Source organism: Bufo bufo, chromosome 1 (genome assembly GCF_905171765.1).
Source record: "Bufo bufo chromosome 1, aBufBuf1.1, whole genome shotgun sequence".
Taxonomy (NCBI): Eukaryota; Metazoa; Chordata; class Amphibia; order Anura; family Bufonidae; genus Bufo; species Bufo bufo.
The window spans coordinates 164,832,162-165,292,548 of record NC_053389.1 but is presented as its reverse complement, the minus strand read 5'-3'; the positions used below and the strand labels follow the sequence as shown (position 1 = coordinate 165,292,548).

At 45.0% G+C, this 460,387-nt stretch overlaps 1 protein-coding gene across 6 annotated transcripts; it reads right to left on the bottom strand.

Moving 5' to 3' along the window:
• Window positions 1-112,229: 112,229 nt before the first annotated feature.
• On the bottom strand, window positions 112,230-407,859 carry LOC121000900 (CMP-N-acetylneuraminate-beta-galactosamide-alpha-2,3-sialyltransferase 4-like). Of its 6 annotated transcripts, XM_040431673.1 has the most exons (17): window positions 407,724-407,859; window positions 355,799-356,230; window positions 268,020-268,072; window positions 247,221-247,296; window positions 244,995-245,079; window positions 228,837-228,840; window positions 197,581-197,610; window positions 172,577-172,643; window positions 170,292-170,385; window positions 167,571-167,642; window positions 166,663-166,760; window positions 164,104-164,167; window positions 143,145-143,240; window positions 122,710-122,899; window positions 122,211-122,363; window positions 116,379-116,522; window positions 112,230-114,175 (listed from the first exon to the last, which is right to left on the bottom strand). In XM_040431673.1, the coding sequence occupies exons 8-17, from the start codon at window positions 172,590-172,592 to the stop codon at window positions 114,089-114,091; spliced, it is 1,014 nt and encodes a 337-aa protein (XP_040287607.1). In that variant the 5' UTR covers window positions 172,593-172,643; window positions 197,581-197,610; window positions 228,837-228,840; window positions 244,995-245,079; window positions 247,221-247,296; window positions 268,020-268,072; window positions 355,799-356,230; window positions 407,724-407,859; the 3' UTR covers window positions 112,230-114,088. The 6 variants fall into 6 exon arrangements, with proteins under 6 accessions (XP_040287607.1, XP_040287622.1, XP_040287597.1 ...); XM_040431688.1 differs by lacking the exon at window positions 244,995-245,079; XM_040431663.1 differs by lacking the exons at window positions 197,581-197,610; window positions 228,837-228,840.
• Between the last annotated feature and the right edge of the window lie 52,528 nt (window positions 407,860-460,387).

Here is a 460,387-nt window from a genome sequence, read left to right as displayed (position 1 = left end):
ATGAACGGATTCTTTATAAGCAGAGAGGTGGATTAGAGAAATGGATTAAGATATGGGACGGCTGGTAGTTCTGATATGATTGTACGTGGAATTTATTTATTTATTTACTTATTAACCACCTCCGGACCGCCTAACGCAGGATCGCGTTCCGGAGGTGGCAGCCCTGCGCAGAGTCACGCATATATGCGTCATCTCGCGATGGGCGAGATTTCCTGTGAACGCGCGCACACAGGCGCGCGCGCTCACAGGAACGGAAGGTAAGAGAGTTGATCTCCAGCCTGCCAGCGGCGATCGTTCGCTGGCAGGCTGGAGATGTGTTTTTTTTAACCCCTAACAGGTATATTAGACGCTGTTTTGATAACAGCGTCTAATATACCTGCTACCTGGTCCTCTGGTGGTCCCCTTTGTTTGGATCGACCACCAGAGGACACAGGTAGCTCAGTAAAGTCCCACCAAGCACCACTACACTACACTACACCCCCCCCCCGTCACTTATTAACCCCTTATTAGCCCCTGATCACCCCTGATCACCCCATATAGACTCCCTGATCACCCCCCTGTCATTGATCACCCCCCTGTCATTGATTACCCCCCTGTAAAGCTCCATTCAGATGTCCGCATGATTTTTACGGATCCACTGATAGATGGATCGGATCCGCAAAACGCATCCGGACGTCTGAATGAAGCCTTACAGGGGCGTGATCAATGACTGTGGTTATCACCCCATATAGACTCCCTGATCACCCCCCCTGTCATTGATTACACCCCTGTCATTGATCAACCCCCTGTAAAGCTCCATTCAGACGTCCGCATGATTTTTACGGATGCACTGATAGATGGATCCGATCCGCAAAACGCATCCGGACGTCTGAATGAAGCCTTACAGGGGCGTGATCAATGACTGTGGTGATCACCCCATATAGACTCCCTGATCACCCCCCTGTAAAGCTCCATTCAGATGTCCGCATGATTTTTACGGATGCACTGATAGATGGATCCGATCCGCAAAACGCATCCGGACGTCTGAATGAAGCCTTACAGGGGCATGATCAATGACTGTGGTGATCACCCCATATAGACTCCCTGATCACCCCCCTGTCATTGATCACCCCCCTGTAAAGCTCCATTCAGATGTCCGCATGATTTTTACGGATGCACTGATAGATGGATCCGATCCGCAAAACGCATCCGGACGTCTGAATGAAGCCTTACAGGGGCATGATCAATGACTGTGGTGATCACCCCATATAGACTCCCTGATCACCCCCCTGTCATTGATCACCCCCCTGTAAAGCTCCATTCAGATGTCCGCATGATTTTTACGGATCCACTGATAGATGGATCGGATCCGCAAAACGCATCCGGACGTCTGAATGAAGCCTTACAGGGGAGTGATCAATGACTGTGGTGATCACCCCATATAGACTCCCTGATCACCCCCCTGTCATTGATTACCCCCCTGTAAAGCTCCATTCAGATGTCCGCATGATTTTTACGGATGCACTGATAGATGGATCGGATCCGCAAAACGCATCCGGACGTCTGAATGAAGCCTTACAGGGGCGTGATCAATGACTGTGGTGATCACCCCATATAGACTCCCTGATCACCCCCCTGTCATTGATCAACCCCCCTGTCATTGATCACCCCCCCTGTCATTGATCACCCCCCTGTCATTGATCACCCCCCTGTCATTGATCACCCCTCTGTAAGGCTCCATTCAGATATTTTTTTGGCCCAAGTTAGCAGAATTTTTTTTTTTTTTCTTACAAAGTCTCATATTCCACTAACTTGTGTCAAAAAATAAAATCTCACATGAACTCACCATACCCCTCACGGAATCCAAATGCGTAAAATTTTTTAGACATTTATATTCCAGACTTCTTCTCACGCTTTAGGGCCCCTAGAATGCCAGGGCAGTATAAATACCCCACATGTGACCCCATTTCGGAAAGAAGACACCCCCAGGTATTCCGTGAGGGGCATATTGAGTCCATGAAAGATTGAAATTTTTGTCCCAAGTTAGCGGAACGGGAGACTTTGTGAGAAAAAAATTAAAAATATCAATTTCCGCTAACTTGTGCCAAAAAAAAAAAATTTCTATGAACTCGCCATGCCCCTCATTGAATACCTTGGGGTGTCTTCTTTCCAAAATGGGGTCACATGTGGGGTATTTATACTGCTCTGGCATTCTAGGGGCCCCAAAGCGTGAGAAGAAGTCTGGTATCCAAATGTCTAAAAATGCCCTCCTAAAAGGAATTTGGGCACCTTTGCGCATCTAGGCTGCAAAAAAGTGTCACACATCTGGTATCGCCGTACTCAGGAGAAGTTGGGGAATGTGTTTTGGGGTGTCATTTTACATATACCCATGCTGGGTGAGAGAAATATCTTGGTCAAATGCCAACTTTGTATAAAAAAATGGGAAAAGTTGTCTTTTGCCAAGATATTTCTCTCACCCAGCATGGGTATATGTAAAATGACACCCCAAAACACATTCCCCAACTTCTCCTGAATACGGCGATACCACATGTGTGACACTTTTTTGCAGCCTAGGTGGGCAAAGGGGCCCATATTCCAAAGAGCACCTTTAGGATTTCACAGGTCATTTACCTACTTACCACACATTAGGGCCCCTGGAAAATGCCAGGGCAGTATAACTACCCCACAAGTGACCCCATTTTGGAAAGAAGACACCCCAAGGTATTCCGGGAGGGGCATGGCGAGTTCCTAGAATTTTTTATTTTTTGTCACAAGTTAGTGGAAAATGATGATTTTTTTTTTTTTTTTTTTTCATACAAAGTCTCATATTCCACTAACTTGTGACAAAAAATAAAAAGTTCCATGAACTCACTATGCCCATCAGCGAATACCTTGGGGTCTCTTCTTTCCAAAATGGGGTCACTTGTGGGGTAGTTATACTGCCCTGGCATTCTAGGGGCCCAAATGTGTGGTAAGGAGTTTGAAATCAAATTCTGTAAAAAATGACCTGTGAAATCCGAAAGGTGCTCTTTTGAATATGGGCCCCTTTGCCCACCTAGGCTGCAAAAAAGTGTCACACATCTGGTATCTCCGTAATCGGGAGAAGTTGGGGAATGTGTTTTGGGGTGTCATTTTACATATACCCATGCTGGGTGAGAGAAATATCTTGGCAAAAGACAACTTTTCCCATTTTTTTATACAAAGTTGGCATTTGACCAAGATATTTATCTCACCCAGCATGGGTATATGTAAAAAGACACCCCAAAACACATTCCTCAACTTCTCCTGAATACAGAGATACCAGATGTGTGACACTTTTTTGCAGCCTAGGTGGGCAAAGGGGCCCACATTCCAAAGAGCACCTTTCGGATTTCACAGGTCATTTACCTACTTACCACACATTTGGGCCCCTAGAATGCCAGGGCAGTATAACTACCCCACAAGTGACCCCATTTTGGAAAGAAGAGACCCCAAGGTATTCGCTGATGGGCATAGTGAGTTCATGGAAGTTTTTATTTTTTGTCACAAGTTTGTGGAATATGAGACTTTGTATGAAAAAAAAAAATAAAAAAAAAAATCATCATTTTCCACTAACTTGTGACAAAAAATAAAAAATTCTAGGAACTCGCCATGCCCCTCACGGAATACCTTGGGGTGTCTTCTTTCCAAAATGGGGTCACTTGTGGGGTAGTTATACTGCCCTGGTATTCTAGGGGCCCAAATGTGTGGTAAGGAGTTTGAAATCAAATTCAGGAAAAAATGAGGAGTGAAATCCGAAAGGTGCTCTTTGGAATATGGGCCCCTTTGCCCACCTAGGCTGCAAAAAAGTGTCACACATCTGGTATCCCCGTACTCAGGAGAAGTTGAGGAATGTGTTTTGGGGTGTCTTTTTACATATACCCATGCTGGGTGAGATAAATATCTTGGTCAAATGACAACTTTGTATAAAAAAATGGGAAAAGTTGTCTTTTGCCAAGATATTTCTCTCACCCAGCATGGGTATATATAAAATGACACCCCAAAACACATTCCCCACCTTCTCCTGAGTACGGAGATACCAGATGTGTGACACTTTTTTGCAGCCTAGGTGGGCAAAGGGGCCCATATTCCAAAGAGCACCTTTCGGATTTCACTGGTCATTTTTTACAGAATTTGATTTCAAACTCCTTACCACACATTTGGGCCCCTAGAATGCCAGGGCAGTATAACTTCCCCACAAGTGACCCCATTTTGGAAAGAAGAGACCCCAAGGTATTCGCTGATGGGCATAGTGAGTTCATAGAACTTTTTATTTTTTGTCACAAGTTAGTGGAATATGAGACTTTGTAAGAAAAAAAAAAAAAAAAAAAAAAATCATAATTTTCCGCTAACTTGTGACAAAAAATAAAAAGTTCTATGAACTCACTATGCCCATCAGTGAATACCTTAGTGTGTGTACTTTCAGAAATGGGGTCATTTGTGGGGTGTTTGTACTGTCTGGGCATTATAGAACCTCAGGAAACATGACAGGTGCTCAGAAAGTCAGAGCTGCTTCAAAAAGCGGAAATTCACATTTTTGTACCATAGTTTGTAAACGCTATAACTTTTACCCAAACCATTTTTTTTTTACCCAAACATTTTTTTTTTATCAAAGACATGTAGAACTATAAATTTAGAGCAAAATTTCTATATGGATGTCGTTTTTTTTTGCAAAATTTTACAACTGAAAGTGAAAAATGTCATTTTTTTGCAAAAAAATCGTTAAATTTCGATTAATAACAAAAAAAGTAAAAATGTCAGCAGCAATGAAATACCACCAAATGAAAGCTCTATTAGTGAGAAGAAAAGGAGGTAAAATTCATTTGGGTGGTAAGTTGCATGACCGAGCAATAAATGGTGAAAGTAGTGTAGGTCAGAAGTGTAAAAAGTGGCCTGGTCTTTCAGGGTGTTTAAGCACTGGGGGCTGAGGTGGTTAATATATAATTTTTTTTATTTTATTTATTTATTTATTTATTTTCTCTCTCTCTTTCTTTCTTTCTCTCTTCTCTCTTCGCTTTTCCCTATTTCTTCTCGAGGGGGGGGGGGTTGGGGGGAGAGGAGGGGGTGGACGCATCGCAGGGTGGGGGGGGGGTAATGGGGTCAGGGGGGAAAATGGTAATAATTTGTAATAAGGTTGAATTTTCTTCTTGTGTACTTGTTTTGTATAGTAATAAAGATGTTAAATTTAAAAAAATAATAATATTATTTTAAAATAAATATATTCACAAATACCTTTCATTACTTAGAATGGCTTGTTTTGTCTAGGGAGCAAGCATTAGGAGAAATAAAATGGCCGCCATCCTATCATTGCTGCCTCATCCTCCTCTCTGCTCTGCTTGTCAGGAATCATGATTCTGAATACAGGTGAATCTCTCTGGGAATGGAGATAATGAGGAGACATGAGAGGAGGGTGGGGTGTGGCTAATGAGCAGCAGCATTTGTATGCAGCCTCTATTACCACAGCAACACATTACCACAGCCTGTCCTGTCCGTCCTCTCTGTACTTCATAAATTCCCCAGAGATTCAGATAAAGTTCTTATCATCTGTATTCAGAATCATAATTAGAGATGAGCGATCTTCTCAAAAATGCGATTCAGGCGGTTCGCCAAATTTTTCAAAAAAATTCGCTTTGATCCGAATATATTTGCAGCGAATCGCAATAAAAAAACGGCTATTTCTAGGCTGCATAGAGCCTTTATATGGGTGTAGAACATTGCGCCTTGCAGTAACACGCATAGGGAGTGTGCTGGGGTAGTGAAATAATACTGTGAGTCCGTATGACATGCAGATGACAGGCGTCGCTCTTAGAATTACACTGCACACTTCACTTATTTGGGCAGTCACTGGACCAAAACCGACCAAATAACTCAAGTGTCCTTTTACACCGTTGTCAGCTGATTCCACATAGATGTCTACAGACCTGTTCTTTTAAACGCGTATACAAGTAGAACCACCCCGACAGAGTGAAGAAGGGGTCAGCAGTAAGTTTGTGTTGACGTCAATGATTATTTTGCCCTTCCTCTTATCTATCAGAACAGTAACCCCCAAAAAACGGATCCTGTCTGGGGAGCATACGCCTTCATTTGGTCAGTATTTGCTGAATAATCCATCAATATTGCTAACGCAAAAAAAAACAAAAACAGGAGTGGATCTAAAACAGAGATGACACGAGAATGGAATATTTGCATGTCTTCTGTGTTTTGTACCCACTCCTGCTTTTGGCTACCAAATCATAAGCCAATTCTGATGGGACCATACAGGCCTTACAGCTGCTACACAGACAGGATCCGTTGTGCGTCTAATTTTTCCTTCCTTCTGACAGATCAGAAGAAAGGTCAAATAAATGATGATGTCAGCAAGGCCGAAAGGCAAAATAGTGGCCCAGTCATGAAGTTGGGAGGGTGGGAACAGCATGAGAAGTCCACAGAATGGCACTATGACATAGTGGTGATGTGGAAGCAGTATGAGGAGACCACAAAGTGGCCCAATGACAGGGTCTGGAGGTGGAAGCAGTATGAGGAGGCCACCGAGTAGCACAATGACATAGTCTGGAGGTGGCGGATGCAGCAGCAGCATCATGAGAAGGCCACCGAGTGGCACAATGACAGAGTCTGTAGATGGCAGCAGTATGATGAGGCCAGCGAGTGGCAAAGTAACATAGTGTGGATATGGCAGCAGCATGAGGAGACCACAGAGTGGCAAGGTGACGTAGTGTGGAGATGGCGGCAGCAGGAGGAGACCACAGAGTGGCAAGGTGACATAATGTGCAGATGGCAGCAGCAGCAGGATCCCACAGAGTGGCAAGGTGACATATTGTGGTGATGGCAGCAGCAGCAAGATCCCACAGAGTGGCAAGGTGACATAGTGTGGAGATGGCAGTAGCAGCAGCAGCAGCAGCATCATGAGGATACCATAGAGTGGCAAGGTGACATAATGTGGAGATGGCGACAGCAGCATGAGGAGACCACAGAGTGGCAAAGTGACATATTGTGGAGATGGCAGCAGCAGGAGGAGACCACAGAGTGGCAAGGTGACATAGTGTAGAGATGGCAGCAGCAGAAAAAGACCACAGAGTGGCAAGGTGACATAGATTGGAGATGGCAGTAGCAGCAGCATGAGGAGACCAGAGAGTGGCAAGTTGACATAGTGTGTAGATGGCAGCAGCAGCATGAGTAGACCACAGATTGGCAAGTTGACAAAGTATGGAGATGGCAGCAGCAGCACCATCAGGAGGATACCATAGAGCAGGGGCGTAACTAGACTGTTATGGGCCCCAGTGCAAACCTTGAATCGGGCCCCCCCCTCCCAATTTTTACAAAGAGGCTGCAATTTTTTTTTACACTAAGCCCAATGCAAGGCTTCAATCACCCAGTCCTAATAAAATCTGGTCCTACCTCATCCAGGGTGTCGCTGGCGTCGGCGTGATGTCCACTGGATCCAAAACAAGGTCCCTGCGGTGATAGAGAAAAAAAGAATAATCACATAAGGAAGGGATGGTGACTGCCCCTGTGAAATCACCAGCAGGGGGCTCTGTGCTGGTCCTGTAAGACTGAGCCATGCCAATGTATAGCAGGGTAATCTATGAAATTTCCCCTAAATGCTGCTACATAGTACTAATGCCCACATTGTGGCCCCTTCGAAAAAAAGTTATGTCCTTCTTGTGGCCCCTCACAGCAGTTATGCCCACCTCCTTTGTTCCTGTTACAGTAGTTATGCCCACTTTTGTGTCCCCTCACAGTAGTTATGCCCAGATATGTGCCCCCCTCACAGTAGTTATATCCAGATATGTGCCCCCTCACAGTAGTTATATCAGATATGTGTCCCTTCATAGTAGCGATGCCCAGATATGTGCCCCCTCACAGTAGTTATGCCCAGATATGTGCCCCTCACAGTAGTTATACCAGATATGTGTCCCTTCATAGTAGCGATGCCCAGATATGTGCCCCCTCACACAGGGCCGTCTTTACCGCAGGGCAAAAGGGGCAGCTGCCCCGGGCCCAGTTGCTCCTGGGGGGCCCAAGCAGCATTTTACTTGGATTTTACTTGGGCCCCCTATATTTTGTTGCCGCCGCCGCCCATCTAACAGCACAAAGTCACGGTCCGGTCTACAGAAATAGACTGAGTGAGGAGGGGGCGTGGGGGCCGCGGCCGCTCTGCGCTCCGCTCTGCTGCCTGCCCTCCTGTCTCTTTAACAGAGCAGACCAGTGGCTGCTGGAGCGTGACACAGCTGAGCTTCCGCACAGGCAGAGAGAGAGGAAGGAGGCGGAGCCCGAGCCAGCAGCCCCAACACACAGCCTGAGCCAGCCAAGCAACTGACAGAACTTACAGGTATTTGGTAGCCCGGGGGGGTGGGGCGTCCCTGTGTGTGTGTGTCTGTCCCTTTGTGTGTGTGTGTGTGTCTGTCCCTTTGTGTGTGTGTGTGTGTGTCTGTCCCTTTGTGTGTGTGTGTGTGTGTGTCTGTCCCTTTGTGTGTGTCTGTCCCTTTGTGTGTGTGTGTGTGTGTGTGTGTGTGTGTCTGTCCCTTTGTGTGTGTGTGTGTGTCTGTCCCTTTGTGTGTGTGTGTGTGTGTCTGTCCCTTTGTGTGTGTCTGTCTCTGTCCCTTTGTGTGTGTGTGTGTGTGTGTGTGTGTCTGTCCCTTTGTGTGTGTGTGTCTGTCCCTTTGTGTGTGTGTGTGTGTCTGTCCCTTTGTGTGTGTGTGTGTCTGTCCCTTTGTGTGTGTGTGTCTGTCCCTTTGTGTGTGTGTGTGTGTCTGTCCCTTTGTGTGTGTGTGTGTGTGTGTCTGTCCCTGTGTGTGTGTGTGTGTGTGTGTGTGTCTGTCCCTTTGTGTGTGTGTGTGTGTGTGTGTCTGTCCCTTTGTGTGTGTGTGTGTCTGTCCCTTTGTGTGTGTGTGTGTCTGTCCCTTTGTGTGTGTGTGTGTGTCTGTCCCTTTGTGTGTGTGTGTGTGTCTGTCCCTTTGTGTGTGTGTGTCTGTCCCTTTGTGTGTGTGTGTGTGTGTGTCTGTCCCTTTGTGTGTGTGTGTCTGTCCCTGTGTGTGTGTGTGTGTCTGTCCCTTTGTGTGTGTGTGTCTGTCCCTTTGTGTGTGTGTGTGTGTGTCTGTCCCTTTGTGTGTGTGTGTGTGTCTGTCCCTTTGTGTGTGTGTGTCTGTCCCTTTGTGTGTGTGTGTGTCTGTCCCTTTGTGTGTGTGTGTGTGTCTGTCCCTTTGTGTGTGTGTGTGTCTGTCCCTTTGTGTGTGTGTGTGTGTGTGTGTCTGTCCCTTTGTGTGTGTGTGTGTGTCTGTCCCTTTGTGTGTGTGTGTGTGTCCCTTTGTGTGTGTGTGTGTGTGTCTGTCCCTTTGTGTGTGTGTGTGTGTGTCTGTCCCTTTGTGTGTGTGTGTGTCTGTCCCTTTGTGTGTGTGTGTGTGTCTGTCCCTTTGTGTGTGTGTGTGTGTGTGTGTGTCTGTCCCTGTGTGTGTGTGTGTGTGTGTGTGTCTGTCCCTTTGTGTGTGTGTGTGTCTGTCCCTTTGTGTGTGTGTGTGTGTGTGTGTGTGTCCCTTTGTGTGTGTGTGTGTGTGTCTGTCCCTTTGTGTGTGTGTGTGTGTGTGTGTCTGTCCCTTTGTGTGTGTGTGTGTCTGTCCCTTTGTGTGTGTGTGTGTGTGTGTGTGTGTCTGTCCCTTTGTGTGTGTGTGTGTGTGTCTGTCCCTTTGTGTGTGTGTGTGTCTGTCCCTTTGTGTGTGTGTGTGTCTGTCCCTTTGTGTGTGTGTGTGTCTGTCCCTTTGTGTGTGTGTCTGTCCCTTTGTGTGTGTGTGTGTCCGTCCCTGTGTGTGTCCCTGTCCCTTTGTGTGTGTCTCTCCCTGTGTGTATCACCATGCCCACAGTGTTCCTATGTCTTGACGCAGCTGCTTCAGAACGTTCTGTGCGGGGCAAGAGGAAGAAGATGGAAGAGGAGGCAGCGCCAGCATGGAGTCCGTGCGATAGACACAGGGAGGCACACTAAGGACGAAGGTAACACTTCCACATGATCTACACTAGTGTTATCTGTGGTTTTACATAGGACTGCAGGTAACACTACTACATTATTTAGCACTAGTGTTATCTGTGGTTTTACATAGGACTGCAGGTAACACTACCACAAGGTTAGCTCACACAGGGCGCCTGAACACCTAAGGCCGGCCCTGTGTGTGTGTGTCTGTCCCTTTGTGTGTGTGTGTCTGTCCCTTTGTGTGTGTGTGTGTGTCTGTCCCTTTGTGTGTGTGTGTGTCTGTCCCTTTGTGTGTGTGTGTCTGTCCCTTTGTGTGTGTGTGTGTGTCTGTCCCTTTGTGTGTGTGTGTGTGTGTGTGTGTGTCTGTCCCTGTGTGTGTGTGTGTGTGTGTGTCTGTCCCTTTGTGTGTGTGTGTGTGTGTGTCTGTCCCTTTGTGTGTGTGTGTGTCTGTCCCTTTGTGTGTGTGTGTGTCTGTCCCTTTGTGTGTGTGTGTGTGTGTCTGTCCCTTTGTGTGTGTGTGTGTGTCTGTCCCTTTGTGTGTGTGTGTCTGTCCCTTTGTGTGTGTGTGTCTGTCCCTTTGTGTGTGTGTGTCTGTCCCTGTGTGTGTGTGTGTGTCTGTCCCTTTGTGTGTGTGTGTCTGTCCCTTTGTGTGTGTGTGTGTGTGTCTGTCCCTTTGTGTGTGTGTGTGTGTGTCTGTCCCTTTGTGTGTGTGTGTGTGTCTGTCCCTTTGTGTGTGTGTGTGTGTGTGTGTCTGTCCCTGTGTGTGTGTGTGTGTGTGTGTCTGTCCCTTTGTGTGTGTGTGTGTGTGTGTCTGTCCCTTTGTGTGTGTGTGTGTCTGTCCCTTTGTGTGTGTGTGTGTCTGTCCCTTTGTGTGTGTGTGTGTGTCTGTCCCTTTGTGTGTGTGTGTGTGTCTGTCCCTTTGTGTGTGTGTGTCTGTCCCTTTGTGTGTGTGTGTGTGTCTGTCCCTTTGTGTGTGTGTGTCTGTCCCTGTGTGTGTGTGTGTGTCTGTCCCTTTGTGTGTGTGTGTCTGTCCCTTTGTGTGTGTGTGTGTGTGTCTGTCCCTTTGTGTGTGTGTGTGTGTGTCTGTCCCTTTGTGTGTGTGTGTGTGTCTGTCCCTTTGTGTGTGTGTGTGTCTGTCCCTTTGTGTGTGTGTGTGTGTCTGTCCCTTTGTGTGTGTGTGTGTCTGTCCCTTTGTGTGTGTGTGTGTGTGTGTGTGTGTCTGTCCCTTTGTGTGTGTGTGTGTGTCTGTCCCTTTGTGTGTGTGTGTGTGTGTCCCTTTGTGTGTGTGTGTGTGTCTGTCCCTTTGTGTGTGTGTGTGTGTGTCTGTCCCTTTGTGTGTGTGTGTGTCTGTCCCTTTGTGTGTGTGTGTGTGTGTCTGTCCCTTTGTGTGTGTGTGTGTGTGTGTGTCTGTCCCTGTGTGTGTGTGTGTGTGTGTCTGTCCCTTTGTGTGTGTGTGTGTCTGTCCCTTTGTGTGTGTGTGTGTGTGTGTGTGTCTGTCCCTTTGTGTGTGTGTGTGTGTGTGTGTGTCTGTCCCTTTGTGTGTGTGTGTGTGTGTGTGTCTGTCCCTTTGTGTGTGTGTGTGTCTGTCCCTTTGTGTGTGTGTGTGTGTGTGTGTCTGTCCCTTTGTGTGTGTGTGTGTGTGTGTCTGTCCCTTTGTGTGTGTGTGTGTCTGTCCCTTTGTGTGTGTGTGTGTGTCTGTCCCTTTGTGTGTGTGTGTGTCTGTCCCTTTGTGTGTGTGTCTGTCCCTTTGTGTGTGTGTGTGTCAGTCCCTGTGTGTGTCCCTGTCCCTTTGTGTGTGTCTCTCCCTGTGTGTATCACCATGCCCACAGTGTTCCTATGTCTTGACGCAGCTGCTTCAGAACGTTCTGTGCGGGGCAAGAGGAAGAAGATGGAAGAGGAGGCAGCGCCAGCATGGAGTCCGTGCGATAGACACAGGGAGGCACACTAAGGACGAAGGTAACACTTCCACATGATCTACACTAGTGTTATCTGTGGTTTTACATAGGACTGCAGGTAACACTACTACATTATTTAGCACTAGTGTTATCTGTGGTTTTACATAGGACTGCAGGTAACACTACCACAAGGTTAGCTCACACAGGGCGCCTGAACACCTAAGGCCGGCCCTGGCCGCGCACCCCAGCGCCAAGGGATGACGTCACTGATGTAATATGCCTCTTATATGTGGAGAGCGGTGATGTCACTGATGTAATATATTACTTATAAGTGATCTATTACATCAGTGACATCACCACTCTCCACACATAAGTAATATATTACATCAGTGACATCACTGCTGTCCACATATACCGGTAAGTAATATATTACATCAGTGACATCACCGCCCATCACATATATGTGGACAGCGGTGATGTCACTGATGTAAAATATCACTTAAATGTGGACAGCGGTGATGTCACTGATGTAATATAACATTATATGTGGAGAGTGTTCATGTCACTGATGCAATACAGCGCTCCAGATGGCGACCAAAATGGTCGCCAATGCGCCTTAAAATTTGCAGATGGCGACAAGACTTGTCATAGGCTACAGGCCTGAGGTCTATTTGGTAGTGAAATCCCAGCGCAGGCAGGCGTGATGATGTCATCACGCCCGCCTGTGCCAGGACGCGGTAAGGTGTGCGCGTCTGCGTTGCACCATCCCTCGCCGTACCAGCAGCTAGTGAGCGCCAGTGAAAGGACACAGGTGAGTATAAGATTTTCGCTTTTTTTTAAGGTGTGGGAAGGCGGGATCCAGGGGGCCCAAGTAAATTCTTGCCCAGGGTCCAATCAATATTAAAGACGGCCCTGCCCTCACAGTAGTTGTAGCCAGATATGTGCCCCTCACTGAAGATATTCCCAGATATGTGCCCCCTCACTGAAGATATTCCCAGATATGTGCCCCCTCACAGTAGTTGTAGCCAGATATGTGCCCCCTCACAGTAGTTGTAGCCAGATATGTGCCCCTCACAGTAGTTATACCAGATATGTGTCCTTTCATAGTAGCGATGCCCAGATATGTGCCCCCTCACAGTAGTTATGCCAGATTAGAGATGCCCACCATCATCATCAGTGCCAGGAAGGGAGTCACACACTGCACAGGGGGCATCATCATCAGTACTAGGGAGGGAACCACACACTGCACTGGGGGCACCATCATCATCATCAGTACTAGGGAGGGAACCACACACTGTACAGGGGGCATCATTATCAGTGCCTTCCTTCCTTCCCCCCTCCCCCAGTCTGCAGCTTTAGGGGGGAAAAAAACCAAAAGACATGAGTCCTTGATGACGTGCTCCCACACTCATTCCCGGTCTTTCAGCGCTCCTCCCACAGCCAGCAGCGCGATGTGCGACCAGCAGGGGGAGCGCTGGAACCCTGCTTCACTCTGGATACAGCCCGGCCGGCAGTGACAAAAACTGCCGGGTGTCTGTGTGAGTGTGCGCGCCCCCCTTTGCCTCTGCGCAAACCTCCCCTCCCCCCCGCTCATATTATACAGTACATGTTTGAAGAGCGCTCAGACGGGGCCCGGCATTGTCACTGTACTTCATGCTGGGCCCCGTCAGAGCACTCCATGAGTCAGGGCTTTACTCTGTCTCTCCTGTCTCTCCTGACTTAGGGGCCCGGTCGCAAGTGCGACCGCTGCGACCCCTATAGCTACGCCACTGCCATAGAGTGACAAGGTGACATAGTTTGGAGATGGAAGCAGCAGCTGCATCAGAAGACCTGAAAGTGACCCGGTAACAGAGTGGGGCAGTGGATGGCAATACCTGTACCCGCTGACGAAGGTGGGTGAAATAAGGAGCTCTTGGCATCAGATGTGTGGCATCAGGGAGGTTGCAGCATCAATGTAGTAGCTGAGGCAGGTAGTCAGAAGAAAACAGTCTCTTGTATCAAAGTGTTGGTTTGGCACCATGGATGATCTAGTCTGATGCATCAGGAATTGGTGGTTGGAAATCCTGGCTGATCCACGCCTGATTTATCTTGACAAAGGTCAGTCTCTCCACATTTTGGGTGGACAGGCGAGTTCTCCTTGGGGTAACTATGACCTCTGCCGCACTAAACACCCGCTCTGATGCCACACTACTGGCCGGGCAAGACAGCTGTTCCAGGGCAAATTCCGCTAGTTGCGGCCACAAATCCAGTTTGGCTACCCAGTAGTCCAGCGGATCTTCAATGTGGGTTGGCAGGGTGCTGTCCAAGTATGCCACCACCTGCTGGTTCAGGTCCTGCTCCAGGTCTAGATGCTGCTGCTGGTGAGTAGTTTATTCACTATTGTCGGGTATTTATTTCATATAAGATATGAAATCATAAAAATTATGATTTCATATTTTTATAAAATATGAAAAATTAAAAATTAAAAATTTAATTGGCGGACATATAAACGCCAGTTCTTTTATTGATGAGATCTAAAGTTAATTTGTGCAGATAATGAAACAGGGTGCAATTAATTATATAAAATATAATTTATTACAAATAAATACATGCAGTAAAATGGCATACAAATGAATACAAGGATAATATCAAAATTGACCACAAGATGATGCTCCACCGTTTACGCCGGGCTCACTTAATTTACTACACCAAGTACAATACAATACTACTCTTTTCTTTTATCAAATTATTACCGATTAGTAAACTGGTTATCAAAATATTATAATGTAACAACAACAACAAAAACAATAGAAATGAATCTGTGGAAAATCCCTTATGCTCAATCAAAGAATATGGCAGTAAGAGATACCTTATAAATACGCTCGTTGGCCTAACTACGGATAATAAAATCCGATCAGAGATCCCACTCTGATAGCAATATTACAGGAATTCTAATGATGTGCACGTTCATTAAAATTTCCCATAAAATTATTGTATTAACACTATTGACCCACTAATAATGGGGTCTCAACTATATGCCAATTGGAGCGATTTATAATTACTGCAAATGAAATAGATTATACATTACCCCTGGCTTTGGGATAAAGAGCTTTTAGAATGGATCCAGCTTTCCAAGAGTTAGATATGTCCCGTCCTGTGGTACGTTCCTGACGTGTGAAGTGATGCTGATGAATGAATCTTTGTGAAGTGATCCCCTTTGTGAAGTGTCCTGATCTCCCCCAACTGGATCAGATATTCCAATCCTTATCTATGCCCATCCCCTCTTGGATTAGGGATTTCCAATTAGATAAGGTGGGTGTGATGTATGTTAAACATGGGGATGATGTCATTTAATTGACATTCCTTAGAAACTTCTGCGCATCTGTTGTATCATATAACAATTTTAAATATTTTAAGAATTAAGACATATATATTGTTTTATTATACCACTTAAACTCTGATCTCTTCCACCTTAAATCAATTAGGAGGGACTCTTTCTGACACTTTGCTCAGACTGACTGGCGGTATCAGAAGTTTCCCTCTGGGGCAGAGAAGAGTATAATGGTCCTTAGAAAGTTTTCTCCTGGTTTGTGTATCTTAACTGTCTCAGCTATTGAGCAATGATGTTTGAAATAACATCAGCTCCTCTAAGGCTACTTTCACACTAGCGTTCAGAGAGGATCCGTCTGGTGTCTGCACAGACGGATCCGCTCCTATAATGCAGACGTTTGGATCCGTTCAGAACGGATCCGTCTGCATTATAGTTTAGAAAAAATTCTAAGTCTGAAAGTTGTTCAGACGGATCCGTCCAGACTTTACATTGAAAGTCAATGGGGGACGGATCCGTTTGAAAATTGAGCCATATTGTGTCAACTTCAAACGGATCCGTCCCCATTGACATACATTGTAAGTCTGGACGGATCCGTTTGCCTCCGCACGGCCAGGCGTTGCAGCGTTCGGGTGTCCGCCTGCTGAGCGTAGCGGAGGCTGAACGCTGCCAGACTGATGCATTCTGAGCGGATCCGCATCCACTCAGAATGCATTGGTAGCTGGACGGATGCGTTCGGGGCCGCTTGTGAGACTCTTCAAACGGAGCTCACAAGCGGAGCCCCGACGCTAGTGTGAAAGTAGCCTTAAATAGACCCTATTTAAGAGAATTCAACTTAAACACTCTCTATATCCCCTAGAATATATCCTCTCAGTGAGATACAGACACATAAAGATACATTCATAATATTTGGTTATAATACATCAATATTGCATAGTATATATGAATCATTAACAAGTTCAAACGCTAAATGAATGCACACAGGAATATATATATCTATATGTGAATATATGAATAGATATCTATTCCACACCAGATGTGTTTTATGGACGTCTCTTATCAGATCATGGTTTAGCCATGAAACACCCATTGTTCCTCAGACAGACAAGTTTAGAGAAACCAGTGTAGATAAATCCATGTCTCTAAACAATAATACGAAGTATCATGCTCCCTATATATTTACTTTTAACACATTGAACTCGCCATGAACCCATCTTGGTTTTTTTTCAGGTTCATGCTGATCACATGCTGTTAAAGGCAATGATCATCCATATTGAATATACAGTAATATCATCAGATACATTGTACACTTATGAAAACGCACAACACTATGCGCGTGAATAAAGCTACTCATCAGCGACTGTAGACTCAGGCTGCTGCTGAAGGAGCTGGTACTGCTCCTGCCACCCCACCCCTCCCCACCAGCCATAGCAGTGGAACGTAAGCGCAGAGGGCCCCCCTTGGTCAGACCTGCGAGAGGATGGAAGATGGGGCCGATAGGCAGCGGCCAACTGACTACATAGGATGTCTTTGTAGTAATTTTAGTTTGTCCTCCCTCTCGGTGGGTGTAAAAAAGGCCCCCATTCTAGACCAGTAGTGAGGGTCCAACAGGGTGGAGAGCCAGAAGTCATTCCTCTGCCGAATGGTGACAATTCGGCTGTCACTACGCAAGCGAGCATGCAGCGGGCCATTTGTGCAAGTGACTCGGAGGGACTCCCTGTCTCCATCTCCACTGAATACTGCCACGGTGTGTCCGGGTCCTCTGTCTCGTCTTCCTCATCGTCCTGTAGCTCCTTTGGCTGCTCCTGCTCCTCCTATCCTGTCAGCTGAGTAGAAAAACCACCCATTTGGCTACACATTGCCTGTGCTCCAATGTCCTCCTCCCCCTCCTCTTCCAGTTCAGCCCCCACAGGGCTCATGTGGCCGTGGGATCGAGGCGCCATGTCTCCTGTCCCCATACCAGCCATTGTTACCACCATCTGTTCCAGGACATGAAGCAGTGGAATGACGATGTTCATCCTGTAGTCCTGGCGACTGACAAATAACGTGGCATCCTCAAGGGGCCTGAGCAAACGGCAGGTGTCACGCATGAGCTTCCAGTGGCTGACATCGAAGTTACACAGGGGAGTACTCCTATCCGCTTGCATCATCAAGAAATCATTGATGGCCTTTCTCTGTTCGTATAGTCGGTCCAGCATATGGAGGGTGGAATTCCAACGGGTGGAAGCGTCGCAGATCAGCCTATGTTGGGGGATGCCATTCTGCCACTGCAACTCAAGGAGGGTGTGCTTTGCGGTATACGAGTGGCTGAAGTGCATGCAAAGTTTCCTGGCCATTTTTAGGATGTCTTGCAGATGGGTGGAAGACTTCAGGAACCGCTGGACAACCAGATTAAACACGTGTGCCATGCATGGCGCATGGCTCAGCCTTCTTTGACGCAGTGCCGACACAATGTACTTCCCGTTGTCGGTCACCATAGTTCGGATTTTGAGTTGTCAAGGAGAAAGCCAGGATTAGATTTCTTGATGCATCACACAGAGCAGTTGCTCCCCTGTGTGACTCCGTTCGCCAAGGCAAGCCAGGTGCAGAACAGCGTGACACCGCCGAGCCCTGCACATGTGGTATGCTGGAGGGGCACTGTGACTTGTCCCTGCAGTGTAGGCTGAGGACATGGTGGAGGATGAGGAGGCAGAGGAGGACATTGTCGCAGGACCAATGGCGTGACAACATGGAGGAGGAAGCGGCGTGACCTGTCCAAGTTGCTATTGTGGCTGTGCAGGAACCACATTCACCCAGTGGGCCATAAAGGAGATGCATTGTCCCTGACCGTAGTTACAGCTCCACACGTCGGCACTGCCATGCACTTTGGAGGACACCAACAGACTCAAGGACTGGCCGACCTTCTGTTCTACATGTGTGTGCAGGGATAGTACTGCCGTTTTTGCAAAGAAATGACGGCTTGGGACTCTCCACCTCGGCTCGGCACAAGCCATCAGTTCTCTGTAAGGTGCAGAGTCCACCACTTGGAAAGGGAGGGACTCAAGCACCAGCAACTTGGACAGGAGCACGTTCAGCTTCTGCGCCGTTGGATGCGTGCACGCATACTGTTGTCTCCCAGGCAACTGTATGGCGACGCCAGGTGAGCGCGATTACGTCATAAAAGGTCCTTTGGCAGGTCCTGAAAGGAGAAGAAAGAAGATGATGCCGGCTGCGAGAAACAGGATGAGGTAAGTTAATATTTTTTTTAGTTTTTAACCCCTAAAGCCACATTTTAGTAAGCATTCTGTATTATGAATGCTATTATTTTCCCTTATAACCATGTTATAAGGGAAAATAGTACAGTAAATTGACTTTAATCAATTTACTAACATCATCTCCTAGCAACCATGCGTGAAAATCGCACCGCATCCGCACTTCATTTTCACGCAGACCCATTAATTTCTATGGGGCCTGCGTTGCGTGAAAAACGCTGAATATAGAACATGCTGCAATTTTCACGCAGTGCACAAGTTATGCGTGAAAATCACCGCTCATCTGAACAGCCCCATTGAAGTGAATGGGTCCGGATTCAGTGCGGTTGCAATGTGTTCACCTCACGCATTGCACCCGCTCGGAATTCTCGCCCGTGTGAAAGGGGCCTTAGTCTATTTTTCTCTTTTTCTCTAGAAATATGGCAATAAACGCTTTTAGCGCAAATAACAACAAAAGTGACCTGCGTCAATATTTCTCATATTGTATTGAAATAGGCCACTAAATGATATCAGCGCAGTTAACAGCAAAAGTGACCTGCGTATATATAAATTCTTTTCACAGATAAAAGCCACTAAAGGCTTTTCAACATAGCACTTGCACCCCAATAACTAATTGCTGGAATGACAGAGCTGTATTATGAGACTATCTGGATCCCCAAGTAATGTTTCCCTGCACTTGTAAATCGCTTTTTTCACAATGAGCATTTTCCTATGACTCTCCCTAGCATCTGCATACGTCTCTCCCTGCCTGTGAAATGATTCCTTCACTATCCTTTCCCTGCACTAGTAAATCACTTCTTTCCTTTTTTTTTTTTTTTTTTAACAATTAGTTTTTCTTTCACTCTCCCTAGCGCCTGCATACACGTCTGTCCCTGAACAAAGTACGATAGTGAATGGCAGACTCTAAGATGGCTGCCATATTTATAGGGCTGTGACATCACCGGGCTGGCTGGCTGCCCATTGGCTGCATGCATGGCATTATGGGTCATCCCGCCTTCCCAGAGTTCCTTGCCCCATGTCCTCACACGTGTAGCCGCCATTTTAGACGCCATTGTAGCCGGCCAGCCGCCATGTTAGGAAAAATTGTGATTCGTTACCACGAAGCATGAGAAAATTTGCATTAGTTCAGAATCAAATTTTTCCTGAAAATCGGAATGAATTCAACTTCGTCAGCTTCGATTCTCTCATCTCTAATCATAATCCCTGACAAGTAGAGAGGAGGAGGCTGAGGCAGCTCTTTACCTCAGTGTTGTAAAGTAACTTGTCCTCATGTGTGATCAGGACAGGTTTTATGAAAACGTATGGGACAGCGGCCATTTTGTTTCCCTTGATGAAAGATATTTGAGAATATATTTATAATAAAGTAATGTTTGAGATTTTTAATTTTCTTAATTTCTGGAGAACCCCTTTAATTTAGTTCAGAATAGACACCTAAGATAACTTTCACACTAGCGTTAAGGTTTTCCGGTATTGAGTTCCGTCCTAGGGGCTCAATTGACAGTATAATTCACAGTATATAAAACCCCACAGAATAAGTATACACTAAAGGTCATAAGCTTCTACAACAACATTGGCTAAACGTCGCAATCGAAATCATATTATCTCACAGTTTGTCTTATACAAAGAATGTTCTTTGTTGCCTATAGCAACCAATTAGAGCTCATATTAATGACCTGTTGCAAAATAGAAGCTCAGGTGTGATTGGTTGATATATGCAACCTGATGAATATCCAGGCTAACTGCCACAACAGCCAACAGATAATTGCTCCTGTAGTTTGGCGGTTAGGTTACAAAGCATTTTTTTTTGGGCAAATAATTGAAAAGCGCGGGGTGAAAATTTCCACTCATATAGTCAACATAGTCTATGACATAACCCGAGTAACAGGAGGGGGCTGTGAAAAATTTCGGGATTGTAAATGCGACGGTGCGGATCACATACATACACTCAGCTTTATATATAATAATATATATTGTGACACAGTGAGGGGTTTTGTCTGGGAAGGCAGGTATTCTCCTCCCAACTTGTGCGGCTGGGCTGGTTTCCAGCCAGGTGAGGTCAAATACCAGACCGGAGTTTAAGTACCGGTCTGGGTTTTGGCAGCACCTGGCTGTCCTTTAATAGGCAGCTGGTAGAGTTGAGCGAACACCTGAATGTTCGGGTTCGAGAAGTTCGGCCGAACTTCACGGAAATGTTCGGGTTCGGGATCCGAACCCGAACCGAACTTCGTCCCGAACTTTTGGGCACTAAAAAGGCTGTAAAACAGCCCAGGAAAGAGCTAGAGGGCTGCAAAAGGCAGCAACATGTAGGTAAATCCCCTGCAAACAAATGTGGATAGGGAAATGAATTAAAATAAAAATTAAAAAAATAAAAATGACCCAATATCAATTGGACAGAGGTCCCATAGCAGAGAATCTGGCTTCACGGCAGCAGAGAATGGAGCGAACCATATTGTAAATTCAATGTGGGGAGCCATGATGTCATGGCACCTAACATTGAATAATTAACGGTTTAATAAATAATTATTACTTACCTGCTTAAGAAATGGTTTAATCCTGAAGCTGTGGTTGCTCTTGTGGTTTTGGGAAGTGTTGATTGAAGAATTCAGTAACTGAATCTTCTTGAACCTATAAAAGAGCAGAAAATAACGGTTTCAGCGCATTCGCGTAAGTATACCTCAAGATACATACCTGCAGTCTTCATCGCGATGGAGGATCTTCTAAAGCAACTTATCTACAAAGCGGAGAGTCAAGGAGGGGAAGCATGGCTGAAGAAATGCTTACAAAGTGCTCCGGTACAGCAAGAAGATCTTCTTCCATCCACAGATCCTGTCTGCTGCGTAGGACCTGGCGCGAGCTCCGATCACATCGATTCATCTTCTGTTACTGGCGCGCGCATGCGCAGTAACACAGCGTCGTATCTCCGGCCAGAAAACGACAGAGGAAGGACAAGAGGGCATATTCTCCTTCCCAATATGCGCCTCCTCCTAGAAACAAAAACATTCACTCATCAGTTAATCGAGTGGGCAGAAATTTCAAGCGTCGTCATCTTCAATCAACTGTCGCACAAGAGCCATCTCCTGCCACAGCTCCAACTGCCGATCATCCTCAGGCAAGATCCGTTACTGGTGAGCTAAACTCATTAAAAAATTTAAGTGACTGCAATCTGCAGGGCACTATCATTCAGAATACCAATTCATTTAGCATCGATTCTTCCCATCCGAAGATTTGTTTGTTTAATGAATTTTTATTATATTTATCTAAACAGGAAGAATCTCCTTCTAATGTCTGGTCTGATGTGATTAATGTCAGCCAAGTTAATGCAATTAATAGTGTAACTGAAGCTATTTCAAACAGTCAACCTTCATCTAATATGTTTAAAGTATCTAATCTTAATCCAGATGTGTCAGTTGTTCCTGAACTCGATTTTAGTTCAGGAATAAAGGAGACATCTGTGAAGGAAGCTCTCACTTGTCAAATTTCTCCTTTAGGATTTCATTTGCCGTTAAGTTTGAAGGAAAAAATATGGAGAAAAGAATATATAGACATATTTTCTTTACTTCCTTCTTCAAACGAAAACGTAAAAAATGAATCTTCAAAAGACAAAAAATCTGATTCTGATGAAAAAAGAAAAACTTATCAAAAATCTTTTTTCAACTGGCTGCAGGCATTCGGTATATACGCAGCAGTTTTAGGTGAAAAACACCCTAATTTATGTACTGGTTTATTTTACCATGTCGACTGTATTTTAGAAGCTTATAAAAATTTCGGCGGTATGGGATGGTGTATTTATGACGAATCTTTTCGTCAGAAGCTTGCTGTTTATCCAAATCTTACTTGGGGCAGCAAGGACGTTGGACTTTGGTTAAACCTCATGCTTCCTAACAAAAATCATACTTTTCGTCAATCCAATTCCCATACCGTCAAAAAAGGTATTTGTTTCGCATTCAACGAATCAACATGTAAATGGCAACATAATTGCAAATACCGACATGAATGTTCTTTCTGTTCCGGTGCTCACTCAGCCACCAAATGTTTTAAGAAACAGGGAATACATTTCCAAAATTCCACCAAAGAACTTCAATCATTTAAGCAAGGTGACACCTCTGAATTTATTAAGACTAATTCAGTGGCTAGGTCATTATCCAAACAAATTGATGGCTAACCTATTATCTGACAGTTTTTCAAATGGTTTTTTCATACCTGAATTTGCTGGTCCAGGTTGTATTTTAGTTGACAATGCATTATCTGTAAAACAAAATATTGATATTGTTAAAGAAAAAATTTTATCTGAAATTTCAGCAGGTAGAATAGCCGGTCCCTTTAAATTTCCACCATTTGAAAATTTCCGTATTTCTCCTTTGGCATTAGTCCCCAAAAAAGAACCAAATTCTTTTCGTCTTATTCACAACTTATCTTACCCTAAATATAGTTCCTTAAACGATGAAATTGATAAAAATAAAGCAAGCGTGAAATATTCTTCTTTTGACCATGCTTTGTCATTTCTACATAAAGCGGGCCAAAATTCTCTTCTAGCTAAAGCTGACATCAAATCAGCTTTTAGGCTATTACCCTTAAACCCTATAGGTTATAATTCACTAGGTTTTTATTTTCTTGATAGATTCTTTTATGATATGGCCCTTCCCGTGGGATTCACTCTATCATGCTTTTATTTTGAGGCATTTTCTACTTTTCTGCACTGGGTTGTAGATATTCATTCAGGTAGTGGATTCATGATACACTATTTGGATGACTTTTTATTTATTGGTCGTAAAGACTCTGATGATTGTTTGAATCTTTTGAATAGATTCATTAGTATCACTAATTATTTCAACATTCCATTAGCCTTAGATAAGACTGTTTATCCAACTACAAGTCGGAAATTTCTGGGCATAATTATAAACACCGTAACTATGGAATTTAGTATACCAATGGAGAAAATTCAACAAACAACTCATCAATTAAATTGCATACTCAAAAAAGAAAAAATTACGCTAAAACAACTCCAGTCACTTTTGGGTTCTTTAAATTTTATATCTTGGGTGATTCCAATGGGAAGGGTCTTTTCTAAAAGACTTTATGCTGCCACTTCAGGTAAGTCCACACCAAAATCTCATATTAGGATCACAAAACAATTAAAAGACGACATTTATATTTGGTCGCAATTTCTATGTGAATTTAATGGTCATTCCATTTGGCAAAAAGATTTTGTAGGTTCTGACACTTTATCTCTATATACCGACGCATCTGGTGCTATAGGTTATGGAGCTTATTTTAACAATTGTTGGTCTGCAGAACGTTGGCCTAAAAATTGGATCATTAATCCCAAATATTCAAAAAATTTAGTTTTCCTAGAATTATTCCCTGTTTTAGTTTCTTTAACAATTTGGTCCAAAGATTTCCAGAATAAGAGAATTATTTTAAGATCTGATAACATGGGAGTAGTTTTTTCTATAAATTGTTTATCTTCCAAATCTCCATTGGTTTCATCTCTATTACGCAAGTTAGTTTTACTATGCCTACAAATGAATATTTGGATAAAAGCTAAATTTATTCCTGGAAAAGCTAATTATCTTGCTGATTATTTGTCCCGACAGCGCTTCAAGGAGTTCTTCTCAATGGCATCGCGAGCTTCCCGATTGGGAATTCCTTGTCCTACTCAGCTTTGGGAGATAACAGACGATTAATTGATGAACTAATTTCTAGTTCATTAGCCAAGAATACATGGGCAGCTTATTCTGCCGCATGGCTTGAATGGAAGTTTTTCTGTTTATCTCAAAAATTTTCCTTTTTTGAATTTAATCCTGATAATTTTATCAAATTTATTCTCAATCTTTATAAAAATGGTTTACAGGCTGATTCTATTTCTAAAAAATTGTCAGGCATTTCTTTTTTCTTCAAACTAAATGGTCACAATTCTATTTTAAATAATTTCATGATTAAACAAGTTATTAAAGGAATTAAAAGAAATTCAGTTCCCAATGAAAAAATTAGACCTTTATCTATTGAATTACTACAAAAAGTTTTATGTATGTTAGTGTCTGTTTGTTCTTCTGAATACGAAGTCTTTTTATTTTCAGCAGCTTTTTCGTTGGCTTTTTTCGCTGCGTTAAGGATAAGCGAGATTGCTGCTGACAATAAAAATTCAAATCCTCCAATTTTGCAGACAGACATAAATATAGAAAACAATATTTTGAAACTTCTTATTAAAAAATCCAAAACTGATCAATTTAACAAGGGAATTTGTTTAATTTTAAAAAGTTATCCTATTAAGTCAATTTGTCCGGTCAAAAATATTATAAAATGGCTCCAGGTAAGAAAACCTGATTCCAATGCTTTATTTAACCACATTGATGGCTCACATTTGTCTAAATTCCAATTTAATTTTATTTTTCATAAATGTCTCAAGGATTTAGGTTAAAGAAAAATTAAATTTTCTGCACACTCATTTCGAATTGGTGCAGCTACATTTGCTGATCAATTAGGTTTAGATAGTTCTATTATTAAACGTATAGGTAGATGGAGGTCCAATTGTTATAAACATTATATTCGGCCTAACCTTGTTATTCATTAATTTTAGGATCTTCAAAAGTTATATGGATTTTTGGGGACGAATTGATTCAATTGGCTGAGAGAAGATCTTCTTATAGACTTTCTACGGTTAATTTAGGTTTCCCCAAGGACTTTTCTATAATTTGGTTTTCTTTCCCAGGCATAAAGATTTCTAATATTTATGAGAAAATCAACATGTATTCAAAAATGTCTAAACCTGATCTAATTATTTTACACATTGGTACTTCTGATTTGGGTAAATGTAAAACTCACTTATTAATTTATGAATTAAAAGATTTGTTAGGTAATATTAGTCAGTTACTTAATGACACTGTCATTATATTTTCGGATATCATCCCCAAGTTTTCTTGGTCCAAAAAGGAATTATCTTTTTTAGAAACAATTAGAAAAAGAATTAATAAAAAAATGGAGATTTATTTGAAAGAATTAGGACATAGTTCCTACAGACATGTTGAACTCGAAGGTTTTATTAGAGGAATTTACCATGATAAATATGATCAATTATCCGATATTGGATGTGATATATTTATTTCGGATTTACAGAACATGATTGATTTTGGTATTAATTAAAGGCTTGCAATGTTTATTGGGCCACTTTGTGTTTGATGTGGCGATGTGGGGGTTAAGTCACTCTTGTGAGTGGACTTTGTTGATATGGAGACTGGTTTAAATATTTATGATTATAATTGATGATTAAAGTTTTATTATTTAACCAGTAATTATTTAATTGGTAAAGTAATAAGCATTGCGGCCTTTAAATACCCAACCATTAAATAAAGATACTTGTTTAATTTTAAATTGTGTAAGGTTTCTTTTATTCATTGGTTATATTAATGGGGCATATGACATCATGGAGCGAACCATATTGTAAATTCAATGTGGGGAGCCATGATGTCATGGCACCTAACATTGAATAATTAACGGTTTAATAAATAATTATTACTTACCTGCTTAATAAATGGTTTAATCCTGAAGCTGTGGTTGCTCGTGTGGTTTTGGGAAGTGTTGATTGGAGAATTCAGTAACTGAATCTTCTTGAACCTATAAAAGAGCAGAAAATAACGGTTTCAGCGCATTCGCGTAAGTATACCTCAAGATCCCTCCCTCCCTTCCCTATTTTTCTGTCGCTCTGCTTATTGACGAGGGGTTAAGTCACTCTTGTAAGTAGACTTTGTTGATATGGAGACTGGTTTAAATATTTATGATTATAATTGATGATTAAAGTTTTATTATTTAACCAGTAATTATTTAATTGGTAAAGTAATAAGCATTGCGGCCTTTAAATACCCAACCATTAAATAAAGATACTTGTTTAATTTTAAATTGTGTAAGGTTTCTTTTATTCATTGGTTATATTAATGGGGCATATGACATCATGGAGCGAACCATATTGTAAATTCAATGTGGGGAGCCATGATGTCATGGCACCTAACATTGAATAATTAACGGTTTAATAAATAATTATTACTTACCTGCTTAAGAAATGGTTTAATCCTGAAGCTGTGGTTGCTCGTGTGGTTTTGGGAAGTGTTGATTGGAGAATTCAGTAACTGAATCTTCTTGAACCTATAAAAGAGCAGAAAATAACGGTTTCAGCGCATTCGCGTAAGTATACCTCAAGATCCCTCCCTCCCTTCCCTATTTTTCTGTCGCTCTGCCTATTGACGAGGGGTTAAGTCACTCTTGTGAGTAGACTTTGTTGATATGGAGACTGGTTTAAATATTTATGATTATAATTGATGATTAAAGTTTTATTATTTAACCAGTAATTATTTAATTGGTAAAGTAATAAGCATTGCAGCCTTTAAATACCCAACCATTAAATAAAGATACTTGTTTAATTTTAAATTGTGTAAGGTTTCTTTTATTCATTGGTTATATTAATGGGGCATATGACATCATCAGTCTCTTCATGCCATAGCAAAGAATCTGGCTTCATGTCAGCACAGAATCAGTCTCTTCATGCCATAGCAGAGAATCTGGCTTCATGTCAGCACAGAATCAGTCTTCATGTCATAGCAGAGAATCAGGCTTCACGTCACCCACCACTGGAACAGGCCACTGTCACACATTTAGGCCCCGGCACCCAGACAGAGGAGAGTGGTCCCGTAACAGAGAATCTGGCCTTATGTCAGCGCAGAATCTGTCTTCATGTCAAAGCAGAGAATCAGGCTTCACGTCACCCACCACTGGAACAGGCCACTGTCACACATTTAGGCCCCGGCACCCAGACAGAGGAGAGAGGTCCTGTAACAGAGAATCTGGCCTTATGTCAGCACAGAATCTGTCTTCATATCATAGCAGAGAATCAGGCATCACGTCACCCACCAATGGAACAGGCCACTGTCACACATTTAGGCCCAGGCACCCAGGCAGAGGAGAGAGGTCCCGTAACAGAGAATCTGGCCTTATGTCAGCGCAGAATCAGTCTTCATGTCATAGCAGAGAATCAGGCTTCACGTCACCCACCACTGGAACAGGCCACTGTCACACATTTAGGCCCTGGCACCCAGACAGAGGAGAGAGGTCCTGTAACAGAGAATCTGGCCTTATGTCAGCACAGAATCTGTCTTCATGTCATAGCAGAGAATCAGGCATCACGTCACCCACCACTGGAACAGGCCACTGTCACACATTTAGGCCCAGGCACCCAGGCAGAGGAGAGAGGTCCCGTAACAGAGAATCTGGGCTTATGTCAGCGCAGAATCAGTCTTCATGTCATAGCAGAGAATCAGGCTTCACGTCACCCACCACTGGAACAGGCCACTGTCACACATTTAGGCCCCGGCACCCAGACAGAGGAGAGCGGTCCCGTAACAGAGAATCTGGCCTTATGTCAGCGCAGAATCTGTCTTCATGTCATAGCAGAGAATCAGGCTTCACGTCACCCACCACTGGAACAGGCCACTATCACACATTTAGGCCCCGGCACCCAGACAGAGGAGAGAGGTCCTGTAACAGAGAATCTGGCCTTATGTCAGCGCAGAATCAGTCTTCATGTCATAGCAGAGAATCAGGCTTCACGTCACCCACCACTGGAACAGGCCACTGTCACACATTTAGGCCCCGGCACCCAGACAGAGGAGAGCGGTCCCGTAACAGAGAATCTGGCCTTATGTCAGCGCAGAATCTGTCTTCATGTCATAGCAGAGAATCAGGCTTCACGTCACCCACCACTGGAACAGGCCACTGTCACACATTTAGGCCCCGGCACCCAGACAGAGGAGAGAGGTCCTGTAACAGAGAATCTGGCCTTATGTCAGCGCAGAATCAGTCTTCATGTCATAGCAGAGAATCAGGCTTCACGTCACCCACCACTGGAACAGGCCACTGTCACACATTTAGGCCCCGGCACCCAGACAGAGGAGAGAGGTCCTGTAACAGAGAATCTGGCCTTATGTCAGCGCAGAATCAGTCTTCATGTCATAGCAGAGAATCAGGCTTCACGTCACCCACCACTGGAACAGGCCACTGTCACATATTTAGGCCCAGGCACCCAGGCAGAGGAGAGAGGTCGCGTAACAGAGAATCTGGCTTCATGTCAGCACAGAATAAGTCTTCATGTCATAGCAGAGAATCAGGCTTCACGTCACCCACCACTGGAACAGGCCACTGTCACATATTTAGGCCCAGGCACCCAGGCAGAGGAGAGAGGTCGCGTAACAGAGAATCTGGCTTCATGTCAGCACAGAATAAGTCTTCATGTCATAGCAGAGAATCAGGCTTCACGTCACCCACCACTGGAACAGGCCACTGTCACACATTTAGGCCCCGGCACCCAGACAGAGGAGAGGTTCATTCAACTTTGGGTTGCCCTGCAATATAATGGTAAAATGAAATTAAAAATAGTATTGAATGAGGAAGTGCCCTGGAGTAGAATAATATATTGTTAAGGGGAGGTAGTTAATATCTAATCTGCACAAGGGATGGACAGGTCCTGTGGGATCCATGCCTGGTTCATTTTTATGAACGTCAGCTTGTCCACATTGGCTGTAGACAGGCGGCTGCGTCTGTCTGTAATGACGCCCCCTGCCGTGCTGAATACACGTTCAGACAAAATGCTGGCCGCCGGGCAGGCCAGCACCTCCAAGGCATAAAAGGCTAGCTCTGGCCACGTGGACAATTTGGAGACCCAGAAGTTGAATGGGGCCGAACCATCAGTCAGTACGTGGAGGGGTGTGCACAGGTACTGTTCCACCATGTTAGTGAAATGTTGCCTCCTGCTAACACGTTCCGTATCAGGTGGTGGTGCACTTAGCTGTGGCGTGTTGACAAAACTTTTCCACATCTCTGCCATGCTAACCCTGCCCTCAGAGGAGCTGGGCGTGACACAGCTGCGTTGGCGACCTCTTGCTCCTCCTCTGCCTTCGCCTTGGGCTTCCACTGGTTCCCCTGTGACATTTGGGAATGCTCTCAGTAGCGCGTCTACCAACGTGCGCTTGTACTCGCACATCTTCCTATCACGCTCCAGTGTAGGAAGTAAGGTGGGCACATTGTCTTTGTACCGGGGATCCAGCAGGGTGGCAACCCAGTAGTCCGCACACGTTAAAATGTGGGCAACTCTGCTGTCGTTGCGCAGGCACTGCAGCATGTAGTCGCTCATGTGTGCCAGGCTGCCCAGAGGTGAGGACAAGCTGTCCTCTGTGGGAGGCGTATCGTCATCGTCCTGTGTTTCCCCCCAGCCACGCACCAGTGATGGGCCCGAGCTGCTTTGGGTGCCACCCCGCTGTGAACATGCTTCATCCTCCTCCACCTCCTCCTCATCCTCGTCCTCCTCGTCCTCCAGTAGTGGGCCCTGTCTGGCCACATTTGTACCTGGCCTCTGGTGTTGCAAAAAACCTCCCTCTGAGTCACTTCGAAGAGACTGGCCTGAAAGTGCTAAAAATGACCCCTCTTCCTCCTGGGCCACCTCCTCTTCCATCATCGCCCTAAGTGTTTTCTCAAGGAGACATAGAAGTGGTATTGTAACGCTGATAACGGCGTCATCGCCACTGGCCATGTTGGGGGAGTAGTCGAAACAGGGCACACAGGTCTCACATGGAGGCCCAGTCATTGGTGGTGAAGTGTGTCTGATCCACAGTGCGACTGACCCGTGCGTGCTGCAGCTGAAACTCCACTATGGCCTGCTGCTGCTCGCACAGTCTGTCCAGCATATGCAAGGTGGAGTTCCACCTGGTGGGTACGTCGCATATGAGGCGGTGAGCGGGAAGGCCGAAGTTACGCTGTAGCGCAGACAGGCGAGCAGCGGCAGGGTGTGAACGCCGGAAGCGCGAACAGACGGCCCGCACTTTATGCAGCAGCTCTGACATGTCGGGGTAGTTGCGAATGAACTTCTGCACCACCAAATTCAGCACATGCGCCAGGCAAGGGATGTGCGTCAAACCGGCTAGTCCCAGAGCTGCAACGAGATTTCGCCCATTATCGCACACCACCAGGCCAGGCTTGAGGCTCACCGGCAGCAACCACTCGTTGGTCTGTTGTTCTATACCCCGCCACAACTCCTGTGCGGTGTGGGGCCTGTCCCCCAAACATATGAGTTTCAGAATGGCCTGCTGACGTTTACCCCGTGCTGTGCTGAAGTTGGTGGTGAAGGTGTGTGGCTGACTGGATGAGCAGGTGGAAGAAGAGGAGGAGGAAGCTGAGTAGGAGGAGGAGGAGACAGGAGGCAAAGAATGTTGCCCTGCGATCCTTGGCGGCGGAAGGACGTGCGCCAAACAGCTCTCCGCCTGGGGCCCAGCCGCCACTACATTTACCCAGTGTGCAGTTAGGGAGATATAGCGTCCCTGGCCGTGCTTACTGGTCCACGTATCTGTGGTTAGGTGGACCTTGCCACAGATGGCGTTGCGCAGTGCACACTTGATTTTATCGGACACTTGTTTGTGCAGGGAAGGCACGGCTCTGTTGGAGAAGTAGTGGCGGATGGGAACAACATACTGTGGGACAGCAAGGGACATGAGCTGTTTGAAGCTGTGTGTGTCCACCAGCCTAAATGACAGCATTTCATAGGCCAGTAGTTTAGAAATGCTGGCATTCAGGGTCAGGGATCGAGGGTGGCTAGGTGGGAATTTACGCTTTCTCTCAAATGTTTGTGAGATGGAGAGCTGAACGCTGCCGTGTGACATGGTTGAGATGCTTGGTGACGCAGGTGGTGGTGTTGGTGGTACATCCCATGTTTGCTGGGCTGCAGGTGCCAACGTTCCTCCAGAGGCAGAGGAAGAGGCCGAGGCGGCGGCAGCAGCAGAGGAAGAGGCCGAGGCGGCGGCAGCAGCAGAAGAGGCCGAGGCGGCGGCAGCAGCAGAAGAGGCCGAGGCGGCGGCAGCAGCAGAAGAGGCCGAGGCGGCAGCAGCAGAAGAGGCAGCAGGGGGAGCCTGGGTGACTTCCTTGTTTTTAAGGTGTTTACTCCACTGCAGTTCATGCTTTGCATGCAGGTGCCTGGTCATGCAGGTTGTGCTAAGGTTCAGAACGTTAATGCCTCGCTTCAGGCTCTGATGGCACAGCGTGCAAACCACTCGGGTCTTGTCGTCAGCACATTGTTTGAAGAAGTGCCATGCCAGGGAACTCCTTGAAGCTGCCTTTGGGGTGCTCGGTCCCAGATGGCGGTGGTCAGTAGCAGGCGGAGTCTCTTGGCGGCGGGTGTTCTGATTTTGCCCACTGCTCCCTCTTTTGCTACGCTGTTGGCTCGGTCTCACCACTGCCTCTTTCTCCGAACTCTGAAAGTCAGTGGCACGACCTTCATTCCATGTGGGGTCTAGGACCTCATCGTCCCCTGCATCGTCTTCCACCCAGTCTTGACCCCTGACCTCCTGTTCAGTCTGCACACTGCAGAAAGACGCAGCAGTTGGCACCTGTGTTTCGTCATCATCAGAGACGTGCTGAGGTGGTATTCCCATGTCCTCATCATCAGGAAACATAAGTGGTTGTGCGTTAGTGCATTCTATCTCTTCCACCCCTGGTGAAGGGCTGGGTGGATGCCCTTGGGAAACCCTGGCAGCAGAGTCTTCAAACAGCATAAGAGACTGCTGCATAACTTGAGGCTCAGACAGTTTCCCTGATATGCATGGGGGTGATGTGACAGACTGATGGGCTTGGTTTTCATGCGCCATCTGTGCGCTTTCTGCAGAAGACTGGGTGGGAGATAATGTGAACGTGCTGGATGCACTGTCGGCCACCCAATTGACTAATGCCTGTACCTGCTCAGGCCTTACCATCCTTAGAACGGCATTGGGCCCCATCAAATATCCCTGTAAATTCTGGCGGCTACTGGGACCTGAGGTAGTTGGTACACTAGGACGTGTGGCTGTGGCAGAACGGCCACTTCCTCTCCCAGCACCAGAGGGTCCACTAACACCACCACGACCATGTCCACGTCCGTGTCCGCGTCCCTTATTAGATGTTTTCCTCATTGTTCCCGTTCACCACAATTTTGAGAATGGCAAATTTGGGAATAGTTTTTTAACCCAGAACAAAAAGTGTGCTTTTACTGTCACTACAAATAACTTGACCAGCTAAAACAGTACAGATTTGGTTGAATAGAGATGTGAGGCCTGGGTTTTTTTGCGCTGTGTGACAGGTATAAGTTTAATTACAGAATCAGACTTCTATCTGCACGCTAGCGTGTGTCTTAGGTTTTTCTGAATGACACTATCAGTACCTTCAATGTAAGATATCCTTTTTGGGATAGATTTCAAGTAGGCCTCAAATACCAGAAACTAGTTATTTTGAGAATGGCAAATTTGGGAATAGTTTTTCAACCCAGAACAAAAAGTGTGCTTTTACGGTCACTACAAATAACTTGACCAGCTAAAACAGTACAGATTTGGTTGAATAGAGATGTGAGGCCTGTTTTTTTTTGCGCTGTGTGACAGGTATAGGTTTAATCACAGAATCAGACTTCTATCTGCACGCTAGCGTGTGTCTTAGGTTTTTCTGAATGACACTATCAGTACCTTCAATGTAAGATATCCTTTTTGGGATAGATTTCAAGTAGGCCTCAAATACCAGAAACTAGTTATTTTGAGAATGGCAAATTTGGGAATAGTTTTTCAATCCAGAAAATAAAAAGTGCTTTTACGGTCACTACAAATAACTTGACCAGCTAAAACAGTACAGATTTGGTTGAATAGAGATGTGAGGCCTGTTTTTTTTTTGCGCTGTGTGACAGGTATAGGTTTAATTACAGAATCAGACTTCTATCTGCACGCTAGCGTGTGTCTTAGGTTTTTCTGAATGACACTATCAGTACCTTCAATGTAAGATATCCTTTTTGGGATAGATTTCAAGTAGGCTTCAAATACCAGAAACTAGTTATTTTGAGAATGGCAAATTTGGGAATAGTTTTTCAACCCAGAAAAAAAAGTGTGCTTTTACGGTCACTACAAATAACTTGACCAGCTAAAACAGTACAGATTTGGTTGAATAGAGATGTGAGGCCTGTTTTTTTTTGCGCTGTGTGACAGGTATAGGTTTAATCACAGAATCAGACTTCTATCTGCACGCTAGCGTGTGTCTTAGGTTTTTCTGAATGACACTACCAGTACCTTCAATGTGAGATATCCTTTTTGGGATAGATTTCAAGTAGGCCTCAAATACCAGAAACTAGTTATTTTGAGAATGGCAAATTTGGGAATAGTTTTTCAATCCAGAAAATAAAAAGTGCTTTTACGGTCACTACAAATAACTTGACCAGCTAAAACAGTACAGATTTGGTTGAATAGAGATGTGAGGCCTGTTTTTTTTTGCGCTGTGTGACAGGTATAGGTTTAATCACAGAATCAGACTTCTATCTGCATGCTAGCGTGTGTCTTAGGTTTTTCTGAATGACACTATCAGTACCTTCAATGTAAGATATCCTTTTTGGGATAGATTTCAAGTAGGCCTCAAATACCAGAAACTAGTTATTTTGAGAATGGCAAATTTGGGAATAGTTTTTCAATCCAGAAAATAAAAAGTACTTTTACGGTCACTACAAATAACTTGACCAGCTAAAACAGTACAGATTTGGTTGAATAGAGATGTGAGGCCTGTTTTTTTTTTTGCGCTGTGTGACAGGTATAGGTTTAATCACAGAATCAGACTTCTATCTGCACGCTAGCGTGTGTCTTAGGTTTTTCTGAATGACACTATCAGTACCTTCAATGTAAGATATCCTTTTTGGGATAGATTTCAAGTAGGCCTCAAATACCAGAAACTAGTTATTTTGAGAATGGCAAATTTGGGAATAGTTTTTCAACCCAGAAAAAAAAGTGTGCTTTTACGGTCACTACAAATAACTTGACCAGCTAAAACAGTACAGATTTGGTTGAATAGAGATGTGAGGCCTGTTTTTTTTTGCGCTGTGTGACAGGTATAGGTTTAATCACAGAATCAGACTTCTATCTGCACGCTAGCGTGTGTCTTAGGTTTTTCTGATTGACACTATCAGCACCTTCAATGTAAGATATCCTTTTTGGGATAGATTTCAAGTAGGCATCATATAGCAGAAACTAGTTATTTTGAGAATGGCAAATTTGGGAATAGTTTTTCAACCCAGAACAAAAAGTGTGCTTTTACGGTCACTACAAATAACTTGACAAGCTAAAACAGTACAGATTTGGTTGAATAGAAATGTCAGGTCTATTTTTTAGGCACTGGGTGACAGGCTCAACTTGCCCCTGATGTAGTATATGGCCAAAAAATAACCACACTGTTGATGGTTAAATGCACTTGGGTGACACAGGCTCAGCCTGCACCAGATGTAGTATATGGCCAAAAAATAATCAGACTGTTGATGGTTAAATGCACTTCGGTGACACAGGCTCAGCCTGCAGCTGATGTAGTATATGGCCAAAAAATAACCAGACTGTTGATGGTTAAATGCACTTCGGTGACACAGGCTCAGCCTGCAGCTGATGTAGGATATAGCACAAAATAACCACACTATTGATGGTTAAATACACTTGGTGATAGCTTGTGCTGGCGCACCACAAGTCACAAAATGGCCGCCGATCACCCCAGAAAAAAAGTGATCTAAAAACGCTCTGGGCAGCCTCAAAAAAGTGAGCAAGTCAATATTAGCACTTCAATGATCCACAGCTGCAGATCGATCACAGAATGAAGTCTTTTGGAGGAGTTAATCTGCCTAATCTCGCCCTAACGTCGCAGCTGCAACCTCTCCCTATGCTTGAATCAGCAGAGTGACGTGCAGCGCTACGTGACCCAAGCTTATATAGAGGCTGGGTCACATGCTGCACTGGCCAATCACAGCCATGCCAATAGTAGGCAAGGCTGTGATGGCCTCTTGGGGCAAGTAGTATGACGCTTGTTGATTGGCTGCTTTGCAGCCTTTCAAAAAGCGCCAAGAAAGCGCCGAACACCGAACCCGAACACGGATTTTTACGAAAATGTTCGGGTTCGGGTCCGTGTCACGGACACCCCAAAATTATACAGTTCGGGTTCGCTCATCCCTAGCAGCTGGGCTCAACAGCTGGGTCTCTCTTTTTGGGATCTGAGGCTTTTTGCCATGCTGGAGGGCTGAGAGCCGCACGCTGGGGAAACAGGCCCCCTAAAGGCTGCTGTGGATCATTGGAGATAGAACTGCCAACAAGGTGATTTTTTTTGTTCTGTGGATTTTCCATTGTGTGAACTAACACCAAGACTGCAAAGTGTCGTTTTGTTTTTGCCTTATGTGTGTGAATAAACACTGAAGTTTTGCTTTACAAACAGTTTTTTACCTCTGTACTGCACCCGCTTACCCTGCCTACCAGATCGAATCCCCACAATTGGTGGAGGATGCGGGCACAGCAGTGAGGCTGGCATGAAGGCCGAAATATTTAAGTTTTTTCCGGGCACGGTTGTATGTCTTACATCAAAACAGCGAGGTTACAACCTGTGTCCCTCAACAAAATGGAAGCGGTCGTGAAATCCCTTGTGGAGGCTAACCTGCAGCAGTGGGTGGCAAATAAGCAGCAGCAAGAAACAAACCAGCTGCTGTTACAGCATGTGATGGCTTTACAGGCGGCAGGAGCATCCCAGAGCGTCCACGATGCCCGGAAAGTGGTCCTTGCGGCGATCCCCAAGATGACCCTCTCAGATGACGTTGAAACTAGAGATGTCGCGAACATAAAATTTTCCGTTCGCGAACGGTGAACGCGGATTTTCGCAAATGTTCCTGAACGGGCGAACCGCCATAGACTTCAATAGGCAGGCGAATTTTAAAACCCACAGGGACTCTTTATGGCCACAATAGTGATGGAAAAGTTGTTTCAAGGGGACTAACACCTGGACTGTGGCATGCCGGAGGGGGATCCATGGCAAAACTCCCATGGAAAATTACTTAGTTGACGCAGAGTCGGGTTTTAATCCATAAAGGGCATAAATCACCTAACATTCCTAAATTGTTTGGAATAATGTGCTTTAAAACATCCAGTATGTGTATACGATCAGGTATGATGTTGTATCGATTAGGTAGTGCAAGGGTTACGCCCACTTCACAGTGACAGACCAAACTCTGACAGACCAAACTCCCCGTTTAACGCACAACCACAAACAGTCCATTTTCACAACCGCAAACTCCCCATTTGCACAAGGTTGGATACCAAGCTAGCCATGTCCCGTTCCTTGTCCTCACTGACGTCATTGAAGGTCTCTTCCTCCACCCAGCCACGTACAGCACCAACGGTCCCCGAAAGGTGACAACAAGCCCCCTGGGATGCCTGCTGTGGTTGGTCTTCCACCTCCTCAAAGCCACCTTCCTCCTCTGACTCCTCTTCTTCAGACTCCTCTCTCTGCGTTGCCGCAGGTCCAGCAATCGACGACGACAAGGCGGTGGTGGTGGTGACCACAACTCTTCCTCTTCATGCTCATCTACGGCCTGATCCAGCACTCTTCGCAGGGCACGCTCCAGAAAAAACGATGATGTTGCCTTGGGTTTGACTGACCAGGTTTGTCACCTCCGCAAAAGGACGCATGAGCCTACAGCCATTGTGCATGAGCGTTCAGTAACGCGGCAAAAAAATACCCAGCTCCGCAGAGACTGTCCTCTTTTGTTTAAATTTAAAAAAAATCTGTTCTTAACAGTTTAATCTCTGTTTTGTCCCCTATCAGGGGCCGGTGTATGGAATAGATTTTAGGAACCGGGAGATGGAAAAAGATGCTTGGTCGGTCCTCTTACTTCCAATTTGGGGCACTGTGCGTACTCCTTGCAATGTACTGTCCCACCAGATATGAGTGGTGTGTTTAAGTAGTACTATTCCTATCAGTTTAATCCCTGTTAGTCCCCTATCAGGGGAAGTGTATGGAATAGATTTTAGGAACCGGGAGATGGAAAAAGATGCTTGGTCGGTCCTCTTACTTCCAATTTGGGGCACTGCGCGTGACCCGTATAATGTACTGTGAAATACCAATATGAGTGGTATGTTAAGCAGTACTATTCCTATCAGTTTAATCCCTGTTACGTCCCCTATCTGGGGACGTGTATGGAATAGATTTTAGACAACCGCAAAGAGTTGTCAATAGTTGACACACTCATGACATAAATTTTATTCCTCTATGCGTCAATCTTGGTGTAGTGATGACTGTGCTCGTGCGCACGTTTGGGAGATTGCAGGCGATGGGGGTTTTTCAAAGCCTATGGTCGTGCTGAGGTAGTTCAGTGACAGTTAAGTGACCCAGAAAACAATGATTCTGCAGTGTGGGACCATTGTTGGCCTAGTAGGCCTTAGATGATCACAAAGAAAATTAATGTTTTTTCTATGCAAAATTATCCAGCCGATCGCTTTTGGTCTGTTCACAATGAAGCAACAACCTTATCATCTGGAGTGTGCCAACATTGCCATTGCCAACACACTCATAGAGGTGGTCGCTTCATTGTGATACGCAAGCCCCTTCACCACAACAAGGTAACGATCACGAAGGGGAATTGACACATGTATGTGCCTTTTTTTTTGTTTTCTTTTTGCAGCCACAGTGCAGAACCAGAGGCCAGAAAAATTAGGCATGTACACATGCCAGAAAAATCAGGTATTGTTGCAGCCGCTGCTGTAGCAGCGGCCAGAAAAATTTATGTTTTCCAGGCATAAAGTGCACTAAAACATTGCGGCTTGAACCCTAGTTGGTGGTGGATAAGTCATGCAAGTCATCCGGCATGCAGAGATAAAATACAGCAGCGTGTGGACCATTTTTAGCTCAAGGCATCTCATCTCATCACCAGGCCTTTTTTAGTCAAATGTATCGCCCACTGTCAGTCCCTTCGGGATCCATGCCTCATTCATCTTAATAAAGGTGAGGTAATCTAGACTTTTTTGACCTAGGCGACTTCTCTTCTCAGTGACAATACCTCATGCTGCACTGAAGGTCCTTTCTGACAGGACACTTAAAGCGGGGCAGGCCAGAAGTTCTGTCGCAAATTGGGATAGCTCAGGCCACAGGTCAAGCCTGCACACCCAGTAGTCAAGGGGTTCATCGCTCCTCAGAGTGTCGATTTCTGCAGTTAAGGCGAGGTAGTCTGCTACCCAGGGCCGGACTGGCCATAGGGCAGACCGGGCATTTGCCCGGTGGGCCGGGCCGCCTGGTGGGTCGGGCCGAACACAATCAGCTGGGCCGCCGGCTGAGTTATTTTTTATTTTATTATTAAAGTGGCAGGCAGCAGCCGGGCAGGAGTGGAGATGAGCGCTTCCCAGTGGCGTAACTATCAGGGAAGCAGCTGCTTCGGGGCCCGAGAGCAGTCACTGTACTTCGTCACCCCGGGCCCCTGTCAGAGCAGCTGACTTCTCCTGCACGGGTCCAGAGTCTTGCACTTGCACCTCTGTCACTGACCTCCTGACATCAGTGACATTGCTCCGCCTCTCCCCTCCTTAGTTCTTATGATGGACAGTGGTGACCAGCAACAGGAGGGCCCAATGTGGGCGGAGCTATAATAGCCCCGCCCCCTTTTCTGCCCACGAAGCGATTCCTGCAGCCTGAACTTTCCTGCCCACCATGCTGAACATCAGTTGGATTGTCACAACTGCACCAGTGATGTGAGAAGCAGGGGAACTACTGCGGTTATATTCAGCTTTCCCAGACTGTGCACATGTGACCTGCAGTACAGTAGGAAAGCTGGGTGAATTATATCATGAAATGTCATCCAGCTTTCCTGCTATCCTGGATGGCACAAGTGCAGAGGCATTAGAGTATGCGGGAGAGGCACAGCAGGAAAGCGTGGTGTCTATATATGTGTATTGTATATGTGTGCGTCCATGTATGTGGTGACTGTGTGCATGAATGCATCCATGTATGTGGAGAGTGTGTGTATGAGTGCATCTATGTATATGGTGAGCGCATGTATGAGTGCGTCCATGTATGTGGAGAGTGCGTGTATGAGTGCGTCCATGTATGTAGAAAGTGCATCCATGTATGTGGAGAGTGCATCCATGTATGTGGAGAGTGCGTGCATGAATGCATCCATGTATGTGGAGAGTGCGTGTATGAGTGCATCCATGTATGTGGAGAGTGCGTGTATGAGTGCGTCCATGTATGTGGAAAGTGCATCCATGTATGTGGAGAGTGCATCCATGTATGTGGAGAGTGCGTGTATGACTGCGTCCATGTATGTGGAGAGTGCGTGTATGATTGCGTCCATGCATGTGGAGAGTGCGTGTATGACTGCGTCCATGTATGTGGAGAGTGCGTGTATGAGTGCGTCCATGTATGTGGAGAGTGCATCCATGTATGTGGTGACTGTGTGCATAAATGCATCCATGTATGTGGAGAGTGTGTGTATGAGTGCATCTATGTATATGGTGAGCGCATGTATGAGTGCGTCCATGTATGTGGAGAGTGCGTGTATGAGTGCGTCCATGTATGTAGAAAGTGCATCCATGTATGTGGAGAGTGCATCCATGTATGTGGAGAGTGCGTGTATGACTGCATCCATGTATGTGGAGAGTGCGTGTATGATTGCGTCCATGTATGTGGAGAGTGCGTGTATGATTGCGTCCATGTATGTGGAGAGTGCGTGTATGACTGCGTCCATGTATGTGGAGAGTGCGTGTATGAGTGCATCTATGTATATGGTGAGCGCATGTATGAGTGCGTCCATGTATGTGGAGAGTGCGTGTATGAGTGCGTCCAAGTATGTGGTGACTGTGTGTATGAGTGCATCTATGTATATGGTGAGCGCATGTATGAGTGCGTCCATGTATGTGGAGAGTGCGTGTATGAGTGCGTCCATGTATGTAGAAAGTGCATCCATGTATGTGGAGAGTGCATCCATGTATGTGGAGAGTGCGTGTATGACTGCGTCCATGTATGTGGAGAGTGCGTGTATGATTGCGTCCATGTATGTGGAGAGTGCGTGTATGACTGCGTCCATGTATGTGGAGAGTGCGTGTATGAGTGCATCTATGTATATAGTGAGCGCATGTATGAGTGCGTCCATGTATGTGGAGAGTGCGTGTATGACTGCGTCCATGTATGTGGAGAGTGCGTGTATGACTGCGTCCATGTATGTGGAGAGTGCGTGTATGACTGCGTCCATGTATGTGGAGAGTGCGTGTATGACTGCGTCCATGTATGTTGAGAGTGCGTGTATGACTGCGTCCATTTATGTGGAGAGTGCGTGTATGACTGCGTCCATGTATCTGGAGAGTGCGTGTATGACTGCGTCCATTTATGTGGAGAGTGCGTGTATGACTGCGTCCATGTATCTGGAGAGTGCGTGTATGACTGCGTCCATGTATGTTGAGAGTGCGTGTATGACTGCGTCCATTTATGTGGAGAGTGCGTGTATGACTGCGTCCATGTATCTGGAGAGTGCGTGTATGACTGCGTCCATGTATCTGGAGAGTGCGTGTATGACTGCGTCCATGTATCTGGAGAGTGCGTGTATGACTGCACTATGGGGGCATCTACTGGGGGCCCTGTATACTGGCACGCATTATAGGTGGGCACTTTGGAAAAGTGGGGGACAAGAGCACTATGACGGCATTATATAGGGGCATTTAATACTGGCACCCATTTTGATGCCACTATGTGGAAGGGAGGAAAGGAGCATTATGGGGGTATCTATGTGGGGAAGTCTATAGGGGCATTTTATAGTGCCACATTATGGAGGGCACTATGGAGACTGGGAAGGAGCACTATGGGGGCATCTTCTGGGGGGACTATATGGGAGTATTTTATACTGCCACAAATTATAAGGTCACTATGGGCCCCTAAGCTCAACTGGTGGCACTAAGTGTTTTTTGTAGTGGCACACAGTACGGGTCATTGGAACACATGAGGGCACTCTGGGGACATTGGCTCTACTGGGGGCACTAAGAGGAGGTATTTCATTTTTTACTGCCACACGACGGGGCATTTTTATGTACTGGTGCACATTATAAGGGGGGGGTTCTACTGTCACACATTATAAAGAGAATTATTACTATCGGGGCATTATGGTGGGCTTTATTACAACTGGGGGACTATGGGAGCATTATTACTTGTGGGACACAATTACTGTTGGGGGCACTGTAGGAGCACTATTACTACTAAATGCACTCTGGCAAAGAAATAATTACTATTGTTGGGACTTTGGGAGCACCATTACTGTGGGGGCACCCTGGCACAGCATCAGCTTAGCACAGTTCTTTTTGCAGTATAGTTTTGGGGAGCACAGCTTCTCAGTATTGGGGGTGCATGATGGGATGTTAATTGGAGGATGATGGAAATGTAGGAAACTAAGATGTCTGTCAAACTCTGCAGAGACGTGAGATGGCTGAAAGAAATGATCACGGTGGTCTGGTCTGAATGGAGAAGAGGAAGAAAGAGAACATCTACATCAGAGGAGACGTCACTGGATATAAGAGGTATGGGGCGCTGTATGAGGCTACATCTGCATTAGTGATTCTGGCAGGCTGTTCCAGCTGAGAATTCACTGGATCCGGCACTGCTGGATGCAGACAGAATGCCCGCCATCCCCATTAACTATAATGGGGTACGGCAGAGATCCGGCCACAATCTGGGAAAAATGCAGAGAATCAGCGGGACATAAACCGCTACATGCTGTGCTTTGTGTCCAGTCGATTCCTTGCATTTTCTGCCGGATTAGGTGGCCGGATCGTACTAAGACCCCTAATGTCACCTGGGGACCCCCAAAGAAGCTTGTGTGTTGGCTGAAGCCTTCCTATCTTACTGGTGGCTGGCCCTGCCTCTCAATTGTGCTTCCGGTTTTGGCTTCGCCCCTAGACTGCAAGGGGGTGGGGCCTGTTGGGGGTCATGTGATTGGGCTGCTCAGTCAAAAATGCCCGGGCCTATTTTTTGTCCCAGTCCGGCCCTGCTGCTACCTGTCGGTCGAGTCGTTCTCTGAGGGGCTGTGGCGATACGTAGGACTTAAAAAGCTCTGCATGTCCTCCATCAACAACACGTCTGTAAAGCGTCCTGTCCTTGCCGGCGTGGTCGTGGTAGGAGGAGGATAACTTTCACCTCTTCCCCTGTTATTTTCCCGTTGTGCTGTGACATCACCCTTATTCGCTGTGTGAAGCATACTTACATAATTTATTTTGGAACTGCTGCATCCTTTCCGACTTCCGGTAATTCAGTAACATTTCATGCACTTTCTGCTTATACCGGGGGTCTAGAAGCGTGGCCACCCAGTACAGGTCGTTCTCCTTCAGCCTTTTTATACGAGCGTCCCTCAACAGGCACGACAGCATGAAAGACCCCATTTGCACAAGGTTGGATGCCGAGCTACTCATGTCCTGTTCCTCGTCTTCACTGATCTCACTTACGGTCTGTGACAACGAGCACCCTGGGATGCCTGCTGTGATTGGTCTTCCTCCTCCTCCTCAAAGCCACATTCCTCCTCTGACTCCTCTTCCTCAGACTCCTCTTCCAGCGTTGCCGCAGGTCCAGCAAGCGATGCTGATACGGCTGTTTCTGGTGGTGATGGTGACCACAACTCTTCCTCTTCACGCTCATCTACGGCCTGATCCAGCACTCTTCACAGGGCACGCTCCAGGAAGAAAACAAATGGGATGATGTCGCTGATGGTGCCTTCAGTGCGACTGACTAGGTTTGCCAGCTCCTCAAAAGGACGCATGAGCCTACATGCATTGCGCGTGAGCGTCCAGTAACATGGCAAAAAAATTCCCAGCTCCGCAGAGGCTGTCCTCGAACCCCGGTCATACAAATACTCGTTGACGGCTTTTTCTTGTTGGAGCAGGCGGTCGAACATTAGGAGTCTTGAATTCCAACGTGTCGGGCTGTCGCAAATCAAGCGCCTCACTGCCATGTTGTTTCGCCGCTGGATATCTGAAAAGTGCGCCTTGGCCATGTAGGAACGCCTGAAATGGCCACACACCTTCCTGTAAGCCTGGGTACTTATGCACAAAGCGTTGTACAATCAGATTCAACACATGTGCCATGCAAGGCACATGTGTCAACTTGCCCAAATTCAATGCCGCCAACAAATTGCTTCCGTTGCTGATCTCCAGTTGGTGCGGAGTCAGCCACTGATCCACCTGTGCGTTCAGGACGGACAGGAGTGCTGGTCCGGTGTGACTCTCTGCTTTCAGGCAAGTCAACCCCAAGACGGCGTGACACTGTCGTATCCGGGATGTGGAATAGCCCCTGGGGAGCTGGGGGGGTGCAGTTGATGTGGAGCAAGACGCAGCAGCAGAAGAGGACTCAGCCGAGGAGGTTATCGAAGAAGATGGAGTATGAGGAGTAGAGGAGGTGGCAGCAGGCCTGCCTGTAAGTCGTGGCGGTGTCACCAACTCCTCTGCAGAGCCACGCATTACATGCTTGGCAGCCGTCAGCAGGTTTACCCAATGCGCAGTGTAGGTGATATACCGGCCCTGACCGTGCTTTGCAGACCAGTTATCAGTGGTCAGATGGACCCTTGCCCCAACACTGTGTGCCAGACATGCCATGACTTCCTTTTGCACAATCGAGTACAGGTTGGGGATTGCCTTTTGTGCAAAGAAATTTCGGCCAGGTACCTTCCACTGCGGTGTCCCAATAGCTACAAATTTTTTGAAGGCCTCAGACTCCACCAGCTTGTATGGTAAAAGCTGGCGGGCTAAGAGTTCCGACAAGCCAGCTGTCAGACGCCGGGCAAGGGGGTGACTTTGTGACATTGGCTTCTTACGCTCAAACATGTCCTTGACAGACACCTGACTGTGGGCAGATGAGCAGGAACTGCTCAAGGCGAGAGACGGAGTGGCGGATGGTTGAGAGGGGGCAAGGAGGACAGCAGTGGTTGACGTGGCTGAAGATGCTGGACCAGGAGGAGGATGGCGGCTTTGAGTTTGTGTGCTGCTTGTACTCATGTGTTGATCCCATAGGCATTTGTAATTTGAGATCATGTGCCTTCGCAAAGCAGTTGTACCTAGGTGGGTGTTGGACTTCCCACGACTCAGTTTCTTTTGGCACAGGTTGCAAATGGCATCGCTGTTGTCAGAGGCAGACACACAAAAAAATGCCACACTGCTGAGCTCTGCAATGACGGCATTCTGGTGGTGGCAACAGCATGCGTTGAATGGCGTGCTGTCTGGCTGACCCCGGGTGCCGATGCATGCTGTCTGACTGAGCCACTAGCTCCTTGCGACGACCTCCCCCTGCTTCCAACTCGTCTCCTCCTCCTCTCTGTCTCCCCATCTGAACTTTCCCCCTGTTCTTCTTCTCTTCGAGCGGGCACCCACGTGACATCCACGGACACATCGTCATCATCAACCGCTTCACTTGTAGCTGACAACTCAGCAAAGGAAGCAGCAGCGGGTACAACATCATCATCATCACACCGTACGTCCATGTGTGTAATGCTGCCTGACTGAGACATATCCCTGTTATCTACATCCTCTGGCAATAATGGTTGCGCATCACTCATTTCTTCCAACTGATGTGTAAAAACTCCTCTGACAGATCAATTGAAGCAGCTGTGGTGCTAGTGTTGGTGATGGCGGCAGGCGGGCGAGTGGTAACTTGGGAGGTGCCCGAAGCTGAGCTGGAGGAGGATGGTGCGTCAAGGTTCCGAGCAGAAGCTGTAGAAAATTGGGTGTCCTGTGTTAGCCAGTCAACTATGTCCTCTGAACTTTTCGAGTTCAGGGCACGTGGCCTCTGAACAATGGGCATTATTCTAAGGCCAAAGGGAATCACAGCAACACGACCACGACGGCGCCTGCAGGGTGGCCTGCCTCTGCCTATCATTTTTTTTAGATTAGTTTAGTTGTACTATGCATGCAAGCTACTGTGACACCAGATATGAGTGGCACTGTGCACTGGCAGAAGTTGGCAGAGTAGACGCTGTAGGCCTGACACACACGCTTGCAGACAACTAACTGCTATTCAATCTATTACAGTCAAAATTGTTTTTTAAATGTAATCTTCTGTGACACCAGATAGGAGTTGCGCTGGTGACACTATGCACTTGCAGGGCCTGAAACACACACGCGTGCAGGCAACTGACTGCTATTATTTTACAGTCAAAATTGTTTTGTTTTTTTAAATGTAATCTACTGTGACACCAGATAGCAGATGCGCTGGTGACACTATGCACTTGCAGGGCCTGAAACACACATGCGTGCAGGCAACTGACTGCTATTATTTTACAGTCAAAATTTTTTATTTTTTTTAAATGTAATCTACTGTGACACCAGATAGGAGTTGCGCTGGTGACACTATGCACTTGCAGGGCCTGAAACACACACGCGTGCAGGCAACTGACTGCTATTATTTTACAGTCAAAATTTTTTATTTTTTAAATGTAATCTACTGTAACACCAGATAGGAGTTGTGCTGGTGACACTATGCACTTGCAGGGCCTGAAACACACACGCGTGCAGGCAACTGACTGCTATTATTTTACAGTCAAAATTCTTGTTTTTAAAAAAAAAATTATCTACTGTGACACCAGATAGGAGATGCGCTGGTGACACTATGCACTTGCAGGGCCTGAAACACACACGCGTGCAGGCAACTGACTGCTATTATTTGACAGTCAAAATATTATTATTTTTTAAATGTAATGAAACACACACGCGTGCAGGCTCACAGCGTATACTGTGCCCACTTGCCGAGTGCCACCACTCATATCTGGTGTCACAGTAGCTTGCATTTAAAAAAAATATATTTTTTTTTTGACTGTAATATAATAGCAGTCAGTTGCCTGCACGCGTGTGTGTTTCAGGCCCTGCAAGTGCATAGTGTCACCAGCGCAACTCCTATCTGGTGTCACAGTAGATTACATTTGAAAAAAAAAACTATTTTGACTGTAAAATAATAGCAGTCAGTTGCCTGCACGTGTGTGTGTTTCAGGCCCTGCAAGTGCATAGTGTCACCAGCGCAACTCCTATCTGGTGTCACAGTAGATTACATTTTTAAAAAAAATATATATTTTGACTGTAAAAAATTAGTGCATAGTGTCACCAGCGCAACTCCTATCTGGTGTCACAGTAGATTACATTTAAAAAAAATATAAAAATTTTGACTGTAAAATAATAGCAGTCAGTTGCCTGCACGCGTGTGCTTTTCAGGCCCTGCAAGTGCATAGTGTCACCAGCGCAACTCCTATCTGGTGTCACAGTAGATTACATTTTTTTTAAAAACAACAATTTTGACTGTAAAATAATTTTACAGTCAATTTTTTTTTTTTTTTTAAATGTAATCTACTGTGACACAAGATAGGAGTTGCTCTGGTGACACTATGCACTTGCAGGGCCTGAAACACACACGCACGTGCAGGCAACTGACTGCTATTATTTCACAGTAAAAATTGTTGTTGTTTTTTTTAATGTAATCTACTGTGACACCAGATAGGAGTTGCGCTGGTGACACTATGCACTTGCAGGCACTAAAGCACACACGCATGCAGGCAACTGACTGCTATTATTTTACAGTCAAAATTGTTTTGTTTTTTTATGTAATTTACTGTGACACAAGATAGGAGTTGCGCTGGTGACACTATGCACTTGCAGGGCCTGAAACACACACACGTGCAGGCAACTGACTGCTATTATTTTACAGTCAAAATTGTTTTATTTTTTTTTAAATGTAATCTACTGTGACACCAGATAGGAGTTGCGCTGGTGACACTATGCACTTGCAGGGCCTGAAACACACACGCGTGCAGGCAACTGGCTGCTATTAATTACAGTCAAAATTGTTTTGTTTTTTTAAATGTAATCTACTGTGACACCAGATAGGAGATGCGCTGGTGACACTATGCACTTGCAGGGCCTGAAACACACATGCATGCAGGCAACTGACCGCTATTATATTACAGTAAAAAAAGGTTTGTTTGTTTTTAAATGCAAGCTACTGTGACACCAGATATGAGTGGTGCCACTGGGCAAGTGGGCACAGTATACGCTGTGAGCCTGACACACACGCTGGCAGGCAACTGCAATTAGATTACACGGGGGGAAAAAAAAAGAAGCAGACTGATGTACTAGCCCTAAAAAGGGCTTTTTGGGGTGCTGTCAGGACGCTGTCCTTACAGCAGAGATCAGATGAGTCTTTCAGGACTGGAGTAGACACTGAATACACTGGCCTAGCTATCGATTTAACCATTAAATCAGCAGCAGCTACACTGTCCCTCCTCTCATTAAGACTGCAGCTTCCAAATGAATCTAAAATGGATGCTGTCCAGGAGGTGGGAGGGTCTGGGAGGGAGGGTATGCTGCTGATTGGCTGGAATGTGACTGCTGACTGTGAAGTACAGGGTCAAAGTTTACTCAATAATGACGAATAGGGGGCGGACCAAACATCGCATATGTTCGCCCGCCGTGGCGAACGCGAACAAGCTATGTTCGCCGACGAATAGTTCGGGACATCTCTAGTTGAAACCTATCTGGCGGTGTTCGAAAAGGTGGCCGTGAGGGAGAAGCTACCCCGAGCTCAATGGGCTGAGGTCGTAGCTCCGTTCCTGGCATCCGGACCCCAGCAGGTGTATTTCGACTTACCAGACAATCAAGCGACCGATTACTCGACAGTAAAGGGTAAGATTCTGGCAAGACTTGGGGTGAATGTGTTGGTCCGGGCCCAGCCGGTGCATCAGTGGGAGTTTAACAGTGCTGAACCCGCAAGACCTCAGTATTATGATCTATTACTCCTGTTGCAAAAATGGCTGCAGCCTGACGTGCTGAGTTCCACTGCTATGCTGGACCGTTAGTTGGCTGATGTATTCTGGAGGGCTTTGCCATACCCTCTCCAGCACTGTGTCTCCTGGTAATGCCCTTGAAATGGTGGACCTGGTGGAATGCTATGAGGCTACCAGGAATCTACAGGGGGGTTCTTTTGGGAGGGGGGGCAGTCAAACCCCGGAAATCTCCCGAGGCCCGGCGACTTGTGCCAACAAAACCTGCCCGGGATGTACCCACTACGGACCCGGCTCCAATAGTCTGCTGGCGGTGCCAGGAGCCTGGCCACGTAAGGGCTGACTGTCCCCGTTGGGCAAATGATGGCCACGGGGATAGAAGGGCGCTCATAGGGTAAGTATGTCAAATAAACAGTGTCCTCCAAACATAGGCGGGTTAATTATGCTCACCTGTTCAGGTTGCACCAATATTGGGCGCAACCACAATGAAGGCCAACTGGAGAAGTTATGGGTGACTGGTTGGTGCTGCCGCTTCTGTCGGAAATCTCCTTAGGCGGGGCCCAGACCACCAACTGGGTGAACAATTGTACTGGAGATCCACTGGGCCATAAGAGTCAAGTGAGCGTGTGGACCCAAGGCGCAAGATCACAACCAGATGTAGAATGTAGTAAGGTTTATTGAAAGACAATGCGTTTCGGGGTTCTATGGACCCCTTTATCAAGTCTAAAAAAAGTATAAAATAAAGTAGTGTGCAAAATAAAAAATGGTAATAAAACCAAAATAATAGTTACAATAATCTAATCATTAGAAAAGGTACTAACATATAATTGAGATGAGAGAAAAGCAATGCATAATAAATATGAGGAAAGTTAGAGAGTAAAAAATAAAATATATGTATATATAGGAGGTAAAATTACTTGTGGTCCAAATATAGGTAAACAGTACATAAATAAATAAATGAATAGAAACATAGAATGTGTCGGCAGATAACCATTTGGCCCATCTAGTCTGCCCAATATACTGAATACTATGAATAGCCCCTGGCCCTATCTTATATGAAGGATGGCCTTATGCCTATCCCATGCATGCTTAAACTCTTTCACTGTATTTGCAGCTACCACTTCTGCAGGAAGACTATTCCATGCATCCACTACTCTCTCAGTAAAGTAATACTTCCTGATATTACTTTTAAACCTTTGCCCCTCAAATTTAAAACTATGTCCTCTTGTAGCAGTTTTTCTTCTTTTAAATATTCTCTCCTCTTTTATCATGTTGATTCCCTTTATGTATTTAAAAGTTTCTATCATATCCCCTCTGTCTCTTCTTTCTTCCAAGCTATACACGTTAAAGGGACACTGACAGGCCCAATAAGCATATTTATCTATATATATATGAATGCACAGGTCTTCTAATGTGTATTAAAAACATATAAGTGTAACCCCTGTCCACCTTATAAATACAGCAAACTCATGTTTTAGAACCTGAAGTAATCGCTTTTCTTTCTGCCCAAGGGGCGGCGTTTCAGCTTCACTTCTGCCCAGCCAGCCGCCCCCCAACCGCCGTTTTGAAGCGCCGCCCAGCTCATCAATATTCACTTCGCTGGGTGGCTTCTGCTGTCCTTGACGTTCCGAGATACCGCGCATGCCCAATAGAAAGCTATGGGCATCGGACTCACTTTCAGCTTCTGCGCATGCGCCCGGCACCCATAGCTTTCTATTGGGCATGAGCGGTATCTCGGAACGTCGGGGACAGCAGAAGCCGCCGAGCGAAGTGAATATTGATGAGCTGGGCGGCGCTTCAAAACGGCGGTTGGGGGGCGGCTGGCTGGGCAGAAGTGAAGCTGAAACGCCGCCCCTTGGGCAGAAAGAAAAGCGATTACTTGAGGTTATAAAACATGAGTTTGCTGTATTTATAAGGTGGACAGGGGTTATACTTATATGTTTTTAATACACATTAGAAGACCTGTGCATTCATATATATAGCTAAATATGCTTATTGGGCCTGTCAGTGTCCCTTCAAGGTCCTTTATCCTCTCCTGGTAAGTTTTATCCTGCAATCCATGTACTAGTTTAGTAATTCTCTGAACTCTCTCCAAAGTATCAATATCTTTCTGGAGATATGGTCTCCAGTACTGCGCACAATACTCTAAATTAGGTCTCACTAGTGCTCTGTAGAGCGGCATGAGCACCTCCCTCTTTCTACTAATAATGCCTCTCCCTATACACCCAAGCATTCTGCTAGCATTTCCTGCTGCTCTATGACATTGTCTGTCTACATTGTCTTCTGAAATAATGACAGATACTGAGGTTAGGATTGTATCACTGATTTTATATTCTGCTCTTGGGTTTTTACGCGCCAGGTGCATTATCTTGCACTTTTCAATATTAAATTTTTGTTGCCAGATTTTTGACCATTCCTCTAGTTTTCCTAAAACCTTTTCCATTTGGTGTATCCCTCCAGGAACATCAACCCTGTTACAAATCTTTGTGTCATCAGCAAAAAGACACACCTTACCATCGAGGCCTTCTGCAATTTCGCTGATAAAGATATTAAACAATATGGGTCCTAGAACAGATCCCTGAGGTACCCCACTGGTAACAAGACCATGGTCTGAATATACTCCATTGACTACAATCCTCTTTTGTCTGTCCCTCAGCCACTGCCTAATCCATTCAACAATATGGGAGTCCAAGCTCAAAGACTGCAGTTTATTGATAAGCCTTCTATGTGGGACAGTATCAAAAGCCTTACTAAAGTTTAGATAAGCGATGTCTATTGCACCTTCACCATCTATTGTTTTAGCCACCCATTCAAAAAAATCAATAAGATTAGTTTGACATGTTCTCTCTGAAGTAAACCCATGCTGTTTTTCATCTTTTAATCCACTGGATTTTAGATGTTCCACAAACCTCTCCTTAAGTATGGTTTCCATTAATTTCCCCACTATTGATGTCAGGCTTACTGGCCTATAGTTGCCCAATTCCTCCCTACTACCTTTCTTGTGAATTGGCACAACATTTACTAATTTCCAATCTTCTGGGATGACTCCTGTTACCAGTGATTGGTTAAATAAATCTGTTAATGGTTTTGCTAGTACACCGCTAAGCTCTTTTAATAGCTTTGGGTGTATCCCATCAGGCCCCTGTGACTTATTTGTATTAATTTTAGACAGCTGACTTAGAACCTCTTTCTCTGTAAAGACACATGCATCAGAAGATTAATTAGTCTTCCTCCCTAAATGAGGTCTTTTTCCTTTGTAAAAACTGAACAGAAGTATTCATTGAGGCAGTCAGCTATTTTTTTATCTTCTTCCATATACCGTATTTTTCGCCCGATAAGTAGAGATGTCGCGAACATAAAATTTTCCGTTCGCGAACGGCGAAAGCGAATTTCTGCAAATGTTCGCGAACGGGCGAACCGGGCGAACCGCCATAGACTTCAATAGGCAGGCGAATTTTAAAACCCACAGGGACTCTTTCTAGCCACAGTAGTGATGGAAAAATTGTTTCAAGGGGACTAACACCTGGACTGTGGCATGCCGGAGGGGGATCCGTGGCAAAACTCTCATGGAAAATTACATAGTTGACGCAGAGTTGGATTTTAATCCATAAAGAGCATAAATCACCTAACAATCCAATTTTTTTTTGAACAACATGGTTTAAAACATCCAGTGTGTGTATACGATCAGGTATGATGTTGTATCGATCATGTAGTGTAAGGGTTACGCCCGCTTCACAGACATTGACAGACCAAACTCCCCTTTTAATGCACCGCAAACAACTGCAAACAGTCCATTTGCCCAACCGCAAACTCCCCATTTGTACAAGGTTGGATACCAAGCTAGCCATGTCCCGTTGATGTCATTGAAGGTTTCTTCCTCCACCCAGCCAAGTACAACACCAAGGGTCCCGGAAAGGTGAATTGAATTGATTTTTCGAACGGGGAGATGGTTAAAAAAACGCTGGCTCCCTCCCCTTTGTTTGAATCCACAGTCACTGCGTCTGTGCCGTGCAATTTACTGTCCCACCCGATATGAGTGGTATTTTCTGTAGTTCTCTCTTCTCATCAGTTTAATCCCTGTTACGTCCCCAATCTGTGGTCCATTTATTAAATTGATTTTTCGAACGGGGAGATGGTTAAAAAAACGCTGGCTCCCTCCCCTTTGTTTGAATCCACGCCACGGTCACTGCGTCTGCACCGTGCAATTTACTGTCACACCCGATATGAGTGCTATTTTCTGTAGTTCTCTCTTCTCATCAGTTTAATCCCTGTTACGTCCCCAATCTGTGGTCCATTTATTAAATTGATTTTTCGAACGGGGAGATGGTTAAAAAAACGCTGGCTCCCTCCCCTTTGTTTGAATCCACGCCACGGTCACTGTGTCTGCGCCGTGCAATTTACTGTCACACCCGATATGAGTGGTATTTTCTGTAGTTCTCGCTTCTCATCAGTTTAATCCCTGTTACGTCCCCAATCTGGGGTCCATTTATTAAATAGATTTTTCGAACGGGGAGATGGTTAAAAAAACGCTGGCTCCCTCCCCTTTGTTTGAATCCACGCCACGGTCACTGCGTCTGCCCCGTGCAATTTACTGTCACACCCGATATGAGTGCAATTTTCTGTAGTTCTCTCTTCTCATCAGTTTAATCCCTGTTACATCCCCAATCTGGGGTCCATTTATTAAATAGATTTTTCGAACGGGGAGATGGTTAAAAAAACACTGGCTCCCTCCCCTTTGTTTGAATCCACGCCACGGTCACTGCGTCTGCGCCGTGCAATTTACTGTCACACCCGATATGAGTGCTATTTTCTGTAGTACTATTCTCATCATTTTAATCCCTGTTACGTCCCATATCAGGGTGGGATTGCATTTTGTGAAAAAAAATTTAGACCGGGTACCTTCGACTGCCTTCACAGTGACAGACCAAACTCTGATACACCAAACTGAATTGATTTTAGGAACCGGGAGATGGAAAAAGCAGCTTGGTCGGTCCTCTTACTCCCAAGTTGGGGCACTGCGCGTGCACGGAGCATTGTGCTGTGACAATGAGTGGTGTCTTAACTAGTACTATTCCTATCAGTTTAATCCCTGTTACGTCCCCTATCCGGGGACGTGTGTCGAATTGATTAACCATTGTCGAATTAACGAACCATTACGACATCCTGGAATAATTTAGTTCTGAGCTTTGTACTTGCTTTGTATTGGAATTGATGGGGATTTTTTAAATTGTCTGCATTATTTCTAATAAACTATTAAGAGACTTTATTATGATTTTTTTATTTTATGTATTAAAAACCCACCCATACAACTTAATAAAAAAATAAAAATAAATGAAGTTTTTTCTATGAAAAATTATCCAGCCAATCGCTTTTGGTCTGATCATAATGAAGCAACGGCCTTATCATTTGGGGTGTGGCAACATTGCCAACACACTCATAGAGGTGATGATCGCTTCATTGTGATACGCAAGCCCCTTCACCACAACAAGGTAACGATCACGAAGGGGAATTGACACTTGTATGTGCCTTTTTTTTGTTTTGTTTTTGCAGCCACAGTGCAGCACCAGAGGTTAGAAAAATTAGGCATGTACACATGCCTGAAAAATAATATTATTGTTGCAGCCGCTGTTGTAGCAGCGGCCGGAAAAATTTATGTTTTCAAGGCAGAAAGGTGACTAAAACATTGCGGCTTGAACCCTAGTTGGTGGCGGAGAATTCACGAAAGTCATCCAGTATGCAGACATTAAACAGCGTGGGGACCATTTTGAGGCCAAGGCATGTCATCAGGCCTTTTGTTAGTCAAACGTATCCCCCACTGTCAGTCCCTTCGTGATCCATGCCTCATTCATCTTAATGAAGGTCAGGTAATCAACACTTTTTTGACCGAGGCGACTTCTTTTGTCAGTGACAATGCCTCCTGCTGCACTGAAGGTCCTTTCTGACAGGACACTTGAAGCGGGGCAGGCCAGAAGTTCTATCGCAAACTGGAATAGCTCAGGCCACAGGTCAAGCCTGCACACCCAGTAGTCAAGGGGTTCATCGCTCCTCAGACCGTCGATATATGCAGTTAAGGCGAGGTAGTCTGCTACCTGTCGGTTGAGTCGTTCTCTAAGGCTGGATCCCGAAGGGCTGTGGCGATGTGTAGGACTGAAAAAGCTCCACATGTCCTCCATCAACAACACATCTGTAAAGATTCCTGTCCTTGCCGCCGTGGTCGTGGTAGGAGGAGGATTACTTTCACCTCTTCCCCTGTTAGATTCCTATTGTGCTGTGACATCCCCCTTATAAGCGGTGTAAAGCATATTTTTTAGTTTTGTTTTGAACTGCTGCATCCTTTCTGACTTTCGGTAAGTTGGTAACATTTCCACCACTTTCTGCTTATACCGGGGGTCTAGTAGCGTGGCCACCCAGTACAGGTCGTTCTCCTTCATCCTTTTTATACGAGGGTCCCTCAACAGACTTGACAGCATGAAAGATAGGTGACAACAACGAGCACCCTGGGATGCCTGCTGTGGTTGGCCTTCCTCCTTCTCAAAGCCACATTCCTCCTCTGACTCCTCTTCCTCATACTCCTCTTGCAGCGTTGCCGCAGGTCCGGCAAGCGATGATGACAAGGCTGTTTCTGGTGGTGATGGTGACCACAACTCTTCCTCTTCCTCTTCACGCTCATCTACAGCCTGATCCAGCACTCTTCGCAGGGCACGCTCCAGGAAGAAAAAAAATGGCATTAGGTCGCTGATGGTGCCTTCGGTGCGACTGACTAGGTTTGTCACCTCCTCAAAAAGGACGCATGAGCCTACATGCATTGCGCATGAGCGTCCAGTACTGTGGCAAAAAAATTCCCAGCTCCGCAGAGGCTGGCCTAGCACCCCGGTCATACAAATACTCGTTGACGGCTTTTTCTTGTTGGAGCAGGCGGTCGAACATTAGGAATGTTGAATTCCAACGTGTCGGGCTGTCGCAAATCAAGCGCCTCACTGGAATGTTGTTTCGGTGCTGAATGTCTGAAAAGTGCGCCATGGCCGTGTAGGAACGCCTGAAATGGCCACACACCTTCCTGGCCTGCTTGAGGACATCCTGTAAGCCTGGGTACTTAGACACAAAGCGTTGTACGATGAGATTCAACACATGTGCCATGCACGGCACATGTGACAACTTGCCCAAATTCAATGTCGCCAACAAATTGCTTCCATTGTCACACACCACTTTGCCGATCTCCAGTTGGTGTGGGGTCAGCCACTGATCCACCTGTGCGTTCAGGGCGGACAGGAGTGCTGGTCCGGTGTGGCTCTCTGCTTTCAGGCAAGTCAACCCCAAGACAGCGTGACACTGTCGTATCCGGGATGTGGAATAGCCCCTGGGGAGCTGGGGGGATTCAGTTGATGTGCAGCCAGACACCGCAGCAGAAGAGGACTCAGCCGAGGAGGTTATGGAAGAGGATGGAGTAGGAGGAGTAGAGGAGGTGGCAGTAGGCCTGCCTGCAAGTCGTGGCGGTGTCACCAACTCCGCTGCAGAGCCACGCATTCCATGCTTGTCAGCCGTTAGCAGGTTGACCCAATGTGCAGTGTAGGTGATATACCGGCCCTGACCATGCTTTGCAGACCAGGTATCAGTGGTCAGATGGACCCTTGTCCCAACACTGTATGCCAGAGATGCCATGACTTCCTTTTCAATCACTGAGTAGAGGTTTGGGATTGCCTTCTTTGAAAAAAAAATTTGTCCGGGTACCTTCCACTGTGGTGTCTTAATAGCGACAAATTTTTTGAAGGCCTCAGACTTCACCAGCTGGTATGGTAAAAGCTGGCGGGCTAAGAGTTCCGTCAAGCCAGCTGTCAGACACCGGTCAAGGGGGTGACTCTGTGACATTGGCTTCCTAGGCTCAAACCAGGGCCGGCGCCACCCATAAGCAGAGTAGGCCACCGTGTAGAGCGCACTCTGCCTGGGGGTGCCGGGCGCCGCCTGCGCCCCGCCCCTTACTTGTCATCCATCTGACATTATCTCCTTCTGTTCCTGTACTTGCCGGCCGGATGCGCTCCGATGAGTGCAAGCATGAGTTTGTTCACTTCGGGCAGAGAGAGCGGCACACAGCTGACACACAGCTACGAGACCCTGGTGTATTTAAATCTCATTTAGGCTTTCTTTCAGAAAAGTTTCTCCTGGGATTCAAACTCACAACCTTCCACATCAGAGGCAAAGCATTTACCCTCACATCTATGAAAGCCGTATTTCAAGTTGCTTCAAAAAAAAAATATAATAATAATAATATATATATATATAAGACTTCTACTGTAGGTAACTTTGATACCTAGTGTACATCCATACACATGTCAGCTGCCCCAACACACCCAGCTCTGCTACATCCATACACAGTGTACTGGGGCAGCTGTCATGTGTATGGATGTACACTAAGTATCAAAGTTATCTACAGTAGAAGTCTAATATATATTTTTTAAAGTAACTGGCTACACTGCTTTCATATCTGTGTGCGTAAATGCCTTGCTTCTGATGTGAAAGGTTGTGAGTTTGAGTCCCAGGAGAAACTTTTCTGAAAGTGTTTTTTTTTTTTTTTTAAATATCGGACTGTTACTTTACTGCCATTGGGGAGGGGGGGCTATTGGCGCCATGATACTGGCACATGGAGGGGGGAGGAGAGAGGCACTTGATACTGGCACATTAGGGAGCAGGGGGAGAGGATGGCACTATGATATTAGCACATGGGGGGGCAAGAAATGGACATGAATCATGAGGGGCAGAAATGTGAAATGATGGGGGGGGGGGCAAGAAATGGACATGAATCATGAGGGGCAGAAATGTGAAATGATGGGGGGGGGGGGCAAAATGTAGATTTGCTTCTGTTGACAAAAATCCTTGCACCGGCACCTGACTTCGGGCGCGCAATCCCGCGAGACCAGTGACCTCCAGAGGTGGGTCTCGCGGGATCACGCGCCAAAGACACATGATCTTGGCAAGAGCCAAGGCAATGTGGACCTGGAGCACAGCGAGGAGCAGAACCTGGTGAGCACCCCTGGCAACCGCACTCTGACAACCTGCACTAGGGTGTCAGAGGCTGCAGGACAGTGACTGGCAGCAGGGTGGCACACACTTGTGTACAGGGGTCAGGGCACACCTGCTGCTTGACTAGGGGCCATAGATTCTGACTGGCACAGGGTGCCCAGCAGTGGCACATGGAGCCTAATAGGTGGCACAGACTGTCTAAAGGGCTATGAATGGTACAGGGTGCAGGACAGTGCCAGACTGGCAGAGGGCACAAGGCAGCATACTGTTTTATGTTGCCCTGGTGGCACAGGATTTCAGACAGTGGCTGAATGGCGCCTGGCAGTAAATAGGTGGCACTGCCCATGTTTGGTGTGCCAACCTGCTGAACAGCGCAGAGTGATTGGCATCACTGGGATGGTACTAGGTGGTAGACAATGGCTGGATATTATATATACATGACCATAGTCAGACTGGCACAGGGTACGCGACCATAGTCAGACTGGCACAGGGTACATGACCATAGACTGGCACAGGGTACACGACCATAGTTAAATGTTGCATGCAATAGGTGGCTGAAAAAGGGGCGGGAAAGGGGTGTGGTCAATGGGCGGGGTCAAGGGGGCGGTAAAATTAGCTTTTGCCTAGGGTGGCAAAAATCCTTGCACCAGCCCTGGCTCAAACATTTCCTTTACAGACACCTGACTGTGGGCAGATGAGATGGAACTGCTGAAGGTGAGAGGCGGAGTGGCGGGTGGTTGAGAGGGGGCAAGGAGGACAGCAGTGGTTGACGTGGCTGAAGATGCTGGAGGATGGTGGCTTTGAGCTTGTGTGCTGCTTCTACTCGTCATCATGTGTTGATCCCATAGGTGTTTGTGATGTGCGATCATGTGCCTTCGCAAAGCAGTTGTACCTAGGTGGGTGTTGGATTTCCCACGACTCTGTTTCTTTTGGCACAGGTTGCAAATGGCATCGCTGTTGTCAGAGGCAGACACACAAAAAAAATGCCACACTGCTGAGCTTTGCAATGACGGCATTCTGGTGGTGGCAACAGCATGCGTTGATTGGCGTGCTGTCTGGCTGACCCCGGGTGCCGATACATGCTGTCTGACTGTGCCACTAGCTCCTTGCGACGACCTCCCCCTGCTTCCAACTCGTCTCCTCCTTCTCTCTGTCTCCCCTTCTGAACTTTCCCCCTCTTCTTCTTCTCTTCGAGCAGGCACCCACGTGGCATCCACGGACACATCGTCATCATCAACCACTTAACTTGTATCTGACACCTCAGCAAAGGAAGCAGCAGCGGGTACAACATCATCATCATCATCACACTGTACGTCCATGTGTGTAATGCTGCCTGACTGAGACATATCCCTGTTATCTCCATCCTCTGGCAATAATGGTTGCGCATCACTAATTTCATCCAACTGATGTGTAAACAACTCCTCTGAGGGATCAAGTGAAGCGGCTGTGGTGGTAGTGGTGGTGGTGGTGGCGGGCGGGAGAGTGGTAACCTGAGAGCAGGTGACCAAAGCTGAGCTGGAGGAGGATGGTGCGTCAAGGTTCTTAGCGGAAGCTGTTGAAGATTGGGTGTCCTGTGTAAGCCAGTCAACTATTTTCTCCGAATTTTTTGGGTTCAGGGTACGTGGCCTCTGAACACTGGGCATTATTGCAGGGGCAGTGGAAATCACAGCACCACGAACACGATGGCCCCTGCGGCGTGGCCTGCCTCTGCCTGTAATTTTTTATTAGATAAGTGTTACTATGCATGCAAGGTACTGTGCCACCCTATATAAGTGGTGGGCAGTGGGCACAGTACAGTCTGTGTGGGCCTGACACACACTGGCTTGCAACTGTGATTATATCACAGAAAAATATTAAATAGAATTTTTATTTATCTGCGAGGTATTTGTGAGTGACACCCTGTAACGGTATAAGTGGAGGCCTAGCCACTAGCCAGTGGCCACAATACAGTCTGTGTGGGCCTGACACACATGGGCTTGCAACTGTGATTATATGAAAATTTTAAATATAATTTTTATTTATCTGCGAGGTATTTGTGAGTGAGTGACACCCTGTAACGGTATAAGTGGAGGCCTAGCCACTAGCCAGTGGCCACAATACAGTCTGTGTGGGCCTGACACACACTGGCTTGCAACTGTGATTAGATCACAGAAAATATTAAATAGAATTTTTTTTTATCTGCGAGGTATTTGTGAGTGAGTGACACCCTGTAACGGTATAAGTGGAGGCCTAGCCACTAGCCAGTGGCCACAATACAGTCTGTGTGGGCCTGACACACACGGGCTTGCAAATGTGATTAGATCACAGAAAAATATTAAATAGAATTTTTTTTTATCTGCGAGGTATTTGTGAGTGAGTGACACCCTGTAACGGTATAAGTGGAGGCCTAGCCACTAGCCAGTGGCCACAATACAGTCTGTGTGGGCCTGACACACACTGGCTTGCAACTGTGATTAGATCACAGAAAAAGATTAAATATAATTTTTTGGCGAGGTATTTTCTGTCACACCCTGTATGAATGGTGTGCACACAGTACTGTCTGTGACGGAGCCTGCAGCCTCTCACACACGGGCAGGCAACTGCAATATATATATATATATATATATATATATAAGCAGACTGATGTACCAGCCCTGAAAAGGGCTTTTTGGGGTGCTGTCAGGATGCTGTCCTTACAGCAGATGAGTCTGTGGACACAGAACACTGCCCTAGCTAACGCTTTCCCTATTGAATCAGCAGCAGCACTGTCCCTCCTCTCACTGAGAATGCAGATTCCGAATGAATCTAAAATGGATGCTGTCCAGGAGGTGGGAGGGTCTGGGAGGGAGGGTCTGCTGCTGATTGGCTGGAATGTGTCTGCTGACTGTGAGGTACAGGGTCAAAGTTTACTCAATGATGATGTATAGGGGGCGGACCGAACATCGCATATGTTCGCCCGCCGTGCGAACGCGAACAAGCTATGTTCGCCGGGAACTATTTGCCGGCGAACTATTCGGGCCATCACTAGTCACCACCACTCCCTCTACAGTAAAGACAAAATATTGTCAAATGGACATGTAAAAAGTCACTAAAAAGGACTGTGTGAATTTTTATATGCCAAAAACTGGTGTTTAGCAAATGACCCCCATTATTTCTGTTACATCTGTGTCTGACTTTCCTTTAGCCTTCATTGAGTGGTGAGTCAGGTATACCACTTACAGACCAAAAAGTGCTCTCTGATCCCCTTACAATATAATAAATGCTGTTCTGGGGTTTTAAAAGGAAAAATTACACATTTTTTAAGCATTTTTTTTTTTTGCAGCAAGATGTTCACTTCCAGTCAATAGGGAAATATAAAATGCATACAAACGGTGGGCATGTCCCGACACCAGCTAAGATGGCCGCTTGAGTGTTCAGCTCTGACCTGCACCACCGCATTCTGGCCAGCAACATCTACAATTTAGACCTAATGGGGGGAAAAAAACTGTGCCCAGAGGTCTTCTCCTCCTCCACGATCCCCCTCGCCGCCCAGGACACTCGAAGAGTGCTGGATGCGAGATCCTCAGATGGCCCTCCCTGCGAGGCGCTCCACACTGCAAGTAGCCTCCCGCTATTGCTCCCTCCCACCGCCCAGACAAAGAGCTCTGGCAGGAGCGCGGAACGAACCTCAGGAGCAGAGGGATGTGCCACTCGGCACCACGAGGTGGCTTCTCCACCAGGGGGATCGGCTCCCCCGAGGTCTGGATCGGAGGTCTCTCCTGCAGCACAGGACTTCATGCCTGCCACATCCAGGAGGTCAGGAGTTAACATGGCGGCCCTAGAAGACAGCGCTCACCAGGGGACTGAGGAAGCAGGTACTGTGCCCTTACTCACTCTGCAGAACAAAGCTCCCTCATCCTCCTTAGAGATACCACCCATGGCGTTATCTGGGGACCCCTGGCCTTCCACCCAGAGGGCACCCCACCTGCCCTGGCTAATGTAAGCAACAGCTCCCCATTCTCCGCTAATGGCGGAACTAGTTCACCAAGCCCTCCTCTACTGGCTGCTATGTCTCCTCGTGCCGTTACTGAGCCCCCACAACCCTGGGCAAACCCTCAGCCAATTCCCTACAAAAGAGGACTTTCGGATGCTCATATGTTAGTTAAGGGAGCCTTCAGGGCAGACATTGCTGCTGTTCGCACTGACAAGCATATTGTCGATCGAGTGGACTCAGTACGCACGATAACACCAGAAAGTACATATCCGCCCTTCACGAGTCCGTAACATCTCAAACAGTGGCTCTTAGGGAAATGGGTCGGCACATGGAGGATCTGGACAATAGGGGCTGCAGGAATAACATTAGAATCCGAGGTCTCCCGGAGGCAGCTGGAGATGGCTTTTTTGTCACTTTGGAGCCTATATTCAACATAATCTTAGGAGAGCCAGCCTCGCACAAGATCAAACTGGACAGGGCCCATAGGGCTCTTAAACCTAAGGGCAATTCCACTCGTCCCAGGGACATAATTTGCTGTGTCCATAATTAAACCCTCAAAAAGACCATTATGGCGAAGGCAGTACTCCACGCAACTTTTAATTTGATGTGGTCCCCGTGCAGCTCTTCCCTGATCTTTCCTGGATTACCCAGCAAAAAAAGAGACACCTACAGCCTCTCCTCACATTGCTACGAGACAGTCAAATAGCATACCGCTGGGGATTTCCATTTGCTTTGTCAGCACGCCAGCAGGGAAAAACAACAACCTTCTCAGACCTTTGCTCCTTTTCAGATCTGCACCCTTTCTGCGAGACGCTGGGACTTCCTGTACCTGCACTGACGGACTGGGAGATTGAACCTCTTCTGCCACCACAGCCCCGTGTCTGGTCTCAGGTAACAAGGAAGAGGAGAGCAGGTCTGAATGCGGGTTCATCCCCATCCACCGGACCCCACCATCTCCAGGACATCGATCTCCAGATTGCTCCCTCTAATTTAAGTGGAGGATAACGACCTTGATTCTACCCGTGAGCTACCTATGCAGATTTAGCCAGTCACTTATATATTGTTGATTGTAGAGAGGCTGAGCACTCACACTTGGACCACACAGAGATAAAATAAATAATGGTGACAATATTTATTACACCTAATGCAGAATCGGCAATAAAATCCTAAAACAGTAGTATATATCAAATAAAAACAGTGAGTAATAATGTAACTAAGAACGATTCAGAATAAAAACGGCATCATAAATATCTAAACATGCAATGCAATTACATATAAAATTTTATAATATATAATGAGGAATATCAAGAGGGGCTCAAGGTGGCGTGTGGAGCCCTTAAGGATAGAGTGAAATCGATTAGGATTCAATGTCGTGAAAATCGGTACTTTGGAAAATCGATAAATATTCGTCGATAAATGTTCAGTATTTATTCGAATGGATATCTGGACAAAGTTCGATAAATTTCATTCGATTAGTCTAGTATATTCGACAGATGTCCCCTGTATGGCATGTAATAATTACACTTACGATTGCACCATAGGTAGCGTAGTGGTAGGACCCTTTGCCATGCTGAGTGACCGTGACGTGGTGCAATGATGGGCTCCGATATTTTCCTGACAGGAATATATTGGCGAAAGTCTCAGCTTTTAATATCTGCATTCATGACTAGCCAGTATAGTCAGTGGCATATTGTTTGGTGCATTTTTTCTGTGATTTATATGATTGTATTTACATCCGCACAATGCTCCGTTTTGTGTAGGATGCTCTTGTGGTGCATGTGGACCGCGCCGACATCCTCCACCGTATGCATTTTTTGCTGGGGATAGTCGTATGCTGCGGTCCACATGCGGTGGGGCTGCTCCCCCAATATAAAACACGCTACAGTGTTAGGGGTTGAGCCGCTCCTCCAGTATTGCCACTATATTTCTGTGTTTTTGTCTTGTTTTATATGTAGTGTATGTGCCGTTACCTGGCATTCAAACACTCTTTTGCACCTGGTGACCTCCATCACAGGGTCTGATATGGGCGTGGCTTGCAGTCTTGGCTTTGTTCACATTGCACTAGTTGTCCTGCTAGGCGTTTGTGTGGAAGCCTGGCTGCGAGCTGGATTACATCGCCTTCAGACCGTGTTCACACCATAGGTAGCGTAGTGGTAGGACCCTTTGCCATGCTGAGTGACCGTGACGTGGTGCAATGATGGGCTCCGATATTTTCCTGACAGGAATATATTGGCGAAAGTCTCAGCTTTTAATATCTGCATTCATGACTAGCCAGTATAGTCAGTGGCATATCCGTTTGGTGCATTTTTTCTGTGATTTATATGATTGTATTTACATCCGCACAATGCTCCGTTTTGTGTAGGATGCTCTTGTGGTGCATGTGGACCGCGCCGACATCCTCCACCGTATGCATTTTTTGCTGGGGATAGTCGTATGCTGCGGTCCACATGCGGTGGGGCTGCTCCCCCAATATAAAACACGCTACAGTGTTAGGGGTTGAGCCGCTCCTCCAGTATTGCCACTATATTTCTGTGTTTTTGTAATAAATATTGTCACCATTATTTATTTTTGTTTGTATCTCTGTGTGGTCCAAGTGTGAGTGCTCAGCATCTCTACAATCTTTATATTCTGTTCTTGACTGGGTGAGTCATAAGGCTTGGTAGCACCAATCCATAGCTATAGACAGAGTGAGCCACCTTACCTTTTTCTACTTATATATTGTTATTTTGTTCTTACTTTTATGGTGCAGGTCCTCACTGAGCACCAGTTGACCTTAGAAGTTCTTCTTAGTCAGTATCTGCTCCACTAGGAGCCCATAAGAGGCCCCGATAGTTGCCTCTGGCAGGGAAATAAGTCCCTGGGAATTGTCAATCACTGCTAGTTATATTTTTTTTGAGTTTTGTCTTGTCTCATCTTGTCTCACCCCTTCTTTTTTCCATATCCCTTTCTAGCTACCTCACATTCCTCGGTCAAAACCCCTACGGATCCTGACTTCGGCGTTGGACGAGAATTCATCAGGTGGGAAGCTCCTCGACTAACTAACAAGGAACATGCAGAATTAATCTCTGTGAATACTGGTGAACTGTATTCCCCCTGCACTTCACTACGTCCTACACTAACATGGTACAGTGTGTGACCCTAAATGTCAAGGGACTCAACTCCAACGCCAAGAGGAGACTTTTGCTCTTGGAGTTGAAATCCCTCAAAGCGGTGTAGGAAGGCTGTTGTGTTTTTACTGAATGTGAATAAAACACTGAACTATTTAAGTTAAAGACTTTGTGATTGCCTCTATACTGCGTCAGCTAAGCTGCCTACCAGAGCAAATCCCCACATTTGGTGTCGGATGCGGGCAAACGCAGTGAGGCTGGCCTGCAGGCCGAAAAGTATTTTTTTTCCCCCGGGCACGGGTGTATGTCTTTTATCAAGCCGGCAAGGTTACGACCCGTATCCCCTGACAAAATAGAGGTGGTCGTGAAAGCCTTCGTGGAGGCTAACTTGCAGCAGCGGGAGGAAAACAAGCAGCAGCAGGAAACCAACCAGCTGCTATTACAGCATGTGATGGCATTACAAGCAGCAAGAGCGTCCCAGAACGTCCACGATGCCCGGAAAGCTGTTCGTGCTGCGATCCCTAAGATGACCTAATCGGACGACGTCGAGACGTATCTGGCGGTGTTCGAAAAGGTGGCCATGCGGGAGCAGTTACCCCGAGACCAATGGGCTGAGGTCATCGCTCCGTTCCTGGCGTCTGGACCCCAGCAGGTGTTTTTCGACCTACCAGCTGACCAAGCGGCCGACTACCTGTCCGTAAAAGATGAGATTCTGCCAAGACTGGGGGTGAATGTATTGACTGGGGGTGAATGTATTGGTCCGGGCCCAGCGAGTGCGTCAGTGGGAATTTAACCCGGCTGAACCCGCCAGACAGCAGAATTATGATCTGCTACACCGGCTGCAAAAATGGATGCAGCCTGACATACTGATTCCCACTGCTATGCTGGACCGCCTGTTGGAGGATGTTTTCTGGAGGGCTTTGCCGTACCCTCTCGAGCACTGGATCGGCCAGGTGTCTCCGGGTAATGCCCTAGAGATGGTCGACCTGGTAGAGGGCTATGAGGCCACCAGAAATCTGCAGGGGGGTTCTTTTGTGAGGGGGCCATTCAAACTCCATAAATCTCCACCCCAGGACCGGCCACTGGTGCCAGCCAAACCCGCCCGGGACGTACCCCCTGCAGACCCAGCCCCGGTGGTCTGCTGGCGGTGTCACGAGCATGGACACATAAGAGCCGACTGTCCCCATCGGGGTGAACCCATGGACACTAACTTAGGCTACCGCCCCTCAATGTATGCCAGGAGGCTGTATGCATAGTAACATAGTACATAAGGCCGAAAAAAGACATTTGTCCATCCAGTTCGGCCTGTTATCCTGCAAGTTGATCCAGAGGAAGGCAAACAAAAAAAAACCTGTGAGGTAGAAGACAATTTTCCCCACTTTAGGGGAATAAAAAATTCCTTCCCGACTCCAATCAGGCAATCAGAATGACTCCCTGGATCAACGACCCCTCTCTAGTAGCTATAGCCTGTAATCTTATTAGGCTCCAGAAATACATCAAGGTAACCCCGAGACAATAGACAATAGTCACCTGTGCAAGGTGCAAGTGGGAGATACCCTGGCAGAAGCGCCGCTGGACTCAGAGAGCCTGGTGTCCCTAGTAAGAGCTGCCCTGGTGCAGCCTGCCGAGTATACTGGCCAAAAAGTAGGCATAGTGTGCATCCATGGAGACTTAAAGGACTATCCCACCGCCCTGGTGTCACTATCCACGGTGGCCGACATGGACTCATGAGGTGGCCCTTGCCACAAAGTTGCACTATGAACTAATAATTGGGAGAGACTTCCCCGGTTTCTCAGCACTATGGCCGGATACGAAAGTTACTGATGCCCGGGAGACAGATGTGACCCTAGCAGAGTGGCCCAGCTCAGAGGGGAGACCAGAACCCTGGGAACCTGAGTCCGAAGGGCCAGCGGTAGGGGTGACCGCCACTTCGGTGGAAGAAGGGGAGACAACCCCACTAAGTGTGATGGTGGGAGACGTGGAGGACTTGCCGCCGGGTCCGGAGTTGGCAGACCTCAACGTCTCCGGAGATAACTTTGGTACAGCACAGCACCAGGACCCAACTCTATCTCGAGCCTGGGAAAATGTGGTAGTAGTTGAGGGTGAGCTGCAACAACTGGGGCTGAGTCTATGTTCCCCCGTTTTGTGGTTCAACAGGAGATGCTGTACCGGGTAAATCAACTTCGGGGTGAGCATATTGAACAGCTGGTGGTGCCCAAGGCGTATCGCAAGCTCGTGTTGGAGTTAGCCCACCAACATGTTCTTGGGGGGACACCTGGGCCAGCAGAAAACGCAGGACCGGATTCTACAGTGGTTCTACTGGCCCAGTGTGTTCAGAGAGGTGGAAGTCTTGCCCAACTTGCCAGATAACCAGCCCCCAGCCACATTTCCGTAGTCCCCTGGTCCCTCTCCCGATCATTGAGGTCCCATTCGAGCGGATCGCTATGGATCTCATAGGCCCAGTACCGAAGTCCGCTAGAGGGCACCAATACATCTTAGTCGTCCTCGACTACGCCACTCAGTACCCGGAGACGGTGCCGCTGCATCATACATCGGCTAAACTCATAGCTAAGGAGTTAATGGAGATGTTTTCTCGAGTGGGTCTGCCTAAGGAGGTTCTGACTGACCAAAGGACCCCGTTTATGTCCAAGGTCATGAGGGAACTCTGTAAGTTGCTCCACATAAAACAGCTACGGACGTCCGTGTATCATCCGCAAACGGATGGCCTGGTAGAGAGGTTTAATCAAACATTAAAAAATATGTTGAAAAGAGTGGTGTCTAAGGATGGGAGGGACTGGGACCTTCTTCTGCCCTATCTCATGTTCGCAGTGCGAGAACTGCCCCAGGCCTCTATTGGGTTCTCGCCCTTCGAACTGCTATACAGCAGACACCCTCGGTTGGACGTCGCCAAAGAGGCATGGGAACAACAGCCCACACCGCACAAAGTGTTGTTGAGTACGTCACCCAGATGCAGGGACGGATGGAAACAGTGTTGCCTCTGGTTAGGGAGCATATGGAGGCAGTACAGCGAGCCCAGAGAAGGGTCTATAATAGGCAGGCTCGGGTCCGGAACTTTAACCCGGGTGATTGGGTGTTGGTTCTGGTACCGACCATAGACAGTAAGTTCCTAGCTAGGTGGCAGGGGCCGTACGAGGTACTTGAAAAAATTGGAGAGGTAGATTACAAGGTACACCAGCCAGGGAGGCAAAAGCCGGAGCAGGTGTACCATGTTAATCTGCTCAAACCCTGGAAAGATAGGGAAACCTGTACGGAAGACAGCCCATGACCAGGGTTCCTAGGGGAAGCGGTTTCGGCCCCTTTGTCTGAAGCAAGAGAAGCGGCTGCCACAGTGAAAATTGCTGACAGCCTCTCCTCTAAACAGGCTCAGAAAGCCAGGGAGTTCATTAGTCGGAACACAGATGTGTTCTCGGAACTTCCTTGGAGGCACGTCTATAATCCAGCATGACATTGTCACTGAGCCTCATGCAAAAGTCCAGTTAAAACCGTACCGAGTACCCGAGGCTCGGCGACAAGCCATCGCGGAGGAAGTGCAGCTAATGCTCCAGCTTGGTGTCTTCGAGGAATCAAAAAGTGAATGGACCAGTCCGATAGTCTTAATATCCAAGCAGGACGGGACATTGCAGTTCTGTAACTATTTCCGCAAACTGAATGAGGTGTCCAAGTTTGACACATATCCCATGCCCCGAGTAGATGAGCTTATTGGGAAGTTTGGCCAAGCCCGGTATTTTTCTGTGTTGGACCTCACCAAAGGGTACTGGCAGGTACCCTTGACGGAGGCTGCCAAGGAAAAAACGGCTTTCATCATGTAGTGTCCCACTAGGTAGGCGTGGGCACTACACAAGGATCAATTGGTTCACGTGTTACTTCTGCTCACAAGGGACAGTAATATTATATTTAACTATGTACTTTAATGTATTTTATATGTGCTTTTGTATGCAATGTTTTCCCTGTGTCATGCATAGCAGGCCTATTAGGGTGTAGTTAGGCATCCTAGACACTAGAGGGAGATAGGGAGCCCCTAGTATAAATGTTCAGGCCCAGACAGGGAGGAGTTAGATCATAGTCAGGAGTCTGTGGAGACAGAAGTGAGAAGGCACCAGCCAGAGATATGCTGAGGGCCTCCTCCTGACATGCAGCTTGATAGTCCTGGCTGCTAGCTACTACCAGGAGGCTAGTGAAGAAATCTAGCCTGCCTGTAGATAAAGTGAGCCTCAGTTAGCTCAGAAGATTACCCCAAGAGAAGAGATGTACCTCCTGGGAGCAACCTGCAGCCACCTTCAGACCCAGCACAGGAACAGTACAACCAGCTCAGAGAAGTAAGCTGATGGGCAGAGGTACTTTAATATAAAGCAAGGGTCAATACTGGAGGAGGATTTATATACCAAGGATTAAAGCCAGCATTTAGGCATCCGGGCCTTGGGATCCAGCCAGCTAGAATAGCTGAAGGGGATAGTGCAGCATAGGTCTGCTAAGCATTATCTGTTTACCCTCCAAGTATCTTGCAAGATTTATACCTGCCATATTGAGAAGTAGACCTGCTGTGGCATTTGTGATATAAGGGACTGCATCATTATCAACTGTAAACTGTCTGTATAAAGTTGGACTGTTTCCTAAAGTAAAGCAACGTTTGGTTTACCACCCGTGTACTCCATTACTACTCCTACAAATCGGTGTGCCACCGTTACAGGCACTGGCGTCACGATCCTTAAAGGGACCTTGCCTCAGGCACTCAAAATACCTGCAACACCCAGGGCATCTCACACACCATCAGGTCTGGTCCCTACATCCAGAGTGTGCCCCAGAGGAACTTGTGTCTACCTCTCATTCACTGCCGCATGCCTGCCCAGGGTTCTCCTCCAAAAAGTGAGTAACCCTCGATTGCCCATAACCGTGACCTCACTGTCGCTATACCCTGCAGGTCTGGCGTGCTGCAATCACGCCAGAGGGGCTGTATCAGTACAAGATATTACCCTTTGGTCTACATGGTGCTCCCCACCACGTTTCAAAGGCTAATGGACATTGTACTCCGTCCACATCGTCGGTACGCTTCGACGATATCGTTGTCCATAGCACTGACTGGGAAAGTCACCTACCTAAATTTCAGGCTGTAGTTGACTCCCTTAGGAAGGCTGGCTTAACCGCTAACCCAAAAAACTGCACGATAGGGTTAGAAGAGACCAAGTACCTGGGGTATGTAATTGGGCGCGGAATGATCAAACCTCAGGTGAACAAAATTTGCCTCGACCTGTCACTACTCGGCAAGTAAAGTCGTTACTGGGTATGGTGGGGTACTATATGAGGTTTGTCCCCAATTTTGCTACAGTCTCCGCACCATTGACAAGCCTTTTGAAGGGACGCAAGTCAGTGACGGTCCAGTGGAATGAGCTGGCGGAAAAAGCTTTCTCCGCTTTGAAGTCGGCCCTATGTGGGTCCCCGGTAACGCCCGACTTCAAGAGTTTGTGGTACAGACCGATGCCTCTGAAGTAGGCCTTGGAGCTGTACTCTCTCAGGACATCAATGGGGAAGAACATCCCATTGTTTTCCTGAGCCGAAAGCTTACCCCGGCCGAGACTAGGTACAGTATAGTGGAGAGGGAGTGCCTGGCCATCAAGTGGGCACTCAAGTCTCTCCGCTATTATCTGTTGGGGAGAAAGTTCCATCTGGTGACCGACCACTCCCCTATCAAGTGGATGAGCCAAGCCAAAGAGAGGAATTCTCGGGTCACCAGGTGGTTCTTGTCTTTACAAAACTTTAAGTTTTCCGTGGAACATAAGGCAGGCAGGTTACAGGGAAAAGCGGATGCCATGTCCCGGGTACACTGTCTGGCAAGTGTTCACCCGCTCAGGGTTGAACAAAGGGGGGAGGTAAGTAGGAAGGCGCAAGGGTCCGTCATTGATGGAAGGTATGTGTCACCGAGATTCCTGGCCTCGGTGAGGTAAGAGCCGGTAATTTTAAGTGTCTTACGGATGGAAAGGAAAAAAGAAATGTTAGACCGTTTTAAGGAAAAAGGATACCCCCCTGAGATGTCACGTACAACACAGAATAAGATAACCAGATGTAACCCTGGAAAAATAATCCCTTTTGTTCACACTTTCCACCCCAGTGCCAATAAAATTGTGAACAGTGTCCGCAACCACTGGCCATTACTCAGGAAGGCATACCCTAGAGTTGAGGAATTTCATTACCCTATACTACCATGCAACCGGCGACCCAAAAACTTACGTAATAACCTTGTTAGGGCTGATATAGGCACTTCCCTACGCACACCCCAACAATTACTATTGAAAACTCAGAGAAAAGGTACATTTCCATGCCTACACTGTGCTCAATGCTCTCACATTCAGAAAGGATCATCCATCACCCACCCACAGACTGGGAAATCTATAGACCTAAGGAACTTCTTTACCTGTGAATCAGAATACGTGGTGTATGTCATTAAGTGTCCATGTGGATTGGCATATGTGGGCGAAACCTCACAGAAGGTACGAGACAGAATTTGCCAACACAAATCCACCATCAGACGTAAAAACCTTTTATTACCAATCCCAGCACATTTTCACGAACAAAGACATTCCATATCCCGGTTACGGTTCCAGGTTATAGAACATGTTCCACCACTACGCAGAGGTGGGAATAGAATTAGGATGCTAAAACAACGGGAAGCCTACTGGGTCCACAATTTACAAACCTTAACACCAAAGGGATTAAACAGAGAGTATGAAATACAGCATCTTGTATAACTAGAGTATAGATAGATACACATAAGATTTCGTGCTGATGTACAATTGATTATGCTGACCTCGGTATTTCTGAATATAACATATGTTACTTATATTTTTCAACAGGCCCACTGAATCTTCCCATGGAAACAACGTGCCGCAATATATGTATCCTTTTTTCATCAGCTTTGTTGTTTCTCTTCCTTTTTTTCCCTTTTTTCTTCTTTCTTTTCTTTTTCCTTTTTTCTTGCAATTATGGATAATAGAACATGTGGATACATAATAGAATATGAGGATATCATTACTGTGGCCATATCAGAAAATAAAAATTATACTATGAGATACATGGCCCTTGGATGAACAGCTAATAAATATCCCCTTCCCTTATATTTTTTCCATCCAGATACAATCATGGATATTATTACTGATGCCACCTCGGAAAGTTATACTATTATATACACGGTCCTCGGATGTAAAGCTAGTAAATATCCCCTTGCTTTATATATTTTTTTCTTTATAGGTTTCTTCTATTCAGGTACAATTCTGGTAACATCACCAATGTCCTTATGTCTAGAGCAAGATATCCCTTAATTGATGGGCCTTCCCCCACAAGGCGGTCAGGCTATTTAATGGCAACAAGGGACGGACACCGCACACCAGATACCACTGTGCTTCAGAGCACTGAATTGAGTGTGTTTCTTCCAACTTCCTCTCTAATTGCGGCACAGGTAAGTTCCATTTAGGGGAGAATAAGAGTGGACAATACCCCTTAGTTACATCTACTAGTGATTACCATTGAGGCCCAGGACAACAACATAGATGCATGGCTGATATATGTGGTTCTTTCTGTCTCCGGAACTTATCAAAATAAGTTTATAACCATCTTACCTGCATTTCTTCATCCTCTTTTATCCTTAATTTAAATTTTCAACAGACAAGAGAACCCACAGTGAATGGATTTGACAGATTGTGACCAGATTGTGATCAAATTTACCTGCAATGTAATTAATGTTTCTCTAGCTGAATATACAAATAGATCACTGCCAATATAATGTGTTAGAAGGCTCCAAGATTACAATTTGTGGCCTAATCTAGCTTTCTCTATAAAAGATCTGAAAGTTGAGGTCTATCCTCTATTATGATGTGATATTTGCATTTGACCATTTGGGTTTATATATAAAATGATATGCATAGACGTGTGAATATATATCTGATAATGTCTATATTTCTTATAGTGTCTGACGAAGGCATTTTTGCCGAAAACGTTTACACGCACATAATAGCCGCATGTCAAATTTAAAGTGTTAAAATAAATAACACCTTTGATTGATGAAAACAAGATCTTGCTGTGATTTACTTATCTAGTTAGTGCTGACTGACACTATTTATTTAGTATGGCTGTAGAGCCGATCCGGGCCGACTCTTACTGGGAGCAGCCAAAGTGCAGGGTGGGTGGCTTCTCCCCACGTTCCAGGCCCGGTTTTGGTTTGGGATATAAAAACCCAGCCAACAGTCTCAGCTGTGTGGATTATCCTCCATCTGACAGTAAAGCTGTGGAGTACTCTGTGCTGAGGACTGTAAACAGGCATGCAGGCCGCCTGAAAGCCTGCCGGTGAAAATTGTCTGTGGTTGAGCATATATGTGAACTGACACCTAGGATTCCAGGTGACCATTGTTTTGTCTTGCTGTGAACAAGCACAAAGACTTTAATGTTATTATGTTTTGCTGTGTGTGAACAAGCACCAAGACTGTTGTGTTTTTGCTGAGTGTGAATAAAACACTGAACTATTTAAGTTAAAGACTTTGTGATTGCCTCTATACTGCGTCCGCTAAGCTGCCTACCAGAGCAAATCCCCACAGTGGACATTGTGTTTCTTCAGGAAACCCACTTTGATGAAAACTCCTCGGCCACCCATTCTCACTGCAAGGCGGGAGTTGCCATTCTTATGTCAACCTATTGCCCCATCAGAATTGAGTCCTCAATATTTGATCCGCAAGGGCGCTATATCATTCTGAGAGGTAAACTTGCAGTCAATCACGCTTTGCAATTTGTATGCCCCGAACACGTCTCAGATTCACTTTCTTAACAAAGTGTTCCACAAGGTTTTTGGATTTCCTAATTCACTGGTTTTACTGGGTGGGGACTTCAACACTATCTTTTCTGACTCTATGGATAGACTGGCTCTCCTGGGCAGGCCCTTACACACAACACAACAGCGATTAGCCAGAGATTTTCACAAATGAATCAGGCGATACTTGATACTCCTTATATGACCTTTGGTGACTTAATCATCCCACTGATAAGTCCTTCTCCTTTTATTCCGACCCGCATGTTACCCACACCCGAATTGATTACTATTTTGAAACCATCTCCACTCTCTGTTTGTTAAAGGGGGCTTATATGGGTCAAATCACCTGGTTCGACCATGCCCCACTAATAGTTGAAATGGATCTCTGGTCCGGTCACACCCGCCAATGTCATTGGCATCTCAATGACACCCTCCTTAAGAGACCACTTTTACGAGACGAACTACGTGGTCACCTAAAATCCTATTTTAAGGTTAAAGAGATTCTGTCATGAGATTTGAGGCCTATAACCTAAACATATGGCCAAGTCCCTACTAATACCCCGAATCCGAAACTGACCTTATTAAATGTGTCTGTGGCTCTATTAGCATATAAAACAGGTTTTTATAACCTGTCATTCACCTACCTAATGTGCCCAAGGGGACGTCGCTTCATACAGGGTGCCCGGCTGCAGCCATCTCCGTCTGGTGCCCAGCGCCGCCTTCCCACTAGAAATTGCCGCCCTCCCTTTCAATAGAGCCGCCTTCCTCACCTCAGCCCCGCCTCCATAATCGTCCGGTCCCTCTGACAGATCCCGCGCGTGCGCACTAGGCATAACCTGAGGGACCGGACGATTGCGGAGGCGGGGCTGAGGTGAGGAAGGCGGCACTATAGACAGGGAGGGCGGCGATTTCTAGTGGGAAGGCGGCGCTGGGCACCAGACGGAGATGGCTGCAGCCGGGCACCCTGTATGAAGCGACGTCCCCTTGGGCACATTAGGTAGGTGAATGACAGGTTATAAAAACCTGTTTTATATGCTAATAGAGCCACAGGCACATTTAATAAGGTCCGTTTAGGATTCAGGGTATTAGTAGGGACCTGGCCATATGTTTAGGTTATAGGCCTCAAATCTCATGACAGAATTCCTTTAATGAAGAGTCAGGGGGATGTACTTTTTCTATGGGAGGCCCATAAGGTGGTAATGAGAGGGAATTGTATCGCCCTGGGCACAAGACTAAAAAAAGGACTCGATAGCTACAGTACAGTCCCTGAAATCCCGCTTGCGTGCCCTGGAGGAGAGAATGTCTGCCCACCCTACTCGCCGCACACTTCTGCATATAGTGGATGTTAGAGCCCACCTTCATAGGATAGCCATGGGTAGGGTTGACAAACAAATGTTATACACCCAACAATGGTATTATGCATGGGGGAATAAGCCCCACACGCTGTTGGCCAGACACCTCAGGAATCGCCCCCAACAAACTGGCCCCTGTGCAGTTAAAGGAACAGATGGGACAGTTCACTATGACCCCAAGGAAGTAGCGGAGCGATTTTCGACTTACTATGCCTCCCAGGTGGGTTTTGTCCCGTGTCGACAGGGTAGTGACAATACGAGACGGAACATCGACCTGATGGAGGTGGTTGGCCGCTCTGGGGAGGAGGCATTGCTTCTTAGTTTAGACGCTGAAAAAGTGTTTGATCGCTTAAGCTGGCCATTCCTCTGGCCCCTTTGTCCAGGCCATTTGAGGCTTATACTCCTCCCCCACAGCAAGAATCAAGCTTCCACACGCTGAGTCTCGACCAAGACGCATAGCCAACCGGACAAGGCAGGGATGTCCCTTATCCCCTTTACTATTTTCAATGTGTATTGAACCCCTGGCGGCTAAAATCAGGGCTTGTCCAGATATTTGGGAATTTTGGTGAGGGATAAAGCGTTTAAGCTATCACTATATGTGAACAAAGTCCTTATCACCCTTACTAAACTTCACATCTCCCTATCAAACCTCCACTCCATTTTTACAAGAGTTTGGACGTCTGTCGGGGTATAAGGTCAACACCCATAAAACTGAGGCCCATCTCCCTCCGGGCAAACTTTCCGTTCTGTTGGAAGGAGGACTCCTTAAGATATTTGGGTGTGGACCTTACTCCCCATTACACGGACCTCTACAGGACTAATTTCCCACGTATATATAAAGAAATAGATCTTCTAGCCAAATGGCACACACTCCCACTATCCTTCCTAGGCTGCATTGCGGCAGTAAAAATGACAATCTTACCTAACATCCTGTACCTTTTTAAGACCTTACCTGTTCCGTTCCTCTCAGAGATTTGAGATCCGTTCAGTCCCAGCTCCTCCGATTTATATGGGCTGAGAGACGCCATAGGATCCCTAGATCTGTACTTCTGTCTAGCAAGTCTCAGAGTGGTCTGGGAGTACCTGACTTGATCAAAAATTATTGGGCAGCACAGCTAGGCTGCATCACAGCTTGGGCATCTCTGCAACCTTATTCTATCTGGATGCAGACAGAGAGACTCTGGCTGGCTCCTATACACCTTAATTCTTTGCTATGGTCTAATCCATATAGTACATCATCAACTATGGATCTTTTGGGGCCCATGGCATCCACTAAATCCATTTGGCGGACCTGTAGTGGTGGGTCTCCTCTGGTCTCTCGCCATTCTTCTATGACCTCCTTTTTATATCATCCTCTACTTCCAGCGAGCCTCACCTCTTCAGCGATGAGACTATGGTATTAACGCAGCATCTTCTGCTATGCGGACATTGTAGACCAATTCACTTTTACCCTTCTCAGCTATTCAAAATAAATATGGCCTGCCCTCATCGACTAACTATTTCTACATTCAAATTAGGCATTTTGCTCAATCCATCTTCGCGGGGTTCAATGTCTCCCTTCCGACAGCATTTGAACGCCTTTGTAGAAGAGGGGTTCATATGAAAGGGCTGAGCTATTCTCCATCTTGCTGACCCCCCTCCCGGAATGGATTCAAAGACACTCTTATATAGTCAGATGGGAGGAATACTTGGGGAGAGTTCTGACAGACGCACTGTGGCGCCTTATATGGAGGAGAGCAGTGAAGTCCTCAATCTCAGTTCTATGCCAAGAGAACCAATATAAGATCCTGATGTACTGGTATCATACTCCTGATCTCCTCCATACATTGAACCCGGCAGTTGCAAGGGTCTGTTGGAGATGTGGGACACATGGGGGTACGTTACACCATATCTTCTGGGACTGCCCTCTAATACGCCCCTTCTGGAGTCAGCACTCTCCTGAATGACATTTTTGCTTGCAGTATACCACCTGACCATATTCTTCTTACTCAATGTAACTCCAGCACATATATGAAAGCATTTACTTAAGCTGTTAATACAAATACTGACCGCAGACCGCTGCCTTTTTTCCCACTTTTGGAAAGTCCTGACCCTCCAAAGGTCTCTGACCTATATGTCAGGGTGTTGGAAATCTGGACTCTGGAATATACGACTGCAATGTTCCAGGACCAAATAGACCTATTTCATGCTATTCATGACGGTTGGGACAACTACTGGGCTACTAGGCAACACTGAGAAGAGTCCGAGGGAATGGAGTACTCCCCCCTCCCCCTGATGTGTCACTGTTTGTATTGTCTACATCTTTCTTTGTTTTGTTATTATAGTGTTATTCACATAGGTTTCAATGTGGCTACTCCCTCACGAGAGTTCTTCATATGCTGGGACGCCATTGATAATTGCTTTCTTTTTTTTTCACTTACTTTTCATTTTTCTTTTTTGTTCCTCAAAAGAAATGAATACGACAAGAAGCAGGTTTTTCTTGTAACCTTTATGGGTTCGTGTCTGATTTACATTGCACATAAAATGTGAAATTATAGTATATGTTCACTTGTTGCATATGTCGTGTATATTGTTCTGTTCACTTTACCTTGTACAATTGTGCATACAGTTGAAATATAATTGTTTTGTGGTATGCATACAAATGCATACAAACAATGCTGTTTTTTGGCTGTTTTTTGGTATATTTTGGGGTTTGTGCTTTTTTTAATATATTATGCTCTGCGTAAGGTGTTTTTTACATGTGATTAGTTTCTTGGAATATGAATTAAAATCACATTGCAGAAAATATCTCAAAAATGTCTCCATAAAGAAGACACCACCCAGTAATTGCTTGTGAAAAAAAACACTTGAAATTCTTGCAGCTTTTTACAAGTGAAAAGGCCCTTAAAATTTTGTATAATGTAAGCCTTTGCATTGTACACTTGGGTCGAATTTTCCTTTATATTTGCACTATTCAGTCAGTCTAGTATTTATGTCCATGGAGAAATTGACATGACACATTTCTTCTTTAATGTGAATTCAACAACAAAAGAACAACTTCAAAGAGGACAAGAAGCTTTGTGCCTCAGAAAAAGCCCCTGAGTAACAGGGGTAATTCACTAAATAAAAATTTATGATAGTCCTTCAAGCTCTTCAAATCCTTCAAGAAGTAAATGAACGATGAGCAACACGTCATTCAGATCAATCAAGAGGACAAGATTTCTGTGTTCAGATTCACAAACAATTACAAAAATGTGCACAAGGTCTAGCTTGAAGCCTTGACCAAAATAATCCCAAATTTTAAATAGCAAATGGACTGACCCCTTGATAGGGACCAAAGGGAATAAAACTTAACATTTAATGGTAGATAATTTAGAATAAGTGGCACAAAAAAGGATACATAAATGGAGAAGCCCAGATGGGCCAAAAGACAAGAGCACGAAGGAAAACCAGTGTAAAGAAAGGAACGTTCTCACCCGAGAGGAACTTGATGGATAGATGGGTCTATGTAGACAAAGCCAGGTTAGAGATGCATCAAGGGAACTGTCCAGTTCTTATGAGGTGGTGATCACTGGAAAAGGTGCGTTGAGGATGATCGTACAGGAGATTGCTTGGTAGTAGGCAAGGTCGGGAACAATGTCCCTAGTGTGTCCCTGGAAGGAGGGAAGGGGCTAGTAGACCCTGCCTACCTATACGGAGTGCTTGCTCCGCAAGGAGCGACCCCGTCTGGATACCTAACCCTAGTGCAGGCTGGTGTCCCTAGTATGCCCTATAGATGTCCCGACGTGTCACGTTTCAGTTGAAAAAACTCATCAGGGGACGTGAAAAATACAGGGTAACAGGCAAAGAAGCGCCTGTAAAAATAGCAATATTGGTAGCCAGATGGGCTAAAGAAACTGGCTACAGGTTATGAGCTGGGTCATTATAGCCGAAATGGCTAAAAGACAAAAGAATGGACCAGTGGGTACAATTCGAGCTCAGGGTACGGTGGCCAGGCCAGTGGGACCTGACAACACACTTACTGTATCTTCACAGAAGGACCACAAGTGCTGGCATGCCAGTGGGCTGCCGTAGCACACTAGAGCGCTATAAAGCGCAATATGGTCACTGTGGGGCCCAAATCGTAGGGTATATAATCAGGGGCTGTCAGCCCCTGATTATATACCCTACGATTTGGGCCCCACAGTGACCATATTGCGCTTTACAGCGCTCTAGTGTGCTACGGCAGCCCACTGGCATGCCAGCACTTGTGGTCCTTCTGTGAAGATAAGTGTGTTGTCAGGTCCCACTGGCCTGGCCACCGTACCCTGAGCTCGAATCGGTCCCACCGGTCCATTCTTTTGTCTTTTAGACCCACCCATCTATCCATCAAGTTCATCTCGAGTGAGAACGTTCCTTTCTTTACACTGGTTTTCCTTCGTGCTCTTGTCTTTTGGCCAATCTGGGCTTGTCCATTTATGTATCCTTTTTTGTGCCACTTATTCTAAATTATCTACCATTAAATGTTAAGTTTTATTCCCTTTGGTCCCTATCAAGGGGTCAGTCCATTTGCAGATTCACAAACAAAAGACAGAGGAAAAGGTCACAGGATGGACATGCAAGAAAAATGTCACCTAAGACAAGTCACACAAGTGTGAAGAGACCCGAAAGGAGCCTAAAACAAAGGTAGCCTTGATCGTGTTTAGGGTCTATCATCCAATAGTAAAGAAACTCCATTGGCAGAGCATTATGGCAGCGAACATCAGCGACTCAAAGGCTAAACCCGATCCAAAAAAAATAAATACCCTGGTTCTGTGATGAGCACCAAGTCAATGCAGTGAATGGCTAAATGGTTGTGAAGATGAGTTGCAGTACAAATGGCACAGGAACAGTTCAGGTGCAGCCCAGTCAACTTTATTGAGCAGTTTGATAGGTTAACCACCTCATAACCGGGTGATTTTCTGTTTTTCGTGTTTTTGTTTTTCACTTCCTGACTTTCCAGAGCCATAACTTTTTTTATTTTCTGTTTAGAAAGCTACATGAGGGCTTGTTTTTTTGCAGGCTGAGTTGTACTTTCTTTTTTTTTTTTTTGAACAATAGTTTTTATTAACATTTTCAAAAGTAGGTTACAAATGAATGAGTTCAATCACATGTAGAAATTATAGTAAAGGAATAATTAAGGCACTTGTGGCAGCTGTTAATGAGGTAGAAAATTACACTTCATATAACAATTAGCTTAAAACTATAAATATAATAATAACAAAACAGGTACATAGATGCAGAAAGATATACTGACATAACAGACTTGAGCGCAAGTAATATTACAGTCTAATGGATGCATTGGGAGGTATGTTGCATTTAGTGTCAGCTAGCCAAACTTCCCAGTTTTTTAGAAAGCTGGTCTTAGAGTTCCTAGCTGATGCCCAAAGGCCCTCATATAAGCAATTATTATCAAGTGTTCTAAAGATTCTATTGATATTAGGTAGGGATCCAGTTTTCCAACAAGCAGCAATTTTCAAACGGGTAACAAATATTAAGTGACTGGCAATGGTCCTATAATGATAAGGAAGGTCTATAAGGCCTACCGATAATAATGCCATCTTAGGAGAGGGATCTATAGTATAGCATGCAAGAGTCGATATGTACTTAAAGATTGTATTCCACAGACATTCTACTGTTGGACAGTTCCACCACATATGAAGATACGATCCACAAACGTGACCACACCTCCAACAAGCAGGGGAAAGCTCTGGAAAAATTTTATTCAAGTAGACAGGAGTTCTATACCATCTGTACAATATTTTTCTTGCTCCTTCTAAGTGATCAGAGCATTTAGAGAGTTTAGAAACAGAGGTAAAAGCTTCATTCCATTCTGAGTCTGAAAGAACTATACCCAGGTCTTCATTCCACATATCTAAAATATGCTGTAAGGGGTTTATATTTGATTCTTTCAATAGTTGGTATCCTTTAGTAATACCTTTATCTAATCTATGTGACATATGAATCCACTCTGTCAAAGAGTGATTATTGGAAGTAAAATGAAAAATCCTTGGGGATTGTAGTAAGTGTCTTATTCTTAGATACTTGTAGAAATCTGCATTGGGAATGTTGAACTCTTTGTGTAAGTAAGCAAAGTCAACAAAAACATCATTTTTCTTTAGTTGGTCAATATCAGTGATGCCCAAGGAGATCCAATTATCAATCCTGAGGTCTGGTATTACCAATTCACAAATTTTTAGAGGGAGAGAAGATACTGAAGTGGTGACTAATTTTTCTGTTCTAGCAATGGAGTACCAAATGTTGTGTATTGCTTTTAGGGTTGAGAGAGTGGTAGTATTCTTGGAACCAAAGGCTGCTGTTGCAGAGAGACGCAAGCTTAAATCATAGGTGCCCATTATATTTTTTTCAAGTAAAACCCATTTTTTTTAAATGTCATTTTTGATCAGATATCTCATTTGATCAAGTATGGAGGATGCATAGTAATGTTTAATAGAGGGGACATTAAGGCCTCCTGTTCTAAGTGATTTATTAAGGATAAGCCCTTTGACTCTAGGTTTAAATCTCCCCCAGATGTGTTTGTTGATTAAGGCCTGAAGTTTTGTGATATATCCTTTGGGAATAATAATTGGGATATTGCGGAACATATAAATAATTTTGGGTAGAATTACCATTTTTATTGCAGCAATTCTTCCTAACCATGAAAGTGAGTCCGTTCTTAGATTATTCAAGGAGTCGTTAATTTTATTGTATAAAGGCCAAAAATTGGCTTTAAATAATTTGCTAGTAGGGAAGGCAAGCTGAATGCCTAAATATGTCAGTGATTCCTCAGCCCAGGGGTATTTATACAAGTTGGATATTGAGCGTTTGGTGGATTGAGATAGTCCCATATCAAGAATTTGAGATTTATTGATATTAACTTTATAGAAGGAAGCTTTGCCAAAATTGAATATAATATCATTAATTGCACTTAAAGCAGTAGTTGGATTTGATGTCAATATTAGTACATCATCAGCAAAAAGTCCAATGCGGTGATCTGTATTACCCACTGTTATCCCATTAATGAGAGGGGAGGATCTGATATGCTCCGCAAAGGGTTCCATTGCCAGGGCAAATATCAAGGGTGACATAGGACATCCTTGTCTGGTTCCATTCTTTATATTGAATGGAGCAGACAAAAAACTAGATGAGTATATAGATGCGGTTGGGTTAGAATATAGTGACATTACTGCGGATAAGAAGAAATCCCTAAATCCAAACTTTTCCAAAGTAGCTTGAATGTATTTCCAATGTATTCTATCAAACGCCTTCTCCGCATCCAAGGAAAGGAGCAAAGAAGGCGTTCGGGAGGAATATGCTACATCCAGAAGATCTATGAATCTCCTAGTACCATCTGAAGATTGTCTATTGGGAACAAACCCAATTTGATCATTGGCTATTAGGGAAGGCAGAATGCTAGATAGTCTCTTTGCCAAAATTTTTGCAAATATCTTTACATCAGAGTTTAATAGTGATATTGGTCTGAAGTTAGCCGGTTTATCTGCGGGCTTACCAGGTTTTGGAAGGGTTATTATCAATGCATTTAACATGTCTTTGGGGATTGAATTTTGCTCTGCTATCAAATTGAAGGATCTGTTCAGGAAAGGGTTTAAGATGTGGGAGAAATTTTTATAGTATTCATTTGTGAGTCCATCAGGACCTGGGGACTTATTATTTTTGAGGGACTGGATTGCTTCAGTTATTTCTAGATGTGTAATTTTAGCGTTAAGGGATTGGTTTTGGGATGAGGTTATGGACGGAAGAGAAATGCCCTTGAGAAAGTCATTAATATATTCAGGAGTTGGTTGGACTATGTCAGTTGTTTTTTCCAGATTGTATAGGTTTTCATAGTATTTTGCAAATTCTTCTGCTATGTGTTTGGGGTTATACAATTTTTGATTCTGGCTGTCGTATAGAAAGGGGATTCTTGATTTGACTTCTCTTTTTTTAATTCTGTTAGCTAAGATTTTTGATGCTTTATTACCTTGAGAATAATGGTCTGATTTTAGTTTTCGAAGGTGAAATTCATGTTTTTCATGAAGGTGGAGATATAAGTGATGTCTAGCTGTTTTTAGTTTGTTAATGACTTTTGGGTCCAGAGAGATCTTGGAGGAATCCTCCAGAACCTTAATGTCCGCTAATAATTTATCTAAAATTTCCCTTCTTTTTTTCTTTTGCATAGCTGCATGTTTTAGCAATACACCTCTTATAAATGCCTTGTGCGCACTCCATATTGTAATATCTGATACCAGATTATTGTCATTCGCCTTAAAATATTCTTTTAATGAATTTTCTACATCTGTGCGTATAGAGGCATTTTGGAGTAAAGAATTGTTAAGTCTCCACGGGGAGTATATTCTATTGCTGTATGTGTCATCTAGTGTAAGGGAGATAAATGCATGGTCAGACCATGTTATATTAGAAATCGTTACCTCTATCACTTTTTGAAGAAGCCATTTATCTGAAAGAAAGAGGTCGATTCTAGAATAAGTGTTGTGTGGATGCGAAAAAAAAGTAAAATCTTTTTCATTGGCGTGATGTACCCTCCATATATCTAGAAGTCCTTCCTGAAATAGAAAATCTCTAAGTTGTGAGTTTTTGGGAGACAGGTTAGGGGAGGGAAGCCTATCAATTGAGGAATCAGGACACATGTTAAAATCACCGCAGATCAATAAGGATCCTTGCTTAGAATCCTGAGCTAATTTGATGGTGCGTTTGATAAAATTTATCTGATCAGCATTAGGGGCATACAGGTTAACTATTGTGTATCTGGTATTGTTTATGTCACATATTATGATAATATATCTACCCTCTTCATCTATTATTGTGTCATGACAATGGAAAGCAACAGAATTCTTGAAACCCAAAATCACACCTTTTCTTTTTTTTGAGGCTGGAGAAAAGAAAATATGCGGAAAGGAGGGATGAGAAAATCTGTATGAGTCTTCCTCATTAAGATGGGATTCCTGAATACAGATGATGTCAGCTCTCTGTTTCCTCACCTCATTCCAACATGTTGAACGCTTAAAGGGATTGTTAAGACCCTTAACATTTGCAGAAAATATTTTTATGCCTTTACTGGACATCTTGAACTTTAAGGTAGCATGCTTGAATTCCTGATCTGAATTGAATGGCTAGTAGTATGTGAATAACATAGTAAAGTACCCAAATGTTACCGTATTTCGGTTGTGGGGGTCGTAGAATTATACCTTTAGATTCAAATATTTGAGGATGTAGGTATAGACCCTTTTTATGTAACCTTGTAAAACAATAAGTTAAAACATAAATAATAAAGTAAATATTAAATAACAATAACATAACAATGGTCTAACAATGACCACAAGTTGTGATGTATCTCACTTAGTATAGGAGACGTTAGGTAAACAGTGGATTAGAGAGTGTGAACACAGAGATGGAATATGTGTTCTGAGAGGTAAAGCAACGGGTGTGGAGCCCCGTAAAAATAGTATAACATGAAAGTATACTTAATTTAATATAGATATTGTCCAGAATAGGAATCATGGAGGATTTCTTCCTACTTTAGACCATTCTGGAGTCAGGTTCAGGTGACTTCTATCCGAGGAAGGCCTGTAAGGTGGAGAGTTCATTGCTTTGTTTTTGTCTTTGTCTTTGGCGTCCTCTGGTGGCACGTTGATGTTCCATTTGGTAAAGGCATTTGCCGCTTCCTGAGGAGAGACTAGTACAGTTGATGAGTTTTGATATCTTACAATCAGCTTAACAGGGAAGCCCCATTTATAAGGGATATTGTTCTCCCTTAGTGCTTTGGTGTACATTTGAAATTCACGTCTTCTACTCAGCGTTGCTGGTGAGAGGTCGGTGAACAGAAGCACATTACAAAATCTTTCAGGAATGTCCGGCCTCTTTTTTTGGGCTTTTCTCATCAGGGAATCCTTTAGATGGTAGAAATGGATTCTAGCTAGTACATCTCTGGGAATAGAGGCTGGTAAAGCTTTAGGTTTAGGTACCCGGTGTACCCGGTCTATGATTAGCTCTGACCCTGGGGTGTCTGGTAAATATGTCACTATAAGATCCGCAATAAAATCTTGTAACTGAGAGTCCAGAACACTTTCAGGGATGCTTCTGAATCTTATGTTGTTTCTTCTGGAGCGATCCTCCAGATCAGCAATTTTAAGTTTCATGGTGGCTATGTCATCTTCAACCGCATTATGATTATCTACTAGCGAGTTATGTGCTGTGACAAATTCCTCCATTTTCTCTTCCAAATGTGCTGTTCTTTCCCCTATAGCGACTATGTCTGCATGAATAACAGAGATTGTCTCTTTAAAGTCACCATGTATGGATCTTTTTAGATCTGCCAGCATGTCCTGCATTGTGGTAACTGTTAGCTCAGGATCTATGCCTGGTGAAGCAGGGTAAGTATTAAGGGGAGGGCTATATGGCTGTTGCTCCCTCACCCTTTTTTGTTTTTTAGGTTCCTGTGGTGGTGGAGAACCGGATCCTGCTGAGGAGGGAGATCCAGAAGATCGCTGGATGGGTGCCGCTGCTGAGGATGGACAGGGCTCTCCCTCTGTGTGGCGGGAACCGGCGCCATCTTGTGAAGACCCAGGAGCTGGGTGAAAAAACGCCGTCATCTTCTGAGGCTGCGATCCCTTCTTCCGTCCCCTGGTCATCATCGGCAGGACTACTGTATCGAGGGCTATCCTGGGGTAGGTAAGTATGAAATATATTTGCTGTAAATATGCCGCTTTGAGCCGTTATCGAGGCTCCACAGCCGGAGCTCCCACACTATGCGTCCTCTCCTCTCGGCATCCGGCCACGCCCCGAGTTGTACTTTCTAATGGCACCATTTAATATTGCATACGATGTAGTTTAAGGCTGGGAAAAAAAACTAACAGAGATGGAATTTAAACAAATAAATATGGGTTTTGTTCTTACGGCCTACTCTATAGGGTAAAACTAACCCGTTCCTTTATTGTCCGGGTCAATACGATTACAACAATACCACATCTATATAGTTTTAATATTTAAAAAAGATAACTTTAAAAAAAAAAAATATTTATTTTTATTACCATCAGAGATAAGCGAATTTCATATTTTGAAATTCGTTCACGCTTCGTTTGGTGGTAAAAGCAGAATTGCGTTATGGATTCCGTTACCACGGACGATAACGCAATTCTATGATGGAATGCATAGAGGCATTAATAGAAGTCTATGGGCTGCAAAACGGATCCGTCCTGTTTCCGTTATGCAGGGGAGTCCTCTTCTGCATAACGAAGACGAGACGGATCCGTTATGCAGGCCATAGACTTCTATTATGACGGAATGAATAACGGAATGCCTCTAAAGGCATTCCGTTATGCATTCCGTCATAGAATTGCATTATGGTCCATGGTAATGGAATCCATAACGCAATTTTGCTTTTACCACCAAACAAAGCATAAACAAATTTCATAACATGAAATTCGTTCATCTAATTGCCATATTCCGACCCCCATATCTTTTATACGTCTACAATGCTGTGTGTGCACTCATTTTTACTAAGTAGATCTGTACTTTTCTTTGAAGCCTTTTTGGAGCGTGCATGAGTTTTTTTAATCACTTTTTATTTATTTGGTGAGGTGAAAAGACGAAAAAACAGCAAATTGGCCATTTACGCAATTCGCCATATATATATTTTTATATTAAAGTACTAGCATTTTCGGATGCAGTGACTGTGATGTTTATTTTTTTATTGTTTATTTGTTTTTATTTTAGGGAAGTATATATATATATATATATATATATATACAGACACATACAGACACTCAGCTTTATATATTAGTTAACCCCTTAAGGACACATGACGTACCGGTACGGCATGTTTCCCGAGTCCTTAAGGACACATGACGTACCGGTCATGTGTTGTTCCCATCACTGCCGCCCGGCGGGCTGTGATCGGAACAAGGTGCCTGCTCAAATCATTGAGCAGGCACCTCGGCTAAATGCGCGGGGGGGGTCCCGTGATTCCCCCGTGTCGGCGATCGCAGCAAACCGCGGTCCCTGACCTCGGGGATCAGAAACTTTAAAATGCCCAAAATATAGATTTTTCACCCCCCCTCCCTGCACCCCTGAATGATTTTATGCCGGTGGGTGGTGCAGGGAGGGTGTTGCGGGCGGTGCGGGGGCAGTGGGGGAGGTGGGCGATGCGGCAGGCGGGATCGCAATCCCCCGCCCGTCTCCTCTTGAATAATCATTGGTGTCCAGTGGGAATACCAGAGTGTCAGCACATTACTGACACTCTGGTATAAACGTCTGACAGCTGTGCTGTGATGTCAGCCGATTAACCTTTTCCATACCGCAGTCTGTACGAACCGCGGTATGTAAGAGCAGAGGTTAACAGTCAGGGGCTCCCTCCCTCTCCCATCGGAGAGCTGCTGTGCCTTTGCAGCCCCCAGACAGGATGGGGTCACAGAGTTGTGGCCACAACTGAGCAGACGGGGAAGGTTCCCATGGCAACAGGACGCCTTCTCAGGCATCCTGCTGTCCATGGTGCTGAACAGATCTGTGCTAAAGGCATAGATCTGTTCAGACAAAGTGTAAGTAAAATACAGTACAATACACTATATAGTGTACTGTACTGTATTATACAGACATCAGACCCACTGGATCTTCAAGAACCAAGTGGGTCTGGGTCAAAAAAATGTAAAAAAAAGTAAATAAAAAGTAAAGTTAAAAAAAAAACACATTTATCACTGAATAAAAATAAAAAAAATAAAATACACTACACATATTAGGTATCGCCGCATCTGTAACGACCTGATCTATAAAACGGTCATGTTACTTTCCCCGCACAGTGAACGCCATAAAAATAAAAAAATTAAAACTATGAGGAAATTGAAATTTAGCCCACCTTACTTCCCAAAAATGGTAATAAAAGTGATCAAAAAAGTCGCATGTACGCCAAAATAGTACCAATCAAACCGTCATCTCATCCTGCAAAAATCATACCCTACCCAAGATAATCGCCCAAAAACTGAAAAAACTATGGCTTTTAGACTATGGAAACACTAAAACATGATTTTTTTTGTTTCAAAAATGAAATCATTGTGTAAAACTTACATAAATAAATAAAAAAGTATACATATTAGGTATTGCCGCGTCCGTATCAACCGGCTCTATAAAAATATCACATGACCTAACCCCTCAGGTGACCACCGTAAAAATATAAAAATAAAAACGGTGTAAAAAAAGCCATTTTTTGTCATCTTAAGTCACAAAAAGTGTAATAGCAAGCGATCAAAAAATCATATGCACCCCAAAATAGTGCCAATCAAACCGTCATCTCAGCCCACAAAAAATTAGACCCTACCTAAGATAATCGCCCAAAAATTGAAAAAACTATGGCTCTCAGACTATGGAGACACTAAAACATGATTTTTTTTGTTTCAAAAATGAAATCATTGTGTAAAACTTACATAAATAAAAAAAATTGTATACATATTAGGTATCGCCGTGTCCGTGACAACCTGCTCTATAAAAATACCACATGACCTAACCCCTCAGGTGACCACCGTAAAAATATAACCTGTCAGATGAATGTTGTAAATAACACAAAAAAAAACAGTGCCAAAAAAGCTATTTCTTGTTACCTTGCCTCACAAAAAGTGTAATATAGAGCAACCAAAAATCATATGTACCCTAAACTAGTACCAACAAAACTGCCACCCTATCCCGTAGTTTATAAAATGGGGTCACTGGAGTTTCTACTCAAGGGGTGCATCAGGGGGGGCTTCAAATGGGACATGGTGTCAAAAAAAACAGTCAAGCAAAATCTGCCTTCCAAAAACCGGATGGCATTCCTTTCCTTCTGCGCCCTGCCGTGTGCCTGTACAGCAGTTTACAACCACATATGGGGTGTTTCTGTAAACTACAGAATCAGGGCCATAAATAATGAGTTTTGTTTGGCTATTAATCCTTGCTTGTAACTGGAAAATAAATATTAAAATGGAAAATCTGCCAAAAAAGTGAAATTTTGAAATTGTATCTCTATTTTCCATTAAATCTTGTGCAACTTAAGAAAAAAGTAGAATTTAACGTGCTTAACTAAAAACGATACCTTTATTATTCGACTGGGTTATAGAGCAAAAATAGTTTGCTCCAAGTGATATCCTAAGTATGATAGATATATTGAAACAAGAACTCCTATTGTAAAAAGGATAAATTCTTAGGTGGGGTCAATAGAGTACTGACTAGGTAAAGATGGGGGTAGTGGGTAGACCCTCAAGATCTAAAGTCCTGTGCACAGGGATGTCCCCTGATGGTGGAGACACCCTGCCCCCGTACCTAAGTCTCTCTATTGCCCTAAAAAAGCCCTACTAACGAACCTGGATTGGAAATAAATAAATCCAGGGGAAAAAAAAAAACACACATACAGATGGAAATGTGTATAAACAATAAGACAACCCCAACGCGTTTCAGCTGCTGGTAGCAGCTCATCAGGAGGTGATGTAAAATTAATGGACGTAGGGAATAACAGAAAAACGGACAGATATAAATTAAATTCAAGATGATACTTAGCTCCTATATATGTAACCTGTTAGGTTCTATTCAAGATGAAACAGACCTCTGTCATAGAGATACACCGATCAGAGGGGCGCCCTTGGAGCGGATGTATCCAGGATATTGTCTTATTGTTTATAGACATTTCCATCTGTATAATAACACAACAAGAAAGGAGTGTGAAACACACCAATATAGAGAAATAAAAATCAGTTTTATTAAAGTATCAATAAAATGTACATAATGCTTAATGTATATGGGTAATTAGGCAGGGACAGCCACAGTCCTACATCACCCCGTTATCAGCCCAGTCATATAGAATCTGAAGACAATATCTCCGTGATTAAGCAAATGGGTAACAATTCATCTAAAAGATGTAATGCCAAAATGGACAGGAGATATATATGATACGTATCTGAGCCCCAACACTACTAAACGGCAATATGGCCTGGATCCAAGTAAAACAAGTGAAAATACCAGGTCATGCACTGAGTGGTGAGGCAACATACCTATGAGGCTGGCACAGAAGTCAGGGCAATGGCGCTCCTCGACGCGCATTTCGCGTGTTGTTCGCGTGTTGTTCGCGAAAACTGTCAAAAAACCAGTCCAGCAAAATCTGGCTTCCAAAAACCATAAGGGTCACCTTTCCCTCTACGCCCTACTGTGTGCCCGTACAGTAGTTTACGGCCACATATGGGGTGTTTCTGCCAACTACAGAATCGGGGCAATAAATATAGCATTTTGTTTGGCTGTTAACCCTTGCTTTGTTACTGTAAAAAATTGATTAAAATGGAAAATTTGCCCAAAAAAATCTAAATTTTGAAATTTTATCACCATTAACTCTTGTGGAACAGCTAAAGGGTTAACGACGTTTGTAAAATCAGTTCTGAATACCTTGAGGGGTGTAGTTTCTAGAATGGGGTCATTTTTGGGTGGTTTCTATTATGTGAGCTGCACAAAGTGACTTCAGACCTGAACTGGTCCCTAAAAAGTGGGCTTTTGAAAATTTCAGAAAAATGTCAAGATTTGCTTCTAAACTTCTAAGCCTTGTAACATCCCCCAAAAATAAAATATCATTCCCAAATTGATCCAAACATGAAGTAGACATATGGGGAATGTAAAGTAATAACTCTTTTTGTAGGTATTACTATGTATTATAGACGTAGAGAAATTGAAACTTGGAAATTTGCAATTTTTTACAAATTTTTGGTAAATTTGGTATTTTTTTAATAAATAAAAATGAATTTTTTAATAAATAAAAGTGAATTTTTTTTTACTTCATTTTACCAGTGTCATGAAGTACAATATGTGACGAAAAAACAATCTCAGAATGGCCTGGATAAGTCAAAGTGTTTTAAAGTTATCACCACTTAAAGTGAAGATGGCCTGGTCCTTAAGGTGAAATAAGGCTGTGTCCCTAAGGGGTTAAGGGACCAAAAGTAATGGGACAATTGGCTTCTCAGCTGTTCCCTGACCAGGGGTGTTACAATAAGCAGATAAAAGGTCCAGAGTTCATTTCAAGTGTTCTATTTGCATTTGGAATCTGTTGCTGTCAACTCTCAAGATGAGATCCAAAGAGCTGTCACTATCAGTGAAGCAAGCCAACATTAGGCTGAAAAAACAAAACAAACCCATCAGAGAGATAGCAAAAACATTAGGCATGGCCAAAACAACTGTTTGGAACATTCTTAAAAAGAAGGAACGCACCGGTGAGCTCAGCAACACCAAAAGACCAGGAAGACGAGGGAAAACAACTGTGGTGGATGACCGAAAAATTATTTACTTGGTGAAGAAAACACCCTTCACAACAGTTAGCCAGATCAAGAACACTCTCCAGGAGGTAGGTGTATGTGTGTCAAAGTCAACAATAAAGAGAAGACTTCACCAGAGTGAATACAGAGGGTTCACCACAAGATATAAACCATTGGTAAACCTCAAAAACAGGAAGACCAGATTAGAGTTTACCAAACAACATCTAAAAACGCCTTTACAGTTCTGGAACAACATTCTATGGACAGATGAGACCAAGATCAACTTGTACCAGAGTGATGGGAAGAGAAGAGTATGGAGAAGGAAAAGAACTGCTTATGATCCTAAGCATACCACCTCATCAGTGAAGCATGGTGGTGGTATTGTCATGGCATGGGCATGTATGGCTGCCAATGGAACTGGTTCTCTTGTATTTATTGATGATGTGACTGCTGACAAAAGCAGCAGGATGATGTAATGGTCACGTCCACACACACACAGGGGGAGGGATAGTGACCACTGCGCTCCACCCTCACCCCTGGCCCTGACTACTTGCCTCACGAGTCCTGATGACAGGGGACAACTGGACGACAGTCCCTAACTTAGGATACGTGCAGGGAAGACAGACAAGACAAAATACGGAACATGAATGGACCGGGTCAGAACCAAGAGAGCTACGCAGTACAAAGGGTTAAGCAAAGAATGGTCAGGAGAAGCCGGGGTCAAATACCAGGAGAGCACAGAAGTAGAAGAGGAGTCCTAAAGAAGTAGTCAGGTGGGAGCCGAGGTCACAATACCAGGACGGATGCGCAGTACAGGAGGAGCAGGCAAAGGATCGTCAGGGAACGGAATCAGGTGAGTATTCAGTAGTCCAACAAATAGCCAGGAACCTAGAAATTAACAGGCAACCTGTGACTAGCAGGCTGCCTGTATTTATAGTGGGGAGTGAGGGTCATGTGACGTGGCCAGCGTCACATGACCGACAGACCAACAAGTTAAGCACCGAGTGATCAACTCGGCGCTCAAGGCAGACTTAGGAGCAGGGAGCCACCCAGCAGTAAAGCCGCCCTGGGAATGAGGTCAAACACGGATCCACATTCCCAAAGCTAAGCAACAGGTCTGCGGGTAATGGGGGACCAAGTGCACCTTCGGAACCCCGTTACAGTACCCCCCCTTTTACGAGGGGCCACCGGACCCAAGACTTCAGTCGATGGCTTTTCAGGGTGTTCTAAATGAAATTTACGAACCAGTCTAGGAGCATGAACCTCCCTGGCAGGTACCCAAGATCTCTCTTCAGGTCCATAGCCCTTCCAGTGAATCAGGTACTGCAAGGAATTACGCACCTTCCTAACATCCACTATTTTAGACACCACATACTCGACAGCATCATTAACAAGAACCGGCGGAGGCGAGGCTTTCGATGGTACTACCGGTTCAAAATATTTTTTAAGTAGAGATTTATGGAACACATTATGAATGTGGAATGACTCGGGCAGCTCCAACCTAAATGATACCGGGTTAATCACCTCCGTGATCTTATATGGTCCAATAAAATGAGGAGCAAATTTTCTAGAAGCTACCTTGACAGATAGATTCTTGGAGGACAACCATACTTTATCCCCAACCTGAAAGCTCACCCCCCTTGAAAGTCTCCTATCGGCCTTGCGTTTTTGAGAACTTTGAGCCTTTTCTAGGTTCGATTGAACCCGGGCCCACTATTCGGAGGAGAGTTTATCAGCTTCAGGGTTAGAGGAGGAGACGGACGACCCAGAATGAAAACGGGGATGAAAACCATGGTTACAAAAGAAAGGGGAGACCCCAGCAGAAGAATTGACACGGTTATTCAAAGCAAATTCAGCCAACGGAAAGAATTTGACCCATAACTGCTGGTCATCAGCAACATACAACCTCAGGAATTGTTTCACAGACTGATTAAGGCGTTCAGTCTGCCCATTACTCTCAGGATGGTAGGCGGAAGAAAAAGACGACGAAATTTTACATCTTTGACAGAAGGCCCTCGAGAATTTGGACACAAACTGCACACCCCTGTCAGAAACAATATTTTCCGGGATGCCATGTAAACGAACAATCTCTTTCACAAAAATAGACGCCAGGGTTTTAGCATTCGGAAGTTTAGACAGGGGAATGAAATGAACCATCTTGCTAAACCTATCGACCACTACCCAAACCACAGTCTTACCCTCCGCCAGCGGTAGGTCAGTTATAAAGTCCATCGAGATATGGGACCAGGGTCTACTGGGAATGGGTAGGGGTCGTAGGTTACCAGCAGGGCGAGTCCTAGGTGTCTTAGACCTGGCACAAACCTCACAGGCTGACACGTAGGACTTGACATCCCTGGTCAGAGTGGTCCACTAATAAGATCTAGAAACTAGATCCTTAGTGCCCTCAACACCCGGATGTCCACAAAAGGCAGAATCGTGACACTCACCCAACAGCTGGAGACGAAATTGTACGGGGACAAACAACTTATCTGTTGGGGTGGATGCCGTTGCCAGATGTTGTTCAGCCTTAATGCGAGCAGAGATATCCTGGGTTAGAGCCGCTAAGAAGATGTTTGCTGGTAGGATGGATTCAGGCGGCGTCTCAGTGGGTTGAAAAGCATGGAAGCTCCGAGATAATGCGTCTGCCTTCACATTTTTACTTCCCGGCCTGAACGTAATGGAGAAATCAAAACGAGTAAAAAACAGAGCCCATCGGGCTTGTCGGGGATTCAACCTCTTAGCAGACTCGAGAAACATTAGGTTTTTATGATCAGTGACAACAGTTACTCGATGCCTTGCCCCCTCCAAAAAATGCCTCCACTCCTCAAATGCCCATTTAATAGCCAGCAGCTCCCTATTCCCTACGTCGTAGTTTCTCTCCGTGGGAGAGAATTTCCTAGAGAAGAAGGCACACGGTCTCAGGTTAGTGAGGCTAGCAGGACCTTGTGAAAGGACTGCTCCTGCGCCGTCCTGGGACGCATCCACCTCCACAATAAAGGGTCTCTCCTGATCAGGCTGGATCAGAATGGGAGCGCTACTAAATGCCTTTTTTAATGTTTCAAATGAAGAAATGGCCTTGGTAGACCAATTCTCCAAATCTGCCCCTTTCTTAGTAAGGTCGGTCAATGGCTTAGCAATTACAGAAAAATTCATGATAAATTTACGGTAGTAATTAGCGAAACCCAAAAACCGTTGTAAAGCCTTTAAGGATGAAGGCCTTACCCATTCCTTAATTGCTAAAACCTTACCAGGATCCATCTTAAAGGCGTGAGGAGTCAAAACGTGCCCTAGAAACAGTATCTCCTGTACACCAAAGACACATTTCTCTTGCTTAGCGGATAGCTGGTTCTCCCTCAACACCTCTAATACTTGTTTGACATGAGACACATGAGATTCAAAATCAGGAGAGAATATCAAAATGTCATCAAGATAAACAATAATAAATTTACCTAAGAACTCCCTAAGAATATCGTTCATTAGGTTTTGGAACACAGCTGGGGCATTGCTGAGTCCAAAAGGCATCACCTGATATTCAAAGTGTCCTATCGGAGTATTGAACGCTGTCTTCCATTCATCTCCCTCCTTGATTCGGATTAGATTGTATGCCCCTTTCAGGTCAATCTTGGAAAACCAGGTTGCCCCCAAAACCTGGTTAACCACTTCCCATCTGGGCCCTTTGCCCCCTTCCTGACCAGGCCAAATTTTGTAAAACTGACATATCTCACTTTATGTGGTAATAACTTTGGAACGCCTTTATTTATCCAAGTCATTCAGAGATTGTTTTCTCGTGACACATTGTACTTCATGATAGTCATAAATTTGAGTCAAAATATTTCACCTTTATTTATGAAAAAATCCCAAATTTACCCAAAAATTTAAAAAATTCGCAATTTTCTAAATTTCAATTTCTCTGCTTTTAAAACAGAAAGTGATACCTCATAAAATATTTATTATTTAACATTCCCCATATGTCTACTTTATGTTGGCATCATTTTGGAAATGTCATTTTATTTTTTTAGGACGTTAGAAGGCTTAGAAGTTTAGAAGCAATTCTTCAAATTTTTAAGAAAATTGCAAAAACCCACTTTATAAGGACCAGTTCAGGTCTGAAGTCACTTTGTGGGGCCTACATAGTGGATACCCCCATAAATGACCCCATTGTAGAAACTACACCCCTCAAGGTATTCAAAACCGATTTTACAAACTTTGTTAACCCTTTAGGCGTTCCACAAGAATTAAAGGAAAATGGAGATCAAATTTTTAAATTTCACTTTTTGGGCAGATTTTCCATTTGAATCAATTTTTTTCTTTAACACATCGATGGTTAACAGCCAAACAAAACTCAATATTTATTACCCAGATTCTGCGGTTTACAGAAACACCCCACATGTGGTCGTAAACTGCTGTATGGGCACACGGCAGGGCGCAGAAGGAAAGGAACTCCACATGGTTTTTAGATGCCATGTCACATTTGAAGCCCCCTGATGCACCCTTACAGTAGAAACTCCCAAGAAGTGACCCCATTTTGGAAACTAGGGGATAAGGTGCCAGTTTTATTAGTACTATTTTTGGGTACATATGATTTTTTGATCATTCATTATAACACTTTATGGGGCAAGGTGACCAAAAAATTGGTTGTTTTAGCACAGTTTCTATTTATTTATTTTTACAGCGTTCACCTGAGGGGTTCAGTCAAGTGACATTTTTATAGAGCAGATTGTTACGGACGTGGCGATACCTAATATGTATACTTTTTCTCATTTATTAAAGTTTTACACAATAATAGCATTTTTTAAACCAAAAAATTATGTTTTAATGTGTCCATGTTCTGAGAGCTATAGTTTTTTTATTTTTTAAAAGATTTTCTTATGTAGGGGCTCATTTTTTGCGGGATGAGGTGACGGTTTTATTGGTACCATTTTGTGGGACATACGTGTTTTTGATCACTTGGTGTTGCACCTTTTGTGATGCAAGGTGACAAAAATTGCTTGTTTTGACACCGTTTTTTTTTTTTTTTTTTACGGTGTTCACCCGAGGGGTTAGGTCATGTGATATTTTTATAGAGCTGGTTTTTACGGACGCGGCAATACCTAATATGTATACTTTTTTTTATCTGTTTCACTTTAACACAATAATAGCATTTTTGAAACTAAAAAAATGATGTTTTAGTGTCTCCATGTTCTAAGAGCTATAGTTTTTTTTATTTTTTGAGAGATTTTCTTATGTAGGGGCTCATTTTTTGCGGGATGAGGTGACGGTTTTATTGGTACCATTTTGTGGGACATACGCATTTTTGATCACTTGGTGTTGCACCTTTTGTGATGCAAGGTGACAAAAATTGCTTGTTTTGACACAGTTTTTTTAATTTATTTTTTACGGTGTTCACCCGAGGGGTTAGGTCATGTGATATTTTTATAGAGCTGGTTTTTACGGACGCGGCAATACTAAATATGTCTATTTTATTTTATTTTTTCTATTTTTAATTTTTTTTTTTATTCCTTACTTGGGATTTATTTATTTTTTACATGTGAAACTTTTTTTTATTTTATTTTTTCAACCCTTTATTTTATTTTTATTTTATTTTACACTTTTCGTCCCCCATAAGGTCATACAAGACCTATGGGGGACATTTACTTCACTTTTTATTTTTTTTTACACTGTTGATTTCTCCTGTAACTGGGGCTGACATAGTAGCCCCAGTTACAGGACAAATGCACCCCTATAAAGGCTGTACAGCAGCAATCCAGCGCTGTACAGCCTCAGAGCAGGGCTGATCGAGGTCTCTGAGAGACCTCACACAGCTCCTGCACACTCCGGTCCCGGCGGTCACATGACCGCCGGGCCGGAACAGGAAGCGCACAGCGCTTCCTGCTCTGCAGACACAGCGCTCGGTGAGCGCTGTGTCTGCAGCGATCGTGAAGGCAGGGACACCTGGGCACTGTCCCTGCCTCCTCTCTGGGTTGCCCTGCTGTCACTGACAGCGGGCAACCCGATCAGCAGCTGCACGATTAGCGTGCAGCTGCTATTTCTGACAGGACGTTTTAAAACGTGCTGTCAGAAATAGACGTCCACCCATAGGACGTTTATATCCTATGGGCGGACGTGAGGCGGTTAAATAAATCCGGAATCAATGGGAGAGAGTATCTATTTTGGACAGTGATTTTATTTAATCTCCGGTAATCAATACAAGGCCTGAGACCACCATCCTTCTTTTTAACAAAGAAAAACCCTGCTCCCATAGGAGAGACTGAAGGTCTAATATGCCCTTTAGCAAGGCTCTCCTTAATATAATCTTCCATAGCCTTGCGTTCGGGCCCTGAAAGATTATAAATTCGCCCTTTAGGAAATTCGGCACCCTCTATTAGCTCTATGGCGCAATCATAAGGTCTATGGGGGGGGGGGGGAGAACCTCTGGAGTAGGGGACGAGAACACATCAGAATATTCTTTAATAACAGAGGGTAATGTATTAGACCTTCCTGAAACCCCAGCCTGGACCACGGACAAGCATGAGTCACACTTAGGTCCCCATTTCACCAACTCTCCTTTGGACCAATCAATTGTGGGGTTATGTAAACGGAGCCAAGGCACCCCTAGTACCACCTCAACCGGTAGGTTCTCCAGGACTAGAAGAGAACATCTCTGAGTGGCACACACCCACGGTCAGAGAAATTTCAGAGGTACATGACCTCACCGTACCACCAATCAGGGGAGTAGCATCAATAGCCATGACATGGATAGGTGTAGGTAAAGCAAACATTGGAATACCCAATTTACTAGCAAACTCAAAGTCAATAAAGCTGGCCGCTGAACCGGAATCAATAAAGGCCTTACCCGGCCACTTATTAACCCCCAGAGAAATTGTTATGGGTACCAAAAGCTTACATTTAGAAAAATCAGGGTGTACCTGGTCTTTAGGTTGTCTTGCCTTAGGAGACTTGTCAGAGAGGACCCTCTTAGGACACTTGTTGATCCAATGGCCAGGATCTCCACAGTAGAAGCACTCTCCGCGTCTGCGACGAAGATTACCCCGGGTCATGCCAACCTGCATGGGTTCCTCGGTGGAGACCTCAGTGTTGTCCCTGGAAAAGGCCTCTGGCTGGACCACCATCTGAGAACAAAACTGTCGTTTTTGTCGTCTCTCTCTAACTCGTCTGTCAAGTCGGACAACTAGGGTCATCATCTCCTCTAAGGTCTCAGGAATTTGATAATTGACTAATAGATCTTTTAAATTATCAGATAGACCAGACCTAAACTGACTCTTCAGGGCTGGTTTATTCCATCTTGAGGGGACACACCACCATCTGAATTGGGTGCAATACTCCTCCGCAGGGAGATGGCCCTGAACCAGTGCCCTAAGAGCCGTGTCGGCTACCAGGGCCCTGTCTGATTCGTCATAGAGGGTACCCAGGGCCTGAAAAAACCCCTCCACAGAAGTTAGACAACTGGCCCCAGGAGGTAACGAAAATGCCCAGTCCTGGGGATCACCTGTCACAGCCAGACAGTTGAGAAGCTCTGACAGGAGCCTTTCAGATCCTCCTCCTTGAATTTCTTTGTTTTGGTTTAGTTCCTCATCTCGTTAGTCTATCTCAGCTGTCATGCAGTTGGACTGATTGCTGCCCTTTAAGTTCCTCCCCAGAATGCAGTAGTGTGCGGCTTATACAACTTCCTGGAGTGTGTGTGCATGCTGTTCCTAGTTCCCAGTCCACAGTCCCCAGTCGTCTGCAAGATAAGTTCTGTTTATGTATTTATGATTTTCTGTTTTCTGGATCCAGGTGACCCTGACTCCCTCCGTGTCTGTGTAGGGAGCCGGTGGTCGTGTCCCCTCACTATTGTAGGGTCTTCAGGTGTAAGATAGTCGAGGTACGTGGATATGCGCACATCCACCTTTGGGGTGGTCGCATAGGCTGAGCAATAAGGGAGAGCGGCAGGTCTCATGCAGGGGTCTCCCTTTTGTTCCTTAGTTGTGGATCCAGTGAGTCATTGTTTATATTGTATTGTCTTGTTTCCTGTACACCATCCGTGACATTATAAGCCGCCAAAACCGTCTCAAGCATGGATCCGGTTTCACTTTTGGCTGAACGCCTCCAGGGTCTTTCATTGGAGGTAGCTGATCTCCGTAGGATTTTTTCTCAGTTTCAAGTGACCGGTTCAGCTTGCGTTCATGGAGTTTGTGCTGAGCCTAAGATCTCGCTCCCGGATACGTTCTCTGGGGGTAGTGAGAATTTTGTGCGTTTTAAAGGGGCTTGCAAACTCCATTTTCGCCTTCTTCCCCATTCCTCTGGTGATGAAGAACGGAGGGTGGGGATCATTGTATCGCTGCTCAAGGGTAACGCTCAATCCTGGGCCTTTTCGCTACCGGAGGGGGCACGGCCCCTCCGCTCAGTGGATGAATTATTTTTAGCCCTGGGTCAGATATATGATGATCCGGATCGTATTGCTCTGGCTGAGTCTAGACTACGTCTGTTATGCCAGGGTAAACAATCCGCAGAGATATACTGCTCAGAATTTCGGAGATGGGCAGCTGATACTGGTTGGAATGATGCTGCACTCCGAAGTCAATTTTGCCAGGGTCTTTCAGAGGGATTGAAAGATGCATTTGCCTTTCATGAGAGGCCAATCTCCCTGGACTCTGCTATGTCTCAGGCCGTTCGTATTGACAGGCGTCTTAGTGAGAGAGGAGAGATCTCTCCTTCCTGTCATACTCAGTCCCGGGACAGTGCAGCGGTCTCATTCTGTGCGCAAGGGTCTCAGTCGCTGTCAGCCCCTTCTGAGCAGGAGCCCATGCAGCTGGGGTTGATTGCCTCTGACAATAGAAGATATAGCCCGCATGGGAGGGTTTGTTTTTGTTGTGGAGGTATAAATCATTTGGCAAATGTTTGTCCCTCTAGGAGATTCAGGCAGTTTTCTGGGAGTAATAAAGAGACAAAAAGGAAAAAATCTTTTAAAAATGTTCCGTCTGTTACTATTGGCAGGGTTGAGGCGGAAATTGAAGGTTTTCCGTTTGCTTGTAGTTCCCGTTTTGTCCTACCTGCTAGGGTGGCGCTAGAGAGCAAGAGCCTTTTTTGTGAGATTTCTGTGGATAGTGGAGCAGCTGTCAATCTCATTGATAATCAATTTGCAATAACTCATGGTTTCCAGGTATGCACTTTGGGAAAGGATATTCCTGTTTTTGCTATTGATTCCGCTCCACTTTCTCAGAAATCATTAAAGGGCATAGTTCACAATATCCGTATAATTGTGAGTGATGCTCATGTTGAGGATGTGTCATGTTTCGTCCTTAGCGGTTTGCCTACTCCTCTAGTGTTGGGACTACCCTGGCTCACTAAACATAACCCCACCATTGATTGGCAAAGCGAGGCAAATAAATGGTTGGAGTGACTTTTGCAGAGAGAATTGCCTCATAACATCTGTTTCTGAGGTTTCTACTAAGACTGTACCACCTTTCCTCTCTGAATTTTCGGATGTCTTTTCGGAGAGTGGAGTTCAGGATTTGCCTCCGCACAGGGAGTATGATTGCCCTATTAATCTCATCCCAGGCGCCAAGCTGCCTAAATCTCGTTTATACAATCTCTCCCAACCTGAGAGGGTCGCTATGCGTGCTTATATCTCTGAGAGTTTGAGAAAAGGACACATACGACCCTCGAAGTCACCTGTTGCCGCTGGCTTTTTCTTTAAGAAAAAAGATGGTTCTTTAAGACCTTGTCTGGATTTCAGGGAGCTGAACAGTATCACTATTAGTGATCCTTATCCGCTTCCTCTGATCCCGGACCTGTTTAACCAGGTTGTTGGGGCTAAAGTCTTTTCCAAATTAGACCTAAGAGGGGCATACAACCTGGTCAGGGTCAGAGAAGGAGACGAATGGAAGACGGCTTTCAATACCCCTGAGGGCCATTTTGAGAATTTGGTTATGCCTTTTGGTTTGATGAATGCCCCAGCCGTTTTTCAGCATTTCGTGAACAGCATTTTTTATCATTTAATGGGAAAATTTGTATTAGTGTATTTGGATGACATTTTGATTTTTTCTCCTGATTTCAAGACTCATAAGGAACACTTACGTCAGGTCTTGCTCATTCTGCGGGAGAATAAATTATACGCAAAACTGGAAAAATGTGTGTTTGCAGTTCCAGAAATTCAATTTCTGGGGTTTCTTCTCTCCGCTTCTGGTTTTCGCATGGACCCCGAGAAGGTCCGCGCTGTGCTTGAGTGGGAGCTTCCTGAGAATCAGAAGGCGCTGATGCGTTTTTTTTTGCTTTGCCAATTATTACAGGAAATTTATTTTGAATTATTCCTCTGTTGTTAAACCACTCACTGATATAACCAGAAAGGGGGTAGATTTTTCTTCCTGGTCGGTAGAGGCGCGTAAGGCCTTTTCTAATATCAAGGAGAGTTTTGCTTCCGCTCCCATCCTGGTACAACCTGATATTTCGTTACCCTTCATAGTTGAGGTTGATGCTTCTGAGGTAGGGGTGGGTGCGGTCTTGTCTCAGGGTTCCTCTCCTGCCAAATGGCAACCGTGTGCCTTTTTCTCAAAGAAACTCTCCTCCGCAGAGAGAAATTATGATGTGGGAGATAGGGAATTGTTGGCCATCAAGTTGGCTTTTGAAGAATGGCGCCATTGGCTAGAGGGAGCCAGACACCCTATTACTGTGTTTACTGACCATAAAATCTGGCCTACTTGGAGTCAGCCAAGCGTCTGAACCCGAGACAGGCCAGATGGTCTTTGTTCTTTTCAAGGTTTAATTTTGTTGTCACGTTCCGCCCTGGGGTTAAGAATGTGAAGGCAGATGCCCTGTCACGTTGTTTTCCGGGAGGTGGGAATTTTGAAGACCCGGGTCCCATTTTGGCTGAAGGTGTGGTGGTCTCTGCTCTTTTTCCTGAATTGGAGGCAGAGGTGCAGGCAGCCCAGTCAGAAGCTCCTGATCTTTGTCCTCCTGGGAGGTTGTTTGTGCCTCTCGCTTTGAGACACAAGATTTTTAAAGAACACCACGATACGGTCCTTGCTGGGCACCCGGGGGCAAGAGCCACACTGGATCTCATCGCTCGGAGATTCTGGTGGCCTGCGCTTCGTAAGTCGGTTGAGGGTTTTGTGGCAGCTTGCGAGACTTGCGCTCGTGCCAAAGTCCCTCATTCACGGCCATCAGGTCCTCTCCTCCCTTTGCCCATTCCTTCCCGTCCTTGGACACATCTGTCCATGGACTTAATAACGGACTTGCCTCGTTCCTCGGGGAAGACTGTGATTCTGGTGGTGGTGGACCGTATTAGCAAAATGGTGCATTTTATCCCTTTTCCTGGTTTGCCCAATGCTAAGACGCTGGCGCAGGCATTTATTGACCACATTGTCAAATTGCATGGTTTTCCTTCAGACATAGTCTCTGATAGGGGCACGCAGTTTGTTTCCAGATTCTGGAAGGCTTTCTGTTCTCGCTTGGGGGTTCGGTTGTCATTCTCTTCTGCTTTCCACCCGCAGTCGAATGGCCAGACAGAGCGCGTCAATCAGAATCTGTAGACATATCTGCGCTGTTTTGTGGCGGAGAATCAGGAGGATTGGTGTTCTTTTTTGTCCCTTGCTGAGTTTGCTTTAAATAACCGTCGTCAGGAGTCCTCTGATAAGTCACCATTTTTTGGTGCACATGGGTTTCATCCGTAGTTTGGGACTTTCTCGGGAGAGGGGTCTTCTGGTTTACCTGATGAGGACAGATTCTCCTCGTCTTTGTCATCTATTTGGCAAAAGATTCAGGATAATCTAAAGAGCATGAGTGAGAGATATAAGCGTGTGGCAGATAAGAGACGTGTGCCTGGTCCGGACCTGAATGTTGGTGATCTGGTGTGGCTGTCTACCAAGAATATCAAATTGAAGGTTCCCTCCTGGAAGTTGGGTCCTAGGTTTATTGGGCCTTACAAGATCCTGTCTGTCATCAATCCTGTTGCCTACCGTCTTGATCTTCCTCAGACTTGGAAGATCCATAATGTTTTTCATAAGTCCTTATTGAAACCTTATGTTCAACCTTTTGTACCCTCGCCTTTGCCTCCTCCTCCGATTGTGGTTGATGGAAATCTTGAGTTTCAGGTCTCTAGGATTGTGGATTCTCGTCTTGTCCGCGGTTCCCTCCAGTACCTCGTTCATTGGGAATAATATGGTCCTGAGGAGAGGATGTGGGTCCCAGTGACGGACATTAAGGCCTCTCGTCTCATCAGGGCTTTCCATAGGTCCCATCCTGAGAAGGTGGGCTCTGAATGTCCGGAGTCCACTCGTAGAGGGAGGGGTACTGTCACAGCCAGACAGTTGAGAAGCTCTGACAGGAGCCTTTCAGATCCTCCTCCTTGAATTTCTTTGTTTTGGTTTAGTTCCTCATCTCGTTAGTCTATCTCAGCTGTCATGCAGTTGAACTGATTGCTGCCCTTTAAGTTCCTCCCCAGAATGCAGTAGTGTGCGGCTTATACAACTTCCTGGAGTGTGTGTGCATGCTGTTCCTAGTTCCCAGTCCACAGTCCCCAGTCGTCTGCAAGATAAGTTCTGTTTATGTATTTATGATTTTCTGTTTTCTGGATCCAGGTGACCCTGACTCCCTCCGTGTCTGTGTAGGGAGCCGGTGGTCGTGTCCCCTCACTATTGTAGGGTCTTCAGGTGTAAGATAGTCGAGGTACGTGGATATGCGCCCATCCACCTTTGGGGTGGTCGCATAGGCTGAGCAATAAGGGAGAGCGGCAGGTCTCATGCAGGGGTCTCCCTTTTGTTCCTTAGTTGTGGATCCAGTTAGTCATTGTTTATATTGTATTGTCTTGTTTCCTGTACACCATCCGTGACATCACCCTGTAGTAGAGAAATGATAATCCCCACACGTTGGCTCTCGGGACCGGAGGACACGGGGCGCAAACGGAAGTAGAGTTTGCAACTCTCCTTAAAGGAGAGAAAGCTCATCTGGTCTCCAGAAAAAAGTTCTGGGAGCTTGATCTGGGGTTCAAAATGTGGACTGGAGGGCAGAGGAGTGGAAGAACCTTGCCCTAACTCAAAAGAACTGAGTTTCTCTCCTAGCTCCTGCACCATCTGTGTCAAGTTAGAGACATGGTCAGTCAGGGTAGTAAGAGGATTCATGATACAGTGGTTATTGAGTTCTGCTGAAGCAAGTACTTCGGATAGTGTCTGCTGACTTTGGATCTGTCTTCACTGCTGCTGCAGCTCCTTCAGTTAAGTGTGCAGACATTGTGTGTTTCTGTTTGTTTTCTGACTGGATCCGAGGCGACCCCGGTTCCGTCCATATTCTGAGCAGGGCACCGGTGGCCGTGCCCCTTCCACTATTGTAGGGGTTACAGTGGTCATCAGTCTTAGGTACGCGGGCATGTCTCGATCCACCATTTGGATCTGGACATGTGCTTAGCAGCATAGGGAGAGCTTTTAGGGTCTGACAGGGGTCACCCTTTATCCTCCCTAGTTTGGGTCCGGTCAGTAGCTTATTCACTGTGTATGCTCTTGTTACTCACATACAGACGTGACATTATAATCCACCATAACCGTCCTTTTTGACATGGATCCGCTTTCTAACCTGGTTGACCGTATGCAGGGTCTTTCTTTGGAGGTAGCGGATCTTCGTCAATCTATGACTCAGCTTCATGCATTGGGCTATGCTCCGGCCCATGGAGTCTGTTGCGAGCCAAAGGTCTCACTTCCGGAAACGTTCTCCGGGGGCAGTGAGAATTTTGTTCGCTTCAGAGAGGCATGCAAACTCCATTTTTGCTTGTGTCCCCATTTCTCTGGTAATGAGGAGCAGAGGGTGAGGATTGTCATCTCCCTGCTCAGGGGTAATGCTCAGACTTGGGCTTTTTCGCTGCCATCAGGGGATCCCTCCCTTCGATCCGTGGAAAGATTTTTTGTGGCCCTGGGGCAGATATATGATGACCCGGATCATGTTGCTCTGGCTGAATCCAACTTACGTTTTTTATGCCAGAACAAACTGTCTGCGGAGCTTTATTGTTCTGAATTTCGGAGATGGGCAGCTGATTCAGGTTGGAATGATGCTGCACTCCGGAGTCAGTTCTGTCATGGTCTCTCAAAGAGATTGAAAAATGCATTTGCTTTCCATGAGAGACCAACGTCCTTAGAGTCTGCCATGTCATTGGCGGTACGCCTTGACAGGCGTCTAAGAGAAAGAAACGAGACCTCTCTGTCCAGCTATTGTCAGTCTAGGGGCAGTGGTGCGGACTCATTCAGTGTGCAGGGGCCTCATCCTGTCTCGGTCCCCTCTGAGGAGGAGCCCATGCAGCTAGGTTGACTTGCCCCTGATAAAGGAGGATTTAATCCTCAGAGAATGGTGTGTTTTTGTTGTGGGGGCATAGGTCATTTGGCAAATGTTTGTCCGTCTAGGAAATTCATGAACTGTACTAAGAGTGATAATAAGAGAAAAACCTCAAAAGGTAAATCATCAAACTCTGCTTCATCTGCTACTTTGGGCAAAGTTGATGTAGGAATTGATGTTTTTCCTCTGACCTGCAGTTCCCGTTTTCTCCTTTCTGGCGCTAGAGAGCTGGCGCTAGAGAGCAAAGTCATTTCTTGTGAAATTTTTGTCGATAGTGGAGCGGCCGTCAATCTTATTGACACTCAATTTGTAGCCATGCATGGTTTTCAGGTTTGCACATTAGAAAAGGATATACCTGTTTTTGCTATTGACTCTGCTCCACTCTCACAGAGATCCCTGAAGGGCATTGTCCGGTTAGCTGTAGGTGACACTCATGTGGAGGATATTTCTTGTTTTGTCCTTAACGGATTGCCTTCTCCTCTAGTTTTGGGGTTACCCTGGCTCACTAGACATAACCCCACTATTGATTGGCAAGGAAGGCAAATAAATGAGTGGAGTGAGTTTTGTAGAGAGAACTGTCTCACAGCGACTTTGGCAGAGGTGTCTACTAAAACTGTACCATCATTTCTCTCTGATTTCTCGGACGTGTTTTCCGAGAGCGGTGTTCAGGAGCTACCTCCTCACCGGGAGTTTGACTGTCCCATTAACCTCATTCCCGGCGCCAAGCTGCCAAAAGCACGCCTCTACAATCTCTCACAACCGGAAAGAATCGCAATGCGAACCTATATCTCTGAGAGTCTCGATAAGGGGCATATTCGTCCCTCAAAATCACCTGTTGCCGCGGGGTTTTTTTTTGTTAAAAAAAAAGATGGCTCTCTGAGACCTTGCCTAGATTTTAGGGAGCTGAACCGTATCACGATTCGCGATCCCTATCCCCTTCCTCTGATCCCGTTCCTCTTCAACCAAATTGTTGGGGCCAAGGTTTTTTCCAAATTAGTCAGGGTCAGAGAGGGGGATGAATGGAAAACGGCCTTTAATACCCCTAACGGGCATTTCGAGAATCTCGTTATGCCTTTCGCCCTGATGAATGCTCCGGCCGTCTTTCAGCATTTTGTTAACAGTATTTTCTACCATTTAATGGGGAAATTTGTATTGGTGTATATTGATGATATTTAGATTTTTTCCCCTGATGTTCAGACCCATCAGGGTCATCTTTTTCAGGTTCTGCGGATTCTGCGGGAAAATAAATTGTACGCCAAACTGGAGAAATGTGTTTTTATGGTATCGGAGATTCAATTTCTGGGTTTTCTCCTCTCTGCTTCTGGTTTTCGCATGGATCCGGAGAAGGTCCGTGCTGTGCTTAAGTGGGAGCTTCCTGAGAATCAGAAGGCTTTGATGCGCTTTCTGGGTTTTGCAAACTATTACAGAAAGTTCATTTTGAATTATTCCTCTGTTGTCAAACCCCTCACTGACATGACAAAAAAGGGGGCGGATTTTTCCTCTTGGTCGGAGGAGGCGCTTGCAGCTTTTTCTAAGATTAAAGAGAGTTTTGCGTCTGCTCCCATCTTGGTGCATCCCGATGTTTCCTTACCTTTTATTGTTGAGGTGGATGCTTCCAAGGTGGGTGTGGGTGCGGTATTGTCCCAGGGCCCTTCTCCTGCCAAATGGCGACCCTGTGCCTTTTTCTCTAAAAAACTCTCCCCGGCAGAGAAAAACTATGATGTGGGAGATAGGGAGTTGTTGGCCATCAAGTTGGCTTTCGAAGAATGGCGCCATTGGTTGGAGGGGGGCAGGCACCCTATCACCGTTTTTACCGACCATAAGAATCTGGCGTACTTGGAGTCGGCCAAGCGTATGAATCCGAGACAGGCCAGATGGTCTCTGTTCTTCTCCAGATTCAATTTTGTCGTTACATTCCGCCCTGGGATCAAAAATGTGAAGGCTGATGCTCTCTCTCGCTGTTTTCCGGGAGGAGGAAACTCTGAGGACCCAGGTCCCATTTTGGCGGAGGGGGTAGTTGTTTCTGCTCTGTATTCTGATTTGGAGGCCGAGGTCCAGGCTGCCCAGACTGAGGCACCTGCCCGTTGTCCTTCTGGGAAGTTGTTTGTGCCTCCTGAGTTACGTCACAAACTCTTCAAGGAGCATCATGATACTGTTCTTGCTGGTCACCCCGGGAGTAGAGCCACGGTAGATCTCATTGCTCGGAGATTTTGGTGGCCGGCTCTTCGTAAGTCGGTGGAGGGTTTTGTGGCTGCTTGTGAGACGTGCGCTCGCGCGAAGGTCCCTCGTTCATGGCCTTCAGGTCCCCTTCTCCCGTTACCCATACCTTCCCGTCCTTGGACACACCTGTCCATGGACTTTATCACGGATCTTCCTCGTTCCTCAGGGAAGTCGGTGATCCTGGTGGTGGTGGACCGTTTTAGCAAGATGGCTCATTTCGTACCCTTCCCTGGTTTACCCAATGCTAAAACGTTGGCGCAAGCTTTTGTCGACCATATTCTTAAATTGCATGGCATTCCCTCTGATATTGTTTCCAATAGAGGCACGCAGTTTGTGTCCAGATTCTGGAAGGCTTTCTGTTCTCGCCTGGGGGTTCGGCTGTCCTTCTCTTCTGCTTTTCAAACGCAGTCGAATGGTCAGACTGAACGTGTCAATCAGAATCTGGAGACATATTTGCGCTGTTTTGTGGCAGAGAACCAGGAGGATTGGTGTTCATTTCTCCCTCTGGCTGAGTTTGCTCTGAACAACCGTCGTCAGGAATCTTCTGATAAGTCGCCATTCTTTGGTGCATATGGGTTCCATCCGCAGTTTGGGACATTCTCGGGAGGGGCTCCTTCTGGTTTGCCTGAGGAGGAGAGATTTTCCTCGTCTTTGTCTACCATTTAGCAAAAGATTCAGAGTAATCTTAGAAAGATGAGTGAGAAATATGAGCGTGTGGCTGATAAGAGACGTGTGCCTGGTCCGGACCTGAATGTGGGTGATCTGGTGTGGTTGTCTACAAGAAATATTAAACTGAAGGTTCCCTCCTGGAAATTGGGTCCCAAGTTTATTGGGCCTTATAAAATCTTGTCAGTCGTCAATCCTGTTGCCTTCCGTCTTGATCTTCCACGGGTTTGGAAGATACATAATGTATTTCACAGATCTCTCTTAAAACCATATGTCCAGCCCACGGTACCCTCCTCTTTGCCTCCTCCTCCGATTTTGGTTGATGGCAATCTGGAGTTTGAGGTTTCCAGAATTGTGGACTCTCGCATTGTCCGCGGTTCTCTTCAGTACCGCGTTCATTGGAAGGGTTATGGTCCTGAGGAGAGGATGTGGGTCCCGGTGTCGGACATTAAAGCCACTCGCCTCATTAGGGCATTTCATAGGGCTCATCCTGAGAAGGTGGGTCCTGGGTGTCCGGAGTCCACCCGTAGAGGGGGGGTACTGTCACTACCAGAGCTTTGAGACGTTCTCACAGCTCTGTTTCTCTACCCCTGTGATGATGTCACTACTAGAGCTTGGAGGAGTTCCCTCTGCTCTGTTTCTCCGCCCCTGTGTTGAGGTCTTTACTTCCTCCCAGCTGTTCCTCCTGTGTTTGATTTCTCTACCTTTTAATCACCCCTCCTCCTTTGTAGGGTGTGGATTATACTTTTCATTTGAGCTGTATCTCTCGCTTGAGTATCTTCACTTGTGTGTTATCTTTCTATGGATCTGAGTTCTGCTGAAGCAAGTACTTCGGATAGTGTCTGCTGACTTTGGATCTGTCTTCACTGCTGCTGCAGCTCCTTCAGTTAAGTGTGCAGACATTGTGTGTTTCTGTTTGTTTTCTGACTGGATCCGAGGCGACCCCGGTTCCGTCCATATTCTGAGCAGGGCACCGGTGGCCGTGCCCCTTCCACTATTGTAGGGGTTACAGTGGTCATCAGTCTTAGGTACGCGGGCATGTCTCGATCCACCATTTGGATCTGGACATGTGCTTAGCAGCATAGGGAGAGCTTTTAGGGTCTGACAGGGGTCACCCTTTATCCTCCCTAGTTTGGGTCCGGTCAGTAGCTTATTCACTGTGTATGCTCTTGTTGCTCACATACAGACGTGACACACACCTATACCAGTCCTTTTGTGGCCCTATTAGCTAGCGTTTGGTGTCCCGAACAGTCTGTCCCTGCTCCACACAGCAACCTCTCCCTACACTGGTAAAAGACTGAATGTAAAATGGCACCCAGATCAGGTTTATTTATAAGGCAGGGGGTGTGTCCATGTGCTGAACCGTCTCAATTGGCTCTCCTGTACCACCTGATGGATGTGTCATGGGTCAAAGTTCGTTTACATAAAAAAGGGGGGGGGGCACCTAACCTGGCTAAAGGTATTTGTATACACATATATATTAATGCCAAGAATGGTCTAGACTTATCTTGACGCAGGTATAAAGTGTGTATTAAAACTTCACTTTTAATTTGACATAATGATAAAACGGCTGTGAGCCATAACAAACTATTAAAACACTTTGTTTCCACCCCCAAAGAGTTGACGACTTAGTTGCTGCCAAGGTGAGGGAGTTTGCCCAAATCCCCGAAGAAGCCAGTGATCTGGTGAAACATGTTGGGGGGCAGTTGATTGTTTTAAACAATTGTTGTCCACTCAAATGTTGCTTATTAGCTTAGAAGTCCTTGTGTAGGACATTTCATTCAATATAGCAAGGTTTTTTGAGCTAGGTGGAGCGCTTAGCAGCGTGTGTGCAGTGTGTGAATGCGTCTTGACAGCTTTTGACGTAGTGTCAGACAAGTGTGCTGCTGTGCTGTGAACGGTTGTGTGTAGGAGCACAGTCACCTATTCCATTTTATACAGTTTTTGCAGGCAACTACAGGTAGTTTGCCTACATTAGTCTATCCACACATTGCCCCCCTATGTTCAAGCTCTGCAGATATAGTTGTGGTGAATAGGAGATAGTGCACATCTCCCTCACCTTGGCAGCAACTAAGTCTTCAACTCTTTGGGGTGGAAACAAAGTGTTTTAATAGTTTGTTATGGCTCACAGCCGTTTTATCATTATGTCAAATTAAAAGTGAAGTTTTAATACACACTTTATACCTAGGTCAAGATAGGTCTAGGCCATTCTTAGCATTAATATATATGGGTCAAATTTCTTCACAATGTAAAAGAATATGGCATCAGCGGACATTGCCATATGTTCGGCGACCCGCGAACGAGCAAAGTTCGCCGCGAAACGACCGATGGGCGAACCGCAAGGCCATCTCTACTCCTCATACTAATTAGATTGAAAACAGCGGATTCAGTTGACCCAGGGATTTTTCATTTTATTATTTCATATTCCAAAAACTATAACTATTTTATTGACTCTTTCTGTGAGGGATAAAAAAAAACAGCAATACCACCATTGAGTTTTTACGTTATAAATGTTGCGTTGTTCATTTTTCGGCATAAACAAGATTATACCTTTATTCTCTGTGTCAGTATGATTACACTGAGACCAAATATATATAATAAAAACCCTTGCACAAAAAAAAATTTTTTGCATCACTATATCCCAAGACCCATATTTTTTTTGTTTTTATGTGAGGGCTTGACTTGTACTTTTCATTGGCATCATTATGGGGTACAGAACACTTTTTTGATATCATTTTATTTCCTTTGTTTGGTGGCAAGTAAGCAAAAAAAACAGCAATTCTGGCATTCTTCTTTAAGGTGTTCACCGTACCGGATAAATTACATGATAATTGTGTAGACACACCAAATATGTGGAGGGGATCTTGCTTTAGCATTTTTTTTCCACTGAAAAGCTTTTTTTTTTTTTTTTTCATTTAAAAAAAGGTGCATTTTTTTACTTGATTTTTTTTAATTAATAAAACTTTTCTTTTTAAACTATTTACTAGTCCTACAAGGTGACCTTAATAAGAGAGCTTTTGATCGCTTCTATAATACACTGCAATTGCTTATGCAATGCAATCTCTTTTTCTGTCAGTGCTATACTGACATCCACCAGGAGGCTGCGCCAGAGAGGAACAGCCTGCTAGGATACATGGCAGGCAGGGCTGAGGCCTCCATGAGGCTGTGAACAGACATTGGCACCTCACAATCTCGTATTGGTGGTCATTAGGGGGTTAAACACACACACACATATAGATATATAAACACACAAATTTGTTGTCGTCAGCAGAGTACCATCTAACTAATAATCCCTGTAGGAAAAGTGAAGCATTACATAATGTCACTTGACATTTCTTTAAGGAATCAACACTTGAACATGAATCATTTCTTTAATTTTCATTTTTCATTTTAAGTTTTTGCATTTAGTTTACTATGGATTTTTAAAAAGAGATAAAATATTGGTAGAAGAGGAAGAGAAATTGCCCCCAACAGTCAATAACTCAATTTGCGAAAAACATCAGAGACATGAAGTAGTGGCCATGAACTATAAACCATTGAATTACAGTATATTCTTAGGCCCATTGCAGACGAGCGTGTCCGGATGCGTCCCGATGCGTTGCGGCAAACCCGCGCGAGTAGGAACGCAATTGCAGTCAGTTTTGACTGTGATTGCGTTCCGATGTTCAGTTTTTATCGCGCGGGTGCAATGTGTTTTGCACGCGCGTGATAAAAAACTGACTGTGGTACCCAGACCCGAACTTCTTCACAGAAGTTCGGGTTTGGGTTAGTTGTAGTGTATATTGTATTATTTCCCCTTATAACATGGTTATAATGGAAAATAATAGCATTTTGAATACAGAATGCATAGTACAATAGGGCTGGAGGGGTTAAAAAATAAAATCAATTTAACTCACCTTAATCCACTTGTTCGCGCAGCCGGCATCTCTTCTGTCTTGTTCTGTGAGGAATAGGACCTTTGACGTCACTACGCTCATCACATGGTCCGTCACATGATCCATCACTATGGAGATGGATCATGTGACGGATCATGTAATGAACGCAGTGACATCATCAAAGGTCCTATTGCTCACAGATGAAGACAGAAGAGATGCCGGCTGCGCGAACAAGTGGATTAAGGTGAGTTAAATTATTTATTTATTTTAACCCATCCAGCCCTATTGTACTATGCATTCTGTATTCAGAATGCTATTATTTTCCCTTATAACCATGTTAAAAGGGAAAATAATAATGATCGGGTCTCCATCCCGATCGTCACCTAGCAACCGTGCGTGAAAATCGCACCGCATCCGCACTTGCTTGCGAATGCTTGCGATTTTCACGCAACCCCATTCATTTTTATGGGGCCTGCGCTACGTGAAAAACGCACAAAGAGGAGCATGCTGCGATTTTTACGCAACGCACAAGTGATGCGTGAAAATCACCGCTCATGTGCACAGCCCCATAGAAATGAATGGGTCCGGATTCAGCGCGGGTGCAATGCGTTCACCTCACGCATTGCACCCGCGCGGAAAACTCGCCTGTGTGAAAGGGGCCTTACTGTTCGTCAGTCACTGACCAGGAGGGGGAGAATGTTATCCATAGAAGGTAAAATGTACCTGTAAAGGGGACAAGTGACCACATTTTCACATTTTAAAATCAACACAGGTTAAGGGCTCATTCACACGACTGTGGCCATACTGCGGACCGTATCAAGATGAGGACTTGAATGGGTCCACAATACCCAAGAAACGGTGCGGTGCAGAGCGGATGCACAGATCGGCGCTTCCGTGGACTTTTGGGTCCGTGCCTCCACACTGCCAAAGATAGAACATGTCCTATCTTCTGCCGTATATTGCGGATCGATTCAAGTCAATGGGTTAGCGTCGCAATATAGGATTCACATGGCCAGTGCCGCAGCACTAGCACATACGCCCTACAGTCTTGTGAATGAGCCCTAAGTGTGTAGGTCCTCTAGTGTAGGTCCCCTAGTAGATATGTTCTCCTCTATTCCTCTAAAGAGAAGATCAGAGCGTCCACATCTTTCCAATGCAAACAATGCTGCCTGGAGCCCGAATGATGTCCCCTCTATTGGTCATGTACATCTTTTTAATGACATGTTAAGTAAGGTGGGTTATTGGTCATGTGATTGGCACAGAGGTTCCCATGGGACTGCACACTGCCATGAGTTGACTTCATATGTTCCAGAATAGTACACAGCACAGGGGGCTTGCTCAAAATTAATGCTGTCCTATAATCCTGAGCTGCAGTCACTACGCTGAAAGACATCATGCCTGGTATACAGGCTACATCACATACCATGTAACATGTCATGGCATGTATAGACACTGAACCAGCAGGGGCATTTGAGGACTTGCAGCCTGAGATCTGCAGCAGAATTGTGACTGCAGCTCTTGATGTAATTGAAGTATAAGCCATGATGTAACTTAGGATCAGTACAAGTACACTACACACCCTGGACAGGAAGAGGACAGCAGGGAGGAGAAAGGTCTTGTAGTCTGCGTGCCTAGAGGAAGCCAAAAGAATTGTGAATGCAGCTCTGGATATGACTGGAGTATAAAACCTATAAGGCGAAGGATCAGTTCAATGACATGTATACAGAAGGAGAATTTATAGTAATTTACAGTCTTCATGTCACCACAAGAGGAATTATAACAACTGAAAAAAAACAAGGCACTGAAGGTAGAAGGACCCCTGGAATGGGGATTAATCAATTTAATATAGAATTCTCTTCCCGTTCTACCAATAGGAGATAAACAATGAGTTAAATATAAATGCAGCAGCATATCATTGAGGGAATACGAAGAATCCCCCCGTTTGGTGAGATGAGGGCCGACGTCCGCCAGATCTACACATTTTTGTAACCCAATGATTTGAGAAGATAGAAAGAATTGGCACGTAGCATGGGGTCCCGCCCCATTTATCTGTGGGTCCAGCGGCTTGCGTAATAGTCTCCTTCAGGGCAAAGTCAGAAATCTTACAAATAGTAAACATGGACAGTGAAAATCATGTAGAAAAAAAAACTGACGGATCCAAGACAGCAGAGGGATCCCAATATCTCAGTCCTATCTGTCATTGTCTTTTCTATACAGAGGAGGGCAGCAAAAGTCACCGTAATCCTTGATTCTTCATGTCATGGCACAAACAGTGACAAAGTCTTAAATAAATATTATATGGTTAGTTCTTTAAAAAAAAATTATAATAATAATCTATAAAAAATAAAATTAAGAGTTCAGTCAACATTTCACTGTGCCCTGTGACAGCCACTCGGGTGCAGAGAAGGTGGAGGTTCTGTACAAGATCTTCTGGGTGGTGGGTACTGCACAAATGTCTTTTAGAGTCTGCCAGGTGCAGGGTGTCTGACATACAGGGAGGACACGCATACATATCCAAAACTCCCTCAGAAATATGTCAGGTTGCGAATGAGCTGGTGCTGGAGCAGGTTCCTTATTGCAGTAGCTTCTATCGAGATGTTATGTCCAGATACCTGAAAGAGAAGAATGGGATGTTACTAATCAATCTACAGGTCACTGTATCTAAGCCTATCATATATGAAAAACTCTGCTGTGCTGCTGAATCTAAGCCTACCATGCGTCATGTTGTCTGCTTAGTTGTTGTATCTAAGCCTACCATGCGTTATGCTGTCTGCTTAGTTGTTGTATCTAAGCCTACCATGCCTCATGCTGTCTGCTTAGTTGTTGTATCTAAGCCTACCATGCCTCATGCTGTCTGCTTAGTTGTTGTATCTAAGCCTACCATGTGTCATGCTGTCTGCTTAGTTGTTGTATCTAAGCCTACCATGTGTCATGCTGTCTGCTTAGTTGTTGTATCTAAGCCTACCATGTGTCATGCTGTCTGCTTAGTTGTTGTATCTAAGCCTACCATGCGTGATACTGTCTGCTTAGTTGTTGTATCTAAGCCTACCATGTGTCATGCTGTCTGCTTAGTTGTTGTATCTAAGCCTACCATGTGTCATGCTGTCTGCTTAGTTGTTGTATCTAAGCCTACCATGCACGATACTGTCTCCTTAGTTGTTGTAGCTAAGCCTACCATGTGTCATGCTGTCTGCTTAGTTGTTGTATCTAAGCCTACCATGCGTCATGCTGTCTGCTTAGTTGTTGTATCTAAGCCTACCATGCACGATACTGTCTGCTTAGTTGTTGTATCTAAGGGCTCATGCACACGGAAATTCCGTGCATTGTGGACTGCAACTAGAATGGGTCTGTGATCTGCCATGCACTACTTTTCTGCGGGGTGGAGGCACAGAGAGAAACTCCACGGAAGCACTCCGTAGTGTTTCCGCGGGGTTCCGTTCCACACTGGACCTTCCAGATTGCAGACCCATTCAAGTGAACGGGTACGCCGGTGCCTGAATATACTGCTGTTTGCGGGCCGCAATACAGACACGGCTGTGTGCATGAACCCCAAGGCTGCATTCACATCTCTGTTTCTGGCATAAATGCCGGCTGTCAGCTGGACAAAAAACACTGCCTGAGGCGGTATTTGTCTGTCCGAAACCCGCATTTCTGACACATAGCGGGCAGATCTCATTATAGTCAACAGGGGTCCGGCGGTGATCTGCTGGAACAGCCTGCCGGAAACATTCCCCGGAGATGTGAACACAGCCAAAGCCTACCATGTGTGATATTATCTGCTTAGTTGTTGTATCTAAGCCTGCCATGTGTGATACTGTCTGCTGAGACCATGTATCTAAGCTGTTCCTGATCATTGCTGGTGCCCAATTATTGCCTTGTGTGAACATGCCATAGACAAGCAAGCAAATACTCATTTGTCGGGTAATTGCTTCTTTCTTGCGACACCATAAATTTGCCATTTGTCAGCAGCACACGCCCCGTGTAAATTTCGCCACCCCCACCCCCCTTCAGTTTACATTGAGTGTTGACTGACTTATGTCACAATCTCAGTGACTGTTCCCAGCATGAAATCTTGTAGAATATTACATAAAATTGTATATTTTTCCAGAATCGGCGCCCCTCCTGTCCATGGTTGTGCCTGGTATTACAACTCCAGCCTTAAGGACAAAGGGAAGGATAATGCATTAATCTGATACAGTTTCTCTGAGGAAAGTATGACCTTGTAGGTGAAGAGATTGGTAAATAATCATTATTTCCTTAGGAAAACGAAAGGTGGAATCTGATTGGTTGCTATGGGCAACTAAACCAGTTTTCCAGTTTTGCTAAATCTTCCCCTTTGTGCTTTATTAGTCGCCATTTTCAAGATCTTTACATTTTGCATTTTTGTTTAACATCCAGAGGCTGAAAACACATAATCATATCAAACCGACATAGGTGTAGTACTCATTAACATGTAGTAGATCTTTCTCTTGTAACAAGCCCAGCACCTGATTAAAGAAGGTTTCCGTTCACTGACAGCATGCCAACATTTTGAAATTGTACACAGAGGCCCACATTCATTCAGACTGGTGTTTTATACATCAGTGTTAAAAAAAAAGTAAAATCCGAAAATTTAATCTAGATATCAGCAGGTATAGAGCTATGCCAAAATTTGCACCATTTTCTGGCTTTAGTATTAATAAAAGTTTAAGCCACGCTCCTCCATGGCAAGCCACATTTGGCACTTCTGACTTTTGAAATGGACCAGACCTTTAAGTTATTACGTTTCAGACATATTATATGGAAAGTCACTGGAGACAATCAGAAGATACTTACCGCCATGGATTTTAGCATCACCTTCTCATAGTAATGGATCGACTGCTTCTTGTTAGATGATGCTGGATAACCAAATCCGGCAATGTCAACCAGATCACAGAAGTGGAGGGCAAAAGTGATCGCCAGCATGCCAGTAGTGGGTTTCTGGAAAAGAGAAGACGTGCAGTGATGTGAGGGGAGATTTATCAAAACTGCTGTAAGGCCCCTTTCACACGAGCGAGTATTCCACGCGGATGCGATGCGGGAGGTGAACGCATTGCACCCGCACTGAATACCGACCCATTCATTTCTATGGGGCTGTGCACACGAGCGGTGATTTTCACGCATCACTTTTGCGTTGCGTGAAAATCGCAGCATGCTCCTCTTTGTGCGTTTTTCACGTAACGCAGGCCCCATAGAAATGAATGGGGTTGCGTGAAAATCGCAAGCATCCGCAAGCAAGTGCGGATGCGGTACGATTTTCACGCACGGTTGCTAGGAGACGATCGGGATGGAGACCCGATCATTATTATTTTCCCTTATAACATGGTTATAAGGGAAAATAATAGCATTCTGAATACAGAATGCATAGTAAAACAGCACTGGAGGGGTTAAAAAAAAAAAAATCATTTAACTCACCTTAATCCATTTGCTCGCGTAGCCGGCATCTCCGTTTGTCTCTTTTACTGTATAGGACCTGTGGTGAGCATTAACTATAGTTCAAGGACCTGGGATGACGTCACTCCGGTCATCACATGGTACGTCACATGATCTTTTACCATGGTGATTCACCATGGTAAAAGATCATGTGACGTACCATGTGATGACCGGAGTGACGTCATCCCAGGTCCTTGAACTATAATTAATGCTCACCACAGGTCCTAGTCAGTAAAAGAGACAGACAGAGATGCCGGGCTACGCGTTCAAGTGGATTAAGGTGAGTTAAATGATTATAATTTTTTTTTAACCCCTCCAGCGCTGTTTTACTATGCATTCTGTATTCAGAATGCTATTATTTTCCCTTAAAACCATGTTATAAGGGGAAATAATACAATCTACAGAACACCGATCCCAAGCCCGAACTTCTGTGAAGAAGTTTGGGTACCAAACATGTGCGATTTTTCTCACGCGAGTGCAAAACGCATTACAATGTTTTGCACTCGCGCGGAAAAATCGCGGGTGTTCCCGCAACGCACCCGCACATTTTCCCGCAACGCCCGTGTGAAAGAGGCCTTAAAGGAAAACTGGCTTTGTTGCCCATAGCAACCAATCAGATTCCACCTTTCATTTTCAAAAGGAGTTCTGAAAAATGAAAGGTGGATTATTATTGGTTGTTATGGGCAACAAAGCCGGTTTTTCTTCACACCAGTTCTGATAAATCTTCCCCTTAGACTCTTACAGCCCTAACAGCCATTCTACAAAAGTGAGAGGGTTCACATGACACATCCTGGAAGTACTGGCCTACACTAAGGCCTCTTTCACACAAATGTAACCTGTGGACCGCAAATTGCACGGGCACCGACCGTGGGGCAGCCGCATGCGGATCGCAGACCCATTCACTTGAATGGGGTCCGCGATCCATCCGTTCCGCAAAAAGATAGAGCAAGTTCTATCTTTTTGCGGAACGGGAGCACGGAACGGAACACCACCGAAGCACTCCGTAGTGCTTCTGTGGGGTTCCGTTCCGTAGCGCATTTCTGGACCCATTCAAGTCAATGAGTCCGCATCCGTGAAACGGAATGCACACAGCTGGTGACCTGTGTATTGCAGAACCGCCATATGCGGCCCGCAGCATGGCCACAGAGCCCTTAGGTTTTTGGGCAAGAGGCCTAAGGCCTCTTTCACACGAGCGTGTCCGGATAAGGGCCGGATGCGTTGCGGCAAACCCGCGCGAGTAAGTACGCAATTGCAGTCAGTTTTGACTGCGATTGCGTTTCGTTGTTCAGTTTTTATAGCGCGGGTGCAATGTGTTTTGCACGCGCGTGATATAAAACTGAATGTGGTACCCAGACCCGAACTTCTTCACAGAAGTTCAGGTTTGGGTTTAAGGTTCTGTAGATTGCTATTATTTTCCCTTATAACCATGTTATAAGGGAAAATAATACATTCTGAATACAGAATGCTAAGTAAAATAGGGCTGGAGGGGTTAAAAAAATAAAAATTTAACTCACTTAAATCCACTTGTTCGCGCAGCCGGCATCTCTTCTGTCTTCATCTGTGAGAAATAGGACCTTTGATGACGTCACTGCATTCATCACATGGTCCATCACATGATCCATCACCATGGTGATGGATCATGTGATGGACCATGTGATGAACGTAGTGACGTCATCAAAGGTCCTATTCCTCACAGATGAAGACAGAAGAGATGTCGGCTGCGCGAACAAGTGGATTAAGGTGAGTTAAATTATTTTAATTTTTTTTAACCCCTCCAGCCCTATTTTACTTTTCTACCATGTTATAAGGGAAAATAATAATGATTGGGTCCCCATCCCGATGGTCTCCTAGCAACCGTGCGTGAAAATCACACCGCATCCGCATTCACGAAGCCCCATTTACTTCTATGGGGCCTGTGTTGCGTGAAAAACGCACAAAATAGAGCTTGCTGCGATTTTCACGCAACGCACAAGTGATGCGTGAAAATCACCGCCTATGTGAACAGCCCCATAGAAATGAATGGGTCCGGATTCAGTGTGGTTGCAATGCGTTCAACTCACGCATTGCACCCACGCGGAAAACTCGCCCGTGTGAAAGGGGCCTAAGTCTTCGGGCAGACACACACAAGCGAGCTGAATGTAAAACTCACGGAGTGTGTCACTGAGAGATCCTGTCCTGACCTCCAGTTTTCTGACAGAATCGCAAAGCATTATACTGATTTATAATGCTGTGTGACCCTGGGAGTCCTGGAATCTGCTGAACTATGCCTCAGGGTTCATGCTGTTTTTGCGGTTCCGCAAAACACGGACACCGGCCATGTGCCTTCCGCATTTTGCAGAGTGGAACATCCGGCCCATGATAGAACTGTCCGCGGACAAGAAAAGGACGTTTTATATTTTTGGGGGTGTAACAGAACAGAAAAACAGATGCGGACAGCATATGGTGTGCTGTCCGCATTATTTGTGGCCCCACTGAAGTGAATGGATCTGCATCCAATCTGAAAAAAATGAGGATCAGATAAGGACAAAAAATATGCTCTTGTGCATAGGCCCTTATTCACACGTCAGTGTTTTGGTTGGTGATTTTGATCAGTGATTGTGAGCCAAAACCAGGATTGGAGCCTTCACAGACATAAGGGATAAGGGAAAGATCTGCTCCTGTTTGTGTTTAGAGCCGCACCTGGTTTTGGCTCACAGTCACTGATGGAAATCACTGATCAAACACTGACGTGTAAATATTATTACACTGACATAACTCTGTCATTTGATACAACAGATTCCAGGACTCCCAGGTCACGCAGCATTATAAATCTGTATAAGGCCTCATGCACACGACCGATGTTGTGTTCCGTGTCCGTTGTTCCGTTTTTCGTGATTTTCTGCGGACCCATTGACTTTTAATGGGTCCGTTGAAAACTCGGCTAATGCACCGCTTGTCATCCGCGTCCGTGATTCCAGTCCATCAAAAAAATATAACCTGTCCTATTTTTTTCACGGAAAATGGTTCGCGGATCCATTCAAGTCAATGAGGAAGGATCGCTATTGTCCTTGATCCGAAACATGTAGACTAGAGTGTAACTGGCTTTTAATCTGCACTGGAAATAAAAGGTAACATTTTAATCGAGCTGGACTCTCTCTACTTTAGTTACGCTGTGGTTCCCGGCATGGTCCGTGCTCGGTGCAACAGGGTTTGAGCACGCCTACATTTTTTCTTTTTGCCATTCAAGTCAATGAGACCGTGAAAAAACGCGGAGGCACACAAGATTGTCATCTGCGTCCGCGTCCGTTTTTTTCCCTACTATTTGCATGGCAAACTTGACTTAGACTTTTTTTTACTTTCCTTCATGTCTGGTGATCCTCCAAAAATAAAGGTAGACACACGGAAACGGATCACGGAACAACGGAACCCCATTTTGCGGAACGGAACACAACAACGGTCGTGTGCATGAGGCCTTAGGCTGTGTGATTCTGTCAGAAGATGGGAGGTCAGGACGGGACCTCTCACTGACACACGCTGTAAGTTTTTCGCATTCAACTTGCAAGTGTTTGTCTGCCCTTAGGGCCAGTTTACTTTCATTGCCATTTTGGTGGTGGTGTCGGGGAGCCAGTTTATGCCATTTAACTGATATTATGTGGGTCCATAACACATGTGGAAGGTATTAAATTCCATTGTCTTCTAATCTGGGCAGGTCTTCCCAAGCAGTTTTTTTTTATGTGGTTGCTCTTGATGCTTATAAAATGGTTCGACTTGTCACCTGCAACATACCTACAACAACCTGCGTAGCGGCACAATACGGCACTTTGCAGCTGTCACTCAATCAGGGATAGACTGGGAACCTAAAGTGGTCTCATGTTGTAGTAGGTTCCAAATTGACAGAAGGTGGGTAAACACAAGCACATAGGGTCAGCATAAGTAGGCAGACACAACAAAAGCGGGTGGGGACAGAAATCCTGTACTGCAGCACAAAATACTGCCCCAGCACAACTGTATCACCTTTCTGAAGATGAGAGAAGGCACCTGAGGCCTTTGGCCAGGTGCATAAGTACATGATTCTCCTAGATTAATAAAGGGTTTCTGTCATCAGAAAAATGGGTATTAACCTGGCTGACATTAGCTATGTGCTAATGTCAGCTAAACATAACTATATTAGTCCCATGTCACTATGAGCCGCCGTTATTTAGAAAAACAAACTTTTATAATATGCAAATGAGCCTCTAGTATACAGGGGGGGGGTTGCCCCTGCTCCTAGAGGCTCCGTTTGCTTACCTCTTTCCACGCCCTTCTACACTTGATTGACAGGGCCAGGCCAGCATTGGTCTACTGTCTGCCGGAGAAATCTCACGCCTGCACCTTCCCGATCAGTATTCAGCGCAGGCACAGTGAGGGAAGGACGTTTGCACCAAAATATTCACATCATTAGCGCCGATTAGCGTAATCGCGAATATATTGGAGCACTCTAACTGCATTTTTAATGTTCTGCCATGCCAACCATTTTCTCCAGTTTTAGGAAGCTTCTAGCAGCTTGGAAAATGTAGCAAAAGTGACGCCTGTATTTTGCGCGCATTACGCAAATATTACATTGCCTTTTTTTTTCGTAATCAAGAAAATAATCTCAAATTTGTGAATTCACGAATATTCGCCCAAATTGCCCCTCATCACTAACGATCAGTAGTAGTGTTGATCGCGAATATTCTAATCGCGAATTTTTATCGTGAATATCGCCACTTTGAGAAGATCTAGAATAAAGTGCTATATCTTCGTAATCGCGAATATTCTAGATTTTTTTTCATCAGTGAGTGAGGTGACTGGTTCTGCACATGTGCGGGATTTGGGACGAGAATTCAGGAGGAGGGTAGGATCTTTAGATTCTGTCACTCATGTAACAGGAGGTGGGGTTAGGAATGGGAAGTGATAAGGTAAGCATTTAATTTACATAACTTGAAAAAAAAGTGAAAGTGGACTGTAAAAGAAGTACTTGAAGGTGTTTAAAAAAATAAATAAAAAACTAGGATGATTAGGGTGGGGGAGAACTCTCAGGATGCCGATGATTCTTATGGTTAAAAACCGCTGACAGGTTCCCGTTAAGGAACATTATTACTTTTTTTAATCCACTCCTGGTTTTGGCTTCAAAAAAATGCATCAAAAAACCTTAACATTTGGCAGCACTGTAACCTCATCCAGCTTCTACACTCTTACCGCTTTCATCTTTTTTGAGGACTTCTGGTCAGCAATGATGGTGTCCAGGATCTTGGTGGCGGTCACCTCCATATAATAGGGGTTTAGGATCCGCGTATTCTGTGGGCTCACCTCCCAAACTAAAGGGGGCATTTTCCAAAATCCTTTATGAACCTGGTAAAAGGAACAAACATTAGTGGGATCTTTAGGGTCTTGGTCACACATACATTCATCCTCATGGAGGCCAGTGATGTCAAATGCCCTATTCTGAGGAGCTACCAGGCACATTGGTCGGTTCCCACGGACAATGGTGAGTTCCATCAACAGCAACATAGAGAACATTGGTGAGGGATACCAAAAACACTTTTAAAAAAGATTCTGGTCTACCACTAGATGGGAAGCAGCGGAGGTAAATTGTGACTACACGAAATAGCAGACCCTACATCCACTTTTTACAACTAGATGACACAAGGCTCTAATGTGGCAGCAAAGCGGAGTGATATTATAGACTATGACGCACCCTCTTCTCATTATTCAGAATAATCTTCATCCATTGGATGTCCAGAGGCTTAAATGGCACCAGCACCAATAAAGTGTCAGGGTTGTTGTCCAGCTGAGGGTCAAAGTCAGCAGATTCTGGGTAGAAGAATCTCATGGTGGTCTTACTGCCGACATCCTTCTCGTAATTGTGGACAGGAGCATTGTTCAGTCTGGTGATGGAAGCATTAGATAAGAGTTAACCAAAATGTATGTGTGTGTATACTGTACACCCTAAGGCGCATGACACATGTGGGGGCATCATATATGTTGGGGTTCTCTTTATGTGCGTGCAAGTACGGTATATGGGGATTACTGGACATACAGCTTTCGGCATGCAGGTAATATGTACGGTTATTTTTAGCAAAATCTAAAATCTCTTGACCATGTGATCTGGAACCTATTACCGCACCTTTCCTGCTGGTGACTGAAATTGGTGAGATTATCTAGAAACATATTTTATAACTGCAATAAAAGTGTAGGACTGAGTTATATATGACTGATATCCTTTATATGACCGCTATAAAATCATCAGATTGTAAAAACACAGGATGTTGTTTTCCTTAGAAACATTACAGAAGTCACTAATTTACATAATACAAAGATAACTCTCTCTAGAATGTGACTATTCACAAGAGATGAACTTAGATCCTGAATGGGGCCCAGGATTATTCAAAAGTTCTTAAATTCAATAGCCAAGGGCTATCCAATTCCTGTTTTAGGTCATTTTCTTTTATTTAAAACATAACATTTATTACTTGCTTTAAGAACATTTAAATTGCCCAAAAAAATAAAAAATTGAAAGTGGCCATATGATTGTTTTCTTTTTGCTATAAATTCTTTTCATGCATCAGAGATATCATAGAGATATATACTTTATATCCTCTTAAGTAAATGTGAAATAACTATACTAGATCCTATTGTGTCAATTTCATGCTTTAGCAATCTGCCTAGCAACTATGTTGCAATTAATTCTTAGGCTACTTTCACACTCGCGTTTTGGGCAGATCCGTCATGGATCTGCAAAAATGGATCCGTTAGAATAATACAACCGCATGCAACCGTCAGAACGGATCCGTTTGTATTATCTGTAACATAGCCAAGACAGATCCATCATGAACTCCATTCAAAGTCAATGGGAGACGGATCAGTTTTCTATCGTGCCAGATTGCGTCAGAGAAAACGGATCTGTCCCCATTGACTTACAGTATCTGGGAGAAAACTATGCACCAAATGGTCCCTCAAATTCAAGCCTCTACGATAGGTGATGCTGGGGTTATGGGTGAGAACTGGGTCTAATTGTATGATATGCCAATGTTTTTTTAGGATCTGGTATATCTCTTTATTGTATCCATCAAAGGTACCGATACATCTGATGATGTCATTATCTTTTAGTGGGAGGGGTTTTAATAAATCTTCCTATTTTTTGCCCTTTTAAAGGCTCTTCTAAGACGGCGTATTGGATATCCCCTATCTCTAAATCTTTGAAAAAGGTCATTACTTTCTTTAATAAATGACATATCATTAGTACAATTTCTTCGAGCTCTCAAGTATTGGCCAACCGGAATTTCCCTTTTTCTCCAAGGTACTGGAACCATGGGCAAGACCAGTAGAGAAAAATATCGAGGATCAGCACCATGTGGAGATTGTTCCTTTTGCAGATATATCTCACAAATTAAAAAATTTACAAATCCAAGTGATAAAAAGAAGTATGAGATTAGACAGTATATCAACTGTAAGACCCAATTTACATAGCGTCATGCCCATGACAAATGTATGTCGGAAAGACTACACAAGAACTAAGACGTCGTATCTCTGGTCATCTAAGTACAATAGAGAGAGAAGGATACATCTATTTCAAGACATATGAGATATGTTCATGAAAAAAACACAAGCCTACTACATTTCTGGGGAATAGAGAGGATGAAACTGGGGCCCAGAGGTGGTAACTTAGATAAGAGACCATAAGGCGTGCGCACGGGGTGTGCCGGGTGTGCCTGGGCACACCCTAATCATCACCTCCGTGCTGCACTGCCATCTGCCAACTCCTGATGCGATCCTTCACATAGGCTTCAGGCTAAGGGTCTGAAGCCTATAAGACAGTAGAGCGCTAGAATGGATTTGCTCTAGGGAGGTATGATGTCGGGAAAGAGGCGGAGTCTCGTCATACAGGGGGCGGGGCCTCAAGATATGCAGGAAATTTAACAGAGCAAGTTGCAGAGAGGAGCAGATTAAGGTTAGAGGTGTCTGAAGAGAGGGGGTGAAGTGATATTTTTTACCTGGGGACTGTATGCTGGAGGGGCTAAAGGCAGAGATAGTGATGTATTTTACATGGGACTGTATGCTGGAAGGGCTGAAGGCAGGAGGGGTGATATTATTTTACATGGGACTGTATGCTGGAAGGGCTGAAGGCCGGGGGAGTTTTGTATTTTACATGGGACTATATGTTGGAGGGGCTGAAGGCAGGGCGTGATGTATTTTACATGGGACTGTATGCTGAAGGGGCTCAAGGCAGGCAGCGAAGAGAGGAAGGGTGATATTATTTACATGGGACTATGTTGGAGGGGCTGATAGCGAAGGAGTGATGTATTTTACATGGGACTGTATGCTGGAGGGGCTGAAGAGCGCCATAATTATTACTATTAGGGTTCATTCACAAGTCCGCAGTGTTTTGCGGATCCGCAACACACCCGCCAGGCACCCCCATAGAACAGCCTATTTTTGTCCACAGCTGCGGACAAGAATAGGACATGTTCTATTTTTTCCAGAGCCGCGGACCGGAAGTTCGGCAGGCCGCTCCGGAAATGCGTATGCGAAGAGCACACTGTGTGCTTTCCGCATCCATTCAGTCCCCATGGAGAAGGCATGGGTCCGCAACCGTTCCGCACAATTGTGGAATGGATGCGGACACATTTTGCGGACGTGAATGGAGCCTAATACAGAGGGGGCCATTATAATATTAAGAATAATAACACAGAGGGGCCAGTATATATTATAATTATACGGAGGGCATTATACTTATGGGCACTACAGGTGGAGGGGAGGTCTGTTATCTGAGGATGATAGTAAAGTGAGAAATCTAAACATTTTTCTGTGAAACTCTGCAGAGACGCGGCTGAAAGAAGGTATCCTGGCGGTCTGATCTCCGAATGAAGACGTAGAGGAAGGTCTACATCACAGGAGACGTCACTGGATGTAACAGGTGTGTGCTGCTGTACTCTACTGTATAGTGTGCACCATTATATGTAATGTCCATCCACATATCTGGGGGGGGGCTATAGGATTTAGCCCACCCTGCCGCAGTCCGGTCCCAGACTTCAGGTCACACTGTGCGTGTTCTGAATTCTGGGGCCTCATACCCATCTACTACATTATCTGTACTCAGAGAGTTACCACTGTGTTATCTGTGGTATTACATAGGACTGCAGGTGACATCTGCTACATTATCTGTACTCAGTGACCACTGTGTTATCTGTGGTATTACATAGGACTGCAGGTGATATCTGCTACACTATCTGTACTCAGTTATCACTGTGTTAGCTGTGGTGTCACATAGGACTGCAGGTGACATCTGCATTATTTGTAAAAAGGGGCGTGTCCACAGATTGGGGGGAGAAATACTTGGCTTGCCCCGGGTGCTAACAACCCACGCTACACCACTGGAATCTGCCCTGTATGTTCCCTGCTGCTTGCTACCCCTCCTCAATTACACCCCTGTATAATGTACCCTGATACCCCTCAGTTATATGATACTGTATAACTGAGGGGTATCAGGGGGTAATATAACTGAAGGATCAGGGTAAATTATACAGGGGGTAAAATTAAGGGGTATTAGGGTACATTATTATACAGGGGTAATATAACTGAGGAGGGCTATCTCAGGGGACATGATGAAGGGGTAATATAACTTATATAATATAAGTTATATTACCCCTGTATAATGTCCCTGATAGCCCTCCTTAGTTATATTACAGGGTGTGTGTGTGTGTGTGTGTGTGTGTGTGTGTATATATATATATATATACGCGCGGCGTGTGTTTGTGCTTTAGGGTGCACACCCTAATGCAGTAGGCTGCGCAAACCTATGTAAGAGACTGTTACAATGTGGGGATCGCTGGCTCCATAGGCTCAATACAATGAGCCCGGACGGCCTAAATGAGGGGTTTTCCTTCACGGCATTCATTTAAAAAACTGTGAAAATGGATATACATCAGTAATCCCTGTGCTAATTCTCTATACAAATCTGTTGATTATTAGATGTAGAAGCTCAATAACAACTTTAGCTCAATAGAGGGGATTATACAGCCAAGAAGCCAAGTCTATGGATGGATATGGATTACATTATACTAATACAACTTTTTACTTCATTTAATGTGTGAGGAAAAAAAATCGGGATTAGGGCATAATTACAAGACCACTGACTATATGTGTTTACAGTAGGGATAATAAGAAAACAGGGAATAAAAATAACACTTGGAGCAAATGAACCCTGAAGGTGCCCAGACCGCCTTTATTTAGAGCCCAAGCACGCCTCCTCGTTATGCAGTATCGTCCCACAGCCTAGTTTAACGGCGCCGCCCCCTCTGCTACGTCAGCTAATTCATTCAAGCCACGCACCTGGAATCTAACTTATTATTATCTAATTCATTTAAGCCACGCACCTGGAATCTTCAGTTCGTCCGGCTGAAATCTCGCGCAGGCGCAGTACCGCCTGAGGCCTGCGCGATCCAACCGCTCCTGAGGGCAACAGCCTCAAAAGTGTCACTGGGCATGCGCCGAGCCCAGTGACGTCTTCTTATCACTGTTGCCCTCAGGAGCGGTTGGATCGCACAGGCGCAGGCAGTAGGCGGTACTGCGCCTGCGTGAGATTTCAGCCGGACGAACTGAAGATTCCAGGTGCGTGGCTTGAATTAGATAATAATAAGTTAGATTATCACTGCACTATATTGTATTTTTTTTTTCTTGCATAATCCCCATTTAGTATGTGTTCCATTATTGACAGCGCAGTCCAGTGCACATCTTGTCTTATGTATGTAGTCCTGGAACAGCCGTTTGAGGGTGCATATCTTTGTTCAAAATGTGAGCAAATTGCCGTTTGGAATTGCACATAGAGTATCTAAACGGGCGAATTTCAACACTAAGAAGTGTTGACAATTTGGAAAAGAGTTTACTGCTCATTGAGTAAGCACTCTATGGTGTAGATGTGGGGGAGGGTGGTAGCGAGGAGGCTCAGGAAAGTGAGGTAGCTAGCTGGGTAACAGTTAGAAAGCGGGGTAGCCCTGATCTGACACACCAACAAGTTTGCAGGGTTGGCAGATGAGGGGGAGGTCAGTCCAGGGACAGCACTGCTGCAGCCGGACACTTCCTCTGCCAGTCAGGGGAATGTCAGCTCCAGTAAGCAGGGAACAGGAGAGCAGGGCAGGCCAGATAGGTGCTAGTAGTGGGAGACTCAATTATTAGGGGTACAGATAGGGCAATCTGTCACAAAGACCGTGATCGCCTAACAGTGTGCTGTCTTCCTGGCGCTCGTGTTCGACATATCGGGTTCACAGATTACTGGGAGGGGCTGGAGAAGATCCAGCGGTCATGGTCCATATCGGAACCAATGACAAAGTTAGAGGTAGGTAGAGCGTCCTTAAAAATGATTTTAGGGATTTAGGTCAAAAGCTTAGGGCAGGGACCTCAAAAGGTAGTATTTTCCGAAATACTGCCTGTACCACGAGCCACACAAGAAAGGCAGCGGGAGATTAGGGAGGTTAACAAGTGGCTCAAGAACTGGTGTAGGAAGGAGGGGTTTGGGTTCCTGGAGAACTGGGCCGACTTCTCTGTCAGCTACAGGCTCTATCATAGGGATGGGCTGCACCTTAATGGGGAAGGGGCAGCTGTGTTGGGGAGAAAGATGGCTAGAAGGTTGGAGGAGTGTTTAAACTAGGGACTGGGGGAGGGTAATTACGTTATAGGATGGGAAAATAGTGCAGATAGAGACCTGGGGCAAGTAATGGAACTGGGGAAGGAATGAAAGGAGGGACTAGAACAGTTCAGAAGGAAAGGTGTAAGGTAAAAAATATACATAAACCTCTTAAATGTATGTATACTAATGCCAGAAGCCTGACTAATAAAACTGGGGAACTGGAATTAGTGATGTGTGAGGAGAACTATGACATAGTGGGAATAACTGAGACATGCCTGGATGATAGCTATGACTGGGCAGTTAACATACAGGGTTACAGTCTGTTTAGAGAGGATCGTCAAAACCAGAGAGGGGGAGGGGTTTGCCTTTACGAAAAGTCTTGTCTAAAGCCCACACTCCGAGAAGATATAAGTGAGGGACATGAACATGTGGAGTCACTGTGGGTAGAAATACATGGAGGCAAAAATAATAATAAATTACTAATAGTAATAATAATAATCTAATATACCAGAGTCCACAGAAAATCTACTACTAAATGAGATAGACGAGGCGGCAAATCATAATGAGGTGGTTATTATGGGGGACTTCAACTACCCAGATATAGACTGGGAAACTGAAACTTGTATATCTCATAAAGGAAACAGGTTCTTGCCAATTACCAAAGCCAATTACCTTTCCCAACTGGTTCAGGACCCGACTAGAGGGACGGCCATACTGGACTAAGTATTAACCAAGAGACCTGACAGAACAACAGATGTGCAGGTCGGGGGACACTTGGGAAATAGGGACCATAAAGTAATAACCTTCCAATTATCATTCAAAAAAGTGTTTCTTCAGGGAGGAACAAAAATACCAAACTTCAAAAAAGCTAAATTTAGCCAACTAAGAGAGAGGCCATAGGCCTAACTAACTGGGACAAAGTCCACAAAAATAAAAATACAGCCACAAAATGTATATTTTTAAAAGCATCCTAAAATCTAATTGTGAGAGGTACATACCGTATGGGAATAAAAGGTTAAGAAACAAAAAACAATGTGGATAAATAGAACTGTAAAGAAAGCAATAAAGGACAAAAAGAAAGCACTTAAATAATTAAAACAGGAGGGTAGCGAGGAAGCACTGAAAAAATAGAATATGTAAAAAACAAATAAAAGCCGCCAAACTAGAGACCGAGGGATTAATTGCCAAAGAGAGCAAAACTACCCCTAAAATGTTTTTCAATTATATAAATGGTAAAAAGTATAAATCTGAAGGTGTCGGCCCTCTACAGAGTTTTTTTTGCCTTCCTCTGGATCAACTTGCAGGATAACAGGCCGAACTGGATGTTACTTGAAAAATGGCAAAAAAATCATATTTTACATTGTTGGATCTTAACAAGGTTCCAAGTAGAGCTTCAACATGCAACAAGAAGAAATGAGAGTGAGACAAAACATTTTTTGAGCATTCAATTCATTAAAAATAACGATTAAACTAAAACAGGCTGTTTTTCAGCTGATCCAAATTTTAGGACCACATGCCTTTAACCGCTTGCCGCCACGCTAACGCCGAAAGGCGTCATTGCGGCGGCTCCCCCAGGTCACACTAACGCCAATAGGCGTCATCTCGCGTGAGCCGAGATTTCCTGTGAACGCGCGCTCACAGGAACGGAAGGTAAGAGAGTTGATCTCCAGCCTGCCAGCGGCGATCGTTCGCTGGCAGGCTGGAGATGTGTTTTTTTTAACCCCTAACAGGTATATTAGACGCTGTTTTGATAACAGCGTCTAATATACCTGCTACCTGGTCCTCTGGTGGTCCCCTTTGTTTGGATCGACCACCAGAGGACACAGGTAGCTCAGTAAAGTAGCACCAAGCACCACTACACTACACCCCCCCCCCCATCACTTATTAACCCCTTATTAGCCCCTGATCACCCCATATAGACTCTCTGATCACCCCCTGTCATTGATTACCCCCCTGTCATTGATCACACCGCTGTAAAGCTCCATTCAGACGTCCGCATGATTTTTACGGATCCACTGATAGATGGATCGGATCCGCAAAACGCACACGGACGTCTGAATGGAGCCTTACAGGGGCGTGATCAATGACTGTGGTGATCACCCCATATAGACTCCCTCATCACCCCCCTGTCATTGATCACACCCCTGTAAAGTTCCATTCAGACGTCCGCATGATTTTTACGGATCCACTGATAGATGGATCGGATCCGCAAAACGCACACGGACGTCTGAATGGAGCCTTACAGGGGCGTGATCAATGACTGTGGTGATCACCCCATATAGACTCCCTCATCACCCCCCTGTCATTGATCACACCCCTGTAAAGTTCCATTCAGACGTCCGCATGATTTTTACGGATCCACTGATAGATGGATCGGATCCGCAAAACGCACACGGACGTCTGAATGGAGCCTTACAGGGGCGTGATCAATGACTGTGGTGATCACCCCATAGACTCCCTGATCACCCGCCTGTCATTGATCACCCGCCTGTCATTGATCACCCCCCCTGTCATTGATCACCCCCCCTGTCATTGATCACCCCCCCCTGTCATTGATCACCCCCCCTGTCATTGATCACCCCCCCCTGTCATTGATCACCCCCCCCTGTCATTGATCACCCCCCCCTGTCATTGATCACCCCCCCCTGTCATTGATCACCCCCCCCTGTCATTGATCACCCCTCTAAGGCTCCATTCAGACATTTTTTTGGCCCAAGTTAGCGGAAATTTTTTTTTTTTCTTACAAAGTCTCATATTCCACTAACTTGTGTCAAAAAATTAAATCTCACATGAACTCACCATACCCCTCACGGAATCCAAATGCGTAAAATTTTTTAGACATTTATATTCCAGACTTCTTCTCACGCTTTAGGGCCCCTAGAATGCCAGGGCAGTATAAATACCCCACATGTGACCCCATTTCGGAAAGAAGACACCCCCAGGTATTCCGTGAGGGGCATATTGAGTCCATGAAAGATTGAAATTTTTGTCCCAAGTTAGCGGAAAGGGAGACTTTGTGAGAAAAAAATAAATAAAATCAATTTCCGCTAACTTGTGCCAAAAAAAAAAAAATTTCTATGAACTCGCCATGCCCCTCATTGAATACCTTGGGGTGTCTTCTTTCCAAAATGGGGTCACATGTGGGGTATTTATACTGCCCTGGCATTCTAGGGGCCCTAAAGCGTGAGAAGAAGTCTGGGATCCAAATGTCTAAAAATGCCCTCATAAAAGGAATGTGGGCCCCTTTGCGCATTTAGGCTGCAAAAAAGTGTCACACATCTGGTATCGCCGTACTCAGGAGAAGTTGGGGAATGTGTTTTGGGGTGTCATTTTACATATACCCATGCTGGGTGAGAGAAATATCTTGGCAAAAGACAACTTTTCCCATTTTTTTTATACAAAGTTGGCATTTGACCAAGATATTTATCTCACCCAGCATGGGTATATGTAAAATGACACCCCAAAACACATTCCCTAACTTCTCCCGAGTACGGAGATACCACGTGTGACACTTTTTTGCAGCCTAGGTGGGCAAAGGGGCCCACATTCCAAAGAGCACCTTTCGGATTTCACTGGTCATTTTTTACAGAATTTGATTTCAAACTCCTTACCACACATTTGGGCCCCTAGAATGCCAGGGCAGTATAACTACCCCACAAGTGACCCCATTTTGGAAAGAAGAGACCCCAAGGTATTTCGTGATGGGCATAGTGAGTTCACAGAACTTTTTATTTTTTGTCACAAGTTAGTGGAATATGAGACTTTGTAAGAAAAAAAATAAATAAAAAATCATCATTTTCCGCTAACTTGTGACAAAAAATAAAAAGTTCTATGAACTCACTATGCCCATCAGCGAATACCTTAGGGTGTCTACTTTCCGAAATGGGGTCATTTGTGGGGTGTTTGTACTGTCTGGGCATTGTAGAACCTCAGGAAACATGACAGGTGCTCAGAAAGTCAGAGCTGCTTCAAAAAGCGGAAATTCACATTTTTGTACCATAGTTTGTAAACGCTATAACTTTTACCCAAACCATTTTTTTTTTTATCAAAGACATGTAGAACAATAAATTTAGAGCAAATTTTATATATGAATCTCGTTTTTTTTTGCAAAATTTTACAACTGAAAGTGAAAAATGTCATTTTTTTGCAAAAAAATCGTTAAATTTCGATTAACAAAAAAAGTAAAAATGTCAGCAGCAATGAAATACCACCAAATGAAAGCTCTATTAGTGAGAAGAAAAGGAGGTAAAATTCATTTGGGTGGTAAGTTGCATGACCGAGCAATAAACGGTGAAAGTAGTGTAGTGCCGATTTGTAAAAAAGGGCCTGGTCTTTAGGGGGGTATAAACCTGTGGTCCTTAAGTGGTTAAAAGGCCAAATGTGTGCAAAGATCTGAATTCATTGTCATTTTCTGTCAGGTAGTCACACGTTGTGATGGCAAAGGCAAAAAAACTCTCCCTATTTGAACGTGGTCGGGTTGTTGAACTGCATAAGCAGGGTCTCACAGCGCGCCATCGCTGCTGAGGAGGGACGCAGTAAGACAGTCATTTCGAATTTCTTAAATGATCCTGAGGGTTATGGAACAAAAAAGTCAAGTGGAAGACCCAAAAAAAAATTCGTCAGCACTGAGCCGGAGGATTCAATTGACTGTCCGTCAAGACACTGGACGATCCTCGACCCAAATTAAGGTCCTTACTGGTGCTGACTGCAGCCCCATAACCATCTGAGACTGAAGGGCTTCAAAAACAAAAAACGTTTTCAAAGACCTCGTCTCCTTGAACGCCACAGAACTGCTTGTTTGGAATTTGCAAGAGAGCATCAAACATGGGACATTTAAAAGGTGGAAGAAAGTTTTATTCTCTGATGAGAATCTTGATGGTCCTGATGGTTTCCAACGTTACTGGCATGACAAGCAGATCCCACCTGAGATGTTTTCTACACGCCACAGTCAAGGGGGCGCCATAATGATCTGGGGTGCTTTTTCCTTCAGTGGAACAATGGAGCTTCAGGAAGTGCAGGGGCGTCAAACGGCCGCTGGCTATGTCCAGATGTTGCAGAGAGCATTCCTCATGACTGAGGGCCCTCGTCTGTGTGGTAACGACTGGGTTTTTCAACAGGACAACGCTACAGTACACAATGCCCGCAGGACAAGGGACTTCTTCCAGGAGAATAACATCACTCTTTTGGCCCATCCTGCGTGTTCCCCTGATCTAAATCCAATTAATAACCTTTGGGGATGGATGGCAAGGGAAGTTTACAAAAATGGACAACAGCTCCAGACAGAAGATGGCCTTCGTGCGGCCGTCTTCACCACTTGGAGAAATGTTCCCACTCACCTCATGGAAACGCTTGCATCAAGCATGCCGAAACAAATTTTTGAAGTGAAAAACAATAACGGCGGAGCTACTCATTACTGAGTTCATGTTTGGAAGTTGGATTTCTGTTTTGGGGGGTGTGGCAGTCCGTTATTTAGCTCACCTTTCCAGAGGTGAAAAGGTAGGGGGATTAGTCAGATTATTTCGCAGAAGGAGACCTCAGGAGACAGAAGTGCATTTCAACTGGCGTCCTGCCAGCTTTATTTCACAGGTTGCATTAAAATACAAAAACATAAACAGAACACCTAGCCTTGTCCAGGCTCTAACTAAACAATAGTTCCCTCTCTAGGACGTGGATGAGCTATCCTCAGTCCACCCAAAATAAGCACGCTGTCTGAACAGCAACCTGTGATACTTGCAGTTTGCAGGCTCTGGACCTTCAGGGTCCCTCAGTGAGATGTGGCTTCTCTCACTCTCAGGAAGTTCTGAGCAAGTGTGTTGACAGCCCAGTTTTCTAGCAACTCCCCAGGTGCAGCTCATCAGGACCCAGGCTTAGGTTTTTTAACCCTTTCCTAAATAACTTTCTTCAGCATATGCTAAGAACCTGGGAGACACATATATACCCTCAATTACTTCACCCTGTGAGACACCACAGGGGGTTTAGTTTTTTTTTGGAGGTGTGGTCCTAAACTTTTGATCAGCTGAAAAACAGCCTCTTTCAGTTTATTCGTTGTTTTCATTAAATTGAATGCTCAAAATTTTTTTGTCTCACTCCCATTTCTTCTTGTTGCATGTTGAAGCTCTACTTGGAGCCTTGTTAAGATCCAGCCATGCGAGCCATTGAGACTTTTATATCCTTCATTTCTGGGCGCAAGTGTAGATGATAGCCCAAGATTGAAGATATTTTCAAGTCCTAAAGCATGCGCATAAAAGACAAAGTAAAGAGAACAAGTCTAAGGCCAAACGCACGCGCACAGGAGAAAAGGGAATGAGAATAGTTGAAGTACTGGCGCATGCGCAAAGTGGATAAAGGAGCGAGAATAAGTATAAATCCTGGAGTCTGTTCACAGCAGGTAAAGGTGGGTGAATATATCTATTACCTAACTCATGCGCAATTAGATACTTTGATGAAAGCACCTATCACAGGTAGTGATGTGAAGCACGATTTTCTTATTGGCTTTTTTCCCCTTAAGTTTTAAGAACAGCGTATACATATAGGATAATACGGAAGGCAAACCCGCCTTTAAGGTTTAAATGGAACTGAGTGAGAGCGCTCCTGTTAGCAGTAGCTCAATTACCCCTGCGGACGCCGCGTTTGCGGTGAAACATGTTGGGGGAGCTGCGTTCACATTCTTTTAAAAGAAAGTGATCATGTGAATATATGGGAATTGTGTTGGGGTGTGCTGCAGGCACCCTGTTCGCTCAGAGATATTTAAGAGCAGGGGAGATACTAGCGATGAGGGACAGTGAAAGATATTGCTATAAGCTTAAGGTACTTTCACACTAGCGGCAGGATGGATCCGACAGGCTGTTCACCCTGTCGGATCCGTCCTGCCGCTATTTCGCCGGACTGCCACTCCATCCCCATTGACTATAATGGGGACGGGGGTGGAGCTCTGGCGCAGCACGGCAGTGTACGGCGAAAGGCCACCGGACTAAAAGTACTGCATGTCCGACTTTTTAGTCCGGTGGCCTCTCACCGTGCTGCGCCGGAGCTCCGTCCCCATTATAGTCAATGGGACGGAACGGCAGTCCGGCGGCACGGCGAAATAGCAGCAGGACGGATCCGACAGGGTGAACAGCCTGTCGGATCCGTCCTGCCGCTAGTGTGAAAGTACCCTTAGGCTCAGCAAGACAGTGTAATATAAAATCATATGAGTTATCAATAGTCAAACTACCCATCGCTAACTGTCAGTGTGTGGATGGCAACTATTTAGTAAGAAATAGATACTTAGTTGCAACATAGTTACTAGGCAAATTGGGATCTACTGTAGTATAGCCAATGCACATTTACTTAAAGGGGTCCTGCAGTTTTTTTTAAACTGATGATCTATCCTCTGGATAGATCATCAGCATCTGATCGGCGGGGGTCCATCACCCGGGACCCCCTTGAGAAGGCAGCAGAGCTGGCAGTAGCGCAGCGGCCTTCTCGCTGTTTACTGCAGGCCCAGTGACATCACGACTAGTATCAATAGCCTGGGTGGGGCTAAGCTCTGTTCACTTGAATGGAGCTTGGCTCCGCCCAGGCTAGTGATACTAGTCGTGACGTCACTGGGCCTGCGGTAAACAGCGAGAAGGCCGCGGCGCTACTGCCAGCGCCGCTGCCTTCTCAAACAGCTGATTGGCGGGGGTCCTGGTTGTTGGACCCCCGCCGATCAGATGCTGATGATCTATCCAGAGGATAGATCATCAGTTTAAAAAATCTGCAGAACCCCTTTAAGGGGATATGAAGTAAATATCTCTATGATATCTCTGATGCATGAAAACAATTTATAGCAAAAAACGAAACAATCATATGGCCACTTTAAATTTTTTCTTTTTTTTTGGGCAATATAAATGTTCTTAAAGCAAATGATAAATGTTATGTTTTAAATAAAAGAAAATTAGCTAAAACAGGAATTGGATAGCCTTGGCTATTGAACTAAGTGCTATTAACTAGAGATGAGCGAACTTCTGTTTTAAGTTCGGCGTCTAAAGTTCGGCTTCCGGTTAGCGGAGGATCCTGATATGGATTCCGAATTCCGTTGTGGTCCGTGGTAGCGGAATCAATAACGGCCATTATTGATTCCGCTACCACGGACCACAACGGAATTCGGAATCCATATCGGGATCCTCCGCTAACCGGAAGCCGAACTTTAGACGCCGAACTTAAAACAGAAGTTCGCTCATCTCTACTATTAACAAGAGAGAATCAGTAAAACTTATGATAAAACTCAGACATACCGTAGCTTTTAAGAGAGCATACAAATAAACAGATGTATTATCACAATAACAAGAGGGCCGATACTGATTCACACAACACGCTTGTAGAAGCATCAGGGAGAAGGGTCTAGGGCAGGGGTACTCAACTAGTTTTATTAAAGGTCCACATACCTGGGTCGGCAGTCAGGTGAAGGTCCGAGCTGAACGCCAACAGTAAAGATGCCATGCGATCATGTGATCCATGCGCGTGGGGCGCTCTGACGTTATAGTGGAGCGCCCCGGGTAAGTCCCAGAATTAGTAATGGCCACATTAGTGCCCCAGTAAGAATAATGCCCCCAGTAAGAATAATGTCCCCATTAGTGCCCTCAGTAAGAGTAATGCCCCCCTTCTCTGCTTTTGCAAAAAAATAAAATAAAATTAGCATTCACCTGGCTGCGGTGAACATTCCCTGCTGACTGCAAGCTCAGGACCGGTGCTCCAACGTGATGACGTCTTGTAGGTCCTGTCCTGAGCTTCTAGTCAGCAGGGAGTGTTCTCCACAGCGTGAGCAAATGGAGGTGGAGGTACCGTAATTTTATTAATTTTTTTACTAGCACAAGTAGCGGTGGAGGTAACGACTGTACTAATGGGCGTTCCATGATGGAAGCGCTCATTAGTAAGGGTACTTTCACACTTGCAGCAGGACGGATCCGACAGGCTGCTCACCCTGTAAGATCCATCTTGCCACTACTTCGCCGTGCCGCTGCTCTGTGCCCATCGACTATAATGGGGATGAGGGCAGAGCTACGGCGCAGCACGGTGAGAGGCCGCCAGACTAAAAGTACTACATGTCCGACTTTTTCATCTGGCGGCCTCACGCCGTGCACTGCCATGCTGCGCCGTAGCTCCACTCCCGCTATAGTCAATGGGGAGTGGCAGTCCGGCGAAATAGCGGCAGGACGGATCTGACAGGGTGAGCAGCCTGTCGGATCCGTCCTGCCGCAAGTGTGAAAGTACCCTAACAGTCCTTACAGGAAAATTCTGGCACCGGCAAGGGAACTAAAATACCAGCCTTGCTGGTGAACTACTGGCCGGGTGGCAACCCAAGCCACAGAACAGACATATGATAGTTTTGTTCCGCATCCAATTCCCATTATTGGGGGATTGGATGCGGCCCCTTAAGTACAATGGGGCCACAAGAGATGCAGACAGCATACTGTGTGCTGTCTGCATCTTTTTCCGCTCCATTGAAACTAAGGGGTCCGCATCCAATGCCCCAATAATGGGAATTGGATGCGGAACAAAACTATCATGGTTTGATGGGGCTTAATCACTTTATTTAATCAGGTTACCTTTAATTTTAAAGAAGATGGCCCAGGAGAGATGGGAACACGACACTGACTGGAGTCCTTTCCTGCAGTCAGTGACGTGTTCCCGCCTCTCTGTAGCCCTCTCCACGCCCCCCCCCCCCCCTTCCCAAATGTGACATTTATTTCATTGGTGGCAGTGGTGATGTCCCTCCCCTCTCCAGCAGCACGTAAGTGTCCTTTGGAGCTTGAAGCTCCCTTACCTGCTGCAGCTGCTGCAGAGGAGGAGGGACCTGTGAGCGCACTGAGGGAGAAAGCTCCCTCCACGTGCAGGTGCCGGATGAAAGAAGCTGGTGCCTGCATGTGGAGGGAGCCGTCTCTCACTGCGCCCCTGTGAAGGAGGAAGAAGTGCGCCGGTAAGCTCCTCCTCCTGCACGTACCAGAGTGTGCAGGAGGCGGAGCGCTACATGTGGAGGAAGCCGGCCTGTCTCACTGCGCTGTGGGACAGGCGGAAGTGCGCCGGTAAGCTCCTCCTCCTGCACGGCACAGTGTGCAGGAGAGGAGGAGCGCTCTGAAGGATGGCCGGGGTCCGGACAACTGGCGGCCGCGGTCCGTATTTGGTCCGCCAGTTGAGTACCCCTGGTCTAGGGCGTACTCTGAATTTTGGACCACATCAGCCCTTAGCTGCCATTAACACATATTGATAGCTCCTAAGGTTTATCCTAAACCCAGTTATGAAATGAGTTTTTGCGCAAGACGCTTGTAGATCCTTAGGACAGCCAGTCTCCTACTCCGCTCTAGGTATATACAACACATTCCAGTTGGCTTAACCATGGGCTGGAGGAGCCTCTGTTGATGAATGGCTGGCCTTGTACATAATCTATCTCTTTGGTTAAGCAGGCTTTAGATCAGCGTCACTTGCTGATTGGCTGCCTAATGCTATACATTTTTCTATCCTCTTGATGATCCCAACTATGGGTGGAAAATGTAGGAGGAATGGTTAAGGTGGATATGTTATTCAGCTCGGACATGGGAAGTAATTTGGTAACCTGGATCGCTCTTGGAGCAGGAACTCCAAATAGTGGGTTACTTAAAGTGATATTAGGCTGCAGGAACTTAAATTGGTCCTGGTAAAAAAACTAAAATTGGCCTCATGTTGTAGGCGAGTCCAAACTGACAGAAGGTGGGGCAACACAAGTAGATAGGGCCACCATAAGTAGGCAGAGACAACAGAAATAGGCAGGGATAGAAATACTGTAGTGCAGCACAAAATACTGCCCCAGCAGAATCAAATACCACAGTGCAGCACAAAATACTGCCTCCCTTGCCGCAGTATTCCACTTTATCACCATCATGAGGGTGGTGATACAGCTGAATTCAGGAAGGCACCTGCAGCAGCTGGTCAGGTACATAAGTACCTAAGTACCTACATTAACCCCTTAGTGACCACCCATACGTGTTTTTACGGCGGTCACTAAGGGGCCTTAGGCTGGGCCGCCGCGTTTTTACGGCGGCCCAGTTTAAGCGCTGCACGGCTCCCCCGTGCAGCGGGGAGCGCGGACCTGGCTCTCACATGAGAGCCGGGTCCCTGCTCTAACAGCCCGGAACGGCAGGAGTGCCGATCCGGGCTGTTTAACCCTTTACATGCCGGGCGCAATGGCGCCCGCCGCATGTAAAGTGGTGACAGAGGGAGCGGACTCCCTCTGTCTCCCATCAGCACCCCGAAAATGCGATCGCGGGGTGCTGATGTACTAGGAAGCTTACCTCACTTCCGATCAGGGCCCCGAGCCTGTCTTCAGTTACTTCCAGCAGGCTGTGCCTCTCTGGCGCAGCCTGCTGGTCAATGTTCGAATAGCATTGCTTTTGAAATGCAATGCATTATAGAGATAATGCATTACATTTTAAAAGCAATCAAAATACTGTATATTATAGTCCCCTTGTGGGACTATTAAGTAGTAAAAAAAATAGAAAAAAAATACACATTTATTAAATAAAAAAAATTCCATAAAATAAAAAAATAGGCTTTTTTTTTCCATTGAAAATACGCTTTTCAATGAAAAAAATTGCAAAAAGAAAATATCCCCCATATGTTTGGTATTGCCGCGTCCGTAACGACCGGGACTACATAAATATTACATAAATTATCCCCTATGGTGAACGCCGTAAAAAATAAAAAATAAAAAAAGACAGAATTTCGAATTTATTCTTAGTTTCCACCGAAAAAAAAAACGTAATAACAAGCGATCAAAAAGCGGAATTTACTCCAAAATCATACCAATGAAAAATACAAGTTGTCTTTCAAAAATCAAGCCCTCACACAATTCCATATAAAAAACTAAAAAAAAGTTATGGGTCTTGTGAAGTGGCAATGCAAAATAATTTTTTTGGTTAATAAAAGGTGTTTTATTGCAAAAAAAGTAGTAAAACGTAAACAAAATTATAAGTATTTAGTATCACTGTAATCGTACTGACCCAGAGAATAAAGATATTATGTTATTTGTACCGAAAAATGAACGCCAAAAAATGTATAATGTAAAAACGCAGTGGCAGTATTGCTATTTTTCCCCATCTCCCTCCCAGAAAGAGTTAATAAAAGTTAATCAGAAAGTTATGTGTACCCCAAAATGGCGCAATTAAAAACTACAACTTGTCCCGTAAAAAACAAGCCCTCATAAAGCTATATAGATGAAAAAATAAAAAAGTTATAGCTCTTGGAACGAGACTTAATTCTGAGAGCATCAGATCATGATATACCTGGCTGGTGGCAGTGAGGAAGGCCCTAGCGGCACCAGGGGATCAGCCCACTGGGAAATTTCCCTGTAGGAGCCATGGTCAGTCCACCCCTTTTAGGCTGGAAGAGTTGAATGCAGATATTAGGACTTCAGGAGAAAATTTCCAGTACATCCATTCCTTTACTGTAGCTTCATTTCTAGGTAGGATTATCTTTCCTTCACGGAATATAGTCACTAAATTAGCCCCCCTCCCCCACACTACTGCAAGTTACACAATCAGTGGAAACATTTAGCGGGAGATTTATCAAAACTGTAGCAAAGGAAAACTGGCTTAGTTGCCCATAGCAACCAATCAGATTCCACCTTTCATTTTTCAGAGCTTGTTTGGAAAATAAAAGGTGGAATCTGATTGCTATGAGCAACTAATCCAGTTCTTCTTTGTTCCACTTTTGATAAATCTTCCCCATAGTGATTGTTTTTGTGTGTCTTGGGCTCCAACACGTTCCCCGCCCCTAATAATACTGACTCAGACTATGGCTGCAGCAGTGGGCAGAGGTTGTCATACATGATCCATACACTGCACTGCCATCCCCCGCTTTTATATCTATATCTACATCTGCTCTCTTTCCCAATTTCCCCAAGACAAGGGATATTTTTTGTTCCCCTGAAGATGGCTTCTGGCCGGCTGATACATTGCATAGTGCATAGATATAGCAGCTGCCAGGTTAACACTTGGCAAGTATAGTCTGGATTTTTTGTTTGCAATGCTTTAAAATAAACAGTTTTATTTAGATACCAACAGAATGTGTTCGGTAATGATAACATGGCAGTAGTTGGCACCTAGGAACCCTCTGCATCGTCATGTGTCAGCTTTGTAACCTGGCTGTGTATTATACACTGAAGTTATTATTCACTTTATATAGCGGGTAGGTGAGAGTCTTACTCACAATTTTCAGCTTTGGATGGAGTTTTTCTTGCATATACAATGTACTGTATATTATATTGGAAATTCTACTACAGCCACAAATTGTATGGGATTTGTTTTTATTAATCATCCAATATAATATGAATAATACCCCTAAAGGCCCCATTCAAATTGTCGAACTCTGTGGGGGAGATTTATCAAAACTGCTGTAAAGGAGAGCTGGCTTAGTTGCCGATAGCAACCAATCAGATTCCACCTTTCATATTTCAGAGCTCCTTTGGAAATTGAAAGGTGAAAACTGATTGGTTTCTATGGGCAGCTAAGCCCGTTTTCCTTTACACCAGTTTTTTGATAAATCTCCCCCATTTTGAAGTAGCGGCCGACAATCTATGTACATGTGATACAAGCTCCCAACTCTCTCTCAACAGATGTCGGAGGAGAGAGGGATCAAGGTCATTGAATTTCAATGCCCAGTCCTTTTGTTCTTCTGGGATATAAGCTGCTGCCAGGGGTGTCTGAAAAGAATAGAGGCGGGCGAGGTGTCTGGCAGCTGCTTTCTCCACTCGCTCCACTGAAAACACCCACACGCTTGGCCAAGCCAAGAGTTTATGTGTAGGGGGCAGTCAGGAGAGACAGATGCCGGCCGAACAAGCGTGTGGCCAGCAGCTTTGCAGGAGCATTGGGGCTGAACGACTGTCTGTCCTCATACGGTTTCCTTGTTTGACAGCAGCACATCCCTGTTTGCACAAGGATTTTATGTGGCACATAAAGATGCAATCACACTGTGAACAAGCGGTGGCGACACATTTATAAGGCGTGTCCGTACGAACATCCATCCCTGATAATATTCCACGGCCTGAGTAAAAGGGGCATTTAGTGTCCTTGTTTTATACCCATAACAAGCACCAATCAGCAATATATGATCATCAATACGATGGTTTGGGCACGTACACCTTCATTATTGTCGACAGAACATCCCTATTTACAAAGGGTGATATGCTACCGACAACGGATAATTTTTCATGCCGCATAAAAGATACAGTCACCCACCAAATGGGTAATTTGTCAGATGGTGGGTGGCATATTTATGTAGGGTAAGGATCAGGTAGATGAATTTGAGGATGAGTCCGAGCTATCGTCTGATCCTCTGATGAGAAGAAAGGTGGACTTCAGACTACATGTCAGTCAGTGAGGCAAAAGTCACTGATCATAGGTCTGTCCAAATAAAATCTAAAAAGTGAAGCATTCTATATAACAGTTTAGTGTATGTTATATATTCTAATGTTATATCTATTATTCCTTTGCCTGTGACACAGCTCCTCTTACCTGATCACCACGTCGTATTTATTAATGACTTCACCCAGAGAGCTGTTTTTTAGCCTGTGCCCATTTCCGACCACTACACACCGTCTGCACCGTAACCTGGACAGGAGATCATTGTTCTGTGTTATTATCAATTAGTCAGGTATTCACTATAACAACAATTATCATTTTTAACAAGAGTCATTATAAATCCTCTTCTGGTAATACATTCAGCATGTAATTATACAAGGAAGTCATTAAAGTGTAACTGTCATATTTTTTTTATTTGCTAGTTTATTAGAGCTAGGCATGTATACCTGAGTTAGTCTGTCAATGATTGTCAAAAGATCCGTAATTACCTTATAATAACAGCTTTCATTAATGTCCCCTGTCCCTTTCCACTGCTCCCTTAAAAGACAGTTCCTATGGCTTGTCTGTCTCCGGCTAAGAAGACAGGAAGATGGAGGGGCGGTCCTTCACACTGCATGCCTGCATTAGGCTTCAGAGTGAGGAGGCGTGTCTCTCAGTAATCCAATCTGATTGGCTGAAAGGGAGCTGCTGGCTACAACAAGTGTGTATGGGAAGTGAGGAAAAGCAGTTTTGGCCTCAGAGAACTGGCAGACAAGCCATCTTGAGAAGGTCCTCATATTGTAAATGTTTAAACTTTTCAGGCTAGGGCCATTTTTCATTTAGCGTTTTCGTTTTTCACTCCCCGCCTTCCTATAGTCCTAACTTTTTTATTTTTCTAAAATAAAGAAATAAATATATCACCAGTCCGCAATAATGTTATGCAGCAGGTCCGAAAAGTGATGTGGGTTCAATCACGTTATAAACAGGTACAATATATAGGGTTCGGACCGCGCTTCTGGTCCAGGTCAGTATGCAAGTTCTTTAATCCTTCTCACTTCCTCGTTTGCAGAGAGAGCCTGAGGGCTGCAAATACCCCTCAAGTAGATATCCTGCAACCAATGGAATTATAATAGTGTAAATCCGTATGTAACAATAACCTGCATTGCACTGATTGTACTCACACACTGCGTATCACACAAGGCGTAAATGTAATCTCTCCGTGGTAGGTTGCTCTTATTCTGTCGAAACAGCCACGTTTCCATACAATCTGGTTCAGTCCCCACACGGACTCAAATGGTATATACCACAGACAAATCTGTGTTTCCTTTCTTCAGATTCCTGAAAGTATTCTGTGGACAAGAATGGCTTCTGCAATAGTGAAGCTCCGTAATACTTCTTTAAAACTTTTTATTTGTCCATACTCACAAGACAACTTTCTTAAAACAGCTTTTAAAACACATAAAATTCCCAGCGTCTGCTGCTTCTGCCCGACCCGGGTTTCACTCCTAGAGCTTCGTCAGGGGCACACTTGTTTTCTCCCTCCCCCACCTTCTTATTCCTTCCTTGCAACTAATCAGGAATCAGGTGTATTCTTCCACAGTATTTTCCCATCCTGCTATTAACCCTATACTGGACTCTCCTCATCCCCAGGGGAAAGAAGACGCATGTAGTTACGTCCCCATTCCCATGAGCATGCTTTTTAGTATAACGTTTTTTTCACTAATTCAATACAGCCTGCAGGTCAAAATCTACATTTAGACCTCCCGGCTGTAGTGTACCTAATTCGTATATCCACTTGGTTTCCTGCCTATTGATTTTTTCCAAAAGACTGCCTCCCCTCCAATGGTTTTGTACGGATTCCACTCCCATAAACTTTAGACCCTCTGGGTTTTTTTGGTGGTATTTTTTATAATGGGCCGATACTCCATGACTTTCAAGACCTTTTTTTATATTTCTTATGTGTTCCTGTATGCGGACTTTTAGAGGTCTAATAGTCCGTCCAACATACTGGAGGCCACAAGGGCACTCCAGTACATATACAACCCCTTTACTATGACAAGTCATCTCACCTACTACTTCTAATTTTTTATCTTTATTGGTGCTTTTGATTAGCGTACTCTTTTGTAATTTTTCTGTTCTTTTTCTGTTCTTGCATGGAATGCAAAAACCACACCAATTAAAGCTATTTTTCATTTTTTTATTTTTATATTTATTTTCAGAACGATTGGCGCTGTGTACCAATTTATTTTTTAGGTTGGGAGCCTTTTTATAGATGACTGTCGGTTGCTCAGGAATAACACGTCCCAAAATTGGGTCATTTTTTAAAATCGACCAGTTTTTTCTGATTGCGTTTTTCAGTTCACCAGAACACTGTGTGAACTGGGTTATAAATGAAAAACGAAAATCCATGGTCTTCTCAATTTTTTTAGGTTTACTATTGGGAGTTCTCTCTTGCTGTTCTGTTATATCTTTTATACACCTCTCCAGGTCTTCATTTTTATAGCCCTTTTCAACAAAGCGCTCCTTTATTACATTGCTCTGTTTTTTAAAAATCGCAGAATCAGTGCAGTTGCGGTGGATTCGCTGGACCTGTCCCTTCGGTACATTAAGTAACCAAGGGGCATAGTGACAGCTCGTTAAATCTATATAGCCGTTTACATCAGTTGGTTTAAAAAAGGTCTTGGTTTTGAGCCGTCCTTCTTCGGCATATATAGTAAGGTCCAGGAAATCCACAGCAACCGCACTGATCGTACTGGTAAAGCTAAGATTCCATTCTTTATTTTCCAAATTGGCAATGAAGATCTCAAGTAGGTTCTTTTCCCCTTCCCATATCACCAGGCAATCGTCTATATATCTTTTCCAGGTTTTTAGGGATCCCCTTTTACTGGATTTTTTTAGCTCGGGGTCAATGAACTGCTTTTCCCACCTGGTCATGAAGATGTTAGCGAAACTGGGGGCGAATTTCGCCCCCATCGCCGTCCCGACCTTCTGTAGGTAAAACTGATCCTTGAACCAAAAGTAGTTATGTTCTAAACAGAATTCAACACATCGTACTATAAAGTCCGCTTGTATCCTAGTCATGTCAGGGTCACTGTACAGGGTTTCTCTTATTGCTTGCAATCCTAGTTTTTTCGGGATGATGGTGTATAGGGACGATACATCGATGGTGGCCATCCATGTATTGTCCCCAATTCCCTGTAATTCCTTTATTATTTCAACCACACTCCCGCTATTTTTCAAATAGGAAGGTGCTATTGGTACATACTTTTGCAGGAAATTATCTATATACTCTGTCAATCTACTAGTAAGAGAATTGATCCCCGAAACTATCGGTCTCCCGGGGGGATTTGTAATACTCTTATGTATTTTCGGCAGTATATAGATAATTGGGGTCATTGGTTCTTTTATATTTAAATAATCCATCTCTTTTTTGCTCAGGATGCCTTTTTCACCACCATATTTCACCAGAGTTTGTAGTTTGTTTTTATATTCTAGGAGGGGGTCTTTTTTCAGCACGGTATAGGTCTTATTATCTCCCAACTGTCTTAGGACCTCTGCTTCGTAGTCCTCAATATTCATAACTACTACCCCACCCCCTTTATCCGCAGGTTTTATTATTATATCTGAATTTTCCTGTAACGTTTTTAGTGCATCTTTTTCTTTTTTGGTTAAATTGCCCCTTTTCTTTTTTGCATCTATTTTTTCCAATTCATTCAAGATGCTTCTCTTAAAGGCATCTATACATTCATTATTTCTGTTTTTCGGATAAAATTTTGACTTATCTTTTAATTTTGTATGTATATATTCCTGTTTCTCTTCTATATTATTCTGGTTATTAGTTGACTCCTTTCCTGCGAAAAATTTGGCTATATTCAACTTCCTGATATACTTATGGATGTCTACAAAGGCATCAAATTTATTTAAACTTTTCGATGGCGCGAATTTTAACCCTTTTCTAAGTACCGCTTTTTCGGGTTCCGACAAGGTGTGTCTGCTGAGATTAAATATCCCATCATTCACACCTTGCTTTTTTTGTTCGCGGATTTTGTGTTTTTTTCCCCCCTCTTTTTCCTCTGTGAACCTTCTCTTTTGCGGTGTATTTATATTCGGTGTGGTTGTATTTATTTTTTCTTTTACTTTCTCGAGTTTTTCTTGTTCCTCCCTCTGTACACCCTTGATCGCTTGGTGTGGAAAATTCTGTTGATCTAACTTCCTCTCTTCTTGTACTTTAACTCTAGGCTCTTCCCCCCTTTCCATAGGTCTGGCCCTATTAACCTGCCTATCTATAATATCCTCTTTTACAAATTTATAAGGATTACTGTTATATCGCCCATATTGTTGGTATGGTTTCCTTACATTAGGCCATTGGTAATGGTTGGCATTCCTCCCATACCCATTGTTATTTCCGCCATACTGTTGCATGCCCCATGTATCAGTGGGTCGATCCCCATAATGTTCCTTTCTTCTGCTGACATCCCATTCCCCCCACTGTTGTCTGGGATAACCATTAGTTCTCATGTTGACACTATATTTCCTTTCCTCTACTCCTCTCTGCTCACCCATTTCCAAATAATTGGTCTTCCCATTTGCTTCTGACCTGAATCTCCATTTATATATTTTCTTATTCTCGTATTCTTCACATGTTTTGCGATATTTTTTCTGTTTTTTTTCTTTTATTTCTTTGTCTACTACTGTAATATTAACTTGACATTTTTCACTTTGCTTAATGTATTCTTTATTTGTTTTGAAGGGTTTTAGTTTTTCTTGTAATTTTTCTATATTCTGTCCTATATTTTTTAGTTTTTGTCTGCGTATTTTTATAATGAATTCCATGGCTTTGAAGCCACAGAAATCCATTAGTTTTTCCCAATCATCTATGTCCTTAGGATCTTCTGTATTCAGGGGGAGCTGCCATCGTAAACCCTCTGGGATCTTACCCTCCGCAAGATATTTCTCCAAGGATAAGACTTCCCAGGTGGTTCTGATCTCTTTACACAAATCTTTTTCTAGTTCTACGAACAAACCCCCCATCATTTTTTCTTCCTTCATTCCTTCATTTACAGTAAATATACTTTCAACATCGCATACCATATTGGCTCTAAAATCAAAAATATCCATAATTGCTGGACTCGGCGTGTGTCCCACCAAGATACAATAAAGAAATAAATATATCACCAGTCCGCAATAATGTTATGCAGCAGGTCCGAAAAGTGATGTGGGTTCAATCACGTTATAAACAGGTACAATATATAGGGTTCGGACCGCGCTTCTGGTCCAGGTCAGTATGCAAGTTCTTTAATCCTTCTCACTTCCTCGTTTGCAGAGAGAGCCTGAGGGCTGCAAATACCCCTCAAGTAGATATCCTGCAACCAATGGAATTATAATAGTGTAAATCCGTATGTAACAATAACCTGCATTGCACTGATTGTACTCACACACTGCGTATCACACAAGGCGTAAATGTAATCTCTCCGTGGTAGGTTGCTCTTATTCTGTCGAAACAGCCACGTTTCCATACAATCTGGTTCAGTCCCCACACGGACTCAAATGGTATATACCACAGACAAATCTGTGTTTCCTTTCTTCAGATTCCTGAAAGTATTCTGTGGACAAGAATGGCTTCTGCAATAGTGAAGCTCCATAATACTTCTTTAAAACTTTTTATTTGTCCATACTCACAAGACAACTTTCTTAAAACAGCTTTTTTTTTTTTTTTTTTTTTGAACAATAGTTTTTATTAACATTTTCAACAGTAGGTTACAAATGAATGCATTCAGTCACATGTAAAAAGTTATAGTACATGAATAATTAAGGCACTTATGGAAGCTGATAATGCAGTATAGAATTACACATCATAAAGCAATTAGCATAATATTTTGAGTAAATTAAGTTAAACAGGTACAAAGATGCGGGCAAGTATACTGGTATAATAATAGATAGTTTTACAGTCTAATGAAAGCATTGAGGGGGATGTTGCATTTAGCGTCGTCCAGCCAAACTTCCCAGTTTTTTAAGAATACAGTCTTAGAATTCTTAGCCGATGCCCATAGGCCCTCATATAAGCAATTATTATCTAGTGTTCTAAAAATTCTATTAATGTTAGGTAAGGAACCAGATTTCCAACAAGCTGCGATTTTTAAGCGGGTAACAAATATTAAATGACTAGCAATGGTCCTATAATGAAAAGGAAGATCTATAAGTCCTACCGATAGAAGAGCCATTTTAGGAAGTGGCTCTATAGTGTGGCATGCTAGAGTTGAAATGTATTTAAAGACTGTATTCCATAGACATCTTACTGTTGGGCAGTTCCACCACATGTGAAGATATGAACCACAAACGTGACCACACCTCCAACAAGCGGGGGAAACCTCTGGGAAAATTTTATTCAAGTAGACAGGAGTTCTATACCATCTGTACATTATTTTTCTTGCTCCTTCCAAGTGATCTGAGCACTTAGAGAGTTTAGAGACAGAGGTAAAAGCTTCAATCCATTCTGCGTCTGAAAGGGCTATACCCAGGTCTTCATTCCACATATCTAAGATATGCTGTAGGGGGTTTATATTTGATTCTTTCAATAGTTGATATCCTTTAGTAATACCTTTATCTAATCTATGTGACATATTAATCCACTCTGATAAAGAGTGATTATTCGAGATGAAGTGAAAAATCCTTGGGGATTGTAGTAAGTGTCTTATTCTTAAATATTTATAAAAATCTGCATTGGGAATGTTGAACTCTTTATGTAGGTAAGCGAAGTCAACAAGGACATCATTTTTCTTTAGTTGACCAATATCAGTGATGCCCATGGAGATCCAATTATCAATCTTGAGGTCTGGTATTGCCAATTCACAAATTTTCAGAGGGAAAGTAAGTACTGAGGTGGTAACTAATTTTTCTGTTCTGGCAATGGAATACCAAATGTTGTGAATTGCTTTTAGGGTTGATAGTGGGGTAGTATTCTTTGTACCAAAGGCTGCTGTTGCTGAGAGACGCAAGTTTAAGTCAAAGTTGCCCATTATATTATTTTCCAATGAGACCCATTTTTTTGAGGTGTCATTTTTGATTAAATATCTCATTTGGTCAAGTATGGAGGATGCATAGTAATGTTTAATAGATGGGACGTTAAGGCCCCCTGTTTTAAGTGATTTATTAAGGATAATTGCTTTGACTCTAGGTTTAAATTTCCCCCAGATGTGTTTATTGATTAAGGCCTGAAGTTTTGTGATATAACCTTTGGGAATAGTGATTGGAATATTGCGGAACAAATAGATGATTTTGGGTAGGATTACCATTTTTATTGCAGCAATTCTTCCTAGCCATGAAAGTGAATCTGTTCTTAGATTATTTAAGGAGTCGTTAATTTTATTGTATAAAGGCCAAAAATTTACTTTAAATAATTTGCTAGTAGGGAAGGCAAGCTGGATGCCTAAGTATGTCAATGATTCCTCAGCCCAGGGGTATTTATACAAGTTGGAGATTGAGCGTTTGGTAGATTGAGAAAGACCCATATCAAGGATTTGAGATTTATTGATATTGACTTTGTAGAAGGACGCTTTGCCAAAATTGGATATAATATCATTAATTGCGCTTAAAGCAGTTGTTGGATTTGATGTCAGTATTAGTACATCGTCAGCAAAAAGGCCAATGCGGTGGTCTGAGTTACCCACTGTCAACCCCTTAATGAGAGATGAGGATCTAATGTGCTCCGCAAAGGGTTCCATTGCCAGGGCGAATATCAGGGGTGACATAGGACATCCTTGTCTGGTTCCATTCTTTATATTGAATGGAGTAGACAAAAAACTAGATGAGTATATAGATGCGGTTGGGTTAGAGTATAGTGCCATTACCGCAGATAAAAAGAAATCCCTAAATCCGAACTTTTCCAAAGTAGCCTGGATGTATTTCCAATGTATTCTATCGAACGCCTTCTCCGCGTCCAAGGAAAGGAGCAGAGAGGGCGTTCGGGAGGAATATGCTACATCTAGAAGATCTATAAATCTCCTAGTACCATCTGAGGATTGTCTGTTGGGAACAAACCCAATTTGATCATTGACTATAAGGGAAGGCAAAATGTTGGATAATCTCTTTGCTAAAATTTTTGCAAAAATCTTCACATCAGAGTTTAATAGTGATATTGGTCTGAAGTTAGCCGGTTTATCAGCAGGTTTACCAGGTTTTGGGAGGGTTATTATCATTGCATTTAACATGTCTTTGGGGATTGAATTTTGCTCTGCTATCAAATTGAAGGATCTGTTCAGGAAGGGGCTTAGAATGTGGGAGAAATTTTTATAGTATTCGTTTGTGAGTCCATCAGGACCTGGGGACTTATTGTTTTTGAGGGATTGGATTGTTTCAGTTATTTCTAGATGTGTGATTTTAGCGTTAAGGGCTTGGTTTTGGGATGAGGATATGGACGGAAGAGAAATATCTTTGAGAAAGTCATTAATATATTCAGGAGTTGGTTGGACTGTGTCAGCTGATTTTTCCAAGTTATATAGGTTTTCATAGTATTTTGCAAATTCTTCTGCTATGTGTTTGGGGTTATACACTTTTTGGTTCTGGCTGTTGTATAAGAAGGGGATTCTTGATTTGGCTTCTCTTTTTTTAATTCTGTTCGCTAAGATTTTTGATGCTTTGTTGCCTTGAGAGTAATGGTCTGATTTTAATTTTCGAAGGTGGAATTCGTGTTTTTCATGAAGGTGAAGGTATAAATGATGTCTAGCAGTTTTTAGTTTATTAATGATTTTTGGATCCAGAGACATCTTGGAGGAATTTTCTAGAACATTAATGTCCGCTAGTAATTTGTCTAAGATTTCCCTTCTTTTTTTCTTTTGAATAGCTGCATGTTTTAGCAATACACCTCTTATAAATGCCTTGTGCGCACTCCATATTGTAATATCTGATACCAGATTATTGTCATTCATCTTAAAATATTCCTTTAATGAGAATTCTACGTCTGTGCGTATAGAGCCACTTTGGAGTAAAGAATTGTTAAGTCTCCACGGGGAGTATATTTTATTGCTATATGTGTCATCTAGTGTAAGGGAGATGAATGCATGGTCAGACCACGTTATATTAGAAATCGTTACCTCTATTACTTTTTGAAGTAGCCATTTATCTGAGAGAAAGAGGTCTATTCTAGAATAAGTGTTATGTGGGTGTGAGAAAAAAGTAAAATCTTTTTCATTGGCATGGTGTACCCTCCAGATATCTAGGAGTCCTTCCTGAAATATGAAATCTCTGAGTTGTGAGTTTTTGGGAGATAAGATAGGGGAAGGGAGTCTGTCCATTGAGGAGTCAGGGCACATATTAAAATCACCGCAGATCAGTAAGGATCCTTTCTTAGAATCCTGAGCTAGTTTGATGATGCGTTTGATAAAATTTATCTGATCAGCATTAGGGGCATACAGGTTAACTATTGTGTATCTAGTGTTGTTTATGTCACATATTATAATAATATATCTACCTTCTTCATCTATTATTGTGTCATGACAATGGAAAGCAACAGAGTTCTTGAAACCTATAATCACACCTTTTCTTTTTTTTGAGGCTGGGGAGAAGAAAATATGTGGAAAGGAGGGATGAGAAAATCTGTATGAGTCTTCCTTATTAAGATGGGATTCCTGAATACAAATGATATCAGCTCTCTGTTTCCTCACCTCATTCCAGCAAGTTGAACGCTTAAAGGGATTATTGAGACCATTAACATTTGCAGAAAAAAATTTTATGCCTTTATTGGCCATCTTGAACTCTAAGAAAGCATGCTAGAGTTCCTAATCTGAATTGATTAACCAGTAATGTGTGAATAACATAGTAAAGTACCCAAGTGTTACCGTGTTTTGATTGTGGGGGTCGTAGCATTGTACCTTTAGGTTCGGATATTTGAGGATGAAGGTATAGACCCTTTTTATGTAACCTTGTAAAACAATAAATTAAAACATAAAAAATAAGGTAAATATTAAATAACAATAACATAACAATGGTCTAACAGTGACCACAAATTGTGATGTATCTCACTTAGTATAGGAGACGTTAGGTAAACAGTGGATTAGAGAATGTGAACACAGAGATGGGATATGTGTTCTGGGAGGTAGAGCAACGGGTGTGGAGCCCCGTTTGAAATAGTATAGCATGAAAGTATACTTAATATAATATGGAAATTGTCCAGGATAGAACTCATGGAGGATTTCTTCCTACTTTGGACCATTCTGGAGTCAGGTTCAGTTGGCTTCTGTCCGAGGCAGACCTGTAAGGTGAAGAGTTCATTACTTTGTCTTTGTCTTTGGCGCCCTCTAGTGGCACGGTAATGTTCCATTTGGCAAAGGCATTTGACGCTTCCTGAGGAGAGACTAGTACAATTGATGAGTTTTGATATCTTACAATCAGTTTAACAGGGAAGCCCCATTTATAAGGAATATTGTTATCCCTTAGTGCTTTGGTGTACGGTTGAAATTCACGTCTTCTACTAAGCGTTGCTGGTGAGAGGTCTGTGAATAGGAGAACATTGCAAAATCTTTCAGGAATGTCTGGCCTCTTTTTTTGGGCTTCTCTCATCAGGGAATCCTTTAGGTGATAGAAATGGATTCTAGCTAAAACGTCTCTGGGAATAGAGGCTGATAAGGCTTTGGGTTTAGGAACCCGGTGAACACGGTCTATGATTAGCTCTGACCCTGGGGTGTCTGGTAAATATGACATTATAAGATCCGCAATAAAATCTTGTAATTGAGAGTCCAGAACGCTTTCAGGAATGCTTCTGAATCTTATGTTGTTTCTTCTGGAGCGATCCTCCAGATCAGCAATTTTAAGTTTCATGGTGGCTATGTCATCTTCAACCGCATTATGATTATCTACTAGCGAGTTATGTGCAGTGACAAATTCCTCCATTTTTTCTTCCAAATGTGCTGTTCTATCTCCTATGGCGACTATGTCTGCATGAATAACAGAGATTGTTTCTTTAAAGTCACCATGTATGGATCTTTTTAGATCTGCCAGCATGTCCTGCATTGTGGTAACTGTTAGTCCAGGATCTATGCCTGGTGAAGCAGGGTAAGTATTAAGGGGAGGACTGTATGGCTGTTGCTCACTCACCCTTTTTTGTTTTTTAGGTTCCTGTGGTGGTGGAGAACCGGATCCTGCTGAGGAGGGAGATCCAGAAGATCGCTGGATGGGTGCCGCTGCTGGAGATGTACAGGGCTCTCCCTCTGTGTGGCGGGAACCGGCGCCATCTTGAGAAGTCCCAGGAGCTGGGTGAAAAAACGCCGTCATCTTCTGAGGCTGTGAACCCTTCTTCAGTCCCCTGGTCATCATCGGCAGGTCTGCTGTACCGAGGGCTGTCCTGGGGTAGGTAAGTATGAAATATATTTGCTGTATTTGTGCCGCTTTGAGCCGTTATCGAGGCTCCACAACCGGAGCTCACACACTATGCGTCCTCTCCTCTCGGCATCCGGCCACGCCCCCAACAGCTTTTAAAACACATAAAATTCCCAGCGTCTGCTGCTTCTGCCCGACCCGGGTTTCACTCCTAGAGCTTCGTCAGGGGCACACTTGTTTTCTCCCTCCCCCACCTTCTTATTCCTTCCTTGCAACTAATCAGGAATCAGGTGTATTCTTCCACAATATTTTCCCATCCTGCTATTAACCCTATACTGGACTCTCCTCATCCCCAGGGGAAAGAAGACGCATGTAGTTACGTCCCCATTCACATGAGCATGCTTTTTAGTATAACGTTTTTTCACTAATTCAATACAGCCTGCAGGTCAAAATCTACATTTAGACCTCCCGGCTGTAGTGTACCTAATTCGTATATCCACTTGGTTTCCTGCCTATTGATTTTTTCCAAAAGACTGCCTCCCCTCCAATGGTTTTGTACGGATTGCTCATGCTCATGTGAATGGGGACGTAACTACATGCGTCTTCTTTCCCCTGGGGATGAGGAGAGTCCAGTATAGGGTTAATAGCAGGATGGGAAAATACTGTGGAAGAATACACCTGATTCCTGATTAGTTGCAAGGAAGGAATAAGAAGGTGGGGGAGGGAGAAAACAAGTGTGCCCCTGACGAAGCTCTAGGAGTGAAACCCGGGTCGGGCAGAAGCAGCAGACGCTGGGAATTTTATGTGTTTTAAAAGCTGTTTTAAGAAAGTTGTCTTGTGAGTATGGACAAATAAAAAGTTTTAAAGAAGTATTACGGAGCTTCACTATTGCAGAAGCCATTCTTGTCCACAGAATACTTTCAGGAATCTGAAGAAAGGAAACACAGATTTGTCTGTGGTATATACCATTTGAGTCCGTGTGGGGACTGAACCAGATTGTATGGAAACGTGGCTGTTTCGACAGAATAAGAGCAACCTACCACGGAGAGATTACATTTACGCCTTGTGTGATACGCAGTGTGTGAGTACAATCAGTGCAATGCAGGTTATTGTTACATACGGATTTACACTATTATAATTCCATTGGTTGCAGGATATCTACTTGAGGGGTATTTGCAGCCCTCAGGCTCTCTCTGCAAACGAGGAAGTGAGAAGGATTAAAGAACTTGCATACTGACCTGGACCAGAAGCGCGGTCCGAACCCTATATATTGTACCTGTTTATAACGTGATTGAACCCACATCACTTTTCGGACCTGCTGCATAACATTATTGCGGACTGGTGATATATTTATTTCTTTATTGTATCTTGGTGGGACACACGCCGAGTCCAGCAATTATGGATATTTTTGATTTTAGAGCCAATATGGTATGCGATGTTGAAAGTATATTTACTGTAAATGAAGGAATGAAGGAAGAAAAAATGATGGGGGGTTTGTTCGTAGAACTAGAAAAAGATTTGTGTAAAGAGATCAGAACCACCTGGGAAGTCTTATCCTTGGAGAAATATCTTGCGGAGGGTAAGATCCCAGAGGGTTTACGATGGCAGCTCCCCCTGAATACAGAAGATCCTAAGGACATAGATGATTGGGAAAAACTAATGGATTTCTGTGGCTTCAAAGCCATGGAATTCATTATAAAAATACGCAGACAAAAACTAAAAAATATAGGACAGAATATAGAAAAATTACAAGAAAAACTAAAACCCTTCAAAACAAATAAAGAATACATTAAGCAAAGTGAAAAATGTCAAGTTAATATTACAGTAGTAGACAAAGAAATAAAAGAAAAAAAACAGAAAAAATATCGCAAAACATGTGAAGAATACGAGAATAAGAAAATATATAAATGGAGATTCAGGTCAGAAGCAAATGGGAAGACCAATTATTTGGAAATGGGTGAGCAGAGAGGAGTAGAGGAAAGGAAATATAGTGTCAACATGAGAACTAATGGTTATCCCGGACAACAGTGGGGGGAATGGGATGTCAGCAGAAGAAAGGAACATTATGGGGATCGACCCACTGATACATGGGGCATGCAACAGTATGGCGGAAATAACAATGGGTATGGGAGGAATGCCAACCATTACCAATGGCCTAATGTAAGGAAACCATACCAACAATATGGGCGATATAACAGTAATCCTTATAAATTTGTAAAAGAGGATATTATAGATAGGCAGATTAATAGGGCCAGACCTATGGAAAGGGGGGAAGAGCCTAGAGTTAAAGTACAAGAAGAGAGGAAGTTAGATCAACAGAATTTTCCACACCAAGCGATCAAGGGTGTACAGAGGGAGGAACAAGAAAAACTCGAGAAAGTAAAAGAAAAAATAAATACAACCACACCGAATATAAATACACCGCAAAAGAGAAGGTTCACAGAGGAAAAAGAGGGGGGAAAAAACACAAAATCCGCGAACAAAAAAAGCAAGGTGTGAATGATGGGATATTTAATCTCAGCAGACACACCTTGTCGGAACCCGAAAAAGCGGTACTTAGAAAAGGGTTAAAATTCGCGCCATCGAAAAGTTTAAATAAATTTGATGCCTTTGTAGACATCCATAAGTATATCAGGAAGTTGAATATAGCCAAATTTTTCGCAGGAAAGGAGTCAACTAATAACCAGAATAATATAGAAGAGAAACAGGAATATATACATACAAAATTAAAAGATAAGTCAAAATTTTATCCGAAAAACAGAAATAATGAATGTATAGATGCCTTTAAGAGAAGCATCTTGAATGAATTGGAAAAAATAGATGCAAAAAAGAAAAGGGGCAATTTAACCAAAAAAGAAAAAGATGCACTAAAAACGTTACAGGAAAATTCAGATATAATAATAAAACCTGCGGATAAAGGGGGTGGGGTAGTAGTTATGAATATTGAGGACTACGAAGCAGAGGTCCTAAGACAGTTGGGAGATAATAAGACCTATACCGTGCTGAAAAAAGACCCCCTCCTAGAATATAAAAACAAACTACAAACTCTGGTGAAATATGGTGGTGAAAAAGGCATCCTGAGCAAAAAAGAGATGGATTATTTAAATATAAAAGAACCAATGACCCCAATTATCTATATACTGCCGAAAATACATAAGAGTATTACAAATCCCCCCGGGAGACCGATAGTTTCGGGGATCAATTCTCTTACTAGTAGATTGACGGAGTATATAGATAATTTCCTGCAAAAGTATGTACCAATAGCACCTTCCTATTTGAAAAATAGCGGGAGTGTGGTTGAAATAATAAAGGAATTACAGGGAATTGGGGACAATACATGGATGGCCACCATCGATGTATCGTCCCTATACACCATCATCCCGAAAAAACTAGGATTGCAAGCAATAAGAGAAACCCTGTACAGTGACCCTGACATGACTAGGATACAAGCGGACTTTATAGTACGATGTGTTGAATTCTGTTTAGAACATAACTACTTTTGGTTCAAGGATCAGTTTTACCTACAGAAGGTCGGGACGGCGATGGGGGCGAAATTCGCCCCCAGTTTCGCTAACATCTTCATGACCAGGTGGGAAAAGCAGTTCATTGACCCCGAGCTAAAAAAATCCAGTAAAAGGGGATCCCTAAAAACCTGGAAAAGATATATAGACGATTGCCTGGTGATATGGGAAGGGGAAAAGAACCTACTTGAGATCTTCATTGCCAATTTGGAAAATAAAGAATGGAATCTTAGCTTTACCAGTACGATCAGTGCGGTTGCTGTGGATTTCCTGGACCTTACTATATATGCCGAAGAAGGACGGCTCAAAACCAAGACCTTTTTTAAACCAACTGATGTAAACGGCTATATAGATTTAACGAGCTGTCACTATGCCCCTTGGTTACTTAATGTACCGAAGGGACAGGTCCAGCGAATCCACCGCAACTGCACTGATTCGGCGATTTTTAAAAAACAGAGCAATGTAATAAAGGAGCGCTTTGTTGAAAAGGGCTATAAAAATGAAGACCTGGAGAGGTGTATAAAAGATATAACAGAACAGCAAGAGAGAACTCCCAATAGTAAACCTAAAAAAATAGAGAAGACCATGGATTTTCGTTTTTCATTTATAACCCAGTTCACACAGTGTTCTGGTGAACTGAAAAACGCAATCAGAAAAAACTGGTCGATTTTAAAAAATGACCCAATTTTGGGACGTGTTATTCCTGAGCAACCGACAGTCATCTATAAAAAGGCTCCCAACCTAAAAAATAAATTGGTACACAGCGCCAATCGTTCTGAAAATAAATATAAAAATAAAAAAATGAAAAATAGCTTTAATTGGTGTGGTTTTTGCATTCCATGCAAGAACAGAAAAAGAACAGAAAAATTACAAAAGAGTACGCTAATCAAAAGCACCAATAAAGATAAAAAATTAGAAGTAGTAGGTGAGATGACTTGTCATAGTAAAGGGGTTGTATATGTACTGGAGTGCCCTTGTGGCCTCCAGTATGTTGGACGGACTATTAGACCTCTAAAAGTCCGCATACAGGAACACATAAGAAATATAAAAAAAGGTCTTGAAAGTCATGGAGTATCGGCCCATTATAAAAAATACCACCAAAAAAACCCAGAGGGTCTAAAGTTTATGGGAGTGGAATCCGTACAAAACCATTGGAGGGGAGGCAGTCTTTTGGAAAAAATCAATAGGCAGGAAACCAAGTGGATATACGAATTAGGTACACTACAGCCGGGAGGTCTAAATGTATATTTTGACCTGCAGGCTGTATTGAATTAGTGAAAAAACGTTATACTAAAAAGCATGCTCATGTGAATGGGGACGTAACTACATGCGTCTTCTTTCCCCTGGGGATGAGGAGAGTCCAGTATAGGGTTAATAGCAGGATGGGAAAATACTGTGGAAGAATACACCTGATTCCTGATTAGTTGCAAGGAAGGAATAAGAAGGTGGGGGAGGGAGAAAACAAGTGTGCCCCTGACGAAGCTCTAGGAGTGAAACCCGGGTCGGGCAGAAGCAGCAGACGCTGGGAATTTTATGTGTTTTAAAAGCTGTTTTAAGAAAGTTGTCTTGTGAGTATGGACAAATAAAAAGTTTTAAAGAAGTATTACGGAGCTTCACTATTGCAGAAGCCATTCTTGTCCACAGAATACTTTCAGGAATCTGAAGAAAGGAAACACAGATTTGTCTGTGGTATATACCATTTGAGTCCGTGTGGGGACTGAACCAGATTGTATGGAAACGTGGCTGTTTCGACAGAATAAGAGCAACCTACCACGGAGAGATTACATTTACGCCTTGTGTGATACGCAGTGTGTGAGTACAATCAGTGCAATGCAGGTTATTGTTACATACGGATTTACACTATTATAATTCCATTGGTTGCAGGATATCTACTTGAGGGGTATTTGCAGCCCTCAGGCTCTCTCTGCAAACGAGGAAGTGAGAAGGATTAAAGAACTTGCATACTGACCTGGACCAGAAGCGCGGTCCGAACCCTATATATTGTACCTTTTTTATTTTTCTGTTCACATAGCCTTATGAGGGCTTATTTTTTGAGGGACAAGTTGTACTTTCTAATGGCGCAATTTACAGTTACATATCATGTAGTGGGAAGCGGAAAAAAATTCCAAATGGGGTAGAATTAGAAAAAAACACAATTCTGATAAAGGTTTTGTTTTTATTACACTGTACACTATGCGGTAAAATTGACCTGTTATCTTTATTCTCCAGGTCAACACGGTTCCAACGATACCACACTTGTATAATTTTTCTTACGTTTTAATACTGAAAAAAAAATTAAAACCTTTGAGGAAAAAAACTAAATACATTTTATAACCATATTCTGACCCCTATAACTTTTTTGAAGTTATGTGTACGAGGCTGTGTGAGGGCTCATTTTTTGAGGGACAATCTGTGATCAGTGCTACCAATTTAAAGTGTGTCCAACTTTTTGATCACTTTTTATAAAAAAATTATTGGGTAGTTGAAGTGACAAAAAAAAAAAGGCAAATTGGCTGTTTTAATTTTTTTTTATTGTTATGCCATTTGCCGTAAGCCCTTAATATTGTTATATTTTAATAGTATGTGCATTTTCGCACGCGGCGATGCCCATGATGTTTTATTTATTGGGTAAGTATTTTTATTTTAAGGAAAGAGGGGTGATTTGAACTTTTATGCTTCATTTTATTTTTTTATATTTGTAAAAACTTTTTTTTTTACTTTAAGTCACCTTGGGTGACAAAAACTGGCAATCATTAGATTGCCCATTGTGTTCATTGATGTCTATATAAACATCATTGAACACTTCATTTGCACTATACCAGTGGTGCCCAACCATTTTTCGTCGGAGGGCCGCAACCAGGTAGCTTTGCCAGAAAGAAATGCAAACGCTGTGAGGGGGCACGTGTGAGCATTACTACTGTGAAGAGGGCACATATCTGGCATAACTACTGTGAGGGGGCACATATCTGGGCGTAACTACTGTGAGGAGGGCACATATCAGGGTATAACTACTGTGAGGAGGGCACATATCAGGGTATAACTACTGTGAGCTGTGAGGAGGGCACATATCCGGGCATAACTACTGTGAGGGGGCATGTGTGAGCATTACGTCTGTGAAGAGCACACATATCTTGGCATTATTACTGTGAGGGGGCATGTGATGTATACATGTGTGTAATGTATGTAGTGCAGTAGGTGATGATCACACTCTGCACTACATACATTACACACATGTATACATCACATACTGCGCTGTCACCTTCTTCTGCAGGTCGACCTTGATGTCTGGTCTTTAGGCTTCAGTCAGATCCTCCACCTCCATGCTTGCGCCGTGTGCCCGACACCACCAGGAGCTGGCCCCTCCTCCTTTCATCTCCTGCCGACTTCTCCTACAGCAGGGCGCTCTATCGCTCCAGTGCCCGCCCAATCTTAACAATCAGGGGCGTAGCTAGAAATGACTGGGCCCCATAGCAAAAAAATGTATGGGCCCCCCCCTCCCGGATCTCCCAGCCCCACATACCTATCGGACCTCCCACCCAAACACCCCTCCAGGACCTCACACCCCAACATCCCCACAGCCCTCCCTAGATCCCCCTTCAGTGTCGTCCACAGATATCCCCCCTCAGTGCCGTCCACAGATATCCCCCCTTCAGTGCAGTCCACAGATATCCCCCCTTCAGTGCCGTCCACAGATATCAGATATCCCCCCTTCAGTGCCGTCCACAGATATCCCCCCCTTCAGTGCCGTCCACAGATATCCCCCCTTCAGTGCCGTCCACAGATATCCCCCCCACCCAGAGCCGCTTCCTAGCTAATTTATTCACTGCACTTGCCTCTGTGAAATTGAAGAGAAGCGCCGTAATCTCGCACAGGCACACTGGCAGAGGCCAGGAAGACGGTGCATGCGCACTTCGATGCCTCTGCCAGTGAGCCTGTGCGAGGTTACGGCGCTTCTCTTCAATTTCACAGAGGCAAGTGCAGTGAATAAATTAGCTAGGAGGCGGTGCTGGACGGGGAGATTGCAGGCACAGGCAGCATCGCTTTGCTGCCTGTGCCGTTCGCAGCGCGCCCTGCGCTGATAAAGTCCTGTCACTGCGCGGGCCGCATGACATGGCTAGGTTGGGCATTACTGCACTATACCAATACAATGCTGCCACCTAGTGACCTGTATTGGTATAGTCCTGAAATAAGCTCCAAAACCTGCTTGAGGCTTCGGGCTATTTCACAGATATAACAGGTTCCCCCATCTCAGTCGGGGAACGCTGTTACTGGAGCGGAAGTGCGCAACTTCCAATTCCGGACTGCGAAAATGCCGTGGTCACATTTGACCACGGCATCTGAAGGGGAAAATGTATGCGATCAGCCTTATGGCTAGGTTTTCTATGTTGTTTGAAATAATAGCTATATAAATGTAAATGTAGTAGGTCCAAGTACACTCAATGACAAAAAATAATGCACCAACAAGGAGTTGTTGGAATCAAATGAAACTTTCGGTGTGTGAATGTAATAAAGATATATGTAAGTGATTACAATATTACATCGAAAGGATACGGTTATTGGGAAAACTGTACCAGTGAAGGGAGGCTCTAGTGCCCTATTGGTCCACCTCTAGACCTCCAGTCCCTAGCAGTTTAGATTTATCGTTCAAGATACCACAGAAAATGAAGCAACAGTAGATGGCTGTCAAAACCAGGACACGTAATGGGTGCCTTGCCACCCAATTTGCTTCTGCCAAGTGCCTGAAAATGGTCCGGGCAGAGACAGGGGTGTGTTATGAAACTGTGGGAGCTACTCATGCTTGTAGGTGGATCAACAGATCCTCTGTACTGGAGGTCTGTCTGGGCCATATGGAGCCTAATCACCACCTGTGCGATTCCTTATGTAACTGCTGCTCCCATAACCTCCTAACAGGTAGGTCAGAACAGTCTAGATGGCGACCAATACATCAAAATGACCATCCTGCTTCTTTTAGTCCAGTAATGCATCCCCTCTCAAAGTCTGTCAACTGGACAAAATGTCTTCAAGTATGTTGTAGTGGCATTTCTAGTAGTTAATGATTTCTCACCAAGAGGTACACTATCCAAAATTAGCCTCTGAGAGCCTTTTATAGGGCAGTGAGGGAAGCAGTTTTACGCCCTCTTGTGGAAGACCCAGTGTCTAATCAGACCTCACCTTTAGTCATTTACATATCTGCCTAAGACATAAATGCATGCTGGGTTTTGCAGCAATCAGACATTTCTATCTTGGTGCAAAATTTTTTTGATTTCAATGTGCGTATGTCAGCTGATATCACAATGACACTTTTGTTAGTTCTTGGAGAAATATGTTGCCCAGTTTCCTATTCTTGTTTTATCACATAACAGTCATCACAAATAAATATATATATATTTTTTTATTTAATAATTTTTAAAATCATGTCTTTTTATTAACATTTTGATAAATTAACATAACAGAACCCCTCCCGCCCCCAACATATCCTATCCCACCCCCTCACAGTGGCCAAAAATGCTGTCCAACTGCAACAGTCCAGTCAATGAACGTTGCTACCATGTACAACAAAAATAAGCACAAATGTACCCCCCACCCCCCCTTCCTGGGATGCAGTAAAATGGCAATCCATAATTACTATGGATGAAGGAATCAACTCACCTCCACCTACCAAGTGGTCTGTAAATATAGGTCTAGATAGAAGACCGCCCACATTTCGCCATTGGTGTAAATGCAGATTGCTATCACCCTCACAAATTATGCATCATATCTCTAAAGTTCCCGGGAGGTAAATCCAGAGGTATCAATCCAAGGAACCCAAAGTTTCGTAAATTTACCTAGGGCTCCACTCTTCCTATAAACCACACGTTCCAGGTTAAGTAACCAGTTAATCTTGGCTATGTATTCATTTCTACTAGGGCTGCACTCATCCAACCAATGCTGAGCAATTAGTTTGCGCACCATATATAGCATTCTGGCCACCTTACCGGGCTTGGTAAGTCTTCCATGCATCCCAATACACATACAAAGGGGGTCATATCCAGTGTAACAGAATAAAGAGAATTAATAAGTCGCACCACAGCTCGCCAAAAGCCCTCCAGAACCGAGCACGACCTCAGCATATGCAGCATAACTGCCCCCTCCTCCTTCACACTCCAGACACTTAGAATCCGAAAGGAGTCCTACATCAAACAGGAACTGAGGGGTTTTCTAAACCCTGTGAAATAAAGTTGTGCAATACGTGTCCTCTTTGCATTGTAGATCCCACTGCTAGAGGAAAGGGTTACAACTGAGAAATCTGGTCACTGTCTTACCTCTCTATTTCTTGAGGTACGTGGTATTGGTTCGACAATGCCAGAAATTTCATCAGTAGTTCCTCTGGAGGAGAAAGGTTTGATGTCAGTCAGGGCATGATATAGGTGAACACAGAGCAGCCAGTAAAAGCAGTGCAATATGGGCATGCATCCAGGGATCCTTCTTAACACCGACAGTGACGGTGGCTCTTGTGGGTCCTCCAGGTCCCTTTATTTTGGTGGTATATTATTACATCTCTGTTTTAGGCATGCTATGGGGTATGCACAATCAAAGGAAATCTGGTGTAACAGTGGCCTTTCTTTTGACCTCTAGTTGCACAAAATTTGAACAATTAATTGAGCCCAAATCTTAATGGGCTATTCTAGTATTTTACTATTGATGGCCTGTCCTCAGGATAGTCCTTGATGATTTCATTGGTGGAAGTCCGGCACCCTGCACCCAAAGCGATCAGCTATTCTGTAGTAGCTCTAGAGCTGGAACTACATAGATCCATCTATTGAGTTAATGCATCACTGCTCACATTGAAGTGGATGAGAACAGCGCTGCAGTACCCAGCTCTGTCCACTACACAATGGATGGAGCCAGAGGCGGACTGGCCATAGACCGTACAGAAAAATTTCCCAGTGGGTCGATGCCCAGAGGGCCACCTAGTCCTTCCTCTTGGCCAAACCCTAGGTACAAAAAGATCTGATGCTCTCAGCATTTAATTTTTTAGGCAGTATTCTGTGCTGCACTGTGGTATCAGGTTCTGGTGAGGTAGTATTTTGTGCCGCACTGTGGTATCTGGGGCGACTTTTCGTTCCAGGGACACATTAACTTCCAAGTCCGCCTCTGGATGGAGCTGTGTAACTGCGGCACCAACTTCCTGCAACAGAGCTACTCTGAAACAGCTGATCAGTGGGGTGTTGGACCTCTGCCAACCAGATATTGATGGCCCACTATGAGGATAGGACAACACACTACGACCAATCCACTTTCCAGGAAACTGTTCATCTAGGAATCCTCTGACCTGACACCCATAATGTGGTGGTGCACCATCTTGCTGGAAAAACTCAGGGAACGTGCCAGCTTCAGAGCATAAAGAGGGAACTACATCATCATGTAGCAATTTTGCATATCCAGTGGCCTTGAGGTTTCCATTGATGAAGAATGGCCCCACTATCTTTGTACCCCATATACCACACCATACCATTAATTATTTAGTTCCAACAGTCTTGGAGGGATCTATCCAATGTGGGTTAGTGTCAGACCAATAGCGGTGGTTTTGTTTGTTAACTTCACTATTCACATAAAAGTTTGCCTCATCACTGAACAAAATCTTCTGCGTAAACTGAGGGTCCTGTTCCAATTTTTGTTTTGCCCATTCTGCAAATTCAGTGCGCCGATCTGGGTCATCCTCGTTGAGATGCTGCAGTAGCTGGAGTTTGTAAGGGTGCCATTTGTGAGTAGCTAATATCCGCCGAAGGGATGTTCGACTAATGCCACTCTCCAGTGACATGCGGCGAGTGCTACGCTGTGGGCTCTTGCTGAATGAAGCAGGACAGCCACTGATGTTTCTTCATTAGAGACAGATTTCATGTGTCCACATTTTGGCAAATCCAACACTGAACCAGTTTCACGAAACTTAGCAAGCAGTTTGCTAACTGTAGCATGGGAGATGGGTGGTCTCGTAGGGTGTCTTGCATTGAAATCTGCTGCAATGACCCGGTTACCCCGTTCACCAGACATCAACACAATTTCTATCCGCTCCTCGCGTGTTAACCTCGGCGACATGTCAATGGCTGTAAACAAAGAGAAACTCTTCTAAATTCCTAGATGAACAGTTTCCTGGAAAGTGGATTGGTCGTCGTGGGCCAGTTGAATGGCCCCCAAGGTCTCCCGATCTGACCCCCTTAGACTTTTATCCTTGGGGTCATCTGAAGGCAATTGTCTATGCTGTGAAGATGCGAGATGTGCAGCACCTGAAACTACGGATACTGGAAGCCTGTGCTAGCATTTCTCCTGCGGTGTTGCTATCAGTGTGTGAAGAGTGGGAGAAGAGGGTTGCATTGACAATCCAACACAATGGGCAGCACATTGAACACATTTTATAAGTAGTCAGAAACTTGTAAATAACTCATGAAAGAATAAAGTTACGTTAAAACCAAGCACACCATTGTTTTTCTTGTGAAATTCCCAATAAGTTTGATGTGTCACATGACCCTCTTCCTATTGAAAAAACAAAAGTTGGATTCAAAATGGCCGCCATGGTCACCACCCATCTTGAAAAGTTTCCCCCCTCACATATACTAATGTGCCACAAACAGAAAGTTAATATCACCAACCATTCCCATTTTATTAAGGTGTATCCATATAAATGGCCCACCCTGTAGAATGGAACAGGACAACTGAAGGACGATGTGATCAAGGCTCTATGTCCTGGCCTCAGCATACACACAACTATTTTATACTGTACACATGTGGCCATCACTGAAACCACACGTTAAACATGGGCAGCAAAACGTTCTCTCTTGTAAACTTTCACCAATGTCTCCACTACGGATCTGCACCATTCTTACCACTTCCTTTTGTGCCGTACGGTAAAGGATAAACAGACTCGTTCTTCACCCAGAAATAATCTCTGAGCTGCAGGAAGACGGGGTGATTCCTAGAGTAACTGAAGACAGAAAGCCAAAATATCAAAAATTACCCATGAGATTTGCCAACGAACTGGACAGTTAAATGGCAGCAGATTGTTGGAATCATGGGCGTAACTACATGGCGCTGCTATGGGGCCCAACAACTAAGGGGCCCCATGTTCACTCAGACATAAGATGAAGTTAGTGGTAAAATGTATATAAGGTGCGAAGATTAATTGAATATGACCCCATTCTAAATTTTACTATGGAGCCTCAGGGTTATTTCTGCTGTGTGGATTTTTTCTTCTGTGCACCTTTACTTTTTTAATTACTTTTTGTGCTGTGACATCACAACATTATTCCTGTACTATGACATCATATGTGCTTTATACTTGCATGTGATGTCATTGTTTGCATAATTTCAGCGTAGAATATCCCTGTGCTGTAAGGTCACTATGTGTATTGTACCAATATTGTGACATTACTGTGTGTACTATCCCTTTACTGTGACTTCACGGTGCACATTATTCCACTATTATTACATCATTGTCTACACTTTCCCTGTACTGTGACATCACTATGTGCATTATTCCTGCACTGTGACATCAATGTGTGCAATCATAAGCTTTTCTAAAAATGTTGCTAAAAGTGGTCATGGTGGAATGCGGTCCCATTCCAGTTTTTGCTATGAGGCCCCTAGGTTACTTGTAATGCCACTTGTTGGAATACTACTGGAATAAGTATAGGTGGATGGCTATATAGATAGATAACTGTGAGCTATACAGAAGGATAGCCGCGTGCTGTAGAGGGTGATGGAGTGGCACTGAACGAGATAGCTGACCGCTTACTTGCTGATCACAGAAGCTGCTTTGGAAGCGACGTCACCTGGAGTGCACATGACTCCGACGTTTACATAGGACCTGGCAACAAAGAAACTGCGGTTATACATCCACTATTTAAAATGGTCCAATTTGTTACTAATAATTGCACAGTTGTGAATTACTTTAAATTCATGGATTTGGGGGGAAAAAATTGGGCAGGTAAAGGGGCTCACACCACTAACCTCCTGCCCCTGGAGATCTACTAGATCAACACTAAGGCCCCTTTCACACGGGCGAGTTTTCCGCGCGGGTGCAATGCGTGAGGTGAACGCATTGCACCTGCACTGAATCCGGACCCATTTACTACAATGGGGCTGTGCACATGAGCGGTGATTTTCACGCATCACTTGTGCGTTGCGTGAAAATTGCAGCATGCTCTATATTGTGCATTTTTCACACAACGCAGGCCCCATAGAAGTAAATGGGGCTGCGTGAAAATCGCAAGCATCCGCAAGCAAGTGCGGATGCGGTGCGATTTTCACGCATGGCTGCTAGGTGACGATCGGGATGGGGACCCGATCTTTATTATTTTCCCTTATAACATGGTTATAAAGGGAAAATAATAGCATTATTAATACAGAATGCTTAGTAAATTAGGGCTGGAGGGGTTAAAATAATAATAATAATAATTTAACTCACCTTAATCCACTTGTTCGCGCAGCCCGGCTTCTCTTCTGTCTTCTTTCTTCAGGACCTGGGTAAAGGACCTTTCATGACATCACTTCACTCATCACATGGTCCATCACATGATCCATCACCATGGTGATGGATCATGTGATGGTCCATGTGATAAGCGCAGTGACGTCACCAAAGGTCATTTTCCTCCCAGGTCCTCAAAGAAGAAGAAAGAAGACGAGCCGGGCTGCGCGAACAAGTGGATGAGGTGAGTTTAATTATTATTTTTTAACCCCTCCATCCCTAATTTACTTAGCATTCTGTATTAAGAATGCTATTATTTTCCATTATAACCATGTTATAAGGGAAAATATTAAAACCTACAGAATACCTAACCCAAACCCGAACTTTAGTGAAGAAGTCTGGGTTTGGGTACCACATAATTTTTTTCTCATGCGCGTGCAAAATGCATTGCACTCGCCCCGAAAAAACTGAAGAACGCAACACAATCGCATACAAAACTCACCCCACTCGCAGGCAAAATCGCACGATTTTCCCGCGACGCACACGCATCCTATCCGGCTCTCACACACGGCGCCCGTGTTAAAGAGGCCTAAGGGGCACATTTACTAAGACAGGCGTTATAGATGCCGCCCTTAATAAACTCCTAAGCTGGCGGAGGATCCTCCAAAGTTATGATGAGCTTCAGGCCTCTCCATAACTTTGGTGCATCCAGTGCCAGTTCTAAATGTAAGACAGCTTCGGAGCTGTCTTACATTTAGGCTGCGTTCACACGAGCGTGTCTGGATTAGTTCCGGATGCGTCCCGGTGTGTTGCGGCAAACCCGCGCGAGTAGGAATGCAATTGCAGTCAGTTTTGACTGCGATTGCGTTCCGATGTTCAGTTTTTATCGTGCGTGTGCAATGTGTTTTGCACGCGCGTGATAAAAAACCGACTGTGGTACCCAGACCCGAACTTCTTCACAGAAGTTCAGGTTTGGGTTCGGTGTTGTGTAGATGTTATTATTTTACCTTATAACATGGTTATAAGGGAAAATAATAGCATTCTGAAAACAGAATGCTTAGTAGGTGATCAGTTGAGGGTTAAAAAAAATAAAAAAAATTAACTCACCTTCTCCTGTTGTTCGCGTAGTTCTCCCGGTCTTTAGTTCTTTAAAAGATAAACTATGGGCTAAAGGACCTTTGGTGACGTCAGATCACATGCTCCAATCACATGGTCCATAACCGCGGTGATGGACCATGTGATTGGAGCATGTGATCTTACGTCACCAAAGGTCCTTTAGCCCATAGTTCATCTTTTGAGAAGTAAAGAAGAGACCGGGACTTACGCGAACAAACGGAGAAGGTGAGTTAATTTTTTTTAACCCTCAACTGATCACTTACTATGCATTCTGTTTTCAGAATGCTATTATTTTCCCTTATAACCATGTTATAAGGGAAAATAATACAGTGAATAGACTGTCACCTAGCAACCATGCGTGAAAATCGCACAGCATCCGCACTTGCTTGCGGATGCTTGCGATTTTCACGCAACCCCATTCACTTCTATGGGGCCTGCGTTGCGTGAAAAACGCAGAATATAGAGCATGCTGCGATTTTCACGCAACGCATAAGTGATGCGTGAAAATCATCGCTCATCTGAACAGCCCCATTGAAATGAATGGGTTCAGATTCAGTGCGGGTGCAATGCGTTCACCTACCGCATTGCACCCGCGCGGAAATCTCGCCCGTGTGAACGCAGCCTTAGACCTTTTTCTACACCTAAAACAGACGATGAAAATGGCAAATAAGATGGGCCTGCCGGTAAATCTCCGCCCACTTTTATAGACCTGGCGTGAGCGGGGAGAAGTTGCAGATAGTGGCGCAACGGCAACCTGCGCCTGAAATACGCCAAATATAGGCGTATTTTAGAATAATAAATGACCCCCTAAATTTCCATATTAAACATTCCCAAGACTGAAATATAATCTGGGATTTAACTGCCTTACAACCTAAATGACACAGGACCCTCTAGATAAGGTATCTATGGTCGCTGAGTGGGCTGTTCACCTACCTGGGTAAGTAGGTATCCACATGTACCACAAGTAGGTACCACAGCATCCCAAAGCCGAGCATGACAGTAAGGAAGGCAATGCCGGCTCTCCATCCTGCAGACAGAATACAAATCAGCGTGACACATCCTAAATAGGCAGACTTACTGTTCAGGAGTCTGAAATATGCATGAATACAATCTATCGCTCCCTATAATCAGCCATCTGGAGGCTGGAAAGGAGCTGAATGTAGGGCAGGTGAATACCAGCTATTGTTTCCTGTTATCAGCCATGTTCAGGCTGTGAAGGGGCGGTCTGCATTATTTCCTGTTATCAGCCATGTTCAGGCTGTGAAGAGGCGGTCTGCATTATTTCCTGTTATCAGCCATGTTCAGGCTGTGAAGAGGCGGTCTGCATTATGCGTTTGTTGCCCATCTGATCGTCACTATATTGCCACACGTTTCCAATGCCGAGACCCTCCACAGACATCTCTGCATCCATACATGTGACTGTGGTCCCTCTCCTAATGCTGAGCACCACGTTATAGGGTGAACGTCTCATTATTAAGGATTGCTCCTCACCTTTGGTTAGTTTACCTTTGGTTAGTTTACGCTGTCCATCCTTGTTCTCTATTTATATCCTATAATCGGATCCAGAGGTGATGGATCAAAGGTCTGAGAACCTTGACGTAGGGATTGGTAGGTAAATACAAGGTGTGCTGTAAAAAGCCGCAGCTAAATAAATATTTCTTTGAGGACCACATCGGAGATTTTATGGAACTTGCACAGAATATACAGACTTGACGCCATTTCCTTCTCTAGTGTTTAGGATATAAGACAATCACAACAATGTTGCAATGTTCTTCACTTAGTTACATTTCTGCCATAAAGAAGAGTCTTTGCATAAATCTATTTGCATATCACCACAATCATCTGAAAGGTAACATATACAGTATATGGCAGTACATCAACCATCATAAGCCATTTCTTGAACGGAAGCTTCTGCAACCAACCCCCTTCAGCCCACGTAGCAATATATAATGTAGGGTCCTGAACTGTATACAAAATTTGTATATAAAGGCAGGTTTTAAAAACCTCGGGTGGACGGGTGCCTTATCTGTTTTACGAGAGGTAATTGGATTGCGTTTACATAGTAACTGATGCAGAAACAAACAATAACTCATGCTAAGAAAAACTGGGACCCAAGCCAATTGTTTTATTTATCTACATTGGTCTAAAGTGTTGATTCATTTTATAGTATTTTTTTACGTCAGATCATTTTTTCTGATACAGAGAACAAAAATCACTGGCATAAACATAAAACTGCCTGATACAATGCTAGATGCCTGAAGCAACCACTAGAGGGAGTTGTACAAATTCATATGCAGTGAGCTCCATGTGAAGGCTAGGACTATTTTTGTAATCGAGTATTCTATCGATTAATCCAACGATTAATCAAGTACTCTAATAACAAAAAACGAATTAAAAGAACGTTTTTCCTTATAAAAAGTCATCAGCCCCCCCCCCCGTGCCATCAGCTGCCCCCCCAGTGCCACCAGTGCCACCAGCTGCTCCCCAGTGCCATCAGCTTCCCCGCAGTGCCATCAGCTTCCACCCAGTGCCATCAGGCTGCCCCCCTAGTGCCATCAACTGCCCCCTCAGTGCCCCCAGCTGTCCCCCAGTGCAATCAGCTGTCCCCCAGTGCCATCAGCTGTCCCCCAGTGCCATCAGCTGTCCCCCAGTGCCACAAGGTTCTCCCCAGTGCCATCAGCTTGCCCCCCAGTGCAACCAGCTGCCCCCAGCGCCATGAGGTGCCCCCCAGTACAGCTGCCCCCCAGGGCCACCATCTCCCCCTCCTCCTAGCCATGTCCCCAGCACCAGTGAAATAAAATACTTACCTCTCATGTAGGGACGCCACTCCACAGCTCATCCATCTTCTTCTCCGCATGCTGCACTGTCGTCCTGATGTCACACAGCGTCAGGTCATAGTGCACTTAAGCGCGCACTATGTCCTGACGATGTGTCAGGAGGAAAATGCAGCGCGGTGCAGGCTGGTGGGCAACCAAGGAGCGGCGAGTAAAAGGAAGTGCTTCACTCCCGCTCCATGGTCACATGACACAAATTAATCCTCGATGCAAAAAATTTGTATCAAGGATTTTTTTGTGTCAAATTGCTCGATTCAATCGAGTAATCGTTTCAGCCCTAGTTGGAGCTTCTGTAAATACAAATATTAATTGGTATTTTGAACCTCACCCCTTCCCCTTCTAGAGTTTGCCAGTTAATACAGAGTGAAAGGTTGGGAAACACACCTTGTTTACTGTTCATTTTGGTCGTCTGAAAATCCCTTCTGCTCGGACAGATTTCATGGTCAGCAATCTGAAAGAAAAGGAGAAAACAAAACAGAACAGTTACTTGGAATTCTCTGAATCTTTTGATGATATTATGTACTGTAGATGGTTGGATATTCAACATCTTTTCAAATTTACATTGAGGAACAATTTTTCTGAAATTGTTCTACAATTTTTATTCTCAGTTTTTTTAATTGGTGAATCTCTGCGCACCTATGCTTCTGAAAGACTCTGCCTTCTCTCAGTGATATGACTTAGTTGCAAATTGCTCCTTTTTTGTAAGTACACTTACTTTTCCAGGCTATTGATGCCCCCGTCCCAACTTTTTTTTGACATGCCTTGATGCCATCACCATTTTTTTTATTTTTATAAATTGGTAAAATATCTCCCTTTCAACATCTGATATGTGTTCTATGATCTATTGTGAATAAAATCTGGGTCTATGAGATTTGCAACTCATTGCATTCTTTTTTTTTTTTTCATTTTACATAGCGTCTCAGCTTTTTTGGAATTGGGGTTGTACATTGTGACCTTTGCTGATCATATCATAGCAGACAGTTCATCAATAAGATTACATGGATGACCCCAAAAAAGTGATGAACCCCAGCAGAAAGTTTACTACTGTACTGGAACCTTAAGATGGGGATGTCTTCCACGGCAGGACTCAATCATAGTATGGCCAAAAGGCAATTGCCCTGGAGCTTCCACCCTTTAGGGGTATCCATCAACCAACCTCAAACTTTTGACATATCATTGTGACATAAAGGCTTTGATTGGTGGAGGTCCAAATGCTGAGGCCCTCAACGATCGCTATAACAAGGAGACAGAAACGCTGCCCATAGACTTTTAATTGAGCTGATTTTCGTAGGTGTTGTTTGTAGAATAATTTGGGCAATGTCATTTGTTCAATGTATGGCATTCTTGTATACTCATTATATGGCGATGTAAGGTAGGCCCTAAGGCTGTATGGCATCATTATGTACATGTAGGTATTATATGGTAAGGTTAAATTAGCTCTGTTACTGTATGGTGATACTGTATTAAGTTGGCACAATATGAGCAAGCTGTGTAGGCATTATTATTTTACAGTGTTATAATATAGACATTATACAGTTGCAAGAAAAAGTATGTGAACCCTTTGGAATGATATGGATTTCTGCACAAATTGGTCATAAAATGTGATCTGATCTTCATCTAAGTCACAACAATAGACAATCACAGTCTGCTTAAACTAATAACACACAAATAATTAAATGTTACCATGTTTTTATTGAACACACCATGTAAACATTCACAGTGCAGGTGGAAAAAGTATGTGAACCCTTGGATTTAATAACCGGTTGAACCTCCTTTGGCAGCAATAACTTCAACCAAACGTTTCCTGTAGTTGCAGATCAGACGTGCACAACGGTCAGGAGTAATTCTTGACCATTCCTCTTTACAGAACTGTTTCAGTTCAGCAATATTCTTGGGATGTCTGGTGTGAATTGCTTTGTTGAGGTCATGCCACAGCATCTCAATCGGGTTGAGGTCAGGACTCTGACTGGGCCACTCCAGAAGGCGTATTTTCTTCTGTTTAAGCCATTTTGTTGTTGATTTGGGTCGTTGTCCTGTTGCAGCACCCATCTTCTGTTGAACTTCAGCTGGAGGACAGATGGCCTTAAGTTCTCCTGCAAAATGTCTTGATAAAATTATCCATCCAGGCCCTGACACAGCAAAGCAGCCCCAAACCATGATGCCCCCACCACCATACTTCACAGTTGGGATGAGGTTTTGATGTTGGTGTGCTGTGCCTCTTTTTCTCCACACATAGTGTTGTGTGTTTCTTCCAAACAACTCAACTTTGGTTTCATCTGTCCACAGAATATTTTGCCAGTACTGCTGTGGAACATCCAGGTGCTCTTGTGCAAACTGCAAACGTGCAGCAATGTTTTTTTTGGACAGCAGTGGCTTCCTCTGTGGTATCCTCCCATGAAATCCATTCTTGTTTAGTGTTTTACGTATCGTAGATTCGCTAACAGGGATGTTAGCATATGCCAGAGACTTTTGTAAGTCTTTAGCTGACACTCTAAGATTCTTCTTCACCTCATTGAGCAGTCTGCGCTGTGCTCTTGCAGTCATCTTTACAGGACGGCCACTCCTAGGGAGAGTAGAAGCAGTGCTGAACTTTCTCCATTTATAGACAATTTGTCTTACCGTGGACTGATGAACAGCAAGGCTTTTGGAGATACTTAGGGGCGTAACTATAGGGGAAGCAGGGGAAGCGACTGCTTTGGGGCCCTGACCAAGAAGGGGCCCATCCAGGAGGAGGAGGACTAAAAGATTTTGTCAGGGCCCCCTCAACAGTATTACACAATGAAATTATATACAGAGACAGTATAGACAGTGTAGAAAACGGAAGGAACAGATGCCGGGCCTGGTCTCAGAGAGCGATGTTTACTAGCCACAGGAATGGGGGCTGCATGAAAGGAAGGGGTTGCGAAAAAATTACTGGAGGAGGGGGGGCCCCTTTCAAAAATTTGCTGTGGGGCCAAGTCATTTCTAGCTACGCCACTGGAGATACTTTTATAACCCTTTCCAGCTTTATGCAAGTCAACAATTCTTAATCGTAGGTCTTCTGAAAGCTCTTTTGTGCGAGGCATCATTCACATCAGGCAATGCTTCTTGTGAAAAGCAAACCCAGAACTGGTGTGTGTTTTTTATAGGGCAGGGCAGCTGTAACCAACACCTCCAATCTCATCTCATTGTTTGGACTCCAGTTGGCTGACACCTCACTCCAATTAGCTCTTGGAGATGTCATTAGTCTAGGGGTTCACATACTTTTTCCACCTGCACTGTGAATGTTTACATGGTGTGTTCAATAAAAACATAGTAACATTTAATTCTTAGTGTGTTATTAGTTTAAGCAGACTGTGATTGTCTATTGTTGTGACTTAGATGAAGATCAGATCACATTTTATGACCAATTTGTGCAGAAATCCATATCATTCCAAAGGGTTCACATACTTTTTCTTGCAACTGTATAGTCATGTTATGTTGGCACTGTCACTGTATGGCATTATTGTTACCAATGCACTATGTAGCCATATTTTGTTGCTGAACGGCATTATTATGTAGTCACTGTATGGCAATGTTTGTGCTGTGCATTGTTATGTAAGTATTAATTGGCCCTATTATGTAGGCACTGTTAGGTCTCTTTCACACGGGCGTCGCGTGTGAGGGTCGGACAAGATGCGGGTGCGTTGCAGGAAAATGTGCGATTTTTCCGCGCGAGTGCAAAGCGTTTTAATGAGTTTTGCACACGCGTGAGAAAAATCGGCGTGTTTGGTACCTAGACCCGAATTTGTCTTCTTTGATGACCTGGGAGAAAATGACCTTTGGTGACATCACTGCGCTCATCACATGGTCCTCAAAGAAGAAAAAAGAAGACAAGCCGGGCTGTGCGAACAAGTGGATGAGGTGAGTTAATTTTTTTTTTTTTTAACCCCTCCATCCCTAATTTACTTATGTATTCTGTATTCAGAATGCTATTATTTTCCCTTATAACCATGTTATAAGGGAATATAATAAAGATCGGGTCCCCACCCCGATCGTCATCTAGCAACCATGCGTGCCATTCACTTCTATGGGGCCTGCTTTGCGTGAAAAACGCACAATATAGAGCATGCTGCGATTTTCACGCAATGCACAAGTGATGCGTGAAAATCACCGCTCATGTGCACAGCCCCATAGAAAAGAATGGGTCCGGATTCAGTGCTCACGCATTGAATCCGCGCGGAAAACTCGCCCGTGTGAAAGGGGCCTTAATGTATGGTAGTATTATGTAGCGGTTATATGGCCATGTTACATGGGCACTATTACTGTATGGTATTATGCATGCATTATATGGCCATACCATATGGGCACTGTCACCACATGGTGACAAATGGTAACATATGTCGTAGTTTTATTCCGGCCGCCTCTCGTCATGTTTGCCGTGCTGTGGCTGGACCTCCGGCCCGCCCCCATTATAGTGAATGGGGCTGGAGTGGACTTCTGGCGGCAGGCGTGCACTAGCGGCAGCACGGATCCGGCAGGCTGTTCCATGGGTGAAGGCTGCTGCTAATGTGAAAGTAGCCTAATACAACATGTATGCATTTTAAGACAATGTCGTGCACACACTGTTACTGTATGGTGTTATGGTATGTAGCCATTATCTGGCCATGTTATATGAGCACTCGGTTGTACTCAACACTGCATGGAATAATTATAGTAAGACACAAGAGGACTTGGTACATTGTAGCACTATCCATACATTGTGTTAACAGTTTGTCTATGGGCAGGAGCTTTGATCCGCCATCATCATAACAAGCCTCCTGTCTGCATACAGCAGTAAATATCCTGTACTGAGCAGGTGACATCGGGTACAGTGCAGTATCTCAATATGATATTGCAGGCTTAAGAGTTGCCTTCTGCAGGTTGCCATATATATATTCCATTCTCCACACAATATAACTAATTATAACTTAAAGGGAACCTGTCATGTGGATATTTGATTATAATCTAACTAATTATATACAAATCATTAACTACTAAAAAGTACCTTAGATGTAGTCACTTACTGGTGTGACAGATGGTTACCTCATAATATACACACAAAGATGCCGCATGCTAATGAGCTGATTTGAGTCCAGCGTGATGTCATTGAGTCCAGCGTATATTTAATTCAGAGCTATAGCCACTCCCCTGCCCACCTGCTGCCGATTCATATGGAAAATAACTGTCAATCAACAGCAAGTAGGCGGGAGAGTCAGGAGCTCATGAATATTCAGGACTCATCATTATCAGCTGGAGCTTTTCAATACAAGATGTTGGCAGATTGACTGGGTCAATTAAAGACAGTGACCCAGTATTTTACTAAGAGAATCAATCACTTATTTATGTTGCCCTTAGTTAGGACACCATAAAACTGGTGACAGGTTCCCTTTAAAGAGGACCTCTTATGTTTTTTTATTGATTGAGATAAAAACCTTTACTTGTGGGGTACCACCGTGCCTGATTTTTTAAAATATCGCTCCTGTGCCCCCCTGTAGTTTTCCCGCTCAGTATGCTAATACTGAACATCGGTACAGGGGAGAGGAGACTCAAGTGTTTCTCAATGTGCGTCTCTTTCTCTCTGGCTGTGCCGCGATCCAATCACAGCAGAGAGCGTCACAGCCAGGGAGAAGGTGAGTGTTTTTTTTCTCCCTTGCTGTGACGCTCTCCGCTGTGATTGTAACAGATCACCTGACCCGAGAGAGAGTCACAAGAACCACCCCATGAATGCACATCCGACAATAAGTCAATATTAAAAAATATATATATATATAAAGTTTACACCAACAGACACACATTAAAAATTGTATACAATTAGAACAAAGTGCGGTATGCAATATAATATGTGTAACCGACACACAGGTCCACTGAATTGCCACAAGATAGGCACATGCACTATAAACCAGCATATAAAAATACAATACAAAACATGAAGCAAATGTAAAGTAAGGTAAGACCACTATAAATGGGAACGGACCATGATAAGGTCAGATATCAAGAGCCAAACCTACATCAACCGCTGGTGCAGTGGACCTGGAAGCATGAGAAGCGCCCAACGCGTATCGCCGGAGCAATCCGGCTTCCTCAGGGGTAAAGAGCTGTGTGTTGGGGTATCACATAATATAGGGTGATAAATAAGGTACAATTACATTCACCTGTGCAGCAGGAGTGATGTAGCCGGTGTGGACATAGATATGTATGAATATACACCAGGGGTCAAGCATTGAACAATGAATGTATGATTCACATCATATGTACAATACATAAAATAATCATAAATAAATAAATAAAAAAAAGTATATATACTCGTGTCCTTACTATAATATCAATATGAATTCCTACAAGACAAGTTATTGATAATAAGCAATCATAAACAATGATGTTATACGAAGGTGGGAGATCCTATTCTATGATCCAAAAAATATATATCGGACCTTAAGGGAAAAGTGGTAAAGTGATAGATATCATATAACGTGGGAAAGACCACGAGTGTGGAAGTGAAAAGAATGGTGGATACAAGTGTGCCCAATCCGCTGTGATTGTATAACTGGGGATGTAGCTGTGTTCAGAATTAAGCAATCACATTCAAAATCATGTTAAATAGGAGTCAGCATACAGTCGCAATCATTTAAAGTGCCTCTGATTAACCCCAAATAAAGTTCAGCTGCTCTAGTTGGTCTTTCCTGAAATTTTCTTAGTCACATCCCACAGCAATAGCCATGATCCACAGAGAGCTTCCAAAGCATCAGAGGGATCTCATTGTTAAAAGGTATCAGTCAGGAGAAGGGTACAAAAGAATTTCCAAGGCATTAGATATACCATGGAACACAGTGAAGACAGTCATCATCAAGTGGAGAAAATATGGCACAACAGTCATCTCCACTACAAATAGGAAAAAGAGGCTACAATTTGCACGAGCTCACCAAAATTAGACTGTTGAAGACTGGAAAAATGTTGCCTGGTCTGATGAGTCTCGATTTCTGTTGAGACATTCAAATGGTAGAGTCCGAATTTGGCGTAAACAGAATGAGAACATGTATCCATCCTCTGATGGCTACTTCCAGCAGGATAATGCACCATGTCACAAAGCTCGAATCATTTCAAATTGGTTTCTTGAACATGACAATGAGTTCACTGTACTAAAATGCCCCCCACAGTCACCAGATCTCAACCCAATAGAGCATCTTTGGGATGTGGTGGAACGGGAGCTTTGTGCCCTGGATGTGCATCCCTCAAATCTCCATCAACTGCAAGATGCTATCCTATCAATATGGGCCAACATTTCTAAAGAATGCTATCAGCACCTTGTGGAATCAATGCCACGTAGAATTAACCTCCTCAGGACCGCCGTACGCAGGATTGCGTCTTTGCGGCGGTCCTGTTGTTCTGGGTGGACGCGCCGGTGCGTCCTCTCGCGAGACGCGAGATTTCGTGCATTTCCGGCCCGCGCATCGCGGGCCGGCAAAAGTTAAAGAAGTATTTCGTCACCAGCCTGCCAGCCACGATCATTGGCTGGCAGGCTGGCGATTTTCAAAAAATCAAATCAGAAGCCAGATAACAGATCATATTAGTAAATATGATCTGTTATATGGCTTCTCTGCTCCTCTGCTGGTCCTTTTCGTCGGTTGGATCCAGCAGAGGAGCAGACTTCACTGTGAGTACCCACCAACACTACACCTTAGCCCCAGATCACCCTCCATCACCCCCATCATCCTAATTAACCCCTTGATCGCCCCCTGTCAATCACTTAGTGAAAGACAAAAAGTGATCAGTGTAAACTGTCACTTTTTTTTTCCCACTAGTATTGGCTGTTAGGTTTTAGGGATAGTTTAGGCCCCTTGGTTAGGTAGCTTAGCGTCAGTTAGCGCCCACCCCACCGCACCGCAGTCACTTATTCGCTGATTAGCGTATCGCTAATCAGCATTTGTACTTTTATAGTATCTGTAAGTGATCAAAACTGATCACGGTCAGATCTATAATAGTATTAGTGTCACTTTAGTTCGCCCTCCACCCAAAACGCAGTGTTTGCCCGATCAGGCCTGATCGGTCGCCCACACGTGCGTTCACCCACACCCGCCCCACCGCAGTGACAAAAAAAAAATTTGTTTTTTGATCACTGCACATTCACTTTACACGCACTGCGGCGATAAAAAAATCAGTTTTGATATTTTTTATCAACCGCAGCGGCCTCTGGTACTTCGCTAGCCTCCCCTTTGTAAGACAGGTTTGCTTTTTTTCTTGGGTAGTCTCAGGGAATACCCCTAAATTTAGTAGTCTAAATGGCAAACAGGGGGTATTCTTCTGAAGAGGCCTACAGGATTCTGACCCAGTCGGATGAGGAGTGGGAACCCTCATCTGACGAATCTAGCGGATCAGAATATGAACCTGTGGAAAGCAGTGGCTCTCTGACCCAAAGTTCGGACGAGGAGGTCCCTGATAGAACCAGGCGTACCCGGCTCCGTGTCGCTAGACCACAGGTTGTGCAGGATCCGTTTCAAGAGCAGCAGAGTGGGGCTGTCGCTGCCGGATCACGTGGTGAGGCATACACCAGCAGCGCAGCCCTTCCTGGACCTAGTACCAGCACTGCCGTACAACATGGTGACGTGGCGAGCACCAGAAGGGCAGTTGAAGCTGGTACGGTGGCACGTGCAGTAGTTACCCCGTCGCAGCCACCGCGCAGACAGGCCCGTAGAGCCCCTAGAATCCCTGAGGTGGTGGCAAACCCTGATTGGCAGTCACCAACTTCAGCCGCACCATTAGTTCCCCCTTTCACCGCCCAGTCTGGAGTGGATTTTTTTGAGCTGTTCTTGACTGCGGAGCTCTTAGACTTAGTCGTGGCAGAAACAAATCGGTATGCCACACAATTTATATCCGCCAACCCGGGAAGCTCTTATGCCCAGTCTTTCCGGTGGAAACCAGTCCAAGTTTCCGAACTTAAAATTTTTCTGGGCCTTCTCCTCAACATGGGTCTAACTAAAAAGCATGAATTGCGGTCATATTGGTCCACGAACCCAATTCATAACATGCCCATGTTCTCTGCTGCTATGTCCAGGACACGATTTGAGACCATCCTGCGTTTTCTGCATTTTAGCGACAACACCACCTCCCGTCCCAGAGGCCACCCAGCTTTTGACCGGCTCCACAAAATTCGGCCCCTCATAGACCATTTCAACCAGAAATTTGCAGATTTGTATACCCCCGAGCAAAACATCTGCGTAGACGAGTCCCTAATACATTTTACCGGGCGCCTTGGCTTCAAACAATACATCCCAAGCAAGCGTGCCCGGTATGGGGTCAAATTGTATAAGCTCTGTGAAAGGGCCACAGGCTATACCCACAAATTTCGGATCTATGAGGGAAAAGATCAGACCCTGGAGCCGGTCCGTTGCCCTGACTACCTGGGGAGCAGTGGGAAGACAGTCTGGGACTTGGTGTCACCCTTATTCGGCAAGGGGTACCATCTTTATGTGGACAATGTTTACACAAGTGTGGCCCTCTTTAGGCATTTGTTAGTAGAACGGATTTGCGCCTGTGGCACCGCGCGAACTAGTCGCGTGGGCTTCCCCCAACGGCTCGTTACCACCCGTCTTGCAAGGGGGGAGAGGGCTGCCATGTGTAATGAAGAACTGCTCGCGGTGAAATGGAGAGACAAGCATGACGTTTACATGCTCTCCTCCATTCACGCAGACACGACAATCCAAATTGAAAGGGCAACCCGTGTCATTGAAAAGGCCCTCTCAGTCCACGACTATAATGCGCTCATGGGAGGGGTGGATTTCAATGACCAGATGTTGGCTCCCTATTTAGTTTCCCGACGCACCAGACGCTGGTATAAGAAGGTGTCTGTATATTTAATTCAATTGGCTGCATATAAAAGTTTTGTTCTCTACAGTAAGGCTGGGAGAACAGGATCCTTCCTCAAATTCCAGGAAGAGATCATCGAGAACCTCCTGTATCCAGTAGGTTCCGTGGCCCCATCCATCAGTGTAGTTAGCCGTCTACACGAGCGACATTTCCCCTGTGTCGTTGCTGGTACCTCAACCCAACCGCCACCCCGAAAAAAATGTTGTGTCTGTAGCAGGAGTGGAATAAGGCGTGACACCCGCTATTTCTGTCCTGACTGTCCTGACCACCCTGCCCTATGCTTTGGTGAGTGTTTCCGGAAGTACCACACACAGGTACACCTAGCATAGGGATTGCATCTCACAGGACAGGCACACAGGGCTATTAGGGCCCTTTTACTCTCAGCTGCTGCAAACCTCTCCTTTCACCTGGGATAAAGTGCATAACGTACTTCGCCACATCTTTGGGCGATTTGCGCTTTGCACATTGTCCCATGGGGAAGGAGAGGTTTGTTCTATAAAGGTAAAAAAAACTAAACAAAAAAAAAATTACCGGTAAGTAAAAAAGTTAACGTTCAGTTAAAAAAGTAAAAAAAAAGTTTCTATGTTCTGTTCAACAGTTAATAAATTTATTGCGTTGCGGCCTGGTTTTTTCTTTTTTGTTTTGTTTTTTTTACCTTCCAGGTGGACCAACCGATCGACTAGCTGCAGCACTGATGTGCATTCTGACAGAAGCATTGCGCTGCTGTCAGATTACACGCAAGTCGGTGTATGCGGCGCTGCAAGACGAGATTTCTCCTCTGCAGTAAAAGATACGTTTGCCGAGGCATATGAGCTGAGGAGGTGGCGGTGTTCATATACTTTGGCAAACACTTTGTATATATATATAAAAAAAAAAATCCCGGCAATGATTTATTCATCCACATCGATTGATGTGAATGGAGAAATCTGGTTTGCCAGGGCATACGAGCTAAGTGGGTATGGATGTTGGGCGGAGCTCCTATGTCCTGGCAGACGCCTTTCCCCTCCTTTTTCTTTTTTTGGCAGAGATTTTTTCATCCACATTGATCGATGCGAATAAAGAAATCTGTGCCGTTCATTTTTTTCTTTCAGCCCAGAGGCTGAACGGAAAAAAAAAAATCTCATTACCCGTATGCTCAATATAAGGAGAATAGCAGAAACTCCTAATGCTGGGCATACATGTAATGATTGCGGAGACCCTCAAATGCCAGGGCAGTACAAACACCCCACAAATGACCCCATTTTGGAAAGAAGACACCCCAAGGTATTTCCTGAGGGGCTTATTGAGTCCATGAAAGATTGAAATTTTTGTCCCAAGTTAGCGGAAAGGGAGACTTTGTGAGAAAAAAATCCAAAAAATCAATTTCCGCTAACTTGTGCCAAATTTTTTTTGTTTCTATGAACTCGCCATGCCCCTCATTGAATACCTTGGGGTGTCTTCTTTCCAAAATGGGGGTCACATGTGGGGTATTTTAGGGGCCCCAAAGCGTGAGAAGAAGTCTGGTATTCAAATGTCTAAAAATGCCCTCCTAAAAGGAATTTGTGCCCCTTTGCCCACCTAGGCTGCAAAAAAGTGTCACACATCTGGTATCTCCGTATTCAGGAGAAGTTGGGGAATGTGTTTTGGGGTGTCATTTTACATATACCCATGCTGGGTGAGAGAAATATCTTGGCAAAAGACAACTTTTCCCATTTTTTTATACAAAGTTGGCATTTGACCAAGATATTTATCTCACCCAGCATGGGTATATGTAAAATGACACCCCAAAACACATTCCCCAACTTCTCCTGAGTACGGAGATACCACATGTGTGACACTTTTTTGCAGCCTAGGTGGGCAAAGGGGCCCACATTCCAAAGAGCACCTTTCGGATTTCACCGGCCATTTATTACAGAATTTGATTTCAAACTCCTTACCACACATTTGGGCCTCTAGAATGCCAGGGCAGTATAACTACCCCACAAGTGACCCCATTTTGGAAAGAAGACACCCCAAGGTATTCGCTGATGGGCATAGTGAGTTCATGGAAGTTTTTATTTTTTGTCACAAGTTAGTGGAATATGAGACTTTGTAAGAAAAAAAAAATAAAAAATCATAATTTTCCGCTAACTTGTGACAAAAAATAAAAAGTTCTATGAACTCACTATGTCCATCAGCGAATACCTTAGGGTGTCTACTTTCCGAAATGGGGTCATTTGTGGGGTGTTTCTACTGTCTGGCCATTGTAGAACCTCAGGAAACATGACAGGTGCTCAGAAAGTCAGAGCTGCTTCAAAAAGCGGAAATTCACATTTTTGTACCATAGTTTGTAAACGCTATAACTTTTACCCAAACCATTTTTTTTTTTACCCAAACATTTTTTTTTTTATCAAAGACATGTAGAACAATAAATTTAGAGCAAAATTTATATATGGATCTCGTTTTTTTTGCAAAATTTTACAACTGAAAGTGAAAAATGACATTTTTTTGCAAAAAAAATCGTTAAATTTCGATTAATAACAAAAAAAGTAAAAATGTCAGCAGCAATGAAATACCACCAAATGAAAGCTCTATTAGTGAGAAGAAAAGGAGGTAAAATTCATTTGGGTGGTAAGTTGCATGACCGAGCAATAAACGGTGAAAGTAGAGTAGGTCAGAAGTGTAAAAAGTGGCCTGGTCTTTCAGGGTGTTTAAGCACTGGGGGCTGAGGTGGTTAATTGAAGTTTCGAGTGCGTCTTATGGGGCAAAAAATATGGTAAATACATTTATTAAAACAATACAAAGTTTACAGTCCATTATTTTCTACTACGTATATATTTATATACATGAACTATAAATATACAGTATATATAGGGCTGAGGTGGTTAAGGCAGTTCTGAAGGCAAAAGGGGGTCCAACACCGTATTAGTATGGTGTTCCTAATAATTCTTTAGGTGAGTGTATATGTATATATATATATATATATATATATATATATATATACGCGCGTGTGTGTGTAAATAAAATACAAATATCACAAACAAAAAAAATCTACAAGTAAAACAAGGAAAATGAAAAACAATGGCAATTAGACCAACAATAAATATACAAACCCTATACGACGAAGGCAACAAAACTGAGAAAAATAACAGTCAAACAATGAATAATAATAATATACATAGAATTATGCAAACAAAATATCACCAAAAAGAGAAAAATAAAATCGAAACTGACAGCAAATAAAGTGATTGATAGATAATAAAGCAGTATAATAAATTCTGCCCAGAGTCATTTTTCTGGCTCTGTTCATTTCAACCATGACAAACAAAACACAAATAACATTCAATTATTTCAGTTTTGTTCCCGTACACGTGCCTCCTCCTAAGGGCTCGTTCACACGAACGTGTGAAGCCCGTGTTGTGGACCGCAAAATGCGGTCCGCAATGCACTGGCACCGTCCGTGGGGCAGGCGCATGGGGATCACTTGAATGGGTCCGCGATCCTTCCGTTCCGCAAAAAGATAGAGCAAGTTTTATCTTTTTGCGGTGCGGAAGCACGGAATGGGACCCCAGAAAGCACTCCGTAGCGCTTCCGTAGTGTTCCGTTCCGCACCGTTACACATCTCCGAATTTGCAAACCCATTGAAATGAATGGGTCCGCATCCGTGATGCAGAATGGCCACGGAACGGTGCCTGTTTATTGCGGATCTGCAAATGCGGTCCGCAATACGGCAACGGGCATCACCCGTTCGTGTGAACGAGCCCTAAGGCCTCTTGCACACGACCGTATGGCTTTTTCAGTATTTTGCGGTCCACAAAAAACGGATCCGCAAAAAATACAGATGACGTCCGTGTGCATTCCGTTTTTTTTGCGGAACGGAACAGCTGGCCCCTGATGGAACAGTACTATCCTTGTCCGTTATGCGGACAATAATAGGACATGTTCTAACTTTGAACAGAAAAATGGAAATACGGAAACGGAAGGCATACGGAGTACCTTCCGTTTTTTGGCGGATCCATTATATACGGAACACAAACGGAAAGAAAAAACATTTGTGTGCAAAAGGCCTAAGTTAAATGATCCCCCTGAGCGTTAAGCTAAAATGTTATTAGTTGTTTCCATCAAACTTTGATAGCGGCAGAGGAACGCCCAGAGACTTTATTACATTGTAATTAAAACAATACTATGGGCACCATACCCTTCAGGCACTAGAAGAACACTCACAGGTGGCACTATTACCCATAATATCATGGTCAATCCCTCAGCCTCTGGAACCTGCCCCCCACCATCCACAAGCAGCCCCCACAGAGAAAGGCACCCGTATTCATCTTACCATTTTAATTACTCAGCAGGAGGTTCACAGTCACAAACCCAACAGAGCAGAAAGCTAGACACAAGTGCCAGGAGAGTGCTGGAGCTGCAGGTGACAAACAGGATTCCACACATCTCACTGTTTATATAGAGTAGGTTATGATAAGCTAGGAGAGTAGCTGAGGACTGTCTCAAGATAAAGCGACATGACTCACGTCTATAGGGTTCTTAGCTGCGGTGCCAGTGCCACACCCATGGATGGCACAGACAGATGAATGAAAGAACAGGGAGGAAAAAACCCAACTCAGTCTAGCTAACATTACAATATCCAAGCAGAGCCGGTTGGATGGTGCCCTGTGCAGTACTTTCCACTGACATCGCCCCTCATGATATGTACCATGTAGTGTCCGTATAATACAAATACAATAAACATACCATACAGTGCAAAATTATGCAGTAAAGGGACGAATTATCACTGTGTAACTGAGCAGAATAGCTAGTCAGCTGTATGCGCTATGGGTGGTACTATGTACTGTATGTACTACAGCTGACACTATGGCTGGTGCTCTTACCAAATCTGTTTTGTACTATTAGTAACTAGGAGATTCCTTTCCAAAATGGCCACGCTTAGGGCTTATGCACATGAACGTATTTTTTTCCGTTTCTGTTCAGTTTTTTTTAACAGGTCAGTATGCGGAACCATTCACTTCAATGGGTCCAAAAAAATTACAGAAATGTCTCCGTGTGCAATTCGTTTCTGTATGTCCGGTCCGCAAAAATAGAACATGTTTTATTATTGTCCATTTTCCAGACAAGGACAGGCATTGTTACAATGGATCTGCAAAAAAAAAAAAACAGATGCAATATGGATGTCACACGGATGTCATCTATTAGCATTAGAGGGGGAGAGGGAGGGAAGCACGACATGGCTGCAGCCTGAGAGAACAATGTACTGCTTTCTAGTTTATTTTTCATGTTCTGAAATTGTGATATCTGACAAAACAAGAGCAAATAACAGACAAACAAGCTTTTAAGCTGTGGGCACTTAGAAGCCATCACAGCCATGCCTAATAATGGCATGGCTGTGATTGGCTGGTGCATCATGTGACCAAGCCTCTATACAAGCTGGATCACGTGTAGAAATGCCCATCAGCTCTGAGTAGTGCAGGGACAGAAAGCAGGCAGCTGAAGTGAGGGAGAGTGCTAGGAATCTAATCTGGCTATTTATTCTGTAGGTGACCTATAGTGATTTTTTTGTAGGTGCAATACACCAGCTTTGCACCCCTGACACAGAATATAATAATCTGGCTGTTAATTCTGCGGGTGACCTATAGCGTTTTTTTTCATGGGTGCAATGCGCCATTTTTGTACCTCTGACATAAAAATATAATAGCTAATCTATCTGTTAGTTCGGTGGGTGACATATACCCATTTTTGGTGTGAGTTACACCTGCACTGCATACATGACAGGGAAATTACAGGTGTGAGGTACACCAGCACTGCATATGTGACAGGGAAATTAATATAGTTAATCCGTCTGTTAGTTTGGTGGGTGACATATACCAATTTTTGGTGTGAGGTACACCTGCACTGCATACGTGACAGGGAAATTATTATAGTTAGGCCTCATGCACACGACCGTTTTTTTTGCGGTCCGCAAAAACGGGGTCCATTGGTCCGTGATCCGTGTCCGTTTTTTCTTCCGTGGGTCTTCCTTGATTTTTGGAGGATCCACGGACATGAAAAAAAAGTCGTTTTGGTGTCCGCCTGGCCGTGCGGAGCCAAACGGATCCGTCCTGACTTACAATGCAAGTCAATGGGGACGGATCCGTTTGACGTTGACACAATATGGTGCAATTGCAAACGGATCCGTTCCCCATTGACTTTCAATGTAAAGTCAGGAGTTAATATACCAGAGTTTTCTCCAATCCGATGGTATATTTTAACTTGAAGCGTCCCCATCACCATGGGAACGCCTCTATGTTAGAATATACTGTCGGATATGAGTTAGATCGTGAAACCTCATTTCCGACAGTATATTCTAACACAGAGGCGTTCCCATGGTGATGGGGACGCTTCTAGTTAGAATACACTACAAACTGTGTACATGACTGCCCCCTGCTGCCTAGCAGCATCCGATCTTTTACAGGGGGCCGTGATCAGCACAATTAACCCCTTAGGTGCCGCACCTGAAGGGGTTAATTGTACTATCATATCCCCCTGTAAGAGATCAGGGCTGCCAGGCAGCAGGGGGCAGACCCCCCCCCCTCCCCAGTTTGAATATCATTGGTGGCCAGTGCGGCCCCCCCCCCCCTTTCCTCCCTCTATTGTAATAATTTGTTGGTGGCACAGTGTGCGCCCCCCCCTTCCTCCCTCTATTGTAATAATTTGTTGGTGGCACAGTGTGCGCACCCCCCCCCTTCCTCCCTCTATTGTAATAAATCGTTGGTGGCACAGTGTGCGCCCCCCATCGGCCCCCCCTCCCTCTATAGCATTAACAACATTGGTGGCCAGTGTGCGGCCTCCCATCACCATGGGAACGCCTCTATGTTAGAATATACCATCGGATTTGAGTTAGGCTACATTCACACGTCCGTGGTGTGTTGCGGACCCGCAAATTGCGGGTCCGCAACACACCAGCCCGTCACCCCCATAGAAATGCCTATTCTTGTCCGCAAGCTGCGGACAAGAATAGGATATGCTCTATCTTTTTGCGGAGCTGCGGACCCAAAATCGGGGCCGCGCTCCGCAATTGCGGCTGCAGACAGCACACTGTGTGCTGTCCGCATCCATTCCGTTCCCATAGAGAATGAATGGGTCCGCACCCATTCCGCAAAATTGCGGAAAGGATGCAGACCCATTTTGCGGACGTGTGAATGGAGCCTTAGATCGTCAAAACTCAGATCCGACAGTATATTCTAACACAGAGGCGTTCCCATAGTGATGGGGACACTTCAAGTTAGAATATAATAAGAACTGTGTACATGACTGCCCCCTGCTGCCTGGCAGCACCCGATCTCTTACAGGGGGCTGTGATCAGCACAATTAACCCCTCAGGTGCCGCACCTAAGGGGTTAATTGTGCGTATCATAGCACCCTGTAAGAGATCAGGTGCTGCCAGGCAGGGGGGGCAGACCCCCCTCCCCTGTATTTAACTCATTGGTGGCCAGTGCGGCCCCCCTCCCTCCCCTGTATTATTTTCATTGGTGGCCAGTGTGGCCTAACCTCTCCCCCCCCATTCCTAATTAAAATCACCCCCCCATCATTGGTGACCAGTGCGGCCTCCCCTCTCCCCCCTCCCCAATTAAAATCACCCCCCCATCATTGGTGGCCAGTGCGGCCTCCCCTCTCCCCCCCCCCTAATTAAAATCACCTTCCCCCATCATTGGTGGCAGTGGAGAGTTCCGATCGGAGTCCCAGTTTAATCGCAAATTATTTTCAATGGTATAATACTGCCAAGATGAAAAAGAAAAGCAAGCAAAAATAAAATGTCCATTGAGTTTAAAAAAATATCCCTTTTCGATGGAAGTGTCCCTTTAAACAGGTGATTGTAACATCAGGGTGAAGTGTTCACATTATCACAGAGCAGTTCCGTTCATTAGGCATTCAGGTAACAAATGTTTGTACGAAACAAGTCAGAGCAGGCAGCGAACAAAACACACCATAAACATCCAGAGCTTTCCTTTCCTGCCCCATAATATATTTCAGCAGTACGGCTGACCATTCACACCAACAGAGTATCTGACAAATTTTCTGACCAATCATTGGTCAGATGACCATTTACACACACAAATCTTTGGTTATACACACCAATTATTGGACAGAAATTGGTCAGATAATCTGTTGGTGTAATACAGCCATAAAGTACTAAAGGCACAGATGTGACATTTCCTTAATTCAAGTTTTGGGCATTTTTGGCGGCTGCAGCAAGACATATACCACGTTTCGTTACAATGGATCCGTGTAGATAATCACCCTGGTATCCAGAACAAGAAAAAAAATTGGACTGCTGATATTTTAAATTTACAAAGTATTGTCTAAACTGATATGCTATAACAAACCCTCAGATGTGTGAGCACAACTAGGTCAGGATTTGTGCTCCGTCTCCGAATTTAAACTATTCCTATTCACTGATAGCAAGCAGAGGTTTTCAAAATGGTGAGTAATTAAATAAAGTTGAAGAAATTCTGATGACACAATGATTTAGTATTAATCTTCACACTGATTAACAAAACATAAATTGTCATGTAGAGTCTGAAGGAACATTAGAATATGTCATCACATCATGTGGAATTTAAGAAGAGAACAATGATCGTACAGAGCTGATGGTAAAGAAATATCATTGGTGTTTGTCTTCTGGGAGGGGATGTCAACCCAACCTCATCCTCATAGAACAGCACATAGGTTAACTATTGAACCCTTAGCCTATCAGACAGAGATGAAAAAACAGCGGCATGTTCCTGATTATTCTGAAGGACAAGTTTGTGAACTTCTCCAAGGTCAACCCAGCAAACTGACGTCAGCCAATAAGAATAATAGATATGATACACACAATCTGAATCGTTCATGCTCTTGACAGCAAACCATATTTTAGAACAAAGAATATAAAACTTCCTTCCACATACAAGAATATAACTACTATAATTCTGCTCCTATTGTGGGGATTCGCTCTGGTAGACAGGATAAGCAGACGCTGTATAGAGGCACCAACCAGTTCTTAAATCAAACAGTTCAGTGTTTATTCACAATCTTGGCAAGTTCCTAAACAAAAAGTCACATTCAACACAAAAAGTCACCTTTTGATTTTGGTGTTAGTTTACAACCAGCTGGCAGTTCTGCCTCAAAGAGTCCATAAACAGACTTTAAGCAGCCTGTTTCCCCTCACACTGGTCTCATACCTCCATTCACAGCACAAGCCTCAGATCCCAATACAGAGATCATTTCTGCTGAACCCAGCTGTCTTTTAAAGGCAGCTAGGTGTTATTAAAACCCGGACCAGCACATGAGTCCAGTCCGGTGTTTGACCCCACCTGGCCGCTAATCAGTCCAGCAGCACACAATGGGAGGAAAATACCTGCCTCCCCATACAACTCCATTTACTTGTATAACTTTGAGGGGCTGAACACATGCCAAATAGTACACCCTGGACAGGGCATCCGCATTTCCCTGCAACCGGCCTGCTCTGTGTTCTACCGAGAACTTAAAGTTCTGTAAGGATAAGAACCACCTGTGACCTGGGCATTTCTCTCTTTGGCATCCACTTGAGAGGGGAGTGGTCAGTCACCAGGTAGAACTTTCTCCCCAACAAATAGTAGTGGAGAGACTCGAGTGCCCACTGGATAGCCAAGCACTCTCTCTCCACTATACTGTACCTGGTCTCGGCTGGGGTGAGCTTACGGCTTAGGAAGACAACGGGATGCTCCTCCCCGTTGACTTCCTGAGACAGTACAACACCGAGGCCTACTTCGGAGGCATCCTTTTGAACCACGAACTCCCTCTTAAAGTCGGGCATCACCAAAACCGGTGACCCACACAGGGCCAACTTCAAAGCGGAAAAAGCCTCTTCCGCCCGATCATCCTAGCGGACCATATTGGTTCGTCCCTTCAAGAATTCTGTCAAAGGTGCAGCTAGAGTAGCAAAGTGGGGGACAAACCTTATGTAATAGCCCACCATTCCCAGGAATGACTTTACTTGCCTAGCGGTGACAGGTTGGGGCCAGTTCCGTATCGCCTCTATTTTGTTCAATTGGGGTTTGATGAGTCCCAATGACATATCCTAGGTATTTAGTCTCCACTAACCCTATCGCACATTTTTTGGGGTTAGCGGTTAGTCCAGCCTTCCGAAGAGAGTCCACTACGGCCTACACCTTGGGCAGGTGACTCTCCCAGTCGGTACTATGAATGACAATATCGTCCAGGTAAGCCGAGGCGTACCTACGATGGGGACGATGTACAATGTCCATTAATCTTTGAAACGTGGCGGGGGCGCCATGAAGGCCAAAGGGTAACACCTTATACTGATACAGCCCCTCAGGGGTGATGAAGGCAGTTTTTTCTTTGGCAGCCTCCATTAAGGGCACTTGCCAGTACCCTTTGGTGAGGTCCAAGTCTGAGAAATACCTTGCCTGTCCTAACCGCTCGATTAGCTCATCCACCCAGGGCATGGGATATACATCAAGTTTAGAAATCTCATTTAATTTACGAAAATCATTACAGAACCGTAATGTCCTGTCTGGCTTGGATATTAGAACTATTGGGCTAGCCCACTCACTTTTAGACTCCTCGATGACATTCAAGCCTCAGCATTAGCTGCACTTCCACCGAGATGGCTTTTCGCCGAGCCTCGGGCACCCGGTATGGCTTTAACCAGACATTTGCCTGGGGCTTGGTGACAATATCATGCTGGATTATGGAAATGTGTCCAGGGAGTTCTCGGAACACATCCTGAGCCTGAGCCTGTTTAGAGGAGAGTCTGTCAGCAATTCTTATTGTGGCAACCGCTTCCCCTGCAGCAGACAGAGGGGCCAAAACCTCTTCCCCTAGAGAAACCGACCGCGGTCTGTTTTCAGCAGAGATCTCCCTATCCTTCCAAGGTTTTAGTAGATTAACATGGTAGACCTTTTCCGGCTTTCACCGCCCTGGCTGGTGTACCTTGTAATTTACATCTCCAATTTTCCCTATTACCTCGTAGGGACCCTGCCACCAAGTCAAGAACTTACTGTCCACTGTCAGTACCAGAACCAAGACCCGATCACCCGGGTTAATGCTCCGGACTCGAGCCTGCCGGTTATAGATTCGACTCTGGGCTCGCTGATTGCCTCCATATGTTCCCAAACCAGAGGCAACACGGTCTCTATCCGTTCTTGCATCTGGGTGACGTTTCCAATAACACTTTTATATGGAGTGGGCTGTTGTTCCCATGCCTCCTTGGTTACGTCCAACAGCCAGCGAGGATGTCTGCCATATAACAGTTCGAAGGGCGAGAACTCAGTAGAGGCCTGGGGCACCTCTCGCACTGCGAACATGAGATAGGCCAGGAGGAGGTCCCAGTCCCATCTATCTTTGGACACCACTCTTTTTAACATATTTTTTGGTTAAACCTTTCTACCAGCCCGTTCGTTTGCGGATGGTAGACGGACGTCTGTAACCGTTTTATGTGTAGCAATTCCCTCATGACCATGGGCATGGTCCGTCAAAACTTCTTGGGTAGTCCTACGCAGGAAAACATCTCCATTAACTCTTTAGCTATGAGTTTGGCTGATGTATGCCACAGTGGCACTGCCTCTGGGTACTGGGTAGCGTATTCTAGGATGACTAAAATGTGTTGGTGCCCTCTAGCAGACTTTGGTACTGGTCCTATGAGATCCATAGCGATTCTTTCAAACAGGACCTCGATGATCGGGAAAGGTACTAAGGGACTACGGAAATGGGGCTGGGGGCTAGTTATCTGGCAGGTCGGGCAAGACTTACAAAACTCTTCCACCTCTCTAAACATACTGGGCCAGTAAAACCGCTGTAGTATACAGTCCTGTGTTTTCTGCAATCCCAGATGACCCCCGAGAACATGTTGGTACACTAGATCTAGTACCAGTTTGCGATAAGCCTTGGGCACCACCAACTGTTCCACATTCTCCCCCCGTAGTTGGTTGCCCCGATACAGCAAATCATGGAGAACCACAAAACGCGGAAATATTGACTCGGTCCCTGGTTGTTGCGGTTCTCCATTGATCATTAACACATTTTCCCAGGCTCGGTATAATGTGGGGTCCCTGTGTTGTGCTGTATCGAAATTATCACCGTCGTCCACCTCCCCCAACCATCATATTCAACAGGGTTGTTCCCCCTCATCCACCGAAGTGGCAGTCACCCCTACCGCTGGCCCTTCGGCCTCGGGATCCAAGAGTTCTGGCCTCCCACTTGAGCAAGGCCAATCCCCTGGGGTTATCCCTGACTCTTGGGGACCGATAAGTCTCATAGCTGGCCACAGTTCCGGGAAGCCCGGGAAGTCTCTTCCTATTATTAGTTCATAGTGTAGATTTGTGGCGACGGCCACTTCATGAATCCTCCTGCCGGCAACCGTGGTTAAACACACCAGAGCGGTGGGGTAGTCTTTTAAGTCACCATGTATGCACATTACCTCGACTTTCCGGCCAGTAAACTCAGCGGGTCGCACCAGGGTAGCCCTTACCAGGTTCACAAGACTCCACGGGTCCAGCAGAGCTACCGCTGGAGTGTCTCCCACTTCTACCTGGCACAGGTGATCTAGAGACTCCCTGGTACCTGTTGCACACAGTTTCCTGGCATATAGCGACCGACAGTAGCCATAGTTAGTGTCCATGGGCTCAACCCTTTGGGGACAGTCGGCCCTTACGTGACTAGGCTCATGACACCGCCAACAGATCACCGGAGCCAGGTCCGCAGTGGGTATCTCCCGGGCGGGCTTTTTCGGCTCCAGTCTCCGAGTCTGGGGTGGGGATTGTCGGGGTTTAACTGCCCCTTCCCGAAAGAGCCCCCCTTTAGTTTCCTGGTAGCCTCATATCGTTCAACCAGGTACAGGTCAAGGGCATTAACAGGAGACGCCTGGCCAATCCAATGCTGAAGAGGGTATGGCAACGCCCTCCAGAACATATCAGGTAAAATACGGTCCAACATAGCAGTGGGACTCAGTACGTCTGGTTGTAGCCATTTTTGCAATAGGTGGAATAAAGCATAATACTGGGGTCTCGCGGGCTCAGCCGGGTAAAACTCCCACTGGTGCACCCTCTGGGCCAGGACGAACACATTCACCCCCAGCCTCACCCTTGACTTTCTGGTAATCGGCCGCTTGCTTGTCTGGCAGGGTGGATTTGATTTAAATCACGATTTAAATCACTAGTCAGTAAGACTTGATTTAAATCATAGTTTTCTACATAAAGACTAATTCTTGCTGGTATAACTTACAATAAACCGACTGTGGTACCCAGACCCGAACTTCTTTACAGAAGTTCAGGTTTGGGTTAGTTGTAGTGTAGATTGTATTATTTCCCCTTATAACATGGTTATAAGGGAAAATAATAGCATTCTGAATACAGAATGCATAGTACAATAGGGCTGGAGGGGTTAAATTTTTTTTTTTTATAATTTAACTCACCTTAATCCACTTGTTCGAACAGCTCGGCTTCTCTTCTGTCTTCATCTGTGAGAATAGGATCTTTGATGACGTCACTGCGTTCATCACATGGTCCATCACATGATCCATCACCATGGTGATGGATCATGTGATGAGTGTAGTGACGTCATCAAAGGTCCTATTGCTCACAGATGAAGACAGAAGAGATGCCGGCTGCGCGAACAAGTGGATTAAGGGGAGTTCAATTATTTTTTTATTTTTTTTTAACCCCTCCAGCCCTATTTTACTATGCGTTCTGTATTCAGAATGCTATTATTTTCACTTATAACCATGTTATAAGGGGAAATAATAATGATCGAGTCCCCATCCCGATCGTCACCTAGCAACAGTGTGTGAAAATCGCACCGCATCCGCACTTGCTTGCGGATGCTTGCGATTTTCACGCAACCCCATTCATTTCTATGGGGCCTGCGTTACGTGAAAAACGCACAAAGAGGAGCATGCTGCGATTTTCATGCAACGCACAAGTGATACGTGAAAATCACTGCTCGTGTTCACAGCCCCATATAAATGAATGGGTCAGGATTCAGTGCGGGTGCAATGCGTTCAACTCACGCATCGCATCCACGCGGAATACTCGCCCATGTGAAAGGGGCCTTAGGCCATACACGCTCCTCTGGAATTCTGGGAGGGAAGAAATGTAAAGGAGCTCTTAACAAGCTTTGCCTCTAATGCCACCAGATGTAAGGCAGCTATCCTATAAGTCAATATTCAGCTCTTAAAATAAGCCTTGAGACATGACTTGGATATTAAATAAGCCAGCACCTCATCTGCAGACAGCTGTTTCGGACACAGGCCTCCTACCCAGTTAAGCCAGTACTCTCTGCTCTGCACTGATGAGGGGCAATCACCCCAAAATAGCTGTCTGCAGATGAGATGCTGGCTTATTTAATATCCAAGTCATGTCTCAAGGCTTATTTTAAGAAGTGAATATTGACTTATAGGATAGCTGCCTTCCCTCCCATTGTGAATGGATTAATGGAATTAATTTACCCAAAAAATTAAACATATACAGCCTTAATCTACATAATTAAAAAACTAATCTTTATTTTCATGATAGAATAACCTTTGGATGGTAATAGATTTTCCTCAAAAAGCATTTTATATAAAAAAAAATCTGAATAAAATTTAAAAAAAAAAACAGATTTTTTAGATTTTTTTAAAAAAAACAACATTGATTTTTATCCACCCTGTTGTCTGGTAAGTCAAAATACACCTGTTGGGACCGGAGCAACGACCTCAGCCCACTGATCTTGGTGTAGATTCTCCCTCACGGCCACTTTCTTGAATACCGCCAGGTAGATTTCGACATCATCCATGGGTGCCTTCTTGGGGATCGCCGTACGAACTGCTTTCCGGGCATCGTGAACGCTCGGGGATGCTCCTGCCGTCTGTAGAGCCATCACGTGTTGCAGCAGCAGCTGGTTTATTTCTTGCCGCTGCTTATTAGCTTCCCGCTGTTGCAGGTTAGCCTCCAAGAGGGCCTTCATTACAGCTTCCATTTTGCTGAGTAACACGGGTTGAAATTTAGCTGGTTTAATCCAGGACATACATACGTGCCCAGAGGAAAAAAATATATAATATTTCAGCTTATACGCCAGCCTCAATGCGATATCCCACATCCTCCACTAATTGTGGTTATTCGCTCTGGTAGACCGGATAAGCGGACGCTGTATAGAGGCACCCACCAGTTCTTAAATCAAACATTAAATTTTTTGTTATGAAAAAAAACAAAACAAGTGGATGGTTTGCTGGATATGATTTTTTAGAGTCACTCTATGTATTCTACTTCCTGTCCTGGCTCTTTTGTTTCCTCTTTGACTTTTAGCACAACAAACAGACTTCCTGAACTCTCTCCATCAGACCATCGCTGCGACCAGAGATAGCCCCACTGTAGTGACTCAATTAGAAAATCACTTATTACACTAATCAATGCAGTGCTCTTCTGTAGGCATCTTTAGCTAGGCCTATCAAGAGAACACTAGAGCTGTCATACTGTTGTCCCAACTCTACACCTACTATTATCACGATGATTATGCTTCAGATAACATCTTCGCAGCACTTTAGCAGTAAACTAACTGTAGGTTACCTATCTATATAGGAGGTGTTATCATTTGTGCTAAATGAACAGAAAGACAGTAATTTGCAAATTATTTTCAATGGTATAATACTGCCAAGATGAAAAAGAAAAGCAAGCAAAAATAAAATGTCTATTGAGTTTAAAAAAATATCCCTTTTCGATGGAAGTGTCCCTTTAACAGGTGATTGTAACATCAGGGTGAAGTGTTCACATTATCACAGAGCAGTTCCGTTCATTAGGCATTCAGGTAACAAATGTTTGTACGAAACAAGTCAGAGCAGGCAGCGAACAAAACACACCATAAACATCCAGAGCTTTCCTTTCCTGCCCCATAATATATTTCAGCAGTACGGCTGACCATTCACACCAACAGAGTATCTGACAAATTTTCTGACCAATCATTGGTCAGATGGCCATTTACACACACAAATCTTTGGTTATACACACCAATTATTGGACAGAAATTGGTCAGATAATCTGTTAATTTAAGGTGTAATACAGCCCTAAAGTACTAAAGGCACAGATGTGACATTTCCTTAATTCAAGTTTTGGGCATTTTTGGCGGCTGCAGCAAGACATATACCACGTTTAGTTACAATGTATCCGTGTAGATAATCACCCTGGTATCCAGAACAAGAAAAAAAATTGGACTGCTGATATTTTAAATTCACAAAGTATTGTTTAAACTGATATGCTATAACAAACCCTCAGATGTGTGAGCACAACTAGGTCAGGATTTGTGCTCCGTCTCCGAATTTAAACTATTCCTATTCACTGATAGCAAGCAGAGGTGATTGATTAATTAAATAAATAGCAAAATGGTGAGTAATTAAATAAAGTTGAATAAATTCTGATGACACAATGATTTTGTATTAATCTTCACACTGATTAACAAAGCATAAATTGTCACGTAGAGTCTGAAGGAACATTAGAATATGTCATCACATCATGTGGAATTTAAGAAGAGAGCAATGATCGTACAGAGCTGACGTAAAGAAATATCATTGATGTTTGTCTTCTGGGAGGGGATGTCAACCCAACCTCATCCTCATAGAACAGCACATAGGCTAAGGGTTCAATAGTTAACCTATCAGACAGAGATGAAAAAACAGCGGCATGTTCCTGATTATTCTGAAGGACAAGTCTGTAAACTTCTCCAAGGTCAACCCAGCAAACTGACGTCAGCCAATAACAATAATAGATATTAGGGATCGACCGATATTGATTTTTTAGGGCCGATACAGATACCGATAATTTGTGAACTTTCAGGCCGATAGCCCAGGGCTTGACAAATTTCCTTGGAATCTAGGAGCCAGCTAAAAAAGTTAGGAGCCAGGCAGAGCCGCGTCATAAAATCTATATTGCAATATAATTTTAAGCATGTGCGATATACACTCACCTAAAGAATTATTAGGAACACCATACTAATATGGTGTTGGACCCCCTTTTGCCTTCAGAACTGCCTTAATTCTACGTGGCATTGATTCCACAAGGTGCTGATAGCATTCTTTAGAAATGTTGGCCCATATTGATAGGATAGCATCTTGCAGTTGATAAAGATTTGAGGGATGCACATCCAGGGCACGAAGCTCCCGTTCCACCACAACCCAAAGATGCTCTATTGGGTTGAGATCTGGTGACTGTGGGGGCCATTTTAGTACAGTGAACTCATTGTCATGTTCAAGAAACCAATTTGAAATGATTTGAGCTTTGTGACATGGTGCATTATCCTGCTGAAAGTAGTCATCAGAGGATGGGTACATGGTGGTCATGAAGGGATGGACATGGTCAGAAACAATGCTCAGGTAGCCCGTGGCACTTAAACGATGCCCAATTGGCACTAAGGGGCCTAAAGTGTGCCCAGAAAACATCCCCCACACCATTACACCACCACCACCAGCCTGCACAGTGGTAACAAGGCATGATGGATACATGTTCTCATTCTGTTTACGCCATTTGAATGTTCTCATTCTGTTTACACCATTTGAATGTCTCAACAGAAATCAAGACTCATCAGACCAGGCAACATTTTTCCAGTCTTCAACAGTCCAATTTTGGTGAGCTCGTGCAAATTGTAGCCCCTTTTTCCTATTTGTAGTGGAGATGAGTGGTACCCAGTGGGGTCTTCTGCTGTTGTAGCCCATCCGCCTCAAGGTTGTGCGTGTTGTGGCTTCACAAATGCTTTGCTGCATACCTCGGTTGTAACGAGTGGTTATTTCAGTCAACGTTGCTCTTCTATCAGCTTGAATCAGTCGGCCCATTCTCCTCTGACCTCTAGCACCACAAGGCATTTTCGCCCACAGGACTGCCGCATACTGGATGTTTTTCCCTTTTCACACCATTCTTTGTAAACCCTAGAAATGGTTGTGTGTGAAAATCCCAGTAACTGAGCAGATTGTGAAATACTCAGACCGGCCCGTCTGGCACCAACAACCATTCCACACTCAAAATTGCTTAAATCACCTTTCTTTCCCATTCTGACATTCAGTTTGGAGTTCAGGAGATTGTCTTGACCAGGACCACACCCCTAAATGCATTGAAGAAACTGCCATGTGATTGGTTGACTAGATAATTGCATTAATGAGAAATAGAACAGGTGTTCCTAATAATTCTTTAGGTGAGTGTATATCGCAATATATTGTTTTTTATATTGGGGGGAGGGGGGTGTTTAAACTTTTTTTTTTTTTTACTTTTTATTTAATAACTATTAGCCTCCTTAAGGGCTAGAACCCTTGTCATATTCACCCTAATAGAGCTCTATTAGGGTGAATAGGACTTTACACTCTCCCTGCTGCCCTGTGCTTTGTGCACACAACAGCAGGGAGCTGACCATGGCAGCCAGCCTATCATGTGCCCCCCCCCTCTGATCAGCCCCCCCCTCCTCTGATCAGCCCCTCCAGCCTCTCCCTCTTATCAGCCCCCTCTGGTAACAAACCCACCCCCCCTCCCTCCCCAGTATTAATCATTGGTGGCAGTGGCCACATGGTCCCCTTCCTCCTCCCCCCCCATCATTGGTGGCAGTGGGTAGTTCCGATCGGAGTCCCAGCAGTGTAATGCTGGGGCTCCGATCGGTTACCATGGCAGCCAGGACGCTACTAAAGTCCTGGCTGCGATGGTATGTTAGTGAGCAGCATTATACTCACGTGCGCCGTGATCGCTAGGAGCTCCTTCTTCTCATAGGTCTGTGCGGCGCAATGCTAATGCTATAAGCATAAGCAATGAGCAGCACAGACAGAAGAAGGAGCGCCCGGCGGCCACGGCGCACGTGAGTATAATGCTGCTCACTAACATACCATCGCAGCCAGGACTTCAGTAGCGTCCTGGCTGCCATGGTAACCGATCGGAGCTGCCCACTGCCACCAATGCAGACAAACATTCCCGGCACCCGACCTCTGACGGGACGCTGTGATCCGCGCGATTAACCCCTCAACTGAGGGGTTAATCGCGCGGATCACAGTGTGCAGTCATTGTTAACGTGTATTTTATTTTATTTTTTAAAATCTTTCTTTCATTTATACTTAATATTTTTTTTATTTTTTTTTACAAACTTTTAGCCCCCTTAGGGACTAGAACTCTTGTCCTATTCACCCTAATAGATCTCTATCAGGGTGAATAGGACCTCACACTGTCCCTGCTGCTCTGTGCTTTGTGCACACAGCAGCATGGAGCTTACCATGGCAGCCAGGGCTTCAATAGCGTCCTGGCTGCCATGGTAACCGATCGGAGCCCCAGGATTACACTGCTGGGGATCCGATCGGAGGAGCAGGGTAGAGGGGATCCTGTGGCCACTGCCACCAATGATTAATACTGGGGGGGGGCGCACTGCGCCACCAATGTTTTTAATACTGGGATGGGGGTGGGGGGTGCACTGCGCTACCAATGATTAATACTGGGGGGGGGCGCACTGAGGGGTTAACTACCGCAGATCGCAGCTACCGCTTATAGAGGTCGGGAGCTGGCTATATGATTCTGCAGCCAGCTCCCGCCTCCTGTATATGAATAAATGAAAGACTTATCTTCATTGGTGGCGCAGAGGCCACAGCCCCTCCCCTTCTCTTGTCCTCCTTCCTCTCATTGGCGGCAGTGGCAGCGGCACCACAGGGGGAGGGAGACACTGCTTCCTTCTCCCCTGTGCTGCTGAGGGAACACGGAGAGCGCTGACAGGAGTGCGATCCCTGTTCCCAATACGTTATCGGAATATCGGCAAAATAGATAAATAACGGTCAAAATACTGAATATTGGCAGATAATATCAGTAAAACCGATAATCGGTCGATCCCTAATAGATATGATACACACAATCTGAATCGTTCATGTTCTTGACAGCAAACCATATTTTAGAACAAAGAATATAAAACTTCCTTCTACATACAAGAATATAACTACTATAACTCTGCTCCTATTGTGGGGATTCGCTCTGGTAGACAGGATAAGCAGACGCTGTATAGAGGCACCAACCAGTTCTTAAATCAAACAGTTCAGTGTTTATTCACACTCTTGGCAAGTTCCTAAACAAAAAGTCACGTTCAACACAAAAAGTCACCTTTTGGTTTTGGTGTTAGTTTACAACCAGCTGGCAGTTCTGCCTCAAAGAGTCCATGAACAGACTTTAGGCGGCCTGTTTGTCTTCACATTGGTCTTATACCTCCAAGCCCAGCACAAGCCTCAGATCCCAATACAGAGATCCTTTCTGTTGAACTCAGGAGTCTTTTAAAGGCAGCTAGGTGTTGTCAAAACCCGGACCGGCACATGAGTCCAGTCTGGTGTTTGGCCCCACCTGGCCGCTAATCAGTCCAGCAGCACACACTGGGAGGAAAATACCTGCCTCCCCATACAACTCCCTTTACTGTGTCACTCTTTGTACAAGAATATACCTACTATAATACTGCCCCTATGTACAAGAATATAACTACTATAATACTGCTTCTATGTACAAGAATATAACTATTATCACCACATAAGAGATTAATCTCATTGCTCTACCTAGCACTGAACATACCAAGACCCAATGATCGCCCGCAGTTTCTGAAAACATGGGAAACTGAGTTGAATAGAACCTTCTCTGAAACAGATGTCCTCAGGCTATACGCGCACTCACATGGCTTTTCCAGGTGCGTCAAGGTGCAAGAGCACTCCTTTAAGGTACTAACCCAGTGGTATATGACGCCCAAACAGATGTTCTCAAGAGGGCTTTGTTCTACTGATCGGTGTTGGAGGTGCAACTCAGAAGAGGGTAACCTCTCACACATTCTATGGTATTGTTCAGGGATAAGACCATTCTGGGATAGTATATCTAATGCTCTGAAATCGATTTTTCATACTGATATAACATTAACACCTGATCTGGTCCTTTTGTGGCTACCTACAAAGGCGCTTTCCCCATCTAGAGGCTGCCTTGCCACTCAACCAATTCAGGCAGCAAGGCTGCTAATCCCTCAGAGATGGCTCAGTACTGAACCCCCTACCATTTCTCATTGGATACATAAGGTAGACCTCATCCAACGCTTAGAGGAACTAGCCAGCTGGGAATCCAGAACTCATGAGAAGCATGCTAAGATGTGGAGACCATGGTTGCAATTTAGGGCGTCAACACTATTAACAGTCTAATAAAGGTCTATTGACCCGGTCATAGCTTACTATTTTGCATACCTGACTTAATATCACAGAACGCTTTACCTACATGAATAACTAGAGATTTTTTGTTTATCGTTATTATTGTTTATGTATGTTCATGAGGCCGGTTGCCTCAAAATCTCAGAGGTCTTTGCAGACCATATACAAGTAGTACTTGCACTTTATAAAATCTTAACCAACGTGAAGTATCACAACAAAGTAATATGTGTACTATCTGACCACCTACTAAATGCCTTAACTATGCTATATATGTCAGACAAGTGGTTTTATGATATGTGCACATTTGTAATACAGGCTTAAAAAGAGGATGTGCCTATCCTCGGATGTGTTGTTTTACGCTGTTTATCTTTATACCTACGTGTATGATATGTCAACTTTGTATCTTTGATCTTGACCTTTTTCAATAAAAAGATAATTGACAAAGAATATAACTATTATAATACTGACCCTCTCCCAGGGATTTGTTCCGTAGATCAATATAGCAGGAAAACAGGTTGGACTTAACAATTACGTAACTGTGTAAGGCCTCATGCACACAACCGTTTTTTTTTTTAAGGTCCGCAAACACGGGGTCCGTAGGTCCGTGATCCGTGTCTGTTTTTTCTTCCATGGGTCTTCCTTGATTTTTGGAGGATCCACGGACATGAAGAAAAAATCGTTTTGGTGTCCGCCTGGCCATGCGGACCCAAACGGATCAATCCTGACTTACAATGCAAGTCAATGGGACGGATCCGTTTGACGTTGACACAATATGGTGCAATTGCAAACGGATCCGTCCCCCATTGACTTTCAATGTAAAGTCAGGAGTCCCTATTATACCATCGGATCGGAGTTTTCTCCAATCCGATGGTATATTTTAACTTGAAGCATCCCCATCACCATGGGAACGCCTCTATGTTAGAATATACTGTCGGATATGAGTTAGATCGTGAAACTCAGATCCGACAGTATATTCTAACACAGAGGCGTTCCCATGGTGATGGGGACGCTTCAAGTTAGAATATACTACGAACTGTGTACATGACTTCCCCCTGCTGCCTGGCAGCACCCGTTCTCTCACAGGGGGCTGTGATCCGCACAATTAACCCCTCAGGTGCCGCACCTAAGGGGGGTTAATTGTGCATATCATAGTCCCCTGTAAGAGATCAGGGGCTGCCAGGCAGCAGGGGGCAGACCCCCCTCGGCCCCCCTCCCTCTATTGTATTAATTTCATTGGTGGCCAATGTGCACCCCCCCCCCGGGCCCCCCCCCCTCTATTGTATTATTTTCATTGGTGGCCAGTGTGCGCCCCCCCCCCCCTTCCCGGCCTCCCTCTATTGTATTATTTTCATTGGTGGCACAGTGTGCGGCCCCCCCTCCCTCTATTGTATTATTTTCATTGGTGGCACAGTGTGCGGCCTCCCCTCTCCCCCCCCCCCCCCCCGATCATTGGTGGCAGCGGAGAGTTCCGATCGGAGTCCCAGTTTAATCGCTGGGGCTCCGATCGGTAACCATGGCAACCAGGACGTTACTGCAGGCCTGGTTGCCATGGTTACTTAGCAATATTAGAAGCATCATACTTACCTGCTGCGCTGTCTGTGACCGGCCGGGAGCTCCTCCTACTGGTAAGTGACAGATCATTAAGCAATGCGCCGCACAGACCTGTCACTTACCAGTAGGAGGAGCTCCCGGCCGGTCACAGACAGCGCAGCAGGTAAGTATGATGCTTCTAATATTGCTAAGTAACCATGGCAACCAGGACTGCAGTAGCGTCCTGGTTGCCATGGTTACCGATCGGAGCCCCAGCGATTAAACTGGGACTCCTATCAGAACTCTCCGCTGCCACCAATGATCGGGGGGGAGAGGGGAGGCCGCACACTGTGCCACCAATGAAAATAATACAATACAATAATACTGCTCCTATATACAAGAACCTCTATAATACTGCCCCCTAAGTACAAGAATATAACTACTATAATACTGCCCCCTATGTACAAGAATATACCTACTATAATACTGCTCCTATGTACAAGAACCTCTATAATACTGCCCCCTATGTACAAGAATATAACTACTATAATACTGCCCCCTATGTACAAGAATATAACTACTATAATACTGCCCCATGTACAAGAATATAACTATAATAATATTGCTCCTATGTACAAGAATATAACTACTATAATATTGCCTCCTATGTACAAGAATATAACTATTATAATATTGCTCTCACATCCTTAGTGGGAAAAAATGTTGAGGGCCTTCAATGGGACTATGTACAGGATTATGTAACTGTCTATAATATCATAAGTGATAGCCAACATGGTTTTACTAATAACAAAAGCTGTCAATCTAACCTGATTTGTTTTTATGAGGAGGAGAGTAGAAGTCTGGACAGAGGGAAGGCTGTCGATATTGTGTTTTTGGACTTTGCAAAGGCATTTTATACTGTCTTACACAGACGCCTAAGGCTACTTTCACACTCGCGTTTTGGCTTTTCGTTTGTGAGATCCGTTCAGGGCTCTCAAAAGTGGTCCAAACGGATCAGTTTTGCCCTAATGCATTCTGAATGGAAAAAGATCCGCTCAGAATGCATCAGTTTGCCTCCGTTCAGTCACCATTCCGCTCTGGAGGCGGACACCAAAATGCTGCCTGCAGCGTTTTGCTGTCCGCCTGACGAAGCGGAGCTAAACGGATCCGTCCTGGCACACAATGTAAGTCAATGGGGATGGATCTGTTTTCTCTGACATAATCTGGCACAATAGAAAATGGATCCGTCCCCCATTGACTTTCAATGGTGTTCAAGACGGATCCGTCATGGCTATAGAAGACATAAGACAACCGGATCCATTCATGACGGATGCATGCGGTTGTATTATTGCAACGGAAGTGTTTTTTCAGATCCATGACGGATCCGCAAAAAACGCTAGTGTGAAAGTAGCCTAATGGGTAAATTGAGGTCTATTGGTTTAGAAAATATAATTTGTAATTTGGATTTAAAAAATTGCTTCATGATCGTATCCAAAGTGTTGTGATCAATGATTCCTACTCTGGATGGTCCCCGGTTATAAGCGGTGTACCCCAAGGTTCTGTGCTGGGCAGGGCCGGGCTGGCCTGCCGGGATACCGGCCCTGATGACAAGTGGGGGCGGCTGGCGGCAGGGCACAGCAGGAGATGAGCGCTTCCATTGTGGAAGCGCTCATCTCCATAGTCATCTGTATCGCCGTCCTCAGGACGGCGATACAGATGTCTATGCTACGGCAGGGGAGGGAGAGGTGTGTCCCCTCCTGTTCCTCTGATAGGCTTCCGGCCTAGTACTGGCAGCCTATCAGAGGCCGGTGCAGGTGGCGCAATGACGTCATCGCGCCGCCTGAGCCGTATAGCGAGGGACACAGGCCGGAAGAGGCCTGCATCGCATCACTGGAGGTAATAAGTGTTTATTTTTATTTTTTTATATAGGTACAATACTGGATCATGATTGGGGGGCTACTGGAACATGATAAGGGGGGCTACTGGCACATAAGGACGACTACTGGCACATAGGGGGGGGGCTATTGGCACATGATAAGGGGGCTACTGGCACATAAGGGGGCTACTGGCACATAAGGGGGGCTACTGGCACATGAGGGCGGCTACTGGCACATAAGGGGGGCTACTGGCACATGAGGGCGGCTACTGGCACATAAGGGGGAGTACTGGCACATAAGGGGGGGCTACTGGCACATGATAGGGGAGGCACTCTGGCTACTGGCACATGATATGGAGGGGCTCTGGCTGCTGGCACATGATGGTGGGGGGGGCTCTTATTACTGGCACATGATTGGGGGGCATCTATGGGGGCACATCTTACTGGCACATGATTGGGGGGCATCTATGGGGGCACATCTTACTGGCACATGATTGGGGGCATCTATTGGGGCACTTATTACTGGCAGATTATTGGGTGGCACTATAGGGGCATCTACTGAGGATAAAAAGTAGGGGTATTTTATATGGGGGGCTCTGTATAGGGGCATTTTATACTGGGACACATTATGGTGGGTACTATGGGGTCATCTACGGGGGCACTGAGAAGGGGTATTTTATATTGGCACATTATGGGAACATTAGCTCAACTGGGGGCATTACAAAGAGGGTATGTTTTGCACATTATAAGGAGAATTATTACTACTGGGGGGGGGCATTATGGTGGGCTTTATTACTCCCCCATGGTATGACCCCCTAGTAGCAGCACCAGCCTCTCCCTGCTCTGCTATCCCTCTGCCCCTTCTCCAAATCCTTATTATGAAAAGTGTGGAAGTGGTGTCCGAGATCCCCAAGGGCCAAGCCAAGAAATTGTAAGTTTTCATGTGAAATATGTTTGTTTGTAGTTGATCTTTATTATCGGTTTTACATTGCAGATTTATTTTTTATTTTTTTGCAGCAAATGGGTGAGATTTTATAAATATTTTTATTATTTGGTCGAAAGGCTCATTGGGGGGGAGAGGGGATTGTAACAGGACTGCCGTAGAATATCTAAAATAGCTGGTCAAGTAAAATGTTGCATGCAACAATCATTAAATAGGTGGCCACACGTGTTTTAAAATGAATGCTTTCTCCTATTATAAACAAGTAAATAATGACGCAATGCTGTGGGGCTGGTATGCAACTTTTTCCACGTCTGGTTTTTATCCCCAGTCCAGCCCTGGTGCTGGGTCCCCTATTATTTAACTTATTTATTAATGACATAGTGGATGTGATTAATAGTGCTTTTTCTATTTTAATACGGTACAGTCTATGGAAGATGTTAATAAGTTACAAGCTGACTTGGACAAACTTACTGTTTGGGCCTGTACTTGGCAAATGAGGTTCAATATAGATAAATGTAAAGTGTTGGGGCTAATAATCTGCATGCAGCATATGTCCTAGGGGGAGTAAAACTGGTAGTCACTGGTTGAGAAGGATCTGGGTGTATTAGTAGATCATAGACTAAATAACAGCAGGCAATGCCAGTCAACTGCCTCTAAGGTCAACAGAATTTTGTCCTGTATTAATAGAGGTATGGACTCGCGGGACAGCGATGTAATATTGCCACTTTACAAAGCATTGGTACAGCCTCACGTGGAATACACGGTTCAGTTCTGGGCACCAGTTCATAAAAAGGATGCCCTAGAGTTACAAAAAGTGCAAAGGAGAGCAACTAAACTCCTAAAGGACCTGGAAGATCTTAGTTATGAGCAAAGATAAATTTGTTTAGCCTTGAAAAAAGATGTCTAAGGGGGGACATGATTAACCTGAACAAATATATAAACGGACCGTACAAAAAATATCAAGGAAAGCTATTCTGTGTTAAACCCCCTCAACAAATAAGGGGCCACTCCCTACGCCTGGAGAAAAAAAGATTCAGTCATAAGAGGCAAGAAGCATTCTTTACAGTAAGGGATGTGAATCTCTGGAAAAGCCTGCCACAGGAGCTGGTCACAGCAAATACAGTAGATGGCTTCAAGAAAGGTTTAGATGATTTTTTAATTCTAAATAACATTGAGGCTTATTACAATGTATAGAAATCTTGTTATACACACCCTTTCCTTTTGGCCCAACCCTGTTTTAAAAGGAATATGGACATTGATCCAGGGATCGATATAGCAGGATTACAGGTTGGACTTGATGGACTTTATCCAACCTTAACAACTATGTAACTATATGTAACTATGCCCCATGTACAAGAAAATAACTACTATAATACTGCCTCCTTTGTACAAGAATATAACTACTATAATACTGCCTTCTATGTACAAGAATATAACTACTATAATAATGCCCCCTATGTACAAGTATATAACTACTATAATACTGCCTCCTATGTACAAGAATATAACTACTATAATACTGCTCTCTATGTACAAGAATATAACTACTATAATACTGCTCTCTATGTATAAGAATATAACTACTATAATACTGCCTCTATGTACAAGAATATAATTACTATAATACTGCCTCCTATGTACAAGAATATAACTACTATAATACTGACTCCTATGTACAAGAATATAACTACTATAATACTGCCTCCTATGTACAAGAATATAACTACTATAATACTGCCTCCTATGTACAAGGGTATAAGTACTATAATACTGCTCCTGTGTCTAAGAATATGTTTAAACTGTTTTTTTTTTTTTTTTTTTTTAAATGTTTGTATATGTTACATGCTTACACAGTATCTGTTTATACATATGAATTGCATATATCTCAATAACAAAGAAATAATTTCCACAAGAATACTTCTATAGTGCAATAAATTCTGTATTGCGGGGGGTTGCCCCTTTGTTTCTTTCTTCACTATTCAGACACTGAGACTCAAAAGAACATGAACTACAAAGGCTACTTTCACACTGGCGTTTCTGGGTCCGCTTGTGAGATCCGTTTCAAGGCTCTCACCAGCGGCCCAAAACGGATCAGTTCAGCCCCAATGCATTCTGAATGGATAAGGCTCCGCTCAGAATGCATCAGTTTGCCTCCGTTCAGTCTCCATTCCGCTCTGGAGGCCGACACCAAAACGCTGCCTGCAGCGTTTTGATGTCCGTCTGAAGAAACTGAGCCAAACGGATCCGTCCTGACTTACAATGTAAGTCAATGGGGACGGATCCGTTTTCACTGACACCATATGGTGCAACTGAAAACGGATTCGCCTCCTATTGACTTTCAGTGTAAGTCAAAACGGATCAGTTTGCATTATCATGAACAATCCGTTTTTTGTTCATGGTAATGCAAACGGATCTGTTCTAAATAGATACAAGCGTTTGCATTATATGTGCGGATCCGTCTGTGCAGATACCAGACGTATCCGCACCTAACGCAGGTGTGAAAGTAGCCTAAGTTGTCAAGATAAGGGTGGATATTTAAAGAGTTGAGAAGAAGAAAAAGGATAGAAAGATGAAAAAATGGAGTGAGAGGATAAAAGAGGAGGGTGGGGAAGGTGAATAGGGGAGAAAGAAAAAAAAAGGGGGGGAGGGAGGGGATGAAGGAAGTAAAAGGCAGTAAGATTAGCTACTCATGCTGTGAGCATTGCTAAGAGATCTGAGAAGTCCTGAAAGTCAATCTATTGTGACCATATCTTGTGATATTTGGTTGATTGGCCAGAAACCTCTGCAGAGATTTCCTCCATTCTAGCGTTATGTAACATTTCTTGGTACCATTCTCGGATATTAGGCACATGTGTAGTGCGCCAATGCCTGGGTATCACAGATCTGGCTGCAGAAATACAGAATCTTGGAATGTTTTTTTCTGAGATGCAATGGAGCCAGCCAGGTAGGATGGAGAGGAGCGCTATCTGAGGGGGGTTTTCAATTGATTTCTTTGTAATCTGCTTGTATATTTCGATGAAATCAGGTGAGACGGCGGAGATGACAATATGAATAGTTTTTCGGTTTCGGATAAGGATGTCCCGAAAAAACTATTCTCTCCTTTCGAGGAGATGTATGATTTAGCTTGTTCGTATTCCAACCAGGATAAACGGATATTTGGATGTTTCGCGGACAAGTCACAAAACTGTGCCTAAGAATATAACTTCTATAATACGTACAAGAATGTAAAGCTAGTTTTACAGGTTACATTTGCGTTTAGCGGATTTGGCAGTCTGTTCCTTCAGATCAGTTCACTGGATCCAGCCTAGACAGATACTAGCTGGATAATGCTGGTAACCGCCATTCCCCATTGACTAGAATGGGATCCGGCCAGGTCGGCCAGAAAAAGAGTGGGAGATCACAAAAGAGTATTACAACAAAATCACTGACCCAGCCTAATAGGGAAAAAAATATATTTCTATGAATGTACTCCGAGAAGCATCCTACAAAATATACAATGGACACTAGGTCAAATACTGTAGGAACTACCAGGCAAATCCCGCACATAGTGATTGTTTTGAAAGAGGACACACACCAAAGGAAATATTCCTAAATTTATGGGATTTAATAAAGTGGTAACAAGAATCCTCCACCACAAAGAACATACCTACAACCACAAATAGACACAAAACTGTCGCTAAAGGAAAGGTCATGTGACAAGTGTCTGTACGATGGTCAAAGGCATACTTGCCAACTTCCAGTAGTTGGCTTCTGATACTGGTATCTGATTGCGGTGTGCGGAGCGAGACTGAGACACTACTGTGCATAGGGAGAAAGCTGTCAATCAGTGGCAGGTGGCAGCTGCAGCTCATGAATATCAAGGACAACAATTTTATGAAAACTACCACAAAAAAAAAAAAAAGACACAGCACCGGAATCAGGATCTCTGCCACCATTTTATTCTGCCCCTTTTTAGCTACCAGCATAAACCTGCTGACAAATTACAGTTTTTTTCTCATTTCCGCACCAAAAACAAGAGTAAAAGTTTTTCAATGCACGATATCTACCCCAAGGCAGTGCAATTGGACAAATTCTAAACACGGCTGACTTCTTGCAGGTGTGCACAGTCTGTCACTGGTCAGCTAAGGCTACTTTCACACATGCTCAGAGCAATACAGCAAACGGTTCCAGCAGAGAACAGCCTGCCAAGGTTCTCTGGATCACACATGGCCGGATAGTGCCGCTTGCCTGCCGAACCCCATTGAGTATAATGGGAACCAGTGGGGATTGGGCCACTCTCCCTCAGAAATGCCGGGATTTGGACAGACAAAAAAAACATTGTGTTTTGAAATTTTTGACCAGCCGAATCCCAGCATTTATGTCAGAGAGCGGCCAGATCCCTGTCAGTTTCAATTATAATCAGTTAGGTCCGGCAGTCAAGTGGCACTATCTGACTATTCCAGATCCAGGGAACTCCAGCAGGCTGTTCTCCTGTTCACACTGCATGTGTGAAACTAGCCTTTGTTGGTTAAATTTCACCTAATGATAATTTTTGATCAACTTTAGACTAACGTGTGTCACTTTATCCAGAGTTGAAAGATTTTTTTATATTTTAAAAAAAAAGGTTCTGGATAAAGAAAAGGTTGCAATGACTTCCGGTTCTGGCGCCAGCATGAGCGGCCACGCTTACTAGAGCTCTGTGCAGCTTATCTCTGCTAATGAATTTCTCCTCACCACACCAGGCTTGTAATCGGACCGGTCCTGGGCTCATCAACAGAATACCTCAGCACCGAGTCATATGGGCCGGTTTATTGTTACCATGGGGAGCAAGACTCGTCAAAAAGGACAGCAAAAGATGCACAGCCCCTCCAACAAACTACATGGCGAACCACACGCCGCTACCAGCTCCTGAAGATGCCCAGCCACTTCCACCTGAGGAAGACTTCTTAGACGGAGAGGACCAAAGTGAAGATTTGAAAGTAAACTACAAAACCTTGGCACTTGAAGTAGCAGCCAGAATACTCCCTGACCTGCAAGAATAACTCTCAACGACGGTTTCGGCGTCACTGGCACATTTACATCAAGAAATTTCTGAACATGGCAGGCGCCTGGACGTAGCGGAAGAAAGGATAAGCACACCAGAAGATAAATACACGCGCTTAAAAACAGACTACATGAAACTACTCCAGGATCACAAGCAGATGGGAGATAGAATAGATGACCTGGAAAACCGCTCCCGGCGGAATAATCTGAGGTTAGTTGGAGTGCCTGAGCCCGTACCTGTACAAGATCTCTTAATCATTTGTGAGCAAGAGTTACCCAAAGCACTCGGCTTACCCGCCACCGGCAAGGTCGAGAGAGCACACAGGGTCGGCCCACTGTTACCGACACTTCTCCGTGGCCAAACAGATCCGCCATTACACCCAGTACTTATACAAAGGCCTAGACAGGTCATAGTGTGACACCTACACTTTTCAGACAAGTCCTCTATAATCCGGGTTAAGAAACGCAACAGCCGTATACTATTATTTGAAGATTTCTCTGCAGAAGTCTACAAACAATGGGAATCCTGGCTAACTAGCCCCTTCCACCAACCGTCGAATCCATCTAATTTATTGGTGCTATGATACCCAATACTTCATATCCACTTTCACTTAGTCTGGTTATTCCCTTAGGTGATTTTACCCTTCAGTCCCTGGATGTTGGTTTGACAATGATCTGTACCCCAAAAAATATACGGTAATAAAATACATAAAAATATTATAAGATATAATATAACAAGATTACGTACATTATAACCAAGACAATATGACTTCTACCAGGAGACTTGACAGCGGAAGATATGCATTCTCTGTCTGTAGGCAGCGTGTGACGCACGTCACGTCAGTGTGTGATGATTCGGATCGGCGGCAGCCGGGCCATGGGGCCAAACTAGTGTTATATTTTAAAGGGGAAGGGCGGGGAATCAGCTGGGGGCGCAAGGAATTGCCACCCCCCCTCCCTTTCCCCCCGTAGCAATGCCTATGCACTACAGGCACGGACGAGCTTTCTCCATGTCACGTGCAGCCATAGACGAACTGGCTGCACGGCAGAGCGGGGCTCAGGGGGTGTGTCTTACTATTAAAAGATTACCAGACAGATTTTTTAAATGGAGCATATTTGGAATCTCTTTTTTACCCTGCCTCCAACAATGTTGTGTAAAGTACTGATATGGTGGCCAACCCCTTTAACTGTTTTCTGTTATGTTTTATGGTTAAATTGGGATAGGCATAAAAGATACTTAATTATATCCAAGAGGCAATACTGTGCAATAATATGCAAGGTCGTGAAAAGAGTATTACACTCACCGGTAATCCGGTTTCCTGGAAGTCTCCATGACACCAAGTCCTGAGATTGACTTCCTTCTGATTGGACAGGAAAAACACAGAGAGGTTAAAACCCCCACCCCCTCCTCACATCACCAGTGTATTTTAACGAAGAACCCCAGGATGAAAGGATAATAGCTAATAGCAGAAAAAAAGGGTGGGATATATGTGGTGTCATGGAGACTTCCAGGAAACCGGATTACCGGTGAGTGTAATACTCTTTTCCCCAGTCGTCTCCATGACACCAAGTCCTGAGACAATATCAAAGATACAATTAGGGGGGGACGACTGCCGACAGGACCTTACGTCCAAATCTTAGGTCGTCATTAGCAGCTACATCTAGTCTGTAGTGCTTAGTGAAAGTATGAACTCTTTTCCATGTTGCTGCCCTGCAAATCTGTTGTAAGGAGGCTGAGGCTTTTTCCGCCCAGGAGGCAGCCATGCCTCTCGTAGAATGTGCTTTTAGGGAAGCAGGGACGTCTTTTCCCTGAGCTTTATATGCTTCGGAGATTGCCATCTTAATCCATCTGGAGATGGAACTTTTTGCCGCTTTCTTCCCTTTGTTAGGACCTGAAAATTGGACAAACAGATTTTTGTCTATTCTCCAAAGGCTGGTAGCTTCCAGGTACTAAGACCGCTCTCCGGACATCTAATGTGTGGTAAGTGATTTCTTGATCGTTTTTCGGATCGTCACAGAACGAGGGGAGAACAATGCCCTGAGACCTATGGAAGGTCGAGACTACCTTGGGGAGGAAAGTCGGATCTAATTTGAAAATTAATTTGTCCTCAAATATTGCAAGGAATGGTTCTTGGATGGACAAGGCCTGCAGCTCACAGACCCTTCTGGCTGAGGTTATTGCCACCAGAAAAATCGTTTTAACGGTAAGCCATCTGATGTGGATAGAGTCCAGAGGTTCGAATGGATCGGAGGTTAGACCCCCTAGTACCGTATTAAGGTTCCATGGTGGCACCATGTTTCTAATTGTAGGTCTGATCCTATCTGCTGCCTTAAGGAATCTGTATATCCAGGGATGTTCCGTTAGCTTGGTATTATATAGTGCTCCTAAAGCCGATACCTGGACCCTAAGGGTATTGGGGGATAGACCTAAATCTAGCCCTTCTTGAAGAAAATCCAGGATTAGTGAGATGTTGGCTCTAAACTGGTTGAAGGAGGTCCCAGACCAATCAGCAAATTTCTTCCATATTTTTTGGTACTTGTCGTTGGTACTCTGTTTCCTGCTAAGGAGTAAGGTGTTCACTACTTTTTTTGATAGACCAAAGTTTAATAAGTTGGATTCTTCAGAATCCAGGCTGTTAACTTTAGTATTTTCAGGTCTGGGTGAGAAATGGGCCCCTGACTTAGAAGGTCCGGCCTCTGAGGTAGAAGGAGAGGAGCTTCCACGCTGAGGGCTTTCAAGAGGGAGAACCAACTTCTCTTGGGCCAGAAGGGGGTTATCAGGATTAGTGTACACTTTTCTTTTAGGAACTTCTGTAACACTCTGGGGATAAGCGGAAATGGGGGGAAGGCGTAGACTAAGTTTGTTGTCCAACTCTGGTTGAGGGCGTCTACTGCCCGAGGATGATCCCTGGGGTTGAGGGAGAAGAACTGGTTTAGCTGATGATTTCTCCTGGATGCAAACAGGTCTATCGTCGGCCTGCCCCATTTCTTTGTGATTAAATGGAAGGCTTCTGGAGCTAACATCCATTCCCCTGGGTCTAGTCTGTGCCGGCTTAGGTAATCGGCCTGAATGTTTAAAACTCCCTTCAAATGAACCGCTGAAAGAGATTGAATGTTGCCTTCTGCCCAGGAAAAGATTTTGTTTGCCAGGTTCTGTAGCAGGCGATGCCTTGTGCCTCCCTGGTGTTGGATAAAGGCCACGGCTGTAGCGTTGTCCGAGTAGACTAGGACGTGACGACCCTTTGCCAGCTGACTCGTGTGTTTCAGTGCTTCCCACACTGCCCTCAGCTCCTTGAAATTTGAGGATTGCTGACTCACGTAATTCCCCCATGTTCCCTGGTAGGAGTTCCCCTGGACGACCGCTCCCCACCCGTGGAGGCTGGCATCTGTTGTGATGACTAGAGGGAGATCTTGTGCCCAGAAAATCCCGTTTTCTAGGTTCGAATTGCTGAGCCACCAAGTTAGTGATTTTTTGGTCTCTGCATCTAAGAATATTCTCTATGTTGTCCGCCACTACCAGTAGGTCGTCCAGATAGGGGATCACACAAATAGCCTTTTCTCTCAAGGTTGTCAAGGCTTCTGCCATTATTTTGGTAAAAACCCTTGGGGCAGAAGAGATCCCGAAGGGGAGACACCTGAACTGGAAATGCTGAATGTTTCCCTCCAATTCTATTGCGAACCTTAGGAATTCCCTTGATGACCTGTGAATTGGGACGTGATAATAGGCGTCGCTTAAATCTATTGTGGCCATCACTGCATCCTTTTTTAAGAGTTTCACTGCTGACTTCAGGGTCTCCATTTTGAATTTTTGATATCTTACGTATTTGTTTAGATGTTTCAAATTTATAATTACCCTGGATTTCCCGTTTGGTTTCTTTATAATGAAGAGGCGGGAATAGAATCCCAGTCCTGTCTGATTTTTTGGGACGGGCTCTATGGCGTCCAAGGTTAATAGGTTTTTTATGTCGTTTTTTAAGGTCGCAGTTTGAGATGGGGGAAGGGTAGTGATCACATATTTCTGTGGAGGGGAAGAGAGAAGATCTATCAGATAACCCTCTTGTATAATACTTAAAATCCACCGGCTGTTTGTTAAGTGCTCCCAAGATCTTAGAAAGGAGCTGAGTCTTCCCCCCACTGGTATGGCGTCATTGTTTGTTGTTGGATGAGGAGGCTTCGGCCCGATTTGGGTTGAAGAGGAAGCTTCTCCCCCTGCCTCCCTTCGCATAGCTCCACCTCCCAGTCTTCCCTTTATCTTTTTTATTTTCGGGTTGAAAAAATCGGTCACGAAAGGGCTGCCTTTTTTGTTTATATCTTTCCTCTGGAAACCCTCTTTTTTTATTTGTCGCGTTGCCTAGGATTTTATCTAGATCTTCTCCGAAAACGTACTGACCGTGGAAGGGGAGTGCGATTAATTTATTTTTAGATGTGATATCTCCTGACCACGCTTTAAGCTATAGTGCCCTTCTCGCTGTATTTGAGAGAACAGCTGTACGGGCGGACAGTTTAACTGATTCAGCAGCTGCGTCTGCTAGAAAGGAGGTTGCCATCTTTAATAGAGGCAAGCTCTCTAGAATTTGATCCCGTGGTGTCTTATTGACCAGATGTATCTCTAGCTGGTCTAGCCAAAGGTTCAGTGTTCTGGCCACACATGTGGAGGCAACGCCCGGTTTGAGAAGGGCCGCCGTAGTCTCCCAGGTCTTTCGCAAGAGACTCTCCACTTTCCTGTCTAGAGGATCTTTCAATTGTGCTGAGTCTTCAAACGGTAGGGCCGTATGTTTTGCTACCTTGGCCACTGGCGCGTCTACTTTGGGAATGGTCTCCCAATCCGTACAGTCCTCTTGGCTAAAGGGGTAGCGCCTCTTAATTCCTCTTGGGATAAAGGATCCTTTATCCGGTTTTTCCCATTCTGACCGAATTAATTTTTGGACACTATCAGGGACTGGAAAAACGGCCTTCTTCCTTTCACCTAGACCCCCAAAAATTTCTTGCTGGGTAGACCTAGGGGTTTTAGGCATCTCCATCTGAATGGTGGCCCTGATAAGTTCATCAATATCTTCAGGATTGAACAGGAAGCGCTTATATTCGCCCTCTTCATCTGAAGATGCCGGGTGTTTTTGGACAGATTCGGAGTCTGAGACCGCCAGCCCCTCAGAGTCGGAATCCAGGATAAGTGATTTAACACTACGGGCGTCCTGAGTGGGGGGAACTTTGGGGGGAGTAGGTTCTCTGGTAGTTAAGGCTAGCTGAACCTCTTCTTTTACAACTTTTCTAATGTCTTCAATTAGACTAGAAGACTCAGACTTGATGACACTGGCGGTACATTCTTTACACAGGGGCTTGGATCCAGTGTTAGACAATCTTTTGCAGCAAATACCACATTTTCTAGTTTTTTTGGCTGCAGAAGCCGAATCCTTTTCTCCCTGAAATGGTAAGGGAGGAAAGGATGAGCAGACTGAACCCACTATACAAAGAATGTACCTGAGAACAGGTTACTCACTGTCCCAGGGTTTGATGCAGGCTCGGTTCCAGAGCCCGGCGTGAGGGGGGTGCTCATCTTGACTCCCGACCGCTTCAGAGATTCTTCACCAAATGTGAGAGCCGCGCTATGCAGGGCGCCGTTACACAGGTCCTGAGCGTTTTTATAGCGTCCCATGTGCTTTCTCGTGCTGCAGGACCTGTGGCGCATGTTGATGACGTCAGCGCGCTTAGCTCCGCCCCCGGCGTCTGACGTCATCCGCCTGCCGGCCGGAAGGGACACATCACAGTGCCGATCCGCCGTGTTCCTCCTTCCCTCTGCATCAAGCCCTCCGGGACCGCCGCAGAGGGAATCTTCGCAGGGGCACTACCTATGTGCCCGAGCCCAGGCCTAACCAAACGGAGGAGGGAGAGCTGCACTGCAGATCCGACCTCGGCCCAGATGAAAAAAATAACTCCAGGTGAGCCCAAACGAGCTCCGTGCACCTCTCCTGCTTCCTATCCTGATGGGACAGGAAAAACACTGGTGGTGTGAGGAGGGGGTGGGGGTTTTAACCTCTCTGTGTTTTTCCTGTCCAATCAGAAGGAAGTCAATCTCAGGACTTGGTGTCATGGAGACGACTGGGGAAAAATAAGTTACCTGCATTCATCTTTTACTATGACAAAAATTATTACATGGAATGTTAAGGGTCTACGATCTCCCCATAAACGTTTAATGGTGCTTAAACACCTTAGACGCTTAAAGGCAGATTTCGCACTACTTCAGGAAACACACTTGACCAGGGCAGATTTTTCCGGAATGCAGTGATAATGGGTTGGTCATGTTTTGGGATCGCCCTCTAGGGGCTCTAAAGGAGGAGTTATATTACTTCTTCATAAAAATCTGGTCCACAAGGTGAAATCTTCCTAGGAGGATCAGGAGGGATTATTACTGCACGTACATCTTTGCTCCCCATCCGAATCATTAAGTATCTATAATATATATGGCTCAAATTATACAAATTCTGAGTTTTTCGAGGATCTGAGAAAAAGGTTCCTTAAGGACCCCATACCTTTTCAAATAGTGGCAGGATATATGAATACGGAGATGGTTCATGAGGAGGATCGCCGTAGTACCCTAGGTTGCCAGATAATCCCCAGACCTAGAGATAGAGCTCTTCTAAAACTAACCTCTGAGACAGGACTACAGGATGCATGGCGACAGTTCCACCCAGAAGGGAGAGATTTCACTCATTTCTCATCATCACAGGACTCTTGGTCACACAGACTACTTTTTAGTAACAGACCACATTATACAAAAAATGCTCGCTATAGACATAGAGGAGCTAGACATCTCTGACCACTCTCCAGTAACTATGGAAATTACAGATAGTATCCCAAGAGGGACGGATTTCATCTGGAGATGGGAATACTGGGATACCAATGCACCCTCCTGCGACCTTCAACTGGCCTGGAGAGCGGGCAAGGCAGTATTACGGGGAAACATTTTGGTCTACACAAGGGGTCTAAAAAGATTACATATCAGAAACTAAAAGAATTAGCCAACACTCTCAGAGATTCCTATACAGACTTTCAAAGACACCCATCTGCTTAGTCAAAAAAAATTGGAGCGAGACCAAAGAGGAATATGACAGGTGGTACAGGCAAAGGATGGAGTTGAAGGGGACACGGAGGAAAGCTCAACTATTGAAATTTGGGAACAAATCAGGTAAACTCCTTGCATCTCTACCAAAGGGGATGAAACCCCCTTCAATGATCTCTTCATTAGAAAACACACAAGGCATACTATGTCATCAACCGAAAAAAATACTTGAAATACTAAGGGAATATTACAAAAGTCTCTATGCAACAACGGGAGAGGGGTTTAAGCTAGTGAATTCTTGGCTAGAAGGTCTCTCAATGCCCCAAGTTACACCTGAAGATCTGACATTCCTGAATCAACCTATCACCGAGGAAGAAGTACAGAGGGTAATTCGCCAATTGGGAAATGGGAAAGCCCCAGGACCAGACGGCTACACAAATGAGTTCTACAAAATATTAGCTCCAAAATTTCCCCATTCCTTACATCTCTATACAACCACATAATGCAAGGTCAGCCAATATCCCCAGACATAAACACAGCATATATCAAAGTACTCCCAAAACCAGGTAAAGACAACATGTTAGCATCATCTTACCGCCCAATCTCCCTTATTGACAACAATCTCAAATACCTCTCAAAGATACTAGCAGACGGACTATCGACTTTCCTACCTAAGCTTATTACCCCTCATCAAGTTGGCTTTATACAAGGCAGGGCAGCGGTTTATAACATACGCAAAGTACTGGCGGTGTTGGATGAGATTAAGCTACGTTCCCTCCTCCACTCATTCCCAGCTCTCCTTGTCATTGATGAAGAGAAAGAATTTGATAACGTGAGCTGGGGATGGCTGGATGAGGTATTGGACACTATGGGATTTCAACTATTAGATGGATGGGTTTTAATCCAAAAAATGGTGGCCAGTGAGGTGTGGAGAGAGACTTATTTCAAAATAATGCATAGGGCTATATATGGTTTTCATACCCCACGGGATAACTGAGGACAGAATTGCCAAACATCCAACACAGATCTCACTCATGGACTTTGGTCGTGCCCCAGGGTAGAATCTTTTTGGCAATCCTTCCTGTCATTGATAGAGAAATGCCACATAAAAATTCCAATGAACCTAGAAATTCTCCTATTTCACATATGAAGAGATAAAACTAAACTAGATAAAGCACTTCATGTAATCATCTTAGTAGCTAAAAGGAGTCTCCTAACCCAGTGGTGGGCAACCTTTTTTTTCAACTGAGCCAAATCTCGCCAAAGCCACGATTGAAATTTATTTTGAGAGCCACATTTTTAAAACCGAAAATACATAGGATGGTACACTGTTTTTAGTTTCAATAAGTTTTTATTGAGAATATTGTGCATGCAAGTATCCACATAGGTCGGGTACTGTGGGACTCTTTGCACCGGCCCTGTCACGTGGACGTGACCAGAGCCTGTGCAAGGATTTTTTGGCAACACAAGCGAAGCTACATCTCGGTGACCCCCCCCCTCCCCCCGCCCGCAGCTCACCTGGTCCTGGTTCTGTCTGCAGCAGCTGGCTTCTCCTCTGTGTGGTCCTGATATCTTCGCTCTGCTTCAATCTGGTTTGAGGACTGTACTTTTCGCCCTATAAGATGCACATAGGTTTTAGAGGAGTATAATAAGAAACAATATTTTCCATTATACCTCAGGTCAGACCCCCAATGTTAATCATACCTCAGATCAGCCCCCCATATCAGCCGTCAGCACCCCATCCATCATGCCCATGTCAGCCGTCAGCCCCCATCCATCATGCCCCCATGTCAGCCGTCATGCCCCTATGTCAGCCGTCAGCCCCCCATGTCAGCACCCCATCCATCATGCCCATGTCAGCCGTCAGCACCCCATCCATCATGCCCATGTCAGCCGTCAGCACCCCATCCATCATGCCCCCATGTCAGCCGTCATGCCCCCATGTCAGCACCCCATCCATCATGCCCATGTCAGCCGTCAGCACCCCATCCATCATGCCCATGTCAGCCGTCAGCACCCCATCCATCATGCCCATGTCAGCCGTCAGCATCCCATCATGCCCATGTCAGCCCCCATCCATCATTACCCCCCATGTCAGCCATCAGCCCCCCATGTCAGCCATCATGCCCCCCATGTCAGCCGTCAGCACCCCATCCATCATGCCCATGTCAGCTGTCAGCCCCCATCCATCATGCCCCCCATGTCAGCCGTCATGCCCCTATGTCAGCCGTCAGCACCCCATGTCAGCCGTCAGCCCCCCATGTTAGCACTCCATCCATCATGTCCATGTCAGCCGTCAGCCCCCATCCATCATGCCCCCCATGTCAGCCGTCATGCCCCTATGTCAGCCGTCAGCACCCCATGTCAGCCGTCAGCCATCAGCCCCTGATGTCAGCACTCCATCCATCATGTCCATGTCAGCCATCAGCCCCCATCCATCATGCCCCCCATGTCAGCCATCATGACCTTATGTCAGCCGTCAGCCCCCCATGTCAGCACCCCATCCATCATGCCCATGTCAGCCGTCAGCACCCCATCTATCATGCCCATGTCAGCCATCAGCACCCCATCATGCCCATGTCAGCCCCCATCCATCATTACCCCCCATGTCAGCCATCATGCCCCCCATGACAGCCGTCAGCCCCCATCCATTATGCTCCTTAATGGGGGACAATGTTGGAGTCTGCACCATCGGGGGGGTGACATGATGAGGGACAATGTTGGAGTCGGTACCTGATATATCACTGGGGTCTGGCTGGAGTGGGGTCGGTCTGGTCCTGGCTCCAATCTCAGCTGGCTCTGCCTTAAGGTCTTCTCCAGAGTCCAGACTAGAGTCCAGCAGGGTCGGCAAAGTTCCAACAAGTCGTGCCTCAGTGTTACTCTGTGACTGTGTTCTTCTGCTGCCAGCCTGGAGGGGCAGCTTTTACAGGCCATAGCAGACAGAGCAGCTCCGCCTCCTCGCCTCCCTCCGCCGCGGCCCCACTGACAGTCAGTGACGCCTCCTTTGGCCTGAGCGCCGCACGGCACACATGTAGGCAGGACAGCCGCAGGCTGCCGCCCCCGAGAGGAGGGAGGGGAGCGGGCGCCCGGCACACAGAACAGTGCTCCAGATCGGCGTAGGGTTGTTTTGAAACCAAAATTTTGATTCGCTTTCGTCACCATAAAAAAGTATTGTGATACTCAATACCATGCCAAAAAAAAAAAAAACACCAAAAAAAGCTGCGTGCATTTCACATTTTATGAAACATTCGGCCCATAATAGAACAGTCCTATGCTATTTTTTGGGGTGACAAGGTGACTAAAAAGGCTATGTAATATGTTTATTTATTTATTGTTTATATATTTTATATGTAAAATTGGGAAAGGGGGGATTTAAACGTAATATTTTAAAGTACTTTCACATTAGCGTTTTTCATTTCCGGCACTGAGTTCCGTCACAGGGGCTCTATACCGGAAAATAACTGATCAGTTTTATCCCCATGCATTCTGAATGGAGAGTAATCCGTTCAGGATGCATCAGGATGTCTTCAGTTCAGTCATTTTGACTGATCAGGCAAAAGATAAAACCGTAGCATGCTACGGTTTTATCTCCGGCGAAAAAAAATGAAGATTTGCCTGAATGCCGGATCCGGCATTTTTCCCCATAGGAATGTATTAGTGCCGGATCCGGCATTCAAAATACTGGAATGCACCCGCACTAAATCCGGACCCATTCACTTCTATGGGGCTGTGCACATGAGCGGTGATTTTCACACATCACTTGTGCGTTGCGTGAAAATCGCAGCATGCTCTGTTGTGCGTTTTTCGCGCAACGCAGGCCCCATAGAAGTTAATGGGGCTGTGTGAAAATCGCAAGCAAGTGCGATTTTCACGCATGGTTCCTAGGATGAAAGTCTATTCACTGTATTATTTTCCCTTATAACATGGTTATAAGGGAAAATAATAGCATTCTGAATACAGAATGCATAGTAGAAGGTCAATATAATAAACATTGGTGGCGCAGTGCGCCCCCCCATCACCCCAATATAATAAACATTGGTGGCGCAGTGCGCCCCCCCTCAATATAATAAACATTGGTGGCGCAGTGCGCCCCCCCTCAATATAATAAACATTGGTGGCGCAGTGCGCCCCCTACTCAGTATAATAAACATTGGTGGCGCAGTGGGCAGTGCCAATGAGGGTTAAAAAAATAAAATAAAATTAACTCACCTCCTCCAATTGATCGTCTCCTGTAATTACTTCTTTCTAGTTTCTTCAGGACGCAGGACCTGTGGTGACATCACTGAGCTCATCACATGATCCATCACCATGGTAATGGGCCATGTGATGAGCTCAGTGACGTCACCACAGGTCCTGAAGAAACTAGAAAGAAGTAAGAACAGGAGACCGGCAGCTACCTGATCAACTGGAGGAGGTGAGTTAATTTTCTTTTATTATTTTTAACCCTCATTGGCACTTCCCACTGTGCCACCAACGTTTATTATACTGGGGGGGGGGGGGGCGCACTGTGCCACCAACGTTTATCATACTGGGGGGGGGCGCACTGTGCCACCAACGTTTATTATACTGGGGGGGGGGCGCACTGTGCCACCAACGTTTATTATACTGGGGGGGGGCGCACTGTGCCACCAACGTTTATTATACTGGGGGGGGGGGCGCACTGTGCCACCAACGTTTATCATACTGGGGGGGGGCGCACTGTGCCACCAACGTTTATTATACTGGGGGGGGGGCGCACTGTGCCACCAACGTTTATTATACTGGGGGGGGGCGCACTGTGCCACCAACATTTATTATACTGGGGGGGGGGGGGCACTGTGCCACCAACGTTTCTTATACAAATACAGGAGGCGGGTGCCGGAATCAAATAGCCGGCACCCGACCTCTGTGACAGGGAGCTGCGATCAGCGGCAGTTAACCCCTCAGTTACCGCACCTGAAGGGTTAACTCAACTGCCGCTGATCGCAGCTCCCTGTCACAGAGGTCGGGTGCCGGCTATTTGATTCCGGCACCCGCCTCCTGTATTTGTATTTCAGGTCAGTTTTCTTCATTGGTGGCGCAGTGGCCACAGCCCCTCCCCTCCTCCTCCTGTCTCTTCTTATTGGCAGCGGCGGGGGCAGCAGCAGCACAGGGGGGAGGGAGAGACTCCTCCTGCGCTGCTGAGAACGATCATCTCCTGTGCCCGCCGCTGTATTGAGCAGAGCTGCGGCGGCGGGTCCAGTCGCAAATGGCATCTGGAGCCCTGCAGAAGAGCCGCATTAAAGTGTGTAAAGAGCCGCATGTGGCTCGCGAGCCGCGGCTTGCCGACCACTGTCCTAACCTACTGGCTTAAACCAGATATACCGCCACCGAAAGAGGTTATTCAGCAAACGTCAAAATGTTTGACGCTAGAACGTATTGAAGCAGAACATTATAGATCGACATTAACAAACTCCTTTTTCAAAAAATGGAGAGCATTTATGACAGCCTTCTTTACGGAGTCAGAAATAGTGGAGACTATACGCCCATTTGTGGTCGTGGCTAAAATACGAACTCGGGCAGCGTGCCCGCCTTGAACCTAAACCGGCTGAGGTGTGCCTGGAGCCGGGTACGAGAGCAGCCTATAAGGGGGCTGCCCTAAAGGAGGACCCTTGAAATAAAGGGAATGGGTGGGTGGGTCCACGACCGGAACGCCTACTAGGTGAGGGAAAGAGGGGGCTTATAAAGGCTCAAGCCCCTCCCACAAATGCAGGCTGAACTTCAGCCTTACCAACTTGTGGTTGTAGCTAAAATACGAACTCGGGCAGCGTGCCCGCCTTGAATCGCTAGTCAGACCACACATGGAGTACTGTGTACAGTTCTGGGCTCCTGTAAACAAGGCAGACATAGCAGAGCTGGAGAAGGTTCAGAGGAGGGCAACTAAAGTAATAACTGGAATGGGGCAACTACAGTACCCTGAAAGATTATCAAAATTAGGGTTATTCACTTTAGAAAAAAGACGACTGAGGGGAGATTAATTAATATGTATAAATATATCAGGGGTCAGTACAGAGATCTATCCCATCAGCTATTTATCCCCAGGACTGTGACTGTGACGAGGGGACATCCTCTGCGTCTGGAGGAAAGAAGGTTTGTACACAAACATAGAAAAGGATTCTTTACGGTAAGAGCAGTGAGACTATGGAACTGTCTGCCTGAGGAGGTGGTGATGGTGAGTACAATAAAGGAATTCAAGAGGGGCCTGGATATATTTCTGGAGCGTAATAATATTACAGGCTATAGCTACTAGAGAGGGGTCGTTGATCCAGGGAGTTATTCTGATTGCATAATTGGAGTCGGAAAGGAATTTTTTATTCCCCTAAAGTGGAGAAAATTGGCTTCTACCTCACAGGGGTTTTTGCCTTCCCCTGGATCAACTTGCTGGATAACAGGCCGAACTGGATGGACAAATGTCTTTTTTCGGCCTTATGTACTATGTTACTATGTAACCTAAACCGGCTGAGGTGTGCCTGGAGCCGGGTACGAGAGCAGCCTATAAGGGGGCAAAAAGGGAACCAAGATAGTTAAATTCAAGACTTTTATTACCTCATAATACCAGAGACTGAAACGCCTGCAAAATCTCCACCTGGAAGTTAGGTATATATCTGGCGAAGCAAGACGAGCGCCACCTACCCATCTTTCGGATGACATGAGCGGGGACCCCGTGTCAGGAAGCCGCGGAAGCCGCTCCAATGTGGAAGAAATGGCCGGATATAGAGCCGGGGTCAAGCCCCAAGCCAGCAGCAACAGTACGGATGTGTCTGATGAACTGCACTGCGGTGAGAGCGCCATTAAGATGCGGTAGTAGAGGGCTGTGAGGGGGAGCATCATGGATGGCGAGCATGAGCTGGCCAAACACCTGTACCGGGCACCATTCATTGCCAGACGGGAAAAACTTAACCTCCACCGAGGAACCTGTTTGGCTTGTTTTGGTGGAAATTAACTTCAGCGTGTAATGGTCCTGGTTCCGCACCAGCTGTTCTTTGTGCAGACTGCAACGCCCTGCCGCACTGCAAGTGAATTCGCCTGGCCTAAGGAACCCGTAGAAGCCCAAATACATAGCAGCTTTAAAGACCAAGCTGGAGAAGGGCCCATAAGGAGCACCATCCAGGGCTGAAGACAACCTCCTGAACATCTCCCCAGTGACGTCCTGTTTACGGGACAGGGGATTGGCCCTACCCTTCTGGACCCCTCGCAAGGTGGCCCTGATCGCGTGCGCAGAAAAAATGGAGGCCCCCCCCTGGGTTGCGGAGCATGGTGTGGTGTTGTATGAGAGATGGGCCAGGTATAACTTAATGGTGTTGTATGAGAGATGAAAATGGTGATGACAATGGGCAATGAAGGCCATGATGTATGGAATGTCCGCCAGGCCACCCTGCGGGTGCAGATTCGAAGACTCCTGGTAGGTTCTTAGGCCTGAAAGATAGTTCCTGGCCGTATTGGGGGCGAGGGACTGCTGCGTCAGGTCTCTTGCCGAAGAGACGAGCATACTTGGCCCATTGTCAGGGAACTGAAAGCCGGGGTGGGACATCTGAGTGGATCGGCCTCCGGCATGACCTGAAAAAAGAGGGTGAAATTAAACCGGGATAGCACGTCAGCCGCCACGTTTTGCTGACCCGGAATGTGGCTGCAATGCACATGGAAGTTGTGTGACAGGGCCAGCCATACCAGCTGGCGCAAAAGAGCCATGATTTTGGGGGACTTGGCCCTGCCCTTGGCTAAGATGTCGACTAGGGCCTGATTGTCCATGACGAACATCACTGGCACGTTAGCCCAAAGATGACCCCATGCCTGAGCAGCTGCGACAATGGGGTACAACTCCAACAGGGAGGAGGTGCGGATGGACTCAGAATCCTCTAGGACGGACATGGGCCAACGGTCAACCAGCCAACGGGGACCCCAAATGGCCGCGTAACCGCAGGATGCAGCAGCATCTGAAAAGATAGTCGGGCAGGAGGGTGACCATGGAGAGACGAAAAAGGAGACGATGTTCCACCGGGACAGGAACAACTCCCACATGGCCAGGTCTGCCACTGCCTGGTCGTCCAAATGGATGACGCTGTCCTGCTCGGGTGCTGAGGGAAGAAGCTGGAGCAGCCTCGACACGAAAGTTCTTCCCTGGGGCATGATCCTAGAGGCGAAATTGAGCCGGCCCAGAAGAGATTGTAACTCGACTCTAGTGAGGTACCCAGAGGAGGCCGCTTGGGAAATGACCTCTCGACACTGAGCGAGTTTCTCTTCCGGGAGGCTGGCCTGCAGCAAGACAGAATCCAGGATGATGCCCAGGAACGAGACCCTCGTGGTGGGACCCCCCGTCTTGGACTCCGCGACCGGATCAGCCAGACTGGCGAACATCTCCAGGAGGACGGCGAGAATGCCAGACCCGCCCTGCGGGTCTTCCACGACCAGAAAGTCATCCAGGTAGTGGATGACTGACTGGAGGCCACCGTGACGGACCAAGATCCAATGTAGCGCCTTGGCCAGCTGGTCGAATAACCAGGGGCTACTTTTGTATCCGAACGTAAGTCTATTGGCAAAATAATACTGGCCGGCCCACTCGATGCCATAGAATTGCCACAACTGAGGTTGGATGGGAAGGAGCTTGAACGCATCGGCGATGTCAACCTTTGCCAACCAAGCGCCCCTGCCATGCAACAGGATGGCCTGAATTGCGTCGTCTACGGAGGAGTACCGCATAGCAAATTCCTCCGATGGAATCAGGGAATTGAGGCTGGGAATTGCAGAAACGTGAGGGGCGGACAGGTCATAAATTAACCTTTTTTTATTGGTGTTTTTTTTGGACACTAGGCCGATAGGGTTGATGCGCCATGAAGCAAATGGGATGAGTGGGAAAGGGCCTATGAGGAAACCTTTCGCCACCTCAGACTGGAGCAACTCGCTAGTCGCTGGAGGGTCCAGGGTGGCTGACAGCAGATTCCTGCCTTCCCAGGGAACCTGTGGCAGAGTAATGAGCCCTGTATGGAACCCCTGCCGGAAGCCTGCCAACAGAAACGCCACGAAATCCTGATCATGGTGATCCTGAAGGAGAGCTGCCAAGAGGTCCACGTTGATGTCGGCTAGTCAGGATCCCTTAGCTGCTTTTTTGGGACAGGCAGACCGCGGATGGGCTCTGAAGCACAGGGAGCACACGTGGAGGGATCTGCAGCTGGCATAGGAGCAGCCTCCTGAGTTAAAATTATTGCAGACCTGACTTCTTCCCAAGTAGACAATGGGTCTGCCCAGTTTGTCAGTGGAGGGGTTGGACGATAGAGACCTGGAGGTTCCCGGGAGGGCCCTGTCCTGAAACGGGTGAGCGTTATTTGGGCACCATTCAGATGAGTGAAAAATGGATTGGCACGTCGCACAGTTGGGTGCCCTGAGGCCAGCGAAGTGACGACAGAAGAGCTCTGTGTCAATAAAGGACCAGCTGGTAACATATTGGAACTGCGCCAAAGCTGCAGCCGCCTTAGCCGAGAAGGAACGATGGTAGTCGTAGAAGGCTGAACCACCATACTTGTGACCTAGGTCAGTGACCAGGTACAAGTAGCTGTCCAGCTCTTCCCTCCTCTCCGGCTGTGCGGTGCAGATAATGTCTCTGAAGAGGCTAAACACCAAGACGAACTCGGGGATAGTCAATTTGCGTTTAAGCCGCGAGTCCTTGGCCCTGATGACCACCGACACATCCCCACAATTGATAACCCTGTTCTCGGGTATATCTTGAGTGGCAATGAGGATCGACGCCAGATTAACGTCCTTCCCTGCCAGAATGTCCCTCTTGAGGTTGTCGGGAATGAAGTGTGAGGGGGACACTTGGGGAATGGGCCTGGGCGTACCTGGAGCCAGCCAACCCGATGTGGACGGTGCGATCAGCGGGATGGGTGCTGGGGGCGCCATGGGTGGCCGGGATTCCAGCTCTGATACCCTCGCCCGGACATCAGCTACCGAGTCGACCAACGAGTTTAGGGTAGATTGCAGCTGCACCAGTGATAACTGGATGGAAGACGTCTCCTGCTGCACGTCTCCTGCTGGAGTTGGTCATGAGCAGTTTGTACAGCTCTGCCTTCCTGGCGGTGGCCGTGTGCGGAATGCCTCTCCGGTTCAGCTCTGCTAACAACTTTGGTATGGTCCAACTCCTAAGGGATGATGGACCCGCCTGGCCTGACATGACCGGCCCGGAGACAGATAGGCTGTCATCCATATCCGAAGCTCGAGACACAAAAGGCGTGACAGATAAAGGGAAAAAAAAAACAACAAAAAAAAAACGAGAGGGTGATGAAGGAACGGTATTGAAGTGGTGCAAGATGGAGAAAACACGTACCGGAATGAGAACCCGTAACACGGACTAGCAGAACCTGACCTAGCCGGACAGATGAAGAGACCAATTAAAAATGTGAACATAGACCCGATGGGTACACCGACGGAGTCAGTGCGAACTTACCTGTATAGGACCGATAGGAACAGGAAATAGAAAATAAAAATAAAAAAGAAACCCTGAAAATAAAAACAACAGGCAAAATTTGAGAGTGCAGAATAACGGATGACCCCATACCTGTTAGAACCAGGCGAACTGGCCAGGATGGGGCGCACCCCTAGGTTAATTAAACAATCTGAGCGTATCTGACCGGTTATTTGACAGGAGAAGGCCCCCTGAGCGTACCAGGCGGGTGAAAGGAGTGATGGCGAGTTGCCATGAGATAGAGGCTGCGCGTAGCAGCGGCCCGCGAAGGGCGGCAGACTGGCATGGAGCACCTGTGAGTCAGGGGAAAAAGAGAGTAGAACAACAAGGGGAGCAGCCGGAGAATGGCCCCTTAGACAGTACTACCAAGACAAGGAAAGCCAGCGGAAAGGTGCGCCAAGACCCACGTAACAGAGAAAGAGAAAAGAATGAGGACCTGGGCGTACCAGGGATGTACCGTACCCTGGGCGAACCAGGGGAGACACCGTAACAAAACAAGATCACCGACTGTGCCCTGGTGACAAGATCTAAGTGGCTATGACACAACAACAGTGGCCTGGGCGTACCAGGAGGATGAGAATAGCCTGGGCCAACCAGGTAAAATGCAAGTAAAAAGAAGCAGGGCGAATCCTGCAAGGATGGCTGTTAAGGCGGTGTATTTTAATATTTTTTTTTTCTGGCCCCCGAGAGTATGGCAGCAACCCTGTGGCACCCGACCTGGGACGCTAGCACGTGGATTCCATGCGCCAGCAAAGGTGAACCTTGTTTTGAACATTAACAACAGGATGTAATGTTACGGGATAGTGGTTTAACATTAAGGACCCTGTGGAACCTGAGCAAACCCCCCCAGTGCGTGGAACCGAAGGGGTTTGCAGGCAGGAGGTGCCGCGTGCGTTTCGCCTTGGAACACACGCCGCTCCCCCAGGACCGGTGCCCGTACAAAGACGGGCCTACTTATGCAGCAAGTCAGGCCAGCGCCGTGACCTGGAGATCACATGTCCCCCATAAATTCAACGTGAAGCAGTTGCCTGGCTACCATCACCTGTTGGAGACATGGAGCCACAATTTATTGAAGAAAATAACAAGCTTTGAGTCGATCAATCCCCCCCCCTGCTAGCCTAGATGCATGTGCACGTGCGCTCCACGGTGGAACGCAAGCCATCACAGCAGCAACGGTGACCGGCCAGGGGGTGAGTCAAACACACACTGCTAGCGCCGGTAGGCACGTGCGTTCCACCTCTGAGCGTCGCCTACGTGCCTATTCTGAGCCGGGCTACTGCCTGTCCCAAGTAAGAGAGGGCCGCGTGCGTTCCACAGTGGAACGCGCGCTGCGCCGCCAGTTGCCATGGTGGTAGGGAGACTGGCCGGCCAACAGGAAGCGCGTGCGTTCCACGCTGGAACGCACCCGCCGAACGAAGAAGCGCGAGTATGTGAGCCGGACTGCCGCTGTCCTCCGCTCCGTTTGCACTGACCGAACCCACACTTACCCACTCGATGTGGAGATGTCGCGTGAGGCGGCCGGCGGAACGAGGAAACACAGACGTCACTGTCCAATCCGAAAGTCCACGACCGGAACGCCTACTAGGTGAGGGAAAGAGGGGGCTTATAAAGGCTCAAGCCCCTCCCACAAATGCAGGGTGAACTTCAGCCTTACCAACTTATATACACTAAATGGTATGACGAATTAAACCCATCAGACCCATGGCACAAGATACATAAAAAACAAAACATCAAATGACTCACCCAACATAAAATTACATCACTTAATTTTTATTGCAGTTAGGTACAATGTTAATTCACATGAGAATGGATGTTCTATACATTTTCACATATCTTTGCACTTCTCTCTTACAATAATCACATCGCTATTGCAATGAGGGGGGTGGGTGGAAGAGGGTTTCGGAGGGATATGTTCTGTACCAGATTGTTAAAATATATGTAACAATGCTTTGTATAATTGTATACTTATATAAAATAAAAAAAATAAAAAGAAAAGGTTGCTGGGTTTATGAAGGCAACTCCAAACCCTGATATAATCATTGGAATTTTGTTTTCACCCGAGTGGAGTAATGAGACGATTAGCAGCAGGCATCAGAAGAAGACACCAGGTCCCGATGAGATAACAGCTTTATATTACGGATGTAGCAGAGTTAACACACATGCTTTATGAGACATGTTATCTAAACTAAATGCGTTAAGCAATTGCTTTTCAATGGCTTTTGTTTCAAGATAACGCGATGAGTTAAGAAATTTGAGTTAAGAGTGTGTGTTACCCCTGCTACATCTGTATAAGAAATTCAGATACCTGTAAGCGCCAACTCTCGTGGATGTATATAAATGCTACCTGATGTCTCCATTCATGAGTGTCCTCTTTGGCTGACCTGAGTATCTAAAGACCACTTCCATCAGTAGTTATTGAATAGAGGCTGCCATCGATCATAGAGGCTTATGTATTAGGCTACTTTCACACTCGCGTTTGGTGCGGATCCATCATGGATCTGCACAGACGGATCTGCGCCGATAATACAACCGCATGCATCTGTTTTCAGAACGGATCCGTTTGTATTATCTTTAACATAGCCAAAACGGATCTGTCTTGAACACCATTGAAAGTCAATGGAGGACGGATCTGTTTTCTATTGTGCAATATTGTGTCAGTGAAAACGGATCCGTCCCCATTGACTTAGGCTAAGTTCACACGAACGTGTGTGATCTGTGGCCGTATTGCGGGCCGCAATACACGGCCACAGTTCCGTGTGAATTCCGCATCACGGATGCGGACCCATTCACTTCAATGGGTCCGCAAATCCGGAATCGCGGAACGGCCGCACGGGACGGGACCCCTCGAAAGCACTACGGAGTGCCTCCGTGGGGTTACGTCCCGTACTTCCGTTCCGCTAAAAGATAGAACAAGTCCTATCTTTTAGCGGAACGGCCGGATCGCGGACCCATTAAAGTGAATGGGTCCGCGATCCGATGCGGCTGACCTACGGCCGGCGATCGTGCATTGCGTCCTGCTATTTGCGGGCCGCAGCACAGGCACGGGTCACACACGTTCGTGTGAACTCGGCCTTACATTGTGTGTCTGGACGGATCCGTTTGCCTCCGCATCGTCAGGCAAGCAGCGTTTTGGTGTCCGCCTCCAGAGCGGAATGGAGGCGGAACGGAGGCGGAACGGAGGCAAACTGATGCATTCTGAACGGATCCTTTTCCATTCAGAATGCATTGGGGCTAAACTAATCCGTTTTGGGACGCTTGTGAGATCCCTGAAACGGATCTCACAAACGGAAAGCCAAAACGCCAGTGTGAAAGTAGCCTTCAAATGTAAATATTAGAAAAGCAAAGAATAAAAAGGTACTATGTTACTTTAAGTATCATTAATAACGTTTCAATTCAAGGTTATAAATAAGAAACATCTCACCAGGTGCCTCATGAAGGTAATTAGCTCAATGGGATCTGCTCTGCCTCCTCAGACTTTCACAGTTCTGCTTCGTCCTCTGTAGAAGATGTTCTGCACTTTCAAGTTCAGCACCATAAAGCTCTCCTCTAGGAAGCTCTGCAGCTCTTTACTATGATGATTAATGCAATAAAGTTCAGAACTGGGAGGTTTTATCTCCGTGAGGCTTTGCACTATGAAGCCGTGCTCTGAGAGGATGCACTATGAAGTTCCTCTGTGAGACTCTGTTCTATGAGGCCCTGCATTATGAAGTTCTGCTCTGAAGCTCAGCATTAAAGATCTGCTGCATGAAGCCGTGCTTTGAGGCTACAAACTGAGGTCTTTTGCTCTGTAACAGACCAGCAAAGAATGTGATTAATCACTTGGATTGCAACACCTTCCACTCTAGTGACTCCAAAAATTCCCTTGTTTGGTCTCGTGTCCAAGTTACTGTGCAAAGAAATAGAGCCGTGAAAGAGACTGATGACTGTAGGGGGGAAGTGGAGGGAAGGGTTAACACGGGCAGGTTTTTCTTCAGGGAGCTTTGATCCAGTGAGCTGGGTGGGTCCCAGGAGAGTTGATTTTTTTTGAACCTGCACCTGAGAAGTTCAGCATTTCCTTACCTCTCGTTCCTTTGGGTCATATTGCCAGTAGGGATTGGATGATAAGATCATATTGTGATGGCGTAATTAGGCTACTTTCACACTTGCGGCAGAGAGATCCGGCAAGCAGTTCCGTCGCCGGCAAAATGTATGCCAACTGATGGCATTAGTAAGACTGATCAGGATCAGTCTGAAAAATGCCTGAACAGTCAAAAAAATGCGTTGAAATGCCGGATCCGTCTTTCCGGTGTCATCCGGCAAATGGATCCGGCATTTACTTTTTTTTACCTTTTTTTCGGTCTGCGCAAGGACGGATCCAGCACTAATACATTCCTATGGAAAAAAATGCCAGATCCGGCATTCAGGCAAGTCTTCAGTTTTTTTGCCGGAGATAAAACCGTAGCATGCTGCGGTTTTATCTTTTGCCTGATCAGTCAAAATGACTGAACTGAAGACATCCTTATGCATGCCTGATCAGTTCTTTTCCAGTATTGAGCCCCTAGGATGGAACTCTATGCCGGAAAAGAAAAACGCTAGTGTGAAAGTACCCTTAGATATTTAAATTTAATAAAATTTAAAAAAACTTTTTTTTATTTTTTATTATTACTTATTTACAAAAGTTCAAGTTTTTTATCTTCTGCACCCTTTTTAAAGTCTTTGTGCCATGTTCTTATCTTAGTATCTTTTCAGACTGTTGCATGTCGAGCCTGGTGGTTAGGAGAACCTTGCCCAGGAAAGTAAGCTATTCGATTGTCCACCAAGAAGATGCCCCCTGAGCACGACGTGAGGGCTGGAAGACGTGATAAGAGTTGTAAGCTGAGATGAGTAAGGCAAGGTCCTTACTGAATGATGATGACACTGTGGCCGACCCCTGCCCACATACCTTATTGTCCTAGTCCATTATTTCTTTTGGTTGTGTTATATATTGTTGGTCGCAAAAGACCACCTCGGGTATAATGGACATCTCCTGGTCATCAGAACATGCGGAGCATTCCTTCATAAGCAGCAATGATGGGCAGAGACATGTAAATGAGGTGAAAGGTGAGGAGCAGGACATTGAACGTCCTAGTGTCTTACACATGGCGCCAGGTTTATAGATGGTTAATGACACAATGGAATCATTGGCCATAAGAGCCAAAGAATACAAAAAACCTCACAGATAAAACACAGTGATAAATATATGGTTTAGATAATGTAGTAAAGGTCCTTTCACATGAACTGCTCCCAATAACTGCCTGGGTGGAGAACTGCATTTACAAGCGGAAATCATATCCTCTGTATGTGGACGAGAGATCACTCCGGCTATTACTCGTCCCCATAGAGAATCATTGTTTCTGGGTGGAAGATCCCTATTTACACAGCACAATCTGCTGCCAATGACAAGTATTTGCAATGCGCTTTTCTCACACATGGGACTCAAAGTGCAGGGATAGTTACAGTCAGGTCCATAAATATTGGGACATCGCCACAATTCTACCATTTTTGGCTCTATACACCACCACAATGGATTTGAAATAAAAACTAACAAGATGTGCTTTAACTGCAGACTGTCAGCCGTGGAGCCGCAAAACACGTGTGAATGGACCCTTACACTGTACACAACGAGTGTTTCTACAAATGCTCATCCCCTGATTATCTGTCCATGCAGGATCCATGTACTTTCTGAGAACAGATTTATATGTTATTTGAAATCCCATGTAACATCAACGATAACACAGTGATAACTCTCTGAATACACTGAATACAAATAATGTAGTACATGTCACCCGCAGTCCTATGTAACACCACAGATAACACAGTGATAACTCTCTGAGTACAGATAATGTAGTAGATGCCACCTGTAGTCCTATGTAACACCACAGATAACACAGTGATAACTCTCTGAGTACAGATAATGTAGTAGATGTCACCTGCAGTCCTATGTAACACCACAGATAACACAGTGATAACTCTCTGAATACACTGAATACAAATAATGTAGTACATGTCACCCGCAGTCCTATGTAACACCACAGATAACACAGTGATAACTCTCTGAGTACAGATAATGTAGTAGATGTCACCTGCAGTCCTATGTAACACCACAGATAACACAGTGATAACTCTCCGAGTACAGATAATGTAGTAGATGTCACCTGCAGTCCTATGTAACACCACAGATAACACAGTGATAACTCTCTGAGTACAGATAATGTAGTAGATGTTCCCTGCAGTCCTATGTAACACCACAGATAACACAGTGATAACTCTCTGAGTAAAGATAATGTAGTAGATGTCACCCGCAGTCCTATGTAACACCACAGATAACACAGTGATAACTCTCCGAGTACAGATAATGTAGATGATGTTACCTGCAGTCCTATGTAACACCACAGATAACAGTGATAATACTCTGAGTACAGATAATGTAGTAGATGTTCCCTGCAGTCCTATGTAACACCACAGATAACACAGTGATAACTCTCTGAGTACAGATAATGTAGTAGATGTCACCTGCAGTCCTATGTAACACCACATATAACACAGTTAGAACTCCCTGAGTGCAGATAATGTAGTAGATGTTACATGCAGTCCTATGTAACACCATAGATAGCACAGTGATAACTCTCTGAGTACAGATAATGTAGTAGCTGCCATCTGCAGTCCTATGTAATACCATAGATAGCACAGTGATAACTCTCTGAGTACAGATAATGTAGTAGATGCCACCTGTAGTCCTATGTAACACCACAGATAACACAGTGATAACTCTCTGAGTACAGATAATGTAGTAGATGTCACCTGCAGTCCTATGTAACACCAGTGATAACATGTTCTGGAGTAGGGCCATCACACTCATCTCTACATCATCAAGAAAAATAAAAACGTCTTGTGCTTTAATCCCCACAGATTACCCTGAAGTGGTTAATGAAGTGGATGTCGTCAGGACATAAGTGCGCTGTTGGGCCTTATGCACACAGCCATTTTACGGCCGTTCCATGCATTGGGGACCGCAATTTGCACAGGCAACGTCTGTGCGGCGGCCCGGGACGGATGAAGACCCATTCAACTTGAATGGGTCCGTGATCCGTCCGCACCGCAAAAAAATAGAACATGTTCTATTTTTTTGCGGTGCGGAGACATGGACAGAAACACCATGGAAGCAATCCGTAGTGCTTCCGTGCCTCCGTTCCGCACCGCAGCTCCGGATTGCGGTCCCATACAAGTGAATGGGTACACATCCGTGATGCGGGGAGCACATGGCCAGTGCCCGCATATTGCGGACCCGCTGTTTAAATACGGCCACGGCCGGGCAACGGCATGGGGCCTTATGCTAAGGCAGAGATGTATGGAATCTGCTGGAGGGAGCTCATAGACGGCGCCCTGTCCCCAGCCTTCTCTGGTTAAATACCACTCATGTCACTAACTGTGTAAACTGTCAGAAAGTATCCAAGGTAATGGCCCAGGATATCATCACAGCGCAGGCAACGGGCCAGAGCAAGCGTGAAAGGAAACTAAGGGTAACCAGAGGAACGAGCAAAGAGAAAACACTGCAGGCAATTGTGATCCAACTGTATGTAAGCCCATTATGTGTGATCAGCCATCTGAGGCTGGGAAGACGGGACTACGGGACAGATATTATCGAGTGCTGAGCGCCTCCTGATGTCACCCATATGAGCCATTCCTCTTTTGTAATGGGACTGTACTGTAATAAGTTGTTTAATCTCACATTTGTATCCTCTGGATGGGTCATCAGTATCTGATTGGTGGGGGTCCGACAAGTGAATGGGGCTGAGCACCAGGCCTTCTCACACAGCTGATCGGCGGGGGTCTGGGTGTCGGACCCCCACCGATCAGATACTGATGAGCTATCAGGAGGATAGGTCATCAGTTACAAATAGTCGGATTTACACCGCACGATGTAACAGCCGATTGTCAGAAAGGACGTGTTTCTTCCCGACAGTCAGCTGCCTTCAGTGAAGGAGACCGCACATTTACATCCCAGTATGAGGACGAAGGGTCGCTGTTGCCATCGCTCGTCCCCATACAGAATCATTGTTCCTGGCCAGCAGATCACGTTTTAGACAGCACAATCTGCTGCCCTGAAATGTGATTGATGTGGCTGCACAGGAGCACCTGATGAACAAGCGTTTCACTCGTTCATCAGGTGATTGGCGGCACATTTAGATGTCGGGAACGTGCGTTCACAGGAACCGTCATTCCTGATAATCCGCCCGAAAATTGGGTAGTCTAAATCCACCTTTAGGCCTCTTTCACACTACCGTTTTTTTTTTTCGTTTTGCGGTCCGTTTTTTGCGTTCCGTATGCGGAACCATTCATTTCAATGGTTCCGCAAAAAAAACGGAATGTGTTCCGTATGCATTACGTTTCCGTATTTCTGTTTTTCCGTTCCGTTGAAAGATAGAACATGTCCTATATTTGGCCGCAAATCACGTTCCGTGGCTCTATTAAAGTCAATAGGTCCGCAAAAAAAACGGAACACATACGGAAATGCATCCGTATGTCTTCCGTTTCCGTTCCGTTTTTTTCTGAACCATCTATTGAAAATGTTATGCCCAGCCCAATTTTCTCTATGTAATTACTGTATACTGTATATGCCATACGGAAAAACGGAACGGAAACGGAAACACAACGAAAAAAAAAAAAAAGGAGAAACGGATCCGTGAAAAACGGAACGCAAAACACTGAAATGGACATACTGTAGTGTGAAAGAGGCCTTACTGTCATTTTTTCTTCATTCACATGCAGAACAATCATTGCAGTAAGGCCAGGTTCCACAGCAAAAATCGCAACAAAAAACACACCACGGAAAAGGTAGCTGACTTTACCCACTCCATTATAAAGGGTGAAATCCGCAGGAGTGATCCTCAGCATAGATTGACGTTGCAGATTTCAAATCAGCACCGCAGGTCAATTTACGCTGTGGTTTTCGTACACAGCATCTGAAGGAGATTTCTTGAAATCCTCAATGGCAAATCCACAGCTAATCAGTTACGTGTGAAGCGGCCTAAATATGAGCTTGTTTGTTTTTTAATTGCTTAGAAAACACAGCATTTCGTCAAGTTTCACCCATAGAACAGTTTATAGATTACAATTACAATGCTACAATATCATTCAAAATATTGATTTAATTACACCAAACACAAGAGGTACAGTATACCACAAAAATCTAACTCATTAAGCTGGTGTCACCATTTTTTTGTAGTGGTGTTTTTTCACTCTTGTAGTTCATTTTATTGGGTCAGTGCTATTTTTTTCAAATCACAGCACGCCATTCATTCTCTGGCCTTTTTTCCCTCAATGCTGTCCCATAGACAGCCAGTTTTTTTGTTTGTTTGTTTGTTTGTTTTTTTCAGCTTAAAAACCATATGTGCGATGTGTGTTGGTGTTTTTAAAGTGTAACTTTTATTTACTTATTCGTTTTTTTTTTTGTTCTAATAAGGGAAAGGGATAGGCAATGTTTTCCTAATATATTAAATTTATTGATTTCTTTACATTTCTATGTGAATTTTATTTCTAAAGTTTCCCCTTAGCAGCTCTCTCTCTAAATGAGCACTGCATATCCATCTTCACAGTACAACGCAGTACTGGGGGTCAAATCTTTTTCCCTCCCTGTTCCCTCCTATATATTTCTATAAATGAATCCCTGCCATTTTGACACTGATAAGCATGGCCAGTGCTGACAGGGAATAATCCTTCTCTATTCCCTGCACGCTGAATAACTAACCAGCTGCCAGGAGATAAATGAGCGGGCAGCAAGTGCTGGATATTGAGAAGGAGGAGAGGCAGGGAGAAGCTGATTTACAGTTTATATGCGTTGACTGCCCGCTTTTATGTATCTCATAGTTACATAGTTAGGGCTCATTCAGACGGCCGTATGCTATCCGCAAAAATGAGGATCCGTTTTTTTGCGGATTAGATGCTGAACCATTCACTTCTATGGGGCCCGTTTCTATTCCACAGTTCCGCAAAACAAATGAAACATGTCCTATACTTGTCCGTGAAAATCAGGACATGGCCCCATTGAAGTCTATGGGTCCGCAAAAATACTGAATGCTATCAGTTTTTTTGCGGATCCGCAAAAAACGGATAGCATTCAGTATTTTTGCGGACAGCATACGCCCCTCTGAATGAGCCCTAAATAAGGTTGAAAAAAGACATAAGTCCATCAAGTTCAACGGCTGATTAGTTGAATATACACTGCTCAAAAAAATAAAGGGAACACAAAAATAACACATCCTAGATCTGAGTTAATTAAATATTCTTCTGAAATACTTTGTTCTTTACATAGTTGAATGTGCTGACAACAAAATCACACAAAAATTAAAAAATGGAAATCAAATTTTTCAACCCATGGAGGTCTGGATTTGGAGTCACACTCAAAATTAAAGTGGAAAAACACACTACAGGTTGATCCAACTTTGATGTAATGTCCTTAAAACAAGTCAAAATGAGGCTCAGTAGTGTGTGTGGCCTCCACGTGCCTGTATGACCTCCCTACAACGCCTGTGCATGCTCCTGATGAGGTGGCGGATGGTCTCCTGAGGAATCTCCTCCCAGACCTGGACTAAAGCATCTGCCAACGCCTGGACAGTCTGTGGTGCAACGTGACGTTGGTGGATAGAGCGAGACATGATGTCCCAGATGTGCTCAATTGTATTCAGGTCTGGGGAACGGGCGGGCCAGTCCATAGCATCAATGCCTTCGTCCTGCAGGAACTGCTGACACACTCCAGCCACATGAGGTCTAGCATTGTCTTGCATTAGGAGGAACCCAGGGCCAACCGCACCAGCATATGGTCTCACAAGGGGTCTGAGGATCTCATCTCGGTACCTAATGGCAGTCAGGCTACCTCTGGCGAGCACATGGAGGGCTGTGCGGCCCTCCAAAGAAATGCCACCCCACACCATTACTGACCCAATACCAAACCAGTCATGCTGGAGGATGTTGCAGGCAGCAGAACGTTCTCCACGGCGTCTCCAGACTGTCACGTCTGTCACATGTGCTCAGTGTGAACCTGCTTTCATCTGTGAAGAGCACAGGGCGCCAGTGGCGAATTTGCCAATCTTGGTGTTCTCTGGCAAATGCCAAACGTCCTGCACGGTGTTGGGCTGTAAGCACAACCCCTACCTGTGGACGTCGGGCCCTCATATCACCCTCATGGAGTCTGTTTCTGACCGTTTGAGCAGACACATGCACATTTGTGGCCTGCTGGAGGTCATTTTGCAAGGCTCTGGCAGTGCTCCTCCTGTTCCTCCTTGCACAAAGGCGGAGGTAGAGGTCCTGCTGCTGGGTTGTTGCCCTCCTACGGCCTCCTCCACGTCTCCTGATGTACTGGCCTGTCTCCTGGTAGCGCCTCCATGCTCTGGACACTACGCTGACAGACACAGCAAACCTTCTTGCCACAGCTCGCATTGATGTGCCATCCTGGATAAGCTGCACTACCTGAGCCACTTGTGTGGGTTGTAGACTCTGTCTCATGCTACCACTAGAGTGAAAGCACCGCCAGCATTCAAAAGTGACCAAAACATCAGCCAGGAAGCATAGGAACTGAGAAGTAGTCTGTGGTCACCACCTGCAGAACCACTCCTTTATTGGGGGTGTCTTGCTAATTGCCTATAATTTCCACCTGTTGTCTATCCCATTTGCACAACAGCATGTGAAATTGATTGTCACTCAGTGTTGCTTCCTAAGTGGACAGTTTGATTTCACAGAAGTGTGATTGACTTGGAGTTACATTGTGTTGTTTAAGTGTTCCCTTTATTTTTTTGAGCAGTGTACATGTATATGTTCACTATTAGTATGAACTTTGAGCTTTTGGATGTTCATTTATTATTGGTATAAGGCCTAGTTCACACAAACGTATGGCTTTTATAGTTTTTTGCGGTCCGTTTTTCACGGATCCGTTGTTCAGTTTTTTGAGTTCCCTTGTGTTTCCGTTTCCGTTCTGTTTTTCCGTTCCGTTTTTCAGTTTGGCATATACAGTATACAGTAATTACATAGAAAAAATTGGGCTGGGCATAACAGTTTCAATAGATGGTTCCGCAAATACGGAACGGATACGGAAGACATACGGATGCATTTCCGTATGTGTTCAGTTTTTTTTGCGGACCCATTGACTTGAATGGAGCCACGGAACGTGATTTGCGGGCAATAATGGGACATGTTCTATCAACGGAACAGAAAAACTGAAATACGGAAACAGAATGCTTACGGAACACATTCCGGTTTTAATGTGGAACCATTGAAATGAATGGTTCCGTATACGGACCATATACGGAACACAAAAAAAGTTTTGTGCTTTTTGGGATTTATTGAGGTTTAAATTTCGTTTTTTTGGTTGATGGTTTAAGGGGTTTTCCAGGACCTAGATAATAAAGACCTCTGATCAGTTCATCAATATTAGATCAGTGGAGTTTGACATCTGCCACCTCTGCTGATTTTGGGCAGCTACCAGTGTCAAAAACAGTACAGTGTTGGAAGGCTCCATCCACTGTGTAGTTTCTCACGCTCCCTCTTAGGCCTCTTGCACACAAACGTTTTTTTTTTCCGTTTCCGTTCCGTTTTTTTGTGTTCCGTTCAATGGGTCCGCAAAAACAACGGAAGATACTCCGTATGCATTCCATTTCCGTTCAAAGATAGAACATGTCCTATTATTGCCTGCAAATCACGTTCCATGGCTCCATTCAAGTCAATGGCTCCGCAAGAAAAATAGAATGCATCTGTATATCTTCCATATCCGTTCCGTTTTTGCGGAACCATCTATTGAAAATGTTATGCCCAGCCCAATTTTTTAATGTACTTACTGTTTAAACATTATTGTATGCTTCCGTTTACGTTTGCGATCCGCAAACGGAAAAACAGAACAGCAAAACGGAATGAAAACACTACTGAAATAAAACAAAAAAAAACCTGAAATACGGATCTGTTTAAAACGGACCGCAAAATACAGGAAAAGCCATACATTCGTGTGCAAGAGGCCTTACTTGAATGTACAGTTTCTAGCGCCAGTGGCTCCCGGAAGCAGAGAAACTAACTGCTATTAGTTGGCACTCTCACTCACCAACATTAATCCGACAGCAAACATTATGTCAATATATAGCATTTATTCACAATGGCATAAACATAATCAAATAAATAAACTAAATATATAACAATACATAAAAGCTGTAAACGTAATCAGTAATTGTGCACACAACTGTACACTGATAAGATGGCAATCCACCTATATTGTGTGCCGCAGTTAATAAAAACATCTACACCACGGGGCCCTCGAGGTTGCAGTCATATAAAACATACTACAACGGTGCAGCATTAGGCCTCCTGCACACGAACGTATGTGTTCCATTACGTGCATTGGGGCCCGCAATTTGCGGTCCCCTATGCACGGAGAACGTTCGTGCGGCCTCTAGGACGGATCCAGATCCATTCATCTTGAATGGGTCCGTGTTTCCCCCATTCCGCAAAAAGATAGAGCAAATTCTATCTTTTTGCGGAACGGAAGTACAGAACGGAACCCCAAAGAAGCACTCCGTAGTGCTTCCGTTCCGTGATTCCGTTCCGCATTTCCAGATTTGCGGACCCATTCAAGTCAATGGGTCCGCATCCGTGATGCAGAATGCACACGGAACAGTGCCCGTGTATTGCGGATCCGCATATGCGGTCTGCAATACGGCAACGGGACACCTACGTTCGTGTGCAGGAGGCCTTATTCTTTTTTTCAAAAGTTATGAACTGGTGATATAGTTAGTAAGTGTAAGTCTTTGGTGATAGTAATATCCACATGAATTAGTGGTCTTTAATGAATAAGGAAAATTATGTAAATTTCCTAAAATGTACTATCTTTCCTCTTTCCTGTAACTCAATAGTATCCCCAAAACAGCTCATCGGTGGTCGTGGTGGTGGGTTTTGGACCCCCAACAGTCTGATATTGATTCTTATACACTTTTAGATAAATTTTATATATAGGCCTCATGCACACGAACGTTGTTTGTTTCCGTGTCCGTTCCGTTTTTTTGGCGGACAGGATGCGGGCCCATTCATTTCAATGGGTCCGCAGAAAATGCATACAGCACACCGTGTGCTATCCGCATCTGTATGTCGGTTCCGTAACCCCGCAAGAAAAATATAACATGTCCTATTCTTGTCCGTTTTAGGCATTGTTAGGCTCCATTCACACGTCCGTGGTGTGTTGCGGACCCGCAAATTTGCGGATCCGCAACACACCCGCCCGTCACCCCTATAGAAATGCCTATTCTTGTCCGCAAGCAGCGTACAATAATAAGACATGTTCTATCTTTTGCGGAGCTGCGGACCCGAAGATCAGGGCCGCGCTCAGCAAATGCGGACAGCACACTGTGTGCTGTCCGCATCCATTCCGTCCCCATAGAAAATGAATGGGTCCACACCCGTTCCGCAAAATTGCGGAATGGATGCGGACCCATTTGCGGACGTGTGCATGGAGCCTTACAATGGATCCACACAAAAAAAAAGGATGGCATACGGATGTCATACGGCAATTTGCAGACCGCAAAACACATAACTGTACGGTCGTGTGCATGTAGCCTTATTTGGATGTTTACTCTGTAATTGAAATATTTTTTCAATTTTTCATGGTTTTTTAGAAATTGGTTTGACCTACTGTTGTTGTGCCTTTTAATATCGGACCCCTTTGTCTATATCAAGCCGTGTCTGCTGGTTTCTCTGTGTTTATAGATTATGAAAGTAAAGTAGAGTCACAACCGGAACACACACACATGAGGACATCAATGATAGTTTATGACAAATAGGGATTGAACGGGCAAGGAACCATGACAGAGCAAGTGCCACATCCGCTTCCTATACTGGAATCCTGTGCTTCTTATTATTACCTTGCATAACTAGTTTATTGCTGGCAGAATCACCAAAGAACAAAGAACTTTGCGCAATCCTCTTCTGGAAACCACTCGTCCAGCCCTAAGAAAAATTACACAGTACTGATACCATTGAGAAGCCAAAGGTGCGCGGTACCACATCCTTCCGAGTATCTTGTTTAGCTCCATTTAAAAGAGGACCTGTCACCTCCCCTGACATGTCTGTCTTAGTAACTACCTGCATACCCCTGTAATAGCAATTTATCTATTCTTATGACTGTGTGTCCATGCACAGTCTAACACTGGCAACTGACTTGATTGTTTCACACTCTGCAAGGACACACCCTCAACTGGTAACACCCGTCTGGACCTTCACTGCAAACTGCTAGCATTTCATTCATAAACTTCTAGCAGAAATAATAAAGGAATAACAATACAAGGAGTCATGGTTACTAGTTACTAAAACAGACATGTCTCAGGACCGCTCCTTATGTACACTGTACCTACAGTATATTCTTGAGTCTTCAAAGTGTTTATTGTATCTGCTCATGTAGCAATGCAGAGTATCACTTCTAATAATATGCAGACTTGTTGTAATTTTCCTAATCTACTTAAAAGAAAGTACATTTTATTCAGTCCTTACTTACACTAAAGTCTCTCAACGTCTGTCAAAAACCTGTACGGTCAGTATTACTTCTGATTCTACACATAAATCCCCAGTATATACAGTGGGATGTGAAAGTTTGGGCAACCTTGTTAATCGTCATGATTTTCCTGTATAAATCGTTGGTTGTTAACGATAAAAAATGTCAGTTAAATATATCATATAGGAGACACACACAGTGATATTTGAGAAGTGAAATGAAGTTTATTGGATTTACAGAAAGTGTGCTATAATTGTTTAAACAAAATTAAGCTCCATTGGGGACAGCAAGTGATGATAATGTCTGTAAAGCACTGCGGTATATGTCAGCTATATATACTGTATTTGTCAGACTATAAGACACAATTCCCCCCCAAAAGCATGGAGAAAATGGCAGTGTGTCTTATAGTGTGAATGCTAATGATTGATTCCATTATGGAAGCAGTCATCAGTATACAGGAAGCATGGGGAGCAGTGAGTGAAGCGCTGTGCTGGCCGTACTCACCGATCCCTGGTCTTCGTCAAGACGATGCATTGCACGTGTCCTGACTGTGTACAATGTCAGGGCGTAGTGCACATAGGCACGCACTATGACCTGATGCTGTGCAACATCAGGTCACAGTGCAGCACTAGGCACGGCAGAAGACCAGGTAGCAGTGAGTGTCAGAGTAGTCCAAAGCAGATGTAAGTTCACTTTTTTTTTTTGTCAGATGAAGTTTGGGTCTGATCTAAGGTCTAAAGATGAATAGGGGTCTGATGGAGTTCTGACCTAAGGAGGAATGGGGGTATGATCTGAGGTCTGAGGATGAATGGGAGTCTGATCTGAGGTGTGATGGAGGTCTGATGATGAATGGGGGTTTGATCGGAGGAGAAATGGGGATCTGATACAGAGGTTTGATGGAGCGTGAGGATCTGATCTGAGGTCTGAGGAGAAAAGAGGGTCTGATCTGAGGTCCAAGAAGAAATGGAGTCAGATGGGGGTCTGATACAGAGGTCTGATGGAGCTTGGGGGTCTCATGAGGGTCTGATCTGAGGTCTGATGAGAAATAAGGGTCTGATCTGAGGTCTAAGAAATACTACTGCTCTATTCTACTACATTGGGAACAGTAGTATAGTAGTTATATTCTTGGACATAGAGGAGATGTATTATAGTAATTATATTATTTTTATGGTAGTTGTATTCTTGCACATAGGGGGCAGTACTAAATCTGTTGCACACCACTTGAAAAAGGTTAACTTGACATGGTGAGTGGGCCTATGCATTTTGATCAAAACCTATACAAAGTGCCTCATGTATATGGTTATAAATAATGCTTAGCAGCATTAGTTATAATCTTGTCCATAGGGGCAGTATTATAGTATTTATATTCTTCTACATGGGGCAGTATTATAAAAGATAAATTCTTGTACATATTCGGCAGTATTATATTAGTTATATTCTTTTACATAGGGGCAGCATTATAATGTCCATTTGCTGTGTTAATAGGGATTGAGATTATTATCTGGAAATATATTACAAGGTCAGAATTCACTGATGAAAGGTTATATCTCAGTAATTTTAAGTACTTTATATAACTGTTATACAAGATCCATCAGCTTACCTGTCTAAGAAAAGATCTGATGAATAAGACAGCTGTGCTGAGACAAATGCACTCTCATGAAAATGAACTTTTTTTTCTGGGAAAAAGGAAAAGAAAGAATCTTGAAAAAAATAGGGAAGCAAAGTCTAAAACGAAAAAAGAAAATGATTCATCGTTTCATCACAATTTCAACAAGTTTTTCCATGTTGAGTAATAGGATTTATTAGTCACCTGAAACCTAAGAAAACTCTCACCTTCAGAAACTACCACGTCAGAAACCGTAGAAGGTGTTGTAAGCTGTACAGTTTACCGCTAACTGGCATGCTTCACCAGTACTTGCAATTTGAAAACATGACAAGAAAAGATTCAGCACTGCAAGTACTATTAATCCGCATGTGGCTACATCAACTCAGCTGCACTGTGTACAAGGACCCCAAGGTTTGCTGCACATGGTGCAGATTTACGTGCAGAAAATCTAAAAGAAATCTGCACCAAAACAGCACATAAGGCCTCATGCACACGACCGTTGTGTGCATCCGTGGCCGTTGTGCCGTTTTCCGTTTTTTTTTTCGCGGACCCATTGACTTTCAATGGGACCGTGGAAAAATCGGAAAATGCACCGTTTTGCAGCCGCATCGGTGATCCGTGTTTCCTGTCCGTCCAAAAAATAGGACCTGTCCTATTTTCTTTGACGGACAACGGTTCACGGACCCATTCAAGTCAATGGGTCCGTGAAAGAACACAGATGCACACAAGATTGGCATCCGCGTCCGTGATCCGTGGCCGTAGGTTACTTTCATACAGACGGATCCGAAGATCCGTCTGCATAAAAGCTTTTTCAGAGATGAGTTTTCACTTCGTGAAAACTCATATCCGACAGTATATTCTAGCGCAGACGCGTTCCCATAGTGATGGGGACGCTTCTAGTTAGAATATACTACGAACTGTGTACATGACTGCCCCCTGCTGCCTGGCAACACCCGATCTCTTACAGGGGGCTGTGATCCGCACAATTAACCCCTCAGGTGCTGCACCTGAGGGGTTAATTGTGCATATCATAGCCCCCTATAAGAGATCAGGGGCTGCCAGGCAGCAGGGGGCAGACCCCCCTCCCTCCCCAGTTTTAATTTCATTGGTGGCCAGTGCGGCCCCCCCGGCCCCCCCTCCCTCTATTGTAATATCATTGGTGGCCAGTGTGCGGCCTCCCCCGGCCCCCCTCCCTCCCTTTATTGTATTATCATTGGTGGCCAGTGTGCGGCCCCCCTCCCTCCCTCTATTGTATTATCATTGGTGGCCAGTGTGCGGCCTCCCCCGGCCCCCCCTCTATTGTATTATCATTGGTGGCCAGTGTGCGCCCCCCCCGGGCCCCCCTCTATTGTATTAATATCATTGGTGGCCAGTGTGCGGCCTCCCCTCCCCCCCCCCCCCCCCCCCCGATCATTGGTGGCAGCGGAGAGTTCCGATCGGAGTCCCAGTTTAATCGCTCTGGGGCTCCGATCAGTAATCATGGCAACCAGGACGCTACTGCAGGCCTGGTTGCCATGGTCACTTAGCAATATTACAATATTAGAAGCATCATACTTACCTGCTGCGCTGTCTGTGACCGGCCGGGAGCTCCTCCTACTGGTAAGTGACAGATCATTAAGCAATGCGCCGCACAGACCTGTCACTTACCAGTAGAAGGAGCTCCCGGCCGGTCACAGACAGCGCAGCAGGTAAGTATGATGCTTCTAATATTGTAATATTGCTAAGTAACCATGGCAACCAGGCCTGCAGTAGCGTCCTGGTTGCCATGGTTACCGATCGGAGCCCCAGCGATGATAGTACAATAGAGGGAGGGGGGGCCGGGGGGGGGCGCACACTGGCCACCAATGATAATACAATAAAGGGAGGGAGGGGGGGCCGGGGGAGGCCGCACACTGGCCACCAATGATATTACAATAGAGGGAGGGAGGGGGGGCCGGGGAGGCTGCACACTGGCCACCAATGATATTACAATAGAGGGAGGGGGGGCCGTGGGAGGCCGCACACTGGCCACCAATGATAATACAATAGAGGGAGGGGGGCCAGGGGGGGGCCGCACACTGGCCACCAATGATAATACAATAGAGGGAGGGAGGGCCGGCCGAGGGTGGGGGCCGCACACTGGCCACCAATGATATTCAAACTGGGGAGGGAGGGAGGGGGGTCTGCCCCCTGCTGCCTGGCAGCCCCTGATCTCTTACAGATGGTATAATAGGGACTCCTGACTTTAAATTGAAAGTCAATGGGGGACGGATCCGTTTGAAATTGCACCATATTGTGTCAACGTCAAATGGATCCGTCCCCATTTACTTGCATTGTAATTCAGGACGGATCCGTTTGGCTCCGCACGGCCAGGCGGACACCAAAACGACTTTTTTTTCATGTCCGTGGATCCTTCAAAAATCAAGGAAGACCCACGGACGAAAAAACGGTCATGGATCACGGACCAATGGAACCTCGTTTTGCGGACCGTGAAAAAATACGGTCGTGTGCATGAGGCCTAAGTCTGCACTATTTATTGCAGTTTTTGTACGTTTTTTTTTGGTCAGTTTATATGTGGTTTTCATTAAGGATTTTTTGTGTGGTTTCTGTTTATGTAAACAACCCCATTGAAATCTATGGGGAAGACCTCTCTACAGAAGGTGCAGAATCGGAACAAACAATTGACATGCTGCAAATTTTAAAATCCGCACAAGCGGTCAATTTCCTCACCTAAGGAAAAAAGCTAACTGTACATGAGATTTCTAAAATCTCAGTCACTTTGATGGTACTGTATTACGCTGCGGTTTTTGTGCACAAAATCTGTGCAGAAAAAAACATGTGTAATCCGCACAGTGTGCAGGTAGCCTAAAAGACAAAAGTTACGGGGTGCATTAGCAATCACTAACCCTCCCCCCTCCTTTACTCAATTAAAAGCAGTGTTGTACACATTATGGGGGAGATTTGTCATCTTCCTACAACATGGTTTGGTGTTTAAAAGCCACTAAACCGTGTTTTGCGACTTTTTAAATGCCATTGTGACTAAATCTAGTAGCAGCTGATGTCTTTACACCACCTTCACCAGTTTCCGAAGAGGGCCTGTGGTGTGGGTGGGGCAATCGACCGCAACACATTTGTCATCATTTACACCAGAAACTGGCGCAAATGATGACAGATCGACGCCAGCTAAAAGCTGTAGTAGACTTCAGTCAAGCACATGGACGGCCGGAGGAGGCATTTAATTTATGATGAGGTCTGCGCCTCATCATAAATTAAAAGCCTCCTCCAGGCAGAGTAGAGCCTACCAAGACCGGTTTATATTCTTATTTATAGGGGGTCACCATTTGTAGCTAGGGTTTACTTTTTCTGCCAGGCATGCGGACTGCTGAAAGTTTGCCTAATTTATGACAAAATGCTTGGCTTTGATAGGGGTCTAATCTGAGGTCTGATGGAACTTAGGGGTCTAATTGAGCTTGGGGGTCTCACGTGGGTCTGATCTGAGGTCTGAGGAGAAATGGGGGTCTGATCTGAGGTCTAAGAAATTATGGGGGTTTGATACAGGGGTCTGATGGAGCTTGGGGGTCTGATCTAAGGTCTGATGAAAAAATAAAAAATAAATCTTATTTTCCTTCTCCATATGCCAGGTGCGTATTATAGTCCAAACAAATATGGTGTGGAATATAAAAATACATTTATCCAATTACTTATCTTAGTTTACGTAACAGTACAAAGTAACATCTCCGACATTCTGTATAATAAATTTACTATCCCTGTGTATAGGGGGCAGATTTATAGCAGTTACATTCTTGTACAAAGTGGCCAGTATGACAATAATTCTATTCTACTACATTGAGAGCAGAAGTATAGTTATATTCTTGGACATAAAGGAGAAGTATTATAGTAATTATATTCTTGTACATAGGGGGTAGTATTATAGTAGTTATGGTCTTCTACATAGGGGGCAGTATTATAGTAATTATATTATTTTCTATAAGTGGCAGTATTATAGTAGTTGTATTCTTGTATATAGGGGGCAGTACTAAATCTGTTGCACACCACTTGAAAAAGGCTAACTTGACATGGTGAGTGGGTCTATGCATTTTGATCAAAACCTATACTAAGTGCCTCGTGTATATGGTTATAAATAATGCTTAGCACCAGTAGTTATAGTTTTGTACATAGAGGTAGTATTAGAGTATTTATATTTGTGTACAAAGGAGGCAGTATTATATTAGTTATATTCTTTTACATAGGGGCAGAAATATAGTAATATCTGTTTGCTGTGTTAATAGGAATTGAGATTATTATCTGGAAATATATTACCAGGATGCCAGAAGGTCTGATGAAAAATATATATTTTTATTTTCCTACTCTATATCCTAGGTGCGTTTTATGGTCCATTATAATTCTTATTTATAGGGGTCACCATTGTAGCCAGGGTCTACTTTTTACACCATTCACACGGACACCTGAAAGTGTGCCTAATTTATGACAAAGTGCACGGCTCATCATATATTAGGCAAATCTTTTGCCAAATAAGCCAGAGCAAAAGGGGAGTAAAAGACCAGCGTAAAAAGCCAGTGTTTGTAAATGACCCCCAATCTCTTCATGGCAATTCGCACGTTTTTAGAAAAAAGGGAATCATACAGTGGTCACCTACACACAGATCCCACTGCCAGTGACCCCTAATACCCCCTTCACATAACTCTAAAAAAACAAAAACAATCGGGGAAATATTTATCTCTACAAATTCCCAGTCCGGACTCGTCCTCAGCTAACATGAGTAACATAGCAACATTACACGTCTTCTGGGGAAAGCCTTCGTCCCCGAGTGCTCCTCAGTTACTGTAGAAGTTTGTGTGCAAGTAGGGGGAGCATGAGCACCTAGGTGGTGATTGCAACAGTCATTTTATTTTGTTTTTTTGTACCCTTGAGGGGAGTGGATGTGCAAAAAAGTAACATATGGCAATACACGTGGAGAACCTCATCAGTTCAGGTCCTACATTATTTACCTAGGAGTGTAACATGCACTGCTCCTCCAAGCATCTCATGCCTCTTCATACCTAACCTGGTTGCCAATTCTGTCCTTATTAGGGTATGTCCACACGTGGCCGAAAAGCTGAAGATTTTACACAATGATTTCTGTGTGGAACAATCTGCCGCATTTTACAGAAGCAGCACAGTGGATGAGATTTAAGGTCACAGCACATGTGTCCATACCCTCATATACCACCTAGTGGTGGTGTGCCACCTCAAAGCAGGTATGCATTATAGTAGGTAGTAGGAAATCGCTTATAGTACAATTCCCCATTATGTATAGCAGTACCATGCACCAGGGCCCATGGCAAGGGGATGCAGGACTGGCCTCATGTACCTACTGTATGTTATGAGTTATGTAAACCTGCACAAGGCAGTGAAGGTAGACATTGCTGGAGAGTCCTTGAGATACCACCCTGCTCTCTTAAAGGGGTAGGGGAGCAACAAATAGCAGGACAATATAATCATGGAGAGACGTGATTAGGCCTTCTGCACATGATCATATCCGTTTTGCGATCCACAAATCTCGGATCTGCAAAATACGCAATAAAGCTGCAAAACAGACAAGACAAGAAAAGGACAGGTTCTATCATTTGTGGAACAGCCACACGGATGCAGGCAACGCATGGACGACCACCATGTGCTGCCAGAGTTTTTTTGGAAACCCAAATAAATGAATGGGTCCGTGTTCATTCCACAAAAAATGCAGATCGGACACAGACCAAAAATATGGTCGTGTGCATGAGGACTTACATTCACTGACAGGCACCTATATATGTATAGATGAAGGAGACATACTGTATATATCTAACATCATTTGTCCACGGACAGCTCATGAGGCGCAATGTAAAATCTGTAACTTGGCCCCCACCTACCAATGGCCATTCATATAACTGGAATGTACTTATGTGGTAGAGGGGACTATGGGGCTACAGGAGGAGACCATGAGGTCCCTCGTGCCAGAGGGGACTGTGACATCTCTGCCACTACACCCCTGCTTGTCCAGTATATCAGGCGTACAGTATATTCTGTAATTAGATACAAATATCATTCTTACATAGAAACATAGAAACATAGAATGTGTCGGCAGATAAGAACCATTTGGCCCATCTAGTCTGCCCAATATACTGAGTACTATGGATAGCCCCTGGCCCTATCTTATATGAAGGATGGCCTTATGCCTATCCCATGCATGCTTAAACCCCTTCACTGTATTTGCAGCTACCACTTCTGCAGGAAGGCTATTCCATGCATCCACTACTCTCTCAGTAAAGTAATACTTCCTGATATTACTTTTAAACCTTTGCCCCTCTAATTTAAAACTGTGTCCTCTTGTGGTAGTTTTTCTTCTTTTAAATATGCTCTCTTCCTTTACCGAGTTGATTCCCTTTATGTATTTAAAAGTTTCTATCATATCCCCTCTGTCTCTTCTTTCTTCCAAGCTATACATGTTAAGGTCCTTTAACCTTTCCTGGTAAGTTTTATCCTGCAATCCATGTACTTCTTCCTTTGCTAAGCAGTGAATGAAGTGACATTTGCCCCCCAATGTTACCCCCAGCGCCAACTCGCTCCCTCTTACCTGACTGCTGCCTCTGCTGACAAGTACGTATCGACCCTGTGGTGAAGGATAAACTAACCTCAGCGCTGAGAGTCCAGAGGGAGTTGTTGTCTGCAACAGTCTGATCAGAGTTGTACTCTGCTGCTTGGAATAAATCTGAGGTGTAATCCCTGAAGTATCATGGAAGTAAAACTAAAAGCAACATTATCTGCACCCACACTGATAGTGACATAACAAAACCAAACAAGAGGCACAATGAGAACTACGGAAAGGAAAGGCCTTCTCTCAGCCTGAGATCTGTCCTTAACCTCTTAGGGACCGGGCTCATTTTCACCTTAAAGGGTTTCTATCACTTCGTTTCACCTATTTAGCTTTCAGACACTAGCGATCCGCTAGTGTCTGCTTTATCTAACCATCCTAATATAAGAGCTTATTGTCCTGCCGTTTAGCTAAAAAAATAACTTATATAGATATGCAAATGAGCCTCTAGGTGCTATGGGGGCGTGATTAGCACCTAGAGGCTCCGTCTACCTTAACAAACTGCCGCCGCCCAGCGCGTCCCTCCAGCCCGCCCATCTCCTCCGGAATGCGATGCTCCTCGTATTCGGCGCATGCGCAGTGAATGTCTGATCGCTTCCCTGCTCAGACATCTCCACTGCGCCTGCGCCGATGACGTCATAGTGCTCCGAGGAACAGGCGCAGTGGAGATGTCTGAGCAGGGAAGCATCAGACATTCACTGCGCATGCGCAGAACAGAGACGCGCACGGAGAGGATCGCTTCAGCTGGAGATGGGCGGGCTGGAGGGACGCGCTGGGCGGCGGCAGTTTGTTAAGGTAGACGGAGCCTCTAGGTGCTAATCACGCCCCCATAGCACCTAGAGGCTCATTTGCATATCTATATAAGTTATTTTTTTAGCTAAACGGCAGGACAATAAGCTCTTATATTAGGATGGTTAGATAAAGCAGACACTAGCGGATCGCTAGTGTCTGAAAGCTAAATAGGTGAAACAAAGTGATAGAAACCCTTTAAGGATCAGGCAATTTTTTGCAAATCTGACCAGTGTCACTTTATGTGTGAATAACTTTAAAACGCTTTTACTTATCCAGGCCATTCTGAGATAGTTTTTTCGTCACATATTGTACTTCATGACACTGGTAAAATGGAGTCCAAAAAATAAATTTTTAGTTATAAAAAAATACAAAATTTACCAAAAATTTAGAAAAATTTGCAAATTTCCAAGTTTCAATTTCTCTACTTCTATAATACATAGTAATACCTCCAAAAATAGTTATTACTATACATTCCCCATATGTCTACTTCATGTTAGGATCATTTTGGGAATTACATTTTATTTTTTGGAGACGTTACAAGGCTTAGAAGTTTAGAAGCAAATCTTGAAATTTTTCAGAAATTTTCAAAAACCCACTGTAACGGTCACGTCCACACACACACAGGGGGAAGGATAGTGACCACTGCGCTCCACCCTCACCCCTGGCCCTGCCTACTTGCCTCACGAGTCCTGATGACTGGGGACAACTGGACGACAGTCCCTAACTTAGGATACGTGCAGGGAAGACAGACAAGACAGAATACGGAACATGAACGGACCGGGCCAGAACCAAGAGAGCTACGCAGTACAAAGGGTTAAGCAAAGAATGGTCAGGAGAAGCCGGGGTCAAATACCAGGAGAGTAGAGAAGTACAAGAGGAGTCCTAAGAGAGTAGTCAGGTGGGAACCGAGGTCACAATACCAGGACGGATGCGCAGTACAGGAGGAGCAGGCAAAGGATCGTCAGGGAACGGAATCAGGTGAGTATTCAGTAGTCCAACAAATAGCCAGGAACCTAGAAATTAACAGGCAACCTGTGGCTAGCAGGCTGCCTGTATTTATAGTGGGGAGTGAGGGTCATGTGACGTGGCCAGCGTCACATGACCGACAGACCAACCAGTTGAGCACCGAGTGATGAGCTCGGCGCTCAAGGCAGACTTAGGAGCAGGGAGCCACCCAGCAGTAAAGCCGCCCTGGGAATGAGGTCAAACACAGATCCTCATTCCCAAAGCTAAGCAACAGTTCTGCAGGCAATGGGGGACCGAGTGCACCTTCGGAACCCCGTTACACCCACTTTTTAAGGATCAGTTCAGATCTGAAGTCACTTTGTGAGGCTTATATAATAGAAACCACCCATTCTAGACACTACACCCCTCAAGGTATTCAAAACTGATTTTACAAACGTTGTTAACCCTTTAGGTGTTCCACAAGAGTTAATGGCAAATGGAGATAAAATTTCCGAATTTCGATGGTTTTGACAAATTTTCCATTTTAATCCATTTTTTTTCAGTAATAAAGCAAGGGTTAAGAGCCAAACAAAACTCAATATTTATTGCCCTGATTCTGTAGTTTTCAGAAACACCCCATATGTGGCCGTAAACTACTGTACGGGCACACGGTAGGGCGTAGAGGGAAATGTGCGCCGTGTGGTTTTTGAAAGGCAGATTTTGCTGGACTGGTTTATTTACACCATGTCTCATTTGAAGCCCCCCTGAAGCACCCCTAGAGTAGAAACTCCATAAAAGTGACCCCATTTTGGAAACTACGGGATAAGGTGGCAGTTTTGTTGGGACTTTTTTTAGGGTACATATGATTTTTGGTTGCTCTATATTACATTTTTGTGAGGCAAGGTTACCAAAAATAGAAATTCTGAAATTTCATCTCCATTTGCCATAAACTGTTGAGGAACACCTAAAGGGTTAATAAAGTTTGTAAAATTAGTTTTGAATACCTTGAGAGGTGTAGTTTCTTAGGTGGGGTCACTTTTATGGAGTTTCTACTCTAGGGGTGCATCAGAGGTTCTTCAAATGGGACATGGTGCCAAAAAAAAGGCCATCTAAATCTGCCTTCCAGAAACCAAACAGTGTTACATAGAAACATAGAATGTGTCGGCAGATAAGAACCATTTGGCCCATCTAGTCTGCCCAATATATCTGAATCCTATGAATAGTCCCTGGCCCTATCTTATATGAAGGATAGCCTTATGCCTATCCCATGCATGCTTAAACCCCTTCACTGTATTTGCAGCTACCACTTCTGCAGGAAGGCTATTCCATGCATCCACTACTCTCTCAGTAAAGTAATACTTCCTTATATTACTTTTAAACCTTTGCCCCTCTAATTTAAAACTGTGTCCTCTTGTGGTAGTTTTTCTTCTTTTAAATATGCTCTCCTCCTTTACCGAGTTGATTCCCTTTATGTATTTAAAAGTTTCTATCATATCCCCTCTGTCTCTTCTTTCTTCCAAGCTATACATATTAAGGTCCTTTAACCTTTCCTGGTAAGTTTTATCCTGCAATCCATGTACTAGTTTAGTAGCTCTTCTCTGAACTCTCTCTAGAGTATCTATATCCTTCTGGAGATATAGCTTCCATTACTGCGCACAATACTCCAAGTGAGGTCTCACCAGTGTTCTGTACAGCGGCATAAGCACTTCACTCTTTCCACTGCTTATACCTCTCCCTATTCATCCAAGCATTCTGCTGGCATTTCGTGCTGCTCTATTACATTGTCTTCCCACCTTCAAGTCTTCTGAAATAATTACTCCTAAATCCCTTTCCTCAGATACTGAGGTCAGGACTGTGTCAAAAAATCTATATTCTGCCCTTGGGTTTTTACGCCCCAGGTGCATTATCTTGCACTTATCCACATTAAATTTCAGTTGCCAGAGTTCTGACCATTCTTCTAGTTTTCCTAAATCTTTTTCCATTTGGCGTTTCCCTCCAGGAACATCAACCCTGTTACATATCTTTGTGTCATCAGCAAAAAGACAAACCTTACCATCGAGGCCTTTTGCAATATCACTTATGAAGATATTAAACAAAATTGGTCCCAGTACAGATCCCTGTGGAACCCCACTGGTAACATGACCTTGTTTTGAATGTTCTCCATTGACTACAACCCTCTGTTGTCTGTCACTCAGCCACTGCCTAATCCACTCAACAATATGGGAGTCCATGCTCAATGACTGCAGTTTATTGATAAGTCTTCTATGTGGGACAGTGTCAAAAGCCTTACTAAAATCTAGATATGCGATGTCTACTGCACCTCCACCGTCTATTATTTTAGTCACCCAGTCAAAAAAATCTATAAGATTTGTTTGACATGATCTCCCTGAAGTAAACCCATGTTGTTTTTCATCTTGCAATCCATGGGATTTTAGATGTTCCACAATCCTATCCTTTAATAGGGTTTCCATTAATTTGCCTACTATTGATGTCAGACTCACTGGTCTATAGTTGCTCGATTCCTCCCTACTACCTTTCTTGTGAATGGGCACGACATTTGCCAATTTCCAATCTTCCGGGACGACTCCTGTTACTAATGATTGGTTAAATAAATCTGTTAACGGTTTTGCCAGCTCACCACTAAGCTCTTTTAATAATTTTGGGTGTATCTCATCAGGCCCCTGTGACTTATTTGTCTTCACTTTTTCCTTCACGTGTTCCTTTCCTTCTGCGCCCCCTGCCCTTTGGTCATACAGCAATTTACGACCACATATGGGGTGTTTCTGTAAACTGCAGAATCAGGGTAAAAAATATTAAGTTTTGTTTGGCTGTTAACCCTTGCTTTGTTACTGGAAAAAAAACTTATTAAAATGGAAAATTTGCTAAAAAATTGCTGTTTTGGCACCATTTTTATTAAATTTTTTTGGCCGTATTCATCCGAGGGGTTAGGTCATGGGGTATTTTTATAGAGCAGATCCTTACAGACGCGGAGATACCGAATATGTCTACTTTTTTTTATTTATTTAGGTTTTACACTATATTATCCTTTTATAAACCAAAAAAACAACATTTTAGCCAGTTTTTTTTTAGTTAGCCGATTATCTTACGTAGGGGCTCATTTTTTGTGGGATGAGAAAACTGTTTTATTGGCACTATTTTGGTGGGCATATGACTTTTTGATCGCTTGCTATTACACTTTTTGTGATGTAAGGTGACAAAAAAATACGTTTTTTTGAACCGTTTTTATTTTATTTTTTGACAGTGTTCATCTGAGGGGTTAGGTCATGAGGTATTTTTATAGAGCAGATTCTTACGGACGCGGCGATACCTAATATGTCTACTTTCTTTTAGTATCTCCATAGTCTAAGGCCTCCTGCACACAACAGTATTTTTTCACGGTGCGCAAAACGGGGTTCCGTTGGTCTGTGATCCGTGACCGTTTTTTCATCCGTGGGTCTTCCTTGATTTTTGGAGGATCCACGGACATGAAAAATGAAAAAAAAATCTAAGTCAAGTTTGCCATTGAAATGATAGGAAAAAACGGACACGGATCACGGACGCGGATGACAATCTTGTGTGCATCCGTGATTTTTCACGGACCCATTGACTTGAATGGGTCCGCGAACCGTTGACCGTGAAAAAAATTAGGACAGGTCATATTTTTTTCACGGCCAGGAAACACAGATCACGGATGTGGCTGCCAAACGGTGCATTTTCCGATTTTTCCACGGACCCATTGAAAGTCAATGGGTCCGCAAAAAAAAAAGAAGGAAAACAGAACCACGGACGCGGATGCACACAACGGTCGTGTGCAGGAGGCCTAAGAGTCAGTTTTTTTTTTAGTTTTTAGCCGATTATCTTAGGTAGGGACTCATTTTTTGCGGGATGAGAAAACGGTTTTATTGGCACTATTTTGGGGGGCATATGACTTTTTGATCGCTTGCTATTACACTATTTGTGATGTAAGGTGACAAAAAATACCTTTTTTTGCACCGTTTTTATTTTAAAAAATTTGACCGTGTTCATCTGAGATGTTAGGTCATGGGGTATTTTTTATAGAGCAGATTCTTACGGATGCGGCGATACCTAATATGTCTACTTTTTTTAAAATTTATTTAGGTTTTACACTATATTATCATTTTATAAACAAAAAAAAAAACATTTTAGTATCTCCATAGTCTAAGAGTCAGGTTTTTTTAAAGTTTTGTAGCCGATTATCTTAGGTAGGGGCTCATTTTTTGTGGGATGAGAGGACGGTTTTATTGCCACTATTTTGGGTGGCATATGACTTTGATCGCTTGCTATTACACTATTTGTGATGTAAGGGGACAAAAAAATACCTTTTTTTGCACCGTTTTTATTTTATTTTTTTGACTGTGTTCATCTGAGGGGTTAGGTCATGGGGTATTTTTATAGAGCAGATTCTTACGGGCGCGGCGATACCTAATATGTCTATTTTTCATTTTTATTTTAGGTATACAAAATATATATATATTTTTTTTGTTTTAATGTCTCAAGTCTGAGAACCATAGTTTTTTTCCGATTGTCAGTGGCTAAACGGAATTAAAATTGGGGAAGGGGATTATAAATTTAGAACTCCATGGAAGTGTGGTACTCCCTGAAGCAACCAATAATGCAGAGGCCCGGATGATCGGGGCACGTGTCATACTGAGTGGTGGTGTCCTTCCATATCCCCCTCCTGTGACACACTCTGCACCTTTTTTGGGTCCATCCCTTCCTTCCAGTATGGGGGACCACACCTGGAAAGTGTTGGCCAGGGACGATCCGGGCGCCTCCAGTTACCGAGGTACTCCGGCCTGCTCTTTCCCGGTCAGAAAAGATCAGGGCCTTGAGCTCATAGAACTGGAGGAAATTCCCTGTGTTGCCAGCGCTCCAGGACAGCACAAAAGAGTTGTACAAGCAACCTGTACCAAGTAGACCGCAACTTTTTTGTACCATGCCCAAGTTTTGCGCATGGCATTATATGGTTTGAGGACTTGATCAGAGACATCAACTCCTCCCATATACCGATTGTAGTCGACGATACAATCGGGCTTGAGGAATGTTGCCGCGGTGCCTCACACAGGGACAGGGGTGATGTCGTTACCGTGAATTGTGGAAAGTACAAGGACATCCCTCTTGTCCTTATATCTGACCAGCAACAGGTTTCCACTGGTAAGGGCACGGGTCTCACCCCTGGGGATAGGTACCTGGAGGGGGTGGGTAGGGAGGCCGCGTTGAATTTTCCTCACGGTCCCACAAGCGGATGTGGATCTGGCGGTGAGGGACTGGAACAAGGGGATACTAGTATAAAAGTTATCCACGTATAGGTAGTAACCCTTATCTAGCAGTGGGTGCATAAGGTCCCACACAAGTTTCCCGCTAACACCCTGAGTGGGGGGACATTCTGGTGGTTGAATACGGGAATCTCGCCCCTCGAACACACAAAACTTGTAAGTGTACCCTGAGGTACTCTCACAAAGTTTGTACAGCTTCACGCCATACCCCGCCCGCTTAGAGGGAACATACTGTCTGGAAATGAGTCTCCCCTTGAAAGCAATGCGAGACTCATCAACCGCGACCTCCCTTCCAGGTACATAGGCCTCCAAACATTTGGCCCCAAAGTGATCAATGACCAGCCTGATTTTGTACAGGCGGTCATAGGCAGGATCACCTTGGGGGGGACATGCTGCATTATCTGCATAATGCAGGCATTTCCGGATGGCCTCAAACCGGGTACGTGTCATGGCCGTACTGTAAAGTGGGGTCTGGTAGAGGACGTCCCCACTCCAGTAATGCCTGACACTGGGTTTTTTGACTAGGCCCATGTGCAGCACGAGGCCCCAAAACGTCCTCATCTCGGCTGCACTGACCGGAGGCCAGCCACCGGCCCTAGCCAAAAAGGAGCCTGGGTGTTGAGAAATGAACTGTTGGGCGTACAGGTTCGTTTGCTCCACCATCAGATTTACAAAGTGGTCACTGAAAAAAAGACTAAAATAGTCATATTCAGTGAAGCCCACTGTGGAAATCTGGATTCCTGGTTGGCCAACAAAATCAGGAATCACAGGCTCAAAATGCTCTGGGGTACACCATGCAAGTTCACCGGTAGGGGGCTCCGGTGGACTTAACTGGTCGGCCGGAAAACTAGTTCGAGCCCCAGAGCTGCTCGTACTTGTGTGGGCCACAGGGTCCCTGGCATGGCGGTCCCCTTGCTCCGCCTGGCGGCGTCTCCGCCACCTTGGGGGCTCATCATCGTCGCTAGATAATGAGGAGGACACAGATGACAAAAGGAAAGTGGGGTCATCCTCGTCCTCACTGGGGCTCTCAGAGTCGGAGGTAAGCTAAATTAGTGAGAACATCATATACATCCAAGTCATGTGTTCAAACATGGTTTCTGTACTCATCTCCTGCAGCTAAGAGGTTCAGTGCCAGATCTGGGCCTATACTGCCCCAGTCCCCAGGATAGTCCTCCATATATTGTATACAGGACAGTCACATGCTCTACTTCTTCTACTTCACTGAATATAAATTGCAGGCTCTTCACACTGACTGCTTAGGCGGATAGTTTTTTTTCTACCAGCAATAATAATTGCTGGTATTTTCATATATGAACTGTTACTAATGAGCGCTTCCATTGTGGAGCACTCAATAGTACAGCCTTTAACTCCTGCCCCTCGCCTACTTGTGTTAAGAACTCATCTCCTCCATTTGATCGCGCCGCGGTGAAAACTCGCTGCTCACTGGAAGCTCAGGAAAGGACCTGCGCTCCAGTGTGGTGATGTCTCACAGGTCCTGTCCTGAGCTTCCAGTGAGCAGCGAATGTTCACAGCGGTGCGATCAAATGGGTAAGGAGAGTTTTTTTTTTTTTTGCACAAGCAGAGAAGGGGGCATTATTCATTTTGAGGGGCACTAATGTGGGCATTAGGAATTCTGGAGGGCACTAATGGGGGCATTATTCATTTTGGGGGGCACTAAAGGCATTATTCATTTGGGGGGGCACTAATAGGGGCACTACTATTACTGGGCGGGCACTAATGGGAGCATTAGTAATTCTGGGGGCACTAATGGGGGCATTATTAATTTGAGGGGGCACTAATGGGGGCATTATTAATTCCGAGGAGCACTAATGGGGGCATTACTATTACTGGAGGGCACTACTGGGGGCATTACTATTGCTGGGGGCATTACTATTACTGGGGGGCACTAATGGGGGCATTAATAATTCTGTGGGCACTAATTGGGGCATTAATGGAGGCATTACTAGTACTGGGGGCACTAACAGGGGCATTATTACTTCTGGGGGTGCTAATGGGAGCATTAATATTACTAGGGGGGCATTATCAATTCTGGGGGGCACTAATGGGGGCATTACTAATGGGGGCATTACTAAAACTGGGAGCCACATTTTGACACAGCGACTTTAAGCTTGTGTTAAGCCACGCCCCCACAACCACACCACCTTTGCGGTGTGGCTTAACTTGGCCAGTATTTTTTGTTGGTAAAGGTGGCAACCCTATACCTGATGGATATCGAATAAGATCAGTTCCTTCAGAAACTGGATTTTCATGTCATTTGTGATGTGAAGAGGAAGCTTCACTTGTTACCCATCACATTTCATTGGAAAGTTTCTTGATTGTGGTTTCCAGATGTAATATCTCAGGGGTTACAGTTTCTCCTTGCATAAGCCACCAACTGGCTTTGGAAGTCTTACAAGCAATGCTCCCTGGGAAAAGATATGTAAATTATCTCTCCCTCCGCAAGGAAGAAAACTGTCTTTCAGTAGCTACCCCGTAAGTGAATGTCCAAGCAGGATGACTACCTGGCTGTGGACAAGATAGAAGCTTATAGCCACTTTTGGCTCATCTTTTGAAGTTCATGTCTCTAATCGTCACCAATCCTTGCCATAAAATGATGATATGATAACAGTTGCAGAACTTTTCATTATACAATGATTAACCCTTATTCAGGACTGTCCTGTTAATAGACATCAGTGATTGAATCATTTTTCCTACAGGAGATGACCGTAATCTCAATGGGTTGCTGTGTTGTTCTAGACGTTAAGGTACCACCCTTGGTTTCCATCATCACAGAAGGGAGATTGTCTGCAGGATGGCGTTTATACTGATGTCATGTCTGCGGTCGCAGCTCCGTTTACCTCTGGAGGATGCCTTTATTTTACAGGCAATTTCTCACCAAGTACACAAACACACTGCAATCATCACTGAATGACCACAGGAGAGGTCGGGCATCCTGCCACCTGCCTGGCACTGCTGCCAAATCCCAGCTGCCTGTCAGGCCAGTCTATGCAGAGAAGTCTGTGGTGACATCACAGAAAGCAGTGGTGTTATGAAGGAGGAGATTACCACTGTCTGAAGTGACCATGTTGGCAGGAGGACAAGGAAGAGATATCCCGCATGTGCACTGGACAAGGAAAACCAGACAGACTGCAGGTAGGGTGAGACACAGAAAAAACTGCATGAAAGGTGAACCACAGAAGAGACTGGAGGGAGGGTAAGCCACCGGACAGACTGCAGATAGGGTGCGATACGGGAAAGACTGGCGGAAGGGTGAACCACAGAAGAAACTGCAGTTAGGGTGAGGCACAGGAAAGACTGAAGGGAGGGACAGTCACAGAAGAGACTGCAAGGATGGTGAGCCAAAGGACAGACTGTTGATCTGGTGACCGACTGGAGGAAGAATAAAATGCCGGTCTTAATAAATGACCCTATATGTGTTGTAACAGAGTATGGGAACATAGAGCAAAATGACGTTATCATGAACCTGCAGTATAACTGAAGAATAAAAGATATTAGGCTACTTTCACACTAGCGTAGTTTGAATCCGGCGTTCAATTCCGACACCGGATCCGGAAAAACGTGTGAAAACGGATTACATTTGAATCCTGATCAGGATTTTGATCACAATGAAAAAATGCATTGGAAAAAACGGATCCGCCATTTATGGACTTTAACTTTTTTTTCACATTTTTCGGGTTTAACATGCAAAAGCCGGATCTGGTTTGACAGAACACACGTTAATGCAAGTCAATGGGAAAAAGACCGGATTCGGCGTTCAGTCAAAGTGTTCAGGATTTTTGGCCGGAGGTAAAAATACAACATGCTACGGTTTTCTGAAAAGCCTGATCAGTCAAAAAGACTGAACTGAAGACATCCTGATGCATCCTGAACGGATGACTCTCCATTCAGAATGCATTAGGATAAAACTGATCAGTTCTTTTCCGGATTTGAGCTCCTAGGACGGAACTCAGCGCCGGAAAAGAAAAACGCTAGTGTGAAAGTAGCCTTAGTGTGTCAAGGACTAAGGCTACTTTCACACCAGCGCTTTTGCCTTGATCCGTCATGGATCATCAAAAACGCTTCCGTCATGATAATATAACCATCTGCATCCTTTATGAACGGATCCGGTTGTATTATCTCTAAAATAGCCATGGCGGATCCGTTTTCTTTGGTGTCAGAGAAAACGGATAGAGCACCATTGACTTACATTGTGAGTCATGACGGATCCGTCTTGCTCCGCATCCCAGGACACACTCAAAAACGCTGCTTTCATGGGAACGCAATGAAACGGACTGGAATGCATTCTGGTGCACTCCGATCCCTTCAGTTTAGTTTTGTCCCCATTGACAATGAATGGGGACAAAACTGAAGCATTTTCCCCCGCTATTGAGACCCTATAACGGATCTCAATAGCGGAAAGGGAAAGCGCAGATGTGAAAGTAGCCTAAGTGGGACATTTATCAAACCAGATACATCAGGTTTTTGATGTAAAAATATTGCACCACATGCCAATTTCAACTTTTTTCGACATTTCTGTGACATTTAGGAGATATGCCTTTCCAGCCTCTATCTATTATGGGACGTCCTCTCTTTAGATACTAGCTATCACTGGATATAGGCTGGGGTTTATATTACTTTACTTATATTTATCCTCTATCTCACCTGCGATTATTTCTATTTTTGTAGACATGTATTACACTCTTTTAGGGTGTAGTGATACTTGGTGGGCCTGTGATTTCACAAAACATTTTAGGTCATTGTTACCTTTCTGACAGCATTATCCCTGATTTATTTGTTTGCATATTTATTATTCTTTGTTTTATGCAATAAAGCTTTATATTTTTATATAAATTTTTTGTTTATACAATGACGTCAGTTTTCTTTTTTTAAGAGGCCTCTTCGTGATGTAACTTGTTTCTAATATATTCCTTTAATTGATCTAAATAAGGACATGTGAAAAATAACTTGAAATAAAGGGGTAACCTTAAAACGTAACTTTTAATAGTCAATCCTAATGTAGTAGGCCCATAGCATATAAACAAGTTAAAACATGCATGCATCAGTGACCACGCATAAACCGAATGGTGAAAGTATAAGCAAGTGTTCAGTTATACAATAATGCTCCGAGGGCGAGTTAGAAAAACAGGAATATAAATTAAGAGAGAGACAGATACTGGGTCTCTTCCCTATAATTCCCTGTATCTAACTCTCATTTCAACCCTCTCTGCATGTGCCTGGGTGTCCGTTTTTATTGCGGCGAGGACTGCCTAGCTTTGTCAGGGAAAACATACAAGGGTACATACATATGATTCCAAAGGCTCGTCCCAACGCGTTTCAATAGCACTCAGCCAAATCATCATGGGACAGATACATCCACAAACATCAACAGTAGCCAAGTAATCAAGAGTTCAGGTCGCTTAACGGCTTAATAAGACAACCAAACACACAAAATAGCGGTGATGAATCGCTTTCAACAAAATACTTAGCTCTCCATGTGCTGATGTCCATGGCCCAGCTACAGTCCCATCCTAAATAAGGACATGACTTATATCAATTGATCCAAACAAGGACAATACTCCCATAACACTATTTAAAAGCAGATATAAGACCACTATTTTAACTGAAGGATTATCGTTCCAATATTTTTACTGAAGGATTATCGTTTCCCTAATTTGAACAAGCTCAAGTGTGAATTTACGAAATTCTATTCAGGCTTGTCCATTTGGTATAAACAGAGCTCATGAAGCTATGAAGATATACATGATGCTATAAGCTTGATATATATGTTATGATCTTTTTATAACCATTATCCACATTTCACATAATTATAGTGTAATTATAGCTTCTAGGTATGAATTTTTTTTTTTTTTATGAAATGTGTATTATGGTATTTAAATACGAGATAATTATGGTGTATTCATTTTCATTGATCTATATGGAATGGGTATATATGAAATTTACCAATACAAGCATGTCCTTGGATATGGACTTCACTTTTGTAGTGATGTTTTCTCGGGTTCTTCAGATCCTGTGGTTGGGGAGGGGCAGATATGCTGAGTTCCTGGTGTAGCCCCACAGAAAGAAGTTGCAGGGTGTTAGATCTGGTGAACGTCATGGCCAGCACAATATTGGTAAATTGTTTATTCCAGTGCAGCCAATCCAACATTCCAGTAGTTTCATTCAGCTACTGGTGAACATCCACCTAGAAATGATGAGGAGGAGCACCATCCTGCTCTTATGCTTGGCAGATCTTCGTCTATCTGTGGTATAAACCTTTCCCTTAACATTTCCAGGTAGGAGTGCGCCAGTGACAGTATCCTCAGCAAAAAAGAAGGGGCCGTAGACTTTGCTCATTGCACAGAACACGTTTACTTTACTTGAGTCCCTCATGTGCACGACAAGGGAACATGAGTTTTCTGAGCCCCAGATTTTAACCTTTTGGTGATTAACCTTCACACGGAGGTGATAGACTCATCGCTGAACACCAGTCTGTCAGTGAATTTGTCATCTTCCAATCGGCCCTGCAAGTCAATGCCAAAGTCAACGATGTCGTCATCTTAAACCAGCCCCTTTATGTACATAAAGGGGCAGATTCAAGAAAATTGCCTAAAAAAAATGATTTTGTTGCCTGTATCAACCAAAGCACAGCTTCATTAAATTTGTTTAACTACAGGCCTTTAGGCTACTTTCACATATGTGGTAAAGGTATCCAGCAGGCTGTTCCAGCAGAGAAACAGCTGGAGGAGTGCACTGTATAGTTGCACCACCGGAGCCCATTGATCATATAAGATTCGGCCTGTTTCCGACATGAGCGCCGGGTTACTGTTGGACAAAAAACAATCGATGCACTGTTTTGTGTACGGCCGGAAACTGAAGTTCATGCTGGAAAATGGCCAGATCTCATTATAGTTAAAGAGTTCCAGCAGTGAACGGCAGTATCTAATCCGGTGAACTGCAGAACAGCCTGCCAGATACCTTTACCACAGATGTGAAACTAGTCTTACTTTTTCACCATTCTTTTAAAATCACCCAGTATATACGCCGTCTAATGCTAGAAAGGAAAGCTGAATGACATAATGAACCTGGAAGTAATCCATGGTGGGCCTTCATGTGCAAATCTGTGCCCAGACTCCATCCTCTTTCCTTTACTCACCGTATTTTAACGTCTGTAGGCGAGTCTTATCCACATCTCACAGACTCTCCTAGAGGAAAGCAAATAAGAGCAGAAATTAGAAACTGTAACGCTAAAAATGGAAAATAAAATACTTATTTCCCCATTTTACAGTCATTCATGAGATCTGCCAAATTCATGTAGGAGTTTTTCGGGAGTTTAATATCTAATCAGTGGAGTCCGACACCCAGCACCTCCACCTTTCATCTGTTTGAGTAGGCCGCAGAGCTCCGGTGAGTGCTGCGTACCAAGCACAGTGCTGTACATTGTATAGCGGCAGCCCAGGCCCTTTCAGCTACAAATAGGTCATGCGACCAATGAACGTGAAGTCACTGGCCTAAGAAAAGGCCACATCGCTCCGGTGAATGGACCTGGGTTGCGAGACCAAGTACAGCCAATATACAATGTATGGCACTGCTTAGTAGGAAGTGAGGTGGCCACTGTACTCACCACATCATCGTGCCCTCCTCCAACAGCTGATCAGCAGGGGTGCCAGTTGTTGAACCCCCAACGCTCAGATACTGATGACCTATTCTGAGAACAGGCCATCGAACACCCACAAAACCATTTTAATGTTTGCAAATCAACTCAGTCATCAAAACCTAGCGAAGATGTCAAGGACGTACCGAGACATACGGATGTCCCGGCAACAGTGAGTGGCAGGAGATCTGTGAGACTGGCAACACGTGGTTTGATCTGACAGGTTTTCCTTGTGGATCAATAGGTGTCTGTGTTGTTTATGTGGTCATTTAAACTTCCTTATTTATAGTTGCTTCTCCCACAATGCTGCGTGGTTTATAGCTTCTGTGCCTGTGGTTGGATCTTGGCTGAGTTCCTGGTGCTTCCATAGCCTCTTTGAAGTTAAGTCTTCCCTTTTGTATTTTGTTTGGGCTCTGTGTGTTGCATTTCTCTATTGTTTGTATTAGGCCTGAAGTAGACTCCTGTTCGTCCTTCCTTTTGGAGGAACAGGTAGTCTCGTCCCTGCCATTAGTACCAGGGTCCTATAGGGCTAGATAGGACTCTAGGTATACCTGCGTATGAACTCATCTAACTTTAGGGTCTGTTCATACTGGTAGTCAGTCAGGATTTTGGTTAGGGTTTTCACTAGGAGGTGTCCATCTTCCTTCCCTAGTTCTCAGGCCTGATTCCCTGTTTCACCCTCCCCTATGCTCGGTGTGGTGTTTCCATCCCACACTGAAGCGTGACAGTAGAACAGTATATAGCTAACAGGGGAGAGGAGGGGGATACAGCTGCAGTTTTCTTTTCTCTCTATGAGACTGTATGCTGTGAGAGGAAAGGGTGGCGAACAGTAAGGAGATATCGGATTGGCTTAGAGCATACAGCAAAGCTGTGACATAACAGGATACATTTACTTGAAGCAGCAGAGGGAAGAAAAAGAATCTAAAATCTGCAGGTCACATCCAACATCTAATCTCCTGCCACAGGATGGCGGATGGGGAATTTCATTTAAACTTCATTGTAACGACAAAGAAAAAAATAGAACTGTGTCAGGACAACATCGTGGAGGAACATTCCCAGCCCTTAGGACCAAGTAATCAGGAGATCAAAAAAGCATCTTATTATCTTCTACATGAGGATATTCCAGGATTTGATGTGATTTCATTTGGCACAGACATTCAGAAGACTGATGGACGGGGAAGTATTAACCATCTGGGAATCAGGGCAGTGATTGAGGGTCCATAGCCAGAAAACGCCCCAGCCTGCGATCAGATACGTTAAAGGATCTAAAAGGATAAAGCAAAAGACCAAGGAGATAAAAGATGCTGAAGAGCATCAGACTCCAGTGAATTACTGCTCTGGTGAATGGTGAGGGGCCAAAGATTGTTATTGCCCAGAGCCCCAGACTCCTGCTGATTGAAAGCAAGAGGGCAGTGCTATTTTAGGCCAAAGGGTTGAGATTTTGTGGAGAATTAAATGACATTAATAAAATGAATAATTGTGGTTTTACATTAGGCTGGATACCCTCATTACAAACTATGCCCCCTGCACGTATGCAACTGGGTGCCAGCCCAGATATTTCCACAAAGCAATGGTTTCCGTTTTCAAAATTCTATAAAAATGGTTTGGTTTCCCACCTGTGGCTCTTCAGATATTGCAAAGCCACCTTGATTAGTAAAATGGAGTTATCCAGGAATTTGATATTAATGATCTATCCTCAATATATACATGGGGGGAATGATAAAATATTACACAAAAGATATAAAAGTAAAAAAAAAAAGGAAATTATTTTTATTTTTTTTACATTTTGTTGCTGTCAGACATTGCAGCCGTGAAGGGTCCAGAAGGCGGGGGTCCATGCAACACAGTAATGAAATAAGTGCTGATCGTGCAGCGTGTAACATCAATATTTGATTGGTGGTGGTCTGACACTGGCCACCCCCCAAGATCAGATGTTTGAAGGGGCTCATGGCACTTAGGGGTGGGCAGCCTCTTCCTTGGCCTGTGGCGTCATGTCCATGGGTCATATGGCCTTTCTGCAGCTTCCATTCTGGTGAAACTACAAAACCAAAACAGCCACGTATGGCACTGTGCTTGGTATAGAACAGGGATCAGCAACCTCCAGCAATCCAGCTGTTCTGAAACTACAACTCCCAGCATGCCCCATTCACTTCTATGGGAAATACAAGAACAGACAAGCAAGTGTGCATGCTGGGAGTTGTACAAACCGGATTCCAAAAAAGTTGGGACACTAAACAAATTGTGAATAAAAACTGAATGCAATGATGTGGAGATGGCAAATGTCAATATTTTATTTGTAATAGAACGTAGATGACAGATAAAACGTTTAATCCGGGTAAATGTATCATTTTAAAGGAAAAATACGTTGATTCCAATTTTCACGGTGTCAACAAATCCCAAAAAAGTTGGGACAAGTAGCAATAAGAGGCTGGAAAAAGTTAATTTGAGCACAACGAAGAGCTGGATGACCAATTAACACTAATTAGGTCACTTGGCAACATGATTGGGTATAAAAAGAGCTTCTCAGAGTGGCAGTGTCTCTCAGAAGCCAAGATGGGTAGAGGATCACCAATTACCACAATGTTGCGCAGAAAGATAGTGGAGCAATATCAGAAAGGTGTTACCCAGCGAAAAATTGCAAAGACTTTGCATCTATCATCATCAACTGTGCATAACATCATCCGAAGATTCAGAGAATCTGGAACAATCTCTGTGCGTAAGGGTCAAGGCCGTAAAACCATACTGGATGCCCGTGTGTAACGGATGGTGTACAGGAAACAAGACAATACAATATAAACAATGACTCACTGGATCCACAACTAAGGAACAAAAGGGAGACCCCTGCATGAGACCTGCCGCTCTCCCTTATTGCTCAGCCTATGCGACCACCCCAAAGGTGGATGGGCGCATATCCACGTACCTCGACTATCTTACACCTGAAGACCCTACAATAGTGAGGGGACACGACCACCGGCTCCCTACACACGGAGGGAGTCAGGGTCACCTGGATCCAGAAAACAGAAAATCATAAATACATAAACAGAACTTATCTTGCAGACGACTGGGGACTGTGGACTGGGAACTAGGAACAGCATGCACACACACTCCAGGAAGTTGTATAAGCCGCACACTACTGCATTCTGGGGAGGAACTTAAAGGGCAGCAATCAGTCCAACTGCATGACAGCTGAGATAGACCAACGAGATGAGGAACCAAACCAAAACAAAGAAATTCAAGGAGGAGGATCTGAAAGGCTCCTGTCAGAGCTTCTCAACTGTCTGGCTGTGACAGTACCCCTCCCTCTACGAGTGGACTCCGGACACTCAGAGCCCACCTTCTCAGGATGGGACATATGGAAAGCCCTGATGAGACGAGAGGCCTTAATGTCCGTCACTGGGACCCACATCCTCTCCTCAGGACCATAACCCTCCCAATGAACGAGGTACTGGAGGGAATCGCGGACAAGACGAGAAACCACAATCCTAGAGACCTGAAATTCAAGATTTCCATCAACCACAATAGGAGGAGGAGGCAAAGGCGAGGGTACAATAGGTTGAACATAAGGTTTCAATAAGGACTTATGAAAAACATTATGGATCTTCCAAGTCTGAGGAAGATCAAGACGGTAGGCAACAGGATTGATGACAGACAGGATCTTGTAAGGCCCAATAAACCTAGGACCCAACTTCCAGGAGGGAACCTTCAATCTGATATTCTTGGTAGACAACCACACCAGATCACCAACATTCAGGTCCGGACCAGGCACACGTCTCTTATCTGCCACACGCTTATATCTCTCACTCATGCTCTTTAGATTATCCTGAATCTTTTGCCAAATAGATGACAAAGACGAGGAAAATCTGTCCTCATCAGGTAAACCAGAAGACCCCTCTCCCGAGAAAGTCCCAAACTGCGGATGAAACCCATATGCACCAAAAAATGGTGACTTATCAGAGGACTCCTGACGACGGTTATTTAAAGCAAACTCAGCAAGGGACAAAAAAGAACACCAATCCTCCTGATTCTCCGCCACAAAACAGCGCAGATATGTCTCCAGATTCTGATTGACGCGCTCTGTCTGGCCATTCGACTGCAGGTGGAAAGCAGAAGAGAATGACAACCGAACCCCCAAGCGAGAACAGAAAGCCTTCCAGAATCTGGAAACAAACTGCGTGCCCCTATCAGAGACTATGTCTGAAGGAATAGCATGCAATTTGACAATGTGGTCAATAAATGCCTGCGCCAGCGTCTTAGCATTGGGCAAACCAGGAAAAGGGATAAAATGCACCATTTTGCTAAAACGGTCCACCACCACCAGAATCACAGTCTTCCCCGAGGAACGAGGCAAGTCCGTTATGAAGTCCATGGACAGATGTGTCCAAGGACGGGAAGGAATGGGCAAAGGGAGGAGAGGACCTGATGGCCGTGAATGAGGGACTTTGGCACGAGCGCAAGTCTCGCAAGCTGCCACAAAACCCTCAACCGACTTACGAAGCGCAGGCCACCAGAATCTCCGAGCGATGAGATCCAGTGTGGCTCTTGCCCCCGGGTGCCCAGCAAGGACCGTATCGTGGTGTTCTTTAAAAATCTTGTGTCTCAAAGCGAGAGGCACAAACAACCTCCCAGGAGGACAAAGATCAGGAGCTTCTGACTGGGCTGCCTGCACCTCTGCCTCCAATTCAGGAAAAAGGGCAGAGACCACCACACCTTCAGCCAAAATGGGACCCGGGTCTTCAAAATTCCCACCTCCCGGAAAACAACGTGACAGGGCTTCTGCCTTCACATTCTTAACTCCAGGGCGGAACGTGACAACAAAATTAAACCTTGAAAAGAACAAAGACCATCTGGCCTGTCTCGGGTTCAGACGCTTGGCTGACTCCAAGTAGGCCAGATTTTTATGGTCAGTAAACACAGTAATAGGGTGTCTGGCTCCCTCTAGCCAATGGCGCCATTCTTCAAAAGCCAACTTGATGGCCAACAATTCCCTATCTCCCACATCATAATTTCTCTCTGCGGAGGAGAGTTTCTTTGAGAAAAAGGCACACGGTTACCATTTGGCAGGAGAGGAACCCTGAGACAAGACCGCACCCACCCCTACCTCAGAAGCATCAACCTCAACTATGAAGGGTAACGAAATATCAGGTTGTACCAGGATGGGAGCGGAAGCAAAACTCTCCTTGATATTAGAAAAAGCCTTACGCGCCTCTACCAACCAGGAAGAAAAATCTACCCCCTTTCTGGTCATATCAGTGAGTGGTTTAACAACAGAGGAATAATTCAAAATAAATTTCCTGTAATAATTGGCAAAGCCCAAAAAACGCATCAGCGCCTTCTGATTCTCAGGAAGCTCCCACTCAAGCACAGTGCGGACCTTCTCGGGGTCCATGCGAAAACCAGAAGCGGAGAGAAGAAACCCCAGAAATTGAATTTCTGGAACTGCAAACACATTTTTCCTGTTTTGCGTATAATTTATTCTCCCGCAGAATGAGCAAGACCTGACGTAAGTGTTCCTTATGAGTCTTGAAATCAGGAGAAAAAAATCTAAATGTCATCCAAATACACTAATACAAATTTTCCCATTAAATGATAAAAAAAATGCTGTTCACGAAATGCTGAAAAACGGCTGGGGCATTCATCAAACCAAAAGGCATAACCAAATTCTCAAAATGGCCCTCAGGGGTATTGAAAGCCGTCTTCCATTCGTCTCCTTCTCTGACCAGGTTGTATGCCCCTCTTAGGTCTAATTTGGAAAAGACTTTAGCCCCAACAACCTGGTTAAACAGGTCCGGGATCAGAGGAAGCGGATAAGGATCACGAATAGTGATACTGTTCAGCTCCCTGAAATCCAGACAAGGTCTTAAAGAACCATCTTTTTTCTTAACAAAGAAAAAGCCAGCGGCAACAGGTGACTTCAAGGGTCATATGTGTCCCTTTCTCAAACTCTCAGAGATATAAGCACGCATAGCGACCCTCTCAGGTTGGGAGAGATTGTATAAACGAGATTTAGGCAGCTTGGCGCCTGGGATGAGATTAATAGGGCAATCATACTCCCTGTGCGGAGGCAAAACCTGAACTCCACTCTCCGAAAAGACATCCGAAAATTCAGAGAGGAAAGGTGGTACAGTCTTAGTAGAAACCTCAGAAACAGATGTTATGAGGCAATTCTCTCTGCAAAAGTCACTCCAACCATTTATTTGCCTTGCTTGCCAATTAATGGTGGGGTTATGTTTAGTGAGCCAGGGTAGTCCCAACACTAGAGGAGTAGGCAAACCGCTAAGGACGAAACATGACACATCCTCAACATGAGCATCACTCACAATTAAACGGATATTGTGAACTATGCCCTTTAATGATTTCTGAGAAAGTGGAGCGGAATCAATAGCAAAAACAGGAATATCCTTTCCCAAAGTGCATACCTGGAAACCATGAGTTATTGCAAATTGATTATCAATGAGATTGACAGCTGCTCCACTATCCACAAAAATCTCACAAAAAATGCTCTTGCTCTCTAGCGCCACCCTAGCAGGTAGGACAAAACGGGAACTACAAGCAAAAGGAAAACCTTCAATTTCCGCCTCAACCCTGCCAATAGTAACAGACGGAACATTTTTAAAAGATTTTTTCCTTTTTGTCTCTTTATTACTCCCAGAAAACTGCCTGAATCTCCTAGAGGGACAAACATTTGCCAAATGATTTATACCTCCACAACAAAAACAAACCCTCCCATGCGGGCTGAATCTTCTATTGTCAGAGGCAATCAACCCCAGCTGCATGGGCTCCTGCTCAGAAGGGGCTGACAGCGACTGAGACCCCTGCGCACAGAATGAGACCGCTGCACTGTCCCGGGACTGAGTATGACAGGAAGGAGAGATCTCTCCTCTCTCACTAAGACGCCTGTCAATACGAACGGCCTGAGACATAGCAGAGTCCAGGGAGATTGGCCTCTCATGAAAGGCAAATGCATCTTTCAATCCCTCTGAAAGACCCTGGCAAAATTGACTTCGGAGTGCAGCATCATTCCAACCAGTATCAGCTGCCCATCTCCGAAATTCTGAGCAGTATATCTCTGCGGATTGTTTACCCTGGCATAACAGACGTAGTCTAGACTCAGCCAGAGCAATACGATCCGGATCATCATATATCTGACCCGGGGCTAAAAAGAATTCATCCACTGAGTGGAGGGGCCGTGCCCCCTCCGGTAGCGAAAAGGCCCAGGATTGAGCGTTACCCCTGAGCAGCGATACAATGATCCCCACCCTCTGTTCTTCATCACTAGAGGAATGGGGAAGAAGGCGAAAATGGAGTTTGCAAGCCTCTTTAAAACGCACAAAATTCTCACTACCCCCAGAGAACGTATCCGGGAGCGAGATCTTAGGCTCAGCACAAACTCCATGAACACAAGCTGAACCGGTCACTTGAAACTGAGAAAAAATCCTACGGAGATCAGCTACCTCCAATGAAAGACCCTGGAGGCGTTCAGCCAAAAGTGAAACCGGATCCATGCTTGAGACGGTTTTGGCGGCTTATATTGTCACGGATGGTGTACAGGAAACAAGACAATACAATATAAACAATGACTCACTGGATCCCCAACTAAGGAACAAAAGGGAGACCCCTGCATGAGACCTGCCGCTCTCCCTTATTGCTCAGCCTATGCGACCACCCCAAAGGTGGATGGGCGCATATACACGTACCTCGACTATCTTACACCTGAAGACCCTACAATAGTGAGGGGACACGACCACCGGCTCCCTACACAGACACGGAGGGAGTCAGGGTCACCTGGATCCAGAAAACAGAAAATCATAAACACATAAACAGAACTTATCTTGCAGACGACTGGGGACTGTGGACTGGGAACTAGGAACAGCATGCACACACACTCCAGGAAGTTGTATAAGCCGCACACTACTGCATTCTGGGGAGGAACTTAAAGGGCAGCAATCAGTCCAACTGCATGACAGCTGAGATAGACCAACGAGATGAGGAACCAAACCAAAACAAAGAAATTCAAGGAGGAGGATCTGAAAGGCTCCTGTCAGAGCTTCTCAACTGTCTGGCTGTGACACCGTGATCTCCGGGCCCTTAAACGACACTGCACCACAAACAGGAATGCTAATGTAAAGGAAATCACAGAATGGGCTCAGGAATACTTCTAGAAACCATTGTCAGTGAACACAATCCACCGTGTCATCCGCCGTTGCCAGCTGAAACTCTACAGTGCAAAGAAGAAGCCATTTCTAAGCAAGATCCACAAGCTCAGGCGATTTCACTGGGACAGGGATCATTTAAAATGGAGTGGGGCAAAATGGAAGACTGTTCTGTGGTCAGACGAGTCACGATTCGAAGTTCTTTTTGGAAATCTGGGACGCCATGTCATCCGGACCAAAGAGGACAAGGACAACCCAAGTTGTTATCAACGCTCAGTTCAGAAGCCTGCATCTCTGATGGTATGGGGTTGCATGAGTGCATGTGGCATGGGCAGCTTGCATGTCTGGAAAGGCACCATCAATGCAGAAAAATATATTCAGGTTCTAGAACAACATATGCTCCCATCCAGACGTCATCTCTTTCAGGGAAGACCCTGCATTTTTCAACAAGATAATGCCAGACCACATTCTGCATCAATCACAACATCATGGCTGCGTAGGAGAAGGATCCGGGTACTGAAATGGCCAGTCTGCAGTCCAGATCTTTCACTTATAGACAACATTTGGCGCATCATAAAGAGGAAGGTGCAACAAAGAAGGCCCAAGACGATTGAACAGTTAGAGGCCTGTATTAGACAAGAATGGGAGAGCATTCCTATTTCTAAACTTGAGAAACTGGTCTCCTCAGTCCCCAGACGTCTGTTGAGTGTTGTAAGAAGAAGGGGAGATGCCACACAGTGGTGAAAATGCCCTTGTCCCAACTTTTTTGGGATTTGTTGACACCATGAAATTCTGATTCAACATATTTTTCCCTTAAAATGGTACATTTTCTCAGTTTAAACTTTTGTTCCGTGATTTATGTTCTATTCTGAATAAAATATTAGAAGTTGGCACCTCCACATCATTTCATTCAGTTTTTATTCACGATTTGTATAGTGTCCCAACTTTTTTGGAATCCGGTTTGTAGTTTTACAGCAGCTGGAGAGCCGAAGGTTGCTGAACCCAGGTATAGAATAAATAGGCTGCGGTGCTCGGACAAGCACCCCAGCCCCTTCAAACAGCTGATTGGCAGGGATGCCGGTACTCTGACTCCCACTGATCTGCTATAAATGACCTATCCTGATAGCTCATAAACATATACCGTAAGTCCTAGACAACACCTTTAATGAGTGAATACTCCCAGAATACGCTGGTTAGTTCACTAAAATCCTATTAATGAGGGAATTTTAACTGCTGTGACAAACTCACTTTACAGCTCCACTCTGATCAAGAGTTAATTACTAACAGATTAACTGTGGGCCACATAAATGTGATATTTGTTCTAGCACCGCACCCTGATGGACAAGCACCGATGACATCACACCTCTCCCACAGCTGCAGCCTCCCGGACACACAATGCAGACATAACCAACCAGGGACCACAGTCGCTACAGCATGACACCACTGACGACAACATTTACGTAAAGGACTAGCAACGTGTCCATGTCAATGTTTACAGACCATACAGAAAGCTAACGTGTCGAAATTTTCATTGTCCAGCAAGTCACCACCCCATCCTCGCCTATCAATAGGGGAAGGAGTCTGAACATGCAAGAGGCAACATCACTGCTGGGGGTGACTTCTGAACCTGTTAGCTCATGGATGGAGTAATATAGCAAGCCCCCCCCCCCCCCCCCCCCATACTAGTAGGAGAGAAATTTTGATTCGGTTTTGATACCATCAAAAAGTATTGCGATACTCGATACCACGCGAAAAAATAAAACACCAAAAAAGCTGTGTGCATTACGCATTTTATGGAACGTCCAGCCCATAATAGAACAGTCCGATCCTATTTTTGGGGGGGGCAAGGTGACTAAAAAAAAATGGCAAATCGCACTGTTTTTATTTTAATTTTTTTCTGTTATGGTGCTCACCGCATAGGAATTTTTTAAAATATTTTAATAGTTTGGACTTTTCGGATGTGGCGATATGTAATATGTTTATTTATTTATTGTTTATATATTTTATATGTAAAATTAGGAAAGGGGGTGATTTATACTTAATATTTTGATGTTTTTTTTAAACTCATTATTATTATTTTTTTACTTTTTATTTAATAACTATTTTCCCCCTTAGGGGCTAGAACCTGGGATCTTTTAATACCTTGTCCTATTCACCCTAATAGAGCTCTATCAGGGTGAATAGGACTTCACACTCTCCCTGCTGCCCTGTACATAGTGCACACGGCAGCAGGGAGCTGACTATGGCAGCCAGGGCTTCAGTAGCGTCCTGGCTGCCATGGTAACCAATCGGAGCCCCAGGATTACACTGCTGGGGCTCCGATCGGAACTGCCACTGCCACCAATTAGGAGGAGGGGAGGGAACCCTGTGGCCACTGCCACCAATGATATTAATACTGGGGAGGTTGGGGGGGGCGCACTGCGCCACCAATGATTTTAATACTGGGGAGGATGGGGGGAGGGCACATTGCGCCACCAATGATAATATAAAATTCTGAACTAAGTATCATGATACTGTAAGTAGAGCGGCGCCCAGGGATTTCACTGCACTTACTATTATCCCTGGGCGCCGCTCCATTCTCCCGCTATGTCCTCCGGTATCTTCGGGGACTTGGTTATACTGGGCGGAGACTGCCATTGTTCTCCTGGATGTCTCCTTCTCCCAGGCTGTAGCGCTGGCCAATCGCAGAGCAGATCTCACAGCCAGGGGAAAAAAAACTGGGAGAAGGAGACGCCCAGGAGAATAAGGGCAGTCTCCGCCCAGTATAACCAAGTCCCCGAAGAAACCGGAGGACATAGCAGGAGAACGGAGCGGCACCCAGGGATAATAGTAAGTGCCGTGAGATCCCTGGGCGCCGCTCAACATATCATGATACTTAGTTCAGAATTGTTTGCCAAATGAAAGGTCCTCTTTAATACAGGAGGCGGGTGCGGCAACTGAGGGATTAACTGCCGCTAATCGCAGCTCCCCGCCAGCCTCCTGGATTTGTATTAAACATTTACTTTCATTGGTGGCGCAGTGCGCCCGCCCCTCTCTCCTTATTGGTGGCAGCAGCGGCACAGGGGGGAGGGAGAGACTGCTTCTTTCTCTCCTGTGCTGCTGAGGAGAAGATGGAGCGCGCTGAGAGAAGCGCCATCATGTTCTCTAATACTAGACTGCGCAATAGTCAAGCCTAGTATCGAAAAAAAGGCAAATCCTGATATCGAAGTCGATACCAGGCAAAAGTATCGATCGGGTATCGAAAATTCGAAACCCAAAACAACCCTAAATGGGAGTTAAAAGTCTAGAACGTCTCTTGCTCTGGAGGATCCAGTGAACCCTCTGAAATCAATGGGAAACCAAGAACGGCCTCCTGCAGACGACCATATCAATTTTGCGGTCCGCAAACCACGGATTTGAAAAATACGGATACCGGCTATGTGGACCCTGCACTTTTCTCAGCCCCTAATCTAGAAATACCTATTCTTGTCCGCAAAATGGACAATACTAGGACATGTTTTATAATTTGCCACACAGATGTGGACACATGGATGACATCCACGTGCTGTCCACATTCTTTGTGGCCCCATAGAAATGAATGGGTCCTCATGCAGTCTACATAAAATGCGGAGCAGACGCAGGCCGAAAATAGTTGTGTGCATAAGGCCTGAACCAGTACTGCTAGTTCACCCAATGCGGTGAACTAGCAAAACCATTAACAGATTTATTTAACCAATCACTGGTAAAAGGAGTCGTCCCAAAAGATTGGAAATTAGCAAATGTTGTGCCCATTCACAAGAAAGGTAGTAGGGAGGAATCGGGCAACTATAGGCCAGTAAGCCTGACATCAATAGTGGGGAAATTAATGGAAACTGCACTTGTAGAATGTAATTTCTGAACTATCCACCTTATGAAAGCATTTTCTGAACACTGAATGAAATGTTGGATATGAGTGCTGACCTGTCACCTAGTTGTGGATTAACATAGGCTTTATTTTGTCACATTACCTGATGCTATATGATACCAAATGATATGGAAAAGAAGGAAATTAAAGGGGTTATCCCATGATTCATGTACATGCATCATGTTGTACATGACAATCGCTTTCTGACAAAGCTAGAACCAGCATGGTTCATTGCTCTAATTGCTCTGCTAGATTTATATCAAGCTGGTAGCTCAGGGGGCATGTCCTTCTTTCTGTAGCTCTCTCCCTATCACAGATCAGAAGGCAGTTAAAGGATGAAACAAAACAAAAAAACAGCAGGCGGCGCTATACAGATACATTTTATTGTATACCACAATGGCTATGCTAAAGTTTTAATTACATGCAATTACAAAAGTATTCAGATCCAGGTGCTGGTTTAAAAACTGCTGAATATTTTTCATGGGACAACCCCTTTATTATTATTATTTGTGTGCATGTTATTACAGTTGGCCGTAGATGTGAAGAGGTTCTCCCAATCTGATGAGAGTTTCAGAAATGGGGACACCATCAGATATTTTCCACCGTATGGACAATCTTACAGAGTTTCCCAATTGCCCTGGTGAAGATACAGACGCCAGCCCTTCTTCATAATTCATATCTCATCGTTCCGAGTCCTAGCATATCAAACGCTACACGTCCAGGACGCTCGGAAGATGGGATCCTTATTTTAAGAAAATGAAGGAAAGTTGATATGCCATGTCTGGTGTCCATGCGATGCCCCCATCACACCAAAGATGATAAGCTAGATTTTGGGCACATCCGATCCCTCCTGAACAAGTTATGAAGGATTATGGAGTATGGTTCATGCTCTGGTTAGGAAGCCCCCATGCTGACACAAGGCGCCGGAGAGTCTGCTGTCCCCTGTCCAAAGTGTGACCAGCAAACGGGCCCATCTTCGTTAGCATCACTGTGCTAATTACCCGCCGGGCAGCAGGCTGCTGTTTTCCCAGGTATAAGGCAGACATCTCGGCCTATATGCAGCCTTAAACCAATTCATCAATGGCTGCTGGCCTGGCAACACAAATACATAAATACATACTGTATATATATGTGAATCACACCAGAACATGTTACACCACAACACATAACCATAAAACATATATTACCACAGCAAACATTATAATAACTAGGAATAAGGCAGTCCTTATTCCTGACAGGACCCATATCATAGGTAGGTCCTAAATGACAGAAGGAGGGGCAATATACATAGGCAGGGCCAACAGAAGTAGGTGGGGCCAGAAATACTATAGTGCACAACAAAATACCGCCCCAGCAGATCCATATACCACAGTGCAGCACAAAATACTACCTCTGCATAACCAAATACCACAATGCAGAACAAAATACTGCCACCCATTCGACAGTATGAAACGGTATCATCACCCTGAGCACAGCAATACAGTTGAATTCAAGATGGACCTGAAGCCACTGGCTGTATGCATAAGTGCTTAATGAACCTAAATGAATTAATGCTGAGAACATCAGATCTTTATTTACGTGGCTGTTGGCCATTAGGAGGGCTTGGGCAGTCCTCTGGACATTGGCCCACTAGGAAATTTCCCTGTAGGGTCTGAGGCCAGTCCGCCCCTGGGGGTGGTGTTGGAGAGGATGGTAGTGGTGGCAGTGACTATGAGGCTGTTGGCTATACCTGCTTCAGCACTCCCCTCAGGCCACCTGTGCAGTAAGTGGAGAGGGCCAAACCCTTACTCGCCTGTAGGCACACCCTGGATCTTTTTGAGGCCTCCTTACTGGTGGTGGCTGGGATGCACTTAATGGTGAATGGGTAGCAGAAGCTCATAGAACAATAAAAGGTGGGTAAGTATACCGTGCCTAAAGTCAAAACATCTCATGGCCTGACTGGACGGTTAAAACAAAACAAAAAAAATCTTTATTAGAAATACTTAACTAAAATAGGGCTATTCCTTCTCTTAGTTTGCAGAGACAGGCAAATTGTGGGAAATTGTGTGCTGAGGGGTACTGTATAACCCCGTTAGCCCACTCAGCATCAACAGTGGTCCATTGGGGGAGAGGATTTATGCTACCCGAGGTCAGCAATAGCCCTCCAACCTTATACATGTGCGGACCCAATTCCCACAAATAATGTATCATGGATGCAGACAGTTTACAGGTGTGTAATACCTACACCCAGCGCTGCTTCTAGATCCTGAATGTGCACCATAAACTGAAGATCTAGGACAGGATAAGGTGTGCCTGTCTGATTGACCTGGATGAACAGGGTGCACCATATAGTTACAAATACCACTCAAGGGTACTAAGCAGTGTCCTTATTAGTTAACACAACTAGTAATAGTAAAGATAGTACCCTAATATTCATCTATGGATCTTTTATTGTGTCCAACAGGTTAGTACAGATACTACTCAGAGGAATGTAACTTGATCACAACTGCCACCAGATAATACCTAACTAAGCTATCTCAGCCAGCTCAACGTGTTTCTGTGTAAATTATTATTTTATTTGTATTTTATACTTATTTTTTTCATAAGTACAATACAGATTAACGTGTTTCTGTGTCCCATATACATCGGACACTTCATCAGGGGCATAGGCATAAGGTCTGAGAAGCGCTAGTATAATTCTATCTGGGAACCGGCGGTAGACGCTGCATGTGTGTTGGGCAGCGTGATCGGTTGGATGGCCGTACGGGCCCGCCAGAAGGATGAGCCCAGAAGGGAGAAGAAGGCGCTGTCTGCTCTGGCCAATCAGAAGATGGGGGTGTAGCTAACAATCGCTTTTTGAATTGAATTACGGAAGTAAATTAAGTTTTCATTGATGTTCTAACTTAACGCACCTGTATATGTCCTTCTTCCTGTAGCCTTATGCCTTGCCTGGGAAAGTGTCAGTCTTTACTGCACTTGTAGAATGTAATTTCTGAACTATCCACCTTATGAAAGCATTTTCTGAACACTGAATGAAATGTTGGATATGAGCGCTGACCTGTCACCTAGTTGTGGAATAACATAGGCTTTTTTTTGTCACTGTAACGGGGAGCCGGCGACGCGCTTCCTTCTTCGTCTCGATGGGGACCAGGGGACCCCCTCAGCAAGGCCGGCGTTCCCCTAGACTATGAGCAGCAGGGGAGCCGAGCGCCGATAATGATGAATCAGTGCTCGGCTGTGTTGGGCTATGTAATGTGAGTAACGTGACGCTGGCCACGTCATGTGACTCACCAATCAGGACTATTTAAACAGGCAGCCTGCTGGCCACAGGTTGCCTGTGATTGGTCTAGTTACTCTCACCAGCCTTCTTTATATATTCAGACCTTGCTTGTTTTGACCTCGGCTTTGTTTGTGACCTCGACCTCGCTACTGCCATTTGTATTTGACGTGACCTCTTGGCTTCCGACCTCGGCTTTGTTTGTGACCTTACTATTGTGTTTTTCCATGCGTGACTTTTGCTTCCCTGACTCTGTTCACGGTTTTCCTTTGCTTTTAGGCCCCTGCACGTATTTAAGCTAGGGACCGCTGCCAAGTTGCACGCCCAAATAGAAGAAATGGAAAATGCACTCCACTCCTGCTCCCTGTCTAGCGTCCTCCACGTGAGACGCCATCTCCACAGTCCCGACCACTCTACCATTTAGTGATGCTTTGATAAAGGTCTATCGGACCGAAACGTCTCCCCCAGTCATCGCAATATAGAGTGCTTCACTAAAATTACAAACGGAGATTTGGGTGATGTTTTGATTTCAAAAAATGTTTTACTTTTTCTGTATTTTGAGATATACACTGCGTGCAGAATTATTAGGCAAATGAGTATTTTGACCACATCATCCTCTTTATGCATGTTGTCTTACTCCAAGCTGTATAGGCTCGAAAGCCTACTACCAATTAAGCATATTAGGTGATGTGCATCTCTGTAATGAGAAGGGGTGTGGTCTAATGACATCAACACCCTATATTAGGTGTGCATAATTATTAGGCAACTTCCTTTCCTTTGGCAAAATGGGTCAAAAGAAGGACTTGACAGGATCAGAAAAGTCAAAAATAGTGAGATATCTTGCAGAGGGATGCAGCACTCTTAAAATTGCAAAACTTCTGAAGCGTGATCATCGAACAATCAAGCGTTTCATTCAAAATAGTCAACAGGGTCGCAAGAAGCGTGTGGAAAAACCAAGGCGCAAAATAACTGCCCATGAACTGAGAAAAGTCAAGCGTGCAGCTGCCAAGATGCCACTTGCCACCAGTTTGGCCATATTTCAGAGCTGCAACATCACTGGAGTGCCCAAAAGCACAAGGTGTGCAATACTCAGAGACATGGCCAAGGTAAGAAAGGCTGAAAGACGACCACCACTGAACAAGACACACAAGCTGAAACGTCAAGACTGGGCCAAGAAATATCTCAAGACTGATTTTTCTAAGGTTTTATGGACTGATGAAATGAGAGTGAGTCTTGATGGGCCAGATGGATGGGCCCGTGGCTGGATTGGTAAAGGGCAGAGAGCTCCAGTCCAACTCAGACGCCAGCAAGGTGGAGGTGGAGTACTGGTTTGGGCTGGTATCATCAAAGATGAGCTTGTGGGGCCTTTTCGGGTTGAGGATGGAGTCAAGCTCAACTCCCAGTCCTACTGCCAGTTTCTGGAAGACACCTTCTTCAAGCAGTGGTACAGGAAGAAGTCTGCATCCTTCAAGAAAAACATGATTTTCATGCAGGACAATGCTCCATCACACGCGTCCAAGTACTCCACAGCGTGGCTGGCAAGAAAGGGCATAAAAGAAGAAAATCTAATGACATGGCCTCCTTGTTCACCTGATCTGAACCCCATTGACAACCTGTGGTCCATCATCAAATGTGAGATTTACAAGGAGGGAAAACAGTACACCTCTCTGAACAGTGTCTGGGAGGCTGTGGTTGCTGCTGCACGCAATGTTGATGGTGAACAGATCAAAACACTGACAGAATCCATGGATGGCAGGCTTTTGAGTGTCCTTGCAAAGAAAGGTGGCTATATTGGTCACTGATTTGTTTTTGTTTTTGAATGTCAGAAATGTATATTTGTGAATGCTGAGATGTTATATTGGTTTCACTGGTAAAAATAAATAATTGAAATGGGTATATATTTGTTTTTTGTTAAGTTGCCTAATAATTATGCACAGTAATAGTCACCTGCACACACAGATATCCCCCTAAAATAGCTAAAACTAAAAACAAACTAAAAACTACTTCCAAAAATATTCAGCTTTGATATTAATGATTTTTTTTGGGTTCATTGAGAACATGGTTGTTGTTCAATAATAAAATGAATCCTCAAAAATACAACTTGCCTAATAATTCTGCACTCCCTGTATACCTGGCTTGGTATAAAGGAGCACTACATTAAACCTTCCTTTGCATATCATTTTGAGAGTGCGTGGTTTCATTCATATTGGCCAAGTTGTACGCCGTCAGAGGTCGTGCAAGTAGGTAGGGACAGAGGTGCGGGTGGAGTCCAGGGCTCTACTCTTCCCTTCCCTCCGTGACAGTCACATTACCTGATGCTATATAATACCCAATGATATAGAAAAGGAAATTAAAGGGGTTATCCCATGATTAATGTACATGCATCATCTTGTACATGACAATCGCTTTCTGACAAAGCTAGAACCAGCATGGTTCATTGCTCTAATTGCTCTGCTAGATTTATATCAAGCTGGTAGCTCAGGGGGCATGTCCTTCTTTCTGTAGCTCTCTCCCTATCACAGATCAGAAGGCAGTTGAAGGATGAAACTGGGCATGTGTGTCCATATCAGGCGGACATAGAAATAAAAAAAAGAAAATAAACAGTAGGCGGCGCTATACAGATACATTTTATTGAATAGCTCACTGGCTATGCTAAAGTTTTAAAGGGAGTCTGTCATCAGCATTTCACGTTTGTAACCCTTCCCATAGCTTTCAAGCATGCTTACAGTTAATAAAAACGTTACCTTTAGCATCAATCCTGGACTTATAAAACCGTCAAAAAACATCTTTGTAGCATATGCAAATGAGGGCTCGCAAGTGCCATGAGGCGGCGTTACGCTCATAGGTGCCCTGCTAGCTCATCATTTTTTTCGCTTCCCCCCGCCCCTTGCTTCCCTCCGCCCGCCCATCCTTTCCCTCTGACCGCCTATCTACTAACTTGTTGTTTCGTTGAGATCCCACGCCTGCGCAGTCAGTCCGTCGGCCGGCGCATGCGCACTGCGATGCCCGTTCCTTGTACGGCATCACAGTAACTATTGCGCATGCGCCGGCTAACGACGCGAAAACACAACAAAGGAGGCGGTCCAGTGCGCAGGTGCGGGATCTCGGCGAAACAACAAGTTAGTAGATAAACGGTCAGAGGGAAAGGATGGGCGGGCGGAGGGAAGGAAGGGGCGGGGGGAAGCGAAGAAAATGATGAGCTAGCAGGGCACCTACGAGCGCAACGCCGCCCCTGGGCACATGCGAGCCCTCATTTGCATATGCTACAAAGATGTTTTTGGACGGTTTTATAAGTCCAGGATTGATGCTAAAGGTAACGTTTTTATTAACTGTAAGCATGCTTGAAAGCTATGGGAAGGGTTACAAACGTGAAATGCTGATGACAGACTCCCTTTAATTACATGCAATTACAAAAGTATTCAGATCCAGGTGCTGGTTTAAAAACTGCTGAATTATTATTTGAGTGCATGTTATTACAGTTGGCCGTAGATGTGAAGAGGTTCTCCCAATCTGATGAGAGTTGTTCTCTTTTGAGAAATGGGTGACAGCATCAGATATTTCCCAAAGTATGGGAAATCTTACAGAGGGAGACACTTTCTATAAGAAAACCTTAATCAGGGTCCTGATGGTGGGCCCCATTGACATTAGACTTTGGTTAGATCCGAGGTGAAATGGACACTGATTATCATATGGAATTTATAATAATCCCAAATTAATTATAAGGCTATTACAGTTATGTGAAAGGTCTTAATTACAGAATCAGTAATGTTTATAATTACTCTAATTAATATGCCAAAAAATTACACTGATGTATTATTCCCTTTTATTTATTTCTTAAAGGGCCAGTCCAGTCTTAGATAAGGTTTAATAGCTGTATAATTAGAACCACTGCAACTTGATGATAATATACGGCGTACTTCATTCTCTCCCCCCCATTTAAAGATCTCTGCACTCAATTCAGGAGCTGTATTCAATGATTTTAGTAATAGAAGAATAACGCTTTTTGGGGTCAAACAGGCCCCTTTGTCAGATTCAAATCGATTAGTAGGGGTGGGATCAGGACGGTTCTCTCAAACTAGTTGTTAAAGCAGTTGAATGTGGCCTGGGTGCCTTCATTATCCATTGTTTGTATCCTGCAACTTCCTGTGCTGTCTTATATTATGTCTCATTCAGGCGCAGATAACCGTAATAACGGAAACAGTGGACTGTTATGTTAGGTACCATTGCTACAACCAAGTAATATGTTTATAATGCGCCTTTAAAGTGGTATTAGTAATGGAGATCTCATTGGTCATGAATATATCAGAATGAGAAACAGACGGTTACAAGGCCACCGGACGTTGGATGCGACATATACTATTTAACATACGTGATAATAAGCAATAAGTAATACGGTGGTCCCTCAAGTTACAATATTAATTGGATCCAGGACGTTCATTGTATGTTCAAACCATTGTAAGTTGGGTAATAAGTTCCAAAGCCCCAAAATGTCATCCAAGAAAAGAGAAAATTAAGATTTAAGAAAAATAAGCAGATAACTAAGACAGATAAAACAAGTCCTTACATATAACAGTCAGGAATAGCTGCTAACTAGCAACTAATACAGCTAGTTTACCAGAGAAGTGGCCTTGATTGGTTGGATCCGAGTCTGAGACATTTTATGTTGAGTCTGGTTTAAACTTACGATGGGTCAGAAAAGACCACTGTGTGTTGAAAATATTGTATCCTGAGGCCATTGTATCCTGAGGGACCACTGTATTTAAGACATTATAAGAGACTTAGTGGTAAAACGCAATGTCCTGCGCTACTACTGAACTTCAGTCCCCTGGACCCCAGTATCTCAGTGCCTTCATTATATTGCATGTTGTTATTTTATTTATTTTTTATTTTGTTACTAATGCGCATACTTTTTAATCTTAAACTCATTCACACGACAGCATCTGTTTTGCAGTCCGCAAATTGCAAATCCGCAAAACACGGATACCAGCCATGTGCATTTCGCATTTTGCAGATTACAATGTCCCGCTCCTGTGTAGAAATGCCTTTTCTTGTCGGCAATTATGAGACATAGGACATGTTCTATCTTTTTTGCGGGGCCATGGAACAAACACACGGATGCGGACAGCACACAGTGCGCTGTCTGCATCTTTTGTGGCCCCATTTAAATGAATGGATCTGCATCCGTTCTGCAAAATTGCATAACAAGTGCGGACCAAAATATACGGTTGTATGCCCTCTTGCTGACGTAGAATTAAACCAGACTAAAATCTGTGATGTATATGTCTATGCATAATGAACATTAAGTTTTTAGTATAAGATAATCAATAGGACATAAGTATCATTTTATATTGTTGAATATTATGAAGGACGTCAATGCATCTATTATCTTATATATTTCTCACTAGGAACGCATACACTCCTAAAGCATGATGAGAAAAATTTAAAGTGTAGACTGCGTTAATGAGTTCTCGTTCAGGGAAGATGGTGTTATTTTAACTAACAATCAATCCCCCGTTGAAGGGACAGAGGAGACACACACATCTGTGAGAGTACAAGATCCATTATATTCTTATCGGTACATAAATTTGAAAGTATGGGAAAAGTCTAAATGGTACCACAAAGTTTATGCCTTAATTGGTTTTTGTGTCAAAATTAATCCCTTAGCTCTGATTTAGGATTCCATATATTATGTGTATAGAATGTAGGAGAAATCAGACCTGGACAGTTAACCCTTAATAGTGATGATGTTAGTAGCTTATGCAATAGTGCCACCTAGGCATCTATCACATTGAAGTATTATCGCAGTTATATACCACCTGATATTGCCTGTTATTTACGGATAATGATATTTAATGTCCAATTTATATGCACATATATAATAGATTGTGGTATACCCTCTATTACGAACTTGTTGCGATCACTAGAGATATAGGAATGACTTGTCACGCTCACAAGAGATATAGAAATGGCTTGTCACGCTCACTAGAGATATTGTAATGACCAGGCGTCACGCAAAGGGAGGGAAATGGGAAGGCCTTGTCCAAGGGAGAGGGAAAGGTGGTGACCCCTGACTCACCTTGCGGCTGGCACCTGACTGCCCTGACTTTCCTTGACGGGTTCCTCACCCGTACGCCGATCACGTGCCTAAACCCTGGCTTTCCCTAAGATGAGCCCTGTGTAGTGAACAGGGCGGTGGGATCACTAGTCCGCACCACTGACACTAAGAGGAAAACACCAAGGAGAGGACAGACAATACAGACAAACATATAATCCCAGGTGGGCGACAACAGCAGACCACCAAGGCCCAACAGGGATCCGGAGGGTAACACTCTGGAACAACAACCAGGGATCTCAGCTACTCAGCTCCAGTGGGTCAGTATAGAAGTCCAGGCAGGAAGCTCTATATCTGGCAACCAGAGAAGTGGGAGATGGGAATATAAGGAGGTTGGGATTGCTGGACAAGAAACAGCTGAGGAGGAGAAGCTACGGATCCCTGAGTGAGCCAAAAAGGATTGCAAGGCAAACCCAGAAAGCTACCATTACGAAACAGCACTGTCTTTGTACATCGAACGCGCAGCCACCCGCTGCGACTTCCTGACCCCGGGTATAACGGAGTCAGACGTGGCTCTTGACACCCTCGTGACAGTACCCCCCCTTCTACGAGGGGCCTTCGGACACTCAGGACTAGGTCTCTCAGGATGAGAGGCATGAAAAACCCGAACTAACCTGTCGGCGTTTACCTCAGACGCTGGAACCCACATTCTTTCCTCGGGACCGTAACCCCTCCAATGCACCAGATATTGAAGAGAACGGCGGACCCGACGAGAATCAACAATTTTGGATATTTGAAACTCTAGATTACCAGCCACAATAACAGGAGGGGGTGGCAGCGGTGATGGTTCTAGAGGTGGAACATACTTTTTGAGTAACGATTTATGGAAGACGTTATGAATTTTAAAAGTCTGAGGTAGCTCCAGGCGAAAAGCCACGGGGTTAATGATGGCTACTATTTTGTAAGGACCAATAAACCTACGACCCAGTTTCCAAGAGGGAACCTTTAATTTAATATTCCTAGTAGATAACCACACATAGTCATTCACTCCTAGGTCCGGACCTGGCGACCGTTTCTTATCAGCCATGCATTTATATTTACCTCCCATATTTTTCAAATTAGCTTGCACTTTCTGCCATACAGATGAAAGAGACGACGAAAACCGTTCCTCTTCGGGAACCCCAGAAGACCCCCCCTCTTTGAAAGTACAGAATTGGGGATGAAAACCATATGCACCAAGAAAGGGTGACTTGCCAGTAGATTCCTGACGGCGATTATTTATGGCAAACTCGGCTAACGGTAAATATGATGACCACACCTCTTGGTTTTCAGACACAAAACATCTTAGATATGTCTCAAGGTTTTGGTTGGTACGCTCAGTCTGTCCATTCGACTGAGGATGGAAAGATGAGGAAAAGGACAAGTGTACCCCCAAACGGGAACAAAAAGCTTTCCAAAACTTAGAAATAAACTGGGTTCCCCGATCCGAAACAACATCGGAAGGGACCCCGTGAAGCTTCACGATTTCACTGATGAATACCTGAGCAAGAGTCTTAGCATTAGGTACAGTAGTGCGGGTAACGCAATGAAGTGTACCATTTTGCTAAACCTGTCCACTACTACCAAGATAACTTTTTTACCCGCAGACAAAGGTAAGTCAGTGATAAAATCCATTGACAGATGTGTGCATGGCCTATTGGGAATGACAAGTGGCAATAAAGACCCTGCAGGACGTGTATGAGAGACTTTCGCGCGCGCACAAGTAGAACAAGAAGACACAAAATCCAATACATCCTGACGCAACCTTGGCCACCAAAAACGATGAGACAATAGCTCCAAGGTTGCTTTACTACCCGGGTGCCCAGCAAGTGCCGAATTATGATGTTCCTTTAATAATTCGAGACGCAGGTTCAACGGTACAAACAATTTCTCTGAGGGGCAAGAGACCGGGGCGTCCCCCTGGGCCTCTAACACCTTCCCCTCCAGAACAGAGTGTACCGCAGAGACAACCACTCCTCTTTGTAGAATGGGTACCGGATCACTCACATTACCCCCTCCAGGGAAACAACGCGATAATGCATCTGCCTTGGTATTTTTTGCCCCAGGACGATAGGTAATAACAAAGTTAAATCTGGTAAAAAATAGCGACCACCTAGCTTGTCTAGGGGTGAGACGCTTAGCTGATTCGAGGTACAGAAGGTTTTTGTGGTCCGTAATCACAGTGACGGGGTGGATTGCCCCCTCTAAAAAGTGACGCCATTCTTCAAACGCTAGTTTAACCACCTCCGGACCGCTGTACGCACAGACGCGTCCTGGAGGTGGTTGTTTTATTCCACCTGGACGCGCCGGCGCGTCCTCTCGCGAGACGCGAGTTTTCGTGCATTGCCGGCCCGCGCATGCGCATCGCGGGCCGGCAAAAGTTAAAGAAGTATTTCGTCACCAGCCTGCCAGCCACGATCATTGGCTGGCAGGCTGGCGATTTTCAAAAAATCAAATCAGAAGCCAGATAACAGATCATATTAGTAAATATGATCTGTTATATGGCTTCTCTGCTCCTCTGCTGGTCCTTTTCGTCGGTTGGATCCAGCAGAGGAGCAGACATCACTGTGAGTACACATCACACACTACCCTTAGCCCCTGATCACCTTCCATCACCCCCATCATCCAAATTAACCCCTTGATCGCCCCCTGTCAATCACTTAGTGAAAGACAAAAAGTGATCAGTGTAAACTGACACTTTTTGTTTTCACTAGTATTGGCTGTTAGGTTTAGGATTAGTTTAGGCCCCTTGGTTAGGTAGTTAGCGATCGGTTAGCGCCCAGCCCACCGCACCGCAGTCACTGATTCGCTGATTAGCGTATCGCTAATCAGCATTTGTACTTTTATAGTATCTGTAAGTGATCAAAACTGATCACGGTCAGATCTATAATAGTATTAGTGTCACCTTAGCTCGCCCTCCACCCAAAACGCAGTGTTTGCCCGATCAGGCCTGATCGGTCGCCCACACGTGCGTTCACCCACGCCCGCCCCACCGCAGTGACAAAAAATAATTTTTTTTTGATCACTGCACATTCACTTTACACGCTCTGCGGCGATAAAAAAATCAGTTTTGATATTTTTTATCAACCGCAGCGGCCTCCGGTACTTCGCTAGCCTCCCCTTTGTAAGACAGGCTTGCTTTTTTTCTTGGGTAGTCTCAGGGAATACCCCTAAATTTAGTAGTCCAAAATGTCAAACAGGGGGTATTCTTCTGAAGAGGCCTACAGGATTCTGACCCAGTCGGATGAGGAGTGGGAACCCTCATCTGACGAATCTAGCGGGTCAGAATATGAACCTGTAGAAAGCAGTGGCTCTCTGACCCAAAGTTCGGACGAGGAGGTTGAGGTCCCTGGCAGCACCAGGCGTACCCGGCCCCGTGTCGCTAGACCACAGGTTACGCAGGATCCGCTTCAAGAGCAGCAGAGTGGGGCTGTCGCTGCCGGATCACGTGGTGAGGCATACACCAGCAGCGCAGCCCTCCCTGGACCTAGTACCAGCACTGCCGTACAACATGGTGAAGTAGCGAGCACCAGAAGGGCAGTTGAAGCTGGTACGGTGGCACGTGCAGTAGTTACCCCGTCGCAGCCACCGCGCAGACAGGCCCGTAGAGCCCCTAGAATCCCTGAGGTGCTGGCAAACCCTGATTGGCAGTCACCAACTTCAGCCGCACCATTAGTTCCCCCTTTCACCGCCCAGTCTGGAGTTCGGGTTTAGACGGCTCAGATCAGTACGGCCCTGGGATTTTTTTAGCTGTTCTTGACTGCGGAGCTCTTGGACTTAGTCGTGGCAGAGACAAACCGGTATGCCACACAATTTATAACCGCAAACCCGGGAAGCTATTATGCCCAGCCTTTCCGGTGGAAACCAGTCCAAGTTTCCGAACTTAAAATTTTTCTGGGCCTTCTCCTCAACATGGGTCTAACCAAAAAGCATGAATTGCGGTCATATTGGTCCACGAACCCGATTCATCACATGCCCATGTTCTCTGCTGCTATGTCCAGGGCACGTTTTGAGACCATCCTGCGTTTCCTGCACTTTAGCGACAACACCACCTCCCGTCCCAGAGGCCACCCAGCTTTTGACCGGCTCCACAAAATTAGGCCCCTCATAGACCATTTCAACCAGAAATTTGCAGATTTGTATACCCCTGAGCAAAACATCTGCGTAGACGAGTCCCTAATACATTTTACTGGGCGCCTTGGCTTCAAACAATACATCCCAAGCAAGCGTGCCCGGTATGGGGTCAAATTGTATAAGCTCTGTGAAAGGGCCACAGGCTATACCCACAAATTTCAGATCTATGAGGGAAAAGATCAGACCCTGGAGCCGGTCGGTTGCCCTGACTACCTGGGGAGCAGTGGGAAGACAGTCTGGGACTTGGTGTCACCCTTATTCGGCAAGGGGTACCATCTTTACGTGGACAATTTTTACACAAGTGTGGCCCTCTTTAGGCATTTGTTTCTAGAACGGATTTGCGCCTGTGGCACCGCGCGAACTAGTCGCGTGGGCTTCCCCCAACGGCTTGTAACCACCCGCCTTGCAAGGGGGGAGAGGGCTGCCTTGTGTAACGAAGAACTGCTCGCGGTGAAATGGAGAGACAAGCGTGACGTTTACATGCTCTCCTCCATTCACGCAGACACGACAATCCAAATTGAAAGGGCAACCCGTGTCATTGAAAAGCCCCTCTCAGTCCACGACTATAATGCGCTCATGGGAGGGGTGGACTTCAATGAACAGATGTTGGCTCCCTATTTAGTATCCCACAGAACCAGACGCTGGTATAAGAAGGTGTCTGTATATTTAATTCAATTGGCGCTGTATAATAGTTTTGTTCTCTACAGTAAGGCTGGGAGAACAGGATCCTTCCTCAAATTCCAGGAAGAGATCATCGAGAACCTCCTTTATCCAGGAGGTTCCGTGGCCCCATCCACCAGTGTAGTTAGCCGTCTACACGAGCGACATTTCCCCAGTGTCGTTGCTGGTACCTCAACCCAACCGCCACCCCGAAAAAAATGTTGTGTCTGTAGCAGGAGTGGAATAAGGCGTGACACCCGCTATTTCTGTCCTGACTGTCCTGACCACCCTGCCCTATGCTTAGGAGAGTGTTTCCAGAAGTACCACACACAGGTACACCTAGCATAGGGATCACATCTCACCAGGACAGGCACACAGGGCTATTAGGGCCCATGTATTACTTTACTGAGAGAGTAGTGGATGCATGGAATAGCCTTCCTGCAGAAGTGGTAGCTGCAAATACAGTGGAGGAGTTTAAGCATGCATGGGATAGGCATAAGGCCATCCTTCATATAAGATAGGGCCAGGGGCTATCCATAGTATTTAGTATATTGGGCAGACTGGATGGGCCAAATGGTTCTTATCTGCCGACACATTCAAGTATTCTATGTTTCTATTCACTCACAGCTGCTGCAAACGTCTCCTTTCACCTGGGATAAAGTGCATAACGTACTTCGCCACATCTTTGGGCGATTTGCGCTTTGCACATTGTCCCATGGGGAAGGAGAGGTTTGTTCTATAAAGGTAAAAAAAAAAAAAAAAAAACACCAGTAAGCAAAAAGGTTAATGTTCAGTTCAAAAAGTTAAAGTTTAGATGTTCTGTTCCAAAGTTAATAAAATTATTGTGTTGTGGCCTGGTTTTTTCTTTTTTTTTTTTACCTTCCAGGTGGACCAACCGATCGACTAGCTGCAGCACTGATGTGCATTCTGACAGAAGCATTGCGCTGCTGTCAGATTACACGCAAGCCGGTGTATGCGGCGCTGCAAGACGAGATTTCTCCTCTGCAGTAAAAGATACGTTTGCCGAGGCATATGAGCTGAGGAGGTGGCGGTGTTCATATACTTTGGCAAACACTTTGTATATATAAAAAAAAAAAATCCCGGCAATGATTTATTCATCCACATCGATTGATGTGAATGGAGAAATCTGGTTTGCCAGGGCATACGAGCTAAGTGGGTATGGATGTTGGGCGGAGCTCCTATGTCCTGGCAGACGCCTTTCCCCTCCTTTTTCTTTTTTTTGACAGAGATTTTTTCATCCACATTGATCGATGCGAATAAAGAAATCTATGCCGTTCATTTTTTTCTTTCAGCCCAGAGGCTGAACGGAAAAAAAAAATCTCATTACCTGTATGCTCAATATAAGGAGAATAGCAGAAACTCATAATGCTGGCCATACATGTAATGACTGCGGAGACCCTCAAATGCCAGGGCAGTACAAACACAACACAAATAACACCATTTTGGAAAGAAGACACCCCACGGTATTCGCTGAGGGGCATATTGAGTCCATGAAAGATTGAAATTTTTGTCCCAAGTTAGCGGAAAGGGAGACTTTGTGAGAACAAAATCAAAAAAATCAATTTCCGCTAACTTGTGCCAAATTTTTTTTTTTCTATGAACTCGCCATGCCCCTCATTGAATACCTTGGGGTGTCTTCTTTCCAAAATGGGGTCACATGTGGGGTATTTATACTGCCCTGGCATTTTAGGGGCCCCAAAGCGTGAGAAGAAGTCTGGTATCCAAATGTCTAAAAATGCCCTCCTGAAAGGAAATTTGGGCACCTTTGCCCACCTAGGCTGCAAAAAAGTGTCACACATGTGGTATCTCCGTATTCAGGAGAAGTTGGGGAATGTGTTTTGGGGTGTCATTTTACATATACCCATGCTGGGTGAGATAAATATCTTGGTCAAATGCCAACTTTGTATAAAAAAATGGGAAAAGTTGTCTTTTGCCAAGATATTTCTCTCACCCAGCATGGGTATATGTAAAATGACACCACAAAACACATTCCCCAACTTCTCCTGAATACGGCGATACCACATGTGTGACACTTTTTTGCAGCCTAGGTGGGCAAAGGGGCCCACATACCAAAGAGCACCTTTCGGATTTCACAGGTCATTTACCTACTTACCACACATTAGGGCCCCTGGAAAATGCCAGGGCAGTATAACTACCCCACAAGTGACCCCATTTTGGAAAGAAGACACCCCAAGGTATTCCGTGAGGGGCATGGCAAGTTCCTAGAATTTTTTATTTTTTGTCACAAGTTAGTGGAAAATGATGATTTTTTTTATTTTTATTTTTTTCATACAAAGTCTCATATTCCACTAACTTGTGACAAAAAATAAAAACTTCCATGAACTCACTATGCCCATCAGCGAATACCTTGGGGTCTCTTCTTTCTAAAATGGGGTCACTTGTGGGGTAGTTATACTGCCCTGGCATTCTAGGGGCCCAAATGTGTGGTAAGGAGTTTGAAATCAAATTCTGTAAAAAATGACCAGTGAAATCCGAAAGGTGCTCTTTGGAATATGGGCCCCTTTGCCCACCTAGGCTGCAAAAAAGTGTCACACATCTGGTATCTCTGTATTCAGGAGAAGTTGAGGAATGTGTTTTGGGGTGTCTTTTTACATATACCCATACTGGGTGAGATAAATATCTTGGTCAAATGCCAACTTTGTATAAAAAAATGGGAAAAGTTGTCTTTTGCCAAGATATTTCTCTCACCCAGCATGGGTATATGTAAAATGACACCCCAAAACACATTCCCCAACTTCTCCTGAGTACGGAGATACCAGATGTGTGACACTTTTTTGCAGCCTAGGTGGGCAAAGGGGCCCATATTCCAAAGAGCACCTTTCGGATTTCACTGGTCATTTTTTACAGAATTTGATTTCAAACTCCTTACCACACATTTGGGCCCCTAGAATGCCAGGGCAGTATAACTACCCCACAAGTGACCCCATTTTGGAAAGAAGAGACCCCAAGGTATTCGCTGATGGGCATAGTGAGTTCATGGAAGTTTTTATTTTTTGTCACAAGTTAGTGGAATATGAGACTTTGTATGAAAAAAAAATAAAAATCATCATTTTCCACTAACTTGTGACAAAAAATAAAAAAATTCTAGGAACTCGCCATGCCCCTCACGGAATACCTTGGGGTGTCTTCTTTCCAAAATGGGGTCACTTGTGGTGTAGTTATACTGCCCTGGCATTCTAGGGGCCCAAATGTGTGGTAAGGAGTTTGAAATCAAATTCTGTAAAAAATGAGCAGTAAAATCCGAAAGGTGTTCTTTGGAATATGGGCCCCTTTGCCCACCTAGGCTGCAAAAAAGTGTCACACATCTGGTATCTCCATACTCAGGAGAAGTTGGGGAATGTGTTTTGGGGTGTCATTTTACATATACCCATGCTGGGTGAGAGAAATATCTTGGCAAAAGACAACTTTTCCCATTTTTTTATACAAAGTTGGCATTTGACCAAGATATTTATCTCACCCAGCATGGGTATATGTAAAAAGACACCCCAAAACACATTCCTCAACTTCTCCTGAATACAGAGATACCAGATGTGTGACACTTTTTTGCAGCCTAGGTGGGCAAAGGGGCCCATATTCCAAAGAGCACCTTTCGGATTTCACTGGTCATTTTTTACAGAATTTGATTTCAAACTCCTTACCACACATTTGGGCCCCTAGAATGCCAGGGCAGTATAACTACCCCACAAGTGACCCCATTTTGGAAAGAAGACACCCCAAGGTATTCCGTGAGGGGCATGGCGAGTTCCTAGAATTTTTTATTTTTTGTCACAAGTTAGTGGAATATGAGACTTTGTAAGAAAAAAAAAAATAAATCATCATTTTCCGCTAACTTGTGACAAAAAATAAAAAGTTCTATGAACTCACTATGCCCATCAGCGAATACCTTAGGGTGTCTACTTTCCGAAATGGGGTCATTTGTGGGGTGTTTGTACTGTCTGGCCATTGTAGAACCTCAGGAAACATGACAGGTGCTCAGAAAGTCAGAGCTGCTTCAAAAAGCGGAAATTCACATTTTTGTACCATAGTTTGTAAACACTATAACTTTTACCCAAACCATTTTTTTTTTACCCAAACATTTTTTTTTTATCAAAGACATGTAGAACAATAAATTTAGAGCAAAATTTATATATGGATCTCGTTTGTTTTGCAAAATTTTACAACTGAAAGTGAAAAATGACATTTTTTTGCAAAAAAATCGTTAAATTTCGATTAATAACAAAAAAAAGTAAAAATGTCAGCAGCAATGAAATACCACCAAATGAAAGCTCTATTAGTGAGAAGAAAAGGAGGTAAAATTCATTTGGGTGGTAAGTTGCATGACCGAGCAATAAACGGTGAAAGTAGTGTAGGTCAGAAGTGTAAAAAGTGGCCTGGTCTTTCAGGGTGTTTAAGCACTGGGGGCTGAGGTGGTTAATAGCTAATAGTTCCCTATTGCCAATATCATAGTTCTTCTCTGCTGCAGATAGTTTTTTAGAAAAGAAAGCACAAGGACGCCATTTGCCAGGAGACGGACCCTGAGACAGCACAGCCCCCACTCCCACCTCTGACGCATCTACTTCAACAATAAAAGGCTGGGAGACATAAGGTTGGATTAGTACAGGTGCCGAGGTAAACCTCTCTTTTAGAGAGGAAAAAGCAATTTTAGCGGCGTCAGACCATTTAGAAAAATCAGTCCCCTTCCTAGTCATGTCAGTAAGGGGTTTTACAATCACCGAATAATTTTTAATGAATTTTCTATAGAAATTTGCGAAGCCCAAGAACCGTTGCAGTTGAGGTTCTCAGGAAGATCCCAATCTAAAATTGCCTGGACCTTCCTAGGATCCATACGGAAACCTGAAGCAGATAATAAATACCCTAGGAACTGTATTTCCTGAACGGCGAAAACACACTTTTCAATTTTAGCATATAATTTATTCGTCCGTAGGACCTGCAGTACCTGTCTGACATGCACCTCATGTGTTTTCAGATCCGACGAATAAATTAAAATATCATCTAGGTATATCACCACAAACCTGCATATAAGATGACTAAAAATGTCATTAACGAAATGTTGGAAGACAGCAGGAGCATTGGTCAGACCGAAAGGCATGACTAGATTTTCATAATGCCCCTCAGGGGTGTTAAAGGCTGTCTTCCACTCATCCCCTTCCTTGATACGAATCAGATTGTAGGCCCCCCTAAGATCAAGTTTTGAGAACCACCTAGCACCCGCAATCTGATTAAACAGGTCAGGAATGAGAGGAAGAGGGCATGTGTAATGACCGACGTCATGCACAGGGAGGAAAACAGGGAAAGCCCTGCCCAAGGGAGAGGGAAAGGTGGTGACCCCTAACTCACCTTGCGGCTGGCACCTGACTGCCCTGACGTCCCTAGACGGGTTCCTCACCCGTGCGGCGATCACGTGCCTAAACCCTGGCTTTCCCTAATATGAGCCCTAGATAGTGAACGGGCCGGTGGGATCGCTAGTCCGCACCACTATCACTAAGAGGGAGACACCAGGGAGAGGACAGACAAAACAGACAAACACATACACCCAGGTGGGCGACCACAATAGACCAAAAAGGTCCAACAGGGATCCGGAGGGTAGCGTTCTGGACCAACTACCAGAGAACGCAGCAACACAGCTCCAGAAGGTCAGAATAGATGTCCAGGCAGGAAGCTCTATCTCTGGCAACCAGAGAAGTGTGAGAGAGGACTATAAGGAGGTCTGGGAGTGCTGGACAAGGAACAGCTGAGGGGAAGGAGCTACGGATCCCTGAGTGAGCCAAAAGGGTTTGCAAAGCAAACCCAGAAAGCTACCATAAGGAAAACAGCCCTATCTTAAATAGAGCGTGCAGCCAACCGCTGCGACTTCCTGACCCCGGGTATAACGGAGTCAGGCGTGGTTATCGATACCCTCGTGACAGTACCCCCCTCTCTACGAGGGGCCTCCGGACACTCAGGACCAGGTCTCTCAGGATGAGAGGCATGAAAAACCCGAACTAACCTGTCGGCGTTTACCTCAGACGCAGGAACCCACATTCTTTCCTCGGGACCGTAACCTCTCCAATGCACCAGATATTGAAGAGAGCGGCGGACCAGGCGAGAATTAACAATTTTGGATATCTGAAATTCTAGATTACCATCCACGACAACAGGAGGGGGTGGCAGCGGTGATGGTTCTAGAGGTGGAACATATTTTTTGAGTAACGACTTATGAAAAACATTATGAATTTTAAAAGTCTGAGGTAACTCCAGGCGAAAAGCCACGGGGTTGATGATGGCTACAATTTTGTAAGGGCCAATAAACCTAGGACCCAGTTTCCAAGAGGGAACCTTCAATTTAATATTCCTAGTAGACAACCACACATAGTCATTCACTCCTAGGTCCGGACCTGGCGACCGTCTCTTATCAGCCATGCATTTGTATTTACCTCCCATATTTTTCAAGTTAGCTTGCACTTTCTGCCATACAGAAGAAAGAGATGACGAAAACCGTTCCTCTTCGGGAACCCCAGAAGACCCCCCCTCTTTGAAAGTACAGAATTGGGGATGAAAACCATATGCACCAAGAAATGGTGACTTGCCAGTGGATTCCTGACGACGATTATTTATGGCAAACTCAGCTAACGGTAAATATGATGACCGCAACTCTTGGTTTTCAGACACAAAACATCTTAGATATGTCTCAAGGTTTTGGTTGGTACGCTCAGTCTGTCCATTCGACTGAGGATGGAAAGATGAGGAAAAGGACAACTGTACCCCCAAACGGGAACAAAAAGCTTTCCAAAATTTAGAAATAAACTGGGTACCCCGATCCGAAACCACATCGGAGGGGACCCCGTGAAGCTTCACGATTTCACTGACGAATACCTGAGCAAGAGTCTTAGCATTAGGTAGTGCGGGTAACGCAATGAAGTGTACCATTTTGCTAAACCTGTCCACTACTACCAAAATAACTGTTTTACCCGCAGACAAAGGTAAGTCAGTGATAAAATCCATTGACAGATGTGTCCACGGTCTATTGGGAATGACGAGTGGTAATAGAGACCCTGCAGGACGTGTATGTGAAACTTTTGCGCGCACACAGGTAGAACAATTAGACACAAAATCCAATACATCCTGACGCAATCTTGGCCACCAAAAACGACGAGACAATAGCTCCAAGGTTGCTTTACTACCCGGGTGCCCAGCAAGTGCCGAATTATGATGTTCCTTTAATAATTCGAAACGTAAGTTCAACGGTACAAACAATTTCTCTGAGGGGCAAGAGACCGGGGCGTCCCCCTGAGCCTCTAACACCTTCCCCTCCAAAACAGAGTGTACCGCAGAAACAACCACTCCTCTTTGAAGAATGGGCACCGGATCACTCACATTACCCCCTCCAGGGAAACAACGAGATAGTGCATCAGCCTTGGTGTTCTTTGCCCCAGGACGATAGGTAATCACAAAGTTAAACCTGGTAAAAAATAGCGACCACCTAGCCTGTCTAATGGTGAGACGCTTAGCTGATTCGAGGTACAGAAGATTTTTGTGGTCCGTAATCACAGTGACGGGGTGGACTGCCCCCTCTAAGAAGTGACGCCACTCCTCAAACGCAAGTTTAATAGCTAATAGTTCCCTATTGCCAATATCGTAGTTCTTTTCTGCTGCAGATAGTTTTTTAGAAAAGAAAGCACAAGGACGCCATTTGCCAGGAGACGGACCCTGAGACAGCACCGCCCCCACTCCCACCTCTGACGCATCGACTTCAACAATAAAAGGCTGAGAGACATCAGTTTGGACTAGTACAGGTGCTGAGGTAAACCTCTCTTTTAGAGAGAAAAAAGCAACTTTAGCGGCGTCAGACCATTTAGAAAAATCAGTCCCCTTCCTAGTCATGTCAGTAAGCGGTTTTACAATAAGTGAATAATTTTTAATGAATTTCCTATAGAAATTCGCGAAGCCCAAGAACAGTTGTAGTGCTTTGAGGTTCTCAGGAAGATCCCAATCTAAAATTGCCTGGACCTTCCTAGGATCCATACGGAAACCTGAAGCAGATAAAAAATAACCCAGGAATTGTATCTCCTGGACGGCGAAGACACATTTTTCAATTTTAGCATATAATTCATTCGTCCGTAGGACCTGCAGTACTTGTCTGACATGCACCTCATGTGTTTTCAGATCAGACGAATAAATTAAAATATCATCTAGGTATATTACCACAAACCTGCCAATTAGATGACTAAAAATGTCATTAACGAAATGTTGAAAGACGGCAGGAGCATTGGTCAGACCGAAAGGCATAACTAGATTTTCATAATGCCCCTCAGGGGTGTTAAACGCTGTCTTCCACTCATCCCCCTCCTTAATATGAATCAGATTGTAGGCCCCCCTAAGATCAAGTTTGGAGAACCACCTAGCACCCGCAATCTGATTAAACAGGTCAGGAATGAGAGGAAGAGGGTATGGGTCTCGGATGGTTATCCGATTTAATTCGCGAAAATCTAAGCAAGGACGCAGGCCCCCATCTTTCTTTTTAACAAAGAAAAACCCTGCAGCCACGGGTGAAGAAGAGGGTCTGATGTGTCCCTTAGCCAAGCTCTCGGAGATATAATCTTTCATGGCTTGTCTCTCTGGACCCAAAAGATTATATAACCTGGTCTTGGGTAATTTTGCGCCGGGAATAAGGTTAACCGGGCAATCATAAGGACGATGAGGTGGTAACTTCTGACAACCCTTTTCAGAAAAAACATCCTCAAAATCCGAAATAAATGTAGGTAGGGTAGTTATGGAGGCGACTAAGCAATTGCTATTTAAGCCATTTTCTCTGCACTGCTCACTCCACTCCAATATCTCCCTGGCCTGCCAATCCACTACTGGATTGTGCGCTACCAACCATGGAAGACCCAGCACTACCGGAGTGGGAAGCCCCTCCAGAACATAACCTGAAAGCATCTCGTTATGGTGGTCCCCTACCCGAAGTTGTAAATTATGAACAATGTGGGTGAGGTTTCTCTGAGACAGGGGAGCAGAATCAATAGCGAATATGGGAATGGGTCTCTGTAAAGTACAGAGAGACAAACCCAAAGTGCGGGCAAAATGGGCATCTATCAAATTTACCCCTGCTCCACTGTCTAGAAAGAAAGAAATAGTCTCCGTCTTATCACCAAAAATAATAACCACTGGCAACACAAATTGCGATGTACGTATGGAGGAAACGTATATCCCCCGGCTGACATCCTCCACACAGCCTGGGTTTAGTAGTTTTCCGACGGTCTTTTGTTTTTGAGGAAGGAAGGACAGACATTAATAAAATGACCCCTCTCCCCACAGAAAAAAACAAACCCCACGCCTACGGCGAGCCTCAGGAGGATGGACCTGACGAGTAGTTCCTCCTAGCTGCATAGGCTCGTCTAAGTCCGTACAGACTAACTGCTGCTTGAGAGGGGTTACCAATTGCTCCGGATTTTTCAATCTGTCCCTAAGACGTCTATCTATTCTGATAGAAAGGGACATCACCGCATCAAGGGAAAAGGGGGTCTCATACAGCGCAAGCGCATCCTTAATCCTTTCGGATAACCCAGAGCAGAACTGACTCCTGAGAGCCGGGTCGTTCCACTGGGTATCCGTAGCCCACCTACGGAATTCAGAGCAATACTCCTCTACTGGCCGCTCTCCCTGTAAGAGTCTCCGTAATTTTGATTCAGCCAGTGCGACTCGGTCAGGGTCGTCATATATGAGACCCAAGGCCCCAAAAAATTCATCCACTGACCGGAGAGCCTGGGAATCAGTGGGTAAAGAGAACACCCAGGATTGCGGGTCCCCCTGCAGCAGGGAAATAACAACCCCCACCCGCTGTTCTTCATTACCAGAGGAGTAAGGGCGCAGTTTAAAATATAATTTACAGGCCTCACGGAACGTCACAAATTTGTCCCTTCCCCCAGAAAATCTGTCAGGAAGAACAACCTTGGGTTCCGCAACAACCTGGTTACCTGTAGCAACCGCTGAGCTTGCGGTCTGTTGTAATTGCTGCTGTTGCTGGAGGACCGACGCCTTCAATCCTGCCACCTCCAAAGACAGGCCTTGAAGTTGCTTTGACAAAGCAGCAATTGGATCCCTACTGGATTCTAAGTAGGTAGAAAAATTATTATTTTTTTTTTTTTTACCTACACAAAATAAGGGCCAGATATAATGTAATGACCGGCGTCACGCAAAGAGAGGGAAATGGGAAGGCCCTGTCCAAGGGAGAGGGAAAGGTGGTGACCCCTGACTTACCTTGCGGCTGGCACCTGACTGCCCTGACGTCCCTAGACGGGTTCCTCATCCGTACGCCGATCACGTGCCTAAACCCTGGCTTTCCCTAAGATGAGCCCTGTGTAGTGAACAGGGCGGTGGGATCACTAGTCCGCCCCACTGACACTAAGAGGAAAACACCAAGGAGAGGACAGACAATACAGACAAACATATAATCCCAGGTGGGCGACAACAGCAGACCACAAAGGTCCAACAGGGATCCGGAGGGTAACACTCTGGAACAACAACCAGGGATCTCAGCTACTCAGCTCCAGTGGGTCAGTATAGAAGTCCAGGCAGGAAGCTCTATATCTGGCAACCAGAGAAGTGAGAGATGGGAATATAAGGAGGTTGGGATTGGTGGACAAGAAACAGCTGAGGAGGAGAAGCTACGGATCCCTGAGTGAGCCAAAAAGGATTGCAAGGCAAACCCAGAAAGCTACCATTACGAAACAGCACTGTCTTTGTACATCGAACGCGCAGCCACCCGCTGCGACTTCCTGACCCCGGGTATAACGGAGTCAGACGTGGCTCTTGACACCCTCGTGACAGATATAGAAATGGCTTGTCACGCTTTGGGGATCATTCCCTTGTGTTGTCCCATATAAATTATCATAAAATGTCCACCAAAAATGGATACAATCCTGGAGCACTCCTTTAGGAAAAATTATAGTTGGAAGTCCATCTTAAGGACCCATACATAGGTTGCAGATTGTACACCAGACGGGTTTCGGAACATTCACACTGTTCCTTCCTTTGTGGTCAAACCCCTATGTAATCAGTCACAACTTTAAATACTCTATGGATTCCTGGACTGTTCAGATCCTAATAAAACCTGGGATGGATTGTGTTGATTTCTCATTTTAGATCAAAAATATATTTTTTTTACGTTTCTCCCTGTCCACTTCGGTGCTACTGTATTAAACTATAGTATATACAAAGGTTCACAATTATAAAATCGTAGGCAAATTTATATATAGAATCCAAGATATCAAACCCCTACACCTTTATTGTGATTTTCTCTCTGTCCTCAGTATATCCCAAAATAAGTATAAGATGAAAACATTCTTCTATATATGAGTTGCATCCCCATACCCATACATACAAAAATATACAAGGGACCCATGTCGTTTAGGAGATATAATTGTAAATTGTATAATTGTATTGAATCTTTCCAATGAATGTTCATCTTTATCTAATGTATATTTCTTCTCCTCTAAAGTGGTTTCAAGAGTGCACTCCCGGGTAACGTATAATTTTATTATGTGTAGTATTGATTGAATTAATTGGCTTGATATTTAGGAAAATCCCTGCTTTATTGCGGATGTGTAATGTTAGATGTACTACATCAATATTATCACTATTCAGTAAAGATGCATTTTACTGAATAAAAGATCTAATATTGATATCAGAGGGAATCTCTGATTGGAATATTCATTCCATAGTCATATCAGGCTTGATAATTTATAACTTATGTAGCAATACTACCTGATATCCGAGATTGGTCATAGTTTGAGCAGAGCAACGGTTTGTATCTGTCCTTATTACTATTGAGTGTATATCTCATAATTGTCGTCGAGACGCTGGTATGACATTTTTATGTTTGAGAGGTGATAAGGAACGCTGGTATTCGTGTTAGAGCCATCTAGTGGCAAATTTTGGGTACTGCATACCACTGTGTGTTATTGCATATTATTGAGTTTCACATTCATTGAAGTATATGATTGTGGTGATTAATATCACCTTGGTGGCCCTATTTCAACTTTTCACTGTGTATTCAATTACCCCTTAATACAAAATTTTTGTTCTCTGTACTGCCTACTTTTACCTGTGCTTAAAATAGGGTTGCTAGGCATGGTCCGTCTATCTGTTGATAGACGGAGCACGCAGCGTGCAGGCTCACAAATTACTGACAGCCAGGGACTGTAAGTAAATAATTAAAGCCAGGTCCTCCCCAGAAGCTGATAACATTGCCTGGGCTGTGTGCACTTCTCCCTGTCCCTGCGCTTGGCAGACGCTCCCTCACTCAGCAGATCTGGAGAATGCAGGTTTGGAGCAGCGCAGACCAGGGAAGGGAGATCTGCCATCTGCTCAGTGTATAAATGAAAGCAACATGTGGTAAGAGGACCCCATTGTGCTGCAGGAGATTAACCCTTTAGGGCAGGCATGTCCAAAGTGCGGCCCTCCAGCTGTTGCAAAACTACAACTCCCAGCATGCCCTAATAGCTGTAAGCTATCCAGGCATGATGGGAGTTGTAGTTTTGCAACAGCTGGAGGGCCGCACTTTGGACATGCCTGCTTTAGGGGGAGGGCTCTGGTTACTGACACTTTTTGGGGGGCTATTGTTACTGGCTAGTAAGGGCAGGCGGGATTAGCCTCAGGGTGAGGGCAGTGGCGGCCATCCTAACTAAATAGTGAAATTGCAGTTTTATGCAGACTGGTTGCTAAGGGCTGAAACTTATTAAATATGGGGTAAGTCAGTCTAATAGTAACTGATTCCGGAATATCATGTTATTAGTACCTACATATATGAAAATTTAAATTAGGGTCTAAATGTGACAGTTATCCTTTAAGCTTTGATTGCATTTGAAATTATTGCATAATAAATCATTTAGATTTTAGCATAGACGCTTGTACCTTATTTTATTGATTGCACAACATAATTAAATTAACAACTATCTCTTTTTGAGGTGTTTTATATGTCCACCTCTAGGATCAACTCCCTTTGAAATTTTTCTTTTGATCCTATTTTTTATATAAAGCATTTGCTTTATCTCCCCGATAACTACTACCCCGGAGTGGAGGCCCCGAGGCAAAAAAATTGATGGGTGTCCTGATACCATCATTGGAACCCAGACCACCTGACCCCCTATCGAAGTGTCTGTACATGTACAATCATAGCTAAAGGTTCATAGGCCCTGGTACAACAGGTCATGCAATGGTGGCGCTATGTGAGCTACATGAGCAACCGAAATCAATGTCAATTTCTCATGAGATAAACACCGATTTCTTCTTCAGGGTAGGGTTGTTTTGGGTATCGAACTTTCGATACCCAGTCGATACTTTAGTCCCGGTATCGATACGATACCGGGAATTGCCTTTTATCGATACTAGGCTGTGCTACTGAAAAAGCCCAGTATCAGAGAACATCAGCGCGCTGCTTTCAGCGAGGCCATGTTCCCTCAGCAGCACGGGGAGAAGGAAGCAGTCTCTCCCTCCCCTTGTGCTGCTGCTGCCACCAATGAGAGCGCAGAGGGGTGGAGAAGGGGAGGTGCTATGGCCACTGTGCCACCAATGATAACTCATGTTTAATACATTACAAATACAAGCAGCAGAAACAAGGCTTCAGTAGCGTCCTGGCTGCCATGGTAACTGATCGGAGCCCTAGGATTACACTGCTGGGGCTCCGATCACAATTGCCACAGCCACCAATGACATGAGGTGAGAGGACTCTGTGGCCACTGCCCCCAACGATTTTAATATTGTGAAGGGGAGGAGGACGCACTGCGCCACCAATGTTTTTAATACCGGGAGTGGGGGAGGGAGGGCACACTGCGCCACCAATGTTTTTAATACTGGGGACGGGGGGGGGGCGCAACTGCACCACCAATGATAATTAACGTTTAATATACAAATACAGCCGGCGGCAGAAACACATTGCCGGCACGCTGCCTCTGACAGGGTGCTGCGATCCGAGGCAATTAACCCCTCAGGTGGGGCACATGAGGGGTTAACTGCCGCTGATCGCAGCGCCCTGTCAGAGGTCAGGTTACCATGGCAGCCAGGACGCTACTGAAGCCTTGGCTGCCATGGTCAGCTCCCTGGTGCTGTGTGCACAGAGCACAGGGCAGCAGGGACAGTGTAAGATTCTATTCACTTTAATAGAGATATATTAGGGTGAATAGGACAAGGGATTATTGTTACACAACCAATTGTAGTTGGTCAAACTATGATTAAACCATATGGCTAAACCCTTAAATAATTAATAGACTTCACAATAAATGGGTAGCTTATTTGAATTTAAAACATAACATTTATTAATGTTTGTAGATAAAATAATGGGCCCTACTATACTTGACAATACTAAATAGTTGCCACTAGTTACACTGTTCTCCTATAATAAATGGGCGGAGATGGGAAGGGACCAAAAAGGGACAGTAATAATGTGATCAGATAGGGTGAAGGGTAGCCAGGTACCAAGGTAGAAAGACACAGCGCTGGGTCAATATCCCTAAACAGCCCTGTCTCTCACTATATCCTCCCTCCTATCTGCCACAATATCCCTATTTGCACCCTCCCTAGTTGTGGACTGCCCAGCTTTGCCCGATAGCCAGAATATGGTCCTATAGATGGTATCCTTAACCACAAGGGGAAAGGAAGGGAAAGCTGGCAAAGGTGAGTGTGCTGAAACAAGAACAGGTGAAATCACAATGTAACGTCACCTGTAGCCACCTTTTATAGCCTACCCAAGGTGCATAAGGGTGGCCTCCCTGTCAAGGGACGCCCGATTGTTTCGGGGGTGAATAGTTTGACCCAAAATTTGGGGATCTATCTGGACCACATATTGACACCATTTGTTAAAACACTGCCCTCATACCTGAGAGACACGAGTGACCTTCTTGGTCGTTTGGAGGGTATCAGCTTGGAGGAGGGGACATCCCTAGCCTCTATAGACGTTGAGGCTCTCTACTCGTCCATACCTCACCATCTCGGTATGAGGGCAGTGGAATTATTCTTGTATACTAGGGGCCAACAGTTTTATCCACATAATGTCTTTGTCCTACGACTACTCAATTTCGTTCTTACAAGAAACTACTTTCTTTTCGACGGTGTCCTCTACCACCAGCTCAGGGGCACTGCGATGGGGAGTTCGTGTGCCCCGTCGTATGCTAATTTGTTCCTGGGCTGGTGGGAGAGGACACTGGTCTTTGGCGACACACCCAACAGATATACCCCCTGCATCGTCACTTGGGCAAGATTCATTGACGACGTCTTTGTTGTCTGGAAAGGGGGAGAAGAAGAATTCTCAGACTTCGTCAAGTATCTCAATGCCAACGACATAAATATGAAGTTTACCTCTGTCTTTGAGGCAAATACCTTGCCTTTCCTTGATGTTTCTATTTCAAGGGGCAAGGATGATGTGATTCAAACAGACATCTTTAGGAAACCCACTTCCACGAATTCACTCCTACATTGGAGCAGCCACCATCCCTTCCCCTTGAAAAGGGGAATACCAGTGGGACAGTACCTGCGTCTTAGGAGGAACTGTTCCACTTGGGATACATTTAAAACACAGGCTGACGACCTTAGAAGTCGTTTTCGGGAAAGGGGGTACCCAGATGCGGTCCTAAAAAGTGCTTTTAAAAGAGCCTGTGGGAGTAAAAGAGATGACCTTCTCTATCCCAAACCCAAAAAAACGGAGACTGGTTTGATACGCCTCATAGGTACCTTTGATGATTCTTCGGCGGAGGTTAAAGAGATACTAAGGAAACACTGGGAGGTCCTCCTCATTGACCCAGACATTAAAAAGGTTATCCCGGAAACAGCACAGGTCACCTACCGCAGGGGCCTTAGTCTTAGGGACCGCCTAGTACACAGCCACTACAGCGATACACGTGATTCTAATGAGACATGGTTACAACGTCCAATCGGCTGTTTTCGCTGTAGTGGTTGTGTGGCATGTGAACACATCCTAAAGGGACGTTCATTTTATGCCAATGTCACCGGCAAATGTCACCAAATCAGACATTTCATCAATTGTCGCACCAGGGGAGTAATTTATAGAGCCAACTGTATATGCGGTCTCGAATATGTTGGGAAAACCACCCGTGAGTTGCGACGCCGGATAGGTGAACATTTGGGTGACATTAGGAACAACAGAGATACACCCATTGCCAAACATATTAATATGACACATGGTGGTGATGCATCGGAGTTGAGATTTATGGGCATTGAAGTGGTCGCGAGACCAAAAAGGGGAGGGGATTGGGACCGGAAAATATTGCAGAGAGAGACTTGGTGGATATTCCACCTTCAAACTGTAGCTCCAAAAGGTCTAAATGAACAATTGTCATTTGGTTGCTACATTGAACCGTGATATACTACTCTGCATCTCAGTGATAGTGTCCGGTCGCCCCCGTAGCTACCCCTTGAGTATGTGGGCAGGACTGTAATAATAATATATATTTAACATCAAAAATATATTTTTTCTTAAAAATTATAAATGACTCTGTTGGAGTGACATATTGAATGAGATCACTATACCCCCTATTGGGAACTTATGGAAAGAGGCACCTTTAAATGGGGTTGCGTTGAAGCAATCAATTAATGGAAAACATTCTTTATCTCTATGGGAGCAGAGGTGGAGCTTATTTGCCCTTTGACTCCATCTCTGTATCTCATTAAAGCACGCACCTCAAATATGTGTAGTGGAGACTATATGCCGCCTGAAACATAATAGGGGAAGGCGGCGCTCCGACAGGCCACTGAAAAATGAACGTACCTCGACTTTATTATTGTAAGTAACGCGTCGTCTTGGTTGCCTGGCAGCAGGAATTTGCATCCACACTAGGCGTCATAGAAAGGAATAGAAGCACGTGACTATGGGCGGAACAGCCGATGCATCACGTGACTATGACGCGATTTGACAACGAGGGGGCGTTGATTGGAGGCGGGGCTTCTCGGCTTTTTAAATGACCCGCGAATATGGCCTCATTGCCACTGCTACACGCGGGACGCCAGGGAGCACCCTCCATCCATTCCCATCTGGAGACAGTTATCATCACGACTGGACAGATAAGCCGCTTATTTCTTGATGCTTGTATATCAGATTGACATAAGCACTAGATGAGCAACGTTGCGCTGATTTTTTAATGTCCGCTAGTGACACCACTAGTGGGAGATCGGCTACAATGTATACTAAGTAGATACTATCAATTGACGCGATGCATTTATCATTGGAGGTATACTGAATAGATACTTCTAGACATTGTGATGCATTCATGAATATACTACCATTGGTTTGCTAGGTTTGGATTGTAGTCCTACTGACAAGTACCATCTTGTCTAAGTAGAGACTGGTGACCTCTGGTTATTCCTGATTTAATTTCCAGGCTTAGACACTCTAACCTGGATACTGGTGTGTATTGAACACTGAACACATTACACACTATTGAATTTAAATATCAGGAACTACCACAGGCCATGCAAAATAGAGGGTGATTTTTGCCTTTATTACTATAACGTTTGGCTGATTGGAGGCCACATAATAACCTACCTATATACTCTATTTGCTGCACAGTTGTCCATTACCAGGGAGACTGTATAGGCTTATTGGGTATGGTATATTAGTGTGTCCTCTATGACCCCTCTGTTTTGTCTGAATGACTGAGCCCAACTGAGGGGCTCGTTGATATAATCTATTTGTCCCCTGACGAATCAGGTTGCACTGAGGAAACGCGTCGGGACGTTACTACCATTTGAATATGTACATTCTTGGTACATCATGATATTTGATTATATATTTTATCGTGTATGAATCTGCTTAGGCATCACAGGTGACGTTACATTGTGATTTCACCTGTTCTTGTTTCAGCACACTCACCTTTGCCAGCTTTCCCTTCCTTTCCCCTTGTGGTTAAGGATACCATCTATAGGACCATATTCTGGCTATCGGGCAAAGCTGGGCAGTCCACAACTAGGGAGGGTGCAAATAGGGATATTGTGGCAGATAGGAGGGAGGATATAGTGAGAGACAGGGCTGTTTAGGGATATTGACCCAGCGCTGTGTCTTTCTACCTTGGTACCTGGCTACCCTTCACCCTATCTGATCACATTATTACTGTCCCTTTTTGGTCCCTTCCCATCTCCGCCCATTTATTATAGGAGAATAGTGTAACTAGTGGCAACTATTTAGTATTGTCAAGTATAGTAGGGCCCATTATTTTATCTACAAACATTAATAAATGTTATGTTTTAAATTCAAATAAGCTACCCATTTATTGTGAAGTCTATTGAATAGGACAAGGGATTAAAAGATGCCAGGTTCTACCCCTAAGGGGGGAAATAGTTATTAAATATACTGTAAAAAAAAGTTAAAAAATACACCAAAATAGTATAAATCACCCCCTTTCTCAATTTTACATATAAAATATATAAACAATAAATAAAATATTACATATCGCCACGTCCGAAAAGTCCAAAATATTAAAAAATCTCTCTTATGCGGTGAACACTCTAAAAGAAAGGCGCGATTCACCATTTTTTTTTTTTGTCACCTTGCCCCCCCCCAAAAATAGGATAGGACTGTTCTATTATGGGCCGGACGTTCCATAAAATGCGGCATGCACGTGGCTTTTTTTGGCGTTTTATTTTTTTCGCGTGGTATCGAATGGCATCGAGTATCGCAATACTTTTTTATGGTATCGAAACCGAAACAAAATTTTGGTATCGAAACAACTCTACTTCAGGGTAACATTTGGGATCCATAGCCAAAAATTATATCGTACAACCGTGGGTGACACTGATTATGACATCAGGGTCATACAGCTGGGTATGTCAAGGTCATATGCTTATAGGGCCATTCATATTTAAAGGGGTTTTCAAGGCCCCTGATATTGATGACCTATCCTCAGGAAAAGTCATTAATATCCGATCAGTGAGGGTCAGACCGCCACACCATCACCAATCAGCTGCTCACTGCCATTCCTTGGAGCTGGAACTAGAATTTTGAATGGAACAGGAAGAATAGCTCCGTTCAAAGGTGGGGGAGATTAGCAGTGGGCTAATTAGCTCTGCTGCTCTATTACTGTGTACTAGTGTTTCCGACTAATTGAGCACCGAGTCATAGACCTATCAGGTTCTCATTCAGGGACTCAGTGCTCTATTTTAATCCTTTCTTGGCTATACACCATTGCCAGGGAAAGTCTTGTTTGGCTCACTAGCTCGGTTCCTTGTTCCCTGTTCCTGCATTTGCGTACTGATTCCTCTGTGCTTCTGACCTCCGTTGTCATCTGACTGCTCTCTGTCTCTGGTTTGGTACTGTGTAGCCCGTCTGGTTCTGACCCATTTCCGTACGACTCAGCTTTGGTGTTTGTTTGCCTGTTATTAATTGTCTGTCTCTGCACTTATTTAGAGTAGGGACCGTTGTCAAGTTGCGGTTCTGCCAAGTAGGTCTTATACCACAAGTAGGTAGTGAAGGTGGGCTGGGTTCTAGGTTAGGGCTCACCATCCTTGTCTGTCCCTACTTACAGGCGTTACAGACCTAGTACGTACAGCTTGCTCAAAGGGTTGGAATGGTTGAAACCAAATGCAACAGATCAGAGACAATGATTGCAACATCTTACCGCAACTGTGGTCATAAAATATTATTAGCAGTTGTTTTTTCCTTTTAGTCATAAACAATATATACGTCACTGGTGATAATTTGCCTAAAGTCTTTATGAATTTTCACTTATGAATAAAGATGTGATTTCCCCATGAATGATCATCCGTATAAAATGCAATAACAAGGACAGATTAACAGGAATGGCTGAAAGTTACGGCATATCCTGCATGCCTGGGTACAAGGAACAGTCATTTATCAAATCCTACAAGAATCAATGCAGAAACACTGCCACCTACAGGTACCTTTGATAACTGCACTGAATGGATAATCCTGATAAACTGGTGCCTCACCAGTCTGGACTGTCTGTAAAATTATAAAACTAACACCACCCAAATTCCATTGCTCAGTTCCCTGGTGTTTCATGGAACATTAATTCCATTGAAATTTTAACAGAATATAAAAAATGCATATAGCTTTTTAATAAAAAGAGGATTTACAATGCTGGGACCACACCCAAATAGCAGTGATGAGGTTGGAGGTAGGGTGTACCTCTTGTGGTCATAACTTTGAAGTTGTAGTCCTTGGAGGTGAGCTTGGCTATATCACGTCTAGAACTCTGCTTTATTTTTCCCAATTTTCTCTGCTTTTCAGTTGCAGACGGGAGTTGATCTTGGAGTAAAGCTGCTCCTCCGATGATTTCGCCCTCAGTGATGAAAGATGGCGCAGTGACGTCTATTTAAGGCACTGAAAGCGCAGACAGTTTGGAAAGTCTCCATCAGTAATATTTCCTAACTTGGGCTTTGGTTAGATTGAAAATACAGGAATTATTTAAGGACATCGTGTTATGCCAGCCGGGCTGTGTGTGGGAGTGAGCCGGCGCTGGCATCTTCCTGCCGTGTAATCATGTAAAATGGTACTGGCAGTGTGCACAAGACTTTGAATTATATACAAAGTTGGAGAGGAAAACTCTTAGAGCGGTACATACAGATTATATTACATGAGGCTGCTGCAGACACAAAATAATCCAAGCCATTGTATTGTCACCAAAGATCATGGGTGGACTGGCCATAGACCCTATGATGGCTAGGTACATACTACTGGGGTCATTATTAGAGGAGGTCCAGGCAGCATGCTGAAGGTAGGGTTGGCTTGGGTTGTGGGCCCACATTTCACCTTCTAATCACCCTGCACCATTTCCATATTAGAGACAATTGGAAGAGGACAGACCGTGGAAGCTATTAATGACCACCCCAGAGGGACAGCTTCTGGGGAGGAATTTTGTGCTGCACTGTGATATTTGGTTTTGTGGGATGGGATTCTGGCTCCACTAGGGTATTACTGACCCTGCCTACTTGTATTGTCCCCATCTACTTGTGCTGCCCCACTTTCTGTCAATCTGAACCCACCTACAGCATTGGGGCCACTTTTAAGTCTTTTTTTCCAGGGCCACTTTAGGTTCCCAGTCATCCCCTGCCAAAGATCTACACTGCACTGCAGAGTCAACAGATATCTATGATCTACACTGTAACGTCACGAGGTATCTTTGATGTATACTGTAAAGTCACCCACCAGATATCTAAGATCTACAGTTTATAGTCACCAGATATCTATGATCTACACTGTAAGGTCACCAGATAGCTAAGATCTACATTGTATAGTCATCGGATATCTATGTGTAATATCACCAGATATGTATGATCTACATTGTAAGGTCAGGGCTCCAGATGGCGACCAAAATGGTCGCCAATGCGACTTAGAATTTTACAAAGGCGACAAGACTTTTTAGTCTTGTCGCCATTTGCGACTAGGCCGCCGCTGCAGCTCTGAATACAGCGGCGGGGCACAGGTGATGATAGTTCTCTGCCCCACCGCCGATGTTCTTTCTGGAGCAGCGCAGAGGAGAAGGATCTCTTCCCTCCCCCCTGTGCTGCCGCCGCCTCCGCCAGTAAGAAGAGAGATGGGAGGAGGAGGGGAGGGCTGGGGCCACCAATGAAGATAACTGACCTGTTAATACAAAGACAGAGGCGGGTGCCGGAATCAAATAGCCGGCACCCGACCTCCATGACAGGGGGCTGCTATCAGCGGCAGTTAACCCTTCAGGTGCGGTACCTGAGGGTTAACTGCGCTAATCGCAGCCCCCTGTCATAGAGGTCGGGTGCCGGCTATTTGATTCGGCACCCGCCTCCTTATTTGTATTAACAGGTCAGTTATCTTCATTGGTGGCGCAGTGCGCCCCCCCGCCCCAACACCCCAGTATAATAAACATTGAGTGCGCCCCCCCAGTATAATAATAAACATTGAGTGCGCCCCCCCCCCCCCCCCCCCCCCAGTATAATAAACATTGGTGGCGCAGTGGGAAGTACCAATGAGGGTTAAAAAAATAAAAAATAAATTAACTCACGTCCTCCAATTGATCCCGCAGCTGCCGGTCTCCTGTTCTTTCTTCAGGACCTGTGGTGATGTCACTGAGCTCATCACATGGTCCATTACCATGGTGATGGATCATATGATGTACCATGTGATGACCACAGTGATGTCACCACAGGTCCTCAATGTTTATTATACTGGGGGGGCGCACTGGCGCCACAAATGTTTATTATACTCGGGGGGCGCACTGCGCCACCAATGTTAATTATCCTGGGGTGTATATAATGTTTATTATACTGACCTTCTACTATGCATTCTGTATTAAAGAATGCTATTATTTTCCCTTATAACCATGTTATAAGGGAAAATAACATAGTGAATAGACTTTCATCTTAGCAACCATGCGTGAAAATCGCACCGCATCCACATTTGCTTGCGGATGCTTGTGATTTTCACGCAGGCCCCATTAACTTCTATGGGGCCTGCGTTGCATGAAAACGCACAACATAGAGCATCACTTGTGCGTTGCTTGAAAATCACCGCTCATGTGCACAGCCCCATAGAAGTGAATGGGTCCGGATTCAGTGCGGGTGCTATGCGTTCACCTCACGCATTGCACCCGCGCAGAAATCTCACCCATGTGAAAGGGGCCTAAGGGTGAATAGGACAAGGGTTCCAGCCCCTAAGGGGGCTAATAGTAAGTAAAAAAAAAAAACACAAACACTAAGGCCCCTTTCACACGAGCGAGTATTCCGCGCGGATGCGATGCGGGAGGTGAACGCATTGGCACCCGCACTGAATACTGACCCATTCATTTCTATGGGGCTGTGCACACGAGGGGTGAATTTTCACGCATCACTTTTGCGTTGCGTGAAAATCGCAGCATGCTCCTCTTTGTGCGTTTTTCACGTAACGCAGGCCCCATAGAAATGAATGGGGTTGCGTGAAAATCGCAAGCATCCGCAAGCAAGTGCGGATGCGGTGCGATTTTCACGCACGGTTGCTAGGAGACGATCGGGATGGAGACGCCGAACCTTATATTTGCCCTTATAACATGGTTATAAGGGAAAATAATAGCATTCTGAATACAGAATGCATAGTAAAACAGGGCTGGAGGGGTTAAAAAAAAATAAAAAGTCATTTAACTCACCTTTATCCACTTGCTCGCGTAGCCGGCATCTCCGTCTGACTCTTTTTACTGTCTAGGACCTGTGGAGCGCATTAACTATAGGTTAAGGACCTGGGATGACGTCACTCCGGTCATCACATGGTACGTCACATGATCTTTTACCATGGTGATTCACCATGGTAAAAGATCATGTGACGTACCATGTGATGACCAGAGTGACGTCATCCCAGGTCCTTAAACTATGTTAATGCTCTCCACAGGTCCTAGACAGTAAAAGAGTCAGACGGAGATGCCCGGCATCGCGAGCAAGTGGATTAAGGTGAGTTAAATGATTTTTATTTTTTTTAACCCTCCAGCCCTGTTTTACTTAGCATTCTGTATTCAGAATGCTATTATTTTTCCCTTATAACCATGTTATAAGGGAAAATAATACTATTTACAGAACACCGATCCCAAGCCCGAACTTCTGTGAAGAAGTTCGGGTTTGGGTACCAAAACACGCGCGCTTTTTCTCACTCGAGGTGCAAAACGCATTACAAGGTTTTGCACTCGCGCGGAAAAATCGCGGGTGTTCCCGCAACGCACCGACATTTTTCCGCAACGCCCGTGTGAAAGAGGCCTAAGGCTACTTTCACACTTGCGGGCAGTGTGAGCCGGCGGGCAGTTTCCGTCGTCGGAACTGCCTGCCAGATCCGGCCGATCTTGATGTGACTGAAAGCATTTATGAGACTCATCCGGATGCGGATCCATCGCACAAATGCATTGCAAGAACGAATCCATCTTTCCGCTTGTCATGCGGACAGACGGATCCGTCTTGTATCTTTTTACACATTTTTACCGGCATGCACAGACCGGAAGGACGGATCCGGCATTCCTGTATTTTGAATGCCGGATCTGGCACTAATACATTCCTATGGGGAAAAATGTCGGATCCGGCATTCAGGCAAGTCTTCAGTTTTTTTTCGCCGGAGATAAAACCGTAGAATGCTGCGGTTTACTTTTGCCTGATCAGTCAAAACGACTGAACTGAAGAACATCCTGATGCATCCTGAACAGATTACTCTCCATTCAGAATGCATGGGGATATGACGGATCAGTTCTTTTCCGGTATAGAGCCCCTGTGACGGAACTCTATGCCGGAAAAGAAAAACGCTAGTGTGAAAGTACCCTAAAATATTAAGTTTAAATCACCCCTTTCCCAATTTTACATATAAAAAATATATACAATAAATAAATAAACATATTACATAGCGCTGCGTCCGAAAAGTCCAAACTATTAAGTTGTAAAAAAATCTCCTATGCGGTGAGCATTCACCATTTTTTTGTCACCTTGTCACCCCAAAAAATAGGATAGGACTGTTCTATTATGGGCTGAACATTTCATAAAATGCGAAATGCACGCGGCTTTTTTGGGTGTTTTTTTTTTTGTGTGGTATTGAGTATCGCAATACTTTTTTATGGTGACGAAAGCGAATCAAAATTTTGGTATTGAAACAACCCTACACCGATCTGATCGGCGTAGCGTTGTCACGATACCAAAATTTTGATTCAGTTTCGATTTGGCGACTAAAAATTGAATTTGGCTCCTAAATTTTTCAGTTCAGGAGCCAATGGCTATTAGGTATTTTTTTTTGTCTGGAGAACTGTCGCTAGATATCTATGATCTACATTGTATAGTCACCAGATATAGTCACCAGATATATAATAATATATTTAAAAGAAGAAAAACTACCACAAGAGACACAGTTTAAATTAGAGGGGCAAAGGTTTAAAAGTAATATAAGGAAGTATTACTTTTACTGAGAGAGTAGTGGATGCATGGAATAGCCTTCCTGCAGAAGTGGTAGCTGCAAATACAGTGAAGGGGTTTAAGCATGCATGGGATAGGCATAAGGCTATCCTTCATATAAGATAGGGCCAGGGGCTATCCATAGTATTCAGTATATTGGGCAGACTAGATGGGCCAAATGGTTCTTATCTGCCGACACATTCTATGTTTCTATGTTTCTATATGATCTACATTTTATAGTTACCGGATATCTATGATCTACGATTTATAGTCACCGGATATCTATGATCTACATTTTATAGTCCCGCCAGATATCTATGATCACTAGTTCTCAGAGCATTTTCACCACAATGCTCATCAGCCTCATCTTCCTGTTTACAGACTCATGCATCTCATAAATTTCATTACCTCTCGCTTGCTTATTTAGGTCTATTCACACGTCAGTAAAATGGGTCCGCATCCGTTACGCAATTTTGCAGAACAGGTACGGACCCATTCATTTTCAATGGGGCCTGAATATACTGTCCGCATCCGTATTTGCGGATCCGCACTTCCATTCCGCAAAAAAATGGGACATGTCCTATTCTTGTCCACAATTGCGGACAATAAAAAGCATTTTCTATGAGAGTGCCGGCGATGTGCGGTGTCTGTGTTTTGCAGATCCGCAATTTGCAGATCCGCAAAACACATACGGACGTGTGAATGGACCCTTATACTGAGTTTCTGGGATTACTACAGATTAAAAATAATATAAGGGGAAACCCTAGTAAGGACATTTTATATCTGAAGATACATAAAATGAATAATATTACTGACTTTACTCACAACCTCAAGAACCTGAGTCATTTCACAGGCTCACAGTCAATGATTTAAAGACACAATATGCCTGATGAAGGGACTGGTGATGTCTCGAAAGCTCGCTATGTAACATCATTACTTCTATTTTTGTTAGCCATTAAAAAGGTATCAAACCTGATGGGCGTGGCTTGGCGGCGTAGTGAACGGACGCAGGACACTCTGCTCCTCTACACAAGCACTAATCTAAGGACATCAAGTGCCCATTCTTCACGGAAGACCCCCAGAGATTATAGTTGGGGACCTGCCTGGCGGCTATCCACCCTTCTCGGCAGCGGATCCGACACAAAGCAAGGTCGCAGCCTACCACCAGACCGAAGCCCCGGCCTCAATTGCCAGCAGTATCCGGCGGGTTCGCAGAGCCTTTAAACACCTCACCCGGAAATACAGCCTCTGGAGCTAGGACCTGTCCCGATCCGGGGGAACCGTCGGTGGAGACAGACGACGGGGGAGCTCAGAGGTGGGCCACGAGTGGATGCGAGGTGAGTGGGTCCAGCTGGCGTGGTTGGAAGCACACACAGCCGCTGTTATATAGGCAGACAGCGAAACATGGCAAGGGGAGACGAGACCAGAGCGCGCAAGGTGCAGAAGACTGAGCCCGGTCCCGATTATCACCCCCACCACTGCAATAACGCTTAGTGGTTGTATCATTGGAGGCCCGTGTGCATACCAGATAACACAGCCATTAACACAACGGCCATACCTCCTAACTGGCATACAGAGTTCTCTTACGGACACTCTTCTTTTATATATACCCCTGGGAGAACAATTCTTGTAGGCACTAGCCTACACTAGCAGCCTCTAGACCAGGTGTAGGCAACCTCCGGCACTCCAGCTGTTGTGAAACTACAACTCCCATCATGCATACTTGCTCTGCTCTTCTAAAAACTCACATAGAAATGAATGGAGCATGCTGGGAATTGTAGTTTCACAACAGCTGGAGTGCCGAAGGTTGCTGATCCCTGCTCTAGACCTACAGTCCTGATCAAAAGTTTAAGACCACTTGAAAAATGGCAAAAAATCATATTTAGCATGGCTGGATCTTAACAAGGTTCCAAGTAGAGCTTCAACATGCAACAAGAAGAAATGGGAGTGAGACAAAACATTTTTTGAGCATTCAATTTAATGAAAACAACGAATAAACTGAAACAGGCTGTTTTTCAGCTGATCAAAAGTTTAGGACCACACCTCCAAAAAAAAACTAAACCCCCCCAAAACAGAAATCCAACTTCCAAACATGAACTCAGTAATGAGTAGCTCTGCCGTTATTGTTTATCACTTCCAAAATTCGTTTCAGCATGCTTGATGCAAGCGTTTCCATGAGGTGAGTGGGAACATTTCTCCAAGTGGTGAAGATGGCCTTCGTGCGGCCATCTACTGTCTGGAACTGTTGTCCTATTTTGTAAACTTCCCTTGTCATCCATCCCCAAAGGTTCTCAATTGGATTTAGATCAGGGGAACACGCAGGATGGGCCAAAAGAGTGATTGTATTCTCCTGGAAGAAGTCCCTTGTCCTGCGGGCATTGTGTACTGTAGCGTTGTCCTGTTGAAAACACAGGTCTTACCACACAGACGAGAGCCCTCAGTCATGAGGAATGATCTCTGCAACATCTGGACATAGCCAGCGGCCGTTTGACGCCCCTGCACTTCCTAAAGCTCCATTGTTCCACTGAAGGAAAAAGCACCCCAGACCATTATGGCGCCCCCTCCACTGTGGTGCGTAGAAAACATCTCAGGTGGGATCTGCTTGTCATGCCAGTAACGTTGGAAACCATCAGGACCATCAAGGTTAAATTTTTTCTCATCAGAGAATAAAACTTTCTTCCACCTTTGAATGTCCTATGTTTGGTGCTCTCTTGCAAAGTCCAAACGAGCAGTTTCTGCTGTGCATTCAAGAGACGAGGTCTTTGAAGACGTTTTTTGTTTTTGAAGCCCTTCAGTCTCAGATGCCGTCTGATGGTTATGGGGCTGCAGTCAGCACCAGTAAGGGCCTTAATTTGGGTCGAGGATCGTCCAATGTCTTGGATCCGCTGGCTCAGTACTGATGACATTTTTTTGGGTCTTCCACTTGACTTTTTTGTTTGAATACCCTCAGAATCATTTAAGAAATTACAAATGACTGTCTTACTGCGTCCCACCTCAGCAGCGATGGCGCTCTGTGAGAGACCCTGCTTATGTAGTTCAATAACCCGACCACGTTCAAAAAGGGAGAGTTTTTTTGACTTTGCCATCACAACGTGTGACTACCTGACAGAAAATGACAATGAATCCACATCTTTGCACAGATTTGGACTTTTAAAGGCATGTGATCCTAAACTTTGATCAGCTGAAAAACTGCCTGTTTCAGTTTATTCGTTGTTTTCATTAAATTGAATGCTCAAAAAATGTTTTGTCTCACTCTTATTTCTTCTTGTTGCATGTGTAAGCTCTACTTGGAACCTTGTTAAGATCCAGCCATGCTAAATGTGATTTTTTGCCATTTTTCAAGTGGTCTTAAACTTTTGATCAGGACTGTATTATTCACAGTATTGGACATTTAAAGGGCCAGTGACCCGGAGGAGGATGGCTGAGCACCCAGGATATGTGACCATTTAATTAAATAAATTCTGGCATATAGCGACAAAAGCACAGCAAAATCTCGATTCCCGCAGATTACATTTTTATAATATAAAGGGGACATTTTCGCTGATGATGGGTACTAAAAGGGTACTTTCCGAGCTCGGAAATAAATTAGAGCAACACTTTGAGAAGGACCGGATACGCATGATATGACCTCCCATCCAGTCTCACAAAGACGACCCTCAGCGACACTGACATCCCGCTCAGAGTCTCCAGCCTCTGATCAAGACATGTACCTCTCACAGAACCAATCCGAACCTTCACTGCCTTCAATACCAGAAGACATCAGGTCTTTACAAGAAGAGACACAGAGAGGACAACAAGGCGAACACGCGGGAAAAAACAACAGCACACCCTCATACAGCCAGAGTCGGCGGCCAAGAATGGAAGTGGGAAACAAGACCCCGCCATCTGTTCCCATAAATGTTTCCCCGCATGCTGCTCAAATTTCAGAGTCAATTCTGGACCTACCCTTAAACAGATGCTATTAGCTTTGAAAACATCCCTGCAGGTGGATATCGCACAACTTTTGGCTCCATTGTCAGCCTCCATACAAGGCCTAGAGGACAGGGTAGAGCATATAGAATCCAAAATGGAAGAGTATGCCATATCTCAAAACAATGTAATTGACGCACATAATGATATGGTGCACGAAATAGAAATGTTAAAGGCCAAAATAGCGGACATGGAGGACCAATCCCGCCGCAATAACATAAAGTTCAGAGGCATTCCTGAATCGGTGCCCAATAGTGAGCTGCAACCTTACCTTCATAAGCTGTTTTCAACTCTACTAGAGATTACACCGCAAGACATGACAATTGACAGGGCGCACAGGCTGCCTAAACTGCAATTCCTAGACAAGAAAGTACCCCGAGATACGTTGGCGAGAGTCCATTTTTATCATATCAAAGAAGCCTTAATGGTGGCAGCGCGTTAGCATAAAACTTTACCACATCCTTTTCAGTCGGCCAGAGAAGATTTATGATGCTGTCATGCCCTGCTCAGACTATGTACGGAGGTCTGCCAGATTAGCAGCACGTGTCTAGTCATTTGTTTTGTTTTGGAGTCGTGCTAGATCCGCCTCCCTTCAGGTGCACTGGGTGGGGTCGTTGGTTTAAATGACTCCCCTCCCAGTGTTCCGTGCGGGTTATAGCTTCAGTCAGGCTGTGGAAGCAAGGAGTGAAGGATTGGCTTTTCCTGCTCAGATAAGATAAGTTGGTTTCTGATTTCTTTGGTTTGCTGTCTAGGCTGTTTGTGTGTCGTCTGTCCCCTCCTGGTTCTGAGGGAGCAGGCTGCCCCTTTTCCCCTTTCACCATCTCAGGGATTCAAGGGTATTCTCAGCCCAGGCACGAGGACACATTATTCCCACCTTTAAGGTCTGAATGTGGGCAAAGCAGAATAGGGAGAGCTGTTAGGGATTTGATAGGAGGTGACCTTATCCCCAGCTTCTCGCCTAGAAAACTTGTTTGTTTAGTTATCCGTGTATCTTATATCCTGTCCGCCGTGACAGATGCCCATTACCGCAGCGTTACGCAACCACAATATAGCATACAGATGGGGCTACCCATTAAAACAGGCTCATTTCTGTAGAAGGGAAAACGCATGCAGTGAAGTCCTATGAGGAGGGGAAGAAACTTCTTCATGACTGGAAGATCCACATGGAACCACAGAAGGAAAGGGGACGCACCGCCCGTCCGTCCGTCTCTACGCCAAGAATGGAACACGGTTCCTCAAGACAAGACACAGAAGAGATGACTCTAATTATGCGGTCATTTTGCCGGAGCGCATTGATTGGTGACACTTCTGGTATCTAAATGGAACTTTTTCCTCCAAGTTACTGTAACCATTATGCCGAATGGAAAAGTCATGACAGGATACTCGTTTATAAGTTTTTTTGTTGTTTAGTTTAAGTTTTTATTAATGCTCTCTAGTGCATGTGAAAAAGCAGTATTATTCTTGTGAGTTAAATGGAGATTAGATTACTGTCCCTTAATGCTAAGCGATTAAATAACCCTCAAAAGAGGGCTTATGCTACGCGGGAGGCGATAACAGCACAGGCAGACATCTTCAGCGTGCAAGAGTCACATTTGCTGCAGACCGACGCTCACCAAATAAAGGCTACTTTCACATCCGTCATGCATCTGCACAAACACATTCGTTCAGATAATACATCGCATGCATCCATCCAGAATGGATCCGTTTGTATTATCTGTAAAGGGGTTCTACAGTTTGTTTTAACGGATGATCTATCCTCTGGATAGATCATCAGCTTCTGATCGGAGGGGTTCCGACACCCGGGACCCCCGCTGATCAGCTGTTTGAGAAGACAGCGGCTCTCCAGCAGCGCCATGGCCTTCTCACTGTTTACCGCACGGCCTGTGACGTCACAACTTGTATCAATTGGCCTGGACGGGGCTAAGCTCCTTTCAAGTGAACGGAGCTTAGCCGCGCCCAGGCCAGTGATACTAGTTGTGACGTCACTGGGCCAGCAGTCAACAGTGAGAAGGCCGCGGCACTGCTGGAGCGCCGCTGCCTTCTCAAACAGCTGATCGGCGGGGGTCCCGGGTGTCGGACCCCTGCCGATCAGATGCTGATGATATATCCAGAGGATAGATCATCAGTTAAAACAAACTGCAGAACCCCTTTAACATAGCCAAAATGGATCTGTCTTCAACAGCACTGAAAGTCAATGGGGGACGGATCAGTTTTCTATTGTGCCAGATTGTGTCAGTGAAAACGGATCTGTCCCCATTGACTTACACTGTGTGTCAGGACTGATCCATTTGGCTCAGTTTCGTCTGACATTTTGCAGCGTTTTGGTGTCCGCCTCCAAAGCGGAATGGAGGCGGAACGGAGCCAAACTGATGCATTCTGAGCGGATCCTTATCGATTAGGAATGCATTAAGGGGCAAAACTGATTTGTTTTGGACCGCTTGTGAGATACCTGAACGGTATGTCTGTATGTCCCCAGCTGTTGAGTGGGCATCTGCTACTCCTTGCTTCCTTGTGGTTCTCTAGCTTGGATCTGTAGGTACTTGGTGGGCAGAGGCCGACTGCGCTCTGCCCAGATGCCAGCTCTTCCGCTGGGGTAGCCAGTGGGGAGTCAGCCTCTGGACAAGAGGATAGGGGAGGGCAGAGGCCGACTGCGCTCTGCCCAGATGCCAGCTCTTCCGCTGGGGTAGCCTTTGGGAAGTCCGGCTCTGGAGAAGAGGATAAGGGAGGGCAGAGGCCGACTGCGCTCTGCCCAGATGCCAGCTCTTCCGCTGGGGTAGCCTGTGGGAAGTCCAGCTCTGGAGAAGAGGATAGGGGAGGGCAGAGGCCGACAGCGCTCTGCCCAGATGCCAGCTCTTTTGCTGGGATGGGGTCAGAGAATCCTGCCCCCAGGACCTTGCTGCAGATCAGCTGTGGAGAGGAGGGATCGTTTACCTCCTCCTCCTGGCATTCCTGCAGGGTTGGTGGGGGATCCGTACCGGCCGTCCAGCATCCCGGTAGGCCTGGTGCAGAGACTGCGGTCCCATCTGCACCATTGGAGTTAGGGGTGCTGTCCCCCTGTGGTTGGGGAGAGAGACCGGTTGTCTCCTCTCCCTTCAAAGTACACTGCCGCTGGGGAGTGAGACCCACTGTCTCCACTACCCGTGATGCTGGTTGTTGCAGGGGTGAGGGACCGACCATCTCCTCCCCCTGGACTCCCAGTGGCAGTTGGGGATCTGGGCCGCCTCCCCAGCCACCCTGTTGGGCCGGTGGAGTGACTATGGTCCCATCTCCACCTGCCGACTGGGGTTCCTACCAGTACCAGTCTATGAAGTCCCCTACCCCCACAGTTGGTGAGGAAGTAGGGGATACCTCAGCTGTGACTTGCCAGGGGTAGGGCTGCAGGTCTGGGTCTGGTATCCAACTGTCTTGTATCTTGCGCTGGGCTTGAATGGAGCGAAACAACTGTTAATAATCTTGCTCCAGCTTCCACTCCCTTTGGACCAGAAAGGTCAGATCTGCCCTCACCCCACTGGTTGTAGGCCAATTGTGCAAGTCCCCCCTGTAGTCAGTAATGTCCCAAAATCTAGACTCTTCTGTGCTCCCAAAGTCAATGTCTTCAAAAGACTCCCACAATAACCCAGGGCAATTATATTCCTCACCTTCGGGCTTGGTGTACTCCTCCATCCATGGAGACTGTCGTACTGTGTCCCACCATAGTGCTTGGTAAGCGTCATCCAGCCAGGTTTCCTGCCATACCAGTGTCTCAAGCTCTGACACCCACTCCGTCAATGGTTGCTCTCCCAGTAGAGGTAGTCGCAGCGCCAATCGCATTCGTAATCTCTGCTCCTCACTGGGAAGACTCTCACCCCTCCGACGCTGCACGTCCTCCATGGCCTGGTGCCATACCCCTTTCCGCTCGGCATCCCTGTTATCCGGGTGATCTTCCTCATGGAATGCTGTGCAGGAACCAACGGCATCCATATTGCTGTAGCCAGGGGAGCTGTACGGATACTAGCGTTGCCCTCAATATACTCCACAAACGGTGTCTCCGAGCTGCTTCTCCTCACACTAGGCCGCCATCCCACTGCTTGCCACCAATGTAACGGAATGCCTAGCACCCCGACCGGGTACCTCCGTCGATAGATGCTCCTAGTGCTTCCAGAGGACTCCAAGCACTCCTCTTGACACCGTCAGCGCTGCAGACCCCACGAACAGCCGAAGCTTGGTTGAGGTCTCGCCATCTCCTACCCACCCTGGACCTACGACAAGGCTCCAGGCTCCAGTGGGTGAACCTCTCCTAAATGCAGAGAGCAGGAACCATGAACAAGCTCTTACAAGAGCTTATACTCAGGGGAGTATTGTGATATAGCAATCCCCAAGAGTGTAGTTATCCCATTCCCCAAACATGAGCCAAAACTTCATGAAGGTATAAAAACAGGAACTCTCTTTATTTGAATACACCAGCATTGATTTATACACATCTTCCAACAAGGTTACCACCCACAGGGTTTTGTAAAAACAGCCAATCACATGCATTTCCAGTATTCAAACCTTCCCAGCAATTGTACACAAAATCCCCTTCCCTCTGTCTGTAACGCAATCAACAAAATACAATGAGCATTGTCTGAGACGCAATTAACTAACACACTGGCATTGTCTAAGACGCAATATACATCAATGGATAGCTCTGATCTGGGTGAACAACATATTCAAAAATCACCCAGATCCGAGCAGGGGTTCCCGAATTCCATGGAAGTCACATTTAGCCGGCTGCAAGCATGGCTTTCCTGCCCAAAACAGTTCCACAGATTTAAGCTGTGCGGCCGGTCTGTCTTCTCCTTCAAAGTTAGTATGGGCCATAATCCTGGGGCAGGAGGCTGGCAAACAGCCCCCTCCAAAACACCGTGGCGAGGTTGGTTTCGCCACACATATATTGTCTGGCAGGCGCATAAAGCTTGCATTAGAGGGACAATGATGAAAATAGGTCATCAAGAGAAAAAAGAAAGAGAAAAAACTGTAGAGGATGTCCTACCCAGGTTGGCATCCTTCGAGCAGGCTAATAAACAACAACCAACCAAAAAGTGTTCAGCAGAGATCGTATTAGAGAGAGAGAAAGGCTGAGGAATCTTCTAGTTACCAGAAAGCCTTATCTTGCACAAAAGCTAGATACTATATACAGGGAAATAAGGCAGGCAAACTCCTAACGTCTAACCTCAAAACCATGCACACCAAATCTCAAATTCCTCTTATATTACACCCACATACCCAAGGGAAGCTGACAGACCCCAGAGATATAGTGGACCAATTTAGGATATATTATGAGAAACTTTATAATTTAACGGACCAAATCCCATTACCAGACCCCTATTCTACAATGGTACAAGATTTTTTGTTGAACGCGAATTTGCCCTCTCTTTCCGACACCCAATTAACCAAGCATAATAACCCTATCACTGAGAAAGAGAAAGGGCTTCTGTCACCCCACTAAACTATTTTTTTTTTTTTTTTGGTTACTTATAATCCCTATACTGCGATTTATGCATACATACTGTAATTAATCATTTTGGTTCAGCAGATTCTGTTAAAAACGTACTTTTAAAATATGCAAGTTACCTTGCTACCAGCAAGTAGGGCGGCTACTTGCTGGTAGCAGCCGCATCCTCCTATCCTAAAGACGCCCCCTCCGCATGTTGATTTACAGGGCCAGCGAACGGGATCTTTCTCTGCTGGCCCTGTTTGCATTCAAAATCTGGCGCCTGCGCCGTACCTGTCTTCAGTCGGAGCAGGCGCACTGAGAGGAGGACGCTCGCTCGGCCGCTCCTTCCTCAATGCGCCTGGTGTAGATGTGACGTCATCGGCGCAGGCGAATTGAGGATGGAGCGGCCGAGCGAGCGTCCGCCTCTCAGTGCGCCTGCGCCGACTGAAGACAGGTACGACGCAGGCGCCAGATTTTTAATGCAAACAGGGCCAGCAGAGAAAGATCCCGTTCGATGGCCCTGTCAATCAACATGCGGAGGGGGCGTCTTTAGGATAGGAGGATGTAGGAAAATCCCCAGGTCCGGATGGCCTGTCTGGAGAATATTACTAACAATTTCTTACAATACTGTTGCCTCATTTGACCTCTATATATCAAAGAGAAGCCAAAGGAATACCCTTGCCAACTGAGAAGCAAACGGCGCTCATAATAACACCCCCAAAGCCCGGCAAACCAGATAATGTCCCACAAAACTTCAGACAAATATCTCTGCTTAATGCAGATATAAAAATATTCTCCAAACTGATTGCAAACCGACTAGCACGCACACTGCCTTCACTCGTTAAGGTAGACCAAACAGGCTTTGTTAAAGGACGCCAAGCTGCAGACAACGCTAGAAGACTACTGAATATTTTTTATTACGCAGAGGTGTGGAATATCCCACTTCAGGTGGTCATATGCATTTTCTGTGTTGGATGCAATTGGTTTCCAAGACCAAATAAGACACTCCATTTCCAGCCTATATACGAATCCGTCTGCTGAAGTCTATACCAACGTAGTGCTTTCCCACAGATTTAATATAACAAATGGATCACGTCAGGGATGCCCCTTATCGCCATTGATTTTTATTCTTGCCCTGGAACCTTTGGCGCAACATATCAGAAACAACACAACAATAAAGGAAATAACTATTGGCCAATAAACATACAAAATTGCAATGTATGCAGATGACATTATAATAACCTTAAAGGGCTTTTGTCACCCCCCAACCCCCAATTTTCAGTTTTTGATTTATTATATTTGTTAATGTAAGCAGATTCCATATATGCCCCTCTTACCTCAGACAGTGCAGTAATTACAGTAAAAATCGTACTTTTATTATATGTAAATTTCTTCACTACCAGCAAGTTGGGCGGACTTGCTGGTAGCCGCCGCATCCTCTGTTTGAAAAAACGCCCCCTTCTCCACTTGATTGACAGGGCCAGCGAGCGCTCTCCTCCTCTCGCTGGCCCTGCCTGCAGCCTCAAATCCCGCACCTTTACCTTACCGGTCGTCATTCGGCGCAGGCGCTCTGAGAGAAGGACGGCTGCTCCTTCCTCAGTGCACCTGCGCCAATGACGTCAGCCCTACACCCGGAAGAGAAGACCTCTCTTCCGGGTGTAGGGCTGACGTCATCGGCGCAGGTGCACTGAGGAAGGAGCGGCCAAACGAGCGTCCTTCTCTCAGAGCGCCTGCGCCGAATGACGACCGGTATGGCGCAGGCGCGGGATTTGAGGCTGCAGGCAGGGCCATCGAGAGGAGGAGAGCGCTCGCTGGCCCTGTCAATCAAGTGGAGAAGGGGGCGTTTTTTCAAACAGAGGATGCGGCGTCTACCAGCAAGTCCGCCCAACTTGCTGGTAGTGAAGAAATTTACATATAATAAAAGTACGTTTTTTACTGTAATTACTGCCCGAGGTAAGAGGGGCATATATGGAATCTGCTTACATTAACTGAAAATTGGGGGTTGGGGGGTGACAGAAGCCCTTTTACACACCCGAGACAAACCATACATAACGCTATGGAGATTATATCTCACTTTGGTAACTTGTCATATTATTAAGTTAATTAAAAACAAGTCTCAAGCCCTGCCAATGCAAATAAGAGCCGATGAGTTACAAACCCTCAAGGCGAATTACAAGTTGGATTGGAAGGACTCCAGCATCACGTACCTGGGAGTTCAGCTTAAGACTCCATGTTCACTATTATATAAGAAAAAATACTTACCCTTACTGCATACCCTAGAAACAGACCTGTATGGATTTGCATCAAAGGAAATGTCGTGGGTAGGAAGAGTAGTCTCCTTTCAAATGATGACTCTTCCCAAGCTGATCCATGTGTTTCGCACTTTACCTATTCAAATCCCGCACACATTTTTCAAAACAGCACAATCTATCTTAAAGGATAACTGTCGTATTTTATTTATTTTTTTGTATTGGATTGTGGTGATTAATATCACCTTGGCAGACCTATTTCAACTTTTCACTGTGTATTCAATTACCCCTTAATTCCACAGTTTTGTTCCCTGTACTGCCTACTTTTACCTGTGCTTAAAATAGGGTTGCTAGGCATGGTCCGTCTATCTGTTGAAGGACGGAGCACGCAGCGTGCAGGCTCACATTACTGACAGCCAGGGACTGTAAGTAAATGATTAAAGCCAGGTCCTCCCCAGCAGCTGATAACAGTGCCTGGGCTGTGTGCACTTCTCCCGGGGTAACGGATCCATTTTCTATTGTGCCAGATTGTGTCAGTGAAAACTGATCTGTCCCCATTGACTTACATTGTGTGTCAGGACTGATCCATTTGGCTCAGTTTCGTCTGACATTTTGCAGCGTTTTGGTGTCCGCCTCCAAAGCGGAATGGAGGCGGAACGCAGCCAAACTGATGCATTCTGAGCGGATCCTTATCGATTAGGAATGCATTAAGGGGCAAGACTGATTCGTTTTGGACCGCTTGTGAGATACCTGAACGGATCTCATAAACGGAAACCAAAACGCCAGTGTGAAAGTAGCCTTAAACATCGCCTTTAATCCAACTATAATACACGCACACAACACTAAGAAAAGAAATGGTGTTTTTATTGCCTTGAGGCAATACATTGGCCTTCTCTATAATTACCCAATCGATACACCTGAAGGGGAGATACATTATTTTGGTGTGTTGTATTAATAACATAATCTACACCCTCGTAAACATATATGCTCCCAACAGGTACCAGATGGCATTTATACGACGAGTAATAAAGAGAGTGAATACTATTAAAAAAAGGAAAACTGATTATATGCAGGGATTTTAATACTGTAGTATTATTACTATTATTATTTATTATTATTAAAGCGCCATTTATTCCATAGCGCTGTACATATGATAAGGGGTGCACATACATAATACAGACAAGTGCACTAAGCAGGAACAAGACGAGTTACAGACTGGTACAGAAGGAGAGAGGGCCCTGCCCGTGAGGGCTTACAATCTACATGGTATGGGAGAAGGACACAGTAGGTGCGGGTTAAGTTGGTCATGGTGGTATAGAGGCAGCAGGGTCACGGGTTGTAGGCTTGTCTGAAGAGGTGGGTTTTCAGGTTTCTTTTGAAGGATTCCACTGTAGGTGAGAGTCTGATATGTTGGGGTAGCGAGTTCCAGAGTATGGGGGATGCACGGGAGAAATCTTGGAGTCGATTGTGGGAAGAGGCAATAAGAGGAGAGGGGAGAAGGAGGTCTTGTGAGGATCGGAGAGTGCGTGTGGGGGTGTATCGGGAAAGTAGCTCAGAAATGTAGGGAGGGGACAGGTTATGGACGGCCTTGTATGTATTTGCTACCGTGTTTCCCCGAAAATAAGACATCCCCTGAAAATAAGACCTACCTCTAGTTTTGCCTATCGCTGTAATATAAGGCATCCCCCGAAAATAAGGCCTCCCCGATAATAAAGCATCCCCCGAAAATAAGGCCTCCCCGATTATAAAGCATCGGCCGAACATACCGTAATGCTTCCCCGATTATAAAGCATCCGCCGAACATAATGACTCCCCGATTATAAAGCATCGGCCGGACATAATGACTCCCCGATTATAAAGCATCGGCCGGACATAATGCCTCCCCGATTATAAAGCAAGCCACCCCAGAATGTAAGGAGCTCACTGATTGGCCGCAGCCGCCGCCAGGACAAGCTGCCGCCTTCTTCCGCTTGCTGCTCCCTCTGCCCTGATGGAGTCTCACAACTTGGCTGGCACGGACACACAGGGGACGGGGTGACAGGTAGGGGGGGGAATATCTGATGGAAAGTGGTGGATGTCTGGTGAAGATGGGGGGGGGGAGACTAAAAACGGTAATTAAAATGACACAGGGTGATCAGAGGGGGGAATCAAAATGACACAGGGTGATCAGAGGGGGGAATCAAAATGACACAGGGGTATCAGGGTGGGGAGGGGGATCATTTAAAATGACAGGGGGATCAGAGGGGGGAATCAAAATGACACAGGAGGATCAGAAGGGGGTACTAAAATGCTATAGTAATCCCCCCCCTCTGATTCTCCATTTTGATTCCCCCTTCTGATCCCCCTGTGTCATTTTAAGTGATCCCCCTCCCTACCCTGATACCCCTGTGTCATTTTGATTCCCTTCTCTGATCCCCCTGTGTCATTTTAAGTGATCCCCCTCCCCACCCTGATACCCCTGTGTCATTTTGATTCCCTTCTCTGATAACCCTGTGCCATTTTAAGTGATCCCCCTCCCCACCCTGATTTCCTTCTTTTTTTTTTTCAACAATAAATGTGTACCGTATTTTTCTTCATGGAAAAATAAGACATCCCCTGAAAATAAGACCTAGCGCATCTTTTGGAGCAAAAATTAATATAAGACACTGTCTTATTTTCGGGGAAACAGGGTAGTACTTTGAAGTGAATTCGTTGGGCAATGGGGAGCCAGTGAAGGGATTGGCAGAGGGGAGAGGCAGAGAAGTATTAGGGTGAGAGGTGGATTAGTCGGGCAGCAGAGTTGAGGATAGATTGGAGGGGTGCGAGAGTGCTAGATGGAAGGCCACAGAGGAGAATGTTGCAGTAGTCTAGGCGGGAGATGATGAGGGCATGTACAAGCATTTTCGCTGATTCAAAGTTAAGGAAAGCACGGATGCGGGAGATGTTTTTGAGTTGGAGGCGGCAGGTGGTGGAAAGTGGTGGCTTGGATGTGCAGTCGGAAGGAAAGGGCAGAATCCAAGGTCACTCCAAGGCAGCGGGCTTTGTTGACTGGGGAGAGTGTGCAGCCATTGATCATGATAGATAGGTCTGTTGGGGGGGTTGAACAAGATGGGGGAAAGATTATGAATTCTGTCTTATCCATGTTAAGTTTAAGAAAGCGAGAGGCGAAGAAGGATGATATAGAAGATAGACATTGTGGGATTCTTGATAATAAGGTGGTGATGTCTGGACCAGAGAGGTAGATCAGCGTAGGAGTAATACTGAAAGCCATGGGACTCTATGAGCTGTCCCAGCCAAAAGTGTAGATAGAGAAGAGCAGGGGTGTCAGGATTCGAACCAGTGACCAGCCATGTCCCAGGCAGTAGCTCTAGCCACTAGACTACCAACCCTTCTGGACATTTCCTTCTACTAAACTCTTTGATCTACCTTGTTCCAGCCTTGCCTTGTTAATCTCTGTGATTCCTTGCACCTGCTACTTCCTCTTTATAAGCCCAGCCTCTTGCACCAGATCCCTGCTGGTTATTGTTCTTCTGGACTTGATCCTGCTGCATCTACTGCTGTTCCTCTGTTGCTACTGCTACCAACTTGACTGCTGCCGACCTTGGAATTGTCCCCGACTACTCTTCTGCTTGTCCCTACCAACTGAACTGCTTCCACCGTTCCCGATCCGGATTGTCTGACCACGCTCACTGCCGCCTGCCCTGACCCACCGCCTGCTAACCGATTACGCCTCTGCCTGACTTCCTGCAACTACAACCTGCCTGCGGTCCTTGCCACTGGGCTCCACCTCCAGCCAGCTGTCCTCTGACTCAGGTGAGCCTGTAGGATTGCAACAGAATAACCAGCCTAAAAATAGAGTCCGCGATGGCCACCCTGCGCAAACAAGTCTCCGAACTTCAGGAGTTTGGCACCTCTGCCCAAAAGGAAATGGCTCAACTTCAAGGCGCAATCCAGAGCCAACAGAGGGAAATTATCGACTTACAGCGTCAACTACTGGACGTACGCGGCGCGGTCACAGACTCCCGCATGCCTCTCCCGTCAAAGTTTAACGGCGATCGGAGCCAGTTTCGGGGGTTCCTCAACCAGTGCCGTATCTACTTTCAGATGCAGCCGGGCTCCTTTTCCTCGGACAGAAAGAAGATCCTGTTCATCATTAACCTTCTAACTGACGAGGCCCTGGCATGGGCATCCCCATATGTGGAGTCCCACAGTCCCTTATTAAATAATCTAGACAACATCACCGCAGCCATGAGCCAAGTCTTCGACGACCCTAACCGCTGCGCGACTGCCGAGGCTAGGCTGCACAGTCTACGGCAGGGAAGACGCTCTGTAGCCGAGTATACCTCCGAGTTCCGCCGCTGGGTCACGGACACCACCTGGAACCCCGCTGCTCAGAAAAGTCAATTTCGCCGCGGACTCTCCGAACTTATAAAGGATGAGTTCGCCAGGGTAGACGCCCCAGACGATCTGGATGACTTCGTCCAACTGTGCATCCGAATTGACCGGAGACTCGCGGAAAGAAGGAGAGAAAGACTCTGGTCCTTAGATAACAGGCCCGCGTACCCTTTCACTCCAATGACTCAGCCGGCTCACCAACCCTCCACCGAACCGATGCAGGTCGACACACTGCGCAAGACTCTATCGGCTGCTGAAAAGGAGAGACGACTGGCCGCGGGCCTCTGCCTTTACTGTGGCGAGCCAGGGCACTTTGCTATTAGGTGCTCCAATAAGACTTGCCGAACCATTGCTGTCACTGAATTACGGGAATTACAACAAGCTACAATTTCACCCTTGGCCTCTGAAACCATGGACACTACAGGTACCGGGTCCCACTTCATTGTTCCCATCCTTATCACCATTGGGGAACGACAGCTTCCCTGCTCCGCAATGCTTGACTCGGGGGCCGGCGGAAATTTCATGGACTTGACCTTCGCCCATGAGAACAACATACCACTGGTAACCAGGGCAGCCCCCATCGATCTGGAAACCGTCGATGGGACCCCGCTCTCTTCTGGGCCGGTTACGCACCAGACCGCTGATCTTCAACTTCTCGTCAAACCCGATCATCAGGAAACCATTCACTTCTCCCTGATCACCTCCCCTAAGTTTCCGGTGATCCTAGGCATCCCTTGGTTGGAAACCCACAACCCCTCGGTGGACTGGGATGCCCGCTGCATACGGTTCCGCTCAGACTTTTGTTCTCAGAACTGTTTACTTGAATCCGTCCCTTCTCCGCCCGAAGAACCTACCATATTCGGACTATCCACTAAGGAGCTTTTACCCCCTCAATATCTGGAGTTCCAGGATGTCTGTGACAAAAGAAATGCAGACAAACTGCCCCCGCATCGGCCTTATGACTGCCCGATTGAGCTGCTACCTGGAGCCGAAATACCCTTCGGCAGTATATACTCCCTCTCCGAGCCGGAACTAAAGGCCCTGAAGGAGTACTTAGACGAAAATCTAAAAAAAGGTTTTATCCGACCTTCCACATCCCCTGCAGGGGCCCCTTTCTTCTTCGTGGAGAAAAAAGACTCTTCTCTACGCCCTTGCATAGATTATCGAAAGCTCAACAACGTTACTGTGAAGAACCGGTACCCTCTCCCCCTGATTTCTGAACTCCTTGAGAGACTTCGGGCGGCAAAAGTCTTCACTAAGCTCGATCTCCGAGGAGCCTACAACCTGGTCCGAATTCGCCCGGGGGACGAGTGGAAAACCGCCTTCCGAACCCGCTATGGTCACTTTGAGTATCTGGTCATGCCTTTCGGCCTCTGCAATGCCCCTGCTACCTTCCAACATTTTATCAACGACGTCCTCAGGGACATGCTTGACCAATTTGTGGTAGCATATCTGGACAATATTTTGATTTTCTCAGAAGACCCTGAACAACATCGTGGGCATGTCCGCAGGGTGCTACAGAAACTCCGTGAACAGTCTCTCTATATTAAACTGGAGAAGTGCGAATTTGAACAGACTTCCACCCAATTCCTCGGCTATATTATTTCACCGGAGGGCTTAAGTATGGATCCCCGGAAGATCCAGGCCGTGACAGTGGCCCGCCCCGAAGAACGAAAAGGAGGTCCAGAGGTTTGTAGGTTTTGCAAACTTTTATCGGAAGTTCATCAGGAACTTTTCGAAAATCATCGCCCCAATCACTCAACTAACAAAAAAGACTGTCCCCTTCGTGTGGACTCCGGAGGCACAGGAGGCCTTTGCTAAACTGAAGTCCCTCTTCACCTCTGCCCCGATCCTGGCCCACCCAAACCCTGAATTACCATTTACGGTCGAGGTGGACGCCTCCGACGCTGCGGTGGGCGCAATTCTGTCTCAACGTTCAGGGGAAAAGATGCTCCTACACCCTTGCGCTTTCTTCTCCCGCCAGATGTCCCCCGCTGAACGGAATTACGACATCGGGAATAAGGAACTGCTGGCAATCAAGGACGCTTTCACCGAGTGGAGACACTTGCTGGAGGGGGCCCATAATCCCATCTCTGTATACACTGACCACCGGAACCTAGAGTTTATCCGCAGCGCCAAGAGACTCACCGCCAGACAGGCCAGGTGGAGTCTGTTTTTCTCCAGATTCAATTTTGTTATCTCCTATCGCCCTGGGTCGAAGAACGGCAAAGCGGATGCTCTCTCAAGGATGTTCTCTGAACCCTCTCAGATCAATGAGGCTCCGGCCGGTATCCTTCCCGACAGAAGCATCATAGGAGCCACCTACTTGAGGGAACTCCTGGGTTCCCTCAAGGAAGGGTATGAGAACGATCACCTCCTCACCTACCCACCTGGAGCTGTAAACCTTACTCTCAAGGGTGGCTACTGGTTGTACCGGGATCAGCAGTTGTACGTACCAGAATCTGCACGACTTGACGTACTTAAACTCAACCACGATTCCAAACCGGCCGGCCATCTGGGTATCAGAAGGACCCAGGAGCTCCTCTCCCGTTTCTTCTGGTGGCCAACTTACAGAAAAGATACCGAGAGGTTTGTCTCCTCATGCACGACGTGCGCCCGCAACAAGACCCCCCGCTCCTCCCCCGTGGGCTTGCTATGTCCACTCCCGGTTCCCTCCCGCCCCTGGGGTTCAATCTCTATGGACTTTATTGTGGAACTTCCTCCCTCCAAAGGCATGAACACCGTTCTGGTCGTCGTCGACCGTCTCACCAAAATGGCCCACTTCATCCCATGCAAGGGCCTACCTACCGCCAAACAGACGGCCGATCTCGTACTCCGAGAGGTTTTTAGGCTACATGGGGCCCCGGACGATGTTGTTTCGGATCGGGGAGTACAGTTCACTTCCAGGTTCTGGAGAAACTTCTGTCAAGCCCTTGGGATCAAGGTGAACCTGTCTTCTGCGTTCCACCCCCAATCCAATGGGCAGACCGAGAGAACAAATCAAACCCTCGAGCAGTATTTGCGCTGTTTCGTCACCCATCTGCAGGACGACTGGCTGGACCACCTCTCTACGGCCGAGTTCGCATATAACAATGCGGAGCACAGTTCTACCCAATACAGCCCGTTCTACGCTAACACCGGCCTACACCCAACCTTCATCCCTCACTTGCCCATTTCCACCACAGTCCCAGCTGTGGCCGAACGTCTTGCAAGTCTACAACAGGCACAGGAAAATATTCGGGACAATCTACATCGAGCCCAGAGCCGCTTCAAGCAGGCAGCGGATAAACACCGCAAACCCGCTCCGGAATTCCAGGTAGGGGACAAGGTGTGGCTCTCCACCAGAAACCTAAGCCCAAAGGTTCCCTCCCGGAAGTTGGGCCAAAAATACATGGGTCCTTTCCGGGTCACGGCTCGAATCAACGAAGTCACCTTCCGATTCGACCTTCCCGACTCCATCCGAGTGCACCCGGTTTTCCACTGCTCTCTCCTGAAACCACATGTTGAGAACACTTTCCCAGGCCGCCACCCCCCTCCTCCTCCTCCGGTAAGAGTACAAGACCAGGAGGAATACACTGTGGCCAAGATCCTTGACTCCAGACTCCATTGTGGAAGGCTGCAGTATCTAGTTGGGTGGAAGGGCTATTCCCCCGAGGATAACTCCTGGGAGCCGGAGGAAAATGTCCATGCCCCCAGACTGGTAAAATCTTTCCACCAAAGACATCCCGATAAACCATCATCTGCGGTGCCCGGAGGTCACCTTGGAAGGGGGGGAGTACTGTCAGGATTCGAACCAGTGACCAGCCATGTCCCAGGCAGTAGCTCTAGCCACTAGACTACCAACCCTTCTGGACATTTCCTTCTACTGAACTCTTTGATCTACCTTGTTCCAGCCTTGCCTTGTTAATCTCTGTGCATCCTTGCACCTGCTACTTCCTCTTTATAAGCCCAGCCTCTTGCACCAGATCCCTGCTGGTTATTGTTCTTCTGGACTTGATCCTGCTGCATCTACTGCTGTTCCTCTGTTGCTACTGCTACCAACTTGACTGCTGCCGACCTTGGAATTGTCCCCGACTACTCTTCTGCTTGTCCCTACCAACTGAACTGCTTCCACCGTTCCCGATCCGGATTGTCTGACCACGCTCACTGCCGCCTGCCCTGACCCACCGCCTGCTAACCGATTACGCCTCTGCCTGACTTCCTGCAACTACAACCTGCCTGCGGTCCTTGCCACTGGGCTCCACCTCCAGCCAGCTGTCCTCTGACTCAGGTGAGCCTGTAGGATTGCAACAAGGGGTCCTAGGACAGAGCCTTGCGGGACACCAACAGAGAGGGAATGAGACGAGGAGGTGGTACGGGAGTGGGAGACGCTAAACATCCGGTCTGTGAGGTATGATGTGATCCAGGAGAGGGCCATGTCAGTGATGCCAAGAGATGAGAGAGTTTGCAACAGAAGGGAGTGGTCAACAGTGTCGAAGGCAGACGACAGGTGAAGGAGAAGGAGGACAGAGTATTGTTTCTTGGTTTTGGCTGTCAGTAGGTCATTGGTGACTTTGGTAAGGGCAGTCTCGGTCGAGTGGTGGGGTCGGAAGCCAGATTGTAGGCGGTCAAAGAGGGAGCAGGAGGAGAGGTGGGAGGACAGTTCTGAATGGACATGTTGTTCAAGTAGCTTTGAGGCATACGGAAGAAGTGATATGGGGCGATAACTGGACAAGGAAGATGGGTCAAGTGAAGGCTTTTTGAGGATGGGTGTAATGGTAGCATGTTTAAAAGCAGAGGGGAAGACACCAGAGTTTAGTGATAGGTTGAAGAGATGAGTTAGGGCTGGGATAAACACTGTGGTGAGGTTAGGGATGAGGTGGGATGGGATTGGGTCAAGTGCACAGGTGGTCAGATGAGATTTAGAGAGTAGAGTGGAGAGTTTTTCTTCTGTAATGGTGAAAAAGCCGGTTTTGGGAGAAGAGGACTGAGCAGTTGTGTAGAGGGTCTGTGGGGACTGTGCAGTAAAGCTTTCTCTGATGTGGACTATCTTTTGTTTGAAATATTTGGCAAAGTCCTCAGCTGAGAAGAGTGGAGAGGGTGGGGGCGCTGGGGGACGGAGAAGGGAGATAAAAGTGCTAAAAAGTTGTTTAGGGCTGTGTGACAGGGAAGATATGAGAGATGAGAAGTAGGCTTGTTTTGCATCAGCGAGTGAAGATTTGAATATGAGAAGGGATTGCTTGTATGCGGTGAAATGATATTTAGAATGGGATTTCTTCCATCGCCGCTCAGCAGCCCTGGAAGCTTGTCTGAGTTTTTTGGTCAGGTTGGTGTGCCAGGGTTGTCTGTTGATTTTCCGGATTTTGTTGTGTGTGAGGGGGGCAGCAGTGTCGAGAGCTGTACTTATTGTGGTGTTATATAGGGTGGTAGCAGCATCTGGGTCTTGGAGGCAACAGATGGTAGAGAGTGGGAGGAGAGAGTCAGAAAGCAAGCGAAAGTCGAGATGTTTGAGGTTCCTGCAGGGGTGTGCTAGTGTGTGGACTGGGGGAGCTGCAGAAGAGACCAGTGAAGAGAAGGTGAGTAGGTTGTGGTCGGATAGGGGGAGAGGCGAATTAGAAAGGTTAGATAGGGAGCAGAGGCGGGTAAAGATCAGATCCAGAGTGTGACCATCTCTGTGGGTGGGAGCTGAAGACCACTGTGATAGGCCGAAGGAGGAAGAGAGTGACAGGAGTTTAGAGGCGGCCGAGTGGCATGTGTCAATAGGGATGTTGAAGTCACCCATGATGATAGTGGGGATGTCGGCAGAAAGAAAGTGTAGTAGCCAGGTGTTAAAGTGGTCAAGAAAGATGGTGGCTGGGCCTGGAGGGCGGTAAATGACTGCTACTTGAAGGTTGGAGGGAGAGTAGATGCGAACAGAGTGTACTTCAAATGAGGTGAGCGTAATGGAGGGTGGCAGTGGAGTTGGACTGTAGGAGCAGGTGTCTGATAGGAGAAGACCAACTCCTCCACCATGTTTGCAGCCGGGGCGGGGGGTGTGAGTGAATTGAAATCCACTATAAGAGAGTGCAGCAGGGGAGGAGGTGTCAGAGGGTGTCAGCCATGTTTCTGTGAGACCCAGAAAGGAAAGGTTTTGAGAGATGAACAGTTCATGAATGTACGACAGTTTGTTACAGACAGAGCACGCGTTCCATAATGCTCCTGCAAGAGGAACCAAAGGAGCAGGGGTCAGAGGAATGGTAATTAGGTTTAAGGGGTTGCAGAAATTTGTAGAAGATTTGTAGTGGGACATGGAGGTGATAGTGGGGATTTGCTGAGGGGGTCCTGGATTTGGAGAGATATCACCAGCAGTAAGGAGAAGCAGAGAAAGTGTTAATAGATGAGAATAAGAGAGGGCATGAGGTATCTGTGTGTGTTTGGGAAGGAAGTGTTTTACGTTGGCAAACAGGTTTGTGCAAAAGGTCAGATGAGAAGGTAAGATGGAGGAAGAGATGAATAGTTCCTTGCTGGGTGAATGGATGTGGGGGTATTTCAGGAGGTTGTGGGAAAGTAGGAGGAGTAAGATGGAAAATTGAAACATTGTTTGCATTAACTATGTCTGTAATTACCTGTGGTCCCCTTCTGGTCCAATTCTGGTATAATTCAGTCTGTGCACTTAAGAGTTGCACTTGAGAGATGTTGCATGTGGAAAGACCAATGTCTGAAAAGTAGTAGTAGACCTGACAATTGACACTACTAGTAGTAGTAGACCTGACAATTGACACTACTAATACCAACTGTAGGACAGAGACAGGCACGTCCTCACTGTTACACGCAGAGGGATTGTTTGACGTATAGAGATCCCAACATAGCTCGGAAAGAGATTAAACTTACTTCTCTCCCCCACATGCATCCTATTCACGCATTGACATGTTTTGGGTAGACCGTACCACACTATTTCACTCAACGTCCACCACAATAGGCCTCATACAATGGTCGGACCATGCACCAATAACATTGTCCATAAGGGAACAATCTTAGACACAAAGAGCTCCAGTATGGAGGAATGAGCCATAAGAAATACCTCCCAAGAAATAGCAGAGGCCTTGGAAAAATATTTCAAGATCAATACCGACTCACAGATCCATATATTGTCTGGCAGGCGCATAAAGCTTGCATTAGAGGGATAATGATGAAAATAGGTCATCAAGAGAAAAAAGAAAGAGAAAAAACTGTAGAGGATGTCCTACCCAGGTTGGCATCCTTAGAGCAGGCTAATAAACAACAACCAACCAAAAAGTGTTCAGCAGAGATCGTATTAGAGAGAGAAAGGCTGAGGAATCTTCTAGTTACCAGAAAGCCTTATCTTGCACAAAAGCTAGATACTATATACAGGGAAATAAGGCAGGCAAACTCCTAACGTCTAACCTCAAAACCATGCACACCAAATCTCAAATTCCTCATATATTACACCCACATACCCAAGGGAAGCTGACAGACCCCAGAGATATAGTGGACCAATTTAGGATATATTATGAGAAACTTTATAATTTAACGGACCAAATCCCATTACCAGACCCCTATTCTACAATGGTACAAGATTTTTTGTTGAACGCAAATTTGCCCTCTCTTTCCGACACCCAATTAGCCAAGCTTAATAACCCTATCACTGAGAAAGAGATAGAGATAGTGATTAAAGGGCTTCTGTCACCCCACTAAAGTGTTTTATTTTTTTTTTTTGGTTACTTATAATCCCTATACTGCGATTTATGCATACATACTGTAATTAATCATTTTGGTTCAGCAGATTCTGTTAAAAACGTACTTTTAAAATATGCAAATTACCTTGCTACCAGCAAGTAGGGCGGCTACTTGCTGGTAGCAGCCGCATCCTCCTATCCTAAAGACGCCCCCTCCGCATGTTGTTGACAGGGCCAGCGAACGGGATCTTTCTCTGCTGGCCCTGTTTGCATTCAAAATCTGGCGCCTGCGCCGTACCTGTCTTCAGTCGGCGCAGGCGCACTGAGAGGAGGACGCTCGCTCGGCCGCTCCTTCCTCAATGCGCCTGCGCAGGCTGTAGATGTGACGTCATCGGTGCAGGCGCATTGAGGATGGAGCGGCCGAGCGAGCGTCCGCCTCTCAGTGCGCCTGGGCCAACTGAAGACAGGTACGACGCAGGCGCCAGATTTTGAATGCAAACAGGGCCAGCAGAGAAAGATCCCGTTCGCTGGCCCTGTCAATCAACATGCAGAGGGGGCGTCTTTAGGATAGGAGGATGCGGCTGCTACCAGCAAGTAGCCGCCCTACTTGCTGGTAGCAAGGTAATTTGCATATTTTAAAAGTACGTTTTTAACAGAATCTGCTGAACCAAAATGATTAATTACAGTATGTATGCATAAATCGCAGTATAGGGATTATAAGTAACCAAAAAAAAAAAAAAACAGTTTAGTGGGGTGACAGAAGCCCTTTAAGTCTCTACCGGTAGGAAAATCCCCAGGTCCGGATGGCCTGTCTGGAGAATATTACTAACAATTTCTTACAATACTGTTGCCTCATTTGACCTCCATATATCAAAGAGCGGCCAAAGGAATACCCTTGCCAACTGAGAAGCAAACGGCACTCATAATAACACCCCCAAAGCCCGGCAAACCAGATAATGTCCCACAAAACTTCAGACCAATATCTCTGCTTAATGCAGATATAAAAATATTCTCCAAACTGATTGCAAACCGACTAGCACGCACACTGCCTTCACTCGTTAAGGTAGACCAAACAGGCTTTGTTAAAGGACTCCAAGCTGCAGACAACGATAGAAGACTAGTGAATATTTTTTATTACGCAGAGGTGTGGAATATCCCACTTCAGGTGGTCATATGCATTTTCTGTGTTGGATGCAATTGGTTTCCAAGACCAAATAAGACACTCCATTTCCAGCCTATATACGAATCCGTCTGCTGAAGTCTATACCAACGTAGTGCTTTCCCACAGATTTAATATAACAAATGGATCACGTCAGGGATGCCCCTTATCGCCATTGATTTTTATTCTTGCCCTGGAACCTTTGGCGCAACATATCAGAAACAACACAACAATAGAGGAAATAACTATTGGCCAACAAACATACAAAATTGCAATGTATGCAGATGACATTATAATAACCTTAAAGGGCTTCTGTCACCCCCCAACCCCCAATTTTCAGTTTATTTTATTTATTATATTTGTTAATGTAAGCAGATTCCATATATGCCCCTCTTACCTCGGACTGTGCAGTAATTACAGTAAAAAACATACTTTTATTATATGTAAATTTCTTCACTACCAGCAAGTTGGGCGGACTTGCTGGTAGCCGCCGCATCCTCTGTTTGAAAAAACGCCCCCTTCTCCACTTGATTGACAGGGCCAGCGAGCGCTCTCCTCCTCTCGCTGGCCCTGCCTGCAGCCTCAAATCCCGAGCCTTTGCCGTACCGGTCGTCATTCGGCGCAGGCGCTTTGAGAGAAGGACGGCTGCTCCTTCCTCAGTGCATCTGCGCCGAAGACATCAGCCCTACACCCGGAAGAGAAGACCTCTCTTCCGGGTGTAGGGCTGACGTCATCGGCGCAGGTGCACTGAGGAAGGAGCGGCCAAGCGAGCGTCCTTCTCTCAGAGCGCCTGCGCCGAATGACGACCGGTGCGGCGCAGGTGCGGGATTTGAGGCTGCAGGCAGGGCCATCGAGAGGAGGAGAGCGCTCGCTGGCCCTGTCAATCAAGTGGAGAAGGGGGCGTTTTTTCAAACAGAGGATGCGGCGGCTACCAGCAAGTCCGCCCAACTTGCTGGTAGTGAAGAAATTTACATATAATAAAAGTACGTTTTTTACTGTAATTACTGCCCGAGGTAAGAGGGGCATATATGGAATCTGCTTACATTAACTGAAAATTGGGGGTTGGGGGGTGACAGAAGCCCTTTTACACACCCGAGACAAACCATACATAACGCTATGGAGATTATATCTCACTTTGGTAACTTGTCATATTATTAAGTTAATTAAAAACAAGTCTCAAGCCCTGCCAATGCAAATAAGAGCCGATGAGTTACAAACCCTCAAGGCGAATTACAAGTTGGATTGGAAGGACTCCAGCATCACGTACCTGGGAGTTCAGCTTAAGACTCCATGTTCACTATTATATAAGAAAAAATACTTACCCTTACTGCATACCCTAGAAACAGACCTGTATGGATTTGCATCAAAGGAAATGTCGTGGGTAGGAAGAGTAGTCTCCTTTCAAATGATGACTCTTCCCAAGCTAAACTAAACAACGAGGGGCACACCTAACAATATAGAACAGGCATGCATTTATTTGGATTTCTTTCTACAGTCCTTTGTTCTAGGCCTAAAATCATACATCCGGGATTCCATGCACCTGATACAGGAACTGGGGGACGTTGTTTTATTACCTGGCACCTTGATGGTCACGTGTGACGTTGAGTCACTATATTCCAACATTGCCCACAGTGAAGGGCTCACTGCTGTCAAGTTTTTCCTATCTGGCTCCACCACTGGCGACCCAGCCCACCACATGTTCCTGGTGAGCTTATTAGAATTTGTACTCACACATAATTATTTAGTTTTTGACCGCACCTTTTACAGGCAGGTATCTGGGACTGCCATGGGTGCACGGTGTGCGCCTTTCTATGCCAACCTATTTTTAGGCTGGTGGGAGGCCACACGGGTGTACCCATTGGATCAGTTCAGGGATCATGTGGTGGGCTGGTATCGCTTTATTAATGACATCATTTTATTTTGGCAGGGATCCAGACAGGATTGTGTACAGTTCATCGCCCATCTCAATAAGAATTTGCTGAATATATTTTTAACGTATAAGATCTCTGAGTCTGACGTTGATTTTCTGGATCTCCGAATTAAGTTGCAGGATTCCAGAATCACGACATCTCTGTTCCGCAAAAGTACAGCAACTAATAACCTACTTCACTTTGCAAGTTTTCACCCGGCACACTTAAAGAAGGGTATACCAAGGGGCCAGTTTTTACGCTTACGACGTATTTGTAGCGAATTCAGTGACTTTAAAGAGGCCTCACAAGATTTAACATCAAGGCTGCATGAGAGGGGTTATCCCAAAAAGGTTGTATCTCAGGCATTTGAGAGGGCCAAGGAATCAAAACGCGAGGATCTATTTGTTCCCAAGATTAGACCACGGGATAACAAGGTACGTGTGATCACTAGATACAATAACCAGTGGTCCGATTTGTACAAAATCCTAAATACACATTGGTTCTTACTCCAAGCAGATGGCAAACTAGCATTGCATGTTGACGAGAAACCAAGGATCATAGCAAGGAGGGCCCCCAATCTCAAAGATACCCTTGTACGAAGTCATTTTCAACGCCCGGTTGGCACCACGGGTCGAGGAAGCACTTTAAAAGGTACATATCCCTGTGGGGACTGGAATATCTGTCAATTCATGCTGAGTTCTGACAGTTTTTCCCATGGGGATGGTAATCGGGTGGACCCTAAACATTATGTCAACTGGCGCTCCAAGAACGTAGTTTATGCCCTTCTCTGCCCCTGTAATAGGATCTATGTGGGCCAGACCATGCAGGAGCTCAGGGAGAGAGTCCAACAGCACACCTCGAATATTCGGTTGGCAGCGCGGGATAGAAACAAGGCGGATAAACCCCTAACATCAGTAGCAACCCACTTCCTGGATAATCATGATGGTAGGTACGATGACCTACGGGTAGTGGGGTTGGATATTGTCCGAGACAACATTAGGGGGATACATATCTCCAGGAGCTTGCTTCGTTCAGAATCAAGGTGGATTTTCAACCTTGGCTCCCAGGCCCGAGGTGGTCTAAATGAGGAGCTCACTTTTACCGGTTATTATACATAGGTTCTGATGTATTTGCACAGACCTATGTATTACCTAAATATTTCTTTCACAGGGTTTTTTTCACTTACACGTTGTTTCTCTTTTTAGGTTTCTATAGGTTTGACGACACCGGAATGTGGGGATAGAGAACATATGGATTCCTCTTCGCCCGCTCTTCCTCACCTCTTTTCTCATCATTATTTTTCTATGTGGTGGCCAGGGCATAGTGAAGAAAAAAATAAAATATGAGAGAAAAAAAACCTCTCAGGCTATGAGCTGAGCGCTGCGATTGGCCAGCGCTACAGCCTGGGAGAAGGAGACGCCGGCAGGCTCCAACCAGTTGAGCTGAACATATGAAGATACCGGAGCCTATACCGGGAGAACGGGGCGGCGCCCAGGGATAATAGTAAGTGCAGGGAGATCCCTGGGCGCCGCTCTCCATGTCTGTATACTTAGTTTACATTTTTTATTGTAGTGAAAGGTCCTCTTTATCTAAGTCACAACAATAGACAATCACAGTCTGCTTAAACTAACAACACACAAAGAATTAAATGTTACCATGTTTTTATTGAACACACCATGTAAACATTCACAGTGCAGGTGGAAAAAGTATGTGAACCCTTAGATTTAATAACTGGGTGAACCTCCTTTGACAGCAATAACTTCAACCAAATGTTTCCTGTAGTTGCAGATCAGACGTGCACAACGGTCAGGAGTAATTCTTGACCATTCCTCTTTACAGAACTGTTTCAGTTCAGCAATATTCTTGGGATGTCTGGTGTGAATCGCTTTCTTGAGGTCATGCCACAGCATTTCAATCGGATTGAGGTCAGGACTCTGACTGGGCCACTCCAGAAGGTGTATTTTCTTCTGTTTAAGCCATTCTGTTGTTGATTTACTTCTATGCTTTGGGTCGTTGTCCTGTTGCAACACCCATCTTCTGTTGAGCTTCAGCTGGTGGACAGATGGCATTAAAAGGATTCTGTCATCAGATTTGAGGCCTATAACCTAAACATATGGCCAGGTCCCTACTAATATCCTGAATCTTAAAGTGACCTTATCAAATGCATCTGTGGCTCTATTATCATATAAAACAGGTTTATATAACCTGTCACTCACGTCCCAAATGTGTCCAAGAGGATGTCTCATTATGCAGTGTGCCCGGCTGCAGCCATCTCCTTTCGGTGCCCAGCGCCGCCTTCAGACTAGAAATCGCCGCCCTCCCTTTCAATAGAGCCGCCTACCTCACGTCATCGCCGCCTCTCTAACCTCAGCGCCGCCTCCGAAATCGTCCGCTCTCCTCAGCAAGATCCCGCGCGTGCGCACTAGGTATAACCTGATGCGCCCGTGCGGCCTCATTGAGCGAAGTGCGCGTGCGTCCTTCGGGCGCACTTCACTCAAACCTGCCTTGACCGCCCTATTGCAGCCATCCTCTCACAGCCGCACTGGATCTGGACGATTTCGGAGGCGGTGCTGAGGTGAGGGAGCGGCGATGACGTGAGGTAGGCGGCTCTATTGAAAGGGAGGGAGGCGGATTTCTAGTCGGAAGGTGGCGCTGGGCACCGAAAGGAGATGGCTGCAGCCGGTGCCCCTGCATGAAGAGGACATCCCCTTGGACACCATTTGGGACGTGACAGTTTATATAAACCTGTTTTATATGATAATAGAGCCACAGGCGCATTTGATAAGGTCACTTTAGGATTCAGGGTATTAGTAGGGCCTGGCCATATGTTTAGGTTTATAGGCCCTCAAATCTGATGACAGAATCCCTTTAAGTTCTCCTGCAAAATGTCTGATACCAGTAGAAAGAGGGAGGTGCTCATGCCGCTCTACAGAGCACTAGGGAGACCTCATTTGGAGTATTGTGCTCAGTACGGAGACCATATCTCCAGAAGGATATTGATACTTTGGGAGAGAGTTCAGACAAGAGCTACTAAACTGTACATGGATTGCAGAATAAACTTACCAGGAAAGATTAAAGGACCTTAACATGTATATCTTGGAAGCAGGGGCGTCGTTAGGTCAAAACATTCGGGGCTGGAGCCCCGAATGTTTTTTCCAGTGCCCCGAATGTTTATGCTGGCCGGGAAGAGCTAATGCTCACCTTTTACTTCCCTGGTCCTCGGCGCTCCACTGTGAAGCTGCACAGCAGACTATACAAGAGGATTACCGAGTGGTGAAGAGCAGCAGCATCCGGAGCAGGAACTGTAAGTGTTTTTTTATTTTATTTTATTTAGGGGCTGAATGGAGGCACTGGGGGGATGAAAGAGGGGCACTGGGGCTGAAAACGAGGTTGCTGGGGAGCTGATATGGGGCATTGGGGGGCTGACATGGGGCACTGGGGGGGCTGATGTGAGGCACTTGGGGGCTGAAGAGGGGCATTGGGGCTGATGTGAGGCACTGGGGGGGCTGAAGAGGGGCATTGGGGGCTGATGTGAGGCACTGGGGGGCTGAAGAGGGCTGCTGGGGGGCTGAAGAGGGGCACTGGGGGCAGATATGAGGCACTGGGGGGGCTGAAGAGGGGCATTGAGGGCTGATGTGATGCACTGGGGGTTTAAGAGAGGCTGCTGGGGACTGATATAAGGCACTGGGGGGCTGATATAAGGCACTGGGGGGCTGATATGAGGCATTGGGAGCCTGAAGAGGGACACTGGGGGCTGATATGAGGCACTAGGGGGCTGATATGAGGCACTGGGGGCTGATATGAGACACTGGGGGGCTGATATGAGGCACTGGGGACTGGTATGAGGCACTGGGGGCTTAAGAGGGACACTGGGTGGCTGATATGAGGCACTAGGGGGCTGATATGAGGCACTGGGGGGCTGATATGAGGCTGCTGGGGGGCTGATATGAGGCACTGGGACTTATATGAGGCACTGGGGGGCTGAAGATGGACACTGGGGGGCTGAAGAGGGGCACTGGGGGGCTAAAGAGGGGCACAGGGGGCAGATATGAGGCACTGGGGCTCTTATCTGAGGTCTGATTGGGCGTCATTCACATTGGGGTCTGATCTTATTGGGGTCTTATTAACATTGGGGGTCTTATTGGGGCTGTCAGCTGAGGTCTAATTAAAAGTGGGGGTCTGATTGGTGGTCTGACCTCGGGTGTAATGAAAAATATTTTTTTCTTATTGTCCCGTCTTATAGGGCGAAAAATACGGGTAAGTTTGAAAATGAGTTCAAAACTTCTGTCACATCGGTCTGAAAATCTGAACTCATGCCCGCGCAGCCTGCAAGTAGCGGAACAAGTACAAGGGGGGTTGATGGGTTACAACTTCTGTGATTAGTTTATAGTTGGGGGGTTTGCTTCATTTTAAATTAGGCTGACCATAGGTTAGGATGATCTGTGGGGTTGCCCAGACGGCTAGGCCCTTCACTGTAGTTATTAACCCCTTTCCGCAGTCCCCCATTCACTGAAGGGGTGACTGCTGAAAGGGGTTAATAACTACTGTGAAGGCCCCCGATGCCGATGAGGGCGTGGCTTCGTGGGGTGGGGATGTGGCTTCACGTGGGCTCGTGCCCCGGATGTCTTTAGACCCTAGCAACGCCCCTGCTTGGAAGAAAGACGAGACAGAGGGGATATGATAGAAACTTTTAAATACATAAAGGGAATCAACAAGGTAAAAGAGGAGAGAATATTTAAAAGAAGAAAAACTGCTACAAAAGGACATGGTTTTAAATTAGAGGGGCAAAGGTTTAAAAGTAATATCAGGAAGTATTACTTTACTGAGAGAGTAGTGGATGCATGGAATAGTCTTCCTGCAGAAGTGGTAGCTGCAAATACAGTGAAGGAGTTTAAGCATGCATGGGATAGGCATAAGGCCATCCTTCATATAAGATAGGGCCAAGGGCTATTCATAGTATTCAGTATATTGGGCAGACTAGATGGGCCAAATGGTTCTTATCTGCCGACACATTCTATGTTTCTATAAACTTGGGAATTCCTTTTTTCTTCGATGATAGCAATCCGTCCAGGCCCTGACGCAGCAAAGTAGCCCCAAACCATGATGTCCCCACCACCATACTTCACAGTTGGGATGAGGTCTTGATGTTGGTGTGCTGTGCCTCTTTTTCTCCACACATAGTGTTGTGTGTTTCTTCCAAACAGCTCAACTTTGGTTTCATCTGTCCACAGAATATTTTGCCAGTACTGCTGTGGAACAGTACTGCTGTGAAATCCATTCTTGTTTACTGTTTTACATATCATAGATTCGCTAACAGGGATGTTAGCATATGCCAGAGACTTTTGTAAGTCTTTAGCTGACACTCTAGGATTCTTCTTCACCTCATTGAGCAGTCTGCGCTGTGCTCTTGCAGTCATCTTTACAGGACGGCCACTCCTAGGGAGAGTAGCAGCAGTGCTGAACTTTCTCCATTTATAGACAATTTGTCTTACCGTGGACTGATGAACAGCGAGGCTTTTGGAGATACTTTTATAACCCTTTCCAGCTTTATGCAAGTCAACAATTCTTAATCGTAGGTCTTCTGAGAGCTCTTTTGTGCGAGGCATCATTCACATCAGGCAATGCTTCTTGTTAAAAGCAAACCCAGTACTGGTGTGTGTTTTTTATAGGGCAGGGCAGCTGTAACCAACACTTCCAATCTCATCTCATTGATTGGACTTCAGTTGGCTGACACCTCACTCCAATTAGCTCTTGGAGATGTAATTAGTCTAGGTGTTCAAATACTTTTTCCACCTGCTCTGTGAATGTTTACATGGTGTGTTCAATAAAAACATGGTAACATTTAATTTTTTGTGTGTTATTAGTTTAAGCAGACTGTGATTGTCTATTGTTGTGACTTAGATGAAGATCAGATCACATTTTATGACCAATTTGTGCAGAAATCCATATAATTCCAAAGGGTTCAAATACTTTTTCTTGCAACTGTATATTAGGGGATAAGAACACATTTGTCAAAACACCCTCAATAATTGCATGGGAAAATGACTTGAACCAAGAATTTACAGAAGAGGAGTGGGTCAAAGCTTTGACATATCTATCTACCACATTTAAATGCACAACGCATTATGAGGCAGGAGTGAAAACACTGCTCCGTTGGTATTTTACGCCCTATAGATTAAGTAAATTATACCGTGTTGCTGGAGACATTGTGGTCAGACGGGCACCCTCCTACTGTCACGGCCTATGGTGTGCTTAGTGACATTTTCCTTCACTTGGTTGCCCGTGACTACGTTTGGTGTTGTATGCATGTGGTGGCAGTGTCTCAGCCTTCTGGCTGATCCCCAGGACATGGTTGCCACGCATGGCGTTGCCCGCGGCAACAGGTGAAGTCTGTGTTTATGTGTGTACTTCCCCTTTAAGTGGCCGTCTTCCCTTGCCTTGTGTTGGAAGGGTTAACTTCCTTCCTAGTATGTGTGCACTGGGTGTGTCTGTGTGTGGCTACATGGGCTATAAAGCCTCAGTTTAGATCAGTAGTCGGAGGGGTACTTCAGCCATGGCTAGCTGGAGTCATCCTCCTGTGATATACCATCTGCCATTGGGGGCCACCCTTGTGGTCAAAGCTTATGTTACATGGTGTTATGAAGGTGTGTGTTTGGTCTCTTTATTTATTGCAGCTTATGGTTTCCTGGGTTCCCCTGTGATGTGTGGTGTGTGCTGTGTCCCTTGTGTTGTTGTGGACAGCAGCACTTGCACATGGGTTCCAGGCTGTGTGTCTGTGGCAGGTAGGTGTGGTTCTTGTTTCACTTACCTGCCATTGTCATATGTCTGTTTATGTTACCCCTTTCTTTATAGCTTGGCCAGTGAGACTCCTGTTCGTCCGTATCCTGGAGGAACAGGTAGTCTTACCCTTCTCCTAGTCCAGGGCCACCCTGAGGGCGAGTAGGAATATTAGGTTCCGGAGTATGAACCCTCCCACCATCAGGGTCGGCTCATACAGCTAGGAGACAGGGTCAGAATTAGGGATTGATAGGAGGTGACCTGCTCCCTGATTCCTGTCCTGGCCTTGCATCGACCATCCATCTTCTGGCATCGCACGGCTGAGGGTTTTCCCCATCCTCAGCCGTGACACCTACATGTTCTATGGAGTTGTCCCAAACTGCAAATGTATTGGCAGGAGATTTTACACTAATGTCTGACATCAACGCGGGGGATGTGAGACCAACACTAGCCTTGGCATTGCTTTTTATGAACATTCACCAATTTGCAACTTCGAAGAGGGCACTCATGGGTCACATTCTATTAAGTGCTAAGTTGGTGATCACTCGTCAATGGAAACAAATAAACCCACCGAAAACAGAGGAGGTATATGGAACCCTAAATATGACGTGCCGATACAAGAGTATGATCCCGAATAAGATGATTAATAAGAAGAAAATAGAGAGTATATGGGAACCTTCGAAAAAACATCACAGGTACCAACCTTAATACCCGATACTGGGTATACAGATATGTTCTAACATACACGCACTGAGAGAGCCAGTTGTAGTTGTTAGTTTATCTGCTACTACACAAATTATCATCCGAATATATTCTGAAAGATATTTCAAATAGTCGCGTCGTCTGTCATGTTTGGAAGGACCGAATGCGGATGTCGTGGCGCATAGATCCAGGCAACATGTATACAAGTCTACGAATTGGTCGCTCTCATTGAAACCCTAGGAGGTCGACCTTTATACTTAAACATGATGTGAAATATCAAGGTGGCTGCGTCCACTGAAAATGTGTATACTTTGTATGTTATTAAGAAAAACTTCAATAAAAAGATTGAAACGTAAAAGGTATCAAACCTGCAATACTCATATTTTGCTTCTCTTAATGAGAGCACTAAACTAACTTAAAGACACAATGTCATTGGTTAGACTGGTAATTTTGTAACAGCTCTGAAGTGGGATCAACCTTATCAGGGCAGGTGTTTCACTCTCGGTAGGGTCAAGCAGGGTTACATTCTTCCTTGGACACCCTATACCAGGCATGGTCAACCAGCTGTTGTAAAACTACAACTCCCACCATGCTCTGCTGCAGGCTGATAGCTGTAGGTAGTCTGAGCATGCTGGGAGTTGTAGTTTTGCAACAGCTGTAGAGCCTCAGGTTGGCCATCCCTGCCCTATACCCACAGGCAATCCTACAACTATCTGTTTAAGTACACCTGAGACTTCCATTAGGACCATCCAGGGATAGTTTTGAAGGCAGTGGGATCAACCTTATCAGGGCGGGTGTTCCACTCTAGGTAGGGTCAAGGAGGGACATTGTTAGTTTATCCTTGGGGGTATCGTTGTGGAAAAATTTAAGTTTTAAGAGAATTTTGTTTGCTACTCTGTGATTGAGTCTATATTCCCTGGCAGTCCATCTATCAGTCTCTGGGGTTCCATAGATTGTGTCATGTTTAGAGGGCGCAGCCTCAGAGGTTTCCAATTAATTTTTCATGCATTGATCCAGAGCAGGGACCAGAAACCTCCGGCACTCCAGCTGTTCTGAATCTACAACTCCCAAAATCCTGCTTTCATTTCTATAGAAGTTACAAGAACAGCCGAGTAAGTGTGCATGCTGGGAGTTGTAGTTTCACAGCAGCTTGAGTGCAGAAGGTTAGTGATCCCTGATCTAGATCATTGTCGCCACATTATCCCACATGATGATTCCCTTCGGATTAGTTGTCAGTGACTGCCATGTATCCTACCATCACCACTGCCCTTGAAGTGGTGAATATTCCTAGGCGCAGGCCTCTACATAAGTTTGGCGCTTTCTCCGACAGACCTAACTTTACACCATCTATTTTCCAAGCCAAAAACCAGCAAGGAAAATTATAAATGAGCAGGGCCTGTCAGCCTGCCCGCTTCCGTGCCCACACCTTGCCCTCTTTTTACGCCACTTTGGAAAAGTCGTATGAGCGGATAAAAGTCACCTTATTTTGCAGCGAAAATGCAGTGCGCCAAAATCGGCGACTTTAATACACCACTACTGTGGAGTATATCACTTAAAAAATGTACCCCTAAGGATATGTTCAGAAATGATGGGCCAAGGTTTTAGCACCGATTCATTCGGTGCTGAAAACTGCGCCAAATCTACACTGAAACCGCCTCCCAATGTTTTCAATGGGAGGCTGTACCACAGTTCATGTGGACGAGGATTTCTGCAGAGAGGAATGTACTAAACTGAGAGCAGATCCGCACCATACAAAATGAAAACCAACAGCAGAAACTGAAGCGGTGGGATATGGCAGAATCCCAGGTCTGAACATACACTTTACTGTTAGGTTCCTCTATAGGTTACAGGAGATGACACAATAGGACACGTTGTCACCTTATTATTGGAGGATCATTTTAACAAAACGGGATTGTCTACAAAGAAGAACCCCAGAGCAGTAATTACCTTAACTGGTTCCTTATAGAGAGATGGTCCTGAGGTTCAGGTCCATGATGACGCCCAAGTTCTAGGGTACAGTTCCTTTGCTTTTTGACTAACAGGTGATTATGGAGGCTTGATGGTAACTAGGCCCAGTATTATAATTCCAGGATACTTTATAAGACTGTGGCTATGAAGTTGTAATGGTTCCAGGGATCCAAGTTACAGACAAGTTGCTGTCCTTGGCTGCAGACATTTGTTCCAATATCCTTGTCACGGGGGTGCGACAGTTAAGAGGGTCCAGTCTTTATGAAGCAATGGTTCTTATGTACAGACCCTTGAAAGTCAGTGGTTACCACATCCAGGTGCACGTTTCTTGGCTCTCTAGAAGGGTCCAGTGTGCTCCAGATAGAACTGCATTGAGAAATGTTTTCACATCAGTTTCCACCACGTGTATAGCTGATGGAGAGATGCAGAATAAGTACAAATCACACATTACATAGTAATATAAGCATTGATAACAGCCTGACTACTACTAGTATGCATAGAATATCTAATATACAGCACCTCTTCTTCTCTTTGCATATCACAGTGGAGAGGAGCCGTCTATGTCCATATAATACGTCTCATCATTCCTCATCATCCGCTATGTATGGAGCCTGAGCGCAAATATTATTTCTATGCTGCAAGATCCTGAGGCCCCCTTATTACTGACAGTGACACGACAGCAATATTAAACTCATGTTGTGATAGAAAATCAGCCAAAACTCTGCTCCACCTCCTGATCTGCTGCCAAAGTGATCTCACACTAGACAGGCAAATGAGTCACTGTCAATGAGAAGATGGAGACAAGTGCAGAGCACACAACCTGCAAGTGCTTAGTGTCAAGGGGCATAATAAATACCGTATATAATGTCTGTAAGTAAAAAGGGAAGCCATATTATAGTAGTTATATGCTTGTACATAGCAGGCAATATTATAGCAGTTATAGTTTTATACATAGGAGCAGCATTATGGTAGTTATATTCTTGTACATAGGGGCAGTATTATAGTATTCTTGTACATAGGAGCAGCATTATAGTAGTTATATTCTTGTACGGTACATAGGGGGCAGTATTATAATAGTTATATTCTTGTACATGGAGGCAGTATTATAGTAGTTCTATTCTTGCACATAGGAGCAGTATTATAGTAGTTATATTTTGTACATGGGGCAGTATTATAGTAGTTATATTCTTGTACATAGGAGCAGTATTATAGTAGTTATATTTTGTACATGGGGCAGTATTATAGTAGTTATATTCTTGTAAATAGGGGCAGAATAGTAGTTACTGTATATTTTTGCACATAGATGGGCAGTAGTATAGTAATTACAAATATCCATAGGAGGATGTAAAGAAACCACTTTCATTTTCTACATGGAAATTACTAATTCTAAAGACAAGCTGCTCTTCTTGTTCATTCCTGAAAGCAGAAACATAACTTCCATGCAGAATGAATTTAAGCTCTTCTATTCACTCTTCACCACAAGATTTGTTCAGTTTAGAAAAATATATTCTATAAACTTCCCCATAATCTACTGCAGAGTACAGATACTTAGATTCATATTCTGCACATTCAGTAAGAAATAATTAAAGGGAAACCACTTCACTTTAGTTTTCCTTCACTATTCTTAAATCACCTCATGTCTTACACTCTCGTTACATACACAGTTGCATTCACAATTCTGCAGATACTTGGAGTCTGTCAGAACTATGGTGACAGACATACAGTGGATATAAAAAGTCTACACACCCCTGTTAAAATGTCAGGTTTCTGTGATGTACAAAAATGAGACAAAGATAAATCATTTCAGAACTTTTTCCACCTTAAGGCCTCATGCACATGACCGTTTTTGTGGTCCGCATCCGAGCCGCATTTTTTGCGGCTCGGGTGCAGACCCATTCACTTCAATGGGGCCGCAAAAGATGCGGACAGCACTCCGTGTGCTGTCCGCATCCGTTGCACCGTTCCGTGGCCCTGCAAAAAAATATAGCATATCCTATTCTAGTCCGTTTTGCGGACAAGAATAGGCATTTCTACAATGGGCAAATTGCGGAAGGCACACGGGCGGCTTCCGTTTTTTGCGGATCCGTGGACTGCAAAAAACGGCACGGTCGTGTGCATGAGGCCTTAATGTGACCTATAAACTGTACAACTCAATTGACAAACTGAAATCTTTTAGGTGGAGGGAAGAAAACAAAAAAAAACTAAAATAATGTGGTTGCATAAGTGTGCACACCCTCTTATAACTGGGGATGTAGCTGTGTTCAGAATTAAGCAATCACATTCAAAATCATGTTAAATAGGAGTCAGCATACACCTGCCATCATTCAAAGTGCCTCTGATTAACCCCAAATAAAGTTCAGCTGCTCTAGTTGGTCTTTCCTGAAATGTTCTTAGTCGCATCCCACAGCAATAGCCATGGTCCACAGAGAGCTTCCAAAGCATCAGAGGGATCTCATTGTTAAAAGGTATCAGTCAGGAGAAGGGGTACAAAAGAATTTCCAAGGCATTAGATCAGGGCCTTGACAAATTTCCTTGGAATCTAGGAGCCAGCTAAAAAAGTTAGGAGCCAGGCGGAGCCGCGTCATAAAGCCCCCAGTAGGTGCACCCATAGTGCTCCCCCCCACACTTTTCCATGGAGCCCCCCAATAATGCTGTATACCATGTTACATATACCGCCGCTCCGTCCCCGGACCCTATTGACTATAATGGGGACGGGGGTGGAGCTCCGGCGCAGCACGGCAGTTCGCGGTGAGAGGCCGCCGGACTAAAAAGTTGGACATGCAGTACTTTTAGTCCGGCGGCCTTTCACCATGCACTTCCGTGCTGCGCCAGAGCTCTTCCCCCATTATAGTCAATGGGGACGGAGCGGTGGTCCGGCGAAACAGCGGAAGGACGGATCCGACAGGGTGAACAGCCTGCCGGATCCGTCCTGCCGCAAGTGTGAAAGTACCCTTAGTTATATAGCTACTGAATGAGACAGAAGAAGGGATGCCTTTAACATATATATCTCCTTGAGAAGCCAATTTGATCCTAAAGGGTTAATTCAACCTGTAATCTAAACTCTGTGTCATCTGTCACTTCTCTTATCTCTCTGCTCCTGTCCCTTAATCTTATCACTGCTGCAACAAAAGCATCAGCCGACAGCCTCAGTGTAACCTGTTCTAGAGTCTGACTCACGGCTCTTTTAACTCAAAGAATCAAATGAGTCTCTAACTAAGTCGGATCTTTAGATTCTTTTAACCTGAGACTCATTCGATTCTTTCTAGACTCCCTCCTGTACTTGTGTCAGTGACCCAGAGCTGCTAGTGCTTGCGGTGCCTGAGCTCTGATTGGTTGGTGGGCGGGGAGGGGAGGGGCTGGCAGAAGCAGCTTCCACTCTAGGATCAGATTACACTCCTCCCGAGTTCTCCCCTCCCTGCTGCCAGCGTCTCACTCTCTGTGTGTGCTGTGCCGGAGCTGACTCACACTGAGGAGATGTTTCAAACGGTGCTGCCTCCGGACAGAACGGCAGCTCCGTGGACCGCACGCATCGCCCGGGCACCTTTGAAAACGGGCTGACAAATACCCAAGCGCCAGGACTAAATTCCTGGTCGCCATGGCGACCTGGCGCCTGGGATTTGTCGAGCCCTGCATTAGATATACCATGGAACACAGTGAAGACAGTCATCATCAAGTGGAGAAAATATGGCACAACAGTGACATTACCAAGAACTGGACGTCTCTCCAAAATTGATGAAAGGACGAGAAGAAAACTGGTCTGGGAGGCTACCAAGAGACCTACAGCAACATTAAAGGAGCTGCAGGAATATCTGGCAAGTACTGGCTGTGTGGTACATGTGACAACAATCTCCCGTATTCTTCATATGTCTGGGCTATGGGGTAGAGTGGCAAGACGAAAGCCTTTTCTTACGAAGAAAAACATCCAAGCCAGGCTACATTTTGCAAAAACACATCTGAGGTCTCCCAAAAGCATGTGGGAAAAGGTGTTATGGTCTGATGAAACCAAGGTTGAACTTTTTGGCCATAATTCCAAAAGATATGTTTGGCGCAAAAACAACACTGCACATCACCAAAAGAACACCATACCCACAGTGAAGCATGCTGGTGGCAGCATCATGCCAAGGGGCTGTTTTTCTTCAGCTGGAACTGGGGCCTTAGTTAAGCTATAGGGAATTATGAACAGTTCCAAATACCAGTCAATATTGGCACAAAACCTTCAGGCTTCTGCTAGAAAGCTGAACATGAAGAGGAACTTCATCTTTCAGCATGACAACGACCCAAAGCATACATCCAAATCAACAAAGGAATGGCTTCTCCAGAAGAAGATTAAAGTTTTGGAATGGCCCAGCCAGAGCCCAGACCTAAATCCAATTGAAAATCTGTGGGGTGATCTGAAGAGGGCTGTGCACAGGAGATGCTCTCGCAATCTGACAGATTTGGAGTGTTTTTGCAAAGAAGAGTGGGCAAATCTTGCCAAGTCAAAATGTGCCATGCTGATAGACTCATACCCAAAAAGACTGAGTGCTGTAATAAAATGCAACCATATTATTTTATTTTTATGTTTTCTTCCCTCCACCTAAAAGATTTCAGTTTATTTTTCAATTGAGTTGTACAGTTTATAGGTCACATTAAAGGTGGAAAAAGTTCTGAAATGATTTATCTTTTGTCTCATTTTTTTTACTTCACAGAAACCTTTTAACAGGGGTGTGTAGACTTTTTATATCCACTGTACCTCTATGGTTTTAGCTGAGATCCATAAAGAAATCACTACACTACTATGGGCAACTGCTACCTTTCTCCACTGAACTATTTTTGATAAATCTCCCTTTATCTTTTAAGACCCATAACAGACCATGCCCTGTACAGACACTTGAGCCAGCATGGGGCTGTTGGAAATTGCAGGATTTTGAATGCAGCTCTGGGTGTCACTAGAGAACAAGACAAGAAAAACTTTCACACAAGAGAGGTAATTCCAGTGATACATATTTGTAATTCACACATCATGATCTCAGCTATCCAACTGTGCAAATCTTGTGAGTGTAAGAAGAAAAGCATTGCTTTAAAGACTAGGCCTATTTTCTTTTTTTATTATTCCTCCCCAAGTTCCAATAGACATAACTTTTTTATTTTTCTGTTCGCATAGCCATATGAGGGCTTATATTTTGCAGGACAAGATGAATTTTTTAATGGTACCATTAAATTTACCATGTTTTGTATTGGAAAACGGGGAAAAATTCTTTGTGAGGTAAAATAACCATAGTTCCGCCAAGGTTTTTGGGTTTTTTACATCACGGCGTTCACTGTGCACTAAAAATGACATGACATTCTTATTCTGCAGCTCAATACGATTACGCATTTTATTAATTTTTTTACTTTTTAGTACGCGCGAACACCCGTGCCCCCACACACACGCACATACAATAAAGTTTTACACGCACGCACATACACACGCACACACACATACCCATGGCCCGCCGGATACACCCAGATTGCCTCCGACTCAGAGAGCCCCAGTGAGGATGAGGATGACCCCACGTTCCTCTTGTCATCCGCATCCTCCTCCTCATCATCTGATGACGATGAGCCCCCAAGGCGGCAGAGACGCCGCCAGGCGGAGCCAGGGGCCCCACATGCTAGGGACCCTGTGGCCCACCCTAGTACGAGCCGCCCTGGGGCTCGTACTGGTTTCCCGGCCCACCAAATAAGTCCCCCGGAGCCCCCTGCCGGTGAACTTAGCTGGTGTCCCCCAGTGGATTTTGAGCCCGAGATTCCGGATTTTGTTGGCAATTCAGGAATCCAGATTCCCACAGTGGGGTTTACTGAAATTGACTTCGTTGCTCAGCACCCGGGCTCCTTTTTGGCTAGACCCGGTGGCTGGACCCCAGTCAGTGCAGCCGAGATCAGGACATTTTGGGGCCTCGTGCTGCACATAGGTCTGGTGCAAAAACCCAGTGTCACTCTACAGTATGGCCATGACCCCACTCTACAGTATGGCCATGATACGTCCCCGGTTTGAGGTCATCCGGAAATGTCTGCATTATTCAGATAATGCAGCATGTCCCCCCCGAGGTGATCCTGCCTATGACCGTCTGTATAAGATACGGCCGGTCATCGATCACTTCGGGGCCAAATTTGCGCAGGCCTACGTACCTGGAAGGGAGGTCGCGGTTGATGAGTCTCTCGTTGCGTTCAAGGGGAGACTCAGTTTCAACCCCCAGAATGTCCCCCCACTCTGGGTGTTAGCGGGAAACTCGTGTGGGACCTTATGTACCCACTGCTAGATAAGGGTTACCACTTGTACGTGGATAACTTTTATACTAGCATTCCCTTGTTCATGTCCCTTGCCGCCAGATCCACGTTCGCTTGTGGGACCATGCGGAAAAATCAGCGCAGCCGCCCTGCCCACCCCCTCCAGGTACCTATCCCCAGGGGTGAGACCCGTGCCCTTACCAGTGGAAACCTGTTGCTGGTCAGGTATAAGGACAAGAGGGATGTCCTTATACTGTCCACAATCCACGGTAACCGCATCACCCCTGTCCCTGTGCGAGGTACTGCGGCAACGGTCCTCAAGCCCGATTGTATAGTCAACTACAATCGGTATATGGGAGGACCTGATCTCTCTGATCAAGTCCTCAAGCCATATAATGCCATGGGCAAAACTCGGGCATGGTACAAAAAAGTTGCAGTCTACTTGGTACAGGTTGCCTTGTACAACGCTTTTGTACTATCCTGGCAGCACAGGGACATTCCTCCAATTCTATGAGGCAGTCCTCAAGGAGCTGTTTTTTTCAGACCGGGAAAGAGCAGGCCGGAGTACCTCGGGAATTGGAGGCGCCCGGATCGTCCCTGGCCAACATTTTCCAGGTGTGGTCCCCCATACTGGAAAGAAGAGACGAACCCAAAAAAGATGCAGAGTGTGTCACAAGAGGGGGATACAGAAGGACACCACCACTCAATGTGACACTTACCCCGATCATCCGGGGCTCTGCATTATCGATTGCTTCAGGGAGTATCACACTTCCATGGAGTACTAAATTTTTATAATCCCCAACAGTACCCTAGAGAACATAAAAAACAATGGCTCTCAGACTTGAGACACAGAACCATTTTTTTTTCCCAAAAATATTATTTTTAGTGCAGGCATCCTCAAACTGCGGCCCTCCAGATGTTGTAAAACTATAACTCCCAGCATGCCCAGACAACCTACAGCCATCAGGAGGGCATGGTGGGAACTGTAATTTTACAACATCTGGAGGGTCGCAGTTTGAGGATGCCTGCTTAGTGTCTCCAAAGTCTGAGAGCCATACATATTGGGCATCGCCACGTCCGTAAAAATCTTCTCTATAAAAATAACATGTAACCCAACCCCCCCGGATGAACAGCGTTAAAAAAAAAAAAAAAAAAGTGTAAAAAGAAGCCATTTTTTGTCACCTAACATCATAAAAAGTGTAATAGCGAGCGATCAAAATGTCATATGCACCCCAAATTAGTGCCAACAAAACCGGCATCTCATCCTGCAAAAAATGAGATAGTCGCCCAACAAAAAAAAAACAACTGTAGCTCCCAGGCTATGGAGATACAAAAATAATTTTTTTGGGTTCCTAAAATGATAATATAGTGTAAAATCTAAATAAATTTTAAAATGCAGACATATTAGGTATCGCCGCGGCCGTAAGAATCTGCCCTATAAAATGAACATTTGACCAAACCCCTCGGATGAACAGCGTTAAAAATATAAAATAAAAACGGTGCCAAAACACCCATTTTTGGGCAAAATTTCCATTTGAATCCTTTTTTTCCGGTAATAAAGCAAGGGTTAACAGCTAAACAAAACTAAATATTTATTGCCCTGATTCTGTAGTTTGCAGAAACACCCCATATGTGGTCGTAAATGGCTATATAGCCACACGGCAGGGCATAGAACGAAGGGAACGCCATATGGTTTCTGGACGGCAGATTTTGATGGACTGGTTTATTTACACCATGTCCCATTAGAAGCCCCCCCTGATGTAGCCTAGACAAGAAACTCCAAAAAAGTGACCCCATCTAAGAAACTACACCCCTCAAGGTATTCAAAAGTTACTTTACAAACGTTGTTAACCCTTTAGGTGTTCCAGAATGTTTAGAATTAAATTTTTTTGTTACCTTGCCTCAAAAAAGTGTAGGGGTGCAACGGGGGGCTTGAAATGGCAGTTAACCCTTACTTTGTTACTGGAAAAAATGGGTTAAAATGGAAAATTTTCCAAAAAATTGAAATTCCAAAATTGTTTCTCCATCTGCCATTAACTCTTGTGGAACACCTAAAGGGTTAACAAAGTTTGTAAACCCAGTTTTGAATACCTTGAGAGGTGTACTTTCTTAGATGGAGTCACTTTTTTGGAATTTCTATTCTATGGGTGCAACGGGGGGCTTGAAATGGGACATGGTATAAACAAAACCAGTCCTGCAAAATCTGCCTTCCAAAACCCATATGGCGTTCCCCTCTTTCTTTGTCCTCCCGTTTGGCCAAACAGTAGTTTAGGACCACATATGGGGTGTTTTTGCAAACTACAGAATCAGGGCAACCCATATTGAGTTTTGTTTGGCAGTTAACCCTTGCTTTGTTCCTGGAAAAAATGGATTATATTGGAAAGTTTTCCCAAAAATGAAATTCTTAAATTTTATGTCCACGGAGCGGGAGTGAAGTATGAAGGAAGAAGAATCATAGAACTCACAAAGAAAAATTATTTTTTTATGAAATTTTTATTATTTTTTATTATAATGCAATTCAAATGTCACAAAAATATAATATCGCCAAAAAACAAAGGAGAGAAGTCAGCAAGATGGAAAATAGATAGTCATCGATAGTTCTTACACTTCTATAGCAATACTCCTATCTCTGTATGCTATATACGGTATCATCCACATAATAATATAAAGATAACTAGACTGTGATCGGAACACAGTACCTGCTGAAATCATTCAGCAGGCACTCTGTGACAATGCCGTGGGGGATCCTGTGACCCCCCCCCCCGTATCGGCGATCACTGCAAACCACAGGTCAATTCGGTTTGCAGCACTTTCGGAAGTTTCTGATCAGAAACTTCAAAATGACAGATCTTTTCATTTTTAACCCTCCCACCCCTGCAGCCCTCATTGTTATGTGCCGGCGGGCGGGCGCGCGATCATCCCGGCCGCCCCCTCTCATTTCCAGGATGGCCGAGCGGTTTTAGCAGAGTGTCAGCACACAGCTGACACTCTGCTTGAAACGGCTGACATCTGTGCTGTGATGTCAGCCGTTTAACCCCTTCCATGCCGCGGTCCGTAGTGACCGCTGTATGGATGGGGTTAACAGGGAGGGAGCTCCCTCCCTCTCCCATCGGGGGCTGCTGTGCCGTTTCAGCCCCCGATTCTTGACGGGATCACAGAAGGAGGGGGTCCCCATCACCCGCTGCTCTGTTGTGGCAGCAGGTGAGGGTTACCATGGCAACCGGACGCCTTCACAGGCTTCCGGCTTGCCATTGTATGGCTAAGTCTGATCTGCTAATGGCAGAAGTCTGATCAGACAAAGGCCTCTTTCCCACGGGCATGTGCGCCCCGTGGTCGTGCTGCGGCCGGCAAAATGCGAGCCGCAATGCACAAGCACAGTCCGTGGGGCAGCCGCAGCGGATCGCGGAGCCATTCACTTGAATAGGTCCTCGATTCTGCCATTCTGCAAAAAGATAGGACATGTTCTATCTTTTTGCGGAACGGAAGTACGGGGCGAAACCCCACGGAAGCACTCCGTAGTGCTTCCGTAGGGTTCCGTTCCGTGGTTACGTTCCACACCATTTCGCATCTCCGGATTTGCGGACCCATTGAAGTGAATGGGTCCGCATCCGTGATGCGGAATGCCCACAGAACAGCACCCGTGTATTGCGGATCCGCAAATGCGGTCCGCAATACGGCAACGGGGCGCACACGCCCGTGGGAAAGAGGCCTAAGTGTAAAGTGAAAATACAGTACAGTACACTATATAGTGTACTGTATTGTATTATACAGACATCAGACCCACTGGATCTTCAAGAACCAAGTGGGTCTGGGTCAAAAAAATGTAAAAAGAAAAGTGAAAAAAATTAAAATACACATTTATCACTGATCAAAAAAATAAATAAAAAAATGCACTACACATGTTTGATATCACCGCGTCCGTAATGACCTGATCTATGAAACGGTCATGTTACTTTCCCCGCACGGTGAACGCCATAAAAAAAAAAAAACTATGATGAAATTGAAATTTTGCCCACCTTACTTCCCAAAAAGGGTAATAAAAGTGATCAAAAAAGTCGTATGTATGCCAAAATGGTACCAATCAAATTGGCACCTCATCCCGCAAAAAATGAGCCCCTACATGAGACAATCAGCCAAAAAGTAAAAAAAATATGGCTCTCAGACTATGGAGACACTAAAACATGATTTTTTTTCTAAAATGCTGTTATTGTGTTAAAGTAAAATAAGTAAAAAAAACTATACATATTAGGTATCGCCACGTCCGTAAGAACCTGCTCTATAAAAATATTACATGACTTAACCCCTCAGGTAAATACCGTAAAAAAATAAAAATAAAAACAGTGTCAAAAAAGCCATTTTTGTCACCTCACATCACAAAAAGTGTAATAGTAAGCGATAAAAAAGTTATATGCCTCCCAAAATAGTACCAATCAAACTGCCATCTCATCCCGCAAAAAATGAGCCCCTACATAGGACAATCGTCCAAAAAAAAAAAAATGGCTCTCAGATTTTTTTTGTTTCAAAAATTATATTATTGTGTAAAACTTAAATAAATAAAAAAGTATACATATTAGGTATCGCCACATCTGCAAAAACCTGCTCTATAAAAGTAACACATGACCTAACCCCTTAGGTGAACACAGCAAAAAAAAATATATAAATACGGTGTCAAAAGCCATTTTTGTCACCTTACATCACAAAAAGTGTAATAGCAAGCGACCAAAATGTCATATGCACCCCAAGATAGTGCCAATCAAACCGACATCTCATCCCACAAAAAATGAGCTCCTACATAAGACAGTCGCCCCCCAAAAAAATATAGCTTTCAGAATGTGGAGACACTAAAAAAAAACATTTAAAAAAAAAATGCTTTATTATGTAAAACTGAAACAAAAACCCCCAAAAAGTAGTCATATTTGGTATTGTCACGTCCGTCCGTCACGTCCGTAACAACCTGCTCTATAGAAATAGGAAACGATCTAACCTGTCAGATCAACGATATAAATAACAAAAAATAAAAACGGTCCCAAAACAGCAATTTTTTTGCAAATCTTTCATTTTAATCCATTCTTTCAGTAACAAAGCAAGGGTTAACAGCCAAACAAAACTCAATATTTATTGCCCCGATTCTGTAGTTTGCAGAAACACCCCATATGTGGTCGTAAACTGCTGTATGGCTAAACGGCAGGGTACAGAAGGAAGGGAACGCCATATGGTTTTTGGAAGGCAGATTTTGCTGGACTGTTTTTTTGACACCATGTCCCATTTGAAGCCCCCCTGATGTACCCTTAGAGTAGAAACTCCAAAAAATTTACTCCATCTAAGAAACTACACCCCTCAAGGTATTCAAAACTGAATACCCTTGTATTGTTAACCCTTTAAGTGTTCCACAAGAGTTATTAGCAAATGGAGAGGAAATTTCAGAATTTCTATTTTTTGTTACCTTGCCTCAAAAAAACTGTAATATAGAGCAACCAATAATCATGTTTACCCTAAAATAGTACCAACAAAACTGCCACCTTATCCCGTAGTTTCCAAAATGGGGTCACTTTTTTGGAGTTTCTACTGTAGGGGTGCATCAGGGGGGGCTTCAAATGGGACATGGTGTAAATAAACCAGTCCAGCAAAATCTGCCTTCCAAAAACCATATGGCGTTCCCTTCCTTCTGTTCCCTGCCGTCTGCTCGTACAGCAGTTTCCGACCACATATGGGGTGTTTCTGTAAACTACAGAATCAGGGCAATAAATATTGAGTTTTGTTTGGCTGTTAACCCTTGCTTTGTTACTGGAAAAAATGGATTAAAATGGAAAATTTGCCCAAAAATTTAAATTCTGAAATTTTATCTCCATTTGCCATTAACTCTTGTGGAACACCTAAAGGGTTAACAACGTTTGAAAAATCAGTTTTGAATACCTTGCAGGGTGTAGTTTCTAGAATGGGGTCATTTTTGGGTGGTTTCTATTATGTAAGCCTCATAAAGTGACTTCAGACCTGAACTAGTCCTTAAAAAGTGGGTTTTGAAAATTTTCAGAAAAATTTCAAGATTTGCTTCTAAACTTCTAAGCCTTGTAACGTTCCCAAAAAATAAAATGGCATTCCCAAAATGATCCAAACATGAAGTAGACATATGGGGAATGTAAATTATATATTATAGAAGTAGAGAAATTGAAACTTGGAAATTTTCAAATTTTTCAAATTTTTTTGTAAATTTGGTATTTTTTTATGAATAAAAATGATTTTTTTTTTACTCCATTTTACCAGTGTCATGAAGTACAATATGTGACGAAAAAACAATCTCAGAATGGCCTGGCTAAGTAAAAGTGACACATAAATGAGCCCGGTCCTTAAGGGGTTAAACCCTTGGATACCGAAGGTTTTATTCGTTTTTGCGTTTTCATTTTTCTTTCTTGTTTTCCCAGAGCCATGACTTTATTTTTCCGTTCCCATAGCCGTACGAGGGCTTGTTTTTTGAGGGATAAGTTGTACTTTTTAATGTCACCATTTAATATGGGATACAATTTAGTGGGAAGTGGGAAAACATTCCAAATGGGGTGAAATTAGAAAAAATAGTCAATTAAGCCACAGGTTTTTGGGTTTTGTCCCTACGGCGTTCTCTATGCGGAAAAACTGACCTGTGCCCTTCATTCTCTGGGAATAGGGATATACTCAATGTTTTAATGACAATATACCGTATATATCAATTTATCTTAAAATTACATAATGAAGACTCATCATAAATGTCATGCAGCTACCCAACCAAGCTACCCACCTGAGTCCTTGACATGTTTGTCTCAGCCAAGGGAATAAGCCTCTACAAGACCCTTCTAGTGCCACTTGTCCGAGTTGGAACCAAAGGATCAGACAGCTTAATGCAACTTTAAAGCTGGCCATACACATTAGATAGAAGTTGGTTGACGGCTGAACAGCAGTTTAACAATCCATCATCTGGTAAACGATCATTTCACAGACACAGCCATACACATCTTCGTCCATACTGGCAGTTACAGTTGTTCAAATTGTCCATATACAGTTGAAACCAGAAGTTTACATACACTATATAAATACAGGGAGTGCAGAATTATTAGGCGAGTTGTATTTTTGAGGATTCATTTTATTATTGAACAACAACAACCATGTTCTCAATGAACCCAAAAAACTCATTAATATCAAAGCTGAATATTTTTGGAAGTAGTTTTTAGTTTGTTTTTAGTTTTAGCTATTTTAGGGGGATATCTGTGTGTGCAGGTGACTATTACTGTGCATAATTATTAGGCAACTTAACAAAAAACAAATATATACCCATTTCAATTATTTATTTTTACCAGTGAAACCAATATAACATCTCAACATTCACAAATATACATTTCTGACATTCAAAAACAAAACAAAAACAAATCAGTGACCAATATAGCCACCTTTCTTTGCAAGGACACTCAAAAGCCTGCCATCCATGGATTCTGTCAGTGTTTTGATCTGTTCACCATCAACATTGCGTGCAGCAGCAACCACAGCCTCCCAGACACTGTTCAGAGAGGTGTACTGTTTTCCCTCCTTGTAAATCTCACATTTGATGATGGACCACAGGTTCTCAATGGGGTTCAGATCAGGTGAACAAGGAGGCCATGTCATTAGATTTTCTTCTTTTATACCCTTTCTTGCCAGCCACGCTGTGGAGTACTTGGACGCGTGTGATGGAGCATTGTCCTGCATGTAAATCATGTTTTTCTTGAAGGATGCAGACTTCTTCCTGTACCACTGCTTGAAGAAGGTGTCTTCCAGAAACTGGCAGTAGGACTGGGAGTTGAGCTTGACTCCATCCTCAACCCGAAAAGGCCCCACAAGCTCATCTTTGATGATACCAGCCCAAACCAGTACTCCACCTCCACCTTGCTGGCGTCTGAGTCGGACTGGAGCTCTCTGCCCTTTACCAATCCAGCCACGGGCCCATCCATCTGGCCCATCAAGACTCACTCTCATTTCATCAGTCCATAAAACCTTAGAAAAATCAGTCTTGAGATATTTCTTGGCCCAGTCTTGACGTTTCAGCTTGTGTGTCTTTTTCAGTGGTGGTCGTCTTTCAGCCTTTCTTACCTTGGCCATGTCTCTGAGTATTGCACACCTTGTGCTTTTGGGCACTCCAGTGATGTTGCAGCTCTGAAATATGGCCAAACTGGTGGCAAGTGGCATCTTGGCAGCTGCACGCTTGACTTTTCTCAGTTCATGGGCAGTTATTTTGCGCCTTGGTTTTTCCACACGCTTCTTGCGACACTGTTGACTATTTTGAATGAAACGCTTGATTGTTCGATGATCACGCTTCAGAAGCTTTGCAATTTTAAGAGTGCTGCATCCCTCTGCAAGATATCTCACTATTTTTGACTTTTCTGAGCCTGTCAAGTCCTTCTTTTGACCCATTTTGCCAAAGGAAATGAAGTTGCCTAATAATTATGCACACCTAATATAGGGTATTGATGTCATTAGACCACACCCCTTCTCATTACAGAGATGCACATCACCTAATATGCTTAATTGGTAGTAGGCTTTCGAGCCTATACAGCTTGGAGTAAGACAACATGCATAAAGAGGATGATGTGGTCAAAATACTCATTTGCCTAATAATTCTGCACTCCCTGTAGACACATATGCATGTTTTTCAGAAATCAGAATAAGGCCTCATGCACACGGCCATTCCGTGCATTGGGGACCGCAATTGCGGTGTTCCGTTCCACATCTTCGGAATTGCGGACACCATTCAAGTGAATGGATCTGCATCCGTGATGCGGGGTGCACACGGCCGGCGGCCGTGGATTGCCGACCCGCCGTTTGCGGGCCGGAATACGGCCACGGCCGCCCAACAGCCGTGTGCATAAGGCCTAAACCTTCCTGTTTTTGGTCAATTGGGATTAGGGTACTTTCACACTTGCGGCAGAGGATTCCGGCAGGCAGTTCCGGTGCCGCAACTGCCTGCCGTATCCGGCAATACGGACGCAAACTAATGGCATTTTTCAGACAGATCCGGATGCAAATCCGTCTGACAAATGCATTGAAATACCGGATCTGTCTCTCCGGTGTCATCCGGAAAAACGGATCCGGTATTCTTTTTTTTTTTTTGCATTTTTAAAGGTCTGCACATGCGCAGACGAGAAAGCCGGTTCCGTTTTGCCGGAACACTTAATGCCGGATCCGGCACTAATACACTTCAATGTAAATTAATGCCAGATCCGGCATTCCGGAAAGTGTGCAGTATTTTGGACCGCAGATAAAAATGCAGCATGCTGCGGTAGTTTCTTTGTCCAAAAAATTTAAGAGGGACTGAACAGATGCATCCTGATGCATACTAAACGGATTGCTCTCCATTCAGAGTGCATTAGGATAAAACTGATCAGTTTTTTTCCGGTATTGAGCTCCTGTGACGGAACTCAATACCGGAAAACAAAAACGCTAGTGTGAAAGTAGCCTTATCATAATTATTATTATTTGCCAAATGCCAGGATAATGAGAGAGAATGTTTTAAGGCATTTTTATTGCTTTCTGCAAAGTCAAAAGTTTACATACATTTCATTAATATTTGGTACCATTGCCCTTAAACTGTATGACTTGGGTCAATCGTTTTGGATATCCTTCCACAAGCTTCTCACAATAGTTGGTCGGAATTTGGGCCCATTCCTCCTGACAAAACTGGTGTAACTGAGCCATATTTGTTGGTCGCCTTGCTCACACCTGCCTTTTTAGCTTTGCCCATAAATTTTTCAATAGGATTCAGGTCAGGGCTTTGTGATGGCTACTCCAAAACATTGACTTTGTTATCCTTTACCCTTTCTATCCCGAGGTTTTTTTGAATTTGCTTTTTCGTTTTGCGCTCCCTGCCTTACCAGAACCAGAACCTTTTTATTTGTTTGTTGACATAGCCAGGACAAGTTGTACTTTCCAACGCCACCATTTAATATTGCATATGATGTAGTGGGAAGCAGGAACAAAATTCCAAATGGGGTAAAATTGCAACAAAAAAAAAGCAATTCCACCAAAGTTTTACAGGTTTCTTATTTACGACGTTCAATGTGCGATAAAATTGACCAGTTACTTTTATTCTACAGGTCAGTACAAATCCGGCGATACCTTATATGTATAGTTTTTCTTGAGTTTTGATAAAATAATAAGAAAAGTGGGAAAAAAATCTGTTTTATTTTTTCATCGCCATATTTTGACCCCTATAACTTTTTTGTAATTATGTGTACGGAACTGTGTGGGGGCTCATTTTTTGCGGGACGATCTGAACTTTTTATTGATACCATTCTGGGGTGTGTATGACTTTTTGATCACTTTTTTTTTATTTTTTTATTGAAAATAAAGTGACCAAAAGCGGCGAATCGGCCATTTTTAAGCTTTTTTCCGTTTCGCTGTTTGCCATATGGGGAATATATTTTTATACTATGGGTATCTGCACATAGCGACACCCATGATGTGTATTTAAAAAAAATTTTTAGGGGGGTGATTTTAATTTTTATTTATTTTTTATTTTTAAAAACTTTAATTTATTTTTTTACACTTTTTTATAGTTCCCATAGGGAACTATAACAAGCAATCATTAGATTGCTATTCTCATAGACCCCAATGCACTAGCATTGGAGTCTATGTGAAAATTGCTAGTTTCCTATGGAGCCCTACAGATCACAGGACATGTCTCCACAAATATAGGTCTTTGTTACTGTGTGCATTTGCAAACATTAGTCTGGCTTTTTTATGTTTCTTTTGGAGTAATGGCTTCTTCCTGGCAGAGTGGCCCTTCAGCCCATGTTGAAACAGTACTCGTTTCACTGTGGATGCTGACACAGTCTTACCAGCTTCCGCCATCATCTTCACAAGGTCTTTTGCTTTTGTTCTTGGGTTGATATGCACATGTCGGACCAAAGCACGTTCATCTCTGGGATACAGAACCCGTCTCCTTCCTGAGCGGTATGATGGCTGGACATTCCCATCTTGTTTGTACTTGCATAAAATTGTTTGTACAGATTAGGCTACTTTCACACTGGCGTTTCTGGGTCCGCTTGTGAGATCCGTTTCAGGGCTCTCACAAGCGGCCCAAAACGGATTAGTTCAGCCCCAATGCATTCTGAATGGAGAAGGATCCGTTCAGAATGCATCAGTTTGCCTCCGTTCAGCCTCCATTCCGCTCTGGAGGCGGACACCAAAACGCTGCTTGCACTGGTTACTTTACCTCACAAAAAGTGTAATATAGATCAACCAAAAATCATATGTACCCTAAAATATACCAACAAAACTTCCACCTTTGGAAACTTCCCGTAGTTTCCAAAATAGGGTTACGTTTTTACTCTAGGGGTGCATCAGGGGGTCTTCAAATGTGACATGGCAACTTAAAATTATCTCAGTGAAATCTGCCCTCCAAAAACCACATGGCGCTCCTTTCCTTCTGCGCCCTGCCGTTTGCCCGTACAGCAGTTTACGATCACAAATGGGGTGTTTCTGTAAACTACTTAATTAAGGTAATAAATCTTGAGTTTTGTTTGGCTGTTAACCCTTGCTTTGTTAGCGGAAAGAAATTGATTAAAATGGAAAATCTGCCAAAAAAGTGAAATTCTGAAATTTAACCTATTGTGACGTACATGTACGGCAAGGGTCCTTAAATGGTTAAAGGCTTAGTAGTCTTAGTGTATGTAAACTTTTGACATTGCAGAAAGTAATAAAAATGCCTTAAAACACTCTCTCTCTCATTATTCTGACATTTGGCAAATAATAATAATTATGGTAATCCTAATTGACCAAAAACAGGAAAGGTTTATTCCGATTTCATGTCAGATATTGAGAAAAACATGCATGTGTCTTTTTATATAGTGTATGTAAACTTCTGATTTCAACTGTACGTTCTATGAAACCGGGAGGTGGATGAAAGATCTTTATGGGAACGTTCTTTTAAAGAAAGATCTTTGGTTAACAAACAATCTTTCCTTGAACGAAACATCTTCTGTTCCATTATCGGACGAAAATATTAAATACCGACAAAAATTTTTTTATCAATGTCATCGGTCGGCTAAAACATTCGTTCGTTCAACTGACGAACGTTCTTTTTGGTTGAAAATGTCAGTTTTGATCAACTTTAGACTACTGTGTATGGCCGCCATAAAGCTATCCATACACATTATACTAATGTATTTGGAGAGCTTCCAACTCTCCCCCAACAGATGACGTCGGGAGTGACAAGGATCAGGTGAAATGAATATTTTCGCCTGATTCTTTTGTTCTCCAGGCAGATAAGTTCCTGCAAGTACTGTCTGGCAGTGGCTTTCTCCCCTCTCCACGTTGCATACAAAGACACCTTCTGCCGAGCCCAACCTATATGTGTGCGGGGAAGACGGGAGCTGTCGGACGATCTACTAGAGTCCCAAAGTCACGGTGCAGAGGCGGGAGGAGTTGTGACACGAGTAGCGGTTGCTTTGCCATAAATACCGGGACAATGTACTAAGAATTCGGGTAGGGCTGTAATCTCCTGAACACCTATTATAGTGACCTTTTCACACATCTTGAGAAATCCTCAGATAAAGATCTGAAGAGGTTTTCAACCATAAACAATATTTGCCTTCTGTTATTTCAGCAGAGGCCCCGTTACACAATGACATTCTGGCATTGGGTTCATTCCTGCACAATAATAAACTGCAGGCTTCTCTTATTTATGATCTGATGAAAATGCTGCCATCTCTGTACGCCAAGACGACTTGTTGCTGGGAATCAGCTTTTCTCTAGAACAATGTGGATAAGAGGGAGAGTGCTGCAGAGGCAGGAGAGAATGAGGGCAACCCTGTGTATGCGCCCCCTCTTTAATTCATCTCCTCTAATGTAAAGAATAGACATCTAAAATTCTGAATGCATACTGATATATAAGGGACCGCCATGGGGTCTACATTAAGGGTGAAAATAGTCCTGCATACTAAACGTCCAAGCAATGTACAATGTGGACCCTCGATGGCCATCTTAATTGCCTCCTATGTCAATAACCTCTAAGGCAGGGATCAGCAACCTTCGGCACTCCAGCTGCTGCGAAACTACAACTCCCAGCCTGCAAACTTACCCGGCTGTTCTTGTAACTCCCTCAGAAGTGAAAGTAGGATTCTAGGAGTTGTAGTTTTAGAACAGCTGGAGTGCTGGAGGTTGCTGATCCCTGTTCTAGGGGTACAACCATATACAGCCAGATCCTGAGTAATGAGTACAGTTACCCCAATGGCAGCACCTCAAAGAGGACCACTCATCAATTTTACACATGAAATCTGTGTACACTGCTTAATTCCTGCTGGCCCCGAGTATTGTGCTCTCTGGCCATGTTTCCACCCGAAGTCTCTGATGAAGGCTTCACTGCGTGGTCTCAGGAAATATGTTAGCACAATATTCAGGGAGCCGGCAGGAACTACAGAGGTCCTGTCACGTCTCCTGAATTTTTGCAATTGCTTGCATTCCCCATGTATTAACAATTCTGGAGCATGTATTGTTATGAATGTATGTTGTGCCTTTCGTCTATTTTCCCTATTAGAATTTATGAACAAAAGTTCAACCGGGTGTTACCAGTTAAGGGGATGTCCACAGTCTGGCACTGGCAGCATTGATTGGATAGTGTCAGACTCTGCAGGGACACCCCCCAACTGATAACACCCAATTGTTCTTTTATTCAGAAACTTCTGGTAGGGATAATAGAGGAATAGCACAACATACCTTTATAACAAAAGTTGTTCCAGAATTGTTCATATATTGGGAATGCAATTAGTTCCTAAAAAGACATGTCAGGAGAGGTGACAGGTCCTCTTTTAGCGGTATACACAGATTTCATTTGTAGAACTGATGACAGGTCCTCCTTAAGGCCCCTTTCAGACAAGTGAGTATGCGGCAGCACCCGGTCTGACCTCTCAGCACTGACAGCATCGCATAGCATTATATCGATTTACGATGCTATGTAACCCTTACAGTTCTGGAATGTATTGGATACCACTGACATAATGCTGTCAGTGTTATCCACTACATTCCAGAACTCTAAGGGTTACATAGCATCAGAAATCAATATAATGCTATAGGACCCAGTCAGTGCTGGGAGGTTAGGACGGGAGCTGCCGCATACTCATGCAGCAAGTCTGATGCATGGGACTCGCTCGTGTGAAAGAGGCCTAAATGTCCCCTATGCATACAGTCCCTGGGGGCACACCGAAACAGCCAATTCATGCAATGTAAACTGACTAACAATGTTCCTATAATTACCATCTGGTATACTTTACCGCAATTTACGTTTTGTCCACCGAAGGTCAGCACAACAGGAGCACAATCTATAACAGGGATCAGCAACCTTCGGCACTCCAGCTGCTGTTAAACTACAACTCCCAGCATGCACACTTGTTCTGCTGTTCTTGTGACTCCCATAGAAGTGAAAGGAGGATTCTGGGAGTTTCAGAACAGCTGGCGAGCCAGAGGTTGCTGATCCCTGATCTATAATAACATCTTGTTAAACATTGTGCTGTGAATCTGAATGTCACTATGTCATTATCGCCTGTTCTGTCGTATCTGAGACTATATAGGATGATGTTCACATACAGCAAAGGAAGAGTATACTGAGTAAGCAAAGTACACGGAAAGAAGATTATCTTCCTTTAAGTTGACTGTTATTGCCTTGAAAATCTTACAATTCTGCAAAATAGTGATCCAGTGATAATGCATGAGCTTATATTTCCAATTTACCACTGATCTGTGTAATTCAGCGACAATAACCCCCACCAGTCCAGCAACCATTCACATGGGGCCGGATTCGAAATAACACAAGGCTACCGCAGCGGCTGTGGAGGGGCTAAGCCCTATTATCTGCCCTTAGTGTCTGAAGTCTATTACCGGCCCTGGAAACCGACTCCATTGTCTGATTTCCTGAGAGAATAACATCAGGCTACGCTCAGCCAAGGAAGGAAAATCCAGAACAAAAGATGGAGAAAAGTTATCAGACGAGCCTTGAGAAGCAATAGAGGGAAACCAGAGGAAGAGCCAATAAGCGCTGCGAGATATGGAAGCCCTGCGCCTTCACACCAGCCGGCAAATGCCCAAGGCCATGAATGTCAGGAGAATGGAGGTGACATGAGGCCACAGGTGCAGCAAAATGCAACTAGTGCGGTCAGTAACATGACCAAAAATTGTAAATTTATCATATTTCTTTGAGTGCAGCCTGCAGTGTAAAGAATGGTAGTTTTCAATCTAGTTGTCATGGCTACTACCAAAGTTCTCTATACACATAAACATGTAAATACACGTTATATTTTAGTATAGGGATCTTCAACCTATGGCTCTCTAGCTGTTGTGATATTACAAGTCCCTTCATGTGCAGAACCCCAGAAAAGGGTACTTGCAAAATAGTTTACTGTCATTAAAGGGAACCTGTCATCAACTTTATGCTGATCTCACTGAGGGCAGCATAAAATAGTGACAGACATGCTGCGGTGTGTTACTCATGAGCTAAAAGTAAGGCTACTTTCACACTCGCGTTTTGTGCGGATCCGTCTTGTATCTGCACAGACGGATCCGCACGAATAATGCAAACGCTTGTATCCGTTAATAACGGATCCGTTTGCAATATTCATTTTAAAAAAACATTACTTACATTGAAAGTCAATGGGGAACGGATCCGTTTTTAATTGCACCATATTGTGTCAGTGAAAAACTGATCCGTTATCATTGACTTACATTGTAAGTCTAGACCAGGGGTGGGGAACCTCCGGCCCGAGGGCCGTATGCGGCCCACGGTATCATTTCATGTGGCCCCCGGCCCCCTGCCAGAACATAATGTGAAAATGCTTATGACCCCTTCCATTATGGAAGCGGTCATTAGCATACGGGAGGCACAGGAAGGTAAGAACAGCACTGCACTGGCTGTCCTCACCTTCCCTGGTCTTCTTTCAGCCCCACACTGTGTCCTGACACATCCAGCGTCAGGACGCAGTGCACGTAGACGTGCACTATGACCTGACGCTGTGCGGTGTGAGGTGACAATATAGTGCGGCAGGAAGAAGAACAGGGAGGGTAAGTGAATCTGCCAAGAGGCAGCGCCGTACGGAGCTGGAGAGGTAAGTTTATTTGTTTATCTTAAATACAGTATCTGATCTGATGTCTGATTGGGGCTGATCTGAGGCTAAAGGAGGGTGGGGAGGGTCTGATGGGGGTCTGATCTGAGGCTTGGGAGGGTCTGATCTGAGGCTGGGGGTGTCTGATCTGAGGCTGGGGTTTGATAGGGGTCTGATCTGAGACTAGGGGGGCTGATGGGGGCTGATCTGAGGCTGGGGAGGGTCTGATGGGGGCTGATCTGAGGCTAGGGAGGGTATTATGAAGGTCTGATCTGAGGCTGGGGGTCTTATAGGGGCTGATCTGACCCTGGGGGGTCTGATGGGGGCTGATCTGAGGCTGGGCGTCTGATCCGGGTCTGGTCTGAGGCTGGGGGTCTGATGGGAGTCTGATCTGAAGCTAGGAAGGGTCTGATTGGGGTCTAATCTGAGGCTTAGAGGTCTGATGGGAGTCTGATCTGAGGCTGATGTAGGCCTGGGGGGTCTAATAGGAGGCTGATTTCAGGCTGATGGAGGTGGGGGCAGATATTTTGCTGAGAAAGGGACAAAGGCAGGGACAGTTGCGAAGAAAGAGGCAGGGAGAGTGAAAGCTGGGTGAACCCCTCTCTGGACCCCCTGGGTTTAGCTTCCTGCCATTAATGTCAAATAAGTAACATTCTGAACTTAAAAATTAGACTGCTATGTGTGGTCAATATGGCGCCTGTATTGTATGTAATATACTGTATATATATAGTGCAGGCGCTATTTTGTGCTGCAAAAATACAGCCCTCTAGATTATTTTAATTGAAGTGCAATTTCTGTAACTTATCCCTAAGTCAATTATATGTTTGACCAAATACAGCAGTAAAAATTTTTTATTGAGAATTTTGTATGGCCCCCGAATGATGTTACAAATATCCAAATGGCCCTTGGCAGCAAAATGGTTCCCCACCGCTGGTCTAGACGGATCCGTTAGGCTCCGCATAGTCAGACGGTCACCAAAACGCTGCAAGCTGCGTTTTAGTGACCGTATAAAAAACGTAACAGACACCAAACGCAGCCAAATTGATGCATTCTGAACGGATCCTTATCCATTCAGAATGCATTGTGGCTGAACTGATCTGTTTTGGGCCGCTTGTGAGAGCCTTGAAACGGATCTCACAAGCAGACCCAGAAATGCCAGTGTGAAAGTAGCCTTAGGCCCCTTTCACACGAGCGAGTTTTCCATGCGGGTGCAATGTGTGAGGTGAACGGATAGCACCCGCACTGAATCCTGACCCATTCATTTCAATGGGTCTGTGTACATGAGCGGTTTCTTTCACACGGGCGTTGCAGGAAAATGTGCGGGTGCGTTGCGGGAACATGAACGATTTTTCCACCGAGTGCAAAACATTGTAATGCGTTTTGCACTCGCGTGAGAAAAATCGCGCATGTTTGGTACCCAAACCCGAACTTCTTCCCAGAAGTTCGGGCTTGGGATCGGTGTTCTGTAGATTGTATTATTTCCCCTTATAACATGGTAAGTGGACTAAGGGAAGTTAAATTATTTGAAAAAAAAATTTAACCCCTCCAGCGATGTTTTACTATGCATTCTGTATTCAGAATGCTATTATTTTCCCTTATAACCATGTTATAAAGGAAAATAATAATGATCGGGTCTCCATCCCGATCGTCTCCTAGCAACCGTGCGTGAAAATCGCACCGCATCCGCACTTGCTTGCGGATGCTTGCAATTTTCACGCAACCCCATTCACTTCTATGGGGCCTGCGTTGCGTGAAAAACGCAGAATATAGAACATGCTGCAATTTTCACGCAACGCACAAGTGATGCGTGAAAATCGCCGCTAATGTGAACAGCCCCATAGAATTGAATGGGTCGGTATTCAGTGCAGGTGCAATGCGTTCAACTCACGCATCGCATCCGCGCGGAATACTCGCCCGTGTGAAAGGGGCCTAAGAGTCATGGTTATTCATAATCTCCTGCTCTCCCGCCCATCTGCTGATGATTGGCAGTTCTCTCCTAGGGAGAAAGGGAGAAAACTAGGTAGAAGCCTGTCAGTCATCAGCAGGTGGGCGGGAGAGCAGGGATTCATGAATAACCAGGACTCTTCTCAGGTGGCTGTGACTCTTTTCCAGCAGTCTGCAATGATTGTGATGTTGGTTCTTGGCAACCACTTACTTTTAACTTTTAAATGACAGACAGCTGAAATCAACTCACCTGTCTCTACTTTATACTGCCGTTAGTATGTATTGCATAGTTAAATATGAATAAGTCAGGGTTAACTATCCTGCCTATGTAGGAGGCTAGGCAATGGACCTAGGTCTGCCCCCAGTTTGGTGATTCTACTGTTAGCTGAGGAGCTACATGTGCTTGCTCCTTGGAGAAACTAGTCCTGAGTCCCAGAGATTCGCTATCTCTCAGACATTTACAGCAAGAAATCCATCTCTACTTTACAGTACTCCAGAGAGTGAAAGAAAGAACTATAAGGTACAGAATCTGCATGGCTGATCATTGGAGTCAGTCAGTAAGGTATTCGCTGTTTAAGGGCTCATTCGATGATATTCTAACTTAATACACCTGTATATGTCCTCCTTCCTGTAGCCTTATGCCCTGCCTGGGTAAGGGCTCAATTACACAGCCGTAGGTGGGCCGTTCCGTGCATTGGGGACCGCAATTTGCAGTCCCCAATGCACGGGCAACCTCCGTACGGCCGCCGGGATGAATCCAGACCCATTCAACTTGAATGGATCTGCATTCGTCCGTTCAACAAAAAGATAGAGCAAGTTCTATCTTTTTGCGGATCGGAAGTACGGAACAGAACCCCACGGAAGCACTCCGTAGTGCTTCCCGCATCTCCGGATTTGCGGACCCATTGAAGACCCATTGAAGATGAATGGGTCTGCATCCGTGATGCGGAATGCACACGGAACTGTGCCCGTGTATTGCAGATCCGCAAATGCGGTCCACAATACGGCAAAGGGCAGCACACATTCGTGTGCATGAGCCCTAAGGCTCACAAAGACTTCACTGCAGTGAGAGGAAGATTGCTACTACATCCTTCCAAACTTAGAGTCCTGGCCAGTCATATCTTAATCCTGTATCCCTCAGCCAAGGAATTACACACTTTGGGAGAGCCTTATTGCCAGCTTTTGATTCTCCAGAGAGACTTTGGAAAGATAGAGGAAATGAGCACTACAAGACCCATCATTGCTCATATACATACATTGCTGTTGGGGAAGATTTGCACTGTGAATAGTTTAGCACTGTGTTTTAATACCGTTAGATGTACTACAGCACCAATTTTGCACTTTATTAAAGAGAAACTTGTCTATTTTCTAAGACTGGCTTGGTCACTGACTCCAGCACTGTTCGCCGGCCACAGCACCTACATCTCCTGCCTTGCATCCATACCAAACTCATACCAGCAAGGGCACCCCAACTACCAGCCACTAGCACTCCGGTCCTCTGCTTCGCTCCTCCTGGGCATTCAGGACATGCCCTGACAAACACATACTGGGAAAAAATGTATTTCAGTTCCTTGGATCTATCCATGACAACATGAAATCTGCCCTACTTTACACTGCAGGCTGCTTCCACAGAAATGGAGAAAATACAAACAATAAATATGGTTTATATTACAAGGTGACTTCTTTTATTTTATGGTACAGCCCTAAAGCAAATAATTGAGCCCCCCTCTGGGTTTTAGGGTGTCCTCTGTACAGTGCTGTTACTTTTGCTGCACATGTTGTGCGTTTAAGGCACACAGATCAGCTCTGGCAATCTCATCGGCCTCTCCCTATGTCATGTCATCCAGATGTGCATGATGTCATCTCCAGATCTGTGGCCACCACACACTGTGTTGGAGTCAACCAAGGAAAGCTGAGGCTCTGTGAAAGGAACGGCTCTGGCTTCAATGTGTCTCCAGTGCAAATCCCCCTAAATCAGGAACCTACTGCACAGAGAGGTGTGACTGAATAAAAGGAAAATATCACAGCAGCCCAGACCCATCCAAAAATCAAGGGTGCAAGAAAAGAGGGACTTTCACAGACCCATCCCACACCCTAGTCCCATCACAGACTGTTGCAAAGCACCTCAACCCCATCCTAGAGATGAAAGACCCAGTATCCACTAGTTGCCTCGTAAAACTTATGTTACATTACACGATCAGGCACGTGACTGCCGGGAGGAAAGCTTTCCTTCCCGCCAATCGTCAGTGGAGGAGACCGATGCTATTACATGCAGCGATCTCCTCCACAGTATGGGGATGAGCTAGGGGTGGGCGATATGGCCTAAAATTTATATTGCAATATAATTTTAAGCATGTGCGATATGCGATATATATTGCGATATATTGTTTTCTATATTGGGGGGTGTTTAAACTTTTTTTTTTTTACTTTTTATTTAATAACTATTAGCCTCCTTAAGGGCTAGAACCCTTGTCATATTCACCCTAATAGAGCTCTATTAGGGTGAACAGGACTTTACACTCTCCCTGCTGCCCTGTGCTTTGTGCACACAACAGCAGGGAGCTGACCATGGCAGCCAGCCTCTCATGTGCCCCCCCCAGCCTCTCATGTGCCCCTCCAGCCTCTGATCTGCTCCCCCCCCAGCCTCTGATCTGCTCCCCCCACAGCCTCTTATCTGCTCCCCCCCCCCCAGCCTCTTATCTGCTCCCCCCCCGCCTCTTATCTTCTCCCCCCCCCAGCCTCTTATCTGCTCCCCCCCCAGCCTATTATCTGCTCCCCCCCCAGCCTCTTATCTGCTCCCCCCCCCCAGCCTCTTATCTGCTCCCCCCCCAGCCTCTTATCTGCTCCCCCCCAGCCTCTTATCTGCCCCCCCCCCCCAGCCTCTTATCTGCCCCCCTATGGTAACTCAAACCCTACCCTGGCTGCGATGGTATGTTAGTGAGCAGCATTATACTCACGTGCGCCGTGGCCGCCGGGCGCTCCTTATTCTCATAGGTCTGTGCGGCGCATTGCTAATGCTATAAGCATTAGCAATGCGCCGCACAGACAGAAGAAGGAGCGACCGGCGGCCACGGCGCACATGAGTATAATGCTGCTCACTAATATACCATCGCAGCCAGGACTTCAGTAGCGTCCTGGCTGCCATGGTAACCGATCGGAGCCCCAGCATTACACTGCTGGGACTCCGATCAGAACTGCCCACTGCCATCAATGAACTAGGGGGGGGAGGGGGACCCTGTGGGATATGGCCGGCCACAGTCCCTCCCCTCCTCCTCCTACTCTGTCCTCTCCTCATTGGTGTTCAGCGGCAGCCGCGCACAGTGGGGAGGGAGGGACTCCCTCCTTCTCCCTCCACTGTGCCGGCCGGCGGGCTCAGGAGTAAATGGTGCGCGCAGATCATATCGCGGTCCGGCGATATAGGCGATATGGCGAAAATCCATATCGTTGCCCAAATTTATATCGCATATCGCCTATACCGCCCACCCCTAGGATGAGCGATCACTAATGCCTTCGTTACTACGAAGGCTCGTTAGCGATGATCTGGCTGCCCATCGGCCAGTGTAATACCAGAATAACAGCAAGTTTCCCACTCCAAATCTGACAGTGACTGCTCTTATAGTAGAGAGGTCTATAGAGTGATTGCTCATATAGTACTAGAGCGACATAGAGTGACTGCCCTTACAGTAGACAGCTCCATAGAGTGACTGCTCATATAGTACAAGAGCTCCATAGAGTGACTGCCCTTACAGTAGACAGCTCCATAGAGTGACTGCTCATATAGTACAAGAGCTCCATATTGTGACTGCTCTTACAGATGAGAACTCCATAGTGTAACTGCTCTTACAAGTAGAGAGCTCCATAGTGTGACTGCTCTTACAGTAGAGAGCTCCATAGTGTAACTGCTCTTACAGTAGAGAGCTCCATAGTGTGACTGCTCATACAGTACAAGAGATCCAGTGTGACTGCTCTTACAGATGAGAACTCCATAGTGTGACTGCTCTTACAGATGAAAACTCCATAGTGTGACTGCTCCTACAGTAGAGAACTCCATAGTGTGACTGCTCTTACAGTAGAGAGCTCCACTGTGACTGCTCCTACAGTAGAGAGCTCCATAGTGTGACTGCTCTTACAGTAGAGAACTCCATATAGTGACTGCTCTTACAGTAGAGAACTCCACAGTGTGACTGCTCTTACAGATGAGACCTCCATAGTGTGACTGCTCCTACAGTAGAGAACTCCATAGTGTGACTGCTCTTACAGTAGAGAGCTCCACTGTGACTGCTCCTACAGTAGAGAGCTCCATAGTGTGACTGCTCTTACAGTAGAGAGCTCCATAGTGTGACTGCTCTTACAGTAGAGAACTCCATAGTGTGACTGCTCTTACAGTACAAGAGATCCAGTGTGACTGCTCTTACAGTAGAGAGCTCCATAGTGTGACTACTCTTACAGTAGAGAGCTCCATAGTGTCACTGCTCATACAGTACAAGAGATCCAGTGTGACTGCTCTTACAGAGGAGAACTCCATAGTGTGACTGCTCATACAGTAGAGAGCTCCATAGTGTGACTGCTCATACAGTAGAGAGCTCCATAGTGTGACTGCTCTTACAGTAGAGAACTCCATAGTGTGACTGCTCTTACAGTAGAGAGCTCCATAGTGTGACTGCTCTTACAGTAGAGAGCTCCATAGTGTGACTGCTCTTACAGTAGAGAACTCCATAGTGTGACTGCTCATACAGTACAAGAGATCCAGTGTGACTGCTCTTACAGAGGAGAACTCCATAGTGTGACTGCTCTTACAGTAGAGAGCTCCATAGTGACTGCTCCTACAGTAGAGAACTCCACAGTGTGACTGCTCTTACAGTAGAGAGCTCCATAGTGTGACTGCTATTACAGTAGAGAGCTCCATAGTGTGACTGCTCTTACAGTAGAGAGCTCCATAGTGTGACTGCTCTTACAGTACAAGAGATCCAGTGTGACTGCTCTTACAGAGGAGAACTCCATATAGTGACTGCTCTTACAGAAGAGAACTCCACAGTGTGACTGCTCTTACAGTAGAGAGCTCCATAGTGTGACTACTCTTACAGTAGAGAGCTCCATAGTGTCACTGCTCATACAGTACAAGAGATCCAGTGTGACTGCTCTTACAGAGGAGAACTCCATAGTGTGACTGCTCATACAGTAGAGAGCTCCATAGTGTGACTGCTCATACAGTAGAGAGCTCCATAGTGTGACTGCTCTTACAGTAGAGAACTCCATAGTGTGACTGCTCTTACAGTAGAGAGCTCCATAGTGTGACTGCTCTTACAGTAGAGAGCTCCATAGTGTGACTGCTCTTACAGTAGAGAACTCCATAGTGTGACTGCTCATACAGTACAAGAGATCCAGTGTGACTGCTCTTACAGAGGAGAACTCCATATAGTGACTGCTCTTACAGAAGAGAGCTCCATAGTGTGACTGCTCTTACAGTAGAGAGCTCCATAGTGACTGCTCCTACAGTAGAGAACTCCACAGTGTGACTGCTCTTACAGTAGAGAGCTCCATAGTGTGACTGCTATTACAGTAGAGAGCTCCATAGTGTGACTGCTCTTACAGTAGAGAGCTCCATAGTGTGACTGCTCTTACAGTACAAGAGATCCAGTGTGACTGCTCTTACAGAGGAGAACTCCATATAGTGACTGCTCTTACAGAAGAGAACTCCACAGTGTGACTGCTCTTACAGTAGAGAGCTCCATAGTGTGACTACTCTTACAGTAGAGAGCTCCATAGTGTCACTGCTCATACAGTACAAGAGATCCAGTGTGACTGCTCTTACAGAGGAGAACTCCATAGTGTGACTGCTCATACAGTAGAGAGCTCCATAGTGTGACTGCTCATACAGTAGAGAGCTCCATAGTGTGACTGCTCTTACAGTAGAGAACTCCATAGTGTGACTGCTCTTACAGTAGAGAGCTCCATAGTGTGACTGCTCTTACAGTAGAGAGCTCCATAGTGTGACTGCTCTTACAGTAGAGAACTCCATAGTGTGACTGCTCATACAGTACAAGAGATCCAGTGTGACTGCTCTTACAGAGGAGAACTCCATAGTGTGACTGCTCTTACAGTAGAGAGCTCCATAGTGACTGCTCCTACAGTAGAGAACTCCACAGTGTGACTGCTCTTACAGTAGAGAGCTCCATAGTGTGACTGCTATTACAGTAGAGAGCTCCATAGTGTGACTGCTCTTACAGTAGAGAGCTCCATAGTGTGACTGCTCTTACAGTACAAGAGATCCAGTGTGACTGCTCTTACAGAGGAGAACTCCATATAGTGACTGCTCTTACAGAAGAGAACTCCACAGTGTGACTGCTCTTACAGTAGAGAGCTCCATAGTGTGACTGCTCTTACAGAAGAGAACTCCACAGTGTGACTGCTCTTACAGTAGAGAACTCCATAGTGTGACTGCTCTTACAGAGAACTCCATAGTGTCACTGCTCATACAGTAGAGAGCTCCATAGTGTAACTGCTCTTACAGTAGAGAACTCCATAGTGTAACTGCTCATACAGTACAAGAGATCCAGTGTGACTGCTCTTACAGAGGAGAACTCCATAGTGTGACTGCTCTTACAGAGGAGAACTCCATAGTGTGACTGCTCTTACAGAGGAGAACTCCATAGTGTGACTGCCCTTACAGTAGAGAACTCCATAGTGTGACTGCCCTTACAGTAGAGAGCTCCATAGTGTAACTGCTCTTACAGTAGAGCGCTCCATAGTGTGACTGCCCTTACAGTAGAGAACTCCAAATTGTGACTGCCCTTTACAGTAGAGAGCTCCATAGTGTGACTGCCCTTACAGTAGAGAGCTCCATAGTGTGACTGCTCTTACAGTAGAGTGCTCCATAGTGTGACTGCTCTTACAGTAGAGAACTCCACAGTGTGTCTGCTTACAGTACAGAACTCCATATAGTGACTGCTCTTACAGTAGAGAACTCCACAGTGTGACTGCTCTTACAGATGAGACCTCCATAGTGTGACTGCTCCTACAGTAGAGAGCTCCATAGTGTGACTGCTCTTACAGTAGAGAACTCCATAGTGTGACTGCTCTTACAGTACAAGAGATCCAGTGTGACTGCTCTTACAGTAGAGAGCTCCATAGTGTCACTGCTCATACAGTACAAGAGATCCAGTGTGACTGCTCTTACAGAGGAGAACTCCATAGTGTGACTGCTCATACAGTAGAGAGCTCCATAGTGTGACTGCTCATACAGTAGAGAGCTCCATAGTGTGACTGCTCTTACAGTAGAGAACTCCATAGTGTGACTGCTCTTACAGTAGAGAACTCCATAGTGTGACTGCTCCTACAGTAGAGAACTCCATAGTGTGACTGCCCTTACAGTAGAGAGCTCCATAGTGTGACTGCTCTTACAGTAGAGAACTCCATAGTGTGACTGCTCTTACAGTAGAGAGCTCCATAGTGTGACTGCTCTTACAGTAGAGAACTCCATAGTGTGACTGCTCTTACAGTAGAGAGCTCCATAGTGACTGCTCCTACAGTAGAGAACTCAATAGTGTAACTGCTCTTACAGAGGAGAACTCCATATAGTGACTGCTCTTACAGAAGAGAACTCCACAGTGTGACTGCTCTTACAGTAGAGAGCTCCATAGTGTGACTGCTCTTACAGAAGAGAACTCCACAGTGTGACTGCTCTTACAGAAGAGAACTCCATAGTGTGACTGCTCTTACAGAGGAGAACTCCATAGTGTCACTGCTCATACAGTAGAGAGCTCCATAGTGTAACTGCTCTTACAGTAGAGAACTCCATAGTGTAACTGCTCATACAGTACAAGAGATCCAGTGTGTCTGCTCTTACAGAGGAGAACTCCATAGTGTGACTGCTCTTACAGAGGAGAACTCCATAGTGTGACTGCTCTTACAGATGAGAACTCCATAGTGTAACTGCTCTTACAGTAGAGAACTCCACAGTGTGACTGCTCCTACAGTAGAGAACTCCATAGTGTGACTGCTCCTACAGTAGAGAACTCCATAGTGTGACTGCCCTTACAGTAGAGAACTCCATAGTGTGACTGCCCTTACAGTAGAGAGCTCCATAGTGTGACTGCTCTTACAGTAGAGAGCTCCATAGTGTGACTGCCCTTACAGTAGAGAACTCCATAGTGTGACTGCCCTTACAGTAGAGAGCTCCATAGTGTGACTGCCCTTACAGTAGAGAGCTCCATAGTGTGACTGCTCTTACAGTAGAGTGCTCCATAGTGTGACTGCTCTTACAGTAGAGAACTCCACAGTGTGACTGCTTACAGTAGAGAACTCCATATAGTGACTGCTCTTACAGTAGAGAACTCCACAGTGTGACTGCTCTTACAGATGAGACCTCCATAGTGTGACTGCTCCTACAGTAGAGAGCTCCATAGTGTGACTGCTCTTACAGTAGAGAACTCCATAGTGTGACTGCTCTTACAGTAGAGAACTCCACAGTGTGACTGCTTACAGTAGAGAACTCCATATAGTGACTGCTCTTACAGTAGAGAACTCCACAGAGTGACTGCTCTTACAGTAGAGAACTCCACAGAGTGACTGCTCTTACAGTAGAGAACTCTATAGTGCGAACATTCTAACAGTAGAGAACTCCATAGTGTGACTGCTCTTACAGTAGAGAGCTCCATAGTGTGACTGCTCTTACAGTAGAGAACTCCACTGTGTGACTGCTTACAGTAGAGAACTCCATATAGTGACTGCTCTTACAGTAGAGAACTCCACAGAGTGACTGCTCTTACAGTAGAGAACTCCACAGAGTGACTGCTCTTACAGTAGAGAACTCCACAGAGTGACTGCTCTTACAGTAGAGCAGTGTTTCCCAACCAGTGTGCCTCCAGCTGTTGCAAAACTACAACTCCCAGCATGCGCGGACAGCCTTTAGCTGTGCGGGCATGCTGGGAGTTGTAGTTTTGCAACAGCTGGAGGCACACTGGTTGGGAAACACTGCAGTAGAGAACTCTATAGTGCGAACATTCTAACAGTAGAGAGCTCCACTGTGACTGCTTTTATAGTAGAGAGCTCCATAGTTCGACCGCTCCAACAGTGGAAAGCTCCATAGTGAGACTGCTCTAACAGTAGAGAGCTCCACTGTGACTGCTCTTACAGTAGAGAGATCCACGGTGTGACTGCTCTAACAGTAGAGAGCCCCAGTAGACAGCTCCATAGCATAGATGCTGTTACAGTAAAGAGCTCCATTGTGAAATCTTCCTCTGACTAAAGGACCTTTTACTTGGGACAATTATCAGCCGTGTAAACGCTCATTCAGGTGGAAGAATCCTTGTTTCTGCGCAGCAGATTGTGCAGTGTGAACAGGGATCTGCTGTCCAGAAACAATGACTGATGGCATGTAAATACAGCTCTTTACTTCCTCTGATGACCAGGTAATTGTATGCATGCTGAGAGTTGTAGTTTCACAGGCGGAGTGCTGGAGGTTGCCGACCCCTGAGTCAGTGGATGCTCCATTCCTGTACATACAGGTCTGGATATAAAGCCTCATGTAATATACTGTATCTCCGTATACTACTTATGAAGTAAGGGGAGCGGCATCATCTAAGATCAGCTAACCAACTCACCGAATCACTATTTACCCCTTGAAAGATCAATTGCCCTGGGTAGTCCAGATAGTCACTTTGACCTTGGATCTACCATATTAGTATATAATCACACATTAGATCATCGTTAGTGGATCTCCCCGATTTCCATAATCTGAGGCCTCGTTCACATTTCCGTATCAGTGTCACGTCCGTGAAAAAAGTACATATGCTATCCGTGTTGTGTCAGTGATTTTCACGGACCCATAGACTTCAATGGGCGTGCTTGTTCCGCATCACGGAACAGACACATTTAAATCAATGGGTACCTTAAAAATGCGGACAGCACACGCCAGTGAAAAACGGAAATGTGAACGAGGCCTGACGTCAGAAGTGTGCATGAGAGGCTTATCCCCCAATCACTATAACCAGATGCCTCGGCCATATACACAGGGGGTTTTTGTGCCGTTTGCGCCTGTCATTACCATATTCGCTAGTTTTGTTTCCATTTTGGATTTCTGTCTGAACTGCGGCCAGGAATCTATAAAGAAAACAGATTAAAGATCCCCCTGAACGTGTGAATTAAGCCTTTTATACAATAGGAAAGGTGTTTCCAGCTGTAAAAGTTTCCAAAGTCACAGGATTAAAAAGACAACGTGATACTGCGCGGCGGCAGGTACGAGTGAGAACAAGGCCAGCAGCCTGCCCGGGTCTGTGCTAAAACTCACAAAGTATAAAATCATCTGTTTACATTCTCCGAGGGAGAGAAAGTGTCGAAAAATGAAACTTTCCTGATTACAAGTTATGAACAGACATTCCAGCCAGGATTCTCACCACACTTCCAAAGCCAGAGATAAGCAGCCAGCTTCCTACAACTACAACTCCCAACATGTCCTCTAATCCTATCAAATTTCTCTCCGCTGAAGGTTTGTTACAATTGTATCCCTCTTTGAGCTGAACACACCACGCAGATCTCTCTCCAGTCATTACAGATTGTTACAATGTATCAGTGCAGGTAATATACATCAGTCTGGTTTGTCTAGCCTGGATAAGACTGTAACAAACCCTCAGTTGTAAGAAACCTTAGGTCTGGATGGGTTTTCAATCTGTAGATATACACTGCTCAAAAAAATAAAGGGAACACTTAAACAACACAATGTAACTCCAAGTCAATCACACTTCTGTGAAATCAAACTGTCCACTTAGGAAGCAACACTGAGTGACAATCAATTTCACATGCTGTTGTGCAAATGCGATAGACAACAGGTGGAAATTATAGGCAATTAGCAAGACACCCCCAATAAAGAAGTGGTTCTGCAGGTGGTGACCACAGACCACTTCTCAGTTCCTATGCTTCCTGGCTGATGTTTTGGTCACTTTTGAATGCTGGCGGTGCTTTCACTCTAGTGGTAGCATGAGACGGAGTCTACAACCCACACAAGTGGCTCAGGTAGTGCAGCTTATCCAGGATGGCACATCAATGCGAGCTGTGGCAAGAAGGTTTGCTGTGTCTGTCAGCGTAGTGTCCAGAGCATGGAGGCGCTACCAGGAGACAGGCCAGTACATCAGGAGACGTGGAGGAGGCCGTAGGAGGGCAACAACCCAGCAGCAGGACCGCTATCTCCGCCTTTGTGCAAAGAGGAACAGGAGGAGCACTGCCAGAGCCCTGCAAAATGACCTCCAGCAGGCCACAAATGTGCATGTGTCTGCTCAAACGGTCAGAAACAGACTCCATGAGGGTGATTTGAGGGTCCGACGTCCACAGGTGGGGGTTGTGCTTACAGCCCAACACCGTGCAGGACGTTTGGCATTTGCCAGAAAACACCAAGATTGGCAAATTCGCCACTGGCGCCCTGTGCTCTTCACAGATGAAAGCAGGTTCACACTGAGCACATGTGACAGACGTGACAGTCTGGAGACGCCGTGGAGAACATTCTGCTGCCTGCAACATCCTCCAGCATGACCGGTTTGGCATTGGGTCAGTAATGGTGTGGGGTGGCATTTCTTTGGAGGGCCGCACAGCCCTCCATGTGCTCGCCAGAGGTAGCCTGACTGCCATTAGGTACCGAGATGAGATCCTCAGACCCCTTGTGAGACCATATGCTGGTGCGGTTGGCCCTGGGTTCCTCCTAATGCAAGACAATGCTAGACCTCATGTGGCTGGAGTGTGTCAGCAGTTCCTGCAAGACGAAGGCATTGATGCTATGGACTGGCCCGCCCGTTCCTAAGACCTGAATCCAATTGAGCACACCTGGGACATCACGTCTCGCTCTATCCACCAACGTCACGTTGCACCACAGACTGTCCAGGAGTTGACAGATGCTTTAGTCCAGGTCTGGGAGGAGATCCCTCAGGAGACCGTCCGCCACCTCATCAGGAGCATGCACAGGCGTTGTAGGGAGGTCATACAGGCACGTGGAGGCCACACACACTACTGAGCCTCATTTTGACTTGTTTTAAGGACATTACATCAAAGTTGGATCAGCCTGTAGTGTGTTTTTCCACTTTAATTTTGAGGGTGACTCCAAATCCAGACCTCCATGGGTTAAAAAATTTGATTTCCATTTTTTTTTTTGTGTGAATTTGTTGTCATCACATTCAACTATGTAAAGAACAAAGTATTTCAGAAGAATATTTAATTAATTCAGTTCTAGGATGTGTTATTTTTGTGTTCCCTTTATTTTTTTGAGCAGTGTATATTATGAACACGGCATTGACATTGACATTTTTGAAGAATAGAAATACTTTTGGGGGGGGGGGGAAGAACAGCTGTTTGACGAGGCTGCAGCACTCACCTTGCAACCTAATAAGCACAGCGCCATTCATTGTATAGTGGCTTTTCTTGGTACTGCAGCCTAGGCCCAATCCGTTGAAAGGCACTGAGCTGCGGCTAGGCCAGGGATGGCCAACCTGCGGCTCTCCAGCTGTTGCAAAATTACCACTCCCAGCATGCCAAGACCTGCCTACAGCCATCAGCCTACAGCAGGGCATGGTGGGAGTTGTAGTTTCACAACAGCAGGTTGGCCATCCCTGGCCTAGGCCATGTGACCGATGAGTGTGACATCACTGGCCTAGGAAGAGGCCACAGCACTCACCGAAGAGCTGTGGCCCCTACAAACAGCTGACTGGTGGCGGTGAATCAGACCCCCACCGATCTGAAATTGATGCCCTTTCCTGAGGATAGGCCATCAATATAAAAATCTTGGAGCACCCCTTTAAGACTGGTGTTTAGAAGTGTGCTGGGGCAAGATGCTCCAAATTTATTAAGGGCGGGTTCACATCACATTTTTCCCATCAGTTTGACGTATTCGTTGGGAAAAAAACGATGGTGAACGGATACCAGTGTAATGGCATTAGTCTGAGGCATCCGTTAACGTATACGTTTTTCGTATATGTTAAACGGATGGGAAAAACATGATGTGAACCCAGCCTTAGAGGTGCGGATCTGTTAAATAAATTGGACATATCTCCCAGCAGTCAGTGCAGCAGAAAAACAAATCAATGACGGCTATAAATTGCATAGATTTGAGCTATAATTTTGTAACTGGGGTCCTGGCGTACAACCAATGATTAGTACAGGAGCTGACTGCGCTCCATACACAGGAAGTGCCTCTCAGATGCCCCCTTACGCCAGTCACAGCAGGCCAGAGGGTGTAACAGGATGAGGTTGCAGGGACAATACTCCGCAATTCAGATGTACTGCAGTATATTATCCAATTCAAGTCCCATAGGGGGAGTAAAACAAACCAAAAATTTCATAAAACAAAAACTTTTCTCATTGGGCAGACAAAAATATAAACACTAAAAAAACGGGCATCTCCACATCCAAAAATGCATAAAAAATTAACGCCTTGCCGACCTAAGACAAGAATGCTCGTCCTAACTGGCCGATACTTCAGGCACTAGGACAAGCATTCTCATCCTAGGGTTAACGCGCTGCCCCACACGCACTGCCACGGTCAGCAGCAGGGGCCCGGCTGATACTGACAGCCGGGCCCCTGCTGTATCTGCCAGCATCGGTTGAAAACACCGATGCTGGCGGATTAACCCCCTGTATGCCGCGGTCACGCTGACCACGGCATACAGTGGGTTTGCGGCAGCTTGTACATCCCCATCGGGTCCTCGTGCTGTGATGACGGGGACCCGATGGTTGCTATGGCAGCCCTGTTGCCTTGAACAGGCATCAGGACTGCCAGCTACGGAAGCCCAGGAGATCCAGCCCCTGGGCTGGGTCTCCTAGGCAACTGTTAGCGTCTTACAGTGTAAGTAAGAAACTGACAGTTCAATACAGCACAATACAGATGTATTGTGCTGTATTGAAACAAGGATCAGACCCTGAAATTTTGAGGTCCCATAGTGGGACAAAAAATAAAGTTAAAAAAGAAGTAAAAAAAAAACAAAGTTTTACAAAAAAAAATTAAAAGTTTCAAGTAAAAAAAAATAAATAAAGTTAAAAAAAATTAGGGAAAAAAAGAAAAGTAGACATATTAGGTATCGCCGCGTCCGTATCGACCAGCTCTATAAAAATATCACATGACCTAACCCCTCAGGTGAACACCGTCAAAAAATAAAATAAAAACTGTGCTAAAAAAAAAAAATTTTTGTCACCTTACATCACTAAAAATGCAACACCAGGCGATCAAAAAGGCGTATGCCCTTTAGGTATCGCCGCGTCTGTAACAACCTGCTCTATAAAAATACCACATGATCTAACCCCTCAGGTGAACACAGTAAAAAAATTAAAATAAAAACGGTGTGAAAAAAGCCACATCATAAAAAGTGTAATAGCAAGCGATCAAAAAGTCATACGCACCCCAAAATAGTGCCACTCAAACCATCATCTCATCCCGCAAAAAAGATACCCTACCTAAGACAATCGCCCAAAAAAAATAAAAAACTATGGCTCTCAGACTATGGAGACACTAAAACATAATTTTTTTTTTTTCAAAAATGATATTATTGTGTAAAACTTAAATTAAAAAAAGTATACCTATCAGGTATTTTTTTATAAATAAAAATGACATTTTTTGACTCAATTTTACCACTGTCATGAAGTACAATATGTGACGAGAAAACTATCTCAGAATGGCCTGGATAAGTAAAAGCGTTTTAAAGTTATCACCACATAAAGTGACACATGTCAGATTTGCAAAAAATGGCCTGGTCCTTAAAATGAAAAATAGAAAGGTCCTTAAGGGGTTAAAATATCATGTTACCCGTATTTGTAAACACTGCAAAAAAAACATGCACAATGAGTTGTTGGTGACAAAAAAACAATCAAATAAAAAAAATAATCAAAAAGTCATATGTGCCCCCAAATTGTACCAATAAAAAATAAAACGAGAAAATGAAAAAACATCTGTGCCCGGAAGGGGTTAAAAAGTTACAAAACTTTCCATCCTACAAGAATTAAAGAGGTATTCCAGTTGTGACAAGTTATGCCCTATCCACAGGAGAAGGGATAGCTATTAGATCGTAGGGGTCTCGGTGGTAAGGAGCAGGGTGTACAGGATCCACCAGCGGTAGGTTCCCACCGATCTTATAGTTATCTCCTATCCTATGGATAGAAGATATCTTGTCACAACCAGAATACCCCTTTAAGATTATTATTATTTTAGAAAAATGGAAAAACTTTTTTAATGTAAAAAACTGGTAAATACAACTATATGCGTGAATACATTATACCGTATATGTACAAACTGAAACCATTGCCATTCTACTCCCCAGCTCTGGAGAAAAGATAAGGACAGGCAGTGCTGATATCAGTGTTTGCATAGTGATTACAAATTGCTGTAAAGAGTCAGCCAAACAGAGGCGACTGATAAGCGGCATTTCCGCAGTGCAGGAGTAGGGCAATAATCAGCACACAAGTGTCCATGTGGATCAGTACTTAATACTGCTCCTCTCTGCGACTGTTACCCTACCTCGGGGGGGCTCACCCATCCTACCTCATGTCCTAGGCATCCGCTCAACGACACTCTCATCTGTTCCATTGCTCTGCCGGTGTGCTAGTCCTTACTGCAGTTCTGACATTCTATTCATGAAGCAGAGAGATCAGGATGAACAATACTATAGGTCACTACCTATATGTTTTTTGTCCACATTTATTTTTTGCGAGTTGGATGTGGACCCATTCACTTCAATGGGGTCGCAAAACATCCGTTGGTTCGTTCTACGGCACCCGCAAAAAAAAAAAAAATAGAACATGTCTTATACCTGTCCGTTTTATGGACAAGGATACGACTGCTCTATAGAGGGCGTTCCGTTCTGCAAAATGCAGATTGCAAAAATGGCTACGGCTGTGTGCATGAGCAGGCAGCATGATGGCCCTGGTCAGCGGCCTGTGTACAGTGGGGGACTCTAATATCAGTATAACCCTCAGGAAATGACAAGTTTCCGAAGAATGTGAAGTGCTCAGAACTGTAAGTTCTATAAGAGGCGGCTGCTGCCTGAAATAGCAAAAACTTCCTGTTCGGAGATGTATAGTAACAGTTCAAGGGAGTGGAACTCAATATCTGGAAGCCAGAACACAACTGACACATTTCAAAGAATCCTACAACTCAGATGGGAAAGAATGCAACCACAATCCCAAAACTAATATCGCAGTCCTGTACACCGTGTGTCAGTGTCAGATATGGGGGCTGGTTGTCAGCAATAGAAGGAGAATAGTAGGAGGTGTGAATCTCATAGACGTCTGATTACCAAAAAAATGTACATAAAAGTCAAAGGGGTTTTCCGGGAGTTTAATGTTGATGGCCAATCCTCAGGTTATCAATATCTGATCTGTGGGGGGGGGTCTGAGTCCTGACACCCCCCGATTATCTGTTTTAAGAGGCTGAGCGCTGCGGCTTCTTCCTAGACGAGTGATATCACATTCATCGGTCACATGGCCTAGGTGCAGCTCAGTCCCATTCAAGTGAATGGACCTGAGCTGCAATACCAAGCACAGCCACTATATAATGTATGGCGCTGTGCTTGGAAAATTGTGGGGAGGCCACAGCGCTCTTCAAACAGATGATAGGTGGGTGGTGCCAGGAATCGGACCCCCACTGTTCAGATATTAAGTCATCAGAATCGAACTCCCTTTAATTCTGTATTTAGAGCAGGTGGGTTTGAATGGGAGCAGCAATGCAGTAACCAGCTCCATCCACTAGAAACAACGGACGGCGTTTTAGTTCCGGTGCCGATTTACAGCACTAGAGCTGAACAGCAGGGGTGCAAGATGTCGAACCCCCGCCAATCAGATATCGATGGCCTATCCTGAGGACCGGAAAGAGGTTTAAAGAGTTTTCACTGTAAGCAGAAAAGCCTCTGTGCCGTTCAGAGGTGTTTGTGTCAAAACACGGTTTATTGTTTGCATTTAGTGTCAGTGAACTTTTTATATGAGCGTCAAAAACATCATGAACTTGGCCGCTCTTCCCAACAACAGAATGTGCTCCGCAGTTCGCCACACAAGAAAGCCCGACTCACGCAAGGCAAGGAAAGGATGTCAAATTTTGCAAACGATGTATGAGGCAATCTAGCAAATAGTTAAAAAAAAAAACAACTCTTAGGCCCCTTTCACACGGACGAGTATTCCCCATAGAAATGAATGGGGTTGCGTGAAAATCGCAAGCATCCGCAAGCAAGTGCGGATGCGGTGCGATTTTCACGCACGGTTGCTAGGTGACGATCGGGATGGGGACCCGATCATTATTATTTTCCCTTATAACATGGTTATAAGTGAAAATAATAGCATTCTGAATACAGAATGCATAGTACAATAGGGCTGGAGGGGTTAAAAAAAATAATAATAATTTTTAACCTTAATCCACTTGATCGCGCAGCCGGCATCTCTTCTGTCTTTAACTGTTAGCAATAGGACCTTTGATGACGTCACTACGCTCATCACATGATCCATCACCATGGTGATGGATCATGTGATGGACCATGTGATGAACGCAGTGACGTCATCAAAGGTCCTATTGCTCACAGATGAAGACAGAAGAGATGCCGGCTGCGCGAACAAGTGAATTAAGGTGAGTTAAATTTTTTTATATTTTTTTTTAACCCCTCCAGCGCTATTGTACTATGCATTCTGTATTCAGAATGCTATTATTTTCCCTTATAACCATGTTATAAGGGAAAATAATACAATCTACACTACAACTAACCCAACCTGAACTTCTGTAAAGAAGTTCGGGTCTGGGTACCACAGTCGGTTTTTTATCACGCGCGTGCAAAACACATTGCACCCGCGCGATAAAAACTGAACATCGGAACGCAATCGCAGTCAAAACTGACTGCAATTGCGTTCCTATTCGCGCGGGTTTGCCGCAATGCACCGGGACGCATCCGGACCTAATCCGGACACGCCCGTGTGAAAGAGGCCTTACTGTTTTGTGCCAGTGTGAACAGAGCCTGACAAACAGAGATATCGGTAATGAACCTGATGAGAGGAGTTGTGGGGGTGGGGAAGCTTGTTTCTGCTGACTGCTGGTGCTTTCTGCGGAGAACATACACACGAAGCATCGCCTGCAGGGTTCCCGGAGATAAGAATCCACATCCTGCACATGACAATGCTAGAGTCACACATAGAGGATAAAAAATTACTATACAATGCAGAAAAAAATGCTAAAGTCTAAATGCAAATGTATACACGCCCTATGGGGATTTCAGCAAGCAGCTGGGAACACGCGTGATGAATTGTACATGTTACAGGTACGGTATCTGCAGGATATTCTGCCTCTCGCAGCACCAGGTAAATACGCATTCCTTTACATAATGAATATCGCAAGCGGGGGTCAATATGGCAGCCGTGCACTGAACCCCCTTTGTCTTAGGCCTCCTGCACACGAACGCGTGCGCCCCGTTGCCGTATTGCGGACCGCATTTGCGGATCCGCAATACACGGGCACCGTTCCGTGGGCATTCCGCATCACTTCAATGGGTCCGCAAATCCGGAGATGCGGAATGGTGCGGAGTGCTTCCGTGGGGTTTCGTCCCGTACCTCCGTTCCGCAAAAAAGATAGAACATGTCCTATCTTTTTGCAGAACGGCCGGATCGCGAAGCCATTAAAGTGAATGGGTCCGCGATCCGCTGCGGCTGCCCCAAGTGCATGAGCCCTTACCCTCTGATTCTGGGTGTAAATGATAAGCCACTCCATGAGCAACAAACTACAACTCCCACCGGCTGTTCTAGGAATATGCGAGTGCCAGTATCAACTCAAAGGATGTTGGGGGTTGTAGTTGCCAAGAGCAAGTGTATTTCGAACAAAAGGACATTTTAAAGAATATTTTACTCGCTGCAGACCAAGAACCCGTTCTAACCTGGTCAAGAAACAAGCTGCCTTAAAGGCAAGAGAGATTGGGCAAGTTAGTGGGGCGGCAGATGGGGAGGTCATGAGATGCAGAGGGACCTCGAAATGGAACAACATCCTGTAGTATACGGGACGGGTAACGAAACAGAGCAATGCTTCTGAAGAAATGTTCCGCAAAGACATCATAGGTGGAGACTGAAACAGAGAAATACTCTGCAGAGCATTGTAGACAAATCCTTTAGAAATGTTCTGCAAAGACATTTTAGGTACGACTAAAACAGAGCAATGCTCTGCAGAACATTATAGACAGATTCTAAAGAAATGTTCTGCAAAGACATCATAGGTGGAGACTAAAACAGAGCCATAATCTGCAGAGCATTACAGACAAATTATGAAGAAATGTTCTGCAAATACGTCATAAGTGGAGACTGAAACAGCAATAATCTGCAGATCATTGTAGACAATTTCTTTAGAAATGTTCTGCAAAGACATCTTAGGTGGAAACTGAAACAGAGCAATGCTCTGCGAAATATTATAGACAGATACTGAAGACATGTTCTGCAAGGTCTGATGAGTTGAAGCTGAAAAAGAGCAACGTTCTGCGAGATAGCACAATCAGATTCTGGAGGCATGTACTTCAAGGGCATCATAAATGGATGCTAAAATAGTGCAATGCTCTGCAGAATATTATAGCCAGATTCTGGAGACATGTTCTGCAAGGTATGCTAGGTAAAGCTAGGCGGAGGTTCCGGCAGGATCCTTTGTGGCAGATTCTGCCAAAGGACAAAACACCAGCACAATACAGCGGCATTTCATCTGGAACAATGGCAGTATTCATGCCGGAAGGCTGACAGACCCCAGCGGGATCCATTGGGTGCTGGTGCTGTCCAGCAATGCCGGTTTCTGTTCCTATTCCGCCAGTTACTGAAATAGAGCAACTTTCTGAACATTAGCGCAATAGTTGTAAGGATATCATAGATGAAAGAAGAGCAATGACCTGCAGCCTAGTATTAGGCCTCATGCACACAGCAGAACCATATGGGGATGCAGAAGAGCTGTAGAAGACATACAGATATGTACAAGGAAGCGTACCGTGTCATATACCGTAACCACGGATCACAATGGATAATGTCATACCGCCAGGCCCAGGAGTGAAACATTAATATAATAATCCTTATTCCTCCTCAGCGGCCCCCTCATTTCTTCAGACCACCCCTCACATTACTGTGTTTGTAGAGCCGCCGATCAGTAATAAACTTAATGATCAGGACATTACAATATTACAGTATCTGGATACCCGGGGTGAGGAGCTGCGCTGCACGTGCTCATACAGAACCTCATCACCCGCCACATCAGAACAGCCGAGTCCGAGGTCACTGGCAGGATACAGGATGGGTGGGGGGACCACGATTATTATTACTGCTAATATTATTCCCTGAATACTGAAACTGTACTGAACATATACTGTACATTTCTAGTATGTCTAGTATATGCAGTGTTCAGTATATTTCCAGTATACCGGTATATGCAGTGTTCAGTACATTTCTAGTATGTCTAGTATATGCAGTGTTCAGTACATTTCTAGTATGTCTAGTATATGCAGTGTTCAGTATATTTCCAGTATACCGGTATATGCAGTGTTCAGTACATTTCTAGTATGTCTAGTATATGCAGTGTTCAGTATATTTCCAGTATACCGGTATATGCAGTGTTCAGTACATTTCTAGTATGTATAGTATATGCAGTGTTCAGTATATTTCCAGTATACCGGTATATGCAGTGTTCAGTACATTTCTAGTATGTCTAGTATATGCAGTGTTCAGTATATTTCCAGTATACCGGTATATGCAGTGTTCAGTACATTTCTAGTATGTATAGTATATGCAGTGTTCAGTATATTTCCAGTATACCGGTATATGCAGTGTTCAGTACATTTCTAGTATGTCTAGTATATGCAGTGTTCAGTATATACAGTGTATATACTGAACACTGCATATACTAGACATACTAGAAATGTAATGAACACTGCATATACTAGACATACTAGAAATGTACTGAACACTACATATACTGAAAATGCACTGAACACTGCATATACTGGATATACTGGTAATGTGCTGAACAGTGCATATACTGAATATACTGGAAGTGTACTGAACACTGCATATACTGGGAATGTACTGGAAATGTACTGAACACTGCATATACTGGAAATGTACTGAACACTGCATATACTGGAAATGTACTGAACACTGCATATACTGGAAATGTACTGGATACTGCATATACACTGCGTGCAGAATTATTAGGCAAATGAGTATTTTGACCACATCATTCTCTTTATGCATGTTGTCTTACTCCAAGCTGTATAGGCTCGAAAGCCTACTACCAATTAAGCATATTAGGTGATGTGCATCTCTGTAATGAGAAGGGGTGTGGTCTAATGACATCAACACCCTATATTAGGTGTGCATAATTATTAGGCAACTTCCTTTCCTTTGGCAAAATGGGTCAAAAGAAGGACTTGACAGGCTCAGAAAAGTCAAAAATAGTGAGATATCTTGCAGAGGGATGCAGCACTCTTAAAATTGCAAAGCTTCTGAAGTGTGATCATCGAACAATCAAGCGTTTCATTCAAAATAGTCAACAGGGTCGCAAGAAGCGTGTGGAAAAACCAAGGCGCAAAATAACTGCCCATGAACTGAGAAAAGTCAAGCGTGCAGCTGCCAAGATGCCACTTGCCACCAGTTTGGCCATATTTCAGAGCTGCAACATCACTGGAGTGCCCAAAAGCACAAGGTGTGCAATACTCAGAGACATGGCCAAGGTAAGAAAGGCTGAAAGACGACCACCACTGAACAAGACACACAAGCTGAAACGTCAAGACTGGGCCAAGAAATATCTCAAGACTGATTTTTCTAAGGTTTTATGGACTGATGAAATGAGAGTGAGTCTTGATGGGCCAGATGGATGGGCCCGTGGCTGGATTGGTAAAGGCCAGAGAGCTCCAGTCCGACTCAGACGCCAGCAAGGTGGAGGTGGAGTACTGGTTTGGGCTGGTATCATCAAAGATGAGCTTGTGGGGCCTTTTCGGGTTGAGGATGGAGTCAAGCTCAACTCCCAGTCCTACTGCCAGTTTCTGGAAGACACCTTCTTCAAGCAGTGGTACAGGAAGAAGTCTGCATCCTTCAAGAAAAACATGATTTTCATGCAGGACAATGCTCCATCACACGCGTCCAAGTACTCCACAGCGGGGCTGGCAAGAAAGGGTATAAAAGAAGAAAATCTAATGACATGGCCTCCTTGTTCACCTGATCTGAACCCCATTGAGAACCTGTGGTCCATCATCAAATGTGAGATTTACAAGGAGGGAAAACAGTACACCTCTCTGAACAGTGTCTGGGAGGCTGTGGTTGCTGCTGCACGCAATGTTGATGGTGAACAGATCAAAACACTGACAGAATCCATGGATGGCAGGCTTTTGAGTGTCCTTGCAAAGAAAGGTGGCTATATTGGTCACTGATTTGTTTTTGTTTTGTTTTTGAATGTCAGAAATGTATATTTGTGAATGTTGAGATGTTATATTGGTTTCACTGGTAAAAATAAATAATTGAAATGGGTATATATTTATTTTTTGTTAAGTTGCCTAATAATTATGCACAGTAATAGTCACCTGCACACACAGATATCCCCCTAAAATAGCTAAAACTAAAAACAAACTTAAAACTACTTCCAAAAATATTCAGCTTTGATATTAATGAGTTTTTTGGGTTCATTGAGAACATGGTTGTTGTTCAATAATAAAATTAATCCTCAAAAATACAACTTGCCTAATAATTCTGCACTCCCTGTACTAGACATACTAGAAATGGACGGAACACTGCATATACTAGACATACTGGAAATGTACTGGACACTGCATATACCAGTATACTGGAAATGGACCGAACACTGCATATACTAAATATACTGAACACTGCATATAATGTATTAAAATTATTGGTGGGCAGTGCACCCTCCCCTCTCCATCATTGGTGGCAGCGGCAGTTCCGACCGGAGTCTCAGCAGTGTAATGCTGGGGCTCTGATCGGTTACCATGGCAGCCAGGACGCTACTGAAGTCCTGTCTACAAAATAAAGAGGAGGGGGGGGGAAGATCAGTACATCCCAATGCGCAGGTGCACATTGCTATGGCTGAGAATACATATAAACAACACAATATAATATACCTTTGTACTTTATTTGGTTTGTAGAGTGCTGTTGCACTGAAGTCCTGTCTGCCATGGTCAGTTACTCTGCAGCATTATACTTACATGCGCTGTGGCCGCAATCATAAAGCAACACACTATAGATCAGGTGAAGTTGAGCGGATTGATATATAGTTTTGTGCGAAAACATTCAGTAAAACCTGTAATTAAGGCCTCTTGCACACGACCGTGTGCTGGCAGGGACAGTGCTGTGGACAGCAAATTGCGGTCCGCAATGCATGTGCACCGACCGTCGGGCAGCCGCATGCGGATCGCGGACTCATTCACTTGAATGGGGTCTGCAACCCGTCCGATCAGCAAAAGTTATATTTTTTTAGTGCTTTTGTGGGGTTTCGTTCAGTGCTTCCGTTCCGCACCTCCAGATTTGCGGACCCATTCAGGTGAATGGGTCCACATCCGTGATGCAGAATGCACGTGGCCCGTACCCCGTGTATTGCGGACCTGCCTTATGCGGGCCGCAATACGGCCATGGCGGGGCAATGGCCGTGTGCAAGAGGCCTTATACATTTATAGCTTTGCTTTTTCCCTTCCTGTGAACAGCTATTGGTACAGGAGGGAGGAGTTACCAGTGACTGACAGCTATCTCTCTATGCACACCTATACACAATGCTGTCAATCACTGATAACGCTGTACCAATGCATGAGCCCTTACTTGGATTTTATACATTAAAATCTCTGCTCTTTCTGAGCTCATTTGCCCGAGTGGGCGGTCCTATCAGTGATTGACAGCCTCCCCTGTATAACTGTGTATACTAATTAATAATGCCTCATGCAGATGTCAGTGTCAGTTTTGGATCAGTGGTAACACGGACCGTGTTCAATCCGTGTTTTCTCCCGTGACAGATCCGTGTTGGGTCCTTGGGTCAGTTTTTTTGCTGTCCGTGCTGCATCCTTGTTTTACTAAGGCTGGTTTCACACAGGCGTTGCGGATTGGGGCCGGATGCGTTCAGAGTGCGTTCAGTGAAACTCGCACTATTTTGCAAGCAAGTTCAGTCAGTTTTGTCTGCGGTTGCGTTTAGTTGTTCAGTTTTTTCCGCGCAGGTGCAATGCGTTTTGATGCGTTTTTCACGCGCGTGATAAAAAACTGAAGGTTTACAAACAACATCTCTTAGTAACCATCAGTGAAAAACGCATCGCACCCGCACTTGCTTGCGGATGCAATGCGTTTTTCACTCAGCCCCATTCACTTCTATGGGGCCAGGGCTGCGTGAAAAACGCAGAATATAGAACGTGCTGCGATTTTCACACAACGCAGAACTGATGCGTGAAAAACAACGCTCATGTACAAAGCACCATAGAAATGAATTGGTCAGGATTCAGTGCAGGTGCTATGCGTTCACGTCATGCATTTCACCCGCGCGGAAAACTCGCTCGTGTGATAGGGACCTAACACTCAACGGCTGAAAAATAATTTGTTAATGATCCATGAAACACGGATGCAACATGGATGGCATCCGTGGTTTTCACAGACCCATAGACTATAATGGGCGTGATGGATCCGTGAACACAGACAAAATAGAGCATGCATCCGTGGTAAAAAAAAACTGACCCACGGACTGTGCTGAAACACTGATGTGTGAATACACACATTAAAATGAATAGGAACGTGAGCTGTCCGTGGAGAATAGGTACAGCACACGTCTGTGAAACACTGACGTCTGCATAAGGCTTTACTGATAAAACCAACCAATTGGACAATTGAACCCAGAAAGAGTAGAGGTTTTAATGTATAAGATACAAATCATACTGAATTTGTTCCCACAAAACTATACAGGGTGGGCCATTTATATGGATACACCTTAATAAAATGGGAATAGTTGGTGATATTAACTTCCTGTTTGTGGCACATTAGTATATGTGAGGGGGGAAACTTTTCAAGATGGGTGGTGACCATGGCGGCCATTTTGAAGTCGGCCATTTTGAATCCAACTTTTGTTTTTTCAATAGGAAGAGGGTCATGTGACACATCAAACTTATTGGGAATTTCACAAGAAAAACAATGGTGTGCTTGGTTTTAACGTAACTTTATTCTTTCATGAGTTATTTACAAGTTTCTGACCACTTATAAAATGTGTTCAATGTGCTGCCCATTGTGTTGGATTGTCAATGCAACCCTCTTCTCCCACTCTTCACACACTGATAGCAACACCGCAGGAGAAATGCCAGTATCCGTAGTTTCAGGTGCTGCACATCTCGTATCATCTGAAGGCAATCGTCTATGCTGTGAAGATACGAGATGTGCAGCACCTGAAACTACGGATACTGGAAGCATTTCTCCTGCGGTGTTGCTATCAGTGTGTGAAGAGTGGGAGAAGAGGGTTGCATTGACAATCCAACACAATGGGCAGCACATTGAACACATTTTATAAGTGGTCAGAAACTTGTAAATAACTCATGAAAGAATAAAGTTACGTTAAAACCAAGCACACCATTATTTTTCTTGTGAAATTCCCAATAAGTTTGATGTGTCACATGACCCTCTTCCTATTGAAAAAACAAAAGTTGGATTCAAAAAGGCCGACTTCAAAATGGCCGCCATGGTCACCACCCATCTTGAAAAGTTTCCCCCCTCACATATACTAATGTGCCACAAACAGGAAGTTAGTATCACCAACCATTCCCATTTTATTAAGGTGTATCCATATAAATGGCCCACCCTGTATATCAGTCGTCTCAGCTCCTCCTGCTCGATAACACACTGCCTGCAGATCACGCTGCATTTTCAGGCTCCCTTTAACTCTTTACTCACTTCTGAACAGCCGCAGGACTGTGAGACACTCCACAAGTCCTTCAAGGGTCAAGATGCGCCCGAAGAGGCTGCCAGCGTTCATCTGTCCTACAGTGCTAATACATACTGTATATATGCCCAATGCCACCAGGGGTTAAACCTTGGTCGAGAGTGGACAAATTGGCACGTCACTTAATTCACTGCCCTGCAGGATACGACCCCATACCACTAAAAGCGGTCATACAGTCTCAATCCTGGTCCTTGTTAACGCAAAGGGACCGTCTCTTTAAGGAACACTCACCTTTAGGGCTTGTTCACATGACCGTGCCGTGTTTTGCGGTCCTCAAATTGCGGATCCGTAAAACACGGATGCTGCCCGTGTGCCTTCCGCAATTTGCGGAACGGAAAGCCCTCTACAGGGCAACGGATGCTTTTGCGGGCCCATTGAACGGAGCAACGGAACGGAGCAACGGATGCTTTTGCGGGCCCATTGAAGTGAATGGGTCCGCACCCGAGCCACAAAAAATGCGGCTCGGATGCAAAACCAAACCACGGTCGTGTGAATGAGCCCTCACTTTGCAACAGCAGCAATTCAGCGGCACAAGTAGCGCACACTGCGAACTCTCTTCACCTCAGGTCAACCGCGTATAGACCAATGTAACTTACGAAAACAGTAACCTGCAATTTATCATGCGCCATTGCTTCACTCTCCCTTCTGACTGGCCATACACATGAGAAAGCAGTCTAATGCTCCTGGACAGTTATCTCTTCCAATCCCCCGTACACATGCATGCTCAGTTCGGCTGGGCATGCATGTGTTGTAAACAGGAGAAGGGGGGGTGGGGTTGTAACTGCCAGCTTATCTGCCCAAGAACAAAAGGACGAAATCCAGGCACTGCATATATGGAGCATACAGGCTCGGGGAACAGGTGATTCCCCCGGTGGGCCCTTGTGCAAGGTGGTCCCGCACCCCCTGCACAAGAGGGACGGTAGAACTAGTAGCACTACCTACAGATGGGCAGTTTATTTTAGAGGCATCAGGTGCCAGACCTCTGGGCACAGAGGCGGGCCAGCCACTAGGCTTTTTCTCCTTGAGGTGCCTTCTCAGAATCGCAGCAGGGACATCAATTGTCAATCATTTTGAGCATGTTGCTGCTGCTGTGTGAACAGGTAATATTTGAATGTATCCATATGGTGGGCCCCCAGAATTTATTTAGGCACCGACTGGGAGCATATCATTCATGCCCACCATATACAGCGCGCACAATATACTGAATGCACTGATTACACAATATACTGGATACAGGACCACGCAGAACGCTACATATAATACACATACATTATATATATATATATATATACACACACAAGCTGGCACCAGCACGGATGGTCCATTTGTTCTTATGGGTCTAGCTTGCCCCAGGAGCTTACATTGTAAACACATACATTACACACACGGTGCAGACTGCATACACACACATACCTCCACACACACACACAATGTGGCATCCTGCCCAGGAACTGGTGGTCATCTCCTGCCATCGGCCCAGTTACAGGTGGCATCACATCCACGGTGGTCTGCACCATACATGAGGTGTCACCCTGCACCAACCCCCGGGGTGGTCCAGGCTGCCATGGCCGGGGATGAGCCGCATCCTGCGGGCTTCATGTATTGGTGCCAGGCTTGAGTCTGCTGTTCTCCTGGCATGGACACCGCCGTTCAGCAGAACAATGGGCAGTGCCAGGCTCCCGCACAGCATGGTACTCACCGGCGCCGCTGTCCTCCCCGCTCCCGGGCACTCGGTGCCTGCAGACTGGGCAGACCGGAGGAGGGGGCAGAGCACGGCAGCTCCGGGGGAGGAGACCGGAGGAGGAGGAGGGGGTCTATCTGATAATAATGACAGCATGGTCTGAAAAGGAGGGGGCACCCACACGGGAGGATGGGTGGGGCGCAAATATCGTTGGGGAGGGTGGCACAGACATCACCGGAGATGGGAGGGGAGCATAGTCTTCACTGTAAGATGAGGGGCCGCCCGCAAACCACTGAAGAGAAATGGAGCAGAAATATCACTGAGGAGGGGGCACAGACATATCACTGGGCACACATCTATATCACTGGGCACACACATCTCTGGAGAAAGAGGCAAAGATCACTGGTAGATAGACATCTATGGAGATTAGGGCAGCCCCACATACATTACTGGAGTAGAATATACAAAGGGGGGCACACAGACATCACTGGAGGGGGCACAGAAATAATTAGAGCTGGTGCACAAACATCACCCCAGAACAGGACAGAGACATCACTGAAGGAAGGGCACCCGTAAAGGGGTGAACTGGGCACCCTCTCTTTTGCAGTGTATCCTGTTAACGTTTGCTAAGTCATTGCTTTAATTGGGCAACACCTTCTGCTGAGAGACTGCTCAGATATGTATTTGTACCGAGCACATACGTGTATATATGTTGTCATGCAAGTCGTAGGTGAGTCACATGTCACGCACAACTTTCATTAGGCCTCTTACACATGAACGTGTGCGCCCCGTGGTCGTGCTGCGGGCCACAATGCACGAACACAGTCCGTGGGGCAGCCGCAGCGGATCGCCGACCCATTCACTTTAATGGGTCCGCGATCCGGCCTGTTCCGCAAAAAGATAAGACATGTTCTATCTTTTTGCGGAACAGAAGTACGGGACGAAACCACTCCGTAGTGCTTCCGTAGGGTTCCGTTCCGTGTTTCCATTCCGCATCTCCAGATTTGTGCACCCATTCAAGTCAATGGGTCCGCATCCGTGATGCGGAATGCCCACGGAACGGCACCTGTGTATTGCGGATCCGCAAATGTGGTTTGCAAGAGGCCTAAAGCCAATGGTAGAAAAGTCGCGCGCGATATGCAACACAAAATTCAACATTTCTGGATTTTTTTGCGACTGTCGCTAAGCAGTCGCCGCCATTGTGACACTGTTTACAATCCTCAGAACAAATGACGCTGTGTAGCCGTTCCCTTAGGTGATGACTACAGGGGAACTACTAGCTAGGGCCAGAACCAGCATAGTGCTAGCTGGAGACACAGTGGGGACAGGGGTGCACCTAGCCTTTCTGCTGCCTGAGGCGAAAACTGAAATGGCCCCCCCCATGCCAATTTCTTAATCTAACTCCTTTACCACAATGAAAGCGCTCATTGCCCATGGCCCTTCCACTGCCCCCCTCTTGCCCCTATCTGAGGCGATCGCCTCATTGGTGGTGCACCCCTGAGTGGGGACGCTCATACACAATGTTACCACGCTGACAGGAGGGGCAGAGGAGAGCCCATAATAGGACGAGGTTTGGCGTCACTAGAGGTGAGTGCAGGATAACCGTGTGAGATGCAAGACTGGAGTGCCGTGGACTGCTAGATATAGGCCAGGCCTGGTCACCAAGATGAGCGTGTAGGCCGGTGACAGCCTCAGAGATAGCTCTGAAGAGTCTGCTGAGATGAGAGATTGTCACCAAACACATGGCAGATGTTCAAATCTTGGTTTGAGTCTGTGTAAAGTACTATAGCATGGAGCTGCCAAAAATAGTTTTTCACTTGTTCAGTATTCCACTTTTAAGCTTGTCCTATAATAATTTTGTTTTCTGAAACCATCAAGATTCTGTCCCCCATTAAAGCATTGTAACCAGTAAGCACTGCCAGATCCCCATTAACTGCCAGATCCATCGCTGGTTTGCAGAATAAATACCAGCTTTTGGCTGGACCTGTCATGACCGGCGTCACGCAAAGGGAGGGAAATGGGAAGGCCCTGTCCAAGGGAGAGGGGAAAAGTGGTGACCCCTGACTCACCTTGAGGCTGGCACCTGACTGCCCTGACGTCCCTAGACGGGTTCCTCACCCGTACGCCGATCACGTGCCTAAACCCTGGCTTTTCCTAAGATGAGCCCTACGTAGTGAACAGGGCGGTGGGATCACTAGTCCGCACCACTGACACTAAAGGAAAACACCAAGGAGAGGACAGGCAAAACATATAATCCCAGGTGGGTGAAAAACAGCAGACAACAAAAGCCCAACAGGGATCCGGAGGGTAACGTTCTGGAACAACAACCAGGGAACACAGCTACACAGCTCCAGTGGGTCAGTATAGAAGTCCAGGCAGGAAGCTCTATATCTGGCAACCAGAGAAGTGGGAGATGGGAATATACGGAGGTTGGGTGTCACGGCTCAGGATGGGGAAAACCCTCAGCCGTGCGGTACCACGAGATGTTAATCGCTGCTTGGCCAGGACAGTAGAATTAGGGAGCCGGTCACCTCCTAATCGCATCCCTAATCTGACCCTGACTCCTAGCTACATGAGCCGACCTTGATGGTAGGAGGGCTCATGCTCCGGAACCTTGAAGTCCCTGCTAGCCCTCAGGTGGCCCTAAACTAAGAGCAGGGTAAGACGACCTGTTCCTTCTGGATATGGAGGAACAGGAGTCTCACTGGCCAAGCTGCATGGAAAGGGGGTCAGAAACAGACATATGGCAATGGCAGGTAAGTGCAACTAGTACCACACCTACCTGCCACAGACACAGAGCCTGGAACCCAAGTATAAGTGCTGCTGTCCACAACAACACTAGAGACAGAGCACACACCACACAGGACCCCAGGAAACCATACACTGCAATAAATAACAGACACCACATAACAACATTTTCATAACATCAGGTAACACATTCTATGACCACAAGGGTGGCCCTCACTGGCAGCTGGTATAAGGGACCAGGAGGGTACCTCCAGCTTGCAACCAAGGCTGGAGTACCCCTCTGACTACTGCTCTCAGCAGAGGCTATATAGGCCCAAGTAGCCACACCCACACACACAGAAGGGAATTAACCCTTCCAACACCAGGGAAGGGAAGACAGCAACTTAAAGGGGAATACACATACTCACACTCACCTGTTACCGCCGGCAACGGCATGCGTGGCAACCATGTCCTGTGGAACAGCCAACAGGCCGAGACACTGCCACCACATGTACACAACACCAGACGTTGCCACGGACAACCGCAAGGGAAGGGAGGAGTCACAGTGCATACAAACATAACCTTGTGCACAACAGAATGGGAAGGAACACACAACTTAAAGGGGAAGTGTCAAAACATGCAAAACAACATGTTGCCACCGGCAACAAGCATGCACGGCAAAAGTGTCATGGTCCACAATAACAGACCATGACACAGCCGTGACATTGGGATTGCTGGACAAGAAACAGCTGAGGAGGAGAAGCTACGGATCCCTGAGTGAGCCAAAAAGGGTTGCAAGGCAAACCCAGAAAGCTACCATTAAAAAACAGCACTATTTTTATACATAGAGAGCGCAGCCACCCGCTGCGACTTCCTGACCCCGTGTATAACGGAGTCAGACGTGGCTCTTGACACCCTCGTGACATTACCGCTGCATGCAGTATTTTTTTGTCTGGCTGAAAGCCAGCATTTATTCCGGAAACCCATCAGATCTCACTATGCACAATAGGGATCCAGTGGTGGAGTCTGGCTGTGCAGGACACGGTGAACTCTGGTAGTCTTTTCCTCTGCCGGAACGCATACTGTATCTGTACGTAGCTTTAGGGTGACCAAAGCGTTTTGTGTACTTCTGTATCTGCAGCTGTGTTCAGTTACGCTGAACTGTCCGAAGTTTTTTTGATTTGACATTGTCTTCCTTTTAATAGGGAACCTCATAAGCAGGCTCAAACTGGCCCACAGGGGAATTCCCCCGGTGGGCCCCTGTGAAAGGTGGGCCCCCCATCCACCAGCACAGCATCTAAAATTACCTATATCAATATAAAAAACTGGGTAGACCATCCAGTTTATTATTATAGACACATTGGAAGGTTGAGATGGCCTCTAGGAATAGAGGCAGGCCAGCAAGTATCTTCTCTTCCTTGGGACCCACCTTTTGAAGTTGTAGCCGAGACCTCCATAATCATCTGTTAGCGTCTTGTTGCTGTCTGTCTCTGTAGGGGCAGGTAATATTTGCATGTCGCTGTACAGTGGGCCCCCAGAATGAATTTTACTGATGGGCCCTAGGCATCTCAGTCCGACACTGCTCATAAGGGAAAATAACCCATGTTACATGTTACCATAATCACTGAGAGGAAAACACATATATTACTGGAGGGGTACACGCTTCACTGAAGGGGGAACACAAACATCACAGGAAGAGGCACATACTTTACTGGATGGGGAAGCTATGGTTTCACTGGGTAGTAGAGCACGAACGTGGCTCTACATACAGTATATACAATGCATCCAGAAAGTCTTCAGACCCTTTCACTTTTTTCACATTTTGTTATGTTGTGGCCTTGTGCTAAAGTAAAAAAAAAAACACAAATTTTCCCCATCAATCTGCACTCAATAACCCATAATGGAAAAAAAACATTAAAAAGAAAAAAAATATATTTCGCCTGGACAATAAGTATTCAGACCCTTTCCTATGACACTAGAAATTTAGCTCTGGGGGGCTCCTTTCTCTTGATCATCTTTGAGATCTTTTTACACCTTAATTGGAGTCCCCTGTGCTAAATTCAGTTGATTGCACATGATTTGGAAAGACACAAAGTCAGGCCTCGTCCACATTTCCGTTTTAGGGCTCATGCACACACGACAGTATTTTGCGTTCAGTATACTGGCCGTTTTTTCGAGTTCAGTATGCGGTACATATACTGAACCATTCATTTCAATGGTTCAGCAAAAAAAACTGAAGTGTCTCTGTGTGCATTCCGCTTCATGTCCTATTCTTGTCCGCAAATCACGTTGCTTGGCTCCATTTAAGTCAATGGGTCCGCAAAAAAAACAGAACACTTACGGAAATGCATCCGTATGTCTTCCGTATCCGTTCCGTTTTTGTTGAACCATCTATTGAAAATGTTATGCCCAGCCCAATTTTTTCTATGTAATTACTGTATATGGCATACGGAAAAACGGAAAGGAAACGGAAACACAACGGAAACAAAAAACAGAACAACGGACTGAGGTGTGCTGTGCGCATTTTCCAACGGACAGCACACCGACCCATGGATTTACATGTGTCTGTTTACATTTCAGTATTTTTTAACTGACCATGGGTCAGTAAAAAAAAATCACGGAGACATGCACTACTTTGACCCGTGATGTGGACCAAACACGCCCATAGAAATCTATGGGTCCGTGAAAATCACAGACACACAACGGATGGCATCTGTGGTGCATCCATTTTTCACTGAAGACTGATAGGAGATTCCTTGGAAATTAATTTTCAGCTGAGCAACGTCAGTGAATTACAGATGACACACGGTTGGTAAAAACGTACACACGGACCAACCATAGATCCTTCATGAATGAAACACGTACGCTTTTGTTCACGGACATGTACGTGTCTCTGACGCGGAAATGTGGACGAGGCCTCAGTGTTTGATCAGTGATTGTGAGCCAAAACCAGAAATAGAGCCTATTCAGAAATAAGGTATAATGGAAAGCTTTGTACCTGTTCTGTGTTGTTGAAAAAGTTTTTATGCCAGAAAGGCCTCATGCACAGGACCGTTGTGTGTTTTGCGGTCCGCAAATTGCGGATCCGCAAAACACAGATGGCGTCCGTGTGCGTTCCGCAATTTGCGTAACGGCACGGACAGCCATTGATATATGATATAACTGCCTGTTCTTGTCCGCAAAACAGACAAGAATAGGACAGGTTATATTTGTTATATTTTTTGGGGCGGACCACGGAACGGAGCAACAGATGCGGTCAGCACACGGAGTGCTGTCCGCATCTTTTGCGGCCCCATTGAAGTGAATGGGTCCACATCCGAGCCACAAAAACTGCGGCTCGGATGCGGACCAAAACAACGGTTGTGTGCATGAGGCCAAAGAGGGAGGTTTCCAGGTCAACAAAATCCCCAACAGTACCAATCCTGGTCCAGCCCATGAAGATGGTGCTCCAGAGGAAACAAACTGTCGGCTTCAACACCCATAGATCCAAAAAATATACTGTATATTCCTTAGCACTTGTCAATAAAAACAACTCTTTATTTCATAAGGCCCAGTTCACACGTCAGTTATTTGATCAGTTATTTCCATCAGTTTTTGTGAGCCAAAACCAGGAGTGGAGGCTACACAGAGATAAGGTATAATGAAAAGATTTGCAACTGTTCTGTGTTTTTGACCTAGTTTTGGCACATAATAAGGCCTCTTTCACACGGCCGTAGTGCTCCTGTGGCTGTATTACGGGCCGCATACGGCGGTTCCGCAATACACGGGGCACCGGACGTGTGCATTCCGCATCACGGATGCGGACCCATTCACTTGAATGGGTCCACAAATCCGGAGATGCTGTGTGGAACGGAAGCACGGAACCCCATGGAAGCACTACGGACCACATGCATTTGCGGTCCCCAATGCATGGGCAACATCGGTGCGCATTCCACAGACGGATACAGAGCCATTCAAGTTGAATGGGTCTGTGGTCTGTCCACACCGCAAAAAAGGAGTGAATGCACTACTTTTTAGCGGTGCAAAAGCATGGACAGAAACCCCACAGAAGCAATCCCTAGTGCTTCAGTGGGGTTCCGCACAGGCCCTTCCAGATTGCGGACCCATTCAAGTAAATGGGTCCGCATCCGTGATGTAGGGTGCGCATGGTAGGTGCCCACATATTGTGGACCCGCTGTTTACGGGCCACAATACAGGCATGGCCGGGCAATGGCTGTGTGCATGAGCCCTTAGGTCCCTTTCACACGAGCAAGTTTTCCGCGCGGATGCGTTGCGGGAGGTGAACGCACAGCATCCGCACGGAATCCTGACCCATTCATTTTTATGGGGCTGTTCACATGAGCGGTAATTTTCACGCATCATTTGTGCGTTGCGTGAAAATCGCAGCATGCTCCTCTCTGTGCGTTTTTCACGTAACACAAGCCCCATAGAAATGAATGGGGTTGCGTGAAAATCGCAAGCATCCGCAAGCAAGTGCGGATGCGGTGCGATTTTCACGCACGGTTGCTAGGAGACGATCGGGATGGAGACCCGATCATTATTATTTTCCCTTATAACATGGTTATAAGGGAAAATAATAGCATTCTGAATACAGAATGCATAGTAAAACAGCGCTGGAGGGGTTAAAAAAAAATTAAAAATCATTTAACTCACCTTAATCCACTTGTTCGCGATGCCGGCATCTCCTTGTGTCTCCTTTGTTGAATAGGACCTGTGGTGAGCATTAATTATAGGTCAAAGACCTTTGATGACGTCACTCCAGTCATCACATGGTACGTCACATGATCTTTTACCATGGTGAATCACCATGGTAAAAGATCATGTGACGTATCATGTGATAACCGGAATGACGTCACCACAGGTCCTGTTGCTGTACAGAGATCAGATGAAGCCAGAAGGAGATGCTGGGGCGCGAACAAGTGGACTAAGGTGAGTTAAAAAAAATTAGCGCTGTTTTACTATGCATTCTGTATTCAGAATGCTATTATTTTCCCTTATAACCATGTTATAAGGGAAAATAATACTATTTACAGAGCACCGATCCCAAGCCCGAACTTCTGTGAAGAAGTTCGGGTTTGGGTACCAAACATGCGCGATTTTTCTCACGCGAGTGCAAAACGCATTACAATGTTTTGCACTCGCGCGGAAAAATCGCGGGTGTTCCCGCAACGCATCTGCACATTTTCCCGCAACGCCCGTGTGAAAGAGGCCTTATTGTGAGCCAAATCCAGATGCGGGTCAAAAACACAGAACAGGTGCAAATCTTTCTATTATACGTTATCCCTTTGGAGCAGGGGCGTAACTACCATAATGCCAGACCATGTGACTGCTATGGGGCCCAGGGCAAGAGGGAGCCCAGTCTTAGGCCTCATGCACACGGCCGTTGCCCGGCCGTGGCCGTATTGTGGCCCGCAAACATTGGGTCCGCATTATGCGGGCACTGGCCGTGTGCTCCCCGCATCACGGATGCAGACCCATTCACTTGACTGGATCTGCGGTCCGGAATGGAGGCGCGAAACCCCGCGGAAGCACTACAGAATGCTTCCATGGTGTTTCTGTCCGCGCCGCAAAAAAATAGAACATGTTCTATTTTTTTACGGTGCGGACGGATCACGGACCCATTCAAGTTGAATGGGTCTTGATCCATTCCGGCCGCCACACCGATGTTGCTCGTGCATTGGGGACCGCAAATTGTGGTCCCCAATGCACGGCCGTGTGCATGAGGCCTTAGTTGGGATTATCTCCTCTTCTACTGGAGGTATAAACTTGGTCAGGACTCCACCCTATAAAGGAACAACTTTTAGCAAATGAGGCAGTGAAATAAAATGGCCCAAGGGTCATTATAGGAGTTTAGGCGGAAACCCTTCTGTCCTGTGGGGGGGGGGGGCCCGGCTTGATGCTTGCTATGGGGCCCTTACTTCTCCATATATGCCACTGCTTTAGAGGATCCATTCCTTCAAACATGGCACCCACTCACTCGTGCAGCGGACGCCATAGCTGTCAGGTGCCAACGCCTAAAGTCTGCAACCGGCAGTAATGCCTATCGTAAACTCTTAACCCTTCAGATGCCATGGCCAAACGTGACTACGCAATCTGAATGGGCTAAAACCCAGCTGTGCTCCGGCTCCCCCCGGTGGATTATCACCAGATGTAAAAACGCCCATACTATTAAAATATAAAAATATTTTCCCCATACGGCAAAACGGAAAAAAAACTTCAAAATGGCTGATTCATGATTTTTTGGGGGTTCACCTCCCACATAAAATGAAATAAAGAATGGTATCAATAAAAAGTACAGATCGCCCCACAAAATATTGAGCCCGTACACAGCTCCTTACACGTAACAGAACATGGCGATAGAAAGAAAAAATCTTTTTTATTAAAGTTTCTTTTTTTCAGTATTAAAATGCAAGAAAAACTATACATATGTGGTATCACCATAATCGTACTGACCTGGAGAATAAAAGTAACAGGTCTGTTTTACCATATAGTGAATGCTGTAAAAACAAAACCCATAAAACTGAACTTTTTTATTTTTTTTAATTTCACCCTATTTGGAATTTTTTTCCAGCTCCTCACTACATCGTATGCAATATTTACGTTTCAAATGCTTTATTGAAAAGTAAAGTACCATTGAGTAAGAGCATCTTGACATAGCAATGTGATATACATTTTAAGTATACATAACATGTAAAAAAAAAAAAAAAATTAAATAATAAAAACAATATCAATCGTCAAATAGAGATCTTATAGTGCAAAAGCGTTTGACATACAAACACATATAGTCAACATATTTAGAATATTCTTATACAACATTGCCATCATTATAATGATATGCTTTGTTGTATGTTAGCGGAGTAGGAGGATGAAACCCAGGGTTCCCAAAGTTTTTCAAATGCCTCAAAAGTATCCATACGAATGGCTGAAAGCTTTTCATATAACAGAATCCTATTAATTCTATCTAAGGCTACTTTCACACTTGCGGCAGAGAGATCCGGCAGGCAGTTCCGTCGCCGGAACTGCCTGCCGGATCAGGCAAAATGTATGCTAACTGATGGCATTAGTAAGACTGATCAGGATCCTGATCAGTCTTAAAAATGCCTGATCAGTCGAAAAAATGCATTGAAATGCCGGATCCGTCTTTCCGGTGTCATCCGGCAAAAACGGATCCGGCATTTATTTTTTCACCTTTTTTTCAGTCTGCGCATGCGCATACCGGAACGACGGATCCGGCATTCCGGTATTCTGAATGCCGGATCCGGCACTAATACATTCCTATGGGAAAAAATGCCTGATCCGGCGTTCAGGCAAGTCTTCAGTTTTTTTAGCCGGAGATAAAACCGTAGCATGCTACGGTTTTATCTTTTGCCTGATCAGTCAAAACGACTGAACTGAAGACATACTGATGCAAACTGAACAGATTACTCTCCATTCAGAATGCATGGGGACATACCTGATCAGTTCTTTTCTGGTATAGAGCCCCTGTGACGGAACTCTATGCCGGAAAAGAACAACGCAAGTGTGAAAGTAGCCTAAGACTGCTTGATAGCTTAATAAACTAGTTTTCCACTTGTACGCTATATGGATTCTGGCGGCCATTAAGATATAATGAGACAGCTTAAATTTAGCAAATGTCAACCAAGGGGGTTTATCTCCTAGGAGGCAATAAATGGGGTTTGGTTGGTAGTTACAATCTAGAACTGATGAAAGCAATCTACATACTTTAGACCATAATAACTGAACATGGGGGCACGTCCACCAGATATGATAGACTGTTCCGTTCTCAGCACATCCCCTAAAGCATAATGGTGAAACCTCTGGATAAATGTGGTGTAACCTATAAGGAACTAAATTAGTTCTATGAAGGACTTTCACAGAGGTTTCAGCCAGTGTGGTTTGCCAAGAACTTTTAGTTATAGTTTGGGAACGAAAGAACCAATCTGAAAGAGGGTATTCTACCTGTGTATCCTTCTCCCACTCCACCATATACGGGAGGCGAATCCCATCTGGTGAGGGATCTAGCATTCCGTATAGTCTAGACAACAGACCTCGCCTATACAAAGAAAAATTAGCATAACGTTCGAAGGGGGTGAAGTCTAGATTCACATTGTTGAGCTTTAAAGAGTGAAAGAATGAGAATATCTGATTAGCCCTGAATGATTCACTCCTAGGGAGGGCACATTTATCTTTAAAATCACTCAAAGCAATGAGTTTCCCTCTGACTAAGAATCTATGTAGAGTCACATAGTTGTTATCAGTCCACCAACTAAAATCGGAGGCTTTCATACCTGGGGGAAATGCAGGATTGCCTATAAGGTGAAGGAGGGGAGAGATTTTCGATTGTAGGGCCAGCTTAAACCTGACAGATCTCCACAATAATAGAGCCTGGTAGGACAGTGGTGAGTTGGAGCGTATCCTAATAGGTAAAGATAGTGACGTCCATAGTAGGGCTCTCCACGACCAAGGTGAGATGAGGGACTGTTCTATTGAAACCCATAAGGAGTGTGTCTCCAACTTAGTATGCGTCAGAAAAAGCTGGGCTAATCTAGCAGCTTTATAGTATTTTATGAAATCAGGAACAGAAAGACCCCCTTGTGTTTTATGTCGACACATGGTAGTCCGAGCTATGCGGGCACGTTTATTGCCCCAGATAAACTTTAATACATCTTTCTGCAGGTCGCAGAGATGCCCACCCGGGACTGGTAGTGGTATTGTACGAAATAAGTATAACAGTCTGGGCAAAACTACCATCCTAATAACATGTATCCGACCTATCCATGATATGGGTAATGAACTCCAGGTCTTAAGATCCTCCCTGATGGCCCGGTATAAGGGGGCATAGTTTAGCTTATACATCAAATGAAGGTGTGTGGGGACTACTGTACCCAGGTATGGGATGTGATTAGGCAGATGGCGAAACTGAAAATCTTGCCTTAAGAGTGACTGCAATGTGGGGGGAGTATTACATAACATGAGCTCAGATTTTTGATGGTTAATATGTAGTCCAGAAATTTCTGTAAAGGACTTTAGCAATTTAAGAAGGTTCGGTAAGGAGATTAGGGGATTAGTGAGTGAAAGGAGGAGGTCATCTGCGAATAAGCTTAGTTTATGTTCAGTGTCACCAACTTTGACTCCTGAAATATTTATGTTGTTTCTGATGGCAATTGCCAATGGTTCCATCGCCAAGGCAAAGAGCGCCGGAGATAGGGGACATCCTTGACGCGTACCCCTGAGGATGTGGATGGGGGTAGGGTTCATGGATGGGAGCTTAAGATATGCGACAGGAGAAGAGTAGAGAGCCTTGATGGCCTGTACAAATGGACCCTGAATACCCATGGATTGAAGGACCTGATGCAGATAATCCCATGTAACAGAGTCAAAAGCTTTCTCTATGTCGAGAGCTAGGACAGCTAACGGTGTGTTTTTAGCATTTGCAACTTGGATCAGATTCAGAATTTTACGTATGTTGTCCGGAGCTTCCCTACCCGGGATGAACCCTACTTGATCCTTGCCAATAAGGGTGGGAAGTAGCATGTTTAGCCGACGCGCCAAAATGGATGTGAGGATTTTCGTATCCAGGTTCAATAGCGAGATTGGTCTATAGTTGGAAGTGGATAAATGATCCTTTTTGGGTTTTGGGATGACGGTTATGTTGGCCTCTAGGAAGTCAGAGTGGGGGGTATTGCCTTGCATTATGTGATTACAAAATTTAGTGATATGAGGGGTTAACAAGGGGGTACATTTTTTATAGTACAGGGCTGTCAGGCCATCTGGACCTGGGGCTTTGCCTAATTTTAATGTTTTAATGGAATACTCTACCTCTTCACTCATAATAGCTTTACCCAGGTCACACACCGCTTCATGAGAGGCTTGCGGCAATCTTATAGAGTCCATAAAACTGTTATGTACTTGTTCCTGATTACCTGACACTTTAGAATAAAGCTTTTGGTAGAATGTATGGAAGGTCTGGTATATGGTTTCGGGATTTGAGGTAACTTGGCCTGCGTTAGTTCGAATCTGGAACACCTGATTAATTTTTTGTTTCGCTTTAAGCTGACGAGCTAGCATCTTATCGGGTTTGTTAGCATATTTATAGTAATAGGACGCAGTCCAACGCAGTGCTTTTTCTGTTTGATTCGAGAGAATCATGTTAATTTGAAGCTTGGCAGTTTTAATCTCCTTAAGGAGGTATAATGAGGGTGATCTCTGGTGAGCTTTGACCAATCTGCTAAGTTTAGATTCAAGATCCAGTAGAGCAGCATGTCTCTCTTTTTTGAGACGTGAAGCCTCTTTGATAATTTGACCTCTCATGAAGGCCTTGTGAGAGAGCCATACTACCACAGGATCTACATCTGGGTCAGAGTTGTCTAGAAAGAATTGTTTTAATTCATCCTGAAGTCGGTCACGAATTATAGGTCTGGTCAATAATGACTCGTTAAGCCTCCAAGTAAATAGTCGGCTAGTGGGTGTAGTTGGAGTAATATCCGCAATGACCATGTCATGGTCCGACCAAGGTGCAATTTGATGTCTGCAATATGCAAGATGTGGTAAAAGGGATGTGGAGACTAAAATCCTGTCAATGCGTGTGTATAGGCCGTGGGCTGGGGAGTAGTAGGTGTAGCCCCTCTGAGTACCATTATATTCCCTCCAAGAATCAGCTAGAGAAAGTGACCTCATAACCCTCGAAATTTGATGTCCCAAGGCGTCTGAACGCGGTGTATTAGGCTGTGAGGAACGGTCTAGCAAAGGGTTCATTACAAAATTGAAGTCACCTGCCCAAGCTATCTCATCATATCGCAATGTCTCAAGCTTCTGATACATGTAATTAAAAAACACAATTGGGTCCTCAGTTGGGGCATATATGTTCACTATGCACAAAACCTTCCCTTTATGTTCCCCTATTAATATAACATAACGTCCCTCTTGGTCAGTGATTTGGTCGGTAACCTGAAATGGAAATGAGTTCCGTAGAAGAGTAATGACCCCCCTGGATTTAGTGCGGAAGGTGGAGGAGAAGAATCTGGAATATCTGGGATGGAAATATTTGGGGTGAGAGGAGGGTGTGAAATGTGACTCCTGAATGCATATTACATCTGGGTCATGTCTAACGTAAGATGTGAATGCTGTTTTACGTTTGCCTGGTGAGTTCAGGCCACGCACATTATGTGACAATATCTTACACATTATCCCAACAATATAGGGTAAAGCTTAGTACGGCAGTATGTCTGGGCCGCCTAGCATAGGTAGTGGTAAAAACATAGATCTCCATATAGACGAAAAAACTGAAAAATATAAACAAATCCAACAATACTGTTAGATAGCATAACTGGCTGGGCCTAACATAGCCCGCAATAATTAGTGGGTCTAGTGTGGAAATCAAGGATGCAATAATCATCCCTGAAACCACAGTTTGTAACCCGTAAATGAAGGGCAACAATGATGTCCGATTCACTGTATTCCTAGCAAGAGTCCTGAACTGTACCCCCACCGAAAGTCACATGCGACCAGCCCAAACATCCAACTGCAGTCAGGAAATCAAGGATAAACATTCCTGGAGGTTCTTTAGAAGACTATTCAGAATATCACCTTCTGTGAATGAGCAAAGCTGGACTGTGTTTTCAGTGTCCTGGGGACTTGGAGTTAGTTGGTACCTGGGACCAAACTCTGGCAGGGCGCTGAGGCCTAGGAGGCGCAACAGATTTCTCCAAGCAGTCCACCTTTAAGCCGGCTTGCCTCAGCTTTTCAATCCCCTCAGCAGGTGTATGAACCGTATACTGGCGCGAATTAAGCTGGAACGATAGGGCGAAGGGGAATCCCCATCTGTAGCGTACCTGAGCTTGCTGTAGTGCCTGAGTCACCAGCTTCATCTCCCTACGCTTCCGGAGCGTCGTGGGGGCCAGGTCCGCGTAAATGTGTACCACAGGCGGAAGGTCCGGCATGGCCTTCAAATTTCGTGCGGCGTTGAGGATCAAGTCTCTCATCTCAGGGTAATGTAACTTAAGGACTACATCCCTAGGAGTATCAGGGATGCGCGGCCTCCCCAGGGCTCTATGGATTCTGTCCATCTTTAGTTGAGACAATGGAGCCTGTGGGAGCAAGGTGCTAAACAGCGCGCCAATTGTACCTGGGAGGTCTTGGAAGGATTCAGGTAAGCCCTTTATGCGCAAGTTCCCTCTTCTAGACCTGTTCTCCAGGTCGTATGCAATATTTAATGGTGGAATTAGAAAGTGAAACTTGTCCCGAAAAAAACAAGCCCTCATACAGCTATGTAAACAAAAAAATAAAAAAGTAATTGCTCCAGAAAGGCAGAGAGTAAAAAACAAAAATGAAAAACCCTCTGGGGCTGAAAGGGTTAATGATGTAGAAGATGAGAAGAATCCCAAGAACACAAGTAGAATATCATGACAAGGGCATGGGCAAAATGTTGGCATTTGCCCCTCATGGTGTCATTGAGTCACGGTGATGTGTTTGTGGCTCCCTTCTCCCCCCCCCTCCCCTCCTTTTTTCCCTCCTTTTTATTTCTCCTCAGGTAATCTAAATGTTAGTCGGCAACAGGAGGTGATTGGCCCAAGGTGTTGCTGGCCAGTTGCTGGGCAGAGGGCTATTTTTAACCGGACTATGGCTTGGCCAAGGGCAAGTTTCGGCGGGAATTTGGAGTATTTATGGTGGCCACTCACCATCTGGATCGCTGTCATCGGCTGAAGAAAGAAGAAGGAAGAACGTGTCATCCTCTGAGGGTAAAGCAGCAGCAGCGGAAGAAGCTGTGAGGAGTCCAGAAGAAGACTGGCCGGCGGCTTGGCTGAAGCGATGGAGAGCGGAGCCTGAAGGAAGAATATATTGCCGGCAATTGAGTGACAACAGGGGCAACATCCTAAGGACGGCCAGCAAGTCTACAGCGTCGGCGAAGAAGCGGAGAGCCATGGAGGATCTGCTCAGTAGGGATCGACCGATATTGATTTTTTAGGGCCGATACCGATACCGATAATTTGTCAACTTTCAGGCCGATAGCCGATAATTTATACCGATATTCTGGGTATTTTTATTTTTGAGGAAAAAAAAAAAATTCCTACACAAATCTGCAGAAAATTAATGTTTATTGTTAACGTGTATTATTATTTTATTTTTTTTGTAAATCTTTTTCATTTATACTTAATATTTTTGTGTTTTTTTTTTTTTTACTAACTTTTAGCCCCCTTAGGGACTAGAACCCTTGTCCTATTCACCCTGATAGATCTCTATCAGAGTGAATAGGATCTCGCACTCTCCCTGCTGCCCTGTGCTCTGTGCACACAGCAGCATGGAGCTGACTATGGCAGCCAGGGCTTCAATAGCGTCCTGGCTGCCATGGTAACCGATCGGAGCCCCTGGCTTACACTGCTGGGGCTCCGATCGGAGGAGCAGGGGAGAGGGGATCCTGTGGCCACTGCCACCAATGATTAGAACTGGGGGGGGGGGGCGCACTGCGCCACCAATGTTTTTACTATTGGGATGGGGGTGGGGGGCGCACTGCGCCACCAATGACTAATACTAGGGGGCTTGAGGGGTGGGCGCACTGCGCCACCAATGTTTTTACTATTGGGGTGGGGGGCGCACTGCTTGAGGGGGGGGGGCGCACTGCGCACCAATGAAGATACCTCTCTTTCACATACAGGAGGCGGGAGCTGGCTGCAGAATCACATAGCCGGCTCCCGACCTCTATGAGCGGTAGCTGCGATCCGCGGCACCTAAGAGGTTAACTACCGCGGACCGCAGCTGCCATTCATAGAGGCCGGGAGCAGGCTATGTGATTCTGCAGCCAGCTCCCGCCTCCTGTATTTGAATTAATGAAAGACTCATCTTCCTTGGTGGCGCAGCGGCCACAGCCCCTCCCCTCCTCTTGTCTTCCGTCCTATCATTGGAGGCAGCGGCAGCAACATCACAGGGGGAGGAGACACTGCTTCCTTCTCCCCTGTGCTGCGGAGGGAACACAGAACGCGCTGAGAGCAGCGCGTTCTGTGTTCCCCATACGTTATCGGTATATCGGCAAAATAGATGCCGATACTGATAACGTTCAAAATCCTCAATATCGGCCGATAATATCGGCCAAACCGATAATCGGTCGATCCCTACTGCTCAGCCATCTTCTTGAAAGAACTAATACTTGCGGTGGTGAGGAGTGGCTGCGCAGATGCCTGGCTGAAGCAGCGCCGGAGTCTCTGGAGGCGGGGTCTTCATCTCAAGCGGCAGCGGAGGAAACAAGCGGTGTGACCCAAGGGGAGGAGTGACACAGTGGACGTCATCGGAGGCCGGAGCGCTGCGGAGAAAGCGCAGTTGGCGCAAACCCGAAAGTGAGGCATCAGCGTGGACCGCGTCGTCAAGAGGCGACGGTCCACTCTTCCAGAGCAGTGGATTAGGTGGGCGCCAGCAGTCCCCTTCCAGGCAGGCTGTCTCGCAGCCTGTTGTTGAGGGGATAGCTAGGCTGCCTGCTGAAGACCTGACAGAGCAGAATCTGGGTGAGAACTCATGTGGGCAAGCATTGCTGCCTACCAACACTGTATTTAATGATAATGCTGGTGCTTTCTTTTTGCAGGGTTTGGCCAAGGTTTTTTCTGACTTGGCCAAAGGATCGGCTTGTAGTGTAAATGCGGTGGTACCTTCACCGGCTGCGATCTGGACTGACCATCCCTCATTGGCAACAGTTGTCGCCGCTGATGGGGGTGGGCCAGTTTTGGCCAATGCGGTGGGGGTATCAGAATCTTGTTTAAAGGAAGCAATGTTATGTGAGATATCTCCTGTCGGGTTTCACCTGCCCAATTCAGTTTAAGAAAAAATTTGGCATAGGGAGTACATTCTTTCATTGCTCCCATCGGCAAAAGAGGCATTTAAAATAGACAAAAGGGCTAATGAAAAATCAGAGGAGGATAGAAAATGGACTGTTCCAAGATCATTTATTAATTGGCTTCAGTCGTTCTGTATTTATGCATCTATTTTGGGGGCTAAGTATCCTCAGGCTTGTTTCAAAATATTGATACCATACTTGAGGCCTACCGTAATTTTGGTGGTTTGTCTTGGTTTCAGTATGACGAAACATTTAGGCACAAATTAGCTGTGCATCCTTCTTTAAAATGGGGCACTAAGGATGTAGGTTTGTATTTAAGTTTAATGCTTCCTCAGATATCTGACTGAGGGATTAAGCAGCAGTTCAATCGGTCTCAGAATGTTATGAAGAAGGGACAATGTTTTGCCTTCAATGAGTCGGCCTGTAAGTGGTTAAATTCTTGTAAATATAAGCACGAGTGCTCAGTTTGCTTGGGTCCGCACCCTATGTTTCGTTGCTTCTGGACCCCAGCAGGCGTTTCTGGACCCCAGCAGGCTGTTACCAATCGCGAGTTTCAAAAAAGCCTTGACACCAGTGAAGCTGGAAAACATGGTCCCATGGTTAGACATGTACCCAAATCGGGAGAAAGCAGAGCTAATTCTTAATGGTTTTAAGAAGGTTTTTCGTTCCTAAATTTAAAGGTTCGGGGTGCGCATGGATAGAAAATTTAAGTTCAATTAAGTTGAATGAGAAAGTGGTTCGGGCAAAGATCGAGAAAGAGGTTTTGGCCGGCTGGCTGGCTGGCCGGCCCCTTTATTCATCCACCATTTCAGGATTTTCATCTATCTCCTTTGGATTTGGTTCAAAAGAAGGCAGTTAATGAATTTAGGTTCATTCATCATTTCTCATTGCCAGAGAAGCTATCGTTGAATGATAATTTAAATAGAGAATTATGTTTGATTTCTTACAGTTCATTTGATGAAGCTGTCAGTTTGTTGAAAAAATTTGGTCAGGGTTGATTAGAGGCCAAGGCCGATATAAAGTCAGCTTTTTGTTTGTTACCTGTATGTCCGGATGGTTTTAATTCCTTAAGTTTTCAATTTGATGGGATCTATTATTTTGATAAGTGCTTGCCAACGGGTTTTTCATTATCATGTTCGCATTTTGATTCTTTTTCTTCAATCGTTCATTGGGTTACTATGTTTTCAGTTAAAGTTGGTGGTTTGTTACATTATTTAGATGATTTTTTGTTTATAGGTCCTTTTAATTCAGACATTTGTTTATCTTTGTTGAATCATTTTTTCGAGGTGTGTACGTTTTTTGGTATCCCCTTAGCTGAAGAGAAAACGGTTTTACCCTGTTGTGAAATTGAATTTTTGGGTATAACGATTGATACTATGTCAATGGAATTCAGGTTACCAATAGACAAAGTGCAGAAGATGCTGGAACTTATTAGGCGCATTACAGAGTATATTAGGTCTGTTTGTCTTTGCTTCCAAAGTAATGCCTATTGGCAGAGTATTTTCCAGAAGGCTTTATATGGGGACTAAATGAGTTAAGTCCCCATTTGCGCATATTAGATTATCTAAATTGTTAAAGGATGATTTAAGGGTTTGTTAAAGGATGATTTGAGGGTTTGGAAAGAATGTTTGATTCATTTTAATGGGGCTGTTTGTGAGTTTGTTGAGTCAGAGGCTTTAGGCCTTGTGACTGATGCATCGGGTTCGTGGGATTACGGAGCATTCTTCCAAGATCAGTGGTCAGTCGAGCCGTGGCATAAGTCTTGGAAGATAGGTGATGTCACTAAAAATTTTCTTTTACTTGAGTTATTTCCGTTAGTGGTGTTAGTGGTATGGGGTAAGAAGTTGGCTGATAAGAGAGTTTTAGTTTATACGGACAATAAAGGTGTGTTATTTGCTGTTAACTGCTTATCGTCAAAAAATGAAGAGGTGGTGAAGTTACTCAGTTTTTTGGTTCGTTGCTGTTTGCTTAAGAAAATATGGCTTAAAGCTACATATATTCCTAGTAGAACTAATGTAATAGCAGATGCCCTTTCTCGCGCACAGTGGGAGAAGTTTTACGCCTTGGTACCAAATGCGGAGAAGGAAGGCATTCCGTGTCCACCTTTCCTGTGGAGTCCAATTTGGCATTGATGTGTAGTCAGATCCGGAAGTCGTTGGCGCCTAATACTTGGAATGGGTATGCTTTATCTTGGAATAAATGGTAATTATTTTGTAAAGGTAATAAGATTAATGTTTTTGAGGGTAACGCTGGTTGGTTTTTGGAATTTATTTGTAGTTTAATTAAAACAGGTATGGGGTGCTCAGCGGTGCAAAAAACTTTAGCTGGGGTGTCTTTCTTTTTTAAGTTAGCTGGTCTTCCTCCTATCAATAGCTGTATCGCGGTTAAACAATGTTTGAAGGGTTTTTTGAGAGCTAGCATGGTTCCTGATGTTCGTAGGCCTGTTACGTTTGAGTTATTAGCAAAGTTAATATCTGTTTTGCAGCACTGTTCCTTTTCCCTTTTTGAGTTTAACTTGTTTAGAGCCGCATTTGTGGTAGCATTTTTTGGTGCATTGAGAGTTAGTGAACTGGTTGCTCCCAACGTTCGTTCGTGTTCTGCATTGTTGTCGGATATTCAGTTATTGCCTCATTGCATTATGGTGTCTATTAGAAAGTCTAAAACTGATCAATTAAGGAAAGGTTCAGTTATTACGTTGAGTCAGCTTTTGGGTTCTCAGATTTTTGTGGTAAAAGACTTTTTAGAGATAAGGCCCACAGGACCCAGTTCCTTTTTAATTCATTCTAATGGCTCTTCGCTTTCCAAATTTCAGTTTAATGCTGTTTTAACGAAAAGTTTATCATTTCTGGTTTGGAGCCTTATTCATCTCATTCTTTTCGTATTGGCGCTGCTACTGAAGCGTCTAGGATGGTTTTGGATAATGCTGTAATTAAGAGAATTGGAAGATGGGATTCTGACAGATACAAGTCTTATATTAGGCCCAATTTGGTTTTACTGTAATTTTATTTTCTTTCAGGTTCTGAGCAGATTAATGTTTGGATTTTCGGTCATTCCTTTGTTTTTTGGGCAGAGAAGAGGGCTTCAGTCCGTATCTATGCTCATCAATAGTTTTTTTATATTCCATCGGTTACTATTTATTGGTTAGGATTTAGGGGGTTGCGTTGGAACCAAGTGGTTCCGATTATTAAAGGTGAGTTGCATGCTCGACCTCCACCTCAGGTGATTACCGTATTTTTTGCCCCATAAGGCGCATTTCCCCCCCCCCCAAAAGTGGGGGGAAATGCCCCTGCGTCTTATGGGGCAAATCAAATACTAATGAGCGCTTCCATTATGGAAGCACTCATTAGTACTGGAGGACCGGGCTGTCGGCTCACCGCTTCCTGGTCCTCGGCTGTCGGCTGTGAAGGCTGCGCACAGCGTGACTGCGCTCTGTGATCTCATGCTGTGCGCAGCCTTCACAGCACAGCTGGAAGACAGAGCGCGCTGGAGGAGAGGAGCGGCTTCCAGCAGCAGAAGAGGTAAGTGGTTTATTTATTTTATTAAACATGAGGCGCTGGGGACAATATGAGAGGCAATGGGGGCAATATGAGAGGCAATGGGGCAATATGAGAGGCAATGGGGCAATATGAGAGGCAATGGGGGCAACATGAGAGGCAATATGAGAGGCAATGGGGGCAACATTAGAGGCAATGGGGGGCTACAGAGTGCTGAATAGGGGCTGCTAGAAGCCAATATGAGAGGCAGTGGGGGCTGCTGGGGGCTGATATGAGGTCTGATTGGGGTCTGAGGTCTGATTGGGGGTCATTCACATGACTGTTGGGGTCTTATTAACATTGGGGGTCTGATTGGGGCTGTTAGCTGAGGTCTGATCTGAGGTCCTCCTCTAAAACCTAGGTGCGTCTTATGGGCCGATGCGTCTTATAGGGCGAAAAATACGGTATTGATTTGGGAAATGCGGGAGGTAATGATTTGGGAAAAAAGAAAACTTTGGATTTATTAGCGGACATGAAAAAGGATCTGGCACATATTAGTCATATATTAGTCCTGTTGCCAGAAGTTATATTGTTTTTTTTCTGAAATCATTCCACGTTTCTTGTGGAATAATCCCGAGCTTCATTTTTAAGGCTACTTTCACACTAGCGTTCAGAGCGGATCCGTCTGGGGTCTGTGCCCAGACTGATCCGCTCATATAATGCAGACTTTGGATCCGTTCAGAACGGATCCGACTGCATTATATTGTAGAAAAAATTCTAAGTGTGAAAGTAGCTTCAGACGGATCCGTCCAGACTTTACATTGAAAGTCAATGGGGGACGGATCCGTTTGAAAATTGAGCCATATAGTGTCAAATTAAAACGGATCCGTCCCCATTGACTTACATTGTAAGTCTGGACGGATCCGTTTGCCTCCGCACGGCCAGGCGGACACCCGAACGCTGCAAGCAGCGTTCAGGTGTCCGCTTGCTGAGCGGAGCGGAGGCTGAACGCTGCCAGACTGATGCATTCTGAGCGGATCCGCATCCACTCAGAATGCATTGGGGCAGTACGGAAGCGTTCGGGGCCGCTTGTGAGCCCCTTCAAACGGAACTCACAAGCGGAGCCCCGAACGCTAGTGTGAAAGTAGCCTTAGAGAGGATCCGGAAAAGGATCAATAGGGGTTTGGAAACTTTTACTGTCCTTGAACGGGTGGTCGTTTTGAAATAGATGGTTCAGTGGTTGGACTTTATCGTGATGATTTGGTCCATTTATCTGACATTGGATTAGATATTTTTAACGTAGGTTTGTATTTAATGATTGAGAGGGCCGCAGTTTTGTTGGGGGGGGGGGCAAGTGTGGCTAATGCCACATTTGGCTAGTGGGGTTAGTCACTCAGCCCTCCTGGGTGGACTGTTGATGAACAGTTCATTAATGGACTTTAGTTAACATATGTGGGAATTTTTAATAGATTAATGGATTTGTTAATATTTATGGTTCCCCCCCATTAACATAGTAACATAGTACATAAGGCCGAAAAAAGACATTTGTCCATCCAGTTCGGCCTGTTATCCAGCAAGTTGATCTAGGGGAAGGCAAAAACCCTGTGAGGTAGAAGCCAATTTTCTCCACTTTAGGGGAATAAAAAATTCCTTCCCGACTCCAATCATGCAGTCAGAATAACTCCCTGGATCAACGACCCCTCTCTAGTAGCTATAGCCTGTAATATTATTACGCTCCAGAAATATATCCAGGCCCCTCTTGAATTCCTTTATTGTACTCACCATCACCACCTCCTCAGGCAGAGAGTTCCATAGTCTCACTGCTCTTACCGTAAAGAATCCTTTTCTATGTTTGTGTACAAACCTTCTTTCCTCCAGACGCAGAGGATGTCCCCTCGTCACAGTCACAGTCCTGGGGATAAATAGCTGATGGGATAGATCTCTGTACTGACCCCTGATATATTTATACATATTAATGAGATCTCCCCTCAGTCGTCTTTTTTCTAAAGTGAATAACCCTAATTTTGATAATCTTTCAGGGTACTGTAGTTGCCCCATTCCAGTTATTACTTTAGTTGCCCTCCTCTGGACCTTCTCCAGCTCTGCTATGTCTGCCTTGTTTACAGGAGCCCAGAACTGTACACAGTACTCCATGTGTGGTCTGACTAGCGATTTGTAAAGTGGTAGGACTATGTTCATATCATGGGAATCTATGCCCCTTCTGATGCAACCCATTATCTTGTTGGCCTTGGCAGCAGCTGCCTGACACTGGTTTTTGCTGCTTAGTTTGCTGTTTATTAAAATTCCTAGATCCTTTTCCATGTCAGTGTTACCGAGTGTTTTACCATTTAGTATGTACGGGTGACTTGCATTTTTCCTTCCCATGTGCATAACTTTACATTTATCAGTGTTAAACCTCATCTGCCACTTATCTGCCCAAGCCTCCAATCTATCCAGATCCCTCTGTAGTAGTATACTGTCCTCTTCAGTGTAAATTACTTTACACAGTTTAGTGTCATCTGCGAAAATTTATACTTTACTATGCAAGCCTTCTACAAGATCATTAATAAATATATTAAAGAGAATAGGGCCCAATACTGACCCCTGAGGTACTCCACTAGTGACAGTGACCCAATCTGAGTGTGTACCATTAATAACCACCCTCTGTTTTCTATCACTCAGCCAGTTACTTACCCACACACAGATGTTTTCTCCCAGTCCGAGCATTCTCATTTTATATACTAACCTTTTATGTGGTACAGTGTCAAATGCTTTGGAGAAGTCCAGATATACGACATCCATTGATTCGCCGCTGTCAAGTCTAGAACTTACCTCCTCATAGAAACTGATTAAATTAGTCTGACATGACCAATCCCTCAGGAAGCCATGCTGATATGGCGTTATTTGCTTATTTCCGTTGAGATGCTCTAATATAGCATCTCTCAGAAAACCTTCAAACAGTTTACCCACAACAGATGTTAAACTTACCGGCCTATAGTTTCCAGGCTCTGTTTTTGGCCCCTTTTTGAATATTGGCACCACATATGCCACGCGCCAATCCTGTGGGACATTCCCTGTCAGTATAGAGTCTGCAAATATCAGAAATAAGGGTCTGGCTATGACATTACTTAATTCCTTTAGGATACGGGGGTGTATGTCATCCGGTCCTGGTGATTTGTCTATTTTAATCTTTTTAAGTCGCTGATGTACTTCTTCCTGGGTCAGACAGGACACTTTTAATGGGGAATTTATTTTTGCATTCTGCATGTCATCTGACAATTTATTTTCCTCAGTGAATACATTGGAGAAAAAAATATTTAACAGCTTTGCTTTCTCCTCGTCGCTCTCTGCGACTCCCCCCTCATTACTCTTTAAAGGGCCGACACCTTCAGATTTATACTTTTTAACATTTATATAATTGAAGAACATTTTAGGGTTAGTTTTACTCTCTTTGGCAATTAATCTCTCGGTCTCTAGTTTGGCCGTTTTTATTTGTTTTTTACATGTTCTATTTTTTTCCTTATAGTTTTTCAGTGCTTCCGTGCTACCCTCCTGTTTTAGTGTTTTATATGCTTTCTTTTTGTCATTTATTGCTTTCTTTACAGTTCTATTTATCCACATTGGTTTCTTTTTGTTCCTTAACCTTTTATTCCCATACGGTATGTACCTCTCACAATGAGATTTTAGGATGTTTTTAAAGATATCCCATTTTGTGTCTGTATTTGTGAGGACTTTGTCCCAGTTAGTTTGGCCTATGGCCTCTCTTAGTTGGCTAAATTTAGCTTTTTTGAAGTTTGGTATTTTTGTTCCTCCCTGTAGAAACGCTCTTTTGAATGATAATTGGAAGGTTATTACTTTATGGTCACTATTTCCCAGGTGTCCACCAACCTGCTCGTCTGTTGTTCTGTCAGGTCTATTGGTTAATACTAAGTCCAGTATGGCCGTCTCTCTAGTCGGGTCCTGAACCAGTTGGGAGAGGTAATTGTCTTTGGTTATTGCCAAGAACCTGTTTCCCTTATGAGATATACAAGTTTCAGTTTCCCAGTCTATATCTGGGTAGTTGAAGTCCCCCATAATAACCACCTCATTATGATTTGCCGCCTCGTCTATCTCGTTTAGTAGTAGATTTTCTGTGGACTCTGGAATATTAGGTGGTTTATAGTAAACTCCTATTAGTAATTTATTGTTGTTTTTAGCTCCATGTATCTCTACCCACAGTGACTCCACATGTTCATGTCCCTCACTTATATCTTCTCGGACTGTGGGCTTTAGACAGGACTTTATATAAAGGCAGACCCCTCCCCCTCTCCGGTTTTGACGATCCTTTCTAAACAGACTGTAACCTTGTACATTAACTGCCCAGTCATAGCTATCATCCAGCCATGTCTCAGTTATTCCCACTATGTCATAGTCCTCCTCACACATCACTAACTCCAGTTCACCAGTTTTATTAGTCAGGCTTCTGGCATTAGTATACATACATTTGAGAGGTTTATGTATATTTTTTACCCTACACCTTTCCTTCTGAACTGTTCTAGTCCCTCCTTCCATTCCTCCCCCAGTCCCACTACCTTGCCCCCGGTCTCTATCTGCAATATCTTCCCCTCCTATAACGCAATTACCCTCCCCCCCAGTCCCTAGTTTAAACACTCCTCCAACCTTCTAGCCATCTTTCTCCCCAGCACAGCTGCCCCTTCCCCATTGAGGTGCAGCCCGTCCCTACGATAGAGCTTGTAGCCGACAGAGAAGTCGGCCCAGTTCTCCAGGAACCTAAACCCCTCCTTCCTACACCAGTTCTTGAGCCACTTGTTAATCTCCCTAATCTCCCATTGCCTTTCTTGTGTGGCTCGTGGTACAGGCAGTATTTCGGAAAATACTACCTTTGAGGTCCTTGCCCTCAGCTTTTGACCTAAATCCCTGAAATCATTTTTAAGGACTCTCCACCTACCTCTAACTTTGTCATTGGTTCCGATATGGACCATGACCGCTGGATCGTCTCCAGCCCCTCCCAGTAATCTGTCAACCCGATCCGCGATGTGTCGAACTCTAGCGCCAGGAAGACAGCACACTGTTCGGCGATCACGGTCTTTGTGACAGATTTCCCTATATGTTCCCCTAATAATGGAGTCTCCCACTACCAGCACCCGTCTGGCCTGCCCTGCTCTCCTGGTTCCCTGCTTACTGGAGCTGACATTCCCCTGACTGGCAGAGGAAGTGTCTGGCTGCAGCAGTGCCGTCCCCGGACTGACATCCCCCTCATCTGCCAAACGTGCAAACTTGTTGGGGTGTGTCAGATCAGGGCTAGCCTCCCTGGCACTCTTCCCTCTACCCCGCTTTCTAACTTTTACCCAGCTAGCTACCTCACTTTCCTCAGCCTCCTCTCTGTCACCCTCCCCCTCATCTACCCCAAAGAGTGCTTGCTCGGTGAGAAGCAAACTCTTTTGCAAATTATCAATGCCTCTCAGTGTTGCAACTTGCCCATTTAGAGACTCGATCTGCGATTCCAAACGGGTAATTTGCTCACATCTAGAACAAAGATATACACCCTTGAACTCCTGTTCCAGGACTGCATACATCATGCAAGATGTGCACTGGACTGCATTGTAAATTGTGCAACACATACTAAATGGGGATTCCTACAGTAAAAAAGTAAAACAGTTTAAATGAATTAGATTTAGACCCTGTCTGCTGTAGTCGAAGGACCACGTAAAATTAAGCCAACAACACACAGGAAATTATATCCAACCTTAGTCTCCAAACTCCTTTTCTTAAACTCCTTGTTTTTTAACTCCACTTAATAAGAAGCCACTTAGTAGAGCAAGCCTCAGGAAGAGCAGGCTCTGAAGAGTGTAAGTGGGTCAATTTATAGCACCTGGTTGCCCCGGGCACTCGCCTTAATTAAGCAGAGAGAAAAAAAAAGGAAAAAAAAAAGGGATTTTAAATTGCAGTACTAGAATACAAACACTTAACTTGCAATGATCTCTGCTGCAATCCACACTCAGCCACCTGCAATCACTCCCACAAAACCACACACAGCTCTAGAACTCCTTGTTTTTTAACTCCACTTAATAAGAAGCCACTTAGTAGAGCAAGCCTCAGGAAGAGCAGGCTCTGAAGAGTGTAAGTGGGTCAATTTATAGCACCTGGTTGCCCCGGGCACTCGCCTTAATTAAGCAGAGAAAAAAAAAAAAGAAAAAAAAAAGGGATTTTAAATTGCAGTACTAGAATACAAACACTTAACTTGCAATGATCTCTGCTGCAATCCACACTCAGCCACCTGCAATCACTCCCACAAAACCACACACAGCTCTAGAACTCCTTGTTTTTTAACTCCACTTAATAAGAAGCTACTTAGTAGAGCAAGCCTCAGGAAGAGCAGGCTCTGAAGAGTGTAAGTGGGTCAATTTATAGCACCTGGTTGCCCCGGGCACTCGCCTTAATTAAGCAGAGAGAAAAAAAAAGGAAAAAAAAAAGGGATTTTAAATTGCAGTACTAGAATACAAACACTTAACTTGCAATGATCTCTGCTGCAATCCACACTCAGCCACCTGCAATCACTCCCACAAAACCACACACAGCTCTAGAACTCCTTGTTTTTTAACTCCACTTAATAAGAAGCCACTTAGTAGAGCAAGCCTCAGGAAGAGCAGGCTCTGAAGAGTGTAAGTGGGTCAATTTATAGCACCTGGTTGCCCCGGGCACTCGCCTTAATTAAGCAGAGAAAAAAAAAAAAGAAAAAAAAAAGGGATTTTAAATTGCAGTACTAGAATACAAACACTTAACTTGCAATGATCTCTGCTGCAATCCACACTCAGCCACCTGCAATCACTCCCACAAAACCACACACAGCTCTAGAACTCCTTGTTTTTTAACTCCACTTAATAAGAAGCCACTTAGTAGAGCAAGCCTCAGGAAGAGCAGGCTCTGAAGAGTGTAAGTGGGTCAATTTATAGCACCTGGTTGCCCCGGGCACTCGCCTTAATTAAGCAGAGAAAAAAAAAAAAGAAAAAAAAAAGGGATTTTAAATTGCAGTACTAGAATACAAACACTTAACTTGCAATGATCTCTGCTGCAATCCACACTCAGCCACCTGCAATCACTCCCACAAAACCACACACAGCTCTAGAACTCCTTGTTTTTTAACTCCACTTAATAAGAAGCCACTTAGTAGAGCAAGCCTCAGGAAGAGCAGGCTCTGAAGAGTGTAAGTGGGTCAATTTATAGCACCTGGTTGCCCCGGGCACTCGCCTTAATTAAGCAGAGAAAAAAAAAAAAGAAAAAAAAAAGGGATTTTAAATTGCAGTACTAGAATACAAACACTTAACTTGCAATGATCTCTGCTGCAATCCACACTCAGCCACCTGCAATCACTCCCACAAAACCACACACAGCTCTAGAACTCCTTGTTTTTTAACTCCACTTAATAAGAAGCCACTTAGTAGAGCAAGCCTCAGGAAGAGCAGGCTCTGAAGAGTGTAAGTGGGTCAATTTATAGCACCTGGTTGCCCCGGGCACTCGCCTTAATTAAGCAGAGAAAAAAAAAAAAGGGATTTTAAATTGCAGTACTAGAATACAAACACTTAACTTGCAATGATCTCTGCTGCAATCCACACTCAGCCACCTGCAATCACTCCCACAAAACCACACACAGCTCTAGAACTCCTTGTTTTTTTAACTCCACTTAATAAGAAGCCACTTAGTAGAGCAAGTCTCAGGAAGAGCAGGCTCTGAAGAGTGTAAGTGGGTCAATTTATAGCACCTGGTTGCCCCGGGCACTCGCCTTAATTAAGCAGAGAAAAAAAAAAAAGAAAAAAAAAAGGGATTTTAAATTGCAGTACTAGAATACAAACACTTAACTTGCAATGATCTCTGCTGCAATCCACACTCAGCCACCTGCAATCACTCCCACAAAACCACACACAGCTCTAGAACTCCTTGTTTTTTAACTCCACTTAATAAGAAGCCACTTAGTAGAGCAAGCCTCAGGAAGAGCAGGCTCTGAAGAGTGTAAGTGGGTCAATTTATAGCACCTGGTTGCCCCGGGCACTCGCCTTAATTAAGCAGAGAAAAAAAAAAAAGAAAAAAAAAAGGGATTTTAAATTGCAGTACTAGAATACAAACACTTAACTTGCAATGATCTCTGCTGCAATCCACACTCAGCCACCTGCAATCACTCCCACAAAACCACACACAGCTCTAGAACTCCTTGTTTTTTAACTCCACTTAATAAGAAGCCACTTAGTAGAGCAAGCCTCAGGAAGAGCAGGCTCTGAAGAGTGTAAGTGGGTCAATTTATAGCACCTGGTTGCCCCGGGCACTCGCCTTAATTAAGCAGAGAGAAAAAAAAAGGAAAAAAAAAAGGGATTTTAAATTGCAGTACTAGAATACAAACACTTAACTTGCAATGATCTCTGCTGCAATCCACACTCAGCCACCTGCAATCACTCCCACAAAACCACACACAGCTCTAGAACTCCTTGTTTTTTAACTCCACTTAATAAGAAGCCACTTAGTAGAGCAAGCCTCAGGAAGAGCAGGCTCTGAAGAGTGTAAGTGGGTCAATTTATAGCACCTGGTTGCCCCGGGCACTCGCCTTAATTAAGCAGAGAAAAAAAAAAAAGAAAAAAAAAAGGGATTTTAAATTGCAGTACTAGAATACAAACACTTAACTTGCAATGATCTCTGCTGCAATCCACACTCAGCCACCTGCAATCACTCCCACAAAACCACACACAGCTCTAGAACTCCTTGTTTTTTAACTCCACTTAATAAGAAGCCACTTAGTAGAGCAAGCCTCAGGAAGAGCAGGCTCTGAAGAGTGTAAGTGGGTCAATTTATAGCACCTGGTTGCCCCGGGCACTCGCCTTAATTAAGCAGAGAAAAAAAAAAAAGAAAAAAAAAAGGGATTTTAAATTGCAGTACTAGAATACAAACACTTAACTTGCAATGATCTCTGCTGCAATCCACACTCAGCCACCTGCAATCACTCCCACAAAACCACACACAGCTCTAGAACTCCTTGTTTTTTAACTCCACTTAATAAGAAGCCACTTAGTAGAGCAAGCCTCAGGAAGAGCAGGCTCTGAAGAGTGTAAGTGGGTCAATTTATAGCACCTGGTTGCCCCGGGCACTCGCCTTAATTAAGCAGAGAAAAAAAAAAAAGGGATTTTAAATTGCAGTACTAGAATACAAACACTTAACTTGCAATGATCTCTGCTGCAATCCACACTCAGCCACCTGCAATCACTCCCACAAAACCACACACAGCTCTAGAACTCCTTGTTTTTTTAACTCCACTTAATAAGAAGCCACTTAGTAGAGCAAGCCTCAGGAAGAGCAGGCTCTGAAGAGTGTAAGTGGGTCAATTTATAGCACCTGGTTGCCCCGGGCACTCGCCTTAATTAAGCAGAGAAAAAAAAAAAAGAAAAAAAAAAGGGATTTTAAATTGCAGTACTAGAATACAAACACTTAACTTGCAATGATCTCTGCTGCAATCCACACTCAGCCACCTGCAATCACTCCCACAAAACCACACACAGCTCTAGAACTCCTTGTTTTTTAACTCCACTTAATAAGAAGCCACTTAGTAGAGCAAGCCTCAGGAAGAGCAGGCTCTGAAGAGTGTAAGTGGGTCAATTTATAGCACCTGGTTGCCCCGGGCACTCGCCTTAATTAAGCAGAGAAAAAAAAAAAAGAAAAAAAAAAGGGATTTTAAATTGCAGTACTAGAATACAAACACTTAACTTGCAATGATCTCTGCTGCAATCCACACTCAGCCACCTGCAATCACTCCCACAAAACCACACACAGCTCTAGAACTCCTTGTTTTTTAACTCCACTTAATAAGAAGCCACTTAGTAGAGCAAGCCTCAGGAAGAGCAGGCTCTGAAGAGTGTAAGTGGGTCAATTTATAGCACCTGGTTGCCCCGGGCACTCGCCTTAATTAAGCAGAAAAAAAAAAAAAAGAAAAAAAAAAGGGATTTTAAATTGCAGTACTAGAATACAAACACTTAACTTGCAATGATCTCTGCTGCAATCCACACTCAGCCACCTGCAATCACTCCCACAAAACCACACACAGCTCTAGAACTCCTTGTTTTTTAACTCCACTTAATAAGAAGCCACTTAGTAGAGCAAGCCTCAGGAAGAGCAGGCTCTGAAGAGTGTAAGTGGGTCAATTTATAGCACCTGGTTGCCCCGGGCACTCGCCTTAATTAAGCAGAGAAAAAAAAAAAAGGGATTTTAAATTGCAGTACTAGAATACAAACACTTAACTTGCAATGATCTCTGCTGCAATCCACACTCAGCCACCTGCAATCACTCCCACAAAACCACACACAGCTCTAGAACTCCTTGTTTTTTTAACTCCACTTAATAAGAAGCCACTTAGTAGAGCAAGCCTCAGGAAGAGCAGGCTCTGAAGAGTGTAAGTGGGTCAATTTATAGCACCTGGTTGCCCCGGGCACTCGCCTTAATTAAGCAGAGAAAAAAAAAAAAGAAAAAAAAAAGGGATTTTAAATTGCAGTACTAGAATACAAACACTTAACTTGCAATGATCTCTGCTGCAATCCACACTCAGCCACCTGCAATCACTCCCACAAAACCACACACAGCTCTAGAACTCCTTGTTTTTTAACTCCACTTAATAAGAAGCCACTTAGTAGAGCAAGCCTCAGGAAGAGCAGGCTCTGAAGAGTGTAAGTGGGTCAATTTATAGCACCTGGTTGCCCCGGGCACTCGCCTTAATTAAGCAGAGAAAAAAAAAAAAGGGATTTTAAATTGCAGTACTAGAATACAAACACTTAACTTGCAATGATCTCTGCTGCAATCCACACTCAGCCACCTGCAATCACTCCCACAAAACCACACACAGCTCTAGAACTCCTTGTTTTTTAACTCCACTTAATAAGAAGCCACTTAGTAGAGCAAGCCTCAGGAAGAGCAGGCTCTGAAGAGTGTAAGTGGGTCAATTTATAGCACCTGGTTGCCCCGGGCACTCGCCTTAATTAAGCAGAGAAAAAAAAAAAAGAAAAAAAAAAGGGATTTTAAATTGCAGTACTAGAATACAAACACTTAACTTGCAATGATCTCTGCTGCAATCCACACTCAGCCACCTGCAATCACTCCCACAAAACCACACACAGCTCTAGAACTCCTTGTTTTTTAACTCCACTTAATAAGAAGCCACTTAGTAGAGCAAGCCTCAGGAAGAGCAGGCTCTGAAGAGTGTAAGTGGGTCAATTTATAGCACCTGGTTGCCCCGGGCACTCGCCTTAATTAAGCAGAGAAAAAAAAAAAAGAACAAAAAAAGGGATTTTAAATTGCAGTACTAGAATACAAACACTTAACTTGCAATGATCTCTGCTGCAATCCACACTCAGCCACCTGCAATCACTCCCACAAAACCACACACAGCTCTAGAACTCCTTGTTTTTTAACTCCACTTAATAAGAAGCCACTTAGTAGAGCAAGCCTCAGGAAGAGCAGGCTCTGAAGAGTGTAAGTGGGTCAATTTATAGCACCTGGTTGCCCCAGGCACTCGCCTTAATTAAGCAGAGAAAAAAAAAAAAGAAAAAAAAAAGGGATTTTAAATTGCAGTACTAGAATACAAACACTTAACTTGCAATGATCTCTGCTGCAATCCACACTCAGCCACCTGCAATCACTCCCACAAAACCACACACAGCTCTAGAACTCCTTGTTTTTTAACTCCACTTAATAAGAAGCCACTTAGTAGAGCAAGCCTCAGGAAGAGCAGGCTCTGAAGAGTGTAAGTGGGTCAATTTATAGCACCTGGTTGCCCCGGGCACTCGCCTTAATTAAGCAGAGAAAAAAAAAAAAGAAAAAAAAAAGGGATTTTAAATTGCAGTACTAGAATACAAACACTTAACTTGCAATGATCTCTGCTGCAATCCACACTCAGCCACCTGCAATCACTCCCACAAAACCACACACAGCTCTAGAACTCCTTGTTTTTTAACTCCACTTAATAAGAAGCCACTTAGTAGAGCAAGCCTCAGGAAGAGCAGGCTCTGAAGAGTGTAAGTGGGTCAATTTATAGCACCTGGTTGCCCCAGGCACTCGCCTTAATTAAGCAGAGAAGAAAAAAAAAGAAAAAAAAAAGGGATTTTAAATTGCAGTACTAGAATACAAACACTTAACTTGCAATGATCTCTGCTGCAATCCACACTCAGCCACCTGCAATCACTCCCACAAAACCACACACAGCTCTAGAACTCCTTGTTTTTTAACTCCACTTAATAAGAAGCCACTTAGTAGAGCAAGTCTCAGGAAGAGCAGGCTCTGAAGAGTGTAAGTGGGTCAATTTATAGCACCTGGTTGCCCCGGGCACTCGCCTTAATTAAGCAGAGAAAAAAAAAAAAGAAAAAAAAAAGGGATTTTAAATTGCAGTACTAGAATACAAACACTTAACTTGCAATGATCTCTGCTGCAATCCACACTCAGCCACCTGCAATCACTCCCACAAAACCACACACAGCTCTAGAACTCCTTGTTTTTTAACTCCACTTAATAAGAAGCCACTTAGTAGAGCAAGCCTCAGGAAGAGCAGGCTCTGAAGAGTGTAAGTGGGTCAATTTATAGCACCTGGTTGCCCCGGGCACTCGCCTTAATTAAGCAGAGAGAAAAAAAAAAGAAAAAAAAAAGGGATTTTAAATAGCAGTACTAGAATACAAACACTTAACTTGCAATGATCTCTGCTGCAATCCACACTCAGCCACCTGCAATCACTCCCACAAAACCACACACAGCTCTAGAACTCCTTGTTTTTTTAACTCCACTTAATAAGAAGCCACTTAGTAGAGCAAGTCTCAGGAAGAGCAGGCTCTGAAGAGTGTAAGTGGGTCAATTTATAGCACCTGGTTGCCCCGGGCACTCGCCTTAATTAAGCAGAGAAAAAAAAAAAAAAAAAAAAAAAAAAAGGGATTTTGAATAGCAGTACTAGAATACAAACACTTAACTTGCAATGATCTCTGCTGCAATCCACACTCAGCCACCTGCAATCACTCCCACAAAACCACACACAGCTCTAGAACTCCTTGTTTTTTAACTCCACTTAATAAGAAGCCACTTAGTAGAGCAAGCCTCAGGAAGAGCAGGCTCTGAAGAGTGTAAGTGGGTCAATTTATAGCACCTGGTTGCCCCGGGCACTCGCCTTAATTAAGCAGAGAAAAAAAAAAAAAAGGGATTTTAACCACCTCCGGACCGCTGTACGCACAGACGCGTCCTGGAGGTGGTTGATTCATTCCTCCTGGACGCGCCGGCGCGTCCTCTCGCGAGACGCGAGATTTCCTGTGAACGCGCGCACACAGGCGCGCGCGCTCACAGGAACGGACGGTAAGAGAGTTGATCTCCAGCCTGCCAGCGGCGATCGTTCGCTGGCAGGCTGGAGATGTGTTTTTTTTAACCCCTAACAGGTATATTAGACGCTGTTTTGATAACAGCGTCTAATATACCTGCTACCCGGTCCTCTGGTGGTCCCCTTTGTTTGGATCGACCACCAGAGGACACAGGTAGCTCAGTAAAGTAGCACCAAGCACCACTACACTACACCCCCCCCCCCCCCCCGTCACTTATTAACCCCTTATTAGCCCCTGATCACCCCATATAGACTCCCTGATCACCCCCCTGTCATTAATTACCCCCCTGTCATTGATCACCCCCCTGTCATTGATCACCCCCCTGTAAAGCTCCATTCAGACGTCCGCATGATTTTTACGGATCCACTGATAGATGGATCGGATCCGCAAAACGCATCCGGACGTCTGAATGAAGCCTTACAGGGGTGTGATCAATGACTGTGGTGATCACCCCATATAGACTCCCTGATCACCCCCCTGTCATTGATTACCCCCCTGTAAAGCTCCATTCAGACGTCCGCATGATTTTTACGGATCCACTGATAGATGGATCGGATCCGCAAAACGCATCCGGACGTCTGAATGAAGCCTTACAGGGGCATGATCAATGACTGTGGTGATCACCCCATATAGACTCCCTGATCACCCCCCTGTAAAGCTCCATTCAGATGTCCGCATGATTTTTACGGATGCACTGATAGATGGATCGGATCCGCAAAACGCATCCGGACGTCTGAATGAAGCCTTACAGGGGCATGATCAATGACTGTGGTGATCACCCCATATAGACTCCCTGATCACCCCCCTGTAAAGCTCCATTCAGATGTCCGCATGATTTTTACGGATGCACTGATAGATGGATCGGATCCGCAAAACGCATACGGACGTCTGAATGAAGCCTTACAGGGGCGTGATCAATGACTGTGGTTATCACCCCATATAGACTCCCTGATCACCCCCCTGTCATTGATTACACCCCTGTCATTGATCAACCCCCTGTAAAGCTCCATTCAGACGTCCGCATGATTTTTACGGATCCACTGATAGATGGATCGGATCCGCAAAACGCATCCGGACGTCTGAATGAAGCCTTACAGGGGCATGATCAATGACTGTGGTGATCACCCCATATAGACTCCCTGATCACCCCCCTGTAAAGCTCCATTCAGATGTCCGCATGATTTTTACGGATGCACTGATAGATGGATCGGATCCGCAAAACGCATACGGACGTCTGAATGAAGCCTTACAGGGGCGTTATCAATGACTGTGGTTATCACCCCATATAGACTCCCTGATCACCCCCCTGTCATTGATTACACCCCTGTCATTGATCAACCCCCTGTAAAGCTCCATTCAGACGTCCGCATGATTTTTACGGATCCACTGATAGATGGATCGGATCCGCAAAACGCATCCGGACGTCTGAATGAAGCCTTACAGGGGCATGATCAATGACTGTGGTGATCACCCCATATAGACTCCCTGATCACCCCCCTGTCATTGATTACACCCCTGTAAAGCTCCATTCAGATGTCCGCATGATTTTTACGGATGCACTGATAGATGGATCGGATCCGCAAAACGCATCCGGACGTCTGAATGAAGCCTTACAGGGGCATGATCAATGACTGTGGTTATCACCCCATATAGACTCCCTGATCACCCCCCTGTCATTGATCACCCCCCTGTCATTGATCACACCCCTGTAAAGCTCCATTCAGATGTCCGCATGATTTTTACGGATGCACTGATAGATGGATCGGATCCGCAAAACGCATCCGGACGTCTGAATGAAGCCTTACAGGGGCGTGATCAATGACTGTGGTTATCACCCCATATAGACTCCCTGATCACCCCCCTGTCATTGATCACACCCCTGTCATTGATCACCCCCCTGTCATTGATCACCCCCCCTGTCATTGATCACCCCTCTGTAAGGCTCCATTCAGACATTTTTTTGGCCCAAGTTAGCGGAATTATTATTTTTTTTTCTTACAAAGTCTCATATTTTACTAACTTGTGTCAAAAAATAAAATCTCACATGAACTCACCCTACCCCTCACGGAATCCAAATGCGTAAATTTTTTTAGACATTTATATTCCAGACTTCTTCTCACGCTTTAGGGCCCCTAGAATGCCAGGGCAGTATAAATACCCCACATGTGACCCCATTTCGGAAAGAAGACACCCCCAGGTATTCCGTGAGGGGCATATTGAGTCCATGAAAGATTGAAATTTTTGTCCCGAATTAGCGGAACGGGAGACTTTGTGAGAAAAAAATTAAAAATATCAATTTCCGCTAACTTGTGCCAAAAAAAAAAAAATTCGATGAACTCGCCATGCCCCTCATTGAATACCTTGGGGTGTCTTCTTTCCAAAATGGGGTCACATGTGGGGTTTTTATACTGCCCTGGCATTCTAGGGGCCCCAAAGCGTGAGAAGAAGTCTGGTATCCAAATGTCTAAAAATGCCCTCCTAAAAGGAATTTGGGCACCTTTGCGCATCTAGGCTGCAAAAAAGTGTCACACATCTGGTATCGCCGTACTCAGGAGAAGTTGGGGAATGTGTTTTGGGGTGTCATTTTACATATACCCATGCTGGGTGAGAGAAATATCTTGGTCAAATGCCAACTTTGTATAAAAAAAATGGGAAAAGTTGTCTTTTGTCAAGATATTTCTCTCACCCAGCAAGGGTATATGTAAAATGACACCCCAAAACACATTCCCCAACTTCTCCTGAATACGGCGATACCACATGTGTGACACTTTTTTGCAGCCTAGGTGGGCAAAGGGGCCCATATTCCAAAGAGCACCTTTAGGATTTCACAGGTCATTTACCTACTTACCACACATTAGGGCCCCTGGAAAATGCCAGGGCAGTATAACTACCCCACAAGTGACCCCATTTTGGAAAGAAGACACCCCAAGGTATTCCGTGAGGGGCATGGCGAGTTCCTAGAATTTTTTATTTTTTGTCACAAGTTAGTGGAAAATGCTGATTTTTTTTTTTTTTTTTTTTTTTTCATACAAAGTCTCATATTCCACTAACTTGTGACAAAAAATAAAAACTTCCATGAACTCACTATGCCCATCAGCGAATACCTTGGGGTGTCTTCATTCCAAAATGGGGTCACTTGTGGGGTAGTTATACTGCCCTGGCATTCTAGGGGCCCAAATGTGTGGTAAGGAGTTTGAAATCAAATTCTGTAAAAAATGACCTGTGAAATCCGAAAGGTGCTCTTTGGAATATGGGCCCCTTTGCCCACCTAGGCTGCAAAAAAGTGTCACACATCTGGTATCTCCGTACTCAGGAGAAGTTAGGGAATGTGTTTTGGGGTGTCATTTTACATATACCCATGCTGGGTGAGAGAAATATCTTGGCAAAAGACAACTTTTCCCATTTTTTTATACAAAGTTGGCATTTGACCAAGATATTCATCTCACCCAGCATGGGTATATGTAAAAAGACACCGCAAAACACATTCCTCAACTTCTCCTGAATACAGAGATACCAGATGTGTGACACTTTTTTGCAGCCTAGGTGGGCAAAGGGGCCCATATTCCAAAGAGCACCTTTCGGATTTCACAGGTCATTTTTTACAGAATTTGATTTCAAAATCCTTACCACACATTTGGGCCCCTAGAATGCCAGGGCAGTATAACTACCCCACAAGTGACCCCATTTTGGAAAGAAGAGACCCCAAGGTATTCGCTGATGGGCATAGTGAGTTCATGGAAGTTTTTATTTTTTGTCACAAGTTAGTGGAATATGAGACTTTGTATGAAAAAAAAAAAAAAAAAATAAATCATCATTTTCCACTAACTTGTGACAAAAAATAAAAAATTCTAGGAACTTGCCATGCCCCTCACGGAATACCTTGGGGTGTCTTCTTTCCAAAATGGGGTCACTTGTGGGGTAGTTATACTGCCCTGGCATTCTAGGGGCCCAAATGTGTGGTAAGGAGTTTGAAATCAAATTCTGTAAAAAATGACCTGTGAAATCCGAAAGGTGCTCTTTGGAATATGGGCCCCTTTGCCCACCTAGGCTGCAAAAAAGTGTCACACATCTGGTATCTCCGTACTCAGGAGAAGTTGGGGAATGTGTTTTGGGGTGTCATTTTACATATACCCATGCTGGGTGAGAGAAATATCTTGGCAAAAGACAACTTTTACCATTTTTTTATACAAAGTTGTCATTTGACCAAGATATTTATCTCACCCAGCATGGGTATATGTAAAAAGACACCCCAAAACACATTCCTCAACTTCTCCTGAATACAGAGATACCAGATGTGTGACACTTTTTTGCAGCCTAGGTGGGCAAAGGGGCCCATATTCCAAAGAGCACCTTTCGGATTTCACAGGTCATTTTTTACAGAATTTGATTTCAAACTCCTTACCACACATTTGGGCCCCTAGAATGCCAGGGCAGTATAACCACCCCACAAGTGACCCCATTTTGGAAAGAAGAGACCCCAAGGTATTTCGTGATGGGCATAGTGAGTTCATAGAAGTTTTTATTTTTTGTCACAAGTTAGTGAAATATGAGACTTTGTAAGAAAAAAAAAAAAAAATCATCATTTTCCGCTAACTTGTGACAAAAAATAAAAAGTTCTTTGAACTCACTATGCCCATCAGCGAATACCTTAGGGTGTGTACTTTCCGAAATGGGGTCATTTGTGGGGTGTTTGTACTGTCTGGGCATTGTAGAACCTCAGGAAACATGACAGGTGCTCAGAAAGTCAGAGCTGCTTCAAAAAGCGGAAATTCACATTTTTGTACCATAGTTTGTAAACGCTATAACTTTTACCCAAACCATTTTTTTTTTTACCCAAACATTTTTTTTTTATCAAAGACATGTAGAACAATAAATTTAGAGCAAAATTTATATATGGATGTCGTTTTTTTTTGCAAAATTTTACAACTGAAAGTGAAAAATGTCATTTTTTTGCAAAAAAATCGTTAAATTTCGATTAATAACAAAAAAAGTAAAAATGTCAGCAGCAATGAAATACCACCAAATGAAAGCTCTATTAGTGAGAAGAAAAGGAGGTAAAATTAATTTGGGTGGTAAGTTGCATGACCGAGCAATAAACGGTGAAAGTAGTGTAGGTCAGAAGTGTAAAAAGTGGCCTGGTCTTTCAGGGTGTTTAAGCACTGGGGGCTGAGGTGGTTAAATAGCAGTACTAGAATACAAACACTTAACTTGCAATGATCTCTGCTGCAATCCACACTCAGCCACCTGCAATCACTCCCACAAAACCACACACAGCTCTAGAACTCCTTGTTTTTTAACTCCACTTAATAAGAAGCCACTTAGTAGAGCAAGCCTCAGGAAGAGCAGGCTCTGAAGAGTGTAAGTGGGTCAATTTATAGCACCTGGTTGCCCCGGGCACTCGCCTTAATTAAGCAGAGAAAAAAAAAAAAAGAAAAAAAAAAGGGATTTTAAATTGCAGTACTAGAATACAAACACTTAACTTGCAATGATCTCTGCTGCAATCCACACTCAGCCACCTGCAATCACTCCCACAAAACCACACACAGCTCTAGAACTCCTTGTTTTTTAACTCCACTTAATAAGAAGCCACTTAGTAGAGCAAGCCTCAGGAAGAGCAGGCTCTGAAGAGTGTAAGTGGGTCAATTTATAGCACCTGGTTGCCCCGGGCACTCGCCTTAATTAAGCAGAGAAAAAAAAAAAAGAAAAAAAAAAGGGATTTTAAATAGCAGTACTAGAATACAAACACTTAACTTGCAATGATCTCTGCTGCAATCCACACTCAGCCACCTGCAATCACTCCCACAAAACCACACACAGCTCTAGAACTCCTTGTTTTTTAACTCCACTTAATAAGAAGCCACTTAGTAGAGCAAGCCTCAGGAAGAGCAGGCTCTGAAGAGTGTAAGTGGGTCAATTTATAGCACCTGGTTGCCCCGGGCACTCGCCTTAATTAAGCAGAGAAAAAAAAAAAAAAGGGATTTTAACCACCTCCGGACCGCTGTACGCACAGACGCGTCCTGGAGGTGGTTGATTCATTCCTCCTGGACGCGCCGGCGCGTCCTCTCGCGAGACGCGAGATTTCCTGTGAACGCGCGCACACAGGCGCGCGCGCTCACAGGAACGGACGGTAAGAGAGTTGATCTCCAGCCTGCCAGCGGCGATCGTTCGCTGGCAGGCTGGAGATGTGTTTTTTTTAACCCCTAACAGGTATATTAGACGCTGTTTTGATAACAGCGTCTAATATACCTGCTACCCGGTCCTCTGGTGGTCCCCTTTGTTTGGATCGACCACCAGAGGACACAGGTAGCTCAGTAAAGTAGCACCATGCACCACTACACTACACTACACCCCCCCCGTCACTTATTAACCCCTTATTAGCCCCTGATCACCCCATATAGACTCCCTGATCACCCCCCTGTCATTAATTACCCCCCTGTCATTGATCACCCCCCTGTCATTGATCACCCCCCTGTAAAGCTCCATTCAGACGTCCGCATGATTTTTACGGATCCACTGATAGATGGATCGGATCCGCAAAACGCATCCGGACGTCTGAATGAAGCCTTACAGGGGTGTGATCAATGACTGTGGTGATCACCCCATATAGACTCCCTGATCACCCCCCTGTCATTGATTACCCCCCTGTAAAGCTCCATTCAGACGTCCGCATGATTTTTACGGATCCACTGATAGATGGATCGGATCCGCAAAACGCATCCGGACGTCTGAATGAAGCCTTACAGGGGCATGATCAATGACTGTGGTGATCACCCCATATAGACTCCCTGATCACCCCCCTGTAAAGCTCCATTCAGATGTCCGCATGATTTTTACGGATGCACTGATAGATGGATCGGATCCGCAAAACGCATCCGGACGTCTGAATGAAGCCTTACAGGGGCATGATCAATGACTGTGGTGATCACCCCATATAGACTCCCTGATCACCCCCCTGTAAAGCTCCATTCAGATGTCCGCATGATTTTTACGGATGCACTGATAGATGGATCGGATCCGCAAAACGCATACGGACGTCTGAATGAAGCCTTACAGGGGCGTGATCAATGACTGTGGTTATCACCCCATATAGACTCCCTGATCACCCCCCTGTCATTGATTACACCCCTGTCATTGATCAACCCCCTGTAAAGCTCCATTCAGACGTCCGCATGATTTTTACGGATCCACTGATAGATGGATCGGATCCGCAAAACGCATCCGGACGTCTGAATGAAGCCTTACAGTGGCATGATCAATGACTGTGGTGATCACCTCATATAGACTCCCTGATCACCCCCCTGTAAAGCTCCATTCAGATGTCCGCATGATTTTTACGGATGCACTGATAGATGGATCGGATCCGCAAAACGCATACGGACGTCTGAATGAAGCCTTACAGGGGCGTTATCAATGACTGTGGTTATCACCCCATATAGACTCCCTGATCACCCCCCTGTCATTGATTACACCCCTGTCATTGATCAACCCCCTGTAAAGCTCCATTCAGACGTCCGCATGATTTTTACGGATCCACTGATAGATGGATCGGATCCGCAAAACGCATCCGGACGTCTGAATGAAGCCTTACAGGGGCATGATCAATGACTGTGGTGATCACCCCATATAGACTCCCTGATCACCCCCCTGTCATTGATTACACCCCTGTAAAGCTCCATTCAGATGTCCGCATGATTTTTACGGATGCACTGATAGATGGATCGGATCCGCAAAACGCATCCGGACGTCTGAATGAAGCCTTACAGGGGCATGATCAATGACTGTGGTTATCACCCCATATAGACTCCCTGATCACCCCCCTGTCATTGATCACCCCCCTGTCATTGATCACACCCCTGTAAAGCTCCATTCAGATGTCCGCATGATTTTTACGGATGCACTGATAGATGGATCGGATCCGCAAAACGCATCCGGACGTCTGAATGAAGCCTTACAGGGGCGTGATCAATGACTGTGGTTATCACCCCATATAGACTCCCTGATCACCCCCCTGTCATTGATCACCCCCCTGTCATTGATCACACCCCTGTCATTGATCACCCCCCTGTCATTGATCACCCCCCCTGTCATTGATCACCCCTCTGTAAGGCTCCATTCAGACATTTTTTTGGCCCAAGTTAGCGGAATTATTTATTTTTTTTCTTACAAAGTCTCATATTCCACTAACTTGTGTCAAAAAATAAAATCTCACATGAACTCACCCTACCCCTCACGGAATCCAAATGCGTAAAATTTTTTAGACATTTATATTCCAGACTTCTTCTCACGCTTTAGGGCCCCTAGAATGCCAGGGCAGTATAAATACCCCACATGTGACCCCATTTCGGAAAGAAGACACCCCCAGGTATTCCGTGAGGGGCATATTGAGTCCATGAAAGATTGAAATTTTTGTCCCGAATTAGCGGAACGGGAGACTTTGTGAGAAAAAAATTAAAAATATCAATTTCCGCTAACTTGTGCCAAAAAAAAAAAAATTCTATGAACTCGCCATGCCCCTCATTGAATACCTTGGGGTGTCTTCTTTCCAAAATGGGGTCACATGTGGGGTTTTTATACTGCCCTGGCATTCTAGGGGCCCCAAAGCGTGAGAAGAAGTCTGGTATCCAAATGTCTAAAAATGCCCTCCTAAAAGGAATTTGGGCACCTTTGCGCATCTAGGCTGCAAAAAAGTGTCACACATCTGGTATCGCCGTACTCAGGAGAAGTTGGGGAATGTGTTTTGGGGTGTCATTTTACATATACCCATGCTGGGTGAGAGAAATATCTTGGTCAAATGCCAACTTTGTATAAAAAAAATGGGAAAAGTTGTCTTTTGTCAAGATATTTCTCTCACCCAGCAAGGGTATATGTAAAATGACACCCCAAAACACATTCCCCAACTTCTCCTGAATACGGCGATACCACATGTGTGACACTTTTTTGCAGCCTAGGTGGGCAAAGGGGCCCATATTCCAAAGAGCACCTTTAGGATTTCACAGGTCATTTACCTACTTACCACACATTAGGGCCCCTGGAAAATGCCAGGGCAGTATAACTACCCCACAAGTGACCCCATTTTGGAAAGAAGACACCCCAAGGTATTCCGTGAGGGGCATGGCGAGTTCCTAGAATTTTTTATTTTTTGTCACAAGTTAGTGGAAAATGCTGATTTTTTTTTTTTTTTTTTTTCATACAAAGTCTCATATTCCACTAACTTGTGACAAAAAATAAAAACTTCCATGAACTCACTATGCCCATCAGCGAATACCTTGGGGTGTCTTCTTTCCAAAATGGGGTCACTTGTGGGGTAGTTATACTGCCCTGGCATTCTAGGGGCCCAAATGTGTGGTAAGGAGTTTGAAATCAAATTCTGTAAAAAATGACCTGTGAAATCCGAAAGGTGCTCTTTGGAATATGGGCCCCTTTGCCCACCTAGGCTGCAAAAAAGTGTCACACATCTGGTATCTCCGTACTCAGGAGAAGTTAGGGAATGTGTTTTGGGGTGTCATTTTACATATACCCATGCTGGGTGAGAGAAATATCTTGGCAAAAGACAACTTTTCCCATTTTTTTATACAAAGTTGGCATTTGACCAAGATATTCATCTCACCCAGCATGGGTATATGTAAAAAGACACCGCAAAACACATTCCTCAACTTCTCCTGAATACAGAGATACCAGATGTGTGACACTTTTTTGCAGCCTAGGTGGGCAAAGGGGCCCATATTCCAAAGAGCACCTTTCGGATTTCACAGGTCATTTTTTACAGAATTTGATTTCAAAATCCTTACCACACATTTGGGCCCCTAGAATGCCAGGGCAGTATAACTACCCCACAAGTGACCCCATTTTGGAAAGAAGAGACCCCAAGGTATTCGCTGATGGGCATAGTGAGTTCATGGAAGTTTTTATTTTTTGTCACAAGTTAGTGGAATATGAGACTTTGTATGAAAAAAAAATAAAAAAAATAAATCATCATTTTCCACTAACTTGTGACAAAAAATAAAAAATTCTAGGAACTTGCCATGCCCCTCACGGAATACCTTGGGGTGTCTTCTTTCCACAATGGGGTCACTTGTGGGGTAGTTATACTGCCCTGGCATTCTAGGGGCCCAAATGTGTGGTAAGGAGTTTGAAATCAAATTCTGTAAAAAATGACCTGTGAAATCCGAAAGGTGCTCTTTGGAATATGGGCCCCTTTGCCCACCTAGGCTGCAAAAAAGTGTCACACATCTGGTATCTCCATACTCAGGAGAAGTTGGGGAATGTGTTTTGGGGTGTCATTTTACATATACCCATGCTGGGTGAGAGAAATATCTTGGCAAAAGACAACTTTTACCATTTTTTTATACAAAGTTGTCATTTGACCAAGATATTTATCTCACCCAGCATGGGTATATGTAAAAAGACACCCCAAAACACATTCCTCAACTTCTCCTGAATACAGAGATACCAGATGTGTGACACTTTTTTGCAGCCTAGGTGGGCAAAGGGGCCCATATTCCAAAGAGCACCTTTCGGATTTCACTGGTCATTTTTTACAGAATTTGATTTCAAACTCCTTACCACACATTTGGGCCCCTAGAATGCCAGGGCAGTATAACCACCCCACAAGTGACCCCATTTTGGAAAGAAGAGACCCCAAGGTATTTCGTGATGGGCATAGTGAGTTCATAGAAGTTTTTATTTTTTGTCACAAGTTAGTGGAATATGAGACTTTGTAAGAAAAAAAAAAAAAAATCATCATTTTCCGCTAACTTGTGACAAAAAATAAAAAGTTCTTTGAACTCACTATGCCCATCAGCGAATACCTTAGGGTGTGTACTTTCCGAAATGGGGTCATTTGTGGGGTGTTTGTACTGTCTGGGCATTGTAGAACCTCAGGAAACATGACAGGTGCTCAGAAAGTCAGAGCTGCTTCAAAAAGCGGAAATTCACATTTTTGTACCATAGTTTGTAAACGCTATAACTTTTACCCAAACCATTTTTTTTTTACCCAAACATTTTTTTTTTTATCAAAGACATGTAGAACAATAAATTTAGAGCAAAATTTATATATGGATGTCGTTTTTTTTGCAAAATTTTACAACTGAAAGTGAAAAATGTCATTTTTTTGCAAAAAAATCGTTAAATTTTGATTAATAACAAAAAAAGTAAAAATGTCAGCAGCAATCAAATACCACCAAATGAAAGCTCTATTAGTGAGAAGAAAAGGAGGTAAAATTCATTTGGGTGGTAAGTTGCATGACCGAGCAATAAACGGTGAAAGTAGTGTAGGTCAGAAGTGTAAAAAGTGGCCTGGTCTTTCAGGGTGTTTAAGCACTGGGGGCTGAGGTGGTTAAATAGCAGTACTAGAATACAAACACTTAACTTGCAATGATCTCTGCTGCAATCCACACTCAGCCACCTGCAATCACTCCCACAAAACCACACACAGCTCTAGAACTCCTTGTTTTTTAACTCCACTTAATAAGAAGCCACTTAGTAGAGCAAGCCTCAGGAAGAGCAGGCTCTGAAGAGTGTAAGTGGGTCAATTTATAGCACCTGGTTGCCCCGGGCACTCGCCTTAATTAAGCAGAGGAAAAAAAAAAGGGATTTTAAATAGCAGTACTAGAATACAAACACTTAACTTGCAATGATCTCTGCTGCAATCCACACTCAGCCACCTGCAATCACTCCCACAAAACCACACACAGCTCTAGAACTCCTTGTTTTTTAACTCCACTTAATAAGAAGCCACTTAGTAGAGCAAGCCTCAGGAAGAGCAGGCTCTGAAGAGTGTAAGTGGGTCAATTTATAGCACCTGGTTGCCCCGGGCACTCGCCTTAATTAAGCAGAGAAAAAAAAAAGGGATTTTAAATAGCAGTACTAGAATACAAACACTTAACTTGCAATGATCTCTGCTGCAATCCACACTCAGCCACCTGCAATCACTCCCACAAAACCACACACAGCTCTAGAACTCCTTGTTTTTTAACTCCACTTAATAAGAAGCCACTTAGTAGAGCAAGCCTCAGGCAGCCATTTTTATCCATATTTGTAGTACGTCTTGATTTATTAATTATTATGAGGTTTAAAGTTTTCGATTATGGCAGCATGAGTTGTGATAGGATTTTTATTTCATACAGGACTCACCCTGAGGTGACTGGGACATGTAGGCACCAGGGGGCCAGTTAATCCTTCCTCTTGACCTCCAGCAAGGTACAAAAAAATCTGATGCTCTCAGCATTAATTAATGTAGTAGTTTCACGCATGTATGCACTTGGCCAGTGGCTGCAGGTCTCTCCTGAATTCAATGATATTGCCATCCTCATGACAATGATAAGGCTTCATACTGTGGGGCGGGCGGCAGTATTTTGTGCTACACTTTGGTATTTGGTTCTGCTGATGCAGTATTTAGTGCTGCATTGTGGTATTTGGTTCTGCTGGGGCAGTATATTGTGCTGAACTGTGGTATTTGGTTCTTCTGGGGCAGTATTTTGCGGTGCACTGTGGTATTTGGTTCTGCTGGGGCAGTATTTTGTGCTGTACTGTGGTATTTTGTTTTTCTGGGGTACTATTTAGTGCTGCACTGTGATATCTGGTTCTGCTGCAGCAGTATTTTGAGCTGCACTGTGATATCTGGTTCTGCGGGGGCAGTATTTAGAGCTGCACTGTGGTATTTGGTTCTGCCAATTCAGTGTTTTGTACTGCACTGTGGTATTTGGTTCTTCTGGGGTACTATATAGTGCTGCACTGTGATAAGTGGTTCTGCTGATGTAGTATTATTTGCTGCACTGTGTTATTTGGTTCTTCTGGGGCAGTATTTAGTGCTGCACTGTGATATATGGTTCTGCTGGGGCAGTATTTTGTGCTGCACTGTGGTATCTGGTTCTGCTGGGGTACTATGTAGTGCTGCACTGTGATAAGTGGTTTTGCTCATGTAGTATTTTTTGCTGCACTGTGTTATTTGGTTCTTCTGGGGCAGTATTTAGTGCTGCACTGTGATATCTGGTTCTGCTGGGGCAGTATTTTGTGCTGCACTGTGGTATCTGGTTCTGCTGGGGCAGTATTTAGTGCTGCACTGTGGTATCTGGTTCTGCTGGGGCAGTATTTAGTGCTGCACTGTGATATATGGTTCTGCTAGGGCAGTATTTTGTCGTGCACTGTGGCATGTACTTTTGCTGGGACAGTATTTTGTCCTGACCCTGCCTATTTCTGTTGCCCCGCCTTCTGTCAATTTGGACCCACCTAGAACACTTTAAGTACCCAGTCCCCCACTGGGCACCTGGTACCATGGAGCAGGGGATTCTGGGTAATGGCGGTGATTGATGATAGAAGCTTCATACCTTTAATTTTGTGACAGAATCCTGCTTCTGCGCTGAGCGTTCTGTAAATATTCTATGTCCCTCTGCAGATTTATTTATTCATTTGAAGCGGCTGCTTGATTTAGATGACCCATGTACGACACCCAATTACAGGTAAAAGAGGGACCCCTGATCAGGACCACCACTACTACACTGGTCATAGACCACGTATCAGGCCAAGCTCCCCAATAAACATGTACAGATGTCATTTTCCTCCTATCAATAGGATCAGACTGTACAGAAACCATGGTTTAGTAAATGCTGCTTGTTTCTGATAATTATTTTTGACCATTTTTCAGTTGCAGCCATTCACATACAATAGCTGGCGATCATTCAGCCGACAGCTCTCTTTCCCGACTCCCCCACAGCTCCCCCATACACATCCACGTTCAGTTCGACGGAAGGCGTATGTGTTTCAGTGAGAAGAGGGGTGAAAGCCATTGCCAGACACTTCTGCAAGGATTGTGCAAAAATATTCACCTCCCCCGATCCTTCTCTCCTCTCGACATCATCTGTCGGGGGAGAATCAGGTGCCCCCATACATATCAGACAAACTATACTAATGTGTATGGTGGCTTGATACTAGCATTTGTGATTTCATCAGCGATAAACAACAAAGGGTTAATAAGATGTGGAATGCCACAGGCAATTTGTACCTCTATGAGAATATGCAGGTCAATAATGTGGCACTGAGGTGCTGGGTGATACAACCGTCCGTCAGGCGGAGCGATGGTGAGAGAGCGGATTTCCTTTACCACTGAAACCTTTAAAGGGTCACTGAGTTTTCAGAAAACTTGATATGTCATAGAGATATACCAAAAGTTTTGAAATCTTTGGGCCCGTCTCCATTCCATCTACCACAGCAAGCAAAGAGAGTGTGCGCTATCCAAACTTTTTCTCTCCTCGTCCTAGGGAACATGAGGGTCTGAGTGCAATCAAATCCTTTGATATCAAAAGTTTTCTGAAAACCAAGCGACCCTTTAAAGGTGTTTTGCAAGATTTTGATACTGATGTCCTATCCTCAGTAGAGGCCATCAATATCTGATCAGCGGTGGTCTGACGGCGAGGAGCTGTTTTTCAGTAGATTCGGCGCAGGAAGTAAACAGCTCCGTCCATTGTGTAATGGATGAAGCTGGTAACTGCAGGGCTGCTCCCATTGAAGTGAATGAAAGCAGTTCTTCAGTCACCAGGTCCATCCACTACACAATGAATAGAGGACAGGCCATCAGTATTAAAACCCTGGAGAAATCTAAATATAGGAAGTTATAACTTTAGGGGTGACAGTTGTCCCTGAGGTTGTCGGACAGAATTTCTAGTTGCATGAACACAGAATCTGGATAGTAATACAGTGATGAGAGCCACAGATGAATCTTTACTAGAGTAGATGAATTGCTATTGGGAATGCTTGTGGAAGTTGAAATGGCGGCCATATTGGTTGTCACTCAACTTTCCCAGAAATTGATTTAATTAAGAGACAGCTGACAAGAATATTCTCCTTGAGAGAAGATGAGCCAAGATTTATTGGGGATTTGGTTAATAATAAATCTATGGTAGAGGTCTGGCACAGTCACCACCCATGGTCCAGCAGTTAGCAGGGCACTGTAAGGTCTCATATGTCAGGTGGCAGGTATCAGGCGTCCCCACAAGTATAACAGGGAAGTTAGTATTACTGTACAAAAGCATAAGAGGTTGAAACATTCTCCTCAGAGCTTTTCCAGAGAAGGGGGGAGGCCCTGAATCTCTGGACAGAATGGACAAAAGGCTTGTTGTTTATGCAGAGCACAGATGGGGCTTGGGGACAGGTGCTGCCAAAAATGTCTGAGAAATCAAAATCCCAGCAGACAGGTTACATTGTCCAAAGCCTGGAGTCTTGCATCGTATCCACATACACACATTAGACTCTCCCTTCATGACCAATAAGGGAAGGATAGATAGATAGATAGATAGATAGATAGATAGATAGATAGATAGATAGATAGATAGATAGATAGATAGATAATATTACGGACAGTGGGCATGGACCGGCTGTGCAAAATAACTGGTTGGGCTATGGGCTGAACATAAGGGCATTGTGCCTTGGTATTCATCCTTTAACCCCTACTACTTAGGGCCGCTACTTCCTGGAATAGTCCCGATGTAGTTGCCAAGTCCAAGGGCAGGGAGTAAAGGATCAATACAAAAAACAGGTTAAGGTCAAGACAGGCGGCTAGCAGTCAGAAAGGAGTTCATAACACGGGTAGACTGGTAACTAGACACTAGGAACCTAAAGCTTAGGCACCCTCTGCAGTGAGAAGGGTACCTTAACCCCTTAGTGACCACCGATACGTGTATTTACGGTGGTCACTAAGGGGACTTAGGCTGGGATGCTGCTTTTTTATGGCGGCCCATTCTAAGCGCTAGACAGATGCCCTGTGCAGCGGTGAGCGGGAACCCGGCTCTCACATGAGAGCCATGGCCCTGATCTAACAGCCAGGACCGGCAGGAGTGCCGATCCGGGCTGTTTAACATTTTACATGCCGTGGGCAATAGCGCCCGCTGCATGTAAAGCGGTGACAGAGGGAGCGGACTCCCTCTCTCTCCCATCGGCACCCCGCAAATGCAATTGTGGGGTGCTGATGTGTGTGAAGGCTAGCTGGGGTCTAATGTAGGCCCCAGACCAGCCTTGAGTAATTTACAGCAGGCTGCGCCTCTCTGGCAAAGCCTGCTGGTCAATGTTAGAATATCATTGCCACTTAAATCCAATGCACTATATGTAATGACCCAGAGTGCCATTACCATTCTTCGGCCCCCCTCTACTGTCTCCTATTGTCACACCCGTGACAGGTGGTAGAACATCTGAAAGACTGGCTGCACGTCCGTGATCTGACAGCTTCTTTTGGTTTCACTTTGTCTATGTGTTGTCTGTGGCCCAATCACTATCTTAAGGCCCTTCTAGGGTGAGCCAGGCTTAGGTTCCTGTGGATGAACAGTCCTACCATCGGGGTCTGTTCATTCTGTTAGCAGTCATGGCTTGGGTTGGGATTTGTTAGGTGGTGACCTTCCCCATTTGCCTAGTTTGCAGAACTGGTACCTTCTCCCTCCCTTTTGTGTTTGGTGTGGAGTTCCCCTCCCACACCACGCTGTGACACCTATGGGCTAACAGTGTCATCTTATGCATTTATTTCAGTCCACTACAATGTGCATTGCTATTTCTATGCAACTGTTCTTGTTCATGTAATGTACCTGGTTCACCAGAAGGTGGCAGCAAGCATGGCAGAGCTACACTTGCAGAGGATGGAACCTTCTTTCCATTCTCTTCTCTCCCTCCAAGGAGGAATTTAGTTAGTTAGAGGTCAGTGGAGAGTACCCCCTGCTTGGGAAGGAAGCAGGTCCACATCCCTGCTGGACATGTCCTGCCTAAGCCAGCTAGAGCACCATCAGCTCTGTTGGACACAGAGGCCAAAGTCTGAAGCCTCTGAAGCCGGGAGGTATAATTCCTTGGTATTAATCTAGAGACAGACTACAGAGAGAAGTTGCAGCATAAACAAAGAAGCAAAGTTATACAGTAAGCTTGTCAGCACAGCAGAGTTTGTTTGCTTGCCAGAGTTAATGCTAGCACCTGCTGGGAACCAAGACAAAGCCTGAAACTGTTGGAGAAATGTTTATTCAAGTAAAGCTGTTATTGAACTTCATCACAAGGTCTGGACTCAATTTATTTCTTCAAACACCTCAATTATTCACCCTGCTCTGCTCTGATTCAGATGACAACGCCTGGGATCCAGCGTATCTAGGTAGGAGCACCGTGACACATGCACCAACATTAAGGGACATTTAGGCTACCCTACACCACTCTGGAATTCCTACACCTGGGTACCATCTACTACATCACTAAAAGCAGCCCTGTGCCCTTGTTGCTTCACTGCAACTGGCGTCACAAAAAACATTTGCTTTAAGGGACCCATGGCTGTTGCCATTGCGTCACTTTTGGCGTCACGAAACACGATCTACTTTTGCACCTGAAAGGCCCTCTCTATCTGTAAAACCCCCTACAAGAGACGTTATAGCATCTACTTACTGCTGGAGAGTGTGAATATACATCAGTTGCAGCACTGTGGCAAAACAGGGGTTACTCGGCCATCTTGGATTTGGGCATTCTGTGTTGAGAGGAAGACATCCACCCAGCAGAGGTGAGGGAATCAAACAGCCCGCCTCCACAGAGGAACCATTGTTACAGAGCTTAAGAAAGGCTATGAGGCTGATGGGAAACGACTGGCTTCAATGGAATTGCATCTAGCGACCTTAGCTGAGTACTATAAGTCGCATAGAATCCCAAGGGGGATGCGTTCCTAACTGAAGCCCAGTTTGTTCCCAGCTGATAGCAAATTTGCGCACAAGTTCACGCAGATCTCCAATAAATACGCCCTGGATGTGATATTGCTCAATTTGGAGTTTCTCCAACATGAATTGGGAGCGACACGTGAGCAGTTTGAAAAGGCTGACAACAGGTTGAAAGATACCCTCCCTGTACAGGACTATGATGCATATTTAACCAGTTGTTCTGCTTATCTGGATAAATTCAGAAAAGAGCAGGAGATGATCAAACGGCACAAATGGTTGCGAGATGAGGAAGATTACAGACGAGGCAATGTGTATACATGGCAGGAACAAAGAAGCCAGAGACGTCAACCTTTCTATGGTAATACTACCAGCACCAAGAAAAAGAGCAACAATTCTACGAATAGAATGACACCAGCTGCTGAGGTGGGATCCATGCAGGTCGAGCAACGGCGAGATGATCGTTTTTTAGGCCCAACTCTGGATCCAAAAGGACCAGACGTGGGGGACAAAGACAGTACAGATGGAGAAAAAGACCAACGCATAGCAAGGAGTCGGCCCACGAGGAAAATAAATCAGTGGTGGTAAATATATCCTCCCATGTACTGACAGTTGCACAGACTGATCT

What these genes read in the sequence shown, in the direction of transcription:
- LOC121000900 (XM_040431673.1), bottom strand. An exon ending in CCTCAAAAAAGATGAAAGCG is followed by an intron (nt 116,523 to 122,210) that starts GTAAGAGTGTAG and finishes TCTCTTTTCCAG; the next exon opens with AAACCCACTACTGGCATGCT. An exon ending in TGATGCTAAAATCCATGGCG is followed by an intron (nt 114,176 to 116,378) that starts GTAAGTATCTTC and finishes CTTCTCTTTCAG; the next exon opens with GTATCTGGACATAACATCTC.